The sequence below is a fragment of the Calonectris borealis genome, chromosome 3 (genome assembly GCF_964195595.1).
Source record: "Calonectris borealis chromosome 3, bCalBor7.hap1.2, whole genome shotgun sequence".
NCBI classification, from domain to species: Eukaryota; Metazoa; Chordata; class Aves; order Procellariiformes; family Procellariidae; genus Calonectris; species Calonectris borealis.
In genome coordinates, this window is record NC_134314.1 from 123,863,983 (window position 1) to 124,370,112 (window position 506,130).

General features: G+C 43.3%; 5 protein-coding genes across 7 annotated transcripts; 4 read left to right on the forward strand and 1 right to left on the reverse strand.

The window, feature by feature from the left end:
• Positions 1-224,027: 224,027 nt before the first annotated feature.
• BMP2 (bone morphogenetic protein 2) lies at positions 224,028-428,744 on the reverse strand. Its single transcript, XM_075147733.1, has 6 exons — positions 428,622-428,744; positions 334,834-334,948; positions 258,213-258,326; positions 229,065-229,497; positions 227,738-228,096; positions 224,028-225,191 (listed from the first exon to the last, which is right to left on the reverse strand). Exons 5-6 carry the CDS (start codon positions 228,087-228,089, stop codon positions 224,347-224,349), a joined length of 1,197 nt encoding a protein of 398 aa, XP_075003834.1. The 5' UTR covers positions 228,090-228,096; positions 229,065-229,497; positions 258,213-258,326; positions 334,834-334,948; positions 428,622-428,744; the 3' UTR covers positions 224,028-224,346.
• A 6,336-nt stretch (positions 428,745-435,080) lies between these two features.
• Positions 435,081-454,785, forward strand: FERMT1 (FERM domain containing kindlin 1). Its single transcript, XM_075147735.1, has 14 exons — positions 435,081-435,237; positions 438,542-438,775; positions 440,296-440,442; positions 441,030-441,243; positions 442,249-442,351; positions 443,946-444,053; positions 444,958-445,089; positions 445,237-445,286; positions 447,881-448,005; positions 449,322-449,428; positions 450,169-450,390; positions 451,071-451,195; positions 452,890-453,031; positions 454,319-454,785. Exons 1-14 carry the CDS (start codon positions 435,087-435,089, stop codon positions 454,490-454,492), a joined length of 2,034 nt encoding a protein of 677 aa, XP_075003836.1. The 5' UTR covers positions 435,081-435,086; the 3' UTR covers positions 454,493-454,785.
• A 5,301-nt stretch (positions 454,786-460,086) lies between these two features.
• On the forward strand, positions 460,087-469,423 carry LRRN4 (leucine rich repeat neuronal 4). Of its 2 annotated transcripts, XM_075148199.1 has the most exons (5): positions 460,087-460,163; positions 461,784-462,507; positions 463,712-463,916; positions 465,494-465,631; positions 466,766-469,423. In XM_075148199.1, the coding sequence occupies exons 2-5, from the start codon at positions 461,820-461,822 to the stop codon at positions 468,111-468,113; spliced, it is 2,379 nt and encodes a 792-aa protein (XP_075004300.1). In that variant the 5' UTR covers positions 460,087-460,163; positions 461,784-461,819; the 3' UTR covers positions 468,114-469,423. The 2 variants fall into 2 exon arrangements, with proteins under 2 accessions (XP_075004300.1, XP_075004299.1); XM_075148198.1 differs by lacking the exon at positions 460,087-460,163 and having other exon boundaries at positions 460,701-462,507.
• A 9,669-nt stretch (positions 469,424-479,092) lies between these two features.
• Positions 479,093-487,189, forward strand: CCT4 (chaperonin containing TCP1 subunit 4). Of its 2 annotated transcripts, none has more exons than XM_075147736.1 (14): positions 479,093-479,486; positions 480,158-480,210; positions 480,460-480,549; positions 481,321-481,429; positions 482,706-482,848; positions 483,543-483,664; positions 483,753-483,885; positions 484,272-484,411; positions 484,712-484,808; positions 485,133-485,243; positions 485,506-485,636; positions 485,744-485,978; positions 486,581-486,694; positions 486,977-487,189. In XM_075147736.1, exons 1-14 carry the CDS (start codon positions 479,369-479,371, stop codon positions 486,989-486,991), a joined length of 1,611 nt encoding a protein of 536 aa, XP_075003837.1. In that variant the 5' UTR covers positions 479,093-479,368; the 3' UTR covers positions 486,992-487,189. The 2 variants fall into 2 exon arrangements, 1 of the variants encoding a protein (XP_075003837.1); XR_012673252.1 differs by having other exon boundaries at positions 479,249-479,486; positions 486,411-486,694.
• A 2,062-nt stretch (positions 487,190-489,251) lies between these two features.
• On the forward strand, positions 489,252-502,161 carry FAM161A (FAM161 centrosomal protein A). Its single transcript, XM_075147737.1, has 7 exons — positions 489,252-489,372; positions 492,569-492,816; positions 493,276-494,460; positions 494,874-495,041; positions 498,078-498,177; positions 499,207-499,361; positions 499,981-502,161. Exons 1-7 carry the CDS (start codon positions 489,253-489,255, stop codon positions 500,450-500,452), a joined length of 2,448 nt encoding a protein of 815 aa, XP_075003838.1. The 5' UTR covers position 489,252; the 3' UTR covers positions 500,453-502,161.
• Positions 502,162-506,130: the final 3,969 nt, after the last annotated feature.

Consider the following 506,130-nt stretch of genomic DNA (forward strand, 5'->3'; position numbering starts at 1 on the left):
CCGCGTGCAATTTAGTTACAAACAAGGGGAAAAACACTTCTATAGCTATCCCATGCGGATTTAGGACAGCTGGTCACAAATATACAACTTAGACTCCATGAAGTTTCTGATCAGTGTTTATGAGGATAAATTAAAGAGTCTAGAGAAAATGACCTTTCCTATGAAAGTGAACATCAACATTTTCCTCCATTGCTACTCTTCTCTGATATGTCTGATAACCCTCTCTCTAAAGGCTGCCTCTCCTACCATGCTGTACAGAGCATATGAGTGTGGAAAGTAATTTTTTTCTTCATAAGTGCAAAGTGAAAGCTTCTATTATAGATTGCTTTGTAAAGTAACTTCAAGAAATAACAGCAAGTATTAATAAAACCTGCTTAATTGATATTAGCATAAATGCAAAGCCAGGTAGTATTATCAGTATCAATGCTGGAACAGTTCCATCACATGCTCTTCACATCTCTGTTTATCTCTTTCAGGTGATCTCAAAGAAGAATGCCCAGGGGGAATTCAGGGACCAGAGATTTAGTGGTTGCAGTTTTATAGTCTTTATCAGACCATCGAGGCTGTAATCGAAAGATAGGAGTTATCACCTCCAAGAGTTCTGTCATCTCAATCCCTCAACCTTTGAGGGAAAATCAGCGCAAGAGAGCCTCTGGTAAGTCCATGAATTAATCCAGATTTGGAGAATGTTCTATAATTTGTGTTAGCACCTGCAAGCTCTAGTCATGGATCAGGAATTTTCTGTGATAAATACTCGAAGAAAGCAAAACGATAATGAAGTCCTTTTCCCAAAAACAAACCAACCAACCCAAAAGGGTGGTGTGTTATCTAGGCCATTTCTCATATGTGTTTGTTGCATAGCATGATTACGGTAAGCTCATGTGATGTGTAGAATCAACCTCGTCTTTGCAGGAAGGTAGAAACTCTGGAAAGTGGGATAATCCCAGGCTTTTCCTGTGAAACAGAGGACTTGGAGAATGTACATGTCAGACTGTATCTAGGTAGTTTGATTAAGACAGAAGCGGTCATTTGGACTAGACATGATTGGTCATTAGGAACGTCTGCCTTTAACCTCCTTTCCTGACAACATGTTCTAAGCGCTGTTACGTGATGAATACTCACTGTGGACCCTAGTACAATAATCATTAATTTGTAGATTTAATTCATTTCCATCTATTTATCTAATTCAGTGGGAAGAGGTTGGAAAGATATTAGAAAGAGGAGCACAGCTGGGTGTCTGTGGACTTTGCAACCCTGGCCATTAATGTACTGGAGCACTTTTGGAAAGCCAGTCCTTCCTCAGCTGCAGAGTTCAGAGCTGAGTTGCTGTGACTCTATCCCTGATTGTCTAAAATAGAACATGAGCTAACTGAAGTTGCGGCCAGCAACAGCAGAGAGGGAAAAGGCAGTTCAAAGGCAGTCCTGCTCAAGCGTTATCTGCAATTATATTCTACATCCCCTGTATTAGCCATCCGAAACAGATGTCTGCTCCTATCGGAACTGTCCACGTTGATAGTGAGGTTGCTGTGGGAGCATGCTTACTGTGCGCTCGGCTGGGTATTGCACATCTGGTTAAGGTCTTGAGCTTTATTTCTCTTTCCCCTGATTTGGGACTTCAGAAGCATATACTCAGTATTAAGCCAAAGGCTGTCTTTGTTCCATGAGGCTGCCCCAGCTGGAACCTGTTGCTGGTTGACACAGTCAGATCTTATATTGAGACTATTATATTCTTTGGCATATTACACTGCGTTTACATCTTTTAATTCACCCCAGTAAACAGATGGGTTGTTTTAAGAACCATGTGTAAGAGCTTTCATTAAAACCATTACAGGACACCAGATGGGGATGCAGAATAGAGTGCAACAGGGCTGGTTGCTACCATGTTGGACTTCTTGTGACATGTTCAGAAGTGCGCAGCTCTTCTTGCTGCTCAACTTATCTGCTTTGCTGCATGTGGCGACCCAAACATTTCTGAGTTTGAGTTATATTTCTGTGCACCAGTTGCCAGTTGTTGCCAAGCAAGGTGAAATGCATCTGGATTTCTTCATCTGAGTTTTCCAGATCACGTCATTTCTGAATTACGCTTGTTATGGCAAATATGATTTTGGAAGGGGTGTTTTACGACAAAGAAATGTCAAATGAAATTAAAATGAAAGTTTTTTCCCAAAAGGCTCCCTCTTAAGTTTTTCTTTTAAGTAAACAAACAAGTAAGGAATTGGCTGAGGATTTTCAGTGCCAGAGTAACTTAAGAGACAAGACTCATCAAAGAAACAGTGTCACTGAGGTGTTCTCAAGTGTACTAGCATCTTAAGTTCACTAGCATCTACAGAGTATGCCAGTGGTCTTAAAAAAGAGAGTGGTATATTTCAAAAAGGAAGTAGATTAGTGGATCTAGTAAATCTTGACCTATTTGGTTTAGATGAAACAGATTAAAAAATCTCTGATCTGTAGAGTTTGGGCTGGAAGTCTTGTGTACTAGATTCTCCTGTTAGGTGCTCCTCCTGCCACAGCAGTTCCTGAAAGAGTGCCAAAATCTTTGTGACAGTAGTTGGATTTTTTTTTAAGTAATGAATCTGACATCTGCCAGAGTGAATGCAATAATTAATTAATCATTATAATACTTGTGCTGAATAACAGAATTCCTAAAAAATTGAGGTTCAGGGCCACAGGGGCTATATCTGAGTTCAGGTCACTTTTCATAAATAGATTTAGGGCACATTCAGAAATATCAAAACAGTTCATTTCTGTCAGATGTCAGTCTTTTGTATAGGTTAAAACACAATCTTCTGCTTCAATATTATCAAAAGATGATATGTAATCTTTTGTTTTGAAATTATTTTTACCTGAAAAATGGCATCAACTTTGAGAGGTTTTCAGAAGGGATAAGTAACCTGAAAGGAAACTAAATAAAACAATCGAGGCTCTGAACATCAATTTAATTTAACTTTTTTTCTGAGTGGAAAAAATACTATGTTTTGGTTCAACAGCTGAACCCTCGAAATCTGTTCTAGCCCAAGGATAGCATGGTTATAGTTTCCTATATCTACAAATATTTGCTTCAGATTTTTTTATAACTTCATCATGAAATGCTTCATTGTATCTTATTTTAATTTATGCATCTAATTGATGGATAATACAACCACTTGTTTATGTTGAATTTTGCAGATTCTGTAAATTAAACCTTTTCTATCTGAGAAGAAAAAAATTAAGAATTTCTACTTAACATCCCTATCACAAATAAAATTTGAGTAGTTCAGCATCCAGTGGAACTGTTGGGGTTTTTTTTTAGCTGAAATTCTGTTCTTGGGATAGGGATGAAATACTGAGATTCCTAGAATCAAAATATCCTGGTTTTGTTTGTTGATATGACTGAAAAGTGATTCATTTTCAATCCTGTGAACATTAAACTGTATTTAGCTGTATGTATTTAGGGGCATGTCATGTCTTAAGGCAACTTTAGAGTCTGATCAACTCATTCTTTTGTGTAAGTGTGGTTCCCTGGCTGGTCCTTCCCCCATATACCCGCACCCAACTGATTCGTGTGTCACCTAACATCAGAGTTAGCCATCCCTGTGTAGACTCACGTGAGGCAAAGTGGATTCCAGTGTGGTAGGAAGAGAAATATTTAAATACCTGTTCATTATAGATCTGCAATTTAATAAATCAATGGAATTTTAGGTTTTAGCTTTAAATGAAAATCTGTAACGCATTTCAGAAGCCTACAATACTGAACTACGCGACTTTCTAAAAGTACAACTTCAGCTCTAGCAGTTGCCTATTTTGCCCATCAGGCTGTTTTAACTGTTTTTATAACTCTAGATGCTCTCTCCTTGCTACGTTATCTGAAATTCCTGTCTTCAGACTAGTCCTGGCAGTGTGAACTGAGGGAGTCCCAGCTGCTCTCTCCCCAGGAGTACATCAGTGGAGAGCTGCACCCACAGGAGCAAGCGCGTAAACACAAAGACTAGCGCGCAAACCTTACGTCCCAGTGAACTTTACCCTTTGCTAATTTATCCCTGTTCTAAGTTTTCTCGTGTTTGCCTTTTTATGTGATTTCTTCCTGTAAAGCCTGTGTGGGCTGGCTTCTAGTTCCCGTTCAGTGCGATCTTCTAATACAGCAGTTTCACCTCCAGCTTTGAACATAAATCAGCAGAAAAGTCCCACAGGTTCCTTGTGTTCTGTTAGGGGAAGGAAGGAGGAATAGTGCAGATATTGAGCTAATGCTATCAAGCTGCCTAAAGCGAGAGAAGAGGTTGATAAGAAAAAGCATTGTATTTATGGTTTCTGGCAGATAGCATAACACAAGTCCTATTTGAATTCTTCAGAAATTAGTATCAGATGACTTAGGAACTTCTGGCGTATTTGAATCTTAAGTGGTTACAGATAGTTTTGCTCAGACTTTCCTTCAGTTGTTTTATGTGCTGCTTCTTTCTATTTGTTTGAAGGCAGGTTGGGAGAGTCTACAAATTCTCAGGAGAGTGGAAAAAAATCCTGTTCTCACTGAGGGTGAATGGCAACGGGGAGGCAGATCTACCTGAGATCAGTGGTAGCCTCCCTTCTATGCAGGCATGTGCATCTGTGTAAGCTCGTGCAGAGAGATTTAATTTGCCTGTGTGACTATTCAGTCTGATGTTGCCTTTACTTTCCAAATAGGTGAGCCTGACCTTGCTGCTACCATGATGTGTACGTGGTAGACATCTGGTCAGGTAAAGGGTCAACTTCAAATTAACATAGTTTTTGTCTTCAGAAATGGGTTATTGTATGAAGCACCTGAATTAGTATTTTAGAAAGAGTAGAGAAAATTAAAAAGGTAAAGTAAAAATTACTTTTAGAAAATTTAAGGCATTGTTGTCATCAGAGCACCATGAAAAGCGTGGTGCAAAGGGTGCCCCAAGATGACTGTCAATGGGTGAATCGGTGCCTAGGCACAAAGTAGAGGATAGTGGGTGCCCAGTGCATTTCCCATGAGGATGGGAAAGGTGTTTTTCCTCTTAGACCCGACTACGTACTTCCATGGATGTGACGTGGTGGTTGGGCACACTCACTCCCCCACAACGAGAACAGCTCAGTGAGTGTTTCCTTCCTTCTTTTTTTTTTGTTTCAATTGCCTGCATCTGGGCTGGGAGCTAAGCCTGCGCCCCGATGGGCAGATGCCCACTCAGCCAGATGTTTTGGACATGAAACCTGCTCCCCTTCTGCCCTGCTCCCACCCAGCAGCAGCTGAGGCCAGCTGCAGCAGAGGTCTGCCCGACCTGCCTTCCCAGGGGCTTGCAGAGCAGTTCAATGCACCTTGCCAGCCCCCTGCACTGCCAAAGCAGCTCTTGTGAAACACGAGGGTGCGTAGCAGCCCTGGTCATCCAGACCTGCTGCAGGTAGGCACGCTAACCCAGCAGTGTGCTGGGAGTCCAGCCATTGCCCTGCCTGTGCTATAGCCTCCGTTTTTCTTCTCCAAGCACCTACGTGGTGTGCAGGAGCAGCCTGGCTCAGACTGACATTTCGCTGGGCTTCCTGGCAAACCTCCACTGCGCTCCAGCTGCAGTTGGCGCAGCAGCTCGTGCTGCAGCCTGCCAGGAAGCGGGCAGTCCAAATGGCCGGGAGCGCTCCGGGAGCCTCGGCAGCCGGGGAGAAAGCAGGCTGTGATCATGCACGGCTGTGCAAGCGCTGCAGCAGGGACCACCTGACTCCAGTCTTCCCAGCCACCCACTCCGTGGCCTCTCGGGGCTCCCGGTTTCCACCCCTGGCTTTGGCAAATGATGCTCCTCTGCCTGTTCGTTGCGGTTATGGGTTGGGTCATCTGTAACAGGAGCAGTGCTTTTCAATCTCCCTGAGGTCTCTTGAGTCCTAAGGGAATAATAACTCATTGGGATGGTTGGAGCTTGACAGAGACCTGGAGGTCTATTGCTGTAATTCCCTGGCAGTATCTTTCACCCTTGGGGCAGGACAAGTAGGAGTTTCTCTCACAACAGGAGTCAGAAATCTTCTCCTACAGGAAACACCCAGGCCAAGAGGCCTCTATCCAAACTAGTTCTTTTGGAGCAACACAATTCTTGTTTTTTTTTTTGAGGGAATCTCTAAGCTAAGTAAGAAGGAGATCTGGTAAATGGATTTCTCACTTGCAGACTCTCATAGCTGTATCATTAGCATTGCCACTGATCAAAAGATCAGATGCAAATGCAAACAGAAGTAAACAAGTGAATAGATCTTTGTGTTTAGAAATAATGATCTTTGTGTTTAGAAATAATGATGGTTGGGGAAATCCCCCTCTATTCTTAATCATCAACCCTAAAAGATTTTGAGGCTGATTCTCCTTGACATTGAGTCAGTGGTATCTTGACACAAAGGCAAAGAAAATAGAAAGTTGCTTTGTGAGAGTATTTTATATCCATTCTGGGCTGTTATGACTGATGATGAGTAACTACAGAATCAGGGTGTCTTACTCTGTTTTATGGAAATACTGACCTTGTTCTCTTAAAAATTAATTGTTAACATACATAATTTCCCTATATTACTCAACTCCGTTTACTGTAAGTGCAGTTTTTATGTTATGATAAAAATAGCTGTAAATATATTGCATTATCTCTAAATATTGCATCTTACATGGTTTCAAAGAAAGCTTTAATGTCCTGATGGAAACCAACTCTCCTCAGCGAGGCTTCTGTTAGATGCACAATATCTTTTTCATTATTACCTCACTCAGGGATGTTTTCTCATGCAACTAAGAAAATGTTTTGTGCGAAATAGACTGTAGGGAAAGAAGGAAGCCTTTTCTCAGGCGCTCAAGTGCGGGCTTTACACAGATGCAGGCAAGTACACAGTGTACCGAAGATTGTCAGAACTGTAGGATGAAATTCTGCATATCATAATAAATACTAAAGTTCAGATTACCAGTTCAGACTTAATTTGGGAATATTCTGATACCTGGATGTTTTCTTTTGTGCATTCAGGTATTCTTTTGAAGTTGTCTGTTGATTCAATATATGCTACAGATAACACTAACAAGGGACCTAAGTCATGTAGGGACCTAAGTCATGCAGGGACCTCCATCAGAAGCCACTTTAGGGCTAAATCCTATTGCTGTTCTTAGTGACGTAAACTGTGACAACCCATATCCTTAATGCTCTGGTGCATAATCCCTGTTGGAAGTTGTGGGGCACAGTGCCCAAATCATGCTCAGTTAATACCTTTAAAAGTTCCTGAATACCCTATGGCCATCTGAAGAAATCATCTCTGTTCAACACATTCCTTCAGTTTCTCTTAACAAGAATATTAATATAATCCGTGTTAGAGTTCAGTGAAAGTTATTTGGCTTGCTCATCAGCATGTGTGCATAAATGTGTATATAATTTGCAGCAGAAATATAGATTGTTTACAATATACGTTAAAATACATGTAACTAGTAACTTTTTTGCATTTTCAAACTGTCATGCAAAAAAAATTTTTTTTTAAATATATATATATAGTGTGTGTGTGTGTGCATATGTGTGTTTTTACTAGGAAGTTATCCTTCAATGTTTCTTTGCGTTTAGCGGGTTGAATGAAACACCCATGGAAGCTTGCCAGCTACGGTGACGCAAGCTCCAGGCTCATCCTATAAACATTTACGCTTCTGAGTAACTTCAGTCACGTACAAACACTGGGACAAAAGAGACCTCATGGGTCACTGATTCCAGTCCTGTGATATGACAGGCAAGGCTCATAACTGTTCTCATAAAATGGCCAAACTTTATTGTAAAGCTTTCTGAGTTTTCGCCTGCCATCCTTGCTGCTGGAAAGCTATTCCATTACCTTGTTCAGCTGATGGTTCAAAACTCTTCCCTCGTTTTTAGCCTCACGCTAGTCATGGATGGTTTCTACCAATTTGTTCTTATGTCAATATTGTAAGTACCTCTTCTTCCTTCCTGATGTCTACCCAATGAGACCAATCGTGCAGCTGAAGTTATTTATGTGCATTTGCAACTTTGGGTCCTTGGGGATGGATGTCCACATCTGTCCCAACGTACAGATAAACAAGCAGAATGACTTTACAAGCCAACCCTGTCAGAGTGATTAAAACAAAGCAGGATCCTGAAGTAAATGAGTCTCAGGTTGATAAGGACTGTCTTTGAAACAAGTGTCCTTCAGCATGCAGCTATTTCTGAACAAATGCAGCCGGCTAGCTTTGGTGTTCTATGATTTATATCAGGACAAGTCTCCTGCTCGCATAAAACATAGGGTGCCACAGTCCAGTATAGGTCTGTTCATCATGAAAGAGGATAGTTGAGTCTGTCTCTTATTTTTCTAGCAATAAATTGTATGTAAGCTGGCTGAGCCATTCATTTCCACTTTGGATCTGAACTGAAGGGACAGTTTGCACTTTGGTATTCTTCACTCCAGTGCTGCACCAAACGTGCCACGTTGTATTCATCCTTGGCTAATTAACTTTTCAGAGATGGTTTTTCTTTCTTTTATGACCCTGCAATTTTTGTATCTTCTAGAACTGAGACAGGTAGGATTTGGAAAGTTAATTTAAGGTCAAACACGTTTACTGGGAGCGAGGCAGAATGGGCTATGGGAGAGCTGGACCCCCTTTCTCCTCCTTCCCCTGTCCGGTCACTCACAGGCAGCACCCTGCACAAGGCAGACTTCTGCGGCTTGTGGCATTCTCTGAATGAGAAGGGGAGGAAGGCAGACACTGTATTTCATATGAATTGGCCACCTGACTTCTCTATCCCTTCTCTGAGCGTTACAGTGATATGAGAACATGTGGGACGAACACTGGTGAAGCAGGGAATGACATGGGAGGGAGAAAGGGGTCTGAAGTGTTACAGGTAGGGGAGTAAAAGCTGCCATGGGAGATCATATACATGTGTTGAAATCACATCAGCTAACAGACTTAGCAAGGAAACCAAAGACTGAATGGGACACATCAGTAATTTTCAAGAATGCTCTTCATAAAGCAGGCTTGATTTGCCATCTTCTAGCTTGTGCCTGGATATGCTAGGTCTTTTTCTAAAAAAACTACTGCACTAGCATATTTAGTTGGAATTAAATAACTCAATATTAAAAAAGAAGGAATTCCTAATAAATCAAATAATTTTAAATTACTGGAAACTGAGCTGAAAAATAACATGGACAGAAAGCTGTTTTGCTGTAAGAGGATTGAGGAAAGAAACTTTCTAATAGCTAGCTGTACTTTCTGCTGGTGGCGCAGATTCAGAAGCAGAGAGTTGCCGGTGGTACAGCAGTACTGAAGGTGGCATTTTGGACAGCACTGCAATACACTTGGAATAACCCCATAATAAATGAAATAAGATTTTCGTAAGAATGCTGGCATTGCAAACCTGCTCTCTGTAGCTCTAGTAGAAAGTTGTTGGCAGCCTTATCCTGCAGCACCAGGTGATTTGTGCAGCAACTTGTAACAGCAGTTAAGCAATGAAATCAGGTGCCCTTCCCCGAGGCTACAGATGAATCACCGAATTACAGGGAGGGAAATGAGATTGAGAGTAGAGCAGATACACACTAGTGAAGAAAGGAGATGGGAGAAGCTGGGGTGGACAGTCATCATTGAGCCCAGAGAACGTGTCTCGATGTTTTTGTGTAAGCAAAACGTAACTAATGGTAACTGGAGGATAAAGATCAGGATCCCATGTCAGAAATTGTTTGGGCAGGTGTCAGTTGAGAGTAGCTTAGTGGATGGATATCAGTGGAGTTGCACTGACGTAACGTTTTGTGCAGTCGGAAGGAAGCCCCAGATCTGTTCCCCTCCTGGTTACCTGGTCTCTAAGTGGAGCTTCCTTTGTCAGTCACCCGTAACTTCCCGATACTCATAGTTTAAGTCACCTGAATAAAATTCAGTTGTGTCACCATAAGTGTTGATAGTATTCACAAGGGTTTATCATAACCTATTCTTACACATAGCTAGATAACATAGAAAACATCCACTATATTTTTCCTCCACATGCTTACATAGTCTGGGTTTTCCTGGCAGATCATGCAGAGGTTTTCAAGTGAAATGTGACCTGTTTTGTAGCTTCGCAGCATCAGATTCGCAGGATGGGATATTTTAAACCTATTTTGCAGTGGTACTGCATTGTCAAATGACTGGTTGTGACACACTTCATAAATCCAGCCCTGCTGACACTCTGACAATGATCCTTGATGTGATAAAACAACCAATACAGCCTCAGGCAATGAAGTAGGAGGACAGAGGCTGGAGCTGAACATGGGCCTGAATTTTCTAATTGGATGCCTAAAGTTACGCCTCCATGTGTGTCTTTGCACACCTTCGTTTAGTGAAGGCTTCAGAGAGTGAAGTGTCTGTATTCCCTGTTTGGGAAAAGTGTGTGAGAATTGTTTCACTTTCAATTGAAATGCAGCCACCAATGGCAATAGAAGTACTGAACAAAAGAATAAAATATGGGATGATTGCCTAGACTGGGATTTTTTCAGAAAAACAGCTAACAAATGTATTTTGTCCAACCCTGCACCGATGTGCCTTCCCACCACGAGCAGGTGATTTATTATATGTTTCTACTGATAGAGTACAAATCCAGAGCCTGGTGCTGTAAATGTTTTACCCAGGCCTTTGGTCAGGTTTGATGTACCCAGGAAGGACAGCGTCTGCAGGACCGTCTGCCTCCTCCTGAAGAGCTGCCAGGCAATTACACGGGCATTTCGCTAACCCTCCTGTCCTTGCTTGGTTGGTCAGATCTGGTTACATCAAAGGTGGAGATCCTCTGGCCCATCAGTATTTGTTATGAATAGATATGCAACCTTTCAAGTGTAAATCATCGTAGAAACATACTGATGTGCCTTTTTATGCCTACTGTATTTCTTATCTAGGTGAACTGCATACTTAAGTCCTACTAGTTTCTGGTGGAAAAAATGATGATTGCTTTTTTGCTTTTGGTAGCACTTGCAAATTTGTCCATCATATCTGATACCATTTCTTAGAATAAGTTTAAATTCCTACATACTGAATTGAGAAATCTGTAGAAGGCATGAACGATAAACATTTTTAAAAATAAAATGGCTAACATTTATGCTCTTGAGTCCATGTCAGCACTGCATTTAGGCTCAAATTCTGAATCAGCTTCCCATTGATTTGAATGTTGAATTGGATACAAAAATATGCACCAAAGAACCTTAACATTAAGCACTCAATGCTTCTTGAAAGCTCAACAAAATTGCAGGCTTTCTATAAAAATGAATTCCAGTATCAGTTAGGGAAAAAAAGTATTTGAGAGAAAATGATGAAGTGATCTTAATACCCTTACAACTAGGCCTGCACTGTAGCATGCCTTTTAGCTGAAACATCATCAAACAGATCTTCATTACCAAGGTTTTGCTCTTTGATAGGAGTTAAAAGTTTGTCCAGTGGTTTCAAAAGTGACTGTCTTTATCTTTGTGTTCTTTGTATCAGTTTCACATCCCGGCCCTATGTTCTCCTTTAAATATCATCAGACGTTAGGCCCCGATTCAGGCGACACTCACTCAAGTTAAGAACTAAGAGGCAAGGACTAGAATCCAAACTGCTAATCTGATGGGTAGATGTACGGAAAACTATTAACGGGGGGGTGGTATCTTCAAAAATAATGGGAACAGTATTCTTTTTAATCAAAATTTACAGAATAGGTCTTCAGGTTAAAAGAAAAAATACTATAGCCTACAGATCCTGGCAAAATATTTGTCTCTGCAAAAGATATTTCAATTATAAATAAATAACCTGCTTTGCAATACTGTGACTTCATTCAAATCTTATTCTTTAGCATAACTGAAAATCAAATGCCTTACACAGCAGTTACAGAGTTGCCTCTTTTTTTATTTAACAGTATTTTGATCTGTAGGTATTACGTAGCTATATTATACGTATAAGCTGAAATGTTCATAAAAGCCTCATACAGGCTGTCATTCAAACCAGCTAGCACCAGTTCAGTACTCCTCAGAGCAGAAGAGCTTTTGCAGCTATTGTAACAGCCCTCCCCCTACAGATTTCCTATCCAAAATACGATATGATACGTTCCTTTTTCATTGATATTTTTTAGAAAGGTTTCACATCCAAAATGTCTTTGCAAACCATTCTTGGAAGTTCTAAAATAAATATATTTCTTTATACCTGTAGCTCTAAATTAATCCAGATTTGTATTTTTTTCTAAATACTTACCATGATCTAATCCTGAAACGACTGAGCCATTGGCAAGTGATCCAAATCTGCATATCAGTGGCAATTCTGAATAGGGTCTGCATTATTCATGCTATAATTAAATGAATAAGAAAAACCTCTGCTGATGAGTGTCCCTCACTGAGAACAGGGATTTCATAACTGGGCACTCTGCGGGTTTGAGGTAGGTCAGAGTAACTTCGTGATGGACAAAACTACAAATCATCATAAGAAATGTTATTAGTGGCAAGGCTAGTTCATTTAATCAACTCCGGTTTACCAAGCCCTGTCATAAGAAAATGTAGATCTAGTTTCCTTTGGTAAAATACAGCAGGAAGTAATTTTTGAATATTTTCTAAAATATGTCTAAGAGTTAAGGTGTGATGCTATGTGGATAAAGCTAAGCAAAAGGGATACAGCTGGCTCTCTGTACCTTGCAGTGGACTAAAAACTGAGTCACTACCATGGAGAGGTCACTCTGGTGCTCTGAAAGCGGGTTGGGATTTAACATCAGTTATCCAGATGTATCTGTAATATCCAATATATCATTTATAATTTCATGCAACAAAATGAGCATATTGAACTAGACACGATGTGAAATTAGAGCTATTGGGAGACTTCTCCAAAGAACAATAGGAGTTTTGCTTCTATTTCAACAGGACTGAAATATATCCCATTTTTTATAAGAAAGAGCAGCAAATAATGTTTATTATCCTTTTGATATGGAGCCATTACTGGAAGCCATTATCATCGCATTTCAGGTTACTTAATCAGCTCTGTGAACTGATAACCCACATAAATAATTGCCTCACTGCTGCCAATAGTGCTCTTGGCATACTATGAAAATAACATTATTCCTTACGAATTAAACCACAATAAGACTTTAAATGACAGATTAAAGGCTTTCTTTAGGTACCTTGAATACTTCCAAACTGAGCAAACGAGAAGAGACCTACCATTTTGCAGGTATGTGATATAGGTGAACTACGGTTGAGCTCCCTGATGGCACAGAAACGAGATGTATGTGTCCAAACATGCCAAGCAAATGCAGATGATGAAAAAGAAAGATTAAGTGCTGAAGAGCCACCTGCTCTTCAGAGCATTCCAGCTATCAGGCACACCCCAGCCGATACTGTAATGCTCGGCAGCGTATCCACAGGACTTCAGGCAGGGACTCCATTATCTGTTTGGCTCTTTTCCGTTCCTGCGCAGAGCAGCTTACATCTACAGCGTTGTGCAAAATGTTCGCGTCCCTCACTTTTGTAGTTGTTTCTTCTAGTTTGAGCCTTTTCCCCTCATCTCCTTGTTGTTGGAAATGTCCAAAATAGCCATAGCTCAAGCAAAATGATTGGTCCCATTATTTTTTGATATTGCATTATCTAGTTATCCTTGGCTGGATATGTGCTTGTAGCCTGCCTTTCACTGCTAGAGGTGAGAGAAAACGTCTGTCCTGAAAGACAGGACAGTATTTCTTCTCATCCTAAATTACGACAAGAAATCCGGAGATGCCAGCCTTCCTGGTATTACCAAAACCTGCGCATGGACAGGAGCTATAAGACACTTAACGTATATATACATAAGGTAGCCAAGTGACGGGATCTCCAGACAGGTGGGGACAAGGTCTTGCCAGAGGAGGCAGCTGCTCCATTTTTGAACAGCCTGGTCTGAGTGACACTGAGGGGTGGCCCAGCAATGTCACCTGGAGAAGCTCAGCTTGACACATTTGCTCTCATAGCAGAAGGCTCAGGTTTCCCATGAGTGGGCAGCACGGGCAGGGAAGCTGCCTTGGAACCCTGCCTGCACCGCTCGGGTCCCAAAAGCCACAAGGGTAAGAAGTTCCTGGGAATTTCAAATTGGAGGTGGCATAGTATTTTTGGCCACATTTTTCACTAAAACAAGATCAAAAGATGGAATTTGTGACTAGATTTAAGTCCTTTTTATATTATACTATACTCTCGTAGGAGATCTTACCACCTTTTGCGAGTTGTAGCCCAGGTGTTGCAACCCTCCTTCCTACCCTGTATTTATGTGGCTTTTCTGATGTATTGTGTGGGAAAGAGAAGAAACACTTGATAGTTTGGGAGATGAGATCTGGCCAGGGATCTCAGACCCAAGGAAGGGAATGAGGAAAGGGACACCTGAACTTAAGTCCTCTGCAGGGAAAAGTGATTTCATACTTGACTCAAATGGAAAGATTTCATTTAATCTTTTTCAATTCTCTTTTGCAACACTGGGTGGGAGGTTCTACAGAAAATAATTTCTCCCTGAAAACTTTCTGGCCTGAACTGCTCGTTAAAATCTGTGTTGCTATATTCTGTTCACCTCTTACGGTGTGTACAAGCTCTACCTATGCTGGCAAGTGAGATGTCAGCTCTTAGGGCAGGTACCTGAGCCTCACTAGGCAGTTGCCCCAGTCATCTTAAGGAATTACCTCTAGGTGTCACTCATGAACCCTTCTCTTATTTGAGGGATTTAAATAAGTAGTTAGGATACCTCTGACAAAGAAACCCTTCAATCACTCTGCTTGGTTACTGAAATGTTTGTATTCTGTGCTCCTTTTCTGCACTGCTAGAGTCAGATAAAGGCTGAAGGCAGAGAAGGCACTTCTTCAGCAGTGCAGAGATGCCTTAGCTCATACAGAAAATGAATTTAAAGTATTGATTAAAATAGAGAAAAACTTAACCTTAGTCAAAATAAATAAAGACTTCTCTAATCTTTGATGCTGATTGAACACATTGGGAGAGCTCAGTATGAAGTTGATAGTCTGTTGATTTATTTAGATAACTATGTCTTGTTAGTACTTGCTTAGCAATAGGTACAAAGGCTTGGTATAACATTTTCTAGCCTGCGATTAAAATGACTTAAGTGGCTATTTCCACACTTGGTAAGGCTCAGCAGAGCAGATCCCCTCCAAAAAGTAAATAATTTCTGTTAGATGCTTTCAATGGTTTTCTTTTTTTTCTTAAAACCTGAAAGTTCTTTGCTTGCTTTTTTTAGTAATTAAAAAATCCATTCAGACAGATCTATGCTGTACCTTCAACGGGGGGAAAGTGCTCATATGGAAAAGCCATTTCTATATAAAAGAAAGAAAAACTTCAATGAGAAAATTTTGGGCACCTCTAGCAGTAAGTATGGTTTCTGAGGTTTTGACAACCTTACCCATAGTAAGTAGTATTTTATTCTGCAAATAGTTGAGCTGAAACCAGAGAGTCTCCTAATGGAGTAAAACACTGCTAGTGTGTATAAGAGTATATGAATTCTCGTATGAGCTGCGGCAGATAACTGTTCCAATTTATCTCATGTTTGGAAAAAGTTTGGCCTTGCATTGTTCCAGTTCAAATGTTAATTGAGTGATGTGGTTTCCCACAAAACCTTCATCAAAGCTTTTGGGGGTTCACTCAGTCCTGAACTACTTAAAGGACTTTTTCTTCAATGTTATCATATCGTTAATATCCACCTTCCATTGAAATCAAAATGAATATGTCTGATGTCTACATTGCAGCCAGAACTTCGAGGGGGCTGGCAGTCAGAATGGACCAGATACTAAAAAGATTCCTATCGCATAGTAAACAAAGCTTTTAAAAATAAATAGGGGGTAATGAATGTCTGGCAGCATAATGCAAACACATTTGCAGATCATGTAACAATAGAGACAATTCGAGTTTATCACATAATTAACCTCTTCATGCGTGTAAGTGGGTATGTATACATTTTTTATATATGTATTTTAAAAAAAAAGAGTGTTGTTGCCCCTTTTACTTCCATTTTGCTTTGAAAGACAAGGTCCTATATGAAGAGTTCAACAGCATAACAATTTGGTTAAAATGTACTTTTATTACTAGAAGTGCAAGGGACAGTAAGACACTTGCAGCCGTACTTGAGTTGCTTATGGTCAACAGGTTTTACAAGTGCAATTTAAAAGCAATGGAAGCTGCACTTCAATGTCATCGACATTTCAAAGTTATTTAGGTTTTATCTGTAAGGCAGGAAGAAAGATTACATTGGGTTGAGAGCATTTATAAAAATCTTGAAAATATTTCTGAAGAGTTAATCTTACAATGTTTATATGTACATATAAATATAACCAGACTTTTCTAACAATATTTGTGGAGAACAGCAGCATCTCTCAAGTGTTAAAAAGCGGTAAACGTGTGTCTGTGCCATAGGAGAAAATTGAGACATGTTGACGGATTGAGCCAAGCCTCACCTCTGCCTGTGTCGATGCCCCCCAATCAGTTTGTTGTTGTGCCGATCTGGTAACTATGAGGTTACCCATAATGATTTAAAGACACAACGTTCAATTTGATCTTTGTTTCTGGTTTGATGACTATACACACAGGTAGGCATTTGCTGTTACATTTATATTCCCAAATGTGTTTGTAGGCACCTCTGTGGCAATGGCAGGATGTTGCTTATGGCCGAACAAGGGTTTTTGGAGATACAACAGTTCGGTAGAAGGCTTCTTTGGGGCTTGAAGACACTCACTCACTGGTAAAAGCCCAACAGCAGCTGTCTGCTTTCCTAGGGTCCACAGGGAGATGGTAAGGGGTTTTATTGCTGCTGGGAAGAAGGATAGAGTGATAAGAGCTTCCTATAGCTGCACCTGCAAATGAAGAAGCTCTTGTAGCTGTTTTCTCAAGCACAGAGACAGAGGCAGAAATATCGCTTACAGTAGGCAGATCCATAGGGGTTTTTTGCTGCAACTTCACTCCTTCCATGTCTGGTTTTTTGCTGCTGTTGTATCGCAAGCACTGGTTCTGGTCCCTAAAGATGCTTGGCTGCTTTGCTCCCGATGGTCTGAGTTAGGCACCCCAAACACCTCTGGGTCTTAGTCATCAAGTGATCACAAATCAGCTATGGCAGCATAAAAAACAGGGGAGTCCTTCACCTATATCCCTGAAGACAGGCAATTGTTAGAGAGACGTTAAGCACGGCAATACACAAGTACTGTCTTGTAAATGATACTGATATCTCTCTACTTCAAAAAAACATAGGCGCAAAGAGAAATTAGGCAGGGATTAAAAGTCAGATTTTTAAAAGATCATGCATTAATTAAAATAACCAGAAAACAGAGGAAGTGGAAGATCTTGGAGGTACCGACCTGATCTGAAACTCGGAAAAAACATCAGTTCATATCTACCCTGCAGGATGCCAGGGTGATGTGAGAGAATTTATCTTCTCCATCTGGGCAGGTGCCCCCGCTGCTGAAATGGTTCCTTCTTCCTCCTTCTAGAAATGGGTTGCTCTGTCTGGGTTTGACGCAGGGAGGTGGAGGCTTGAGCGTGCACAGGGCAATTGTGAGGTCTCGGGGATATGACAAGGAAAGTTAGTTCATTTTACTTTTAAAAACCTGGAAGTTTAAATATACAGACAAACCCCACACTGGAAAAATATTTCATTTGCAAAGTTAAGTGCTCCAGACTTAGGACGTTTCTGAACTCCACGGAATTCATCCTTCTCTACTATGACTGATAAATGGCCAAAGGGTGTGTGAAGAATGTGCTAAGGAGGATGAAACTAACCAAATGAAAAAAACAAAAATCCCTGACAACAAAAATTTCTGCTCATTCCTTTACCACAGAAATGATTAGAAACTATTTCCAGGTTCCTGGCATGATTTCTTTTTGCAAGAAAAAGCTGGAAATAAAAAGCTGGTTCATTATCTTATCATAATTATGCAGTTACTCAAATGATGAAAACTGTTTCTGAAATGATTTGTTGACGCAGCAATCTTCAAGGCTTTTGCTGCTGTGCGGGGATGCCGGGTTGTTTTTAGCACAGCAGGCTGAAGATGGCAATCAGACACCCCAGGAAAAACCTAGTTAAAGAAAAAAGGATCGTGTAATTGGAGATTATATCATAATGAATGTGCACAGAGGGGACAAAATTAACCTTTGTGCCATCGCATGGACTTGAGCCACTTAACTGTCTGAAGTGTAGCGGCAGTAGGTCACTGGGGAGATAAGCAGCAGTGAGCAGCAAAGCGCTTGGCAGGCGAGGGGGATCCGCAGGTCTCTGCTGAGCCAAGAACTGTGGGATGCAAGGTCTCAAGCCGCTGGGAACATGCGGCAGGGGACACTTTTGCTTATTCTTTTATGGTCGACACTTCTGTGCCCCTCCCTCGTTTTTAGCCTGTGTCACCCTTGCCTGTCCCATCACTGGTGCCCCTTCCCAGTCTCCTCTGTTCTCAGCCTTCCCTTATTACTCTGACATTTAACAGCGCTTGGCTGTTATCACTAATGCGACGGAGAAATGCTTCGGTGGTAGAAAGCCAGGTCATACAGGGGTGGAAAGGGGGAAGGGGGGTGAGGTTTGTATTCCTGTGCGACCAAGGACTGTGGTTACTTGTATGCAAGCTCTCAGCAGGGACATGGAGGTCCCAGCGGTGGAGGAGATGCTGGACATGCTCTTGCTGGGATGCTGGCAGCAAAGGCGTGAGGAACCCAAGTTGATTGTGCTCCCGTAGAAAGCGTTGACGATAAGCATAGCCAAAAGCAGGAAGCGCCCTGGCCGCACGCCCCAGGCGTGTGCTGGGGATGGCACTTTAACCCATGTTCCTTCAGCCCTCCCGGCCGGCCAACCACACCACATCCCCTCTCTGCCCTGTGATCTTGCGAATGAGGCGGTGGGTGTGCGAGACGGAGGGCACGAGCCTTCTGCTCGGCATGTGGAGCTACACCCGGCGCTCCAGCTTTCGGGAAAACGCACTAGCAGCATGCGCTGTGCAATGCCACTTCAAAGCAGGCTCTGGCAGTGAGGCAGGGAATTGTCTGGCGGGATTAAACCACATTGGAACCATTTTGGAAAGGGTTCGAGTCTTTGATTCTTTTGTATACAAATCTGACATCAAAGTAAAGTCCTGGTGTCTGTCAGATATGTCCTTCATCTCTAGATAGAGATAAAACAGCCTCCTGTCAGTCAGATAACACGATAATTAGACAGTGTGATAATGCATTTATCCCGGTGCTTACAATCCTTGATCATATATTGCAATTATGTATACAGGCCACAGCAGCCAGTGTCTTTAATTATAACCTTGATGGCAAAATGATAGGAAAAAGGAATTTTCCTAAGGGTAGAAAAATGAGTCTTTTAATTCATTTTTATAGATCCTCACTGAATATAATAGAAGGGATTAATATTAGAGTCTTTGCCAGAGTGTTTGTGTGAACTGACAAACGTGTGTTTATAAAGAAGCAGTGGTGTGTGGATATTACATTAATATAGGCCAGATATTAGAGTAATATGAGATAGGTACCAACCTAGATAGTAACAGCAGATAGCACAGCATTTAATTTTTATGTTAATCTGCTGCCCAGAAAATTCATTTGTAAGTGCATATAATAATATTATTATTGAGATTTATTAAGGGTAGGTTTTCAAAGATAAATAGGAGACTTAAGCAAAGATTTCTCATTCATTTAATCAGTAACTCCTAGGTTGCTTTGCAAATCTCAGCTAGAGAAAAACAAGTAGATTCTATTATCCCTGCTGCAATAAACTGCCTCTGTACCTGAGTGGATGAGGTTCCTGGATCAGAAACCTGATGGCTTACACCTAGCTAGTCTAAGAGTATGCTTTTTCTTGCATATCATTTAACTGCAATCATATTTTTTGAGTTATTTGTGCATTTTGAAGCCCTTGATTGAAATAAATAAAGCAAGGGAAGGCAGTGATGTTGGGAAGCAGGAATTGGTTGTAAAAGGTGTCAGTCTTAAGAGTTCGTAGTTCTGGTGCTTGAAGTGTTCTGGTGCTTGAAGTTTATCAAATTTCCACTGCTCAGTGTTTGGAGTCATGAAAAACCCACGGAGTGGTGCATGTCTGGCTGCTGGTCCAGCCCAGATTCTCCTCAAAGTCCATTTCTGCTCTCATACAGAAAAGTGACCATGTAACCACATCCCTTGTGTAGGGTCCTGGAGACCATGCCTGGGAGAGCGCCAGGACTGGAAGCACCACAGCCTGAATATCTGCTTGGCTCCCAGGAATGAAGGACAGAAACATAGAGGAAAGGGAGAAATGTAAAGTGAGGATTTTCCCGGGGGACCGGTGGAAGAGCCACTCCTGGTTCTTTTGGATACTGAGAAGCTGAGAAGTCAGGAAGTGCTGAAAGGTTACGCAGTGAAAATCAGGCCCCTTAAAATAAGGTGCTCCAAACTGAAACACCTGGGAAAAATGGTTACTTTGGGAAAACTTATGTTAAGTGTAGATATAATCAGCTGGTTACAGAAGGCAACTAAACCACATCTAGATGTGTTAAAACATGGACTTACCTATGTCAGGACAGGAACTGCATCTGAAGCTACAGCCCCCATTAGCATCTTCACTCTTGTAACTCTCCCAGGGCAATTAGTGTGTTCAGCCGCAGGTAAACGCAGTGTGAGGACAGTGTTAAGTAAGCAGGACAAGAGTAAACCTTCTTGGCTGTGACTGTGCATTAGCTTAGTAATGATCAACACTGTGACTTCTATTGGCATTGTTTGTTTCTTGTTCTTCAGTACAGAGCTATGTGTTTATCAGACTAAAATGGCCCCTCAAACCCCCCCATCAGGGGTTGGGGGTCCTTCTCTGCATCTCTTACTCTTATAGGGCCTCTCCTCTCTCTCCTTATGCCACTGCAGGGCTTTCCTCTGTAGCTTCCCCTTAGGCCGTTCCCAGCAATAGTGTCCTCTAGCTTATCCTCTGCGCCTGCTTAGTGCCTAAATAATGTAATTCATCGTTGTTAGCAAACCAAGATGCATAGTATATTTGGAAAATCGGGCTTGCTAGGCAGCTGAGCCTCTACTGCCCAGGTCCTGAGTCCACACTCCGAGTAGGTGACTGCTTAAGTAATTTGTTATTGCTCCCTGAATGGTCAGCAGATTGAGGAGCTTGGGTTGCTGAGCATGCACAGTCAGAAAAGACACATGAAAAACACTATGTATTTGCAAAACAACTGTGCCAACATGGTTAGTAAGGCTTGTGCATAGGAAACCCCCTTCCAGATTGAAAGGCCAGAATTTGGACCCTAGGGACATTCAGATGACACCATTGATGGTCTTGAGGTTCTTCTTCAGCAATCCTTTCTGGCTCCCATCTTTTCACCCTAGAGCACCAGCCAATGTGTCTGCAGAACCTCAGAGGAGATAGAGATTCCCATTGCAAATCTCCGTGGAAATTCCCCTTCCAAAATTAGGGGATTAGTCTCTGTACCTGAGAGCCACATACATGCATGGGAAGAAGCTATAAGGCTTTTCTTAGTCTTACTCCTTTGGTGTGTTGTATGAAGCATTTTCTCCTAGAGTTTAATCTTACTGTTATAGTGCATTACCTAAAAGATACAGGTCACATTATTTATTCATGTAAAATTTCCATTTTTAGTAGATGAAAATGACTTATGTGAAAAAGAAAAGAAAAGCTTTTTGACCTCAGTGATTCCTTTCTAGAAGTTGTTTCTATCACAAAACCCAAACCATGTCTTCATGCTACTGGGAACCTAGATTAAAACTTAAAAATCAGCTGAAGTGGACCACTTTTCAGCAGTCAAAAAGCCAAATGAAAAGTCACAAATATCAGAAAATCTTTGGGGCAAGGGATATTTATTTTGGGGGAGAAAACCTGAAGCGGACGTTTCAAATTTCTATTCTATGAAAAATAGTGATGGGAATTGCTTAAATAGCTACATGTTTTGATACATTATTGTTGACTCCTTATTGCAATATTAAAGTCTCAAGTGGATTCAGCCAACTCATGTAACTTTGTATGCTGTATATAAGTGTATATATATGTAAATATATATGTGTAAATGTATATATATGTAAATATACATACATATACATAAAAGCAACTGGTAAATGCAGTATTTCATGTTATAAATCATTCTCGCAACGATCCATTCCAATAACACCCAATGCTGCAGATCTTAGAATATTCTTACTTGGCTGTGGGTGTTGCCTTGTTGTCATGGCCCTGTGGGGATGGATTAGCCTTCAAATACATGGGCTGAGGAGCTGCGGGGAGAAGAACACGACGTCTTCAGTTCTTGCAGTGAGGCAAGGGGATACTTATCAGTAGCTTCCATGAGGTTAGAAATTGCCTAATGAATATTTACATGTGAAAAGAGATAAACTGTGCAAATGTATCCAGGACACCAATTTACCACTCTGGCATCTCTCTTGGTTTGAGATAAACAGGAAGCTCCCAGGTGAGCACTGTTCCTGGTGGAGGACAAAAGAGTGAGAAAACTAGCACGTGAGCATGCTGGAAGGAGGCAGGAGTAGGTGTTACACAGGGGACGCATTTCCATTGCTCCTGGAAGAACGGGAAGAGGAAGAGGTAGAGGCCATTGCGAAGACAACAGCAGATGTAGTCATAGCTTGAAGCAGCAACAGGGGGTACAGGGCATAGCTCCAAAATGCTGCTTTATATATAATATAAAAATAGCGATAATAATGATAATAAGAGTAAAGCTAGGGAAATGTTGAATTATGGGGCTGTAATTCCAACAAGGGCTTCTGGGTGACTTAACAGACCGTAAGAGTCCCCAGACAGTGGAGTGGTGGTTCTGTAGCTCACAGTTGCCGATGTGAGTTTTTGATATGCATCTCTCCTTTTTTGCTTGTCGATCACTTGATAGAGACGACCTGCCATTATACAATTAACGACAAGCTGCACAGCACCACCTAAAAAAAGATTCCTCTATTTTACTTGCACCTAAAACCAGCAAGACATACCTGGCATCTTGTGGGCCTGTGCAGGACTATAAACTTTGTTCCAAAAGTCCTACAGTATGGCTCCATACCTACCCTAATTAGGAATAATTAGCTCAAGCACTGGTGCAGCTCTACAGCTTTTTGTGTCAGAGCTACACCACATACCTCGTTTACCTCTGTTTTTGCACTGATGCCCCACAGTCTCCTGCTTTGCAATGCGGACTCTTCTATGCACAGATGGGTATTTGCTCACCAAAACCTTTTTGCGTTTCTTTGCGTTCCTGGGAAGAGAGTGCACAACGCTCAGGCTTTTCAGTCACAGCATCCCTGTCCTCTGCCTGGGCTTGGAGAGGCTGGAAGGGGGCAATTCCACATCAGAGCTATCTGGTGAATCGTGATAAACCATCAGACTATTTACTTTTATTGTTCCTCCGTACTGGACTGCATCTGTTCTTGGAAGTCATCATATTTATATTTCATTGGAGATGAGAAAGATTAAATAAATAGCGGTGGTGGATTTTTAGCCCTGGTAAGATCTGCAGGGCTTTCCTGCAGATCAGAAGCTTTCCTTCATCTGAGATCACATGGCTTTCTCAGTTAGGCATATATCTTGAGAAATGACCATAAATCATTTGAAAACGGTCCCTCGGTACGCTACTGCTTTCAGATACTTTTTGCAGAGTTCAGCCTATCTTTTACATCAACCAAACAAGACACAGTTGTCCTGAAAAGCTCCAGGTTTTGCTCAGCACCACGTGAGCGTGTTCCACCAGCCCTGGGGGCCCCTGAAAGTGGAAACGCTTTGGTTCCAGCGGCTGTTTTCCCAGAAATACTTTAGGTATTTCCTCTTCTCTGAGCAGTCTTAGACTCCAGATCCTTTCCTTTTTTAACAGCAGTATTTTAGAGCTTCTCTACTGCTCTTGCCTTTCTCCTTTCCACTTGTTGCTACAGGCTCTCCGAAGCCTGCTGTGTTTAAGGAGGCTCTTCCTGTTTAGAGCCCCTCTTCAGCAGCCTTTCTGCCATTGCTTTTTAAAACATGTTTACTGAAGTTGATCCAAGGCTAAAAAGACAGACGTGATGAAGAACAAAGTCTGTCTCCACCAGCAAAAATATCACAGGTTAGGTTTCCAAGTCCCAAGATGCCTGCACTTGGATTTTGCTGTGTGCACAGCTTGGGCAAGTCGTGAATCATCAGGGAAAGCTCTGCTGGTGCCGTGCAGCCCCAGGAACGTGCGGGGGAATATCATGTGGCTTCACCGTTTGACGGCAGATGCCTTCAGAGGAGCATTCAGAGAGGCCAGGAGAAGGAAGTGGGTCAGCTCCTTATTGTGTATTGGGGCCTTAGCGGGAAGTGAGAGCAACTAGCAGGGGGTCGCTGTGTGAAACAAGGGCAGGTAATGTCTGTCAGCTTCCTTGAGGATGTTCAGCACTTTCAGCAGATCCTCAGGAGTAGCATTTCAGAATGGGAAAGAACTCCTATTCAGAACTCTCCAACCCCTCAGACATTTTTTTAATGCTTTAAAAAGCTTAGGTGACTAAAAAATTTCAACCATATTTCAAGAAGCAACACTAATTAAAAAATAGGCCATATTTAGATTTCATTTTTGATCTGATCCTTACAGGTGCAGATGTTTCACATTTCGCAGGGGAGGAACTTTGGTACAGGCTATTTTGTTAGGCATGCTACAGAAATATGAAAGGAAGGTTTGTCTAGGTGAGAAAAGGTGTTTTTTGAAGTCAGCTAGCTTGCATCTCTTGAACATCATTTGGCAGACCTCTAAACAAATAGGATACCATCTGTCTGAACTTCACATTAACTGGTCGTGTTGCTTCGTGATGCTCTTTAATGTAGCACAAGTCAGAGAATCAGGGCTTACAGCAACACCAACATGATAAATTGGGGCCTTCAGCATTTCTACAATTGCCTTTTCCATATTTCTGTTTTTTAAAACAGAATTTATATTTGGAGCCCAAGCAAACAACATGACAGCATCACTTAATCACCCTTCCAATCATTCCCTTTAAAAAATGATTCCTTTCATTTTGTCCTCCAGCCAGGAGAATTGAGTTATAAAACAGCTTAACGCTAATTCTTCTTACTTTGATGAAGGCTAATTAAATTCATACCTCTTTGAGTAAGCTGTTAAAAGCCACAGTTAATCAATGTTTTGGCCGATATGTCCTCATTAAGAAATGTTATTTTTACCAAGAAATAAACCACACTCCTTAAAACCAAGCACATAAAGCGAGCACACACTGATTTGCTTTTGTGATCTTCACCGGGGCCAGGGTACTTACGCAGCACATAGTTCACCTGGAGTTGTGTGAAGTGGTTTATTCTGCTGAAAATGTACTTTGCCTATGACTCTTCTAAAAAGAGGATTATTGCCCATGGGGCATTGTATTAGCGGGGCTGAGACATCCTGATTCCAAACAGTCATTAAGCAAATCGGAGGTAATTTATACTGTGGTGAACAAACTAATGCAAAGCCTGCCAGCTGTCTGGCCCTTCCAGTATGCCTTCAGACAAAACTTTGAAGGTCGGTTCGGGAGCAGTTTCTCTTACATTGCATTGTTGTTGTGACTAGAGGAGGACAGTCAAGTTCGGAGGCAGGCCGCGATCCAGCAGAAGTTTTAACATCTGCATAGTTTTGAGCATGTGAGCAATCCCAAAGGAGTCAACAAGGCTACTTTAAATGCTTAGAATTAGACATGTGCTTAAGAGCTTTGCTGGATGGGAGCCATGGTAAGAACCAGCCCCAACTGTGACCTAAAATTAAAACTGGAACACTTTAAAGATTAATTAAGGCCTTGTCTACATGGGAAAAATTGTTCATCATGGCATGAGAAACTTTCTTCTCATGGCGTTTGTGGCCCAACTGGATTCAGACCCTTTACAGTGGAGTTGGCTCTGACAAGGTTTCCTGACCGCATTCGGGAGGCGTGGAGAGTTTGGGAACGCACCCAATGTTTGGAAGTGAATCTTTCATTCGCCAGCACACATGAAATTTGTATGCCTTCGTAGTCATCTTTATGATAGTATCGTCCTTTCAACTCTTGGGAAAATGGCAGAACCATTCAAGTAGCCAAAAAGCAAACAGACACATTACACACCTCCCTTCTTCACCACAACTATTGAAAACCCTAAATACCGCAAGCCGGAACTGTTCTCCTTTTAAAGCTTAAGGACATGAGGACTTGAAAATCTGTGGATCTCATTCTCTTTCCCAGAAGACATCTGCTTTGGCACTCCAGAGGGGCTGTAGAGTAGACATGAATTACACCTGCATCAATTTGTTGCCCCTTTTGACTGCCAGAAGAGAAGGAAGGGCAACTGGTGTGTATGACCAAAGCATTATGGATTAATAAACACCATGTCCCAGGAGAAAATCACTTCACGCCTGTGCCGTACCTGCAAATCCATTCAGCAAGGGAAAGTGGGGAAACAGAGTCACCCGTACCTGCAAGAAACCATGAAGTATGACGAAAAGGTTGTTCTTTTGGTCTTGGATATGAAGGACCTCAACAACTCTGAATGGGAACAGAGTTTTGTACGTGCTGTTTTCAGCCCTCCTGCTGTTTTTTTTCCATGGGAGGACTAGGCCTGGTTTTGAGTGTCTTTACTGTAAAAACTGAAATTAGCTGCTTCGTTGTGGTACAGACATGGAGCCTTCTTCCTTCCCCAGGTAAAGGAGCCCTATGTCAGTGCTTTTTGGGGAATGATAAGCATATATCACTTTAACGTTCAAAGAAAAGCAGAAAGTTTTTAGTGACTCAGTGTCCCTTCTGATCAGGCTACATTGAAGCTTTGTTTCTTGGAGTCAGGGCTTTTTCATCTGTATCACAGCAGAGCTGGACAAATCTGCCATAGTGGCCGATGGCCACCCTTCACCTTTAGAGACCAAACGTTTGCTTGTAGACAGGGTGAGTCATCCTTCAGCTGAAGAAAATGCTCAACCTGAATTAGCAATTCAGCTCTGCTCTGGCCTGAGACAGCTTATGATAGAAGAGGGGTCTCTGGATAGCTGAAACAATATGCATCTGTATTTCCAATATTTTTATATTCATTTCTTTACAATGGTTTTGGCTATTAGCTGCTATGAAAAACCAGCTAGTGGGTAAATAGAGAGAAATAATGATACTTAGTGCTTATGTGCTGCCTTGCATTTGTAAAGTGCTTTGCAGACCAGAGGAGTAATTCATCTCTGCTGGCTTCCATGTGTGCGTAAATCTCGAATCACTTTGTACAACTCATGTACAATTTTATCCACTAAATAAATGGGTCTCAATTGTGCTATTTAGGCAGGGCTTCCTAGAGGGAGTTGGAGATGGCAAATGGAGCAGTTTGCTGTGAGGTTACAGAAGGACTGGCTTCGTCTTTCTGCTCTGTATCCTAATAGACACAGGTCACACTCTCAGCTTTTACTGCAGACCTCCTGGGACCTTTTTCTGTCCCTACATTTCCTACAGTAAAGGCTGGCTGAGACTTACATGAGCTGTTAAATGCCCTTGTAAGGAGGCAGAAGGCTTCTTAAGGCTTTCTATTCGCTCTGCGCCCACAGGTCTGCTACCTGCTCTGAGTTCGGATCAAGCCATTACACCACCTCCTACACTTTTTGTCTCACCACTAGCAGTTAGAAATGGAGAACACCTGAAATCACTCAAAAAACAGGACTGCAAAATTTTCCTGGCTTTCATCCCTTACCCTTCCTGCAGTTTGCTTGCATAAAAGCTAGGGAGAACCTGAACCCAGGGAGACTGAATTTATGGGAATTAAAAAAAAACAACCAGCCTGGTTTGATTTCTTTTTTCTCTGTCTTAACAAACATGTTCCTTAATGCAATCAGGGACTCTTAGTGCAGTTATGAGGATCACTGGACAATATTCCCAGCATAAGGCAACAGAGATATTCCAATAGACAGCCAGCTAATGATTTTTTCCTCTTGTATTTCTAGCCCATGTTTGATGGACTCTAAAGCTGTATACAAAATACAGCAGGTTGGAAAATGAGGTATTTGTTGTTATTGCCGTTGCTGTTGTGATTTTCCTGTAGAAAATGACAATGTTTCATTAAAAAGTGCAAAGTAAAAAATGGTGAAAAACCCACAAAACTCAAGTACTCTCAGCTTGAAAGCTAGATTGAATTGTCCATTTGGAAACATCGGAGATTTTAGTTTTCTGATGAAATAAAAAATCTGGGGACAGATTGATGAAAGTAGTCATGTTCTGCAGATGCTTCCATCTGGTTAAAAAGAAATGGTTTTAATCTAAACATGGCTCAACTTTTCAGCTGCCTCTAACACTAAAAGCCCTGATTGTCGTGCAGGACTGCCGTTTTCTACATGCTTTGATCGATTAATTAGTTGTCAAATGGGCAGTCAGGTCACTGATGGCTATTTGAGAATAGAGTTACCAGGACATGTAGGAAAGCCTCCCACCACGTATGGGGCTAAAAGTAATGGAAATCAACATCAAAAGGAGAAAAATGAGTTAGGCAGATTTGTTTATATAAATGGTTACACCCAGCATTTTGAAAAATAAATACTCTGCTCAGACCCAAAAATGAATTAAAAGTTAATTGGAAACAAACAAACAAACAAACTAGCATAAATAACTTCACAGGTATTGAGAATTAAAATCTAAGCCTGTCTGAAAAGGAAAGGCGGATAAACTGGCTTGGGTGAAATAAAAACTCATGTGAACCTTTGTAGAAAATTCAAATTCAGTCAAACTCAAATCTTTTAAGGTTCAAAAAGATCTTTTTACTTTAATTATCACATATGTCTCCATTCCCTGGCTTAAGGTATGACTAAAAGCCATGAGAAGGCTAGTCATGAAAATTTTCGGCTCTTTGTTTGGTGTTAATGCAACACTGGTGTCTTTCAGCAACCGCTTATTTTCGCATCCATGCCACTGGCCAGGCGAGTTTCCCTAAAGAGAAACATCTTCTTAGTGGTGCAGACGCCCAACGCTACCTCTGCAGTGGGATTCAACCCACGGCCATCTTGAGAGAGACCAACTCCAGGTACAGAGTGGCTGTGACTGTCAGCCTTTGGCAATGCTGAAACAGGAATTTTTTGTCACGTGGGATACGTAAATGGCACCCAGCTTACATGCCGCAGAGTCTCACTGACTGTTCAGGTTAGCTGCATATTTATTTCAGCAGTTGTTGATTCACTGCAAACCATAGCCCAGATGTAGGCACTGCAGGGTCCACCATAAATGGGTGGGAATATTTTGCAAGCCAGGGAAGACTTTGGCATCTCTGGCACTGACCTACTTAGCAAAAAAAGTCAGCATTAAAATGGAATAAAATGGATGTACCTTGACTGCAATTAAGCGATACATTTAACTACCTCTGTCGAAATCTGGCTTTTTAATGGGAATTACATGTTCTCAGTGAGTGGCACTTGCTAGAGCACGAAAGGGTCTTCATTTGTGACTGGAGACAGGTATCTACTGAATGGAAGAAACAGTTGCAGGAGCGTGTGATATGGTTTTACCTTGTTTTCCCTTTGGTGTTCTTCCATAATGACAAGCAAAACACAATACAGCAGAGAGCATATTGGCTAGAAATACTTCAACATGTCATTTAGCCTTCTTGTTTCAGAACTGCTTCTGACTAGACTTTCATTTTCCCATTTTTTAGCATCACCTTGAAATTACTGGATCATTTTAAATGAGAGGAAAAAAAAGTGTTTTACTCCATGTATCCCTTTTTGTTTCTTTTGACTCTCTGGTGTCGGTGGTATATTTTGGGTGTTGCTTCTATTGCTTGATTGAATCACTGCAACTGTTAAGTGTCAGAATGAAAGAAATCAAAGGGATTTAAAATATCAACACAAACTTCCAGGAAGGATTTGCCTGACTGTTCAAGTGAAAAACATGGCACTCTGGTCATGAAAAATGAGAAATAAATTCACAGGTATGAGTCATCTTGGAAAGAAAAATTGTAAATTGAGCCTTGAATATTGCTGAGGCAAACCTGTGAGTGTGGTGTTCTTCTGGCTGTTGCTCAGTATCCGCTAAGGAGATTCAGTTAGATTTTCAGTAGGTATCAAAACCACTAAGCAAATTTACATCAGCTGAGGATCTGCCCCCATATATGCTATAAGGAGTAGTGTGGATAAACTTAAATGGAAGTGCAGGACATTAGGGACAGGTAGCACGAAGCAGATTATTTGCTTTCTACCAAAAAAAAAAAAAAAAAAAAGGAAAAAAAAAAAAGGACCAGGTAGAAGCGATAACGTTGGCAAGCCTGAAACCATATCACACAAACATTAATTCAAGATTTACCACAGATTTTGTGTGTTACGATAAAGCTATGTTTTCCAACTATGTATTTGTAGTTACAGGTGAGTTTCCAAGACCAACATTTTTAGAGGTGCAAGGACAAATGCACTGAAGCCTGAGTAGCTTTAAAAACATCTCTGCTTATCAAAAGGTTTTGAGCATGGGGGCTCTGACACAAACTTTTCAATATTTCATCATTCTGGAAAAAATTGAACCCTTCACCTTTGCATAAAAGGCTCCATTCAGTTTACATTCCTGTTTGGTTACCTTATTGGTTCAATTTTTTCCTTGACCTATTTGCACATCACTGGAACACTCTCCTATAGCTAATGCTACACATCAGTTTTGCAAAAATGACTGCATTTGAGCACTCAGTAAATCTTCCAAGCAGCTCAAAGGTCAAATTGTAAGAAATATCTGAAATAGCTCTCCAGAAAAATGAGAAGAGAAGAATTCAGAACGTGAGAGCCGTAACATTTATTTCTGGCAACCCACGCTGTTTTGTTACTTTCTGCAAGGTGTGTCAAAATAGAGCGTATGAGTATCTTTGAATGAAGGTGTAAATTACCATCCCTCTGCTTCTCCCCCTGCCCTCCAGTTGTTTTTTGCTTGTTCTTCTTCTTTTTCTTCTTTTCATTTTTAATTTCCACCCCCACTTCTCCTTTAACTCTCCCTGCCAAGGAGAAGGCTGCTAAAATTGCCAATCCATACTGTATATGCAGCTTTTCCTATTGCGCTCTCCTTGCTTTTGCACAGAACCCTGGTCCGAAGCCCATCACAACTCCGGGGGATTCTTTCCATGCGCTTCCATGGGCTTGAGATCAAGTCAAGTAAGGAGAATTTTTTCCAACGTGCATCTTTCAGCTTTCTGCCCCACCTGTTTCCCACCAGACCCCGTCACGGGTATTAAATGTAATTCATGTCTAATTATGGGTATTTACACCTCGACCTCAAAGCCATCCGCTTCCACCTGCACCCTGGCCGCCGTGGGCTCCGGGAGCGGGCGAGTGGCGAGCCGGCTGGCAGCGGGAGTGACACGGGAGCAGCTGTGTTTGTTTGATCTCCTCACTGCCAGGTCTCCGCGCTTCGGGCTGGAAGAGCGGACGGAAGCTACTAATAGAGGCAGACTAAAGAAACACACAGAGCAGCTCCAGTGTTACCGAGTACACATCCACCGTTCAAAAGAAAAGAGTGAGAACAAGAGGGAGAGAGCATGGGGAAAAAGCCCAAGGAGGCTCTGGTGACTACAGCGTAAATACAAACAGACCTCGTGTTGCTATGTGTTCCTTTTGGTTTCCAAAATGTTGGGAGAGCTTGGCTGTAGGCTTTCGCTTCCTCCAGAGGCAGGGGAATGGCACCACAAGAGGACTAAGGTGTTTCTGCAAAGACCGAGGCTTTCTGCATGAGGAAGGGAAACCCATGGGGGCCTCCCACGGTTTTGGTTAAGGTGTTTTGAGACAGCAAACAAGTGCAAAACAAATATAAACAGATTATGTGCGGGATGTTTAGTGGGTCTGGAATCAAGAGATTCTTTTCAGGTGTGAGACACGGTGGCTTTGGGGATTGCTTTGAGCAACCCAAAAGGGCTAGGGGGTGAAATATGGAAATGGTTAGGTTTTTTCACAGGGAAACAGCAGCTGGGCTTCACGTACAATCACAGAAAGGTTTAGGGACTCCATACTAAATACTGGTTGCCACTGCAGAGCGTACCAAGCAAGTGTAGCTGTGACTTTCCGCCTCTTTCAGAATCTGTAGGCACCTGGGCCTGCTCAAACCTGGCTGTCGTGAAAGCCAGAAACAATGGATAAATAAATTCCTGGGGATTTGGGGACCTTATTTTCAAATCTAGCTGCCTTAAACTGGATTCCTAATCTTTGCATTTATAAACTTGATTTTAAAAGTTTTCTATTCTGGGATGAAACTGTTGAAAGTGCTTTGCTGCCTAGGCATTTAGGGTGAGCCCAGAGGGACAAAAGAGCATGGGAATGGTCATACGGGACCACACCAAAGGTCCAACAGGAACTGTTTGTGAATGCCCAGAGAGCCAGCAAAGAAATATTGTTTGGTCAAGACTAGTATAGTTGACTGTATCACTTTTAAGTCACTTTTAAGTCAAGTTGGGGAAAACCTTTGGTTACATACATGTAAACCCAAAGTGTCGTCACTGAAATATTGTCCGTCGATTTACACTACAATCCAAGTGGTGACAAAATGCAGAAGTGAATTCTTCCAATGAAATTTTCTATCTGTCATTCACCAAATGTCACCAAAATGTTGCAGGAGTTGCCCTTAGAGTTGCTGCTGTCATATATGCTTATTTTTCACAAAGTATCTCAGCTACCAGTTGATATTTAAATATTACTAGCAAGCTGAAGAAAAGAGCTGGTAATTTAAAAAGCAAAAGAAAGTTATGAAATACATTGTAGGTTACGCAAAATTTTGGTAAGTGTCTTTCCATTTAAGCGAACATTTTTGATGGTTTAGAAACATGGACTTCTTTCCTTTTGTTCCCAATTTTCAAAACCCTCAGAAATATCAAGAGAAATGCAGTGGGAAAATGAATATTTCCCTACATTTTTGCATGAAGAAATGTATCTAATCAGAGCATCACCGTGGTAGTTGAATATCTCAGAGGGATCTCAGTGGAAGTGTTGTCACCCCCCATATTTTACAGAAAGGGGAGGGAAGTGCAAAGCACTCACAGCCTTGCAAATCAGGAGCTTGTGGGAAAACCCTTCTGTGTCCAACTGCCTGTCCATGCTGGCAGAATGATGCACCTTGGTTCCTGAAATGAGAGGCACTTTTGGGACCTCTCTTTTGGTGAAGCACAAGAGGGAGGTAGATGTCTCCCAGGCTTTGTCCGGCAGGGAGTGATGGACTCATGATCTAGAGGGCACATCCAAGGAATCTTGTCACTCATCCTAGAGCGGGATGGGACGAGGGCTTAGGAAACCTCAGTTTATCCTTTCCACTTATAAATCTCTGATCAGATTATATGACGGTGCTAGCCCTTCCTAGCTTGGTGGGGAAAAGGTATGATGAGCCAGAAGGAGCTGAAATCCAGCTGCAACCATTGCAGCAAATATCTCTCTTCTTCATCACTCTTTTCTGTAGCGCGATTTTTACAGCCATGTGATTCTACAGTGCTTTACTGGTGTCTTTTTCCATCTGTTACTGAGAGGAGGGAAGGGAAGAACAACAAAACTCAACTGAGCAAGGGATACAGGTGCTGTTAGCATGACCCGAGATAGACTCCAGCACGCTCCGAGCCTGAAAACCAGATCAAAGTAAAAATGCTGGGAAATACAAATGTAGGGCCTGTTTTTTGGCAACCTCACACCGCACCAGCCAGCACCTCCGTAGCCGACTCTATCAACACAGAGCTGGAGACACATCCCACACAAATGAGCAAGGTCGGAAATAGCAACCCATTACTGTGAATGGTCTTTAATAGGAGAGAAAAATTCGAGTAGCAAGTTGTCGAGGGATTTCAAGGGATCACAGCTAACTTTCCAGAAGCAAAATTTAACTTGCGTCTCTTTTCTTCTTCTATTTTTTTAATAGTGTTTTCTCATTGACTGATTATGATCTTTCCAAAAGGGAAGAAAAGGGGCCCTGCAGCACACTTGGTCTGAAGGGCTTGAATTAGGAGTTATCAAGAATCTCCCTGTAGCCAACCAGCTAATTTCAGTGGCAGAACAAGAGAGCTTCTGTTAACACACTGCGCTGAACTCCCGCTGCTCTTTCCGTGGCAGGTGTGGGCCCAATACCTGTTTATCAAGAGTCTTACTTATATAAAAGTAAAAAGTTCAGGAAACTAAAAAATCTGAGTCACTGTCTACTAAACTCCCAAATAAAATAGTTTTATTTTCCAACCAACCCAGTTTTCCTTATTTAAGCCCAAGGAAAAGAAAGAAAAAAAACTTGCTGTGAACCCTGACCTTTGGAGGTGTATTCCCCCCCGGGTGATTCATCTGTTTACCTTAGGACAATTAAATGTGAGTCAGTTTAAATAAACTTTAAAACCAAAGGAAAAATATGCTAAAAACAGACCTGACCCCACCCCTTCTCCTACTAGGGACTAACCGAGAAGTATGAAAAAATGCAACACAGATCACATTTTCAGGAAAATCCTAAGGAATCCAGAGCAAGGTGGCAAGTCACAGTGGCTCCTGTCTCCAGCCAGGAGCTGGAAGGTGGAGCTGCTCCAGGATGGACCATGCAAAGACTGTCCTCACACTGCCACCAGCAGCAACTGGCCGCCGCTAATAGGCTAATGCAGGGGCCATCCGAGTCGTTAACCCCAATGCAATATAGTTAAATGCTTCACCTTTAGGCTACCAGTGGCTTCAAGGAATTTCAGTTCAGTAATGTCCTGACAGCTTGAAATATTTGGCACTGATAGCAGCGCTGCTAGCCGGGGAAATACAGCAAGCACCCAGAGGTTCGCAGCAGATAAAAATGGAGATAAAATCACCAGAGAATTATTAACTGAGGCCGATGGGGAAGAGCAAGAACAAACCCCCCTTAAATAAAGCAGTGCTAAATGCTAAATGTCAGGGTTTATGCCTGCAAGAAACGTGGCAGCTGCAGGGTGTAGCTCTTAAGAGGCCATTAATGGAAAGAATCAAGGCTGTTCTCAAATGCTTCGAGCAGGATTGCCAGTGCTGTTAACAGGCATGTGTCGGCTCTGAGACTGCCCTAAAAGTGGTGGGATTAAACAAAAATAACCCTATATTTGGGGAAGTTTTTCACTGACTTTTGGTTTCTGAGTTGTTAAAGTACCTTCAAATCACGCTAAGACTAGAGAAAAAAAAGTGAGTGCGAGAAAAAGCAGCAATATTCTGGAGGACCTCATCCTACGGGTCTTGAAGGAAAACACCAACCACTCTCTGAAATTCATAGTACAACCCTGAGAACTGGGGACATTGCTGAGAAGGAATGTGACCTACCCTTCTCTCAACACAAACAGGCAAAGGCTTGAGCAATTCCTCGCTGTTGCTCTGAGCGTGGCCATCCTGCAGTGCCTCTGCGCAGAGATGACATATCGCTTCTCCTCTCCAAGGCATCCAGGGGAGAGGTGCCACACGAGCAGGATGCAGGCAGGAAAGAGACCGAGACACCATTCTCACCTTGGTCAAAAACAGTCTTTTGTTGGAAGGAGATCAAGCTGTTTTCTGCCAGGAGGATTTAAAACAATCCAATATTTTCCCCATGTTATTGACAAAGTGGTCTCTAATGATACGTCAATTGACTTAGGGATTTTATCTGCTGGGCTGTTCAGTCCTGACATTGCTTCTGACATTGTGATGAGTGTTGTGCTTTCCATTGACCTTGGGGTGTAGGGACTCTTCTGGCTGTGGCTACCAGAAGCTGCTATAGGAAACGTTGCGCCATGTGCATGAAGCGGAGAAGCAATGAGGACCCACCAGCACTGGCCGAGGCTCTTCCAAAATGCTTGTTCCTCACGTCCCCACCATCACTTCATACTAGAGAGGAGCTGTGGGAAAGTAAGACGAGAGGGAGGTGCTGGTAAAGAAACTACATGAAAAATGGGGATGGCTCTTCTTTTCATCAGCAGTCAGGGACATGACTGTCAGTGTTTGTAGCTGCTCCTTCTCCTGCCCGGGTGTGAGCAGCCATTCACCATCTGTTTTGGCACCTGTGTACAAAAAGCATAACAGTAGCCAACAGTTAGAAATCGGTGCCCAACATTAAGGGTCTTCATCCATGAAGACACTCCATGAAATGCTTGGAGAGTTTCATTTCAAGGAGGGCAACCAGACGTTCCTCACAGCGAGCAGGTATGCTCCCAGGGACCCGGGAACAAGGAAATTCTGGAAATATAAATGTCACGGGGAGGAGGCAGTGCAAAGGCAAGTCTTGTTCCCAACCAAGGTGCTGTAGGTCTAGCTGTGTGACCGGGGCTGTGTGGGTGCCAGGGCTCAGCACAAAGCTGCCAGACTGTATTCTGAGCCTTTCCTGGGAGCTGCTGTTGGTTTCCTTTTAAACAGGGCAGAGTGTGTCACACAACACAAGCCATGGGACCTTGGGAGGTAGAAATGCAGCCCTCCTGCCTGGTTCTTCACAGGTAGAGAATTTTTTGGGGGTTATAGAGAAGGCAGGGCTGCCTCATGGGGAGTTGTGGAAACTGGAAAAAACCTTTCAGATTAATTTTGTGCCATTGAAATATAACTGCTTGCATGTTGTTGAAGAGAAAAATCTTTTTTGTGCAGACTCTCCACTGCAAAAGGCTTGCGTGTCACTTAGCTGAGCATCCGGAGCCCTGGTAGGGGGAGCGCTGGGTTGCCTTGCTGCTAATGGGCACGTATGTATGCAGCTGTGCTAGCTGGTCCAGAACTAAATGCTCTGTCGTAATATTGTACCAAAAAAAATGTTCAAAGTGCAAACAAAGTCACTGTCATCGGAACAAACAGAAATGACATGGTAGTCTAAACTGTAGGTAAGATGAAGTCATTCATTATTTAATGCCTCTAAGAACAGGGAGCAAAATCACCTGCATGTCCATAAAAATTACGTACATATAGAGTACTGCTCACGAGCTACACACAAGCCAACCTCAGTCTGCACAGACTGATGGCCTTTGGGAACCAGATCTGTCTTTTTGTTTGCTGTTTGTCCAGTTACTTAGGAAAACGGGACCCTAATTTGCGCCTCGGATTGGTAAATGTTCCAGCGAGCCAACACACAAAGACTGTGGAGGTATTTTCAAATCACAGACAAATCTAAGAAAATGGCAATCTGCTGGTGGAAGATTTATGCATAGAGAAAGGAGTAGGTTTGCAAATAGGATTCTGGTGCGCTCTTGCAGGGATCTTGCCACACTAATGCACGTTGTTCAGGCTCAGGAGTGGGTGTAAATGAACTATAACATTTATGCTCCCGCCCTCTCATCCCAGAATATGAAGATGTGGGCTGTGATGGCATTTCACATGTCAGTCACAATAACCTCATTGACTCTCCAGAAGGCTACATATTCCTACTTGTCAGTAGATGGCACTATTTCTATTGCCTGTCCATAAATACGGCCACGTCTCTTTTCTAGAGCTCCCTGTAAGGCTGAGGATGAGGGGGGAAATGAGGCTCCCCCAGAGAACAGCATTTCAGGGACCTGTGGCCAGGGCTGCTGGAGTCAGGAAGGCAGAGGGACCAAGTGCAAGTGGAAATCCCCCTTCCCGGAGAGCAGCGCTCTCATTTCAGTTCGTTTCTGTAGCTGGCAGCCTGTGGGCTGTGTAGATGAGGTGCCTTTTTTGGGAGAGCACCCGTACTCCTGGGGTCTGTCTCTCCTCCTGGAGTCTGATCTTGCCTCCAGTCAAATGAGAGTGTTATGGTTTCCATCTGGAGCAAAGCAGGACCTCGGGAGCTTAAGCAGAGGAACGAAGGCTCCCTGCAGGCAAGCAGAAGGTGCCAACCCTGCTCTGTGCCCATCCAGGCACACCGTGCTGGGCTGCTGTGATTTCACCCAAAGGAAAGACCACTAGATACCAGGAAGCTTCGAGGTCCCCAAGAGGGTTTCTGTTCAGCATCTGCCTGTGGTAGGATCTCCTTGCACTTGTGCTTAGGACTCCTTCCTGCCCGTGCTGGCCCAAGGATGTGAACTAAGCCAGACTTGTGGGCCCACGCACACCCGTCCTGCAGGTGTCGAAGTGATCACATGGGCTTATGTTTGGATAGTGTCAAAGTGCTAGGTATCATCAGCGAGGCTATAAAATAAGATACTTGGCCTACCCCTGTGTGCAAATGAGCTCAAATTCATCCCTCAGCATTTTCTCCTCTGAGCTCCTTTATGCTATTCTAAAACTATATAATTTGCTGTCAGCAGCTCCTCGATTTGTTTAGGTTCCACACCAGCATTACGTTTGAAAATTATTTCAGGCTATTTGGTCATCGTCACTTACACGACATAGATCCCAGCTCCTCACCTACAGGACTTTCAATTATGCAGGCTGTACAGCTTGCTGCTTCTGAGCACATAGCCCAATTTGCGTAGGGGAAAGGTGTGAGTGTGCGCAAGTGAATAAAATAGAGCCCTGCGTCTTGGATTGCTTCCATGCCCTGTGGATTTATGATGCATGTCTAGCAGAGTGACTCCCAGATGGGTCTATGGACTGCATTGTAACGTGTTCCCTTTAGCATTCAGATTTACTGCTCCGCATTAAAATAGTCAGCCTCTTAATTGGAGATAGCATCCTGGGATTAAAGCCCAAAACAACTATTGGACTGTTATAAAACTCCTTTAAATAGTCCTACCCAGCCATTTCTTTGTTAGGTGATGACTAGCTAGAATGTTCCTGCCTTCGTTTTCAGACCTCATCATTAATGACCTCAAAACAGGTGAGACTGCAGCTTCGTGAGATACGGGAGTGTTAACGTAATCGCTTTGCACTCAGCAGCCATTAGGTCAACAGAGCTTTACTAACACGCTGTGTGTTTACACAGCTTCCAACAGTTCAAAAAGCCAAAGGAGGATCACAAGTCTATCTTCAAGCCAAAGGGGGAAAAGATTGACACAGGGTTGTAATCATCAGTGTCTGAAAAAAGCCTTCTCATCTGTTTTTAAGCATGTTCAAACAAGACGTGACTCTTTGTACAACAGGGGTGCAGGGAAGGTGGGCAAATGCCATTCTTGTGGTTTAATTAAGGACCTCAATGAGGATCTAACAAATGCAATGCGAGTTGTGCTTAGTGGGTCTCGCATGTGTGTCAGGAGGGAGGGAGGGAAGGAGGGGGGATACCGGGGAGGGTGGAAAGGGTGTGGGATGTGAAGGACGGTGTGTGGCAGCTGTTCACAGCAAATACTATTCTAGCTCATGGCTATGTGTTCCAGCCCTGTTGGAAAATTACATCTAAATAACAGATCACGAAAGAGCAACCCTGACAAGGCCTGTAATTTAGTCCCAAGAGGAAATTCTTCATTCATCAACTGTACAAGAGACTAAATTAGTTCTCTGCTGGATGAGGCTTTGCTGCCAGTTTGCTCTGCGGGTCAGCCCTACCTTCAGAGCAGGTCCCACTGGAGAGCCACTCCTGCCAGGGACAAACCTATTCCCAGCCCATCGTACCGAGAGGGATGCCACTCTCCAAGCCTAGGGCAAGAACTTCATTCTCACTTGTGTTTTGGGGGAGCAACTGGCATTGTCTGAGGTTGTTGGACAAGAGAGTTGCAGTGAGGGTGACAGTGTCTAGCCCAAGGTAGAGCGTCACCCAAAGGCAGCTCTCTCTTCCCACCCAAAGCTCCTTGCGGTGGACTGTGTTGCTCAGTTTAGAAGGACAAGGAAGGATGCGCTCCTGCTATAGCAGGTCTGTCACTGGAAAGCTCCTACGCAGCTCACTGCATGTGCTGGTGTAAGATCTCTCTGCTTTCTCATGCTGTCTGGACAGGCAGTGGGCACCCAAAGGGCTTCCTGGCCAGAATAGATGGTGCAACGCAGACCTCCATAATCTGTGGGGCTCCGTTCCTATACGTATGGATAAGCATACAGATATGGGTGCGTTTCTTTTTCTCATTGCAATAGGAAGTTTTTAAAAATGATGACTCAGTAGATATCCCATTACCGCTTCCCTTGCACACGAAAGCAAGGTTTGTTAAGTTTAGTTTCTTCCTTTACAGCAATTGCTATTTTTCAGGTGCAGTTAGCAACTCTCCCATTTCCAGAGGCCTGGTGTGTGGGTGTGGGAGAATAAATCAAAGACATCCAGATCTGTAAGAGGTGTACTGGGCAGTTAAAAGTACATCAAGTGTACTTTCTTCTTCTTTGTGCTTTGAATCTGGTTCTGCCACTTTTCACCCATGTTAAGAAGTATCGTTCTCCAAGAGACATCCTGTTTGTATTGGGGACTCATGAAAGCACCATGAAAAGTCAGGAAGTCTTCAGGATCAGTCCCAAATTGTAACCATATTACAAAAGGACAGAGTACATAAGTGCATAAGGACTAGCTGTATCTGCTCAGATACCTCTGAAATGCTATCCCTGTACCTTAAGTTCCCTGTGTTTAGAGACATTCTGCTATTCTAATGCAAGTCACGGGCTAGTTTGCATGTTCGAAAATTTCTTCTTGATAATACTTTCTTCATCATCATCATTCCGCCTAGTATCTTCTTTAACCTATTGATCAGTTCCAGGTGTTTTCAGGATAGTACAAAAAAACCTTACAGATAATTATGGGTGATTTCTGCCAGCGTATGCTTTGTTTATGTCTGGAAATATGGGGACTTATATCAGCTTAGAAACAAGTTGGTCATCTGCATGAACTTACTCTTATAGCTATTCAATCCTGTTTTGGTGGTCTCTTGGTATTCGGTCACAGTGATTTTCTGTAGCAACACATCTTCCACGTTAGTTATTTATGAAGGCATTGCCTTTTTTTTGTTTTCTTTTTTTCTTTCTTTTTAGTTTCACTGGATGTTTTTTTCACCCTTTTGTTAAGGTATGCAAAATACATATGAGGTGCTCCCCACCCCCTTCCACTCTTTAGAGGAATGCTCCTGTCGCATCCTTGCTTATTTGCTGTACCTACAAATGAAACACCCCTACACTTTTCAGACTCTCTGCAGAAACTTCTCTGCTGCTTGTCCTTTCATTTCTCCTTTCTGAACCCCACCACATTCTTCTGAATCTATTACTTGCTGTTCTTCAGAGATAAGGGTATGTTAGCAAATACAGTGAACAGTTTGGTCTGAGAGGTAGATCAATATTTAAGGCCTTGTAGGATTTTTTCCTTTAGGAGGAGAAACGGATGACACAAGCCAGGTATGCACCTTGACACAACCTGTTTATTTGCAAAGAATGCTCATGACTGCTTGAGCCCCAAACACAACAGGAGCAAACAGTGGAAAGTCCTGTTGCTCACAACATTTGAGTCTGTTCTGCCAATCATTTCTGAGCCGCAGGGAGCTCTGCTGCCTTGCAGCCCATCATCTGTTGGGTTTGCTCCTTTCTCTGCCACACACCCCCTCCTAGATCTTGCCAAGCAGTGCTCGCACCCATTCAGTTGCAGTCAGGGTAACCACCTCTGCCCAAAGATTTGTCTCCAGATCAGACCTTGGCAGGGACGGTGGCTCGTATTGTTTCCAGCTACCACCAGCGTAAATGACTTTCTCCTTTCATACACAAAAAAAGAGACATCTGACACCCGCTGGCTTTCTGCAAAGCTGCTATTTGCTGTAGACCAATGACCCAGTTGAAGGCAGCCATTAACTCCTTTCACATTAAAGAAACCCCATTACTAGAATATATTCAGTCTGGTTTTCTGTCACATCCTTCGTACTTCTTAGTACTTTATTTACTTATTTGGTTCACTGTACCAGGTATGGAGATTTTTCTTTTAGCTGTTGAAGCTTAGTTCTCCCTGGCCACAGGCAATGACAGGTAATGTATATGCCAAATGCAAGTATGAGTAATTTTCCATTGTACTTTGTAGTAGGCATTACCTACACTTGTCATCAGTGAATTTTGTCTTCCCATTCACCTGCTTGTCCCAGGCTGTTCTGAGTTTCCCTGTAGTCTTCACTGCTGTTAATGATACTAAAACACTGGTTCCCATCTGCAAATGTTGTTATCTCAGGGTTGACCCATTTTCTGGAGAAGGTATGACTGTATGAAAATACACTAGCTTTGCCTGGAAGTCCGATTCTGGGCAAAAGTAATTTATAGGACTGTCCTCTCTAGGACTGAGGCTAAGCCCAGGGCTCTTCTGATGTGTAATGAGCTATGTAATGGGACCTTTTCTCTGCTCAGATAGCAGAGGAAAGCTGTTTTGTCAGTGTACGGCAGGGGAACAGAAGTGAAGTCTTGGGAGGCAGGAGGTGTCCAGCTCAACTCCGGAACCCAGTCACTCTGTGGGACTTTGCAAAGCCCTGCCACAGTTTCTCAGCCCGTTCCCACCTCTCTCCTGTCTCGTGGGGTTGTCCTGAGGGTTAACCACTGGAGAGACATCATCTTTCTTTTGTGCTAAAAGAAAAACTCTTCATTATGTCTACATGAAAGAGCCCTAAATGGAACAAAAGTGACCTATATGGAGCTGTATGGTAGCATTGCAGCACTGAGGATAAGTTACAGTGTCTGCTCAATGCCTGACAGATATTGTAATGCTTGCTAAATGCAAAGCATTATTATTAGTACCAACAGAGATGGCAACAAACCCTCTTGTGTCCTTAAAGTTACATTGATTTTGTACTGTCTCATACCTGGCAAATCGAATTGTGGTACCTTATGTTGCTTTCTTTTTTTCCGAAAGTATTGGTTGGACCATGAAAAATGTCGTGGTTTCAGCTGAAGGTCAGGCAGCCCACAAAGCACTGAGAGAGGGTTCTCAAATTCAGTTCTTCACCACTCATTGCACTGAACTCACTTTCACTTTTGCATTGGCTATTCAGGAGAAAATTAATATCCTGTTTCATAAAACAGCAATCAAGTGCACAATTTTCGCCTCCGTCTTAGAGTTACTTGATAGAGTAATAGGGCGCAACAGCATCTTCACGGGGTATTAAAGTAAAATGGTAAAGGCATGTTTTACTTTTTAATCGAGAGGGAGGAACTGAGTCCTGGGATGCTGAGACTCGTGCTGAAGGTCACATACCTTCTGTCATGGGGCTGAGACCAGATCTCCTAAGTACTGACCTCTGCTCCTGCCATAAGAGCACTCTTCCTTTCAAGACAGGAGCTGGTGAAAGCTGATCTCACACGTCCAGGTGAAATTGTTACCTGGCAGCTCCTCGGAAATATGAGTTATTCCTTTTGCTGGGAACAACTGAGGTTAATACTTAGATTTCATGCTGTTCTTTTGGTATTAAAGTAAAAAAAAAACAACTGGGAAACTGTTTAAGCTGCTGACTCATAACTGTACCTATTACATGGCTAGCAGCTTTCAACTCAAACTAGAGGTTGTCCTCAAACTAAGGCCTGAAAAGTAAGCACCACTTGCTAATGGGTAGAACAACAACAGCAACCCCAGCACTTTCAGAGCGTCTCAGCAGTGTGTGCGTTGCCAGTGGCCGTAGGAGCAGCTGGGGGTCTGCCATCCTGTCCTGGTTTCAGCCAGGATTTGGGATTGTGGCCCAAGGATAAGTCTTGACTAAGAAGGCTGGAGATGCACAAGAAGTTGGGAGGGACACAGCTGGGACAGCTGACCCCAACTGACCAAAGGGATATCCCATACCATATGACGTGTAGTTTACTTTATAAAGGCTGAAAAGTGCCCAGCTGGTGTCAGCTCTGGGCCCTGGCCAAGAAGGACTTCATGAACTGGTGAGCTCGTAACTGGCCCCAAAGCCTGTAAAAATGCTGTGCAAAAACACAGTCCGTGAGCTCCTAGCAGTGCAACCACATTTGAGCGTTAGGCGACTAAAATTTCTTTTCCCTTCTTCCTCTTTTTTTCATCCCAGGACACTGCTACACTTTTAATTGATTGCTTAAAAAAGGTGGCAAGTCAAATCCCTGAGGTGACATTTCTGGCTCCAGGCTAAAAGGCCATCGGCTGGGACATGTGCACAGCACTTCATGGACTTGCATAGATCTATTCGTATTTGGTTATTTATGTCTGGAGGACTCGACTGTCTCATAAGGCGTTCTCCAAAGGGATGCAGAAGAAGGGATGCTCCTGAGGAGCTTCTAATCCATGCACACCAGGTGGCCTGCAGCACAGTCATGTTGCTTAAAATGTGGTGGAATAGGCAATAGTGAAAGTCTGGGACAGTGGGAACTTGGAGAAAGATTTTCTGTCCTTGCATCTGATGAGGTGACCACAGCCTTTTCTTCTAAAACTCTCAACATACGCAGTAGTTGCAAAGGATAAAAGGGTATCTGTTGCCTTCCAGCTTAGATTGAAACTTTCTCTGGGCAGTACTTACAGCATCTAAATCCGTGAGAGCTCACTTCAGCTTCTGGGTGGTAAAACAGCACATACGTGATTTCCTGAAGGGGATCTGAATGGCTTATGGGGAATCATGTGGGGAGGGACTAGAGGAACTCCAGTGTTTTGCTCAATTGGGATTCCCATGCTCTTCTCCCTCCCCCTTTTGCCACACCACTGCAAATGTATGTAGTAAAAATAATAGTGATGACCGAGGTCATGTCTAGAATAGAAACGCTTTACAACGTGTGCTATAACGGTAAAACGCTCCTTGCCTGAACGTAGCTATACAAGGAAAGCTGTACTTTGTAGCCGCACACAGCGAAACCACCCTGCTACCCACCCTCAAGCACAGCAGGCTGCAGACCGGCTAACGTGCCACAGCCGGAGCTGTCGTCTGCTCAGGGGACGGGGCAGCCCAGCCCAGCCCGGGTGCTGCCCTCCCTGCCCGCAGCAGGGTGCCGCTGGGATTCGGGAGTACAGCTGTGCCGGAGACAGCCAAGCCAGGTTGCTCACGTCCTGGTCAATTGAATGATCGCTGTGGCAAACAAATCCCCTGAGCAGCTTGAAAAAAATCTCAAGTAACTCATTCATTTTTTCAAGAGTTGCTATGACACAAATGCTGCCTTTAACTGCCGGGAATAAAGGAAGTAACCATATCTGCTTGCATATGAAAGACATAGACACTGTGGACTTATAATTGCATGCACTCATGTTTAGCATCATTATCTTCTCTCATTTTATCTTTTTTTCCATGAGAGCTTGCCTCACAGAGCCTTTCCACTGCCAAATCCATAGCGTTTGCATTAGAGCACTTTAACAAGGCAGAAGTATGTGTCAGTATCTGCAGTCTGGATTGCAGTGACAGCTCTGGATGGACTGTGCTCTCCTATCTCCTTTTGTGATCCCCTATGGAAAAAGGTTATATATATGTAATGCATGGCATGAATCAGCCGCAGCTCTTTCTCAGCCAGGTCTCTCTTTCCTTCGCACTTGAGGACTAGATCCCTGGGCCAGCGTGTTTGTCTCTGCAGTGATTCAGTGACTCAGAGCATCCCGGGGTATTTGGGCACACATCTTGCCTTGATTTCAGGGAAGGAAGAGCCTAGTTGTTTTGGAAGGACTTGCACCGTGTCTCTCTTGTGAGCATGCTTCAGAAAGTTTATGTTCCACATGAGCATGTGGAGAAGCTGATGTTTGTCAGAGTCCAGAGATAAGTCAGCTTTATTGCTGATTATCTCAGATTCACTTTTTAGAGGATGGATTACAGCCATAAGATAGGACAGTATTACTGCCAGTTGTTAAAATAAGAAGGGAGAGGAGGGGACTGTTGCTCTTTTGGGGAACAAGATACGTTTCTTCTAGTGATGGCAATGATTCAAGCAAACCTTCCTATGCGCACTCTACTCGTATGCATTTCCATGACTGTATAGCAAAAAAGCTTTTTACATACAAAAAGGCAAAGGGCAAGGTAAAAGTTTTGCCAGCTGTCATTTTTCACTTGATTCTTCTATTTCCAACATCATTGTGTAAAACCTGGCTAGATAAGCCTGTAATAAACATGCCTGTGTTTGCATATATGTATACATATATGCACAATTCGTATATTGATCCCCAAAGACTTTGCTAAAATATTGAAGGTTTACCACCAGATTGCTTGCTTTTGAAAGAATGAACTAGTGTACAAACTGGAATCTGCTCTCCATCCCAGAGACATCGCTCATTGTGTAAACAGTTAAGAGGATAAGAGGAGATGTGCTTGGATGCCAGTGCTAGATGGCTTCATAATTTGGGAATCAGGAAAGCCACCAAATGTAACTTTTCTCCCTAATCAGGCTAAAAATCAATGTTGAGATAACAGACATTTCCAGTGGGTGGCTAGTATTGTAAGCCTCTCGGAAAACAAATTCAGTTCTCATGTCTGTCCTTGCAACCCACTACATCTAGCAGGGTAAATGAAATGAATCTGAGAACAAAATTTGGTCTCACTTCAAATGAGTCCTTTAACCTAACTTAGTGGCAAAGCCCATGACAATAAAGGTGAAAATTTGGGTATTTTTCAAATTTGGATACTTTTCAATTATTATCCTTTTCCTCATTATCATTAATGAGCTTATTAGTGCAACCTGGGGGAGAAAACCTGACTGTACAGTTTGAGATCGTATTCATTTCTTTGCAGTGCCCACAGAGAATCGGGCTGCATGGCTCAGCCAGGAATGCGGTTGGCCAGGAGCTGCCGCTAACAGCAGCCAAGAGAAACCATTTTTGGGGAGAAAAGTGTGCAATAGGCACACAAAAGTTAACCCATCCCCAAAGCAGTAAAATGTAGATTTTATGCCCTGAAGATTCAAAGGTTTTATGCATGCAAAAGCTTTTGTTTACTTTTTAAATACTTACTGTTTGTAGCTATTATATTTCTATAATATTACCCTTTGTATCTATTGTGTTTATTATTTTCTTATAGATAGAGGGTTTTTTTTATTTTATTTTCACTGCATTCACGATGGCAATGTAATCTTGTGGTGAAGTGTGGCACTATCTAGATTTGTGTTCTGTGGAACACAGGTTGAAAGCTCATTGTTCGTGCTATACAAAAAGGATAAATAGTTGTTCCAGCCTACTTTCCCTGTCCTGCTCCTTATTTTATGAGCTTGTATTATCTCCTCTTATTCATCTTCTTATTCATATTGTCTCTACCTAAGAAGTTACAGGCATTTGACATTGCTGGTATATGAAAAACTATGCAGCCCTCTTAGAGTAGATGCAGGATGCATTCCAGGATCTTTTTTTTCCTCCATCTGGAATTGGTTATGCCAATATAAAGCAATTAAATATTTTTAGGAGTTAAGCTTTAAAGTGTGAATCAGTTTTAAAAGAAATGATACCAAATCTCTTTAGGTTTTCTTGATGTTATCTTCATAAGCTGTACAATTAGGAACCCTCCTTTTAACCAACAGAAACAGGAATATCTATTTCTGCTACCAGAACCACAGGACAATGCTATCATTTAGGCTGCAAAAGAGAGATATACGTGAATCTCAGACCAAGGTTGTGAAAATGTAAATGGTATAAATGAATTTGAGTTAATTTTAGGTTTTAGAAATTCGTTATTTTTAGTAAAACTTTTGTTTGCGCTTGGGCTCACAGGTAGTGGTTCATTAGTTTTAATTGTAATAATAAACAACATATGTACGCTTATGCGTATGCATGGGTTGTACACATACACGTGCCTCAAAAGCGTGCCTGGTTTTGAAAGTTTTTAAAAGACTCTTTCCATATAGAGAAAGCAGCAGAATAAATCTAAGAGATGCATGAAAACAGCAATCATGAATAAGCACTATCGCCAATGAACGTGCTTCTTCATGAGCTCTGCAGTGTCCACAGCTTAGAGGAGCTACTAATGAACCTTATCTTTGCCTGAGATAATGGTTAGGACCAAACAGGGGAGGTGGAGGGGAATTTGACCACCCACAGAACAAATACCATTATCAAAGTGCAACTTATGCCCCAAAGCGAACTTACTTGCCGGAGTGACATTTCTTCTTGGCATTTCATCTGCTTTGCTAGGTGAGGATCGGAGAGGAGGAGGGGAAGGAGAGAGGGAGGGAGGGAGGGGGAGAAAAATAGTCCAGCTGACATTTCAAGCAAGTAAATAACCTCTGCGGGAAGCCAGCTTGCTTGGTGTTTCCACTCGTAACGTGTAATTCACACGCCACTTAACGCAGGTCGCGCGGAGCAGGGTGCGGAGGAAGGCGAGCAGGGCACCGTCCCCGGGGTGGGCTGAGGAGGCTCTCGGCAGAGCCGGAAATCGGGGATCAGCCTTGTCAGGTCGTGTCTCATCAACAGCAAGGAATTGCGAGAACAGAGATTTCATTCCCACTGAAGATGCCATTGGTTCCTGTGCCCCTTGGAACGTGAAATCAGCTCAAATGAGTGAAAAAGGCAACACATTTTGTGCTGCAAAAGGCCAGGATTCAATCACCCATGACTACTTCTTGCACAACCAGAGAAGTCAGCGTTGAGAAGTGCTAGCTGCTTCGGGGGGGGCGGAAATGAAAGCTTCAATCTCTCTTGGAGGTCCTGTAGGATTATGAGAGCATTTGCTTTTCCTGTGCATGTTCAAAAGGAACGTCTGCTTGTTTGTACCAGCCTAGGAATCTGCCTCTATCTTACAGTATCTCTTGAGAGGATATGTGCTCTTATGAAGCAAAATATTTAAGTTGTGATCAGTTACCCGTAACAGTGCAAAAGATGGAGATAAAACAAGGCATGGTTCTTCACGGCACTGAAAAGAGCATCTTGCTTCTGTCTCAGAAATGGATATCTAGACATAACACTGTCATCTTCTCCATGAGACCCAGTGAGCTCCCAGGTCCATTGGGCATGAGATTTTCCTGCCTTGACTCCCATGAAACTGCAAAAAACGGATAGCAAACATATGCCAGTAGAAAACACAGTATCATTTTTTCTGTGCTAACAGAGAAGAAGGAAAATGAGGCTTAAGCTCTCAAAACACCATCAAAACAAATGTGAACTTAGGGTTATGCACAAGATTACTTGGAGGTATGCTTTGTCTTAAACACAGGAGTATTAATTGCTGTACGAGCAGCAGTTAGGCTCAGCACTGGTGAATCTGAGGATATTCTGCAGGAAATGTGCCCGGTGGCAGTACAGTACCGTTGCCACTCACATTATTTCTGCTAAAGTAGTGCCCTGTCAACTGCAGCTTCACAGAAGAGTGGTAGTGATGCAGCACTGAATAAAGGAAAACAATAATATATTGGTCCAATAAAGAAAGTGGACCAGGAATAGCCAGTTTATGTGCTCAGTACCACATCTGGCTTCTGCCTCTGGTTCCTCCGTGCAGCTTGTGGACACATAGGTGTTTGCCCACTCCCTTATTACAGATTTCAATAACGTGAATATCAATTCAAACTGAAATTTCTAGGGCATCTAATTGCCTTTGGACTGTAAAGCTCTGCCATCATTCAGTTGCTTATAATGTTATGTTAATGTTAAAGTAAAGGGCTGCAACAGTATTTTAGTGGGGTGTAATTCTATTCTTTACCTTCATGAGTTTCTCTGGACCACAGTGGTGTGCTGCCATGGCAGTCAGCTCACGGATTTGGACCCCAGTGATTAATATTACTTCAAAACAAAACATAGTCCGTATCCCGGAGGTCTTCCACTGAACCATGCCATGCCCAGTGCTCTGTGAAACGTCGTGACACGTGGTACAGTGTCATAGGAAGTCGCTCACCAGTGGGGCTTCTGAAGTACTTGTCGTGGAAGTTACTGCAAACTGAGTCCCCTTCGTGGGTTCATGCAGTTGTCATGAATCATTCTTTACTCGAGTTAATGTTCGCGATATTCAAAGGTCAGGAATTATCTTCTCAATCTTGTTTGAAGTCCAGTTCTGTGACAGTTTTAGAGGTGCTCAAAACAACTTTTCATAGAAAATAGTTTTAAAAACTGGTAGCTTTCAATGTTTGCTTTCTCTTTCTATAAAGCAAAAATGTGCTTATAAAATACTTTCAAGCTTTGCTAAACATTCTTGTTGTTTTCCATTCATTCTTTCACAAACTAAGTTTGTTGTCCATAGTAATAGTCAAATTGTTTTCCACTGGGAATATGTTGACTCACATGGCTTTGAGAGAACTAAAGAAGATTACTCTTCATCTCAGTGCAAAAATCTTACTTTTATCAAATAAAACATCATCACTAGTGTTTTGTCACAGCTGTTACCCAGAAATAGCCTGTAAATGTGCATACCAATTAACATATAAAATGTTTTTGATGAGGAAATAAGAATAATCATCAAGGAATCTGCTGAAATAGGTAGTACCAACAAAGACTGTATCCTGCTGCTATTTTTTTTGAAAATGTGATTGAACGAGTTGTCGCTTGGGAGAAATAAACTTCATTTTTTACGTCTGTTAGATATTTTACAGCCTCCAGTATCCCAGTAGCTGCAAGTATGTTATAGTTTAAGAAAAAATATACTTTCACTGGACAGCTTTCAAATTAATCTTGACTGCAAGGAAATTGGGCTTGTTGCATTTCTGCAATTCTTCATCCTTGAAAGGCAGCAATGAGAATATAATGAAACTCTCTTCATCTCTCTAATTAAACATCTTGTGACCAAACAAGAGAGGGGTAGGAGTGGAAATACCCAACCCAGTTAGGTAATTGCTGATAATCACAAACCTGCTCTCGGTGCTTGAAGAACTGCAGGCTGAGGGTTTAATACCTGCGCGGCTGCCTGGGGCTGCCCGGGACCAGTTATCTCATCCGCATTCTGCAGCCTTGCACGAGGGTGAAGGGGAACCACCACCCTGCGTGCAGAAACATGGCCCTGCAGGGAGATAACGAGGTATCCGCCAGACAAAGAAAAGCCTTTGTACAAGAGCTGTGGGAGCGCAGGAAGGCTGGGACATGCTTGTGTTGCCCACTCTGCTGTTGACCACCCATGGGGCTGCCGAGGGGCTCTGAGGGCTGCACTGCGTATTAGGGACGGGGGCTCAGCTCTAACAGTCTCTACTTTTTAGGTCCAGAGGTTTGTTTTGCAGACAGGCTGAAAAGCTATGGTTACACATGATCACGTCTACAGGAATTTGAATGGCTGGGGATCTCTGACACACCGTAGTGGTTTCCCAAGAAAGGTGAATGTGTTTGGGTATGTGTTTTTAGCCTGTGATGTTGCAATGTGCCACCTGGCTCTCCAGCATGGCAGAACAGCGTAGGGGATTATAGACCTGTGTGTGCCTTGCAACCAGCAGAGCTGCTGTACCAGGTACCGGATAAAGAGTGAAACAGTAGTGTCCACTATATATCATCAGAGTGAAGAAGCAAATAAGTGGGAATATCTTAAGGAACTCATTAGGAGAGTGCCTCACTGAAGAAATGACTGAGGGCATTTGACCGATCAAAGTAGTTTTACCCAAACTGTTAAGATCTTCAGGCTGGGGACAGTATGCTCGCCTGCTCGCCTAAGGTGAGAGTAACTCAGTAGGAGTTATTTGCAGACATTCTGTAAATAAACACAGAAAATTACTCTACATTTATATCTTCCTTTTCATAAGCATCTTCCCATTTTCCATAACTCCATAGCAGTCACATTAGAAGGAAACTGAACTTCTGCAGTTCCCTTAAATGAATTTGTGAATCCTGAAGCAGAGCTGCTAAACTACACAGAGCTGAATGCCAAAAATATTCTAGTTTTGCACATTTCATCAAGAAACTGGGAGAAGGTGCTGTTGGTGGGTCATTCAGGCCCTGCTGATGCCATTCCCTGGGCGGGAAGGACACTGTTTTCACCAGTCAGTTGAGATGAGCAAGACAGATGTGACTAATTTGGGGAGCTGCTTTCTGCAGGGACTTTTTTCCCAGCGGTTTTGCTCAGAGGGCAGACATCTATAGTTCCCCTTTATTCTCCTCATCCTTCTCATCCCGGTGCAGACTGTAGGCTCACCAGGGCAGGTTGGTGACTTGTCAGCCGTGTTATTTGAAATGAGAAGGCGAATCGTAAGAAAGCAGTAACCCTTTCCCCAACATTTCTGACCATTTCTGGCAAGCCTGTGGCATTGAATGAGAGACCATTGATCCTAGTGAGGGAAGGAAAAACATTGTTCTCTCCGGAGTGGTATTGTAGCAGCGATAGGGAGGCAGGTTTAATCTTCTGAATGAATCAATGTGGTTGTTAAGTAGATCCCTCTCACTATGTTAGTCTGTTAAATATCCTTTAGTTGAGCACAGAAACAATAGTACTTGGTGTTAGAGAAGACCAGAAAGTACCAAAAGTAATAGTAAGGAGTTTTTTTGTTTTCCAGCATAAATCGTTTTCATCACACAATTGGTGCTAAATATTCTGTACGTCTCAGAGACATTTCATTGACTCCTTTATCTGTAGAATTCCTTTAAAGTTTAACAGTGCAGAACTAATTTTGATGACTCAGTAGCACAAAAATTGTTATTTTAAGTGCCGAAAAGGTATTTTCCCTGTGGATTTTCTAGCACTGAGGCAACGTTCTGAATGTTTTGACTGCTACTTTGTCTGACAATGTAAACAGACAGGAATAATTTAATGATTAACTCGTTATCCTTGATGCATGCCTTGATGTCTCATCTTGTTATTAACAGTTTGCCCGTGTTTTCAAATATATATAATACGAAGCAGAGCTAATATTGCTCTGGAATGCTCTTTAACACCATTCCACAAGTTTTTCCACCCACCGGCTGAGCTTGGTCAGCGAAGACGCTCTCCATTAACATCCCAGCAACTCGCTCCGGCACTTTCAGCTGTATAAAATTAAACCCGCTAATAAGAAACTGTTCATCAAAGAACTTGAATATGTGCATAAGTCCGTCCTTATTCAGCCTACTATTTAAGCATATGCTTAACTTTAGTACGCACTTGCAAATTTTGCTTAAAGCAGGCAGACTCTATTTTGCTGGTTGGGTCTTTAAAATACTTCCTGGCACCATATCCTGTTGCTGTCATCTTTAATAGTTACCTGTCTATCATTGCCACTTCCACACGCATTCCTTCTAGAAAAGCCTTTTGCAGAAGACTGCGGCCTGATACAAGATCTTGGAAAAATCACGTTTGTCTTTGAGCATGAGTGCCTTCTTGTTTTCCATACAAATTGGAATGTCAAAAAATAACAGAACGCTTTTGCCATCAGGGAGAATTTTTAATGCATTTTCTCCCCAAACTTTCAGTGTGATGATATCATTATGTGCTGGTATTTTTTTTCACATTCGTTGCATTTATGAGATGATGTGTGCGCTGCCTGTGAAGCACTGAGCCCATTTTAAATAATATGAATTCATCACATTAGCATCCAAACAGCTAACTGGATAGGCAGCATTAACAGAGCCTACACTGTGAGTGACCCCAAAGAGCAGGAAAATCCTAAGAATCTCTCTTCCCGGTCATTGGAAAAACATTTTTAAAATGCATCCTCTGCTAGTATTGTATGAATTGATGCACCTGAAAGCAATCAGTACATGAAAAATGGAAACTCTGGCATTAAAACAAGCAGTAAAATAATCATAAAAACCATAACAGGCAAAGCCCTAACATACATATCCATTTCCAGCAGATGGTGGCGTTAGCAATTTCTGCGTGCGCTGCGTTGTCCTCCAGTGGAGAGTTGCCCTGGTCCTGACGTCAGCTCTCTCGCTTTACGTGAATTCAAACTGGTGAAACAAATAATAGTAGCACGGTTATTAGCGCATTTCCTCCAGAAGCCACTAATAAAAAAATGCTTCCCCTGACATTTCCATTCTGCACCAACCAACTTCACAACTGTTACAGTACGTCAGGCAAGTAGAATGAAAAAGAAATGACCCAGCTTGATTTAATTCCTATCTGGCAACTACCAGGCAATGGCCAAAAAAAATTAAACCGGTAGAAAGATAAACACCACTGAATAGTTGAGCATCTTCTCTCCAAACACATTGTGATATCAGTATCAGCAGCGCCTGCTCTTATTTTGTGATATTTCAGCTAAGTCCTTCTCTTGTACTATTAGGATTTCCCCTTTACTTTGGATTCCTAATAACTCAGGAAAAGTTAACTTGATAAAAATGTGTCTTTTATGCATCTGCTAAATACCTTAACAGAGAAGATGAGGCTCTGTAGTTTCTTCCTGTGTGCAGAGAGTAGCACTGCACCTTGGGGGTGGGATGTGGGTCTGACAGAGGGAAACCAGTCTGCCTAGGGAGGATGCAGAATTCATTATTTTTATTTTCTCTTGTCTACATTACAGAAAACGCAAAAGTAAAAGAGAAAACTACACAGGCAGTAAGCACCAGCCCCTCCATCCACAGGTATCATTATCTGTAATTGAAATAAATGCATGAATATGAATACGCATATATTTATGTTTGCAAATTTTGCCCAAACACCCTTGATCGGAAAGTAGGAGTCTCGTATTCCAAAAGCACTTTTCCGTGGCAGATATCAACATCTGCTGCAGAAACGTGGAATCACTAAAACTATCTTGATTTAAGGTGAAACCTGAAGTCTCGGCTACCTTTTGGCAAGAAACCATCAGAGAGCTGGTATCTTTTAAAGGGCTTTAAAAGCACTTCAGCTTTGTGGGAACTTTAAAGGAATATAAACTGCACAGGAACTTTGGAAAACCACATTCGGTGCATCTTCTTCAGACACGTGCTGTCTTCTCCAGCGTCAGGCTTGCACCCATCGGTACGTTTACTTTCTCTGATGGCTCTCCTCGTCCTTCTTGCCTGCTCCGAGAATTCCCCTGCTCTGCCTGGGAGAGGGAGCTGGGCGACAGCTGGGCACAAAGCCCCTCTCTGGGCCCGAAGGGCTGAGCAGAGGACCAGAGGTACTGAATGTGACCCGGTGCCAGATTAACTCCGACTGAACCGCTCCTCTCTCCGCAGGTGGGAAGACGGTCTGTCACAGACAAAGCCTGATGAAAATGCATCTGGGGTAGCTGAGTGTTTGTATTGCATTAGCTGCTGGCACGGCCTCTACTGTATTTATTCTTCCGCCCACCTACCTTCCACAGAATAGGGATGTATGCAGTCACCGATCTTATCACTGCCACGCTTTGATCCAGCTGGGATGTTAGGGCCTTTGGGAATTCCCCACGTTTGATAATTCCTGATAGTTACTTTTAAGAAAATACCAGCTGAAGGATGGGGAGGGATTCTTCAAATTCCAGAAACTGAGTGAATGGTGGAATTTATCAGGCATCCGAGCCAGATTTCCTTGGAAAGAACACATTTATTTTGAAGTGTCACATTTTCATTGTATTCAGCAAGCGATATCACTGAAGGCCAAAGGAACCCAGTCGAACAGGACATTACTAGCATTTTTAATAAGCACGGGAGCCGGCCCTGATAAAAACATTATGAGACATATCTAAACTGTGAATAGCTAAGGACCTGGTTTATCCCAAGTGGTAATTCATTACCCCTTTATGTTTAGCTTTCGAAATACCACTTTGAGAGAAACTTGACCCCAAGGAAATCTATTTCAGGAATGTGTGTGGCCCCCATCCCGGCAGGCTATGACTGTCTTACCACCTTTATTGTATTTTTCTCACAACCCCCCTGCGAGGTAGGGCCCAGCCATTACCCCTACTTTACGAAGAGCAAATGGAAAAACACTCATGCGTCTCGCTTCCATTAGTATCTAAATTGTGGTAGTAAAGCGACTTTCCCAAAGTCGAGGAGGAAGTTTGTGGCAGAGCAGCTCATGAGCCCAGGTACCCGGTGTGCTCCGCGCCTGCCCGAACCCAGGGATAATTTTCCACTCGCAGGGAGCGGCTTCCCACCCGCCGGTAGTAGCCAGGTTACGGGGCTGTCAGAAGGTGTGTGTGTTTGTTTGTTTTTCCATGGGTAACATCAGGAGAAAATATCCATCATCTCCCGAGACCAGAGGCATTCCTGAGTGAAAGTGTGGGCGGCTGCAGTGTCACGCCGCGGCTCCGGGGAGGTGTTTGCTGTGGGTTGCGCCGAGGCTGTGTCCAGCTGGGCCCACGGCAGGTTTGGGCTTGCAGACGTGGAGTATCTCGCTGTGGCTTTGTCTGACTCTTTGGGGGAAAAAAAGGGAAAAAAAATCAGCTCTACGGCTGCTTGTAGCTGGTCTGTTGATTTTGTTGGATAGACACTTAAGCCCCAGATGAACTAATTCAGAAGATTTAAGACCCAAGAGGATCATTAGGAAATCTGTTCTGACCTCCCAAGAAACACAGGGCTCTCTGCCCTGTGATTCCTGGGTGAAGTCTCTGGTGGCAGGGGTGGCTTTGGGTTTGTGTCCCCCCGCCTGCCTTCGTGCTCCTGGCTGCTTCGTGGACTTTCCTATATCCTGGAATGTGGGAACTGGGCATGAGGGTAGGAAAACTTGATTTATTCTGATAAATGCAATGTGCTATGGGGAAATAAGATAATTGGAAGAGTTGATTAAATGCCACACACAAGAAAAAACACATAAGAAAAGAAAAAAATACTGTGAATTTTCAAGGGCTCTTTTTCATGTCATTCTTACCTTTGTTACATTTCATGTCATTCTTACCTTTGTAGGGCAACACGTTCAGGAGCACTTAGTGCTGGTCTAAGGGCTTCCCTGAGAGTCAGGGCTTTTTTTAGGAGGGAACTACATTCAAGCTATTGGAAATATTTATTCCTTCATACGTGGCAAACAAAATAGGGGTTAGAGACCCACCAGAGGGAAAGAAGAGCAAGTGGTGGTAAAGCGGGGTGGAAGGATAGGTTTGCACGCGTCGTTTGGCGGGCACAGCCATGCCAGACGGCAATGACTGGAATATTTGCCTTTGGTACTTCGGTTATATTCACCATCAGCTCCTGCCTCACCTAGGAAATATGTCTGAGAAACTCCTTCTTCCCACCAGCGAGCAAACACCCATAGTCCTGTTCATTAGCGAAAAGAAAACAGAACCATTTCTCTTTGTGTACATATATTCCCACGCAATTTAAGCATTACCTGTTTATAATTGCTTGAGAAATGTTTTACAAGCATCTACATCAGGTGAAACATCTTTATTGTGGGAGACTTTTGTGAGGAGACTTCATACGCTGCTGATCACAGGCCCTGCTTTAAAGCCCACTGGAGTCCATGGGAGGGATGCGTCTTTCCCGTGACTCCAGCAGCCTTTTGATCATGACCACTACGTGAAAATGTGTACAACACCCTGAAGTCTGCTCCTCCGAGGTGTGTTTTCTGCATACGCTGGGCCAGACACTCCCAGCCCCCCGCCGCGTGTGGTGAATGCTCCGTGAGACACCCAAGAGCGGCCACATTCAGTAAGCAATGTGTGAGGTGGGCACGAGAGGTTAAACCTACGTACTCCACAAACGCTGCAGTCATGGAGTAGCCCCTTCCAAACTTGTGTGAGGCTTTTGAAAGTCCTGGGGCTCTTCAGCTGGGCCACAGATATGGGACACATTGGATTTGCACCTCTGCACTTCTAGGTGGGGCCGCACTGGTGCTGTGGGTGGGTTGTCTCCTCTCCCTTTCTCCTCAGAGCTGCTGCGTCTGAGGCAGGGTAGCCCAGGAGCCCGCAGGTCCACGGCCATGTGAGCGAGTCGGCAGTACCAGCCGCCCTGCCAGGAGCCGGTGGCTCAGGTACCTGAGTTTTCTGGGCTTCGTGTCCTTGCTCAAGCCTCTCGTCTGCTCCCAACTACCGGCAGATACCAGGTCAGCCTCTGGTATAGCAGGCAGGGGATTTTTTCGCTGGCGTATTTCACTGTGGAGCCTTGGTCCTGCTGCAGCTGGAATCAAGGTGGGATGGAGGAATAGCTCATCTCCAGGATTACGGCCGGGGTGCAGGAGAGTGCATGAACCATTGCACGATTTTCCACTGTTTTGGAGACAAGTGAAGCTTTGAGGATATTCTCTAAAAAGCTAAGGCACTGTCCAAAGCTGGGTGTGCCACTCACCTGGTGTAAATCACCGAGGATTTGCTGGTAAGGATAGCATCCATATCAAACACACCAGCGTTTTTTTGCAAATACTGCAAAACTCCTTTCCCCAACTGGAATTACTCATGCTAAGAAAATGTGTGATGTCCCAAGGACTGACTAATTTGGCATCCGGAGCTTCTAGCCCGGTATCTCTCCTGCCAGGACTTTTATATTATCAGTTCCATTCATTCCTACCGAAGGCTGATGGGGTGCGATAAAGCAGATGGCCAAAGTCCCAGACAAAGGCCAGGCAGAACAATTAATGACAAGCCGACAGCCCCACAAAGGGCATGGGCCCGGGATAATGCTGGCTCTGGAGGGCTGCTGACAATAACATAAAGCTGCTCCCCTCACAATGGGGAGATAAGATACAGTACTGTATTAGGAAAGCAGTCATTGCAAAATGCCATCAATTATATAAAAGCTGCAACAGCGGGGGACTGATTAAATATGGCTCTGTTGGTGCCTCAACATACCTTCGCTGCGCTTTTTGCGTGGCTTCTCACGACAAGTCTGGTTGGGCACTGGAGTGGCTGAGGCTCCCTTACCCCGGTTCTTTCATCGGTTTTTGGCTCGTGAAATTACACCGAATAATATGCTTATTCAGGTTTTTATATCTGTGCACCTATTTTATTACCTTTTATAATGCATACAGGGTCAGATCAGCTTGCAGCAGAACAAAGCTAATTACACCTTTCATTACCTAAATATAGCATAATGACAGAGTGTCATTCAAGTGTGGCATTGAGCTGAGAAACCTCATGGCAGGCCAGGACAATGACAGAGGTTATTCAGCTCAACCTGAATTGCTGCTGGTGCAGCGAGAGTGGGGCAGGGTTAATAGACAGGTCACTACATAAATTACAGTATCGTATTGAAATGGTGAACTGCTACCACTGCTCTCATCAGCAACTGTATCTTCCAGAGTTAGTAACCTCCAGAGCTAGCGTTAACCTCTTGCGTTCCTCGTTGTATATATGTAAAGTGTATGTTGTTAATTGGAAGACCTGAGAGCGAAACGACCTGTTTATGTGCTCTGTAAGAAGTGCAGTAGTGCTACGTTGCACACTGAACCGTTCACGTTTTGGATGGTGTATGAACATCATGTCTTGTCAGTGAGGCAGGAGGGTTGGTAGCCATTTCTAGCATGGTTGGTAGCCATTTCTAGCATCAGCTCCCAGTCTATTATGGTATTCTTGAAACTTAATTAAAGGCTCATACCTCTGATGTTTACCATTGCAGGAAATTCTCAGTCATGAGCTAGTCAGCGGACAAAGGTTCGAGGGGCCGAGCACACAAGTGAAAACAGTGGTGTGTCCCCATTCCCGGCCAGGCTTCCTTGCCCCCGCAGCCAACTAGTAGTTGGCAATGAGACTCCAGATCAGCTGCTGTTGAAGTCCCTACTGCCAGCTGAATTTTGACCCCGGTGACATGACAGAGTTTTCCTCCGGCTTTGATTGGAAGCCACCTCCTTTACATCTCCACTGTCCCTTAATGTCTCCTGCAGACAGAGAAGGTGATTTGCTTGTAGCTTATTTCTTTACAGGTCTTTTAATAAGAGGCTTCCCTAATTTTTAATAAAGTGATGGTGAGAGCAAAGGCTGGTAAAACCAGTGTTCATAAAAATTATTATCAGAAACTATTTCGTTTCTGCCAAAGCAAGCAAATCACAGAAAGTTTCTACTTTCCTTGGAGTGTTTCTGTTTTTCATCAAAACCAGAAAATGAGACATTTTAATTTGCAAATTTGTTCAGGAGTTGAAGAATATTCATTCCAGTTTTCTTAGGTTCTTGCTGAGTATTTGTGTTGCGGTTAATATTTTTTTTTTCCTTATCTTTTTGGCTGAAGAAAAAATATTTCTACTACAAGTCATCCTTTCCCTCCCTAGTTTCTCCCTGAAAGGTGCTGGGCTGTAATTCCACTGTAGCAGTACTGCCTACATGAAAAATTGTTAGGTCCACAAACCTACGATGGAAGACAAATGAGATTGTCGTACACCTTGGATGAATTTCCAGCTACCACGAAGAGAGAGATTGATCTCCAGTACTTCGAGAGCTCAGGCTGATACTGGTTTCATTTCTGAGCACAGTAAAAATGTAGTATATTCTCTTTTGATGGACTGATAGTTTTTTGACAGATTCATTAGTTTGTGGTTTTCTTTACACCGGTTGTAACATTAGTGTTGAAGTCACCAGTTCCCTGTTCCTGTATTTCTAATGTATTAACACTTCTCTTCACTTTACTAGGAGTTTTACCGTGGGGGGGGCGATACTTGAGTCAAAGGAGAGTTTGACATGCTGAAATAGACGCTCTGCTTCCACTCCTCCCTTCTCAAAGATGCTGGTGAGGTGCTTGAAGAGTCCCAAATACAGATTGAACTCGCTTGAAATGTCATCATTTCTTTGGTGCTCAAGGGTCCAGAATTTCCTTCAGAAATCTGGAGGATAATGTTTTCAGTGGCCCCAGGACTAAGCAATACATGACAATTACTAATGTTGATGTTATGCCCACTTTTAGTGTCCATCAGAATAGTCCCGTGAGCACTGCTTACATTGAGATTTTGCTTCTCATGCAAGCTACATCTTAGTTCTCCTTGACAGTTGTTTGTTCTTCCTTCTGTCTGGATTCCTCCATATTACTCAAATTGCCCCTTTGCTTAGGGCTGGACACAAAGCAGCACTGAGGTCAGCGCAAAGATCCTTGACTCTGTGGTGGTAGCACCAGGGTCATAGCTGAAGGTAAGTGAAATATATTTTGCAGAAAATCAAAATCCAAAGTTTGGAGGAGCTGAGTGCAGGAACAAGGTGGCAGGGAAAGTGTCTGATGGGATACAAACTGAACTCAGTTTTCCAGAGCTGAGGATTAGCACCCCAACAGTGGCTCACACCTGCAGGAGATGCCAGGGCCGTATCTCTGACCTGATCCAACTCAAAGTGTTGCAAAAATCTCTCTGCTGCCAGCGAAGTCCACATCTGGATACAGCTCCTCCCTGTCCATAGCACTGCAGCCTCCACCCTCCCCGAGCTGTTTGTTAGGCCCTGGGGAGGATCCAGCTTTAGAAAAGTAGGGGTTTACCTCCTCTGTTGTTGACTGCTCTATGAAAACCAGTGTTGTATCTCATTCATTCACCTCTGTGCTTCCTGAGCGCAGCGAAGAAAAGCCTTATACACAGACTTACATGTGAACTTGGAAATAGCTTCAGAGACCTCCCTGAATTTTTAAATATCAGGTTAGACACTTGGGCATTTTTTTTCTGGTGTAACAAACTAAGAGGGTCCTGCTGCTCCTGCTGCACCTCCGTGAAGCTCAGCAGTGTCAAGCCCTGCGTCCCCGTGAGCGGAGCAGGCGCCCTCCGGCCAGGACCCCGGGCTGGGGTGCCGCTCTGTTCAGCTCCCCTGCGGTGCCCAGCAAAGGCAGCACAGGGAGTCCCGCCAGCTCTCGCCTTCGTGTGCTCCAGGAGCCACTTATTCCCCCCGTCTCCATTTCAAACCGTGACCGACTTTGCAGTCACTCTTGTGAAAGCCTGGCTGGATCGGGGGACGCTGGTGGGTTTGGCAGGTTTTCACACTCACTCTCTGAGCTTTAAATCAGCAAGGGAAATCCCAGCGGTTCTGAAAACACACATAGGCTCTTTTTTTTTCCCTTCCTTTCCTCTTTTTTCCTTTCCTTGGTCTGCGAAAGCCTCCCAGCCTCCTTTTTTCATTTCCCTTTCTGCTTTCGCCTTTATCTCTCCCCACTGTTGTAGTTACATCCTCTGATGATAGCAGGAATGACCCCATGGGGTGACCCTGGAAGATTATTACATTAGCTGTAAATTTTGAACCCGGGCCAGCCAATACAGTAGGGATTGCAACTCCCATCCTTTAAGTGCAGGAGGATTAACGCTCGGGAACATAAGTACGTTAAACCACTCTACAGACACCAGCGACCATTCCTTTCTCTGCATATCTTTGTATTTCTGCCTTTAAGACTGGTTGGGGAATAGAGCTTTGCTATTTATGTTGAGGTGGTGAAGGGGAAGAAAAAGACAGCATTCATGACAGTCGGGGCAGAACTGCATTAAATAAAGCCTCCATCTTTCATTCTTAAGCTCAGCTCCAGGTCCTTGATGAAGACAGATTTTTCAATTAGACAGGCAATGTTTGTTCTAATATTTTATATATGAACCGCTCAGCTGACATCTTACCCAGATTTATGAAGGAAATCGAATACAAATGGGAGTTTTAATATAAATTTATTATTCAAATTTATCACATATTTCCGCAAATAAAAATTATGGTTGCCTCAAAGAACACATTTCAAAAAAGAGAAAGAAAGACGTTGATAAAGTTTCTTTCCACCCGGTGAATAACAATATTGTAAGTTAAGAAAGATCTGTCATAATATAAATTATAACACACATGGAATACATTTCCCATTGAAGACAATATTTCTTTCTTATACAAATGTTGCACTCCTTCATTGAACTGAAAGGAAGTTCAGGAAGGTTGGCAAAACAAAGTAGCCCATTTTTAACACTATACAGAACAAAGTGTATTCTGCTGCCAATTACCCTTAACTGAAAATGACTGCAGCTTCTGGGAGACACAGCCAAGGGTCATGGGTGGTATAACTGCTCCCCAAAGAAAAAGAAATGTCAAGCGACATTCACACTTCAGCTATTTAAAGAAAAGGATGAAGAGAATTTAAGGGAATAAAAGGCCCTGCAACACCCGTTTTTAGCCATGGGGAAATTACTGCAATTAATGCTAGGTCATTTATAGCACACGTTTCCATACCTTTGCAGATGGCATACCTAATCTAGGAAGAGATTAATACTGCAGGAGTTTTCATCTCCAGTCAGACTGAGAAGGAAATATAGGAAAACTTCTTTTTTTTTAACAAAATGAAATGTTAGAATGAAAGATTTATATATTTTGGTTTCTATAAACCAAAACATTTTAGCTTCCTTATTCAGTTGTAGCATTGCCATGGTTTAGCTGCATTTCCAGCCTCCTATTTCATTTAAGATTTTCCTGTTTTCCAGGTTTTTTTGACTGGAAAACAGTATGAGATGTGAAAGGTGATCAAAACACATCAGAATACTTCCAATGTCTCTGCATTTTCCAGTGGGGAAAAAAAAGGGGGCGGGGGGAGCATGAATGGTCCTAGTAATAATGTAAAAAACATTTGTGTTCAGTGTTTCAAACACTGAAAGAAAATACAAAATCTCAAAGAATGTTTTTTGACAGTCGGCATGTTTCATTGGATTTCTATTTTTCATTGAATTCTCTTCTAAATCACACACACATATATATGTGTGTTTACAAGTTGTTGTGTCTGACGTACAGGTATTCCCATGAGAAATTTCAACCAGCTCTACCCATCCTGTGATGTTATTTGGTGCCCCAATAAACCAAACACCAAGCAGACACATACAAAGACAAAAGGTCAGATATTAATGGGTGTTTACTTGTGTAAAAATCTCTTGGTAGAGACTCATGGCATATCCGAAGCGTAGGGGTGGCTAACCCAGCTTGATTGCAATATGATACGGCATCCCTGCAGGAGGGAAAGAATTTGTCTCACCTGAATGTATCCACCTACAGAGACTGATCCTCTGAGCCACATGTCACCATGGTGCTCCTGGTGCAGAGACACGCATCATTTCAGCTCATCCTAAAATCAGTCAAATGAATCAGCCCCTAAAAAGCCTTCTCTTGTTGGCCATGAAGGCAGGTTGGAAGGTGAACCTAGGTCCAGAGGTCTGTATTTGGTGAGGTGGCTCCCACCTGGTTTTCTTATCTATAATCCACTATATCAGCAGACACTTAAAGGAATTAACAGGCCCAAAGTTTCTGTCCCAGAGAGTACAGATTTTAGGTCAAGGCGAACGTTTTCTCTTTGCTGTTTTAGATGCGTGCCCTTCAGTACAACTACAGGGGAAAAACCCACGCAAGGTCCCCGAGTCACGTCTTTGGGTATTCCCCACTCAGTGCTGCTAAGCCTGAAGACCACCTTTCCTGGCTGTGCAGAGGGAGATTTTCAGAAGGCACCTAGGTCCAGATCCCTCAAGGGACTGAGTCTTTGAGCTTTTTATGCCCAGGCCCAGTTCCTTTCAGGATTTAAATCTCCTGATTCAATCAGAGGAAACACCCAAAGCTCTTTGACGATCTGGGTGCTAACTCCCACTGAGAGCAACGAAAGCGTTGTCTGAGAAGCTTTTGAAAATCATATTTACCTTCAATTTAAACTTGTAGTTGGTCAAACACCTTTAAAAACACCACCTGAAAATCTGGGCAGCACAGTGCTGAGCTGCGCTTAAATACCTGTAAAACCCTGGCGTATGTGCTTAACTCCGAAGCACAAGACTATTCCTGGTGAGGTTTAGTGGCTCTAAATTAATTTCTACTGACTGTGCTACATTTTATCATGTATTTTTTGCACAGGAACCACTTCTAATGTCAGTTGCAACCGTAAATCAGAGGAGGCTATTGCTAAATCAATACGCTGAGGTGTGACATGCAATGTGCGGCTGCAAAGCCAGACCTTCTGCCCTGAGATAACAACGTAGGAACAGCAGCGAGAGGATTAGAGATCTCCGAACTGTTTGCTTTCACTCTGAGATGTGCTGTAAGGCAAAGCAGGGAAATAGAAAAAGAAAAAAAAAAAAACAACAGGAAAGTTGACATATATGTTGCAGAGTCTTTTAGATGAGTCTTTTAGATGTCCAATTGTTTCTGCTTATGCCGTTGCATGGCCTCGAGGTTAAAGGCTTGGCTAAGAAAGTCGAGGGCCTCTGTTCAGCTCAGATGGGGGATTCAGAGAGCTCCCTATGAACCAAGGAGGAGAACACTCTGGGAAGGAGGAGGGGAAGGGAAGGCAGGGGGTTCTTTCTCCTCTTGCACCCTCTACCCCCCGACGGAGACGGAGCAGCAGCGCGGCACCGCGCACAGCTTCGCAGTGCTAGGGGATGAAGGAAAAGGGTTTTGTAACGCAGCGCCCAGGGCACCCAGCCGGCTGGTAGGATTCCTGGCTTGCTGGCTTCTCATCTCAACTCCCAAGATTATTTTGCTTGGGTTTTGTTTTGTTTTGTTTTATCCCAAGATTGTTTATTGTAAAATACATAAACAGGCCTGGGAGAGCTCCCCACACACAGCTGAGAGCTCTGACCACGGGACGGTTGTGCAAAAGGCAGGGCATTCCCACCCGTGTCTGGTCTGCACTCGGGAAAAAACAGGCCATAAACACTGACCCTCCCGAGAGGGCTCTGGGTCTGAAGTGGATGGAGGCACCTCCCCAGCTGCTCTGACTCAGGCGCCGTCGGCACACCAGTGGGGTGACAGTTCACACACATCTCTGTGCTCAGCACTTTCTGTTGACGAGCGCCACAAGCTTGCTGAGGCTGGAAGGACCTCTGGAGATCATCGTGGCTACCCCCTGCTCTGAGCAGGGACAGTTCGAGCCGGTTTTCCAGGGCCACGGCCAGTCAGGGTTTGAATACCTGCATGGATGGAGGCTGCACAACCTCTCCGAGCAACCTGCTCCAGTGTCCAGTCACCCTCTGTATTCCTCCCAGGTCACCTGTCTCTACTTGCACCTCTTGCACGCTTCCTTTTTATGTCTCAGTTTTGTCAGGAGCTTCGTGTTCATCCATGCAGGCTCCTGCTGCCTTTGCTTGCTTTTCTGATTGTTGGGAAGGACCATTCTTGAGTTTGGAGAAGGCTGTCCCTGAAAATCAACCAGCTTTCCTGGGCCCCTCTTCTTTCCAGGGCCAGACCTGCTGTCCTCCTCCTCCCACTCCCAACAGCAGCCACTTGTGTGCCCTCCAGCAGCAGATCTTGCCTTCAGGGGTTACCTTACCTTCAAGGCTTACCACGAAACCATCGCCGCTGAGAGAATAAGGCAATTACCTCTTTTGGCTAACTTCAATCCCCAAAAAATCAGGATTGATGTAGTGTTTTTTAATCTCAGGAAGGATCTAATTTACTCCAGAAATACGTGAAAATTAGGAACCCATCTGTCTTTGGGCTGAGTAGCTTTGAGCTTGCTTCGCTGGGCTGGTGTCTTTGTGCTTCAGTGGCAACCCTTTGTCATCCAAACAAACTTAATGTTTTCATGTCTTACACTCGCCAGGCAGGACCGGTGGCTGAGTTGTTTTGACTGCCAGCAAAGCCCCAGCTGTCGGAGGGCTATATTTTACTAGTGCTGGATGAGCGGTTGTCAAAACTGTGTGACAGTATGTGTTTTGCCAGGCTGCTCATCTGCATGATTTCTTCAATGTCCATAAAATTCATTATCATTGTAACTCTGGCTAATTAGCCCATAAATGTTCCAGCGTAGTCAATAAATTACCCTGGCCTTAAAGGGCTTATCTGGTTGGTGTAATAAGTAGGTCTATACACTTTTTTTTCTATTATAATAGTCAGAATATTATTTATATGACTGGGACTGAACTATGCCTGAACTGTGAAAGAAGTACTACACTATAAATACAGAGTATTTTACTGTCCAAAGACTTTAAACCTAGTTCAGAGCATGTTAGCATCTGCCTAAACCATCTAATTTTGCTTACTCTCTGTTCCAAACAAGTAGAGGGTGGACAGATAAAGTATATCCAAAATACTAATATATAGTGATCTACTGTACAGATAGACAGTGTTAGAGGTTCTGAGGATGTTTGATATTTTGAGAGGTCAGTGGGTGGACAATGGCATGTTACAAGATTTCTGGAGCTAAGTAGGAGCTCCTGAATTTTGTTGTGGAGCTATACCATGTATGTCTTAACATATACATATTTTGCCATGTCATCTGGGTTAATCTGTAACTAATTTGGGAGGAAAAAGAGTTTTATTTCTAAAAATATGAAGGAAAAAATCATCAATGTTTTTAAAGCAGATTGTTCTAAAGTTGACACTTGTTAAGTGGTTAAAAATATCAACTCTGGTCAAATATGGAACACAATAGCTTTTTTTTCTTTGAAAATAAGCACTTCCAGCCAATTCTGTTATTCTAATGTTTTAGTACTTTAATGGGAGGTCATTTTAAAAGGTTTTCGTTTACTTTATTTGTGTGAAAACAGCATTTCAAAGGGAGTTTCTCCGAGACATCCAAGGTGCGCTCCAAAGCCCAAATCCAGATGCGTGCCCAGGAAAGCCCACAGCAAGGGAGGCAGGTCTCCCACAGTGCCCTGGCTCCTTTGCTGCTCTCATTAGGAACATCTGCACTTGCTATGCAAAGAGCCACCCATGCACCCACCCACACACCACAGGTGCAGGGCACTCATCTCCACGGTGAACAGTGCTTAAGAAAAAGCCATAGCAACCAGCTATATTGCTGTGCCTTTAGGACAAATGTCTGGGGTTTAACCCCAGCAGAACAAATGCACCTAACTAGATTGGGAGTTTATTCAGCAGCTGATCTCAGAGTAGTTGAGAAATCACCAGCAAAGGCATGTGCATAGTTAACTTCTACAGGTGGCACAGTTTAAGGCGATTTATTAGCCCATGACCAGGGGGAACCCTGGGAGTCTGTGCCACTGATAAGACCACCTGCAACAGAAACCATTTTTTTTCTTTGTTTCTGCAAGGGGACTGAACATCCTGTCACCAAAACCAAAGCACGGAGCAGACAGTGATACTCAAGGTATTGTGCTGCAGTGGGGATACCACAAGCGCTTGTGTGAGGTGCAGTATTGATGCTCTGTCTAAGTTCTATGGAGGATAAAGGGGAGGAGACACAACATCGGCATATGCAATCCTGTAATGTCTCTGTCTTAGAATAGGTGGTCCTTTGGTGACAAATGGATAGTATGAAGGGATTTTTGTCTGACTCCGTTAATGTTTCCACCAAAAGCTTTAGCTTAGCAGCTGCAAGGAGCTCAGGGGGGGTCTGGTGCATGTGGAGTCTGCATTGGAGCATGGCCCACGGTGATTGACTGTAGGCTTTTAAGTAGCATTGTGTAACTGAGAGGTTTGCGTAGATAAGCAAAGTGTTCGTCATAGCGTTCCTGGGATGTAACAGAATTGTACACTACAGGTGTATTAAAATACTTGCCCAGTTCTGTGTCTTAAATATAGGAATATTGACCCATGTTGCCTGAGCAATAGGCTCTGCTGTGCATGCACAAATAATGCAGAGAGATGGTTTTTACTTGGACACAGGTCTGAGCTCCGAGTTATTTCCCTACCCAGCAAAAGCTTGTTTTCTGTGGTGAAGACAACGTAACGAGACTTAGGAGGGCTGGGGTTTGCTCTTATTTGCACCAGCAATTCCTTCTTTGACCTCAGACAAGTTGTCCTCTGCTCTGTGTTTTATTTCTCCATTGATAAGATGGCAACAGTGATGCTTCCCCCTGCCCTGCTTGTCTGTTTTAGGTGAGGTCTTAAGGTTACTTGTTACCTAGCGTGTGCAGCATCGTGCTGAGTGCTCACTCGCTCAGGCAAGCCTGGGGGATTTAGGTGTCTGTGCACTAGACACAAATAACAGCAAGTCTATCCGCCACCCGCTGGGAATTACTGCTGTCCTCTTGATTTCATGAAAAAATGTAATTTGTAGGAATATTCATGTGGGGTTTTGTTTTGCTCTTTTAAAAAAAAAAATCAGTTTTGAAAACAGCTCAACCATCGCTTTCTCAAGTGCTTTTTCTCTTTCCCTCGCTCCTCCTGACAAATTTGCCCCAGGCTAAACAAGAGTGGAAAACATAAGATTGAAGGGGAATATGTTTCACAAAGGAAAAGCAGCAGTATCATGGAAAGTTTTGGGGTTGTTTTGGTTTGGTTGTTTTTTTTTTTAAACTGGTACTCCAAAACGTGCATATTTTATTGTGTGCATTTGTAGCTCTGCGGCTACAAGCATCATCTCTGCACCCAGGATGACTCAAGTTGCATAAAGCTTGTGTCGTGATATGTCTAGGCCAAAAGCTATAGGGGCGACTGCATCCAGCCATGCCGCCTGCTCCTGTGTTGTTACCACTTAGCCAGGCGCCTTTATCATTGCGTTAGGTCAGGATGGATGCATGTAGTTTGAGACTGGGGTTGGTTTTTTTGGTGGTTTTTTTGTGGGTTTTCTGTTGTTGTTTTGATGCAAGAAGCTAAGGAAGAGGATTGACAAACACACAAAGCTCTACTAACACACAGCACTGAGAAGAACCCACCTCTGGCTTGCTCAGACTGGGGTAGAGGAAACTGTCATGTGTTTCTTGCCATCACTTTTCCTGGGACTACGAGTGCTAAGCTGTTACCAGTGCAATTCAACAACCTTCCTTTGCTCAAGTATTAACTAATTTTAGTTCTGAAGAGCACAAGATTGTTCCTGAACAGTGAAATTATTTTAGCGCACTGGAACGTGTTTTCTGGTCATATATATTAGCATTCCAGCATCTCCTGCCTTGCAAGATGAACTCTGATTCTGCATGTTCTTGCCTGTGCGTGTGCGTGTTGGACTAAGGCGATTATATATTAAGCTGGTCTTAGGAGTTGTTGATTATAAACATGCAGAACTTCTTTGACTTCAGGCCTCAACACTACAAAAGAAGTCAGGTTTGGAGAAAATCGTTTGAGCAATGTAAATTCACCAAAGCAGATTTTACAGGTGGGGCTTTTAATTATTTGTAAACAAAAACAGGCCGTGTATCTCTGTTCAAGTATGCATCAAGTAGCAAAGATTCATCTGTGGTTGTGCAGTTAGCGATATTTAAATAGCTGTGATTTTTGGTAACTAGAAAGAATTTATTTTCTCGTAGCAAACCAAGTCTGGATTCCTCAATGAGAGACCAGGTCATGGCTCATTCAAGGTTTGCTGTTGTTTTGTCTAAGAAGTTGGTAGGTGTTAATTTATCATATTTAGGAATGAGGAAGGCTTACCGGGGATATGTTTAATATTCTCCATTCCTGTGATGTGAACAATGAGATTTATGGTTTGCAATTTAGATGCTGGATTATGTCTATTCTCTGGCAATACTATTCACGTTAGAGCTGCACTAAATTCTAACCTTTTCACTTCAAATACTCGGACATGATCATCATGACATAAGTATTTTTTCTGCATAGGACTCGGTCAGCTTCTGAACTGGCTTGGCTGGGAGAAAATTACACTTTGCCAACCCCAGAGAAATTACACTCTAGGTTTACTTTTCTCCTGCATCTTGTGAAGAAAAACAAACTCTGGTTATTTTCCATCTGTGCCATTCTCCAGCGGAGCCATTAGCAACTTTTCTCAGAGAACAACTGTCACCTAAAACTGGTCCTGAGTAGATGTTTCCCAATATGTCCTCAGCAGTGAATATGGCTATGACTTACAAAATCTTACTTCATAGGAAGTATTTTAGTTTTCAGAGTAGCAAAAGAATACATTAAAACTATATGCTCTGATTGCCACACCAAAATTGCACTCATTCACTTTAGCAGGAGATGGATAGAGCCCGTGTTTTTTGTCAGAGGATTATGAACTGACTTTAGCACTTTCCCAATCTTTGGATTCGTGCAAAGACAGTACCATGGAATTGTGCTGTAACAGTGTGGATAGATTAATTGCCTTGGTTTCATTTCCTTTTGTTATTCCCTTCAATAACTCTTTGTTCTGAGCATCTCTTCTATCTATTCTTTTCAGATGCCATTGTGTTGTCAAAAGAGACTTTTCACAGGACAATGAGTCACCAAGCCCTTGCAGTGATTAAATATATTTGTTTTCAAAAGCCTTTGGCAGTGCCCCCCTTGCCCCCCACCAAGCAAGAGGAATCCAGTCCCTAATAACACAGGAGTTGCTCTAAATTATCAGATTTCTCTCTTTCCGCTCAGTTTTGGGTGACACGTTTATGGAGAGTCCTTCAGCTTGCTCACCTCCCCTGGGCTTGCCAGCGTGTTGTGAGCCTGCCGGGTAACATATTGCTGCTTTGGAGGGGTCACTGATCCCGACAAGTGGCTCCAAACAGACCTGGGAGGCTGGAACAGGATCTGGTACTGGGTTGCTTGCCCTGACATCCAAAAATGTAATGGGTGAAATCCCAGACCTGCCTAAAGTCAATGGGAATTTTGCCACCGACTTCAGCAGAGCCAGGATTTCACCCAATATATTTCCCAGCCTCCCGCCGCATGAGTGCGCGAGGTCAGACTCTCATCGCGGTCACACCGCGCCGCGGTCTGGAAGCCATTTACTTAGTCTAGTGGAATTGCTCCTTATTCTTGGTAATGAAATTCAGTGGGAAACCTTGCCTGTGTTTTCATGGGTAGGAACCAGCTCTTGGCCGATCAGCGCGGCTCCCACTGCACGCACGGAGGTGGATTTGGAGGCCGTGGAGGTGTTTACTTCTTGCAGAACACTCGCCTCAGTGGGGATTTTTTTGGGGTCTTATTTCTAACAACTTCTTTTGGAACCTGCTATATGCAGAGAATAAGAATTTGGCCTTTACGACAAACCTTAACTCTTGCAGGGTATGTGCATGTGTTACTGCTTTTTTTTTTTTTTTTTCCTGTAGATAGGCTTGATCCAAAAAACTTGGATCCTGGAATTTGGATATAGCTGTAAGTGAAGGATCTGGCTTGGGAGGGGGTGTTGAACAGCCATTAGCTGACTCTTTCCTCGCCTCTTGGAGACGTTCACGATGGCCAACTTGTAGGGTCATTGTCCAGGTCTCCCCGTTGATTTCTTTCATAATGTCGAAAATTCAGTTTAAAAAATTGTTACTTTGACCAAGAAACTAGAATCAAACTAAACCAACAAAAACAGGAAAGTTCACTCTGAATTTCTGGGATGAGAGCCAGTTCTCAGCCACATGTTGTAACTGTATTATTTATGTCCTTATTTATTGACTACATTGGCACCTAGAGTTCCCCATCTCTGCCTGAGGCCCTATTGCAGTACATGTGAGAAGCATAATAAGAGCGAGTCCCTTGCTGTGAAGACCATACAAGACACAACAAACACACAAAAAAACCCTACCATAAATCCCATTTTACGGAGCGGGAACTGAGGCTTCTCTTTTGCAAGGTTGCACACAGAGATGAGAGAGCAGAGGAAACCCAGGGTGTCCTCCTACATCCCACGTAGGGGCACCAGAGACGGTTACAGCTGCAATAGTACTCTCCCTCCTCTCTTCTCTTTTCATGAATAAATCTCTTTTCAGTTTTTCCCCTGTATCCTGCTCTCCATTGTCAGAATCAGTGCCACCTCTGGCACCGCGGCCGAGAGGATTAAGGGAAGGGCAACGTCCCATTCCGCGTTTCCCCTGCTTCAGTGGTTGAGGGAAAATGTTAGTATTATATAAAAATAGTTTCTGGAGTTGAAGCCGATTTATTTCAGTCAGACTTCAAATACATTCAAGAAAAAAAAAAAGAGATGGACACCAGCTATTGTGGATTGCAGTTTGGCATCATATTTCCTATTGCTCAGGTACCTGTCATTTCTTTCCCCCCCCGAGGCTTTCAATCTCTTTCAGCTCAAACTAGTAAGGTACGAACTTGGGTTTCCCCTAATAGCGAAACACAATACTAAATTGGGAAGCTTCTTGAAAGGCTTGTAAGGGAAGTGCACAAACATCTGGTTGACATTTAATCTAGAAATGTCAGGCCTCAGCATTTCCAACCCAGGATGACAGTTCCTTGGGTTGAACACCAAAACATACTTATTGAGAAAATATAGGGAAGAGGTAGATCAGAGACCAAATACTAAATTGGAAAAAGGTTTTAAAAAAAAAAAAGTGAGTGTAAACTCTATCTGTAGAAACCCTTGTGCATTCTTGATTGTAATCAGCATACCATTAAAGGCAGGCAGTTTGCTGTGAAGAAAGCTGGGCTTAGGCTTTTTGCTAAGGTGGGGATGACCTCCAGTAATCCTTTTATCATTTGAGTAAGTCAAACCTTACAGCAGCTGGCCAAACCAGACCCTAGGGCTGAGGAGACCGCAGAAGGTCCCCAAATCCTATCTGCTACACTCGGACGCTAGGTATTGTGGCATGCTCTGGTCCCATGAGGTCCCATGGAATATGCTTGAGTTTTCAGTTTAGCAAGGGATTTATTGAGAGAGATGCGGAGCCTGCATTCCACTCGCTCTCAGGATTGTCTAAACCCAACCTGATGGTACTTTCCATCTCCCTAAATCCCAGGGCCTGGTGCTTTCTATCAGCTGGCTGCGTGCTTCTTGAGGCACATGGCCAGTATGGGACACTTTGCTAGCTTTTTTGGTGGAGCTGAAGACATTTTGTTGCCCAAGTCCTGGAAAACCCCAGTCTTAAATGCATATTTAAATCCCAGTTAAATTGATGAAAATCAAATATATGCCTAGAAAATGCGCTGCTCGCTTGCTTTTGAGACCTGGCACGGATTGAGAATGTCAGGCTTCAGGTCTGATGGAAAAGTTCAGCAAGAGTTTCTCAATCCTAGAAAAGGACAGAAGTTTTTTTTTCTCAAAAATTAAAACAAAAATAAATGTAAGAAATGACCCTCTCCTGGGAAAATACTGTTTTTAGTAGAGGTGAATTTTTTTAAAAAGGATACTTTTTTTACATTATCTACTCTTTTGAGTGCATTCTTCTAGTTTTCACTTGCTTTATACCCCTCAATGTCTTTCATTCCTTCCAATCTACTTCATTTTAAGGAAAAAATGAGCAGATGTTCACGTATTATTCCAGATGAGGTTCCACCGTCTGCCTGTGACATAACCAGATTTGTATTACTTTACTATCTGATCTCACGTTCTCTTGGCTGTCTTCGCCCCTGCTGCCACGGAGCAGAGATGCTTCTCGCGCTGCAGGCAGGGATACCTCACTCCGTGTCCAGAGCTTGATTTTAACTCTCCATTACATATAAGTCAAGTCAGTCCCCCCAATGTGCTGTATCTAGCGACAACCAGCAACAGATCTTCTTTTCCACTCCCTGTTCACCTTCCTTTGGAATGTCTTTCTACTTAATGGTGTGTCCCGGTCCCAAGTGAACTAAATAATTGCATGTGTAGTTTTCTTCTGCCCACATCAATGATGCATGTGGCAAACAACATCCCAGGGCATAATATTGTGTTACTTATATCTAGCTATGGTAAAAATAGCAGCCAGGCTGATGTTTGGAAGTAAAGATACAGGATCTGATCTGTTTTTTATTGGAATCAGTGATCAGGTTCCCACTTCAGCAAAACTCATGACTCGCACATTTCGCTTGCACTGGTGAATACACTGGGTTAAGACAAAGGTCATTAGAAAATGTACCCAAGAGGCCAAGACCTGTTTAAATACACATTAAGGGATGTAATGTTTGAGGGAAGGGTAGTTAAACTGAGCAAATCTGATAGGAGACCCTGTCACCACAGCTTTTAAAGGATGCCTCTGAGCCTTTGTTTATTGTTGAGCTGATCAATAAATGGGCTTGGTTTTGCTCTAGCAGAAATGGTGGGGCGGGGAGAGGGATGGAGGGGGAATAAAAACAGTTTGCTTCAGGAAACAGTTTCATGTAAGCTCAGCTTGTAAGAATCACAAATTGAAAAGTTCACATGACTGGAAGGCAAAATCTTCTGGCCGCACGCCAACTAGGGAAATGAACAGTGTTTGCTGGAGGAGCTTAACCCCATTTGGGGACGGGAGGAGTGGCTGTTGGGGAGATAAGCACGTACTCCCTGCACCCCTCTGAGCGTGTTTCTACCTTTCTGAACCCATGTTGCTGCCTCTCCTCCTCCCGAGGAGGCTGGATCTCTTGTGATGATCCCAAAGGGTGCTGTTTTGTGTTGTTATGTGGGGCCACGTAGAGGCTCCTCATAGAATGGGTTGCTCAAGCACAAGCCATCAACATCTTGTTTGGTTGCTCAAGCGTGTCCCAGTGCTGGGAGCTGTGGGACGGGCCCGGTTGTCAGCTGGTGCCATCGTGGCCCCATAGTGCTCCTGCACAATTGAGCCGGGGCTGAGCAAGACATCGGGGCAATGTTTCGAGGTCTGCAGAAAGATGGACCTTTCCCTAATCACGATCATCCCCTGGTGCATGTGGCATCCTGTTCCTGCTTCAGCGAGGAGAAGAAAAGGCTGAAAGGGCTGGAGAATGGAGAGGCTGTTCCCTCTCCTTGTCCCCTGGAGGGGGTATCATTTAATTAGATACAAAGGCTGTTAAAATCAAAAGATTAAATTGGAAATGTTTAATGGCCTCCAGCAAAGAGGGGGAAAAGAAATTCTGAAAAATGTTCGGTTTTAGTTCGTATCTTTCAATCTTTGGTCGGACAGGAAAGAAAGAAAGAAACGGGAACTCACTTTCCATGTAAAATTCAATTTGTGTTTAAAATTTTCACTTCTGGGTTTTGGTTTCATTAAACTCCCAAATTACTGATTTTAGTCAAACCTCCAAAACTAAAAGGAATTAGAAGCTGATTGCAGAACATGGAAGAAAATGTTTTGTTGTTGGGGGTTTTTCATTGTATCTTCACTAACTCATTAAAAAAGAATTCCCAAAAGAGATATATTTTTTAATATGTGTAAATAAAAGGAGGTAGGTACATCTCCTCTTGACTTCCACACAAAACAATTGTGATTTTTCCAACCAGTGATACTCCAGCTATTGCAGTGGAAGCATTTTTTGCCTTATTGCCCTGAATTCCATGTATATGTTAATACAGGATTCAGTCTGACAAGTCCAACCTGTAAAAGTCATATGGTCCCAGGCTTAAGTTTGTTTTCAGAATTTGGATGTATTTTGATGGGGAGCTGGGTTGAGCCCCAGCTCCAGGCAATATCTGCCATATGGAAGCATTTGCAGATGCATGCTGGGGAATGCAGAGCTGAACCGTGGCTCAGCTGCCTGCTGAGCACGTTTGGAAATCCAGGGGTTTACTTGAGTAAGATATCTATTTTCTAGATCAAAAGGACACATAATTTGGCACCCAGCTCTGGTGGAAAGTCATGGAGAACTGTTTCCTACCTGCCCTTTGTGACACTGAAAATATCTTCCTGAATGACTGAATTCAAGAGTTTAATGTTAGACTTATGGGGTTTTTACGATCTTGGCCCAGATCACTTGTATAAAGAAATCGAAGGGTGGGTGTCCTGGGTCAGTGCCAAGCGGTAGAGCTAGGCAAGAAGATGTCGCAAGAAGTTGGTGTGTCAGCACTTAGTATAGCCACAGCAGGCAGAGCTTCTGGACATGTGCTTGTCCCATGCAAACCTGCTCCTCTCGCCCTGTGTGTCTCTGAACTGTCGGTGACCATTGAATATGGGAACTACAGCTTCTTTAACACCAGGAAACCCCATCCTTGCAGTCCCGCGTATATCCAGCTTTGCCATATGCTAAGTGTAATACGTTATCCGGTACTTTCTTTCTCTTTTTCATGCTATGTACAGGTGATGTACAGGTACAGCCAGAAGGTGCTTTTGGGGGGTGATTGGTGAGGGTTTTCTTGATTTGTGAATCATTTGAGATGCGCAGGCTAGAGGTGGAGATGCTTTTAGAAGTATCACCTACATATATTGCTGGACAGCTTAGATTGACTTGCTTTCTCAATCCCTTTTGTGGACTCCATAGCTGAAGTTTGTGAATATGCCACTTGACTGAAAATCTGCTGCTGTAGAGCAATGATATGTGATGGTAACCTGTGGGGCATGAGGAAGGTGTCCTTCAGGAGTCTGCCTTCTTGAGCATGCAGCGCTTCATAAAATTGTTTGCTTAAATGACTTTAGAGATACGAAGTGAATATTGTTGATGCTACTGCAAGAATGTGCCCAAGCTTTTTTCATCCTGAAATCAGTGTGGAGCTGGAGAAGCACCACCACTTACGTTATGCTTGCTTAGGTTTAAATAATCAGAGGTGGTTTGCAGCAGAGTTAGCAAAAAAGTAGAAGAATGAAGAATTGGACCTGTATGGCTAAGCTGTCTGAGCAAGGCTAGGACTGGATACGGCAGTTAGGTCTCTCCTCAATGCACAGATAGCGTTATTTCGTGGAAGAGCCCCCACATGTTTTCACACTTGCATGTAAAATTTCCACCCCTTTTGCAATGATTAGGCTCATGCTGTTTGACAACGTGCACACGCGCAAAATCACCATGTACTGTGCAAAACCAATCGGGGGACGCTGTTTGTGTCTGGTGGAACGTATTTAATCATTTTCCCAAAGATATCCCCCTGATATGAATGGTAACAGGATGTTTATAACAGAGATAAGGCTGGGATGAAATCCTATCCCTCTCTGGGAGCTAATAAAAGCAAAGATTTGGAATTAAGTATCACTTTCTCTGAGCTGCACACCAATGAGGAAATGGGGTCAGAAGGGCAAGCTGCAACATTGTAGGCACTTTATCTAAAACATAAACATTACTAGAGTGCATTCTGACCAAATTAACTCTCTCAGATCTGCCATGTTAGCATTCCTGTAGTACTTAAGCCTGCCAGCTTTACTGCTCCTCTGACTGAGGGTTGAACTCCAAGTTGGGGTTGACACTTGCGAACGGGGCTGTGAGTGGGGAGGGTCTGTTGAACCCTTCTGCAATTAAATATCTTCCAAAGAAGTGCCAATGTCATTGCAAAAAAAAGAAGGAAGAAGAAAAAAAAAACGGGGGGCGAGGGGGTGGAGTCAGAGAAATATGATCCACTCTGCTCGATGCACAAACCCCTGAAAAGTAGAGTTTTCTTTGCACAAGCAGTAAAAACAGGAGTATTTGCTTTGCTACCGTTCACTGCAAAGTACTTGGATCAGAGAGGCTGGACTTGAAATCCCAGCCCTCCTTCAAGTCCAAAGTGAGCCTTTTGATATCAGACTGGGTGGTTTAGCCCTGTGTGATCAAAAGCTTCCTAAAATCAGGACACAACTTCGGGGTGGGAACAGTTTGTCAAGGCTGTTGGGCGGCTCTGCTAAGTCAAAAGCATCTATGTTTCTTAAGAGATGTCACACGATTCCTGTAATAGCTACTGACAGATGCTCAAACCAAAAGCAAGATCCCATTGAGCCAGGTAGCGTCCAGATGTCTCATCCCAAAACACAAAAGGACGGGAAGCACACGCTATTGCTGGACGTGCCACAAGGGATCGGTGGAGCTGATGCTATCTCCACCATGAAAATAGAGAAGCAAAGGCCTGGGAAGAGGAGGACAAGGAATATAATATTAAAATGAGCAACTCCCAAAGATCAGACAAGTGCTTGGGAGCTAAATTACTTCCTTGCTGTGGGGAGGGAGCAGAGGAGAGCAGAATGTGCTCTGCACCTTTCCGTGGAGCAGATGGCTCCCTGCAATAGTTGTGGACCTCGGCCAGGAGGGATGGGGAGAGGTCAGCTCCAGGGCTCCTTCCAGGCCTGGCTGCAGCTGGTTGAGTTTGGAGTATCTGTTCCACTTGAAATGCTGCCCTGTTTTAATTTTTTAAGTTTTTTTCTGATTCAAGATAAAAAGGAGTATTTTCAAAATGTACTGGGCAAGAAATTTTTTCCACCTTTTACAAAAATCAAACCATGCCAACTGTTTGGAAAGGAGGGACTGCTTAGGTTTGGGGCTTTTTTGAAGGAACAGATCCTCAAGCTGTCCTGAATACCTCCATGGTAGTGACCACTTTGCTACCTTCAATTTTGCAAAACCCCAAGGTGGTCTCAAATCTCAGGTTTTCCTGGGATCCCTGGGAGTGTTACAGCAGGGAGGTTGATAGGGCTGGGATTGCCACCTCCAGGGCAGTGCATGTGTGGTGAGGATGCCCTGGAGATGTGAGATTGAGGAAACCTGCTGTCCTCACAGTTCCCCTTGTAGGCACCTGAAAAGCATGGCACTTTCCCTCAGTCCAGCAGGGTTGTCTACAGTGGATTTTCCCAGAACCTGTCTTGGGTATCAGAAGAAGGATATCAGTTTGAAATTCCTTCTGTAAAATTCCTTGTTTCAATAGAATGAGGCTTTGTGACGATAAAAGTATTTCTTCTATTTCTATTCTTTAACTTCCAGTCACCTCAGTTCTTCTCGCAGAACTAAGAGCTGCAATGATCCAGAGTTAAGTGAGTTGCCCAGAGTCCCACAAGCAACTGGAGGAGAGGCAACCCAGACTCAGTCGCAGGCCCTGCTTTTAAGACACCAAAACTACCTTTTTCCCAGCGCCTTCCTGAGAAACCTCTTGAGTTTGTAAACCACCTAGCTGGGTTTTTTAACACAGTCACTTGAATTCTTATCATAATTCCTTATCTATGGCAAAGAGCAGTGTAAATACTTGGAGTTAAATCTCAGCTCTTCCGGGAACAGTTAGTCCTTTTTAGCTTATGGTGGTTTATGTTGCAGGTAGCATAGCTATCTGAGGAGGCTTTACACAGTAGCAGGTCAAAACGAGACATCACTTTTTATCAACTGAGCTCCATCAAAGTCCTCTGGAGGACTTTGCTGCTGGAGCATCCCCTGGTAGGGCACTGATGTGCCACTGCGAGGTGCATTGGCAGGAGCCGGGACAGCGATCACCTTGAAATCTGAACTCTGCCCTGCTGTGAATTAGAGGGGAGTGTCATCTCCAGTGGGAGCTGCCAAGGGATCATGCTGCCAGCTTACTCCTTTCCGCATTTTGTTTCCCAGTGGACCGGCTTCCAGCTAGATCCCAGCCCTTCGGAAAGGGGAGGAGACCAAAGGCTGTGATTTGCTAGAAATCATAAATATGGTGGGGAAATGGGAGTGGGGTAAAAAGAGCTGGAAGAAGCTCTTCAGGTAGCATGAAGCCACATTGCTGTCTGGAGATGGTGCCGAGCACCCCGCCGGATAGGACCAATGTAAAACTATCCATTCCCTCGTGTTGTTCGTTCTGGTCTAGCATCAGATGCTCTGAAGCCAGGTCAGATAGGTCGGTTCACACTGGCCTTTTATTTTTTCGAGAGCACAAGGAGTTCCTAAAGTTTAAAATCATGCAGTGAAACTACAAAGCTTCTCGGGCTTGTCATGAGCCGCGTAACAAAGCCGTTAGTATTCAGGAGGAATCGCAAACAGTGTGTTAATCCCCAGCACTCGCAGGGATCTCGTTAGGTGAGATCTGCTCCCCTTCCAATGCGTTCCTTTCAGTTTTCTTTTCAAACCACAATCAAAACTCTCCTATATTTTGTTTGAGATTTAAAACAGCCAGTGGTTCATTGATTTCACATAAAGGGCTTCTGTGCAGGGGATCGTACATCCGTTAAACTACTTACGGCCAGTCGCCCCTTCCTGAGGCAAAGCCCTCGGGAGGAGGCCATGGGTTTTCCACTCCAGCCATCCTACAAGGGGAGCGAAGCGGTGCTGGTGCTCCCGACTGTGCCGGGGCTTTGGAGTCTCATTGGGGAGCTGAGCCAGGCTGCCCAAATGGGGAGAGACAGCTAGGCTGGGGCAAAAGCCTCTATCCCTTTAGCCCCATGGCTGGGGCAGGGACCTGGACTCCCAGCCACGTGCCCATGGAAGCGGCCACCTCCTGCCAGTGGTTTCTCAGGCCATGGCACATCTGGTATGTTCTGGGCTGAATATCTGGTGTTCAAGGTGAACCTGGAGAATGCAGTCTTATGTTACATCAGTCGTCTTTGTTAAACTATCTAATATTTTGCAACTCCCCTTGAGGGGGGGATTTTAAAAGTCCAGTATAGCTTCCCAGCTTGCCTGGAAGTTATGTGCAGGGTGAGGTCCCCATGCCCTTGTCTCTGCTCCCTGTCTTCACTCTCCTGTGGGCAGCTCACTGTCCCCATTTGGACCCGTGTGGCTTTGGGGTAGCACGGCATAGTCATGCTGGGCTGGGGTCAGAAACCCCCTCCTCTCTCCACCACCTCAGAGGAGCTGTCAGAAAATAGTTGGGGAGCTTGGCAGTGCTCTGGGTAGGAAGCCAAGCACTGTGTCTGAAATAATCAGTACAGTATCCTGATAAATAGGTCTGTCTGGTGCTTCTATATTTGGGTTTCTGTTCCTCGTGCACAGGAAGGTTTGAAAACATGCACTGTAGAGACCAACAAAACATAAATCTATCTTATTTAAAAATTGCGACCGGTGAGCCAATCTCATCCTTCAGTCGCTAAGCAAGGATTTTTGAATGCATCATTCTGGCAAAAATGAATACCTCATTATAGCTTACCAGTAGATAAGTTTACACCAGCTTACCCCAAGTGGCTGAGTTACCACACAGATCTGCAAAAACTACTTTGATTTAAAAAATAATTAAATAATAATTAAAAACATTGTGCAAACAACATAGTTTTATTTAACTGGGCTGTGTTGTATGACAGGTTTTCTACCCCAACCACCTTTTTGCCATAACAGTGGGGTAGTTCAGTTTGAGTATGAGTTGCAGATATTTTTCTCTCCTCTTGAACCGCATTCATGAAACAGTTAGTTTATGTGGGTGGAAATTGTGCGTGGAACCCTCTCATTCTAAACAGTGTTGGAAATGATTATGTATTTATTAATTTAAACCCGTATAGGTACTGTGCATTTCATGGAAATTGTCAAAACTCAGCTAGTTTGACAGTGTGAAATCAGCTGAGAGATCAGGTGCTAAGGCCATGCTCTACCAAAAGAGTTGAAGGCTCAGGTGGAAGGAGCATAAAGTGAAGATAACCAGGGTTAGTGGCAACCGGGACTCACTTCCTTGTCGCATCTACAAGAATTACCAAGTAACTTGTGCTGAGTGTAGTTCTACTTGACCTGAAGTCTGTTATATCCCAATCCCTTTTGGGCATTTTCTCTGCAATAATTAACTAAGTCCTCATTAGGCAAGAGAGTTGGGTTTGGCTATGCACTAATTTCTGCACAGAAGTTTAGTCAGACAACTCTCCCCTTAGAAATGGTGTGCGCCCATGGTATCGTACTGCTGCTTGACAACACTGGCTGGCAGTAGCAAGAGTGTCCACCCAGCAGTCAGATGACTTTCACCCATATTTATTTAGCTTCTGAAAAGCCTGAGAGCACCTCAGTGGTTGTGGAAAGCCCTCGGGGTATTTCTTGGTTTGGTTATTTGGGCTGAAGATGCACAGCTTTCCTAGACTATAATGGGACTGGATTGATGCAACTCTAAGGAGAATTTGAGCATATGCTCGTTGGAGATCATGATACTATTTTTCATGTTCAGCATCACGTGTATCCTCCTCCTTTGGAGGCGAGGTGGTTGCTGGAGAGTGGTGAGGAGAAGGAGGTCTGGGCTCGATCCCCACTTCTGCCTTTGGCTTCCTATGCAATTTTTCCTCAGTTGTCAGAGGCCATGTTCCCTAGAAGGGTGCAAGGACAGACATCCAAATGCCGAGCCCTCCACTGTTGGCCTCCCTGGCCTTTGGTTACCCCAGTGCAAGAAGGGACCTCCCATCCATAGATGCCTTTTAGTTGTACGTACAGGAGAGTGTTTGAGATTAGGACTCTCTGGTTTTCTGTTTTCATACAGCGCCCAGCACAGAAGAGACCTAACTGTAGCAGAGAAAACTGGGTCCTGCCGTTAGCAGCAGCAGTAATGATAACATGGGAATGGAGACCCACCTTCTCAGTGACAGGTTACCACTCCCTCATAGCTCTTTTCCTGAACTATTTCCAATTATTTTGACTAGGAAAAAGTCATTAATGTGTATATATATGCTGTACAGTTTTGGACCCATCTCTTTTCTTCTTTTTGCCTAAATGCACATTTATTGAAAAGTTCAATGTGGGTACGTTGAGCCAAAACCCTGACGTGTGCTCCTACTGAATGTGCTATAAATGCTTCCCTAATACTCTCCAAGGTGCCCTTTCTATCTGGACTTCAGAGCAGGTAAACTTCCCAGAAAATACTGTAGTCGATGAGGTTTTACATCACAGGGTCCCTCTCGTGCTCCTTTCCTGTGCTCTTTTTTTCTTTTTTCCTTTTGAAGTGGAAACTGTATTCATTTTCAAAGTAGATACGTGCAGTCAGCAATGATGAAAATGAAGATAACTGTCAAAAATCCTGCCAGAAGGGATTTCTCCACTTTAATTTCTGCTTACGTTATTAAGACAAGAAAATTATCTTTTCATGGAATGTTTCCTTTTTTTCTGGAAATACTACTGATAAATGATGTAATATTTGAGGCCCTTCTCCACAGCTGTTGGAAGCCCAAAATTTCTATTCCCTACACCACAAGAGACACAGATGCCAAGTAAAACCTTAACCTGACTTTCATGATTAAATGTGATGGTATCGCAGAGGGAAATAAGGAATCTACAAATATTATTCTGAAAGTAATGGATTGATTGAGCTCTTATATTTTTTTTTTTGTGGGTATTTTTAGGAGCCTGCTGTTGTTGTTACAGGGATTAGGAAAAACCCAAGCAGAGTTCTGAAATGGTAGCTGAGAGGGTCTTTCTGTAGCTGCGACCCGAAATACTATTTTAAAACCACCTTGACAGGAACAAGCTATAGCTGCTGTGTCAAAGCAGAAAGCTGCTATTTTTATCACTGAAATTTTAACCTGTTCTTAGGAAGGGATTTCTTTCTATACTCTTTTCAGATTGCCACTTTCAAAACTGAGGGGATTTTTTTTTTTATATAATTCAGGAAGATGGAGTAGCCCAGGCAGAAAAATCCCATAAACTGACAGGATAGTATAGTGCCTTTTTGTGAGAAGGGATCCATTTTCTTCCTTTTTTTTTTTTCCTCCCTTAAGCTGTCCACTGAAACTTGAATAGCAGAGGCCACTTTTGCTCTGTATCTTAAATAATTTAGGTCAGTTGTTGACATTTTAGCACAAGTAGCTTATCTTAGGGGTAAGAGCTGCTTAACCCATTGCAAGGGGGAATGAATACCTTTCCCCCCACCCCAACGTAAACAGTCCCTGGACTTTCCAAACAGTGTTTGGGAAGTTCTCTTGACATCTGACACCGTGCAATTTATTACTCTTGTCAGGTGACTAGATTTGTCCCCGGTGACCAGCACCGGTCCCTGTTGCACTGGTGAGGGGGGTCTTACTGCCTCTGAGCAGCACCTACTCCTGCTGCTTTCCTCCCTCCGTGGACAGAAGCACCGACTGCCTGGGCTACGGGGGAGTCATCTCTGCCCTGCTCGAGGGCCTTGCCCTTCTGCTTCAAAGATCAGGAGAAAAATGATGCCATTTAATCATTGTAATTGGTTGGAGCCTCCTTGTTTGTCTCTTCTATATCTAGATAAGCAGCCTTTAAGGGGAAAGCTGATTTGTAAACGCGTAGCATTTTAAGCCTAGGAGGCTGTTATGGCCACAGAGCAATTAATAGTTGTGGGATCACCTAATAATTCTCATATTGACTTGAGGAGAGTGTCAACCCATCTCTGGCTGTTGTTTTTCCACGTTGAAAACACGCAGCTAGGCTGACTTCAGCATCCCATCACTGGAGCTCTGCCTGCTAAATAATAGCTATGTATTGTCAAAGGGGATCTGGCGGGGCAGGGAATTTTAGACCAGGATTAAAGTGCATAAATAGTGTGAATTTTAGATAAGGATCCAAGTGACCTGCACCTGGTACTTGGTTAATCTTTACTGTTGCTCTTCTTTGAATTCGTTCCTCTAAGTAATGCTTATTTTAAATGTGGACATGAAACTTGGGGGAGTGGGAAGGATATGCAGAAGGAGTCACTGAATTTTAGGGGTTCAGAGCTAGATAAGTTTTCTCAGGTTAACTGACAAATTACCTCAACTAGGAAGAAAAATAAGTATTATTTTTCTCAGATATATACACAAAAGACCTTCAGGTTCCAATCCAAATACACTGGTAGGACATATGAATGAGAAACTTTCACAACACAAAAATAGTTTTTTTGAACTTCTTACACTTTTGGCTAATATCCACAAACTTCACCCCACTTTTGGCCAGAGGCAGTTACTAAATTGCTAAATGCAAATGCAGCAACATACCCCAAACAACGAAGACCATCTTGAAGCCATTGCAAGTGGAAAAAGGAGAGATCCAGGTTCAGACAATGATGCCATTTGGCGCAGGTAGAAGTAGGAGAGTGTTTGAAAACTGGGAAGCTTTGCATGGGGTCTTCTCAGCCATGTGTCAGAGGTGGGCAGCTGCTCCATCCAGTTTGATTTTTAGTGTTGTTCATGAGAAGCCTGCAAGGAAAACCAGTTAACTAGTCTGTGTGCCATTACACTATGCACAGCAAAGAGGGGGAAATATGGAGGTGACTGACTTCCGGTAGGAGCTGCAGAAGACTTGCAGTAGGGAGAAGTGCTTTGTTAAAACATTACAATGACATGGTACACTGCGTGTGGGTTTTGCTCTGCAGGTTAGTAGAAATGGGAGAGGAACTGCTCAGTTATTCAGAACTTAGCCAAGCATTTCCAAAGTACTTGTTTATCCAAGCACTACTTTTCAATAAGAAAATATCATTTATGTGGGTACAAGGAGAAGGAGGGGACAGGTTATTATTGTGATCAGCCTCTCTGAAAATATCCAAATCCCACTCATAGCGTTCAAGATCCCACTCAAAAAAATGTTGCGTGAGTTCAAAAGCAAATACCCGACTTCCCCAAGGCACCGGAGAACCAACTTCTGACCGTTAACACCCTTCAGTTGCTGTGCCTTGGGAAGTAGTGGCCTCCGAAATATATGGTCCTGCATGAAATGTACTCGGGACGAATTAAATGCCAGCTTCTCCAAAGGCAAACCAAGAGAAGCCAAACATATGTGTGATTCATTGCACTGAGGGAGCCTGACTTAAATTTGGGTTTGGAGGCGGCCGGCGTAACTTCCTGGTGTGACAGTGCTCCCCAAGAAAACTTTACGCATTCTAGGTGGAGGTGCTGATTTCAGCGCATGAAGTCAAGTGATGTTTAGCAACGGGCTTTGATGAGAGCAGGATGGCTTCTGTCGGATCCTGAAGACATTACCTAACCATCTGCTTTCTAAATTCCTGGGAACTGCCCAGCTAAGGACTAATGGAGCCAGCCAGACACATGCACACATCAAAAATGAGTTTTGCTAAACACCTGGGGCCAACACCTCAGCTGATGTAAATGGGCAGCAATGACACTAAGCTAATTTATAGCAGCTGAAGATTTGGCCCAGGAATGCTGCTATTTTTCTATTTAGAGCAGTGCTAGCAATTTGCAGGAGTTTGTTATTAGGAATGGGCCAAATATTTCAGAGGAAATTATGGAGTAATAACAACCACAGAACCTAAATTAGTTGTTTTTAAGTTATAAGAGCATAAAATAATAGCATCTGACACCACTAACCACTATTCTTTTTTGCACTCCTTAAAACTTCAGATGCCCTTTGCCAAACCAATTGTTTCCAAATTCTGTCAAAAATATTGTCCTTGGGCAGAAAGCTTGGATGCTAAATTTCAACCCAGAATGATTTTTATGGCTGAGTGACAGAAACCTTGAAAAGGGGATTTATAATGAATACAACCTTAACTACTGTGGCGTGAACAGTGCTGCAATTCTCATTAGCTGAGCTTTTTTTTTCCCTTTTTTCTCAGAATTTCAGAGGGTGGGGCTGGCCATAGGAAGTAGTCAACTTGTGTGTACGTTTCTGTCACGGCAGCTTCATTTCCCCTTTCATCTCTGGACATCGGTCTGGGTTCAAAGATTGTTGTGGGTCTGAAGCAATAGGATTTCAGTACGGTTTTTCATGTCGTGGCCATGAGCGTGGGCAGGCGGTGTGACTGTGGCATATGAGCCGAGAGGTTTCGGCACCAGGACTTGACTCCTGTCCTCCTCTTTAATGAGGTTTATTCACTGGAGGACGGTGGAAAGGCTTTGAACCTGAAAACAAGCCTTAGCAAATGAGGAGGCTGAAGGACCAGCAAGCGGAGGATGTGCCAGGTTCGTGTCCTGCTCGGCTTTACTGCTGAACTCCAGATTTCAGGTTGTGGGAAAAGGAAAGAGACTCCCTTTGTATATGTTAAACACCAGGTGCGCAGGGTTGGGAAGTGGGAGTGGAGAGCTGGCTGGAGGATTTTTTTCTGTGTATTTGGACTTTTGTTTCCCATGAGCAGTGAGTGCAGTCACGAAGCTCTCGCAAGAGGCGGTGCGGGTGCATCCTCCATTTTAAGGTATTTCCTCAGCATGGCACAACACTCAAGGCAAAAAAAAAAAAAAAAAAAGGCCTTTAAAAACTGTTTGCTATAGAAACAGAAAGCTTTATGGCTGCACGTAGTCCTGAAGTAGGATTGTGACCCTTCCTTGAGAAGTTCCCAGTATAAATATCGCCTTAAGTATCCAGCTTAAAAGCTCTCAGGTTGGGACCTCAGCCGTGGTGGATGAAAACCGCATGGAAACCAAAAGCCCTAAAATAAGAAATGAGTTATATAGTCCACTGGGTCTCCTCAGCACAGTCTCCTGGGGTTGGAAGATGGCACATGTGGTGAGTAATGTCATAATCATCCCAGAGTAGAAAACAAACCCAAGTAAAAGGTCTTAGAAGTCTTTCATCTCTACTTTCCCAAGCCACAAATGGCGAAATCTTCACATGGCTTGCTTAGATTGCTTTTGAAAGATGAGACCTTCCGTCCTCGATGGGAGAGGCAGAATGGGACTGAAATTGCCCTGTTAATGAAGAAACCATTAATAATAACTGACTCTGCTAGAAGCTGTTCTCATGGTACCTTCTCTTGGTGCCTTTTGTAGGTAGGGAGAAGATTTTGATGAACCTATAAGATCTCTCCTGTCTGACTTCAAAACAGTTTAAATTCATTCAAGATGAGGAGAGAGGGTTCCCCCAAAATGAATACCCTGGTTCACAGCTTCATTGTGCGCGTACTTTGCGGCAGGTGGTTTGAAATGCTTTATCTGGCTGCTGGCATGCTGCCTTTCAGGAACCATCTTCTTTTTCTGAATTGCTTTTTTTTTTTTGTAAAAAGAAAATACCTTACCAGTGATTAATTAAAAAAAAAAAAAATCTGATGATCTTAACTAGTTGTTACCTGGATGGGGAGGAGGTGGATTGTGTTTGAAGTGAAGATTCCGAGTTGAGTGCAGTGAGGTGTCATCACCCAACCCTTGCTACCTAAATCCATTAGAAATATCCAAGTAACAGGAGGCTGGGGCTGGGATGCATTTCAGCAGCCCGCTGTAGGTTGTGCATACTCTGCTGCCATCTGGCTAGCGTCGAGCCCTTCCACCCTACCTTGGCAGTACAACGAGGAAGCTTTCCTTGCGTCTGTTTTGCGGGTGGCTGGGATATCACTACGTGCAGTTATATGCAAATGCTTGCAAATACTACCTCTGCCACAGCGAAGCGGCTCCCATAACTCAGTACAACACTGATGTATTCAGTTCAGGAACTGTGGTATTTTTTTTAATTATTTATTCTCTTTTTAGCTGGGAATGACCATTTAACACATGGGCGCACCCCTTAGTCTTCAGCAATTTTCTGTCTTCAGGGCCTGTCTGGCATTTGGGGGTTTATGCACATGATCTCTGTTTGACTGTTAATAAGGACGGCTTAAGAGAAAACACCTGCCAGCATAAAGGTGTCAGGTACATGTGCTTTGTCTGGCCTCTTCTTTTTGGACCTCTTTTTCCATCCGCTCCGTGTTTGTGTAATCCAAAGAAAAGGCTGCACCAAGCCAATGCAGGGCAAGGGGAAGAGAATAAACAGAGTCATGTTTGTTTTCCATCCTCTTACTATCAGATACAAAGAACAACTTCAAAGCAATACATAACTAAGTTAGGTGATACACCAACAATAATTAAAACGCCCCTGCAGGAAGTCATGTCACTGAAAAAACAACTGCTTCAGAAAGCAATAACACTTTTCTGCCAAAGGCATGTGAAACTACTGTATCTGGGCTGTGACTCAAAAAAAAAAAAAAAAAAAAAAAATTTGGCACTTGCTTTAATCCATCCCTATTCAGGACAATTGAACTTAATTCTGAGACTGCGCTGGTTACAGTGGGGCAAAATTAAAGCACAGACTGGCTGGGACAAAGTGGCTTTGAGCCATCTCTGATCAGAGGGGGCTTATGCAAGGGAGGAGAAAAGGCTGTTGGAGGTGATCTCCATGGGAGAGCCGTGCGTGGGCAGAGCACAGCCTTTGCAACTCCATCGCACTCTGCGGTTTTGTCGAGTCTTGTGTCACGCGTCTCCCACATCCGGGTTCTTCCCCGTGCGAAGGAAATCAGGACTCTGCACTGCTGAAATGCATGAAAAACTTGGGGTCAGCGGAAGGGTGGTGTGACCCCCATCTTTGCTCTCTGAGCACAGCGGAGGATAACGGTGAGGTGCCATTATGGTCACCGCTGAGTGTCTGCATCATAAATCAGTGATGTTCAGGTGGAAAATGTATACAATTGCCCACCATGAAGTGCCATACTGGTGACGATTTGCACAGAGGCAAAGGCATCCCCGTCCGTGCCAATGCTCGTCATTTCGGCATGATACCAACTTGCTCATGTCTTTTATCGCCAGCAAGACCCAGAGCCCACTAAAGCCAACAAAAAGACCCTACCCGGGTCTGGATCACACTTTTGTGCATTTCTCCTAGCTAGAAGAAACGGTCCTTTCATAATTATTGTGGGGTTTGTTACTATTAAACATCTGCACCGCCTGCTTTATGGCCTGTGTAGCTGCCGTCCTCTGTAGATGCTGCAAATGTCAGTGCTCTCCTCAGTGCTTTCTTTTGTTCTTTTTTTTTTTTTATATAGTCAGGATTGGAAAGGATAAATGTTGCTGAATGATTATTAAGCTGACTTTGGAAGGCTTTACTTTAAAGTCAAGCTACACTATTTAGAGAGTAGTAATTCTAAAGTGGAAGCAAATTGTTGAAGAGATCTACCTGTAGGAAAAAAGAAAAAGCAGTTGCTGCTGTTTTCTAATTTATAAAAGTATCTTAAAGCATAGATGCTTAAAAAAAAAAGAAAGAAAAAAACCCCACCAAACGAAAAACCCCCAAAAACCTGAATGTGTGTCACTTAGAAGAGAGGAGTTATTCAGAACTTGAGCAATAAGCCCCAACAATGAATTAAGTTACAGACAAAAGCCATGTTTTATCAATCAACTGCTACTTTTAAGTTTGACAGCTTTTGTAAGCAGGAAAATGTCAATTACATAAGATATTTGAACCTGTGGAAATAGCCCATGGAAACACAAAATGTCTGTTCACACATCAAAATGATCCAGACTCGAAGGAAGTTAAAAACCAGAATGCACTAAGGAATTATCTGACGGAAAAATGGAAACTTTGTTATGAATTTTCAAGAAATATTGGCTAATTAATTTCTTTGGTGAGTTTATAAGGTTATTTAGGATTGGAGAAAATGAGGTAACTTCCCTGTTTTTCCTGATGTGTAACAGCTATGGAAACACTTTGAAATGAGTGTCCCATCATTATGAATTCATTTGGTTATCCTTTTAATAACAGTGATTGTACTCAGGCATTTTATATGAATGTTACATCCCATCTCGTTCAGGTGCTGCTTGGTCACTTCACTGAGCACTTGTCAGCTGGGTCTTATTAAATTCCCATTAAGGAAGGAAGAGCTAAATACCTAGTAACAAAATTGAAAGGGGAAAAAATCTAAAAAACATGTAGGCTTGGGCCTGGAAAATTAGTTCTTAGGGAGTAGAAAATGTTCTATTTAAGCGAACAAAAGCACTGAAATTTACTGCTACCATCTATTGCTGCGTGCAAAAAATTGTCAGGAATCTGGTTTTACACAGCGCAACCGAATCAATTTATTCAACGCTCATTTTCTGCAGCAAGACGTGATCTTTGGTAATGTGTTTTATGAGATGCAACTGATGTAGCTGGAAAAAGTAGACACAAACTTCCAGGCTTATGAGTTGTTCTTCAGGTCTGAAAAAGTGTGTAATTTAATGTAACATGTTTTGGAAAGCTGTTAAACCAAATTTCCTAGGGCCAAGAAAGACTGTCCACATGGAGATCTAATAACTAGTAGCAAACTTGCTTGAATTTGAATTTAAATGTCACTTCCTGTTGCCTTTCATTTACGAGTTAAGATGAACAAATTGGGATGATTTTATATCTGCACAAATGCCCATATAGAGTTTTGATGCTGTTTTACTGGTCTGATGAAAATAAGAAATCTGTTAAAACTCTAGGCATGCAAATGCTAAATTAGTGCCCAAGATTATATAGTCAAATGAACACATTTCCAGCAGGGAGGAATACAGCTTGTTGCTTATTAACATATCTGGGAAACATTTCTTTTTTTCCATGGAAAATTTAACATTGTCATTAAAGACTAAACATTTTTAGTCTAGCCTGGAATGTTTTCAACGCGAGGCTGAAATGGGAAAGTTTTCAGCCAAAATCTTCTTTGTGTTGTAGAAATTTTTTTTTTTTTTACAATTCCTGTGAAATGTTTCATTTAGCTAAACAAGACATTTTCTGTCTAAAACCAGAAATATTCAATAGCCTGCTTAGGCTTATTTAGTTTAGGAGGGTAACAAGCTGGATGGGCTGAGCACCCTGGTGTGCATGTGGCCCAAGCGTCAGTGTTCACCAGCAGCTGGCATTCCTGCCTTTTTTGCCTCAGATTTTCCTCCTGCCAGGGGAACAGTATTATATAGCCAAAATCTTTTGCAAACCCCCAGCAGCCCAATGCTGCATGAGTGACTGAACATAAAACAATTAAAATACCATGTTGTTAACACCAAATACTGTTTCTCGGTGAAATTAAGACATTCCTGGAGTAAAATCCTGACTGCCCAAAACATTATTTCTTTCTTGTTGAGCTGGTTGTTGCTTGGGACACGTGCAGTGCCCCCTCCAGCAGCAGGAGCTCAAGGCCGGCATGGTTTTGCATAGGTGCTATAAGTGGTGTAATGTAGAGAGCATCAGAGCTGTGCCCACCTATTTCTTGGGCCGTTGGAGGTAGCAAGGTCACGAAGGGCATGTAGGAGCAGCTCCGTATCTGATAAAACCGCAGCAGGCGCTACCCGGAGGGGCTGTTGCAGCCCCCGGGGCTCAGGGGAGAGGAGCAGCGCCCCAGCCCTGCCCTCTGCGTCGGCCTGCCCGGGAGGGCTGCTCACGGGGCCACGTTCAGCCTCTGGGTTACTGGAGAGGTGACTCAGAAATCATCCCGGGAGCCTTGGGCTAGTTTATGCCAGTGAAGTACCGCCGCACCGGGAGCTCTTTCATTATCTCTTAAAGTAACATATCACTTTGGCTTCTGACCCTCGGTGACTGGGATGAACGAGAACGTTGTGCCCGTTTGCTCTATTCAAATGTGCAGCTCTGCTGAGCACCATCTCCCTCGGTGTAGCCCCAGGTGTGTTTTGGTGGGGAGGGAAGCGCCCAGGGCTACGGGCTCAGTGGGGTGCTCTGTCGCGTGAGCAAAGGGCCCTCCCATGGAGCAAACCCCAAGAGCTCACGGGTGAGCTGCATTAATGGGGTTTGCGGGATTAACCCTGTCAGATTATGAATCCTCGGTACTTGCTCTTGTTCGTGGTGGCATTAACTAGCCCTCACTATCACGGAGACGAACGCGCCGCGAGGCTGTTGCTACCTAGGGGATAGCCTTTTTATATCCTGGAGCACTGGCTTGGATAGTCATCCTAAAGCAAGTTCCCATCAAGCTGCCTGACATCATTGGATACGATTACTGACACCTGTTTAGTAAATAATAAAATTACATTAGATCTTTTCAGCACCAGGTTGTTAAAAGGGAGCTCGAGCGCAGATGTAACCTCCAGTATGAATAGGAGAATTCATTAGGCATCAAGGTCTTTAAACTCATCAAGGTTAAACAGCAATTTACCTCGCACCATAACTGTTAGCAAGTGATTTAGTGACAAGGGATTGACAGGGTACATTTCCCTGGAGGGCACAATAAATAATTTTTTTCATCCTGAAGCATTTTTGCAGAAATGTTTATGTATTTGAGTTTTCAAAGTTAATTAATTTCCAGTAGTTTGACAGAGGGCTGCTTTTTTTTAATGACCGACAAAAATCTTGTGTGAGTTCATCTCTTTTTACAGTATTATTTGGTGAACTTTTCCTGCATGATCTAATCTCACAGTGGAAAACCAAATAAAAATTTATTGGTAAGCAGGAATGAGTTCACTAGCCTGCTCAGCTGGCATTATAGATGAAGACAATGCTTTGACGTTTCAGAAATAGTACTTTTCCTCGGTTTTGGAAGCCATGATGGTCACATTGAGCAAATCACAAGCAGCATTTCTCAAACTCTGCTATAGCTGTTCTTGGGTAGACCATCAGTATGAGCTTAGCTGATTTTCAGATCCACTGTTTCTATTGCAAATTAAAAAAAGAAGCCTTCAGCTAGTCTGGTTGTTACACATTATGTTACACATTATCTTTCCATTACTGTTTAAAGATTTTTCTTTACGATCTCTTAAAGGGGTTTTTTTAGCTGCTTGTTTCAGCAGGGGCTTGTTCAGGTATGAGTGATAATGAGAGGCCACCATGAGGCAAAAGGCATATTCCTCCAGACATCTTCCACATGGCCCGAGGTAGGAGGATTTTGGTGCTGCCTCTTGGGTAGTCCAAGTCAAGAGCTCAGCTCACCAAAAAAAACCTGAGGTAAAACTTAAATTCACATCAGGCAATACATCATCATAGATGAACTTACCTGTGTGGGGTTTTTCCATTAATACTGAACTGATTCAAAATGAAATCTTTTGTCTTCAGGTGTTTTTCTGTGATTTTTAGAGTTAACAAAATGGAAATTTTCATGGAGAAAATTTTTGAGCTTTCGTCACTCCAAAATTTCTCCCAGTGGAGCATTTCCAGCAAGCTCTAGCTATTAATATATGTTAAAGCAAATGGCAGATTGAAGGGTATTTTAAATGCTCATGTTAAATTTGCAGTGCTTAATTAAACAGCACTTTACCCGTGTGCCCGTTAAATTCAAATAATGCCACTCCAACCACTGATCTAAGGCTTTTAAATGACAAAGTGTTTGGCCTGCAGCTTGATTTGTGGCTATTAACGACTTTACTTGCCGCTTTCACTTTCAGAGCTGTTTTGGACTTCAGAATCCAAGCCCTTTGGGCTTGCCTTTTCAGTTTGATTTTTCTACCTACCCGTGCTCCAGACTAATATACTGAGTCCTCTACTGAAAAGGTCATTAATTTCTCCTGCATTTCTGTTACTTTTTGCAGTGATTAGGATTTATTATAATTTCTGCCAGGGTGTAAGCTATGTTGATCTTTGTTAGGATGTTGGCATAGCAGCTCTTCCCATTCACAGCAAAGGATTTCAGCAGTTAATTTCTCTGAATGATAATGGCAAGAAGTTGGACGATGGTAGGGGCTCAGGAATGGGTCTCTTGCACACAGCTGGAGTTTTAACTGTGGCAACAGCGTTTCTGAAAATAGTTGCCTTAAAACCATGTGTGGATTCCATGTTAGAGCAACAGTCTCCCAGGGTAGGTCTAATACAGCACATGCCTGTTGAATGGCTTGAACAAAATGCAAGAAAACTGTGATCTTATTTAACCAATGTGGACTGAAGCCTCTCGTTCTCTCTGGGATGGTTTGCCGAATTGAATCAATAATTTTCCTGTATTATGTGAATGTCCTATTTCTTTAGAATTTCGTGTGCAAGCTCAGTCTTAGGGCTGATGACTTCTGTGTTTCTTTATGGGAGGAGAAGTTGGTGCGTTAATTGTTTCGTACACATGCAGTAAGTTACCTACGTCCTAAAGGGATAGCTCTGTCCCGTTAGCGTGGTCTCTGATGTTGCTGCCAGTTCGGGATCTCCACATTTCCCACCTTAGCAGTTGTAATCAGACTTACGATATTGCTGTTTCAGCTCGCTTTGTCCGGGTGGCCCGAGTGGAGGGGTAGGGGTTATGCTGGAGGAAATGTATTTCGCAGGAGCTTTTGGTCTCCCGCAATAGCTGTTGTAGCAGGAATTTCCCTCTTCAAAATTCATAATCAACGACTCATTTCCACTGAAAGTTGCACTTTCAACAGCCAGCCCCTCAAATGTACTGAGATACCTAAATCACTTTGTGGTGACTAAGCCCCTTTGAAAGCAGGATTTAGACTTTTTAAGCCATGTAAGTGTTTCTGCGAATCACATGTTGGTTCATGAAGTAACGGGCGCTGATGCTTTCTTTGGCAGTCACGCTGATGGTCGTGTTCAGAAAGCTTCAGCCGGTTGTTTTCCAATCCTCGCTAATATTTCGGGTCAACAGTCATGTCTGTCAAGCCTATCCTATAGCACTTGCAAGCCTGAAATATTTTGTACAATGTTAATGAGGATGGGAGAGGACTTTTCCTGTCCTGGGAACAGACTTAGCATAATAGTTTTCTTGTGTCCATGTAAGATCTGTTCTGCCGACGGGGTGGAAAGAAAAAGGCCTCTGCAAAAATAGTAATTTGATTTTGCTGCTTTGTCTATGCACATCCCAGTGGCAAATGACTTCTCTCCAAATGAAAGCTCACGGTGAAAGAAGAAAGCAAGAAAAGCACCAGGGTAATTTAAAGACCGCGAGGGAGGCATTCCTTCTTCCGCGAGGTCTGTCTAAATCCCTGCTGAAATACGGCGTATCATGTTTTAATCCCCAAAGGTTTCCTGCACCGTGTTATTTGTGTAGGCTGTTCTTTTCCCACCCACAAGAAGAAGGAAAGAAAACACAGGCTCCTGCTCTTACACAGTTTGATGACTTTTCCCAAGGGTTTGGAGATTTTGACTGGGACAAACTTCCCACTCAGTTGACACCCCCTTATCTGAAGGCCAAGCACTTGGGTGGAGGGAGAGGGAGCTGGTGTGCGAATGCAAAGCACAATACTGCCCAGAATGGATGCTCCTGCTCAGCTGTCTTCTGTGGATTATTTAATGGCTTGTTTCCCAAGTGGATTAAGCTGAACGTGATAAAGGCGCTATCGGTATCCACCATGCAGATATTGATAAGTACCTGTCTCGTGATAGCTGACCTAATTTATTTTCCAAGTTAGACAAGCCCCAGAGTGAAGACTTTTGAAAGCCCCCGAGAAGTTTAGCAACACATAAGCTGTTTGATTTTCAGCAGGATTCATGGTCCTCTAAAGAGCATCTCTAAAGATAGCCAAAGATGACAAAGTGAGTGTTTGCAAACACTCATTCCAGGTCTGGACAGCTGTTCCAGTTGAGCACTTTGAGCCTCGTTTCTTGCCCAAGAAGATGTTTCTCCTTTATGAATGCCTGTGGAATTCATACCAAAACCCATGCCTTCACACCAGCACTCATGGTATTGTGAGATTGTTTCCTAGTACTGTGGTGGCCAGCCAAGAATCAGTAACTAATAATGAATAGCCAAAGTGAGCAGTTCGTTAACATCCCATAAGGTGTAATAGATAAAATATCTGACAAACACTTATGAATAAAATAGGATTTATTTTCTTACTTTTCTAAGGCTGATTAAAAAAAATTAGGAACTCAAATGAAATGTCCAAAACTCTTGTCTTTATTCCATTTGCATTTTTCTCAAATATTAGAACCGTATAGATATATTTTAGCTGACATTTTGAAAATTAATTCTCTTAACTGAGATGGGAAAAGTCACGTCTTTTTAAAGCAAATTTCCTTGTCTTTAATTGCTTGTTCTTAAAAAGTGCATTTACACAAATTTATATTGAGAAATAATTGATGAAAAAGGGCAGAATTCACCTGGTTTAAAAAAAAAAACTAAGCAGCTTTGTTAAATATAGAATTTGTATTATGTGCCTAGGAAATTATGCGTTTAGGTTTATTTTTGCTCTAAAGATATAAATCTTATTTCTTATTACAGTCCATTCATAAAAATGTAGCTACTATATGTTTGCAGTTACATAGAGTTGCAACCAGTCCATATAATTCGAAATTAAGCTTCTGTGACTGAATTACTTAATGTTATATTTGCTCTTCATAAGCATCATTTTGGAAACCTAGGACGTAACTGCAATGCAGGCAGGCTGTCATTTCACTGTGCAGGAGCTAGTGGCCCTGGCTTAGGCCATATCCACAATTTTTCTATACAGCACCTGATACAATGTGGTTACCGCTTTCTGTCATTGCACCACGATGTGGTGCCTGTGCGATCTTAATATAACTGGGGTCGTTGTCTTACAGTATTTAATGGTAATTGTCACCTCGCATATAATTTTCAGCTCAGTGGCAGGTGGGCGTAGCTAGCAGGATTGGACAAAGGCCAAACAGGATTGCAGGTCACACATGCCAAAGGCAGCTGATTTTGAGATGTATGCGTGGCCATAAATGAGAAAATTTTGAAAAAAGTCTGTAAAGAAACACCAAGCATAGATTGTTTGACATCTCTGGAGCAATATGGCAACGTAGCACCATAAATACCTGAGGCCGGTCGTCTTGTCTGCATACGGCAGGATTGGGCCCGTGGAAAGGCAGAGAAAGAGCTTTGTGTTTTACTCCTGGAGCTCTACATCTGCCGTGCTTTGTCTTCAGTGGTCGGTCTATGACAAAACCTGGTTTAATATAGCGGGGCTTGATTTGCGCTTATTTTTATGAAGCAAAAATTCTGTCATAAACAGGTTTCGATTGTTGCTGGTTACAGCCACAGCCGAGCGTTTGCTCAGCAATTGGCTTTGCTGCTTCTCGGCTCTTTTTATACAGCACTGCTGAGGTTCAGTGCTCGCGTGGGTTATACCAGGTCAGCTTTTCATGTCTTTCTTTTTCTTTCTTTTTCTCTCTCCCTCTCTCAATTTTTTTTTAATCAAAAAGATTTTTATTGGTGCTCTGGAAAAACAAACACAACACACTGCTGTGAGTTTTGTAACTGAACCAATAAAAAATGAAATTCACTGATGGATTCTTTAATAGCAGCGAGTGAGCCCAGCTTCTAAATGGATTTTATATTGTGCCGTTGCGTATAAACAATCTGCAACGCGATAGCCCTGTGCTGAGGGGGGCTGCGCCGAGGGGAGCGCCCCGAGGACGGGGGAGCCCTTCCAGGCCTCTTGTTCCTTGTCCCACGGGGTTCAGGTGTGCTTTTGGGTTAAATATACTGAGGAATGGAAGTTGCTGAGCCCAGGTGCCCTAAGCCTGCTTCAGAGCTGAGCATACACAATGTGTCCCTTTTGGTGTCGCCTTTAGCGGTTGCGTTCCATGCGCCCCGCTTGTGTCTGCTCAAGGTATTGCTTTCGGAGCCTCAGCAATTTTTATAAAAGCAGTTTTGAATGCTTCCATTTGATGAAACAGTCCCAGAGAAAACATTCAGAGCGAGGTTTTCAATGCCATTTAGGAACCTCTAGGCAGACGAAGGTGCCAGCTTGGACTCTTGAAAGCATCGTAACGTTTTATATTCCCCATCATTTCTTTGAGACCAGTCCCAGAGCCTGGTGAGGACAAGAGACGGGCTCAGGCTGACTTCAGGGGGAGAATCTGTCAGGACCGATGCAGAGCGACACCTTCACTTTGTACTGGGCCCTGACCTTGGCCAGAAGGTGCCCGCAGGGAGCCAGCGGGCCGGGGCCCTCCTGCTTTCCCCGCAGCGGAAAAGGCAGTTCTGCCTCCTACCAGGCACCAGGACGTGGAGCACGACAGTAAGTTCCTGGACATGTGTTGTCTGGCTCCAAAACAGAGAGATTTTTGTAGCCTTTAAAAACCAGTGTAAGATCTTGCTCCACAAAGTGCAGTGGAAGCTGTAGAAAGCACTGGCTGGTTGTTGGCAGGGCTGGTTTATAGGAAAATAACCGAGGATAAATGCGACTGTAAGTCCGTCTGTCATTTCTGTGGTCCGAGGCTTGGCAACGTTGCCTCAGAGAGTGCGGCTTCAGGACTTATGTCCGTTCCCTCTCTTGGTTTTTCATCCCTTACGTGTTTCATGCTGAAAGGTGCCAGCAGAGAGCCGAGGAAGGCCCGGAGCAGCGCTGCCCGTCCTCTCCAACTCACCTGGGGCTCAGGTATGAAGTGGAGACTGATGGGCAAAGGGCAACGCACCGAAGATGGCGTCTTGCCCCAGAAGACCTGTGTCAGATGGAGGAAGAGGGCCCTGAGGGGGGAGAGATGCTCATCTGTCACGGAGCACGCCGGCTGCCAGGAAGGGGAGATGTTGGGGCTACGCTGCTGACTTGATTATGCAGCGCTTATCTGCCCGAAGTTTGGGCTATTATCTGCACCGCATTTTGCTCAGGCTTGGTCCAAAAAAAATACATAGAACAGCTGTGGGGCTGTGAAAATTATTTTCATCTGTTTGGCTTTTAAAAATGAATTTACATCAATCTTTCCATGGTTCCCTCCCACCCACACCCTCCCCTCTCGTCTCCGCTATTCTTTCAGAGAGGCGAAGGAGGAGGGCTGGGCCAGGGGAACATCCCCATCCTGCTCTTTTTCTGTGTCCCGTGTCACACCCAGAAAATGCTAAATGCTTTACCAAGGTTGCTGAGGTGGGAGCTGCACGCAGGCTCTAACAGAGCGGTAACTCTCCTCTCTGGCAGAATGTCGTAGCTTTTTGGGTCCTTTTTAGTTTCCCCTGTGCAGAGAGGAAAGCAGTGAATATGTTGAAGACCTGCTGATACTGCAGGCAAGAAGGGACCAGGGAAGGCAGTGCTGTGGGCTTCCACTTCTGTGTCCCTCATCGGCCAGGAGATCCAAAGCAGTGTGTGTAATGCCCAGAGGAGATGCTGCAACCTCTCTAACTCCTTTGACCCACTGTTTGTCAGGTCTGTTCCTCGGGGGATTTTTTGGGGGTCCGTTCTGCCCTGATGGGGTGACGTACGAGCTCTGTTGTGTATTACAGCCCTTCCTTTGAGTCACCGTGCAGCAGCCACTGCTCACCCTGGGGCTGCTGAGTATCTTTTTATAAGAATAGTCCCTGTGGCTTTGGATTATTTCACAGCATTTACTTGTCCTTTTTTTTAACAGCGTATTTTCCTTTATGCCCTTAAACCAGTGAGAGGAGAGCTTTTATACCAGACTCCTGTAAAAGAGGGCTGTGTGTGCATACGTGTTTACACGTGTGTGTTGCACATAAATAATCATAGCCTGGAGAAGTGCTGCTGGCTTCGGGCGAAGCCACGTTTTTGCTCATGGCATTATTGAAATTCATCTCCTGTGGACTGTAATTCCTAGAATCCTAGGGAGGGAAGAGAAAAATAGTATCAGGTGTTTTTTCTTTTTTCCTTGTTAGAAGGCCATTTAATCTTTGTTGTAGGGTGAGAAGGTGAAGCACCAGACCTCAAAGTAGGCTGCAATAGGATTCTGGCAAACTTCCCACGTTATAAACTCCGTCCATAGGCAACACTCATTTTGTGCCAAGTTTGCTTAGCTAAAAATGACTGGGCCCAAGTTTCAAAAGTGGATATTTGGCAACAACTAGCACTATATTATTTTTCTCTTAGGAAAAAAATCACATTGTGAATGACAAGGAAAAAAGTGTTGGGGTAGCTCCTTCTGGGTAAATCGAGGCGACTTCATTTCTGTGATACCGACCTCCCTTGTAAAGTGTTTTTACATCCCAAGATGAAATGTGTAAGATAACAGCCTGGTATTGCTATCACGAGGCAGTAATAGTAGCGTGCTTGTATTCTTTATGCCGCGCTCATCGCCCTGCTCTCTAGGATCAGTTGAAGTCTGTGGAGTTGTGCCAATTTTCCTTGGCTTATCTGTCTTCCTATCTTGTTTCTCAATTAGAGGAAGTAAATGATCCTTTTGTTTTCGTCTCCCCTTTCTTTGGGAAATGTTAAAGAAGGGTTCGAATTGCAGTGGAGCTGCATCACTGGGGAACCAGATGGCTGATGAGGGACCTGGAGGTAATTCAGGGGCTCGGAGCCGGCAGCTGGCTGGATGTGCGCCGGGGTTCCTGGGGGTTCATGAAATCTGGATTTCTTGCCTGCCCGTTTCACTGCAGGGCTCCAGCTTTGCAGGCTTGCCGTGAGCTGGAGCGCTGGAAGTGAAGGAATCAGGTTTGACTTCCTTGGTCTCCCCGCAATAGCACCTGTCTATGATATTTGGCAAGCTCTGAGAATTGTGTTCTAATATTAATTATATGTAATCTCTAGTCTGCCTTCACAAGTATTTTTAATTATTTATTAAAATAATACATGAATAAGAGGAATAAGTAAGTAGTGCTGGCCCTTACCACATATCACCCTCAGGTTATGCCATCTTCTAAAGCATTCAGTATAAGCCACTGTCGGAGAACCTTTCAACAGGCTTCCCCGTGATAGCTGAGTTAAGTGAGGTAATTGAGAAGCAGAATAAATTAGCTCCAAGTTTCCGTGGCCAGATTGCTCCCAGTACCAGAACTAAGCTGTCTGAAAGGAACTGGTGTGCCCCGTCGCTGTGTACGCTCACATTGCTGAACAAGGCGCTTGCAGTTGTGGTTTCTCCTTATTCCTAATAATGAATGATGTTCCCAGTATGCCAACATATTTTGGTGAATGCCAGGAGCTTTCCCACTGCCTTGAGTGGGAGTTTACTCTCGATGTACTAAAAAGGATATGAAGGCCAAGGCTTTTCATGACTGGAGATGTGGGGTACTTTAATTTTAAGGCACCAAAAATCCAGATCTTTAAAGGAGGCACGACCTGGGGGGAGGGAGGGCCATTGTTCAAATCTTGTTAAAACCTCATCCTGCTGTAGGGTCTCAAGTCTGGCATTCAAAATCATTAGCACTCTTTAAATTTGGCCTAAAAATCCCTATGAAAAGTTACAGCACGTGCTGAGTAACTACTTTTCACAATGTAATAACTTGGCCCTTTCAAAGAGTAGGTTTTAGAAGCACATCTTACCGACTAAAGGCTTGCCAAATTTCTTTTTTCCTTTCCAAACTCCAAGTAATGATTCATGGAGACTCATCGATTTTGTTTCTAATAAGGTGCTGTTCTCCTGTTCATGAAACTAAGGGGAAACCGAGCGACATTTTCAAGAAATATGTTTTGTCTAGGAGTTGAGGCATCCAAAGCAATACACAAAAAGCATTTTGAGATTCAAAAAACCCAGATGGTGTTATGTTAAAACTTGTATTTTAACGTGAATTTAGGATTTGCAGAAGTTTCAAGTTGATTGCATTGAGGTCTAATGTGCTCTGTTTGCAAGAAAGTAAATCAACTAGCTCTTTGCTAACACACGTGTACCTCGTGTGTATCCACGTGCGTGTGTGCACACGTGTACACATCACACTCATCTAAACAACGCTAACGGGCTGGGCCCACTGATGCGAGTCAGTGAATTGTCAAGCGGTGAGTTCATTCATGATTTACTCATTAGTAAAGAGTTATTCATTAATAAAATCGCTGCGGCTTCTGATAGACCAAGGACATGCCTACCCTGAATGAGGATGGCAGCATCGTGCCCCTGGTGCCAATTCCTGGCAGCGCCCACCTTACGGGATGTTTCTGGGAGCAATCAAGTGCTGGAGCGTTAACGTCTGTATGGATCAGATCTACCTGTTCACCTGGGCTGGGGCTTGTGCTCCAGAAACAGAAACAGCTCCAGAAACATCAGGAGCACAAAACCCAGGGAGGTTAGGTATGGGCAAGTTCAAAAATCCCTTTAGTTCCTATGTGAACCAGCCATGGCTGCTGCAGAGAGAGACTCTTCTGTCTTCCAGTGCCTTTTCTGATCGCCCTAAGAGCGATTACTTGAGATAAGAGTTCAGCTCATCTCCTTCCCGTTCCTTTCACGGCTCTGTTAACGAAACCTGACCCAGACCCATGCAGCCTCCTCCTCTCTTCTCCAGAGTCTGAAAAAGGCCAAGTTTACCTTGCTAGCAATCTTTTTTTGCGAAGTCTGTGACCAGCCGGGCAGTTTACTTCAGGGCATGATCAGATTCCAAGCCACAGTGTGAAAATGTCAAAGGTCCCTGGAAAATATGTAATTACATTTCAGATTTGGAGGAAACAATTAATGAAATGGAATTTCTTGGCCCTTCGCTCTGTCAGATTATATGTAGTAGCTTGCCTGTGAGCTGAAGCCTGAGTACACTTATGGCACAGAAGAGTTTTTATCATTTTAAAACTTAATTATATAGGCTGTAATTAAGCTATATACAAAATGTCTGGTTCTTTGAAGTATATTAATTTTGGGGAAGTTCTCAAGCACCCAGTAGCTGCAGAACAATCATGAAAGAAGACAAGGCTTGAATAATGATGACAGTTGCAAGCCACAAATAATAGGAACAACCTTTCCAAAACAAAGGGTTTCACATTTTCCAAAAGTACGAGCATTATTATTTGTGTGTATTTGCAATTTGTACATGCCTTGGAGGGACTAACCTCAACTATAGTGCTTGAAATAATTGTGGGATGACATAAATGGGCACTTTTCTATTGAGGCAATCGTTTTTCTCACAGCATGCCAGTTTTTGTTTACTATTCAGCAAACAAAAAAAATGTCTCTGTCTAAGTCTAAAATAACAACTAGGACAGGGTATAGGGCATAAATTAATTTGTTTTTTTTTTTTTTTTTAAAAAAGGGGGGCAGGGGGACTTAAGTGGACATTTCATGCATGTATTTCTATATTCCTTGCAGTGATTGAGTGGTTCAGGGGGGCTGTCTGTTGCTGTTTTTCTGTGCCATACCTAGCAAGAGCGATGTTCTGCAAGTGACAAATGTATCTAATGAATTTAGCATTGGAAACTAAAATACCTTCTCATTTATTTCAGCCTTGACTATGTGGTCTCTATTTTAATAATAGGTCCCCCAAAACACTTACTTTCAGGCTCAGGTCTATATGTGGTTGGAGATGAAGGACTTTATTTCTTTATTTAAAAGGCTACTGTGAACTTTAAAATGAAACAATTCTCCCTGGAAACTTTAACTATTTCTTGTTCCCTTGGCTTATCAATGTTGTGCATCTGGCAGGCCACCATGTCTGGAGTCAGGATTTCAGGATCTTCAATTTTCTCTATCACCTGCTGCCCTCGGGTGCCAGCGCCCATCTGAGCACACCTTCCTTTTTCCAGACTGGTTGACAACAGTGAAATTTAAGCACCTATCACTAAGTTTCTACGTGCCCACCCCTCTGGGGAGCAGAGGGAAAAGCCCTGCCTCTCTGAATAAGGGAGCCGAGCTGCAGGCAGATGTTCATTTTGCAAATAGCTGTGCTGGTTGGGATGCAGCTTCCCACTCCAGCTGCTTATTCCCACTCGCCGCTGGAGGTTTGCAGTCCCACGAATCTGCCAGCAGAAGAAATCGGTTGCGATTTTCCTATGCTGCTTCAGGCAAAATCCCGACCTTAGCTTGTGTGGCAAACGAAGATGGTGTGCGGGTCCTTGGATGTCTCTCCCCACGTGAAGAGGCTTCCCAAGCGTGCCCAGGATCCTTCCAGGGATACAGTTTCCCGTCGCCGATACTCATTGCGAAGCCTTCTCTTTACCTCCTCCTCTCCAGAAAGGTTGACTCAAAATAACTTGTTTTCATTTGACTTCCTCTGAAACTACTGGAAGAGTTTCGTTTAGCTGTGGGCTTTATAAATAGTTCCCACTGTGAAATCAAAAGCGAGTTTTTTAGTCAAATGGGAGTCTCCTTAAAACTGAACCCAGGTATGGAGTGAGAAATCATTCCTCTCCCCTTCTGTCTGTGGGAACCATCACTTTTCTGCTTGCTCACAGCAACGGGGAAGTTAATGGACTATTCCTGGCTTTCTTAGCCACATTTCCTAAAGGCAAGTTATAGCCTGGGAAATTGGCTGTCAAGCCAATAAAATCATGTGGTTGCATTAGGCCTTTTTGCATTTACACAGGCTTAGAAACAGAGATAAGCCTGGTGAAGTGGAACACTCTGTATTTAAGAAACAGCCATTTATGTTTCTTTATTTTTCTTTCTTTCTTTCCTTTCTAAGGGAATTCTAGGGGCCTGCCTTGACATAGAAAAGGCAAAATACTACCCAAAACTTTGACTTTAAACTAGTAAACTAGAAGGGTGAGATCTTGGGGATGCTTATGTGAACTCAGGTCATTGCCTCCATATGCACACCTCCAAAGAGGAAAAATATTCTCAAAACAGAAACTTAAATAATCTTTTCACCAAAAATGCCCATTAGACATACTTCCATGGATTTCAAAGTCCACGTATTTTAACTTTATTAAAACAAGCAAGTCCGCAGTACCACACTGGAGGTTTATTGTACATTGAGTCACATCAGGGCAGCTGTCTGCATGCGATCCATGTAGGAATGCACTTTATGTTTCCAATTACAGACAATGAGCAATTAATGCGCTGAAATGGAATGAAAGGGAGGGACTATTTACAAAACCCCTGCTTCTTTCTCTCCCTATAACCCATAAATCACTTTAAAAAATTGAGGAACAATTCAAAAATTGCTCAGAAGCTAGAGGAAATTAATAATAATGGGTCTGTGCACGTTGCAACAAACCTCTCTTTTTCATGGCAGCAAGCAGGAATTCTCAGACCCGGGTACATGTCCACCAGCGGCATCCCGCGGTGTGTCTCTTGGGTTGTAGCAAATAATCCAGTCTTTTAGATGAGTGTATTAAAATCTAAACCTTTTTAGCTCCCCTCCTAATTGGATTTATGTAATTTTAGTTTCAGTGGGGGAGGTTTTGAAAGGGACAAATAGAAGGCAAGCACCCTTTTTTTTTCTTTTTTTTTTTTTTTTTTTTTAATTGCCTCCAATATCTTGTTACTTGCAGAGGTAAAAACCAAGCTTAAAGTCTCGCTGTGCCAGGAATGTCTAAATACACAGTTAAAGCAGTGGTGCTGCGGTAGCCTGGACTGTCTACGGCCATAAGGCAGACAAAGCTCGCAGGTACAGGTAGTCTTGTTTCTTAGGTCAAGTCATACAGCTGGAACAGCTTTTGGGCACACAGACCCACGTAGAAAAGGCTTGTGTGCCTGAAATGTGATTATTTTTTCCAGCTGTTCTAACTCGTCTAATTAAGGTTTGTGGGGAGAGTTAGCTGCTTTCTCTGGCGAACAGAAAGCAGAAGTAAATAATACATTGTAAGACGTTAGGAAATATCTAGCTGGACAATCTGTATTTCTGGCCTACAGAATTCCATTAGGCGTTGGAGCACAAGGCTTGTAATGGTGTGTTTGACTACAGTGCATTGTCCAGAAAATGTCTCCTTGGTCTTGCTTCAGGAGATGTGAATCCACCAGCCCACGGCAGTGAATCCGGGGCCATTGGCTATTTGCTGTCATTGCTTAATACCCTTGTCTTCATCTGAATGGGTCTCGTCTTGCTTCTACCCACTGCCTCTCACTCATCCCATTGACAAGGATTAGTATAATGACATGTAACAAATTAGGAACTGAGCCTGTGAAAACTTATCATGCAATGTGTGTTGATTTTTCATGAAAGAAATGATGGCTTTTAACCTGCTTTCTTCATTTTCCATTGTGTTTCTTGTCATTTTTATTGAACGGCATTAACTTGTGTGACTTTGCAAATACCTGATCTGAATTTAGAGCTGATCTTCACCAAAAATTTTACCAGTGGTTAGGAAGAAGAGACTAATTTCTAATATTTCTATTTCTAATAGCTTTACAGCAGATGTATTCAGGGATTTTTGTAAAGGCTTGAAGGACAGAGCTAGGTTGCTAACTCCACCAAGTAGAAGGCTGGAAGTGGGTTTTCTGCGAGACGGTAGCTTGTGTGCAGGACAAAGGGATTCTTGGCATGCGGAAACCTAATATTGGATCCATCCCTAGTGATCTCAGAGCTGGAAAGGAACAAGCAAAGAGCAGCACAAGTTCATAGCGACTGTCCAAGTTGGTTGAGTTTTTTTCAAAGTAAATGTGTTGTGGTTGGAAAATGCTGATGTGTCAAATCTGAAACGTCTTACAAGAAAGGGTCAGTTTCAGTCAATTTTTCATCTGAAGAAAAAGCAAGGGAGCAAAGCTCAAAATTGTCAAACCAAAGATTTTTGGCATTTTTCAGATAAAAGTTATGGCTTTCCCATCTAAAACAGTATATTGTACAGAAACATATTCTCATTGTAGTAAAAATATTGGAAAATGGTTGTGTGTCCAAATACTAATGCAACAGTACAGAAATGAAATATTTCAGTTATTCTAAATTTTTTTTTTAAACTTTCACAGCGCACAAAATTGCCAAGGTTTTCATCAGAACTCATGATGGGAAATACTTTCAATGTGTTAAACGTTATGTGTTTGGTAAAAACTGATTCTCAGCATGTTCAAAGTCATCTTGCCTCATTACTTGTTTCAATCCAGCAGCACAATGTTAGCTTGAGGTCAGCAACGTCAGAAGCTTCTGACTTCTGGTCTTTCTGTTTTGAGCATGCTCTGGCAGCAGGGAAAAATCTTTGTCCCATCCTAGTGGGGTAGGTCTTCTCTGTTTTAAGCCTGCTGTCCTTGCAAGTACAGCGCTTGAAGGGCCCGTTTCTGATGCCAGGTAGGAAGAGGTGTAGATCTCTGAAGGGAAAGGAGCTGCAGTTGCAAGCAGGAGCCATCAGGGCCACAACCTGCTTTGCTCTTTGTTCCTCTCCTGCTCTGTAGACACTGAAGCTGTTGACTTGCAGCACATGGTTGTCATCCAAGCTGCCAGTGAACATCCTCAGTGTCCTAACCCAGAAGCAGATTTTTTCCCGGTGGCTAATGTCATTCATGCAAGGAAGAAACATTAGAGAAACACATAGGCTTGAAGCAGTCCACTTGGCTGACATCGGAGAGCTGAAGTCAGCCAGGGAGAGGAAGAGGCACCAGATGGTCTCAGGGATCGCATCCCACTGCAGCGCAGAGCTGGGAGGAGAGGAGAACCACCCTGTCCAGTCATCGGGGTGGGGGGAGACCTGTCACTCACAACAGCAGTTTGCCCAATAGATATTTTAGCAAGTGGGACTGAAGCGGGATACGGCTGCAAAGGCAGGTTCCTCTGTTGTACTTTTGTACCTGGCCAGGTGGGATAGGTGAGCCTCGTCCCCAGCAGGAACTGTCTGGGCTTGGCCTGCTGAGCCAAGCTTTGACCTTGGTAATGCACACAAAATTCAGCTTTGGGGGTTCTTCTTTGCAGTTTCTCTTTCTCCAAGTCTAGGTCACCAGAAAACTGATAACCTGGTAAATCAACAGCTCTTCACTCTGAGCCAAATAAGTAAAGGTTAAGGAAAAGGGTTGGAGGGGGGGAGTGTGTTTGGGTTTTGTTTGCTTGCTTTTACAATGCCAAATTTAGCTAGGACAGACACTTAGTGGTCTTCTTAAGGGAAAATGGTCTGTTAAAGTATCTCAGGAACACTGTTTCACTATAATCAGTTACACAAGTTTAATAGCTAGAAATGGTTTCAATATTACATTTTTTTATTTAAATAATAAAACCATATGTTAGTGGGATAGCATCATAAGGAGATAATTCGGTGCAGGGAACTGTTACTTTGTTTTGGAATTAGATTAAGTCATAAATAAATACTACTTTGTCTTTAAGTTAGAAAATCGTTCCCATCCAAACAGCCTCTTAAGACATTTTCCACCTGTTAAAGGACGTGTAGTATTGGGAGTCTTTCATAACAGTGGAAACTGGCTCAAACTTTCAACGGGTTTGTAAAAAATAAACCAGCATTGATTTATGAGTTGAACTACGACAGGGAACATGTAAGCAAATAAAAACAATGAACTGAGAAAAAAGCAAATATACTGTTGATTTGGCACCGCATGAATCATGCAGGCAAATCTGAGAGGAATAGGAGGAACGAGCTTCAGAGTGATGGATTGGGAAAGGGGATCTGATCCCTGGGTAATGAAATGTGAGGGGGTCTTGCCTTATGCTATTGACCTAGAGGTAGCCTGGAGGAAAGTGATTCCTTGTGACTATACAGTGTTAGTTAAAACAATCCCCTGGGCTCAAATATCGGCTATTAAAATAAATTCAGGAGACAGAGGAAGCGATGTTTATAAGTTAGAAGTTTGAGCTGCTTTTTAAACAATTGTGGATCTACAGATTCTGAACTGGAAACGTGATACGGCGGGAAGAGGGCAAGAGGAAATGACAAGAGGGTAAAGTGGGGGTGAGGTGGTAAAGAGCATGGAATTGGGAGGAAAAGCAGTCTTTTTGGGGGTGGAGGGAAGAGGTGTTCTTGCAGGGCCAAGCAGAGAAACTCCCTACGCATATTCTTGCTTCACCACCTTTCTCTGTTCCAAATGCCATGGCTGTATATGAGGATGCCACAAAAACTCAGGCATCCCAAAGATAACAAGGGCTTACAGTACATCTGGGTGTGTTTGGATTTTCAACCATGATTATAAGAGTTGGTCAGTATTTTCCAACAGAACATTTTTCCTCCAGAAATGATTTTCATTGAAACTGAGGTCTTCCATGGAAAAATGGATGCGGCTTAGTTCTGGGGCGGGGGGAAATTGAATGATTTATTTAATCAGTAATAAAAACAAGAATGTTAACATCATAATAGAAACCTTTCAATTTAATTGCAGCAGCAGCAACACCACCACCAAAGGAAATCTTTAACAACAAAAGAAATCTTTTAGTTGACCACCAACCAATTTTGGTTTTGGAACAAGAGCATTTTTTATAATAGTGGCATTTCCCTTAAGTGATCACTTCAGTTTCTGCACTACTCCAAAGCATTTTTGGAAAATTGAAACTCTAATTTGGGTAGCAGCATGACCCAAGCATTACGGCGATGTACTTGAAATGGCTTCACCTCTCCTCTCTGGCATTACCCTGTGATGTGATGTTCAAACAAGTGGCTTTTCCTGCCGTACCTATTTCTTCTAGCCTGGAAGTTGATTAAGATGGAGGATCTCTCTTCTACTGAGCAAATACGGTTATGCGGTGCTGATTTTGTCTTGGCTTCTAACTACTATATATATATTTATAAGTTTATATTACATAAATTACGAAAATGTAAGTAGGAAGCATTATTAGTGGGTTTGGTCTGCTTACAATTATTATCTTACTTCTCTAGCAGGTGGATTTGATTGTTATTCTAAATAATACAGTGAGCCTCACAGTGTTAGAGCTTTCTTTTTCTTCTCCTCTTGATGCTAGAGGTGTCCCGTGGCTTTTCCAAATGACCTTTCACCATTTAAGATCTTGCTTGTGTCTGATAATGACACACAAGCAAATCCCCATCTGTTCACATGCACATCCCTATTGGATCCTTTCTTGTATTTAATATTTCCACACAGTTGCTCCAGTAGGAGAGTCTCATGCTGAGACTGGCCTCATCTATTCCTCTGCAATTTATGAGCAGGATTTGGTGCCTGGAATTTCCCGAAGCGCTGGGTGAAAGACAGGCTCAGAGACCCTTGTATACAATTCTGAAAAAAATGTGAAAGGCAATGAAATCTGAGCTCAGGCTTTCAGAGACAACTTGACAAGTCAATTGCCCTGTTAGGAGTTGACAACAGTGACCCTGATAGTAGAAATGATCCGTTTCCTCTGGTTTAATTTATCACCGCGGGATTCTGAGTAGCCGCTCAGTAGCACAATCTTCAGATACTGATACAGCGTCAATCCCAAATGGGACATTTGTGAAGGGAAAGTTTACAATCCTCAAAAAAAAAAAAGAAAACCCCACACCAAAAAAAGGCCCAGGAATGCACAACATGTTTATTGTTCAGAGCTGAATCTGATATATGTGAAGCCTCCCGTTTTAAAATTCCTTACACAATAGTGGATGTTTGTCCGTGTTGTTGCTCTCTCTTCTTGGGCATTTCAAACAATGTTCTCAAATAATTTCATTCTAGAAATGTAGAGAGCAATATTCTCAGTCATTCAGAATTAAAGGTGAACAAAAAAAACCCTTACAGAGTATATCTGGAGAAGAATACTCAAATAAAAGAATTTGAATTTGCTTCAGTAGCATACGCAGACTACTTTTTTCATTTCAAAAACACCGATAGGAAAGATGTTTAGTTTTGGGGACCTGTTCATGAAGCTCAGAAATTTTGTGACACTATTTCCACAAATGTCACCAGAAGTATTTTTGCAGTTGTGTGGCGTTCTCAAGGTCCCAGGGAGAACCATCAGGAGGGGGGAAAAAAGCAAATTTATAAAAATCTACTTGAAATGTCTTCCTCTTATAGTTTTGGGGTTTTTTAAATTATGAAGTAGATAAATCACAAATGCCAATGAAAAATTTTAAATCAGAAATTTGGTCTTGCCTGGTGCGTCTCTCACATATCTCCTGAGCCATTGAGCCAGGGGACTGGTGCTCAAGCTCAGTTTGGGTACAGCTTTCTTCATGTCACTAATCCAGAACATATTTCACGGCTGAGAAACTGAGCCCCAAGGATGTCAGAAGGGCAGAGGTGATTTAGAAGTCTGCTTTATGCTCTTAAATTAGGAGCCTGTGCTCCCTATACAGTGGGTGAGTGCACTACTCCTGCAAGTGCTCTGAATCACCCCAGCCTAGCTCACTCCACTGGCTATAATGGAAGCCTGAGCTCTTAATATAGGCATTGAAATTAGATGGTTTGAGTTAGATGGGTGAATACCCCCCCCAGTGCAGTGCGTCCAGATTTATACAGGAAGTCTGTGGCAGAGGCAAGAATTGAACCCAGCTTTCCTGTGACCATCTTTTTATTCCCAAGCTTCCAGTTAAACTATAATCCATCTTGAACCACTTACTGGAAATAGTTCCCTAAAAATAAATTGAAAGTCTAAGTGATCAGGAAGTTTACCTAAACTTCAGAGGCAGGTTAATATGAGAGTGCTTTGTACTGACTCATTGGACTGGCTCTTCTTGCGGAGTGCAGAGCATTAAGGGCACTCGCTGGTCCTCTGCGGGATTACTTCGTTAGTCTGCTCCTAATTGCTCCTGGAGATCAGTCGTTCCTGCGAGATACCTCCTTCGAAATCTCACACATTTGGCCTCATGAAAAACAGGCATCAGTGAGATTTGGGCAAATGATTAAAAAAAGAAAAATAGAGGGTCTCAGATGAGAGAGGGCCGCTTTGCAAAAAGTACCTAAAAGCTTCTTATCTGAAATACATTGCAAACTTAGATTTAGTTCTTCAGCAGCTATAGGAGGAGATTTTCACAGCTCACGCGTGGCAGCTGATGGGAGAAGTCTCCCTACAGCCAGCAGGAGAGTGACATTTCTCACCAAGCCCTCATGACCCGGAAGGGAGGTTTGCTGGCTGTCTTGGTGTTCCTCTGGCAGGAGAAATTAGCCTGTATCAAAGGCTTAATAAATTTGAGAAGTAATTTGGCCTCTCATACTTGAATTGCTTTACTCCTGAGCACAATATGTGTGCTACTAAGAGACAAGACTGTTAAATATGGTGACAGGACAAAAGTTAGCTGACATAATTAAACTGCTGTAATTTTTACAGGTTGTTTGTGTGTTTTTTTTTTTAAAAAAAACATAGCTTGGTACAGATTCAGAGCAAGTGCAGGGAGGTGTGCGTTAGCAGCAGAACAACCTGGTCTGATGTGGAAGGTGCTGGCTTGCAAACATGCTGCCGCTGGTCCCAAGCTCTGGTCAAGTGGTCTCGGGTCTCCCGTGAAGCCATGGCACGAGCCTGCCGTGGCCCCTGGGACTGGTGCTCGTGGTGGGGGTTTCAGTTAGGAGCTTGGGCGCAAGAATTCCTTGTGGTCCAGGAGAAATCCTGATGGCTGTCAGTGGTCTGTTGGTTGCAAAACACGTGGAAATCATGGATCTGCACCGTCGTGTTTGTTGGGTGATGTCAGGACGTGATTCCTGCTGGGGCCGCTGATGGGAGTGCAGAGAGCGAGAGCTCCCGAACCAGCTTCAGGCAAAGAGCGTTACAGGTAATCCACCTTCTCAGAGAGGACCCGTGACTGGCAGTGACTTTCAGTGTTAGCCCCCATTTAGGAGATGATGTTGTTATAATACGTATTTTGTTTTGACATTACACATGCATATAGATATATGCTTTTTTGCACATGTGTGGGTGCAATATGTTAAGATTATAGAATACAAAATATTTGGAAGAGTTTAAATTTCAGTGAGGACATTATTTCCATTGCATTTTATGGTTTCTGTCTATAAGGGAATTGCAGATTTCAGCTATACAAGGGGGAAGATGGTCACTTGTTCTTTGTCCAGAAGCAGAGCTGTCCTTTTAAAGAAGAAAATTCTTAAACCAACTCCATCCAGTCTGAGTACATAAAGTCTCACATTGCCTAAAACTGGTTGGAAAACAAGGAAAGTTTTTTTTTCACCCTAATGTACGTAAAATCTCCATGGGAATGTTTATACTAGACAAGTGCCTGCCAGCTTTACGAGGACAGCTAAATCCCTGTTGGGGACGTTGTATACCACTGAGCATATAGACTGAGATAAGTTCTCACTGAAGTATGATGCAGAGCCTGTTTCTTAGGTATAGGAAGTGAAGTGGCCTTGTTTTCAGGAGTGCTATGTGTTGCTGTCCGAGGGAGATCTAGAAACCGGGGAGTGAAGATGGGGCTTTTGCAGCTTATTCAACACCACACAATGAACCTCGTCCTGACAAAATACAAAGCCCCACTAAGGGTGGCGTGAAACCTACCTGAGTGGGAAACCTCTGAATCTGGACAAAAAAAATGCCATTCCCTGTGTTTCCTCCATGGAGAGATGATGTAGATTTTTTATTTTCTACCCTTTTCCTCAAGGGAGTTCATGGAGAGCCATGGCCGAGGTCCCCAGAAGCAGCCAGAGCCGGCACCCTCCTGCCCACGGGAATGGGACTTTGGTCGGCAGCATCTGGCTATGTTCCCCTCTAAAGCAAGTCTGCTACTACCCACTTGTAGAAAATGGAGAGATGCGCTAATATTGCCTGCTGTTTCCTACCACTCTATTTTGGCAGAATTGCAACATGTAGATGTCCAAAAGGCAATAAACAGGCTTCATTATCGCTGGGCATGTGTAGGTACGTGTATAAAGGAGTATGCAGCATTGTGTGGTGCCGCTCACAGCGTGTCTGTGTTTCTAATCAAGGGCACTGGTCCACTTGGAGAATATCCCCTTTTACCCAGCGAGCAACAGCATGGGTCAGGACTGCAGGAAAAGTCTGCGTGTGTGAGAGAAAGACGGAGATGTGGGGTCAGTGGAAGAACAAAATGGATAAAAAAGGAACGAGGGCAGTGATGTTTAACTTGGGCTATGGGAGTAACTCTCCAGAGACAACATCCTCTTTCTAATCTTAGACTTCCTTGGGAGATATATATGTCTGTGTGTTTGTATGTATAGGTATATGCACAAAAGCACACTCACATAAAAAAGAAAAAGCACCCACAGCACTTACTAACCCCTCTGCTGAGGGCTGCACACAGCTCTCTAAGGTTTAAACCTGCTCGTGATAAATGTGCTGTTATTCTGGCTGCAGATTTTTATTTCTGGGGATATCAATTGAATTCTTATTATGAAAGCAGAAAATTGGAGTTACATCTGGTGACTGACGCATGTGACAGTATCACTGCGAGGAATTCCAGTTTCCTGAAGCTTTTCAATTAACTCGGTGCGCTTTTCCTCAGGTGCTACGCGCTCGGTTTTTCAGCGTGTGCCTGCTTCCAAGTTGTAAATCAACGAGTAGGTTATTGTACTTTCGTAGGAGCACTTGTGCCAGTAAAATGAAACAGCAAATAATAAACCCCAAGGAGATTTATATAGCCTGAGTTGATGAAACGATTACTTTCTCATTCCTAGGCTTGCTCAGAAAGGCAGGTTAAAAATAACTGAAAATTTACAAGAGCCTAAAACCGAATCTGAAAAGTACAACCTCAGCAACTTATTGGGCTCAGCCTAGCGAGCGCCAGATTTACTGTTTGCAATTTCTTCAACTTGTTTGGTCATTTTTTTTTTTTTTTTTTTTTTTTCCCAACTGCCCCCTCCCCAAGTTGATGACAAGCCTTGGCAAAAACATCTGTACAAATAAAGCAGGGGAAAGAGTGAAGGAACCTGGCAAAGAGCCCCCTGTGTCTGCTATGGCAAAACTGTTTGATAAAAGCATCCTTTCCCCTAATAGTCTGAAGTCTCCAAGGGTCGTGACTGACATGGTGGATGAAGAGCCTGCTTGGGTTATGGGCGCCAGGGTCCTTGGCCGGGCTCCCCCATCTCCTCACCATGGGTAAAGTTTCAGCAAGGGGCTGAGAAAACTCCACTGCGCTTTCAGAGGTAAATGAGGAGCCCGAACCCAGGCAAGGTGGTAACGTGTCCCCCGTGGCTCCAGTCCCTGCGCCCAGCACTGTTAATAGCTTATGCGTGGTGACTTTTTTCATGCTAAATGCATGTGCAGTGACGGGAGCAGAGACTAGACCTGGTTTCCACAGAGCTGTCACCACCTGAGCCTGACCAGGAGGAGCTGAGCCTAACCCGTGGAGCCCTACTGCGGACAAGGACCTGGCATGAAGGGTGCGTGTAAGGCTTCACATGGCAGGGGCCTAATGCTCTGATGGCAGGAACGTGCAGCAGTGAGCCCAACGGTTGCCAGGGCATCAGCAAAATGCTTGCGATCAGTGTGTCTAGGACCGGGGCAGGGTGGAGAGGGACGAGCAGTGATTTCGGAGTGATGGGAGTACTAACCGCATTGCTCCGAAGGACGCATGTTGTTTTTATCCCTACCCGATACATCGGGTTGATAAATGCTCTGCTGACAGCATTGGGATTATTAGGCTGACAGAACTTTCCATTCAAGACATGTGGGGAGGTCCCACGTTCAGCTGGAGCACTTGGGGTCAGAAAGCTGGTCAGTGGCTGTATCCCTCTATCCCCTGATGATGGCAAAGTGCTGAAATACTGCTTTTTGCTGTGCTGGTACTAGTGAATAAACCCAGCAGCCTCTTCTCTTGCACAGCTAAGATGCCTTCATGTCCTGGTTGTCCTCTTCCTCTGTTCGAGCTACCTAAGTGCCTGAGAACGAGTCTGTCCTCTTCGTGAGTCATTCCTGACTCACGGCTGTGCTGAGGGCATGCCAGGTCCCCACGCACTTGGGGACAAGCAAAGGTGGTCGCCTCTGCATGACCCCCAGGCTTGACCACAGGGGTGCAGACCCCGTGGAAGCCACCTCGCTCTCTGCTTCCCATGCAGATCTCCTGAGAAAACGGTGATGTGCTGCTCCAAAGCTCCGCTTCAGGGAGCAGCTCGAGGTTTTACAGCCTTTAAACAATGTTTTTTTCCTCTTCTCCTGCAAAGTGGGCAGGTGAATAACGTGTGCCAGATTGATGCAGCAAATCCTGCCCCTTTGGCTCTGCATCACACCGTGTCCCATCTTGTACCTCTCATCCTAGCCAGGACCATGATGGCCAGCCAGGACACTGGCACCTCCCCATCAAAGACTACTGGTGAAAACACCTTTAGTCTACATTTTCCTGTACAACTTTTGTAGAGTTCATTCCAAAGGCAGGGGGTAAATGAAGAGATTTGTTTGTTTTCTAGCTGCAGAGATATTTTCGTCATAAATCAGGAAGAACAAAAGAACATAAAGGTGGGCTGTTAGACGGGGGTAGGAGACTTTGGTCCTTCCAATGGAAAGTTGTTCTTTCCCCCAAAAACCGAAATCTCTACAAACATGTTTGGCTTTTTGAAAAGACTTTTTTTTTTTTTTAAGCGAGAACCATGTCAACACGTTGCTTTCAGCTGGCCCTGTGACTTCCCCAGTGTCGCGCTCCTCTCCCCGAAGAGGTTCGGCCCTCCCCAACTGGAGGGCGTTCCCCAGCTATTGTCAGGCCGCATCTATCAGTGCCACAAATCTTCAAATTAAAAATGGTGGCTAAAATAAATAATGATACGCATTTTAATGGGCCAATTACCCTCTGAAGGTTTGCATGTGATTCTTATTTTCTACGTTATATAAAAGCTAAGGGTGGGATTTTCAAAACCACTCAGTGCTGGCCTAATTCCGCTCCCATTGAAGTCAATGGGGCTTTCTTATCCTCGACTGTAATAGGAGCAGAGTTAAGCCAGCGCTGAGTGCTTACGAAAACCACATCCTAACTATGCTCCCAGACCTCACCCATATTTCTGCTTTCATGGCATGAAATTTGTTTTCATCATATTACATGTGCTGGAATGCTGATGTCTAAGGGAAGCTACTAGGGATTGAGTTCAATATTAATTCTGACCGGGCTTGGCTTTGTGGGTTACAGCTAAAGCGTTCCTGTAAGTGCAGCGTAGAGGCTCATCACACAAATAACGTCAGCAGTGTCAGGACAAGTCAGAGCTGGGCCAGGCCCTGACTTGTCCCAGGTGCTCAGGGTTTAGGGAAGGCGCAGGAAGCACCTTGTATTCCAGGCAGACACCTCCTGTGAGGACCAGACTCCTTCACCAGCCATCTCTGTACCTGTGTCCTTGCTCCTGGAGGAGGCGAGCCTGCTGGGAGCGTTTCTGGGTGGACTATGGCTAAAACAGTGCGTGCTGCCATTCTCATGGAAGTCAGTGTCCTAAATCTGCTTTCTTGAGTGAAGGTCCTCGGCCGTGGGTCCCTGGAGCTCTGTCAGCTCGGGGCAGGACTGGCCTTCCGAGAACAATGCGGGGCTTTTTCAGATAATTGGACTTTCCACACAATACAATTTGGATAGAAGGTATCTGTTTAACTCAGAAATGCCAATTCTTCATAGAGTAGTGCCAGATTGCTACTCTCTGTGAGCTTGGTCAATTTTGGGGGGGGTATTTTGGGGTTTTTTTTTTCCATTTTCTCCTCTTTTTTTTTTTTTGTTTATTTGATGTGTGTGAGGAGGTCATTTGCAGTTGCTATAAAAGTTCTACTTTGATTCTCAGATTATTGATAAAAAGTTGACCTCTATTCTATTCCTTTATGAGAAAAAAAAAAAAAAGCCACAACAAAACAGTTCCCTAATCTTACCTCTTAATGTCACTATAGCACATAGCCCATCAGGCATTCTGGCAGAATCCTGTATTTTGTGCTTGAATTAATTTGGAAGTGACCGTGGAGGGGGAAGGTGGCTGTGCCAGGTGATTTGCTCGTGCTCAGCAGCAGATGGGATGTGATGGATCCCATCCCAGTGACCTCTGCCATCTCGGGATTTTGTCGGGAACCCGGTGGAGTCTAAAATGACTCCACCAGTGAAAACTCAGCACAGGGAAGAGCTCCCACCCCAGTATCCATACCCCAGAGACGAAACCAACTGGAAAGAGCTGCAATCTCTTTCCCTGTGGCCAAGAAAGTCATTTTGCGTTCCCTGCACAAGCTGGACTGAACTTGGCCCACGGATGATTGTTGCTGTCGATCCAAATCTCCCAAAAGGCTGGTGTATTTTCTTGCTAATAAATGTTCCACAAATGTTTTGAATTTCTGCACTCATTAGGGCTTAGGGAGGCTATTTGTCAGGACCAAAGACGTCTTCTACAATAAACCAGCAGCTGTCTGCAAAGGGTGAGGAGACATTTGTTGCCGTGAGCTGAGTCTGCTGTCAGCAACCAGGCCCCTGACCAGCCCTAGTAAATGTTTTATTGATTTAATATTAAATTAACTGCCTGGGCATAAGGAGTGCATTATTTTTAATGGCATTCTGATATTAGGGACTGCAGTTTGCTAGAATGCACCTGTAAAATTAGTATCCCCTAGTATTCTGCAGGAGCCATAAAACGTAATGCTCTTTGTGTGCAGCGCTCTGAAGCTCGACATGGATAAAGTTACACGGCGTTCGCTTGCAGCCTATCTGATGGCTGCACCAACTCCTGCTGCGAGAGGAGGAGGAGTTAAGTGATCTTGGAAGGCTTATTCCAAGTTCATCCCTTCTTTGCTCGGAAAAGGGATAAATGGAGTCTGCGAAGCCTGGGTCCTAATCCCAGAGTATCCCATCTGACCGGGCGCAGTAACTCCCAGAACTTGTACACAGGGCGCACCCTCATAACAGCAAGGTGCCTTCTGCAGGGGTCAGTGTGGGAGCAAATGATTTTCCCCAATTTTTTTTTTTTCAGTAAATGAAACAAAGGGGAAAAAAAATTACAATTAAAAAGTATCACTTGTTCAGCCCCAAAAGCACCACTCTGGAATTTGCCTTTTTCAGTGAAAGAAAAGGCATTTGGAAACAAATATCATCCAAAATTTAAATAAACAAATACATTCCTTAGTGTAAGAATGAAAATATTTGCTAATTTCGGAATTCGTGTCACTTTTTTTTTTTAAATTGGACTATGAAATTAACATGTTAATTAACTATGAAATTAAAAATGTTCAAATAACATCACCCAGCTGTAGTTCATATAATTCTTTACCTCTGGAAATTGGGCCAGATGCATCACTAGGAGCACACGGCTCTCCTCCCTCTGGGTAGGGCACAGCAGCCACCGCTGCCTCTCTCCAGCAGCGACGCTTGGAATAGCTGGGAAGGATCCCTACAGCAGTGTTTTTAGCTCAAGGAAACACACCATGAATGTGTCCGTGCATCGGTTTTACCTAAGTTTGAGTAAACTCGGTGCCTTTCACGAGCGCTCAGATCATGGTTGATGGGGATGCTTTTTGCATAAGCTTTGCTATTTAGTGGAAAAGTTGCTTTTGGTTCCTGCTCAGCACTGCAGCGTGTTTCCATGTGGTGATCTCTTGTTTTTATCAAGTTGTCCCATTCAAATACCAAGAGAGAATTTTTCTTATGCCAATAACAGGCACCTTACTGCTCGACAATTACCGTTGGTTTTGTTTAAAATTACAGTGATTGCTGTTTTGCTATAGCAACCTTTTTCTTTTTGTTAAAATGCGCACCTAGTAAATGTTGCATTTGGTTTTATTAAGGTTGTAAAAATGCCACATTTGAGCTGTTTATATTTTTTAACTCACTCAGAAATGGTTAATTACAAAGTCAAATCTTCTTAAATGGCATTCAGATGGGGATTCTGAGAAATCCCAAGATTTCTGAGAAGTTTGGTTCTCGTTGATTTCACAGCAGTGAATCACAACGCTGAAACAATAATGGATCCAAGACAGACCGACAAACATAAAACCATGATCTTAGTACTTCTAAGTACTCGGTTATAAAAATAAAAATCTTAAATTAGAAGTTCAGAATGTCAGGGGATGAGGTAGGATACCAAATTTTGTATGTTTTGTCATTAAATTAAAGTTGCTTTAAAAACTGGAGAGCTAAGGGGCTCCACATATAATTGAGTGACCAAATTAATTTCAAGCAATGCGTAGGACAGCAATCTCGGTGGGTGGATCGTGACCAAAATGGGCACAACGGCAGGATCTGATACAGAGCGTTTTTCAACTGCTTCATTAAATACAGGATGACTCTCTTTGTAAATCTTGTTTGTAAAGCCACTAATGATCTCTCTTTTCTGATTGCTTTCTTGGACATATCAGTGAATGAAATCCATGTTTTATTACTCCTGAGGCAAATGTTAACAAGAAATGTTTATTTTTTATTGTGATTTGCTGAAGGAATTATAAGTTTCCTTCAAAAAAATTGAAAATTTCACTGAACTTACTTTTTCCTTAGAGTTTTGGGGGACCAAAAATCAAATGCATCTTCTTTAGGGAAAAAGAGGGAAGACAGGACAGAAAATTGAAACATAATTTAAAAGAGCTCAGTCATTGTCTGCAGATATTGTTGATTCAACAAGCATAGTTTCTGTAAGAAGTTTCAAAAGAAAAAGGTCCAGGAGCTCTCCCTGCGAGAGAGCCCTTTTGTTCTGATAGTTGTGACCAAGTTATAATGAATTTATCAGAAGACAAAGTCTACCCAGCATCTCTCCAGGGCTCTGAACCATGTGGGTGCACCAAGGGCATAGAGAAAACCACGTAGAGTAGATCTGTGTAAAGGTTCCTGTTGACTTTGTAGGTACTAGATCAAGACACCCTCTGGATTTTTGTATCATGACGTTAGAGTTGTTCTTCCCACTCTTCTGCCCATTTCCCCTTGTGTTGTTTATGATGCTTATTTGCCACCTTTCATGTAACGTTCAGAGGTACACTTTGTAAGAGGGCCCAAATTTTGCATTTTGGGCCATTTTGCATAGGCTTTGCAAAGATGTGGCAGCTTAGTGCTAGTTTGGGGAGCTCTTTATGCGAGTGACCTGCCCATTTTGTGCTGGCTCTCCGCTCAGCTTTGAGACTGGAGATTAGGAAATTATACAAAAAGGTGGGTGACTGTTGGATGATCGCTTTTTAGTTGACAAATACAGATAATTCATTGCCCAGGCAACTTGAGTTGACAGAGTCAAACCGTACTTTTTTCAAAGGATGTGGTAGATTTACTTATTCCTGTTTCTGTGTTTGATTTACTACCACATGATTTCATTAAATAAGAACTTAACATGGGGATTTCTGCCAAGCAACTTTAGGCAAGGCCCATATTCCACAAATCCCTAAATTTGAGGGTGGTGGGTGGGGGAATCATCATATTTTTCTCACAGATGTCTGCTCTGCCTGTGGACTAGAGTTTGGGGTGGTTTGTTATTACTGTTGTTGCTTTAAAACCCTTGTAAAATGATGTTTATTTTCCTCCCATTAGATAATGAACTTGAATTTTTCCATTCAGTGAAGTTGATGATAACTTAATAACTATTAATTCTCCAATTAATAACAACATTGGAGGGAATAAAGGAGAAACCTTCAAACAGGCAGCATTTCAGGCTTGAACTGGTTTCAAATTCAGACAGGGTTACTTGAAGCTCTCTCTTGCCCTCCTCCAATGCAAGGCCACACAGCTCATGTTTGTTGGTATTTCTAAGTATATAAAAGTGTGTAAGAAGGTTCCTCCCTTTAACTACTGGATAGAAAATCCATATCTTGATAGCTCAACTGTCCAGATCATGTTAAATTTCTGTGGAAGAAAATGAGAAAATGCAAGGAAGAAAATGCCAAAGAAAATGCGATGAGGGAAGAAAAAGTGATGTAAGTTGGCCAAGAAGTAAGCTGCACTTCTTGGCCCAGGCTCTGAGGTGGTATAAATCATTACCGCACAGCTTCGGTGTAGCCATTCTACTGCACCGAAGTTTTCAATTTGACCTGTTGTCAACTTTGAGCAAAGGTGATAACAGTCAAAATTACACCAGCCCCAAAGCACTTTTGCCCACTTTTGTATGCTGATCTTCACCCTCAAATGCTATTTTTGTCCCAGTCCTCAGCATTAGGGTGAGTATAATGCAAACTGAGATCACAGGAGCAATGCCACCACTGAAGGTCTGTCTTGGGAGAAGGGCACACTGGGGCAGATCTTGGTCTTCACTTTTGAGCTAGATAACAACTCCTCTGCTTGAGAAGGACTTCTAGATGACACCTACCAAGGAGAGGTTTGACGCGTTTTAATGATCCTCGTCCACTATAACCATCCTCAGCAGACTCTTGTTGCTTTGAAATGCTCCGGATGAGCCTCTGGAGACGTTTTTTGGGAGCCGCTCTTTGGAGCCCAGGTCAGCTCACCTGAGCTCAGGGGTCCGGGCCAGCGCACGCAGCGCCTGACCAGAGCAGGCTGGGAAGGCAACCTGCTAACGGTTAGCCTCAATACTTCTTTTTTTCTTCTTTATTCTGCTCTCCTTTCTTGGCTATTTCAGGTCTTGGCTTCAGATGACAAATGGCACCATCAACCGTCTGCCATCCAGCACCTCGTGCTGCCGCTCGCCTTTGTGGTCTGGTCATCGCCCCAAGAAATCGTGTTTGCATCATCTCTGAGACACATTCAGAGTTAAGAGGAAAAATGGCCAAAACAGCTTAGTGCTTTTGGCTTATTGTTTGAATATTTAAAGACATTGCATCTGGAAAGTATTCCATTAATTTGTGGCTAGCACCTATATATCAAATCCATGAGCTTCCAAGTAAACAGCTGTCACTGGAGCTGCCACGGAGGGAAATTGGCGCTGCGAGCTTGTGGTGAGCAGAGAGGGAACACGCTGGTACAGACCAATCCAAGGAGGAAACATTAACCCAGATGTGTGGAGGACAATGAATGAATTGTTCCTTAGAGCTCCTCAACTTCTCAGCTGTATTAATATGAGACACAATTAAGGCCTCAGACTATTGTGTTCACTCACACACATACACAGAAGCGTACATATCACCCCAGCCAGAAAGACGGGGTTGCATACTATAACTATATACCATAAAGCAGTCTCCGAGTCATCCCCATGCACGTGGGAAGGGGGACACATGGTTGAGGGAGAGAGGAGACTGTCCGCGTTGGTGGCAACCTGTCTTCAGGCTGGTTGGATCACATAGCCATCTTTTGACGTTCAGACAGCTTGAAACACAAATGTTCATGGCTTCCTCAAGGAAGACCTGGTAGAGCCAGGACCCATCCAGGCACTGGTGTAGCGGGGGGTGCGGGGGATGCTTGCCACAAAACTTAAGATGCTTTGGGGCTGTTGGCACTGCCGGGGGCCTTGTCTGGAGTTGTGATTTCGCACACAAGCAGCTCAGAGCGGTGCAAGAAGTTCTACCTGAAGCCAGGTGACGTGCTGAGGCGAGGACTCGGCTTCGGTTTTCAAACGCTGCCGTTATTGGCAGAGCTGTTTGTTGTGCGGCCTAGGGCAGCGGGGTGGGGGCCTGTTATTTTCAATTGCGTGTTTGATCAGTCTGTTTTCCATGCGGTGCTCAAATAAATGAACTAATTAATTAAGAGGAATTGTATACATGGAAGTGGGACAGAGATGATATCGCTATTTATGTTTTCTTGGGGGAGGGGTGTTACAGAAGCGTCAAAAAACCCCATGGCAAGATCAGGGTCTCTGGTGGTAGGTGCTATGGGGCATCTGGGGAGCTTCCAGCTGAAATGGAGGAAGGGCAGCAAGAAGAAGGGTTTCCCATTCCCTTTCCAGAAGGGAGAATCTGAGGCCAAGGGAGATGAGGGTGAGTCCCCAGAGGAGGTGGCCATGTCAGTCCCAGGGGAAGCACAGATGACGTGGGACGGAAGGGAAAACCCTTTCCCGCTTCTGCCCAACAGCTGCGCTGGCATCTACTCTAGATGCTCTGGCATTCCACTGGACTCGGGATTTACCTTCTGTTTACTAACCAACCCAAAGTGGGTTTGAACTGGTGACCTAAAGGTGAAAGGCTCTGCATCTTATTAGAATTACTGTGAGCTGCTGAATGAGTCCCCCGTGGCAGTTAAGATTTGATTATGGTTCTAGAAAATGTTCAGCTTTTACAATTAGTGTCAAAGCAGTGGTAAGCCCCTCTTTGATTCCTGGGTGTAGGCTCGTGCTTTTCTTAACCTCACACATATGCTGGCATATTTACAGTAAGTGCTCAGGGGTTTGTTTTTTTTATTATTTTTTTTTTTTATTTTTGAATTAAAAATGAAAGTTCCCCAGGGAAATTATGCAATGGGAAATAGCCACTTCAATAAACTTGACTCACACATTTTATTGATTATGGTAAATTTAATTATTCCATTTAAACCTTGCTTACACACACAAAAAAATTTATCCTTTTCTTCCTACATGTTTTTTCCTGTTTTTGTATCCCTCTCTACAGACCAAAAGTGTACTATATATTATTTTAAATTTTTTAGAGGAGAAATACTTAAGGCTAAGCTTGTCCCCCATAATTATAAATTAAGAATTAGAAAACATACCATAAATCTTATTCAAAACATCTTCAAATAGAGCTACTAATTGTTAAACAGCAGTAATTATAGCTTTTAAATGCTCTTTTGCCTCTGCCATATATTATGTGCACTATTTTTTGCTAAGGGAGACGATTATGCAAGTGCAAAGGATGTAAAAAAAAAAAAAAAAAAAAACAAATACACAAAAAACCCCAACAAAGCATAGAGCAAAATAGGTATTTTTCCTACTCAGTACTTCGTTAGGCAATGCTGTTCATTCTCTTTATACTTGGATAATACCCAGAGGTCTCAATCTTCTTTGGAGACCATTGCACTGAGGTCTTTAGAGGCTACAATCCAAAAGGCAGTGAAAGAGCTGCTGGTCCCTGGGTCACCCCTGGGTCTTAACCTTATTTCCCTACAAACCATTGCTAGTGGGTGTCCCTCTTTCTCTTTCAGTAAGCTGCTGCTGCTTCTGACCTACCGAACTCCGTTCAATCAGGTAACCACCTTTTTTTCTTCTTAAACTTATGAATGGTCTCTCCTTCCTGGGGAAATGCATTCATTCATTACCTTGTGACTGTTCCCATGGATGGGGAATGTTCCCATGGATACGGGTCTGTGGGACTGAGGGCAAAGTAATGCACCATGGCTAGAAATTAGGATGTGGGGAGAGGAATTATCACTGGAGATGAAGAATCAAAAGTAATTCACAAAGTTGGTACTCCCTCTTGCACGAGGGGACTATTCAGAGCCAGCCCATCCCAGCAGTGAGGCAAATCATGGTTGGTCTTCCTCCCTGAAGCTGCAAAATTCAATCTGGGGAGGGGCTATTTGGGGTTCTGGAAGCTGAGGCTGGCCAGTTTTGAAAGTTGAGATGGGGCCCGGGGTTTGTTCAAGGCTTTGTTGCTTCCAGATACATCTTTCATCCAAGTTCTTTCATGGGGCTGTCAGACCTGGTCTTGTCTGAATCCATGACCAAATCCTCATCTGGTATAATCTGAAAAGGCCCCGTTTATTTTAAGGGAGCTGCACCTCCTCACTCAATGGGGTCAGCCTGGGAGAAGTCAGTGAGAGCGCAGGGATGCTGAAGGAGGAGCGACAGGGCTGGGATGTGGGAGGTTCTGGAGGCTGCAGGTGAGCAGTGTCTCCTTCCCTCTCCTCTAGTTTCTCTCCTGGTGGCACATTTGACTGCCACCGTTGTTAAGCACAGTGACCAGCCTAGCACCCTTCTGGATGTTCTTTCTTGGTGAAAGATGGACTGGGGAATACTCCATGGGGACTTCGATGCCGTTTACATCCTGCGGTTTCCTGCATTACAGTGTAAGTGATTCAACATAGGGGAGATACTTGTCCCATGGCTTGGAAAAAAAAAAAAAAATTGGATGCTCTGTATCCTGGTAGGTTTCAGATTTATTTGCTTTATTCAAAAAGTATAGCTGGAAATAAGTACTTACATATTTCTAAATGACCTACCCTTAAAAATAACCACAATCTGATGTAAACTGGCAAGGGTCCCTTGAATTAAATGGATTCACTCCAGCTTGCACCAGATGAGGATTAGGCCCCAAGATTCATATGAGCCCAGTTGTGATGACCTTGAAAAGAACTTAGATTAAAGATGAGTTTGGAAGCAATCGAACCAGATCATAAGCCTGGCTGATTTCATTCGTTTTTCTGGCAAGTCCTAGTTTTCTGAGAGTATGACCTTGTTTGCAATATGTATTACACCAAATCCTTCACTTAATGAGCCCATTGCCACAGATGTCACTCTCCATGCCATAACTCCCCAAAACATTTCTATTTCCTTCCCCGTAACTGTCACCACGCTTGCTCTGGCCGCCGCGGAGAGGGAACTTAGCCATGTAGCAGATCCCAGACTCGGCTTTTGGCCTAGATGACACGCAGAAGAATTATTTTGCAGATGGGCCAACCTAGGACACGTGTTCCCGCTGGGATCGGTGCTCTGCTCCCCCCTCGCTGCCTCCTTAACGAGAGCGCGAGAGCTCGAACCGACAGCCAACTTCTCGAATGGCAACAACAAAAGACTCCTTGTCATTACCCAGGCTGACTCAAAACAGAGTAGAAAAGGGGATTTTTTGACAGAGCTGCGGATCACAGGCTCGCAATATACAGCTCGTCACCTAGTGCTGTCAGTGATGCTCTCTATTAAGTTATAAAAATCACCTACTTGCTCCTCAGTTTCCACAACTGTGGGCCATGGGCTCTGTGAGGATTAGTACACCAGGAGATGTGATGTATGGCTCCTACGGTGATGGTGGTAATGTAGAGAGACATATAAGCAATACTCCAAATGGAATGCCCTGACAAGAAGGAATTTTGAAATTTGACTTAAGAGTTTAAGAATCACCCCAGAAGAAATATTTTTCTTCCACCTTCCCTCCCAAAAAGTGAGCCTGAGTCAGTTGTCTCTGTTCCTGCTTTGCACAGTCTTGCATAATGATCTACATGAAAACTTGAAGGTGAAAAAGCCAAATGCTTCATACTCTAAATTTTGAAATGGCACAATTGCAGTGCTCTTGGCATTTTTGTTTTTCCTCTGGACGTTTCCCTTTCAAAGCAAAGTGCAGTCAAAAAGGGATCTGCTTTTGCTAAGTGATTCCCTTTTGGTAGAACAGCATATTTCAAAGAAATATATGTGTATTCCTTATATTTAGCCTATATAACCACAGACATATATGGTTCTTCTGAAGTTTTACCAACCATTTTTATTTACTGCTGCTTCAAAGAAAGCAGAATCGAGTGCCCTGTGGAATCCTTGCTCTCCCAACACACACAGACCTCAAAGTTGAAAGGAAGTTGCAGTATTATTCCTTCCCCTGCCCTTTATTATTATTATTACTAGTGGTAATAGCAAGTGCTGATCCAGTGAGGTGCTGCATACCTTCAGCTCCCATGGGAGTCCCTGACAAGAACAAATATTTCCATAAAGGGTATTTGCCTGTGATGTACAGGCACTATGGTCAATCCTAGCCACCCTTCTCCAAACACAGGAGGAAGAATGGGGTTGCCACAGAGGGAGACCTCTGGGGGGAAAGGTGCTCCTGACGGCCAGGGGATCCCGGGGTGCTTTGGGAACAGGTTTAAGTACAACATTTTCTGCAATGCCTTAATCCTGGTTTGGTGCTGAAGATGCACAGACACAATGCGCTGACCATCCGCTTCGTTTCACAGTGGCACCATTGCCTTTCTCTGAGAATAAATAAGTCCTCTCCCTCTCTTTACAAGAATCCCATAATTTCGTGGGAGTAAAAAAGTCTTGATTTTTCCACATCTCTTCCTCTTCCTTTAGCCTGTTTGATTCACTGATTCCTTTTGTACGCTGGAAGATGCATTCAATTCTTCAGCTTTCTTTGTTTCCCCTTTTCTGTTCATTTTTGTTGTTATTGGTTAGTTCCAGAAAGAGCAGTCTGAATGCCTTATCTGCTAGAAGGCAATCCCTCCCCAAGATTTCATTACGTTTGCCTAGAATTTCATCTGTAACGCGCGCCGCGGAGCTGGTCCCAAGGCAGTGGCTCATCACTTGACATCCTTTCTCTTAAGATCCCGTTTCCTTCTGCGTAGCCCCGGGTTGGCAGGGTGCGTTCCCCCGCTGCGCTAGTTTGACATAATCGCTGTAGTGCCACTGAGCAACGTGCGGCAAACAGCTTTATCGCCAAGGACAGCCCAGCAAGCTGGGATGAGTGAACAGCAGCTTCCAGCAGGAATGCTCCTCCGTATTTTAAGCTAGTCTTTCTTGGAGAATTGGAAAAGAGGAGATTGGGGTGGGGTTTTTTTCCTCCATGTAATTGGCTGATGTTTGTAGTTGCACAGAGGGACACCAGCAATCTGATTTTAAAAGTGGTCCTCCAGGGTTATCCTGATGATTCCTTGATCACTGAAAAGGCCCAAGAAAGTGTCAGAGTCCAACATCTCTCAGCAGCTGATCTGAAGCAAACCTGGAGAGGGCAACCCCGTACCCTCAGAGCCCTCACCCAGCCCCCTTGGCCACTGAGACATCACGGCTGATTTTTCAGTTGGCCAGAAGCCCTGTCTGTCTCACTACAGAGCTCAGGCATGCCTTGAGACAAGAGTAACTAGTCATGCCCCATCTACCTTACATGCTCTTTTTTTTTTGAGCACCTCCCAGACTTTACTACATTTATCCTCTTAGCACCTCTGTAATTATCTCTCTTGTAACAGATGAGAAACAGAAGAACATGGAGGTTTTGCAATTTGAGCTGCGCCATGCAGGAGCTCTTTGGCAGAAGAGGCGGTCTCCCGAGGGGTGAGTAATGTTCTTTTGACAATCCCATTAGACTTCTGTTTGTATCCTTACATACCTAGATACAAGCCCTAAATCAAGCCAAAGCATCTTGCACAGAGCAAAGTCACTCTTTGAACCTGACTCTTCTGGGACCGAGGGCAGGCTTTCACCGCTGTCCTTCCCAGTCCCCATCAGAATTCCCAGAGACCAGATCTGCAAAGCAGTTCCACTCTGTTTCAGTTTGAAGGATCAAGTCTTATTTATGCAAGCAATATAAACATCATTTTAGTTTGACAAATATATAGAAAATTGAGAACAGCTGCAACCATTGTGTGCAGTGTCCTGCAGGATAATTTTGTCCAAAAGCACGGAGCACACTCACAACTGTATTTTAACCAGTGTGACTGTCAAAGTGAATCAGATGGCACTTGCCCTCAAATATATGCTTATGGTCAGCCCTATTAACCAATTAAATCAATGAGAACTTTACCACGAACCTGAATATAGCTTTAAACCCTGAATCAGCGGCAGCAGTTGAGCGTAAGAATTGCTGAGTGGAGAGGCAAACCGACTGGGTAGTGTGCTTCAGGGGAGGCACACGCTTAGCTGAATGGAGGGCTCTGTGTAAAACCAAGTGGAGCAATGGAAATCAGATCAGCAAGACGAAGTCTGGCTGATGAACGTCCTTCCCAGAATGTGAATCAGCGGCAGGTTAATTAGGCATAGCTAGGCAGGGAGCAGTGGTTATGACAGAAGAGGCTTTAATTGATAGGATCATTTTCAGCACAATAATATTAATTAGCAATTGCGATAGGGAACATGAAGGCAGGTGGAGCACTTTCTGTCAAGGTATTTTTATAAGGAATTAGCCTGTATAAACACCCATTGTAAATACATTGTCCTTGTCAGGTGTAATAACTGCCTTGGCACATAGCATCTTTACTCATAATGGAAAGATAGTTAAAGACACAATTGCACACTACGGTGTTTCTCCCAGCTGCTAATTGTGTCACCGGAGAGATCTAAACAATTATATTAGGAAAACATTGGGTGACTGTTAATAGTAATTTCCAAAATGCAGACAATAAATAGATTGAGAAAATGCTGTAAGCGTTGAGCCAGCCTTGGAAAAAGCTTTCTGAAGCGAACATGGAAATTTGAAGTGGGAGTTAGGTGCCTAAACACCTCGGAGGAACTTAGACCCTGAGCTTACTGAAGCCAAATCCTGCCCTAGCCTACAAATAATTTCATATTTCACAGCCTTCGCATTTTCCTCACATGTATGTTGTTCTTAGAAGCTTATACAAGGAGGGCCGAATCCTGAAGACATTACTTAAAGGAAACTTCTGTTCATGTCACTAAATGTTCACTACTGATAATCCTAGTAATAATTCTCATGAAAAACTGTGTTATATTACCTGTTGCATTTTATTATGTATAGCATATATAATATATTGTATAACTCTATATTACAGGTCTACATTACATACCTGTAATGTTATGTTCTAGTAATTAAACCAATTAAAGTGCAGTTATGAGCTCATTAAACCCAAGAAGTATGAGATGTCAATCAATTCAGTTTTTATCTAGATAAAATCTTATCAAAGCTAAGTGATTCAGTCCTTGAAACCAAGTGTTCTTATGTCTGTGTCTCTATTTATGACGCGTAGATACACACGACCCAGAAAATGCCTGTATAGGCATACGGGACCTGCACGCACAGCCTCTGTTGCGGAGCTAACTGCTGCTGGATATTTTTACCTCTTTGGTTCCCTTGATACATCCGAATGGGATATTCTGTTACAATCATAACATTTAAAATATTTAGTAATATCATATGATTCTTTACCGATCTGATATAAGCAATACATAGCCCTCTGTTGGGCGTGTAGGTTTTGCACGTTGTCCCTCAGAGGACAGAGAATGACTTAGACGTGCCAAGTTATCCTGCTGTGGGCAGATGCCTTTTTCCCAGGAGCTGCAGTACCTAAACTGGTCCTTGCGGAGTCGGCAGGTCCAGCTCTCCCTCTCGGCTCTCACAGGCTGAGAGGTGATCCTGAGTTAGCTCTTTTGAAGTCACCCGGGACTAGTGCCTGCCTGCCTGGAGCAGAACATTATACTCTGGAATAAATATACTCGGGGCAGAAATCTTCATCCCACTCAAGTTCTCCCACGGCTCTTACAGTGGAGACGAGATTTTGGGCAAAACCTCGCTGCCATCCCAGTCAGTTGCTGGGAGTGGGTATCCTGGGGCTGAGCGGCGGCAATTCTGGGCTTTGCGCCTCACGTTGAGAAGAGGTGTTTGGTACAGCCATGTTGATGGTCAGCGGAGGCTGCAGAAGGAAGAATTCAAATTATGCAGAGAGGCAGCAGAGGAATGGCAGTGACACAGGATTAATTGAGCTGGGTTCTGGTTCTCACACTGACAGAGTGTCTCACCCAATGTTCTGCACTCTGTTTCGTGTCTGCGTTGGTCAGATATATTTCAGGCTGTTGAGAGCAAAGACTGCCTTCACGCTATGTCTGTACAGCACCTGAACAGTCGTGGAGCCTTGATCTTGGCTATCATCTCTAAGGGGGGCTCTAATATGAGCAATAATAATACTAATATTAATAATACTGATGATGATGCCAATGAAAGACGGATGATAGTTACCTTTTAATATGGTCCAGAAAAGCACTGTGCTTCAGGTTCAGCTCTTCCAGAGCAGAGAAGCTGTTTGTATTTCTATTGTTTTTCTGGTGGGAGGAGAGTGTTCATGCCCAGAGTTGGAGAACGTGGGGAGAAAAGAGAATTATGGAATGATTTTTCTATTGTGCCTAACAAGATTACAATCAGAAAAAGGAGGAGGGAGAGAAGAAAATGTGGATGATGTTGTTATTACTAAAATGAAAGAATTTGGATATAATCATAGCAGTTAGGGAAATGTGTTTTTAAAGACCTTGAGAGAGGTCATAACGCGAGTTTACTTTGTAGATCTAGATCTAATCACAGTTTATCACAGTTTACAAGACCATATGCTAGTTCCCGGTGGTGTCAATAGTGAACAGCAGGACACCAGCAATTTTCCAGATGTGGCTTCCCCGCTAGAAGGAGAACAAAATGAGTGAGAAGAACTGGAGTGACCCAGCACTGGGGCAGCCTCTGAACTCCTCTACATCTTTTGTCTGGGATGCCCTCACGAATAGTTTGGTTGTTGCCGGGTAACATTGGCATAAATTCTTCTACAGTTCGACTGAGCCCGCAAGAGAGAAGGAGAAACTTGGAGAGGGACCAGAGGATCCAATTTTATGGAAATGTCTTCATGAAACAGGGCTGAAGCGTACATATCGTGACATCTACCCCAGATACCTGATGAGTATTTGGGGCCACATCAGTAGTGGGGGAGAGGGGAAGGACGTTGGGTGCCAACAGGGCATTACTACCTTGTGAAACACGCTAGCGCAGGAAAGATCACGGTCTCAACTTCTGCCCTAAGCTTCCTGAAACTTCTGCAAACACTTGCATGTTTGGCCCCATCCTTCCATCATCCACCCTTGGGTCTCGGCATTGCCCCAGTTGCACTGCAGCGCGAGCACTTTCCAGGTCAGAGCACGCCAGCGATGGGAGAGTTCGCAAGGGACTGTGAAATCACTGGATCGTCTCCCATTTTTGTTTAGAGAGAGTCATGGTTGCGGATGCCTTTCTTTTGGAGGAGCGGACTTAAGAGGAAAAGATATATCCTGATAAAGGTGAAAAAACGATGTTAAACAGGAGAGGAATCTATAGAATCATTTGATCTCTCCTGGAGGTTGTTCTTGCAGCCTAACACCCTTGCTCCAGGTTGCTCTTTACCTCTGTCTTGTGTGCTTTGTCCCCAGCTTTGTGATTGACATTAGCTTGGGGAAAGGAATTGTCACGGTCTGTTGACGACGCAGAGGTTCTGATGTCACCTGTAACTGATTCGTGGCTTACTTTGGAAGATGAGGGAACAGACTAAGATCCACCAGAAGCAGCCAAGTGCCTGTACAATAGCTGCAACTATGTAGGCTCTAGCTGAGGTCTAGGCATTGCTTGCCTAGACCTTCGGTCACAGGGAGCACATTGTCATTTCCACAAAAAAAGCATAGCTCATGATAGCCAAATCTTTACATGGGAGGAAGAGGTGGAGTCTCCTAAAGAGCTGGAGATGGAAGGAAGACATTTTAGTCAGCGACACGCCAGAAGCCAGCGAGGCCTCGCTTTGCTTAGCCAAGCACGCGCTGCCTGCCCTCGCTGCTGAGCACGACAGGAGCTGCCGAGTCAAACGAGAGCGGCTCCAGCGAGGGCTGTGCTGAGGAGGAGTGTGCTGCTATACACGTTACTAAGGATTGGTTGAGAGACTTGGAGAAGAAAAGGAAAAAGCCCTCATGGGAGATGGTCTATTTTTAATGAGCCCAAACCTCTTCCACAAATTAAGTGAAATATTTTAAAAGGAAACAATATTACTTTGGTTTTATTTGTTTCAGCTACTTAGTTACAGCTCCACGTGGACACAATTAATGGAGGAAATAGAGTATTTTATAAGCCCAGGACTCTGAGATAGATATTTTGTGACCATGTGAAATTCTTTGCCCTAATCACCACACATTCCTTGGGAGAAGGCTGTATATTACCGAAGATTATTAACCTCGGTTCCAAAAATGTTGTGTCTAGTCATTGAATGGCAAAGGTCAAAAATTGTCATGGCATTGCTCAGTGATGAATTTTGCCCTCCATTTTTCATTAAAGTCCCTGCTGTCCATCTCTGGCTCAGGTCTCTTCTAATTCTGTTCAAAGTATTCCCCTGCAAGAAAGAAAGAAATGACCTTTCAACTGGAGCTAGTTTTATTTCCCAGATCCCTTTCAGACTCCCCCTGTGACTTCATGTAAATCACTTGGACGTTCAGTACCTCATTTCTCCATTTTTTTAATAGAAAGAATATGATTTCCCCTTTATTTGCCTATTTACATGATGAATTTTTCAGGATAATGAATCATCTTCTTTGGTTGGTATCTAACACCAACCCATCTAATCTTTGCTGGTCAAAGAAGAAAAACAGATTGAGGTAAAACCTGGGAACGGATGTTGTTTAGATGAAGAGTTTCATTTGTGCCTTGCCCTGGTTTCTTGATGATAGGAAACAACAAAGAAGTCACCCTTAGAAAAAAAGAATAGTTTTTCATTCTTCTGGGACTGCCTCAAATATCAGAGACATAATCCATAAGATACCAGGTCTGGGCTTTCTGGCAGGAGTGAGTGTGACAGCAAGGTGTGATTTCTGGATTTCTGAATGGGGACAGTTGATCAGTTCCTCAGATGCTACAGGTTTATATACCTCGTTAACCAGCCATCCGCTTCTCACAGGCAGACCTAAATATTCTCCTTTTTAGCTCTCAGACCGGTGCTGCTGAGATTTCCTTGCAACAGGCTCTTACGTGGAGGCAAACAACATCTCGTCGATGCAGTAATCTGTGCTAATATCCTGATAGCTAAGCGCAGCGGTGGAGTAAATAAACAAACAACCCCAAAGCCCCTTCCCCTCCGCCGCGCCAATAAAGATAGTTTACTGTACACATCGCTCTTCGGGGCCGAGCAGGGATGGTGTGAATCCATTAGTAGGGCAAGGGTGAGTGACTTCTGACTTCAGCGACCCTTAAAAGTTAATCCAGCATTGTAGGGGCAGAATTAAATGTGATGAGCTCAGAAAGTGTGATAAAACCAGATTTAAGTGCACAGCTGGGCAGCAACCTATAAAGGCAGAATTTAAAACCGTAATAAAAACTTTGTAATCTAATTACGACGGTAAAGTTAAAGGTGAGGTATTTGCAGCATGATTCACATGCACCACGGCTAACCTCTGACATCTTGAATATATTATGTGGTTTCTTCACTACAGGAGTAATTTTTGAGTTGCTCTCTCACACTACATGGTTCCCTACGTTTTATTCTCACGCCCTGTCTTTGGAGGTTGCAGGACAGGACAAAACTGCGGATCAGCGTTTTGCAAAGCATCTGCTTTCCTGTGCTTCTTGCTCGAGGCCTCTTAGAGCTGCTCCTCCCCGTGCTCTGGGCACCCGGCACCCAGGCAGGCATTGCGGCAGGTGCGCACCACCTCCAAAAAATTGCAGCTCCTAAGAGAGTCTGAGGAGAAACCATAGAAAGAGCAGGCACGTCTCAAGCTAGTTTTAGCCTAGCTAGTCTTAATACCGACAGGAGGGAGGATGCAAAGCAGGTCATAGCTTGGATGCACGATACGATCCCAGGCAGCCAGCTCCCATTGAAGCCCATGTCATCATGTCTTCATTGCAATTGGCACCTAATTAACGCCACCTCAGATGTGCAGTCATCTCTCTGATTTCAGTGCTGGCTTGTCCAAAAACCAAAGTGATGGGAAAAACCAGTCCCATGAACCCTGCCTGGTTCTCCTTCACTCCTGCCAGCACTGCCAGTGGACAGGGCTTGTTGTGCCCAGCTGGTGGGGTTCAGAGTGCTCTCGCCAGGATGGACACTGTCAAGTATGACAACAATCTTAGATACAAGTCTAACGTCTTTCAGCAGAAAGACCACAGAGGGGTTAAATACTCTAAAATAAAGGTCTTTTTCCTGGGTGCCATTAAGTGTTGTCCAGCATTCTAAGAGCACTGCATGTATGGGGGGTGTCGTGGTGGGATTTAAACAAGTTGCTCAAGCTGGTAACAGTTGGGCAGTTGCTCTAGGAAAGGCAGCTGGGGAGATCAGCCAGCCTGTGTCAAGACAGAAATTTCAGGTAATTTAGAAATCTACCCTGTGTGATAGTTCTGACTTTTTTTTCCCTACATTTCAAACAGCAATAAAAAATGGAGCAGAAATGTCAGAAGAAAATCTTTTTATATGAAGTCTGAAAAATTTTATATTGTTATTTTTTTGAACTAAAAGAACTCGGTGGCATTTCTGAAATCAAATTGCATTTCATTCTGTTTGAGTTTAGCCAAAAGGCTTTCTCTTAAGTCTGACTGACGCCAAGCTATATTCCTATAGCATAATTCCTATAGTTGTTCAGGACAGCATTGTTTGTAGAATCAGCATCCCAAAATAAACTACGTCCTCCCCCAACGCAATGTGGACCCAGCTGATCGATCTCCACAAATGTTATTCTTAAACTGATGAAATATTTACCATGTTTGTGAAATCAAACTGAAACAGAGCTGTTGCTTAGGTTTCCCCAATGGGTAATCAAATAATATTTTTCCTGAAGGAAATTAATAATTTTTAAGATAGTGCATTTCAGAACCTATCTCTCTTTTTCCTCTTTTATCAAGCTTGGAGGGGAACAGCAGAGCCATCAAGGACACCCTCTGCAGGGTTCAGAGTGATGTTCTCTTTCGTGGGAAGAGGAAAGAGAGAGAGCCATTGGCTAAAATAGATGATTGGTATCAGCAGTGGGTGGGAAAGAGGTGCGGGATGCTCTTGGAAAGGGACTACTCAAAGTTTCCAAGGGCAGCTTGCATTTGTGATCGCAGGGCTATCTCAGTATTGTTATTTAGAGAGATGGAGAGATGCTTTCTATTTTGGAGAGAGAAAAAGAAGTTATGTGTATATATTGAGGTGCCATATATGCTTCTGCCATTCCTGAAATAACTTCATCCTCAACCATCCTTCTCTTCATACAGCTGTACAACAGATACACCAGGGTAGAACCCTCCACAGGAGACAACAGCTTTTAAAATGCAATCAGGAACTACCAGAAAACACCACAACAAACGTCCCGAAACACAGGAAGGAGCCCGCCAGCCGCAGAAAGCCAGCGTGAGGATCAAAAGAGCAACGTCCCAGGTACAAACAGGGTGAGATTCTATCGAGCCCAGGCCAGCAGCCACCCACTGCGTGCTCCAGTGGGTTTAAAAATCCCATCCTGTACGGCAGCTCCTACATGCTCGAGCTCACTGTACACAGAGAGAGTAAGGGAGCATTCAACACCCTCAGTCTGCAAGGCACAGACAGGAGGTGGTAAATACCTTGATAAGGAAACTGGAGCGAAAATACCAGCTTTAGGCAATCCAGATTTTATCAGGGAAGTATGCAGGGATGAGTAACTACCTGACATGCAGATGTGCCTATGCACAGTGCCAGCAGCCTGCCAGTCCGCACATCTGGCCTCAGGCATCACACTTGCATTTTCAAACCCATGTGATTTTGGGTTATGTTGAGGGGGTATTTTTGCATGGGATTCTCACTTATACAATGGTAGTGCCCAAAATGACTCTGTAACTCTATGTCTGGAAAAATCTATAGATTAAACACCGGAGACCTGTTTTTCTGCTGTGAGAAGCTGCTCGGCTTCTCAACAAAGGCTATTGCTCTGCTTAGCAATGACATGCATTTCATGGCATAGGGTATCCATGTGTGACAGGGAAAAAAAGGACCTTGGAATCCAAGGGCTCAGCGAAGTCACAAAGAAATTAGTATCGTGTATTCTCAGCCAATGGATGGTATCTCGTGGGCCAGTGCTATTGCTGTCAGCGTGGGACCTAGAAAAGACCTGTGCCTGGTCCCATTGTAGTCTCTGCAATGTGAATCACAAATTGAGTGAGAGAGGTTGGAAACTGAAGGGCTGTGAACTGGCACAATCTATATATTCACGCTTGAGGAGATATGGGGATGGTCTTATACAGACAGTTTGGAGAATTATTGCTAGGTGTCTTACTCTAGCTCTGGACCCTAATACAAGACTATGGAGCTGCCTGTTGGCTATTCTCTCTCGTACTCTGGATCGCCAGGGAAGTCATTGCCTGGGTTGTCAGCAACCAAGGTGAGAAATGTCTGTTCAGAGAGCCTGTTCCTGCTCTGACAGTGCTTTTCAGCTGTCTTACACGCTCTTGGACCTTTCTATTTGGTTTTTGCATTGATTCGTGATCAGGTATACAATACAACAGACGGCACAACCAGCCCTATCCTTGATGGGAAGAGAACAGTAGGAAGAGCTTGGTAGCTTGAAGGGATGGCCTGGAAACGAGAACAGGAGGAAGGAGAGAGTGTTACCTCGCTGGAATGATAAGGGGTTGGGGCAGCACTCGTAGCCACGCCACGCCAGGGGCTTGGCTGCTGAAGGGGTGGGGATGGTCTCTTTCCGGGGGTGGTGCTCAGCGTGGCTAATGACAACCATAAGTAGGAAAAATACGGACGCTATTGGAGAGAGAGGCCCAGGAGTGGATAAAGAATAAATTGGCTGCGCTGTGTACAGAGAGGGCCAAACAGATGTTGGGCCTGATCCAGAGCCCATTGAGTTAATGGAAAGGCTCCCTTTGGTTTCATTGGACACTGTCTCAGACCCATTCCAGCTTCACAGGAAGCGGTGGAGACCAAGAGTAATAACTTGTGGTAACTGCAGCGGTGTGTGTTGCATAGGTGTGGGCTGTGAGGTTTTCATGGTGAAAACAGATGGGTCTTACAGATCCGTCCATTTGGCCTGGGTAACCCTCCTGTCCCCCCTCCCCCACCTAATGGTAAGCAGTCTCATGTGGTTTTGGTCCTCTAGCCAACATTTTGGCATGATTCTGTGCAGAAGTGCCCTTCTGCCTTCTGTATGCCCCCTCCTACTCAAGGAGGTTCAGGTGTGATCTCCTGGTGGCCCAGGATTTAGAAACCAGTGAGCATCCACAGAGAAGGAAGGAACGAGGCCTGCTGAAAACTGTTGACCAGGGAGGAATTTTGTTGTGGACCAGCAAGAAAAATAATGTAAAGCAGGTGTTTCTGTATTTGTGAGACATTTGTAAAACTAACGTTGTCCAAGAAGTCTCCCACTCACATTCTCGTCCACACGATAGGGTGAGGTCTCACACGAAGGACCGCAAATAGAAAACATCCCTCTGTACTAGTTGGCATACAACCTGCACTAGGGCCTCCCTCCCCTTCTGCTGTCTGTGCTTTTCTGTTTATTTAGGTGCGTGTCTTTGTTTCTGTTTTTACATTTAGCGCAAGTAGAAAGGAAATGGGATTTCATACAGCTTAGGAGACGGGGGGCTCACCATGCTTTGGAGCATGGGCCTTTATTTGTCCTCACGCCACAGGTGCTAGTGTTCGCAGGCCAGATCTTCCACTAGTATAAACCACCCCAGCCTCCATGAGAGCTTCCTCCTTTTAGCCGGCCCATTTGAGGAGGTTTGCAAGATCCAGAGATGCAGTCACAGGCCAGACTCGGGCCAAGCTGGTCTCGTGTTTAGGAGTGAGAACTCGAAGCCGAGCAGCACCCATTTTCTCCTGGTGACGCTATCAGGAGGAATGGATGGAGCATTGCGCACAAAGATGCATCCACAAACGGTAGAGGCTGTTTCATTCAGGGTCATGAATTTATTGGAAATGTAAGTTGGGGAATACTTTAAGTTAGTCAAATTTAGGCCAACTTGTAGAGAGGCAAGGAAGTAAGTTATAAGGGTAATTTGAGGGCTCTTCTCGGGACCACCCCTACCCAAACATGGATAGCTTTGGTCTCTCTTTTTCTGTTAATGAGGGAAATCCTCACAGTGGAGTGGGATTGACTCTAGTATTGCTGAAAGAAAAAACTTTGTCTTTCTCCTGCGAGCAAGTCTGCTCTGAAAGGGGCTAATAGTTCACAAAGCTAGTGTAAACTAGCAGATTTTGCTCAGCATCAGGACCGTTATACCGATTTATTTCAAGCGAAGACCTACCCTAGTTTCCCTTGACATCACATCAAGCTCCTCAGAAACCACCTCTGGATTTTCAATCATCCATCGGCAAAGGAGCCACTCCCCAATCTTTTGTACAAAGCTATCAGTCTCATGCACCTCCAGCTCCAGCTGTATTCATCCAGACTTCATTCCCTTTTGCAGGTATTCTCTTATCCACGCTGACAGTAACGTGTACGCGCTAGAACAGTGCCAATCATGGCTCAGGCTGAGCTGGATTTTAGGTACTTAACAGGTTTAAGTCGTGACCCTACAACGCCCAATCTCCAAAATATAATCTCTCGCTCTTACTGACAATAATGCACTTCCAGCCCTGTTTAAAAAGAAGCTGATACTGAAAGAAGCCGCTGAACTTTTTGTGTGAGGTAAGGGTCAGTTTACGGCTGGATAAATTGCCTGGCAGGAAGGTTGTGTGGCAACTTGGCAATCGTACCATAACACAGCTGAAGGAGAACGCCTGAGCCCTGTCTTCTAGTCCTCTTTTTAACCATGCTGGCTTGTTTACATTTGGGTGGTAGATGGGTGGAGCCGTTATTCCAATTTTTGGCTCGTATCCGTCCACTTGGATGTCAACGTAAACTGCTGCAATTATATCATAATCGTGTCCCGCTATTGGAAATGATTAGTCTGTTCATTTTCCATAAATACTGGCTGGCTGGCTTCACCTGGCAGTGGCTGGGAATTGTCATGGCAGATATGAAAGCCCAGAGAATATGGGGATTCATAACTTCATGTGAGTTATGGTGTTTTCCAGGTGGCAAAGTCTAACAAGACTATGCTATTGGATTTAGACATAAACAGGATACCGGAGGAGAAACGTCAGCTTTTAGACTGGGATTCAGGTAGAGAAAGCACAGGTATTTCAAAGCAAGGGCAGTCTTACTGTGCTATTTTAGTCAAAAAGTGAATTTCTTATTAAAATAAGCCCCACACTAATGGGGGGACTTGTAAATTTCAGATGAAAGTTCAAAAACATCTAGGCTTTATAATTAAAGAGCACTTCCCATTCCTACCTCTCCACCATGGCAGCCTTTGCTCTTCCATACCCACCAGTTCCAGTGGAACCAAATGTAAAACGTAGCTCAGTGTGTTAACTTCAAGGCTATTTATTCTACAAGTGAGCTCTAATTCCAAATAACGCTGATGCCAACCTTTTTTTTTTTCCCCCAGGACTCAGGCATACAACACACTTTCCTCCATTGGAGCTTGTCATTCCATAACTCCAGAAATTGCAATATAAACCTTGGCTACTATGCACTCTTCAACTTGAAAACACAGCAGTGATCTGGGATTTTAATTCAAGCAAATTTGAAAGCGGATTAGAAATAGGATCCAGCTGCATCTCTAATAGTCAAAAGAAAAATTAGCAGAACATTGGAGCTGAAATGAACTCTGTCTTTCTTTTAGCTTTTTTCCTCCCTTTTGCTTTAGAAGAGGAATTACTTAGACCTAAAATACCATAATTAAATTGTCATTTGTTCCTTACCTTGGTAGAAGCTCTGCCCAGCTGAACACATCTCAGTTTCCATCCTAAGCATTTACCTACAGCACAGGGTTGGGGGAGGGGGGGTTTATTACTTGTTTTAAGAAATTAGAAATCAGAGGCATGCACAGTCTGTCTGTTATAGTCTTCAGCGAGCGTGTTGCCAGGCTCTACAGGTTATACATCATTAGCGCACAGAGTGTCCAGGAGAGCCCAAAGCTTGTGCAGGTGTGTTGGCAAAGCTCGCACCACTTCCCTCCCTCCTCCCTCTCCACTGCACTTCCAGCAAGCCGATACTTGAAACTCGATGTGGCAAAATCACAGAGAGCTCTTCTAAAGTTTGTTAGCTCGAAGCTCACCCAGCAGACGTGACTATGAGATGGCGCGTGGAACCTGGAAGGGACTCACTGGAAAAACAAAACCATTGAGTCAAAAGCTTAGTGTGTTTTTCCATGATTGTATGAAAAAAAGTGCGTGTGTGTTTTTTTAAGCGCTTTCAGATATTAGAAGTTTAGTGAACACAGAGACAGCTTCTTTTTTTTTTTTTTTTCTTTTCCCCTGCCCTTGAACTTTCGGAATGACTATAGGGAATATATTCTAGCCTGTTTTCAATGACCCATTCATATGGTGGTTTTATTTCAGCTTTTCCCAAAAGGGAGCGAGCTTCATTCGATCTCTGCTCCTGGCGTTAGCTGCCATTATTTGCGCATCCCGCTCAGATAATCAATAAAGTGGATGGCATCTGAAAATAATTATACACACAGCTCTTCCCCAGCTTCCAAGACGGAGACAGAAGCTGGGAAAGGAGCCTTTGCATATTCAGCACTTGTTAAAGGAATGAAATATAGCGCTGTGTGTTATTGTTGTATCCTGAAACCTGGGCATTCAGCAGCAGTTTCTTTTGACGTTGTGTAGCGCTCTGTCCGCACCGCACCTGATCACGAAGCTAATCATCTTTCCCATCTTTCCTGGCTTTGCTAGAAGAGTTGTCCAGTCTGCTTGTACGGCGTGCCAAAGGGCAAGAACTGTCAAATGGGTTGCAAATGTAACAGTGGCGTCTGTGGCCTCCCTTAGGGAGGAAGGATCTGGCTGAGTTCGGCATCCTCCTTTGCTTAGGGGACACCACCACAGTTGCATTTTTACACCCAGATGTCCTGGCCCCAAGCTAGAGTGTGGTGACAAGTGGGTGGCCTGTGCAAGGCATGGTGTCTCTCTGTAGCATGGGATGGGTTTTTCCAGACAAAATTGTGTTCAACCCCCCAGCTAAAATGGCGAGGCTCTGTCTTTACACTGCTCATGGCAAAGCCTCCTTTAGATATCCGTAAGGCTGTCATTGCCTACTGAAGAATCTGATTCAGGTTCTCCATCACCTGATGGAGTCCTACCAGCCAGGAAAGTATATGAGTCATCTCATATTAGAAGATATTTAATGACTATGTTAGGAAGTTTGCAGCTTCAGCCTCCCTTCTTGCAATGTCTAAGATGACCCATTGGCATGACCCTGAGCATTTCCACTGCAGCCTACCCAAACAGCAGCTGCAGCAGGTACCAAGACAGGGCCTTGGCACTGAGCAGGGGTTAAAAAAAGGAGAGGCACAGATTTTGCCAGGGCAAGTTGCAACTGCAAAGTAAGGAGAAGCTTTGTGCAGCACCGTCACAGTGGGAACTAGATCCTGGCTATGACCCTACACGGGTTTTAATGGTCTTTCCTAAGAGTCTGCTCATGGCCTCCATTGAAGACAAGAAGAGAAGCGAGGTGGAGCAGTGGTGTGACCCAGTGCGGCCATTCCCACATATTTCATTTATACCTTTCTCTCTTGAACTGCAGAGCCAGGAGGAACACTGTGGCCTTACAGCCGGGAAAACCTGTGACGTCTGCAAGATCTAGCAGCTGGGGACATCCGGGGTTTGGCAGCTGCCTCCCCAGAAATGAGCTAAGGACATCAAGCAACTCCCTGCTGCTCCCAGCTGTTGGGTGCCAGCAGGGCTATTTCATATATCCGGACAGCAACAATTACAGGGGAGCAATTATTTTTGGCCACTGCTACAGGATCTCTGCTATCTCCTGATCTAGGCAGCAAGCAGAAGTGTTTGTTCATGGCCTGCTCCATTGTCCATCCCCAGCTTTTCTCCGTGGCGGTACTTGTTTGCGATGCTCTTTAAATCCTCCTGCCAGCCCCAACAATGCCTCGTGCGACCCCAGTGTGTCGGGAGCTTCCAGGCAGCACAAAAACCAATCCTGCTCAGCCCAGCTCTGTTTGTTGCGAAGTGTTTGCTTAGTGATTAACTCATGCACGGACATACACAGCCACAAATCTCTAGGTTGTCTCACAGCCTTTTCATTCAATTAAGTCTGTTGACTTAGTCTCATTTTGAGCAGTAACTGGATTTAGATAAGGCAGTGGAAACCAAAACATCAATTGTGTGATTTCTGGCCCAGCCGGTATGTGATCTGAAGGGAATGTTTGTGCGGGCGATAACCGAGGTAGTGCAGTAATTAGGACAAAGTCATTTGGTGCAAAGACTTCTATAAAGCAAAAACGCTCTGCATTAAGTACAAGCACTGGCCAGAGGAAGCAAAGGGAGCTGCCTGCCTCTGCAAACTCCCTCTTTGCCTCGCTTGATGTGCCGTGCTGCAAACGGCAGCCAGTGATGGAGAGGTCACGGTCTGTCTGAAGGAGCAGTCATGGTTGGGTTGGGGCTGGGAGCTCCCACCAAGTGAAGGGGCTGTGCTGGAGCCCAGCTGATATAACCAGGAGTGCTCCTCTGAAGCCAGCAAAGCTCTACAGGGATGTAATAATTTATTTAGCCAGTTACTTTTTGTCAGCAATAGACCAAAGTTATTCTGGGATCATTTCTCCCCACAAGCTGTAGGGCATGAATTTACACTTACTTCCTTAGGGCCTTGATTTGCCAACATGAAGCAGCCCTCGTCGCACAGATCCCTGGGAAGAGGAGATGCAGGTGGCACAGGCTCGGCGTCTCCACTCCTTAGAAGACAGGTGGCCCAGGTGGAAAAATCCTCTATACTACAGTAGCTGATGTCTCCCTGTATAAGCAAGATAAAAAAAAAGCTCTTCTGTTTGCAAGCATATATTTTTGTTATGCACTCCTGTGTCTTCTACTGCTTACACACTATAGTCAGAAAACATATTAGGAAACATATATTGTTATGTATTTGTCAAAAGCACATTTCAATGCATTACTTTTTTGGTCACATTCTTTTCCAGGTAACTGTTAAGCTAACGGGGAGCATAGGGCATTCCTGACATCCTGCAAATCTTCAGCAAGGAGTGTGGAAGAAGAATGCAGAAAAAGACAGCAAGAAGACGTTACTTCCTACGCGCATGAGATAAGGTACACCATTGGAAGACAGCAAACATATTACTGACTTTCTTTTTTCTCATAGTAGGGAGGGTTTCTTCCTCAAATTATCCTTTGTTTCCTTCTGACGTAAATCTGTGACATAAGGAGATCATTCTAGCTTGTTGCATTTTGAGAACCGATGATGGACATTGAGAGGGACAAATATGTTGTCGGTGGTTCACAATAGGCTGCGTGCAGCCTTGGCGCATATATTCCTCCAAACAGCACAGCTTTACCACTGGAGGAAGAGGGGAATGTGTTGCTTCAAAGGACTTTTCTTCCCAGTTCCTCCCACCCTGCTTGTTTCCCTTTTGGGCTATGCAGTACTTTTTGTAGAGGTGACATTGGAAACAATGTAAAACCAGTGTTTATTGAGAAAAGTGCTGTGCTCGTGTGCATTGCATGGGGTGGCGATGGGGAGGAGGTGCTAAGCACCTCCAAACATCGAGCCAACACTTCACATCATCGCTCCTGGTTTGGAATGGGAATCACACCGACCAGCCTCAGCGGTCATATGCTGCTATGTGCACTTACAGTCCTGCTCCTTATTTGCGCTTCCTGTATGGAGCACGCCGGCACGGGGGAAGAGCATGGTTTAGTGCACTCAGACTCAGTATTTCCATCAGTGACTTGGATAGTGGAGTGCTTTCTTGTACCAGGACATTGCAAGAGCGGTGGAAGTGCATGACGCACTGTAGGCTCACCCCCTTGCTCCCCATGCGGACACCCTCAGCCTGCGACTGTCTCCGTCACAGCCGCTGCCGCTGGAAGCAGGACAAGCATGTTAAAATCTGCTTCCTTTGGGCTGCAAAGGCGGTAGCTGCTGTGCTCCTGTCACCCAGCGGCGCGGGGCCCCACGACGCAGCTGAGCACACGGCAGCGGAGCTGTGCCCAGCGCAGGGCTCTGCCCTGGCACGGCGGATTAGCGCAACGCAGCGTGCCGCTCCTGGGACCCAAGCAAGTGGCTGCGCGTGTGTGTACGCACACACACACAAACACTAACACTTAGTTGTTGGCAACTTAACATATATTAAACATCTTCTGGTAGCGATGAAAGATGGCATCCTCCCAGAGTTTTGCATACCTGTGAGCTAATCAGCCCTTTGTGTGAAAGCGTAGGTGGGGACTCTTCTAACAATACGAAGTTGATTAGCTCATCATCTTGGCTTTAGGGGCATACTGGTGTGCCCATCCTGCTTTCAGAGCTATGAATAATCCGGCTTCGCTGCTGTCCTCTTATAAAAAAAAGGAGAGAGTGTAGTTTCAGGGCTTGGTACTCAAACCTGTTTCTCGATACAGGTGATGAGCAGGTATTTGCCTATTATTCACTGCTATCACTCTTGGCTTTAGGTCTCCTTTGGAAAGCTGTTGGTATCAGAAATGATATCTATCTGACAGAAATAATTGCTATTTTTCAACCATTGATTGGACTTACATCCTTGAAGATTAGACACGAGTGAGTCACTGTCAAAGTGAGAGGACCGTCAACAGAAGTCTGTGCTGGTCACGGTTCATTTAAATCTCTGTTAACAGTTTGGATGGTGGAGCAGACAGGTCTCTTACAGGTTAAAACAACAGGATAGACTGGGATCCCAACTTTGGGAGGGGAGGGGGATTGATTTTAAATGTTCTGAATAAACTTTAGGAAGAGTCTCACATGAAAAAGAAAGTGTATAATTAAAATACACATAAGGAACCAAGTCACGGTACTGGCAATATGCTAGGGGAGCTGGTAGAGGACAAGCTCAAATATAAGTCTACCGTGTGATGCTGTGGCTAGAAAGATACTTGTTATTAGGAGAGGTATCAAGAGCACCCTTTGTGTGGAGGTCATTCTGGTGCTGGAGGGGCCCAGACCACAGATCTGCACTCCATACTTCAAATAAAGATGTAAACACAGGAGGAAGTCTGGAAGAGAGCAACAGGACTGGTAAGAGGTTTCAACAAACATGACCTGTAAGGAATTTTTTTTTAAATTGGATTTGTTTAGTCTGGAAAAGACTGAGGACAGCTATGAGAGACTTCACGTGTGAAGACAGTATCTAAGGGGTACGATAAAAGGGTACAGTGATCGCTGGGTCTATTTGCAAAGGGAAGGACAAGATCGAATTGGCTTTGTTTGCAGCAAAACAGAGGAGGTGAGAGCTTAGGAAAGCTCTATCCATAAAGAGAGGGAGATGCTGGAACTGGTGGCGCAGAGGGGCTTTGGGATCTCCATCACTGGGAGTTTCCAAGAGTTTAAACTGATGTACAACAGGAGTGGCAGAGGCACGGGCACAGAAAGATGCAGGAGGGTCTCTCCGTATCTACATGCTTTTGCTTAAACCCATTCTTCAGGGTTTGTTGCTTTGGCGGTGGTAGCAGCAGAAGGCATGTTGGACTCAAGTTTGGTCGCTAAAACGGAAAACATGCTGATAGGTGGGTATGTTTGCACAGAAAATGTTGATAAGACAGGAAAAATGATATTGTTGTCAGAAATAACAGCCAAAAGTTTTAGATGTTCTGCTTCAAAAAAGTATGTTTAAGGAAAACGGATCCTTTGGCAAAACAGAGTCTTTCATTAAACAAAAGATTTAAATGGAAAAATTTGCAGTGAGCTCTGTAGATTAGCAGCCCAGCAAAATCCCAAGGCATCCGAAGTGCAATTACTGATAGTGGAAACGGTTGCTTTTCGCCATTCGGGATTAAGCAGAGATTAACACAGCACCTCCGTATGCAATGGAAGGATGGGTGAAGAGATGGTCAGGGGAGCCCGAGAGTAGTTTCACCTGCAAAAAAGGCAATACGTGAATAAGTATCCAGAAAGGCTCTGTGCAGTAACTTGCCAAATTAAGAGGGAAATGGTATCTCTCACAAAGTCAAGGAAGGACTGTGGTTAAGGGATGAGAGTCAGAAACCCAGCGTTCAAAAACTGCTAGTTCTCACAAAGCCTGCACTTATATGTATTCAATCCAGGAAACTGGTTAGTGGGATGTGAAACTACCATATGTTTTTGCAGATGCTACAAGTATGTGCGCTTTCCTTATGTATATATGCTTTATACCCACTTTTGAAAATGGGTCAAAGCCTTCCAGTGCTCCAGAAGGAAAACTCTTGAGAATTTACAGATCTGAGATGCTGTGATTAATGTTTCTGGACAGCTATTTCACTTTCCCCTATTGACGCTTGGAAAAACAGAGGAGAGTGCAACAGGAGATCCACACCAAAGATCAAGGCAGACACATCTGCCTGGCTGTCAGATTTCACGCCAACAAATTGGAAGAAAATTAAAAAACCCAGGCCAGATCTGGTCCTTGCTCTGGGAGTGCAAAGAGGTCTGAAAGGCTCCTACACAGATATTTATGCTTGGCATAAAACCACCACGGAAAGTCCTGTGTTTCTCTCTCTACTTTTGCTATCCCTTTAATAGAAATATGTCAAGTGAATATGAAGGAACGAGATCTTCTTGTTAAAATAGTCTTGCATTTGATCACTTCAGTTAAGAAGAGGTTGCAATGTCCACCTCTGCCCACCACAGCTCACCAGCTGCCTTTCCAAACACTTCAAGTTGCAGCCTCTCAGCTTAAATCAACAGTCCCACAAGTGTGGGAGGCAGGGGACCATAAATGCTCAAAAGTCATTTTTTTCTCCAAAACCCGGAGGAGATTTGCACCCTGAGACACCATCCTTCTTCTCAGGCATGGAGGATGAGCTACCTTCATCATCATGTTGCTCTTAACTTTAATTTCCAGCACAAATAGCCCCAAACCACTCTGGAGTGGGGGCAATATGACACTGCCAGATGATTACGCATTGTCTCTTAATACAAAGCTGATTGTGTTTATACTCCATTACTCAGTTCCAAATTACAAGCCTTATCTCACCGGAAGCTTGGGATGGCTCTATAGTTTCAGAAACCTCATGGTAAAAGGGTCAGTTTTTAAATACAGTGTTTTCCAGAAAGACTATCTTAAAAATATAGTGCTGTTCAAATCCTCTGCTTCCTTTAATGCTATTTTCAGGTTGTTTTTTTTCAAATTAAACATTAGGCTTAGCAACATGTATGAGATGTTAGATTAAAGGGACAAGGCTTGGGTTTTCCGTGTCCGTCCAGAAATAGCTATTCCCTGGGTGGGCCAGGTGAAGTCGAGCAAGGTTATTGTCGCACGACTTCCCCCAGCTTTCTGGGTGGGGGACAGAGAGATGCGTCTGGCTGCTTGCAGAAAAATCTGGCCAAAAGCATCGGGCCACATCCTTTGTGGAGGTAAATCAACATCGTCTGAGTGGCACTTCTGGAACCATGACTATTTTCATCAGGATCAGGCTTTTTACATATGGTGAGGAAGTGGTAAAGATCACAAAGGGAGGGAAAGATATACATGCATGGCAATAATTGCAAAAAGCTATGGGGTTTTCTGTAGGTGGTGTCATTTTCTCTAAAGAATTAAAGCGTGGCTCTCCCAGCACTCTTCCCCTTTAAGGAGACATGCTGAGCAGCGCGTCCCGATAAGACAACAAGCCCAGATGCCCAGAGGAAGAACAGTGTTGTTATGAAGACACAGGCCCAAAAGGCAAAATGTCTGGATTTTATTTGCAGCTCTGCCACAAACTTCCTGGATGATCGTAGCCAACTTAACCAGGTCCGTTTTTTTCAAGCGGCGTCTGTGCCCTTCCTGCATATGCATGAAGCATACGTTCACCGTTCAGGGCTTTGCGCAGAAGTCCAAGAAAGGCAAAGCTGCAAAGAAACACTGCCGCCTACGCGCTGCCCTGGTTTCCCCAGGCGAAGGGTGATGATCTAGCGAAGCTGCTGGATCCCTGCCAGCAGGGATTCGGATCCAGAAACAGGCAAGAGCATCCCAGCAGCTGTGCTGCTCCGGATCAAAGCCCACCTCGCCCGATGGCCCATTGCCGGCAGACGGCGGAAGTAGGCGCCCGGGGAGGAAAGCAAAATCAGGGTGAGCAGAGCTGGACGCATCCGCACTGTGCTCTCCCAGCCTCTAACCATTCAAGGCATGGGGACTTCTAGAGCTAGGAGTGGTTCATATGAATTTAGCAACCCTCAAAGGATTTCTAAACCTGGGAGCATGAGTAGTCCAGGACAGGCTCTCAGGGCACCTTGGGATTTTTAGCTTCCTTGGAGCAGGACTCATTTCTTCAGCTCTACGTCAGACTTACTGGGTCGCGCGGGGCTTTTGTAGCTGCTACAAAGGACAGCCTTCCCATCGCTGTGTCAGCTCCCTGCCTCTCACGAGGAAGTGATGCCGCCTGCCAGGGAGTTGAGGCTAAATGCACTGATGTTTCCTCATGCCTTGGAAGGGAAGAGAAGTCTGGAGAGAATTATTGTTGTGATGTATAGGAGCTTTGCCAGTACAATGCCCTGTAATAACAGCTACTCTTCCTGCAGGTCATTAAGTTACCAACTTTTTGGTACTCTTGCTTGTGACAAGAAGATCCTGAGTTTAAAGAGGTGCTTTCCTTCTCTTTGCTTTTTCTGATTTACTAAATATATTTTGGAGGTTTTCTTTCTTTATGGTAGTGTATCCAAATATCCCTGTTCAAATTGTCATCTTCCAGATCTTTCCTCAAAGGAACCGTAAGGCTGTAAGCAGATAACCAACACGTTTGTGCCCTGTCTCAGTGAGAACTGAAGCATGAGAAAATACTCTGAGGGGCACGAGAGATGATGAAACTGGATTTAGAATAAAGAAAGGTCTATCTACTCTCAGAGACAGTCTTGCATCTGCATGAGCAAGCTACACCCTGGAAGCCGCAGAGCTGAGTTAGAGTGGTGGTGCGTTGAGCTTTCACCCCGACTTGTGGTGGGGTTCATACATCTGGGCTCAGGACAGCGTTAACGTGGCTACACAGCTTCCGCCTGGAGATGGCTTTTGTCCAGTTGGCTGAAAAGGGGGCTGGATTGACAGGCAGCTGTTTGCATCGGCCAGTGTAGACATGCCCAAATTCTCCTGATGTACTACTGGAGGGTACTCAGATATTACAGTGATGAGGGCAGTGTGAGAACCTGTTTAGACCAGAATATGGGTTTCAGTGGCAGTTTTCTGGCTGATTAATTGGGTGACTTTGTGCAAGTCTCAACTTGCTGTTGCCCTATCCAATAAATGGGAATAGCAGCATTTGCCTCCCTTCGTAAAACACTTTGAGGTCTACGGATAATCCTTCTCCTTTTTCCCACCCATGATGATGGGACCAAGTGGAATCTTACGACACAGTGAGTTTCTGTGGTCTAGCGTTTGCCAAGCATTTGAAAATGACTCTTTGGCTTGAGTTTACAATGTCTGTGATTGCCGCATGGTTTCTCATGGAAGCTCCTAGTTGAAATCAGGTCACTATACACCTGAAAATGCACGGGATTAGGAGAGAAACTGAAGTAGTCATCAGGAGTATACAGACCCATGATGACCTAAGTGTCCTGCCTGGGGCACCCTGCAAGCAAGATTACACACATCAATAATCTCGTCAATAACCTACAACATTTTGTGGTTCAAAGGTCTGCAAACATTTAAGAGTGGAAAACTCTAAACAAGAGAAGATCCCTCTTGACCACCACACTGCTCCCTCCATTACCCGATAAGCTGCGCAAGCAGTAGACAGAGCTAGAGAAATACATCTCCATTGGGCATTCGGAGACGTTCTCACAACGTAACGTTCAGCGTTTTGAATTCAAGGACCTTGTGTTGCTGTGGACAACTGATATTTTAGGACCCAGTTTCTTCTCTCCCTGGATTTTCCTTGGCCAGGGATGTTTTCTCCAATGCTGGATGTAAGTCCATTCTTAGATCTCATCCCTAGCGGGTAGCAAAGGGGTCTGTTACTGAGGTTATGCTATTTTTCACAGTGACCTGAAAGAAAACCTGAATCGTTGCAAATAAACCTTACAAATGACTTGGGAATTGAAGAAGAGAGTAAATAGTTAAGAAAACAGGCCACTGATATACAGAGATCTTCCCAAAGAACGTTGCAAGGCTGTACGAGCCTTGAAGAGCCAGGAAACCAGCAGAGATTTGTATCAGGCAACGTGATCTAATGAGCTTACGGAAGAGAGGCTAAGGGATGGCTTGATCACAATCTCTAAGTACTCACAAGAGGAAGAGAAATGTGGAAATGAGGCAGATGTATACAGAAATCGTACGGCTGAAACTTAAAGCTGAACGTTTTTTACTTTTTGGGGGGAGGGGGAACAGGAGCAGTAGCTAACTTCAGAATAATGCTCCAAGGCTTCTGTAATAGCTCCTGTAGTCCCCGAGCAGATGGGGGCAGGTGTTTAAAAAAATAAGCTGTAGTTCTAAGAGGAATGAACTGGAGGGTGTCCGATGGCCTTTGCTACGTGAGATACCAGCTTATGTGGTCTTCCTGAGTCCTATAGTTTGTGAACGAGTGTTTTGGATTTCTTCAGCCACAGTAACATAAAAGACAATTCCATCTTCACATTTTGCCAAAGACTGAGTAGAATTAGTGAGGGTTAAAGCATTTGGGAGGGAATAGCGTTTTAAGACTCCCTCAACTCCAAATAGCATGAGCTTGAGCTACCTCTTTTCTTGTCCTTTGCCTCTACTGTATCATTACAGGATGACACCACCAGAATTACCTGCTAGCATTTCTCCCTTTAAATCAGAAAAAAAACAAGTAACATAAAAAGAGCCCATCAGTGAGCGCAAATAAAAGGCTGCTTTATAGGCTGCTGCAGTTTCCAGGAGCAGCACTCGGGGTCTGCTCCTTGGACCAGGGGTGTGAAGGACTCAGCGCCTGGCTGGACTGGACCCAGTGGCTGTGTATTTCATGAGTCCTATCAGATATGATCTGTCCATACACAAGCCATGTTTTACTTATAAAGTAAATTACATTACATGGGCTATAATGTACATTTTCAAAGGGGACCCACCTTAAAAACATTTTGTTTAATAAAATAACTTAATTAGAAGAGAGCTTCTGGCTGATGTGGTTGAGGCTGTGATAATTTTTCCTTCTCAAATCATTTTCTCTGTTTATTATACTTAATTATAGTGTAATTATGTATCCATCCTCTAGGCAAATTATGCAATCAGAAAATGTGAGTGGTTCGTTTGCCACTGCTGTTGGGACCAGTGTTTACATCCCTAGTATAAAATATGAGCATTATTTCTATTATTTATAGTATATACGTATATACATATATATAAAAGATGTTTCACACAGAATGAAGAACCGGTGTAAATATTTTATTGGCAGTCATTTTTGCATCATCCACCTAATTCATTTGTGGCCTGCTAATAATGAAACCATCCAAAGCTCAGATAGGTAAAATCTTTACACCCTACCATGAATTTTCTCAAACGCAAAACGTACATAGCTGAGGAACGTGGAAGTTCCACAATTTAGCTTTAATTTTGGTGGGAGGATTATTATTACTTTTAAGAGCTGTTTTTGCATTTCACTCTCTAATATTCTGGCCAGAATTTCTTAGCACAACAGGAGAGAAAGGAATCCCACAATATTCGGCTATAGGGTGTACATTTGTGTTCAAGTCACGTGTTCAGACTAATCTTTTTTCTCCCATGTGCTTCATGAACTTTCTAGCCATGGCAGCGCTGACTTTTAAAGGCTAGGCTATTCTCCCTCTTGTTTTTCTTGATGGGAGTTGACAGATCGTGTTTGAACATAGTGAAAGATGAAGCCAAATGTCCAAATCTTGAAAACCCTTTTGAGATTGACGTTTTCTCCTTCTTTGGCCAGCTCTCAGCATGGATACAAACCAGATTCCCACTTGGCAATTTCAGCTTCTCTTCATGGGCTTATTTTGCAGAGATGAGGCCGCTCGCACCAACGGAGCAGGTGGGGAAGAAGACGCATCTGTTGGTGAAACACAGCCCAGCTCTCTTGGCATCAAGCACCCGTGTTTATTACAGCTGGCAAAGAGGTAAGCCATCCATGCAAAATGGCAAGCCTACCTAACTGTCACCTGGCCAGCCCCGCAGCTGATGGAAATCTGGATAACTATTTGATCTACCCCGTTTTCCCCCCGCTGGGGAGCCGGCCCTACCTTTCACAGTGTCGCTCATCTGCATAGTGCTCTCCACGAGTGTCTTGCAAACGCGCCTTTGCAGGAAACAAAAGGCCTCAACATGGTCTAGCTTCCACCTCGTTCCCTGCAGGCGAGCTGGTATTTTTATGAAGAGTCAACGTTTCTCAGCCACGTAGGCAAAATTGAATTTTGCCACACTGCAGCTGAAGGGCCAGGACTCGCCTGGGGAGCGGTGGGGAGGTTGGGGTAGAGCTGGGGTAGCACAGCTGGGTGGGGAGGGCCAGGAATGTGGGACCTGGGGAGGCAGGGAATGGAAGAGCCGGGAGTGGTAGTCCCCCAGACAGAGTTAGCAACCCAGGGAAGGAGAAATAAGATGATTCCTGATCATTCTCACCAGCCCTGCAGCTCCCCTGTGCAGACAGTGGCCTCAAACAGCCTTTCCTTCTCCCCACCCTCAAAACGCAACCACTGCCCCATCCCTCCCTCTCCCTGAGAAGAGAGCTGTCAGTTGTGGTCTCTGAGGGAAAGGCGCTACCCCAGCCAGCCTGGGATAAAGCTACGGAGTGGAGAATCAAAGCCCAGATCCAGGCAGATACTTTGTGGTAACCTAAGATCCAATAAAAATCCGGGGAGATTTTTCAAAGGAGCCAGCAAATACTCCCAAGTAGGTGCTGTTGCTCCATCCTGACCTGCTGACCCACTGGGGAGGCTGTGTGTTCGTTCACACACGCAGGTAGGCCAAAACAGCCAAAACAGGGTGGAAATAGCCAAGCCGCTGGTTCGCAGTGTTGGCTGTAAAGTCCTCGCACGCAGCAGATAGGACGAGGTGTGCCAGCAGCCCCAAGCCTGCAAGCACGCAGTAGCTCCACGGAGTGCTGAAGGACCACAAGACCAGGCACTGACTCAGTCCACGGCAAGTAGGCATCTCCCCAGAGCGGGATGAGATGGGAGCAGTAGGTATGTAAGATGTTTTTGTTTTTTCCTGATGTTATCCCCATTTTCCCAGGTCCCAGCTTCAGACAGCCGTCTGCCATCCGCTTTGGCCAGACACCGAGACGCTAGCAATTGGCTGGCGTTACTGTCATGAGCAAAGGTACAGTGCTATGAATTGTCTGAACCTTGTCAGCCTTTTCCCGCAGTGATTTTGCATGGTGTGAAATAGGTTGGGACTCAGCGAATGGCGCTCTGGCTGATCGGCCCGCTGCCAGACGAGGATTTGTCCATTATAGTCTCACTTGCTTTTTGGGTGTGGCCTGAAAGGGAGGGTTTGAGCCAATATTTGTTGGGGTTTTTCCACTCTTTGTTATGAAAGCCTTGGTTTTCTCATGCCTTGATTTTTTGGGAGTATATGCCTTAAAAGGCAATATGACAAGTGCCTAGATCCAAGGTAACACTTTCTACCTGTTGGTTTGTAAATGCTAAGAAAAACTGCTGTATTTAACTATATTTGAGTGATGGGGAAGCTGTGATGCAATTTACCTGAGGTCAGGCAGTAGTCTGAAGGAAGGGCTTGGAGCAGGAGTCAGACTGCCGAGTCCCCGAGCAGTGTGCCAGGCGCAAGCAGGGCTCCTCCGTCCCTTCTGTCCTTTCCTGGTTTTGTTTCCCCTTGCGTTCCTAGGGAAAAGTGAAAGAGGGGAAAATGAAACATGGATTACAAACTCCAGCATCTGTGCTAGGGGACTCTGCAGCCAAGTGAAAGGTGCTTGAATTTGGTCCAGTATTGGCTGCTGATTCTTAAAGAACTTCTTATCATAGGGTGAACTGCTTCAGAAATCAGCCCAAGAGCCGATAGCCCACAGCTCTGAGTGAGAACAAGGGCCACTGTTCCTAATCTGAGATTTAATCAGTTGAATTTCAGTTACCAAAAAGCCATTAAGGGAAGCCTGACGTATTTTTATATCTTGCACTAGTCCAGTAAAAGCTGCAGCTGAGAGAAGACAGAAATTATACACGGGTATGAGATCTGTGTGATACCCTCTTTAAAGCCTTCGGATGATCACATAATGCACAAACCAAAGCTATGAGTGGCTTGGATATTTTATGTATGGATCGATGCCATTATCAGTGAAATTAAGTCCGTGCATCCTGCCTGTCGGTGGGTTTGCACAACGGGCATGAAGGGGGCCAGTCTAGCAAGGCTTATAAGAGAAATTTTCATTTCTGTACGTACTCTTAATAGGTGTTAATGCTGTGCGGAGGAGCTCTGCTCATGGACTAGGACTGTTGTGCGAAATAATTGTACAGTCGTGAAGTAGAGAAAATACTTTCATCCCCACCCTCAGGATGGGTATGTCTGTGCTGCAAACAAACTCAAGATTGAGAGGGCTTCCAGCCAGCTGGCGTGGGGCAACGGGGGCTCCCTGGGAAGCCCCAGCCCCAGAAATCCGGCCCAGCGCTGCTTCAGCACACGCTGAGCTTCACGCTCCCGGGGGAGCATTGTGCCGGTATCTGAACTGTCCTAAGTTAAAGCCAGCAGAAGTAGCTTTCCATTCACACCTTCAGTTTTCACGTCAACATGCCATAATGACATGAGGCCGCAGATGGTTGCAGACCGGGAAGAATAGTTGGACATATTAGGCAATGGGGACTGGTTGATTTAGCTCACACCCCCCCACCGGTACTCCAGCTGAGAGATCACGAGTCAGTGTCTCCAGCTACAAAGGACCAAACTGAAAGCTTCTCACAAGTGAGAAGCAAAATGGGCTTTGCCCAGGTTTATTGAACATTTTATTTAAACCACCACCTCCTGTCCCAGTCTGCAGAACCTAAACCCTGCCGTTATAAATTACTGCTCCAGTTCTGGTTGGGTTCAGTCTTTCTGCTCCCTCTCAGAGGCAGAGCTGACACCTTTCACCTCTGGGGAAGGGTTGAACGACAGGCTGAAATCCCATGTTACCAACTAGAAGTAAAACATGCCTTTCAATCAACGATGGGACGTGTTTCCCAAATGCTCTGGTATCTCCAGTCCCCTCTACTTTGTCTGTGAAACTATTACTTTGCATAATAGAAGGGAGAGACGCTCCGACCATCTGGTAGGCAACGCCATGTATAATTTAGGTTGCCTCACTCACTCTCCCATCAACAACAGGAACATAGCTTCCTTCTTGTTTCCCTTGATCTCTTAGCCCTTTGCTAGAAATGCAAGGTCAAAAGCAGCTGTGGGGGAGTAAACTGTATCCTGAACTGTGTTGCAGAGTTTTGAGGGATGCTCCTGCTTGCGGGTGAGACTCCTTCACAACCAGGTCGTTTCCCGATTCTGCGTGAGCAAAGGATAAAGAACTCACTAAATCCCAGTCAGGAGAGGACAGTTGGTATCATCACATATGCAAATGCCCCTTTCCCTTCCAGGGGGACCTGGGTCCCCTCCAGCAAAGCCTGGGGACTGCGATCACATCATCTGGGCATCGCACTCTGGGGAATCACCACCAAGGTCAATGTCACTGCAGTCAGCTAAGCAGCCCCCCGCGTGCATCCAACAGGGCGATTGTGAGGGAGGTGGACGAGTCCACTCATGTCCAGCGTGGAGAGAGCTCCCGGGGCCGGCGCAGGAGCTACATCATCCCCAGGGAACCCCTCGTCTCGGGGGTCAAGCCATCTTTTCATCCCCGTTGGTGGTTCTCTTAGAAACCTGCACCAGGGAAACTACCATTTGTTGCTATTCCTCTATGTCAAAAAGAGTATCTCGGGCCTATCCAGACCTGCACTCCTGTTTATCCGCTCTTGGCGAGCACAGTCAGGTGGTTAAGGCCCTGATGCTGAAGTTTATGGCTTAAATCAATGGGATTATTCATGAGTTCAGAGATAACCATGTGCTTTTATACTTGGCTGGAATGGCGTCTAAAGCTGACAGCTGGGAGTCAAAAGCTCTGAGTCACCGGGTCCCTCCTCTCCTTCCTGTGTGACCAGTCTACCTGTGTCTGCTTCCTTGCCTGCCGCATAAGGAGGATGACAATTGCTTTTATCTGATGGTTCCTTTCAAATGGCCCTAAAGGCCTCTTTCGGTCTGATGAAAATTCAGTAGAAGCTGGACTAGCGTGGAAAAAACAGGAGGACATTTAACTAATGAAAGCGCTGGAGCTCAGGAAGGCAATTACATCCTTTCTTCCTCCCCACATTCCCACACAGGTTAATTGGCAATTTCTTCTACGGGCAGAGAGGAGTGGGAGGCCATGAAAAGGCTGAGACAAGTCCCTCTGAGCCGGTGGAAGGCTCATGTGGGGTGGTGGTTTGGGTGCCCGGTACAGCAGATTGTTGTGCTAGCAGGTTCCCAGCAGCAGTTACACCTTAAAAGAGGCCCTGTTCAATTAAAAACCGTGACCTTGATTCTGCAAACCTCTTCTTCACATATGTGGTTTGTAAAACAAAAACATGCACAAAAACTAGCGAGAAAGAAAGAGACGAAACAAGGGCCAGTTGCATATATTTTACGCCCCAATATACAGTAAGTCCCCAGGGAAGTGACGGAGAGGGCTTTCCACAGTTGGCATGTAGACCTCTGAACAAAAGATGATTTAAACATAGACTCCATCGATTCTCTTACTGTTCCTTTCCAGTGTCAGTCAGCGCTGCTCTGGGATTTCTCTCCCCTTGGACCTGGGCAGAGCAGGCAGGGCAGCATTGGCTTGCAGCACAGAGTCAGTGCCGAGTTTTAGGAGAGACGTGCTGCCCGGGATGCAAAAGGCTGAATGGATCAATGGCTGATGAGCGGCACCTTTGCTTGGTCGAGTTGTCCCTTCGGCACCATTCCCGGGAGGAGAAGTTGCTCTTGCAACCCTGCTTCAGTGCACCCACGATTTGGGGGGGAAGCTGGCGTTGACGTGCCTTTGAGATAGGCCAGTCTACGCCTCCCTGGTGGTTAACAAGTCAAATGGGATCATCTGCTTGGATAGTGTGAGAAACCCTGTGCAGCGCAGTGTACAGCTGCTGCAGCCATGTGAATATGCAGGCTGAAACCCTGCAGAGGAACTGTGGGTGTCCTCCCAGCTGCCCCGTGCTTTTGCAGGCATTTGTAAATACAATTGCTCTCACTTTCCATTGATAGAAATCAAAAAGCAATTAAGAATCAAGCTCTTCAAATTGATAGGTCTCCTGAATTTGAAACATTTTTCATTCTTTGGCTGGTATCACTGCCTAGATTAGATTATTTTTTTAAAGGGAAGATTAAAATAAACAGTATTTATGGTTTAATTATTTGAATGACTAAGAAGCTCCAGCTTTATTTTAACTTCACAGAGGACCAAGAGATGTTTTTAATGATATGTTTTACTCACATAGCATCTTTCATCCAAGGATCTCAAGCTGCTTTTCAAATAATTAAATAATCCTTGTACCTCTCCATGAGACAGTTATTATCTCTGATATTACTGATGGGTAAACAAAGGCACAAAGACGTCAAGGCACAAACTGTTTTCCAAATATTAATTAACTAATTCTCGCACCACTCCGTGAGACTGTTACTATCTCTGCTATTACCAATGGGTAAACTAAGGCACAAATATGCAAGCAAACTCGCCTGAGGCCATGCAGGTGAGTCAGTAGAGAGCTGAGAATAGCGTATGACCAGTCTAGGTCTTAGCTAATTGTTTCTAGCAAGTACTACGCTGTATTCCTGACAACGGGCAATGCAAGCCCCTGCGTGAAGCACAGCTGAAACCAGCTGGGCTTCTGAAAATACTTCTCCAGTCTGTCTTCACCCATTGGAGATCACATTTGCCCACATTAGGTCACAGCTTCTTTTGAACTCATCGCGACTAGTGGAAGCCGATGTAACTATGACGAGAAACGGTTGGTTTAAAGTATCTGGGGAGTTTGGAGATACTCCGGTGATGGTGGCTGTCCAGCAGCACGCAGTTTTTCTAGAGTATATCCCTGTGACCATCCATCTCGGGCCAGGAGAGCCCCAGACTCGGCCAGGCACGGGGCGCCACACACAGAGAGCGACGCCGTCACCTCTCTTTCCTCCGTCCAAGCCTGCAGCCCTGGAGCGAGCACGTGCCCCAGGGCAGCAGTGTGAGAGCGGGCCCGGCCCCAAGCGTACCAACATGAGCTGCTGTAAGCATCTGTGTACTCCCCTCATTTATCCACCTTCCTCCTTTGGGACGTGACAGGGTGTTATTTTTAAGGGTCCATGCAAGAGGTCTCTGGAGGAACATGGAGACCCTGCAGACCAGGGCCCTTCACCAGCCAAAACCACCTTGCCTCCTCGCACAGTCCATCAGCTCAGACTTCAGCGTGCGTTTATCCCGCGAAGCGAGGGCTTTCTGTCCTCCCCATGAGGAAGAGAAAAAGCGAGGAAGCTGAAGGCACTCTCTGCCCTCAGGAGAGGTCTCCCCTTTCCATCCAGCTGTAGCGATTCTCCGTGCAGGCACCTGAACCCTCACCACACGCGCATCCCAGCTGAGCTATTTCAAACATGGGCTTGGCCTCATCAAATGCACTCTCATTTCCACATGAAAGGGCTGGAGGAATATGAAGCCAGCTCATCTGTATTGATAAGAATTTGGCATTACTTTCCCCCAGTTATCTAAGCTTTCTGTGTACATTAATCACAATGCAAAAACCGGGAGGGGGGATGTGTCTTCTCAGCTGTCTTCCCCGAGCTCGGGCAATAATCCGGCGGTGGTTTTTTGTAGGTTTTTTTTTTTTTGGTTGGTTGGGTGTTAGGTTTTTTTTTTTCCCCTAAACTTCCTTTTTCCAGTTCTACTCTGCTGGAGTCTGATTGTCCCTTCCCTCTGCAATTTGGATGCCTCACTCTTCTTGCTACAGCTCTGATGCAAGCGCTCTGCTGCCCTGTTTGCCAAACCTGGCATGAGTACCCACTGCTAGTCTAGACACCAGTCTAACTGTAGCGCTAATGCTAGGGTTTAACAGACTGATCTCGGCATTTGTCATAGCTCTGCCCACGGTCATCGCTTTGATCTTTATCCTTGAAAACCACAGTCATTGACAAAGGTAAAATGAATTTCTGTCTTTGAAAGACTTTGATGGCATTCCCTTGTTTTGTTTTGTGTTTTGTTTTTTTTTTTTTTTTCTCCTCTCCTTTGCTCTTCCAGCTGAACTTCATCATAAAGCTTCTGATTACAGCTGCAGCTCCAGGACCAGATAGAGTTCATGCTTTCTTGCTTTCTGCCGTACGGCCATTTAAAAATCTAAGGGGGAGACCCTGGGACACTTCTGAGACAAACTGCCAGCGCGTGTAATGTAAACTTTAATGGGAATCGGAGACAGAGGGCCCTCAGGATTTGGTCTTGTACCTTCTTAAAAAAAAAAAAAAAAACAAAACAAAATCATCTTGAATAGGGCCAAGTGCCAAACGCAGGAGAGAATGAGAACTATTTGGTATTAGATTTCTAGCTTGAAATCTGCAGTCTGCCAAGTAATACTATTTGCCTTCATGTAGTACCTAGAGGTTGAGCTGAGACAAGGGCCTTCTATTAGACATTGTATAGACACGTTGTAAGAGATTGCCTCTGCCTGGAGGTGTTCATAATTTAAATAAACATGATGAGCAAATCAAGTGTTACTAGCTCCATCTTCTAGATGGGGAAGTGAAGGCAAGGAGTGTACGCACCTTGTCCAAGGTCACAGAGGGGACCTGAATTCATTGTAGGGCTCCAGGTTGCCTTCGTGGCGGTGATAATGTCATCTTTGCTGGTGAGCTGTTGGCCCCAAAAGTGACGGCTGGGCCGTCAGCGCGCAGCTAGATAGCGGTGCCTCTTGATTTATGACGCTTTTCCCTGCTTTGAGTTGCAGGGTTTGGCTCACTGAGGGGGAGTGCTACAGATCTCTTAGCAGCTCAGCCTCCGCTAGAGAAAAACTTAGCTTTTAAGGCAGACTTTCGTTTTTTTCATAAGCTTATAAAAGCTAATTGTGAGATGTCTTATCCCTTTGAATTTACTGTAGGAAGCAGTCTACATGAGGGACCTTCAGTGAGGTACTTCTACCAACCTTGATGAATTTCAGTGAAAAGAGAAGAGTGGGGTCCTTCCACTGGGCCGGGAATAAGAGCAGGCATTTAAAGACCTTGAGTTTAATATCATGCACAGTGTAAAAGTAAATAAACTCAATAGGGGAGGCTTTGATTACGGGATACACACAGTGTGTTATTCGGACATCTGTAAAAATCTTCCAAGGACTGGGGGTGAAATCCAGGTTCATTGAAGTCAATGGGATTTTTGCCACGGCTGGCTGTGGGGCCGGGCTCTCTCCCTGAACGCTTGCATGGGGCTCAGCAGCTGCTGGAGTGGAGGGCAGTACACCAGTGGATTACAACAGCTCATGGAGGAGAAGTCCAGAGGACGTATGGATGGTAGCAACTCTGAAAGCACCAACGGTGATGTCCCATCCCAAAGCCCATCCAGAACGGCTTTCGGGGTATCCAGTGCCTAGCTAGGAGAGGCCATTTGTCAAAATGGGTTTTGTTAAACAAACAAACAAACAAACAAATCTGCCTTCAAAGTGGCTGGCTCAAAACTGGAGCTGGGAGCTGGCTGAAAATTTTCCTGTTGTCGTATATAAATATCACATAAACACACAAACATAGTTGGCAACTAGAAAACTTTGTATATAGGTAGTATGTATATTTTAGATAGAAAGATGTGTATATTTTATGTGTATGTACTCACATAGATATATATTCCCAACATCCATAAAATTGTATTTTCCTGGTTTTTCCAACCACTTCAGAGATGCCAAATGTTGACACAATACGTTAAATAGAAACGTTGACAGTTTCCCATGGAGAGGTTTCTGCAGTCTCGGAGCAGCTCTACTCAACGTTTCTTTTGAGATTCGAAGGAATTTGATTAACATTTTGCTGTTGCCCATTCCTGACTACTCCAAGCTGAGCCAGGACTGGAGGAGCACTTGATGAGTAAGGTTCTTTTGTTATTTACAGCCTCGTCAAAATGATGAAGCAGCAGGAGTCTCCTCAGAGAGCAATGTATCACAGCATTTGTCAAGATGATTTCCAAATCAAAGATGACTTCCAAGGAGCAGCAAGGGTGTAATCTTGGAGCCAATCAAGCCAATGGCAAAAATCCCAATTTCTACACAATATTCTTAATGGAGCCTCTGAAATTTTGGAGCTTCATATATTATGGCTAAAAGGTCCTGTCCAAATTCAGCATCTGTGTGCCTTACAGAGACATGACCCTAAAAAGAAGTGATGAAAAATGTCTATTTTAAAAACAAATATCCCTGTTTATAATGAGACCAAAGGGAAAATGAAGAATTCAGTACTTAATACTGACACCTGCCACTTGCAAAATCTCTCCACCACTAGAAACAAATATCTGTAAGAGTTTGGAAAATTTTGGTCACTCATTTTTTCCTCCTTTGCTTCCATTTCACTCACTGGTACGTCTGTCCAATAACAGCACTGACATTGCTAAATGTCATGAAGTGAAGTTGAAGTTTCTTCATGTACTAGTTCCAGGTGAGATGGCAACAGGAACAGCTATAATTCTTACCGAAACAAAACAAAACAAGACAAAAGAAGTATTTGCCAATGTTTTTGGATATAGTTGTCAGGTCCCAGGCACAGAGATTAGTCAGAGTACCCATAAATATCACTGTCGTTGAACTCTGATTTCCAAGTGCTTTGCTCCAAATGCCCACCGGCTGTGAAAGCCCAGCCGAGCTCTGGCTGCTGGGCTGTAAACTCCTCCGGGGCTTTGCTCAGTTCTTGGCGCAACGGCTGGGGGTCCCCGCCAGTGCAGTCGGGAGAGCGTTTCGGGAGGGGAAGCAAGAGGCACAGCCTGTGTGGTGGATCACCCGGTAGGAAAATGCCCTAGTTGGAAATCATACGGCGCAGGTGACCCCCTCAAGGCTGTTGTCACAGCCTCCAGTCACATCAGTAGGAAGGGGTCAGTCCCCAGAGTGACAGAGCAGATGTGGAGGCTGGCAAACTACTCAGGGCAAGTATCATAAATGCTGGGGTTAGTTTTTACTCTTCTCTGCACGCCTCTGGTGGAAACCAAGCTGGACAGATACTTGGTCCCAATAAATATGGCAGTTCTGATAGTCATGTAAGAAAATCCAGTTTCCCAGAGAAAACCTCAGACAAAATACCCAACCCAAGATATTTATCACTTTACGCTATGTTAACGCAAACAAAAACAACGCACGCTACAATAAATCCATTACTGAGTCTTACTAGGACAAACTGATATTCCCAGATGACTAATTTCAAGCTGGAAGGGTTTGGGTTTGGTTTTTTTCTATTAATGCTTTTTTGGGATGGAGAAGGCATTTTTCAATTGAATGAAAAATTTTGCCTCCAAAACCATCCAGTTTCATTGAAAGATTTAGAGGTTTCAATAAGAAAAAACAAAGACCAGCAATTCAATTATTGCCCGAGTGAAAGGTTTCGTCAGTATTTCCCCTCTCCCCATCACCTCAAAAAAATAAAAAAGCAAAATATTAATTGAAAGAACAAAATCCATCCGTGTCATCAACATTTTTAATGGGGGTAGAGCAGTAGTCCCTGGCTACTTCCCTCATTTACTCCTTATGCTTAAATCTGGGTTTGATCCAGCTCTAACCGCCATCGGTGGCTGCTCTCCCCAAAGCCACGCAGGGCTGAGCTCTGAGTTGAGCTCAGACTCCGAGCAGACCGCCGCAGCTCAATGCCATGTATTAATAAAAGTAATAGCAATATGCTTAGAGCCTACTGGCACCTATTTAAATCCAAAATTGGTTCAACTGAGCTGGAAATGCCACCAACAGCGATTCTCCTAGTGATGGATACGAACGTGCACAGTAGGACTCGGTGCAGTCAGACGCAGGCTGGGCCGACACAGGAGAAAGTCCACTGGATTTGCAAAAGTGAACAGAGCTCAGCATATTGGGGTAGAGAAAAAGCACAGCTGAATGGCACCATTGAAGCCTCAAAGGAGAGCCCAAGTGCCAGCCAGCACGAGGAGATAAGGAGCACCCCCGGAGAAGGGTACAAAGGTAGCACTGATGAGCAGCGCTTGGCTTTGCTCCCACAAAGGTCACAGCTGGGTCCTCTGTTAACTTTTGCTCAACACAGCATTATTGAGAATTATACTACTCTATAGTAATGCCTCCCTCCCACAGACCTTTCACAAGAAAATATAAGGATTTGACAGTATAAGTATAAGCAAAGACAGTCAAAGGCTCTGTTAGCGTCTTTTACAGGCTGGAGAATTTGGCTATGAGTAGACAAAGGTCCCCGTCCAGCAAAGCATGTGGGTAGCATCGCTTGTGAGTAAACTGATGCACGAGCCTGCAAGATTTGTCTAAGCGGATCTCTGAAGGTGTGTCCTGGGCTTAGCTACACGGGCCTCCATCTGGAAATATGAGTAATCGGTAAAAATGTGTCTACTCTGAATTTTAAAAAAATGATCTGTATTACTACAAGGGGAAATTCTTCTTTATTAGTGTTTCATTACCGGTATCCTTTTGGACCTGAAGTTCCTGCGCACGCACGCAGCAGCCCGATTTATCAGACAACCAAATCTTAAGCGTGGCAAAGTTGTTCCCATTCATTCCTCTGTTTATTTTCAATTTCCCATCCTATCAGCTCAAATGAATTAAGGTGGGAGGAGGTAAAGCAACTAGAACGGACAGTTTTTAAGGCTGCACTGAGTAGAAGGTAAGAAAATATCATAAATTTTATTTCATGCCTTCTTGCCAATTGTTAGAAATGTGCAGTCCATATGAATTCATATAACAAGGAGGGAAAACCAATAAAGATTTTGTGGTCTTAACTATAATGAATGTAGTTTGATATAGAGTCTGTTTTTCACTGCATGGCAAAATGAATCATAAAATACTGGACCTTGAAACTCCTGCATTTTTTAACAATAGCCTGGGGACAGTTTACAGTGTAATGAATTGTAATTAACCCACCTTCAAAATCTTTTATGAGTATTTTGCCAATTAGCTTCGCATGCTTGCTAATGACTCATGGCCAGCGCATGTCTTTACAGAGCAGGCTTTTACAGCGCACGCTAGCCTGTTAAGTCAGCAGAAGTATGCGGGACGGTGAGGTAGACACAGGTAAGACCCAGCCAGTCCTAGCAACCTACATATTTCAACATTCAAAGAGCCCTTGCTGTTCTCGCAGACCCAAAATAACTGTAATAATGTATAGCAACGTCAAAAGGCTTTGGTTTCCGAAGGATTGCGAGGAATGCAAAGGGCTCAAGTCTTGACATCTGTTGTTACTTAGTACTAACATATATAATGCTGCTAATTGCTGAGGCATCTTTGTTTTCCTTACTTAGCACTAGGGTTAGAATTATTTTATTTTTGTGGTTCATGGCTTCCTGCCACTTGCAACACAAAGTCCACTCTAAAGAAAATAAAACAACTACCAGGCTGCCTACTAACAGCGTGTGGAGGGCTGGGGTTGTTTCTTCCCCCTCTTCTGTTTTTGGTTGTATTTTGGTTTTGTTTTTTTTTTTTTAATTAAAGAAGAGTAAGAAGAGACATGCCCCAAACAGACCCAGGAGAGCTGGGACCTGACCAGTGTCACACCGAAAGGCCACATGGGCCAGTATCCCGTCTCCCAGTATCCCGTCTCCCAGCATAGGCAGGAGGAGATGCAGGAGGAGGAAACTCAAGGAGGAGGTTCAGCACGATCCCTCCCCTGCTGTACCCTCCTCGCTTCAGGCAATCCGTGGTTTATGGACTTCCCAAAGCAGAGGCTGCCTCCAGACCAGTGTGTTTTAACAGCCACCCATGGATCTATCCTCCTCAAATGTTTTTGATCCCTTTCTCAAGCCATTTATAACTTTTGGCCTCCGCAACATCCTGTGGCAATGAGTTCCACAATTTAATTATGCTTTGTATGAAAAAGTACTTCCTTGTGTTGGTTTAAACCTTCTTGTGTGACAGCATCATCGGGTCCCCTCTAATTCTTACAAGAAGCAGTGAACGACCAGTTTCTATTTGCCTTTTTCTATGTCAATCATGATCTGACAGACCTTTACTGTCCCTCCTGCTGCTGTCATCTCTTTTCCACCCTGAAGACCCTTCATCTGCTTATTTTTCCATCTTTATGGAAGCTGTTGCCCATCTCTCCTCACCCCGAATGCCTGCCTTCCTGTGCTTTCTAGTTCAGCTCAACCCTTCTGGAGCTAGATGGCCAGAAAACACACTACCATGGAGATGCAGTTTCATCGAGGAGTGCTATAATGATGTTTTCTGATTTGTTCCTGCCTCTTTGCCAATTCATTCTTGACGTGATAGTTGCCTCTTCTGATGGACTTTAAATGATGTTTGCAGAGGTCCTCTTTGCTAAATGTTACATTTAGGGCTCGTCCACATGGAAGTACAGTTAGGGTGAGTTTTCTGCATGTACTCTGCTTTTGTTGACGCTGCGCTACATCAGTCATTTCATTGCCCGGCCGCTCAGGATCACAAACTCTTTCGGCAGTGCTTTGTGGACAGATTTAGTTTTACAACGGTGAATAATTTGCATCATCTGCAAAATTTGTCATCTCACTATTCATCCTTTTTACCAGACTATTTATGAATATGTCTGAACACTATCAAATTAGTATTTCAACGACCTCAGCTCTAAGTAATGCACAAAAACCTCTCTCTTGCACAAAGATGTGTGGCAGACATCCTAGCCAAAGCCTTGAGGGGACTCACCAGTAACCTCCCACAATAGCGAAACGGAGCTTTATACCCATCTTCCAGAAAGACAGCTTTTAACTTCTTATAACTTCAGGAAAGAACTTTCATTTCTCATCTCTTATCATGAGGCCTTGTTGCAGACAGCTTTTAGGCATTTGTGTTTGTTGGCATGACTCTCCTAACTCCTTTGAGCATGTTATCAATATTGAGTGGGTAAGCTGGAGAAATCAGTGATAAGAAGGCCCATCTGGTGTGTCAAGTATTTCATTCCACGGCCAGGGATATGTCATGTGTCGGCCTATTATTTTTAATAACTATCAGATCATCTGTCCCCAGTGATCATGGTTTCTCCGTAAACCATGCAGACCATCAAACGGTGGGACCTCAAGTTGGTAAGAAAGACTCAACTACAACAACGCCTTTTTTTGCCAAATACAGACTCACTTATGTTTATAGGTGAGCTGCACACCTTTTGCACTGAATTCCTAGAGTTTATCAGCCAAAACCAAAGAATCTGTCCTTAATGCCCTATTGCAAGAGACCACAGCATCCTGAATGCTGGGCTTGGTTTGATGTGCCTGAACCATATCTATTGCTGCTCTCAGCTGCCCTCTTCTTGGGGAATTCTCAGCTACACCGAGAAGCAAGTTCATCTGAAATCGCCCTGCTTGCACACGCCAGCTGAAGAGATTTTTCTCTTTACCGTGCCCTGGTATAGTTCCAGTTCTCCTGGAGCATTAACACTTAAGGCAGTGTGAAACCCCACGGGGCAGTTAGCATTGGCAAGCCATTTCCTTGTTTCACAAAATATTGCCACTTCTCTGTTGTCCCGGATCGTTCTCACTCTCCCGTCAGTCAGCTGTCCGAGTGGTTTAGCAGGAAGGGCCAAACTTGTGATAAACTTAACCCGAGACTTGTGCCTCATCCTAGAAAGCTGTGCATTTGTGAGGCATCCCTGAGGACTGTGACTCAGGTCTCCCCTGGCTCTGTTGTGGTGCAGTTATCATGAGTTTCTGAGCGTTACCCCTCTGGGCGTTGTTCCGTGCACCACTTTGCACCTGGAAAACCTGTTTGCTGGACATACAGGTAATCCACTGCAGAAAATTGTATCGCAAACAGGAGAGCCTGGTGCTTACAGAGCGCGTAACTGGAAGGGGAGCCAACCCTTACTGCATGAATTGTACAATTCTTGCTGTGAATCTTCAGAGTTGAGCAGCATGTTTGGACCACAACTTTTTCCAATGAAAAACTGCAACGTCCATCTATTTCAGAACCGCACTGTTCGTGCTATCCTGACCTTAATTGCAATTGCAAATTTTCAGCCTGTTTTCTTCTCTTCTTAATTCAGTGGGAGCTTTGCCTGTACTGTGCAGCACTGGACCATCTGTATATGTCCAGGTTATGGAAAAATACTATTTCTGTATCAGATGAGCTCAATATGTCCCCAAGGTAGAGGGACTGTATTACAGTCCTGGCTACTTCTACATAGCGTGGACTTTTCTTGAGCGGGGGCCTAATCCTGAATCAGTTTAGTCAGTGGGAATGGTGGCATTAAATTCAGTCAGAGCAGGATAAGGCCATGTGTTATTTTAGCCAATCTAACATGCCACAAAAAATGTGTTGAATCATTTATTTTTTTTAAAAAAGAGAAAAATAAAATGTGGTTAGATAATCAGTGGGAATCACTAGACACCTACACAGGAGAGTTGCAAGCATGGAAATACTCATATACATACTTGAAGTTACACCACAGATTCCTTGGGTGGGTTTTTTTTTGCCACTATGCTACACTACATCTGGACAAATAATTTGGATGTTGATCACTCAGGTAATGTAATCCGAAATCATGTCGCCTGTGTTGCAAACAGAAGTGAAGGAGAGAACATTTCATTCCTGTCTAACACGAAGCAAAGTTCACAGCTGCGGCATTTCATTCCAAGCAACACCATTGCCTGTAACACAGCAAAGCATGGGGGGGGGGGTGCATTGAAATTATTGCTCTTCTGCCAAAGAGCTAAAGCAGGACTATTTTTTTTTTTACGTTTTTTTTTTCCTTCTTCTCATTGACTCTAGAGCATAAAAGCAAGCAGTGTTCCTATACTGCAATAGAAATTGCACAGCCCATTCACTCTACACCAACGTACTGCCGTGCTTGGAGCCATTATTTGTGTGCGCAGTTGCAAAGAAAGGGAGGTCTAACGTGCTGGATGGGAGGTGATGGAGGTGCAAAGGACTTTCAGACTGGCCAGCTAAATTTTCCCAGCAGATCTGTTCTGCTGCTATGTATGTCTTTCATCAGCTGCAGGACAGTGATCTGAGGATTGAAGCCAATCCAGGTGTACTGAGGATGGGCTAATGCTTACATCCTATCGAAACTCTCAAAGACAGATGAAATCCCATCGCTGATTAACATCTCTCTTTATCTTCCTTAGCACTTAGCCTCTAAAACTTGGTGGAAATTCGAAAGCCTAGAAGTGGCCATTGCATCCTTGAGTAAAATGCTGTCCATTTTACAACAGGCCAATTCAGGCATTTGTCTGTAAATTCCAGAGTGGCTCTTGTTTAAATGCTCGCTCCTCGCTCCTTATTTAGGATTATTCTCTAAAGTCTTTTATTCTTGACATCACCCACAGTTTAAAAAAAATACTTTCTCCACGTTGACAAGCTGTATATGAAGCAGCCCTTGAGGAGCTCCCCTTGGGTCGGTAACACTCAAATAAGGACAGTTATTTGGGGGGGGTTGTGCTGTTAGTTAGCTGCTGTCGTCCTTGCATGATACGTCTGCCTGCTCCTTGGTAAGAGAAAGGTACGGGGCGGTTTTGAGGACGAGCAGTTGCGCGGGTGCCTCCCCACACGCAGGGCACATTTCTACCCTTGTCCTCTCAGAGCGCCCTTTGGTTCCCACCCGCGCCCCACAGCACACACGGGCAGGTTGAAGTCGGGCCGGGGAGGAACGCGTTTTGGGGAGTGCACAGCTTGTATTTATGCTCAAGGAAGAGCTTTACAGGCACTTTGATGTCACCCATGCCTTACCCCCTCCAAAGAATACCCTTTCTGAGCAGCCCTCTGCGCCAACCTTGACATTTGAATGTGATATAGACAAATACAGACAGCAACTTCTGCCCTCTGATTTCCCCAAAAGCATTTCATTTCTTTGCTGTTAAGTGCATTATTTTGGTCTAAGCATGCATTTCTTAGGCAGGAACATACTTTACATATAATCCTTATTTTTTTCCCTGATAAACAGTTTTTCTGATGTCCTTTTCCAAACCAAGAGACATCTGCTAAGAGCCCACAGGCACGATTCCTGTTGGACCTTGCAGCTTACGCAAGAAAAGATTCACAGCAGTGGAGTGTTTGTGCTTGCTACCACCAGTAGTTAGGAAACCTTTCTCTAATTCCAGCCTAACTCCATCCATGGCAGTTTATATTATCATTCTCGTACCACTGCACCCCTTTGCCTAAAGAGTTGTTCTTTCATTTTTTAGCTGTGACATATTTATAGGCAGAAATCCCAGCCATTGCTTCTCTCAACTCTTCCCTCCCAGTCTCCTCTCCCAAGACACCGCCTGTCCTTGCCGTCTCATCAACACACTCCTGCTATTGCTCCGGCTTCAGCTCATCTTTCTTGCTTCTTAGTGAGCAAAAAAGTGCGCCGTGTTCAAGCCGAGCTCTCATCTGTCTCGCTGTCACCATCTCATCCGTCCCCTTAGATTGCACTTCCCTTTCCATGGCTGCAACATAGCTGTGTCTCAAAGTCACCCTGTGATTAAAGTACACCAAACTCTTCTTCCTCCCCAAGCAACTCCGAGTGCACGGCTCATTACGAAATGTTTTCTTAGTAACATTACCCAGCTTTGTGGTGATTTGCATTAGCTACGGGTCTGGGCTTTCTTCTCCAGAAGAGCCAGGACTTTGCCAGTTGACACTAACTGAAGAACCAGCTCTCAGTATTCAATACACTGGGGGGGAAGAAAAAAGTAGCAAAATAGAGACTGAGCTACACCATGTTCTGATAAGTTATAGCACTACCAACCAACCCAGGGACTTCTCCTGCCAACTTGGAAACAAGATACGAACGAGAATGTTTCTATTTTTGCATTAAAATGGAAACAGGTGGGAAGGACGCGTGGAATTTATCAAGCCAAAGAAATACTTTTTTTCATGTTAAAATTCAAATGGAATGGAAATTATGATCTTCCAGTGTTACTGTGGAGCTGCAATATTGGGTTTCCCCTTACTCAGCCTTTAGCAGTAAGGAACCAGCTGCAGCGGAGTTGGAGTTTTGGAGTTTGCTTCCTAACCCAATCTAAGTCTCTCCTAGGTCTGCCCTATTTTGAATTATTACACCACCTGGCACAGGGGATGTTATTGACTGGAGAGAAGAGTCGAGTTTTGCAATAATTTTTTTATAGATTGCTAACTGAAAAATAAGAACAAAAAAGAACTGCTGGATAGCAGAAACCAGTGGTTTTCACTGTTCCTACCTAATTTATTGCAGTGAACCTCCACTCCTACGCTAAGTTAGGTGCTTTGGCTCATCTCAGGCATTTACTGTGTGTCAGCACCGAGCCAGTGGGGTGGTGGAGAGACTGGAGCCACACCAAAGCTATGCATTTGGAACCAGATTGCTCCCACCCCCTTCCTACCTCCGTGTCAGAACAAGTGCAACTGGAGCTGCCCAAAACCCGAGAGAAGTGACCCAACTGAGGTGGAGCATGTTCCTGAGATGACTTACTAGAGTAAAACCCAAATCCCAAAACCTTTAAAAAATGATGACGTGGTATAAATGGGACAATCTTTACCATAAACACTTGGTAATTCATTGCCCAGAGGGTAGGACCATCTGCATCACTGGTTGGACAAATAGGTAATAAAATGGATTGACAGATAATGTAAGAGGCTCTTGATTGCCTTCAGTTACCCTTAATTATTTTTTAACTGGTTCCAGTAAAGATCCCTGACTCTGTTCTTATTTTACAGCAGGAAAATATTTATTGATCCAAGTACTGAAAAGGTTGCCATCGACATTGCGATAGACTTTTTCATCCATGTGCAATCCCACTGGAATCAAATGGATTTGACTAACTGCAGTGGTTCAGCTCAGCAGACAGCCTATAACCACGACCAAGGTCTGTACTAGCAAAATGTCCTGTGTGGCCCATGTGTACCTGCCACAGACCCCAGGGCAGTGTGCTACTGGTCTAAATGAGCTCAAAACCAGCTTCAAACAGTTCTCCTGTTTTCAAACTGCTTATAAGCAGCTTCTTTGCATTTTTAATTTGAATGAAGAACACTTTTCTGTTATGTTAAGGTTTGGAGAGTTGGGGGGGGTGTTTTTTTGTTGTTTTTTTCTTTTTTTTTTTTCCGTTTCATGCTTCCTTGTGCTTCTTGGTTTGAGACAGAATCAGAAACCCAAAGAGCAAAGTATTTGCAAAAGCTCTATGGTTGAGAGGTCTTTGAACTCCTTAAAACCAGGAGGAGATGAAAAGCTCACAAGACAAGTTGCTCTCTTGAGGTGCTCAGCCCAATTACCAGGAACCGAGGCAGGTTGAATGCATTCAGGGGGATGGACTGAGGGAGGAAACATTCAGGTACCTTTCAAATATGCAACCAAACAATCTGAGGTTTGCCTGTCACTTGTCTAGACACATGTTTCAAAAGGGAATAAAATAAAAGAAAGAAAAATACCCTGTCTGGGAATTCTTACCCGGTGATTGTTGTGCAGCAGAAAAGCTGGGTAATTCTCTTCAACTAAATAAACATAGGAGGGAGTCTGAGAGCAATTTGGCTCCAGAGCAAATATTGCTACCGAAATCTTTGCACCTGCAACGGTCAGGGAAATGATAATACACCCTCTCCGCCTCTCCCTAGCCCATGCTTTGGAAAGCAGCCACATAGTATCTCACGTCTCCTACAGCATAAATGTTTGCAGGGCAGGGCTTCAGGCAAGACCCTGCCGGTACGGTTACGGTGCACTCCACAGCCCCATCCCACGAAACCCACTCTCGTCTCAACATCGAGTAAATCCGACACCTCTTGATAGCAGCTCTGCTGCTGCCGGGGTCCCTGCAGCGCCGCCGGCTGCTGGGGCAGATACTCAGCTGGTAGGGCACCAACTTTGCACAGCGTAGCCCAGCATTGCGGCGCAATTTCGCCGAATTTGTCACAGCATTTATTGACGAAGCAGGTTAAAAAAAAAAAAAAAACACAAAAGTTAATGGCTTTGGCTGCCATAGCTTCTGGTACCGTTCTTCCAGCATAGGCACAGATATCCAGGAAAAACACGCTTTTCCTAGTATAATATGACTTGCCTATGACTAGGTTTTATTACCGGTACAGCATCAGGACCGAGGAGGGTTTAATCCTCTAGTGAGGAAGCATCCCCGGTCCAGCTGTGCCCTCAGCCTGCGCCTGCAGCAGCCGAGGCACGCCGGGGACGGGAATGTGTGGCAGCTCTGGTCCCACTGAGACCGTGGCAGCAGGAGGAGTCAGGAAACGGGGAAAAAGGCTCAATTCAGCCACCAGACCCTTCAGCTGGACCAGCGAGGCAGGGGCACCTCTGGGGACAGAAAAAGGCAAACTTAACGCTCCTTGCACAACACCGGGAGGCCGGTAGGCATTTGGATTGCTACAGTGGGTGAAAGACGGTTTTTCTTGACCGTTTCTTGGGAAACATAGGTCTGTGCCTAGAGGATTGCAGTGCCTCGTCTATAAAATGGAGAGCATTCCTATCCCCCCCCTCTTGTCTCACTGGTGTGCAGCTTGGTAGAGTCACCCACCAAGAAGCAGCCGAGAAATGGAGCCGGCAAAGCAGAGAAACAACTGCACCACCATCATGGAAGGAAAAGGCCCCCATTTGTGTGATGAACTTCACACAACCGGGCTGAAAGAGAAATGAAAGGGTTGGTGTCAGAGAGGAGCTACCTCCACTCCTGTCACTAATGGCCTCCTTGAACAGGGATTTGAGGACAAAGCAAATGGAAAGGATAAAGAAGAAATGAGATGCGGGTGATGGTCGCTCCTGTTCCCACCTCAGACACTAACACCACGGTGGCTGACACCCCAAGATATCACCTCTCTGTGTGTGCATAAATTTGAGTCCATCAGCACCGTGGCTGCTCAGCTAACGGAGCCTCAAGACAAATATAAAGTAGGGGATAAATTTGTAATATTTTAAAACACTTCTGCTGTAAAAGTATTTTTTCGCTGGAAGAATCTTAGGCAGAAATGTAATTGCCTTATAAAGAGTTCTTGCATCACACTTGGAGATTGAATTCAGTCCTGAGTCATAAGTTACTGGGTTGATGCTACTATTCAAAGATATTTGACTGTATTTCCCCTAATTTTTAGTAACTGCTGTGCTTCTTTCTTGCATAGAGAACTTTTCAAGTTATTTATTTGTATTTATCAAAAGCACAGAAAAATGGGCAAGCTCTGTGTTCCACTGGCATGGTTTGTCCTCAGTACCTCAAACTGTTAGCGTCATCATTTGCCATCCTGCATCGCACTAGCCATAGAATTCAGCCATTTAGTCCTGTCCGAAGCCCAATAATTTGCATTTAAAACAACTACCCCACACCTCTTGGCCGTTCCCCCCGATAAAGCCCTGCATCAACAACTGCTGTGGCTTTATCAGGAGGTGAGGGAGCCCTGGGCAAGCACAGAGTTCAACAGGCTAGTATTGAGTTAGCCTCCCTCGCTCACAGCCCCCAAACTCCCGCGCAGTAAAAATGAGTATTTCAGCTCCATAGGAAGTTTTATAGCGTGAGGAACTCACTGCATAACGCACTCACTGCATTAGAAGATTTTTTTCCTTAAAAAATTATACATATATACTACACACGCACGGGGGTCCTGCAGTCATGCCTGGCCCATGTTTTTGATAAGCTATATCACTCCTTCTCCTCCATCTCTGCATCAGCAGGCAGGTTTAAGAACAGGTGACAACCAAGTTTGGGCTCTCTCTTGGAAATAAATGCTAGGTGAAGAAGAGAAAGTTTCACCACGGTGTGAAGAGAGCGATCAGATTATTAGGAAAGAGAACAAAAGGAGGAGACGACAAACTGAGTTACAGAGCCCAAATTCAAAGGAATTATGCCGATTTCTGTTAGCTAAGTAGCTGTAAAGACTACCAAATATTTCCTTAAGATTACTAAGCATATTAACTGATAATTATTAATATCTGTCCATGAAAATTAACCCCCTACAACAGCACTATTTAATCACTGCAAATTCAGATTGGCAGAAAAAGCGTTCTGGTTTTTGTATCACTTGACTGAGCTTAGTGAATGAAAACACAGGAGATTTGGTTGATCCTGCACAAAGCTGTTGGGACATGACGTGATCAGAAAGGAGCAGGACAGTGATGTGATTAGGTTTCAATTGCAAGATAGTCCCGTGCACTAAACTGGACTTGTGAGCTGTGCTACTTCCAAGCCCAGTTGTGCCACCTCTTTGCTGTGGTGGGTAATGAAACCCCTTGATGCCGAGATGAGCGTAATCCCTCCTTGCCTATTTTGTCCATTCGGACAAGGAGAGGGCCGGCCCCGGCAATGTATGAATGCAGCGGCACACGAATAATTCAGGAATGAACTGAACAAAACCTGACGTTTTTTGCTCAAATAAGGGTGACATGGAAGGCTCTCCCCCAAACCCCAATGCATCAGAAAGTGTTTTGCTCCTCTCGCCACACTAACAGACCCAATCAGCCCCAGTAATCTTATCCACCCTGGTAAACCCAACCATTAATTTCTGCTGAAGACGTATTCCCACAGAGGCACAGAGTAAATAGCTCAAGCGTCCCAAGCCAGCGTTGTACCACTGCCCTAAAGGAGCAGCCCCATTAGCAGAGCCTCTGTTATATTCAACCCAGACTTCCTAACAGTATCACATCATAAAACCATCATGCATCTGGCCCAAATTTAAGGCACAGTTGGCAGCATTTGATACAAGAAAGAAACCAAGGACTGAATTAGTATCCCACGAGGTTGGTTTTTTTTCAAGTCGCAGATGAAGTGCAGAGCCATGTGGAGAAGTCCTCTGTACGCCTACTAACCCTTCTCAAACGAAAGAAGGGCTGTCTAGGTTTTATGTTCTTTGAAAATACCACTTCATTACCTCCCCTTTTTTTGCTGCCAGGAGAGGTTAACAAAATTACCGAGGGATGAAACATTCTTGAAACATTCTTTCTAGATCATCAAACAGGATTAGCATACGAATTACACTGGGTGGTGCAGCACACCTACAGGAGATGGGGCGGGCGGGACTGCACGCTCCCCTTGTCCTTCTCTTACGTTAACAAGGAGGATTCGCGGTACGTGGTGTGCGCCCACGCGCATGCACGCACACGTGGCATGTTGGCCACTGCCTTGAGTTTTTGGAGAGGAGGAAAAGGGAAAAAACAACCAAACCAAAGTGCTTGCTGCTGAGGGCTGCCTGAACGACGGCGTTGCACTTTGCTGCTCCTCAGCGCATACACTGAGTCTCGTTTTTGGCAGAGGCTTGGCCAGTGGGGCTCCAGCCATGCCATGAGTGGCACACACAGTTAGAAATCCTCACCAGCACGTGCCCGAAGGGACGTGCTTAGCTGCAGAAGGGCCAGGTAAGACAGCAGGCCAGAGCTACATGCTTTGGAGAAGCTCAACTCTCTTCAGTCCTTTACCTCCTCTCTGGGAAAGTCCGTCCTCTTCTGCAGCATATTGACGTGGCAACCAAGCGGTTATAACCTTCAGCAGGGAATAGCTTGGTCTGCCTTCCCCTATAAAAACTCCCCACCAGATAAGCACGCTTCCTACTGATTTTTTTTTTAACCCATCAATAAACTGCACAGGTTATCAAGAATCTCGACGTTTTACTTAGCACAGGATCCCATCAACCTTTGCTCTTCCAACGGCCCGGGCTGGCAGGGCTGCCTCACTTACTGAGTGTTCTCAGGGTGGTAGGTTTTTTCCTTCTTTTTGTCTTTACTTTTTGATCTGCTGCCACTAGTGGGTTACAAAAATAAAGCCCTGCACACATCTATGCATAAGAATAATAACCTTTCATGTAAAATGCATTTTACAACAGCACATAGATCACAATCAGAAGCTGCTGTTGCAGAACAAGATGGCACGGTAAGTTTATTCTTCTGGGTTAATATTTCTGATAGGCGCATGAAAACCACACCAGCACAAGCCAGAGTCTCCATTGTGTTCAGTCAGGACTGTTCCCTGGGTACTGAGCCGCATTTGGGTTTGGTGGGGGAAGTCTGTAAATTCAACACAGGAGAAAAATCACCTTCATGAAGATGGCCCCCACACAACTTAGCAACAGCTGGTTCCAACTGCAACAGCATCAGATCAACCATCGGTTTGCAACTTCAGGGTGAACATCACATCTCCCAGCCAGTACTGTGGGGTACGTATGAGAAATGTCCCCATCCTCAGCTTCTTTTTGCCTGAAAACGTTCATTTATGAACTAAGCAGGACTGTTCCAGATGCAGGGACCCTGTGCAGCCTCTGTATTTCATGCCAAATATCCACGTCCTCCCGCGAGTCTCCAGGTATCAATCGGGACATGGGAGACTGAGCCTTGTCAAATAGGAGGCAACAGTAAAATAAATGCAGCTAAACATCACATTGTACTCTTTTGACTCATTTAACTAAATCAACTGATTATTTTAAAACTTTCTTCAGTCCAAGGTTCAGGCTCAATTGTTTGTCCTTTTTTGCAAACTGCAGGGTTTGGTTCTCCATATCTTTGTATTTACAGTACCGTATCTACTCCACAGTCCAAGTGGCTGAGCACTGAACAGCAGGAAAGCGGGGATCGTCGGGGATAGGACAGCTACAAGAGATCAGTGAGAAGGAAGCCAGATTCACAAGTGACGTCAACCAGAGCCTCCCTGTTGCTTCCAATCACAAACTGGAAAACAGGGACCACAAACCACATCATCCTCCTTTCTTCTGTCTGCTTTGTGTATTTTTCCACTAGGAACGCTTCAGGATAGGGATTGTCTTTTATGTACACGTGCACGTCACCCACCGCAAAAGAGCCCAAACCATGCTCAAGGCTTGAGGCTGGACTGCAGTAGTAATTACTTGATTTCAAGGGTTTCATTCAGGTGCACCAGCTCTCCAGTGCTGATAGAGAAGGTATTGCGAATTGCTGCTGCCCACTGAGAGAAGACAAGCGCTGATTAATCTACAGCATTTTTCACTGTTTTGTTATTTTTTTAATATCTCACTTCTCTTTAGTAAATGGTCTAGCGAGTTCCCTTGCTGATTACAATTATTTAGATCGCCCTAGAAGCCCAGTGCCTTTATGGTCATTGTAATTTAAATCTCTTTGTTATAGTTTTCAGAATCTCCTGAAAATAGAAAGTAAAACTAATGGGAAACACAAGTGTTTTATAGATTATATGCATGTCTTTAAGAGGTAGTAGCCAGCTAAGCAGAAGGTAAGGGAAAAAAGCAGAGATCAAAATCTAGGTCAGAACAAATGCTGGACAAGAGCCCACGCTGTCAAGACCCAGGCCTCCCACAAGAGAAAGAACGAAGGAAAAAAAAAAGGAAATAATTTTCTTTTTTTTAAAGGAGGAATAATGGCCTTTTCAAACATCCCATATTATGGAAAAAAGACATTTCGGAAATACTATTGCTCCATTCCGTCTGTTTCTAGGACAACCATTATTAGCCACTAATTTTACAGATGCTTCGTTACTTGTGTCGCCGGCTTGTGCTTGCCTTGCCCTGCCTCCCCTTCAGTCCCAGCCTCGCCTCTGGCTTGCTGCTCCCCAGCGCACGTCTCACCTGCTCCAGACGCAGGAGAGAGACACACAAGACCAAGCCCTACGGTCTGCTCATTCCCCGCAAAACCAAAACAAAAACCCCCTCCCTTTCCTCCAGAGCAGCCAGACTCTCGCCTTCCCATCCACGGGTGGTCACCAGCAGCAGGACCTGTTTGCACTCCATACGCTCTTCTCTCTCTCTTTTTTTAATAAGCCGTAAGCATGATTGCTCTTTTGTCAAATCCCAAGCATTCAGGCGCTGCAGATTTTGTGCCAGTTAACCACAGTGAAAAGGGAAGGTGAGTTTAATGGCTGCAGCACAGGATTGCCCACAGGAAGGCTGCCAGGACCCCGGCAATCGCTAGGGGGAAGGGTGCAGGTTATCAGCATAAGTGAAGGCAAAGCCCAGACACCAGCCCACGCCTCTGCCATGCCTCTGCTGCCTACGGTTGAAAGCGTCATTAAATGCAAGCGCTGGCCTTTCAGGTGAGAAGACACCAGCCACAGCCATTTCAGACTGAGGTTAATGCTTCACTGAAGTCATGTCCTTAGGCTACGTTTTTTCAAAAGCAGCAGCATTATTTTAAAAGCTTCACTTTCAGAACTTAAGCACTTAAATGGTAAGTCTTACTGGCTCACCAAAGTGAGATGTACAGCCTTAACCGCCTTAAGTTACCCTTGAAATAGGCTCTGGGCTCCAGCCGTTTTGCTGCTTGTCTGACTGAGCTACCAGATCTTCAGGACAGGGACTGTTGGCTCTCACTCCGTGAAGTTGGGTTTTTATGTCCACGCCTAAACCACTGGCAACTTTGGGTGCCAATGTGTTTGAAGTAATAGCTGGCCTTTTTATCGTGGGGCTGACACCGCCTTCCTCATGGAGTTAAAGCTCCCTTTACTTTTGAAGGACGCAAAGAAAAGCATCCACCATCTTGTTGCCAAATCATTCTCCATGGGAGATTTGATTTGAAACTCACAAAATACCAGCATTTATGAGAGGAACTGGCCACAATGTTATGTGATCATAAGAACATATCAACGTTGTAGTTCCCCACCCTTTGATCTTGGCGCTTTAATGATTAATTAGTGCTAAAGTACTGGAAAAATACCTCACTTGAGGCAGTTTAAAGCTTCTCTTTGTATAGATAAAAACTATGACTCACATAAAAGGATAACCCGGAAACGCAAGACCGAGAGGGTAAGATTAAAGCAGAAGCCTCTGTTCACATGCAGATGTTTGCCCAACAGGACAAATTGGAGAATCTGTTCGGCTTTAGGGACTGTTTCCATTAAACTGCCTCGATTTTCCAGTCCACGACTTGCGCTGCAAGAAAGGCTAACTGTCAGTGTGGAGGGAAATGCGTCCCTTAGAAAGATACGCCTGTGTTTAAGGAGGCGTGAGCTTTAAAGAAACTTCACATCCTATGGCAATTTGCAGAAAAGTAATCCTTGCCTCGAGCGTTTGAAGAGAAGGTATTCCCCCCTTCTGCTGTCACAGCTGCGTGTTTAAATGCTTCCAAATATGCTTCGGGGTGTAAGTCCCACCACCACCAGTGCTCAGGACAAAGCATAATGTGGGAGGGAAAGCTTTTCCGTGCTTAATCCTGCAGAGTTTACATGTACCGCACCAAAAATCTGGTGCTGACCTTATCAAAGGCAACGTACCCAGTTATAACACTGGCTCTCACCCTTCTTGTTCGGCCAACTGTCTATCCCTGCGCATGCAGACATTCAGGGATGCAGAAGAGGACAAGAACACTCAATCTAATCAGAAATTGCCAAAAACAACTGCGATGTGGAGAGTCCAGAACCAAAGCTGACCGTTAACCTGCCTTCTTTTAATGACCTATGGGCCAAATCCCACCAGCACCGGGCTTGGGACAGGGCAGTGCTTCCAGGTTGGGCTCCCACCACTGCCAGCTAGTGTGAGCAGTCACAGCTTCCTGCACATGGCCTAATAAACAGTGAGACTCTTCCGAAATAAAGTCAGTAATACAGAGCTCTTTCCTTAACCTGTTTCCAGCTAAGTACTGCAAACACCTTCTGATTTATGTCAGATCTGTAACTGTACGCATGGAGACTGCTGCTTGCCATGTGCAAGTGGAGTTGACTTTGTTCAGGGACAAATTTCAGGAAAGGTTTGCTTGGGGTCTCTTTTCTCTATGGGAAAAGTAAAACGAAGTATTTGACTTCGACTCACTATAGCATTAAAGAGCATCTGCCAGAGATGCCATAACACCAATAATAGTTTGCACCTCCATCACCCCCAACTGCAGCCAGGCAATTGGACCTCAGAAGCAGGCACCACCCATCACGGCACAGCGGTGCAGAGGACCAAGAGCACATGGCACCAGAGGTATAATGTCATTTGGCCTGATTTTGAATCTAACTGATACACAACTAAATGCTGTGACGTTTTCCGGGAATATTTTTTTCTTTTATATATTCTGTTCCATAAACACATCCACAATAGCAAAATTTTGGTCTTCTGGATGGGGAAGATGTAAGCAAACATTGATACAGCTGACTTTCTCACAGGGACAGAAAGGGACAGAAATTCCAGTTTTCACATCCAGTTTGCCAGTGATTTTAGGATTCGTTTCTCCATGCATTCAATGTTTCCATCCATAGCATGGGTGTGGGATAACCCTTAATTGATTTGCTTTGAGATCATCACATCAAAGGTGCCCTTGAAGTACAGATCATTAGTGTTGTATTGGCAGTAAGTAGATTTTAATATTAACTAGCAGAGCTACTGGAAGTGTTCTTGGTGGAACCTGAAAGGCAGAAGCATTGGCTGGACTTTGCGTTCATTACAAAAATTGACACTGAGCACAGGTCCAGTAAAAGGGCAGCTAAACCTCTGAGGTGAATCACAGCCCATGGTTAGGTAACCTAGGGGCAAGGCCAAATATATTATTATACACCCGCGTCACATGAAACAGGAAAATTGTTTTATGGTTTTGACATCCAAAACCACTTGGCTTTAGATGAATTCCACACAACCCCCCAATTGAATCAAAATCTGAGGTAGGAAGACAGAATTCATAGCCTGTGTAATGACAGATCTCTGCTCCCAGAGCTTTGATCCTATCCCGGTTAAAGCTGAAGGGAAAGGTTGATATAAATAGCATTAGCCAGAAAATTAGAACTCCAGCCAGGAGGATTTCTGAGCATGCAACATTAGTTGTGCTGTGAATTTTGGAGAGAGCAAGGATTCCCTCTTCCCTCAAAACAGGACATTTGCCTGGGAGAGGTGGAAACCCAAGGCCAAGTCACTGATCTCAGTCATTGCTTGGCTCCTGAATTCCCACATAAATAGGCACGTCAGACCAGGCTGGTGCCTACTCACACACAGAAATATGGGGATAAGAAAGGGTGCATCCATCTGCTTGTGTGTATCATCTGCCTGTCTCTATCCCTTCTTTTCCTCTCCTCCCTCAATTCCATCTTGGACTAAAGACGTTATCCCTCCAAACAACCTGTCAGAAACCAAACTACTTCTAGGTAAAATTTCAGCTTGAATGATGAAAATTTCAGCGTTTGCTAAAGAGAAAGATGCATGCTTAAAAAGTCTAGGAATAAATACTTGAAGATCCTTATTATTATGTACACAACAGCAGCTGCTAGAGCTCCCAAACTTGGATGAAAATTGCAGGATGGAAAATGCAATGCACGGATTAGTAAGAAGCAGTTGTCCTGCACTGCAAACTAAACGAAGCAAACAAGCCAAGGGAGAGAGTACAGGGAGACATGAAGTTATGCACAACATGAGCCAGTGGCTTTTGTATGTCCTTCATCACAGACAAGGAGCTGTCACTCACCAAAGAAACTACAGAAGAAACAGTCACCTCCAAGCCTGACTAACACCTTACAAAAGCAGAAGATGCTGTACAGAGCAGACGCAGCTTTTGGAGGAGGAGAACGACGACGAGGGACAGAAGCAAAGGTGAGTGGCAGCACAAGGACTGTGCAGGGTGTGCTCACCTTGACCTGGCAGGTCATGGCTGCTTGCAATCGTCAGGGGAGGCCACCAGCTTGATCCATTTCCAGCTTTCCTGGCTACAAGGAGCTGACGGGGCAATGCCTCCTGGCCAAGGGTTGGCCTTTGGAGTAGGGCTGCGCATGGAGCCCAGCATCAGCCCCATCACTTGTTGCATGCCCTTCCAAGCCATCCATTCCCATCTCCCCTTGGTAGCTCCTTCATTGAGTGTGATCTGAGCTTTGGGTCTGGAGTGAAACTTCAAGTCTTGGCAAATTCCTCATTCTTCTGGATTTCAAAGAGGACACCTCTGCAGGTCTGGGAGTCAATACTGAAAACTGGCCACTGCTAAAAAAACACGAGTGCTTTGCCCTGAAAATAGTGAGCGGCGCATACAGAACTGGAGTAAACAGAGACAACACTTCTTAATTCAGCTCTGAGCACTGTTTACCCCTTAGGATATCCAATAATGTTTCCTTCCAGGGATAACTACTAGGAGATATCCACACATCTGCCTGGCTTGCAAGGATGTCAGGAGAAAAGCTCTCAACAAAGAGCTGTATCTTACATCACACACTAAATGCAGGAAGCCTCAGGGCTTTGGCATACCTCTGTGAGGAGCAAATTCCTAAGTCGAGGGCTCTCTCTGCGCAGGAACACCCTATCCTCCAGCATCGACACACTTAATCCACAGCCCCATCAGCCAGAACTTCCCACCACCCACAATTCCTGGGTGATGGAGTGAATTCTGTTTATACCCAGATACACCACTGGCAACCAACTAATTACTTCGGTGTAGCCCAGCAGCAAAAGCAATGGAGCGAGATTCAAAGAGATGCATTTGTGGCTGTGTCACACCGGCACATTTTGCAGTGCTATAGTTCCCCATCTCTCTCTCAAAATGGAAAAAAAAAAAGTGATTGCATGCTTAGCACATTTGTGAACTGCTCTGAGACTTATAACTGAAAGCCTGGATCCACTTACTATTTTTCTTTTCAGAACTTAATAAACTGGGATCTGCCGGTATTTCCAGACACAAAATCCAAACACTGAATCTTTAGCTCAGTTTTGCAGTTCTGATGTTTCATATTCTAGGTGTTCTTATGTATTTCCTTGTTACAATTTCAATTGAATAGTCCCCTTTTTTGTCCTGGTTATCTTCAAGAGATTTATCAGAACAACCCAAACTGGTTTTGTAAATTTAAGTGCATATTGATGATGCAAGATAGCTTTCCAGCTGGACACAATTTTTAGAAGGGGGGGATTCCATTTTCGTTTATTTGTTTTTAGGCTCATTCCAAAAAGAAAGTCAACCCCTCCCCTGCCCCCTGTTTTGGGCAGGTGGAGGAGAAAAATCATGGCCATGTGCCAAAACATGTGCTGCAGAACCAGGCTCATTTTGTCTGGCAAGAGGCTCTGGAGTGTCTGAAAAAACACAAGGAAAGACCCACGAACCCACCAAGAACAAGACCAGGAAAACCACGGCTGTTCAGCTCCTGGGTGGTCCCGATGCTGGGAAGACGCTGCAGGCGTTTCCTCACCAGTGTTACCAGAGGTCTCAGCAGCGACCTGCCAGAAGGTTCCATGGGCTACCCAGAAAACCCAGCTGAAAGGCAAGAGGTGAATTCGAAACGCTCCTGCCCTGTCACACCAGCAAGAGCCTACTCTCTTGTTTTGAACACCGCGTGTGCAGATGTCGGCGGGGAGGAGTGCGATCCCTTTGGGCTGCGGCAGGCGGACTGGTTTGGTGACTGTTTCATTTGCTTTTCCCTGGCCCCCGCATGCCAGGTGCTGCCCCTCATAATCCTAATCCGTCCCGGTGGTGCAGTGCCCCGTCCTGCCTTCCTGCACAACAGCGCGAGCAGCTTCTGTGTTTTCATTATGATCAAGAGAAGAAAGATGATCTTACGGCCGCAGGTAAGGATTAGAGGTTGGTGTCTGTGTCCTCTTTTGGGCTATGCTGTTGGGCAAATTATTTAAGCTTTCCGTACTTCCTTGTAAAGAAACTTTACATTTGGAAATGAGGAAATTACCAGACTTCCTTCCCTTTCTGACTTAAATATCTGTCAATTCTTTGTGAGATGCAACGGGGTCGAAATCCCACACAAACCACACCTGCAGATGCTTTCCACTGGATTCTATACCTAGAGGGTCCCATTGAAATGCAAGTATCGGGCCCTTCCCAATTAAACAAGGTACTTGTTCCTATACCTTGGATAACCTAAGCTAAAGGAGGTGGACTAGTCTTTATGGAAATAACCATCCTATTCAAAACTCCGTTAAAATACCTTTCATTGCACCTGCAAAGGAATTGCCGATTGCAAAGCACCTGTGTAACATGAAGCCAGAGGGAAGTGCCTCCCGACAAGCGCGTTTCTGCGCAGTCTCAAGGTCTCGGGAGCGCTCGAGAGGGACCGGCACGGCCATAACCTGCCCCGAGCTGGCAGAGGAGATGGAGGACCCCAAGCACCACGGGTGAAGGGAGCAGTCACAGCTATGGTAGCCCTCTGAGCGGTAAAAGCTAATCCTGTTAAAACTGCTTCACCCCTCCGTGAACGCTGGACGCGGCAGAGGCGCAGGCTGGAGCCTGCCTGCAGAAACCCCGAGATAGGAAGCTCTCAGAAGGATAAAAATCTGCTTTCTGTCTTCTGTCACCGAAGCTGTGTCAGAAAACTGGATTTGCGTGTGTGTTTCAAACAATACCAGTAGAGGGATGCGGCTCTGCTGATCCCATTTTAGCCCATCTAAGAGTCCAGCCAACAAAATCACTTTTGGTTCAACTTATTCCTGGAAGAGTGTGTGGGGCACTGACCACAATATCTCAAAGGAAAGTCACTGCTGTTTTGCAAAACCCGGGCTCATTTTTTCCAACCAGTGTCCCATTTCAGCTGTAGAAAATTGCCGTCTAAAGGTGCAAATACCAGTTTTTTGTCGGTGTAACAACAAACAATGCACAGTTGTAGCTCATTTAATTAAGGGGGCTAATTTCCCTCCATTGTCTGTTAAGGCATCACACAGGTGTTCCATTTCAGCACATATTAGTACATGGTGCTCTAAGCCTAAAAGCTAATTTTTAACTTAACCTAATAATGTCAGTAATAATGACCTGCGATTACTGCCTTGTGAATCAGAACCTATGATACTTAAAATAATTAGCATCAAAGCCTAACTAGTAGCTTGCTAAATTCATTATCAGCCATAAACTACCAGCACTGAATTAAGCTTTAAATTGAATGTTGGCATGGGGTCCCCCCACCTGTTGGAGGCAGCGTTTTAACAAATTTAATTTGGAAATGTAGTTAAAGTTTTGGTCACAATCTTTTCTTGAAGGAAGAAACTGTAGTATTAGCACAAACTACAATTTGATTAAAAACAATGAGCTATTTTATGTGGTTGTGATTGGTGCACACATTCCCCCAGACTGGGGAATTGCTACAGGAATTACTACCACTGACCCAAACCCGTGGCCAATGAAGCCCATTAACCTCTTAGTGATCATCACTGGGGGCTTCAGAGGGTGATAGCAAACAAGCTGGCTTAAGCAAAGCAAGCTTGGGTAGGCCTTGACATGGAAGATTCCTCGGTGCCTCTTCACCCCAAGAGGTTATCCCCATACTTTTTACACCCCTTCCTGACAGTCAGCCTTTCCACCGAGGTCAGATGGAAACTCAGCTGTCTCCGTCTCTGGAAAGGAGATGCCCATTTCTTAGGAGGTGACTTGGTCACTCTTGGTGAGCTGGCAAGTGAAGGAGTAAGAATAGAGGCTCGGAGCCCTGTTTTCACCAGGGACTAGCTCAGATCACTAGCTCCCCTCTAATAGCTAAAGGAGAAACATAAATCTTTCTCAAAACACAGTCAATAGCAATGAAGAAGAGAGAAGGGCTTTGAAGTGTAGCTCTTCCTCTTGGGCGAAGTGGGAAGAGGAGGGATCACAGCAAGTGCCTATGAGCAGCCAGTAATTATGGCCATGAAAGTGCGATGACTGGGAGGAGGTCAGGAGCCCTTGGCTCCCTCACTAGCCTATGGTTCGTAGGCTTTTCCCCAGGGACCCTCCAGCTTGCCCATAACTATCTCATTTTGTGGCTAACACGTCTGCTGCTAATAGCCGCAAGTCTCGTTTGATGCTCAACATCCACCACCACAACGAAGGGGTTTGGAGGCCGCACCCCACCCCTGACAAACAGACGCACGCACGCACGCGACCGAGGCTGGTGGCTGCAGTATCCATGCCGGCAACCTCAGCTGGGAACCAGAGAACAGAGGTGAAGGCTGCCCAAAACTGGCAGGAATCACTTTTCCTATACATGTGCCATGGAGCAGAACAACCAGAACACCAGTCCCTGAGTAATAAACAATATTTCCTGTATTACTAACAGGCAGGATAGCTGCGCTGATGAAAGATTTGTAGTTGTTATTAGTATCTGTTGAGTCCAAGCTGAGACCTGAAGCTCAGTCTGCACTTGAACCTTCTCCAGGTGCTCAGATTTCCTGATGTAGATCTGCCCAACAAAAAACAACAACAACAACAACAACGGCCTGAAAACACGCTGTTGATTTGGAGAAGAATTTCCTCCGCGCATCCAGGAAAGTTCAGAGAAGAAAATCGCTCGACTGGGATGTATAGCTGTTAATACCTTCTCACAAGCTTTCCCACCCACAGAATGAATAGCAAAAAACAGTTGGCTTTGGGGTATGAACCAAATTAGAAACAGAGAAGGGAAACCTACCACGTACCCACAAGGAGTTTGGCTAAAGAACTGTGATGCTTCTGAATATTTGACTTGATATCCTACAGAAAATCAGAGGGAGGCCAAAGCCTAAACATTCAATTGCTTTTAAAAATGCTACTTTAGGCCTTTAAGCCAATTTGGGAGATTTTGAAAATTTTGTCCTGATGCAGTAAAAAAAAAAATCCCCGGTCCCAATCACATTGGAAGTCAGATGTCCTAAGTGTCCTCCTTCTCCTACTTATCCCAGCTGCCACATTATCATCACAGCCCGACGTGAGCAAGTCTCTCCAAGACCAGTTGTGGTCAGTACCTGGGAGGACAATCCTTAAGGAAAAAAATCTCCTGGCTGGAAAAAATTAGAAAATATTTTTGGTGACTTGATAAAGATCCTGTAGGTCATTCCCGGTTTGTTAGGGCATAGCATTGCTACAGGAGGCTCTGCTGTGCTGTAAAAGGCTCTCTGAGCTCACTTGTGTTCATGAAAGATCCCAGAGGAGGTTTTATATGATTATGAGGGTCTTAGCCAATACTCACCCTGGACTATTAGAATTTTATTTTGTTTCTATTATTAATTATATTTTTTACTATCCTTTAACTGTACTGGGAGAAGTTTTTTGCAACCTCTTAAAAAAAAGACCAGTAAAAATAAAGTCCTTTGCTGTTATTCAAATGAGAGTAGAGTGACTCTGGTAAGTTTTCATCTCTTTCCTCTTCTCTTATGGTTTTGGGCTTTTTTCAATACTTTATACTCTTTTGCCAGGAAGAAAAAAGAGCACAAGCGGGGGGAGGGCAGGCGGAGGAGGAGAAGAAAATGATAGTCACTCTTTAGCCTTTTTTTTAACAGAATATGAAAACACTTTTGTGCAGATGGGTCACTAGTACCTCAGAAAACTGTCCAGCTAGTTTTGCTATTTTCCTGTACCTTCACACTTAGCAAAAGAGGTCCTTTAGCAAACCCTGCAGCTTGTCTCCCAAGGCTGAGAAGTAACACGGACACCACGCGGCTGACAGGGCCAGCATAACTCACCGATAGCCTGGTATCGCTAAAAAGCTGCAGTGCTGCTTTACGGGCAGCAGCTGCTAGGCAGGCATTTCTCCTCCGGCCCAATTTTTCCTCGGTGTTACAGGACTGATTTTGGAAGCCAGACTCTATGCCCGCGTCCAGGTTTTGTCCTGGGCTGACGTGAGATGAAAGCTTCTGCTAAGGTTAGCGCCACAATGAACATGAAAATGAGACAAAGGCTGGTGACAACCTTTGTATGGTCCTATCCTTTTTTTTTTTTTTTAATTACTGTAGCCATTTGGTCTGATTTGTTTAGGTACCAAAGCACCAATCACTTTAAACAAGTGGACAAATCCATTGGCAGTGTGCAGGGCTTTCAGCCCGAGCCTCCTGCACAGCCCCGACTGCTCCGAGGTTTCCTTCCCTCCAGACCTGTCTTCTGCAAAGCCTCTCAGCCAAGCAGGTCCTCCACCTTCCTCGCTACTAGGTGGAGTTTAGAGCATTTCACCTGCCCTTACAAGTCAGCAAGCAATAAGTCTGCAGCTCCCTGCAGGGCTCCAAAACCTCCTGCGAGGGTGGAGCAGGAAGAGACTCCTGCAGCTCTCCTGCCAGCTACCAGGGGAGATGTGCAGCACAATGAGTGACAGAGTCGGGCTGCCGTGCATGGGGAGGGAGAATGGATGCTCAGAGGAAGACCGGTGAAAGGAAAGGAAGGAATAGAAAGAGAGAGAGGAAAACTGGGGAAAAAAAATTTAGGTATTATCTAACTACTGGAACGTGCTTCTGCGGGGTTTCATAGGGATGGTACACGCAGAACAGGAGTAAGTATGCTACGAAAACAGCATGAGGGCTACACTAGGAAGGAAAATGAAGACCAGGTCTCCGGTTCACCTGGAAGGAGGAAGGTGCATAGGCACTCAGATAGCCTATGGGAAATTAAAAATCTGGCTCGGAAGCATTTGGCATCAACTCCTCTGTATCTCCACAAGTGGATTTCCAGTCTTCCCGTAGAGATCTTTGCATCCTCTGCATACAAAGCCACACCGTGAGTTACATGCAGGACTCCTTGACAGCCACACGGTTCATAACCCCATTCCTTTTCCTCCCAACAATGCGATGTAACCAAAATGTTGCTCATTGCAACTTTGTAGGACTTTACTCAGTGTGAAATGAAAATCATGGGGGAGAAATGTAACATCACTAAGAGAAACTGCCCATGGAGATGACTTTGCTCAGGGTTTTGCTCTCTGGGCAGCAGGAGAAATGGGCTGGGGTCTGGAGAGAAGAAATCACTCTCCACAAGAGCTAGTGTCCTGTTGGTAATCTTCATCTTCAAACTCATCTTTGGATAGCAGTCTGTGGGAGAAACTGAAACATGGGGCAAAGCCTCATGTCTAAGTAAACAACATCAACAACTGAGGCTTTTACACGATGCCTGGCATTGGCCAGCGATGAAGGATTTTGCTGCAGCCACAAACCTGTTGTTCCACCTCGCTCCATACACACACACACGCACAAATACGCACACAGAGTTCAGTGGCTAATTTTTACAGGTCAGCCCATGCTTTCCGCCGTCACCCGTGTCCCGCGACGTCACTGCCCGGCTTTTGAGTCTGCACCTGACCCCAGTGCATGGTGGCTCTCAGCTGCTGTTTCAAGGAGGAAGAGGACCAAGCTGCAGCTCTCTGGGCTACACCTCCCTCCCAAGACTGCCTTGAGGTGCTTAGGCACCCCTCTTCATTTAACCTGCCAGCCCTAGATCGACCTTCACAATGCCCGGGGCCCAGGCCCTCAGGAGGTGTGAGCTGTTGCCACCTTGCTGAAGAGCTATTTTGATGGCTCCATGCCACGATGCTGGTGCAAACGCTTCTTCAAGAATCCTTTCAGGTGCGTTGTTAATTCGCAAGGAAATCTGTTGATAAGATTCTCATTGCGTAACGCAGCCAACCTTAAGACCAAAAATGGACGGAGGTGTTTAATCAGAGCAGTCCCCTCCAGTTCCCACGTCAAGGAGCTGAGCCAGATCTACATCTGAACTCTGCGGCTTGGGCCCGCTCTTAGCTCTGATGCTCAGCAAGCCGAAGGGACTTGGGAGGTTCTCCATATTGCTTATAAGCATCCATCAAAACAACTGTAAATGAGTTATGTTTCAAGTATGCAAGAACTTGCTTCTCCATGCCAAAAAACGATTAGTGTTCTCAGGCTTCCAGCAATGCAAAGCAGAGTCTGAAATGTCCTGATGAGAGATATATACATTTCCTCTTAGACAATTAATATTAGGGGTGGGTTTTATTGCTATTCTTTTTTATGTTGTTAACATCCTGCCCTCTTTCCTGGTTCCTCCCAAAGAGCTACAATGCAATTTGCAAAACTCCCCTTTGTAACATGTAAACATTTACTAAACATTGTCTTTCCACTTTGTGTTATGACAAAAGAATAGAAGTCAAGATGTTAAATATATTTCTGTATTTGCATCTGAAAGCCCCAGGCCTTCCTGAACATACTTGTAGATAACTTCCATTGTTTCGAGCACGTTACCTTTTCTGTAGATCATCATCTCCATGAAAATCCAAAGGCGAGGTCTTTGCTGAAACACTGGCGTAGGACCCACTTATTACCCAGTGCCTTACAAATGTATTAATGCCATATGATGATCATCCATGTTATTCCACCTCATTATTTAATATTGAGACATACACAGCCTGGCTCACAAACTCACCGCCGGGGATTTGAAAACGAGTGGCTTACTCTCCAATGCAATTACAGCTAAGCCAGAGATTGAAACTACGTCTGCAGAGGTCGTTCCTAGAGCTGTCATGCGCTTTGGCAGCAAAGCCTTGGGTGGTTAGAGCGATCCAACTGTCTTTGCAGGGTGGCCAGGCTATATCAGCTCTCACGGGGTTTGTGCATGCTGCAGAACAAACTCACCCGCTGCCCAAGCAGCCTGGGAGGACAGCAAGTGCTGGCGAACCCCGAGTCTAGCGTACAAACCACCGGCAAGCCGAAAACTCTCCCGAGTTTTCTCTGAAGCCAGAAACACCTGGAAACACTTCAATCACCTCCCTCACGTCTCCACTAGATAGAAGAAATCCAGTGGCTTCATCAACTCTGCCTTTGCCAAAAACCTTCGTAATGAAAACAGGACCTTAAACCTAGTTTTGACGAAGCGTGGAGTACCCAAAGCCTCCTTTTCCAGCCTTCTTGTTAAATACCTCTCTGTGGCCCCAAGCAGACCTCGGCCACCTCAGCAGCACACAGCAGCAGACCCACACTGATCTTGTTTTCTCTCCTTTTGTGTTTGCTTCTCTCTTTGCCTTCTATAAACATGGCCCTATATTTCACAGATGGTAAGAAATGGCATTACATTCATGATGTCGTAACGTTCTCCAAGGGCTTGAAATAAAACTAGTTTTCAGAATTGCATTTCATATCCATAAGCAGATGCTTTTCCTTTCTCTTTCTTCCCCATTATTTTGTGCATGTGTGCGCACATGCTTTTTTTCATGAGTAAAGAGCATAGTTTACCCCAATACACACACACAAGCCGGCACACACACACAAATTCTTTTAGCGTAATTATTTGGAAAATTTCCAGTTAAAATACTAAATAAGTAAGCATCACTTAAAGAAGAACTGCTTAGTGTCACTTGGTATTTTTCTTCAAACAATATGAAAATCCACGGGGGTGTAAGAAGAGATGCCCAGACTGACTCCCTAATACAGATGTGACTTTGGGATATGAATTTGCAAAACTGATTGAGACAATGGAGCAAAGACTAATTTTTTCTAGAGCTATAGGAAGGGTTTCAAAGCAAACCTGTTTAAATCTTTTTAAAATCACACCACAACCACAGGGGCCATCTTCGTGAAATTTTTGGAGGGAGGTGGGGCTGTTTGTTTGTTTTAAATAGCCTGTTAACCTCATCTTCTGCTGCAGACAAAGCCTTCAGGCCAATCCTGCAAACACCTCTGGTATTGTTCAGAGCAGTCACTTTTGCACCTGCCAGGAAATTTGTAAGATCAGAGACGCAGATCCACCTCCTGCAACCTCTTTGCCTTCCTGGAAACTCCCCCAAAATAGCTGACTGGGTAGGATTAGGCTCTTGCTTTGGAAGTTGATTATGTGATCTCTGTTTCTTTCAGTCTTGCCAGCCAGGGCTTACCTCCAGATGAGTATTTCAGCACGTGCTTAACCTTAAGCAACGAGATACTCATGCTTATAGTTAAGTATAGGCTTAAAAATTTGTTGGAAGCAAATCACAAGCACATTCTTACATACTTCTCTGGGCTGGGCCTAACCATAGTTCTCCTGTTAAAACAGTCTTTTTTTTTTTTTCTCCCAACACTTATCCCATCACTGTAATTTCCCTCTTCAACTACCCTCTCCAACTGCTTCATTCCAGTGAAACCAAGGGGGAATGACATTTTCTTCTATGGCAAGTAAATCATAATTGACAATGAACCGTTAGATTAAGCACGAATTTGCAGGAAGAGGTAATACCTTTTATCTAGATCAAGTAACCCAGGCTAACTATACGGACGGGTCTGGCTGTCCCTAAAACATTGCCTCTCATGTATCTTGTATTCTCATAGCGCTGCATTACTCCATACACACACTCGTGCTTTACCGAGGTTTTAGGGGGTTGGGGGAAGCTGCCTACTCTGTTTAGCATCTAGGAAAACAGCAGGAATGCAGCGTATTGCTCCTGCTGCGCAGGGCTGCCTAGCAGAGAGTTAATATCATTGCACAGGAGCCATTTCACCTACAGCAAGAAGTGAAAGCATGCGACTACACCCAACAAGTGATCACAGAGCACCCTGCAGGGAATTTGCTTCCATTTCAAAGAGAGAGATCAAAACCCACAAAGAAGGGGGGGGGGCGGGAAGGAAAGAAAGAAAGATGCTCCCAGCCTGTGCATGAGATCAATGTTGGGCCCAACCTCAGAAGTTTTCTGAGAGGAAGGGAGAGATATGGACAGAAGAATCACAGAGTACCTTCAGTGCCTGATTATTTATGTGCTGGGGGTTTGATCCTACACACCGAAATAAATGGGAGGTTTGCCACCAACTTCAATGGAAGCAGAAACAAGTCCTATCACCTTGAGGTTTATTGGCTGTCTGCAGAAAGTTTTAAAATTTATATAGAAATTAAACAGAGGATAATTTGACAGTTTAATGGTGACGTCGTGGTTTTTACATTAAAAGAGACACAAATTTATCCTTTGGGTTTTATGATTATTTTTTCCTGCCTGTTGTTTTTTTAAAGAAAAATTCTCATGTTTCAAGGGAAGGCTGAGAAAAATCAGGTATTTCTGTGCATAAGAAAAAAAGACTTAAAGCTCAGGCCTGTCCTACATCCCTCACTCAAGGCTCAGTAGTTTAAAGCAGTTGGCATTAGTGGTAGCAGCGAATTAGCCATCCTGTAAGTGCTCCACTCCTGTGCCAAAAACAAAAAAGGCTGTCCTAATTTGAACTATGCCAAGTAGGGCATTTGACCATGAAAAATGACTTTAAAGAGCTGCAAAAAAAAAAGAAAAAGAAAAATTTGCTGTAATCAAATCCTGTGTTTGGCACCCATCAACTGGTCCAAAAAGCGAGGAACCTGCCCTGAGTGGCAGAACCAGGCTCAGGGCTCCCTGTAGCTCCAGCTCCGTGGGCAGTCCAGACCCAAACTCATGTGGAAATGCCTGAGTAAATGACTTCCCAACCCCTTGGTCATCTTGGTCACTTAATCATTAATTATTAAATTAATCCACTCGCTGAAGCCAGTTAATGCCAGTGCAACGAGCTGGTCCGCTCTGGTTGAGTTTGGGCTCAGAAGCCTGGTGGCAAATATTTAAAATTAGGACAATGATCACATTTCCATCAACATAAAGCTTAATAAAATTATCTATCTTCAGCTGCTTTGGTTCATTTCTTTTGAAATCCAAAGTACTACGAGTGGCAGCTGCTTATCTCCAAGCAGACCAGGACAGGACCCAGCCCCTGCTCAGGATCTGACAGTCCAGCAGCTGCAATGCCTGGGGAGGGACGATGGGAAATGACGGAGCTGGTGAGCAACAGGAGAAACGCAAGACCACACCTGCCAACACCACCAGCCACTTTAAGGTGTCCTTCTCCAGCCACCCTTGGAGACCCTTTGTTAAATGAGTCATTCATTGGTCTCCGCTCCAGTCCTTGCAGGAAGGCAGCTGTGCCCGCAGCCCTCTTCCCCCGCATCCCACAGGGACATCTCCCTGCGTCCGCCTTCACACATGGGACGGCTCAGTCCTGGAGACAAGGCTAATGGCTCGTTAGCCTCCGAGGTGTGGGTGCAGCCCCTGGAGGAAAGGCAGATGGGAGGGAAGGACGCAAGAGGGGTGGAAGGAAACACTTGAGGTTCACACAGGAATGAAAAATCTCTGGTTCTTCCTTCTCCCATGAAAAGCTCCCACCACTTAGGACTGTATTATTTCTTAGGAAAATACAGGAGAACCCTCGGTCTGGGCAACAACAACAAAAATCTTTAAAATTAACTGTGAAAAATACAGCTTGACCAAAACTATTTGAATTTGTGCCATCTTCTGTGATGAGTTTTTTTTGATTGCTGGTTCAGGGAATGAGGGAAGAGGAAGAACAGCAAAAACACTTCAAATCAACCTGAAAGGATTTTTTTTTTTTTCCCCTTCTGAGATTTTTCCACTTCGGTCAGCGCGCCGGAGAAATCGCTCACTCCCACAGCCCTGTCGCTTCCAGCCCCCCAGCAGCACCGAGGTTTTTCTAATGCCGAATGGCTGGAGCAGATACCAGCCCCGGGGCAGCGGGGCCACAGCTGCCCTCCATGGGCCACCCGGATGCCGCGTTTGGCCCCCGAATTTCCCAGCCAGAGGCCCGGGCTGCTTGGGCAGCGAGCTACGGCTGGTGGCTGCTCCGGTGAGGAGACAAGCCTCTGCTGCTAGATGCATAATCTCCAATTTATACAAAGCTTTGAAAGGCATCCAACGGTCTAATTGGGAGGCCCTTAAATTAAAGTGGGGATGGGATTTGGAATCCACTTTAGAGCCTGCGGTTTGGAGGGAAGCATGGGGATCCATTTCATCTGTGTTGATATCAGGGGAGCCCAATATAAATGTTTTCTGGCGCTTTTATTCCTCCAGCCCTGGGGTTTACATGAGGGTTGGCTTTTTGTTCAGGTTTTTTTTTTTCTTTCTCTGTTGTTGTTTTTTTGCACTCTGAAGCCTCTTCCAAGTGTAATTTTAGAAGAGGCGCGTTATCGCAGCGTCTGGGGCACCACCGTTTTGCTCTCAGGTCTGGCTGCTGGAACACAGCGCTGCCCCACGCCTGTCACCTCCCTGGTGACAGCCGCCCTGCCTGAATTCAGAGGCTGAGGTGGGACATCGGCAGTACGTATAGGAAGCAAAGTTGTGCTTCTGGCTGGAGCCCGGCCACCAGCTCTGTGCTGCCAAGCTGATGCCATCTGGGGAAGGGGATGTGCTGCCCGGGGGTGGAGGGAGAGGGGAGATGTGCCCATCGCAGCAGCCTCGGGGCTGCTCTCAGTTAGGGCTGGCTCTCCTCAAGCCTAAACAGTGCATTTTCACAGCTCTGGTGTTAAAAGCACGCCGTGCCCTCTGGCCTCGGGCTTGGGAGACGTAGCTCCGGGATGGCTTTATTGGCCCGCCCTCGGCAGGAAAGCTCTGCTGCCCTTAAGCAACAGCTTTGCAGCTGCGGCAACTGCTGGGGGCAGGAGTGAGGGGGTGGGTGGGGGGCGATTCTCCTTTGCACTTCTGCTTTTAATGGGACTCTGCTGGAATACTGCAGCCATTTTGCATCACTCCTCATCTGGCCCACTGACAAGGACCTGTGGCTGACTGCACCTGAATGCTGGTTGCAGACCTTGCGCTCCATCACCCTTCACTCCCAGTGCAAACCAGGATTTTTATTCTATAGCCAAAGAAATATATACATTTCTATTTCATGGGAACCAGAAGCCAAAGGGGACACATATTTTCAACTTGTCCCACTATCGTGAGTGCCATACTCCTAAAGGTGGGAGTCTGCGAGCAAAAAACTCACCATTCCAATACGCTTTTTGCTTGTAGATCTGATAGATAATCTACAATATACTAGGAGAGGAGGGCTCCAAATGGTCTTCTCCACAAGCCTCCTCCTCAGCTGCCATCGCATGGCCAGGCTGCAGCAAAGTCAGGCTGATTTACGGCGCTTAAGAGCTGACCTCTGCATATTGAGAGTGCTGAAACGTGTCAGCAGCTGCTAAATGCGGCCACTTCTCCTTCTAATCTTCTAATAAAATATTCAGCAAGCAACCAGAAGTAAAATGATTTGAGGGAATGGGAGTTTTCCTAACTTTGTATTTTTACTGCCAGAACAGAGTATTATTTCTCCTTGCCACTTGAAGTGGTTTATGTTCACAAAAGCCCTGCAACAACAATACCATGCGTGCGCAGGAAATTCCCTTCACATCACAGTGACACGAGGAGGAGGAATGGGGAGCATACAATGCATGTAAAAATATAAACACGAGAAATGACCTCATTTGTGCCAACGTTCAGACTGATTATATAGGTTCATGGCCAGAATTTCTCCTGTGGCCTTATTTTTGCTCTCCTTTCCAGTCTGCTGTATGCTCTGATCAAAAACAGGATAGCGTCATTAACTAAGACTTAGCCTCATGTCATGTGCTTTCCCTCCAAGTCCTAAACCTCCTCCCCGGCCAAGCACCACCGTCACTCCCGTTCTCCCGGAGCTGAGAAGGAAGGTTAGCTTTGGCCCTGTCCCCATGGGGAGCAACTGTGTGGGTTGAACGCTCCGGAAGAAATTCCCTGGTGGGAAACACACATGTATGAAAATAAGGGATAGGCTTGAGGCTAAAGTCCTGGCAGGAGATGCAGAAAAACTCGCCCTCTCCTCCCAGCTCTCCCTCGGTGACATTTGGCTAATCCTGGGAGCACACAGATTACCTTCGCCCCCCAGCAGCGGCAGAGCAAAATGTTCCTCACCCCTCCAGAAAAGCAGGCTGGGACTCTCCATCCCCCTTTCCTGTGAGTGACCCCAGAGTTGTGCATTATTTGGGATGACCCACTGGTGAATACACCTCAGCCCTAGAGGAGCTCTTTCTAGCCAGCAAGTCACAAATCCATCGACATCCTAACCACAGCGGAGGTGGTTGAGCTGCCACACTTCTGTTTTGCAAGAAGCTGTGACATTTCGTGAGTGTCTGCGTGTGGGATCAGTTTCAGAAAGATAAAGAAAATTTCCCACAGAAAGGAAATTACTCAGGATTTTTTGTTTCGTTTTAAGGGGAAAAAATGTGAAAACTTTCCACAGGATTTGTTTCCTTGTGAAATAAATAAATAGCTGGCTCTTTCGACACGAGTACCTGCTACTTCACCCTGCCCTGGGGTTACAATAAGCAACAAGGACCCCTGATAGCAGACTGAGGAAGTCCCAGGACTTCAGGCCCTGGAGCAGAGCACAGAACAGAAGCATGGGGGGTCCCCCACTTGCATGGGTTTTCGGGTTCCTGCCCAGGGGCAGCAAAAGTGGAAGCTGTAAGATCCCCAACTCCCAAAGCTGTGCAGATAAGCATTGAAGCTACACGTCCCAGAGACCTTTGTGCCTCAATACCTGAAAAAAAACTGCCCAAAAGGTTACCCTGAAACCATAGCCTTGAGGGGACCTGGTTTTTCAACTGAGACACTTGGCTCTGGAGAGCCTCAATTCAACCACTGCTTGTCAGCCAACGAACTCCACATCCCCCCAGCTCCTCAGCCCAGGACCGTCCCTACCTGCTGTGTAGTACACAGTGCCCATCTTCTTCCACCACGCAGCAAGGCAGGATGGCTTAGCTGCCCTGCCCTCCCAGGAAAAGGTGTCTGTCATTTGGTTAGTTGCCTCCTGCTCCTCTGCCAGTCCCCTCCTTCATTAAATTAACACCTCGTTATAAAATGCAAGCTGCTTTGTTCCTACAAATGGTGCTGGAGGGTGTTTACTTTTCTAATGAATATCCTGTGTAGAATGGAAATCTGTCCCTGGCAGTCCTTAACAAGTGCTTCATTAAGCTGTTTGAAAAATGTTCCTTTCTGTTCTCCTTTGAACAGGTTATGCTTTGCTCTTTTAAGCTAGTTTTTGGCTGCTTCCCCATACCTGAGAGGATGGGTGGAGAGGTGGCCATCTGCTCCCAGAGCAAGAAGCTTTTTTAATCCTCAGCAACAGGAAACCTGCTGATAGACAGTGCAGTCTCTCTACCAGGTAAAGCAGCATCCCTCTGCTGACAGTGACGGCGCAGGGACGGTCTGGCATGGCAGTGCCTGGTACAGCGCAACGGAGAGAGCAGCGTTCACCTGCAAGTGGAGCTATGAGGTTCGCGCTCTTACGGTACTATTATGAAATCACGGAGTTCGATAGTAAACTAGAAATGTGAAAGAGTGGTGTGGTGGACGTAGGGGCCAGATGATCGAAGCAATGTAAATTCTGCTTGGAATTAGGCATCGACTTCAAAAAAAGTCTGGCTATGCCAGCAGGGTAAAACTCTTAACAACAGACCCTTGGGTTTAAATGTGCTTGTCTGTGTTAGCAACAACAACTAAAATTGCTTATAATTCTGTTGAATAGAGCTCAGTTTGAAAACTGTTTATTAAAAGCTTTGGGATAGAATGTTTGGTGAAACTTCTTCCCCGATCAGGAAATGGAAATAGGTACCACACATACATTGCCTTTCACCCAAAACCTAAGGAAAGCTCACAGAACGACAGAAAATACAAGGAGCATCCTTACAGGGCAGGAGGCTCATTGTTGTGCCAATGAAACGGGGCTCCGGAGTCCCCCTGCAAATAACGGCATGTTCTGAGCTGATACATTGCTGCTTTCTGTCTCCGGTCAGTCCTGCATACAAACCAGGAGTCTTTAAAATCCCCCCAGCCTCCAAGGGTATTTTCATGGGCTCCTCCTTCACCAGGCAGCCTGAACATCGGCTATCACGGCTGTTGAGATGAATTACCAAAATGCCGGGTTTGGGATTTCCTTCTGGATTTTTGCTAGTATTGAAATCCTCTGCTAGGTTCAAAAGAGATGAACTATATCGCTTTGAGGGTGAGAAAACTGCACTAGTTCAAAGCTAACACAACCTCCTTTGCCCTAGAGCTACTTCAAGAGTCTAATTCATCTGGATAAACAGGTAACATGCCAGAAAACTGTATGCGGCCATGAAGAAGAGCGCTTATTCACCAGTAAACCTCCAACCCCAGGAGTTCTCATTTTGCCCCGCTAATCTAACGATTCCCCTCGGGCAAGAAAGTTTGGGGAGGGCAACAGCATTGGAAAAATAATCTTATTTCCCTCAGAGTAAATGCAGGTCCTGCTTTTAAGAGACCTAATCATCTTTCAGTACAAAGTGATGCCAACACAATGCAGGTATGACTAAAGCACAGAAAAAGCAAGTTTCAGAAAAAGTGTGTGTTGTTAGGGTCACTGGTGGTTTGGCCATTGGTATCTTCATCACACAGCTTGACACTAGCCGCACAGCCTTGATCTTGGGTGGCAGGGCCTGAACCCTCTGCCCTTCAGACGTTTGCTTTTCCCAGCACGCAGCTTACAAACTTGAAAAGAAATGTTTGCTCTGTATTGGACCCTCCAATGGCATATAAATCCAATGTTTTAATGGAATAGCTCTTTTTTGGAGGTTTTTTTTTGTGTATTTTGGAGTGTTTTGGTGGGTTGTTCTGTTTTTTCCTTTCTTTCTTTTTTTTCTTTTTCTTTTACTACTGCATGGTGAAAAGCTGCCATCCAGGTCATCAGGCAATACCTATAAGCACACGAGAACTGCAGTGAAGTCAGTGTGGATGTACACTAAGCTCGAAATCTGGACCAAAACATGCAGTCATCAACATAAAACCGGTAATAGCATTTGCAGAAAGAGGAAAAAAGCTAACTTCCTAACCAGTCATCCCATTAAGACAAGTTTCCTTGTTAAAACTATATTGATAGAGGAGTTGATAATTAACCAAACAATGTCTGTACTGTACTAGCGCATTGTCCAGTGTTATCTGACAGTGGTTTCAGAGATAACACTGGACAATGGCCTGTTTGGAAAGGTAGGTAAACTGGAAAGAAGTACTGGAATGTTTGCATGAAAAAAAAATAATGCTACTATTCAGATACTAAGCTACTAAACTCAACCACTCCACATAAATACTTGTTTGACTTGGATAGCTTTCCTAACAGGTGATACGTAACTTTGACTGAAAGACGAGTAGTCCAGCAGTGGCTTCACTTTCACTTTGCTCAGTCTATTAGTTAGACAGTTCAAAAGAGAGAGAAAGGAATTCATCTGCACTGCCCATTGAAAGGAGGCGGCATTTAGAAACCACAATATTGAAAGCAGAGGAAAAATAGCTGAAATACCCCAAAAGACCAGGGACAGAGCAAGACCGATCCTGTCAAGCATTTCTCTTAGCAAACCCTGAATCCAAATTCTGGCCACTAATCTGAGAGAGGAATTGCTCCAAACTGAGCAAAAAAGAGAGTTCTCGCATAACCTAGAGAAAATAATACCTAGAATAAACATGTGAGTCCAGCCTAACAGTCTGCAGGCCTGTCCTAAAACTGAGAATCTCTGCTTTTCCTGTGGCCAGATGATTCCATAGGCCACCTCAAGCACCTGGACCAAATTAGCATTGCCATCATCTATTAATACATTTGAACTGGGATTAAATACTTGTAAAACAGGATGGGCTTCATTCTGCCCTAAGTGACCCATATCCATTAGGAATAGCTTTACCAAAACCACTGCAGTCGCACCTCTTGTAACCGAGATTAGACTCTAACTTGATACCTCTGAATCCCACTTTTTGTTGCTCTCCACTCTATACGAGGTAATGAGCAGCTTTGCCTCTATCATAAACTCTGACAAATGTATAACCTAAGGAATTATGTTTGCGTTTCTACCTATTCTACATCTATTGGGTCAAAAATGGCGAGTTTGACTTTATGTCTATACACAGTGCAGTTTCTCAGAAGAGGTTGGAAGAATTACACTGAGACTTGCTTAAAAATGCTATTTCTAGGATTTTTTCCTCTGAATCGCAGTGGCTGTTTATCATACATGCTGTGGGAACAATGGTAAAAAATGCAATCTGAATTAAAAAAGTTGTATTTTACATGCACTTTGCTCTTACTCTGTAGTGTAAGGTTACACAGGGAGGAGGATAGGACAGAGGCGGGCCTGTCTTCCTTACCACCAGTCCTGCAAACCCATCCACATCAGAATATGTGGCTGAGCACTACTTAATATACATTAAAAAACTAGCTTCAAAGGCAGGCAGGAAGCAGAACTTATCAACCCTGTTCCTGAAGAGAAAGGGAAGGCATTACATTGTAAAGAACCTCTCGCCCCCTATTCCTACACGCCTTCAAAACAAGATCTTGAATAGGTTTTATTGGACCTCTGAACATCTCTTCAAGGCTGGGCTAATGAATCATAGCTAATGCCGGAGGCATTGGCAGAAAACTTGTTGACCTGCTTCACATTTTGTTCTCTTGCCATAAATTTGGAAAAAAAAAAATTGGATAGTGCATGCAAAGGTCTCTACAAGGTTTTGGAGATTCATATACACTCCTCACCCAGCCAGGCCTGCCGGAGCGTCACAACAATTACATTAAATAAATCCCCAATGACCCCATCAGCAGCAAAGTTTGCTCAGTCAGGTTTACCCCTGGGACCGTGATTGAGAGCTGCCCCTGGCATCACTGAGCACGCAGAGACTTCCAAGGCCAATGGGATCTGCACTCCCATGGCCAACGCTGCTCCTCTGGGCAGTGAGAAGGGCCAGGATCTCCACAAATTAGGAGTCTGACATCTTCGTATTTATTCCACCTGGGCAAATCAAACTGCACAGAGAAATGAGAAGAAGGGATGGAGTAGGTCAGGAGAAACATCGTCCAGCCTAGGACCCAGGCAAGAGCTAGGCAAAGCCTCACCTCCCCTCTTACCTCAGTTCTCATGATGGCTTTTTGTCCCCCGACATCTCCCTGGTTTGCCATCCATGTGCTTTCCACTGTGGGTGGATCCAGAGCTCTTCATAGCTCAGCTTGGCCACCCTCCTCACTCAAAAGTGGCATTTGCTTAAACTATGTTTCTCCCTGACTGGAGCAAAGTGATTAAGTCTGGGGATACCACCTGAATGGAGCTCCTTGGCTTGTCTGGGCGTGACTCGCCATTCACTTGCAGCTTTTGTAGCCAAATGTGCCAGTGGAAAAATCCAGTACAAAAATCCGATCAGAAGAGTAGTGTTTTACCTCTAGCTTGCACTGTCGATGACAAGCTGCAGTGCAGGAGCATCAAAAGCTAAGCTGTCCAAATTTAGGAATTCAGCTGAGAATGAGGTTTAAACACTATACATTTCAAGGGCACTCATAAGCCAATGCTGCAGTAGAAATATTCTTGTGTTCATTTCATCACTTATAGCCCTGTCCTGACCCGCCAAATGCTATACATTGGCACAAATGCTATACACTGGCACGGGCAAGCTGAGCACGGGCAAAACACAGGTATATTTGACCGCAGGAGCCAAGTTGTGCCTGACGGTCTCAAAGTAAACCAGAGAGTGCCCTCTACTTAAAGAAAAGTAGCCATCTCTTGTAAATATAATCCTCTTCCTCTCCACAGCAAGCTAATCGGCGAACAGCTAATTAAGATCACGGAGTTTGCATCTGGAGCAAAACTAAAGTTAAAAAACATGCAGGGCCTGATGCATGCAGCTGGAAAAAAAACAACCCCCAAACCAAACCAAAAAAACTCACTGAGCCAGCCACCTCAAGATCCGCAACTGCATCAAGAGCATTTCAAAAGCCCACCCAGTTACAGAGGATATGAAAATTTGAGGTCAAGACAGCAGAAACCAGAACTGGCTGCCTTTGCATTGACTTCAGGCCTTCCCTCTACATGGTGGCACTGCTGCACGCTAATGGTGCGTTAGGACCATAAAAAATGCTGCAGCAGCAGCAAAGTCTGTTCCTATAAACCTCTGTTTCATCACAGCAATATGCCAGATCATGGGTGTGGCTTGAAATAAACCCACATTCACCAGGCTATTGATAGAGTCAACAACCGTGTTGAGCTTTGTAGCTATATCATATCTGGAAATACTTGGGTGCTGCTCTTGGGGAGAGAGGGAAGAGTTGTTTGTTTTTAAGCTGGGTGAAAAAACAGTATGAAAAGGGAAAGAAATCAAGCAGACAGGCAAGCAATAAGGTCATCAATAAACAGAACTGATAAAAGAAACCAGCTAAAGACTGACCCAGAGTTGTCCTCACCATCAGCAGAGGAATCCAAACATCATCTCAGCATGTTTACATCAGCAGAGAAAAAGAACACAGCAATGGCACTTTGAGCCACCTTTCTCAAACTGAATTCCTACTGGCTTCCTGCACCTGTGTGAAAAAGGCATGTTGAAAAGCACCACTTTTTCAGATAAGGGAAGACCCCAGCATCTCCTACAAAGAACGACAGCAACTTCAGGTGCTCAGGAAATCGGACAAACAGGATGCTGTATGGTAAGGGAGACAAAGCGTAAGCGTAGAGCTACATTATAACTCTCTTTGGCCCTTCCTACACCGTATCTGGTCCCATCCTCATTCCCCCAACACAGTCATCTCATTGTCCCTCTTTCAGCTTCTCAAAAGCATTGATCAGAAATTCCACCTGTTTCAGTCTTAAGAGGAGAGAGAGCCCATAGTCTTCTACATAATTTTGTAGCAAACCAGAAGAACAAAAAATAGCAGCAGTAGGTTTTCCTACATTGCTGCCGGACAGCCCCACTATTGTGAGTCACCTTTCACAAGGCTCATAAGACGGGATGAGCTCGCACCTTCACTCACACTACTTCTGCACCCCCACCGGCCGAGCCTCGTGCCTTGCACGCATCTCCGGCACAGATCCCCATGCTGTGACCACTGCACCTCCTCGAGGCCGTAGCTGCTTCCACCCTTGCTACCCCACAGCTAAACTTCACGTCTCGCCCCATATCCTCCCTAGCTAGGACACTGCTACCAGCTTTGAGGGCTGGCCTTCAGGGCCTCCCTGAGGGCCCTGGGTTTTACCTGGGGACAGAAGCAGCCCGGGGCCGGGCTGTGGAGTAGCGTGTTGCCACCCCCGAGGGCACGAGCTGCTGGCACGGCAGGGATACCTGCCCTAGGGGGACTGTTCTCAATCAAAACTGCACCGATGCCAGAAAGTCCCAATCCTTTCTTTCAGCTTTTTTTTTCCCCTCCCTTCCCCTCACTGTGGTTCTTTTTTGGTCAAATTATTCCAGGGAACTCTTATTTTTGTAAGAACCCTGATATCATTCCTATTAGATGATAAACATTTATAAGCCAAAGCATAATTCCAAATACTTAGCCCTGAGGTAAACACTAGAAAGTAAAGGTCAAACTGTAAACATCAGTATTTTTGTAAAGATTGTGCGCATTCATGTTTTGAATTCTTGTTTTCCTTAAGTAAACCCCAGGCAAGAGATAACAGATGCCTAATTTCAAAGATCCTGAAAGTTATAATTTGGCACGCAATGGCATGCGTTGTAATGAAGTTTACAGAAGCGCTCTCTGAAGCGTTCACACATGAAAAATTAAAGTGGAGATAGTTGTTTTATTTAAATCAAACCTATTTTCAGAAACCTTTTATCCAGCCATAAACTGCTGTGCAGTAAAAGATCAACATTTGTGCCTCCAAGTTTTCTTCCTAATAACAAGCCACTAACGCAGCACGTTCTGCCTTAAAGGACCATTAGGAAAGCATTTCTTTGCTGGGGGGTGCCTAGGGATGTTTGTTACTCACAAAACAGATAAAGAAGACTTAATGTTCTTGCAAAGCCGAGCACTCGAAAGTGAGGAAAAGCCAGAATTACGGTAAATGGAGCAATTTTACCTCCCCTCATGCATGTGCGTGATGACACAGCCCGTAGCGATATGACCACACTCCTATTTTCACCGCAGGGTGCCTGCCCCGGTCTCGGCCAGGGCGAGGAAGGGGCTGGTCTGACCCTGCAAAGCAATTCAACGATGGATGTGAGCCTCGGTGCGCACTGCCCGCTCCCAGGCCCGCTTTGCTGCGTATGACTCAAACCCAGCTGCAGCGGCAGAACTAGCAATGTCCTCATCTGTTTTGCTGTGGCACTCTTGACGTTATTACTTAGGCACGTCACAAACTTGAATTTATCTTCGCTGTTTCCCAACAAAGTGAAGGGATGACCTTTCCCCCATTTCGCGGGCTGGGAAGCGAAGAAGGAAGAGGGAAGCTGAAGGATCCATGGCTATGGGGACAGTGCAACTGGGCATGCCAAAGGCTGTTCATTTTCCAGAGTGCTACAATGATATTTTCTACATTGCAGCTCTCCTGAGCTTCTATTTCAACCGTGGCTGATCAGGATTTCAGGTCAGACCCCTGGGTCTCAAGCCAGATACCCAGAATGTGAGGAACACTTAATTAGTGACCACCCATGAAGAGTTTGGTTTAAGTAACTTGCCTGGAATCACTCTGGCAGAAGCACTGAAAGTGCTAATTCTCTAGTGTATATCTGAACAGCCTTTAATATTTTTTCCTCTTTCCACAAACCCCCGCTTCATTCTCCGTTCATCTTTCCACTCCTGCCAGAAATGGGGTAGAAATCCTTGGACAATGGTGTCTTTTACCACACAACCCTGATTCATTCCCCAAGCAGGTCTGTAATTGTAGTGGTCTAATTAAAGACTGTATCATAACACAGAAGATGGGAGCAGGGCTGGGAAGAGAATTAAAGTTGCAAGATAATTTTGGTATATTCTAAACATTTTAAAATACCGTTTGCACACACACACGTGTGTGTGATGTCCTTGACTTAAAAAAAAAAAATCAAAATGAAGCTACAAAAATCCACTGCATAGCTGGAAGCAAATTCCAGCAGGGCTGGGATGCTTGGAGTTACTAAAGAGATCTCCAGTATTTAAAGCTGACGAAGTACCTGTGTGAAGGAGAGCACATTGCCTTCTGCTGTGCAGGCAAGAGGGAGTTGAGCGCACGCTTTGTCTGGAGATTTTGCAGACGCTTGCTGAGAAGGCCAAAATGTAGGAATCACCAGCTCCATTTCAGGTTTCTGGAAGGAAACATGCTGAACACAAACTTTTCTACCGCCTCCCCAAAATACGGAAATCTCCTGCTGTTTTCTACTCTATTCCCTATGTATCTATGCATCAAGGGGACAGAGGAGCTCTTTGCAAACATCTATCCCCCTCCCGTGAGTACAGAGGGAGATACTCAACCAGACATGCAGGCTCTCCTGAGATTACTCCCACCCTGAAAATACAGCTGCAATTACAGAGCAATTCCTCTCTCGCCCGTGCCCCCCTCCATCTCCCGGAGGGACGGACCCCTCATGGGTGGGGGCTATGGGAGAGCAGCCCCAGCGCAGCAGGGAGAAGCCCGAGCCAGCTCTGCAAGGATGGGATTTTTTCCTCAAACATCAGCTGAGCATGCGCAAGCTGAGAGGTTTGAAATGTTCATTAAGTGGCCGAGCTTGGCAGGAAAACGAAGTGAAAGTCACTCTCCTGTCAAATCTCAACAGCACGGTGGTGCTAGAGCTGCTCAAATTGGTGGGTATCTTCCTGTTTCAAGGCAAGCAGAACTTCTTTTTTCCTTTTTCCACAAAACTGGTGGTGCCAGTCCCACATCAACCACATGCCATACACGCATACGTGCATAAACACACACACGCAGAGCAGCACTGCCACTGAAATTTCTACATTGTTAAGTGATGGGTTTGTCCTGATTTACGGCAAACTTCTGGGAAGTTTTATATTTCAGATCCACCCATCATAGTAACAGAAAACCCCACGATGGTTGAAACTCCTTCCTGTAATATTTTAAGAAGTATTTCCACTATATTTGCCCACGTGCCACCAATAAAGACAACTTTTGTACCAGTCTGGCCATGGGTGTGTGTTTGTTTTGTTTTTTTAATATTAATACTTTCGATCAGCTGTCAGGCAAGAAGTTTTTTTCTCACTTTTCCTTCAGTTGGCTATGGTTGAACAGCTCATCACCTGTCTACCTCAAGCTGAGAACTTTCATTTTAGACTCACAAAGTTGCATATATTTTCTTTGCAGACCTACTATATGTAACAGGCAAATAACAAATGTGCTAAAATAAACTGCAAGTGGATTAATTTGGAATAGACACAGTAAACAAGAGTACACACCTTTGCGTTTAAGCTGTTAGGAACAAATACCCATCTTGTTAAATACGATATACATCCAAAAGCAAATTAAGTGCCCATATTTGGTTCTACAAAAGGAAGCCATCTTGGAGACTGGGCCTACTGGCAAAATCTGGTTTTACTGGTCTCATGTTGGACAGTAAAGTTTGGCAGCAGCTGCCAAAGCTAGGACTTCAAAGAACAGAGGATTTGCTGGAAAAGATTCAACCAAGTCCATCCCAAAAGCTCTTCCCTGACCCTACGCAGTGCCAGATATGCAAGAGGGGAGGAGAAAAAAATACTAATCTTCCTGTCTATTATATACAATTTTTGGGCTTGAGAGTCCCACAAAAGTGCAATTATTTTCCTGAACAATTATAAAATCCATGACATGTAATATATACACTTCTGTTAATTCAGACTAATTGCTTTTCATAGTTATGTTTAAGCTCTGAGAACACTGTCCACAGGTGTCTATCTTCTCTTTGGGATACAACTAAAGGTCAAAGAAATTGAACCAAATATAATTAAACAATGGCTAAGGAGTACACAGTTTCATTAGATATAAACATTGATAAATAAAGGTATTCTCTCTTTTCCTAATTCAAAGGAATTTTTTTAGGACTAGACAGGAACCAGCTATATTTCCAAAAGCTTTAAAAAAAAACTCAGGTCATTTGCACCTCAATCGCCATTAAGATATTCTGAAAGTCATGAAACGTTTAACTTTGGTGACTGGTTAAACAATTCACTAGAGCAGCATAAAATGGAAATGCTTTCAGGAAACGGACAAGAAGCTGACAAACAGAAAAGCAAAAATAGGGGGTTCTACATAAAACACAGTATCAGCTGAAAAAATTCCAGGGGAAAATTTTCATTCAGTTCTCTATTCAGTTCTCCTAGCACCTTCCTCCTTTGTCAAAACAAGTATTTCCACTTCAAGCAAAGGTATAATGGAAAACAAGAGGCAACATAAAGGAGCCTGATTTTCCAGAAGATCCAAATCATGGCAATCCGAAGAAATTCCATTTTGAGCCATGTCCATCTAGACACCCAAACATTGAGACACTCACTATTGCTATTCAGATCTGAAGTGTTGGCCAAGGTTTTCATTTCACTGGACGATTATTATTCTGAGGCAGCAAAATATGCTTGTACAACCATCTGGAAACCCGTGGATCCCTGCTGGCTTGAGAGTCCGGTAGGGAGATGGAAGCAACCAAGCTTTGCGATAACACATTTTCAAGTTTATGAATCTTCCATCAAAACTCCGAGGGGAAATGTTTGGCTGTTTGCTCAAGCATACACTACTTCAAGATGATTTTGTAATAAAAGTTGTTAACACTGCGTATCCGAGAGGTCTTGCAGGCTGCAGTGAAACCTTCCAAAACTCTGCTCAGTTACACGTTAACTACATGAACAACGCCGAGTTGGTTTGCATTTCACCATATTTGGTCTGAATGAACTGAAACCAATACAAAACCTGCCCGGTGTGAGCCAGTACCAGCTAGATTCTCAGCACTTCAGCAACTAACGTTTCCCTTCAGCGTCACTGAAGTTTGGGAGGTTTGCTTTGGTGACCTGTGGCCTTTCTTTCTTCCCACCCGCCTCATTCTTTCTTTCTTTGCTATGTATGTTAATTTGGGGAAAATCATAGCCTAGGGCAACACACCTGACTGCTTCCCACCCCAAAATCATTTACCATTTAATGCACGGTTACATTCATTCTTCTGCCTTTATAGTTCCCTAATGAGCTTGAACTGCAATTAACAAAATGATTGTGTTCACTTTAGTACAATGCACCTGCAAATACCAGGATGGGAAGTCATATTTAAAACATAAAAATACACTCCGTACATATTTCAGCAGAAGCTTGATATTCTAGCATGGGCTTGAATTTTAACAGGTGTCAGTGGCTGCAAAGAGTTTGCTGTCTTTTTTAAATTTTTATTCTAATTGGTCAAAGATGTCCTTGTATCATCTTCTTATCCATGCTGCAATGATTTTTGTGAGCAAACACACAAAACACTTCACTTTATTTTTCTACTGAAATCATTTACTATCCTGCACTGAATAATCTTTGTTGTAGAAGTTCGTATCGAAGCTAGCATTATAGTCTCTCTTGTCTGCATGAAGATCTTTTTAAACCCATCGTTAGGATTTATTCAAAACTAGTACTTACGAGAGAAAAAATGCCTGCCAGAAATAAATGATCAGTTGTTTCTTATCTATTCCATTGATATTGGACACGGTGTTTCAACAGATGTGACGTCCTAATCTGCATACTGCAGCAGACCTCCTGCCTACAAATTTTTGATGATTTTGGGGAAAGTGGAAAAAAAAAAAAGAAGCATGTTTTCTCTTTTTCTCTGCTTGTTAAATGGAGCACAAACTAGAAATAACATGGTATACACAGAAACAGAACTCGCTACATTCATATTGCTCCATCTATTGCTCTTGCTCAATGGTTTTTCTCTATGTCACAAAATCTGAAATATTGAGGTTGGAAGGGACCTCTGGAGGTCCTCTCGTCCAACCTCCTGCTCAGGTTAGATCAAGTTGCTCAGGGCCTTGACTCGTCAAGTTCAGGAAATCTCACAACTGCTCAGGGCTCAAGTGCTAAACCACTATTGCTCTAAAGAATTTTTTCCTTATATTCAGTCAAATTTCCCCTTGCTATAATCTGTGGCAGCTGCCTCCTGTCCTTCCACTGTGCACCACTGAGAAGAGTCTGGCTTCATCCTCTCTATAACCTCCTTTTGGGTCATGGAAGAGTGCAATCATATGCCCCCTAGCTAAATAAATTAAGGTTCCCCCACCTCTCCTCATGTGTCACACAGTCTAGCAGCCTAACCACCACAGCTGCTCTCAGCTCTCTCCAGTTTGCCTCTATTTCTACCAAAGAGTCCCAAACTGGACACAGTACTCCAGTGGCATCCTAACGAGCACAACCAGTCCCCTCCAGGCAACCCAGCACCCAGTTGGCTTTCATTCCTGCAGGAGTCACGTCACTGACGCATGTTGGATGTGGTGTCCGTCAGAACTCCCAGCTCCCCGGCTGCCGAGATGCTACACCCGTACCTGGGCCTGGGGCGTTTCTGTCCCAGGCACAGGACCTTGCATCCATCTCTGTTGAACTTCAGGAGATTCCTGTTGACTTGTTCTTGCAGCTCATCTCTCAGATGGTTCCTCTGGCCAGCAGACTTGCTCTCCAGCATATCAACCACTTCTCCTGGGTTAGTGTCACCTGCAAACTCGCTAAGGATGCACTCTGTCTCGTTGATCAGGTTGCTGATGAAGATGTTAAACAGTATCAGCCCCTCAGCACCCTCTGATGCATCCTGTACAGCCCCATGGGCGATATACGTGCTGCATTTACCTACATGATCTTTAATTCTTTAATGCAGGTACCACCTCCTCCCTCAAACTCTGCCACTATGCATAGAGGCCTGAAAGCAGATCTTGCTAATAAAGACCGAGACAAGACATTGAATACTTCAGCCTTTTCCCATGCCTTTACATCACCTGCCACATTCAGCAGAAGGCCCACATCTTCTTGGTCTCCCTTGTGTTGCTGACGTACTTGTAGAAATGATTTGCTTACACTCCACAAGCCTCATCAGTTCCAACTCCAGCTGAGCTTTGACTTTCCTAACTCTGTTCCTACACGCCCAGGCAACATTTCTGTATTCCTCTTTGGTTGCTTGTCCCTGCTTCCACCTCCATACTCTTCCTTTTTGCATTTGAAATCAGTCAGGAGTTCCGCGTTCAGCCAAGCTGGCCTCCTGCTATACCTGCTCAGCATCCTGAACATCAGGATGGACTGTTCTTGTGCTTTGAGGAGGCTGTCCTTGAAGATCAAGCAACTTTCATGGGTCTCTCTGCCCTCCAGGGCAGACTCCCAGGAGATTCTACCTACTAGTTCCTTTAACAAGCCAAAGTCTGCACGCTTGAAGTTTTGAGTGATTATTCTGCTACTTGCCTTTCCCACTTCCCTCAGGTTCTTAAACAACCATCTCATGATACTGCAGCCAAGTCACCCCAAAACAGTTCTTCCTTATTCGTGAGCAGCAGGTCCAGCACGGTGCTTCCATCAGTCAGTTCATCCAGCACCAGCATCAAAAAGTTGTCCCTCACGCACTCCGTAAGTCTCCTGAATTGCTTATGCCCCATCACACTGCCCTTCCAGCAGATGCGGGGAGGGTTACGGTTCTCCTAAAAGTGTTTAGCCTACTGTCAGGAAAACAAACCCACTTCTTGATAACCAGACCTTTGCATGTGTTAACAGCAGAATATTCCTCTAGTGACTTTATAAGCCGAGGTACTATCATCGTAAGCACACTGTATGATCACAGTTGAAATCCATACCATGTAAATGCAACAATTACAAGCAACTTTGAAAGAAGCCCATTTCAACAAATCCACCCGAGGCCTCACTTGTGGAGGATCCCTGGAGTACTTTACACAGTGCAGAAGTAGAGGCAACGCAACACAAAATTAATGCCCAAAGTGTTCGCTTACAGCCAATTTGGGCCTGCAGGTGAGCAACACTGGCTCGTTTCAGGACCTGGTAAGAAGAGGCATAACATGACCTACCTGAATGACGAAAGTTCCAAAGCCAGACAGTCCAGAGGGCAAGGCCAGGAAATGAGTAAAGGAAGAAATATTTCTGTACCTTGTGGGCCCAATCCCCAGCATCAGACATTCCAATGACTGCCAGGGACTTCAATTCTTATAAAAAAGACAGGATCTGCAGAACTGCAACTGAATAACATTAGGAACCTGACACTCTCTTTCTAATGGACTTGGATACTGGCTGCACGTAGCACCTTTGCTGGTTTATAAATCAGGAGGCAAGTAGTCTTTTAGACCTTCGGCCAAATTCCCACTCATAATCTTTCAAGCACACTGAAAGCAGAGTAAGCAAAAGGCAAACCTGGCCTTCAGTGTGAACCGGAGCTTGCAGTTTGCACAGGCTCTGAAAAAGCCCGGTGATGTAAATGAGTGCCTGATTTGACTGCGAATCATTTACCCTGTCAGACAACCCTAATGACTGGCCTGCCCTGGCTCTCAGCAAGTAGGAACTCAGAGGAACTTCTCTTATCCATACACTGACTATTAATACTTTCATATCTCCTGATCATCGACCTCCTTCCTACATATCAGAAGTCCTTAACCCCACCAACACTACCAGTGCCACCATCCTTATTTGAGCACCTCATAAATTTTACTGAATTTATCTTCACAACAGCCATGCAGGATGGATTTCCCCCACGTTAATGATAGGGCAATGATGGGACAGTAAGGGCCAGATTTTTTAAAATGGAATTTAGTTCAAGTTCATGCGAGTTTCAATAAACCTTTACTTCGCCTCTGAGCTGGTTGAGCTCATAGGCCCTAATTTTGCTCAGTGCTCCTGGAGCTGTCAGGGTTCAGGCCGTGCAGAAGTGCCAAGTTTCACACTGTTTTGCACATGAAACCATAAATCCCTCTCCAGAACCCCAGGGGCACGAGGGGGACCGCTGTTCAAAAGGTTCATGAACTTTGGATAAAGTTGGGCAGATAGCAGAGTTTGTAACAATATACTAAATTAAGATCTGTCCAAAAGTTTTTCATGGGCCTAGAATACAAAATAGCTAATAAGAACATTAAGTTTTTGCAGAATTGGGCTATTGGTAAAAAAAAACAAACAAAAGAAACCACATTACCATATTTTGTTCCTAGCTTTATCTTTTTCAGTTAATTCAATGCATGATTTTCTCCTGAAAAAGCCAAGCCAGTTTTCTTTACCTAAGGTCATTTTAACTTTTGGTAGGTATCTAGACATGATTCTTTCCTGTTTTGTTTGCTTTTATTTTTAAACTGTGCATCTACTAAACAGAGACAAATGACCACATTCTACAAGGTGAGACTACCTGAAAACGTTTACTTAGCCTCATCATAAAATAGTATGATATTTGCTTGTACACAGTATGAAGTGTACTTCATATGATTTGTCAGTATTTCTTACCTGCTCACTTCAGAAAAAAACTAAATAAAGTAATAGGAATATCTTGGATAATAACAACTACCACCCCAAATCCATTTTTTAACTCTGATTGTCGGTTTTCAGTGAAAACTACAACCAGCATTTCCACTATCTTCTTCCACTGAAGTTTTAGAGGAAAAATAACCATTCAATGTTCAGGATGTTCGTAATACTGATTTTAGAATAAAACTGAGAAATATTTGGTCACCTATCCTGCAAGCATACATGTCAGCACATTAAAGAAGCACTTGGTTCGTGGTTGCTTTGAAAAGTACATTTCACGAGAAAAGCATATCTCGACAGCCAGATTTGAGACTTCCTTAGGATAAATAACAAGTTACTCCACTGCCATCCTAGCATAACACTACTAATCATAGCAAGAAGTGAGAGAGTCATATTTTCTTCTCTACAAAGCAGTCATTATAATAAGGCAATGCACGGAGCCATGAAAAGGACTCTGATTTGATTCATACTGAAGTCACAGACGCAACGGATTCAGTGGAAGCTGTTTAGAGTAGCAGCCGTCGTCTCTTTCCTTCATATTTAGATAGTGAAACCTTGTTTCAATGTATATTTACCACTGACATATCAATAACTATTGGTACAAGCAGGATCAGTGTTCTGACAGTATATAACACTATACAGTATGTAACACTATACAGCATGCAATTTGCAAAGCACTTTACTCAAAGGCGCTGGGTGATGGTCACCTCAAAGGCCAGTGAAGAACCCAAGTCCTAGGGCCTTTGAAACATTTTTCTACCCTGATTGACATTCTTTTGGGAAAAGCAGCCCCCTACGGACAGGCATCTCCTAGGCGTCCATCCCTCGGCTCTGGGAGTAGCACCAATGGTTACTGCGGATAGCTTTTCATTTCCTGCCTGCCCAGCACACAGAACTGACATGACTAAAGAGAGTAGTGAAAAAAATGTAAAATCTGAAGGAACCTTTAATCTCTGAAGTTAAAAAGAAAAAAATGCAACCACTTACTAATGGAATGTTAAGATTGTGTATTAAACCCACAAAAGTCAGAAAACGAAGGAATTAAAGACTCCCTTGGCTCCTTTAACCCTTCCCTCTGCCTGTGTGCATTACAGGCTTTTCATTACACAATCACGTAACACCGGGCAAAGGGACATAACCGTAGGTGATGTTAAAGGGGGAGTATGGCTTGTTATGAAGTAAAGCTACAGAAATGGAAATGTTAATAACTAGTCATTTTATCTTGTAAAAGTTTAATATTCACTATTAAAGAATGGCAAGACACTAAAGAAACGGCAAGATGTTGTTATGGAGCTAAATGAAATATTGAATAAATGAGCTGTTCCTCCCAGTAAACATTTTGGTTGCAGTTTACTTGCAGTGGTATTTATCTCCCATGAACCAATATGATGGTAATATATCATGGTAAGCAACTATCCCCCAGTTTATGCCCACATGTAAACAAATCTCACTGAAATAGGCTAAGTTTGATCTGTGTGCAGCACCCATATATGTATTTGAGTCCCATGCCTCCAAAATTCAACATGCTCCCCCCTCACTAAACTCCTTGCAAGCTCCGTATCTGCTGCATTGAGTAGCTGCACACTTCCCAATCGTTAACGCACACATCCTCTTCATGCGCAAGGAAATATTATTATCCTGGTTTTACAAATGAGAATCCTAGGCACTGAGAGATTAAAGCTGAGCATTTCAAAGCATCCCAGTTAATTAAAATGACTGGAAAATGGGTGTCCAAATTGTTTAGATACCTTTGAAGTCTCAGAATAATTATATTGCTCAAGGTCACACAGGGAGTTTATGGCTGACCCACAACTTGAACCCAGATTTCCAGCGTCCCACTCCAGCACCTTAATCACAAAGCCATCTTTGCTTTCCAATTTAATACTGGCCAGACCTGGTCCGCATGCAAACTGGTTACCAACGGATGAAACCTGTTATTATGCCATATAATGTAGCTATCTATCTCTACCCTACAGGATAAACAGCAGCGCATTTGGGCATCTCCAAATTCTTTAAGGCACATATCATTACAAAACACTTATGAGGCAGGGAAGAGCTATTTGAGAATTAGCACACAAGGACAGTGAGGGACTTTTCCAATGGCGCGCTCCAGCTCCACAGCAGAGTAAAGTTTGCTGTCTCTGCTGTCCTTAGTCTGGTGGCCCTGCTGCTACCGTGCCCCTTTTTTCTGATGCAGTATTTGACCAGCAGCATTCGCTTTTAACAGGTTTAGTCACCGAGGCCCGTCTTGTTGCTATCAGCTGAGCTGTGAATTCCACTACCTTTCGTGACTGGGCCCGCTTCACACTACAGCCACCAGTGATGCTACGTTTCTTGCCATCAGGCTGGCGAGACTACAGTACAAAATAAACCCTCAAAGTTACTCAGAGTAGCACCGAGACTTCAGCAATAGAGCATATGGTGGAAGAGTCCTCTCCCAAAGAAAAAGCTCAGAAAGGACCTGTTGGAGAGGCCTCCACACCACAGAGACAGAAAAGCTTCTGCACATAGAACTGCCAGACGTTAGCACTGTATGACACATTGGCCTGTCTCATGCCTCGGCGGTCTTTGCACAGAAGAAGAGGGCTGTACTTAACAAGCCAGTTTTGATATCCATTAATAAACCTGATCTCAGCTTAATTTCTCTTGAGCATACACTCCAATTACACACTCCTCTCATTTAGAGCTGCAAGTCAGAAAGCTACATTTTCCAAATGCCGATTCCTATCGTTGGCGCAAGGTCTTTGGGCCTTGGTATGAACCGATGCAGTTACATAAAGTGAAAATTCCCAGATAGGCTTCAATCTCAGGTTCTCCCCAGACACACCAACACCCTCCAGAATGTGGAACGCAATGAAAGACAGAGATCAACATAAGACACACACACACACACACTTAACATGCTGATTTTTTATCACGGAGGTTGCTGATTTCCCATGCTAAGAACAACCTTTGGAACTAAAATGAATTATGCGTCTCATTCTGAGTGCATCAAAGAGTAGACAGCCTTTTTAAAGGAGTCAGGATCACCTCAGCTGGGCTTTTGTTATCTAGCCCAAGGTTAAGGATTTGGCCTTGGGCTAACAATTGGCTCAGAAAACCAGGATCACGTAATGAGAGTTCCAGGAAGAGAGAAAAAACAAAGCTTGGTAAAGGCACACTCTTCAAAGTGTCCCAGTGTTTGACCCTTTTTTTTTCCCCCCTCAGATTAATGGGGTGAAGAAGAGAGGAATGGAGCCTGAAACCCTGAAGGAAGCACTCACATACAAGAGGAGCTGGAAAGACCTTCCCAGATCCTTCCCCAGACGCTCAGGCTCACAGAGAAAGGCCTGACAACAAATTTTCCTCACCAGTTAGATGGAAAAGTTGGCAGTAACCCACTGCTTGGCTCAGGTCTCAAGAGGAGAAAGCTCTTGGAAAGGGCAGCACCTGGTTTATTTTCTTTGATAAAAAACATAAGTTAAGCTGCTTCTATTTGAAAATTAAATCTAACCCTCAGAAAAAGGCTAAGACCCTCCAGCAGGTGAGAGCTGCAATAGCTACCTGCCAGCAGAATGGCCTGCTGGGTTATACAGAAACTACTGATTCTTTTTGGTTGTGGGTTGTTTTTTTTTTCTTAATGTTTGTTTGTTTGTTTTTTTGTCAGAACCTGCACACAGGAGAGTCACAGACCACTTTCTCAACTTTTGCTGCTGACAAAAACCAGAAGGCTCCACCCACGCTCCCAACACCATTTTCCCAGGGCTTGGTCCTTCTCGCTGAGGAACTCTGCAGTGGGCATGAATCAGTAACTCAGCAGGTGTGCAGGATCTCTCTCTAAATGACTCTGCCCTCTAGGGTACATTTGGGTTATATTTTCAAAGACGAAAATCTTTTCATCTGCAAACCTGGGAGACTTCTCTGCCCAACGTGTCAAGAACTAGTTAACAATTAACTATTTCTTTAAAAAAAAAAAAAAAAAGGAAAAAAAGAAAAAAATTTTAAAAAACACCAGACCAGGAAATATGAATCAATTAGTCTTTGATCCTCCCCTCAGTAATAACATCATCTAGAACATGGGTTACTGCTAATCCTAAGTAACCAAAAATGTTGATGGACTTTAAATACATCAGAGGTGAAGAAAAGGAGAACATCAATTCCATCTCCTTCTGATCTTTGAGTCTCAAGGTGGCATTCTGAGGCCTCTCCCCAGAGACTGTGAGGAAATTTTCGTTTTAAGAATCTCAGGTTCCGTGGTGTCCTCACAAGATTCCAGCAGGGGAAGCTTTAAAGTAATCGTGCAAGATGCCAATAGTCTGTACACTGAAAGCAGCAAAATGACAACATACCTGCCATCCCAATAATCTAGGTCTTGAACAATAAGAATAAAAGAGTATCAATAATGCCAGTATTTTGCAGAACATAACCACTCATTTTTCACTTAAAGCTACCGGGCCCACCTTTTATTTACAGTGCCAGGACTGGGAAAACAGCCTCCATGTGCATTGCGACCTGGTCCAATAGCAACAGTCCGTGACATCAAAACTGCCTTCATGTTAACATTATGATGTCAACTAGAAGATCAGGATTCTTTATGAAAATGGACAAAAAAACTGGGCTTTTAAAGTGAGAGACTGCTTTTAAGTAAAAGATTTTTTCATGCAAAGAGAGAAAATGCAAGCAGAAAAAAATGTGTTAGAACTGTCCTTAAAATAGAATAATTTAAAACAACAACCAGAGTGATGTTTATAAGAAATAATACATACCCTGTCTCTCTTCCTAATTCCTAAGGAGTCAATAACTCTTTTGGTCTATGAAGTCCTATACGAAGTTATCAATAAGTCATGAGAAAAATGCAAAAGTCAAGATTATAATGAAATGAATCATTGTTTCTGGTTGTAAAGCAGAGGCATTCTGCTCAGCCCGCGTGTTTGGTGCAGCCGTAGCCAGATATCCCTTCCCCCCTCCATCACCATTGGCCTTGCAATTAAGCTTCAATATGCCTGTGTGTATATTATTGATGTGGAAACAGCTATTTCCATCACACTGCAGACATTCTATACTTTTGAAGTCTGTGGTTACAGAGTCATTATTCCATACAACACTTTCCCATCACTAGGGTGTGCAGGATGCCATAAAAAATGGTTTTGTGCAAGTTCCAAGCTACTGGAGTTATGTCAATAGTTACCTTAAATACATTATTTTTTATACGTGGTCACCCTGCCTTCTGAGGCTTTGCTTTAATAAAAAGGACCGGATCGTCTGAGAACGAAGTCAGTAGAGCTGTGCTGATTTGCAGATCTGGTTGATATTTCCATCTTTTAATCTGCATGTTGTTTCCAGGATGATGATGATGATAGTAATAATAGTAGTAGTAGTAGTAACAATAATAATACATTTGCTTCTGTTTGTAGTGAAACACTGCTGGAGTTGAATGCTCTGTTTTAATGAGACACACTGAATGAAACAGTATCCTGCAGTGCAAGAAGTACATGTCAGCTCTCCACTGCCTTGGCATTACGATCCAAGCTACAGTACAATATTCATGATTTTCTTGGTGATCTCCCAGAAAAACCTTCTTAATTTAATCTCTAATGGGATTATCAGCCTCATTAAATTGTAAATCTGCCACAGTCCAGCTGTTGTGGGAACCTGAACTTTCAGAATGTTATCAATTTGCTGCTCCGATCTCTCTACCTGAAGTCCCTCCAGAAACTTTTAACACTTTCAGCTTCAAAAGCCTGCAGGGTCCTTCCCCACTTTCCTCACCTACAACTTTTTCCCACAAAAATCCCGGCCTTTTTTCGAACTAAAAAGCCACAGATCTGCTTCTTTCCTGGAGTTAAGCCAATATACCCAACTGTAGACCTCACCCAGTGGCTCCGGTCTAATTTCTGTATGGGCAGCCAAGCACATTTTGCAGAAGCCCCTACAATAATGATCTGTGAAGAGCAAAAATACATCTCATCGCAACCCTGCCTTAGGAGCTGAGAACCAAGCTGACCCACTGCAAGTTTCCTACCTCTGGAGAAGTCCAACAACTCTCAGCCTCTGTTCATCTATCGAGGGCAATACAAGCCCGGACAGGTATTACAGCTGAGTGCCTTCACAGCACTATGTAAATAGAGATGCAAATAAACTTTGGCCCTCAGACTTCTGGCAAGTTACAAACACAGTCCCTGGTGTTATGAGGTGTCTCCTGCTGCATACAACGGGTGCAAGCCTTCAGACCCTTCCCAAACTAAGATTCTTGCTGAAGGCAGGGACAAATTTGACTCTGTAAAGGACACAGAACCAGGACAAAACCAGTGTACCTGCTTTTCTAAGTGACCATTGCACAAGGCTGGCGGACGGAAGGTTGCTAAATCCCGGAAGGCACTGACAGGTGACTAGATTCCAAAAAGAGAGGAAACTCCACCTTAGGAAACCATTACTGCTTGTTGCAGACAACGCTGTTAGGAATACAGGTAATGAAGGATTAGTACTGGAGAGACAGGAAAGAAGTAATCTTAAAATAATTTTTGAATTCTGTTTTGTGCCCAAGCAAGGCACAAATCTAGTGCACATACACGGTTACTTTCTCATACACCTGCAAAATCTCTTAGGAGAAATAAATAAAAAATTTGGAGTACAGCAGAGTAAGGATATATTCTGAAGGAGCTGGGATTTTTTCCTTGTACACAGTAGTCTAACAAAATAAAAGACTGCCGCTTTTATCCAATACCCTACGTGCAGCAATAATATGTAAAATCCAAGTGTCCTTCTGAACCTAGCTTCTTTTTTCTTTCCTATGTAACTAAAAAACAAAGTGATTTGTGCTTGTAACAACCACTTATAATGTCTTTAAAAATACATTTTAATGCCTTTGGCTTTTCATCATTATTTTGAGCAGCTTAAGTCAACTGGGAACAAGATTCGTGGTTCTCTTGTTCTCGTGTTGTAAGAACACAACAAATCAAGTTCTCATAGCAGCAGTCTACCCCACCAAAAGGGGCAGCTTTAATATAAAGGAGAAGAGAAACATTCCATATCCATAATTAGATAAATAATACTTCAGGCAAGATATGGCACCTTTAAAAGTGCCTTTTCAGTCTTGGATTTTTCTCTGCTTGTTACTACAGAAACCATCTAGCAACCAGAAGCTAAGACAGACTCCACCCAAAACAGAGACAAACAATATAGACAGAGTAGGCTTTTCCTCCTCTTTTTTCCCCTCTCCCTCTTGCCCCCCCCCCCCTTTTTTTTTTTGAAAGGGTGGGTGAGTGCTAAGAAAAAGTATCTTACTGTGCAAAGGATAGGAGCATTTTGCATGCAGTTGAAACAGTAAAGCTCTGATTACAGATGGCAGAAATGAAAGCAGGGAATGAGTAATGAGCAATGAGAAATGCGTAATGCGGGATGAGGATATAATTTCCACACATCGGCTAAAGAAAGGTTTACACTCTTAAGCAATAAAAACAAACCATTAAGCCAGACCTGCACTGTCAGGAAGTATAAAACAGTTCTTGAAACTCTGCAGTTACTATACAAAAGCTTTTCATAAACTTTTGTTTCCTGATCTTCATAAAACATTAACATCAAGCTGCCATATGGCAATTAGCTGCCTCCTGAAATCAATAAAAAAACCCCAAAAATCAACAATTTAGGAATAGCTGTACAATAAAATAGTTCAATAATTATCCTCTTCTAATAGTGTGGCAAAGTGGGTCTAATACAAATGCAGTCCAGATGAGCTCCTTCTTCAAAGCTGAGAGTACAATAAATCATGTTCCTCTCCAAGCCTCATCAGTACTGATTGCACAAGTGAGACCTCTAACTGCCTAGCAGGGGGGAAAGCAGGTGATAGTCTGTGGACACCCAAACCCAATTATCGTATGAGCAGGAAAGGTCTCAATGCCTGATTATGATGAGCCCAGGCGAGCACAGCAGAGCAGATCCTGCTCGGTGAAAATGGCCAGTGCTCTCGGGAGAGCTTACCTCAACTGAAGATCTTCCCACGTCATTTTTACATGTTGCTGACCACAGAAGTCCAACTGAATTTTGCGCAAAAATTATCAAGCCACTTGACAAAGCTGTTACTGAGTCTCAAAAGGACAAGGAGAGATGCTGATCACATTTGTGTTTAGAGAGATGCTTATCTGAAATGCACAAAGGGTGACATTATCTATCACAATCTCTGCCTATATAGATTATATAAGTGCCTACAAGCAATATGTTTAGGGGAAACAGGCTATAGGGTAACAAAGGCAGTTTTGCCTTCCAGATCTTCTGCTTTTTCTCCTCTTAAGAGGAAAAAAAAGGCTTATTTCTTCTTGCAGAGCACTATAACACTAATAAGGACTAAAGAAACTAAAGTACTGGAGTACTGTGGTAACAGCATACCTTTAGTATTTAGGATTATGTAGCAGTCATTACCAGACTTAGTAGATGTCAGAAAGCCCAAATCTTTCAGAAGGACTGTCTGATCATCAACCCTATGTAGCAGATTTCAGGAACCCAACTGATCTCTGGGAGAATTTTTCACTACTCATGTATGAAAGTCTGTTTTGTTTCTTTTTTTTTTTTTTTTTTTTTTTTTATCCTGAACAAACTATTCAGTGCAGCACTCTCACATCTCCAATCTGGAGAGAGAGGTTAAGAGTTAAGGGTTTAAAGATACATTACGAAACCAATTCTGCAGAAATTTATTGACATGCTGAGCTTGACACATGCATATTTCCTCCTCAAAATCAGTATGGAACTGATGATTCTGTGACTAACATTAAGCAGGTATAGAAATGCTTACAAGAGTGGGTCTTAATAGGTTTACAATTATATATTGGTCTCTCAGCGTATTTTACTAAGGATGCAATTCTTTGTCAAGCAACAGGAGGTTTGCCTTTACAAGGAATGCGGCATCACGCCATGAGCCAGCTACTGCTCATGCATAGACAAGCGCCATAGCCAATTTTTTGGCAACAAGATTAGCATCAACATGTTCTCGTGCCTTAGAGGAGAAGTAAAGCAGTCACCACTCCGTAAAAAGCCTCCCTCAATCTAGTTACACACGAAGGGCTAGGAGCTGTGAAACTTAAGCCTTGCAACTCTGGAGCTTAGGACCTGCTTAGAAGTGCCATGGGGTCTTTACTGATTTCAGCAGGTTGGGGATCATACCTTTCCTGCTCACAGAAACGGTGCAATCTTCAATTTTTCAGCACTTTATGTCCAGTTTTTGCAAGCTCAGGTTATAGAATACGCTAGCGCTGCTGTGACTTGACTAGCACAACCATGCATCGCAAACAATTAATGAATTCTTGAAGAACCTTTACTGTGGCATATCCTGCGACTGACAACCTTGCCAAAGCAACAGCCATAAACGCATTCATCGCCACTAAAGCTGGCAACAAGCAAAAGGCAAGCTAAACTTCTGTACATATGACGCTCCCCCCTAAAAACATGAGCCAACAAAACAGCACCAGTCTTTTGAAAAAGCAAATAGAGGTTGTCCACCCAGCGAACTCATAGGCTACTGTGTAGAATCAGCACGACCAATAACAGCAGCTACCTCTCAAAAATCAGCACAGCCGAACGGCAGAGTGGTGGACTGTTCTCTACTAGCTATTAAAAATACTGCTGGTACGAAGAAATATGTAAGTTTTTATCTCGCCACAGAAACTCACACCTAGCCTAAGATATTTTTAAGCTCACAAGAGAAAAATGAAGCAGCTTTTTCTCTCCTGTCCTCTGTACCCATTGCTTTTTGTGATGATTAGCAGAAGAGAACTGTTCTGTAAGAAGACCTGCAAGACATCATCAAGTTAGCCTTTCTGATCAACAAACCTATTTAGTACCTTTGCTGTAACCCAGATGATTCTGGTAAAAAAGGAGGAGTTTGGGGAGGGCCACGAGAAAGAGGAGGTTTCTGTTAATAAAGAGTTAGGCTAATAGGAGGCCCAAATCAGAGATTCCCAGAGTTGACTTAGAGAGGTCTCTAGTGGGCCAACTGTACACATGGCTTTAGGAAATGCTGCCTCAGTTCACCAAATCCAGAAATGGATCCACCACGCAGAGCAAGGGGGTTCTGACACCTCTGGAGGTATCAGCACAGTGTCATTATACATCCACTAAAGACACTGGAGAGCTCCTGAAATAGGCAGGAACTTACCACTAGCAGTCTAACACAATTTCATTCCGTTCCCGGCTTCGGTACACTTTGCAGTGGATCACCAAGAAGCCAATTTAAGCTACTTGCCCATTCTACTATTTCAACACAATTTTCACGCAACAAGCAACCCAGCCTCTGCATGCTCATCCCATGTTGTACAGCTAGCAACCTGACCGCCATACCAGTCTTTTAACGCACAACAGGCACAATTAAGTACTAGTTTTAATGCTGTGTTTGCCAATTGCAAATCATGCTTTTGCCCCTTACATGAAGGATTTAAAAAGTAAGATGTAAGCACAAGTTATCCTTGTGATGACTGCATAAGTGAACCATTTTTTCTTACAGACTGGACTTTCCAGAAAGAAATATCAGAGTTCTGTGATTTATTATCTGAAACAGATTTAAACATTTGGGGGGGGGGGGGAGGGGAGAAGCTTTCAGACATAAAACCCTGGAAAGGAAGATAAGCTAATCTGCAAAGCAGCAAAACCATCAGTTGAGGTTAGATGGGAGGCTGCATATGACAACAGCTTGCTGTATGTAGGGCAAAAATTGAAGATTCATTTCACTATAACACTCCACAGAAGTGAGCTCTCATCTGAGGTGAGGAAGTATGCAATGCTTTTCCAACTGTTAAAGACAAGGGCCGGTACAAATAAGATAATTATTCCTCTTTAGCATATATAATCACAAAAAAAAAAGGATGACATTTTCGTTTTTATTATTTTATATTTGGCCAGGACTTTTAAAGGAAGGACTTTTAAAGGAAACATTAAACATTCACTTTTCTGTAGGTCTAGAAAGGATTCAGTCTTCCCCCACCCCCGCCTCCCGTAGGATTTCTATTGGCCCTTCTTATATTCACACTGCAAATTAGTTGGGAATAGCAGTATTTATACTAGATCAGCAACGTCTGGTTCTTATCCAAATGTTCCACCTAAAGAGGATGCCAGTTCTCATGGATTGGACAGCCCACCCTGCAGCATTCCTGAGAATTGTACAATATAATAATCTTGAAAGTCAGCAGAGTGGATTATCCACTTTTTTCTGGACTTGAACTTGTGACCTTAACAGTAGCACAGCAGAAAGCAAATGTGCTATGCACTTTGCCATAGTAACCTTCCATGTATTCTTTTCAACTTAAATACACACAATTGAAACAGCTACAATTTTGGAAAATTATGTACAAACCCTATATTTTTTTCTTTTTGATTACATATAAATACAAATTAGCTATTCTTCTAAAAAGTGGTTATAATAGTAAATAAATACAAAATAAGAATCTGACCATTATACTTCATGTGCTGGGGTTAAACCCATATAAAATGTACAACTAAAATACATTTAAAATCTTTAAAGGAATATTTCTCTGATTAAAATATTTGTTTTCCCAACTTTTTCGTAGACATAAATATATTTTCAAAATAGTTGTGTTTTTTTTCTTTCCATTTCATTACATAAATAAAGTCTTCATTGGGAAATATTAAAGTGTCAGCTTTTTTTTTTTTTTGTATTTGTCTAATATATTTGCTGTGTTAGCGGCACCCACAACCCTCCACAACCATATCTTGATAGTTCTTTAATACAACTTTTTCATTCTCATCAAGGTAGAGCATGGAAATAGCACTCAGTTCTGTCGGCACACAGCAAGCCTTGGGGATTTTGGAATTCACTGAATTGACCAAAGTCTGAACAATGGCATGGTTTGTTGAGTTTAGATGATCTGCCAGTGGAAAAGGACATTCCCCATGGCAGTAAAAGGCACTATACCCCGGTGGGGCAACAATCCAGTCATTCCACCCCACATCATTGAAGTCCACATATAACGGATGCCTTTTGCAACTGTATTTGTGGCGTTTACGCTGTTTGTGTTTCGCTTGACGCTTTTCTCTTTTATGAAGCGGGTGTCCCTTGCCATCATGCCCAAACGTTACTAATAATGGCCTGAGCTGAGACCAGCTATCTTCATCCTGATGTAAAGACCTGCTAATCCTAACGTGCCTCTTGGAGGCACTGTTCTCTTTGTCCAAGTGAACCACCTCTACCACAAACCCATGATTAGGTTGTCCATGTGCAATCCACCTCAAAACAGCTGGCGTTACATCAAAACTTTCCCATTTACTTGCATTATGATGCACCAACCTGGTGTCCAAAAGTCTTGTGACAGGGTCCTTAGAGGTGGCTGTGGCTGGCTTTATAATTTCATAAATATTAATACGGTGATGGTAGCTGCTGTTGTTCTCAAAGCCTCCGTGCACCTGTTTCCGAAAAATCTGGAGTTCAGCTGAGGTGATAGACTCCTCATTAGGGATGGAAGTTAAATTAAAGAAGAAACGCCGTGCTGTTTTCCCACTTGTTTCTGGCAGTTCTTCCAAAACTTCTAATTTGATTAAACAGGGAAAATAAAAAAAAAAAGGAAAGAAAGAAAGAAAGAAAGAAAATAATCAGTAACTGAGACAAGCAACCAAACCCCTCAGATAGTCTGCTGCTGGCAACTTTCAAGACAGTTAACGCATGTGACATACAAGATCTGAAAGACTTTCAGGCAGAAAATGTCATCTCCCTTGTCTCTCTGTTTATTTATGCAAGCATGTATAGCATGAAGTTAAGAATGCTTCATTCATTGTTACGCATTTTGATTGAATACTGTGCCCTTTGCATTCCAGGTGGTTAAAATAAGTGGCAAGAAACACGCAGATTTCTTTGGAATTCCAGGACGTGAGAAAACTCAAGCGCTATAGTTAGTGGGGGTCTGATGAGAATCACTCAAACTGGTTGAGGACTTAGGGTAACTATTGCATTTCTGCTTTTTTGAAGAATATGGCTCTAACATCAATCCCTTAAACTCCATTCTGAAAAATATTACTCCACAATTTAGGTGACTTACAAATCTTAACGTATGGATTTTTGTATCTTGATTAGAGACAGTGACCTCAACATCTGTAAGGGCACTTTACGTAAGGCTCAGCCCTAGTATTCACCCAAAAGGGCCATAAAGAACAGCGGGAAGGTTCAACCGCTAAAAAGGGGTGGATGGTAAAGGGATAACGAAACAAAGTCACTTCTGAACAACAGATTTTCAAAACCACAAAAAAAAAAAAATTAAAAAGTCACTAAACCCCATGCCGTTCTCATCTTTGAGTCAACAAATAATTGAATGGAGCTTCAGAGGGAGTAAAATATATCTAGGGTTGCTAAGAAGTACGAGTTGCTACAGACATTGAAGAATTTAAAAGTATTTGCCAAAACAAATCTTTCTCAAATCATGGTTTTTAACTTTGGTACTAAGCATCCGGGAGAGACAGTCACTTTCTAAGGGGAAGGCATAACTGCTGTTAGCAGTTCTTAGTCATGTAACCATTCCCTGTTGATTCCCATATGGCTTTTTGCATATGGTAAGGCTCAGCTTTAGGGTATTTCAGGACCAGACCAATATTTGTAACAACGCAGATGTTGTTTTGAGTGGTCACAAGACAAACTTCTGCTTTCATGAAGCCACTAATACAGAGTGAGAACTCCGTGAAAAAGTGGAGTCACATTGATTTTCTTCTAAATTTTGTGAAAGTTATAGAATAGCTTTTATGTCAAAAACAGTCTTTGCTGTAACAGTATGACTACTTGAAACTGCAGATTTTTACATTTGCCTAAAATGTAAAGGAGCCCTTTCAGCTCCTCTCTTGCTCAGCTCCTTGCCTACCATGCTCAGGTTTAACGTGAATGACCCATGCACTGGCTTTTCCCCATTCGCTGCTAGGTGTTTACTTTCCACGTAGGGAAACGCAGACAATAAGAGGTTACGTTTCATCATTCATCTCCTTTCTCACAATAAGGCTTTCCACTAAAAAGTACATCCACTTCTCCGAGGCCACCTCCTTTATCCATCAGAAACATTAAATACTCATGAATTTCTTTTCTCAACACAGTTTCACATTAAAAGCATGGGAAAACTGCATTTTCATTACTTTTACAGCGGGGCCACTGCATGCCAGCTCCGGAGACTAGCAGCCAGGAATGATTACAACTTGGGGAAACGCTTCCCAAAGAGCACGCGAGCGACACGTGCACCACCGGCTCCACGGGCCTACCCGTGCCACGGCTAACTCTGCAGCGACTATTTTGGCTACGTAAGCCGGGAAACGCACCCAGTTGCTCAGCAAGGGCCTGTCCCAGAGGGTCCGCTGCCTCGGTGGGCCGCAGGCGAGGAGGGGCGGAGGTGCTGCTGGACGCCCCGCTCTGCATTTGGCCGGGTTACCTGCAGGTGAGAGCCGAAACCTGGCCACAGGGCCACAGGGCTTTTACCAGCCTGGGCACTGGTGGCTGGGGAGGCGTAGCGTGGGTCCGGGCTAAATCGCTCCTCGACGGCGGGGCGAGAGAGCGCTTGAGGAGAGGCCACGATTGATCGTTTCATTGATCTCTCACGGGGATTAGATAAGGATTAGAAACCTCCGCAGCGGCCCCGGCTCAGGCGCGCATTAGAGAGGCTTTCCTGCTCTTCAGCCTCGCAAAAGAAAAGCTATCTGTGGGAACGCTTAACGCGGAGCCGCTCTGTTTTAGCGGAAAAAGTAAATAAACCAGGAGCCTCTCGTCGGACGGAGGGGGGAGGAGGAGAAGAGCGGTTGGCACAGCAAGCGCGCCACAGCAGAAACCCCGGAGCCTGCAGCCGGGGCCCTGGAAGCACTCCCGGCCGGAGGCACACCGCCGCCCCGCTGAATTTCACAAACCCCGTGCTACCGGCAGCCGGGCTTACGCGCTCCCGGGGAGGAATCCGCCCCGACGCTCCTCCTCCGGCCCTCCCCTTTCCCCTCCGCTCCCTCAGCCCGTCCCGCGGCCGCGGGCGGCCCCAGGCCGCCGCGCGCGCGCCGAGCCCGCGCCCGTCCACGGCCCCCCACCCGCCCCCGGCCCCGCGCCCCCGGCCCCCGCCCCTACCTTCGTGGTGGAAGCTGCGGACGGTGTTGGCGCGGCTGGCGGCCCTCTCCAGCGGGTAGCCGAGGGCCGGCGGCTGCCCCAGCTGCTGGCCCGCGTGCAGGCGGTAGAGGTCCAGCATGTAGGGGGGGATGACGACGTCCTTGCCGGGGCTGGGCCGCCGCTTCAGCCCGAACATGTGGAGCAGGCGCAGCTCGAACTCGCTGAGGAGGTCCTCGGGGCGCTGCGCGGCCGAGGCGGCGCGGCCCGGCTCGCTGAAGCGCCGCCGGCCCACCTCCGGCATGAGGCCGGCCGCGCCGCCCAGCAGCACCTGGCAGAGCAGCAGCGCCAGGAGGGAGCGGGTCGCGGCAACCATGATCAACCTGCGCGGAGGAGGAGGAGGAGGCGATGGGAGCCAGTCAGCGCGGACACCGCGCCGGGGGAGCGCGCCGCGGGGGGGGGAGGGCGGACGGGGACGGTCCGCAGGTGTGTCCCACCCCGGCGCCCGGCCTGGCCCCCGCGGCGGGGCGAGGCGCGGGCCATGGCGAGCGGCGCCCGCCGCGGCCCGGCCGGCACCCGGCGGGGCGGGCGCGGAGGAGCCCCCCGCGGGGCCCCGTCGGGCCGCTTCAGGTGCTCGGCGGCGGCGCGCGGCGGAGCGAGGCACGAAAATCCCCGTGGCAGGAGATCGAAGGGAGCGCGGCGGGACGGGACGCGACGGGGCGGGGGAGCGGAGCGGGGCGATCCGCAACAAAGGAGCGCGGAGGTGAAGGGGAGGAGGGGGCGGCCGCTGTCAGCGCGGCCGGGGGCACCGCCGGGGCCGGGCCGCTGCCCTCGGCGGGGGCACAGGTGTGCGCTCGGCCGGCCCGGGCCTCCCGCCGCCGCGGGGAAAGCGCCCGCCGCCGGGGGAGGGAAGGGGCGGCTGCCCCGCCGACGCGCAAAGCGACCTCCCCGCTGCGCTCCCGTCCCGACCCCCGTGCTCCCCCCCACGCCGAGCCAAGCCCAGCCGAGCCGCGGGGGCTCGGGGCCGGCGCCGCGTCCCCCGCGCCGGGGCTCCGCGGCGGGGCAGCGGCTTCCCCCAACGGAGAGAAAGGGAGAGCTATTTTCCCTCGGCGGAGTGGAAGAAGGGGAAGGAGGAAAACACAAATCCTGCTACGTCCTTAGCCAAACCCACAGGATATTCTTCTCCCCCGTGAAACTCTGCGCTGGATTATTATTATTATTATAATAATAATTGTTATGATTAGTGTCCCGTCCCCCCTCTCTCTTCCAGAGCGCTAGCACCTCCGCCGTGGCCCATGGAGTCATCCTGCGGAGAAGGCTTTCAGCGGATCTGCGACCGCCGGAGCTATACCTGTGTGCAGCAGCAGGGGTTGTGTCTGCAGGAGGGTTTTCTGCTCTCGGGGTGTTTTTCCCGCATCACTTGGTGTTACTCCAAACTTCGCTGCTGCTCCTCTACAGCTGCCGAGCAGAAAACAGAAGTTCCCTGAAGTACAGTCCGCCTCAGAAACATACTTTTAGCAGCTGGTTGAGGAGGCAGAAGGCAAGTCCCGGCCAGGGAAGGGCTTCTCCCTTTTAAAAGCAGCGATCGAAAAGTTGTTGCTTCTTCTTCTTCCTCCTCCTCGCGTGTGTGTGCGTGTGCCTGCCCGTGAATGGGTCCCTACGTGTCTATGGAGTTAAAAGGCTCCTTTTAAAAAATGTCCTTTGCATCACCCGCATCAGACAGATGGACATTTACTGAGACTCCCGCAGCAACATTAAGATGAAGCTTGACTTTTCTCCGCTCCCTTAAAAAGAAAGAAGAAAGGAGGGAGGAGAGAGAAAAGGAAAAAAAAAAAAAAAAGGGTGGGGAGCAGCCCGCTGCCGGCCCGCGTGGAGCGGCCGCGCTAGGGGACAGCGCCGGGCGCCCCGCCGGCCTGCCCGCCTCCCGCCCCGCACCGCACCATTGCCGGGGGTGGCCGGCCGCCGCCGGGGCTTTTTGTTGCGCGGCGATGTCACGACCCCGGAGGCTCGCGGGCCCGCGCCAATCACAGCCGCCCTGTGGGAGCGGGCTGCGGCCCCGCACGGCTTTTAAAGGAGACGCCGCCTCCCTCCCTCGCTCCTTCCCTCCCTCCTCCCTCGCCCGCTCCCTCCCTCGCCGCGGCTGCCGCAGCCGCCCGCCCGCCCGCGCCCGGGTCGCGGTGCCACCGGCCTCTGCGCCTGGACGAGGGATGGGGCCAGCGTCCCGTCCCGTTAAGCTGTGGCACCGGCCCCCGGTCCGGTGTGGGAAGCGCCGCCGGCCCGGCCCCGCGTCCTGTCCCGGGCGGCCGTGCCGCGCCGCCGGATCGGGGCACGGCCGCCCGGGGCAGGACGCGGGGCCAGGCCGAACAATGACCCATTGTGCGGCCCCGAGCGCTCCCGGGCTCCGCCGCCGCAAATCGGATTAGCGCCGTGCCCCGGACGGCCGGGGCTGCCGGGGTGGTAAGGTGTGAAGGTCACGTAAGGTATCGGGAGAATCCCGGTGCTTTAAAAGCAGTTAAAAAAAAGAATATATATATATGCTTATTTATGTTTCTACCCCCACCAGCAGCAGTGCGCGGGAGCCCGCTGCCCGAGCCCGGCCTCGCCGGCGGGGCATCCCACAGCCCAGCCGCGGGGCGGGGGCTGGAAACCCGGGGGTTTCCTCGCTCTCCTCCCCGAAAGACGAGCGCCGAGGCTCGGGAGGAGTCTCCTCCCGCAGGGCTGCCGCGGCGCATCCGACTGCGGGCTCAGCCCCGGCCGTGCGGACGGCAGAGGGTTGGGGTTTATTTTTTTTTAAGATGTGGCTGCCCTCCAGTGGTGGAAGTGCGGCGGATCTCCGGCCCCGAAACGGCAGCCCCGACACAAACCACCCTCCACCAGCCCGCGGCCTCTCGCCTCCGCCCGGCACCTGCCCCGGGGCCGGTGGCTGCGGGGCGGGCGCCCGGCCGTGCCCACGCCGGCGCTCCCCGGGTTTGCAGCCTCGACTGCCCGCCGCGGGCCCGGCATTGCGTACGGGCACGAAGGAGGACAGCGGTGGCAGGGGTGAAGAAGCAGGCCCATGCTCAACGGGATTTGGCTCCCAATCCGAGCTAGGTCCCTGGCTCCCTTTGCTGATATTGGCAAATCTCTTAATCTCGATACGATTTAGTAACTTGTGGGTAGGGATGCATCCTTTGGCCCATCTCTTGTTTGTCTGCTTGGGCTCTGCGGTAGGGCCTGGCTCTTCTTGCACAGGTATGCGATACCTAGCAATTTAGGGTCCTCTTCAAAGCTGAAGCCATTGGCACACCGTCATTAGCCGGGGTCCCGGTGCTAGCAGAGGCTCCTTCCCGGCAAGGTGAGTGCCCTGTGCTGCACCTCTTCTTCCCAATACCTCTCAGGGGCTTCATTTGCAAAAGACACAGACAGCCTTTGACACCTTGAATTACTGCGGAGGAGGATTTAAAGCAATAACAACTGAGACAGCTCTATTACCAGCTCCTCCTTTGGGAGCGGCCTTTTCCCTCCATCTTACGACTTTTCAACATAGGAAAACCGCCAATTTGAGGCAGGAATTCAGCACATTTGGACTGGACCTGTGGACCTTCTTCCCTTGGCTTTCCTATCACATCAGAGTGACTTCAGCTATACCGGCAAAACGTCACTGCAGGATGAGGCATTCGCACGGAGTTACATACCAGTGTAACAAACCACCTCAGAACTACACCAGCGTAATTAAAGAGCTGGTAAAGCTCCTTCATACCAACAGCTCCCAACACTTGTTAACCCGATTTTCGCTTGCTGCCGCGCATACGGCAGGAGAGGTGACACGGAGCGAGGTGAAATCCTTCAAAAGTTTAGTTACTTTTCCGTTGCATTCCAGCGCAGATAATGTTTAATTTTATGACTTCCTGCAAGTCTTTAGCATGAACCGAAAGTGTGTGCAGTGTGACTTCAGGGTATGCCAATTATGTAAATCAGCACTAAAATAACAATGGCAACGTAGTTTACACATCACTGACATTAAATGAGCACTTCAACTTCTAATTGCCATTCCAGTTCAATCTGTAGTGGGTCATGCCAGGAAAAAGTCATTTCTTGCCTCAACACTTACTCCCTGTGCCTGGAGCATAGGCTGTACTGTATGCCCAGCTTCGCGTTATCTCCAGGAGCCTTCTATATTAGGATGATGAGCCTTGTAAGGGAGAAACGTGTTTGTGGTTGTTCTGAAGGCCTGCACATACTCTGATCTGATATCAAGAGGGTCTTGTAGGTTTGCCCCTCTCTGATTTTATATCTAAATAGGCTCTCACAGCTTTCTGTTCTCTTGGCCATAAAACACGTTTCCCCTTCTAGTTTGTCATCTCTCAGTCTATTTACATCAGGAGCTGCTGGGGCAGTGACTCTGCCTTCCCATCTGTTTCCATGAGGTCCCAAAAGACAACACCAAAGCACTTATAACACGTGCACTGGCACCCACACCAGAACCTCAGCCGTGCCCCAGCACCTTTCACCTGCCTGCCCCACGTAGAGATTTCTCACCGAGGCAGATCTGGCTCCCTTTCAGCCAGTGCCCTGGTGAATATGGGGAATAAGGCCCTCAAAGTGTCACCCATGAAGGTCTGGTTATGGCTCATGCCTCATCAGCACAACAACTGACTAAATACCCCTCTGCAAAGCCCACTGCGTTTGAACACTGCATTCAGGCCCGCTCCCGCTGCGTTTCTAGCACCAGTGCACCTGAGGTCACAAGCTGAGAAGCATCTTTATCATGATAGAGAGCATTAGAGACAGGTGTATTTAGGTATAACGAATGCCGCACTTGGTCTGTGGAGCGCAAACACACCAGGACGCACCCACCCAGACTTCCAGCTCCTCAAATGAGCCTTTGCAGGAGGCGTAATGCCCTTGTCCCCTTCCCACCCCTACAGCTGTGCAGCAGTGCACCTGAGATAAAGAAACCGAAACTCAACCGGACGCATTTTCTGCTGCAATTCCTCAACGAGCTCTGTGAAATTGAGGAGTCGAGCGGTACACCAGCTAAAGATTCAGCCCCATCGCGGTGGGCTCCCACAATGTCGTTTCATTTTACAGAGTTACTTTTCAGATCAAGCCTGCTCTTCAGCTAAACTCCTGCCAGAGAGAGAAACCACCATTTAACGCTGAAACGATCTGGTACAGACGTGGGGTTTTAGGAAACCTGACCGTGCATATTTGTTAATCTCTTTTGTGAAACTTCATTTCCCTGCTCCTCAACTTTGTATAGCTGACTGGACTGATTATTTCTTTCTTCTTTCCCACGTGCACTCTCTTTTATTTTTTCTTGGGGTTTTTTTGGTTCAGTGTTTTTTTGGAGAGGTGTTGAGCCAGTAAATACTTAGCTAGCGGCACCTGCTGCTAAGGTTTCAGATCCAGGTGTTCCTTTCCAGGACCCAAACACAGCTGATAGATCTCAACTTCAAGTATTGTTGGGTTTTCTTAGTAAAATGATAGAAAAGTATCCAAATAAGGATAGGTTTTATAACATGGTGAGAATCCTTTTTCAAGACTAGAGGAGGAAAGAAGAAAATCTTTTTTCCCCCCAGCATCTTCTTCTTACAAATACTATACCAAATCACATATATATACTGCCACCATGTAGTGTCTTTTTTCCCAACCTGGTTAAATTGCAGCTGTCATTGTTGATGGCTACGGGCAGAAGACTTCAGCTGGAAGACCTAGATGAGAAATGCTCACTAAGGTCTCTGACGCATAACTTGTAATCCTTAACAAAATGACCTAATTTCTGGTCTAGGTCTGCAGAAACACTCGCATCGCTCTATGCACGTTGGTAGTCGACAGTTTTACTACTCACTTCAGCAGACCAGTTAGACCAATGCTGAGCATTTTTGAAAATTCCCACTTTAGACCACTGTCCCCTGGATATGATAAGTATGTGAGATGTGAAATATTAATAGCAGTGAGCTTGTTTTACAGATTTTGCACATTTTAGTGAATAAACCTCTTGATAAAAATCTGTGCTGAAGTATGAAACATATACATGGTACGGCATCAAATGCTAGAGGGGCGACTTTTGAAAATGAGTTAAGATGTGTTAGTGATGTTGAGGTTTTGGCTTCATAACGGGTGGAGATTATCTGAAAGCTTTTCAGTTTCTGTACTGTGCTTCCTGTTAGCATCTGTGTGAATATGATGTGTGTCCATTCTTTAAAATATTATTTAATACTGTCTTCTGAAGACATATTTGTCTTTTGGTGGTTTGTCTTTTAACATCTATCAATTGTCTCTGCTGTGCAGCCTGTCTCCTGTTCCATGAAGGATGGATTCTCACCCGAGAAGATAATTTACAAGATGGTGATTTGTTTTTGAAGAGGGGAAAGGCAGTTTATTCAGAAATGTCTATTTCTTTCTTATTCACCTTTGCTGAAATCTGGCAGCTCTTCAAAGCCGTTGCTCTGTTTCACAGTGAGTCTCAATTTCATTCATCAAATCTCAGCTTTCTTTCCATCATAGTGGCAGGGAAATTGGAATTTATCAGGAAATAAATGCAGACCCAGTATTCTCTACATTTCCAGTATGTCTCCATTGCCAGTGAACGATAGCTCTTGCTCCTAACAATGTTATATCTGCAAATATAGGCTGCAGTAGTCAGTTCACATAGCTGTGCAACTTTCATATTGTAAGACAAATTCCTACAATTTGTAATCCAATTGCTGGGGAAAGAGGAAAAAGGGAGCCTAACGTGATAACCTTTTTTCTACTCTTTTCCCCTTGATGCTACAAACTTCCAAATTTCAAAATCCAGTATTTGGCCTGTGGCTTTTATCATTAAGAGGTGTAAAAATGTCATAACGCCTCTGTACAGCCTGGAGAACAACCGAGCCATCACCGGACAGATTCCTAGGCACCGCCACCATTTATGTACATTTAATTACATGCAATATGAATAGTCACAGACTGTCAGGCTAGGGAGATTCAGTAGACAGTGAACTGACTAAGATTCAGGACACCTCAATCTCTTCCCAGCGCTAGAAGTGACCTTTTTCTTCCCTTTGTGCCTCAGTTTTCTCTCCGTTGAAATGGGGATGATGATGCTGACCCCACTTGTAAGTCCCTGCAAGACCTTCTAGTAAAAGCACTAAGAGTTAGGCATTGCTATTGTTTGGGGCTAAATACTAGGTTAATGCCAATAGTAATCTCAAATATCTGGAATCACAGGGCTCAATCTTGCCTTAAAGACAGTGGCAAAATTCCTGTTGGTTTTGGTGGTACAGACTCACGTGTTTAAGTGATGAAGAGACAGAGATGCCGACTATTCCGGTCAGAAGATTCAGAGCAAAGAGGGATTTTTTAATTATATAAGTCTTGTTAGGAAGACAATGGGGTGAGGGTGTTCCCCCACATAAAAGAGAAATGGCTGCGTCATAGATGGTCCACTTCAGGAGCTTATAATTTCATCACTGCAGAGATACTGACGTCAAGTAAAATGGAGGATAATATAAAGTTACGCATATTGCCTTAAGAAGTGCATATTTTAGCAGTGAAACTGGATAATGTTTTGCAATTAAAATAAAATAAAGGCAAGCGTGACGTTCTGTTTAAGCAGATTGTCTGTATGAAGGCTTTATTGTAGCTGCAGATTTAGGGCATATGAAAAGGTTTTCTGTGCTCAGTTGCAGGATGAAAAACATTGCATCATCAGGCATTCTTGTTCTCTAACACTTCTTTGCCAGTATGCCTTTGATAATGAATGCTTGCAATTTTATTTTCTGGTGTAAAGTCATGTTTTCTCAGGTCATTATCATTCCAATTTTTAAATATCCTCTTAAAACTAGACAGAACTACAGAAAGCAATAGTAAAGCTTTGTGCCTGCTCTGTGGCATGTGCTCGGCACAAGCGATCAGCTGCTGCACCTGCTTCACACTGGGAGTAAAGCTATTTGCAAGTTGCTTTCAATTACGTCCCTTGTTCCCAGCTCTGCCCAGTTTCCAGAGAAGCTCTGATGGGCATAGGTCTCAGTTCAACCACCCTGTAACTTTTATTTGGTAACTTGTTTGCTTGTGTGCTACAAAATTTACTGGCTGGGAGGGGTCTTAGGAGAACAACATCCTTTGACCGTTCCCAGACTCTTGTCTGCTCCAGCGCTGCAGCGCTCCCGCTGCAGCATTCCAGAAAGCATGCTCTAAATTGCGGAAACTAATTATTAGCGGCACACATTGAACGGCTTCAAGGTATTCCCCAGAACAGCTGTAGCCCCAAAGTCATAGTACTCTTCCTGTATTCGGCCTCCCCATTCCTCTCCAAGAGGAGGAAGAACTGCTACCTCCATCTTACAGAAGGGGAAAAGGGACAGAGAGCGGTGAAAGGCTGTTTTTCTAAGAAGTATACAGGGGCCCAAAGATCTATATAGGTCACACCGAGATTTTCGATGATGCATAATCAGGTTAGACACAGTTTTGGGGTTAAACTCACAAAACTTCAGTGAGGCATTAAGTACTCAGTTCATGTAGACATTTTTGAAAAGCCCAATACCAAATCTATTATCCAATAGTTTCCTGACGAATTCCTGCAGTGCCTTGTCCATGGTTCTTCCTGCAACCCATAAATCCTCACAGGAATATAATCATCTCATTCAGCTACGGAGAAAAGCTCTGATCTTGTAAGAGTCAATCTGCGCTGAAGAGAGAGGGGTATTTACAACCTCGGTCAGGACGATAAAGATACTGGTCAGGGTATCGACATACCGATTTGTTCCCAAACTAGATCAGTCACCGTAGCAGAGGTGCGCAGTGAATTCCCTCGCTTGCTGTGCCATCTCCTCCTCCCTTTTGCTTTTCTTCAGGCCCCACTGCAGGCTGGGTGTTGTACAGCCAATCTGCTTAGCGCTTTGGGAAAGCTTGGGCCAACCTTCACATTCCTTAATACTTTTAACTACCTTACCTCGCCACACCTCGGCTTCCTGCTTTTTTCTGAAATTTGCAATGACCTATCTACCCTTAGTTTACGTGCTTGTAAAACTACACATGTCCTTCAGCCCATTCAGGATTAGGCTGAAAAAGCAGTACCATAAAACATTCATGATGTGCAGCATTGTCCAATTACTAATTCCATTATTCCTATCAATTCTGTGTTCTCTAACTGGACTTATGCAGCCTTGGCATTGTATTACTGTAGGAGGTTTGCCCTTTCTTACATTTTCTGTTTTCTATACAGTATGCATGTGTATAGACGAGTAAACATTCACATCCACTTAACGTGGGTATACTAAACATTGAATACATTCCTTTAGTCAGCCATGGAATAAACTCCTTTCAAATAAATCAAAATACTAAACAAATAAACAAGCTGGGGAACCACGGAATAAACTCCATTTATTTTGCACCTTTGACCTTCTCACTTGCTTTCTGCTCCCCTGTGCACACCCCAAGCCTCTGCATACAGCCTGACAGCCACTGGGTTTTGAAAAAGAAAAAGGAACTGCCCCAAAATTTCTCCTGCCCCTCTTTGTTTGCCAGAAAATGCAGCCAGCACATGAATCAGGGAAGAAGCAAGAACACCGCAAGGCCAAAATTGCTACCTCAAATAATTTTAAACAGACTGAATGCATTCTGTAAGTCCTGGTTCAGACACTCACACAGCCTAGGAAGAACCTGGAGGACCTAAAAATGAAGGTTATGAATAAATCCTTGAAAAATCAGGGCCACTCTCTCCACACCAGTGGAAAACTGAAATTCCAAGTTGCGCAATCGAATGTGACATTCATTTCTGCAGCCAGTGGGAAAATAGTTTCCTTACAAAATAAATTTAATAAAAAGTAGACTGTTTTGTATCTATTTTTTCCCTAAGCAACTTCTAACATGTCAGACATTAATATTAAGGAACTCTGATGGATTAAAAAAATACACCACTGTAATAATATGTAAATATTATTTTTTCCTTCCTTCCATTCATTTACAATATTAGACATGTTCTGATAAAACAAGCTGAATTTACCAGGGCCAAAACTGTGAAAAAGCATTTCTACCAACTCTCCAAATGGAATTATACATATATGATAAAATAAAGGTTTATTTCCCTTAAGCCAAAGTGATTTCACAGCTAGCCTGACTGAATGCCATTTGCACCACATTGCCATGTGTGTCCAGGCAGCTATACACATATTTTACATGTTTGCTTTCATTAGAAATAATGAATTCTAATTTCATTAGAAATACAAAATTCCTCTATACTGGATCATGATGATGGCTTCTATTTGAAGTATTTCTCCTGTATTTAACAAGCCTTGTAAGTTCTCAGATGAAAATGCCCACTATATAGAAGAGCTAGGGTAGCTCCCATGCATCATCTAAGTCAGGCCATAAAATTTGGGCAAAGTAGCATACAGGCCCTGTGCTGGTCTGCTGTGTGCGTATGAATTTTAATGACTGCACATCTCAGCCCTATTGCTGCAACGAGCTGTATGTGTGTTTAGGTAGCCTCGCTACGAGAATTGCTTGCTTTTGCTACTAACTCCAAAGCGATAACAAAAGGCAGGAACTGAAGACTTCATTGATGTGTTTGGTCTTACGGCTCATGGGAAGTTGCCCTGGTGCGCTAAGCTGTCTGATTTATCCATTCTGCAGGCAAATGATGTGTACAAGCTACCCAAGTAACTCAAACAGATGCTGCTGATATTATGGTACGTTGTCAGTCCCAACATGTCGGGTATCAGCTATTGCAGCAGTTAGCTTTAGGGTAAAGTCCATCTCTTGGGCTTTTGATCCGCTTTGTGGCTTTCCCAAAAACCCATGTGGAAAGGAGGCTCCTGAGCTGCCACATGGTGATCATTTAAATTAAACATTTTTAAGCAGAGCAGCGGATTAGCATAAGGAATATCCCCATTGTGTTCAGAGAAAGAGTATTTTTCCATGTCCCTCAAGAGGGGTATAACTGCTCCTGGCAATCCCTTCGTTAGTCCTGCTACTGACAAAGGGGATTGTAATACCACTACTTTGATATAAATGATGTAATAAAACCAGGAAAGGCTAAATAACCCACCCAAATGAGGAGGCTTTAGAGCTTTTCTCTTATTGTCATATTTCACGTCCTAAAAGCAGAAGAAACCTCGTCATCGGATCCCATCTTAAGGGGGAAAACGAAACCCCAAGTTAACTGTGGGGAAGTGAATCTCTCTCTCACCCTTCCTAGGCCAGTGGCGTGTAGCATGCGCATTTGGAAGTTGGCACCTGCAGCTTGGAAGTCTTCAGTCCCTGTGCTGGGCTTTCAAACTGGGGTTCAGGGGGCAGAGTGTTTCTAGTTTCCCCCCAGTTTATTGAAACTGCAGCTCTTCCTTCACTTGTGTTAAAGGCACTATTTACATCCACCTTAGGGCAGAAATCCAGGTCCAGCAATACCAAAGCGACCTGTCATATCACTGCCCGAGCTCAAAGACGTGACGAAAAATGTATCGTATTCCCTGCTTCCTTCCCTTCCCTTCCAACAGCACATTGTTCCATGTTCCTCCTGGGCCTACCGCATTTCCAGAGAAGCAAAATCCTCTTCTTCCAAAGCCCAGGGCAAAATTCCATGGGAGCAAGTTAGACCCACAGCCCTGTTTGTATCTCTTCCTCTCAGGCTACATCTCTATTAGTAAATTAAGTGCGCCTGAGAACATTCCTGGGCACGGAGGCCAGCTGGCAAGGAAAAGCCTGCTTCACTGCTAGCTTCCGCATCGGGGTGGCTGCATGCAAACTGCTGCTTGGGGATGGTCCCAGGAATGTTAGAACAAACCACGGCTAGAAACCGTTTGGGAGAGAGCTTCTTGGCCTGGCCCAAAAGCATACCGGAGGTGTCCTGACAATACCTGGCTTTTGGCTGGGCCCAAAAGTGTTCCCAGGCACTGCTTTATTTACCAGCGCAAGTGTAGCCCAAGGCCATGCCTACCTCTGCCTGCCCAGGTACCACGGGGAGGACGCAGGACCTAGATTAACACTGTCATCACTTCAGTCAGCTGATTGTGATTTCATACACTTGTTGAATGCACCTTTTATCTATACAGAGGTTGTTGATAAGAGAGCATTTAAAGCAGCCTAGAGGGGAAACCACTTGAAAGCGGAGTTGCAGTGATCCAGAGAGCAGCTCTGCGGCAGGCCCGGGCCAAAACGGGGTGGTATGCCAGGGTGCTGCTGCGCTGCGGTGAGGCGAGAGGACTCCCGAGGACTCCTGCGGGGCCGTGGCCCGTGCTTAGCCATTCCCACAGAGGGGCTGAGGGATATTTGCTACGAATCATGCACAGGCTTGCCAGGATCTATGGAGCTCTGCATTGGCACACTAACAGCATGTACCACAACGTAGTTTTGCGTTGCGTTTTGTCCGCAAGCTGGTCCAAACTTGGCACCCGACTTGTTACTGGCATCCTCTTTATCAGGGTGTCACGCTACGGCCATAAACCCCGTTCTGGTTGCAGGGAGCAGGGAAAGGGATCGCCTTTTCCTCCCACATCCTCACTGAGGGTTAGTGCCTCCTCCGCTTCACATGCACACCCACTCCCTAACGCAGGTCTCCCCATATGCTCCAAGTTAGGATAAAACTTCTCCATGCATTTAAGCTAACTCCGACTATTTTCTCTGGACCGGGTTAGGGAGCAATTGTACGTGCTGTTCTGCTGGCAGGTGAAAGGGGAGAGGCAGCTCCGGGGAGGGGGAGAGGAGCAGGGATGAGCAGCTTGCTTGGCAGAAAGTGCTGATGCCAGATGAGGATGTGTGACCACCACCTCTTCGGGCAGGTTTTTATCTCAGTTTTTTTTTTTAAAACAGCTCAGTGATGGGAGTGAATATGTTTTTATCCAGTTCACCAGACAAAGACATGGTCCCAAATCCCTCCCCAAAATTAGAGACAATTATTCAGTCAAACCTCATTCAAGTTTTATTCCTCCACTATCAAGCCATAAACGGGGCAAACGGTATCAGTGATCTCCACTTAAGCACTACCTGTGCCCGGGGCTTCTGTGCAACCAAGGTGAAGCCACTTCTGCCATATATGCTGCAGCTCGATAACACCCTGTTTGGGTTTAGGCTTTGCATTTCCAGTGGCCAATCTATCCCAGAGATGAAGGACCCTTCCCTCCTCTCTCCATCTGCCCTCTATTCAGCACAGGAACTTTCTGAAGCAAGCCCAGCTGCCAAAAACGCAGTCCCAAACAACTCAGCTGATCAAAGTGCAGGCTGCCACCGTCCCTCCCTTCGGATATCTCCTTCCCAACCTCAGCCACCCAGCCCCGCTCCATCTCTCTGCCAAAACTAGTGCTCCCCCAGTGAACAGGTTCAAAGAGCTGGTTTGTCTGAAAAGTAATCCCTTCTCTGAGCGGGTGCACAGCACTTCGCTTAGCGGGGTCCTGATCTCGGTTGGAACTTCTACATTACAAATACATTCTTTCCCTTCATATTTAAATGAAATGTAAATTCATTTAATAATTAAAGCTCAGTTAAAATCTTTAACTTGTAAACCAGGATTTAGAAATCTGTAGGAGCCACATTCCCTTCCCTGCCATAGCTGAAGGTACAGTAGCTAACTTTTCAGCTAACGTCGTTTTGTTCAAAATCAAATGAGGTTCATATTAAGCCTACAAAAGGAAATCATGATTGATGATCTGGCCTGCCCAACTACAATTCCTTTAGTAACAAAAATATTTTGTAAGTTCATTTATTACTGAGATCAAGCAATGAGTCTGGAGCTACATAAAATGGTTCCAATTAGATTCAAGTAATTGCCATTTTGAGTGAATATAAGCTTTTCTAGATTAAAAAAAAGGGGCAATAAAAGCTCAAGTAAGCTCACATCTGAGATTTAAGCCTTCAAAGCTTTTTTTGCCTTTTTTTTTTCCCCTCTTTTTTTTTTTTTTTTTAGCGTGAGAGAGACCCACACACATGGGAGGACGGGGGGAGGAGGAACAAGGATGTATGAAAAAAGAGGAGTGATTTTCCCAAGCTGATTTCTCTTCCCAGGTGACCCAGTCTCTCTGGGAATGCTGCCCATGAGATCGGCACCAACTGGATCAGCAACAGCACGAGAATGAAGAGCTTCTGCAGCATCATTAAAATAAGTGGCAAAGGGGGGGAAAGCCAGCAAAGCACAAGTTTAATAATCTCACTGAAACCCTCCTGCAGATGAGAGAAAAGTGTCTTCTGCAGCAGCAGCTTTCAGAGCAAATGTTGGAGCATGTAATAAATGAAAACAATTTCAGCGCAGCACCAGCTGGATCCCTACAGCAGCTGAATTAGTCAACCAGAGAGAAAAATGTTTCGTATGCTGATGAAGGCACTTCCTCGGAGCCACTGAGACCCACTCCAGAGCAGAAAGCGCTCAGGTGCCCCTTAATACTGAGATTTAGGACCCCAAGTCAGAGTTAAATCCCAGGCCTACGCACGCTTTTCATGCTGTGCTGTGTGTTGAAGCGTAGCTTGAAACAATTTTCCAACCAGTGATGGGCGGGGGTGCTGAAGCCACTGCCCACCTTCCACGCTGTGGAGAACATCTTCCGCCCATGGACGTATGGATGCAAAAAGAAAAGGATGGGATAAGATAATATTTCTACACTCCATGAGCATCAGCCACACACATACCTCATACAGGTGTTTCATAGAGCGCAGTGTCATCACCCACTATATTACCTGTCTCTCACTACAAATGTTTACCTTCAGCAAGGTATTTCCCAGGAAGACCATGAGTGATCAAGGAGTTATTAGTGAGGGAAAGAAGATGGATTGTTCCTGATTTTAATATGTTTGTTTCTTCTTTTTATTGCCCAGATGTCATCATTAGATACTCAATTTCCTGTGCCCACCCGAAGGTCTACAAAAGTTCTCTACTGCCTCTATAAATGGTTTAATCTCTAGAGTGCAATTTGCTAATAATTACAATCAGATCATAAATACAGATTCACATTTTTATATAGCTTCATATAGCTTCTTTCGGGTCTGAATATGTATTAATATAACACAGGACACCTTTTGCTTTAGCTCAACTTTGGTTTGCAACTTTTTAGCGTTCCTGTTTCAAGTCTTGGAGAGGAATATGAAGTCTAAGTCTAGTGAACTTGTATAGCTCAGCTGAAACTGCACTGATTCAAAGTAGCTGAAGACCTAGCCCATCCTAAAAACAGTTGTTAGAGTATCTAGGCATTTCTGGGACTAGTCCCTGATTAAACATGACAGAAAATCAGTATCTTTTCCTTAAAGACAGCCTCCCATGATTTGCACAGGCACGCTAGCTTCAGATTTTGTTCTAAGCTTGTACATATTTTTCCTTAACAATGGCTCAAGAACAAAAGTTGTAACAGGCAGGAAATGTCAATATTTGGTTTTGATGAGAAACAAGTGTCTCCTTTCTCTTGCTTTTAAAAGATTTTCTTTCCCCCCAAAGCAGTTCTCCCAAGAAAGTAGAGGAGCACCTGAGTGCCAAGGCAGGTAAGCACAGCCACCAAAGCACTGCTCTGGACACTTCCAACCACAGCCCCGTCTTCCTCAGTCGCTTCCCGAGGCTGTGGGAATGAACTTGGGTGCGGCGTCACACAGGTTTCTATCCTCTGCCAGAAACACAGTGCTGCACATCAACCTAGTCTGGGTCATGGCTTGTTCTATAGAGCCTTCTGGTGAACACGCACAGAAGTAGCTGCAAGGCTTAGGCCCCGATCAGATTAACTCCTGATCTGGCACCGGAAACCAAAAACAGTTCACAGCTCCTGTTGTTTGATTTCCCTCTGCCGTGGGAGATTGGGGCTCCATTTCCTTGCTGTTCTGCTACTTGCAAACACGAGTTGCAGTTCCATAAGACCAGAGCTGCTAACACCCCCGAAATCAAAAATAATTTACTTCTTCCCACCTCCTAAGGACTGAGCTAGTTCCCTCTGGGCATTCGTAAACCCTATAATTCTACACTACAGGCAGCACCAAGGGGCCTGGTGTACAGGACCACTCTCTAAATACCGTCTTTCACTACAGAAACTAACAACTTTGTTCAGTGAATCTTTCCCAAAATGTGGGAGTGCCAAATTCACGCTGTCCTGCACTAAACTCTGGATTACCTACAATAAGGTATAGACTTCTTCTGAGACGGGCTGAACAGGACTGATCCACAAACTTCCAACAGGTCTGATGACCCCCCTTCTTTTTTTGGAGATTAAAAAAAAGAAAAAGAAAACCACACACATTTTCTGTTCAGAAGTCATCAGTACCCTAAATAGAAAGTGTGTGGGGAATGGAAGGCTCTTTGCCCCTGGTTAGCAGGAACTGAGGCACAGGGAGGTTTAAGTCACGCTCTCCCGCCATGGTCCAGGAAGGCTGTTTTCTGCTTGTGGGTTGATGTCCTTTTGTTCTCCCTATTATCCAGGTAAAAAGGAAGCTCTAAATGGAGTTGGCTGTCTGCTTCACCAAAGTTAAAGTCAATTGACTGTGCTGGGGAGTCTCAAATGCTTTCTTTCCTCATAAATTATCTTCATTAGCTATGTAAATAGAACCCTAATGAGATACTAATTGGTTGTTAAGATTTCAATCTCAAATAACAAAAACAGTTTTGCAGTAATGCATGTATTTATTTTTGCTGCTGTGAAAGCATGTGCCATCAATCTGCAAGTAACACACCACTCCTGCACTGGCTTGTTGCTGCTGTGTACTGTACACACGCTTCTCGGGCATCTTAGATCTGTAGTGAAGATGATCAGATTTTGATCAATACCTGCAGCCTTATCCTCAAGGTAGGGTGGCTGCTCCTAAAGTATATGGGAGGCTACATCCTTAGATGAGGTCATTTGCCCTTGCTTCTCAGGCTTCAGGAAGCCTTCCTTACAGTAATTTGTTAGGAGAACTGAATGAGTACTAAGCACAAGGAGTTTGCAGACTGCCTAAAGGAGGATTTCGCCTGTACCAACACAAGCAAAATTAGTCAACTGAGAGATCCCCTGTAGGAGCTACATTGATGTCTATCTAACTAAAATGAAGTATCAATAACCCAGCTCACACTTGATGAAAGAGCCATTCTGAATTATTTACTGTATGTCATACTTCAGGTTTTAATTTCAATATATTGTGAGTTGTACAATAAATTATTTAGAAGCGTGACAAATTAAAATGCAGTTTCAAATCCCCTTGCATTTTCTGCTCTTAGGTTAACAGTCCAGTTTGCAACAATGATTTGCTAATCTATTTTTGCAAATGGTTTTTCAACTAGAGAGGCATACAAATTTTCCATTGCAGCAAATCTTATCCAGCTTGAATCATTTAACAGCCCATCCTCCTTGAGATATACTAATGAAATACAGCTTGGGCAAAAGGGTCAAATGTACCTGCAGCAGGTTAGCCCCGGAGCCTGCGGTTTGTTTTTTCCAGCTTTACCCAGGGGCGTGCAATGGTGTGAGGGCTCTTTTCCTCTCACTTAAATTATTTTTTTGTGTGTCAAATAGCCTCTTAGGAAGAGATATTTTATTTTACTTTCTAACTTTTTCTCTTTCCTTTTTCTCTTTTCTTTTTCCTTTTTCAGTTTTATAGGAAGATCTGGGAAATATAGCTGGTGTTTTAACACGTCCACAGGCACACATTTCTTTGTATTGGGACGGCGGGGAAGAATGTTGTCTTCTACTCCGAGCCGTCATGGGTTCAATAAAGGAGTTGTTGTTTTGTCTTGCAACTTATTTTTAGACCAGTCTTGCAAAGTTCTTCATGTCCACTTGTCAAGATATTTTTCATCCTCTTTTTGGCGAACAGAGTAAGGAAACAGATGTCAAGATTCCTCCTTGGGACCTCCTTGGAGACATGTCTTTAGACATGAGCCCAGATGACAGTGATTCAAGCTTTGTTCTTCAATGGGTAACACCTCTGCAAAATTACAGTCTTCTGAGCAACAAAATATGCAATATTCAGTCTTGCAAGAGTGATAAGTTTAAGATCCAATATTTCCTGACTCATCAGAGCTCACAATGGAAAGCTTTGTACTGTCTGAGGGGAGAAATTCCAAGTTTCTGTCCATGAAAGAGCCTAAGTTCTTTAAAAATCATGACATGTTTATGCAGAGTAAAACAATTTTAGGTCAATTTAGGACATTCCGTCCCTCTAAAATCTGTACTGCTGAACTTGTGTCTAGATGATAGGAAATCTATATGTTTTAACAAGAATGTTTTACAATACCCAGCTATATTTAAAACAAAATCTTCAAAGCCTTTGACACATGCCCAATGCTTTATACAATGGTCTGCAAACAAAACCTTGTTTGCAGTTTTGTTTATAACTGACTCATGGCTTGTCTATTCTGAAATCATGGGACTACCCCAGAGGTATGACGATGAAAACTGCTTCCAGTTGAAAGGCTCTCTATGGAAACAAAGTTCCATCAGACACGATGGTTCAAGAAGCCTCAAAATGTTTCATTTGAAATATCCTGCCTTTGATTCACTTTTGCCCTATCAAAGGCAAAGCAAGGATTTAGAAAGAGCCCTGCCTGTATTGCTGACATACCTGGAAGCAGCAGAGGATGTGACCCTGAAGTGGGCATCCTCTGCCTTGTGCCCCAGCAGGGAAACTGCAGAAGCTGCCTGCAGCTCCACGGTGCGCTGGGATCAGCAGCGAGTTCCCATCACCCAGCCCATAGCACAGCCACTCAAATACCAGCAGCAACACCGGCAAAAGGCCGTCAAGTTGCTGTGCAGGGATGGAGCAAGGAGCCAAAGGGCAGGCGGGGGACCAGGAGTACATTAACTTTTCCCTCAGAAGCAGAAAGGCATCAAAGTACAGCCTCAGCAGAATTGCTGCAGAAGGGAAACTGAGCAGCTGCCAGTTCCAAGAGCTGCTGCTTTACCTGAAGTTAAAAAAGGAAAGAAAATGTAGTTTCTTTTGGTTTCCTGAGAATCAGAAACCCTGGATTTCTGCCAGCCTTAAAAGAACTCTCTACGTATACCCTTATGTATAGATAATGTATCTCTCTGGATACCTTATCTCTGAGAACTCTCCAGCTGAAAAAGCTTGGCTGAAAGGTGCCGTGTTCATTTTGATATTGGTACCCAAGGTGAGACAAACAGAGATCAGTCTGTTTCTTCCTTAGCAAAAGTAAGGCTGCAGCAAAGGGGAGTATGAGATGACTGGACTTTTTCTGGTTCAGGGAAACATCCCATCAGTCTGGGATCCAGTTACGTACTGAGTCTACAACAGGTTGCATTTAGGACCATGGGCGAATCATTCCTCGCAACTTGCCTCAGTTTCTACACCTGAAATACCAAGTTAAATAGCTACCAGGCATTGCATAACCCAATGTATATAATTTAGGATGTGCTGACATGCCATATTGCCTGAGCACTTGGTCAGAAAAAATAACAAACAGTATTGATATTACAATAATGCTAGCAAATTATAGACGTCTACAATTACATTAAATTAAAACCTGGTGCCACTCACAATAGTCAGATGGGGCAGCATGAAACAGGAACCATATTACAATCAAACTGTTTCAGCTTAAATATTTGAGGTTTGGGGCATTTGGATTTAAAAATAAAAAGCTCAAATTTATATAGAGAGCTCAGGTAGTTCAGTTGAAACAAACCTTACTTTTCACAAAAAAATAGTTTCAACAACAGATTTTTCCAGTCAACCGTGTTGTACTGCAACAGAGTTTGTCAGACTTATCTCCCTGCTACTTCTGGTGTTACTTTTGAGCACAGTTCAGATTTTGAATCTGATTCCTTCCTGTCCAGCAATCATTCATTAGAGTACGTACTTTTTTTTTTTAATCAAAGCTGGGATTGCACCATGAACCAATTGTGTTGGCTGAAGCACTTTACATGCAAGAAATAAAGACAGCAGCATATGCCTGAAGGTACTGCTCAGAGCTTAATTAATACCAGGGTTTTTCAGCCTGGTATTAATACCTTCCTCTTGAATTGAATGGGACTTGACCTTGTCACAACAAGATCAGGGCAAGTCTGTGAAAACAATGTTATGACATCAAAGCCAAAACAAAGGAATGTCATCGCATGTGTCAGAGGAGGATATGATGGGGTCCTCTTACAGTAGCAAAATAATGTCAGCGTGACTCCTGAGAAACCTTCTCAGCTACCAAGTTTCTCTATGGAAAGGGAGTGCAATGGGAGAACCTGGCAGATGGCAATTTCTTTAAATACCAGAAGATGTGGATGCGGACCCTAGCTGGAGTAAAGAGGCTCTACTGACTTTAATGGAGCTGGCCAGATTCACATCTGCTGGAGATCTGGTCCACTGCAACCAAACTGAGGAAAGGATGTACCGCCTCACTGAAGGGCATATAAATTCATCATCAGCGTGCTCGGGCATTGCTCCCCATCCCTCATCGTGTAAATAAGGCCACATCATTTTCATTTGCGGGTAAGAGCTCTCAGTTCCCCGTGCCCCTCTCCAGTACGAAAACCCCCACTTACGGCTGGTTACTTTTCCGCCTGACGCTTAGCTGGAAGAGCCGCACTGTGAAATCCCTGTTCCCGGCAGCTACCGCCTCGTACGGGGGGAGTTCCCCTGTGCCCCCTACCCTCCCCTCCAAGACTTAACAGTACAGCCTTAGAAAGGGGATTTTCCAGTATAAACAGAGCTAAGCCAAACTCTTCTCCTGGCCTCTCCGTGCCCCAGCCCATATTTGCCCCACGTATAATTACCTGTGGATTTCACCTAGAAGACAGAGGATTTCACTTATAACCCCAAATAGGCAGGCTCTGACGTAATGGCAGTCTGAGGAATATAGGTCAGGGAGGTGGCCTGGCCACTGGAAATGAATTTCTGAAGCAGAATGAGCAACCTTGTTAGAGGGGAAGATAGTAATCAGCAGTGGTCCTTGGATCTAAACATTTCACCTCCAGCACTCTTGCAGCTACAGCCCTCATCTGTTTCACTTTCCTATTTTAAGTTCCTGACTCACATCCTAAATATTGACTTCTATTTTTCTATTAGCACTGGATTTTCAGCCTCCATATTGACTTTGACTGTACCTATGGTTGATACTAAGCCTCTCAGGTCAACAAACTTTTATAGCTGTTAGCTGCTTAAACCACATTGGGCAGGAACTGGCACTATAGAGCAGTAGCTAGAAGCAATATTATTGGGAATTATAAATTATTCCTCTGCCTGAACTTTTCCTCTTATTCACATAGCTACATTCATTTTTAAACATGTGTCAAATGAATCGCACAGGGAGGACAATTGGCACTCTGTGATTTTGGGAGCACCCGCCACCACTAGCAGGGATGGATTCTCCTCTGGGAACAGTGGAGTAACGCAGAAGAAGTTATAGCAGGGGTACAACAGCGTAATCTGGGCTGGTAATACCTGTGAGGACAGACAACACCCAGCCGGAGGATCAGAAGCCCCAAATCCATCTTCATTGTACACACAGACTCTTAATCGTCTCCTTTGGCTAACATTTTAGCAGTACACGTAACTGAGCTGTTGCAACCAAACATCAGAGAGACCTGGCCATCCATCATTTGTAAAACACTTAATGTAGGTAAGAAACAATAACAACATTAAAGGAACATTACGGCAGTGACAAAGCCAAGCCTAAAAAATGAGGAAACACAGCAATTAAGATTAACTTATGCCTCACGGTATAATATTTTTCTGCAGACCACATACTATTTCTTGGAATGGGACCCATGCTCAGGGGGACATGGAAGGTCCAGCTTGCCACAAGCCATGTCAAGTATTTTGCTGACATAGGACGACTGCAGCATTTAGATGTGAGAGGAATTGTATATAGCTGCATCCCTTAAAAGATGCCCCTTTGGGCGCTGCTGCCCTGGGGACTTACCCAGCACACGTCCCTGCACAAAGAACTCACAGAAATGGCTCGTTTCCTACCATCCCTCCTCTGCCACTCAACCTCACGGACAGCCAAAATGTGACCTGGATTTATCTTAAATTTTAAGTCCATGCCATGTTCAGTTTAATGCTTTCTAAAAAGTGGTTATCACTAATGAAATGATTACTGGGATGATAAGCTATGAATGACTTATTCATGCAGTATTTTCAGTCCTTCATCAGTCTACTAGATCTTGTGCTAATGTTCCAGTCCTTCACATACTGATGAATTTTTCATGTGCTACCAGGCCTTTTTTCAAGCGAAGACTGCCAAACTAATGCAATCTAGCCATTTAGTAGGCTGTTTCTTTCCTTTTTTGTTTTTCTTACCCCATACCTTGAGTACAAGCCTGTGGAAGGAAGGAAGGGTCTGTCAGAGAACTTGTATGATATTTGTGATTTATTATTAATTGCTGGCACAGAAGCCCCTGCAGGTCACAGGACCCTGCCTGGGCTAGGCAACGTATTGATGCTGTGCTAGGCAATGTATTGACTAGGAAGAGGGTGTCCTTTTCCCAGACCTTTTAACTAGGCAGAGGTAGTTTCCCCCCTCCTATGTAATGGGAAGGGCAACAAAGGCGCTGGCTGATCAAGTGCACGGGGGGCCATGCTGCAACAGAAGCCACGCAAGTGCCTGGAGCTGAACTCAGATCTACGCAGCACCGCAATGCCTCTCTTCCCCCCTGACAACATGTTCCCATTCCTCCCAGCTCTCAGTGCAAACCTGAGAAACATGCTTTTTCCTTGCCTAAAGTCTGCAGAATTACAGTTTTCAAGGATTTACCACTTAATGGCAAAGTTCTGGCCCACAATTACGCTGTGTTCTCTCTGCCAAAGCACATACATGAGTTGTAATCAGAGAGCGTTTTTTTCCCATCCTCCCTCCAACTTTGCCATGAGGTGGAAGAAACTGCGATGGGTTGCGCTCGCTTTCCCCTGCTGTGCCAGGAATGATGCGTGCCTCGTCCCAGAAAGCTGTAGCTCAAATCCTGCCGCAGAGAAAGCACCAGGCTTGCAGCACGCAGCCCACGGCCCCACCAAAGCCAATGGGCATTCTTGCGCCCGCACCTTGTGGCAGGATCAGGGCCACAAAGTACAGGCCATGCAAAGCGAGCAACACATCACGTAAGTTTGTGTTTTTCAGATAAAGGCTATTCTTCACCATCTCCTTGATAGAGAGGTGGTTTGGGCTTCTTAGACTGATGACAACTAGATGTAACGAGAAAGTAACATTTATTCTACTCTTAACAGTTCAGTTTCATTTGTAACCCAAAAAATGATGTCTTGAACATGATCATCACATATTTTGTCTCTTGTAGTAGGTATGAACCCTTCTCCCTTCAACATTTTTGTGAGAATATGCTGGTGTCAGTGGCAACAGAGACCATGTGAGCATAAACGCCGTATGGAAACTGGCCAGCATGTTTTTACTCTGAACCAGTGTTCAGAGTAAAAACCTAACTCTGTTTTGACAGAGATTCCCTGTACAACTTTAGCCAAGTCTCTCAGGTATTTGATAGTTCAGTTTCTCATCTGTACAACAAGGAAAAGGTAATCCTGCCTTCCGCAGAGCGCTCTGAGGATGACTGCGCTGGCTTTTGGGAGGGACTCTGATGTACAGCATGCATAACGACCCTCAGATACCTAAAACCAATCCTTCTGATGGAAACATTTATAGCCCTTTAGTTCCTAATTCCAGCTATACATTACCACATCAGCAAGATGGAGCAAGATAAGCCTGTTGTCTTAACCAGATCCCTACTAGCTGATCAGTTAGCATTTTGACTGTGCTAAGCCAGCACACTTGCTTCTGTGCTGCCCCCCTATTCTGCGAGCGATGCAATTATCAGGCATTTTAAAAGAAAAGACACACACACACACACACAAAAAGCAGTGCTTTGTGAACTACCTGCTGCCATCATGGTCCCAAGGGACCCAGCCCAGCTCTGCTGTGCGCCTGCTATCGGCATCACTTGTGTACTCTGAACGGCTTGTCCTTACCCCATCACTCCACACATGGGAGACTATCCCCTTATTACCCTCACCCAGGGCCCTGACCTCAATTATTAACTGCATTTAGCAAGGACATTATTAAACCTGACTCTCTGCTCCCAGATGAGCTATCATGTGTCTCTCTTTAACCCAGCAGGAACCTTTTTCTCACCCCATGCCCTTCTTATTACCCTTTAATGTGCCCTGAAGCCTCTGGAGCAACCCCATCCATCCCAGATAATATCATTTCTAGAAGGAGAGTAAAAAAAACCAAAAGAGTCCATTCCTGAACATTTTTTCCTAACTGGATCCAAAATATCTTTCCATTTCCTTTCTATTTTAATCATCCATCTCTAATAACAAATTCTAAAAACCAACAGGTCTCTCCAGCCACCGAAAACTGCTCAGCTGTGGATTAAAGCACGTTACAGTTTTTAGCTGGACACTAGTTCTTTATGCCTGTGAAAACTGATCACAACTGTCTATTATGATTAAAAAGCAAGTAGATATTAATAACTAACTACTAATTAGCTCACATTTTAATCGCGGCTTTTATGCCAAACAAAACCAGGAGTGCCACTGAAACATAATATATAATGTCAGCAAATGTCTCCACTTCTGTGCTTGGCAAATGCAGCTTACAATGTGCTGATGACATCAGGGCACTGAAGGGCATTGGGCAATGCTCCGTGCTCCTCTCGGGCTTTGGCACAGGAACAGCTCTGCGCCGGGCTGCGGTTGGGGCATAACCCTGGGTGCAAGTTAGAGCAGTCTTAAGGCAGCTTTACTTCATAAGCAGCAGCAAAAGCCCAGTGGAGGCTGTTCCAGCGGCTGAACCGAGGAGACCTCAGCAGCCTCTAATCCTGTTTTCTCCTTCCTCACTCCTCTTCTGGAGGCTTTTATACAGTGGGATCTGTCAGGGCTCATCTCACGTTGGCAAGGGAATGCCTCTGTGTCACCCCCAAAACCCACAAGCGTGTGGGAGACCCTTGGTAACCTCAGTTGGTTAGAGGTATCTGCAGTGTATCTGCATATCTCAAAGGCTGTAGCCTTTGCATGACCGATTCAGCAGCGATGGTGGCTGCCCAGCCAGCAATGCATCCCTCCCATCTCCTTCATCTCCAGTACCAGACACTAGATACTATACCAGTAGTCCTCGTTGCAGTGCTCCATGGCTTCACCCAACCATACCTCACGCTAGCACCGTCTACCTTGCTCCCTCCGCCCAGCTGGGCAATCTCACATCTCTCCCAAGACCACCTTGTGCAAGAAAAACTACTCCGGGGCTGCGCTTCTGAAGATAACCACCATAGTTTGCAATTTCCACTACCGTCCTCTACTACATGTTTGTACGGTGCCCAGCATCCCAAGGCCCTCATCTCCTTCAGAGCCCCTAGGGGCTGCTATATTGCAAAAAATACATACCAATGAACAGTTGGAGAGCACGCAAACATTCATCAAACCTATCCTTTGACTTATGGTAAGCAGCTGAAAAACGCAGCAGCCTTCAAATAAAGCGCTGTGACTGAATATTGCAAGCACGACGAACGGTTTGTGGATGAGAATGCTCCCTCCCCTCAAAATATTTGTTTTCAATACCCACAAAGTAGTATAATGTCATTTAGCGAGGAAAATTCTGGCAGTCGATGCACAATCTGGCAGAGCTACAAGTACTGTAGGTGTTATGATACACACACAACATGTTTTACAAATAGAAAGTGGTTTCCAGAGTTCTTTAATATATTCTAATTTCCCCCACCTCTGCCCAAAAAAGCTGCAGTTATGAAAATACTGTTGCATACTGAAATATTAAACTAGAAATCTGAAGAGAGTTGTTTTTTTAAAAAGCTCTCTTTTCAGCTATTCCTTCTTCTCTTTTTTTTTTAAGTCAGGTATGTTTTTAGCAACTTAAACAGGTTGGGTTACCCACAAGAAGTAGTAATTTTTCCACCTAGCAGATTGAGGTATTCATACCCTCTTTAAACATTTCTAAATTTATTCTCCAGTATTATTCAAATAGAAATATTTGCATGTACACCCTGAATCGGATAAAACCCTTTCAGTACTAACCCATGGGTAGAAACCACACAAATGAAGAAGATTAACAAAATGCACCTTCTTTGAATCCAAAGAGCCTTTGGAAGAAATCCTTCCAAAAATCCATCCTCAATTGGTTATTAATATTATTTCTCCATTTTACAGGAGAATCCTGAATCCTGCTCAAGAGCAAACCTAGTAGCTGTACAACATGCAATGAGATATACCCCTTACCTGAAGAACTTAGTGGCTAATAGCCAGATGGGTAAGGAGTTATTAGCCTAATTTACAGGTGGGAGACCAAAGAAAAAAGAGACCATATGGACCGCTCAAGGCCACCCAAGACACCTGTGTCAGCACCAAGAACCGAATGGTTTTCTTGCACACTAGTCCCATGCCTCAGTCACAACACAAGGCTTCCTTCCCAAGAAATCGCATCAGCTGCTTCTTGTGAATTTTCAAGGTGTAGAAAAGCTGAGTTTGAACTTTTTCAAGACTCTGAGGTCACCAGCTCCATTCTCAGGTGAAGTGACCACACTCACTTTCAGGAACAAAAACCCCTTGCAGAGCATCCAGGCGTGAGCAATGAGTCACGCTGCTGTTTGTCAACGACTGCCCCATCCAACCTACCCATCCAAAGAAAAGCATGTCTACTCTTTGTGTGTGGGTACTTCCAAACCAGACCTTCACACAAAATCACAGAGTGGAGACACCAACCTGAGCCCACAAGGAGCATGCCAAGGACATACCATGCAGCGCTAACAGTAACATTAGCGCTGTACTAGCATCCTACCCCTGAACCAAGAAGCGGAGGTGTGGGGGCCTTACTTTCTCTAGGCAGTGCCTGCGGGCACGTAACAGAGCAGGTCAGCACAGAACTGAGTAAGTCTTGCTGCTTTGGTCAGCACTAACTACCCAGTGCTCATCCGCACAGTGAAGATATGTCAGAAGTTTCTTCTGGGAACCTGAATGGCTGGGCAGATGTCTGCTGGTGACATCCAAACCCAGTGTCCTAACAGTTTGATAGGTATTTTCATAATCCAAATGAAGATGTTTCCAGTTTGTCTCAGACGACAATCTCTAGGAAGTACACTGTTCTTGGTTCACTTCCTCGGGATGGGGGATTAGCAACTAGGCAATGAGTTCCCCCATAGGGAGAACAGCAAGGTGGAGGGAAACTGCAGTCTCCTATCGGGTTTGGCAGGCTGTGCTACTCCAAGTACAGGAAGACCTCAGAGAGCAGGACCTGGAAACTACTGGGGTTTCTCAGGCTTCGTGACCTGTTTATTCCCACAGCCTACAAAAGTACCATGTTCAATCCACTACATCTGTTCCACAAGGAAGGACAGCCTTTCCAATTGCAAACACCCATGCTGCCAGCATGGAACATCTCCCAGACATCTTTTAATTGCTATACATGAGGCATGGGGCTTCGTGTAGATTGTGATGAGGGAGAAGCTCTCATGCTGCACTGCTACTGAAGAGGGGATGACGTGATGCTGAGAACAGGGCTAGCAGTGTGGTACCTGTGCATCAGCTGCAGACCACGACCACAAGGTCTGTCTGTAGCCTGAGGACAAAAACTGAGAGAATATGTTGGTGCAAATTACATGAATTACCTAAATAATGCTTGCTAGAAAATTACATCCCAATTCTGCCATCCGTTAGTCTGCAAATAGCTCCACAGACAACAGAGGAACTAACACCAAAATAAAATATTACTCAGCAAAAGCTGGGGCTGAGTGATCTAAGTGCCTTCAGCATTTCTTACCTGTTTGCAAATAAACTCCCATCTTTACAACTCTATTTATTGGGTCAGATCCTCACCTGGCCAGCTCCTCTGAAGTGAACTCAACAATGCTGATTTAGGCTAGCTCTGAATTCATGATTTACAAGCATTTGCTGATAGTTACTGCAGCCTGTTGCCTGTCTCCAAGTTGTTTGCTAAATTCAGTAGTATTGCTTGTGGTATTTCTACTTTCTGCTGCTGCACATGTGCCCCAAGTCATTGGGTTATGAATGGTGAGCCCAGCTTTGCAGTACCCATCAAGCCATTTCTGAAAGGTTTTTTAACCTGGCTCTTCCCCTTCAAAGTTTGACCTGGGAGATGTAACCCTGACCGTCAGTCCAGTCTCCAGACGAGCTGAGTCCCAACCCAGAAGACCATGCGGTTAAGTCCTGAGGGACTTAAGCATGTGCTTAAGTTCTCTGCTGGATCAGTGCCTTTACAACCAGTCCGACTGCTTTGTTAGCAGTGCTGAGCACCAGGGCTGAGCTCCAACAGGAAATAGCAGCTTCCCTTTGAAGTCCTGCCACTGATGTTCACGTAGGTGGGACTTCAAAGAAGAGCCACCGCTTCCCCTCCCAGTATCGGAGGCCCCAGTGTTGGTGAAGCAGTACTGCTGGTTTTAATTGCATTAAGGGATGCTTTAGGGCGGACGATTCAGCCCTTCTCAGAAAAAGGACAACTTAAAAAGGTTCCCATCTAGTGGCAAGAGACCCAAGGAAAGGTTAACTCGCACCCCAAAATACCCTTTAAAACAAAGGTCTGTGGAAAGAAATCTCTTCCCCTTCTGTTAACTGTTTTCCCTAGTGCCACTGAAAACTACCTTGTGTACCTTGTGAGCATCAAGTTTACTCTGGAGCTGTACTCCTGGCCATCGTAAGGGCCCCTCGCCAACTGGGATGTGGATGAGGAATGGCCAACCTCAGCTCCCATAATAGAGATCACTGGAAAAACTGACCTCAACAACAGCTAAACTGAGCCAACATGAAGAAATACCCCCACAGGCGATCTACATGGCTGATTCTGCTGCTGACTGACTGTGCAATCATACACAGGAGCTCCTTTAACTTCTCTCTATCTCTTCTCCTTGAGGGAAACCAAAGCAGAGAAGTCCGCATCTTAAATGGTGTAAATAAATTCAACTGATCAAAACATGGCTCCACCTTTTCTCTTTCCAGTCTTGCTGATTGTCAATATCCATCTCTTCTCTAAATCTTCAACCAGAAGCAGGACCCAGTCAGATGGGAGAGGAATCAGACCCCTAACACAGAAAACCCTGAGAACCACCTAGTACTGCACTAAAGAAGCAGCCAACGTGCCCAGGGAATAAGAGAAACACTGCAGGGTTTACATGGATTAGTAAAGCTCTTCCATGGTCAGATTGCTGGTTTTTCTTTTCCCTGGAATTCACTTCATATATCCAGATTCCATATATGTCTACATTCAAAAGCTAGCTACATAAGTAGGCACGGATTTTGAAGGAAGATGAGTAATTTTGTATTATTTGAGGACTGAGTACTTTGTAACCTCACCACACAGAGTTCAGCTGAGCTTTGCTGTTCGGGTCACTGACTTGCCATAACCTGGTCATCTCACCTGGTCATTTTGTATTTTGTACCTCCACACACAACACTTGCACATTGTTTGTAGAACAAACCCAAGTCAGCAGTAAAGCAGTGTATGCCAGTGGGGAGTAATAAGAGGAGGAATTTTACCCCAGTAAAACCAGCTAAGCAAAGATGTGCCCCAAAAGTGCAGAAAGAGCTTGATGCCAGACCCTGAGGGCCTGACAGCAGCAGCATCATCAGTACGGTGTGACAAGACTGGACTTGACCACTCAAATGATCCCAGCCCAAACCCTGATGTCTGTCCTGGTGTAAAGAATGACCAAAAAGCTGAACTGAAACAATTTCTCGCTCAGGAAGAAAAAATTAGTACGGCAAGTCACTCATGCGCCTTTCAGTGGCACAGCCATGTCGCTATGACTTTGCTCAACCAACTCAACTGCGGAACAGCTTGCATAGAAATGCTTGAAAAAATATCTTTTTATCAACAGAAAAGTGATTTTTTCAAGACATTTCTCTTAAAGTTTTGAGTTTCTACCAAAAAAATGCCAATGTGCATTTTCAGCCAAAATTATGCAACTATTCCATATTCAGCAATTTCTCATTAAAGATTCTTGGGATTTAGGAGTCTGGGGGTTTAAATTGCTATTTTTTCTGAATATTTGATCAACATTTTCCACTGAGGGAGAAAAAATATTCTGGCCAAGTGTAGGTTTCCTTGCAAGGTTGAGAAGGGCAAGGGGGAGGAGGGGTCGCTGTATTTTTCCTTAAAGACACAAACATTCTCTTATAACTTAAGTCACCGCTGCACTTGTGAGCCTGACAAATTTAGAGGACTTAAAATCAATCAATAAAAAAAGAGCTTGACCACAAAGGAAGTTCTGGTCAACCCTTCAGCTTTACATCATAGACAACATTTATTTTATCACAGCCTTAAAAAATTAAAATAGAAAAATGCATCTTCTTGGAAAACAGCAGTTATTTTCTTCCACTGCTCAGATATTTTTGTAAGCCCAGTTCCACCAGCCTCCCTCATGTTGAGAATCACCTTACCCTGCAGGGCAGACCATTTATTTAGAGGCAAGATATTATGTCCCAAGCAGGACACTAAGATGCCTCCACCCAACAAAAACTCTACTGTGCAGCTGAGCTGGACCAGCCTACATCCCAAGTCCAAGTCTGGTTTGAAGCATTACCCATACTGTCTGGATACTGGCCTCTATAAATAAACAGGCAAGAAGGTTTGGAGAAGAGGTGAAGCCCTTCTCATTAGTTGTGAGCAAGGAAGGAAGTTGTACCTTACCAAAGACTGCGGGAATTCACAACTGCCTCCTTCCCTTAATAGCACTGCTGGAGGCAGAGAGGAGCAGGGCAGAGCGGCCTTACAGGGACGGTCCAGCAAAATAGCCGAGACAACCTGTGAAATGAAATACTGCACATGAGTAAGGGTGGCAGAACTTGCCTGACAGATACCTTTCTTGCTGGCTAATCATAACCACAATTTATAGCTCTTTCCATTAAATCTTAGCAAAAGGACTCAATGGCACAGAGACCGATTTGAATCGCTGGCAAACATATGTCTTAACCCATATTTGTTCAGAGAATTGGTTCTGCTCGTTTGTCATCTCCCCCAACATGTTTTTTTGGTTGTTTATACATAATCAGCTTCAGCAAAATTTCCACTGGGAAAAGGTTTCTCTGGTCCAGGAGGAAACTTCTGGTCGAAACACACATAAACAAACCTGCCCAGAGCAGCCAACGGTTTCAGCATTCAGCTGGAGCGCAGAAGACGTACATTTGAAGGCCTGATACAGATCAGGGAGCTGAACTTGGATCTCCTAAATCCAAGAGGGATATCTTAACCCTCAGGCAAGAGGCCGTTCTTGGATGTTGCTTTCCTGTTAGAGTCATTTCATATTGGATGTAAGTCATAAAATACTTGCTGGTAACAGCGAGACCAATTCTGCAGCCCAGAGGCCAGAACACTGAACCAGAAAGAGCAGGAACATGAGGCTGGGTCTCCCATACGCCAAGCGAGTGACTTGGCTATCTACTGGTTTATTGCAGTAATAAGAAAAAAACAAACCCTTTACGGATCCTGTGTCTTTCGAGCGGAATGGAAAAAACTTGAAATCTCACAACATCTTGTGCAACAGGAGAACCATTTCCTACCCGCTGTTACAGGGGGGTAGATCTGCAGCGTTTATCACCTCTTGTCGCCAAAGTCAGAATCTGGCCTGCTGCCTTCCACCCTAATTCAGAATGCACTTTCATCTCTAGTATAAACACCGAAAAATATCAAAAGCCCTGTTGACAGTACTGCTCTCATTTTCTGCTTTAAGAAGTTGCCAAAATGTACAAAATTAAACTCTCCGAGTCACAGTAGGCTGTTTTGTCAGTTTATCCAATCGGTAACGTAATACCATCGTAACCTCTATCATTCTCGCTCTTTTCTTTTTTTCTTCCCCCACCCCCTTCCTTCCTTTCTTTCTTTCCTTCTTAAGCAAGAATTTCCCCTGGAAGGGAACACAGTTCCTCCAAAAATTAAATCACAGCATCAGATTTCAAACCCGCAAATATAAATCAAATATCATTCTGTTGACACTGAGGAATATTACTTTGCGCGACGCATGCTGCCGAAGCATTGTCCAGGTCACGGTAGGTAGACTATGGATATTACCGTGCTAAAGGAGCTTCTCCGGGTATTTTCTCTGAAATTGCAGGAGTCAGAAAGAGGCATGCTTCACTGTCTCTTACCTACTACCTCAAAGAGCACATTCGAGGACTGGCCCCGTATTTTTTCTTTTCTTCCTTGTTCTTTTCAAAACTAATGGGAAATTCTGGGCCTCAAAAAATATATAATTAGATCCTTTCTTATTTCATTAACGAAAACAAGAGCAAAATAAGGAGCACCATTTAACAAACAGCAATTCTGTGGAAAACTTCTAGGAAAACAGGAGCAATGCCAAATGTTTCTCTAGCACCAGAGTTCCTAAGCAGGGAAATACATCCCCACAGTAAGGCATGCATGACATTTGCAAATGACCTTCGCTTGAAATCAAAGTGTAACATACATTACCTCAGTACATAATTCATTCTTAATCTATTAATGATATGACTCATTAACATATTAGTAGCAGTAGCGGTGTTAATAGGAGTAATACTAATAATAATGTCATTGTGGTGCTAACAGGTTTCAACATGCTAGTTCTTCTACACGCATATAACAAAAGGATTTGTGACCCAGCATCACAGAGGTGGTGAGACAAGAAGTTTGATAGCCCTACCAGTTACTTCATGGGATGTGTGCTATTATCTCTTGTTATCTCCCTGAGGAATCACAGAAGATCTAAATGTGCAATCATAAGGATTGTTCAGGTGTAAGATCCCTGATGGTATCTTTGCTGGACATGGGACGAAACCCTAAAGAATGGGTTTTTTCATATTCCTTAAATGTTTCTGCTAGTACTCAGTCAGGCATGAAATGCCTTGTAGGACCTACTGAGCTCTTGTAGAGATTTCCGCTTCTCCAGGTTGCAAGAATACTCTCACCTCAGGGAAAGGTTTTATGAAGTCATTTTGCAGAACTTGTCAAGAACTACTGGGGAGGAATAATGCACCGCCTAAGAAAAGCTGTTGTACATCTTGTTTTCTACCCTTGATTTCCCTGCTCGGAAATCTCACGTAAAAGGACTTGAGGAATCAATCTGTTAGTTTGGGATTTCCAGAAGCACAGTTCCCCTGATGTTGAGGCAAGGTCCCCACACGGCTAAGCCCACCTGCAAGGCTCAGCCAGCACTGCCACGCAGCCAGCAAACACACAGGGCCCAACAAAAGCACACTGACCTACAGCCCAGCTCTTCCAGAGAAGTGTTAGGCTCACGGTAGTTGTATTCTGCAAAGGGAAGATGCTTGCACAGGACAGTTGAAAGTTATTGCGTGATTTCTGATCGTATAGTACAGATCTGATATTATCATAAGCGCAAACACTGCTCACAAGATTTGGGGTGAAATCCAGGTTCAGGTTTCAAGTATCCTTAAAAATCTGCTGCTTTAAGAATCCAGCTTTGGGGTCAGGTCCTTCCTTGGTTGTAGAAAACTGACGATGAAAAGAAAACTGGACAGTATCCCTGGCTTCACGCACAGACAAAATCCGCAAGCACAGGTCTGCCTCTGCACCTCCACGGTCATGGCGCAGGGGAAAATGAGCCATTCTGTGACATCTTGCCATGTGTCCCTGAATCTGTGGGATCCAAAATCCACACTGTAATGGAAAGTAAGACTGGGCAGGCTGGGAGCCACAGTTGGGGTGGAAAATATCCACAGTAGCATTATATAAGAACAATAAAAAGCAAGACTATAATTACCTTCCTGCTCATCCTCACTGTGCTGCAATGAAGTCTCTGCCATTAACATCTCATCTACATACAAAGGTAGTGCATCTTTGAGTATATTAGAATAGTGAAAGCACTACAGCTCTCGCCAGAAAGAAAAGTTGTATGGTGTAAGTCGCTTTGACACCAAAATAACTGCATTCACATGAGGTCTTGTCCCACTATAACCAGTGGTAAAAAAATTAATAGAATTATTTCCCAACAAAAAAATTGAATCAAGGCAATTTTTCATGTAAGCCAGGCCTAAAAATGGTTCTTAGAGTAGCTGCCAGGCAAATTGCCTAATATTCCAACTCTTCCCCAACGGTACCCAGTATGGCTTTTAAAACCCCTGCCCTTGCAATGGCACCAGCTAGCCTCGGGGTCTGCCCAGAGACGCTCAAAAACAGCAATGCTGAAGTTGTAAAACCTTCAGGGATCGATGCAGGCTCCAAATCCAGAATTTCAAAAGAAGGAAAACATCGTAATCGTAGCCTAGTCACCACTCAAGTGGACACCCGTTGAGGCTGATGATGACGATGTTGCTCTGGTGCTGCCTCAAGGGGGATCTCTGGCCCTGAGAGCAGCTGGAGACGGGGCTCCAGCCCCACAGCCGAGGCTGCCGCAGCCTTGCTGGAGATGGCTGGGGCCATCCGAGGAGTTGTCAATGTTTACCGTCACAACTGGTTTATCTGGCTCCCACCTGCTGGCTTTTCAGAGCCCCCAAACTATTATTATCAAGAAAATTGTATTAACTACTACGTGCCCAAGTGAGTAAGTAGACAGGCTCACCCACTGGGAATGGGAAAACAAATTCTCAAAGGCAGATCTCTTCTCCTCCCTTTCCTCAGGCTTACCTTTATTTTTAAAGACAGAATCAAAACCAGCCCAGGTCACCCCATGTCAGGCGGGAGGGATAAGATCCCAGGATCCTCCTTGCCTGTTTTTAGCCTCTTTCATAGCTTCGTCCAGATCACCCAGGTAATGGGCAGAAACCTGCTAACTCTGCGCTTGCTGGAGTAACCTTGCAACCTTGCCACAGCTGTCTGCCTTCCTCCTCCAAGTTAAACAACTCCCTGCAATCTCCACTGGGGTGAGAGATAGCAAGTGGGTTCCCCCTTCCTCACCATCCCAAAAAGAGGAAAAGCTCCCTGATGCCTCTCTCCCACTGTACTGCTGACTCCTGATAATCTGTCCTGTGCAAAGAATATATGAAAGGCCCACGTCTCAGCATCGGAAACACACTACTTGCATCACGCAGTGGCTCCAACAACTTTTGTGTGAGGTCTGCAGAGGTGTGAACTTTACCTTTGCAGTGCTTTTGTGAAGGCTCCACTGCTGAATCTTACTCCTCTCTAGAGGTGGGGACAGTCTTCCCAATGCTTCTGTGCTGTAAGAACATGGGCTTTTATATTCAGGCTGCTTTTATGGAGGCTTTTGAGAGGAGAGCTCCTAAATTGAAACCACATTGCCCAGCCTGAGCCAGAGCCTGCTGCATGAGCCCTGTCTACTCCCCGAGTCTTTCCAATGCTGATCGCTTCCCAGCAAGAGCATGAAACAGTGGGGCTTACAGCTCCCGGGAATCTGCCAGCATGGAAACAGTACTTGACTAACAGCTTACAAACCTCCACCAGAGCTCTGGGACGCTCTTTCGTCTTTCCAGGGTCGTGGTGGGTGCAGAGTGGTCTGAACAGCTCTTTGTGTCTGTAGCTGCTACAAGAGAAACACCTTTCCTCTTTTTTTTCAAAAGAGAAACTGTTGGGACGTGCTCACCATCTCACTCTCTTCTGATAACCCTTTCGGCATCTTTACGTTTTCTGGTTATTCATTTGTTACCCCTGAAATCTGATTCCTGATCTCAGCTCTCTCTTATCAGCCCCTTTCACTGAGGAGTTCCAAAGCAACGGGTTAGTTTTAGTCTTTGCGGTCTTTCTCTGTCCCCGAGGCCTCGTTTTGCTGGGGGAGGAGGTGAGTGATAGGACTGACATTTGTGGGGGGAAGGGGCTGCCATCCATTAACTTGCTGTTATCTATCTATTCATCTGCCCGGCAAAACAAAGGTCTGATTGTTGCTCCAGCTCACAGACCGGCGCTGGCTTCACTCCAGCTACCGTGGGTCACAGTAGCAGAGGAGATATGGAGGCATGGCCCGAGCAGAGCCCAGCAACCAGAATGTAAGGCCTCCTATACGGGCTCTGTGCTGAGGTCTATACAGCCACGTCCTTCCCAACAGTTGGTACCCAAGCTGTGCTGCTGAAGCAAGCAGGAGGTGAGCCCATTCTGGCCACAGGCTTCCTCCGTTTGGGTGTATAAACCTGCCTGTAAAACACGGGATTGATTCTGCACCACCCCAGCATCTGGCAAACCCGTTTTGGGCTGTGCTCTTACTTCAGCAATTATATAGGATATAGGGTGCTAGAACATGAGTTCCCTTATCTCTGTTTCCCACATTACACCCTTTCCTAAGGCAAATTGATGCAGCCCCATTGAAGCCGAGGCACTGATTGACACTAGCTGAAGATCTGGCCCCGATTCTGCCGTGCTTTGCCTCTGGGTAGTCATTTACACCTGTTCAGAGTGCAAAAGGCAACCAGCAGCAACCGCTGGAGCTGCAAAGAGTGAAGTCCCATCCCATCGCCTTCGGAGCCCGACACGCCACGCACCGATCGGTGGCACAGGGCCCAGTTCCCCTTGCATCTAAGTTGGTTTTGGCGTTGCACATAGGCATCCTCTCTTCAGCTTCTAGTAAACCTTGAGATCGCTGCCAAGTCTCTTGAAAGAAAAAATTGTGACCCAGTTCCTGGAGGGTGACTTAGCGTAAATAACTTTCAGTGGCATGATGACACCTTCATGAAATCTAGCAGTGCACTTGTCAGTCCGTGAAATATGGAGCCAAGAACCAGTCCTGATCCAACGTTATATGGTGAATATCTTTTCCTTTCCTTGCACACGTAAAATCCCTCGCAATTTCCAGAAGAACTGCAGTTGTGCAAGCCAAATAGGGCTTGGCTTATTTTCTGAATCATCAAAATAGTGCCAGTTTGCATGGACAACATCAGCTTTTGAGCAAAGCTTGCCAATACTCAAAAAAACCTTTATGCCTGAATTAGACCCCAGTTCGCTGCAGTTAGCTGGCTTTCCTGGCTTGTCTCTTCAGCCAGCTTTAACCTCATAGCCAAAGAGTCTTCCAGGGACTAGGCAGACCGATCTCCACTCACTGCTTGCAATACACCTGCAGGAATTGAGGCTGAACTTTTCTTTGTCATTTTACTGATCTCGGTGACACCCTATCTAGCTTGGCACTATTTGGTGGTCTCCGAAGAGCCTGTGCAAACAATGGTAAAGCTGGACAGCCACCAACACACATCTTCATGACCTCCATTTTTCTTGGAGACTTCCAGGCATGACAGTTTTTTTCGATTGCCATCCAGAATTGCCAGTGAAATTACTGGAAGGCCTCTGGAACCGATTTCAAACAAAATGGATCCAGCGTTTAGATATAAGGCACCATGTTTAGATCTGTGGGTTGCTTTGGGCTTCTAATTTCCATGGGGATTTGCATAATAAAATACAGTAATAGGCTGGGCAAGTACATTGAGCAGTGGCTGTGAGCCAGGAACTAATGAGCTCCACTGCAGACTCTTCAGCTCTGGACAAGTCACTTGACCTTCTAAAGTCACATCATCCCCATCTGTGAAATGGGGATAGTAATACTTGCCTCACAGGGGTGTTGTGAGGATTAATTAGGTGCTGCTTGTACATCGCTTTGATGATGTTAAGAACTACATGCCTGCTAAGTATTGTTATTGTATCATGGCTGGGAAGATATTGCAGTTAGGGCTAAATCCTGCCCTTGGAAAAAGATGCATCTTTCCCCACGTCTTGTAAAATCAGCTGCTAGGCTTGCGCAAGTAGCGTTTATATAACGTTGGTACCAAACATCAATATGCACCTTGTACCTTCGACGTTGCCAAATCCCCAGAACAATAGCCTGCTGGGAGTCATGTGATGCACCATCCCGGTGCACACAGCTTTGGGCAGGAGCCCAACTGCAAACTCTTCCTCTCTCTTCCCCCACAAATTGAAATTAGTAAATGTTTCCATCAGGCATTTCAGCGGTGACCTCAGGTCTAGAGCTCGGTGTGCCATACAAAGCCCACGGGCACACCAGCCCAGGCAACACATGCTACACGCTGCCGAGAGGACAGCCCACATGGGACGGGGTGCCTGGGACAGCCGAGCACGCTCCTGCACACGGCAAAGCCACGAGGGCTGCAGTGAGACGGGATGGCTGCAGGAAGACATGGATACGTGCACGAGCACAGACGGAAAAGGTAAGCTCCCCTTGCCTAAACTCTAACCCTTAGGTGGGCGCTCCCTCTCCCCTATGCTCCCCTGAAAGCAAAGCCCTTTCGCCTCCTCGGCATTTGGGCCTAGATAATATAAAATACTGCACAAAGAAAAGAATTCCACCGACTGCAATGGGCTACGGCTCAGGACCATTAATAGGCTCAAACCACAGTATCCAGCCTACTCAAGGAGCACATAGGAGTTATGCATCCAAATTTCAGTGACATGTAGTGGAAGTCAGCCAAATGGCTCTCTTTGATTCCTTTGAAATTTGAGCCATAACTGTCATTGTATCTTAGACGTGTGAACTGCTCTGAGAAGTCTCCCATATAGATTAGACTGCGATCAAAGAGTTCCACTAAACTGAATTTTATGAAGTCGGAGGGTTGAGGTGAGGCTGATCAGCAGCAATATTATCTGAAAAAAACCCCAAATCTAGCAAGTTTGAAAGGGTTAAAGAAGAAAGTTGTTTGGGTAGACGGTGTACATTAACTATCATTTTCAGTCAGCATGCAATGACTAGTTAGCGGGGCTTATCATCCCCAGCTATGTGAAGAATTACAATAAATGCCTGAAATGCAAGCAGGTTTCCGGCTTAGGTAGGTAAATAATGGAAGTCACTATTTTTGTCCGAGTTGCAAGAATTCCCCCCGCACACAGGCTCCCCACCCCCTCCCCACTGTAACACAGCTAACTCTACTCCCTGCTGTTTGGCAAAATGAAGTCCTTTCATGCATCCTCGGGACTTTTGCTTTGTCTGCAGAAGTAGCCGACTCATTATTTCCTTTTTGGTGGAAAGCGAGAGGTTACATTTTCTGCATTCATTTGTTTTAAATACTTCCAGAATGTAATGACCTAAGGAAGGAGATACGAGCTGCTCTAAGACAGGGACTGCATGATTTGTAGGGAAAAAGTAACAAAACAAGCAACCAGAGCATAATTCTGGCACTGTCAAAGCCTGGTAGTATCCTCCCATTGCCTTCAGTGACATGAGGCTTCCCCTCCGCAGCACCATCCCGTGCAGAAAAAACTCTCGAACTATTCAGTGATTCAGCTGCTATTCGAACAGCCACTGGAGAAAGTCTCTGGCTGCCTCTGCAGGATAGAAATAGGGTAAACTTTGGATAGCACTTAGTAGTAAATAGGGAATAAAGTCATTACAGTCGGGGAGTTTATTCTCATTTAGCCCAAGGCCCTTTTCCCTGCCCTGGCATCCCCAGGCACGTGCCTGACCTGGCCTCTCTCGGAGGCCCCTTTGAGGTTTGGCGACGCAGCCTTCACACGCCAGCTGAAGAAAACACCAGGCTCCAGCCACGGGAGGGGAACTGGGGTGGGATCCCGAGCCCTGTGAAGTCCCATGTTGATTTAGCCAGGCTCCAGGTAAGCCCATGAGAGCCTCAGCCCCTTCTGCCGGTGAATGCACAAATTGTGCCGGGAAGCCCGGCAGAGGCATGGAGACGATGGTGCCAGGGAAGGGTTAACCAGCGCCACGGCTGGAAGAGCGTCCTCCCTCGCTGCTTCACACATGCCGTATTTCTTAGCAAAGTGAACATATTAACACTGGCATGCTCCCACACACCGCCTTGGCTCTCCTCCAGGAGATCATAACCCAGCTATTTGGCACACAAGGCCGCAATTTTATTTACACAATCAACTTCTTGATAAACATAAAACTTACAAAATATACCACGCCCTTAAAATAAAAAAGGAAAAAGTTAGGGGGGAGAACTGCAGTAACCTGACCTTCTCAGCCAGAAGGGCCAACCTGCTTTGATTTGATACCCCCATCCCCAAAGAAATCACCTGTGGATACATGAGGGTTTGCCCTGGCTTTAAGGCAGGGTCCTGCTCGGGGGAGACACGGAGGGACTCCACGGGGCTGGGAGCTGCCAGAAGGATTTGGTCAGGTTTCCTCCTGGGCACCAGGGAGGGCAGGCACCTATGCACCGCTGCACCTATGGCCCTTGTGCCCCCCATCCTCACCTCCTCTCCTGGTGCCACCACTGCTCCTGGCTAGCGTAGCTGTCCCCTCGGGAGGGGAAGAGGGCCCTGCTCTGCCAGTAACCCCAAAATAGTGGGAGCCGGCCTCCCGTACTGCTCTTACCCACTTCTTGACGTGAATCTTGGCAGAGGAGTCTCTGCATCTCTATGAACGTTATAATTTTCAACTCTACGTCCCTTAGTCAATCTAACCAACTGCAAGTGGAAGTTGTTGGTTTTATTTTGGGAGGAAAACATTGCCGATTTCATATGGCAACCAGATTTTCTGGAGACATACTCCACTTTGCCAGAGGACCAGTCAATTCAGCTGGGAAGCAGGGAAGCCGAGAAGCCTAAACCTTCAGCAGCCCCCCAGGGCACCCGCTGCCTTGGGTGAAGTTCTGCCTAAACATCGGATAAAACTGCATCAGCCTTGCAATGAACTGAGAGGCACACATGTGCATGCTGCTTATATCTGGGGTCACCTGAACTCAGCTCCACCACCTTCTCCTTCACCTTTTGAGCTCACATTTCTCCACTGACCCTTCAAAGCAATTGTCTTGCTTGGCTACTTGACAAAAGACTCACAACCTCACTCCATCGACTCTGTAGGCACTGGAGACCAGGGTGGCATCTGGTGCAAGCTCTCCAAGAGCCGGGGCTAATGGTTGTTCTGCTAAGCTTCAAACTGGATACATGAAGACAAGGAGATGCTTAAACATAGCCTAAATCCCACTCGAGAGAAACTGCATGAGAAAAAATAATGGGCCAAGGGCATTAAATTGATTTATACTGGCTGAGGATCTGGACATATCTGCTTTATTCCTTGCAGATAAAAAGATCTGCCTGAGGCTAATAAGCTTTTGATAGTTTGGGAAACAAAGATTGATTCTTTTTTTTTTTTTTTCTTTTTCCCACAAATAGGAAGAACCACCTTCAAATACCTGAGACACACTGCAATCATTTAGACAGATAAACATCTTGATTGCTAGAGATAACAGGAGCTGAATGGTTGGCCTCAAAACCAAGCATTCGTGACAATTCTTGGAACAAGAACATTATTACTCTCCATTTCCACAACAATTTCCGTACAACTGCAAAGAAAACCCTTCTCCCTTTGCAGCTGAAAAATGTACTGTAAACACGCTACCCGAAGCCTTGCCATAGTTCCTGAACACCCGGAGGTGGGTGGGTGAGCGGGTCCCCTGGGCCATTCTCTTGGGCGCACTCAGGGTCCGCGTTGGAGCCTGAGACACTGGTTCCTTTGGATGAATACCTGGCTGACCTCGCTATAAACATCTGAGATGTGAAAGAAGGCCACCTCCCAGGAAAGGACAGGAACACTGGAGATTAGAGCCAAGGCCAAGGGAAGAAAGTCTGCAGGACTGGGTAGTCTTGTATCATGGCAAAAAGCACTTTCTTGAACAGAGAGCAGGGAGTTTCTGAAATAATCTAGTTGTTGCCTGCCAGACATTTTGTTTCTCTTCACAGGCTGGGAAAGGAGAACATGGGTCCACCTAAGCAGATTGCAACTGTGATGGAAGTTTCTCAGGCTATCCATTACAAAACAACTACCACGCATTCACTCCTCTCTCTTCGTCTCCAAAAAGTAGCAGCTGAAATGAGAGTCACCAAGATCTGTCAAGAGGAGATCTTGCCCTTCGGGGACTGCACCTTGGCTCATGTGGTCAAGTCACAGAGGGATTTTGGGGACGCTGCAGGAGGCTACTCCAGCCAAAGAGCTTGTGGGTGCCCTCTTATTTTTGCAGCATCCATCCCGTAAGGGTCTTGCACCCACCACTGTAACAAAACATTTGCAAAGAGTAATTTAGATCTGTCTGCTACATATTCAGCTGCACATGAACAAAAGGCTCTCCTTGTATTGTGAATCATTTCTTCAAACACCAGGTGTTGCCCGATTTCTCCAGACTGGCCAACTCCTACAATTTTATAGTGAGTAGTACCACATCTAGTGGCTTTCCACTAAAATAATTTGCATGTACCTAAGAACCTCATCTCTTATTTAAAGTCAACTTCTATCCTCTGTGAATGCAGGGATCTGAGTGTCTCTGATGCAAAATCCAGAAGGCAACTTTCGCCCAGCTCTAGGTACTAAAATCTCAGGATTTCTAAAGCCAATCTCAAGATTACACATTTTTGGATGCTAACGTGACTACTGCCGTATAAAAAAGAAACAGCTCTCAGTATGCAGGCAGTTCATATAAGAAGTGCTATAAGCCAGCAAACCAACTGAACAGGTTTGCTGAAAATATGTTCTACAAAGAGCTTCATCTGTTAATCTTACATAGTATACATTACCTCCAAAAACTGTATGTCTTGTCAGGAATGACACTTAGATACCAAGTATTTCCAGTTGCATGTAACCACTTTGCACACCTCTGTCACTGCCCTTTCGACCCAAGCACGTAGAAGGGTGCTCCATCCACAGAGACAACGGCTCATGGTCTGTGCTGTTGGCTCTGTACAGACTCCTGTGTAGCTGCAGCAGCAGCAGCAGCTTTTCTACAGGGCAAAGGTGGGCTGAAGAGAGCCCACAGCTATCAGTCAAACCGCCTCATCTAATGCAACTCATCCCAGAAGGATTATACCACCAGCCAATGGCCTAGAGCGGCTCCTGCACCACAGCTCTTTCTGTTGCTAAATTTAGGGAGAAAACACTGGCAGGATCAAAAGCAGTGAGTACTCAGAGCTCCCTTGAGACTTCCCATATCCTTGCCACCATTTGCAAAGTTAAAGGGCTTTGCAAAACTGAGCAGCCATAGGGAGGACATAATTTGGACCAGCAACCACTGCCCCTGCAGAGTAATGCTGGGATGAGGATAAAATACAAGCAATCTTCTCGCCACCTGACCTTCACACCTCACAACTCACGTTGTGTTTGCGCCCCTCTCCTCCTGCACTTCTGCCCTCTAAGACTGAGAAACAAAGACCAGGGAGAGTCAGGGCCCAAACTAGAAGTATCACAGTTCTGCAAGAAAGGACCTTCAAGTTGAGGGACACTTCCAACAGGAGCACTGATGATTTCTCAGAAACGGGCTCCAAATTAGCCTAGTCAAGCCTATTTCAGAGCCACAGGAGGGCAAGATGTGGAGGAGGACTTCAAGGGTGCTTTCAAATGAACTGAATCAGAGGTTTACCCAACCCCACTCTTTCAGAAGTTTCTGAATAACGCACCAGCTTGAACCACTGGAAAGAAACAAATAAATGAGCTGGCAACTTTCACAGGGAGGAGCCTTGAAGCCCAGTTCCCAAGACCACGCCAACCAGCTCCGTGTGACAGCATACAGGAATGAAAATAGGTAGGTAACATTAACAGAAATACACTGAAACTTAATAACAGCGGCTTGTCAGGACATGCACCGAAGAGAAATGGCTCATAATAGCTACAGCTTGTATTATGAATGTTTCATAGCCATCTGGCTAACAGAGCTGCCTAAACTCAACTGATGTTTTGTGTGTGCTGTGGTAATCCACGGTGCATGCTCTGGAAGGAGACTGTCAAGCTGAAATCCTAACATCTGTATTAAAAAGAGACACCGTTTCTCTTGTCAGATGAAAATGCCTTAGAATAACAATGCAGCAATGAACAGAGCCCCTAATGAGCTAAGGCTGTGTCCTCCTTTGGTGTAAATCAGCAAGGTTTGCTCAGGACAAATGGAATTATCCCAATTTACACTAACTGCAAGATCCAGCCCCATTATATTAACCTCTTCTTGGTTCAGTCATAACTTTCATGTGTCTATCAGTAGTTTAAAGCAAAGGCACAGTTTAAAAGAAAAAGTAATCCCCCCGCCTTTCCTCTCCTGATCTGATTCGCATACAAAATGGGCTTATGAACTCAAAAATTATGGGAGGGATTCAGGGAGGAGGAAAGGGAGACACAAGAGCCCTTTTATTTTGCGTCTTATTCACAATGAAAATTGGCACAGAAGCCAACCACATACATTAACATAGTTTGGGCAAGTTTAACTCTCATGAATACATTTCTGTGGAAAAACTATGTGACTATGGAAAAATCCCCTCTTTTTTGCCATTTGAAAAGATAACAGGCTTCTATGTGGAACATACCCAGAACCTGCCTGATTCAGAGACATGGAAATACAAAGATGAATAAGGCTGAGTTTCCCATGCAAGGGGCCCATGGAAACTGAGAGGGGAGGAAGAAGTAAGGAGGCCCATTGACTCAGGAGAAGGACTTTCATCCTACAGGTGAAGGAAGTATTTGAAGGCACTAGTAACATTGCAGGCCTGTTCCAGAGCCCATTTAAGTCACTGGCAAACATCTCATTGACTTCACTGGGATGTGGGTCAGGGCTAAACAGTTTTAAAATATAATCCAAGCCTATTTCTACATCACTGTGTAGTGAGTGGGATTCAAAACAGTTCAAGTGTGCCCAGCCCTGTGACTTACCTGCTTTCTGTCTGGCTGCTAGCCTGGCTGCTGCTTGGGCTCAAAGTCTCGATATTGCATTGAGGAAGAGCTGAGCTCGGGACCTTTTTGGAGGACTGTCTCAGACTGAAGTGCACACTAGACTGCACCCACGTCTAAGTCAGGCAACCTGGAGGAAGGAAAGCTTTGGCCAAATGTATTGGGGCATCAACTGCACTTCTCTCCTCCCCTCCTGTATCTCCATTGCCCCTCTCCAAACTCAGGCTGAGGAGGGCTCTCAGTGTGAGCTGGAGGGTTTGCAAAGAGCAGTGGGCGTATCTGCTGGACAATGTGGGCATTCCTTTGTCTGATGATATAAGTGCACCTGGCACCCAAAATCTGGAATTTAAAGCTAGCCCAGCCACAGCGACTTGCGCCGGGATCCTCTGACCCAACTGCAGTCCAGATGCAGCCTTAAGAGTTCTGCAGAATTTCACAGTTACACAAAAATAGTGACCCTGCCTCATACATCCCTAATTGCAACCCGCAGGCTATTGCCATTCTCATAAAAACAACCCTTTGCCCACTGATGTCGTACAGTGCTAGCCCTGCTACAGTGCCGTATTTACGGCAGAGGATGGTAACCTCAGAATGACTATTTTCTTTTGAATGAACCAGTTTGCTTTATTATTAGCCTATCTGATACGATAGTTTGCATTACAAGTCCTTCATCAGATCACTTCAGAAGCACGTCATTGCACTAGGCCTTTAATATCTTGCTAATTAGTTTCATAAATTACTAATTGAACCCTTTAAATGACTCATATTGGTATGGCGAGTCTCACCATACAGAAAACTCAGTGATCTCAGAAGAGGATACATCATAGAATCATCCTCTCCTGCTAGGTAAAACAAAATTAAACAGTGGGGTAGGAGCAGGACGGGGAATTTTCCTCCACGATTAGCAGCTCAGAGCCCTTATCGCTGCGATGCATCTAAGTACCGCATATTTTGCACCTGTCTAAACGTGGAGTTTCCACTGATGTCAGTGTGTGGAAGAAGCGAGGTGTAGATCCACACACCGAGGGCAAAGGATCTGCAGAGCAGATCAAAAGGGAACGTTCTCCCTCTGGGACAAGTCCATCCATAGTGCTAGCTCTGTTGCTTTAATGACACTTAATGCACATCGCCACTGATGTCATTGCTAAATTTGGCTTCACTGGAGAGATGGGGCTTGGCAGCGATCAGCGAACAGGATTTTTCACAAATCATCCAATGCTGACCACTTCCAGCCATACCAGGAGGCTTTTTCCAACACAACTGTCTCCAAACACAACCTAGAAACAATGTCACACCTGGCACTAGCTTGGGAGCTGGCAAAAGGTAACTGAGTATTTCAGGACCAGTTCTCTAAATGCACAATTCTGTTACTTACTGGGCTAGGCTGGAGAGAAATCAGCAGGGCTTCAAGTAGATTTGTCTGACTGAGCCTTCACTCATTGACCTGCTGTTTTTCCCTAGGAGCCAGCCTGATCACCACTTGCCTCGCAGCAAAGGATGGGTTTTTTCTCACCTAACTCCCAACAATGTTGATATCTACATCTGCTCAGCCACATTCACCTCCCACCAGAGGTAATGGAGTGAGTAGGCACTTCTGAGGAGTAAATCACCTGGCCTACAGCAGATGCCTGCCTTAGGAGGAGATCAATATCGCTCCCTGACAGCTGCAAAGACCATTTAGCTCTAGATCAGCTGTAGATGTCCACATACAGCCAGAGGAATCCCATCCCAAATGAGCGGTCAGACGCTGAGTTGCTGCTGCTGCAACAAATTAAAAGCACAGTTGTTTTACACACACAACTGGTCTTGTGTGCATCCTTTTCTCCTTGCCCACCTATTTTGTCTTGTTCTAATCTGCCTTTTATGACTGACCCTAGGACAGGGAACCCGCTGCTGCTCCTACACCTCCAGCAGGCCACAAGAACATGAAGAACGCCACGTGTGCACAGGCGGTGCTGCTCTAGCACAAAGGCTTGAAGCAGAACTGGTTAGCCAAGTTCTTACATGTAGACATAAAGCCCCAACAGGGACCTTTGCAAACATCTCTGCTGGTCTCCTGCATTACCGGTCAGTGTTTCACCCAGCAGATTTCTGAACTTAGAAAGCTACATGGTTCTCTGCTATAATTACAGGTATATTCCCATTGGATTTGGCACCACTGGTTAACCAAACATCACGCATTAGCTCCTAAGAGAAAGACATTATTTATTTTACCCACACAACGTTTATCTTGTAGTAGCCATCAACTTTCCATGGAAAGATCACGCTCTACATCAGTCATTAGAGGCAGCTTCTAAACTTTAATATCTCCAAAGGAACAATAATTGCGACCCTTTCAATATTTTATATTTGCAGACAAGCGGAATGAACTCACTGGAATCAGCAGGTGGTGTATGTTCAGCTGCTCAGAGCAATATTCGGCTTGCCTATTCCCAGCGAGGGCAGCTGACATCAGAGAAGCAATGCCCTGTGAATGTACCATTCAGCGGATAGGAGAGCCCAGAGTTCGTATGGTAGACATCAAAGTGTTTTGTAACATACAGATGTTTTCCATGCAGAGGCTGACAAAAGTGATGGACAAGATTTTGTAAATCCTGGGCTGTGTTTTTTTCTTCATTTTCTCCCTCACATACCCCCATTTCCTTGCCTTTTCTTATATGGAAGATTGATACCATTAAAAATGATGGGTTATATCCTTAGCTGATATAATTTGGTCTGACTCCACTGACTTCACAGAGCTATGCCTGTTTATACAAGTTGCAAATTTCTCCCATCAATTTAAATCTATACAGATTTACATCATGGGGAATAGTGCTACACTTTTTTCCATAGTTAATAAGCTTCTCAAAAAAAAAAAAAAAAAGACCCTTGACATCTACTGAACTTGTATTTGGAGATAAAAGATTTCAGAGAATGCCTTCTCCCACCCTTTCTCATGTCCTTCATCCTGCTTCATCCTGCTCCTCTGTTTATTAGAGGGTCCTCCCAGTGCCATGTGAGCCAGAGCTGAGTTGAGTTGCTGAGGATACTGCCCATGGATGGACCCACGGCTGGATCTGCTTGCTGACATGTAGCTCTGTTCCCTCTCCATCTCCCCACGTAACGCTGTGAATGCAACACATCCCAAATGTCGCCGAGTCCTGCTGAGGATAGAGCCCTCTTCACTACCACCCAGGCTCACACACGGGATGTAGGTAAAAATTCCTGCTCTGTTTGATAGAGGGCAGCAAGTTCAATGCACAGCTCCCTCTGCCTAGGTGAATTCTTTAACCAGCAAGCTAATAGCTATTTTTAAAAAATTTTCCTTCCCTTTCATTTTCAGTTCAAGAAACATTTCAAGAGGCCTTGCTTTCATCTTCCTATGGAATAAAAACACATTTCGAAACCTCACCATTTTCTATTAAATTAAATTCTTGTGTTCCCACTTGCCCTAACCAGAAGCACTGTACCACCACGTCTGCAAAACTTACTGTATTGTGCTATGATCTTGTGCCGTTCTGCACAGAAACACAATGAGGTTTCACATGACATTACCAACTGACCTCACTCAAAACTTCCCTCCCATAAATAAGTGCCAATCTATACACACAGCACACGTGAAGACAGATACTTCCCATTAGGAAGCAGTTTGCTGAGCAGACTGGAGAGCTTAAATGCTTCTGAAAACTCAACAGCAACAACTCTTCTGCTGGACAATATGCTGACTGAGCCTGATTTTGGGATACACTGAATTATCCTGAAGAGGCAGGTGACATAAGTGTCAAATTCCTTACCACATTTACTGATTTAATTAGACCACTGAAGTTCTCCAGGCTCTTTTGGAAGCCCCAGTTGCGATTTCAGGAACCAGTATGTCCAAGACAATCCCACAGGTTGAACACCGTCATTAAGAGCATGACCTGTTCCTGCTTGAGGCAAATGATGGAGTCCCTGCAGGAGTGGTAGTGAATTAAGTGGCTGTATCATCCATCTCAGCAGTGGCTCTGTACTATGAAGCAAGACCCAAGACCACTGGAGATCTCTGAGGCCATGGTAAAAGTCTTACATTTCTTCCAATAAAAGCTAAGCTTGATACTGCCTAGTGACCTGCAAGACCTGTTGGAGATATATCTTCTGGATGAATTGAGGAGAGAGCAACCAAGATGATCAGGAGCTGGAGCTCATGATAAACAAGGAGAGGCTGAGAGAATTAGATTCGTTCAGCCTCTGGAAGAGAAGATGAAGAGGAGACCTTATTCTTATCTCAGCTACCTCAGAGACAGTACCAAGAAGACAGAGCCAGGCTCTTCTTGAAGGTGCACAGCTCTGCTGGTCATTGCACTGACTACTCTCATCTCCTAGAAAGTAGCCCAGTAAGGCTCTCCTGTAACCCACCTTCTCCAGCGTTATGTGTACGTGCCACTCTGTATGCTGCTTTCCATATGATCTCCTGCTCTGAGATCAACGATTCCATCCTGTTCCTCTTTCCCCGAGACTGCTAACTTGCTAGAGGTTAAGCTGCCTCTCAAGCAGCCCCTATCCCACTTAGCCTGTATCCCAGGATTTTCTTTCATGAAAAAGGCACTGTAAAGGCCCTGGACCCTGTGCTATGATTTACACTTTTTCATCTCCTGTAGAAAGCCTGCCGTGTATGTGATGATACCATTCAGCTCCGTTTACCTGAGAACTTAAAAAAATACCATCGGAGGTTGTTTTTTCCAGACAGTACCAAGAAGACAGAGCCAGGCTCTTCTTGAAGGTGCACAGCTCTGCTGGTCATTGCACTGACTACTCTCATCTCCTAGAAAGTAGCCCAGTAAGGCTCTCCTGTAACCCACCTTCTCCAGCGTTATGTGTACGTGCCACTCTGTATGCTGCTTTCCATATGATCTCCTGCTCTGAGATCAACGATTCCATCCTGTTCCTCTTTCCCCGAGACTGCTAACTTGCTAGAGGTTAAGCTGCCTCTCAAGCAGCCCCTATCCCACTTAGCCTGTATCCCAGGATTTTCTTTCATGAAAAAGGCACTGTAAAGGCCCTGGACCCTGTGCTATGATTTACACTTTTTCATCTCCTGTAGAAAGCCTGCCGTGTATGTGATGATACCATTCAGCTCCGTTTACCTGAGAACTTAAAAAAATACCATCGGAGGTTGTTTTTTCCATATGGGTAAATAGTAGGGGTGGGAGTATTCCTTATGGGAAACCTGGAACAGTCGCACTCTGTCGGCCTGACATTTCCTGCTGTAATTGAAACTTTTGATGTTAAAAATTCCATTTACACAGTGTCTCTCTAAGCCAGGCGGGGAGAAGGGCAGAGGTGGGCGCAGCGTTAGCACACAGTTTCCCCAACTCCCCCACTGCAGCCAGTTAAACTATAGCAGGTGAGATGCGTAGATGTAAGGGAAGGAATATGAGGAAGGAAATACCAGCTGAGTTAGGTAATTTGGGTCAGAGGAAGCCAGGCGTAGTTACAGAGGCAGGTACAGATTAAATCAACTTGAGGCTCTAGGTCTCCGCATCTGCCCATACCCCTGCCCAGGAGGGCAGGGAGAGGTGCACCCATGTGGTCCTGTGCTCACAGGGGATGTGTATCTTCAACACCTGGGCTCTGCCTTGAGAGGATAGAAAAATAGCTCCCTCAGAAGTTGTGGGGACCAATGGGGAGAAATAACTTTGCCCTCTTGCAAGTTAAAGGATGTTTAGCTGAGTGTCTTTAAAGATCCCACCCAATGCTATACAACCTAATCCTCAATGAAATCAGCCAAACAGCCAAAATCTAACCCAAATCCCAGCCAGCCTCAGGCGGAAATCCAGGCAGAGGAGCCCACCGCTGCCAAATGTAAGCTTATCCCAGCACCAGATCCAGACCCCACCGTAACCTCACGTGTGAGGACCAGCACAAACCTGCTCCCCACTCAAGCAAGCCCAGCAGCCCCAGCCGGTGTCGATTCAGTTTATCCATAGGGCTCCTTCCAGCTGGGGACACAGCTCATGGGTCCATAGGGGTTTCACCCAGCCCGACTCGCCCAGCCTCTGCCTCAGCTCTGCAGCAGCCGCCAGCTCAAATCTTACCTCTACCTCCAGCTCTACCCCACCCCGGGAGCTCCTGTCATTCCCAGCCCTCAAGCGAGCCAGACGCCTATCCTCCTCCTCCACGAAACCTCCGGCAGACTCTTCAGGGGTGAACAGCAGCAGCAAGAAACATCTGAATGCTGGTATCAACACTGGCCCCAGCTCCCGCTAGCAGTAAATACATTAATAAGACAAAGTACAGGACAAAGTGGAATCCCTGTGAGTAATGGACATAATTACATTAGCTAGTCAAAGTAACTTTATGTTAAGAAATATTTTTGGCGTGCCATGAAAAGTTTAAATCCTGTCACACCCCAACAGTTACAAAAGTCAAAGGCAACAGAACATGAGCTTTATTTTAACTGTTACATGCATTTGCATAAAAATGCTTCTTCAGAATGATAATGCAACCGTGCTTCCCTGTTTCATTTTTTGCTGTTTTCCCTTTTGATGCAACTTTCTTGCACCCTCAAAGGCACAAAGCAGAACAGGAAATGGTTCTGCCTGCGACTCTTTTCTCAGGCACCTTAAAAAACTAAGGCTGCTTTGAGCTTTTTTCATTTATCCAAAGACAAGACAGTGAGAAAACCAAGTACCTAGACTCACCAATCATTTCTGAAAATCTGGATTTTCATTGCCAAATATGCATCTGACCCTCCAGCCATGACAGTGACAGTCACAATAACAAGCAAATTACATTAATCATTATTCTTCCTAGGAATTCTTACAAGCAATGGGCAGCATGGGGTGAGAAAACCAAAGCTGGATCTACAGAAACAGACATCTCAGAAAGGAAACAAATGAGTTATTTGAACAGCCATTCAGATTAATTCTCATTTCTAACCCTGTAACTTAAATGACAACTGACTATAAACTCAATCTACTCCTTGGAGTTCCACAAAAAGTTCATTCAGGATCAGAAGCGGGGAAAACTTTCAGGTCTCAAAACTACTAAAACGCATTTTATGCTGCTGACTTTCTCAAACTCTGTCACCAAAGTAGGCAAAACTAAAACCTAAAGTTAACAGCTGTTACATTTTGGTGCTAAACCTAATATGCATTATTATTTAAATTACTCATTATTATTTAAATATTTAATTTACATATTTCTGAAGAAAAGTCTGAATTTCTCCATTCAAAAAGCTGCTTTACTTTTAAATTCATTTTATTTTTTGAAATAAATAAATTTAAAAGTTTCAAAAACTAACAAATGAAATATTTTGTTTCAGATTGCACAATACATTTTATTTGAGACAAAATGATTTTTTTTTTTTTTAGTTTTTGAAAAAATTAATATCTTGGGGAAAAATTCATTTAGAAAGACCTAGAAATCCAGAATTGCCAGTGATCCCAGTGCCTATCAGTTGTTCTTATATCTCCCACCAAGGAATCTTTCATAAGAAAACTCATAATAGGCGTCCCAGTTTTCCCAGGCAAAGTTGGGAATGATGAATTGCACAAAGATAATTTTTTCGACTACAGTGGCATCAAAAAGCCTCCTAAGGCTGTGGCTGTGGTTGCCCCATTATGCAAAAGACTGCCCCTTACTTGAGGGGCTCACAATTAAAAGAGAAACAAAGATGGGAAACCAAAAATAAAGCGACTTGCCTAGTGCCATCGAGCAGACTGATGGCAGTGGTGCAAAAAGAGCCTGGTTCACCTCGACTCTTCCTTCAGTGACCTATCTGATAGGAGTGTATGGTGAGACTCGCTGGATAAAGGCTTTGTTTTGGTTTTTCCTGCCTTATTTCTGCTTCGTGGGCTGGCAGAGGGTTGCAGAACTTCAGCAAGTACAAATGTAATGGTCTTCAGCAGATACCTAGGGGGAACCAAGGAAGATCTTTATCTTGATCTTATATTGATCTTGATTTTTGTCCACCTGGAAGAAAGGAGAACTCCCAGCGTGCCACTAGCAGAAGCCGCATACCTCAAATTATCAACTGTGAGATAAAGAAAAAAACTGAGGAGGAAAAGAGATACCAGGTAAACAGGAAAAAAGAAGTGCTGTCAGGAACCGATGGCAATACTTAGCGTAAGAGTTGTGGGAGTCTCTGGTCTACTGCTATGGGTAAACATTTGTCCGAATGACAGCACATGGTGGAAAATTATGTGAGATGGGCCAGAACTAAGTCATGATTGATGAGCCTTGGAAGAGCAGGACCTGGCTCTCCAATGTTGGTTTTGCAACCTTTGATCTTTATAGCCACGCATTATAAAGCGGTTTCAACTTGTAACTAAATTCCTAACATACTCAGCTGTAAAATCCAGACATATCCTGAGTAATAAAACAAATACATAAACTGGAACTTACTGTCACTTAATGCAGGGAACACCTAGAGCTTGTTATACTAGATTCAATAGGAAAACGTAATTTTAAGAAAAGCATGAAGGGATTTTGGCTGGAAACAAATTAATTGGGCTGTACAGCCTACATCATTAATCCTATCTGGATTACCAATTCACAGTGCCTCTAAAGAGCATCACAGAACAGGCACCTTTCAAATTGTTACACATACTGTAACTATACCGCATGATGTTCATGAAATACGACTTCTATCGCTCCGTGTATCAGAGCCACAGGCCTTCTGCAAAAACGTCATTCTGTGAACTGTGGATATAACCAATAAATCAAGGCAGTTGCACAAGCCACAACTTAGGTGGCATTAATTAGATCAGTGGAAGTTATGATCCAACATAATTATCATTGCTACCCCACCTACGTTTAATTTCAGTGTTTCTTCCTATCTTTGCCCCAGAGGGTCAATAGGAGAGTTAAACTACATGCTTCAACAGTGTCAGTCTCCAGAGGCAGCACGAAAGAGCAATGTTTGGTAATTATATGAGTGCAAGTAAGGGGAAGGGGACTATCATGAGATGTGATCAGATACCATACAACAAGGGGAGAAAGAACGAAATTCACCCTTTGCCCCTTACACACCTCGTAGCTTTGCAACTGTACAAGAGGTCTAGGTTTTGTGCTGCCTGATCTGACCCACCAGTTCCTATTCAGTAAGGTATTCACATACAGAAATCACCGTAAGCATATGGAGAGTCTTATCGAGGTAAACCTGATTTCCCAAAGTCTCACATATTGAAAAAGGCCTGAATGGCACGGCCCAGGGGAGGGGAGGAAGGGTCAATATACTGAGATGAGACTTGCGGTGTCTCTGACCACATCTATAATAGCAAGTAGTCCAGAACAAGAGGAAAGGACACAGAGAGAGAAACAATTGGTGTCAAGGACCTGACATCCACACTGTGCATTTCCATTCTGTACGTGCTTTACTTCAGACTAGCTGCAGTCCAGTGGCAGTAGCAACCAGCACAAGCTGTCCCATGCCAGGTGCAGTCCTGAAGCACATCCACCAGCTTAGTGCCATCCCAGAGGAATCCAGTTCATGTCCTCCATGACTATTCTGCGACATAAATGCGCAGTTAAGTGGGGGTCACTGGGAGACTCATTTCAGAAGCACACTGTCGATCTCAAATAAATTCTAATGCTGGTCCCCTCCTTAGAGGCATCTCCCTGCTGGGCATGGATGAGTGTCCCGGGATACACATGCACTGCCAACCACTTAACGCTTCAGAGATTTCTGAGCAAACATCTCCTGAGATAGCTACAGAGCGAGAGCCACAGCAGTATAACCAAGTCAGCGTGACACTATGCCCGGGCTATTTTGTCCTGCTGAAACAGCCCAGCATAACATGACCCTGATGTAGGTCTGCACTGGACCAACACAAGTGTCCCCAGACAGCACTGCACTGTGTGGCTGTACCAACACACGGGCAGCCAGCTCCCCTGTGCGGTGCCTGTGTGCTCTTCGTCTCCATCACTCCCTCTGTCAATAGGGACAATTTTACAAGCCCGCATCTCTGAGGACTGTGCTTCAGGAAGTGAGAGTCATACAAATACAAATATAAATGGGAAACCAAGTGTTTGCAGGACTGAGCCCTGAATCACAGCCCAGGAAACAGTTGTAATGACAGTACATGGCTGAAGAAGAACTTCTGCCTTTGAACTGGCTGGAAGGACTTTGTACAAAAAGGTAGCATATCTTTCAGGTCATAGCAGTTCTTTCTGATTGAAGGTTGCACCATCACAATGGTTGGAAGACAAAGAGGTTTTCTGCTAAAAATCCCCAAAGATGCTCTGCTTTAGCAGGTCAATTGGCTCTCTTCTTCTTTGACCTTTCTTCTGTGGATCTGGTCTTCCCTACACTTACAATAAAACATTTTCCTTTGACACTGTGCGGGGCTCTGCTAAAAAAGAGCTTGGTGTAATCAGGTGTGTTCCTAGTGAACTGCAGCCTGCAGTACAAAGACACCACTGTTTTTCAGAAGGCCGTTCAGTAATGTTCACTCAACAGAAGAGACCAACAGTATGGCAATATCCATCAACCCCCTGCATTTGCTTGTAATTAAAGAAAGGTCAGTAGCTGTGCCTTTCTGAGAATCACGCTTGCCTTTGCACAGTCAAAAACCAAACATATACAAATTTCACAACGGAAACTTTCGTTGACATCCAGAAACGTGAAACCTGAGACATGGAAAATATTAAACAGCCAACTGTGCTAATCTAATAAGGTTTGTGAAACCGATTTGCCCCCATGGTTGGTTGCAGAACTGTTGAGATAATATTTGGTACCTAACAGCAAAAGCTGTTGTGTTCCAGTTTTTTCATGCCTCGCTGCTACAGAAAGGCCCTGATTCACACCACTTCATTATCTTTCCTCGTTTTTATAGGCAGCCAGAGGGCATACTGGATCCTCTGTTTGTCTGGATCCACTCATTAGTAAATTACATGTAGTGAGCAATGACATGCACCTGGTCCTTTAGTCTGAGTAGATTCTTTAACATTCAAATTGGTTGTGCTACTTTGGCAAAAAAAGCAACAAATCTTTCTGAAATGTGATTTTTTTTCTTTATGCTTTTGTATTTCTAGGAGCCATATCATCAATGGAGCAGAAGTACCAAAAAGCAAGAATGAAAGAGAAGAAAGAAAAGCACAAGACTTCTCCCTATGAGACACTGTTAACAATGTTTGCTACAAACACAAGGATCTGCGGCCAAGACCACAGCCACATTACGGTGGCCATCTGAGTGGCAGCATTTAAATTTTTGCCATATAGCTAGACAAGAAATACTAAAGAGGATCGCAGATATGTAGAGATTCAGCTGGGAAATTTGCAGCACTGTTGAGTGCAAGCCTGACGTGTTGCTCTGGAAATCTGGAAACGGAAACGACCTAGAACTCTAGTTTTAGGGATCAGGCCTTTAGCCCCTCCCTGGTTCTCTTGGTGGTATGACTACATATAATTTGGTATGAAGGGAACTGGGATAGAGAGGGACAGATACAGGATACAGACAAGGCATGAGGTATTCCAGCAAAATCCTTCTGACATACAACCCTTGGAGACCACGGACAACTGGTGCGAGAATCACAGAGACACCATCCAACATAATCCCCTGCTCCACTTTTCCCATCATTAGCTGGGTACCACAGAGAATGCAGTTAAAAATGTCTTCTAAAATAGCTTTAAGGATTGGAAATCTGATAAGGCAAATACAAGTGGCAAAGCTCCACTGACGTCAGTGAGACTTGTATAAGGGAAGATTTTGTAATGGTAAAAGTAATACTGGAACTGAAAAGTCCTGCATACTGAACAAGGAAGTTTTTCAGGTTAACCTCAACACAAGCCACAGATTTGTCCTCAAAACAATTTCCCGCCCGCCCTGCAAATAAAAATTGAACTCGGACTATTTCTGCAAAAATTGTCACTTTGTGTGTACAATCACACAAGCATAATTTACTGCAAAGCTACTCAGTAATAAGCAACTGAGATATTAATATTGAATTATATTTTTAAAGGTAAATTTTGAATTTATATATATGTGAGAATTTTGATGAAAAGATGTGACCATAAAATGCAGTACATTTAGCCAGTCCTGGGACAATATGGTGTGGGAGTCATTCTTCCTTCGTATAATTCTTCTTTTCAGGACCATCTAGTAAGTTGGTGTGAGTTAAGACTGGTCATTTGAAATCAATTGAAAAAAATGGAGCTATGCCAAATTACATCAGTGAAGGATCCAGCCTTTTGACTTCAAGTTATCCTCAGTTAACACTGGCGTAATCAGAAAAAGGCGACATTTACTTCTCTGCCCAATGAAAATAGCCTGGGTATTGGCTACTTTCAGAGAACTGCCTGAAAACATTCCACAAACCATGAATTATTCACAGTATTAAACAAATAATTGTGACTAGTAAATAAATATTTGAAAGTAATGGCTGGTTCATACACCATTCAAACATAGCGTAAGGGGGAGATATTCATCATATGAATTACCCATTAAGAATTATTGGCTCAGCTCTAGTTATAACTGATAAACAGTCATGTGGATAACAAGGCAAGTGTTTGGCAAGTCTCCTGCTTTCATTCTCAGCAATATGGCTTCCTTTTCAACAGACACATAAGCTCAACTATTTATCCCCCTTCTACCAGAGAAACTAACTGCCTTCAGTGCACCTGAAAGGCGAGAGCTGGCGCGCAGTTTCCCCAAGCCCTACTTGTCTGGTTAAATTCCAGCTCAGGCAACAGCCCTCTGACAGAACCACATTCCTGCTGTAGTTTCAATTACCTAAATTATTCTTCACCTCCTGTCCTAAGCATGGGCATATTTTTGATGGCCCGAGCTGGGAAATGTGAATGCAAACTGCTACCAGATGTAGAGAGGAAGAATGATTTCATATCGGAGGCACTAGCCTCCGAGTCAAAATATCTGAGTCTCTGCTGTGCCACAGGCTTTCTGTAAGCCACTTAGGCCCAAATCCCCAAAGGTATTTAGGCTTTTAACTCCTGTTCGTTTCAGTGAGAGTTAAAAGCCTAAATACCTCGATAGATCTAGGTTTTAGCCTCTGTGGTTATGTCTACACAGCACAAGGGTCTCCACAGTACTGAGTGGGCACATCAGAGCTAACTCTTAACAACCTGGCTCCGGTAGAAGAGGAATATCCTGGTGTTGGTCTACTATTCAGCCAAGAGCGGAATCTAATCTGATTGTGGATAGCTCTCACCACAGCATTCCCAGCTACAGCACGCTCAGAGCTAGCCTGGGTATCTCCACACAGCACTGTGTTCTGCTGGGTGGGTACAACCCACATGCCTCAAAATTACACTGCAATTTGGGTAACAGCCTGCCTTGTCGGGATACAGGGAGAATAAGTGCATCCCGTAAGATTTGCATGGTGCCTGGGCGTTCTGCTGGTGGGCAGCACGTAAAGCACAGGGAGCCAGCAGGCTTGGTTCGGCTGAACGATCCTGCAAATTCCATTTTAATTCAGCTTTTCAGAAAGCAGCTTCCACCGGCCACAGAAAGGAAGCAGGGGGCTGTGCAACATGCTCCCATTTAAATATCTGGCATCTTTCATTTATAACACCAGTACAACATCTGACTGTGTCTCCAAAAAGAATCAGAGCAAATGGTTAATGTGCAGTTATGGTAGTTAAAAAAAGAAATGCTTTGCTGCTATTCTATTGTCAGTTTTGGCAAGCAGCACTGGGGAAGCGAGACACTGATAACATTGCTTTATTGTTCATGTAGGTCCCAACCTTAACATGCTACATCTGTATCTTCTGTCTCAAGAAGTTGCTTTCTTTTCATCAAACACATTCCAGAAGTCAACAGTAAAAGCACTGACAAGAGACAGCAGATTGATCCATTAACTCTCACTCACTGCTAACAGTTCCTTGGCTGAAACCGGACCCTGCATTCCACTTGGGAAGATTTGGTAAGTTCAAAATGTAAACATGCTTGCAGGATTTGGTTACTGCTCTCATACACTGCAGCTCCTGCCACAGCGTAACAGGAGGTGCTGGGAATCTCTACAGGTGCTGTGCCTCTTACTTTATACATGCGTAATTAAGTAACAAACAGGACAGGCCAAACAAGTCCTGTGTTCCTCGTGTTAATATTATACTACATTCTCAGTTAGTGCTAATCAATGTGGTTGCAATGAAGGATATTACAGCATATAGCTCTTTCTAATATGTCTAACAATAATAATAATAAATAATAATAATGCACTCTCCCTTTGCCAGAAAAAGATGCAATTAAATGAGCACATATTTTCCCTTTGGAGATAGGCCCTCAAGCATCTTCCTTTTAGGAGCAGATAAAATGAAAGTCTTGTCTGTCATGGCTTTGAATTTGCTTTGCAAAACCAGCCTTTATTTTAAGTTAGATTTATCTAACAATGCTCCTTTGTTGAACTATTATTCTCCATCTGTATTACAGGGTCTCTGCTCACAGACCAACACTCCAGTGCATCAGTCACTGTAAAAACACAGGACAAAATGCCATTTCTTACACATCTGCTAACAAAGCTGTAAAGCCCAGTACGGGCTCATCTCCGAGTGTGGCTCTCTGTCCCCCTCTACTGACTACAACAGTCGGTCCCGGGTCCAATTCCTGCATCCAGGGACGCAGCCTGGGGTGCTGTTACCCTTGGAGAGGTGACAATACACCTTCTGAGAGGCGGCAAGATGCTGGCTTATCCTGGGAAGAAGCTGATTTTTCCTGTGCAGCAGCTGGACAAACAGGGTTTTGTCCAAGCAGCCCTCCGAGTTCGGCTTCTGCATTGCTCACAAAACAGAACGGGGTTTTGTGTGGAAAAATTTGACGTGGAGGTAAAACATCACTGCAGTATTCTAGCCAATCCCTTCATATTGTGATTCGAGATGGTGTCTTTGGTGTCCCATCGGAAATGAAATCATGCTTTCCTTTGACTCTACGGGTCAGGTTCTTGAGATGAATGACATTTTCCAGGATGGTCATCTACTTCAGCTGAAAACTTACTGCTTTTTAAGAGTTTCATTTTTTGATGTGACAATAGCACTTCCCAAAGAAAGTGAGCACGTTTCAAAAGAAACACACCTAATCAAAAAGCCGTGTTTCTCAAAAAAATGTGCTTTCAGTGCACACGTGAATCTACCTATTACTAGCCTTTGCTTTTCATGCAGATTACAGTACCACGTACAGTCCCACAGCTCATGAACAGAACCAGTAGAGATTGCTATGGGTAAATGCCAGGAGCTGCTCCACTGACATCACTGGCATTTTTGCCACTGATTTCAGTAGCGTCATGATTTCATGCAGGACTCTGCTGCCATTGGACTCGAGGTTTACTTACACGACTCTTTACTAACTGGCTCTCTAGTTTTCCACAATGCTGATTTCCCTCCAATCTCGCTCTGAGTTAGTTCTGACTTGTTACAGGGGCCTGTTTGAAAGCTTCACATTCCTTAAGAAGCTTCTCTTCTTCCTTTGGTACTGTACAATCACAGACGCAGTTCCTTATTCCAGGCGTATCTGTGTACACATCATCCATATTTACATCTTTACACTTCAAATGTTTTTTGACCTTCCCCTGCTTTTCTCTTCTGCATGATCAGGTCTTCTGCATTTAATACCCTTTTGTAACAGAGGTCTGTAAACAGATCCTAGCTATCAGTGAATGATCTAGGGAAAATAATTTGTTGTTATGATTATGGGTCTGGATTGGCAATTTGGTCTAAGTTTCCAGATCATTTTGGCCTTCTGGCGTGATCATTAAGAAGTCATTCCACTGTCAGATCCATCTCTGCCTGTACAGAGAGACATCCTGCATATACGGACTGCAGGTCCTTCAGGAACTGGTGCTGATTTTGCTGCCTGTCTACACAGCAACGGGACCTGAGGTTTGTACAGAACTGGGAGCATCTCCATAGTAATTCTGGATGGAGAATACCTTTGCTCAAGTTAACTTACAACACCTTAATTTGCAGCTGTGACTTTGTCCGCCTTGCAGTCAAAGGCACAACAGCAACGCATTGACCAGCTTCAATCTGGCTACTTTGGATACCTTAAGCAGTGGAGACACAGTGTTCAGGCACCAGCTCTTGAATATGCACACTGCATCCTGGGCAGGCTTGTCCAGCCTGCCCTAAACCCTGTGAAGATTAAAGCTAGTTGTTATTTGATTATCTGCACTGCAATCACACCTCCCAGTTGCAATGTAGGTGTACAGTCGGTGACCAGGGGACCGTTCCTCTCTCTATGCTGTGTTGTCAGAAGTACGCACTAGCTGCACGAGAAGCAAGGGGGTGGAAGGCCGTACTGAGGTGGTCCTCCCTGCCTGCAGCCTGCCTGTTTTGTTCCAGAGCAGCCGTAGTTTTGTTAGCAGCTCACAAACACTGTGATATTTCAGTTTCCTCCTTTCCTCCCCACAGTCTGGAAGAGAAGATAGACTTCGGACTGCGATAGCTTGAATTTATTTTAGCTGCTTTCTCAACAAGTGAACTCTTAAAGGGAGAGAAACACACTTTTGTCTGAAGTTGCTATTTGCATTATGTATTTTAAATCCTGGAATGAGCATGAGATGAGCTATTATGGAGATTTACAGAAATTGAACTATCACCTTTCTTATACCAGTTCAGAGTTTACAACTTGTTTCCACATACAGAAGAGATGCGAACATCCTTAGAGCGACTTTATGTCTTCTGCTTTGGTTTCTACTTAGTATAAGTTTGCTTTACCGAGTGTTTTACTTGTCTCAGATCCTGCGGAGGATGCGTGGGGTCCTGGAACCAGATGCTCAAAATCACTGCACGGCACTGCTATCTGACGTGAAGAGAAATGCCACCAGCTGCCGCTAAGTTATGTGTGAGCATAATTAATGTGAAATAAGAATAAAGCCTGTAAGTATCCTAAGTCTGCAACTATGCTCTAGCACAGCTAGAGCATCTGCAAATTCAGATCCATAGATATGGTTATGTACCTTATCTCTACACAGAAGTGCAATAATAAGTAAGAGAAAGGTAAGAGCAATTTGGACTTTTCATTTTTTAGGGGCTACACTGAAAGAGCCTCTGAAAGCTAGACCCTTTGAGGAAGTTTCAAGTCCCAGACAGAGAACTTCAAATTGCAAACTGCTTCTCATAGTCGTTGCCTAAATTTGCAAAAGTCAAGACAGGTCTATAGCTGACAGAAAACCAGCTTCCCTAACGTTTGGACCTGATCATTCAGACACATTTTCAAAATGAGAACTATGAAAAAATTAAGTCCAAGCACTTGTGAATTCCTGCTGACCTGCTACATAACTGCTTAGTGTCACACATTCAAAATGGTCCAACAATATAAGCGTTAGCAGGGCTGCATCAAAAGCTTCAGTGTCTGAGTTTGGCTAAGCAAGCATAAGTTTGGATACTTATTTAAAACTTGTTTGTATCCCTTAGTCCATGAAGCCAGGGTGAAAATTTTGTTGGAATAATCCTTCTCGTGAGGTCTCCAATAATACCTGCATCCAGCAGGGCTAGAAAAACACTCGGAGCAACCTTTCAGAGACTTTCCTCATTCTGCCTTCCAGTTCCAGCTGAGACCCGGAAGAGCAAAGTTTGGTAAGCAGGACCAGCAGCGGGGGAAAGAAAAGTTCGCAAAGTCTTGGTAAACATATCCGTATGAGCCAGTGTCGAGTGCCTGCATCTGCGCATACCCAAAGTTCAGCATCTGGGAGAACCACAAACAAGTGTAACTGGCTATACGAATCATATATTCTCTTGATAGAAAAATACAACTGCGTATGTGCTTGAGCCTCTGCACTTAAGTAATTGAGGAAAATAAGTCACTTTTAATTTTAAAAAGCTCTCAGCTGTGTCCTTAGTAATTAAGATAGCATGGATGCAATAAATCAGTCCATGTGCCAACCCACAGAGGTCAAATATAACCAGGCAGCAAATTATAGTAAACATTTATGAATCCCTTGTATACGGCACATGACCCCACCCACTCTTTTTGGCACAGAAGTTTGCTGTTGATTGCACTGGTCCTTCTGGCATTTCATGTCCTCATGCAAGTCATACCAAGTAGCCTCCCTGAAATATTGTACTTGAACATGATCAGACTCATTTTAATCATTGTGTGTATTTTAAATGATGACTAACACTCTGAGAGGATGAGAGAAACCATAATGGTCAGGGAGCTTTTTTTAAAGAGGAACAAGGAAAATGTAAATTGAGGTTTCTATTTAAGCAACAAGAAACTCAATGCGTCCTTCTGCAGAGGAAGGATGGTCTTGTGGCTGAAGCACAGGGCTAGGGTGTAAGACCTTACTAATCCACAGCACGTCTCCAGGATAGCACAGAAAACCCACGGCATAGTCCCTGTGTGACCAGAGTTCCTCAGCTCCCCATCTGTGAAACGGGGATAATTATGCTTTCTTACTCCCATTCTTTGTCTGCCTTGCCCATCTACACCAAAAAACACTTCATTGAAAGGGACTGTCTTTAATTAGGTGTCTGTGTGTGCTTAGCACAATAAGGTGCCAATTTTAGCTGAGGTCCCTGAGTGCTCCTACCTGGCAAATGAAACAGGCATTTACTGCAGGGTTAATGACCAACTGAGATTACTTGATATTATTATTTCATTTGTACTGCTGTCACACCTAAGAGCACCAGCCACAGACCTGAACCTGTTCTGTGTTTGCATTTAATGCATACAGAACATAATGACAGTGCCTCTCCCAAAGAGCTTAAAATTAAGTTTTACTCTCCCTTCCCCCACCACTGACTTGCACTGAGTTTGTTCCAGGGAATGCTTTTCAAATACATCTGCCAATGTGACAGCTTCAAGTATCTCCTTGTGCCTGTTCAGATTAGATATAGATAACACCTGAGAAGTGCAGATGAGATTCTGATCACAACTAGAAGGAAAGTGAGAAATATTTTCTACCAAAAGGTTTAAAGAAACAAAAACATTTCCTGTGTTTTTAAATGCAGTAATGTCCTGCTGATAATTTTTTTGACAAAAGGAAAAAGAAAACCCGAATAAGAAAGACCGAGGAAACAATCTGATGTTTTGTCTTCAGAAGAGCAATGCATTTTGATGGAATTTCAGAGTTTTCACAGAGGGTTGTCTTGAGAAAAAGCATTCCTACTTTATTTCCCTGTAGAAAGCTTTGACCCCAAATTGTCCACCTGCTGCTCTTTTCAGCCCTGCTAGCAACACAGAGACTTCTACACACAAGTGCAGTGGGTTTGGGGTATGAAATCCACCACCTAACCACTATCTTGACTTCACTCTAAAGCCCTTGAAGCTCCTCTTGCACGTTACAGTATCTCGGGAAGCCTAATACAAGATAGTACACGCTGCATTCGTGGATACTTCAGGCCATGAAGTACAGTAGAGCTTCTGGTAGGGGATGAAAGAGATGGAGATGTGAGATGTCTTGTGTTATGAGCCATTTCCTTTCTCTGTGGTGGCACTGATCCTTGAGAGAGACTTTCTTTCCTCTAGTAAAAAAACTTTTCAAAGGAGGTTCCTTACCAACTTCAGATGAAAGGACAGGAGCTGGCGTGAATCTCACTTCAACATCAGTGCCTGTTTTATACTTTGCACACACCTGGAGAGTCCTGGAATACAAGAGAAACCACCTGTACATCTTTGGTTACCAGAGAAGTTCCCAGAGCAAGTCTGGGACTCTTTAAAAACTGGCATTTTACCAATAAGGCACAGGCAGCAGGAATTAAGTACTTTCTCCCTTGCCTTCTTCAAACTGGAAAGAGAGCTTGCATTTGGTTTATGTAGGCTTCTCATCTTGTGCAGAGGTGCACAACGGGGAGAGCAGGGACTGAAGAAGACCCTCATCCCGACACTATTCAGCTTTTCATAACTATCAGATAATGATACTTTCTGAAAAGGAAATCCCCTTTATTTAAACAGTCAGCAACAAAAAGAGAAAATAATGACGTGGCCTTCCATTCCGTAATATCTCCCTACTATAAAAACTGCCTTTCAGGCAGAACACCTTCCTGAATATCAAAGTGGATAAAAGCTGGGAAAAAGGAAGACCTGTGAGGAAAGCAAAGAACCCCTTTTAGGAGGGACGTCGTAGTGCCTATTATATCACAGGATGTTCTTCTACAGGTGTCACCACTTGCTATTCCTCACCCAATGCTCACCAAAACCCAAACTCAATGAGCTTGGAATATTACATGAGAGCAGGCCTACTCAGACATCCTTTTAGAAATGGTCAGCCCCTTGAACTGAAAGATGTGTGTGATTCATAAAGTATTCACTGCAGGATGCACTCACACACAGATGTGCTCACCCGCAGGAAAACCTCCAAGCCCCTCAAGAGATCCCTTCCACACTCCTTACTCAGGCAAAACTTCCGTTGAATTTGGTCTGACTAAGAAATGATTAACAACTTTTACAGAAACAGGCTCTGAGAGAGAATATTGTAAAACATCCAATATCTTCTTAACACAGATTGCTCAAAGTTCCATATCTAAAATATATTATATATTTGTAGATATGCAGCAAATTATCTAACAAAGATGCTGGATGTGCCCCACAAGGATTCATGTTCTCCTCATTGCCTTCACTGGGAGCACGATGTGCTGGTATGTGACACACATTTTAAGAAAGCATGGCAGGTTTTATTGGCATACTTAACATGGATGATACTCACACTGGAAGAAATAATTTCACAATATTATATAATTTCCTACATTGTAACCTCTATCTCATGCCACGTGAACCAAGTTAGAATGATAAGGAATTGCCAGCCCCATAACCTGGAAATGTCTAAACCAAGTATCTTCCAAATTACCCCAGATGCTTGTCTTTAAAGTTTTCAGGGCAAGTTATGCTCAAGTTCATAGTAGTAAAATTTGAGAGGCCAGAGGCAGAAGCCTCTCTTTTATTTTTGAGACCTGTATGAAGACCCTATGAATGCAGACATGGGTGTGAAAATCTAGGGGGTGATGATCGGAGCTGCTGTTAGAAAAAAAACAAAATAGTAAAACTCTAATTCCCACAGCTGCAGAAAATGAAATACAGAAACATGAACCCGAATAATCACCAGTCAAATAAAACCCCAGAAGGCAGTATTTACAAAATCTCATCATTTTTAACCAGTGGTATGATTTGAGAGACTTGACTCATGACTTCTTAATGCTTTGAGTTAGCAATGCTAGTTGACAGTTCTAGTGGCTGAAGTGAGCTGTACTTACTATTAAGTCAATCATGTGTCTACCTGGCAATTAGCCAGGAATCCTAAAATTAACAGCTCATTAGAAACCTGTCTGTGACATATTATTCACATGGAAAAGGCCTTGCTCAGGAGCAATCCCTCTGAACCCAGCGCAGGGAACAAGGAAGAGGACCGGTGTCCAGCACACGTGCTTCCACAATGGGGTCTGCTGCTTCCAGTAAGGCGGAGAGCAGCATTTCAGTGGGCAAATAGTTTAGAAATGGGTCCTACTCGTGCTACAGTTTTCTCCTCCAAGGGAGAACTAGGCTCAGGATTTGTGAAATGTTTCTCACTTGTCCTGAGATGTTTTTCTGGAAAGCAGCCTCACCTCTGCAGACATGTTACAAACACTGGCTCCGCTCCATCAATGCTATAATGCATCACTGGCCATTTCGACCTCACATTGAGGAAGGTTTGTTCTCAGCAGGGTCATCTGATAGAGCAGCAGCAATGTTGGCCACAGTTACATAAACAGAAGCAAGTCCAAAGCTGATGATGTCTTTTCATTGATTGAAGGGGACTTCTGCAGGATCCAATAGTTTTTCCAGCATTGCTGATTAGAACTGGGCAAGATTTTTCTGTTGAAGGATGTTGGCTTCTTCAAGTAACACAATTCAACTGATGACAAAATTTTGGAGTTTTCATTGAAAACTCAATTTCAATGAAAATCCCAAACTAAACACTTTGATTGTGGATCAGAAAGTATATTTGATTAAAAGACAAAACATTATTTCAGATGTTGAAATTCCCCTTTATATTAGTTCTTGCTTTTGTTTCTTGTTGCAACCCTCTCACATAAAAAATTTGGATAAAACATTCATCAAAAATAGAGGAGGAAGGGATTTTTGAATTATATTTTTCCACATGGAAAAAACATCTCTAAAGCAGTCCTATTGCTAATACATGTGGAGACAAAGCAGCATTAGTAACATTGCTAACATTTAGGAGACACAGGTATCATTCATCTTGGGATCTTGAACAACGTGCTTTTCACAGATATTCAAAGAACTTCAGACGTAGGACAGCAATCTTTGGAATATATCCATGAAAACTAGATGAAAACTAAAGAAGGGAAGTACTAAAAAAGTAATACTGAATTAAAATCCATTGGACTTGACTCTGGGGCTCAGTTTGAATATTCTTACCTGCACGGAATGGCATTTGGATTTCAAGCCACTCCACTAGTGAACTGTGGGTGCTATTTAGGAAGACTAAAGGCATTACAGCCTGGCCCACTGTTATTTAGAAATAGAATTGTAATTGTGTATTGAGTTCTTATCTTAGGATGAGGTAATCTACAGTATGCTGATGAACGTTTATCAACTGGGCTGGTAAAGCCCCAGGGAATGACAAAGGGGAGAAAGAATGGGAAGGAGACACATTGGCTATGAAACACTCCTTGCTAGAACAAGAAACAATGGTGTGCTGCAACTGAAAAAGAAAGAGAGACACTTCCTGGGACAAGATACCTTGCTGAGGTACATTACTAAAAAGAGATAAGCATATTTTCAATGACAGGTTGGGGCATCGAAAATACAGCAATCCTTGCAGCGAGACATAAGGTCTTTCTAAGGTTTATGTTTAAGGTTTCTAAGGTCAAGTGACTCTTGCTTCAGATCAGCGAAGTATTTGTTTCTCAGGTAAAAATGTTTAAAACAACTTGTTATAGAAAGTAAGTACTGAGCAACTCTTGAATACCAGAGACCTGCAAAATCTCTTAAAATAGACACCCGAAATAGCACTCCACTTCAGATTTCTCCACATTTTTTCCATACAGTTGAATCTGTAATTTTCCAGCCAGAAGCTTATCAAAGCATCACACCTCAACATTTTAGTTTTATTTTCTGGCTACTCTTAACTGACTAATGATAATCTCAATATTAGAAAGCAAATTTATTTCAGATCTGCTGCTGGAGTCAAGCTCTCCATGAGAACGGAGTCCAAATTCCAAACTCGGAGAAGGAATAAACGCCATTCCCACTCAAGCATGCCCAAAAGGAGCTTGGGATAGAAAGAGCTGCAAAGCACAGGCAGAACATGCGACAACTACAGGAAGATGTTAAAAGCAAGGCAAGAAAAGTTTCACACTCAAAGCACTTCTTTTTTAAAAACCTTTGGCCAGTGCTGGCCAGGAAGCATCACAGAGCAGAACAAGAACTGACAGCACCTAGAAAGTACACGTGCTGCTTTTACTATTGCCCATCCTCTTTCAGAAGGAATTTTGTACACTACTCCCACCACCAAATTTGAAAATCTTTGTTTTAATCCTTAACATAACTTCTATCCAATTTCTGTAACTTCTATACAGCCTTCCCATTGACTCAAATAAGCACGAGGGTCCTGGTATAAAAATAATTTCCAAAGAGGAATATGGATGTCACATGAATTAATAAAGCACGCAAAATGAAGATGTGGAAGAGAATGCTTTCCGCACCTTTACCTACAGAGCAGCATGCTGTCATATTGGATTAAGGCTCTTCACTGGTCGCATCACACAGGGTGCAAAGCATGCGTAGTCCCATTATGCTATCCATGATAAGAGGAAAACCCTCAGCCAACCTCTTGCTGCAAATCCTGCCCTTAAGCAGGGGTGAGGCTCGCTGAGAACTCACTTGTTGAAGTACCATGAATTTCAATTCTGTGGTGCCTGACATAAGATAGTTTAAAGGGGTCTGAGTTTTCATAATCCAATTATCCTGCATTGGGCATGCAGACCCGAGACCTACTATTTCACCAGTGATAATCTTGTTCAGAAATATGTTCCCTGATTTCTAGCCCTAATTTTTTGTGAGACAGCAGGCTACAAAACCAACATCAGCCTCTGCCAGCTGGTTGAGTAACCCCACAGAAATGTGTACACAAAGTTCTCCCAAATCTCATACATCACAACAAATAATTAATTCCCCTGGTGATGTTTAGAACTCTTTGTCAATCTGACAGCTCTTTCACAGGCCTAACAAGAAGGAAAATAAAGAGTAACTTGTGCTTCTTGTTCATGCAGGTCACCACTGTGACAGTCACCCAGCCACAAACTCCTGCACACATTAACAGCTCTTCCTACTGCTGAGCTGGACTGCCAGCTAGTGACAAAGGGAGCTACACTGGCGCTCAAAGAACTTGCTGAATACCACCATCTACTGGCATAAAATGTGGAGGAAGGAAAGGAAAGGAGTGGGGACAGCAGGAAAGCAAGGAGGGTAAAGTGAAAGTGGCTGAAGAAAACTGAATAGCTCGAGGAAGACAGAATCAAAGCCACCTATCATAAAATAAAAGGCCATTTAAAAGAGTATCAAAGGAGCAACAGGCAAGGGGAAAAAAAAGGCAAAAAAAAAAAAAGATGTGGGAGCTGTTTTCTTGACAAATTGCCACATGCACCATGCAGCTGGCTATGAGTGCTGGGCAGGAGCCTGCAGACACAGCACCAGAGCTCGGCTACTGGGAACCAACACAGCTCTACCACAATAGGGGCAGGCAGGCCAGCCCGTACCAGGCAGGCTTCTCCACAGCCTACAGACCCTTAGATCATGCAGGCTGATGTCCTGTGTATCATAGGCCAATACATCTCAAAATCCTTCTCTATTTTAGCCCCAAATCTTGTGTTTGCTTCAGGTACCTAAAAGGGTGCCTGGCCTTAAATGAAAGCCACCAAGAGAAGTCTGGAGTTTGTTTGAATGGGTGGTCACCTCCTTCTCGCCACAGTTCCTATCCGTGCTGGATCTCAATGGAGTCTAATTGCTCAGGCCTGGCTTCCTGCCTTGGGCTGCTCCTGGACCTGGCAGGGCTGTGGCCAGCATCTCCCGACATATCACAGTCTCTGGATGTCTCTGCGTTACAGAGCTTCTCCACAAGTAATAATGCTCACCCCACTATTGATCTGAGCTAGATAGGAATTCGTCTCCAAGATAGGGAAGGCTCCATATGTCATTACCATACTGCTCAAGTCATCCACCCACTTCGATCTGCAAGGCTGTTATCACACTGATTGCTGTATGTACACCTTCCAGGAGTGACTTTACGGAGTCGTCTACTCACCCAGAGTCATAATTAGAGACAGGAATGTACTATTGCAAAAGAGATTTAATATTCATTTGAATCCTTAACATTAATTTGCTTCAGCTGTGTGCCAGCCCCCTTTCCATATTTGCTTTCAACGAATATTTTAACAAATTAATTTTCTGGCAGGAATATTTGTGGAAACGGTACGTTTTAAATCAGTACTGGGGTATGCTCCTGGGAAAGAAATTTAGTGTTCATAATTGTGCGTATTCTCAACAGAAACCCAATATTAAGTATTCTGCTTATCCAATCCCACGCACTGGGCTGCAGTTCAAGAGGCCTCCACTCAGTCCCTGTCTCTGCCAGACTCCCTGTCTGATCCTGGGCAACTCGAGCAATCTCTCCAGTTCAGGCTGCTCCTGGGCCAGCACAGCTACGCACGAGAGCTCAGGGCTTGCAGCACAGCCAAAGCCTAACCCTCCGACGGTGACTGTACAGAGATGCTTCCCGGAGCCAATAAGAACATGGGTATGGCTGCCTAGCACAGGGCAAGTCTACAAATATGCACTTTTAATTGGGGCTGGCCAATTCAGGTTAAAATAACAGTGAGGGCTCTCAAATTGCTGTGGTTTATCTGATTTAATCTGAATTATCTAGCTCAGGTAAGCAAATCCAAATTAAGAACACACCTGCATTTTTTACTATGGAAATACCCATCAACCCTTATCTTTCCCACCACATTCAGGTCATAGAGGCTATAAGAAAGCCTTTGCCTTTTCTCCTCATCCCTAATTATGCCACAATCTATTCCCTTTCTAGACCACAATCAGCCCTGAAAGTCTACCCCTTCCCCGCCAAAAGACCAAATGCTAAATTAAAAGAATAGGTATCTCAAATCCCTGTCGTACAGCTCCCTTTGCAAGGAAAGGGCTCAGCCACACAAATCAGTGATTTCATCAGTTCTCTCTGCAAGTGCTGGTTTTTTTCCCTCTGTATGAGAAAGGTTGGAGAATTAAGGAAATCACATTCCACTTGAATCTTCTGCTGCTGTGACTCTTTCCTCTCTCTCTCTGTTATTTTAATATCTTTCCTCATTCAGCCTAGCAGCATATCCTTTCCTTTTCTTCTACATTAACCTATTCCTTTTTCTTCCTGTTTCCCTCACTAATTTCTACCTCCTTTTTTAGTCAGCCCTGTGTCATCCTCATAGCAATGCAAGAAGAGATGGTAGTACGTTATCTAATTATTTCTTCGCAGTGATATGTCACCAGAACCTGTGGCCAGCTGCACTCCGGCTTTCCCTTCTCTTCCACCAAGTCCCAGGATGGAATACGACCTTCAGTCTGTGCCATCACACCCTCCATCCGTACATTGCTACTACTCCTCCACCTCCACGGCAGCCAACTTTCTGTCCTTTGCCTCTCTGTCCTCATCACTCTCTCTGGTTTTCCCACTTCAGTGAGACACTTCCTCTCTCCTCCTTATTTCTCTTTCTTCACCCTAGGCTGTAAGCCAAATGCCTCAGGTCTGATAGTAAAAAAAAAAAAAAAAGAGAGAAAAAGAAAAAAAAGAAAAAAATCCAACTCCAAAGGTCTGCATAGGATTAAACCCCATTTGCCCCAGATGGTTTGGAGACCAGAAAAAAAGAATTCAGACACAACAAGGACTAGATAGTCAGACTTTCTGAGTAAGCAAGTAATGCCAGAAAACATACTGGGCTAATTTCATTTACATCGTACCAATGCAAGTTACTGGTGGTAGGGATCAAGGCTGGGATTTTCAAAAGGGCTAAAGCTCATGTTTTTAAAAGCTCTTTACTGACTTAGGAGTCAAAGTCCCATTTTCAAGAGGAAGTTAAGAGCAAAAACCCCCTTCTGAAGCCAGTTCTAATTCTACCAGTCAGACTGGCATTCCCAGATCCTGACTTTGCTACCACCTCGTTTTCATTGGGAAAGTCCCCAAGATCTCTCTCTGTGGGTAGGCACAGGCTGTGTCTTGGCAGCAGCGAGCAGCTCCGTGCCCACCTCCTGCCTAAATCCCAGGCTGAATCAGAAATCGGGTGATCGCCCACTGGATCTGGTTGGTTCACAATGAACACACATAAGCCTCATCATATCCTGTGTTTAGTGTTGCCCCCTGTGACAGGGCTTAGTGTTCCTTGAACACCTCATTCAAACTCCATCATCAGCCGAACCTGGAGCAAGATTTAAATGAGGACTCTCCCACTTTTAGGAGAGAGCGTTTTCCTGGGCTGCAAGGCATACTGAAGGGTCTTGCCATGCTCTTCCTGCTGAAGATCCTTTGCTTGGTGTAAAATACTGAAAGATTCACTGGGGCCGAGAGAAACCCAGAATGATTTCATAGCCTAGAGATCAACATTCCCCCAGAGGTGGGAAGCTGGTTTTCAAAGCCCAGCCTTGAGACTTGAAGAATGTTTTGGGAGAGGAAAATGCATCAGATCTCTTCTGGTTTTCTTGTGGTTTGTTTTGGTTTGGTTGGTTGGTTTTTATATGAGATAGGACTTAAGCCTTAATTCTAAGAGAGGATTAATGGCAAGGTGAGGGAAGAGTCATATCCAGAGATAGACACCTACCTTGCTTCGGCAATGCAAGGCAGGATAGGAAAGTCCTGTCCTTCCCTCTCACCATGTATGTGTTGGTCTGGGCATGCCCGAGATAACTTAAGAACTCTGGCAGCTCTGTCTGCTGTTCTATAACTGCCTACATCTCCCTCACTAAAAGTCAGTGGCACTTGCTGTCTCCCAAGTCATTTAGGGTAAAAATTTCAGAGGTGTCCTAGGGCCAGATGTTTACAGACATTTACATCTCCAAACTGCACTTACATAAAATATTCCTCAGTGAATTAGGAACACAGTCTCTCAATTTTCAATTGAATTTGTGCCCCTGGGTCCCAGAGATGCTTTTTGAAAATCCTAGTCTTGCAAGTACAGTTAGCAATAAGCACTAAAAGACTGGTTTTGAAACAGTTCACCATCCACATTCAAGGACACATTCTCACATGCACCCAGTTCCCTGTCTGAAACATCAATGAAATGCCCAGATTTTCAAATAAGCCAAGCACACCCAACCATTCTTCACCACCCTGTATTCTCTTTGGGAAGGGCAGAATTCATCACTGCTTTTCTGAAGTGAGCTTGGTGTTGAGTTCTTTTGAAAACCAGGCCCTACTATTTACTACTTCTCTGAACAGTTCCGATCTTTTAATATTTGCTGGCAGAAATTGTACCTTTGCCCCCAAGGTAGCCTCATCTTCCTTCCCAGACATCATTTCTGACTTCAGTAGCAGTAAAGGTAGATCAATCAGTTATTTTGAAAATCCCACCCTCTATACCATGTCATAGCAACTCAACACCAATTACATTTTGGATCTTGAATCTTTTCAACAAACTGGCAGTTAATGATCTACAGGCAAAGACTGTTTGACAAGCATGGCTGAAATGTAAAGCCGTATGTGAAAATCACCATCTTTTCACACACAACTTGTGAAGAGAAAGAGGAAAATATGAATCAAATTAGCTATCATTACAAATAGTGGTCTGGAAATGAATCACAGATGTTTTGATGGAGAATGGGCTTTTTCGTAACACAATTCTTCTGAAAAGTGCCCATTCTGCATGAAAAGGATCCTTTTTTCCCCTGAAGAAACTGATTGTTCAAAATATTAAAGTATTCCAACCATGCACAAAGACATTTCTGCATGCCTTTGCAATGTTCCATGGGAGCTGGATTTTGTTCTATGGTGTTCATCTAAGCCAAACTCCTTAAATGAATTACATTTCAAATGTCATATATCTATCATCTTTAAGGGAGGAGACCACAGAGGATCAGTCCAAATAGAAGCCAGGTTTAAAGAAGCTTAAAGAAAGAAGTTTAAAGCCAGGTACTATGGCAGCTTTTCCAAACAGAAATATTCTGGTCTTTCACCTTACATTTTCTTGTTATTCATCTGTGGGTTTTTTTTCTTCACTGTAGTTACAATTCTTTTCCTTACTCAGTGTTTATACACTGAGTCAGTAACAGTCATGTGATAAGCAGAAAAGTAATTTGATAAAAGTCCACTATAATATGTACATTTGGCCAGCAGCACTTGGACCCATGTCTATCTCCGTGGCATAATCCTCTTATCCCCGCACGACTCAAATAAGAGCTAAGAGTAGGTGAAATTTCCAGCATGTATCTATATGTCCACAAATACAAATCTCCAGCCAGACAAGTGCTTTCTTCCTTCTCCTAAAAGATAGAGGTTTTTCACTTTTGTGCTGCATTCCTCCCACACTTGCCTCCTTCACAAAGTCACAGCTACTATCCAAGAAGAATCACACTAAGCTGAGATTCAGGACCAATATGTCCTGCACCTACAACCACGAAAAAGTCTACTAGCTTGTCTCTCATCCAAGCCGGCGAGATGCAGTTTGTAGCTGGAAGGAATTTCCCCTATTAGACCAACTAGTATCATTTGAAAAAGCAGACGACCTTTCAGGACAGCTCACAGGACTTTCTTCCAGATCTAAAACATAAGCAGCAGAATTCAAAACTAAATGCAAATTGAAAAAAAATTGCCTGGAGTTTAATTTAACATGTACCAGTGAGGCCATCTATTTAAGAAACAGTAACTGGTATACGTGGGGGATGTTAGCAGCATAAAATTAAGAGTGGCAAGGTGATAATCTTTGCAGGATTGGGGAGAAGAAATAATTTATAGCCAGTGGAATATGAAGGTGCTGTAGGTGGGGTAGGAAATTCAAGTGTACCTTAAAACCTTTGATGTTGATCACTTACAAATTTTAGTTCCCAGGCATGACAATGGAAAATGTATTTTTTTCAGTTCAAAACCACTTTGATGATTGAGCTGGGAAAGCTCCACAAGATAAATTATCAGATTGGACTAGTAAATTTGCATGTCTCATTTTTGGGGGACACACAGAGGGACTCTGAACATTAGGTGCCAGTAAAGTCGATAGCAAAGTGCAGGCTTGTCCAGATACCCTTGCTGACCTGTGGAAGAAGATGCCTGCTCTCCTCTGACATGCCATGTGGCTATAGCATGAAAAATCCTTGCGGTTCCTGATCCCTCCAAATGAGGAACACTATCTGTACAGCCGCTCCAAACAGAGAACCAGAACAGTGCATAATGTGGCATGATTCCTTCCAAAGATTTTCTAAATCAAGTAAAACGGAAAAGTGGTCAAGTCCAGAATAGAGCTAGGCTTAATATGTTTTAATAAGAAACAAAGAAAGCACTGTTTTGCACTGTATTGTTCAGGCTTGCCTTTAGGCACATGTGGAAAAATGTTTACTAAATAACTCAAATACTTAGCAGTGAGATGCATTTTATTTCAAACTGAATTTTCTGCAAGCGTACACATGCCAAAAGGGAAGCAAAAGGTCATCAAATTATTCCGGGTACCAAGTTGTCAGCACTGTTCTGCAGACGCAAACCCCTCCATTTCACCCAGAATGAGCCACATAAAAACCCAAACCAAACAGATTCCTCTCCCCAAAACAAAAACAGAAACAAAAAAATAAAAGTGTACACGGAATGACAGGGAGGGGACTCATGACTTCAATCGTTTTGTAACCATTCACAAGGGGATTGACTCGTTAATATGTGACTAGGCCCATGATCCGAGTTCAATCCTCACTCTGCAGGTAAGTAAAGACACTTGAAAAGTGCCTGACCAGAAGAACTAGATGAAGAATACCTCCCTCTGCCCTACATTAATTTTCTTGATATACTTCAAGCAACACACTTCAGCACACTCAACCCTTAAGCCAGTCCCCAAAAAAAATGAAAAATAAGACGCAAATGCCCTCCCATCTCCTCTCCAGACCTTGCCAAACCAATTGTGGTGTTTATAGCTGACTTCACTGAGTTTTCTTTAAAAAAAAATAAAGGATTTCATAAAACAATACATCAAAACTGACCGATTACTGCAAAAGATTTTCAATTCAAGTAAATGTCTCATTCTCTGGGAAAAACATCTCTTAAAAAAAGTCTGATCTACTTTGCATAGGACTCTACATCTTGCCAATCAGACTGAAATACCTGCATCTCTAAGTCACTTTAGAAAATAGAAGTAAGGTGCTTTTTTAAACGTTCTTCTTGCATATCAGATCCCCCACCATGATGACATGGTTGGAGTCTGAAATTAATGCCAGGCAAACCTCAGGCAGGGCTGAAAACATCTATAAGGTACAATATGTACCTGCCAACTGCACTATTTCCAACTAAAGTCTACGGCCATTTTAAGTTATCTCTTGCCTTAGTCATCTACTACCTGTACTTTCCCATTTTTCTACCAGCCGCAGCAAAATCTCAAAGACTTTATTAAAAAAAGGTAGTACTTACAGCACGCTCAACCTTTAAACCATACGTTGTGGAGCAACTTGCTACCATTTTAAGTAGAATGATCAAACATACCAATTCCTAAGATCCTATAAAAACAAGCATGCTGAAGTGACATATTTCAAAATCTTCTGTTGTTTGGAACAATCACCTTCTGAGAAGAAAGCAGTGATCCAAATCCCTGCTAGTAATAAGCAGGAATGCTGCCTGAGTATTATCAGTAATCCTGCAGTTACCATCCTAAGATGTCTATAATTAACTACTGCCAAAAACAACACCACTTACCCATTCACAGAGTATTCCCAACAACTGCAAGTTTGTTCCTGACTTCAATACCCCTTTTAGTCTGAAAAGAAATTACCACACTGATTTATTCAAAAGATGTGCTTCCTGTGGGTAATCAAAGTCTTTATATGCATCTGCAGTTTCAATTGCTTAATTTCTCCTGCTGTTAGCACTGGAGAACACACATGTATATAAAGGAGCCAGCTGGATTCTTCTGGTTGTTTGTGCATCCTCATCAAGAATCGTTCCCATCAGTTACAGCTAAACTGATCTATATTGTGGTAGGCCCTAGGGGTACCAGCCAAGACCAGAGCACTGTACAAGCATGCAGCAGAAGACAGTCCCTGCCCTGAAGAGCTTACAGTCTACATGCACAAAGAATGGCAGATGCAGCAAGACACAGTGACTCATGAAACATCTGGCAGTAGCAAGCCGAGAATAGAGATTTTCTCGCGAGGGAGTTCTGTAAGCTTTGTCAACTTCAGATAGCCTCTTCCCCAGGATATGTGGGTGGCAGGTTGGAAGCCACTGCTCTAGATCCTAGGATTTCTCCTTTTGTGGAAATCATTGCAAACCACAATGACACTTGGGGAATATTGCAGGAGAAAACCCAAAGTAAGATTAGTTGCTACTGGCAAAGCAAGGACATCTAGCCAACGAGCAGCTCCTGTGGGACTCCCCTTTCTAGTTGGAACAAGACAACCTGATGTTTCAGCCCTTTAGAAGATGCAAAGCAGAAGGACTGCTTTTGCATATGTGATTTGCAAAGCCAGGACACTCTTGCACAATAAAGCTGCCCTCGTTCATGCGGGCTAGATTCAAAGAGAAATGTCAGTGAGAGCCACTCCATTCCTTTAGTGGATTTGAATTAGAGGAACGATTTAGAAAGATCATTTGCTTTTCTCCAGTCACAAGACTACACAATGTCTTTTAATGCCCCTTCCCTTAATTCTTCTTTAAAGGCTGCTACCTCTTCTGAGTTAACAGGAGCTGTGCACTCAGCTGCTTTTCTGTATGTGAAACTTACCCTTAATCAAATGGGAAGACATTTGCATGTGAGCTCCTGGGAGGCAGTATTTGCCATTCTCATTTTCTGTCTCTTGACATGAAAAAAATTGATTTATCCACAAACTAGAGAAAACAGCATTTTGCATATATTTGTACAGAACAATTCAAGTTCTGAGGAAAAGGGAGGTGGTTTTTTTCACGGTCTAGCGGCAGAACTAATGTCCTTTGGATACAATGGCATCTGAGGGACACTGTCAGCTGCTCAGTGTTTAATACGGGACTCTGTCTGGTAGCTGCTTACGGCTTTTAATGCTTAGGCTTGCAATCAAAGACATCATCTACCTGCCAATCTTGAACAATAAAAATTCCTCTATTTTTCATTTAAGTATCTATGGAGGGTTTTTCCCACCTATTGACTTGCTGAAATCAGATGGATTTATTTCTCAAGCATGAGATAGCTTGGTATTTCCAGGAGCACATACTTAAGCTTCTGGTGAGGATGGGAGCTTAGGACATGTCATCACCACCTCTGGTGAGCAGGACCTGAGTTAGTTAAGCCTAGGCGTGAGCAGCCACACTACAAAGCAAGTGTATCCTAATGATCCTACATACCCCAGCAGTTGCTGAGCCTTCAGGGAGCGCATCCCATGGCTCTCTACGGCACCGCACTGCTCTCACCCAGGGAGTCACAGGGGAACTGGTCTCCCCTTTTAGATGCAGGTTGTGAGCTGTAAAAAGGCACCGAAGGACAAGCTGGCCTGGAATGACTTACCTTCCACCCTAAGTGTGACTACTCCAAATAAACCCAAAGCCCATATTCTAACTCTCGCTCTCAGTAAGGTCTGTCCCTGTTGATAGAAGTGCTAAGCTCACTGCAGGGTTTTGCATGGGACAGAGAGAGGATAAAGTACAACAACCTACTAAAAGCCCAACCTGACTGTGCAGTGAAGGCACAGGCTGTAGATCAAAGATGCCATGATAAAAGAGAGTTTGAACATTTCAGAGCTTGCAAAGTGACACTTGATTTTTTTTAGAAAGTTAAATCTGACAAAAGCATATCAGCTTTCCAACAGCAACAATACTGAGAACGCAGCTGCAAATGGATGTCCTACAAGCAAACAATGAACTGTGGATCTCCACAAAAAGGGAGCTCCCACAACCTTCTCAGATCTCTCTTCAACTTCTAATCAACTATAAAGAACAACAAAATTACAGAAGCAGGAAATCATGCTTCCTACTCTTTCATGAAAATCCTTTGAAACACCTCCACCAAAGCGAAGATTTAAATAGTTTCCTAGTTATAAAATAATCTCTGCTTGTTTTCATCAGCATGCCAGTTTCTGCCTCTTGGAAAACTCTTCTTTCACCTCAAGCAAATACATACCCACATACAGTTACTGAAATTCATTAGCTAGTTACGTAGGTTCATTAGCTTTCTTTGCTACAGGAAGCCCTTCTAGTGCTGCCCAGATGGGTAGAAAAGGAAGGGCATCTCAGGAGGTCTGAGTCAATGAGTGAAACAAGACTCAGGAGATGCAAATGTGGGTTTTGATTCTGTCTCAGGGTACCTGTGTAATCCTGATCAGATCATGGACAGCTTTGCTCTGCCTTAGTTCTCCAGCCACAAAATGGAGTGGTAATTCTCTGCCTCAGGAATCCTACAGTGCTGAAATCATGAAGGCTCGGCTCTTGTGGGGCTGCAGTGGTCATAAATATTTAAAGAGAATGAAATTAGGAGGGAGGAAAAGACAGGGGGTTTTAGTCCACTTCAAATTTACTTTTTTCACTATGAGTTCCAAGTATGGAATTGGTAAAACCAAGTAATCTGATCTTACTGCAATGATGCCGCAACAGGCAATGCTAATCATAACGTAAGGGCAGCTCCATGTAGAAATGTGTTTCTTTTTGGCACTGTCTGTTCTGTTGGTTGTCACACACCCCCAGGAGTTGAATGAGTCAAGACATAGAAAAAAAATCCCATCGACATGACAACAATCAGTTTGCCTGCTACTTTCATGAACTCCTCAGCTAAGCCACAGGTTTTCTAACTCTTCAATGTGTGGACATCACATGTTTGCAGATACTTCCTCTTTGCTCACACTAGAGTTGGAACTTGACACCTGGTGGTGCAAGTAATAGGAGACCAGAAATATCTGAAAGGTAGCTTGATACTCACATGTATCAGTATTGACTACATGACGCACCCTACCCTGAAAAGAGTCACACCTTCCATTTCTAGCATTGAAATTAGCAGCAAAGCCTGCCTCTAACATGATCCAGATGTTTTGGGAAGCCAGTTGCAGGTGTGGACAGTTACTCACCTTATGTCACATCTTCAAGTGATGTGAACTAGTGCTGAACTTCCAGGAGGTTACAGTCCTTAACTATGGAGTGCCCAGGAGGCAATTCCATGCAGAAAAGGATGGGAGTGGGGGACGCTAATTGTCACAGGCAGTTCAAGCCAAGGCTAGTGTTGATCTTACTGACTAGGCATTATTTCCAGTTGCCTTGTGGCAGCAGATTTCTCTTTGGTGATGGCAACCTGATGAAGGATAATAAATCTGCAACTACCTTTCACTGAAGTGCGATCTGAAAGGACACACACAGACACGTATCCAAGACTCTCTTTTTTCCACTGACTTCCTGGGAGATTACACAGCACCATGTCAAAGAGCAAAGACTAATCTTTTCTCTTGCAAAAAAGAAAAAAGTTTAATGCGTATAAGCATACATAGGGTAACAGTGAAAACTAGTGAGCAGTTTGGCCAAAAAAATCAAGTGACCAGTGATAAAGACAACAGGAAGAAAGACTTTTACTTACTTACTGGGACTAGGACTCTTAGTGCCTTGGAAGACAGCAGTGTTCGGTAATTTGATATACAAGACTTCCAACTGAGTTAAATTGAGATCTGGTAGCAACGCTGCACATGTGTTTTTAAGGACACTAAACCATTCCACAACTTAAGGAGTCATCTTCTGAATTTCCTTCTTCACCACAGAAACGCAAATGCAAACCACCTTGATACAAGGTCAAGTTGATGTAACTGCTGGCACTCCAGCTTCTGCATTTCCCCAGACTAACCGGCTCTTCCAAGCAAAATCTCTTTAGGAGAGCTCATACAACTCCAGCAAGAGCAAATTCATTAACCTGATGCACCGTCATATAAAGTGCCTGGCTGCACACACCAAATGCAGCCTTTTTGGCAGTTCAATATGGCAAGATCCATGCCACTTCAGTGGCAGGTGCTCAATGCCAAATACTCAGGTTCTGCTCAGTAGTTATTAAGCACACGTTATCTTGCAGAACGCATAAAGCTAACAAACAAAATGGATATTTTTGGGAGAGACATGCCATGACTGCTTTTTCACCCAATGCCACATGCACAGAGCTTTTTTTTTTGGCAGTACAATACCCAGCATTTCAAGCCCGTAGAGTCACAATGTTTATTGTCTGCCAGATGGACTGTGAAATGTATACTGTTCATAATGGGATTATGCAAGTTGTCTATTGTTTGAAAAATAATCTGAGCATTATCCTTTGTACCCTTTTAATGGGCTTCCCTTTTATACAAATTAGGAAGTCCAATTTTTCTTTTTAAATACTTGTTGTAGATATTTGCTTTCAGCTTTACAAATGACATCGTATTTAGGCACATACTTTAACAGTATTAAGGGAAAACAAGATTTTTTTGGATGAATGGAAGCACAAAGAACACATTATTTTATGGAACTTTACATATTAACTCTGATCACGTACCCTTATTTCTCACTGTCCCAGAAATAATGAGCAATATATGACTATGCAGTTGCTATGAGTTACAACTGTTAGCCCCAGTGCAAGAAACAACTACCTCTCTGGAAAACACCTAACTTTGGGTATATCCTTGCAGTTCCTGAAGCCAATAAAATTGTGCTTAAATGATTATCTGAACTGTAAATTGTGCAGTTCACCTAATCTTCACCTTGTGATTTTTTAAAATTATTGACACTCCCAAGGATTTGATGGGTTTTAAATACAGCCAGCCTTCCAAATTAGGTGATTCCTCATCGCCTGATGGGCAATGCTGTATCAGGTTTTCATATTCCTCCAATCAGCCATTCCGCCGGTCACCAAGAAACTGTGACTGTACAAATAAACCTACATACCTTAAAAAGCAAGACTCAGCATGACTAGTGCTGTTTCTCGAGTTATATCCACTGATGTCACCCATCTACCAAAGGTCTGCCCATTTCATACTCATCTCTTGCTCACCCTCCTCACTGAATCCTGACAGGAAGAGCCTTTGAAATCCACCCACGCTTCATTCGGCAGTGAACACGGACCATGCACTGGGATGTCTTCAGTGCCATGAGTGCCAAGCAGGGCAGATCTATGTCTTACACTGCACTCCCAGATTTCTTGTGGGATCAAATGGTTTATGTGATTAAGCTTTGGGGCTGGTTTTAACTTATGAAATTTAGTGGTGTTTGGGAATCAGTGCTTTGGAGGACTTCCAACGCTCTCCGAAGAAAAGATTAAAAGTCCTGTTGATTCCCATGGGTTTGGATCAAGTCTTCAAGAACCATTTATCTTCTTACACTGCCACAGTTGCAGAAATTAGCTAGTGCTCTTGCTACAAGTTCCCAGATTCAAGCTCTATCGTCTGCAAAATGCTACTGAGAACACCTGTAACATACCCTTTCAATATGAAAAGGCCCTCAAGCTCTGACCTTCAAAGCATCCCAGAAATCACGGATACTGGTTGCAACTTTCACCTGTAGAGTCTGCTATACTACTTTTTTATTACCTGTAGCTTGAACTAAGCTTATTAACACTAATGCAGCATCAACCTGGAGGTCAAAGGGTTAGAAAGCCACTGTCACACATGTAACTAATGTGACATTCCTAAATAAGCATGAATGAGATTTGAAACGGTACAAAACAGACATTTTTACCACTAACTCAGAATCAAACCAGCAATATAAACTCTTCCCCTTCCCCTCACCCTGCCATGAAGAATCACAACTCAGATTCACCCACAGGTGGCAGTACTTCAGTGGCAAACACAATCACGCTATAACCATGTTGGGATCCTGCAGAGCAAAATTAGTTGCAAAAGAACATATGTACTTATGTTGGTGTTAAGTTGGTTCTTAGTCAAAGCAGCTGTAAAATGAGTGAAAAAAGAGAGTGAGTTTCTTTGGGCTAAAGATATTACAAGGGAGAACAAGAATGAATAGTGGCCTATAGCCACTTTTAGTGAGGTAAAATGCAGAATATTACCTGATTTAAAATCATGAAATTGAAGAGAATTAACTGATAGACATTTTTCAGTTCCTCTCCAACTAAGAGGAACGAAAGGATTTGATAAGCTATGGAAACTCACTTACAAAAACCACAGCATTAATTCTTGTGATAAGCAAGCAGTTATTTTTCTTGAAAGAGTTCATTGTTCATAAGTAATTTAAGGACAAATTCCAATTTAGGAAAATATATTTCATATCAAAATCTAATACAACATCCAAGAGCGACAGGAAATTCAGGGTAGCAGGATTATTCTTTTTTAGGTCCAATTCTTGAGGTCTATTTTTAATGTTGATTCATAAAAATGTTGCTTTAGTCAAACATTTTTGAAGCTGTGATTTGCTAGTGGTTTGGCTCTTTTGGGGAGGGGGAGAACTTGAAAACATTCTTGGCTTGGCCAGAAGGTATGAACTTCTTCTTGCATTTGACCTCCTCAGTACAGCACGGACTCAAATATTGGTGCAGCAGAAGTTCCCTGAAAACACACTTGAGCAAGGCTTTGCTGTGTTTCATGTTGCATAACAGTGTTCAGCACTTTGTGTTGGCGATAATCGGAACATCTCCATCTTTCTTCCTCTCCCACGTTCCCCAAATAGTGCTCGGGACTTTTTAAGATGTTGATTCTGTGTCTTTTTATTTCCTTCTGAGTGAGCTTTAAAAAGTCTTGTGTTTTCCAGGTTTCCTCTATAATCATTTAAAATTGGAAAGTTAAATTCTCCTGTAACTCCTGGAGTTCATGTGTTAAGAAAGACCACGACAACTGGTAAAACATGAAATAAGAAATGTATGGCAGATGCATCCCTGTTTTATTCTATTATAATCTGCACACTAAAGAATTGCTTGGGTCCTAGTCAGTTGGAAGTAGCCGACTGAGGGAACCTGCAACATAGCAGAATCACAGTCCCTGGTTGCAGAGCAGGACTGGCAAAGCCAGGAGAAGAAAACTCACCGTGCTCAGCCCAGGGCAGAAAGTACCTCCCTTACACAGGATGTCAACACCCTAAGAAATGACTGCCACCAGCTCAGGTTCTTCCCGTTGCACTGCAATTTGGCAGGGCCCTCTTGGAGCTACATAATCAAGCCCTTATTTTCCTGCTAGCTTCATGATGACTGTGTTTCTCCCAGACCACTCCTTCACTTTCTCATTTTGCCTCTCCATTTTCTACCGTTCCTTTCGTAAAGGTTAAGCCAATTTAGAGCTTTCAATAGGCAGCATTCAGCCATCCAGGAGCCTGAACGTGTCTGCTTGTCCTCAGAATGGGCACAGAAAAGGCAACAGCAATGGAAGCTTTTTCATGCACTGTCCCACCCAGGATGCCGAGTACCTTGACCTGCAGGTCTTCTCCCATAAGGACATGAGGATACTTCATTATCTTGTAGCATCATTAGGTTGCTCCGTGAGAGCTACAGTGTCAAACAAGGGTGGGTCTGTCAAATGCTGCCAATTGGGATGAGGTCATCTGGCCAGTGAGACAGCCCAGAGACCATTTGCTTTTACCCAGACTTCAAAGGCCTCATTGCTTCCAGCCAATAACCAAAGTCTACTTGATTCACGCAAATGACCTACAGATGAGGTACTTCACATTTCATTATTGAACCTCTGACCCACCCATTGTCCAGTCCCTATTTTTCCCCCTCAACTGTCCAACTGCATACCCCAAATAAGTTAAAGCACAGTGCCCGAGAGTCATATAGTGCTGACTTTCCACTGCTCTAAAAGACAAATCCTGCACTCGTATAAATATTTCTAAGCTCCAACTCAATAAACAGGCCCTTCATGAGAGTATAAAAATAACTGAGCCACGCTCCAAGACCTTTCACATTGCTGGAGAGGTGCAAAGGGCGTGCAGCGTAAATAAAAATCAGATTCACAATTTCTATGCACAGGCTTGTTTTCAGTTACACTTAGATTTGTTTCAGCTTTAAAATGAAGCTTGAACTGATGCCAGATTTTTTTTTTCTTAAATCCCAATATATTCCAGATTAGCTGTGAACAACAGTTACTCTTTTCCATTCTCAGCCTACCACTTTTAGAAGGACACAGAAGAGGAGCTCAGGTTTAGGATCTGGTCTAGTGGAGAGGACCTGATCTCTTGCAATGAGCACAGGTGCTTCTGTGTTGAAGTATTAATCAACCAAAGTCCCATATGACCATTTTATTATGTCGGTATGGCAAGCAGTCAGCTGTGGGGTTTCTTCAGAAGCTCATGAGGTCACTCCATCTCCTTAAAGCAAAAATAATGACTCTCCAGCAAATAGTAAGAGTTGGCAGCTGTGATGTTGAGATGATGTAATTGTACACAGTAGTGATGTGAGATTTTTCTTGGTTTCTAGAAGCCAATACTGCAGAGGTAATCATAACAACAACAGTATTTGCTTAAAATTTTTGGACAAGAAAGGAGACCAAGTTTCTTGCAAAAATGAACAGTGATCATAGAGAGTGAAAGGTCAGAAATTGGCTGTCAGAATTGGAAGGAGTTAGGGCCAGGCTCTGGCGCTGAAAATGCAAGGTAGCAAGCAGTGCAAAGAGCTGACTATTTCCCCTGCACTAACACACATATCTTTATATTCTGAGCACCATGGGCTACTTCCCTCTCCACACCTCCTCTGTTAACAGCTGGTTATCTTCTCAGTTTTGCCATGGGAAAAATGATGGTATGGAATTATTTACTATTAGTAGGCTCCCCTGGAGTAAATATATGGCACTGTATACCTTGGCAAAATGGGATGGACACTTAACACTGAATCAGTGGCTCAAAGAACCAGCTTTCTTGTTTTTATTGGTGTTAGTGAATTTACTGAAAAATAACTACCAAAAAACCAGCCATGTTTCTTTTTTCTACAGCTAAAGAGAATGGACTGGAAGAACTAGGCAGGTTGAACAACTGGATTATGGAAATAGCTGGTCACCTTAGCTCTGGGAGGCTTCAGGAGTTCTGCATCTCGTAGTACCCCCATCCTTCTTTATTTCTTAGGTTTGAAACACAAGAAGAATGCCATTTAACTGAAACAGGTAATGCCTGTCAGAAAATGGTAGGCCATGCTGGTCTGGCCAAACTACTTTCACAGCGTGGCCCATTCCATGACAGCTCCCACTTTACTGCTGCACAGATGCTGCTATTTATAAGCAGGAGTAGCAGGCACTGTGCAGCTCCGCTGTAGGTTTCCTAGTCTGCTCTGCTGATGGAGTTTGATTTTGGAATAGTTGGAGACGGACTCAAAAAAAAAAAAGTAAACAGAGGTTACTTTACTAACCCTTAATAAAGTAACCAGGAAATTAGTGTATTTTCTGCAATGATGGCCACTCTGAGTGGCAAACAACACTTCTTACACTGTGTCACTGTCTCTCACTGGCTTTTGTGCTTTAACGGTTTGTGAGGGCAAAGCATCATGTAGGTATATATAATTTTGGTCACTCTAAACTCCTCCTAGATTCACAGGCACTGAAAATTGTGCCTTATGTTATCTAAGAAGTAAAAACCCTGAATCTGAAACAAGCAGGGGTGTAACCTACCAGTAAGATTTAACATCACAGGGAATAAACAACCACTTTAGAAGGGGGAAAAAAAAGTAGGCAAACTTTTTTTGCTGCAGATTAGGAAGAAGTAGATTCATTAGAAAGTTTTTATTTTGTTTAAAGTCTGCGAAATCATCTGCAAATGATGGTGAGAATGCTCTTACTTGTTTCAAATTTGCTTCGAGTTGTTTTTAGATTTTGTGTGATTTTTTTTTCCCAACATTAAAGTTGCCTTTATGACTGCTGAAGTTAGCTCTAATAACTGTAGAAGCATTGAAATGCAGATAATGTAACTACTAAGAGGAAAAGTTAACTTAAAATCTTTTGGGTTTGGTTTACTTTTATTGACATGCATGGTTAGCATTTCTGATAAATGACGTCTGTTAGAGATTCGAGTTTTTTTCCTCTCAGTTCCTTTATCAAGAGCTCTTGACATAGATGTGTAAATATATATTTATAAATATATATATATAAATAAAAAGTATAACTGTTGCCTGTGTTTCAAAACTGCAGAATATAAGGATTAAGTATTTGTAATGTAAAAAAAGCAAAAATCACACTTGAAAGTAATCCTTCCAGCTATCTCTAAACATCACTCAGAAGCAAAGATGACACAACTCATTTTTTGCAGGAGGGACTTTTAAAAAAACAGTTGGCTGTTGAACTGGCTTTCAGTTTTGATGGGACTATTCTGGCCAAAATTTCAACTCTTTCTGTTTGAAAACATTGGCTGAAGAGAAGTTCTGCTTTGGTTGCCTCGTGTCCCTGTTCTCCACTCTGGGCCAGGCTCTGTTGTGTTTCCCAGGCTGCGGCAGGACCCTGGTGCCCATAGCTGTCCCCACCCTCTCTCCAAGGGCCTAACACAGCAGGAGATTCTGGTTCACATAGGAGAAGACATCCAAACTATTCAGGGGGCAAAGCAATATCTTTGCATAATCCTAATTATTTTAGTCTAATTATTCTAACCAATTTTACCATTGACACAGGTACTTCCTCCAAAAATTGGGCAAAGCCAATGGATGTGACAGGTGAATCAACTACTAGAATACAATAAAATTTAAGAGTGAAAGATCAACTTTTCTGGGTTGAGAACCTCCAATTGCCGTTCCCACTCCAATCTGTCATGTAGATGGGGCATGGCAGCACCTCTCCCTTCAGAAGGGGAAAATCCAAAGTTCACATTAGCCGTGCTCTTAAGATTACTAAACAAAGAGTGCTTGGAAAACCCAATAAATGTAGATATTTCATACTAGAGCTCAGGACACTGACACTACATTGCTGCACCGCATAAATAGAAGTAAGAGTTATGTGGGTTATTGACCACTGTATATTTTCCCACTGAATCATAATTATAGATTCTCTTTTACTGTCGCTGCTAAGTAATTCTGTGATGAATCTGATTCACTGAGCAAACACAGCATTCACCAGACCTCAAAGTGTCTCGTGTGTTAATAGTGCCAGCCTGGGGCACATGCCAGCTCACAGTAAACAGGGGCACGGTTCTGAGACTCACAAAATTCCCTGCAAGGTCCACCTCTGGGGAGAAGGCTGCATCAGATGTGGCTTCACATCACAGACACCTACAGGCATCTGCAGAAATCTCTTATATACTGGTTCCCACATAGGTGTGGACGAGAAGATACTGTCCTGATACCACAAGAATTGCAAAATAGTGAGTACCAACCACTAAAGCACCGTCTAAAAAGGAAGCACCATTTCACATCCATTTCTTTTCTCAAAAGGCCACTAAATGTCTACTTCCAGGAGAAGGCTCCTGCCTCTGAATGCCCATGGAGGGAGGCATTTTGCAGAGGGCCAGGCTTGCACACTTCCTACTGCCCAGCTCAAAGCGCACAGCATGCTGGCATGTGCCTCTCCTGGGGCACGCACAGGGAGCCCACGCTTCTAACCTGAGGCTGCGGACGCTCGAGTCTTTTTCTGGACTCAAGTTGCTCAAGAAAATTTTCCCATTACTTCACAAGCTAAATCAAGTGAATGAATATGCCTCACAGCTGCTTTTCTCCAGTTTCCCTCCCCACCACAGAGACTCCTGAGCTGGCACGGGCCAGTGTCATTCCACTGAGGTCAATGGAATGATGCCCATTTATATCAGCTGATGATTTAAACCTCTAGACTTTCTCTCTGGCACACATTTCTTTTCCACCAAGCCTGGATATAGAGCAGTCTAGAACAGATGGAGGTGAAGACACCCACAGCTGGTTTAAACTCACACCTCCACCCTTGCAGCTGCATCACAACAGTAGGAGTTTTGCAGAAACTCCTTCAATGTAGACGCGTCTCCAAAAGGAAGGATAAAAACCCAGCACGTACGTCAATGGTAAATAGATACCAGCAAGCAGCGACAGCACAACTGGCATCAATGTGAGGTTCCGCCTACCCCCCAACTTTTCCAACTTTACTTTTTCGCACAAGTAAGCACTAGAACAGCTACAAGAAAGATTCAGCACGCAGAAGTGGGGAAGAGACTGTCTGAGGGGACCTTCCTTGTAAAGAGAAGCTACACTATGGAAAACTCATGAGAACTGTTGGCTGAGGTAACTGTGTAATGCTGTAGCATGTTTGGGGAGGAATTCCAGCTTGACTTCTGCAATGATTGTCTTATGCCCTCAAGCATGAGATTTTATTACCCTTATCTTGGCAAGCATGACATTTACTTATTGGCCACAGCATTACTGCAGAGAGGGAGGACTGGCTTGCTACCATTCCCGACTGGGTGGCTGCTAAGCCAGCTGTCCCAAAAGTCGGAGGGAAAAGAGAGAATGTTGATGAGATCATGCCTCAGCCCATCAACTTCCAGCTGAAGTTACAAAGGAGCACAATCTAAAAGGAAATAATTACCCAGGGAACCCAAGTGACCAGGCATCTCCTGCATTTGGAAACTAGAGTCACCTGGGTGGTACACAGCCAACAAGGACATTCCCACCAAAAGGAGCCATCCAAGGCCAATTCTGAAATCCCGTTTCTGGAAGGGTGAATTTCTGAAGTCTATAACAAACTGGAAAGTGCATCCTGCCCTGCTGCTCAATAAATGCTGCTTCAGCCACATTTGAACGTGGAGCAATAGTGACATAAAGTGGCCTGGTGGGTTAATCACAGGTGGAAGGTGGAAGCATATCCCAGGAGACCAGGCAGTACCTTATAACGTTATTCTAGTGTGGCACGCTGTAAGAAAAACAAGCCCAAAGTACTACCTTATTCTTTACAGAAGGGACACCAGAGCACTCTACATCTGGTAATGGTAAATAGCACAGGATCGCCTGGGAGGAGATATGTGAAACACTGCCTGCTCCTTTTCATAGGCAAGGCTTGCAAAACAAGAGAGGCAAGTAGAAAAGCACAGGTATAAATACATATGAAAGGTTGTGACAATATTATATTCCACCCAGATGTCTGGTTCTCTGAAAATAAACAATATGAACAATAATAACAAAAACTCAGTATCCTTTCAGTCCGTATGCCCACAACCTGATAGCCAACTGCCACCTTAGAGGTTGGCACATGGAACGTGTATCTTCAGAGCAATGTGAACGAAAGGAAGGAAAACATAAAAAGATCATTCAACTGTCTGACCTTCCTGTCAGGACCATCTGATCAGTTTAAATCGTCCGCAAATATTGATCAATATCTCAATATTAGATGACATTAATAATCGTCAGCAGAGATATGCCAATTTTTCACCAGAGTCCTTTGCTGACTATTGTATCTCCATATGCTTATTATTTGTGTGGGTTTTATTCTGATTCTTAGAGGAATAGATTTGTCCCCAGGCGCCATACAGTGCACAAGACAGAATGATCCCCATGTCAATTAGGGTTTCCTCAGGATAATTTGACACACATTTTCTTAGTTAACAACATCATAAGTATTAGATCTAATTACAGGGAAAGCCATGTACATTATAAAATATAACTTAAGGTTTGTTTTATAGATTAAAAGCAAATCAATATTTAGCAATAACATTCTCAAAAATATTTTCTGTAATTACAGTATGACACTGATTAGTAATTCAGACTGAAATTATGGGTCTTGGATTTATTATCCAGTAAACTGATAGGGAAACGTCTACCCTATTAAACCACAGTTCTCTGGGTGTTTCCTCTCTGCCCATAAAAGATCACAGCTGGGCCCTCGACAGCTTCAGGACAGTTCAATGCAAGTAGTATCACTTCTGTGTTAACAGCATCATTGGTGATGCTGTAATGGCTAGAACTATATAATAGCTGGCAATTTCAAAGATTTGGAGAAGATTATTTCACAAAAAATAAAATATTTTAACATGTTTTGCTTGTCAAAGCTAAACTTTGTTTACTTCTTTACAAGTTTGTACTGTATTATATATTGTTTAGGTAGCACACAGTACAATTGTAAGCATACATACAAGGAAGCATATCTTACTGATATCAAGTAAGCATAAATTATTTTTAGCTAATCACAAGTACAGATGCTATCAGAGATGCACATTAAAATGCTTGTTGTTTGCCTCTGGATATCTCTAGATTTAGAAAACAAAGAAAAATGTCAGAAATAGAAATCAAGAATTAATATTCGCGACTTGTAACTGAAAAGCAAAATTATAATTACAACAACCAGAAGTGGAACGTAAAGACATAACCACTGAGAGAAGCTGTTTCACAAAAAGTTTTGTGTGGTTTTTTTTTCTTCTGAAATTTCCAAACTGGGTTAAAACAGAACACACAAAAATAAACCAGTTTTTTAGAAGTTTCTTTTATTTTCTTTCTTTCTTTTTTTTTTTTCTTCCCCTGGAGAAGAAAGACTCTGTTTCTTTGCTACACAAAGACTCTTTCATTTGCTTGGATCCTAAAGTGTTAAGCTAGTTACTCTGCTGTGCTATCTGTTCACACTGTCAAGAATTCCCTAAAATAAATCCGGTGTAAACAGGGTCCATAGGTCCTGATGGTTGGAAATGGTATGTGTGTAGGAGAGCGACAGGAGCGACCCAGAGCTTTGAGGCAGATCTGCCTCGACCTTCTAAGAAGCTCCCCAAGTACAACTCAAAAAGTCAAGTTTGACTTCAGCAGCAACTTATTTTTTTCATAGTGAAAACTCAAGGCAAGTCGAAGACAGCAGGAAAGGACGTATAAGCTCCGATGCGAGAATTGTAACTGTAACTCCCTGACTCTGTCTCTTCTTCCTTGACTTCAACAGCCTTCTGAGCTGCAGCAAATTGTGTCCCACTGACTCCAGGGACTCTCTGCAGTCCCCTCTGTTCCCTCGGGGCCTGACTGACAGCTCCCAGCTTCCCAGAGTATCCTCTCCTTCCCCCACCTACTCCTCTACCGATGTTTCTCTCTCTGAGTATGCATCTGAGGACACCACGAGCAAATGTAGCACATACCATATGTCACAACATGCAAACAACTCAGGGCATATCAGTGCCCCAACGGGACTCGCTGGAGCTGTTCCAAAAAAAAGACACGAGGAGCAGGGCATAGAATCCTGGCAGTGTAAAAGCACCAAGGCCATGAAAAGTCATCTACATCAACTACAGAACATGGACATAAAGATCTAAGCACGGGAAGATGTCTCATGCCCCTGCCCCTTGGCAGAGATCTGCCCAACAGAAAAGGACTTAATTTCAGAGAATATTCATCCACTGAGGTTAGGAAAGCAAGCTGATCCCTCAAATACACAAATATGCAGAGAAGCTATTAAACAAGATTGGATGACAATACAGATCACCGCTATGATCCATAGCTTTAAAGGCACGAACTGGTTGCAGTTCGAGGCTTGATGCAGTTTTGACTGGAGAAATGATTACGTCACAGCAAAGGGGGAAAAATCCACAAGGCACAACAACTTGCTAACCAAAACCCCATCCATTTTTTCCTGTTTCCTCCGCAGAACATCTAAAATACCTTGTTCTACGTTGCAACAAGCCTAACTCCAAAGAGTTTGGACAGCAGAAATAATGACACAGGTTTAAGGAGGTAAAAAATCCTTCCTGCTCTTTGATTAACTGGGCTTCTTGATGGAGTTAAGTGCAAACAGCTGCCTGGACTTCAACTGAAAAGCCTAAATCTAAACACTCAGTGTTTACATAACCCAAACTTCTAATCAGGCAGCTGGATAATCCACCCATTTAAAGTATCCCTAAGAGTTTCAGGGAAATGTGATTTTCTTACAGCTAAGCCAATCAACAACCACTTTAAAAAACTCTAGCTACCGAGTTACTACTTTGGAACAGCAGTCTCAGCGGGATGGGGTCACGACCCCACAGTGAATCACAAAGCAATTTTGGTGGGATCCTTCCCCCTTTCTTTTTCTTTTTTCTTTCTTTTTTCTTTCTCTCTTTTTTTTTTCCTTTGAGAAGTACAAATCTGAATCTCTAATTTCCTCTGTATTCAGATGCTGCAAGGTAATAAATTAGAGAAAGAGAAAAGTATACAGCAGTGCTTACATGCATGCTGGCATTTGCTCACAGGACCTTAATCTAAAATCTCGTGAAATCCTGACCACATCCATCTGGAACCAAGGAACTTGGGAAAGGTAAAGTACAATCACCACCAGCAGAGTCCATAATCTCTTAGGGGAAAAAAGGGAAAGAGAAGCAGGACCTAGGAACAAGAAGATTTCACAGAAGACAACAGTATAGATATTTACAGGACCGCTTATAGGATTTAATATTCCTTACATTGACAGACACATTTGCAGTGACTTTAGCTGGCCATAGCACTCCATGTTTAGGGCCCTACCTCATCTCACAGTAGTGTTTTACCACCATAACTCATTATAAGGTCAGGCTCTCGGTTTTGTTTTTATGTTTGGCTGAAATATTTTCACCTTACTGCAGTTTATGATTACTTACCAGATATCCCAATGTTTGTCTTTCTTTTCCTAACTTAGTAAAGCCCCTGTGCTAAATCACATCCGGTCACACCTGTTAGATAATGAGAGTCTGAACACAAATATTTTCCCTGGGCAATACCACAGTTAATAATCTGTTCATCCACACAATCACTAACAATATATCTTGTCATTCAACTAAATTTTAAGCGTGCCCAGAAAAAGTGATGCTTCTTGGACTAAGCAGAGAAACATGGCTTTTACTTCTGAGCCACGGGGTGATCCTGGACAACTTACTTGATACTTCTGTGCCTCTATATCCCTACCTGTAAAAGGTGGCTAGTGATGTTTAGCTTTCAATTTGCGACATGGTAAAGCAAATTACTTAGTTTTAGTAATGAACCATAATGCTCAAGACTGTAAGTAAAGTTGTATTTTACAACTAGTGAAATAAATTGAAAACAAGAAAAAGATTTAACTTTTTCCAAGCAGGAAGTGGTCCTTTTAGAACATGGTAATAAAATAAAAATAAAAGGACATGCTTTTAGACAGAGCTGATACAATCTGGCCATAGAGGAAATAAACTTCATTCAGTGTTTCTTCATTTTGCCAAGATCCCATCAGAGCAGCAGAGATACAGCGCTGGAGATCCAACACTGGAGAAACAGCACTTCATAATCCCTTTCAGATTATGTGCTAAATATTTTAATTCCTAGCCAAAGAGGTTGAAAGGTTTGGGGCCAAATCTGAGAAAGAGCTTTTTTATTTTTAACTTTTAAGAATTGTGTATAAATATTGCAATGTTGGAAGGAATGTGGCAAATTTTAATCCAGATCTGAATACACAGACGAAAATTTCTTATGCTTTTCAGTGATAGCAGAGGTCTCTTTCAGATAACTTGAATACACTGGTAGAAAAATGAAGAGCAGTAAAAGCTTGGCTTAACTGTTTATTATTCAAGGTTTCCAAGAATTTCTCCAGCTTATGGATAGGTGTCCTTTCCACAAAGAAGCCCAGAAGGGAGCTCTTGCATTAATATCCACTAACTCCTGCTGTACTAGATAATCAGCGTAACAGACACACACTGCTCAGGAATTCCTCAGCCAGTCTCTCTTGTCTTTACCGAACGATCTAACAGCTAACTGTCAGTGGACAGCAGTAAGAACAAAAGTATTTGATTTGATAGAAAAACGTCACGTCCTTCACCTTCATACTAAGAAGCCAGCTGTCATATCTGTTCTATTCTTAGCTCTGCCTGGTTCCTATTGGGACTACATGGCAAATTAGCTGCCCTCAACTGAATTGCACAGTCCACTCGTACCTGCACCCCTAGCAAATTCCTGTGCCTTTTTTTAGGAGTCTATAGCTCCTTTCATCTTTCCAGCTTCTTTTCCACTCCTGTGGCTGATCAGCAGAGAAAGCAGAAAGTCTGGCAAAAAGAGTAGCAGAGTCCAGCACTAACCCCACGAGAGATGAAGTGGCAAGTGATAGGAAATTGGAAGATTATTTATAAAACACCAAAATAACTTCAGTTCCCCCAGTTCTAATCCTGTTTTTCATCTTTAGGACGAGACCACCTCTATTTGGTTTTTTGGAGATGTGTTTGAGTTTAAGGTTCCCATTTAATTATTTTTAAAAGGCTGAGGGGAATGCTGGAGAGCTCTGAGCTGCAGAAACAAAAGCAGTCTATATTCTCCTCTCTGTGTGAGGCTTTAATGCTATGCACACTACAAGGTGAGCAAGCGGCATGTAACTAAGTCTGGCTGTTGTGTTGAGAAGGCACGGTAGAAGGTGACATCTAGCTCACAGACTAGTCAGTAAAACACAGCATCAGACACCACTTGCAGCCTTTCCTGGGAACACGTCCTGCACTGAAAGCCCATGACACACGGGAAGAGCACACAGCACAACACAGTGGAGGATACCTGGAAATCATAGTCCCAGTCCAGTTCCTCAGACTCTAGTCCATCGCCACTGTGCGCTACCCTTCAGTCACAGGCCTTCTGGCAATGCCATCGGGGAGCTCCGTGTTTATTACCGTCACAGACTGCAGCGCTTTCTTCCTTGCTGAACAGCACAAAATATTTTCATGAAGAACAACTACAGTATTTGTGTCCAGTTTCCCTCTTGAACATCTTTTTTAATGAGGTGGCTTTTAAGATAAAATGTCTCAATTAGGCAACTACTTATTTCCATTAAGAGCTCAGTTTGGCTTGCTTCCCAACAACTTTCCTGGCAGCAAAATTAAAAGAAGTATTGCAATTCAAATAACTGTTTCCTAAAAAATAAATACATCTGCAGTACTTGCTGTTGAACAAGCAGCCAAGTCCAAATATTATCTAGTAATTTTGAGAAATAAAATAAAATATAACAAGTTTCAAGTGAAATACCCCTTCTGCACTCACATCTTTCTACAGTCTCCATTTTCTGTATCTTGAAAATGCAAACGAAGTTTTATAACAAGATGCAAATATAACTTTTTCAGCAACAAATATATCAAATCAGACTCATGTAGCCATATACTTAGCTTCCTCTTGGAAGGAAGAATCATTTTTCAGTGTCTTAGCATGGCAGGATTTATCCACAACCTGAACCTACCAGTTGGTAAGAACTTGTGTGTGAGAATCTGAGTCATAAAGCCCATTCAAAATGAGCCCACTTAAATCTTTTCTAAACCTTATTTAAACCTGTAAAAGACAACGTAGAACAGTAATGTTGGTCTGTATGTGAGAACACTAGCCACAATACTATTACAACTGTTTATGTATTCACCAATATCCATTGAATGGTGTCATGGCAGGCAGTGTAGTTCGAGTTTTACTCCTTTTACTGTTATTTCTTAGCTGTGTTAACCTTGGACAACACATTTCACTTTTCCCTTGTCTGATGAGCAATAACTTGTTACAAAAAAAGGCTATCTTGCTTATGCTTCTGTACAATATCTAACCCACAAACAGCTCTAGTTAAGACTGGAAATTTAGATGCCAATGCGAGAAATAATAGCAGTAGCTCTGCAGAAAATGAGATGCAGAATATCTGGGTGTTTTAAGACAGAAGCTTTCCAGCTCTCAAACTGGCAGGCTCAGCCCTATGAGCTAACATACAGCCCTGCTGTCTGCTTACAGCTGCTTCAGCCCCAATTAAATCAAGTTGTTCATTCACAGCTCCAAACCTTATTTAACTTCACTGTATATCTCTGTATTCACACCAGCATGTAAAGAGCCCCCAGCCAGGGGTATGGTGCAGAACCAGATCCTATCTGCTGACTCTGCGCGGCACCATCCCCAGCTGCAATGCAGATAGTGCTCTCATTCTGTAGGGTTTCTAAGAAAATTTATTTGAAGTCTGAAAGTGATAAAGGGTAGTTATTCTGTATAGTAAACAATTTTCTATAGCAAACAATTACATATTCAGCATCTGCTCATCTTATTCAAAAAAGAGGTTTTTTAAAATAAAAACAGTAAGAACCATATTTAAAGATTCGAAACTCAGAATTTTTTTAACAAGATCTGCTTATAGAAATTGGAAGGCCATTTGTTTCTAAGTTTTATAGAATTGCAAGCATCTCTACTAAATGTTTGCTTGTGTTTCTGTGTAACTGAAAAGAAAATAGTTACAAAAGAACCACCTCACAAACGCAGATTCATGCTGCCAAGATTAGGTACAGCTTGCTCATGGTTTCAGTGCATGCCTCATAGTACTTCTGGGGGCCACAAAACGTACTCTGACCCAGACACTCTAAAAATAAGAAAGTGTGTCAAGCCACAGCCACTGAAAAAAAGCCCGAAAACCTACAGGCAGAATTTTCAGAACAATCAAAAATACCATCAAACTATTTCACACAGGCAACATGTCCATGATGGAGTATTCCAAGCAACTAGTAACAATAGGAAAATGAAAAGAAAAACATAAACTATTTGATGTGGGTTTTCACAAAATAGGGAAAAAACAGGTTTCTCACAGGAATTCAAAGTTAAGCTATCTAGTATCCCGAAGGAGAACTAGCTACTGTCTGTCATCGGTGTGCTACTAACAGTTTATTAGTCTGCTGACATCTCCATCTAGAAAAAACTGGTAAATTGTCTCAGGATGAGAGGCAACAGTGAGTGAAAATGACTTGCTGTGATGTGGTGGTGGCAAGCAGGATTTTTTAGACATCTACACTTACTTTGTGATAAAATGCTTCTAAGATGGTGTCACTTCCCTCCCAGACAGCCCAGCTTTTCTTAGCACCTGATACTGAATCAGTGACCTTCTGTGAATCGGAGCTAATCTCAGGATATGTCACATCTGTAGCAGGAGGAACAGCTGAGCAACACTTGTCCAGGCGTAATTGAGCCTCAAGATTGCAGAGCAGTGTGTGATTAATTGGCTGAAGGATTCCTGATAAAGAGGAAGAGGATAATGACCTGCCTGGGTCAATGGGTGGTGCTCTGCTTATCTGGAAGCACAACAGGCATTAAAAGAAATGCTCCTGATCAAGGTCACAGGGAACAGTGACAGATTCTGTGTGAGTGTGAATTTGAGGCATTTCAAAATCACATTCCATAGATGTGCATGCGGGTAAGTGTACTTAGGAAGAGTATTTTAATGCCTTTTATGGTTCTGGTTCCACCATCATTATTCACAAAAGTATTGCCAGGAGCCTAATCTTGAAAAGATCTACCGATCAGTTTTGCAAGTACTTCCACACAGACTTGGAAAATGTAAGCCTAAACCAAGGCAATTCTCTCTTGATTTCCATGTGGATATTCTAGTTTGTTCCAAGGTCATCTTAGAAGCAAACAGGCAATGCCCCCTCATTGGAAAAGGGGAAAGAGCCACCTGGAACAACTTCTGTGGGCAACAGCAGCGGTGACACACACGTGTGACCGTGGGCTTAAGAACTCCTTTGGCTCTCTAGGACTGCCCAGCTAAGCTGAAAAGAGCGGGTGTCATTTCTACTTCACACATCTGGCTTCGCAGCAACCACGACAACCTCCTTGCTGCACTCTCAGCGAAGGGAAGCCTTGAACATTTCTAAGGATGGACTTTAGAGCAAGTGCTGATTGTAGGTCCATCGCAGCCTTGTGCTTCAGTCCACCAGGAGGCCTTAGGCAGATCAACTACACCTTGTGCAATCAGTTTGCAGCAGCAAAGTTGCTGTAAACATCAGCTGGGTAAGTTCAGGTAAATTTAGCAAAAAGATGCTAAACATTGATTTAAAATAATAAAGACAGCAACAAACAAAAGATACCTCTTTCTAACATAGCAGCAGTCTGTTCTGCTATCCAGAGGACTCCCTGTGTCTTATGGACAGTGCATCTTCTGGTACCTCTCCCTCAACAGCCCAAACAAATTTGACTGTCCAGATGGAAATACCGCAGGGGGTTCACAGTTGGCTGATCTCGCCAGACCTCTTCACAGGGGAGGCTAACTCTTCCCTTCCTTACTCTTTGGATGAACAACAATTTGTTTAGTCAAACAGCTCTCACTCCCTCTTTCCTGGTTTGATAAGAATTCCACCTCCATCGAACAGCTGAGCAGTTTTTTCTCTTAAATTCTAAATATTCATAGAAGAGATTCTATGGGAGCTGAGCTCTTTACACTTCATGACTGCACTCCAGCTGCCTCTAGTCTAATGATACTTTTTCTCATCTGCCACACAGATTTTCATACACTGAGGTTACTGCTCAATTATACTGTTGCTCGTGGAAAATTGAGAGGATGGCAGTTTATTGGAAATAAGTGTGAGGCAGAATCCTACAGGGAAGAAAGTCACTCTTTGAAGCTTCAGTCGGCATCGGTTTATATAGGCCACACAAGAGAAGGTGTGGTGGGTCACCAGCTGACTTATGCTCAGAAGAAATCAAAAGTCATACTCTTTTTGGCACAAATACAAATGGGCAAAGCATCAACTAGAACAGATTTTTAGTCCTTAACGGAAAGTTTTCCACTTCAAATAACCACAACAAGTAGGAAAAATGAGCTTAAAAGTCATTCAGGACTGAAATAGTCAGAACATGAAAAGTAACAACGAACAGTTTGCAACCTACAGCATTTTCACACTTTTTATATTCCCTCTCCAGGCAAATGTGACCATTCCAATAAATGAACTGCATGCTGCTAATTGTATAAGCCAGGCAAATGGGAGTTCATGGTTTCACACAGTTGTCCCATCCCTTGACAGGCCCATCTGGCAGCACATATCTTCTGAGCAGACTGGAAATGGCCAAATTGCCATGAGCAATCCATAGCCTCACCCTGAGAAAAAAAAACAGAATTCAAACTGGGCTGCCCTTGAACAATGGCATGAGTATTGCCCATCTCCAGAGAGAAAGGATTTGGCTACTTCCTGTTTCGCTCAAAGAAGATTTATAGCTGATCATCATACAATAAGTGCTGGGTGAGGGTTATTAATCCTTCCAAACCCACTTCACAGTAGTGACTAATCCAAACTTATTTGGTGCATAAATCACAGGGTACTAAAGCATTATGTTTTCCCTCCTCTTTGGCTGTAATTCTGAATCCTTGAGGGTGTTCTTTTTCAAACCCCTAATCTATTTATGTGGCTCCAAACGTGCTGAGCTGAATTCTAATTTATAATCTCACTTCTTGCTCATGCAGCACTTTCCCTCTCCCCAGCACCTAGCTTTCAAGTGTCCCACTTTGTAGTGCACTGCCCTCCGATGAGTTCTCAATAATAGAGCTCAAATCCATCTCTAAAAGCAGCTCCCCTGCCGAAGCTCACTTAGTGCTACAGAGCACTACAGAGCCCTCATATACTACTGAAGCACAGAGCCGAGAAGATTAACTAAGGGAATTTGCAAGGTGGGACACATACAGAAAAGCTCAGCAATATTTCTCTCTGAGCTTCATTCTCATACAAATAGCTCAGATACATTAAAAATACAAAACAGGTTATAGAGGGCATTCTTCTTTGTGCTCTGAGGACTATGGTGTTCTCCAAAATAAAAAGTGATGAAATGCACAGAAGTGGTCCTCTCCTCCTCCCTTAGACACGGCTGTTCCCTTTCATACTGAAAAAACTTACATGACCAGAGCCATACACAAGAGTAAAACGCTTCTCCCAACGTGTGTTTTAAATGTTTGCACAGCAGGGGATGTCTGTTACTACTCATTTGCACAGCAGTATGCACAGTGGCCCCTGATTTTGTTTGGTGAATCTAGACGTTGCTTTAATGTAGTTTCTTAAAACCTTGTTATGTTTTTATCTCTTTTCTTACATTTTCTGTATTTCTGTTGGGAAACCTAGTCTGGCCAAAACAGCATGTGTAAAACATAGGAGTTTCATGTTCTCAGAGTTAATCAAGCTTTTACATGAAGACGTGCAGATTGCTAATATTCTGATGCTGCTATTTTAATTCATGTCGACCTATACATAAACTGTACTGCCGTAAGTGAGGTCCTTCTTCCTGCAGCAACTAGCTGCCACACTTAGAAACTTGTAAAAATGCACGTGATTTGGCCTCCTATTATGACGTTGGCATTTATCATAAATACACTTCATCATAAGAACAACAGGCTCTTCAGTTTCCTGTAGAGGAGTGCTTGGTTTTTCACGTCCGACAGTACTGTTACAATTCACCAATCTAATCTATACATAGAATACAGTCATCAATTAATCCAGCCTACAACTCTGATTCAAAGATTTTATATCACAGAAAATTATTCCACAGATTCTCTCTACTATTAAAAAATTGGTACATTTTATTTTCTTTTATGGTCTGTATTTGTCATGTTTTGCTTCTCTTTGAGCTTCTCCATTAGACCAAGTAGGGCACTAATATAAAGAATTTTCTCCCTCCCTTACTATCTTTCCATTTTCTCTTAGACAAATCAAAGTGAGTTGAAGTATAGCTGCAAAAGCTATGGTGGTGAAAGTTTTTCTAACCAGTAGAAAGCCAACTGCTGCTGCTCACTGCCAGACAGGGCAGCTGTTTTCTGAAACAGCAGTGTGAAACACAAACTAGGAGCTTTTGTTAAGACTCCATGGCAAAATCCAGGTAGTCACAGTAAATTCCCTTTGTGAGCACTGGAGAGAACAGGCACTTCAAGACAAAAGTAATCTCATCCTAAAGCAGACATCTAAAATGGGTCACTTGAATCATCCTCTAAATTCCTCCTTGCTCATTATAACAGGAGCCCAGGATAAGCAACACAGATGGAGATATCAGAATTGTAGCTATTTCCAGCAGTTTCCATCCAGGCACTGTATGTATATATCATCTACAGTCTTCATTTGTCTAGAATAAAGAGACAAAGCCACAGCCTACCTAGGGTTTGAGAACTGGGAAGCCACCTGCACTGGGAGAAGGGACATGTTGGTCTTCCTAACAGAATGAGAAGCATCCAAGAAAAGTCTGGCTTTAGATTAACACCTCTCTCTTCTCTGGTATTTTTCATCTGTGGATCTCAAAATATGTCACAAAGCAAATCAATGTTATTATTCCTGCTTTACTTGTCCAAGGTCATCCAGCATAGGCACAAGCTGAATTCTAGTGCTCTGAAATGCTGCTCAGTACCACAAGAGCCACACACTCTCCCCTAAATAACCATGAGAGTAATATTATCTCCAGAAATATGGAGATGGAAATTTGGGATTCACGGTATGAATCTAAAACTAAGTTTCTAAGATAAATGAAAAGAAAATAAGAGCAATAATAGACGTAAATTAAATAAGAAGCAACTTATCTGGACTGGTTTTTTAGGCATCTGTCTTGAGATTTGCAGTGCAGAAATAACATCTCTCTGACATCACAAGTATGTACTTCTGTGCATTGAGAAAATCTTGCTGTTTATTTGGATCTTTTGAAGTCTAGTATCAACATAGCTTCTTAGTCCCCAGAGTGTCCTCAAGGTTTGAGATGTGTATTTTTAACTTCTGTACTTACTGACATTCCATTCACGCTATTTGGCTGTTCTCCCCATCAGGGCTTCATCAGCTATCGCTCTGATTTTGGCACCACCAGGCTTATTTGCTTTACCATTTCCTAAATGTCTGTGTGAAGAGGTGTGGCCTGCTCTGCCAATTAGTTCACCCACACAAAAACTGTGTTAACTGAAGAGCTAAATCTCTTCGAGTGCATTTTCCTATCCATGCAATCAGCATAAACCAAGGAAATCATCAGTTGAGGCAGCACTGATGCTCAGGCCAGTTTTACACACCATGTTCTACATGCCTTGCTGGCCACGCGCTGTAATACCTACAGGCTCTTGCTGACCCCACTTCCACACAACAAGCTCACCTTCACCTCCAGGATTCAGCCACCCACATTGCATCTACTTGGTCCCTGAAGCGCACACACCCACCACGGTAGGAAGTGGAAGTAGGAGGTAGGAGGGAGAAAGCCCGTGGGGGCAGCATGAAGCGGCAGCTCAGTGTCAGCGGGCATGGGGAGGAGCAGCACCCTGCCATTCGCTTGCAGTGCATTGCATCCTCCTCAGAGACGTACTCCTGCGGAGCTCAGAGTACACAAAGACTACTGTTTGATTCCACTTTAAAAAATTTTAGCTGTACTCAAACAACAGGCTCACTTAAAGCTTAAACAATTCCTTAAAAAATTCCTTTGCATCTGTCAAATTTTTTTTTGCTGGGTTTTTCAAATCATGTTGCCAAAAAAGGAAAAAAAAATTGAATCAAGGAATTTGATGGTTGGAAAAGCCAACATTTTTTAGTCTGAATCCAGAGTATTTTAGAAAGCTTGTTATAAAAACAGGGTGATGCAGGAAGAGGATAGAAAGTGCTTCATTCGTAATTTATACTGATGTTGGATTTCAAGGGTGCCATCAGGGAAGCATGGGTAGTGCCTGTCAAATAAAATGTCACCATTCGGTTTTAATAAGGCAAAGAAGATTCAGGGCTTTCAGGGCCTGGTATTTTACGCTACCATCAGAAATCAAATGCAGCCAGGAGACAGCAGTCCTCAAGATAGCACTGCTCGAGTCTCTATGTTTCACACCTTGATGGTGCATTGGACAGGAAGATTATGACCACATGGAATTTGAATTCAATCTCATTGGCAACAGTTTTGATGACAAATAACTATTTTCCCAGCAAAATCCTTCCCTCTGTATGACAGTACTTACAATATATCCATCCTGAAACTGTATGGTAAAGTACCAGACAGAAGCAGGGCCTGGTCCTGGTAACTACCTAAGAATAAACACAGTTTGGAAGTCAGCACTGTCCAGGTCATTGCGTGTTGTCCTTACAGAGCTAAATGCAAAGAAGAAAAGCAAGCTGGACACACCAACCAAGTTGGCAGGAGCACAGGAATTTTTTTTAGCTGCCATAAAGACCTACTGAAACAAGAGCTTCCCAAATCTCTGCAGGTATGTCTGTGACTTTTCCATCATCAGTAGCCTGCTGCTTAGGGAAGCAGAGCATTAGGCTTTCTTTAAAGGAGTTTTAAAAGCCCCTCTGTTCACTTTCAACTATTCATCACAGTCATTTGAAGTTCTCTTTTGCACCCCTCCTTCTTCTTACTCACATCTGGTGCTGCGTATTACTACGTTGCAACCATAAATAATGAAGGAATGATATGGAGATACTGGATGCTCTGTTCCAGTGTCTTCACAGCCAAGCATTCAATAAAGTTCTTACGTTTCCACTACGATAAATATATAGAAGAAGGGGGTGGAGGTACAAAGTTCCCCATTCTAGAATACAGCTTTTAGATAGCCCTTTATTAGCAGGGTCAGCAAGCACATAGGCTAAAAAATAAATAGCATAGTTTAAAAAGAGGATTTTCTCCCTCAGTGAGTACATTTGCATTGAAAACTCCAGAACAGATGAGATTTAGCAAAAGCACTTCAGGAAGGGATGATCTCTGTCAATAGTTGGTCTCTTGGCAAAATCTGGCATTTGCATCTCCTATATACAAGAGGCTGAAGTGGGAGAAGGCTGTTTTCAATTATCTTTGCTCCAGACACATGATAGGACAGTGTGTTGTCCCAACACATGAACTTGTTACAAGGTTACACTAATCATATCAGATAGTGCTCTGCACTTGGTGAGCACTTCTGCAGCCATGTGATATTCCACCGTTCTCGATCTCTGCTGTGCAAGCACATCCTTTCCCATGACTGATTTGTCTGATTATGGAAATGGAGGGGAAACTGCAACCAGTTCTGCCATTTTTCCAAATGACAATTGAAATTACACTGATAGCATTAGGCCTGTTACCTTCCATTTCCATCTTCACCAGACGCTCTTTACTGCTGGTGTACGGATTCTCTGGAAAAGAAGCCTCTTTAAGTGGAGACTTGAAGAAATGGGGTTTGGCCAGTGGTCATTAAATGGTTCTTTAAATGCACGATTATGGAAGATGGCATTTCCAGTGGTGTAGGTAAACTGTCCAAGTACAAGCACTTCAAAGTCTAGAAGGGAGCTGTGAAAACGACGTTAATCTTCTTTCAAAACTCGCCTTTCTGTACACTCATGGTGAAAAAAATCTCCTGAGAATAAATACATTAGGGCCTATCTTCTCTGTAAAAATTATTTTTGGTTAATCATTAAGGGTAAATATATTTATTCTGGGTATTTTCTGATGATGTTTTTGAGTTCCAGTGTCTTCAGGACAAGTACACCACTGTAGAATCTACATACTGGTGAGAACTAACCACAGAAAAATGTTACGGTTCTACCATTCACAACCCCATACAAACCAGCTCTCGCACACAGCTGAAAAGAAATGAATCTCAAGAGCTTGTCATCACCTCTACAGTTCCCAGGGAAATCATGAGAAATCTTTTCAACGGTCTCCGTGGATGTTAGGCCCTTACCTTTCTTGACTGCCCATCTTAATTTCTAAACCTTGTTTTACTGAATACCGACTTTAAAAAATTACTTGTGTCCACATATAGGAAGTTGCCTGCGCACTCGGAGAGCAAATGGAATACATGAAACTCAAGAAAAAGGCAAAAGCTGTAGAAAAGTAAGACAGTAAAGCATTTGGAGTACATCCTAGCAGGGAGGCACTCAGGGGTTAAACTGGACTACAGTGAAAGAAATCACTGGTGAAGGATTCATTTATTTACATTCCCATTAGAGGAGTCTACAAAGTCATACATCAACAGAAACAAACCATTTTAGTACATTCATTGACTGAACATCCATCAGTGAACATGATCTATGCCAGCATGTCTTAGGAGTGACAAGATATTATTATAGTAGTGCCAACGGAGGAGGCGGGCAGGGGAACGAACAAAAGGGAGCGCTGATCCTTGCCTTAACAATGAGCCCCTATTCTCTTTCACTGCACCTGAGCTCCAAGGCTTCAAAACCAATGAATGTTTTTCATTGGCCACTAACAGATATGCTGTGGTTCGCTTCACGCCTGGTGGTATACTAGTCCCCGGTGGTGTACTACCCCATTTCCTTAAAAGGAGCCCTTCCTCTCATAGCATCTCTTGACTACGGTATCACCTCTGCTAAATAAATGACATCATCTCGCTCATCAACCACACGCAGCTTTACTCCTTCCTCCTTCCTTTCTGTTTGCACTCACTGTTTATTTTTTTAAGCACCTAACCCCCTATTAATCCACCAGGCAGTACAAAAGATCCATTTGTGAGAGACAGAGATTAGAGCTGTAAGCACTCAATCTTTCTGTGAAACACCTGTTTCATTCAAATAACCAGAGGAAAAAAGCAGAAAGCAGGACAAGCTGCTGGTGGAAATGGAGCTGGGAGAAAATTCCTAGTGCGATGAGAGATACCAAATTTCGGACAGTGGTCTTCTTGCCTTCTTCAATCAGTAGTGCAGAAAACACAGGCAGCATCTACAATATCAAACTCTCCTGCGTGTGACACTGGTAGGCTCACTATTGACCATGTCCCTGCTCTTCAACGCTTAACAGAATGCAGAAATGACTTAACTGAAATATTTTCTGCAGTTATTTTCTTTATTATTTGTTCCCTTTGCCCAAAATTTAAACTAAAAGGGCTTAATCGGAAATATTTCAACCAGCTCCATTTCTGAAACATCCTCAGCACCAAAACTGGACCCTTCCATTGTCCTAGGTTTTGTGTTCTTTCTTCCAACAGCACCAAACATCTGTCTCAATTTTGAAAAATGAGTACTTCAAGAGAGCATGAACATGGCTTTGAACTTTCGTAATCATTTTGGTCAGTCATATAAATGTAACAGCAGCCTTTGCATACATAAACACATACAGAAAGGGTCAGTAACTAGATGGCTGTTGGATTCATCTTCTTTGAATACAAAGGTAAGTGACAATATACAAACAAAAATACCAAGTGGCATAGCATGGCTCTGAGTCATTCTCTCTCTTTCATGAAATGAGAGAAAACTATATACCAAACAGATTGTATAAGCACCACAGGCAATAACTAAAGCTGGAGGAAGGCCAAGCTACATTAATAGCTGCTATTTGATCTAGTTCAAGATCCCTAAACACCCAATACCTGATGAAGTCAGTGGAAAGGCTCCTATCAATTTCAAGAGGTGCTGTACTGGGCCCAACAGGATTGGCAAACAATAGCGCATGGAACAAGGAACAGAGCTGACGCTATAGCAATTAAGTTCATCACCACACTGGAAAGCAGGCTGTGGTAATACTCCCAGTAACCATATTTCAAGACTGATCAGCTTTTCCTCTTTCCAGAGGAATCTGTCCTCTTGAGTACTTTTAAGCCTCTGAAATCAATGGGATTACTCAAGGAATAATGTACCGCAGAACCTGAATATTTATGGTAAATCTACCGCAGAGATTTCTAATGTACTGTGATCCAAGAATTCTAAATAAAACATCAACAATGCAAAGACAGATCTTCAGCTGATATAAATCAGCTGTTTCCCTTTCAAAGCAACGGAGCTGCAACAATCTGCCACTAACAAAACCACAGCTTACCATTTTCAAAATTAAAATAATTTTTGCTGTATTTACAGCTAAGCGCAGACCCTTGCTTTTATTTTCTTACTGTATAATAATAGCTCATTTCTTGTAAAATAATAGATCACTTCTGTTGCTTCAAAGTGCAATTTTTTTTGCTTATTGTAAAACTGTAGGCATTGTAAGAAACTATTTAGATTCCAGTTGGTTTCTTTTAAGTTGCACTGCTTATACATTAGTAACTTCTTTAAGAAGTCCCCAGGGGAAATGAAGCATGTATTACATAAGCAAGTGTATAGACAGGAATAATATAAAACACACCTTTTCCCCTCTTTTCTAAACTCTTTTTGGAACTGATTCTGTTAAAAACACATAGAAACAAATACATATATGTGTGTGCGTGTAATGAGTAGATGTGTATGTAAGATACACAGCTATATCTATCTACATATATCGTTATAGTAATAGTCATCCTTTCATACGGCTCATCAATAGCAGGTTTTACTCACCTGATGGGCAATTTGCCATCGGGGCCGTCCTGTCTGTCAGCACACCTTATCTGCCATCATGCCTTTCTTCAGATCCGTAGTTACAAGTAAGAAAAGGTTGGATATCTGTCTCCTCCTAAACACAATAAAATTAAAGCTGTAATTAGCAGCCTGCCCTGGACAACCAGGTTACATTCCACTCCAGATGTAGAGCCTGTGCAGAAGTGACAGGCCCCTGGGGACCATACGCGAGCCAAAAGGAGAAAGCTGGCCCTGATGCGTTCAAACTCAGAACCAGACTAAAAATAAATGAGAGCGAAGCTCGTCTTTCCCTCAGGAGGCAGAATTATAGAAAGGAGTTCACGCTTGGATGACACCAGGATTCCCACAAAGTACGCCGGTATGGAGAAATCTGGTGTCAGAAAAACGAACTCACATAAAGTATTTTCCTACTGATATGGACTAGTTCTGCTGAGGTAAAAAAGATGAACAGAAACAAAACCAACAAAATATTATTACCTTTCTGAAATAGGAGATTTCAATAGTTTCCCCCAAATTGAAGGAATTAATTAAAAGTACTTCAAATGTTATTAATTCTGTTAATTCTGTGTATACACTGTATACGCCTGTGCCCTGGGATGGGGCTGCTGGAACCAGCCAGAACCGGCCAGAACCGGCCGGAACCGGCTGCGCCCCGCTCTGTGCTCTCCTCACAGCGCGGCCGACGCCCGGGCACCCACAGCCGGCCAGGGAGGAGCAGCAGCGCTGCCATTCAAAAATAATGAGAAATTAGCCACAAACGGGTCCTGAAGATTTTTGGGGAAACGGGGCTCCCAGCGGTGACTGAAAACCGCCCCGTTCCGTGTTGTCACTGACAATCTGCTGCACCTCACCCGCCTCCGCCATACAGCCCCCAGCCTGGCGCGCTGAGGGTACTCCTGACACCGGCAGCCCAGGAAACCCTGCAATCTTAAACTTCTAGCAGAAATTTGGGTTCGGTGATGCTACTTCTTAGCCAACAGAGATCATCCATCTTAATTAACCAAACTCAAGTAAGCAGCTATGTCAAATGAATTAGCAACATGCACACAACCCCATCACACATATTCTCGTTAGAGTATCTGCGCTTCAGCTGACGGATCTATCATTAATGCACACATACTTTAGCTCTGCTTATAATTGAAACCTTACTTCTGGCCAGCCATTTGGCTGGGAGAGCCAGGAGAACTACTTTTTCCATGTTCACAAACATCTCCGCTAGTCCTTGGTGTCACCACCTGATTAGATCTCTGGCACTGCTGGCTCCTCTTTGGCAACAGGGAGAGCATCGTCTCACCAAGCCTGTGAGCCTGCGTTAAAACTTGGACTTGGGGTTAAAGGCAGAACAGAAAGAATGGCAGATGTCCCACGTAACAAACTCGCTTTTCTGCAGATCAGCTGGTTTTTCCTTAGTAAAAAGGAGTAATTAACTAATGAGATCAATCGAGAACACAGGGTACCTGAAGCTACTGTTCCTTCCAAACCTTGCCTACATATTTGAACAGTAAAAGTGATATAAGAAACCAGATATGAGTCCCTGGTTCCACCAAACCCTCCTTGAGCCGACAGAGTTTAGCTGCTGAGCTCTAACACAGAGAACGTGTGAGCACCGCACAAGTTCACACCTTGGCCAAACCGGGGCAGACGCATGGGATGCAAAAAGTCCATTCCAGTGTCCTGATTTCCAGTGATTTTTAAGGCTCTTCTCTGAAGCAGCTGTAACATTTTAATGTAAGCAAAATAATGTATTCTTCCCTGTGCTCAGTCTCAGAAACTGCTGAAGCATTTCTGCCGATCATTTCCAAAGAAATTCAGCCTGAAGCAGACCTCAGCATGTACGATTTCAGCACGCATGGTAAAAGTTTAACAACATTAGAGGCTGCCACAATGGAAATTGTTGGGCATCACTGGTTTCACTTATAATAATGAAACTCGGTTGAAAGCTAGGAGCAGTTTGTTGCTGTAGTTTTACATAATAAATACCATTTTTTTGAAACCAAATTGTTTTACAGAAACTGACTTCAGCTAAATGTTTTAACTTTCTGAGTTGATCTTGACTCATACGTTTTATTCTCACCATATCACTGTATTTCATTGTTTCAATTTATACATACAGTACATGAAAACAAATGTTAATATATACCACGTGTGCATACTGTTATACCCTATTCAGTATTACACTGTTATGCTATACTATATGATAATATGTAAAATCAGTATTATCAAATGTCGTATTTTCAAATTTCAGAATCAAAATGTTTTGACACCTCTGAAGTGAAACTTCCTAGAATATCCCCTGCACAGCGAGTGCCCTACTCATTCCAAACTCAGTGAGTGCCTGACAACCCGATAGGGTATGCAAACTCCTTTTGAAATTTCAAATTTTACTTCAATAGAGAAAATTCTAGTTTCCAACCAATTCTACCAACAACGCATAACACCTAAATGACCACTTTGAGACTCCAAAGTGCTTGAGTAAATAGGTCAGCATCTGTGAAAATGAAACATCTGGTTAATGAGAAAAAAAATGGGTTTTCTTCCTCTAACATTCAAAATTGTGAGGTTTTTGTTTGTTTTTCTTTAATACTGAACAACTTGGGCCAGAAAAAAAGGATTTAATTAGCAATGCTACCATTGGGCAGTTTGTACCTGTGTTCCTGTCATTCATCTGGATGTTTTGCAGAGCTTAAGTTATTGAAGCTTTGCAATTTGTGTAACCTGTTCACATACAAAAGCAGAGCAATTGTAACAGTAAGCTGGAAATATTTTCATGTTTTGTTCTTAAACACTAGCAGATGCCTCCCCACATATCCATGGCCTTCTCCAAGGTTCTCATCACTGACTCTATCCCCCAATCTCCATCATCTAAGAAATAAGATTCATAAAACCATGACCACAAAACTAAGACCCAAAGCTTGCTACGAGACATGCAGGGTTCGGCTGAAAATCAAACATTCTCAGAGGAGTAGCCAGAAACCTCGTCTTGTGCAGCACGTCTAGAGGTCATATTGGCACAGAAGGAGGCCGAGGCCATCACTGGAGTGGATGAGAGGGCCTCCATCTATGGCGCAGCAGAAATTGCCCTGGCTTTATCTTGTCCTGTGTTCCAACAAGTTTTTCGTTCTTTTCTCACATCTGTCACCCATGCTGCATGGACAAATCTGCTCCTCCCTGCTCATTCCTTACACCATGGCATCAATGGCAACAGTGCAAGGCAGGAACCATCTCTAACTGATTTTTTGAACACAGTGAGTATCTTGGGGCACTTCACTAATATAAGCCACAGTTAATGGAAAGCACCCTGCTATCTTCAGCATGCTGTTGATCAGGCCTTAATACCACATTTAATTCAACCCCGTAAAGATAAGTTTTGATTCAAACTCATAATGAAATACAGAGCCCACATTTAAGTATTAGTGTAAGGTAATAATGCACATATAAATGTACATAAATACATTTATTACTTTAATATTTTACAGACATCTCCCTTATGTAAATATACATTGGATGTTCTGTGCAGTTTATTCACGGCAGGTTATTCCATACGCAGCTCCCTGCAGTGCCTGCTGGTAACATTCACTGCTTCTACTAACAATTCATGAACTGAACAACTATCTGCATATTCTCCTTCGGGCTGCTAACAAGGCTGCTCCAGTGCTCATTCTTCTATTATTACCACACAGCCAGTTCCCTTTAGACTTTAAAAAAAAAAAAAAAAAAAATCTGGGAGAAAATAAAAGCCATATGGGACAGCTCTGCTGCTGGCACGGATCATCCTAACTCCACTGCAGTCAGTGGGCCAGATCTTGACATCGTGTAAATGGTCACAGTGCCAATGAAACCAAAGCTCTTCTACCAACATCCTACTTCTCCACTCAAACTCCCTTTTTTTCATCTAATATCAAGAACTAGAGTCCATCCAGTCCTCTGGGCTGGCAATTATGATTATTAGCATGAGACTGTGGTCATCTTGGGACAAACTTCTATCTGCAACTGCTTTTGTAAACACTTCCTTGGAGGTGCAGCTCCTCTCCTGCTTTTTAGCTAGACGAGAATTGTCTATTCTAAGCTGCATCTGCTCCAACAGCAACAAATAGAGACAGAGATCTACAGCTCTCTTGGACACCTGTGTCAGATGGCTTCTCCCTTCCAGGTAAATAACTCAGTACTCAAATCTCCTTTTCATCACTTCCTCCATGATTGCTACATGTCTCCTTGTTTGACTTTAAGGCTTTCCACAGGCAGACCTGTTGTCCACTTCTGCTGGAGAATGGTTTATATTAGCGTCTCCATATGTATTGGGGTGGTAGACGGTGTCTTAACTTGTCATAGGCTGCTGTTTCAGAAAGCTTAATAAACTTGACTGAACAACAGTCTAAAAAAGGAAATAAAAGATTTAACAGGCTGGTATTTCTACCCCCTTCTGCTTTCTAAGAAAGACAAAATAAAAAACAAACAAGTAGTGGCCCAAACTGGAGCGCATGCATAGCTCTCCCCAAGAATGCTTCCCCATTAACTCAGTGCTTGTCTGTATTACCTATGAACCAACATGGTTTCAATTTAGCTTCTTATTAATCTTGCGCATTTCTTTCAACTGCTATTTTAAAAATAGAAACTTCATGTTGAACATTTTAATAGCATTAAGTTTCAAAGGCAACAAGCTGCTGTACTGATTTTTTTTCCAAAAACTTTATTGCCAGATGTAAGTACGTGTGATTATTGATATTCTTTGTTTTCCCACAGGTTTCTCTTTTCCTTATTAAACAACATATCTGTAGTTAAGCAGCTCCATGAAAGTTTAGTGAGGTCCATGAGAAATCACTAGTCACTAGCCCACAAATCCATCTCACCTAACTTCAGGCACTTCACTAAACTGCTTAAATTAGGAGTTTACCTACACTGAACTCCTCCTACAGTCAGTAGAAACGACTACAGGACCATGAAGACTGTAGGTACTTGCATCCCATCTAAATTTCTGAATTGCTTTTTGGAAGTAACTATTTTTTCTTCACTGACTACAGAGGGCTCCCAGGGCCTCAGAGAAATTAGGTCTCCAACTTAATTACCTAAGAATCCAGTGCAAACTGGGGTGACTCCAGACTCTGGGGTCCTCAGCAGTATCAGCAAACAGAGGACCTGCCAGGAGCACGTTTTAGTTTCTAGCCCATGTATATATAATTTTAAATAAAGATAATGGCTATACTGCAGTTGCAGTAGACTACCTCATGTTAATGACAGTTTCAATGGTCTTTGGGTAAGATCAAAAGCCAAATACAGTAAACAGAAATACAACTGAAGTTTTGGTAGGTTTTGGTGCACATCAGCTTTGTGTCTAGCTCTGCTCAGCCTTCTCCCTCCCTCACAGAGAAAACCTAACAAAACCAAGCCACAGAAGCCACTGGTAACTTAGCCATTGATTTCATAAAGAACAGGATCGAATTATTCTGAGCAGAGACAAGTCTGCTAAGAAAAATAGGTATTAGCTCACATGGGGAAATATGGGAATGTAAAAAAAGCAGTGAATTCCCACCCATCATTTTTGCCGTCTGGCAAAAGGTGGCAGTGGATAGTACTGACCCTGGGGAACTAAAGGAAATCTTCCCATACAGCTGTTAAATACTAACTGGGTGATCAGTGATCACACTAATAATAACATTTTATTAGCAGTTTAAGGGATTCCTTCCCACCCACATCTGATAGTTCCCATCTCTTCAAAGAGGCTGCAGCCACACAAACAGTGGATTCAGCATCCAGCACAGCTTCTTCCACTGGCAGTAGCTCTGCTCCAAGGCTCTGGCCCTTCCCCCATCACCTCCAATAACTCATTCCCACCACCCTGCCAGGCGTTTCCGTTCCTTTCCTTGTGCTAAATGCCAAATCAGCTGTTTATGTAGCTGTGCTCTGAGGGAGCAGAAATTTCCAGTGAGGAGATGGGAGCAATAACCTTGGTTTCTATCAGTGTTTTCCAAGAGTTGCCAGGGGTCCTTACAAGGTAAAATAAACAATCCTAATCTCAAACTGTACAGCTTCCCTAATACACAATACGGACAGGTAAAGGGAGCATTAAAAGACTGAACTATTCTTTCTAGTATGTAGGAAAAAAGCACCTAATGGGACTGATCCAAAGCCTGCTGGAAATCAGTAAGTGGACTCCCACTGACTTCAGTGAGCTTTGGATCTGCTCTACAAAGCCAGCCAGCTGCAAAAGCTGCTAGAGTCAAAGGAAAATACGCTACGAAGGAACAGTGGCCTTGTGGTTGAGGTACTGGCGTGGTTTCAAGAGACTTGGATTCAGTCTTCAGCTCTACCATTCCTGACCCTGTGCAAATAATTTCATTTCTCTGCACATCAGCTTCCCTTTCGTAAATCTAGGTACGTAACCTAACGAGCTCAAGTGTGGAGAAATTCAGGGACGTCTGAGACAGGAGACAAATGCATGGAGACACTTACCAGCACCATCTCCGCGGGTGTAACTCTTCCTCTACCCCTCTATGGGCCCAATAAGGTCTGTTACCCCCACAACCCACTCACAAAAGCGAGTGTCAAACCAGTATCATCATTTACTCAAAGCTCGCTGAGCGCACCTGGAATCCATGACTACAGGTTTTATCGACATGTCCTTACCTAGCTGGCTGGACGCTGAGATGCATGGCTAACGCAGCACGGACCTCAGTGCAGATTAGCCAGGTCTTGGTACCACATGCTGAGCTCCAAGTTCCCACGTCTGTATTAATAGCAATACCCAACAGACTTCATGTAAAGATAGTTTGAGCATGTTTACATGAGCTGCAACCCACAGCAAGACAGACATAGCTGTGTGACTCCAATCCAGCCAAGCAGATGAGCATTTATCTCTCTCTTGAATATGTGAACAGACCTATAAAAGTCAAGGTAATACAAACATAATTGCTCTCCTGGATTGGAGGCCTGGGAGAGGTAAGCTATGTTTTTGTGGAGAGTCAAGGAGGCCTGTCAGTCTTAACATTATTTACACACTTGCTCAGAATATCCTCCTACCAACAGCTGGGGCTTCTGGCAGCCAAATGCAAACCATCTATTGTAATATTATTCTTCTGTTGCAGGAAACAAACTCTTCCAAGCAGAAGAAATTCTTTAAAAAATAATCCAAGCAAAGGCACAAATTAAGCCCCAGAAATTAAATACTGAAATAATTTTTACAGCAAAGAAAGATCAAACTGCAAACAAGCTGCAAAAGCCATTACTAATTTAACATTCCATTATTTCTTTTTTCCAAAGTGTGATTCTTTTCTTCAAGCCAAGCATACTTTGCTGGGACCAAACCTTCACATTAGATTTCCTGTGCTGTGGACTTGATGAGATAAAGCAGTTACTTAGGACCAACAAATCACTTCATTAAAGAAGCCCATTCATAAATATTCTCAACAGCAATTAACGTCCTGGCGTAAGGAACTAATTTTGTGCTGCATTCCTCACTCAGGCAAGACCTCCCCTCTAATGCCATGACTGCAGGAGAGGGTCTTAATTCTGAAAGAAAGAAAGAAGCTATCCTGGCACTCGCCATTGCCTCAATGTTAGCCTTTTTGGTTCTTCTAGGCAAGAAAAAGCAGCCGAAGGTTGGACAGAGCTGCTCCCCCTCAGTTCTCAAGCCACGTGAAAAATGGACCATCCAGTGGTTTTCCAGCTATCCCTCAAGACTCTGGGGAACCAGGATAACTTACAGCATTTCTTCTCAGCAGAGTGAACAGAATTGCTGGTGTCACCCAGGATCTGGGTTGCTCCGAATGCATTTACTCATCTTTGCAGTATCAGCAATTTATGATAAAGGTATTCCCACTCCTGGTAGGTGGAAGAGGTAGAAAGTCTAGTTAAAAAAATTGAAATGGAAAAGGTTTTTTTCACATCCCTTTGCCTCATGTAAGGGCCTGTCTAGGGAGTGTAACAGTACACTGACTGGTAGTATATTAGTCAGCCCCAATACATCTCTCAGGGCTGTACAAAATCCCAGAGTCAGTGTGGTCCCTGGTGAACAAAGATCTAAAGCAGAAACTCAAGATGTATTACAGAAGGTTACTTTGTGTTTTTGTCTGCAGATATTAAACAAATATATGCCATTAAGATGCAGTATAATTCTCTCTGTTTTGACAGGAATACACAGGCACCATTTTGAAATTGTTACGTTAAAAGACAATATGTAATATTCTTCAGAAAAGCTCAGCTTTACTCCTGCTCTTGTTGAAATGAGCATTCTCATCTTGTTTGAGTAACCCAGTGTTACAATGCACTAAAAAATATGCTAGAACAGAAAATGAACAAAGCATCGGGATTCAGCAGTTTATTTCAAGCCAGTGTTAGCTTACCAGTTAAATTACTTCTGAATACTTTATGGGGCTCTAACGTTATAAACAAATCTATGAATATCATAAAAGTGCAATTCTTTAAGATATTTCCATCTTTGAAAAGACCCTCCATTTCTGTAGGGAAAATCATCTCCTCGCCATTCAGAAGAAGGAGCTAAATAAATGTGAGTATATGAACTGATTATAAAAAGCCTACTGAACTGGAGTAACAATAATGCCTCAGTCTTGAAAACACAGAAAGTAAATGCAATTTTACATTAAAGATCTGAAAACAAACTCAAGGCTAATATTTTCAGGGGAAAAAAAAACTTTGATCTCTTTTTCTTTCCGGGGGGGAGCCAATATCAACATGAGTGATTTTATACTATATTCAGGAGTCTTTATGTGGGTTAATAATGTTAAAGTTATTCCACTGCTTTTTCAAACTTTTCTGGAATCAGCTCCTTGGTGAAACAGGGCCCTATTGAAGACTCTTGAATTTGCATAGCATGTGCAAGACATTTAGATTTATATTCCATGTTAGGCTTGTGTGTTTAGAGTTTACCCAGGCATATGCAATTCATTGGCTGTATTGTTATCTTCACAATGAACAAGCACACTCACTTCATCTGCAAGAAATACAGCTTTAAATGTAGAAAATTAAATTTCCATGAGAAAATGTGTTCCATGAAAATTTCCATCAATAAAGGCTTAGCTCAAACGTACTGAGGTCGAAAGACTTTGATTTGAGCCTACCTGGGTACAGTGTGACTTAGCTAGCAAAACCATAAAATCATTTGAAAATTACTACTTTGAAAGTGTTCCTGTAATGACAATTACTCACATTACAGTTCTCTCTCTGAAAGCCTTCGGTTGTCATGGTCCTGTTGTGTTCAGTGATGAATTTGCCCACAGAAACGGGCAGATTCTGCCTTGAAGACTTTACAAACTCAATAGGTAAAGGAGTCATAATTACCTTGAAAACACAGAACGGTGACCTTAGTGATGGAAAACGGAACCCACTGAAATACAGAAACCAGTAACCACAGAAATGAGCCATCCACGCAGTTTCCACTCAAATCGGATCCTGAGCCCTGTGTCAGTGGTGCGGTCCACAATCAGCCTTCTTGCTAGCTGCGGGAACAACACGGTGTGCTATGCAAACCATCGTGTGCAGCAGCAACGTACCTCACAATGTCTGCGTGGCAGGGTTTCCCCAGAAACTTTAGTGCTGAACACAAAAAGTCATCTAAAGAAATATGTAGTCAACGGGTTTGGTCTGGTATTTGTGAGACACTATAGTTCATTTCACACTTGCTGTCACCACCATAGTTTGTTGGGGGGGTTTCTAAAGCGACACTAACGTTGGTGTTACGTTATGTGGTTTTCCAGTCTTCATACTAAGCAGGAATTCTGGGACAGGGACAGGGCAGAGTTGCTAGCGTAATCAAAACACCGTCCCATGGCAGATGACTAGAAGTGTTCGGCTGTTAGGGCTGACAATGAAAGGCAGAGGGAGCGTAGCTGCTGTCGCTATATATGTCAGAGGGATGCATAGCAGAAAGGAGATCCATGCAAGCTAAAGAACAACTTTGGCTCAAGAACAAAGCGGCATCTACAGCCGTGAATTAATTTGGGAAAAAAATGAGAAGAAGGTGAGTCACTAGAAAAGCATGCCAAGGGGAGCTGTGAGGACAAAGAAACCTGACAATCAGTGATGGAGGTTTGAAAAGCTTATGGAAGTCATTTTATGGTGCAGAGCCCATGATAGCAGAAGGCTGGATTTAGGTCTCAGCAGGTCTCATCTACTTCTTCTGTTCCCAGTTTCCTTCCCAAATCCCTGATCCTGCACCATTACATTGAACGAAAGGTTTGCCGACAGGATCAGCCCAACTACTGCAGAACACATGTTCTTTCTCTGCAGGGCAAGAGAAAGGAATTCATGGATCATAAAGTACTGACTACTGTGTGCTTTTCATTTTCATTTCTTTCATTAAGAACTTAATATTTGTTTTCTTACTGTTTCATTAAACCATAAAATTTTCCTTCAGGCCATTGGCCTTTTCTTCTCAAAGAGGTGGCTAATTTGGCTGTGGAGCTGGTGGTCCAGAGGAGAATAAAATGCATCTCTTAAGAAGATATGGGAGAAGTGCATTGAGCATGCTTTGTAACTGCTTCTGTCTTTTCTGAGGAGTTGTATCCACCAAATCAGATTAGAAGACTGGATCAAAATGGGTATATATGGATATATATTATGGTGGGATATTAACATATGAATTTAAAACAAGGGTAATGCATCTGTTCTGAACTACTGCCATTTTGGATCCAAGTGAAACTGTGCTTGCTCAGATGGAGCAGTCAGAGATTTTAATACCATAAGCATTTCAGATGTTCAACTCCCAGTGAGAAATCAGGAAGCAGCTTTACCTTCAAAACCACAGCCTCTCATCAATATAAATAATAGTATTAAAGACTCAGGGGGGCTACTTGCTCCTTTATTTACTGCAAAATCACTCCAGATCCGTTATTTGTGTGTCAGTCATCTGCATCATGCTGAGCAGTTCTTCTGTGAATAAAAGACTTTGTGATTATTTTCCAACTATGCAAAATAAATCAAAAGGGAGGATGTGGGAATAGATATGCCTGTTCTGACAGTTTTGGACTACAGGAGGAGAAGGTGGTAGCTCTGCATCCAACGGGGCTGCCACCATGCCATGTATCTGTTTATTTTTTAATATAAAATAGTTCACTGACTTCAGCTCTTCGATGCATCTCAGACAGAGGTCTATAAAAAGTCTGGGTTCTTTTATTCTTAAAGGATAAAGCTAATAACCTTTAGTGTAAGTATTCCCCAGCCCAACTCACTCCCTTCTCATTTGTGGAAAGTGGCTACCCTAACATTATCTGCAGGTGACATCATTATGCAGGTTACAAAAATAAACAATGAAATCCTACAATTATACTGTAATGAACCAAAATGCCTGGTTTGCCTTGGCTTAGAGACAGAAGTCACCAGCAAAGCGTAATTACGGACACCTAATAAAGAATATACAAAATATCACCATTGCTCCCACATCACAAAATCCGGTGACTATCTCAGCTACGACTAACAGCTTACTATAAATTTGATGTCATATCATTAAAGCATGTACTAACCTCTTTGGTCTTTGAATAGAAAGCGTATGCCAATCCTAAAATATATTCTGTTTTCATCCAGATCATCAATGAAGAAGAAATCATACACATCTAGGCACCCTGACATATGGCTCACTGCTATCAATCCAAAAGGAGACACTGTCATGCAAAAATTATATTTTTCCAGTGGACCTGTTATTTTTTGTGATCTATGCTGCCCTAAACTTTTGTAAACATGGTTTCAGTAACTATATCACGAATACGCTAAAGACTTTTTACATAATGAAATGGATTGGAGATGCAGAGAGGAAAAGAACTGTAAACAGCAAAGAGGGAAGAGAAATTATACAATGGGACTCAGAAGGCTGAGAAATATTGGAAGAAAATAACTAGAAAAATACAAGAAATGCATCTAAAATAAAATAACCAGTAATACAGAGAGTTGATGGATATAGGAAATTGCAGCAAAATCCTATCCCTATAGAATCAGTGAGAATTTTCCATTCAATTCACTTGGGTTGGGGATTCCTCCTTTAGAAAGCAACAATTCCAAAGTAAACTTAATGTTAATGAGAAGTAAATAAGAAAATGCAGCACAGCAATCTAAACTGCTGATGAACTGAAAGGAATTACCATAAAGGGGGGGGGTTCATTGCTGCAGTCCCAAAAACAGCATTGCTTGGAAACCTTACAGAAGGAACACATCCGGGACGAAGCTGCTGTCGGTGTCAGGGTTCTCAGTTCACCTTGACCTGATTTCAAACGCACACAACACGAGCTTTAACGCCCCGTGTAGCAGAACGCACTGCTGAAGAAAGCTTGCGTACAAGCAGCACCATACTAGTTTAGCCCAGTGATGTGAGATTCGGGGACAGATGATAACTGTTAACATTAGGTTATATCTATACAAGTAAATTAAGTGTGCCTGGGAACATTCCTGGGCATGGAAGCCAGCTGGCACGGAACGGCCTGAGTCTCCGCCAGTAAACACCCTTAACCTTCAAAACAGGGAGACTGCCTGCAAACAGCCGACTGGGGACGGTCCCAGGAACATGCTTGCTGCCAAACCATACTCGAAAACTACCTGGGGCAGCACTGGTTGGCGCATGCCAAAACCTCGCCAGGGACTGTTCTAACAGTTTACCAGGGCGGGCAGTCATGCTCCCAGCCCAGGAACATTCCTGCGCATTGTTTAATTTATTAGCAGAGATATAGCTAGCTCCCTTTTTCCCCCTCCTTGCCTAGGTGAAGCATTTCTCTTGCGTAGAACACGTTTTAGGAGCCTTTCTCACTGATCCACCCCTTCTCCCATCCCAAACCATCTCCCCTCCTGTTCCCACATGCAAAACGTACATGGGAAGGGCTGGTTAAAGCAATGGGAATGGTCCGACTTGAAATGCTGGTGGCTTGCCTGCTCTCTGGTTCACAAAGAGTGCTGAAGGGTATACCCACATCATGAGTAAGGAACAGTTATGCAGAAGGTCATGGCATGTTTCCAAACTTGCCCCACTTCCTGTCCATGCAGGGACCTCAGGCACAAAGGTGTCCAGGGTTACTTCATGATTTTTTAAGTCATTTAAGTACTATTGATATCAGAAGCACTCCAAAAGACAGCCTACCTCATGCTTTTGTAGCTACGGATGGGCTGGTCCTGCAGCCTCACGACCTGGACAGTTCTTCAAAAGAAATGGTCCATGAAGCACATCTTGAGACTGCTGGTGGCAGACAGAATGCCTGTTTTTCTAACGGCCATTACCTTGACACTCAAAACCAGTGATGCTCAAATCATTTTGCTCAAAAATGTATTTTGATTAATAAAAAGAAAAATAATCCATTCATTTCTCTGATTCACTAGAAAAGATAGTAATATTGGCTTATACAGAAGAGGGCAAGAACTTGAATGAGAATCTTACACAAACGTGTGTGTGCACATGTGTGTTTATACAAAACTCTCATCAGTTTAAATTGTATTTTCTGTTAAGAAGATCATTTACCTTCTAATAAATCCTAATTAGATCGTAAGTTCCAAGCCTAGTGAGAATAAATGTGTATTGACAAGTATATTGAGTGCTGGGAATTCACAAGACTCCTACTTACAGTTTGGGATATGTTGATACATGTTGCATGTGTAGGTTAACAATACAAGTAGTGCCTAACCTTTCACTGGTTTGCTGCAACGTACGGCGGGTTGCTAGAATTCATTACCAGGAATTTTTGGAAATGGGAGAGGAACACAAGCGGACATGTGCCAGTGACTCACGGATGAAAACTACCCATTTCAGAGTTGTTCTTGGTGCCTTGAATTTAAAGGAGTCCTCTCCCTTGCTGGAAGTCTTTGGCCATCTTTGTGTTAGGGATTCCTGTCCACCCACAGTCACACAGATGGCCAGCTCGTTTTGCACAGTTTGCTGCACTGAAGTTTGGTAAAATCCCGAAGGTAAAGACAGAATAATCCGAGCTACCTAGACTCCAGAGATGTCTCTGACATAGATCTGAGACATGTGTTTGCTGTACATTCACCTATTTGTGAAAGACTTGCTAAAATTACCCTAGTTCTCTGCAAGGGTTGCAGGCTCACAGTACAGGTGCCCTCCCTAAAAGTCTTGCTGCCCTCTTGAGGAGAGATGAACCTACCAGCCCAAAATGGTGCTGGGATCAAGGCAAGGGTTTGATGTGCTGTTCTGTGTGAGACAGTGCCCTGTGTCCCCCCAAGGAAAAATTTCCCCAGGCCACCTCCCTGATACCAGCTGAGATTCACCTTACCCTGCAGGAACGTACCTGTTTATATCACCGCAAGCCCAGGGGCAGGTGCTACCACTGCGGTAATCTGAGAACCACCATGCATGTGCTGGTGTGAAATACCATGCATGGTGCAAGAGGGGAGGGGTGAATCCAGTGTTTCTGAGTCATTCAGGTCTGTATCCTAATTTAACAAGCAGAATTTGGAAGGTCTTGTTGTTTTTTTCCTTCTTGCTTTCTAATTTTGTAAAGATTTCTTACAGTTTATGACAGGTGATGTTGGTTTGGAATACATTTGAAAACAGATCATATTTTAAAAAGAACTCTAGGCATTAGGAAACACTGCAGCCTGAGAGCCATCCTTAAGACCAGCCTAAGGCTACATTTACATCAGCAGATACTGTGGAGCGATAGAAGAGGATCTAGGAAAAAAAACAGTGTGGAGATCTACCCTATCCCTAAATCTAACCTGCGAACTGAATGTCTGTCATATAGAGTATGTTATGTGCATATGTTCTGGCTTAGCCTCATCCAAAAGCAGTCCAGGACCACGCTGTGATGCTAACTGAAGTGTGGTAGTAGAAAGATTCCCTTCAAAAGCTCAAGCACAATCCAAACTGAAGCACGGAGGCAGATTCCCTCTTGGCACCTGTACAGAAGGCCCCTGGCAGAGCTTGTGGACAAGCTCCATTTGTCCAGCCAGGCACGCTGAACAGATTACCTGCACAGCACCTGCATGGCCAAAAGGCAGAGGGGAGTTTCTAGACTCAAGATCCTGGGTCTAGAACCGTAGCTCGGACGTAGCCCTGGAGATGCAGCGATCCACTCCCTCGCTCCCTGGTGATTGCACAGAAGGAAGAGGGTGCACAGGCCCGGGTGGGAGCTAAACGGGCTGCCATTTCCCATCAGTCTGGATGATCAGCGTGCCTGCAACTGCAGTGGAGACACAGCTTATGTGACAATCACCTACGTCGCACAGACAAGGAAGGGGATGTGTGTGGGGCTCAGACAGAAGCCGGCAGAGCAGCAAAGGTAGCACAACCATTAACATCAGGCTGGCACATAGATATAAGCCAGGAAAGCAGGCTGCAGGTAAACTTGAACATGCCAGGCTGTAAATAGTGGCAAATCCGAAGCAGGTCAGACATCGCTGTCTCAGGGCAACAGTGTCCATCAGAGGAGCAGGACAGACACTTGTGGGCAGTAATAACTTCAGCTGCCTAATTTTAATTGACTATCTGACTAACTGACTACGTCAGTCAGAACCTATAGACTCCCAAATCATGCAGATGCTTTTAAAACACTTTACCTCCAGTGCCTGTGCCAGCACAACGTGCAAAGGACTCCTGCCCTCTAGGACAACAGAGCTTGCCACAGCAGAACACCCCTTGGGCTTTGATAATGTTGTACCTTGTTTCCACGTCTGTCCAAAATTGGACACTTCGGGGTTAAAATATTACCAGGACACAACTTGGGGTCAAACTGTGAGCCTTGCATTTCCTCTGCTATGCAGTTACTTTCACAGTGGTCCCACTGACTTCTTCTGTACTACCCAGGAGAATAACTCAGTCATTATCGACAAAGGTTGATGGTTGATACCCCTGAGGGAGACCAGTCTCAGACGTAGGTCTGTGTAACAGTCTCTTTGAACTTTTAAGTCATTCACACAAGAAAGCAAGTCTGACAAAAGCTGCGGAGTCTTCTGAACACCTCTTCAGACAGCAAAACTGAAAGACAGACTTCCTTTCCTGTGTCATTACACATACACACACACCCTGCCCCAGAATCTGAGTTTAAATCGAGTTCTTTGACACACATCAGAAACCTTCAGTGTAGAATTTCTGAGAGACACCAAAATCCTAACACAGACAACCATCTTCAAATTGTTTAATTGCTTTCATCAATTGAAAGTATCTTTTGATTCAAGAACAAATGCTTAGCAAGAACTTGGTGAAAATAGACATAACCTTAGGGCTGAAAAGCAGAGCAACATCTATGATTTTTTTCCTTTACAGATAAACAGAACTGCTTTTTAAGTAGCTCCTGAGAAGGACATCTAAGCATTGCTCCTGTGAATAAAGCAGACAGTTCACATGACGACCAGTTCCTGCCTGCATGCAAAAGCCGCATGCCAGCAAATCTAATTGAAAATAATCTGTGATCTACACTTAGCATTCTTCAGGAAAGTGCTTTTATCCCATCTTTTCCCATCTCTCCACCTCCCCTCCAATCTTAAATGAATCACATATTGAATCACCGCAGCATGGCTGTATTTGATCATGATTTATAGGGCACTGTCTGCCTTACTCAGTATGCAGTCTTCGCAGGGAGGAGGTATTTTGGACAGAGAAGAACAGGCTGTCAGCACTCAATAAATTATTAGTAACAGCCACTTCCTGAAGTAAAGACCGATATAAGATCAACCTTCTAAGTGGACAGGTGCACAGAGGTGTCTTACATCAACAGCTTGCCCAGCACATAATCCAAATTCTCAATAACTACATTAAAATGTGGCACTGAGAAGAGAAAGGTTTTACTGACAGTTGTTAATAAATAAACGGAGAAGCTATAGGCCGTGCAGAACCCGTTCAGGGACCAGACCTCACCGCGCTGTGTTGTGCTGCACTACTGTAGGTAGCATAGATTAGCGTCTGTAGTTTCCTGGAGGCAATTACACAAGGCAGGCCTTTTAAGATAAATCTTCTGCCCTTGTTTGACAGAGGTGTGCAATATTATGAGGACTGAAACTTCCAAATTTACAAACTCAACATAAAGCTGCATGCAAGAAACATGAATGTAATTTTTTATCATCTCTTCTCAGTCATCAGCATTCCCCTGCCTATTGTTTCCCTGCTTTCAACCTTCAGTTATCTCCATCACAAACAAGTCTATGAGCAGCAGCATGCACAGACTTCATTGTATGCTAACATATTGATACTTGTACATACCGATCTGTAACAGTCATGCTTAAATCGGTCGTGCACCATAGGAAAGAAATAGTTCAAATAGTGTAGGAAACTGTCCCCAGATCGGGCCAAATAAGGATTATTTAGCTGTATCTTACCAAGAAGAAGGGTAGTTAATCTGTTTTGTTTATTCACACTCTGATACAGAGTGAAGCAATGACAGCAGATCGAATACTCAGGGCTAAGAGGCAACATCAGACCAACTACATGACAGCTGTGTGACAACTGTAAAGCTCTTCAAAGTTTTTAGTTTTTTTTTTTTTTAATATACTGAACAAGGAACATTATTAGGAGAAGGGAAACAATGGGTCTGTTTCTTCTCCCTCGCCACAGCTTTCCTATGCCCCAGCTATTGTTTGAGTTACAGAAGTAGCACACCCAGGTGCTTCCAGGCACAAGAAAAGGCTAGTTTTTTACCTCTCTCCAAAAGGGACAATTCATTCCTGATGCATCCTGAATAGCCTCAAGGCCATTACACCAGAGATTAATTTGGCTGACTCTTACGACGACTCTGCACTGTGGTTTTTGTTTGCTGAACACCACCAGAGGGCTCAGCACTGTACACTATACAAAAATAAAGGTCCTGACCTGAAAAACCCTACACCTAGAAACCCTCTGATTGTATCGTTACAAATGAGAGTTCTTTTTAAAATATGCTCAATTTTCCAGAGAAGTCACTGGTTTCATGGCAGAATCACCTGGGAAACATTATTCCCTATTGTTATTTAGAAGGTCAAAGCAGACTACCAAACGGTCTTAAACTATTTATAAAGTAATAGTAAAAAGACATGTAACGTGCTTTTAAGAAATACACCTTCCATCAGAACACAATGACTGAGAGCTGGTAACTCTTGCAAATTAGTGATAAAACTACAGTCTGTCTACTTCTACTATATATGGTCAATGTATATGGACTAAGATCATCCTCCCCGGAGCTATACATCTGGCCACTACTTACCTGTACTAAATGTCTCCAGTTCCATCTATTCCATTGCATCTATGATTTCTGATAAATCTTTCTCATAAGTGAATTTTTCATCCTGACTTCTGAGTACTGTGTGATGTATCTGACACTAACAAGACAAAAGTTGGCCCCCTGGGGTCTTGTCAAAAAACTAATGTAAGACAAAATGCTTGTAAGCTTTGATTGAAATACTTCCTCTCTCCCAGCACCAGCTAATGATTCAGAACGATTTTGTTAAGCGTATATTTCACTACCTTGAAACAGATATTGTGTCAAGTAGGATTTATAGGTGATTTAACTCAATCATGCCTTCAAAGCAGCTTCAGCAAGCAACGAACACTGTTATAAAGAGCAGGGAATATTCAGAGGCTGAGCCAGGGTTAAAGAGAGCATCTCTGATCACCAAAGTGATGAAAAGTGGTCAAGAATGGAAATGACTGCAACTACTTGTCCTAAGCTATTGTCTTTCATATTGGAACTGCCAGAACACGTAGGATTTAGGGATGGAAATGACAGCTTACTATTCTGATTCATCACCTGGTGCTTGGAGAGAGGAAGTACTTGAATCAAAGCTTTTAAATGTTTTTGTTTTACAACAGCACTTTCATGAAAGGACGGTGGGGGAGCGGAGGAATTGCCCACTGCACAGGACAGCAGGCTAAGGCTAAAAAAAAAACTGAATTCTATGCTTGGCTGTGCCAAGAACTGCTTTGTGACAGCGGGTAAATCCCTTCACACCTGTTTTCATTTGTTTTCCTTTCCCACTGTACATGTGCCTTGTCTATTGGGAAAGAGAGATTTATGAGTGTCTTAGGGATTTAGTGGTGCAAGCACTTCTCCTCTCAAATCTTCAAATGAAGATGAAAACCCCACCCTTTGGCTCAAAGCCTGTTGTTGCAGAGACTTGTACAGCACCTGGTACAGACCTCAGTGAGGACTGCAAGGGGAGATCATAAAAGTAACAAGAATGACCGTAACACTATCATCACCATCTATATATAAGCATTTATGGGAAAACAGAGTAGTATGAGCATCCACTCAAAGTCATTGTGGAGATTGAAGCAGATTTCGGCATAAGAACAGTGTAACAAGTCCCAGCAAAAGTTCATCTAACCCGTGATTCTGTCTCTGACCACTATCAGGTACCTAGAGAGCAATAAAATAGCCAGGGTACATATGCAGTGATATTTATCCAGAATACTCTCCCAGCATCTGTGGATTTGTGATTTGTGGATTTCCTGAGCCACAGATGGTGTCTTTGCATTAAACAGTCTTGGTGGATTTTTATTCTTGAGTGTTCCAGTCTCTTGAGGCAAGTTAACATGACTTCTTCTAAAGAAAGTATTGAAATATAATCTAGTGAGGTACTATAATGCAGTACAAACCAGGGGCCAGAACAATAGATGACATTTTCTGATCATCAAGTATTCCAGGTGATGTTTAAACATCCTTGCATGAAACACGAGTAAAAGAATCAGCTTCTGAAAGCTGAAGGCACTTAACCCCTTTGGAAAGCACTCGGAACTTCATAGGTATCACAGCCCACCATATCACCCATTCACATTCACTGGAACAATTCTGTTCCCAGTGTGATTTCTCTGAAGCCAGTATGGAGTTTGGCTCAGTTAAATAAAAAGGAAAACAAAAGTCCTCTCCTTTCCTGACACAATGCACTTACCCTCCTGGATTTTTAGGCAGATGCTCTCCTTAGACAACAGCAGTGACAAGTATTAAGAGCTGTAAGAGGTATGCACATCACCTCAGAGTCCCTCTTTTTATACTCTCCATTCTTTCATGTATTGCAGAGACACACTGTGAGAGATCACCTCCTCTCTCCAAACCAGCTAACAGTATTCATAGGTGTGGCAGACAATTTCTCCTGAATTTTAACAGGATTTGGGCAGGATTAACATCTCTCATGTCACACGGGAAGTTGATGACAGAAAGAGAATTTGAACTTTAAACACCACTAGAAAAACCTTAAATCATCAAATCTATGCCTGCATAAACTCATACCATGCTGGAGCCAACAGCCGCATTAGGTTCAAAGGGTGCAGACCATGCAGTACCGTGCCTGGTTAGACCTTGTAACAACCCTGTGTTAGTGCCCCTTTGCCATGCTTCTGTCCCCTATTTAACAAGTGTGCTTCCAGTAGTAGATTTCTTTCTCTAAAAAATAGACATATACATAGTAAGACCAACAACTCGTGTGGTCTAAACCATGCTCAGTAAGACAGTATTTACCTCTTCGGCATTCCTGGAGAATGAAGACAACATTCTATCAGCATTCATCCTCCTAATCATAAGCCAAGATGAAATGTTAAGCCCTGAAGTAATAAATTTCATCCAAACTGAGAGGCAGCCAATTTAATGTATTCTGCATTTAACATAACAGTCATCTAGGAGATAAAGGACAGAGTTATCATCACCAAAAAGAGATGAGGAAACATTAACTTTGGTGTGGAGACTCTGAAAGGCACAAGCAGGAGTACCATGACCACTGACTTCTCTACGTGGGGACAACTTGAAGAAATTAATTCAAAGTATAATTTGAACATAGGAAGGGTTTTATAAACTGTGTTAAATCCTTGTGAGAATAGACTGGTTCTGAGTTTGTGACTTCAGATGGATTTTTCTTCTTTCACTTCCAAGCTGAATTGAAGTGTCTTTTATTTCTGAAATAGATTGTTCACTAATGATTTAAAACAGGCTACCTACCTCATTTTGAATTCATACCTACAACTAATACGAAGAAATTTTTCTGCCTTCTTATGTATGGAGACAAACTTTCACCTTCCAAATTTATTACAGTGTATTTCTGTTATTAATAATTATTATACCACAAAGTCACATCTGAGTTCAAGAAGGCATTGTGCCAGAACTTATATAAACACATAGTAAGATTCATAAGCCAGATTAAGGGCCAGAAGAGATGATTTAGATCATTCAGTCCTGACCTTTTGTTTAACACAGGCCAGTTTTTCTACATGGATCCTACTAGCTTATGTCTGGCTTGAGTATATTTAAAAAAAAAAAAAATTCATTCATTCTTGAAGAAGAAACGATTTCACATGGAGAATTCACTCTTCCTCTTGACAGTTTGCTATACCTTCCTCTAGTTAACATTATATTTTAACAATATTCTACTTCTCCTTTGAATTTGCTGAGGTCAGTTCTAAATCCCAGTGGTTCCCTGTTACACTTTCTTCTCAGAAATTAAAGCATTTCCAACACTGGTATTTTCTGCTTAAGAAGTCTCTATGCTGAGCAGCTTTAACTATTCCCCCCCCCCCCCCGTAATTTATTTTAGGTTCTTACCAAAACATAAAATACAGCAGGGCTTGTGCTGTAAATAGAAACAGTCCACCCTCAGCTAATATTCATCACTGAATTTAATGGCTATCACTGATTTACATCATGGGGAACTCTGGCCTATATAAACATCCGTATCTAGAGACGGACGGGGTCTGATACACTGCGTTTCTTTCTATAAACTAAAGCTACTGCTACCAGGCAAAAGAGGGTTACAGGCCTACATAAGTGTGTGTGTGTGTATAAAAATATATATGTGTGTGCATGTCACTTAAATGAAAATCTAGTAAACTGGGACATTGTCACATATGTTAATTCATAACTGCTTACTGCCACAGCATGATCCAGTCTGGTTCCCATTGTAATTAATAAGAGATCTATCATTCGTTGTAGATTTTCCAACAGAAATCTTTTCTCCGTATTCCTTCTCTTGGGGTCATTAGGATAGCCAGTGTGGAAGCTCTCTGACCTCAGACATATTGTGAACATTAGCCATTGGTAACTGAGCTCAAACTAACTGGGAAGTGGGTCTCAGACACACCACGAGACCTTGGTGAGGCACGCTGCCTCACGCGGGACACCTACAAGATGAATTTGGTACTAAACCTTTCTCCCGCCTGGGTCAGAAGTGAGGAGAATCACAGCAGATCATCGAGCTGTTTCTCCTCTTGCATACACCCACAAATGCAAATGAAATAAATCCCATGCAGATCAACTAAAATGCAATTTTTACTGAATTGTGAAAAACACATAGTTGCCAAAATTATCAGGGCTGATGATACTGACCCTAGGACCCAGCAGGCACTCAGCTTCAGCTCGCGGCATTCTCCTGTGCATGCCCCAGCATTCTCACAGCTCAAGAATGAGCATCCAGACAGCGAAACCTATTCAACTGCAAGATACTCAACTTGAAATGTCTCCTGAACTTAGGATTCACAGAAGGTCGTTAATTAAAATGGTGGCATAGTACACCCCCAGATTAGGCTGAGATGTTTAAAAAGCTACTCACACAGTGAGCGGGGAATTTTGGTTGGCAGAACTCCCAGAACAAGCTGAGGGCAGGCACAGAAAGGCTGCACGAGGCCAAAGCAGCAGTGAGCTCGACCTGAAGGTCTCCTTTTTGTGCTCAGCATCATCACAGATTCCTGCCCTCGCTGCCGTAATCAGAGGGCGTTTGGCTCTTGACCTGAGCTTGTGGGCCCTGGAATTGGACTCCATCCTTCTGAGGCAGGTGAGGGCAACCACACGTTATATTCCACTTCTCTCTCTTGCATGTGGACGCAAATATTTTCAGACCTTGATACAGTATTCCAGGTATGCACAATCTCCAGTGGAGAAGTAGAGAGGTTTAAAATGCCACCAGATGTTAAATTGCAAAGCTTGCTACCAGGCTTCTCGCTCCTGAAATGAGTTCCGCTGCAAGGGGCTGGAAAAGGTTGTGTAGTGAACAAAATGTGGGTTTTTCAGAAAATCACTATGCTTGCTGTGGGACCTGTCCTGGAGCAACCCTCACCGTCTGGCTCTATCCCCTAACCATCAGGATCAATGAGCTTTGCTTGGAAAGCTGGGTACAGTGGGCACTTTCACCCAAATTTTCTCTTTTATGAAGTACTCCTTGCCATGTTGTGGTTTTAGTTGCTATGGTGATTGATTTGTGTTTAATGAGCTCATGTTATTGGTTGAGATTTTTCTAGGGTGAGTCATGCAGGTTTCATCTGGTAAAATTCACATGGAGATATTGCCATCTAGATCAGCACCAGATTAGCTGAGAACTCCAGCTTCAACTCACCTATTTTAACATTCCCAGGTGAAGTCAACTTTGTGATGAGGAAGATAATTGTCTGCAAAGTAAACACTCAGTTAACAATGTACCTATTGTACTGTTGATTGTGATGACACGGCAGCAGCAGCCAGTTTTAATTTAACATGACTTAACTGTCAAGCGATTCCAATGATATTACAGGAGCTTGTTAAATGAAAATAACGCCATTCACATTTGCATGTACATGTGCAAGGAGAAAAAAAAAAAAAAACAAAACCAACAGCTGCTCCTGGGCTGACAGCAACTGGAATGATGTCTTGTTTGAATCGGTGACATTTAATTGCACCAGCTGAGCTACTACACCGTGAAAATGCAAAGGCTCCACTAAGCGCAACCTAATGGTTCTGGTCCAAAGGTCGGAACATTTGACTGGGAAATCAAGATACCTATTTCTGAGTCCAAACTTTATCACTCCTCTGGCAAATTACTTCACTACTTTGTGCTTCTGTCTGTCCATCTGTTGGAAGGGGATAACACCTGGGAATGAACTGCTTTGCATAGTGCTTCGAAAACTGGTCATGAAGGGAAATACATGAGCTAGATTTTGTTATATTTTTGTTTAGAGCTTTTCATTACTTCAGATTTACTTTCAGTGTCTGGGCCAGATTAGCTGTTTGTCCTATTTCTATGGGTTAGGTATTGTTTTAAGTAAACAAATAGCTCAAGCTGCAGGGGAGGCAGAACATGGTTCCACGTTAAAATGTCATTAAGTTAAGCAGATGCTTGATTGACCAAGGTTGCCGATTTCTGTAGGGAACAAACCAGACAAATCACATACTTAAAGGACACCTGTCACTAAAGGCAGTTAGTTCTCTTCTGGTAAGGCTCGCCTGTCCATTTGGTGACCCCATCTTATTATCTTACACTACAGCCGGCAACAGGCCTTCTTAAAATCCATTTTCTATCTGAGTTTTGGATGTTACAATTCCTATCCTGAAGAGTTGACAGTCTGAACAAAGAGGAGGAAGAGTAAAGGTGACATTTATCACAGCTAGATGCTGAAAAGTATGCCCAGGGAGTTTGAAGCATCCCTGCAGAGTGCCCTGTTATCTGCTGTGGTTAGATTTCTACTAGATCCCACCAGAGATGCAACAAACTTAAAAAAAAAAAAAAAATTAAAAGCAGCATTTCATTAGTTACCTAAATAAGAAAACATCCCAGCTGGCTTGACCTAGGCCCTATAGGAAGCTCGTGGCAGAGGAAGGACTTAAACTCAGATCCCCCGGGTATCTCTTTCTCTGGCCAGCCTTCCTCATGGAGTTGTGAACTACGACTCTTAAGGGCATAGCAGATACTCTTGTAATTGCTGAAGCAGCTTGTTTCTAGTTACATTTTTCAGTACTTTTTTTTTTTTAATCGCATTGTGAGCCGAATCACAGATTAGTGCCAAAGAGCTTCTAATTACATAGTAACAGTAGCAGTTGCATAACCCTCTTCCAGCTCCCTGCAACAGCTCAGCTCCACATTCGCCAATGGAATGTCACATTTTTCCATGCTTTAAGTATCTCTTTTCACTAATGCTGCAGCCAATTGCTTCTACTATTGCAGAAAAGAATGAAAAATGCTGGGATTAAACCTCTACAAACCCTAATAGTGTGTTTACAATAGTCTTCAGGTTCATTCTTAACCACTAGGTCTATGACCTTCTAGTAAATTATACTATACTGGAAGGTTTTAGCTGCTGTTCCAGCTCCACTGTAAACATGTAAACTTGAGCCATCTGTGCTTTTTTAATATTTCCTGTAAAGCCTATCACTACACCAATCTGCTGTTTCAATTGGCGGCACAAGAAGTCATTGTGTGCTAATTTTTCCCAAGGGCACTTGATGCACTTTATTAAATAGGGTTTTTTTCTTCCTCATTAAGGCCTTTCCACAACAATAAAACTATATTTTGGATACCCAGGCCAGCAGGCATTGTGCTGTTTTGTACGAAAAAACGATCCCAGCCACGCTATGCTTTTACCAAAGAACAATATGGAGGGAAAGAAAGTTTTTAAAGACGTTGCAACCTTTTCTTTCAGGGCGCCTGCAGGCAAAGCGTCTTGAAGGCAATACAACAAATGATGGGAAGAATTTGGCCGAACATCCCAGAAACAGACAAAGGATCAGATTCTTTCAGAGGCATCGAAATTTTGCTGGGTCGTACACTTCTCACACACCTCAAATTGCTGTTGACTGCTGCAGTTTGGAGTGTGCAAGGGGGAACTAAAATGCCAAACTGGATCAGACCCATGGTTCATCTAGTCCAGTATCCTGTTTCTGGGAGTCACAGACCAGATGTTTCAGAGGAAAGTGCGAGAAACCTTACTGCGGAAGCACGAAGGTTGCAGGCCTTTATAAAGATCTTATTTTATTATATCCCCTACAAGATTGTCCTGACCTTTAATAAGCCTAATTTCTCCTCTTCCTCTCCTCCTGTCCGTTGTCATAAAACCTGTTAAAATATTGCTCTCATCGTAGAAGCTGTTTCAAAAGACCAAGGCAGGCATTGAGTATGGAGGAAAAAAGTGTGATTTTTTTGGTAGTTTTAAACTACATTTAAAGAACAGTGTCAGAATAAGTGACTCTCAGAAACCACCACAGGATAAATGAGAAGTATATATAGGATAGACTTTGTCAAAGATTTCATATTAATTCATTTTAAAATCTTTGCGTGTGTTTAAAATATGCAGAGTGTATCTTTTTATTTACTTCTCAGTGATTTAACCTATAATCACGGTAAAACAGTCCAGTAATAAATGTGGGGGATTTTTGGCTGGGTTAGTTTAAGCAGATTCCTAGAGTTTAAGGTCAGAAAGGACAATTGTGATCCTGGGGTTTGACCAGCTGCCTCACACAAAAGAACTGTTTATCATTTTTTCCCCAAGAGCCATCTTTATTTTCCTTAAAAAATATTACTGACCCACACTACACACTCGCTATCGGTGACTTTAACATACCTCTGCTCAAAAAGCTACGCCAGAAGAGGAGGTTGAAGCAGGTGTTCAAATACTAAGCACTAGTCGACTGCCCATAAATTTAATCTGACATGCTGATCGGCAAATGCTGGGAAAAACAATTGAACCAAGTCCGCACACTTTGAAGCTGCTGCTACAAAAATCACAGCTGAAAGGGGAGGGAGGGAGCGAGCTTCCTAGCAACAAAAATGCGCCCGAGCCTTGCAGCTGAAGCGTGTGTGTTGCAGAACACCTCGTGGATGCACAGGGTGGGTTTGGGGGGGGGGGGGGGGGGGCAGTGTGGAGGCTTAAAGCTTTGAATTTGTCATTTCTTTCTCAACTGGCTTTTAGTTCTGATCCTGAGCGAGAAGAAAGGGGTCCTTGTTTGATAAGAAGGGATGATAACCTGCACCCAAGCCAATAAAAGGGATTAACCCGAGACTGAAGGCTCAATACTGGGTTCTTGCCGATGCATGGTTCAATTAGACTAAAAGCTGTCCTACAGCATTAAGGCAAGTTACCTTCATTTTCAGCTTCAGTGAAACAGACCCCAGATGACAGGATAGGCAAACAAGGACTTTTTCACTTTTCACAATTGCTTTCATCCTGCATTGCCAATATTATTAGACTTTAAAGAAACTGGAAAATCAGAGGAGTGTTCAAAGTAGGTGGTCTCTGCGTATTCATTACATCCGGGCACATAAGGCTGGATAACGCATTTTGTAAGCGCAGCAATGTGGCTTGCAGTTCATTTCTTCAGTTCATTTTCATTTTCACCTAATAAAATCAATTTTCAACCCAAAGTGATGGCCTACAGATATTACTTTAGAAGTCCAGGATGTAAACACTTCAGACAGTCACGTACCTCCAGCAACACCGAGCTCCCCAAAGAAGGGAGCCTGTTCCTCCAAGGCAGCCTGCTTTTATCCCATGCACCTGGGTAAATCATGAAGAGGAGTGTCTGGCTCTTTTCAGCAGCAGGGGTCAAAATAGTTTCAAAAAAAAAAAAAAAAAATCAGGATCATGACTAACTTTTCACACAGACGGAAACGGAGGCACGGAGAAACATGGCTCAGCTAAGGTCATGCCTGGCTGGACGGCAGAGCTGGGAATAGTCAGGCACAGGTCCAAAGCACCGCTCTGTGCTCTCTCATCCTGTTACCCAGGTCTGAACATAGCAAACAAGACTAATCAGCTGATTTACATCCTAGACTTTCATTTTTGTTTTAACCACGGTGTAAACAGAATGAACAAACATCAGTCTGAAGCACCGGAAGCCCGTTTATGGGCAACATGAACAACTCTTTTGCTATTTCCCTGATAAATAAAGCTTGGACGTGATTCCTGGAACTATAATCCCTCCATAGATGCTACCAAAGAGTGCCTCTTGATGTAGTGCAAAACTCAAAAAAAAGGGTAACATTTCTCCTACATTTCCTCTGGAAGCTAGCCACTGGGTTTTTTTCTTTTTTAATCATTTCTTCCCTCTTCAGCCCATGGCAACACCCCATCTTCAACATACAGAGGGTCACAGACAGGAATTTTGATCAGCTCCATACAAGAAATTAAAACTGAAACCTTGAACTGCCCCAGGAGCCATGGAAGAGGGCACAGGGCTGGGGTGGGAAGGGCAGAGAGGGAGGACTTGCTCAGGGCGACCTATATAACTTGCCTTATCCCGAACAAGATGGAAATAGGCCTTTAATTTTAACATAGCAGGAACAACAAAAAGAAAGCCTGAAAAGCTGTGAAAATACTCCCACAGCACAAGCACAACATGAAAGACAACCAAGAGACTTTTTCCCAAGCATGTCCTTGAGATACTGACATTGAAGCCATAGCAGGAGTGGGGACAGGATGGGTGAGATATACAGGCACAGGACACAACCTCGCCTATAAATAAGTAAAGTCTCCAAGACATGGACCACTTGTACACACAACCAGCACTATTGGGTCCTACAGTATGGACAGAAATTGGCTTTCTTTTTCTTTTCATCAGTCTGGGGCTGTGACTAATGGTAAAAGAGAAAGCAAGCTGCAGATTTTAGCTTTCATCGTCTGTGTTACAGTGGATGGAAGATCTCTTCAGAGTGCTCTGCTCTTCCCCCACTTCTATTTCAGCTTCATCTGATTCAGTCAAAGCTAATTTTCCTCAATCCCCGTCGTCCTCCTGGATGCAATGTGTCTTACAGGGAAGAAAACACTGTAGTATTCTCAATGACCATTCACAACCCTGGGGATGTTATTCTTCAAGAAATTTGCTCCAGAATTCATAAATCCAGAATGAGTCAGCAAACCACTAGGCATTAGCTGGATTGGGCACACAGTGACACTGAGATGCTGGAGGAATTGCATCTCTGCTGAACAACACTGAGGGCAATGAAAACTGCCGGTACCATTGCAGTATACAGCCTTGTCATTGCTATATAATTATACAGATGAAAGGTGGCAAGGATTAAATGAATATAACAGCATTGTAAGCACTGAAAACAGTTCAGAAGGGGCAGTTGTTTGTAAAGAATTAGATCAAGAAAGGACAAACTCAGAGGTATTTCATTTGATGGGGGGCTGCACTGACCATTCCTGGAAAAGCAGTAGTTGGAGAACTTAGAAAACAGACTGACCACAACTGGAGGGCTTTCCACTCACGGTTCTGTAAAATGATTGTGTGGCAAAGATCCAAACTTTTGATATGCAGGAAAAATATGTTGGAAACTTAAGCCACCCTGATAGCCCAGGGCAGCCTGTTTGCTTGAATTTTCTTGGTGTAAATAGAACCACCACACAACAGCTCAAGGACTGTCCAAGCAAGACTGCCAAAAGAAACAATTATTTTTTTACTCAGATCACTCCAGAAATTCTTTTTCCTTGGCCTGCAAGTGGAACAAACATCCTATTTGCCGGAGCATCTCTACCGCTACAGGCAGGACTCGGGTCTTCCATATTAATCAACGGTCATCCTGCCCTGGGCAAAGGTTGCTGACTGCAATGTGTGGGAAACAGGAAAAGCAGCTTAAGAGAAAGTTGTGGGACTGCTTGTTTAATTCAGGCAGACCTGTCTGTGAGAAAAAGAATTTATGAAATGTTGATTTTTTTTTTCTAACTCTTAAAACAAATTGAAGTGTGAAAATTTGCTGGAGCAACATTGTTTTTATAGCCTATCATGTAAACACCTCTGAGATTATATCAATACAGTTGAACTTTGAGCTGGGTACTGGTCAGAGGAGAAAGGTCAGCATACCCAGAGCTGACCCTGCCTGGCAATCTGATTGAAAACTATTTTGGTAACTTTGACTTTCTCCTTCCAAAGCACTACAGCAAACCACAGCTTAACCCCTCGAAGGTGGTTTGATGTCACATATCCATCACCACCAGCAACAGGACTCCTGCCAGCAGATCGCTAACCGAGAGCAGCATTTTGACTACAGGAGCACAGTGACACAGGACTAAGCGAGACCCTCCCATTTTCATCTCCATCCCACTGTGGCAGACAGTGACGGGGCAGATGTCACCAGGCAGCTCTGCTCCTGGCTGCCAGCAAACCTGGTTCCCAGCAGTGCGCAAATTGTAAAGAGGTCCTGGGCTGTTGTGTAAAGCTCATTAGTAGGATGAGATACACATGCCTAGCAAGTGAGCTTGATGTAGAAAACATGACCATACTCTGCCTGGAAAGTTGATCTGCAAAGTCATGAAGATATGCTGCTGTTCAGCCTTGGAGGCACTGTGCCCAACACCAGCACCAAGATGCAAAAGTAGCAGAATACAGAGTATAATTAAAAGACAGTCATTAGTCACATTTCCAAAGAGCAGACCTTAATCACAATCTACAAAGTTGCAATTCTGTTTTTTTTTTATAACAACCCCTTTCAGTCCTGGTTAGAGATAACATGGCACTGTTAACAGTTTGGGCAGCCCTCGTGGTACTGCACCATTCACCAGCACCTCTCTATTCCTTCAGGTTGAACTATTTTTTTTTTTAATAAATATGTAAAGTATCTCATACTATGTAGCCTTTGATCGTGAATTTGGGTCTCGAATCATTATTATTTTTAACAATGTATTTAATTACATTTTGCTAGCTAAACCTCAATATAACACTAACATTTGCATGGTGCCTTTAGAGATACCACTCTAAATCGGAAATAAATTGATGCTTTTCACATGACATACCTAAGGATTAATCTTTCAGAAAGGTAAAGTAGGTAGACGAGCCAGTGGAGGGTGCTACAATAACAATGTACACTACAGAAATACTGTAAAGTGCTTCAGAGCTACTTACTATACAGAAACACAGGTATTAAACACAAATGAATCAACCTGATTGCTGCAACCACCAAATCAAACTGGGAACAAGAGAAGCTGTTGTTAAGCTGTACTTAAATGACCATCTAACAGCCAAAAGTCCCATGCAACTGGTAGTGAGCAGGGAAAGTCTAATCTTCCTTTTTAATTTGACAATCTATGACCTGTGGCCATGGCAATATGTTCCAACAGTATTTTAGTGGCAGGGACGCAAAAAATAGTATGACCCTTCTTCACGTTCACAGCTTTCTGGCTGATCACATAACAAGAAAGAAAGGTACAAAGAGGTTAAGTGCAACCATGCTACAAACGTATGACCTTGGGTCTCAGTGGGCACTCACAGAAATACTGTAGTCTTTTGCTTGCTCTCTCTCTCATGAATTTTTCCCCCTAGTAGTTTAGAGCTTCCCCAGTAGCTTTAAATTCCTCTCATTAACAAAAATGACAACTTTTTCCTCCAACAAGAAACTGCTGACTTAATCTGGGCTCTTCAGAAAGTCTCCCCATTTTAAGAATCTGGCCTTGGGACTTGTTTTTGAAAAGAGTCTGTTCAGTGCTAGATTTGTATTGCGTTACATCTACATAGGGATAAGCGTGCCTGATTTCAAGACTGCAAATTTGTTCTTTCATTTTGATTTTAAATCGACACTAGTTAGTGTTTTAGTATTGTTACTGCCTGGCCTTCTGTCATGCAGCCTAATTCTTCAATCCCCTGAAGGGCTGATGCATGAAATCACCCATGTTATAAATACTGTACTTAAGTGCAAACACTCGGATGACCTTTAATACGAGAGTCAGAGCTGACCTCTACATTTCTTCACATTGTCAAACATCCAGTAGATACAGGACTAATAGGCATGCTAATGCCCAAGGAAGAAAGTGAGAACTTCAAACTCTTCTTAATGGAGTTAAAACACATTCTTTAAAAAAAAAAAAAGTCGTCTCTGAGAATGTGGCCTTTCACTAACATAAACAGTTTCAAAGAATGGTTGTGGCACAGAAGCAGTGACTGGAAAATTGGAAAATCTGTATAAGAACTGTTGTCACAGTGGATTTCCCATAGGGATTATTTTAATCTAGGGAAGCCATTAAAGACATTGGTTTCACTGGAGGATCTCAACTTTTTTTTTTTTTTTCTTCCCCCTCTCCAGACACATACATCAAACTCTATTGGGCTGTCATGTTATCTCCACTGCTCGCTGAAAAATCTGTGACAGTATTAAAAAGAAAACATTTGATGGTCTTGTGAACTGCTAAGAGTTATCAGTACTAGGGCGTTAATAATGCCATAATCTGAGGCTGATAATTATTCCCCCAACTAGTAACGCAATTTAGCTGCTTAGCACATGGCAGCTATGATGCATACCAGATTCATTGCAAAGGTCTTGGAGGAAATTGTCCTAAGAAAAATAAAAACCCCCAGGATTTCAAAGCCCCAACACGCATGACGTACAGGGTCCTAGAAATGCAAGGAAAGGATGGTGTTATGTACTAAAAATTTAAAGGAACAGATCTGCTGAGAAGGAAGCCATATAGGCATTGGTAAAAAAAAAAAATCAGTCAAAAAAAATCAGTCAAAAAAAATCAGTCAAAAAAAATCAGTCAAAAAAAATCAGTCAAAAAAAATCAGACAAAAAAAATCAGACAAAAAAAATCAGACAAAAAAAATCAGACAAAAAAAATCAGACAAAAAAAATCAGACAAAAAAAATCAGACAAAAAAAATCAGACAAAAAAAATCAGACAAAAAAAATCAGACAAAAAAAATCAGACAAAAAAAATCAGACAAAAAAAATCAGACAAAAAAAATCAGACAAAAAAAATCAGTGTTTTGAGTCTCAGTGGCTGACACTTGCGCATTCTTTATTTATAAGTTGTTGTTTTTTTTAAAAATCATTTAATTGTTATTGTCACAAAATTTCAGATAAGATATATTTTTCCTTATACCGTACACACGGAGTTAGTCAATTAACGTGGGAGTCTCTTCCCAAAGCTGATCTTTCTGATCATTTTTCTAACTGCTCCTAAACTGATCCGAAGGAAGGGTTTGAACAAATCCCACGAAAGCTGGCAGAAAACTGTCCATCACCCAGTCGGTGGACACCAGACCAATTGAACAGACGTGTATTAACGTTCATTCTGGACTAGGGGAGCCAGGATCAATAAAGCCATCACGTTTAACTGGCTTCCAGTGAGTAAAATGAAGTTAACCCTCGCCACCCAGCAAATAAGGGAGAAAACAAAAGAATTTAATACAGTCAAAGGCTCATTCAGCTAATTCAGTTGGGAGCAGCAGTTGTGGGGGGTTCCAGAGGAGAATGACTTCCTGCTGGTCCCAGGGCGAGCACTCCAGCACGCATTCAAGCCATTCAATTCTTCTGCATACGGTAGAGGTGAAAATGTAAAAGCTGTCACTAAATCCAGGTCAAAAAAAAAAAGGCCAGAAGTGCAAAAAAATTCCAAAAATGAACATTCCAGCCACAGTATTAACTAGGCCACATTATACACCCTGTATATTGTAAAGCATAAATTAAATAATAAGCGGTAACACATTACCTTTAACAAGGAAAACTGAACTGGAAAATGCCTTCTAGTCTCACTCCGTGTATGTGTACCATGGCTGAGTTAGTGATACAAACCACGTATTTCGGACTCTGAACTTTGGACTCCTCAGCTTTCATATTATTCTAGCACTGATTTTTGCAATTATTTAAAGCATAGGGGGATTTCTAAGAACTACAAAATCTCAATGATTTCTTTCATTCACTGTAAAGGTACAATGTTTTCGGAATCAACACCTAATGCAGCCCTTGCATTTGGTAGCCAAGGTCCTTGGTGGAAATTCAGCTCCTCTAGGAAGGTTTACCAGTAGACCTCTACTGGAAAAGCAGAAATGAGAACAGGATAGAGAAAGACAGTAGAAGACGCAGGCAGTAGATCTACTTAGTCACAGATTTGTTTCCGCAACATGGAAAAGACTCTTTTCAGATCTCACTGACAGCCATGGAAAGTCCACAGGAGCCACTGAAGCAGCACTTTTTGTGCTTCTGGTATTGATGGCATCTAAGGGCTTTAACAGACAAGCTCAAGTGGAGTTCAGCTGAAGCCCTGTAAGATGTCATTGAAATGAAAAACAAACTGTGTTTAATGGTATACATAGACTAAAGTCAGATATAGATTGTAACACTTTCCCATGTAAAGATTTGCTTAAAGATGTTTTTGTTTTACTTACTCATCACGTTTAAGATTAATGTTTCAAACCTCTGACACAGAGGTGTAGATTGGACCAAAGCGGCTCAATTTTTTGTCAGGAATACAGAATATTTCAAACTGAGTCTACTCAACCCTACACCCGCTAAAGCACACAGATCCTCACAGGAATTGTAGCTGAGGACTCCCATCCTTGCACAGAGGGGAAATCCCTCACTACACATTTCCAGCATTACACCAGGGTCTTCTATACGACTTAGCTGCGTGGCCCATCACGGGAGCTGCCTAGCTGTAGCAGGTATTAGTAGGTTTCTCATCCAATTTGGGGATCAAAATAACCCCACGCTTCATGAAAAGAGAAACGCTCCTTGCCCAGCTCTATTAAAACAGCTTTTTCCTTTCAAGAGCGGCAGGCATGCAGGTGCCTCGATCCTACGAGATTCTATGACATTTAATCTCCTAAATGTCAGTGTTGCTTTTGAAATGGGCCTAAATCATTAGATACTTTTGAGAATGTCATCCTTCATCTTTAAAGTTGCTGTGACCACACACAGTCACCACAAGTCTTGCAGTTCCGTGAACCAGGATATTCTGCAGACATCAATTATGCTGCTTTCTTTCCTTACTCAGGGCTACAAAACAAATCTGAAGTTTCTAGCTTCAGAGACTTTTCAGAATGCAAAAGTTTCATTAAAGCACGAGGAGGAAAAATGTATTTTATTCATGCTCTCATAATTCAAAATCCTCTCAGCCTTTCCAAAAAATTCACCTTAGGGCTAACACCAAGCACGGAAAATTTCAGAGTAAAAAGAATTTGAGAAAGTTATTAGCAAAAAGTTATTAGCCAAGAGTGGGGATTAGAACTCAGCCTTAACAACTGCGTTTGCTATTGCAACTACTATAATAATTTTTACACAGGGGCTGCACAGCAAATTAATTTTCCTAAGGCATTGCAGTCAAACTTAGCAACACAATGTTTGTGTGCGCTGACTTACATATTGCCACCTCATCCCCTTCTAACACAACGCTGTTTTGGCACACAATACAAATAAATGACTCTTATATGGGCTGCTATGCATTGGGCTTAGCTCTTTGTTCTCCTTCCCAGACATGTGTGAAATAAATAATTTAGCTCTAAGGCAGTTTACAGAAGCTTTGCTGTTTCTAATAGGCATTATCTGTTTTGCAGCACAACCACAATAGAACAACACTGATGTATACCAACGACACGGCAAACTGTGGCAATGCTGCTTGAAAGAAGACCTTGGTTAAAGGAACACAGCACCCACCGACACACAGACTATGGACATCCCTGAAGAGGATCCTCACTGACTTCAGCCACTTTGTGTAAGAACTTCAGCCTGCATCTAGGAGCAGCCTATAACCGCTGTTTCAGAGGAAGGTGTGATGGGTGGTCCAGAAGTCTGGGTGCTACCTGGGGACTCAGAAAAGCTCTGTTCAGTTCTCCACTTTATCACATTCCTATGTGACCTTAGGCAAGTCGCTTCTGCCCGAAAGCTCTGAAGTACCCACAAATGTATGGGGTTCTGTGCCTTAGTTCTCTACCTGTAAAGTTAAGAAATTATACTTGCCCTACATCTGAAAGGCTTGGGGGAAATAAATACATTGACAATCATGAGCTCCCACGAATCCTCACATGAATAAAACCCACCACTGGTGACTGTGGAATTACAGTTGCCAACACAGACAATTTCTGCCCAGTCCCTGTTACTCAATACTGATTTTGTGCCCTGAAGCATGAAGACTTCTGTATCTTTCAAAACTTGAGAGGGGCTTTTTCCCCCCTCTTAACACCATTACTGATGATTCAAAAAGTATCGGACATAACAACCTATCATAGATAATGAAAATTTCTGCAGCAGTATATCAAGTTTGGGGTTAATTTGGTCTCGAGACCTCACTAGCCTGAATGTATGCAGTAGAAATTTAAGGATGAAGTTCACGAGTCCCTGTGAATTCATTGTACCTCACCTACAACATCAGCATCTCCAAAGTTACATGCTTTGGCGAAAAAAACATGCCTCTCTCCATGGGCATTACTTAATTGTAATGTCTATTTATTTTGTATTTCTGTCTGTTTTCCTGCACTGTTATAAAAGTGTAAATCCTACTTGAAAAATCTCCTTTTACAAGTTAAAAATCTCCAAAGACTTATAAGCTGATGTGAAAGATTGACTTAATTGAGCAGTATATTTTTGATTTACTAAAGAAGCCTTAATCCTTTGATTAAACTGATGTATAGATTTTAGAGAGATTAGCAAATCTAAAATGTATTAAATTCCAGGGCAATAAAACCATTCGGACTGTATTAACATACATAAATGTAAAACTATGCAAAATGCAGCTAGTGTTGCCAGTTACCGTGAGCTCTGATTATCTTTGGGTTCTCAATTAAATTCACAATTTTGCATAAAACAGATACAGCGTTTAGTTTACTGTAATTGCTAAAATCATATGTTACAGTAGAAGTACTTACAGAAGTTATCATAAACGTATTGACATCAGTACCGGCAACCCGTTGTGCTAGCCATTTACCGACACAAAGAGAGTTCCCTTTCCTGCAAAATTTCCATCAGAAGTTATAAGTGAGCTAGAGGTACAAGAAGCAACTCTTTAAAAAAAAATCACAGGATACATTACCAGCACCAAGTTTTGTTTGTGCCACACAGAATAGCAGTTTTAATTAAAACTTATGATGACAAGGGGGATGGAAGTGGAAGCAAGGCCCATGAAAACTGGAGGGGCTGCCAGCTTTCCAGAGGTCAAAAATGTCTGGGGAACCTGTGTTTTAGTTTACAGCTAATACCACGAGAGGTTTTCTTAAGCCTTGGTATCAAACACAGCCATGAGGACCAGCAGCCCCTGTGAACAGCCCCGGGCTGTGCTGGCTACCTCGCCAGAGGATGCTTCTGTGTGCTCGACCGCAAGCCAGCGTTGGGCTGTCAGGCTCTGCGACAGACCTCCCGCGGGACTTTGGACAAACAGGGCAGCGGCTCACTCCGACTGACACCGCCAGCAGCACTCTGGCCCCTCGGGATACGCATACTGATGATTACAAGGTTGCTCAGATCCCGTGGTAATGGAAGCCACGCAAATACCTCAGATAGATGCTGTCCAAGAGTCAGATAACATTTCCATCTACGATCCCTCCCCAAAACACCAAATAACCGACCCTGGGGTTATTTTTAAAAAGATACGGTTTTGCATCTGGAGCTATCTGCTGACTGATTTAGTTAGCATTCTGTGCTGTGACAGTGGCTAGGAAGACAAGGTGACTCAAGGATCAAAAACTCATTCCCCAAAGTTGGCAGCTCAAAACTGGGTCACTCGCTGATGCAAGGTAGTTGCCTCATCGCAAGTTTGTGATCTTCGTATCATCCCTAAGGTAAAATGCACCACCTCCAGTCACACCACAACAATTACATGTTAGCTTGCAGAAAAAAAAAAAAAAAGATTAAAGAAAACCCCCCACACAGAGACTTTTGTATTCAAGCTCTCTTTCCATCACACTAAGTCTTCAATTATCTTTCCTTCACCATGACAGCATGGGGAGAAGCAAATCAGCACTGCTTCTTTGGGTATAAATATACACATAAAATACAATATTCATGGTAGATCCACCATGCTACCTTTGGCAAAAAAAAAATCAATTCTGAAGAGGCTTTTCAGAAGCAAGCACTGGCAGGTAGAGTCGCATTCCCGACACTTGCGTGGCTGATGATTCAAAAAGTATCAGACATAACAACCTATCATAGATAATGAAAATTTCTGCAACAGTATATCAAGTTTGGGGTTAATTTGGACACCTCATGTCAGAAAGCAGTGCTGTTTGAAGGGTAAAGCCCTGGCCCAACACTCCTACACCTTCTGCGTGACCTTGGGACTTCCAAGTCTTTTTCCTCCTCTCCTGTCTCATGGTCACTTGGTTTCTTCAAAGTAGAAACAGTCTCTCACTACGTAGACGCACAGGCCCTAGCCCTATGAATTCCTAATACCAGTGAGGGCCCCTCTATTCCACTGGAATGTAAATAAAACCCAGCACTTCTCCTGGCCCTCTGCAAGTTAAATAAAGTAATTGCACAGCCCTACCACCAAAGCACGTGAAAAGGCAGTAAGAGATTGATTCCGGTTTGTCTTTGAACTTCCTGTACCCTCATCATAACCTTCCAATCTCTTATTTATTTATTTTTTTAATCTCTTCACCAAAACCCATGTTGGAATACAGAGGACCAGAAAAGGGGTACTAAAGAAAAGCAAATGAATAGACTAAAAATATTCTTGCCAAACATGCAGAAAAATAAATAGGTGGAAAATAAGCTCAGCTCTCTTGAGGCCAGAGCAAGGCAGCATATACTGACGGGTCACAGGGATAGCTGCAGTAATTACATTTTACATTGCTTTAGGTTTCATTTATGCTGTCAAAACTGTTTTGTCACACTGGATTTTTTTTTAATGCATTTCAGATTTTGCTAATCTCTAAAAAATCTATATATCAGTCTAATCAGAGGATTGGGGGGCTCCTTGCTGTATCAAAAATATACTGCTCCATTAAGTCAATCTTTCATGCTGGCTTATAAGTCTTTGGAGATTTCCAATTTGTCAAAGGAAGGGGTTTTTTTCCTGTTCATGTAGTTAAGTTTTTCTAATGATAAGTCTTAAAAAAAAAAAAAAAAGGAAAGAAAGAAAGAAAGAAAGAGTGAGTAGACTAAAAGTCACAGTCGTTAAAAAAGCTTGCATTGACCAAAACTTCGCACACAAGTGCCTGAAATCCCAAATATTTGCACTAAGAACAGAAAATAATAAGGAAATGGTCATCATGGACAAACTCTTGGATCCTCTTCTTACACTGCACCAGACTATCTGTCTTCATTTTCAGGTTCCTCTTGGCCTATTCTTACCTGCATTACCATATATCACAGACTTACAGACAGGTTCCAACTCCCATTGGCCAGTGGGAACAGCCTCATGCCCACTTATGGCTGCTCCAAATGAGCACCTTCATGCTTTCTTGCAAAGTGCTTCTCAAGCATGGAAGGGATTCATTGTAAACAAGACAAATCCATTCTACTATCAGCTTTCAAATTCCCCCCCTTTAAGCTCTCTTCTGTTCCAGTGACTACAGAAACACTTGACTTTGACTAGGCAGCTTGCGGCCCCGAGCTGCAGAAGGGAGCACTCAGCAGACCTTTGGAGTGAAAAGAGACGTGGGTTTGGTAAACAGCAGAAGATGGCGATCATCTCTTCCTCTTCAGTGTCCACCACCATCTCTCCTAAAGGTCGCAACCTCCACAGTGGTGTTGCTCACATGAACACTTCTTAAGCCACTACATTCAAAATGAATCAGATTAGTGAAGACAAACTAAACTGGCTCATGTGGATTGAGCCAGATTAGGGATTGCTCACACGAGCAGCTGTCTTCCTCTGCTGTGGGATCAGTAGCTCCAGCAGAGAGGCAGCGTTCAGAAGTTGGGACAGGCTGTGAGCAGTGACTTCTGCTGCAGCACAACTGAATAAAGAAGAGAGCATCTACTCACAGCTGTGGGCAGCCTGTAGGCCAAACGATAAAGTACCAACTCTAGGAGAAATGAAGACGCAGAGCGAGTGTCACTGTTTAAGAAAGCCTCCAAGATAAGAGGAGGTACACCAATGTTCAAACAGAGGAATTCACACTGATTTTTCTTGCCATGTTTTGAGACTTACTCTCTTCTGGGGAACAGCCAAAAACAACTCAGGATTTTCCTGCTTTAGGCATTATCGGAAGGAGCTAGCGTCATTCCTTTTCTAGGGGCAGTTGCAAGGACTGGAGGGCAATAGGTAAAAGACAGGCAACTGGGAGAGGAAAAGGGGAAAGCTGTAAAGGAATGATTTTCCATAACAGTTATATTAATATCCAAGACACATGAATGTTTACACTGCAGAATTTTTTTAAAGATATTTCCAACTTTTCACTATCGTTTGCTGTACTCATTTTTAAGCATAGCACAGCAACCTGAAACTTCACCTTACCTTTTTTTAATGCTAGTTCTTTTCTGCTTCTAGAATAACATCTGTCATATGTACTCCTTGTTAACATAAATAGGCTAGAATCTCTTTGGACTCTCCTGGTATGTGTTTGTAAAGCACCAAGAAAAACGGAAGCCTGGTCTAGGATTGTCTAATTGAATCTGAATGGCAATACAATACTTTATCATCATACTCAGGCACAAACTGCCTGCTAGTCTGCCTCAAGTTTACCTCTCATGCCTAACATCCCAGAGAGTTATTGATATACAAGTGTAAATTCGTTAGTGCCAGTCCTTAAGTGCATTGTCACTGCAAGGTCAATACATTAGCACAGATACAGGATCTCAGCTACACTCTATGGTAAATCCCAGCCCTACGCTTGAAAACTTTACCCCGAAACTCTTCCAAACAGGATTTCAACTACAAAGTGCTTCAAAAATCAGTGTTGGTCAAGAATGACTAAAGTCCGGTGAAAATCAACAGAAAATTCCCCCAGCTTTGTTATCAGCTCAGGTCCTCAAAGGACAAACAACAGAAAACCAAACCACGCTGTACAGCTAAAAGGACAGTCGGCATCACCGAGCAGTAATGAAACACTCACAGCCACAGTGGATGAAATATTAGCCTCTCAGTCACTTCTCGCTAACCAAAATCCATTGAAAGCAAAATGATTAAAGTCCACCTGGTGGATTTACAGGGCTTTGTGCTGATATGAGACTATTTAGTCATGAGAGGCAGCCTTTTGACATGATTCAGTTGACTGCCCATGGCATTTGACACACACCTAAGGAGTCTAAGTGGTTACTGCTATTAGCAAAGACTTGAAAAAAGACACTTGTCACATTAGGTCAGTTATCTCTTAACTTCATCCTGTGAAATGTCACCAGTACCCCCGGGCTTCTCATTTCTTATCAGTATTTCAGATATATGTCGTTATTGTTTTAAAGCAGTATGAAACAGAGAGAGAGAAACAAAGAAGGAAAACTGCAAGTTGTTTATTGTCTCTTCCATAAATGACAAATCAGTTCATGAACTTTTAAGAACAGACCATATTGGATTTGTGTACTATACTTTTATAGGGAACTTTTAACTGCGACAGTTTCTCTCCTGCGGCAAAGCGCCTGTTCAGTCCCTTCGCAAACAGGCAGCTGAAGATTCCCTGCTGCGGTGGGGCTGAGCACTGAGACCAAGGGGTCAAGGTCCACAGACCTAAACTGATGCCTTCGTGCTTAAACAAGTGTCATCGCTGACATAATTTAGAGCAGTCTTGAGGGTGCTCTGGTGTAGAGCAATGTCCAGACTGCCCAACAGCACTTACAGGAACAGGGGGCACCTTTGCCGTTCTTCCCCTTGGTGGCACAAGGGGCATTTGTCAGGCCCAAGGAGTGAGCCAGGCGTAGGAAGCGTTAGTGGACCGGTGAAGTGCTTCGCACAGATGTAAGCTAGTACACTGGGACACAGCGACAGAGTTGTCCTGACCGTGTTCCTGCCAGTTGTTCTGGCCAAATTAAATTTCTTTGAGCCTGTGAAGAGTTACCTTTATCTACACAGGTTATACACATTGTATGCCTCATTTTAAACATGCATTAACTTGCTTTGCTAATTCACAGCCAAGCTGTTCAGCCCCTTGCAGAACCAAACTCTAACAGAGAATTACATCCCATACATTACATCCCACATGCTGAACCCTCACCCATTACCGTTACTCACTAGAACAGTAACTACAGCAGAGGGTTATCCAACAGTTCATTGTTAAGACACTGATACCCTGCTCCCAGACGTGGCTACACTCACAGGACATTTTGGGAATCACCTATTATTTTAAGACGTTGCAGAATCCAGCTTTTCTGCTTCATTTAAGGCCTAGAAAATCTAAAGCCTTGAATTCCTTGCCACAGGCTGAACCTCTAAACTGCAATGGGAGAAGGATGGAAGTGTGCAAAAAAGGAAAGAAATACAGAGAGGGGAGACATAGATGAAAGTCTTTTATAATATCTTGGTTGGACAAGTTAGTGTTTGACAGCTTGAATTTATGTGAACATTAACAGGATTGATAAGTCAGGGTCTTGCTGACCTTGGTACTATTCCAGAAGTAATATTTTCACTAAGGTGAACTATTTCTGGACATTTCTCCAATGTACTGAACACAAACATTTTTTTTCTGACATTGGAGTGAGCACAGCTCCTTGTTTCTGTTCTCTGTTGAATGGGAACAATATATTCTTATTGCAGCCAAGGTCACCTAAATTCTTGCCCCTTGGCAGAGATTCACCATGTTTTTCCTGCTAAATAGTTTAATAAATGGATCTTGCTTTTCTTCCCTTAAGCAGGTTACATCTACCCCACAGACCTCAACCAGTAAAGCCAGGCTTCTCAAAGGTGTGGTCCTGCCAGCGGGAGCCTTGACTTTCCGACAAAACTTCACTTTCTCTGTTTTACTTTGTTGTGTCCATATGTTGTTTTCCTCAAGCAGCAAACACCGCAGCTTTGCTGTGACTATTTATCAGCACTCCTGACCAGTTAAAGCACTCCAAATACAAATCACTTTTTCTTGGGCTGTGAATGAGTTCCTGAAGCAGAGCAATACAAGGGATGGAGCTGAAACCAAGATTTCCTGAGACGCAGACCATCTATTTTGCTTTTGAATGTTTTAATGAGTAAATGAATGTTATTCTTCATCAGTATGATTGACACCTGGAAAGCACGTAGTACTGACAGCCCAAGGAAAATAAGTGCCTTTTCCTTTCCATTCTCAAGTGCCGAGGGGCACAGTCTCTTGGCCTGACCACACTCCACTGACTGACAATAAAAGATCACAACATCCAGAAAACCCCACTGAATGCAGCCTTCCCTGGTGTGAATCAGCACAGTTCCCTGGCCTGGAGTGACACTGATTTATAGCAATTGAGAATGTAAGCAGTTAAATTCATTTAATAAGCAACCACAAAAAACACTGTATGCAATCATCTCAAATAATCTATAACAACAAAACCTGTATGCTCAAGAAAACTGCTTGATGATACCGCAGATATATACATTTATACAAGCTAATTAAAAGAGAGCTACTGAAGCGGTAGAGAACATATCTTTAATTACTGGCAATATTCTGAATGGCCCATGGCCCACAAATGTATCTCTATCATAATCATACTCAACCCTTCTCCTCTTCAAAGCATATCATAATTGTTTACTAATTAATCTTTAAGCTCTTGTACCACGCAGCATGTTTAGTCTTCTATAAACACTGACTACACGGTTCTGGAGAAGAAAAGGAGGAGGGGATGATGTGTTAAAGAAATTACTACATTTGCTGAAAGACTCGCTACTTAGCATTTATTTTTATTAACATCTGTAGATTCCTGCGAGTCAACAGGGATCTATCTTAGTTCTATTCATACAGCTAAAAATACTGATTTACTGTCAAGTTCTAGATAGCACTTTAACATAATACCTAGTCACAGTCATTGTCTACCTTACTAGATTGCACCCGGGCAAAACACTTCAGGCTCATGCATCACTGAATCCTGCCTCTTCTCAAAATAACACGCACTTAAGTTTTTTTTTCCTCGAGCAGAGTCTTAAAACTTTACTTGCTCTCATTACCAGCAGTGATATCTTTACTGCTGACATCAATAGGAAATGGAGTAAGCCTTTAATTTTAAAGGTAACAGTAGGCAAACCTGTTCTAACGTTACCTGGCACGTCCTTGTTTAGAACAGGGTATGACTGAAACGGCTGCAACTGTTAAGGCTGATCATTTCCAAGCTTTATATTGATCTCGGGCTGAATTTTTCAGAGACATCATTAAGTCATTTCTGTATATAAGGATAGAGAGTGAAGTAATTTTGCTGCCAGGTCAAATAACGCTATCATAGTCATGGTCAGAAATAACTTAAAATTGCGCAAAGGAAGTAATGTTCTTTCTGGGGAAATTTCAATGTGGTTGACTTACAAACCGAGACAATTATTACAGTTTGAAATCAAATTTTAGGGTATCTATGTCACACTCAACATATACCCCATCTTAAGTCAACATTTGAGATGGCAACATCGAACGATTGGAGTTAGGAAATGCTGGAATTTGGGTTGTTCGGGCAAGTTCTGTTTAGTTGCATTGTCAGATTTCACTAGGATGCATTTCATGAGAAGATCACACACTTCCCCCCCCACCCCATGCTGCCGCACCAGGTATAGGCAAAAGGAAGTTTCATGTCTTTCTCCCTCGTTCTGAGATTAAACACAACTAAATTATTTCTTTTACATGAAACTCAAAGCAAATGTTAGGAGAAAGAAGTCACAGCCCTCGCTGTCCTTCTCTTCAGCGGAGACAGAAGCAAGGCAAAAGAACTGAACCACATACAGCCTGAATGAGCTCTGTACATTGCAGCAGTTACCCTACACAAATAAAGTCACACTATAATGCAGTGACTAATGGAGCGGGGCTTTACGAGACAAAAAAACCAACCAGTTCTGAAGGGAGGGAGAATTTTACTCCTATGAATAGGACTTTTCAAGGGCATACAGCTGCTTGGGCAGGTACGTGTCTTCACGCATGCATGTATGCAAGAAAAGAGAAGAGAAAGATTTCAGTAACCCAACTGCAGCTTTTGGACTATATTGTATCCATGTGTTGCTAAAGTTGATGATGTGCCAGTATGAACCAGCTCATCAGATGGGCACAAGCTCTCTCTGTTCTTTCCTATGAAGGTGGCAGATAAAAGACAAGGCATTCAAGTAGCTGACAGGGTAACCTGTAAGTGCCTGTCCTGAGCAATCTACTTGTCAGCTTTCCTGGCTAAGAGAGGAGACGTGTGCCACAGCTGTCAGCTTTGTGTCATCTTTCCTCTCTGCCTTTCATCGTCCTTCATCCCATGAATGGAGGTTTTATTTGACTTTCTTTTTTTGCCCAGCTCAGAGGAGGAGCTCCTTTGTCCCGCCGCCCTAATGTACCTTGCGAGTGCGCAAATCTGGCCAGTTCCAGGAACGGCTAAATGAAAAACAGGACAGAAGACAGAAGGAAGCCATCATCATTCAACGGGCACAACGAGGCCCGGAGGTGTAAATTCACATGCTACTCCGTAGGTGAGCTAACGCAGAGCCTGCCCTTTGGGGCACTACAATACACTGACCCCCATACACGGAGCAATGTAAAAAAGACAGGGCTCTCCTTTTTTCCTTTGGGTGATTCCAGCAAGCACTTCTTCGTCACAGCAAGTATAAACGCCTGTGAAAACAGGGAATCTCCAAGCTGCTTTTATTTAACAGTGGCATCAATAACATCATAGATGAAAGTAGCTTCCAAGTCTGACATGCAAAATCTCTGCACCCGGTCTGCTTCCATACTTCTCCCTGGCAGAAGCTGTCCAACACAGGCACTCCCTGTTGTTGGAGATTCACTTAAACAGCCATCTTCTCATGAAAGACAAAGGGCTAACTCCTTGACAATCTTTCCATCCACCACAATTATCTAACAGAAGATGGAGGAACAGCTGATCAAAGTCTCAGGCTTTGAGCAGAGAAGTCCATCTAAAACAATAATCATGTCTTTAAGCAAAGGGCAACTCCTTGATTGTCTAGAAATGCCAATACACACATACGCACGCAGGAAGGAGACTATGGAGCTCCTGTGCCATTTTAGAAGACCCATGAAAGATCAAAGATGAAAGTAGCACTAAAGATTGGCAAGAGCAGGTATTTAATTTTGGAAAAATAGTGTAGCTATGGTTGGAAGACATGAGGAGAAGAAGAAGGAACATCATCAGAAGTATAATTCAGGACGTATGGCACGCTGGAAAAACGAAGCATCAGCAGCTGGAACTACGACTCTGATAAGAGGCCATGGTATCACAAACAGATGCATTTTATTGTCAGACAGATTCTAATGAAGTGTCTCAATTTAGAAATGTCAACAATATTCTACTTTGATCAAGAATATTTCATCATTCCCGGATCAAAGGGTTTTTTCTGAACTTTTTATTCCCTTCCTTTTATAGATCTAAACCATCACATTTTAGAGGTATATAAACTTTGACTCTTTACTCTGACCCAGAACAAAAAAGATCTAACTGTGAAAGTGGCCCTCCTCTGAGCACAGGAGTGGACCTGATGACATGCAGCGGCCGCTTCCACCTGCATTAGTCTTCAATTCTGTGAAGGTAAATGTCAGAGTAAATACTGAAATGTAGCCCTGAATGGAAATTCCAATTTCCGCTCATCTCTCCTGCTGGTTTCTGGGAGGCAGCAGGTAAAAGCATATTAAGCTCTCCTCTCCTTTTCAGATATCCACTAGCTAGCTGACATTTGCTTCAGTGTTCCAGTATTAAGCAAGGAAGTCTGAGCCTGTTCTGCTTTCAAGTGTGGACAAACTACAAAAACAGAAAAAGGAGAACTGAATGAGAGAAAGCATTTGCAAGTGTTCAGGTGGCAAGCAGCTCTCAGTTTTCAAGAGTTAGTTGTCAAAGATGCAAGTTCCTGCATGCTGGGCTCTGGGCTGTTTTAAACTATCCATTAGAGAGATGAATTTTTAGATAACTAAGATGACATTTGCTAGGTTCATACTGGTCATTCTGCTTGGGTGTTCCACCCCTCCTCTCACCCCACGTCGGCCCAGCTGCTCTGCCTGTACGTGCTGCCGTTCTCTCCAGGTGAACTCTGCTGGTGTTTTTCATAGTGACTTGCACAACAGAGCATCACTCCTGGTACCTTCTAAACACCTCTACAGCCATCATTGCCATCGCAAAGTTTAGAAACAACAAGAAAGTGAAGTAAAAAGCACATTTCACCTATCTTAGATATAATTATGATTCCCACCTGCAAAACTTATACCACCTAACCACCTCATGAGCTTACCCAGTCAGGGAAGTTAGGCACAGAGAATCTGACCAGCAGATCTGCAAGGTATTTATAGTCCCTGGAATGCCCTTTGGAACCATCCAGTGTCCTAGAGGAAGTCTGTTACAGGGTAGGTAGAGAAGCTCCTGAGTACTAGCAGTTTCTAAACTTCCTAAATTTCTAGAGGAAAAATGTTTGTGGGGGAAAAAAAAAAAAAAATCTGGTTTTGAAAACAACTCTACAGCACTCCTGCAGCAAGGCTCTGGCTGGAGAGAAAGATTTCTAACTGAGTGAAAAGCGTATTACGGTTGGGGGCTTTTTTACATATAAAATATTGCCTTACATAAAGTATAAATTATTGCTTTTATTTAGCAGAGTAAGATAATTCAAAACCAAGAGGAAATAAAACTGGAATATCATAACTTAACTGATTTTCACAGATACCTGCTCACTGTTTTAAACAATAAAGGCCATAGTTGGACCATAGCTGATAAATGCAAAACATTCTCAAAAGATAATATAATCCTACTTAATACATCATTATTACTTGGCAAAAAAACAAACAAATGCAGCGGTTTTATCACAGCACTTGCATTTGATCAAGAGCACAATAATCTGATTCAAATCAACACCATAATTAGAAAGTAATTGCTGTATAATCAGACATCAAACAGCCAAAATCACCCTGGGTGTTTCTAACAAAATCACTTGGTGTCAGTTTAATTCTAGTCCCTTTGGAGGCTTTACTCAAAAGGTGACAGCACTGAGACTTCCTGAACCCCCTTCCTAATTCTTTCCTTACAGCAAGGGGGGAGATGCAGAATTCCAGTGCCAGACAGCTTCTGACCCACGAACTGGCATCGGTGCATGGCACTACGGACCACAGCATATGGCTGCTCTCTGCTACAGTGCCAGAAATGCACAGGCGCCCAGCTTAGCACCCTTCCCCGTCTTCATCTACACCCGAGATTTAGAGATTGGCAGACTGCAGCACCGTACTGAGAAGCAGAAAAGAGTGGCTAACGCGGGAAAAGTATCTAAGCCTCTTCCCAACTGGATGAGGGATATTCCCCTGCAGACATGGTATGGAAGCTCAGGCTTCCTAGCATCTTATCTGACACTGCGTGCTCTCAGTGCAGGACCCAGCACAAGTAAGTTTTTCATGACACATGGTATGCAAAAGCTTTACCAGCACTCCAACTGGTCCTTCCCTCTCTCTTTAAATAAAGTGCTAGTAAGCAGCAAAATGCTTGTGTAGAGCCAGCTTTTAACCGTGGTCTCTTATTCTTGAGATCAACACAATCTCAGCCTGGAAGCCCTTTCCTCGGTTTCTGTCAGGCTGATTAGAAGAGTGGAAATCACAGTAGGTGCCAATATGAACTCCAGTCAATTGTTATACACAAAGGGACAGTTCTATGTGAATATTCCTCTGTACTATGCATCAAATAGCCTTGTAATAATTGTATCTTTTTCTCTGAAGAGCCTCAAAGCAAACTATTTCAAAGGCAGGAAGAAGCAAATACCTGAAGCTCTCTAATTAGAGAGTCTGAGATATGCATGGCAAAGTATTAAAATAAATGTTATAGATGAATTATCAGAGAAGAGAGCGGGGCTGATAAACCATATTTAGTATACTAATCCTGAATGTTTGTTTTGCATTCTTTGAGCCTTTTAAGATGACAGGTTCTGATCAACTGCTTCCCTTAGAGGTTGGCAGCTTTCCTGCTCTAGCATTTAATTTCTGTTTGATGTTCTCAACTTTGTGTCAATGTACAAACTACTGTTAAGATATATAGCAGCGATTAAAATAATTCATCCATCTGGTTATAATTAAAGACCTAGTTAAACGTAATGACAACTTGATCTAGCAAAGCCAGCTCTCATCTTTTAAAAGGGCTGTGTACGTTCAAAAAATAATGCTGTAAATGGGTGACAGACTATTGCAATGTGGCCATTAAATTCAAGTGAATTAATTAAACTTGTTTCATAAAAAACTCTTAATGACATTTACTGGCAAGACAAGTACGGCAGAAATGGCAAGTATCTGCAATGGCTCCCTATGGTATCTCACTGTCTCCAGAAGGCCTCAGCAGACCCCTCCAAGAACCATGGCAGATACTTGAATTGAGGCAAAAGGGTTTTGTGAATTTGCTATCCCATAAGCGTGGTAACTGCTTAAGTAACAACCAAACAGTATTCTCTGCAAGACAGCAGGATGGCTAAAGGTATATGCAAACCAATCCTTACTCTGCTGACCAAAATGGCAAACTGCAAATTTAAGTCAATACTGGCTGGTACCCAACTAAGGGAGAGTACAAATATATATACATGACTGCTTTGGGCATCACGAACACTGATCTTCTTGAATGAGAAATACTTGCGAGTATCAGAAAACAGATGAGAACCACAGAGCTAGGTAAAGATTTATTAATCTAATGAAATAAAGTAAGGAAATTCCCAATAAGCTGGAAGAGCTAGCATTCCACTTTATGGCTCTGCCTGCTGGCAGTCGCCTGCTGGCAACGGGAAAGACGTCCCGCTTATGCAAAATATAGTCTGTTGTGGGAGAAAAAGCACAGAGGACTTATATCAGATAAAGGATTTCTGTTGTCTTGAATAAGACCAGGATCATATTCAGAAGCTGAACTATGTAAATAACCTTGCAGCAGTCTCTGAAAACTGGAGAGCTTTGTTTTGGATCTATCCAATCCAAATGTCTTTCAAAAATTCCAGCAAAGTAGAAAATTGTAATTACTTAGTTTGGGTCCAAACTAAACATTAACTTGATCTGAAGGGATTACTTTATTTCAATTTTGAAGTGTTTTTAAGAGGCGATTTTGAAACACAAATCCCCTTGAACTGTTAGATTTCAAGATCTACCTGATTTGGGTGATTTTTTTTGTTTTCAGTAGAAGAACAGTTTGGCAAAAGTGACGTATATTTGTGAAACTATTACCATAGCTAAATCTGCATTTTTTGCTGAAAAACTTTGTTTCCACTGAAAACTTTCACCCAAGCCAGAAGTTGGGAATATTTTTCAGGTTTCAGCAGTCACAAAGAGATTCTTGCCTGAATCCATTATACCCTTTTCAATGAAATCTGCAACTATAAAAATGTATGATCTTCACAGAAAATCAAGGCAGCAAAAGAACCTAATCAAAATCTTACACGCTTGTCTTTGTGCTGCTATTTTAACAGGTGTCGGCAGTGAAACCCCCTCTAATCCCCACCTTCAATTCTCATTCCAGGTGTAAAACAAGATATTGCTGAAAATTTCACTGGTGTTTAAAGCTTTTTCCTCTTTTGTCCTGCTTGCAATTAAAAAAAAAAAAATTCCATACATAAAGGTCTACTTTCAGCCTGTATGTTGACTTTCTGCTCTTCAAATCAATGTATTACTGATTGATTAGTCCACAGTACCTAATTGATAAAGCCACCAATGCATAGTAGAAATAGTGATCTTTTACGTCGTCACAATAAGCTGCTGATTCTACTCTTAATTTGCTTTAAAATCTCTCGCAAACTGATTTTATTTTAGGACAAGACTCTCGAGCAGGTCTGGGTTTGGGGTTTTTCTTTGCTTTATGCACGTATTTTAATTGTCTTTAACTAGAGGACTGTGAACAACTTCCCACTTTTTCTTCCTTAATAGATGCTGAAGTTTTCTCACTTCCATGCATCTTTTGCAGTTGCAACTCCTAGTAAAGTGCCTAATATTATGAGACAAAATTGGCAAACTGCAATCCTTTTCTCACTCAAATTCACTCTATGGATCACACACTACAATTACAGTCTTCTGCAGCGCACACGCCTCTGTTTCTGTGTCTGGTCTAGGTCCAGAAGTAGTGAAACAAAGGCAGCTGTTAACATTTCCAAATGGCCAAGTGAAAACCTGAAGAATAAGAAATCTCCTGAGAAGACCTAGAGTCATGAGATTTCCCGTTAGATAGCCAGACCAACTTTCAATGACCTTTCTGAGAGAACTGGAAACGTCTGGCCGCTTGTCAAAACTGAACATCCAACCCTATTGCTGAAGAAAACCCATAATAAGAGATAGCCAAAGCAATATCAAAGGCACGAAATCCGTGAGATATAAGTAATATCGTTGTTTTGGGAATAGCCTTTTCTGCACTGCACACTCCATACTGCTTTATAATTATATGCAGACACACTAGTTCCTCTTCTGCCCTAATCATGTTATCACAATACTTACTGCCTTGAACATACAACCTCAGCGTTCCCTCTCAGACATCTCTTAATGGGCTAAAACTGATCCAAAATGTCAAACTATTACAGGAAAGACCAAAGGGAAAATTGCCAATATTAAGACAGAGCAGTTCTTCCATCAATCCCACTTTTGCCTCTTTCTATATTATAGCCACAACCTCCACCCCGCAAAATTATTTCATACTATTGAACGTGAGCAAGGATATCAAAATCTAGCCCCTAACCTTTCCAGACCGGTGGATCATAGACTATACTAAGTATAACCATTCCTAGCAGCATAAGCCCATTTTCTAAGCTGTGAGCCAACATATCCAGCCCCTGGCAATCACAGGGCACCTGGATTTGGGATCGATAGTATAGACAGCTCTGGAGGAACATCCAGAGATGGGAGAGAACTAAGGAAGGTAGACAAGGTGGTAGGTTCATTAGAACAGCAGCACTAAGGAAAAGAAGAAGGGTTTGTGGGCATACCGGTCTGAATTTCTACACTTCGGTGACATGGTGCCAGTAGCATTGATGCTTTAAGTAAAGAGACAAAATATCTGTTGTGGGAAATAGATTCAGGGCCCGCTGCCGTCAGCTCTCCAAAAACAGACACCCTCATTGCCTGTGTTGCTCTCCAAGTCCAGAGCAGCCACTGGGCTTCAAATTGTCTCTCGCTGGTAAATTTTCCATTCTGCAAAGATCCAAAGTCCAGGGCACCATGCTCCTCACGCAGGGTAAATCTCTCCCCAAAGACTGATGCCGACGCAAATCAGGTATCATTAGAAAATGACATCAGGTGAGCAGAGTTGTATTTAATTCTGGGGGTTAGCATACTTCAAAAGGTGAATTCGTGTTTAGCCTGGAGTTTTGCAGGAAACAGGTTTTCCTGCAATCACACTATCTGACTCGAAACTCCCAGGGTAAGGTTCATGTCTCCCTGGGTTGACATGCCAGCTATGGTACTCCGATCCAATCTGCTCTCTGATGCCTTGTGATTCTTACTATTTATGACAAAGCAACCAATAGAGGCAAACAGACAGATAGTCAGAGGTAAGTGATACAACTAAGCGACAGCAATGTCTCAGCAGGGAACAGGCAACTGCTACAAAACACTGGCTGTTACTCCGAACACCCTACCTTCTGCGATGCAACAGACCTGCATTCAGAGGACTCTCCAAAAACCTACTTTCAGCCATGAATACAAATGCTTTAGGAACCTGACTCATTTCAGCCATTCCAGGACCAGCTGTTTTTAATTTATCTCGCTATTCAAAAATGAACCACTTGAATTTGTAATTTTTAGTCCAAACAAAAGGCTCTATATTTTGGGGCTGGGTGGAGGGAGGAGGGGAAATCTGGCTCACCCTCAGCTACTGCAGAATTGACCAGCGCAGACGTCAGGGTTAATGTACAGCAGGAAACAGGGAACCTCAGCTGCAAAGCAAGGCCTGAGTCCCCTGTAGTAACTGCTGTACACCCTCCTCCTTGGATGAGAAGGTCCACCACAGGCTTCCATTGCAAACCTTTCTTCACAGTTATTTCTCCTATCTCTCCAAGTTCAGCACTATTCTGCTTCAGATGAGGTGCCATCTAAATTATCTTACTCAGACTACTGTCTGGGACAACGAAAAATATTCCATCTGCTAATTTTTATTACAGCAAATTGAAACCAGTCATTAGGATTTATCAAATCTAAAGGGAACAGATATTTTCAGGAAGCTTCTTTATTGGCAGTCTTGATGTAATTAAAAATGAATTCTGCTCAGGAAGTAGGTCATACAGTGTGAGGACAACATGGAAATGTATGCTATGCTCCTAGAAGTCTACCGAAGATGGAGACAGTGTGACCCAACCATGCCTGCAGAAAGGCTGACTCTTCAGCAAAGCTTGACAGATCTGTGGCACCTCTCAGTGCTCCCCTACACACAGCTCTCGCACCACCGAGCTGCCCCAGGACACAGACTGGCACCCTGGGGAGACAGGGCTATAGCATCCAGTAGATTCGTCTGCCATCCTTCCTCGGTGTGACACCGGGGCACTGCCAGCTGAAGTAATTCACCAACACCTCCGCCAGACCCCGTTGCTGAGGGATATTCAGCTGGACTTTTACCCTAACACCGCTTCCTTTATGCAATTCCTATCTCTTTCTTCACAGGACCTCCTCATCAAAATCTCCTTGGCACAACCCAAGTTGGTGTTCTATCACTGCAGGAAGAAAAAGCTCAGCGTTGAGGCAATTTGTACTGCGGAGCATACATCATTTCTCTAGTCAACGCATGCATCTGGCCAGGGTTTCTTGGACTGCTTTACAGAGCAGTGGACGCTGTCCAGAGCTCTCTGCTCAGTGTCCCTGACAAGATGGCCATCAAAGACTAGGTTAGGGGTCAGTCACCCAAAGCCATTAGCACTCCAAAGTGATTGATTATCATCATGTGTGGTCTCAATCAAGAGCCGGTAATGAGCTGCATTCATTAATCCCATTTATATGTTTGCATAGTCCAGTCTTGAATTTCAGAGAATAAAAAGGCTTCATACTGAGATCGGCACATTGCACTACCTGGCAAGGATAAGAAAGTCACACTATGGATCAAGGATTTGCATATAATTCCATATTTTGAGAATTTCAGCCCAGGTATTTCTAAATATCAAGCGGACCGGCTCCAGAGCATGATCTGCACACCTCCAAGCAGCACCGAGTTGCAAGCCCTCTGCCACAGCTCTGTACTGCAGTTTCATCTGTACTTACTTATTTTTACATTTTCCTTGCACTTTTAAAATCACTTTTTATGAACAGAGCTATATCCAGTGTTACATCCACTCCAAGTTTCTGTTCCTTTTTAGACCATTATGGGTTTTCTGCTACTTTGTGTTCGATGACCTGTTATTTTCTACCTATAATCTACATCAAAAACCTTACGTTCTGAATATGCCACCACCACCTCCTTGATTGTCCTGTCTTCCTTCAGCCATTCCCCTCTGATAACCTTCTGCACAGGGCCCCATCAGCAAGTAACTTGACTCCATGCCCTACCCTCAGACACCATTTTGAATGGGCCAGACTTCCATCATCTGCTGAGCCCTACGCATGAATCCAGGCTCCTTTCACTAGCATTAAAGCCATACTTTCCTGCCTCCCCTCCCCAAAGATCCCCTTAAGGAATTATAAAAATAAAGGGTGAAATTCTGGCTCCGCTGAAGTCAATGGGAACGTTGCCACTGACTTTAATAAGGCCAGGACTGACCTCAGCACTCGGAGCTCCAGCGCAAGGCTCTGCGTTTCACACAGAAGGACGAGGGGGTTTTTAGCTTCACCACTTCTGAAAATAATCCACAGATTCTCAGTGAGGATACCTTCAATTTATTTTACTCTGTCCGAAGACATTCATATTGATAAACTCATTGACCAGAACAGAAGAAACATGCCAGGTCTCAAATCCCTGGCAAAATACAGTAAATTTGAAGCAGTTAACTCTCAAGTAGAAATCATATTATCTGAGAAGATGACTATGTTAGAAACTGCACCCGCTTTAGATAGCTCAAGGAATTAGCTAATTGCATGGTTGGCTGTCCAGAAGCTGTCACACAACTTTTCCAAGAATAAATTTAATACTCGATGTAAAAAATAAAGTCCTTTCAAGATGGACAGTTTGAGAAGTTAAGAGGAGGTTTGTTTTTTTTTTTTTTAGAGGGTATTAGTTGGTTAAAAATAGGTCTGAATAATAAATGCCTTTAAGTGTTCCCAGACCCCCTTTTGTAGCAACGTTTTTAGCATTTCATGCGGGGAAAAAAGTATGTACCAGTGAAAGGTAATGATATTTAGCCCCTCAACTGCAAAAGAACAGTAAGTATGTTAAAGGTGACCAGCAAATAATTGTTTAAGCAATTTTAAAACTTTACAATTATGCACTGAAACCTAAAATAAACAAGGTAAAGGTGATAGTGACTGCACAGTAAATTTAAACACACCTTTATTTTTCTTTTGCAAATCCCTTAAAGACCAGTCTCACAGGCTCTCCTTCCATGTGGTGCCACTACATATGTTGCACTGATGCTCTATGCCACAATGCCCTGCTGGAAGCAATCTGTTGGGGTAGGCAAATGCCATGCTCAACACTTAATATCCTTATTTCACATCCATAACCCAGAGCAAGTAATTCTTTATTTCTTCAAAGGAAAGGCCACCTCTGCTGAACACTCTTTGACTAATAGCAGAAAGGTAGGAGATGCCTGATTAATGCCCAATGGATGCCAAGACGAAAGAGCACTCTCCAGCGAGGGCCCCACGAAGTGCTGTTCTGTTAGTGGAAGGAGCAAGAGGAACTAAGCTCCTGGTTATGCCACCTCTAATGATCTCTGGAAAGGCAGGATCAGGCAGAGACCCCCAGAGTTTCTCATAGGGCAGGAAAGGAATTGGAAAGATGCAAAGTTTTAGAATAAAAATATTGATCAGAAAAAAATGAGACAGAAGGGAAGAGTTTGTGATTGCTCCATAGAGACAATGACAATGGAGACAGAACTCGTCTTCTGAGGAGTTTTCTTCCAGTGGGATTCAGTGATTTAGGAAATCACCTGGTGCAGGTTTTATAGACTGAGCTACCTGTTTCTCTGGACACACAGGGATAATTAGTCGTTTTTCAGAAAAAGCCAGGTGACCAGTTATCAATGCTGACAACCAGCTGTTGTTTCAAACCTACTTTCTCAATGAAAAAAGCTAAAAAACTTAGAGCTGAACTTAGCCTTGGCGTGCAAGAAAGGTCAAACACAGCAGTCGCAGGTGTACACCAGGCAGCAGCCTGGCTGTATGACTTCAGGCAAACTGTTTTGTCTTCCTTCTTGCTTCTTCTAGTTTAAACTGTTTAAACTAGCAGCAGGACTAGCTTTTTCTCTCTGACCGCAGCCCTCTAAACTCAGTTTCAGAGGCAGTTACTGGGACAGCAGTGCTGGAGTTGTGTTGGTATTGCTGAAAGAGGGTTCCAGAGATGGAACAGACCATCTCTGTTCCATGAATGAGTTTAATAGGTACATATGAGTATACAAATAAACAAGTATTTCTAAACATACATCCTTATTTCATTAACTCAGAGAGACTAAAGGAACTGTAGCCTCCACCTCTCCCTAAGCCCAGACAGCAGTAGCTGATTAAAACAGAAATATGTGGCAGATCCCACGACTCGAGAGCTATACACCCTCCACCTGGCTGGTCTGTCTACCAGCGATCTCCCTTCACTTGGGAACTGACTTGCAAGGCCCCAGGTTACAGCTATCCCGTACCAGATTAGTATAAAATTTACTCCAACATTTAATATTTAAGAGCTGTGATGAATTAGCGCTCCATTTATTGGCAAGTGAGCAAACAAGGAGATGGACAAAAATTCATACACAATCCTTCTTCAAAAATAGGAAAAAGAGAGTGCTACTAAAAACCATACAGACAAAAGGTCTTAGCTGCAACACGATAGCAGTTTAATGAATGAATCCATGTAAGAATTCCCCACTCGCTGGCTCATGTCTGGAAAAATATCTATCACGCTCCCCTAAGTACAATCCAGTTGACTCTTAAAAAAAAAAAAAAAACCAACCTCAAATGGCAAGGCCATACTACAGTCATTTTGGAGAAGAGCGCTTGTATTCACTCACATCACTGAGTTTGGAGTTCATACAGCTGTTCTAACTTAAAGAATCACAAACGGCATTTACAAAGCATGAGATTTTAGTATCTGCATGAAGTTTTTTGTGTTTTCTCAAACTGCAGCATCAACTCAGGTCACTACACCCCCAGGGAGATAGCTGCCTGCAGGCTTTACCTTCAGCAGCACCCAAACACCCTGGCACGTCTCACTAACACCACAATTACTCCCTATCGGCAGAAGAAAAAGCTCCTAAGAAGTGGGCTCTGGCTGTTGCATTCATATAGAAAAGACATTTTTGCCATTTCAAAAGTATGTGGGAACCAGAGAAATTGCTCAGAATCACCCCTGCACATCAGCCAAAGAGCTAAGAAGAAAAATTAAAGGCCCAGTAGAGAGTATGTAAAAAAAAAAAAAAAAAAAAAAAATTGACACCTTTGATGGCAATAGAGAACCTCGGTCATGCAGCAGCTCAGATACTACAGGTAGGTTTTAGCAAAGGAAAAAATTCAGCACAGGAAGGTTCAGATCTCACGTCTGGTTGTTTCCCATTTCTTTCAGCTCTCTTTCTCAGCCCCCCGCAGCTTGCTCCCCCAGCAATCAGCCAACAGCTCTGGCAGCGGAAAGACAGACCATCAGCTTCCAAATTCAAAAAAGCTCAGCAGAGAATTTCAGAGAAAAATCAATGCTCAACCTATGTAGTTTCCAGTCTACCCTAAAACCACCAGTCTGCAGTTGAAAGGAACCTAGTTAATTATAGAGATGACTGAAAGGAAGTTTCTTTGAGGGTGCGTCTATGCTAGCATTTTAATGCTAATCAGCAGGTATCTTCCTGAAACAAATCTTTCAGTCATCTTCATTTGCTGTGCTTTGGTTCCCATCACACAGCAGACTCAGGGCACAAGAACTGAATTCTTTCTCATGAAACTAAACCAGAAGATGTGCTCCAACTATTAAAGGACATTACGTCCATGGGTCCACACTACATCTGCAGTAAAACCCTCGAGCCGCATACACTGTGGACATCTGTTCTTCAGCATCTATCTATCTACAGATGCACTCCTACTGTAGCGCACCCCTTAACGCAGGCATAGCTGTTAAGGCTGAGAGACAAGCGTGCTATAATTTAATAATCAAATAATAAAGAGGGCAAGACCTTCTCCCTCATGTAAATTTACATGGTGATTTTTATAAGCCAAAGTTCTGAGATTCTATTTGATTTGGGTCTTGTAACTGGCTCTACTGGTGTCCAGCTAAGACAGTCTGCAGAAACTTAAACTCTGTAAAGCTGAAAAGATGGAAGTTTGTAAACATGATTATTTTGATACACATTCATCTACCTCATCTTCTAAAAAAGTCAGGAATCTTCTGTTTCTCCAAGCTCAGAGATACATGAAAATGAAACATAATGCAGAAGGTTCCTGAGTTGTGGATCTTATAAGGCGGTTCCTACAACTTATATCATTCATCAGGGCTCAAAGAATTCCAGCAGGACATGGGGTGGGAATGAGTTTTGTTTGGTTCCAAGAATTCACAGAACCTACAAAATTTATAATGCTACAGCTAAAAATGGAAAAGAAAAAAATTTTGTAAACAAATAAAAAGACATAAAAGGGTAAGATGCTTTCCCTAGTTAAACACTGATCTTTCGAGTCCTGACTAAAAGATGTTGGAAATCTATGGTATACAGAAATTCTAGACAAAGGCAGGGGATTTTGAAGAAATTTTTATTCCATAATAGAATGGATTCACGTTTGAAAGATTTACAAAACAACATTTCTTATAAAAATTAAATGTTAATATACAATGTTTACATTTTTTGAAAATCTTATTTTTAAAAATGTGGAAGGCTATTACTTTTTTGTCCTTTCTTATTGTTTCAAATTATGTCTAACATCACTATTGCTGCCTACAGGAACTTTTCTGATTTACTTTTCTTTTTAGCTTTTTCTTAGTTTGTTTTGTTTTGGTTTTTTTTAAAGTTTTCTAGACTTTCTTTTGTCTTCTGAAACTTTTTAATGCCCTTGTTCAATTGCATCCAGTATCAATAAAGGAGAAAAAGAGGTAGAACTAAAATATCAAAATTCCACAAGATTAACATTTCTATTTTTAACGAAAAAGCAAAAAAAGCGTTGCTTCTAATCTAGTAAGAAGGTTATCTTTCATCACAAATGTTTAGAACGGGAAATGTGAACAAGATATATTGTCAACATTTAATTTTATCTAGCTTTAGTTAATATAATGCTTAACGTATTAGAAGAAAACAGTTTGTACAAGAATTATTACTGTCAGGGGAATTGCCATTTCAGAATTAAAAAAAAATAACAAAAATAATAATAATGATTAAAAAAAGATGCCTGTTTATATAAGGTGTTTCTACAGACTTATTTACCAATTCAGTATTTCACAGGCCTAAAAAGCATATTACTAAATTCAGCTCTTTCTACTCTTTGATGACACGTATCGTTGAAGAAACATCTAAACTGAACTACTAAGAATTTGGAGAAGAAAGCTATAGCAGGGCATTGACCTCTTATGAAAATGCAGAAGTAAAACATAAGGATCATGTTTACTCTGTATGAGTTTCCTGTCGACACTGTTTATTATTGAGCAATAAACACACTTGGATTGTAGAGATATATCTTTAGAAGAGGTATTAAGAATCAAACAGTTTCTGTAAATCTTCTGAGTGGCATTAACATTCAGATTTAAACAAGGTTCCACACATAACACGCATTTGATCATTTAACAGGTCCATGTCCAAAATATTTCTGGCTGCAGATGTACAGTTAGTATCTGATTCTTCCACTTAGCTTAGCCAAAATGCTGAGATTTAGTCTTATTTTAACTAAACATATCCTAAGTTATTTTTATAAGTGTCTCTTGGGTCTCATTTTCACTGAGGCAAATTTCTGCTGTGGTGATGGGCTGTAAATGTTTCTTTCTTCCATTTCCCCTCATTTATCCCGCTTCATGGCATTATCTGATAAAAATGCTGTGGACACCCTCACTCCCTCATGCAAAATATAAACAAATGGGACATCAAGAAAATGCACCACCACATCACTGTCCCAGCACTGCCATTACCACTGGTTGGAGTCCTGAGAGTGATTTACAGCACTAAGCTGGTGACATTGAGATAGTTAGGACTAGATAAAATTGCTTCCTCAGCACAAAGTAAGCCCCCCAAAACCTCATCCATTAGCATCAGCACATGCGCATGATCTACCAGAGCCTAGACCAGGGAATGATCTAGGGAATATTTCTCCAGGTTTATTCATTCGGATTGTTTAGGGTCACTCTAAAACCAAAATGTCTCTGTTTTCTTGTCAAAAGGTAAACTTGGGAGAAAATGCATTTCAGACTGAAAGAAATGTTTCATTACGTTCACAACTGGCAAGTGTTTTTTGAAATTTGAGGGCGCTTCCTTACTTTTAATTTTTTTTTTTTTAAATTATGTTCAATTGAACCTGATCTTGGAACCCCATTTCAAAACAAAGCCTAAGCATTTCATGTAAAAAATGTTGTAGTGACAGCTTTCACTTCACTCATTTTTTCCAGGGTGGGAAAGTCTGGCTGAAATTGTTTGCCAAACAATTGACTGCAAAGAGGTTTAGTTGAACTGAGTCTGATTTTTCAGCAAATAAACCAGAGGAGTGACTATTTGTTTTGCCTATCTGTAAAAATAATATTGGCAATTTCACCATAAACTTTTTGTCAATAGCTGATAAAACTTAACATATGTGAAGCTATGATGGACACAGCCTTGCTTTGACAAGGGCCTTGGCCATATGGGAGTGCGTGTGGACTGGTGCTAATGAGAGGTCTAAATGCTTATTAACCCCTCCATGGTGTTGTACTTGTGCTTGTCCCCTACAGCGCGTGCCAGAGCCCGGGGTGCCAGTCAGCCTACCTCCACCCAACTCTGCGCTGATTTACATCAGTAGGGACCCTGGCTCCAGGTCCTCACTATCTGTTACGACTATCGGTTACAGTGCCCAGATACCGCAGAAGTGGACTCTTCAAACCAGTTACATATGTAAGAATAGTATCTAGCAAGTGTGTGTATACAGCCAACCTTCTCCCGCTCCTCAGAAAGTCAATGTTCAGAGCAAACCCCTCCTCTGACTTGTCAACACACGCTGCCTCACCGCTTGCCCTTTTGAGATTCCGGGCCTGACGGAAGGTGATGGGAATTGAACTTCGGCTCTCAAGAGCACCTGGCTTTGTTATCTCTAAGGGCTCAGGAAGATTTCAGGCACTATCACTCCATGCCATGTCCTGACACTTGACTCACAAAGTGGCACTGGTGTTGGCTTACCTCCAGGCTGTAGATAGCGACTGTCAGCAGCGAGGTGAAAATGAATGGGAGTGGAACAGAAGCAGAGACCCTACTGCTTCTTTTACAAAAAACACTGCATCTGAGATTGCTGAGGAGTCCTCCCTCTTCTGACTCTCTCTGAACATCATGATCTTTGCTACAGAGAGTCCAGGACATTGTGCTCACACATGCTTTTTTAGTTCATTATATCTATCTGTGTCAGTGGCCACAGGAAAAAAAAAAAAATTGGTCAATACTAAATAAAAACTGATGGATTTCATAACAAGACTCCAGGTGGATCCCAGAAACACAGCCGAGGTTGGAGCTATGATACATGTTCCAAGTACCGGTGAAAGCAGGGAAGTTCCCCATTTTCCCCACGCAGTTTGTCTCTTCTTCCAGAAGATAAGTATACTTATTATGTACAGATATATTCTGTATTTACTATTCAGAATGAAGAGACTGAAAGTCCATAACCCTAGACAATATAACAAATCACAACTGATAATTTGATTTGTTTTGAATACACTTGAGCCAGAAGCTATAGCCTAATGATAATAGCATGACATCTCTCTGGAAACAGATACCAGACTACTAAACTGATCTTCTCCCCATTGTTGATACTTGCCTGTGTTACGTGCATAAGACAGATGTAGGAATGCCCTAGGAAGGAGGGAGATACTGCTTTCAATGAGAAACCAGATAACAGTGAAGAAAGCAGCTGCTTTAGAGAAACTTCATTGCTTCTAAAGCATTCAGAACTGTAGAGGCATTTAGTGTTTGCTCTTTTATCAGTGCAGCTGCAAGTGATAATTCAACCTCCAAGTGGTCTGCGCTTTTGTTCCATTTGAATTGAAAAATGCCCTAACAAAAATCCTTGCTTTGTATCGGGATTATATGCTTGAAAAGAACTGAACAAATTGCATTTAGAATGATCAAAATGATCCATTTTCCTTACCATGTTGCTAGTAGACAAAGGTTGATATTTGAAAATCAGATTTTACCACTATCAATATTACTGCCTGATGCGAGTGTAGTGATACAGCTTTATCAGTCAAATCCCAAGACAGATTTACCCAAAAGACAGTTATCTTTATTATCCTCATCTCACAAACAGCAGTTGCCAGTGTCACATACTGACAACACTTCACTAGACGTCCTGAGCATCTTTATCATCTCAATATCCCAAAATAGAATGCCTTCTGTATACTGATGTCTCCACAAAACTTGCAAATGCTGTTTCTCCTGTACCAAAAAAACAAACAAACAAACCAAACCACCCTTTTGAACTACTGCACCATGAACATTACTTCTCACACAGCCTCACTCCTTGTAACATCCCAGTGTCCTACAGAGCAGCCAGCAAGGCAGTAAGGAGCTCCATGTTGGAGACAGAGACTAAGGCCCAGCTTCTTGTATATTTAGGAACCTTGTTCCCACTAGAAATCAAGCCTTTATCCTCTAGTTTGAATTAAATCTCACCTTTCGTGAAAGTGCTACCACTGCGTATATAGACAAGAGCTCTCCCGCTGAAGAAATCTACAGCACAACATAAGGTTGGTACTGTATCTCGTGATGTAGTGATCTGAACTCACTGCCCACCCCAACGAAACAGCATAGCTAGTGTTAGGGAGCTGTATTTAGACAGGTATTTGAGTCCATGGAGAGACTCAGCAGGAAAAACATACCGACAGACACGCCTACTGGATGCTCCCCATTTCCCAAACAACAACTTCCCCCAACAGAAATGTTGATTTAAACTATTCATGCTAACGTGAGTGCAGGATAAGGTTATGTGATTCTTGGAGCCGCCACATCAGGTCATGAATGATGTAGTAATGAAAAGAAAATTCCTTGCTCATTGCACAGCAAATAAAGACAGGATTGTGAAACCACTCGCTGCCGTGCTGAGCTCTGCTTCTGTGTATGCACAGAGTCAGATTTTCAGAAGAGCTGAGCACAGAGGATGAAGGAGACTTTTGAACATCATGTCACAGTCATTTCTCTAAAAACTGAGCGCTAAGCACTATGAAAATCTAATTATGCATGTGAGTTCCGATATTTATACCCCTGCTTCAAAATCCAGGCACTTTACCTGTTCAGAGAAACAGATGTCCCCTTAAATTCTGCTGTGCCAGGCACCTGTGTACTGGGTCAGAAACTACAAAACCCTCTTGGGAATCACCCTGGGGCATGATGAAATACCTTCCCCGTAGGCTGGCAAGCTTTAACTCTCCTAACCCCTAAACTGAGATGAATCCAAAGAGGTTACAAGATAGCCTCATCATAACCCCAGGTTTTCCCTGCTTAGCTACTGTACTAAAATCTCTCCTGTGGAAGAAACACGGGAACAAACAAGACTTTCTGAGCCCAAGTTTCAGAAGTACTGCATATCCACAGTTTCCACTGACTTCGCTTAGAACTAAAGGTGCTCAATGGCTCTAAAAACCATAATAAAGTGTCACCTCCTACGCAGAGTTAAGATTATTTAGATTCTGCAATTTCTCATGTTACCATGTTAAGAGGTTTATTTTCAGAACGTTGTTATCTCCAATTTCCTAGGCTTTCAATGTCTTTTTCTAGGGATCATCCCCTACAATGTGGGGTTTTTTTTGATATACACACTGAACAAACCCTTGACTAGGTAGTTTTTATACATGGAATATAGATTGCTTTTTACATAAACTTTCTAAAAAACCCAAAAGTCTTCAGTTTCAGCTTGGCCTTTAGAGATGTGCAAAAGCTTTGGTGGAAGGAGGGTGTATTTTTAAAAGGGGAGCATTAGAAAGGATTGATTTTTTTTTTCTTGGCTTAACTGACCCCAGACTGTAACCTCAGCCAAGCTGATAATTGAGAAAGTAAACTAATTACCACGTATGTCCAGAGCCTGCCCTGCCACAACTTCACTGACCCAGCACTATCACACTGCACCTTCTTTTCCACACTCTCTCAAAATTCAGTTCAATGAATCAAAGATGCTCCCAGGGCTGTATCATCTGCTACCTTTAGGCATAGCAACCATCAGCCCAATACATCTCTGTGCCGTGGTTTTAGAGCATCCATTGTCTTTACTAAACAAGCATTTTCATGACAAAAGTCAAGAAATAAATAACAATTTCAAGAAGTTCCCAAAACCTCTATTTAAAGTCCCTTAAGTTGTAAGTTCAAGGAAGGCACGCCTTTGTGACAGCACAGCTGTAGCTTAAAAAGATTCCCAGGGCCTCCTAGCTATTCTGACTCTTGGTCTTTAGAATTATATGAATATAGGCTTAAGACCACCCAAATTCTTTTTTTTTTTTTTGTTTTTCCTTTTTTCTTTTTGAGTGGGGGAGAGAAAGAGAGTGTGCAGACAAGCGCGTGAAAAAGAAAAAGACCGTTACCCTCATGTTGGACAACCATAGTTTTACAGTAACAAAGATCTGACGGGCAGTATTGACCTGTGACAGCAGCTGTATTTACATTATGGCCTAAAAGGGAAAGCACACTAGAGGGGTTGGTATATACACTGCATGATACAGTGGCCTTTAGCGAGATACTTTAACCCACATGTGCAAAATCCAGTTGCAGGAATTTAAGTTTCCTTCCAAAACACACCCAGGGGGTAACTGACTTTTGTCTCTTGCTTAGTAAGTACGTGGCTGATTTTGCACCTAAATCTCAACTCTCTACCAGGAAGCATTCAAATAGTAGTAGGACATGTTCTTCTGGAGAGTCAGCATTTGTCCGTGACCAAACAATCCTAGTTACCTCCTATTTTATTAGGATCATCAGCACGACTTATGCGCTGGAAGGAAACAGGATGAGAGCACACAAGCTAAGCAGCCTCTAGTCTGCATGGCAAGTTTAGAAAACAGAAAAATAAGAGCTTAAAACCCCCAATTCATCCCAAAAAGCTAAACAAACTAGTCTCTTTTCTTAGCAGAAAGGAAGGAGGTAGGAGTATTTCAAATACTGCCGTTTAGCACCTTATTGAAGCTAACCTCCCTAGGCTCCCTGGCAGTCCATGGAGAGAGGAGGGAAGGTTCCTCTGAAGATGATCCAGAGCTGGAGCCCCAGCTCTCCACTGACGATATGGTGAGTGTAGGGACCTGAGAGGCAGATCCTTGCTGAAAGCAATCCTCCTTGCAGATCCAGGCTGAAAGCAATCAATTTCTACTGTGTCTACTCCAAACTGAAATTCATTATACAATCTTTTGACAACATTTCTTTGTTTTCTAATTGATTCAGGCTTTCTTAGACTGATCTCTCAATAGAGAGTCTAAACAAAGAGAAACATAATCAAATGCTTGCTTTTTCAGCAGGAAAAAAAAAAAAAACATGAGGATTGCTCCGTCTCGCGCTGTAGCTTTCCTGTGCTGCTCCCATCTTTATTTATTGTTCTTCCTTCACACCATGGGTTCTTGGATAGCAAAGAAAAACAGTCCCTGTCTTCAAGAACAAAAGTTGGCAGGGAAATCAAATTAAAAACGGCAATCACATTTGCAGCAGTGTAGTCAGCTAAAATAATCAACATTGTTATTTATACTGTGGCTTCACTTCAGGTATCAAGTAGCTCAGAGCCCTGTTATGCCAGCACCTATGAATGGAAACAGCTATCACAAGCATATGGAAAGCATACCTGGCCAGTATCTTCAGGTGCTGAAGCTTTAAGCATATGCACATGTCCACAAATTCCTTTATTACCAGCTGCTTTTAATCACCTGCCAAAAGCAGGTGCTTATATGCTTCCCTGAATAACAGATGTAATGTGGGTTTTGAGAATCAAGGTGCAAGAGTCAAGATATGATAGGCGGATGGGACCGGTTGGTGGAGAAGGGAGAGAGGAAGAGAGGACAAAGTTCAAAGTCATAGGAAGATTTAGTATAAACTTGTCATGTGGGAGACTCCAGCAGACAGTTCTCAGCAGCGGCAAATCCAAACCACGACATGTTTGGACATAAATTTTCAGCAAGGGAAGTATTCCAGGCTGCAGGACTTGAGCAAAGGCATTGGTGTAGACAGAGCAAGAATGGGCACCAACCTTGGTTCAAGTTTGTTCTCTGCCACAAGCTTTCGTATAACTTGGGTCCAGTCACTCAGCCTCTGACTGCTTCAGCCCCACAAGAGTGAGACCGCGCTAAAACTGACCTCTTGCTCACAGGCTTGTGTCAGTAAAGGCAGCATGAATGACCAGGAGGTACTCGGGACACCTGGCACTTGAGGTTGTATAGCTTCCTTAGATGGAACCAGCTACTCTCACAAGTCTCTAGGAAAGAGGATAATTACTCCAAAACACCATTAAAGCGTCTTCATTGATATGTGAGCTTTTCATTGTTTCTAGCTGAAGCACTTCAGGCCCGTCCCACAGAGCCAGGAAGGCACCAAGCTCTCATATGTAGTTTAAAGAATGATATCCTGTTTCCTATCATCCACATCATTCACCTTCAAGAACCCGTGGAAGTTTTTCCACTCATTCAACAATATACAGCTCCATCACACTGGTCCTGGCTTAGGTACCTGTTTATAATCAAATCTTGCACTTCTAGTAAAAGAAAATAGAAATGCAGGTGAAGAGGGCAGTAATGGTGTGTGAGTTCAAGGGCCCAATTTTGGTTTCACATACAGTATTAGCAAAAGCCAGCGGATATCGATTCACAACAGCCCTTCCTCCCAGCTGTGCTCTCCTCATATACAAGGGGTTGGCTGTGCAGGAGGGAGCAAGACAACTTCAGCTGATGCAGGGACCCTCCAGACAACAAGAGCAGTCTTCCAGCAAGGCTCTACCCATCCTCTTCACCTGGACAAACAGCGCCCACAGTCTGTAACCCCAGAAAGGGCTTAGAGAGGGGAGCAGGGAAACTGCTGCAGCTCAGTCACTGACGTAGGTAAACCCACCACCCCTGCTGCCAGAAAGAACCATTTCAGGGACTCCTTTCCACGATATTGGGAATTCCTGCAAAACTCCCATTTCTGACGTGCTGCTCTTATGTGAAATATCCGCAGTGTTTGCAAAGAAGTAATTATGAATGACTAACCAGCCGTGCATATATTTCAAGAAAACTTGGAAACAACCTTGTTATTTTTGGAAACACGTACACTTGTTCAGGGCAAGCTGGCTAGGAAGAATTTCTGTGGAAAGTTACCTAAAGAACAGAGAGTCTGTAGTGCCACCTACTGCTTTACTCTGGATTTGAACTTCTGATTTAAAGAAAAACCCAGAGACAAAAAGTGCCACTCTGGGATAGACCCAAGCTCAGACAGTCACCCAGACCTGACAACCACCCACACCAGATTCCTCACCAGAAGGTGCAAGAACGCTGCCACAGACAATGTGTTAGACAATGGCTAATCCCGCCTGTGAGCTTTGCAGCACAAAGCATGACAGCCCTTCAAAAAGCAGTGTTAATTTTTGTTATAATCATGCTGACTGTTCTTGTTATGCACACAATTACTAAAGCTGATTTGGACTCTTAATACCTCCTCAACTTCACCACAGATCAGCAGTGGCAAGTTCCAAAGCTACTCCAAAAGATATTTTAAAGGTACATTGTATGAAGGTGTGGTTCATTTATTTTTTACATATTTGATTTTTTTTTCCATAATTTAACCTTTTAATGTAATTATAAGCCTTCCTGCTACACAAGACAGAGAACAATTTCCTGGCCTCCAGTCTGCTGGTCAGTCATTACTGTATAAACTTTCACTAGGTTCACAGCTTCTCGGCCATTTGCAGAGAATTAAAAAAAAAAAAAAAAAAAGAAATCCAAAAGTAAAGCCCCTTTGTGTTTATTTTGAACTGCCCAGTCAAATATATGACTGTTCCTTGAATACATTTCAATTTTCCTAACCACAAATTCACAAAACATAGATGATTCCACAAAGAAAACAGATACTCCTTTCGGATTATGAATTACAAACCAGAAAACAAAACATGCAAAAATGCAAGGGGAAGGTTGCTTTTCTCCCCCAGCTAACAGAGTATCAAAGAACCGTAATTAGAATTTGCTACTCAGTACAACATATTATCAAAATCACCAAAGAGAACATATCCATTTATTCATAAATGTGGTCTGGATTATACAGGCATTGTAGATGCTTGGTTGTATGTGTGTCTGGTCTGTTTTGTGTTTGGTTTGGAATCCATTCATTTAGTCCTTAATTTGCCATTAAGGAACTGATACTGCAAGTGTGCACATTAAACATTTAAATACGGGTGCCCAGAGGCATATATAGTTAAACAACTGCAAGTGGTTATCGCTGAAAGTTTAAACAAGTGATTTTCCTTCCTCTACAAAGATGAGGTTAAAGGTTGGACTAGACGACCTCCAGAGATCCCTTCCAACCTAAATTGTTCTATGATTCAAGCACATGCAAGTGCAGGAATAGACAATCAACAAGCAGGCGCAATGTAGAGTATAATGCTCTGGAACATCACCTCTCATTTATACCAGGACTGGACAGAGTTCGTACTAAGACTGGTTCATACATACGGATCTTAGGAGACTTCAGTCCACATCTTCAAAAGTGTTTAGATGAGAAACTGCCACTGATGTCAATAGGACTTGAGCTCCTATGTACCTGGGGGAAGGCAGGACCCAGGGTCTTCTACAAGCTTCCGAACTACAGACCTATTGACCAAGCTCAGAGACACCCAGTTAACTCTAGTCTCAGTGTCATGAATTTAAGAGTTCCCAGTCACCTGGAGCATAAAACAACATATAGTCCTGAGAAATCTGGAAAGCCTGCAACTGCCATAGTACGCTGTTCACTGAAGAAGGGTTAAATCCACAGGAGGGGATTTTAATAGCAGGTTTACAGAAACTCACTAGTTATGTTTGATTATATTGTATCTGTACCCTGTAAAAACTGACCTGAATCCCTCTTGTGCCAAATGCTAAAGTCCTTCTACACAGATTAAAGGGACTTCATTCCATGGCCAATAAGAAGTTTTCTCCATTTGTTTTAGCTAAAAGAAATCCTACACGGATCTTAATAAACATTGAATACTGTCACACTACTTAGAGCGACATTTTGGTGAAATACAGCAACAGGAAAATATATCACATTTCATAGTCTGTCCTTCCAAAAACTCCTACAATTTGGCCTGTCTTAAAAAAAAAAAAAGAAAAGAAAAAAAGAAAGAAGAAAAGACTGCTTCAGCAGTGCCAAGCTTTTAATAGTGTCCCAAAGCAATGCAGCTTATAACAGAAAGCGAAGAATATCAGATTCGTACAAGAGAAGACTTGGGACAAAAGACCTTAACTGTAATGGAAGGAAGACAGCATAAAAGAATCATCAGGAACATTTCCCCTCTACTCAGCACTTGCGAGACCAGTTCTGGGCTCCCCAGTATACAAAAAACATGGGTTTACTACTGCAAGTCCAATGAAATGTCACAAAGATGATTAAGGGACTGGAGCATCTTTAACATGAGAAGAGACAGAGAACTGGGACTTGTTCAGTCTACAAAAGAGAGGGTTCAGGGAGAACTTGTCACCTGGTATAAATACCTGATGCGAGAGAATGAAGAAGAGGGAGCCAGACTCGTCTCACTGGTGCCCAGTAAGAAGACAAGAGGCAACAGACACAAACTGAAATACAGGAAACTTCATCTGACCATAGGAAAAATACTTTTTTTGCTATGAGAGTGGTCAAACACTGGACTAGGTTGTCCACAGAGGTTGTGGAGTCTCCATTCTCGAAACTTCTCAGTTTTCCTTGGTTCTTTTAAAAAGTGCTGATAGAGATCAAATTCTACTCAATTAGGTCATGTCAGAATCATTAAACTGCAATAAAGATCAACAAAAATGCAAAACTGCAGACCAGATGTAATATATGCTGAAGTACCATGACTGCCTACTTAAGTCTGTTCTCTACCCGATCCCTTAGGACATATAGGAGAAACTTTAAGAGGGGGATTCAGACTGACTAATCCCCAACTAAAATGCATAAACTGGACTTATTCACCTACTTCAATGGCAGGTACACATACAGATGGATTTCATGGACTAAAAAGACTTGCTTTTACCTCTGTGTTTGAATCAGAAGGAATGAGACAACTGGTTTTTGGTTCTGAGTAGGACTGAATTTAAGGGTTAGAAATGTGTCTGATCAAATACAGATTCAAAGAATCTAGAGTTAAAAGAATCATCAAATACTGATATGAACTCCTCAGTTTAATTCCATTTGTATCATTCTTTTGTGCAAAATGCCTGAATTTAAGAGCAAAGCTTTCAGAATAGAACATATAATATACGTAAAAGTGTCTTGCTCCTACACAGGAACTAGATCTGATCCTGCATCTATTTAAGAAATTGGCAGGATATATTAATTATGTCCCAAAGAACAAGGTTTGGCCAACTATCTTTAGTGCCTCTGTATAACTAAGCTTTAAATAAGTCTGCAGTATGTAGGCAACAGTGTGCAGAAGTCAGCAAGTGGCACTTAAAAAGCACAGCATCAATTCGCAGTACTTAGCAAACAGCCATGGTTTCCGTGGTGGTTATAAGGAATTTGCCTTTGAATCTGCATTAAATAGCCAAATTTTCTACATCCTGTTTGATGCATTTACAAAACATCTGTTTTGATTAACTTGAAATCAGTGCAGTACGTTAACATCTCAGAGGAAATTAGGTTCATTTAATATGGATTTTAAGGCTGTATTCCCCTTGCTCTAGTGATAGCAGAAAGGGCTTTATATTTAGAAGTTGTGCCTAGCGATGGTGGAAACAGAGTACTCTGAGCATAGAGTAAGATACGCTGAGCCAAGATATGCCTTGATTTACTTCCCTGGGTGGTGGGTAATAATTCAAGGGAGAAATTGGCCAGATGAGAGTTAAATCCTGTGGGATCCAGATTCTAAATGGGATCCTAAGTGGTGTAGTTTCCCCTTTCCTGGTTTCCCTTACAAACAGAAAAAACAGCAGGAACCTTCACAAGCCGATCTTCTTGGTTTCAGGCACTCAAGGAAAGGGGTGACACCACACAATTCTGAGGAGAAAAGGAAACAAACTGAAGCAAGCTGCCATCACCTGGTGGGTAAGAATCACTCCCAGAGTAAAATAGCTTTCCAAATGTGTCTGTCGGGGTGCAGCAAGCTGAAAGATGGGCTTTCTCCACAGAAAAGATAATTTTCTTCTGGAGAAGAAAAAAGAAAAAGCCAGCAGTAAACCCGTTTGAAAATGCCACTCCAGTATTACAGGTAGTGTAATTCAGTTGCCTCACATTCCAATACTCGTCTCTAGGCAGCTATCTCTGGTTTGATGAAAGCTCTCAATATGTACCGCTGTCTCTTCCCAAGGAAAAGAATGGCACAGGCATCTCGGGGATCCTCAAATGTGGTTCACTATGGACATCTGGTTAGGCAAGCCTGCTCAATGGGACCACATGGGCACTGAAACAGGCTTTTGAGGTACTTAAGCAGGTTAGTAAAATCAAAATAATATAGAAGTACCAGTGTTAGCATCTATGGAAAACCTTCAGAAGGCTGTGACTAAAATACAAAGAAAATACAGCATTAAGAGCTGTGCAGGCACAGCTTGGAAGGCAGGGTCTAAAGCAAATGCCCGAGGATGTCTATTTGTAGCTAAAGTACATTTTGATCCTCCATTTTCTCAGACCACTCTCTCTTATTTTTATCTACTGGATGTTATCAGACTCCCACAGCTAAGATTTTCAAAGCAGCTTAAGATTATGAATGCGTTTCAGTAAAGTTTGGATAACAAAGCTCCCTCAAGCTGACTTGAAAAGCTCTCCTGTGCCTGTTCAGCCTTCTGAGGTGAGGACTAATTTATCATGTATTTCTTCACATAGGGTCCAGCTCAGCAGAGAGGGCTTCGACTGGGAGGTTGTACGTGTTGCTGCAGTAGTGATGGCTAGTCTGAGTTCTCTGATGAAGCTCAGAAGTCGGTGAAGTTTCCAGGGTTTAAACTTCTTACTATGGCAATCATAGTAAGGCAAATTTGCAGACCTTAGTTTCATATTTCCCCTCTCATTTCAAAAAACCATCTAGTTTTCAACACAGCTCTAATGATAACTTCACAAAACTCTGTGGTTTTGCTTTGTAGATCATTTAAGTATTTTGTCTCAAGTTGCTCCACAGCTCTACTGTGTCAGCTCCAAATGAATCAAAGAAATCTCAGAGCAAAAGCTGTTTGAAACTGGTAATATTCTTTTGGATTCTCAGTGGAACCACCAATTTTGCCTGATGAGGTTCACTCGAAAGACTTCATTGACTTAAGCAAATCTTTCAACATGCATGGCAGGAGTTTAAAGTTTCTAATGAACCATGAAACCAGGCAAGTTTCACAGGAGCTTTTTGAGAATGCTTTTCTTAATTCTAGCTCCACATCACCTAACAATTTTGCCACCAATCTCATGATGCACAAGACCCATGGGAGAGTTGTACAAGCTGTTGAGGAAAGTTATGACAACCGTATTAGAATATACAGCAGGCCCAGGGAGACCAGAAGCTATTCACCATCTTGTAAGCCACAGCAAGATAAGTACTGTTCAGAGCAATATTGATCTCCTGTTAACAAATAAGAACTAGACTTTTTTCTTTTTAAACAGAGTTTTGTTGTAAAATGCTGATTCATCAATACTAACAATGATGCACTTAGATCCAGGATATGATTTCTATACGGAAAGAGGGACTCCGAATTGCCATGCGTTCCCTGGCATTCTCCTGAAGTGGCTTTTAAGCTCACTTTTTTAAGAAAGATTAAAAGCTACAGAAAACAATTCAGCAGCTGAAATCCAGGATGAGCGTTTTGCTCTGTCACAGTGTTCCTACACAAGTTAGTTTGTCTGTGTTCTATCTCCTCATTTCCTAGGCAACTGAGGCTTCCTACCTCATGGAAGTCATGTAAAGGTAGAAGCTTTAAAGACTTTGCAGTGTTTAGCTGTAACAAGGACTGGGAGCATGAATACTTCATGTACCTTACCAAGAAGGTATAAAATTCACAATGAGTCTCACCAATGTTATCAAAACATACTACTGGCCTGGTCAACGGGTCAACACAGGCATTTTTAGTGAAGTTGGAGGCTTGACCAATTTGAAGCCAGGTTTTAGTTTATGCCGGTGCTCCACCCTAGAAGGATGCTAAGCATAAGCAGAGTGATAATAGTTTTACGTTCGTTTTGAAATCCAGAACATGCATCAGCATATGGCAGTTACCTCCGAGCAATGAAAAAACAATCATTTTCATTTCTAATTGAACTGAAGAATTCACATGCAGATTCTTCCACAACAGAGCTTGGAGAGGTCTGCTCAGCAGCAGACCTGCTAAAGATCTGCTACTCAGTCACAACTGCCCGGTGCGCAAATAGAAGTTTGCTGCAGCTCCTAACAGCAACGTATCTTTTTGGTTACAGAAGCAGGAGCTCCACCAAATACCAGTTCCCCTTCACCAGCCAACTCTGGACTGATCTTACGCTCCCTTTTACTTCAGCTTAAACATTGTAATCTGTATTTTCTTCACTCGTTTCTCAAAATTCTTCTGTATCTATATAAGAAAATATATGTGAAAAAGAGAAGCCTTATGTTCTTTTTAACATACTAACTTAGAGGACAAAGATTAGAAACCTCTTGGTGACACAGACTGGAGTCAATTAAGACAAAATATTCCGTGTGCATACTCTCCTCAAGGCAATATCTGCAGCTAGTATGTAATGCAAACCATGTTAAGCAGCTACGTCTAGCCTGATTTCTGTCCAGCTACCAAGGATTCTGACTGAATTTCACCAGACAGAAATGTGCAATTTTTTTGTCATTAGAGAGCACCCAGGGAAGTAGCACAACCAAATGCTTCCTGCTGCTGTTAAATGCAGGAGGCTGTGATTTCAGCTCAGTCATCTGCTCTCACATTGAGTAATCCACAAATATTTGAGCTTTCTGGCAGCATAAACCCCCCCACAGTAGCGGAGTCTTTTTCTCTAAATGGTCCGAGACGTTTCCATGTTTGCCTTCTCAGGCTATTGATAGTAAACTGCTTAATAGGAGAGGGCATCTGTGATGCTTTTCCTGATTATCGATAACATCTAGAAGGCTTAAACATGGCCTTTCCTGCTTCAGTTTTTAAAGGAGGTTAATTGAGATCAGATACTTAAAGCTGAACTTAATAGCAACAGAGTAAGTACACAGTCCAGGCTATGGAAAAAAAACATGTTAAAAAATATTTGGAATAGTTAAATAAATCCAGATCAGCCACACAACTTCAGAGTACTTAGGAAGCTAAACGAAGGACTCTGAGCCATTCCTGGTTATCTGTAAAGTGCTCACTGAAGACATGTATGGAACTGCAGGAGACCAGAAAGCATAATTTTACTAGTTTTTAAGAGATAGGGAACTGTTTGGGAACATTTAGCCCAGTCTATATACCTGATTATAACCCCTCCCATACAAATAAGACAGTAAGAAATACCTTGTATACATGCAGCAGAACAAATGAAAATTTCACCCTTTACAAGAGAACTGGCCTACAGTATATAAAGAGATTATACAGAGGCAAGCAAGGCTTTAAGTATAACACCCACAACACAGCTCCTCCAAGAAAACAAAAACATGGTCTTTGTGAAATGGTTATAAAGTAGCAAAGCAAGTGGTTGAAAAGTTGTGTTCAATAAGTCATTGTTAACCCTTCATTGGGAGGCTGAGAGAATGTATTCACTAGGGTCTTCATCCTACACACATCTATCACAGGGCATAGTATTCAGAAGTCTTTGAAGTGCTTTTGAGAAAGACTTTTTTTAATTAAAAAAACAAAACCAAAAAACCAACCAAACCAAAAAACCAACCAAAACAAAAAAAAACCACCAAAAACAAACAAACACACACCAAACAAAAACTAACTAGATGATACCAAGCCAGGAGAGAGTGCAAGTACTTTGGAGGACAACATCAGAATTTAAAGTTACATTGGTCAGCTGGAGAAGCCAGCAGAATAAAAGTTCAGAGACCTGCAAGACACCTTTAGAAAACAGTAAATCAACAGGAATAACAGCAAATTTTAGCAAATCAGAAAATTGAGAGAGTAGGGAGAAGGAAAAGAAGGGGACATCTTGCAGGATACCAAATTTGGTGGAGGGAGTCAATTATTGTTCTCGTCCTCCCCCATGCACAGGACAAGAGTAAAGGGCTAAGTTTTAAAAACAAGAGAAATTCAGTTGAGAGCCCAAAAGATTTTTAAAAGTTATGTAATAGTTACTTGAAGAAATTGTGAAATCAGCTGTCACAGATTTCTAGACCATGTCAAGGTGGTTTTGGCAATTATTTACTTGATTACAGTTATACCTTCCAGCCCCCAGCACCTCCTCTTGCTCCTCCTTGACATCCCATTTCATTTCTCCTTGCCTCACAATCTCTTCTTGCACCACTTCTTCCTCTCTTCCCCCAGGGACGGGGAGGGGAAAAATCAGACTTCAAAGAATTCTGCCTCAAATGATTAATGAATTAAGTTAGAATTAGTGTCACTAATGAGAACATTTTTCAGAACATTAGACCAGTGGCTACAGTGATCTCTTATGCTAGGGTTATACAGTTGCTTCCATTCCACCATCCCTAATTTCAAAAGTCATGAATAACTTAAAAATGCATACGTTTTGGCTGAAATTTTCTAGGCATGAGGTAGAATTCGTAGGGACATCAATGGCTCCTGCATTGTGCAGCTTCCAAGCTTTTTCCAGTTTGGAAAAAATATTCTGTCACTGGAGAAATAACCTGTGATCCTATAGCTGAAGCCTATATGATAGTAATGCATGTGCACAAGGCAGCAGAATTACAACTATATGCCCGACTGTGGCATTTCTTACCCCTGAGAGCTTAACTGTATAACTTTAATGTTGTATTACCATCAGCTCTTTCTGTGGGATCTATTTTACAATGAACTTACAAATGGCATGTGTAACAAATGATATCTATTGCATTTTATTATTCATCTTTTTCCACATATTGACATTTGAGATGTAACCAGGGACTTTGCACAGAATATGTCTGGCAGAAGTGGTGTGTACTGATTAATGTCCTTTCGGTGCTGATATGAAACACATGGGTTATATTAGCAAAGCGATGTATGAAATGATACATTGGAAATTACTTACCTATTCCATGAACATGACTTACCAAAGTCAGGAATGTTCTAGCGATTAACTCTTACGAATGCATGTGAAATGAACTACTTCTTTCTGGGAAAAGGGTAGCATTATCAACTACCAATAGGCTGCAAAGGGTCAACCCTAAAATCTTCTTAAGTAAATGGCTTTGACGGTACAGTAGCAAAATCATATATGCAGACAACAAGTAAATTAAAACAAAGGGCTATTATTATTCCTGTTCTCTCTGACAATTTGAAGTTATTTCTTCTTCAACTTTAGGCCACAACTGAAAAAAGAATCCCTATAGAAGTCCTTAGGCATATGCGTAACTCCTATTAAAATCAACATCCCACTGAAATTGTTAAAGTTAAGCATGTGCTTAAATATTTTGCTGAATCTGGCCAGTGGTACTTACTTGCCAAAGTTTTATTTTCTTTATTGATACAATATTAACTCCAAAAATGCTATGGACATATAAATATTAGCCAAAATTATTAACTTTTCTGGATTTCTTGGCCTTTAAAAAAAATCTGGTCTGGCTAGAAGTCTGCCTTATCATTAAACCAACATATTAAATTTCTCTGACAGTAAAATCTATCTATAGACATACAGTAACAACAAATTAACCTCAATCTGACATGAATGAAAACAGTTTCTAAGTGGTTATAGTTCCTAAAACAGAATCTATATGCAATAAATATAATTATTTCACTGAAATTGTTAGCACATGTTTTTCTTTTGCAACAGACATGTTTGCCGTACCATCTTTGTTGTATTGATATGTTCTTTAGTAGCCCATTCTGTGCCTTCATCCTTGATGTAAATTTATCGTGACACATTTTTAAACAATAGCAGGAAACCTCACTTATGACTTTAATTATAAAATGGTGTTATAAAATTATATCCACATTTTACTTTTGGCAGTTGGCAATCCTCATTTAACATAAATAACCCTTCTTGGCCTCAGCAGTTCTCTTTGGTTGATTTCAATGCTTACTGTATGTAATTGATATAAAAACACAAGGTTTAGGAAGCAGTTATTGGAACTTGTTAAAAGAAGTAGTCAAGTTCATAAACGCAGTCATTTTGCTATGTTACATGCCAAGAGAATTAATAATGTACGTTTGGGAATAAGGGAGAAATTCTGGCTTTTTAAAGAAAGACTGATGTAACTACAGTATTCCACTCCTATGTTAATTGTTTGGCTCGCAAACCCATGGCTTTGTTTCTCTTCCACTCACAGCTGCTTCCAATAATCTTCTAAAAACTGACACATACATACACACACATCCACATTATATACAGACATCCATTTTTAACTACGCATATGCACTAATACCAAAATAATTCTGTTGTTCTATATTAAAGAAGAAGAGCAAATATGTTAACCTTGCTGTATAAATAAAAGGAAAAGACAATCACATCAGAAAAGGCTGTTCTCAGAAAACTGAAGTTTAGCAATACTAGAGATGAAGCTACTTCAAGTCACTTCCCAAAGCGAATTCCCAAGCAGCTCACGCGAAGAGGCTGATTTTCAACTGAAGATCCCCCGAATTTGCACAAGCTCATCTTTATCTGTCTTACTTTTGCACACTGACAGCACTGGTACAGGAACATGCAAGAGAATTACTTGTCTGCATGAGCGATTAAGTAACTTCAAAATTGAATCCTCTGATGCACAATGGTCACACAAGTGTATGAAAAGTCACCTGCACATAATGCAGAGATAGACCGTCATTTGAAAAACTGAAGCTTTAATATTAAAATGCAACACCTTCTTAACTTGTATTCGACCATCACATAGCATTGCTCACAGGATTAAAGATAAGCGTGTGCTTAAAAGACTTTGATGAACTGGAGACAAAAACCAACCCAATTCTTGACAGTGCTGGGTCCTCCAAAACCTTCACTGAGCTGATGGGAGCTACTAATCATCCTTCACTTTTGAAAACAAATCACTCGGGTTAGGCCCCACTTAAAGTTTTTCCATCGGCCATTTTAAGGACCCAGCTTCAAAAATTCTAACTTAGTAAAGCTAATTTATGAGAAAGAGTTCAAAAACATTGAGAATGTTATTTTTAAGCTTCCATTTGGCTGGTTTATCTCATACCTCAAAAATCAGTTTAAGACACAAGAAGGGGACTGTGTGCTTTTTGCATCAGGATCCACCACCTCAGATCATGAGAGGGATGTGTCCTACCAGCCAAGTCACACAACAGGACACAGCCATAGCACAGGACTGCGTTTGTGGACAGCCGGAGATCTGCGATGCCATAGATTGTCACTAACAAATGCCAGATGTGGATGGCTGGAAGCAGAGGCAGCTGGGGAATTCAGAGGAAAGCTGAGATGCTTAAAATGTACACGCTGTCAGTAGTATGATGGGAGAGCAGGACAGAGGGGCCAGATGTGTAAGTCTCACACAGAAAGAAAGAGACTAGACAGACCTGCAAGACAAAGCTAAATAAAATTATTAAGCAAATGAACGTTTCAATTATGGGCCATTACCTTGGGGGAAACATTCAGCTTTAAGAATGTGGAAGGGACAAATATTTTTCCTGCCTCCTCTGACATACTCGTCCCAGCTGTTTTTATACATCCAAAACCCTCGATCAGGTACCAACGTGCCTCCTATCCCTTCCCAGTGAACAGAAAGAACACACCAATACCATCAAAAAGAAATGTCTCTCGTCTGTAACTTGCCACTTCCAACTGGTGCTGGAAGCAAGAGCCAGCCCGTGCCTTTGGCTGCTCATTAAACCACTCAGCCATGAAAGCTCGAGGACAGTGCGATTTCAAAAACTTCTTGCATTCGTCCTTCTTAACCATGCAAGGATGGACACGACCCAGTCTCTGTGACATAATAAAGTTCATTAAGTAAATCAATCTTAGGCGTTTTAATCCTTCTCTACCACTGAACTCTAACATCCGTTTCAACCTCTCAAAACTGGTCCCTAATCAGCTGAGACCTACTGACTTTAACTGGGGCTCTGCCCAAGAGAATGTGCCAGATCAGCCCTGCTACCTGTAGAACACAAGAGGTCCCAAAGCCAGTGGCTCCCACCCTAAAACCAGCCCAACAGCAGCTGCTGACTCTTTAAGTAGTTTAAGTAGTCCAGACTGCCCTCTTTCTTCCTTGGGCATCGCCAGGTTTGTGCAAGTGTTAAAAGCAAACCTGAAAAAACAGTGCTAGGGAACACGTCGCTTTTTCCCCCGACTGCCAGGCCCTGAGGTTCAGCTGAGGAGGCCACACATACTAGCATGTCTTTCTCTCTCCCACAGATGTTACAGTGTTTCTGAATAAATAGGAAGCTGACTGTACCTAGCAGTGGAAGAAATTACTTCAGAGGACGCTGAGACTCATGGGACTTTCACATTTCCTAATATAAACTTTGATTTTGCTATTTTTATTGAAAAGGGGGTGTTCAGTACCTTCCTCCTCACACTTCCTATTGCTATATGCAATATTAATACTTTAACCTTATAATTAGGGATGGTCATATTTTGTGGAACCTGAGGTTTTGCAGACCTCTTGAACTTCTGTGGGAGGGGGACTAGGAGAGGGAAGCTACAAAGAATGAAGCTCACCACATCTTTCCTTATAAGCCTGTGATTTTCTTTTCCCCTGTGAAAGGAGATTCAGGTTTTTTCTTTTCCGCCATCATATTTTTCTGCTTAAAGACCCATCTCCAACACTTGGTCTAGATATACTTTCGAGGCCAAGCCCTAAATTGCTGCAAACTGTCAGTGCCCCTGGTAGCAGTCTATACCGACAATCAGCCCTGGTGCGCCTGCCTCCATGCTTGGCAGGGGAAGGGGAAGATCAGTCTGCACGGAGGAATTCACCCATCATTCTGCAGAGATCAACTGTTACTTCTTCTTCATAAAAAAAAAGGGGGGGGGGACAATTGGCTTTGGCAGCATTCAGGAGGCATCTGGCCACAAAATCCCAAAAGAGAACTAATCCATCAGAAGAGCAACATTCAGTCAGTTATACTCCTTATTTAAAAGCAGATTCCATGCAAATAAAAAAAATGGCATCACAGCTGAGAAACTTAGGTTTCCTGACTTAACCAACAACTGAAATCAAAACCCAAAGCCACATCCTCAGCTAATATAAATATGGTGCAACTGAAGCTGATAGAGCAAGGCCTGTCAAACACATCCCAGTCCCGCTGTAAGCCTTTTTAACAGTGTTGGGGCAGAATAGCTTTCCTAACACACAAGAGAAGGCAACAATATTGCTCTGTTTGCATGCTTGGGACAGGAGGCCACAGTTTGGGGTTTGCAGTGGCATCAGGGCTTTTTCATGCAAGTACTCATTGGAAACGAAGCAATGGACGATGGTAGGCATTAGAAGTGCAGAAGGAGAAGCAGGACAAAGAATATGTTCGTTGGCTCAGTATCAAAGAGTTGAGACTGTTGGGCCAAATGGGGAGGATTCAGAAGTCAAAAATCTTTTCAAGAGAAGTTAACCTAAAATATTCCCTCCCATCTTAACTTTAAAACTTAATAGTGAATTAATTAAAGGATTGTTCTACTATAGTGAACAACAGAAATATTTTTAAAGCATCAAGTATTTAGCTTTCACGTTACTTTTATTTAGCAAATAATTTAGCAAAATTGAGGTGAATTCTCAAAAAATAAGAAATTTTCTAAATCTCTATTTTTACCCACAGAGGGGGATGGGATTTTTTGGTTTGGCTTGTTTGGTTTTGGCAAACAAGATATTTATGCCCTTCAAAAGTCCTCTGAATTATGGGGCCCACCTCCTACAGAAGACACTTGACTGGACGTATGCTCTCAGTTCAGAGTACAGTTAATTACACATAAACAAGGACTGTTTCCCAGGTTCATCAACACCTCAGAGCACCTACCCTGTTGTGTACATGACTCAAGGCTGCTCCGTGTCTGCAGGGACTCCCATTTCTCTTGTTGGCCCAAGAAAGATTCCTTTATATAAATAGGCTGATTTTTTTTAATTGTTCCTCAGCTCCCACCTCCACATCAGGCATCAGGGAATGGCTGAACAAACACAATTTTCCCCTCCCTGAACTTTCTGTGGCAGCATTAGCCACTGCTGCCATCGAGAGGTACCCTCGTACAAGGCATATACAAATTCACTTTTCTCAAAGCCATCAGTTTTAAACCCCTCCTTAATTTCAGCTTCTGCCATGATGCCTGCTTATCCCTCATGTGCAGGTGAAAGTTTTGCTAGTGATAGATGCATAGTGTTTCCCTAGATTTCAATTCCTCCTGCTGACTGCTTATCCGACACACAGTCTTTGCAGTACTGGTGCCAATCAACAGCACTTCTATAAGCAGTGCTTTACAGGCTGAAAACTGGCATGACAAAAAGCACTCTACTTCCAGGACCTGGAAGATAGTTCAGTTGCAATTCATCTTCTAAAGTCTCAGAAGTTTTCACTCTTCCACAAAAATAGGCTCTTTTGTAAGTGTAACAAATTGTCCAAAACACTATAAACCATCAGGCTAAAGATCCACAGCAAATGCCAAAAGACAGACTCTTGGAGAAATTTATTGAACAACAATGTCCTCTGCTGGCAGGAACTAGACTTAACTTGTAACGCTGAATTGCAGTACCTTCCCCGTGATTCTGGAGACATCATCATGAATACGTCATTAAACGGCCTGAACAGTAGGCCAAGAATAGAACAAAATCAACACTACAATAAAGTGCTATTTGGGTAGTCTTGTCTGGTTTATCTCAGATGAGGACACAGGTCAGGGTATATTCGATGCATAAACCTCTGATGACAGGAAATAAATTTGAGTTTGATTCAAGATTAGCCTATGTGACTTCATGCCCCAGTGAACAGGGCAGCAACATGGAAATGGAATCCAGATTCTCCTCTCAACCTTACCACTTGTCCTCCATGTGTCTTCAGGCAAATCAGGTCTCTTCCATCTATTTAGATTTTGAAAGCATCAGAAGAGTGAAGACATTATTTGTCCAATGAGACTTACCACAAAAAGGAGCTGAGCTACTTTCAAGAGCACACAAATGACACGGGAGTCTGGGATTTATTTACAAGTGTTACACGCGTACTAAAGACTAGATTTTCAGAGTACTCAGGTTCCAAAAGAGGCATACAGGCCCTTACCTGACCTGGGTCCTCCCAGGAACTCTGGTAACAACCTAACTCCTGTTAATCCTCTTTAAACACAGTGGAATTGACAGGTGCTTTGCTGGGTTCCTCCGTGTCCCTAAGTGCTGATTCTGAAGAGCCTATGTTTTGGTAACACTTCCCTAAATACCTGCTCCAATTCTCAAAATAAAAACCAGTGTAGCTGAAACCCAAGTTTAGGTCTACCACACCAGATTGCTTCTGGAAACAGATTAAAAAAGCAGCCAAAGGGAAATTCTCCCTTTTCACTCTTGGCAGGCAGCCGTCCGGTGTTCCTCATACTCCTTCTATGCCTCAAAGGCGCAGTCACACAATCATACATGAAAAAAAGCTCATGAATCCCAATTGTCATCAAAAACAATCATTGTTATAGTTCTAGTTAGTTCTAGGATCTAACCATAATCCTAAAAGCACATTGTGACACGCTTTTCCCATCCACAGAGCTTGACAATTCTGTTGAAATTCAGGAAGGTAAACAAGAATTATCCAACATATTTAGAAAGACCAAACAAACTTTTCGGCTCAGATTCACTTTGTCAGATCCCTTGAGGTTCTGAGTCTGTTTGTTCTTTCCAGCTACACAAGCTCGTCTAAGAAAAGCCGTTACCTCTCCCAATAAACTTTGCTTCTTTGATATCTTTAGAGTACTGCAGCTACACCACCATTACGACAGGAGTTTTTCTGACTTTCTTCAGCAGCCAATAGAAGAAGTCAGTGGAAGAAACCTCTGACACCTGCAAAATGACTACATTGTTGCTTAAGAAAGCAGAAGCCAGGCTCAGGATAAGAGGATTGTGAATCAGTGCAACAGCTCAGAATTGGCAGATTTTAAGTGTCACAATGACGGCATTTTGGCGAGGAACAGTGAAAACTGCACTGTAAGGCTGTATGAGACAAGGTGATCAAAACAAAGTGAGCAAATTTAATCGCGGAAAACAAGCGGAACTATTTCTAATGTTCCTTTAGCTTAGTCACCAATTCTATTTATATGTTTTAAGGGACCATAAATATTTTTATCTGCACTCAGGACACAGAGTTTTTCAGTTTCTATATAAAGAAGTCATTTTGGACAGATCAAAACAATAAAGGCACAGGACTCCTGGATGACAGATGCCAGGATGTTAGTAACCATAAATGGTTTTCAAATATGGCCCCATCACCATCCCCCACAGTAGCCCTTTCAAGTGGGAATTACAAATTGCTTACTTGGAGAGGAAATTTCAAACAGGCCACTTATCAAAAAGTGCCAAATAAACCTGTCATTGGGATAGAAGTTACAAACCATTCCTAAACTCTGCAGACATTTCCTGAGCCTGTGAACTCTGATCTTGGCTTCTAATAAACATGACATCAGCTCCCCAGTACTGCAGACACAAGACACATGACCCACCACTATGTTATCGCTTCCTCTGCAGTTTCTTCTAGGATCTGTTCTAAAGCACAACATCAATGGAAGACTTTCCGCTTATTTCAAAATTGGTTTTGCATCAGGTCCTTAAAGGGAGGTCAGAACAAGCACAGCATGGTATCAGTGTGTGAGCTACAAATATTATTGCAAGTATCCACTTAAAAGCAATACTGAATCCGAGACCTTTGAGGAGTTTTCCAGGTATTGAGTTAGTAAGTGGGTTAAGACAAGACTCCTGTTGCTGTCGAAGACTTATTAACTGCTAACCTCTCAACCTAGAAATGTAACTGAGCCTTTAAAAACTCTGATTAAACATGTATATACTGGATGGCTACCGAATAACATCTCAAAACATGTTAAGAATGATTACAATATGCTAGAAGACTTCAAACACTGGAATGACAGTCACCTTAATTTCCAGAGAAATTCTAGGGAAGGATTAAGATAGCTAATGCTCTACGGTTTACTTTTTCCATGTAGGCACTTCCTTTGCAGCTACGTTTTTGGTTTTGAAACTAAAGTTGGAAAAGTAGATTTAAAAGAAAAGTTCCCATTTATCTTTGGGCTGCAAACTTGACCAAGAACCCTACCTGGTACACCAGACAAAATGGGCCATCAACTCAACAAGCTAAGATGTCAATAAGCACAGAACTAGGGCTCTTGGGAAAGTAACTTAAAAAAAAATAAGATATTTGTAAAGACTATGGAATATTCGTCTAGAAATAGAGCCTCTACTTCTGCCTAAAGGACAGACAGTTCCTTCATACTTGGCTATTCCTAAAACAATTCCAGATCAAACACGGGTCAGAGCTGGCAGGTTATAATATGCAATGAGTAAGAAATTTTGTTTAAAAGTTTCATGATTTACACATGAATCTCACTGAAAAGGACATCTCCAAAAGCTACCATAAATCCTCACAGATGGTAAGTTATAGCAGATGCAGATCTAGAAAGCTGGACAGAGTCCTGGGAGCGTGACTGCCCCCATTTTTCATTTCTGTGTTTTCCTCTTCCATCCTCATCAGTTCAAAACCTGCAATTTCTAAAACTAGGAAAGTCCTGTTGGACTGTATAGGTCAGAAAGCAGAGCTGGCTGCTCCATAATGTAAACTGACCACCAACATCTCTAGTCAAATTTAAAGCAGTTGCACATAAATAGCATTCTACCACAAAGCTGCTAAAACATCCTCAAGTCACGGCAGCCTTGGCACGTGGCTAGCCTGCCAGCTATAATGCAAAAGTTTCACGCTTCTCATGGCAGGATATCACCTGCAGTTTGCTGGGACACAAAGAGAAGGTCACTCTGCGAAACAGATACACAAGGAGACAAACATATCTACAGCTATCACAAGATTGAGCTGGTTCTTGGGAATCTGCAAAGCTCAAAGCCCCTCCACACCCTGCTGCGGGGAAGGGGAAACTCCTCCTTGCTCCCGAAACGGGCAAGAAATGCTTGAGTTTTGGGTTGGTGGATTTCACTCCAAGGACTCTCCTCCTCAGGAAGGGAAAAGAAACTCACAGAAGGCACAAGATCCCTGGCCTCTGTACGCTGACGATCAAAAGAAATTATCCAGTTTGCATTATCTGATTATTTAGCCTTCTAGTTTCACAGCTGTAAAAATATATGGATCTCCCCAGTACTAAAAAGGACCAGCTATTCTATACCAACATCATGAATCTGCAGCACTTTAGCAGGAAGGCAAAGAGCAAATGATGAAACCAGACTGCCGGGAGGGGACTGCATGGGAAGGGAGCTTACTGGAGTCAGGGGTTAGTCAGAATAGCCAGGCAAAGCCGCGCTCTTACTAAGGGAGCCAAGTCATCATTAATGACCAGGAAAAATTCAGTGCTTTGGATTTAATGACTCATGGAGCAGTGCAGTACCTCCTACCAACGCGCTGTGGCATTCATACCCAGAAGGAAGTGTGTCAGCTACTGAGTCATGCAGCTCCGAAGGATTGGCTGTCGCCAATCTAAATACAAACTATGCCCAGCCCTGTTCAGTCCTGACATTACCGTAGCCCAAGGTTAAGCTCATCTCCCAAGAGCTTTCTAAAATAAAAACCTTTCTGGTTATAAAGAAAATACGATTTCCAAACCCAGGCTACTGGGACCATGCTTGAAAGCTCAACAATTTCCCTGCATGCACATTTAGCCTTCTAACGTCGTTGCCCCTGCAATATAACCTGTTGAAGGGACTGGAAGCAAAACTGATTGGCCACTTAGGAGCAAACTTTAATATAGGAGTGGGACTTGTGTTTTTACACTACTGACCTACATTTGCAAATCCCTGGAGGTAATTTTGTCCAGCCTATAAAAAGGAAGAGCTATAAAGCCAGCTATATTAAGTTGTTATGCAATAGAAAGCACAGCTGCGCTGAACAAAAACAGCCTACGACAAGAGGAGCAAACAAAAGCCATGGAGTTCCGTGTCAGAAAACCTAATACATTTCAGCTAACAAAAGAAGAGACTTTTAATTAACTTCTTCTTATTGAGTGCAGAGATAATTAAATTACAGAAACAACCACATTGGTGTAATCAGTTTAGAAGAACCCACATACAGAGACAAAGGATTTTTCAAGATCCATCTATAAAAAAAACAAGATCCATTTAAACTGCTTTCACTCCTCCTCTGTTAAATGCATTCACGTGCTTTCTTCTAGAGGAAGAAGATCCAAACTCCAGTTCAGTTTAATCAAATCCTTAAAAGACCACCACAACTTCTGATCCAATTCTTCAGATATTTTGTATTTTTAAGATTATTTCTTTCTTCTTCTGTAATTCCTGCAATTACTCAGGAATCTCACCTTTCACTTCATCAAGGTATATCTCCCTTCCTTTCAGCTGCACAGTAAAGACTGACAACATGACTTGCATGCCCCACAAGGGCTCAAAATGACAAATAAAAACCAAAGTGACAAATAAAATAAAGGAACTGGGCAGAGCTAGTTTGATAAAGCCAAAATATTGGGGTGGGATTTAATTTTTGGAAAGGTGCAATTCCCAATTAAATATTTGAGACCTTCAAGGCTTGATAATGGGGGCTTGCTTAATTTCTTCAAAAGTGAATATATTTGTTAGGATGAGTGGATCTGTATTAAATAATGAGGGACCTGTGCTGCTTGAACTGCAGTATTTGTTAGCTGAAACAACAGCCCACCTTTCCAGTGTCAGCCACAGTAAAAGTCACTCATGGTTTGATCCATAAGGTCCAGCAAAGAGTTCATACCAGGCCAAGGCACAAAGGAACACATGTTCTTCAACAGGACTATTCATATCCTTAAGTTAAGCATCTGTTGAAGTGCTTTGCAGAACTGATCCAGAATACGTAATCTTACCCTTAGGAAAAAGAACTCATGTTAAGAGCAACTCGGGCTAGGAAAAGAGAATCCACTGATGGTGTGCTCCTGGAGGTCTACCCAAACATGTTACAGGTGCTCAGAGCAGAGCTCCTCCAAAAGCAGCCACAAAATCCCTGCACCTGCCTGGTGGAGATGGTAAGATGCAACAGGAAGGAGGTGTTTTCCATCTGAAGCAAATTGGCTGGAATAGCATCTGCAAGCTTGTAATATCCCAAATAGAGATTGGTACAACAGCCAACTCCTTTTGCCCTTAATAAATTCCACACGAAAGCATGAATGACGTAGACCCGACACCACCACATCCTCAAGTTCTCCTGCCATCTGTACAGTACAGCTGCACTGGTTCTAATGCCAGATACCCTCACCGCAGAGTCTTCTCCTTGCAATTTAAGGAATATGTTTTGTATGAGCAACAAGTTCTACACTTTGGCTTAAGAGGTACTTTTTAAATAGATAACGCTCCAGACAGACTTTATAGTCAGGTGAGTTAAAAATAGATATTTATAGGCACATAAAAATTAGAACTACAGAAGAAGCTGTATGGCTTCCACTATTTGCTTTTCTTTAAAAAAAAATAAATAAAAGCAAACACATAAAAACATCATAACCTTTTTTTTATTAAATAACATTTTAGTGGAAGATCTTTTCTCCCAAATATCATCTTTATCTTAAAAAAAAAGCCAAATACAGGTAGCTCATACTATTTCATGAACATGCAATAGTCAGTGTTTATCAAATCCTGAACGTGATGCCAAGCACAGCTATCACGGCAGAAGCCTTCAGTGCTTGCTGGGCTCAAAGCAATAGTAACTTAGAAAGAAATATGAATTGCACCCCTTGGTGCAGGGGCAGAGATACCATCATGGATCTCACTTCTATCATAAGGCAAGGGCAAGCAGAAATCTCAGACAGGAAAAGCAAGCTTTCCAGAGTCCTAAATGGGAAGCGTGTCATCTGCCCTAAGAATTAATCATGCAGATGTGTATGTAAGGTGGTTTAACCCCATGTCTATCCTGTACATCCCCAGCATCAGGTGGCGTGGCACACGCTGTCATCAGCCAGCACGACTGAGAAGGCCACCAGATGTCCCCTTCCTATGCTGCAGTTATAGTCGGTTATATGCGTGCTGCAGTGGCCCCTGTTGATAAGGCTGCAGTGGCATCTACTGGTCACAGCCCAGTGAGGCAGGCAGTGTTTTTGTCAGCTTCAAGAGTTTCTCACATGACAGAAGAGCTTTTCAGGCTTCTTGCACAATTTTTTTTCTCCACTATTCCTTATTGTTGTCATTTATTATTGTTGCTGTTAAGTTGCTTTGGAGATGTTACGGCAACGGATATTACAGCTAACTGTCATCAATGAAGAGAGAAGTAAAACCTCAGGATATGAATTTATCACTCCAACCAACCCACAGTTAGCCTGTATCCTACCAGTAGTACAACAAAAGTCAGTGCCGTTTTATGCCTAGATTAGCTGGCCTTCTGAGCAGGCCTACAAGGCCAACTATTTCCAGAGACTGAGCTGGGACATTTGGACCTCCCTTGGTATTTCTGTTTACCACATCATGCAATATTTATATTTCTTCAGGTACTCAGAAGGATCTGCATGGGTGAGGGACAAGATGCGATTCAGCTACAGGTAGAGAGTACAGCTGAACTCAGGTTGGCACAAACAATTAAATGAGACTTGTGTCATGTGTGTGTGTCAGTGCAAGAGAGTAATTTGCCATTAGGGAGTTTCTCTTTTATCAGAGCTTAGCTTTAACTGCAAAGCAAAACTAAACAAGGGCCAAGTTTTAAGAATGCAGTTAAGCATCATAGTATAGCTCTCAGTGTGTGGAAATTCAAGTGTCCAACACTCACTTGATTTTACAAAGAAATCAGAATTTTCTTCCGTCACAGGGCATAAAAGAATCAGTGGTCCAACCACAAGTGCAAGCACAGGCAGGAAGCCCAACATTGGGTCAGGGCCAGAAAACAAACGAGATGCAAGTAACCTCACTATTATGACAACTGCTGTTTTAGTCATCTTCAAAGATGACTCCTTTTTAAAGAAATATTTAAAGCACTACTTCAAGGCTTGAAAACTTTGCCAGTTTTTAAAGAGCCGTGCCCTCATGAGATTTTTTTTTTCTTAAATTAGTTTTTAAATAAGCAATACAATATTTGCTGTTTGGTTTGGAACACACTTGAATCATATTTTCAAATTTTCTTCACTGTTCTCAAAGTCTAGCCTTGCTCTTAGAGGTGAAGCTCTGAGAAACATGAATTAACATGAGTGTAACAATAAAATCATAAGAATTGGTAATCCAGCCAGAGACTGTGGGAAAACAAACAAACAAAAATAAAGAAAAAGCCTACCCTTAGGCACATGAATCTGCAACATGATTTTTCAGAGTGTTAACTATGCTACAGTTTTCACTGGTCAGTCACAACCCTTGTGGGGAACTCCTCACAAGTGGGTGCTGCTCACTTTGGAAAATGCTGACACCGATTTAGGGCCAGAACAGAGACAGAGAAGTCTTACTTAAAGCTTCTATTTTTAAAAGGGTGGGTCTAGCATTAAAAGAAAAAAAAAAAAAAAAAAAAAAAAAAGAGTTGCATGTTTGGATGGCAGAACCAAGTTTAGCAACACAGCATTTGCATTGCTTTCATCAGAAATTATTCATTCAGGAGAGTTGCACAACTCACTTTTGGAGAAGCATCATTTTAAAAAAGTCTGCTAACTAATTGCTTCATAGACAGACGCAGCCTTCTATTCCACACCAAGTTGTACGGACCAGGGAAGATCTCTTCACTTGGTATCTTCTAACGTAGGCTCACGAGCCTAATCCAGCCAACAGCGCACACTTACGTGGCCCACTCAGGGGCAGAGTTGTTGCAACTCTGCTCTCCCTAGGGCTGTGGTCCAAAGGCCAGGAAATGGCCAGAAGCAGCTCACAGGGCAGGAGCTCCTTGGAAGCCAGCACAGATCCCACCACCACAAGTCCTCTGTGAGCCTCAGGACTGTATGCCCACACCCTGGCCTGAAGCAGCAGCACTTGGTTGCCACCAGCCTCGCCCAGAGCTGGGGGTTCTGCAAGACCTCCCAAACTGGAGCCGGGGAACACCTGTACAGCTCTGCCTCTACCCCCTGTGGCTCAGAAACACCTGATTTACAACTGAACCACTTTGCAACTTCCAGTCATTCTTCTTTTTGTGTGAGCAGAATAAGGACACTTTTACCCTCAGAGGTTCCCCTATTGCAGCTCCAGTCTCCTGGGGCGAAAGACTGTCTTTAGCCAATCTGCACAGACATATAACATTCAGTTTCATTTAGATCTTGTAAGTACAGCTGTAATATTTAAAGTGTCTAAAAAGGATGAAGAATGACTTAGGGTAGTATTAATACGAACAATTTTAAACTGAAAAGGTCAAACAAAGGTGAGTCTATTTATCTTAAAAGCTTCCATCCAAATAGCCCCAATCCAGCTTCAGATAATATCTCAGAATGTCACTCCGACTGAGAAATAGTATCCTAAGGAAAACAGTTATAATAAAAGCATGTAATCAAACAATTATTTTGAACCCAGTCTTTCACATTCCAGTTTTGGAAGGAATAGTACCAAATCCTATGCTTGCCTTTGGGACTTTTTCTTCACCTGTTCCTACAGCTAAGAGTACAACTGCAAGACATACCCATCAGACACGATCCAGCACCTTAATAATAGACACAGTCCAGCACACCACAGGATAATACTGTATAGTTTTGCTCACCCCGAAATCTCAGAATAAATTTTTAAACATAAAGGAACACTATTATCAAAATTTGCAGGATGGAAAACAGAGGCTTAGTTATTTGTTTGGCAAGCAGCAGACTCCAGATCAGCATGTGTAAACCAAACCCACACACAGTTCTGCAGGATACAGCCACTTTTTATTGCAAATAACTTGTCCTATTACCAAAAGGCTGTTCCAAACAAAAGATGTTCAAGTATTGGTTTTATGTACAAGAAGTACGATGTGCATGGCCTGCCAGCTAAAGCTGCAGACTGGACATCCAGATTTTAGCCTTAGTTCCATCCTCTGAAAGGCGTGTAACTTTGCACAGACCCGTAGCCACTCCAGTCCTTGTATTTCCTACTCGCAGAATGAGAACTGCTACTTCTTTTCTCACATTTGCAACAAAGCTGTCATAAGCATGTTAAAATTTGACTTGGGATCTACAAGAAACACAACACAATACGAGCGCAGACTAAACCCACTGGCCAACATTTTATATAATGCTATATCTTGTAGCCGGTAACTTATGTACACAGGCAGGCATAATAACTTTTAACTCATAACTTTTACAACTCCACAGCAGGTGTTCAGACTCTAAGGGTGGAGAAGAAAAAGGTATTTCTTTTAATTAACCATGCAGATACGTATTTAAGGGCAGAATTTTCAAAACTGGCCAACGTTCACTTTGGTACCACCTCCTTGTAGCCCTGACTTGACAGGAGCACAGAAAAGGTAACACCAAGAATTTCTGAAAGTCTTACACCACGAAGCACGTTTGACAACCAAGACACTAATTTTTTAATTTTTTTTTTTTTTTTTTAAAAAAAAAAGCCTGGAAGACAGTCCAAACCACCATTTTTGGTCTATGTTGCAATCACTGGACTGAAGGAAGGCAAAAGGCTGAAGGGTAGGATGAGTTTATCCTCGGTCATGAAAAAGCGGTTCTGCTTGCAACTAAAGTTTGCAGAGCTTCATTGCTTCAGCTGAAAGCAGTATGACAGGGGTCTGAGTCATTAAATCAGCTGTCTGGGGAACATATGCATTGTTATGGTCCGTTTCAGGCATTATTGTCCTTGGTCTGTTCTGTGTAGCAAGACCCCTCCCACTCACCCTTCTGTGTTCCTCATATCAAAGGGGTTTCTGATAACACTGTTAAATGACTCGGACTTCGTGCTAGACATGTCAGTGTTTCATCATGAGTTGCTTTTCAAGCATGAGACAGTCAGAGACAGAGGGTCAACTTTAAAAATTTTTCAGCAGCACCTGCGCCCAGAGGGTAGATACACTCGTTGCAAGCTTGACTCATTATGGATCATTGCTGTCTGCTCTGCACCGAGGGAAATCCAGTCACATCAACCTCAGATCGCAGTTCAGATCTGCAATAGAAGCTTGAACTCTCCTAAACCAAGAGTAAGATTGGGGAATTTATTTATTGTTCCTCTTAATCCGAGTACTGCTTACAGGACTTAGATTCAGTACTGAGTTTTTCCAAAGTTTCAGATATTTAGACCATGGCTACTGGCTTCATCAACTGGCAGTAAAGCCAAGGGATACCAAAAGATATCACCACCTCTCATCTTGGCTGTTCATTCCAGAGTAGATTTTAAACATGGAGGCCTACAGATCCACTGTGGTAAAGATCAGCTTTTCTCAACAGCGTCATCAGTATTGCCTGGTACTCATTCCAGGGTTTGCACTGAATATTTTTTTTAGTCAGTAGTGGGGGGGGGATACAAGCGATACATGCATTACTTCTTCACCTACAGCAAGTGAAAAATATTTTTCTTTTTAGCACAACAAAAATCATCTGCCTGCCTAGTGTGCCTCAAAGGCAGACTTCAGAAATCACATTACAAAAAGCCACAAATTCTCCACAGGGAGAGGGCACCACTCTCTTATATCTCCGCTCTTTGGTTTTGATGCCGATATGTGAAGAACAGGTCTCCGATGACCAGCTATAGGACACGGGGACATGACACTGACATTCTTTTCTCAGCTTTATCAGAGTCTTCACTTGGAATCTAAGCCAAGATACTCAGCACAGCGACAATAGCTTCTTACCTTCAAGGCTTTAGTGAATTCAGAGGTGCCAGATACTTGCAGGGGCATCTGCAAGTATTTTACAAGTGTCTTTATGTAACTTTCTCCTCAAAGGCTACACTCAGAGCTTACCTACTGCCCCCTAAACTCAGGGCACTCTCATGAGTAGCTACTTGGAAAAGCTGAAGTAAGTAAGCACCTAAAGAGACTTGGGGGGAAATACAGCACTTGCAACAAGTTGATACTGTCCCCCACCCCTCCCGCGGTTCTGTTCTGGATCCGCTTTTGACACAACCTGACACACACAAGCAGGAAAGTCTGCTTATGGAGAAGAAGAAATATTACATCTCTTACGTGGAGGATGTGAAGAGAATCTAAGTACGGCAGCTTGGATAGGAATGGGAATTTGGAAAACAGATGCATCTGTGAACTGAAGTGACCCCAACAGTACTTGAAGTTTAATACTGAGCAAATTTTTTTCCCATAGTTAAGGTAAGATCATAACAGATATACAGAGGCCTCCCAAGAAAGGAGGAGACACTTTCCCCACACCTCGTGTTTGTTAATAGGAGCATAAACATGAGAAACAATAGAGCCAGTCTTACATGCCCACTTGGTGATAATTTAAAACACTGGCCTAGTAAAAGTACAGAGGAGCTATAAAAAGTGTATTGGAAGAAGAAATACATCTTTTACAAAAAATTGAGTATTTATTATTCTGTCTTTGTCATGTTACATTCCCATGCTCTCAAAATATATATTTGTCTACTAAGCGACTCTTAGCTATAGGCATTTAGTAGACCCTATAGGAAAAGGAATCAAACTCTAAACAGATCATGTTGAGTCTTAGCTGACTAACTCCAAGAACAGTCATATGTTACCTATATCCAGTAAGCCTCATTCTTGACTAGAAGAGGGTTTTAGCATATAAACTGATTAAGAAGGTGCAAATGGAGGTTTCCTGTCCTTTTCCATGGGAACTCTGACAGAGAAAAGTTGTTGCCCAATTACAGTTTTCCCCACTTAGCATCTCAAAGGATGAGAGAATTACAGGTTTCCAAATCTGATTTCCTCAGCCTCCCACAAGATGGCTGAAAATGAGTGTGCTGCCTCCAAAACATACCTTAACTTTGCAAATCTTCAGAAGTAAACCATCAGTGCCTTCAATGCTGTAGGTATGGTCAATGCTGACTGAAAATCCACCCATTTCCTGACACCTACACCTTGTAACAGTTCATGCTAGATTCAGAGAGAACTTACCCACACTTCTTTGTCTTCTGGCTTTTTTCCAGATCTTTTCCTCTTCATCCAGCTCCTCCACCATACAGCGAGTGCATTTCCCTCTCGGAGGGATCTGGCAGATGGGTAACAGAGAGTTTTCTCCAGCAGTCCCAGCGTAGTTCAGAAGGAACATGCATTATAGCTCTCCCGGCACAGCAGAGCCAGGCTGACATCAAACTCCGCAGTCTCTTCCCTCAAGTTAGTTATTCACACGCAACTGGGGGGAAAAAAAGAAGTGCTTGCACTTACAAGAGATCAAGACTTGGACCAACCTGGAGATCAGAGTCAATGTTTATTAATACTTCTGGCCTGGCAACCACCTTTGCTTGTGTCTATTATCTCCTGAGCATCTTTTTTCCCCGATTTAATCAAGGGCCTGAAGTTTTGCCCACAGGAGGGATGCTTTATCTGTTCAAACAACAAAACACAGGGATTTGTTTCTGAGCTGAGCAGCAGCAGAGTCGGCTGCTTACAAGCTTCGCTGGACCTCTGCATCACATCTCTGCTTAGGCTGAATGCAGCACCAGGAAAAGCTTCTTAGTTTTGTGTCCTAGTCACACAGTAAGGCAAAACAAGCTCACGTAGCCAGGAAGAGCACACATCAGAATATTCTGGCCCAAGAACAACCTTTTAAATCAGACCTGAATTTCATATTACCCCATGGCCTTTTCCATGAAAAGTTATTTGCTTATCTGCATATGGACCTATATTTTAAAAGGAATAATAATAAATAGGTAGCTTACCAAACTGTCCTATGAAGATCTAAAAGCCATTGAGACAAGACACTGCTAAGAAGCAGCAAAAGCAGAGCTGTTCCACATGGAGGGATGAGCCAGGACTGACGGGTGACCCCTTCAGTACTCCCACCAACCAGGGCACCCACAACATCATTCAAGCAACGGCTGAACACCTAGCCTGAGCTTAACTAGAGCTCCTGGAATTGGTCCCAGGTGAGGCTGGTTGGGGCAATTAAAGGCCTTTCTGTGCCCTCAGGTGACTGAGAGCCCCGACAGGCATGAGCTCTCAAGTTCCTGCCTCAAAGGATTCTGATATTTACACAATCTTGGTGCGTGCACAGACAATCTGAAGAGATGAGTGTGGCCAGAGCAGCTCAGTGACTGAGTCTAGGACAGTGATAAGGGGAGCAAATATCCTGTGATTTTATCTGTGGTTTGGCAACTTCACATCTGTTTTGTTCTAATGAAGGTAACTGTTTGTTGCCCATGGAGTGTCAAAAATGCACCCTTTATACCTCTACAGCCTCTGGCGGCTCTTTTTCCAGGATATGAGTTTAATCTGAAAGAAATTTTTCCTTTATTTTCTCTATTTCTCTTTCCTGTTGTTGGTTTTGTTTGGGTTTTTTTCCCACTGTGTTTTATCTAGTCACTATACCACCAAGCAAGTCAAAAGTTTAAGGCAAGAAAGGCTTTCTGTGGGAATCTGCCTCTTGGAGAAGCACTTGCCCAGTTCCAGTCAATTCAACACACTTTTATTCTCCACATTGTAACACATTCCTATATCACAAATACACCTTTCTATTCTTTCGCAATGCACCCTCAGAACTGAACTTATTTTCTCCGACTAGTCTCAAATCTCTCAACAACTGCAGCCTAAAAGCAACAACCCTTCGTACACCCAATGTGGCTCGATGGCCTCGGAGTTATGGTGTTGTAGTTAAATATAAACGAGGTGGAGTCCCCCAACAAGCCCTCCTTGCTACAGCATGCCTGAGCGTGGCTCCAGCGGGCGTTTCGCTGTCACTTCTACCATTTCACATCCAACGTCAGACAGGAAGGCTTTCAGGACAGAAGGAGGAAAGCGTTTAGCCATGGTCACTACAGAGTGGCTTATATCTACCTAGCTACATTTTCAAACACTAATGGGTCTTAATGAAACATCATAGATGTTTCAAACTTACCGTAAAGTTAATATTTAACTTTTAAATCATATTTCTGGTATCTTTGCACCCGTTCTCACTTCCTGAAAGGGAGATATGAAAGCATTTCAGATACAGGTTTGCCACTTTGTTCTTGAGGGCAGCTATCAACTTTCCCCCAGCAGCCTTCACTCGCGGCCCCGCCACCTCCACCAGACAGAGCTTTTTCACGCCGGTGCTTTTCACCGGCTGCTCCAGCCGCAGGAGCAGCCCCAGGGCGGCGGTGCCCGCTGTCGTGAGCAAACACTTCTGGCGAGTTAGCAAAGCTTTGCCACACCTGCTGCACAGAAACCGTGGGGAACGGCGCGGCCGGGGCCTGGCACCCCGCAGCCGCGGGCTGAGGGCCCTCAACGGCCGCCTCCAACGGCCGCCCCTAACGGCCGCCCCTCAACGGCCGCTGACAAGGAGGGCAGGGGCGGACAGCGCTCCCCGCCGGCTTCTCCCCACCTGCCGGCACGGCGGTGCCCGCCGAGCGGCGCGGGGCGGAGGGAAGGGAAGGGAAGGGCCGCCTACCCCCGGGCTGCCGGCGGTAGGGCCGGGCCGGGCCGGGCCGGGCGCCGCTCCTCCCCTCGCCGTCTCTCAGACGCCAGGTGGAGGCGAGGGGAGCGGGAGCCGGGCAGGGAGGCGAGGGACGGCGCTGCCATCGGAGACCGCAAGTGAGTGAAGCAGCGAGCGCGGGGCAGGGCTGTTCGCCGCCGGGGGGAAGCGCGGGGCGGTGCGGGCACCTCTGTCCCCGCGGCCCGGCGCTGGCACGCCAACGGCCCTGCTCCCCGCCCCGCGGTGCCCTGCCTGTGGGGACCCGCGGAGGGGCCGGAGGAGGAATGCGGGGCAACCGGATTATTTTATTTTTTTTCTAACTATTTTCGAGCGCTTGTAACGGCTGCGGTTTGATCTGGCCGCGGCCCCTCCGCGGGGTCGCTCCAGCAGCGGCAGCCTGGCACTTCCTCAAAGGCCGGCTCTGCCCTCGGAGCCGTGCAGCAGGGAGCACAAACTGGTGCCGTATTTACCCCTTACCTCCCGGCAGTTACCTTCCGAAAGATGCCAGGGCACTACCTGTCTTAGAAATACTCAGGGAAACATCATACTCTGGTTTTCCCCCCTTTACCTTAAAGTGGATCTTTTCCTGCTTTAGCACGACTAACATCCTCCTGTATTTCCACACCAGGTTTGAAGTTCGGGGCTGTAAGGGCTAAAATTTGCGGAGAGCTCAATCTGTAGAGTAATTGCTGCTTTTTTATAGCTGTGTTGGCTAAAATGCGCTGTAGAAATACTGACTAGAGTCAGCAGTAGCCTGAAGACATGTTTCTGGCCTTTTTGATCTCCCTGTGCCAGGCCATACAGCTGCAGCCCACGTGGAGCCCAGGAATTGGGGCGCGTTCCCGGAGCAGATCCAGTCTTGACCTGAAGGTTTTAAGACATGGGGCGTGCACAGCCTGCCCTGGCAGTTTGGGTTTGTTTGGTTTTTAATGCACAATAGTTAGTTGTCCTTGTTGCTTAGCTTGCCACTTTTTTGAGACTGGGCTTTGCTTGTGCTGCGTTCTGTGATAGATTTACTAGTGTTGGTGTTTTCTTATCATCAGACTAAAACCTCCTGGTTTGAAGAGGAAGTGGGGAAGAGAGCAGCTTTAGGGAATGATGGAGTGCCAGGATTAGCTGCACTGAGGCCATGGTTTTCCAAGCCAGCGTGAATGAAAGAACGAGTTGCACCCACCCCTTGGGCTGCTCATTTTCACCCATGTCAGCACAAGCATTTGTATACCGAATTAGACTGGGAAGCTAAACCAAATTTAAAAAGAAAAAAAAAATGCAGATCAGCTCCCAAATTTTTTTGCTGGCACAAGAGGACAGATGAGACGGCTTCTCTTCAGTAACAATACTGGCTTATAATGAACTGTAGTGTAGGCAAAAGTATAGTGCCCCTGCCAGATTTCATACCCATGCTTCTGAAATGAAAGCACGTCATTCTCACGCTTAGACCAGTTGTAGATTTTTTTTTTTTTTTAATGCTGTTGTTGATGCTTAGGAGAGTGAGTAGTGGCGTTGCGACTTTTCTAAAGCCAGGATTTTTATTTTGCAATGAATACCGTGCAATGATAACTGTTCTGTAGACCTTGTACTGCCCTTGTGCTGAAAGCCTCATCTGCCCGGGAGACCATCTCCGGAGCTGTCTCTCGGACACTGTGCCTTCAGGAGAGGCACAGCCCTTCCCCACCACCAGGTACCCCTGGTCCAATGCATACCTAAGCTAGTACATCCACGTGGCACACAGCAGCACAAATTCAAAATCCCAGCTCCATCCCTGAGGCGGGAGAGCTGTAGTGTTTTCCAGCGTCCAACACCATGTCTTTATTTACCAGGGCAAAACAAACAAACTTTTTGGATAAGTATCAACCTTCGTTGGTTTAGTAATTGTTTGGTGAAAAGGTGTAGGCTGGCACATCCAAGAACATAATTAACAATAGCATTTCTTCCTCAGTGTAAATTAGCCTCTTGGAGTCCTATGATTATGAAGTTGCAGTTTTCTGAGTTACGGCTGTCTATAAGTCATCATGATTTTAGAATTTCAGGGCAGACTTCCAGCACTGTTCTAATGAAACTCCTTGGTAAGGTGATTTTCCCCTATAAGGATGGTTCTAAGCTGGACAGATTGTTTCGTTTATATTGTCATTCATTTGGGGGGGGTCAATCTCATCTTTAACAGATACACTTTCATTGCCTTTACCTTTGGAATCACTTTTCCTTATTAGTAGAATTTGTCATTACCACCACATTTCCATTATCCCTTTGATATCAAATTTTATATCAGTCGGGTTGACACCAGGCATGCCCTAGGCCCAAAGGAGTTCAAGGAACCAAGTCTGTGATGTTACTATTCTGAGAACAGATTTTAAAAGAACTTCACTGAAACGGTTAGTTGACTTTGATTTATGTTGTACTCCATAATGCAAATACTGCGTGACACGTAATTTGACAAAATATCAAAAGTCTTCCTGTTGAAATTCTTAAACCATAAAATGTTAAGAAACATCAATAACACCTGAAAATCTGGGGAAGGTGAAGCTGTAACAGACTGGCTGTTGAGTTGCAAGAGCCTCCTTGCACCTCTGGAAGGGAACCTCAGAATGAACATTGAACTGGGCTTTGCCCTGAAGTAGTATCTTTTGGCACTAAAAACCTCTTCTATTATCTAATTGGTAACATAAAGCTTCGTTATTATAAATTCAGTAGATAGGTGAACTTGAATTTTCACCCTGTTTCCAGGCATGCTTTATTTAAGCTTTAGCTTAATTTTATGTTAGTGTAACCTAAGCCCGTCTGGTCTTGTCCTGCAATCAGTCCTAGAAAAGGTCATTCCTTCTCTCACTCCTCACCTGTGACAACGGTTCTTGATTTTTCTGGCTTTGAGCTAACTTTTAGGCTAAGGGTTTTAACTTACTAAATACTTCTTTTTAAAAAGATCTGTTAATATTGTTACAACCCCTCTAGCCTTCTTTGTAAATAAATCCTAGTTATTTTTTATGTTATAAGCAGTCCGTGTATGGCACCTTTAATAAAGTCTCTGTTTGTGACTTGGGTTCTCAGGTATTGCTGAAAGTCCGCAATAAATGGAAGTCATCCACTTTACTGCCTAAGCTTCAACTGCAAAGGCTTGTTTCTTAGGGTTCAGTTTAACAGAGTACTCAGTGCTAATCTGGTATCTTCTCTCACTGGTTAAATAACCCAAATCCTTCCTGCAGCATCACCTTATACCTACAAGCTCTTTCTTCAGTAATTAGCAGAAGTCTACTGATGACAACCACAGCTTCTACTTTGAGCATCTTCTCTAGTTTGGCTTGGCATGATTACTGTTTACCTGTCCTGGCAGGAGCCTGGTGGGATCTCAGACCTGAGAGAGACAGGACACATGCCTACATCTCTGTGCAAGCAATCAGCAGAAACTGCAGTTATGTGCCTGGATATTGCTGGCCGAGAGCCATTAAAGTTATTTGTCTCCCCTCGCATCTACCCAAATAGGTAAAACTGCCCTCTGGTTTTGGTCCCATGGGACCAAGCTGGCAGAACTGGAACTGTAAACTTTCATTTGCAGTGAAAATTACAGCTATAAGTGTACAAGTCAACGAAATTCACTGGACAGATTGCCAAAACAGATCCCACCCACAACTGCAGGCTCTATGGTGTCCAGACTGGCAGATTAGCATTGCATAGTGGGGAAACCCAGGAAACACTGGGCTATCTCTACCCAGCTGGAGACACCTGAGTTGGGGGCGGGGGGGCAAAATCAGAATAAAAACAAAAAATCCCACATGCCTATCTTGCAAGAGCAATCACAAGAGCAGAGTCTAGTTCAGAGGTAACAAGATAACACGTCTGAAGTTCCAGCCAAGGCCACTGCGAAGTTTTGGCAGCAGGGAGGCATTTTGAGATTGTGGAGAGATGCATTTGTTTCAGAGAGTGGAGGAAAAATATCCTTTTTGCTTGTTTGTTTTGTTTTTGCAGAGCTTACCAAAATGATTTCCTCAAGTGAATATGGGTCTCATTCCTGGGAGCTTTTGGTGACAGTTGATCATCAGCATGAAGAGGTACAAAAGGAATTTTTACTACGGGTCACAGGGGACCTTCATATTGGAGGAGTGATGCTGAAATTAGTAGAACAAATCAGTGAGTAAAGACCTGTTTAATTTACACAGTGTTATTAAAATAATACATAGAATCATAGAATCATTAAGGTTGGAAAAGACCTCTAAGATCATCGAGTCCAACCGTCAACCCAACACCACCATACCCACTACACCATGTCCCTAAGCGCCTCATCTACACGTCTTTTAAATACCTCCAGGGATGGTGACTCAACCACTTCCCTGGGCAGCCTGTTCCAAGGTCTGACCACTCTTTCAGGAAAGAAATTTCTCCTAATGTCCAGTCTAAACCTCCCTTGGCGCAACTTGAGGCCATTTCCTCTCGTCCTATCGCTAGTTACTTGGGAGAAGAGACCAACACCCACCTCGCTACAACCTCCTTTCAGGTAGTTGTAGAGCGTGATGAGGTCTCCCCTCAGCCTCCTCTTCTCCAGGCTAAACACCCCCAGTTCCGTCAGCCGCTCCTCATCAGACTTGTGCTCCAGACCCTTCACCAGCTTCGTTGCCCTTCTCTGGACACGCTCCAGCACCTCAATGTCCTTGTAGTGAGGGGCCCAAAACTGAACACAATATTTAAGCAGCTTTCCTTCTACAAAAAGAGGCTTCTGTGCATTTTGAAATGGCACTGCCTCACTTACTTCTTTGTAACGCTACACTGAGCACGTAGGTGCTGCAGACTCAGGGTTTTTATGTGGCCAGAACTCCTCCCTGTCTGTGACTAAAGCCCCTATACTATCACAGTGCAAACAAAACTTTAATATAGTTGGACTAGACTAACTATTCAGCTCCCTTTCCAGATAGACTTTGTAGGTGGCTAGTTTGAGGGGCAATAAAGGTAGCTGATACCCTATTTATCCATCTGTAGCAGTCAAAGAGACAGGATTAGTTTTTACAAAGGCATTTCAGAAGTTACTGTTTCCTGGGCTAAAGTAGCATTCTAGTCAAAATCTGAGCCACGTTATCCATTGCATATATCCAGTAGGGAACAGCTGTGAAGAGCAGAGACTGGCCGAGTCAAAGCTACGAGACGAAAGGTAAAATACCCTGTGTACAGTCACAGCGAGTCAGCGCTACAGGCTGTAAGAGAATCTAGGTTTCTTTAACTCAAAGCCATCAAATGGAGCTGCCTCCCAAAATAATCATCTGCACTCTGAGGCTGCAGAATGATAGATACAGACAAGGTAGTATGGTATTTGATTATTACATCAATGCCACAGGGTTTTCATATGCAACTCATTCTTCCAAGTATTGTTATTTTTCCTGGAATTCTTAAATCTAGAAGTCTTCAGTCACCAACTTCACAGAGAAAGGAACCTGTCTGCTAGATTAGAATGGCAAGTGAGAACACCATGAGCTTTGCATTTCTATGCATTGCTCTAGAAATACAAGATTTGTGGCAACAAAAAAAAAGTCAAAAAAACCTCCTTGAAACTTTAGTCTTTTTTACATAGCTTGACTTCAGACAAACAAGAAGAGAAAAACTGAACTGTAACAGCAAAAGTAGTGTCAAGAAATTTAAAATCGGGAACTTAATTTCAGAGTTCTTACTGCCGAATGAAAGGTTTTGTTTTCAAACACGGGTTTTGAAGGAAACAAAGGGGAGATGCACAAGATATCCTTTCCAAAAGGCTCCCATTCAATGGAAGGACATTTTTACATGAAAAGCCATTGCGATGGAAAAACTCTACTTGGAAATAGTGATTTTATCAGGGAATCCCTCTTCCAGCATTAAAGCAGGTAACATATCTGTGATACATTTCTACCAACTTCTGTGCATACTTAAACACACAATTCAACCAGCAAACCAATGGTAGCTGGAGTTCTCACTGGGTCGGAAGACTAATTTTTCACAGTATTTTTATAACTAGCACTCAATTAGTGTGAAAAGCTTTCTGTGTTAAATAATATTTAAAGCCAATCTGTAACTAAGTGATTTGTGTCAGCAGCTCTCTTGAGACACAATTTTTTACCAAGAAACTCCAAAATAGGACAGGGCTCTACTGTGCTATAGACATGCTGAGGAATAGCCTCTACCTGATGGAGCTGGTGAGGAGGAACGAGAAATGACACAGACGACTGAAACAACTTGACCAAGATCACACAGAAACGCTACCTGCCACGACACATCATTGGCATCTGGGAAGTCATCTAATCTCGGAATTCCCCATGGAACTGAGAGCAGCAATACTTTATGTCTTTCCCTATGCATGTGCTTCTCAGGCTGATCTAGTCAGGGTTTTGACACCTTTCGGGTCAGGATAGCTTGCTGCTCGAGAGTAATCAGACAAAAACCACTGTTCTCCCCCTCCAAAACTCAACGTAAGTCATGAACAAAATCTTCTCTCTGTTCTTGATTCAGGAAGCCATACTTTATCTGTGTGTTTTCAAAGTACAAAATACACAAACATTTTTTATTTAAGCAAAACACAGGCAAGTCCATATTAGTGAAACAAGACAGTCATCTCTTGGCAGGCCTGTCTTCTCTGAGAAGTTTTTGTAGGCAACCCTTGTCAGTCCCTGGTCAGTCACACCAGCCTGCCCTCCTGCACAGACTAATAAAAGATTTAACTGTACCATATCCCATCATGCCCATTCTACCTCCCTTACAAGTTTCTGCATCCTGTGTGGTAGAGAAGGTCATCTTATTTGTTAGAGAGGTTGTTAACTCCTTCCTGATTGTCACAGGGCTTACTCCCAAAATAATCATTCTTTTCCTTGATTATTTAAAGAATGTTGCCACTGTAAAGTTGTCGTAAGTGGGCTGCGCTCAGGTGAGCATCCTTGTCAGTCTACCTGCGCAGCCACAGAGGAGAGCTGAGAACAGCCCTTAGCTGTGTGTCACCAAGACTTCAAGGGACTCACTGCTGGTTCTTAACACTATGGAGATGAGCTGCTCAGTGGTGCTTCCCAGGAGATTGTGGAAGAACTTGTGCCCATCTGGGTGCACGCAAGGTTTTGTGGGAGGATTTTCAGCTTGCACTATCAAGTTGTGAAGTGGGTACCCTTGTTACTAGTCTGTATCCCCGCAGATATCCAAGCAGCATTGGACCACATATAGCACCAAATTCAGGAGATGCACTTTCCCTGTGGATATCTGCAAGATTAAGGCAGTGCCACAGTCAGCACCTAGGTTAACTCTTCAGGGAAAACAAAGTTAGTTCCAAGTGACTGCCACAAGAATTCAGCAAATGGGGTCTAGGTCTCAGGAACTGTAGTTGCTACTTTCATGTAAATAAATTCTCCTGTTCGCAGAGCACTGTTTCCAAACGAAGTTTTTTAGTATATTTGCTGCATAGTTTATTAATAACCATTTTGTATTTTCCTAGAAATATCACAAGATTGGTCAGACTATGCTCTTTGGTGGGAGCAAAAAAAATGTTGGCTTCTGAAAACCCACTGGACACTCGATAAATGCGGGGTGCAGGCAGATGCTAAGCTGTTCTTTACTACTCAGCACAAAATGCTGCGGCTTCGCTTGCCAAACATGAAGACTGTGAGACTGAAAGTCAGCTTCTCTTCTGTGGTATTCAAAGCTGTCAGTGACATCTGCAAAATTCTCAGTAAGTAAAGCTAAATCCCCTCTGGCAGCTAAGTTGGAGCATTTTATTAGGCGACTTTGTTTTAATGTGTAGTCCTTACTCACAAAATTGTTTAGCTCAAGGAGAAATTTGATTGAGTTGACCCAAGATCAAAAGACAGATTTTTTTGGTTTTCAGTATCCAGTGCATGTCAGTGGTTCTCAGTCTTTGTGACAACTGATGCAAACAGTGTGAGAAATGTGTCCCATGAGCTGCAGGAGTACTGGATAGTCAAAGTCCTCTTGATGGTTTTGTAGGGATCCTTGTCCTCCTTGAGCGGGACTCAGTCCTGCTTATTCTATGCCATTGACTAAGAGCTCGAGCTTATCAATCTCCTACACCAGCTTTCACCACAGGCAATTTTACTGGTGTCAGCTGATTTATCACCTACTTTCACTAGCATTAATGATATTCAACGTGGCCTATTGGTTATATGTATTTACTTCAGAAGGAGCATGTTTTAAACATTCAGAACTTTTATATGCCCAAACCTCTTCAGGTCAGGGCATACCCAACTACCTCACACAAGCCCATGAATGTGTTGCAGCACTGAGTCCCCATGTCTCTGCTCTTTCCAGTAATGGAGCACCTCCAAGCAGAGATGAGGTTTTGGAGCATGTGCCTGTGATCCACAGGGATAAGTTGAGTCTGCAAACAGTCTTCAGAATCCCTTAGTTTCAGGGATTCTTTAATTTAGATCTTCAAAGCTTAGGCCAACGACACATTCATCGTCAGAAGGAATTTACCACCTCGTATTGACCACAATATAGCTTTCAATTTTATCTTCTAATACTGGCTTGTGAAAGGGATAGTATGTCTTTATTACATTTAACAGCTCTGATAAAATGATGCCATAACTGACATTTGGCCCAATTAAATATTTCTACCCACATTTTTCTTCCAGACTGAGTCAGTACAGGAACCCTGTAATTTTTCTCATGGGTGAATACTGTCAAAAATGTCTTTGCTTACCCCAGGATAAAAGTTTTTTTCAGAAACAAAGTGTCAGCTTTGCAACTGACAATACCTGTCTGAATCAGTAGTGCATTAGGGAATAGTGTATAGCCAGGACAGAATCTTGTATGTGAAATATAAAATTCTTAAGTGAATAATAGAAGGCATGAACTTTCAAATACAGTGGTTCCATTTCTGTTCCTGCTTATTCATAAGTCGGACATTTCATTGAGGTTATTATGCTCAAAGGTGACTGTAGAGCCATTAGGGAGAAAGAGCTTTTCCCTGGCGTTCGAAAATGCAGTTATGCTTGCTACAAAAGCAGGCTTAAATCCTGTCAAAACTCACTCTCACAGCCCAAAGACTTTGGCCTTGTTACTGAATTACTGGATTTTCCACGGCTACTGCTTTCAACCTGCTAAAAATAAAATTCAGATTGCAACATGGAGCTTCCCCAAATGCTATTACCAGCCATGGGCTTTTTTTGGATGTAAGCTGCTAAGTTTCAAATGTTTCATCTTGCTTCACTTCCCAAATTGCCATTGTAGATATCAGACGGTCAGAAGAACTCTCTTTGTTGAAGCAATCAGAAGATGCACTCAAAAAGAAAAAGAAAAAAGACAAGAACAGCAAAGAACCAGTTACAGAAGATATTTTAAACCTGTGCAACTCTCCAGTGAGTTCTGGATTGTCAGGTAATGAAAAACCAATATGATTTTGTTCTTCTGACTGAAAGTCAAAAAGAGGAAGAAATCCTTTGCTACACAACTAAAACCAGGGAGACCAGTTTAATGTAGGATGGTGTCAGAGAGACAGTTGGCTTGAAATTAGTGGCTTCAAGAACTTACTGAAATCTCCAGTATATCAATATTTTTCTGTTGTTTTTAAATGTTTTCCTTTCCATTGGTATGAGAAAGGCTATACCAGAAAACAGGTGATCAGCTGTGGCCCTGCACACAGGATGTGCTGCTGCTCTTTGAAACTGTGAGACCACTCTTAAAATATTCAACAATTTTGGCAACCTCCAAGGAAAAGGAGAAATGAAGGCTTGAAAGTATGTGTTTCCCATCTCCAACACAACTGAGATATCTCACAGAACAAGGAAGAGCACTTCTGTCCCTGAGGTCACTTCACCTGTGAAAGGACAAGGCCTGCTGTAAACAGCAGAGATAGGAGACTGTCTTGAAAGAAAAGGGTTAGTCTTTTATGACGGGAAGTGGTAGACTACCTAAGTCTGAAGGCAGTTTTCCCTGGAATAATACATTGCTCTCTTAACTTGCAGGAAGTCCAGGTTTATATAGTAAAACCATGACACCCATTTATGATCCCCTCAGTGGGACACCAGCTTCTTCTACAATTACTTGGTTCAGCGACAGTCCCTTGACTGAGCAGAACTGCAGCATCCTCGCCTTCAGTCATCCCAACTGTTCTCCAGAAGCACTGGCAGAGATGTACCAGCCTCGGACTTTAGCTGACAAAGCCAAGCTCAATGCAGGGTAAGATGCCTCTCTTTGCGATCTTTGTTAGCTGGCTTAACAAGGGTAACATTAATCCAGCTTTTTAAGTGTAAAGCAGAATTTGGAAACAAACCCCTGATATGTGGCTATATTGATACTTAAAAACATGCTTTGATCTAGGTTTTGTTTCAGAAATACTTACTCTTTCTAATCTTTTTTCCTTATTCAACATTCTTGGTTAGGCAATTCTGTTTTAAAGTGATGAATGATATAATTGTGCAGGCTCTGGACTAAATTCTGTTGTTAGATGAAGGCAAATCCAGTTTAGCCCTGTGGGCACAGCTAAAGGAGAGTTTGGATAGCAAACTCTAAAGGCTTTAAATGGACAGTGGAAATACACGTGGATAAATTCAGTAAAGCTCTAATGCATTACAAATAGGTGACCTCCTGAGTTATGCACAAGCAAACATTGCTTATTGTACACCACAGAAGAATACAGAGCCCTAGGGGGTTTAGTGGTGCAAGTGTTTAAGGGGATTGTCTCTCTAGCATTAAAATATGGATTGTCATTTTTAGATCTGTGGAGCATTTAACAGTGACTTCGATACTTTCATTGGATTTCACTGGAGAACAGAAGTAGCTAGAATTCTAAACCAGCAAATACTGAAATGAAAAGTGAGAGTTCTAAATATTACAGGCAGACTTTTGCCCTGGCTTAAATGAACATCCCACTTCTGGAGATCAAGAAGAAGGAATCTTACTGGCATAGGTCACCCCACAGCTAGTTACTGCTCAGTTTCTGGCATGTACTCCTGACGTTTTGAATAATGCTGGAGAAAAAAATAGGAAGATTTTAGATATTGTGTTTATACAATGAAAGTTGGAAATCCATGTGATCCACCTTACTGAGTTATGTGAATTTTCCCCAGACTTGCAGGAATTAGAGCTGTTTGTTCCCACTTTTGTTTCACAAGTACATTAGAGCTCTGCAGGTGTGACAGTTTTTCCTGTACAGATGAATCTGTGGGTTGTTTTCTTCCGCAGCTGGCTAGATTCATCTCGATCGCTTATGGAACAAGGCGTTCTGGAGGACGATCAACTTCTTTTACGCTTTAAATATTACACTTTCTTTGATTTGAATCCAAAAGTAAGAGCTTTGTTTTTATTGCTATTCATTGTTTGTCTGCTTTTATGTCAAGGAGCTATAGCACAAGGATACCGAATTTTAGCTAGGATTTGTTACAGGCCCTTCCGAGATCAAATTCAACTTCTTCCCCTCAGCTAAGGCTGCACTTTTCCCCTCTGGACACTGAATCACCGTTCCTCACCTGAAATAAGATCTTAAGTATAAGATGAGATCTGAAGAGCACCAGAAACAGTATCCAGATTTCCAGAGGGGCTGGTTTACTTTCTGTCTCTCTTTTAACAAGAAAAATTAAGGGGAAAACTAAACCAACAGTATCCTAAATGATGTAGAGGTATAAGCCCTATTTTTGAAAATGGACTTAAAAATGACATTTATGTTCCACTGCCCTTCATTGAATATTCAGCTTTTCTGGGGTGAAGCTCTCAGAAGCACTCAGGCACTTAAATTTGTTTCAATTTAACAGGGTGATTAAATACCTTTGGAAAGTTCAGCAAAAGTGTTTAAGTCCCATTTGAAAACAAGACTTAGTCTTCAAAAATCACTTAAATGTTTTTCTCAAGTTGCCTCTCATTTGCCTTTATTTCCACTAAAAGTCAGTCACGTTGGTTGTGTTAAGCCAGTGTTTTTAAGGCTTGGGTGATAAATTTAGTGAAATTAAAGCATGATCATTGACCAGTGTAAATCAACAAGAGTTCAAATGTGAATTTTAGAGGATTTGGTCTTCACATTGTTATTTTCTGTAAATCTTGTAAAACTCTTTCATTTCAGGCATCTCAGATAAACAGAAGGGCACTTTCTAGTTCAGGTGGCATGTTTTTGTGTGAAATGCCATCCCCACTAAAATTCGAGTACGTGTTTCAACGTCAGCAGCCCAAACATTTCCCTTCTTTGCCCCAGCCAGCCATGGAGCCATAGGATGAAATAACCCACAACAGCTTCAGGCAACTTAATAGCTCACCACTATTGAGACAGGTCACGCTCCAAGGTTTACCCTCCCATCACCTACCTTTCACCAGCTCTAGGGCTTGAATATTTCTGTGAGTCACTTCAGCTTATTAACCAAGTAGATAATAAGAAACAATCACTATCCAAAAAAATGGAGAGTGAATTAAAGCAGTTCACAGCAAGATCTGATAAATGTTAAGCCAGTGCAAAGATAGAGCCAGAACCGAAAAAGCCAAGAGCAGAAGAGGGGAAGTGAGGAATAAGAGTTTCTGGCTTCTGGCAGTAGCAAGCTGTTGAATGTCACATTCATATCAGCCATGTCACATTATTTTCACTCTCATAGTGTGGTTTCACATGTCGGTTAAGCCAATCCAAGGCCTACTACCACAAAACAGGATGTCTTAATCTCCCCTTCCGCTTCAGCCGAGGACTCCTGATTAATTTTCTGTTGGATCAGCAAGCCGCTGTGACCCTACACACAATCACACGAGCCAGTGAAGAGAAGGATGGGAACATACAGCAGGGCAGAGGTGGGGGGAGGAAAGAAATAACCTTTATGGCTTCAGCCCGATGTTAGATCAGCTGCAGCTGACTGTGAATCTGTATCTTGATGGTCACTAATGACCAATGTTGTTCTTTTTTGCTACAGTATGATGCAGTGCGAATAAACCAAATATATGAACAAGCCCGTTGGGCCATCCTGTTAGAAGAAATTGACTGCACAGAGGAAGAAATGCTGATCTTTGCTGCACTACAGGCACGTACTTGATCCAAGTTGCAAAACCTGTTTCCTCAGGAGGCAGGCACAAGCTAGGACAAGACCAGGAGAGAGCCCAGGCCAATAGCTCTGTTTGGATTAGGGGTCTGCTATTTGAGTGAGAAACGATAAGCAGCATCCGACAGCTAAACCAACTAAATTCACTAGCAGCACACCATTATTCAAACTGACACATACAATTATGGAACCATTTACTAAAATTATCTAAAGCAAACCATACCCAGGATGTAAGTTTGATACCGGTCTATTCTGAAAGGGATTACTATGAAGTGTTGCTTCCCATACCAGCTACCACCCTTTCACATATTCTTCCTGAAAATTTCTCTAATACATCAATATATACGTTCACAACAAACCGAAAAAAAGCTATAGCATATGTGAAGGTAGGGCCGCTATGGAGTACATAGAAATTTAACATGATTTAGCGTGACTTAGTCCCTGACTGTAGGTAATAAGGCACAAATGTTTATTAATAATAAATTCCTTCCTTTTAAATGTAAATGGAGCTGCCAAAAAATTCACAGCCTGCCACTGTGGAACACCACGGAACCTTGCTGCCAAGTTTCCACCTGGTGTGGATGGCACTTACCGCTGACAGCACTAGGGATGGAAATGTTAGCATTAAGTCAGCCTCACAGAACAGGATGATTATACAGTGAAGGAATACAAACATTGGCAATTAAATAGGAAACTGTTATCAGTAATTGCACTGGAGATCACAGTGGACATACCTGTTTCCTTGTGAAACACCTCATAGTTGCAGGCGGCAGAACTGTACGTAGTTGTCTAAGACCCAGAAGACCAAATGGCCTATTTTCGTATGCTGTGATTGTGTGTTGCTAATTGATATATTGCCTATTTGATATTTGATGTTTTATTTTAGTATCATGTAAGCAAGTTATCATTATCATCAGAGGCACAAGACTTCACCTGTGAATCAGAAGTAGATGAAGTAGAAGCTGCACTTTCTAATCTGGAAGTGACACTGGAAGGTGGAAACGCGAGTAACATTTTGGTATGTCCTTTCGGATCCCAGAATTGCTTTCACTGTCCCAAATGCATTGACTCTGATGAGCCCACCCGGTTCCTGATTTTTTTAACAGAGTTAACAGACAATTACAAAGTGCATTGTACTAAAATTATTCCTAATTATTCCTGATAGGAGGACATCACAGACATCCCGAAACTTGCTGATAATCTCAGGCTAGTTAGGTGAGTTATTAAAACTAATAATAAAACATACAAAACAAAAAGCTTTACCATACAAGAGATCTCTTGAGTTCTTTGTTCTCATCTAACGGTAGATCCTAAGGTTATAAATCAACAAATACACCAGCTAGGTCTAACTAGCCTAATATCATCCTCTTCAAATCTTTCTCTTACTGCTTCTGAGCAAGATTCTCAGCAAATCTCTCTAGCTTTTGGGGTGCTGGGGTAGCTATACTTACACTTATTAAAAGACCAGGCTCTTTATATTTCCTGGTGCTCATCAATCGTCATCTCTAAACAAGAGAGCCTACAATTTTGTTTTCAATCACATTTTACTGGTTTTTGCCAATGAAAAACTAGAAAAAACTTTCAGCTCTCCCTGAGAAAAATTTCTGAAAGCAACCCTGGGGGTTTAGTTTTTTTTGAACAAAAGAAAGAAGAAAATTACTCCTTTCTAACCAAGCATGGAGTCTGTTTCTAATATCAAAATGAGTTTCAAGTTGGAGTAGCAGTATGGTAAACCAGATCAGTAACACCTCACCTAAATAAGTAAACTGAGGAAAGTACAACTCTGTGATCCCACTATAATATCTTGATTTATAGGTTATTTAAATGACTGCAGTGACCTCAAGTCTGTGATGTCTTTTATCACAAAACAGTCTTCATGGTATAGAAAGATAAAGATTTCTGCTGCACAAATATTTATCATTCATTCTGACAAATCATATTTGTAGTCAGCGAACTGAAAATTGCACTTGAAAACCGTTAACTGTTGTTAACTGTTAAGAATTGTTAATTATTAATTCCCAATTAAGAAATTTTATTTGACATTCAGATTATTAAGGTGGCTTAAGATGAAAGGGAATTTAAGCCTTTTAAGTTCTGTCAGTTACTCGCCTCTAACAACGCGTTGTTTATTTTTCCCCAGCAGTAGAGCCGTTTGCTTTTAAAAGCATTCAGCGTTTTTTTTTCCATCATGAAAAGTTTCCTATATACATGATAAATCGCTTACTAAGACACTGTAGAAACTAGGTAAGGTGTAACACATTTCTTTAAAGGAACAACAGCATTTTGTTACTACAATTATTTGCTTAACAGTAAAAGTAAATGCAAAGCTCTGCACGTCATACTGCTGGGTCTATTCATATAGTGAACTTTTATTCACATTTATTCACAGGATGCACCATACTAGCACACTAGTAAATACTACTTTCAGGTGGGTGACAATATGGTGAGAGAATTACAATGTTTTTTTCCAAACCACCACCAACAAAAAGCTTTCAAAAAAGTTTTCAGCAACTTTTTTTAGATAGAAAAATAATTTTGTTAGTCTAAAAAAATTATAGTCTCTTATTTTTGAAGAATGTCACTTTATTGGAAAAGCCAAAATATTTCGCAGTTTTGAAAATCCACGTTATTTTTTTAATTTAAAGATAAAAATCACCATTTTCTAGAAAAGATTCTAAACTAGGATTTCTAGAAGGGCTCTGGAGAAGGCAAGAGTGGATATAACAAATCACTGTTTTCCAGCTAGCTGTATACTCCTTGTACCATTATCTTAGATTTAAAGAGAAGTACTAAATAGACAGTGGAAATTTTTTTTTTTCTTTTTTCTTCTTTTTAACTTCATTGTTGACCTTTGTAGCTAGTTGTGAAGTATTTCTCTACTAAAATAGTACTAATATCTCTGGTTTTCTCTCCTGAAATATATTGAACCTGGGATTTTATTCCCCCCTCCCCACCCCATGGCTTTGTTAGTGTATTCTTAGTAGAATTAATTACGATTTTTATCTCTTACTAAAGAGAAGTGGGGCGGGCACAATGATTATGTTTGACCATTAGTATCTATCAGTTAATTCTCAATGCCAAAGTAGATATTTTTAAAGAAATCAGTTTGCATTAGCAAAGTATTGAAATGAAGTAAAATAATTCAAATTAAGATTATATCCATCTATATACATGTGTGAGGAGCTGGAGTAACACTGCCCTAGTGGAAGAAGATGGTTTAAACTATTACGTTTTCTTGGAGTGCTACAGAACCTCTGTAAACTTAGTGAAGGAATAGAATGTTGTTGTGTTAGATACCATACAGATAAAGCCAAAAAGATGGTCTCTACTCCCATACAATTTAATGAATACAAGTTAGTTTTATGGGTGCAAATCTTCTAGATAAGGAAGTATGAAAAACTGAAGCGAATTCTAGTGTATGTGAACGAACTAGTGGGTTATATTATCGTTACTGTGTTCATGTAAAAACAGAATTAGTCTTGGTTAGAAGGGAATGGCTTTGATTAGGAACGGAAGAAAAAAGAAAGTAAGAAAAACCACATAGAAGAGAAAGAAAAAAACCCAAGAGAAATCATAGATGGGATTCAGCTAGAATCTGGGGTAAAAACCACACCCATACCCGGGATGACTTGGGTGCGGTGTTGGTTCCAGGCTTTTGCCACCCCCCTCACTGACACAAGTATGTGTAGCCCTGCTGAAGCCGAGTGTATGACCTCAAAGCGATTTGAGATCCACAGTAATATTTGTGAGTGACGTAGCAATTTGTACCTTTCAATATAAACAAATGTGATTTCTTTTTTTTCTTTTAGGCCCAGGAAGCTGTCACTCAAAGCTATCAAGCCATATTGGTTTGTCTTTAAAGACACTTCTGTATCTTATTTTAAAAACAAGGAATCTGCACAGGGAGAACCTATTGAGAAACTAAACCTAAAAGGTAGGAATTTTCTTTTCCTTTCTTTCCTTTTTCTGTTGCATTCATGAACTGAATACATCAAGGAATCCCCGCGAGACTCAGGAAGGCAAGCACAGTAGCATTTAGTCTTGCAACTTTTTCAGTTACTGACACTCCTAAGCAGGCAGACCGCATCTGCAGAAGAGGCCTAAACAAAAAGGATTCAATAGCTTAGCGCAAACCGAGATGATCTAGACCTGGCTTGTAAAATGTCATGTACTGCTGAATTCACTGAAAGATGAGTCAGATAGAGAATGTGATCTGTGTGACACTTCTATTTCCAAATATTTTTACTCTGTGTTAAATGGTAGCACTCACCTCTGTCCTTGGCAAATGCACACTGAGGATTATGGATGATGCAGTGGACAAGAATGCCACAGGTTGCACCTATATACTGCTCTGCAGGGACAGCTCCAAGACCTTCTCTGGGCCTTGTTTGTTTCATGCATGGGGATTTCCATAGCTACAACCAGCTTTAGGTACTTCTGGAGGAGAACTCCAGGTGTGCACACGGCAAACACCAGCACCATATATAGCCTCCATCTACTCCTGCAGGGACATCATTTGTTCAGCATCAGGGAACCAGTGATGCCCAGGATTCATCCTAGAATAAACCTTTGAAATAGAAAGAAGATTGACCCTTATGAACAAATGCCTCTGCACACCAATCTGCGTATCCTCAGTAGGTCAGATAAATGTATGGTAAAACTAGCCGGGGTGACTGGAACTTCACGAAGTAGCCTACAGCCTTGGTGTCCCTTGACACAAAGGGGAACTGTAGGCATCCTCGACTCCAGCTGAATCCAGAAGGCCTGTAATAGCACCATCAACATGAAATACCAGGTCCCCAGAGTTCTCTGGGATCCCCAAACTGGACAGCCCTGTTGTAGATGTCACCTACATCCCACTGTCAGTACTAAGTTGCTTCTGAAAATATAGTCCAGGCTTTCGAGACAATTAGGCTAAAATTTCCAAAAGTGCTCATCTCATCAGCTCCTCTCTTTTTTAAGTGTTGAGCATTTCCTAAGATCAGGCTGAGGTTTTGAGAGCACTTGCATCTTTTCTCTTCCACATCGACTAACATGCTCTTTGAGCTCAGAGCATTCATCACCCTGGCAAGACAGACTAGGCAGTGGACTAGAACAGAGAGCTAGAACAGGCCTAATCTTTGAAAATCTTGGCCCTTAATCTCCAAGAAAAACAACCATTAAGTATTGTTCTTCAGTATTAATCAGTACTTAAAGTTAGTGATGTAGTAATTAAATAAATTCATTTCTTTCTGATTCTCTGTGATCTAGGATGTGAAGTTGTACCAGATGTAAATGTTGCAGCAAAGAAGTTTGGAATCAAATTACTAATTCCTGTTGCTGATGGCATGAATGAAGTATATTTAAGATGCGAAAACGTGAGTAATAAGACAAGGGAAAGTTTGTATTCCAGATTTATTGGCAGATTCTCTAGAAGACCCATTGTCCTGTTCTAGAATTTGTATAGAAAAAATAAGGATCCTGCAGAGAGTTTATTATCTACATGTTTAGTAAAATTTAAGAATGATCTGGTGGTCTAACGAATACTTTATGGTTGAGGGGACAAAAGGACAGTAATTCTATGTTTATCATCAGTTTCCAGGTAAAGCTGCTGGAAAGAAAAAAAGAACATCCTATCAAAAAAGTAAAAAGAAATTACAATATTTTTCTTCCGTGTTTTCAGAGGACTGGGGGTTGGGTTTTGTTCTCTTCTTTTTTCTTAATTAGAACTCTCCCCATTCAGACAAGGGTAGTGTGATAAGGATCCTACATTTGTTTTCAATTCCAGTTTATTTCATTTGTATTGAAATGTATCAATCCAAATTGTGTAAAAATGTCCATTAGGTGGAAAATAGTCATGCAATAAAATTTCCAAGAGAATCTATTCCAAACTACTGGATTTCTTTGAAAATTTAGAACCTACTATCCTGCAAAGGCAGTCCTGTAGGTAGAACTAGCCCAATGAGGGAAGAAAAACAGTACTATGGTAACTACACATCCACGCAAATTAAGCTGAATAACTCCAGAGTGGTTTTATCACACAGTGAAAGATACGTGAGCAGTAGCCATCTTCATAAATGGTTTGTCCAAAAATATCAAACAATTGTCTTTGTTGCAGGAGAATCAATATGCTCGGTGGATGGCTGCTTGCATTTTAGCCTCAAAAGGCAAAACAATGGCTGATAGCTCTTATCATCCTGAGGTCCACAAGATCCTTTCATTTCTAAAGATGAAGAACTGGACCATGTCTCCCCAGGCTGTCTCTGATCCAGAAAGCATAGATATGAAACCGGAATGCTTCGTCTCACTACGTTATACTAAAAAATACAAGTCTAAGCAGGTATCCTGAGCACGGCTTGATGGTTGGGGATGGGTGGTTCCAATGATTGCTTAGGGGTGAGGCTGGATCAAAGCAGCATTTGGAAACTATACAGTAGAATCATCTTGCAATACTCATTTGTCCCTTTGATATTTAGCAGGAGGCCTCTTCTTTAAAATGAACACATGGACAGGTCTCTTGGCACTTCTTCCACGTACTCCTCCTACATCCACACAGCCTCCTAAGTCACTCGTCATGTTCTCCGCCTGATAACAGTCCCTGAAAGTCTCTTCAGAGTAAGAAAGGAAGGTTTTTAAGGACAGGAAGTTACTGTCTACATCTTAAATAACAGCGTCTTCATGTCCTCGCCTGGGTGCCTCTCCTTCCTCTCCACCTAATTCCTTGTCCAGTGCTTTTGCTGCAAAAGAGTTCAGCCTACCCATTCTGAGGACACAGTCTCCAGAGCAGCGTGCTGGAGCTGACCCGTGCAGCACAAATCCAGACACTGAGGCCTTCCTGCACTGTTCTGCCCTTGTAGCTCAGGATCTGTCCCCAACTGCTCTCTGCAGTACCTCTGCATGAACGGTGCCAACTAAGTGTCTGAACACGGCATCAGAGCTAATGATGTTTGATTTAGTGAAAGCAAGGGTATTTTTGTTCTCCAGTCAACTGAAACCTTTCTCTCTTTCTGTGTTTCCCAGTTGGCTGCTCGTATTCTGGAAGCCCACCAAAATGTATCCCAGATGTCCCTAGTGGAGGCCAAGCTGCGTTTTATTCAAGCATGGCAGTCCCTCCCCGAGTTTGGCTTATCCTACTACATTGTAAGGTAATCACACACTTACAGCCATGTCAAGCTGCCATCACGGTCAGTGATTTGCAGGAAGTTCTTGACTCCCTGTTCTGGAAACATTCTCTGTTTTTTCCCCCCACAGACCTTTTTTAATTCTAGTAACTTCCATACTGCTGTTTTTTTCTATAGCAGTAGCACTCAGTAGCTCCATTCCTGGAGTGAGACTCTCCATTATGTCTGCCTTCATACAGACCTGCCAGGTTTTGCCTGAAGTCACATATCACTAGGATTAAACCCTTATTGACATAAACTCACTAAAAATGCATGTCTTGTTGGTGTTCTCAGGTTTGCAATATATTTGTTCGCTCCACCTGTTGCTCATTGGAATATGATAAAATGTTAATTTCTTTGGCATTTCATTAAGAAAACGGCAAAAGATCCCTTTTTTACGTTAATCTGGAAGAGCAGTCAGCACAAGCAAGGTCCTGTTGTGTTCACAGCAGTTTCCCTGGACACTTACCTTAAATATGCCAGAGTTCTGACCTGCATTCTTTTCTCTTGACAAAGCACCAAAAAACGGAAAAGTACTGACACAACCATACTTGGAGGCACCTTCCTTAATTTGTGCTTAACACCTCTTCCAGGGCTACTTAGGAATCATCTGCGGTATAAATTGAACCAGCTGGGAACCATTCTCTGGCACAGAGGCCAGCTGGCATAGAACAGCCCACATCTGTACTATTAAACTTTCTGACTTCCCAAAACCCAGTAGCCTCATGTGAACTACCAGATCATGTTGGTCCCTGGATGTTCCAGCTTTACCGTTGTTCCAGCCATACCGTTGTTCCAGCCGTTCCATGAGTCGTTTGAGAGAGCGCTGCTTGCTTGCTGCCAGAATTCTGCCTGGGACTCTTCTAGCAACTGAACAGAACACAAGTTCAGTGCCTGGGAATGTTCCCTGTCACTACAGAATTTACTAACATAGGTATAGACGTTTTGCCCCATCTGTCAGCACTCATTCTGTTAAACAAACAAACAAACCCAACACCTAAACTGCATTTTGTAGCATGAGCAAAACACCCTGTGGTGAATTTCTACAAACTGATGGGCAGTATCTCAGTGGGGGCGTTAAGTAAGGCACAAATTGTGGTCCAGGTCACGTTCTTTCCCTAAGAGCCAGCTTCATCTCAGGAGAGAAGTTCAGAAACAGGATCAAAAATATTGAAAATATTAACAGCAGACAGATGAGATTTCTTCCAGCTTTCAGCATGAAAGTAGAGGAAGGTAGTTTCTTTACTAGAGTAACCTTTTCCTAGCTATTCCTATTATATGCTTATATAATTTAGGTGAATATAACTAGAAGAACATGTTTCAACATTAGTGAAATGAAGCAAGGAAAATTATTATTGACACTTTTCCAGAAAAAGTGCAATCAAATTCATGCATTTTGGCAGAACAGTATTTTTTAGCAGAAGCAATGAATTGGAAAGATTTCAGCTAGATCTACCTGCCTGATTATTTTCCATCTTATACCATGGTTCACTAGCCTGCATTTTTGCTCTTTACAAATACTGTTCTAAAGAAGGGTCCAAGCTCTCCTCAATCCCAGCTGTTGTCACTTTTCCCACATTTTTTTGCATTTTCAGAGAGGGCAGGTGAAATGTTTCTCTAGACAGAAATCGCAGCAAACCAGATCTTCTTAAAGGCTTTGTTGGGTTTTTTTTTTTCAGGTTTAAAGGAAGCAAAAAGGATGATGTGCTTGGGGTGTCCTATAACAGGCTGATACGAATAGATATAGCCACAGGAGATCCTATCACAACATGGAGGTTTTCCAACATGAAGCAATGGAATGTGAACTGGGAAATACGCCAGGTAAAGCTGGAACAGCTCTCCGCATTCAGTCATTACACTTCAGACACTGGAGGATGCTTTCAGAAAATCTTTTTAAACCTCAGAGTGAAAAGATTTTGAATGTGTTGTGACACGTTATTAAATAATCTGTCTAATATTTTTCTTAATGGAGTCTGCAGTAAAAATTCAGAAAGTAAAAGATCTCCAGTTTAAAAGTTTCTTACCAAGTTTATTCTTTATAAGTTGCCCTTGATTTTGATGGGGTGAAATATTGAGACTCAAAGGTAAATTCCAACCCATTATGTTTACTGCTCTGTCAGTAAAAATCTCATTTTCACTCTCTGTATAGTCTAGCTCATGCATCATCCTCTAAACTGTGGTGATTCAGTGATCCTATCCACAGGCTGAGGATACAGGAACCCAGCTTGTCTTTCAAATCCCAAACGGAGATTGCAAGGCCAGGGTGCAAGCTCCTCTGTGGCAGTAGGCAGTCCTGAGAAAGAAGCTCCACTGTGTGATTTATACTGGGGTGCTCCTGACCCTGAGGAAGGCTGCTCAGTGGGGCCATCTGCTGCCCAGCAGTCCACTGGAGAGTTTGGGTTTGAAAGCTAGAAGCCAGCTTTGTAAATTGTAGATTTCTGGGGTAGAATTTGTGTGACCTGATGTAAATTCAAGCAGCCTGGAAACTCTTCCTGCTTATACGGTTTTCCGCATCCATCTGTAAGAGCCAGGAGAGGTCAGATACAATCCCTAGTACTCTCCTGCAGTACTCCCTGTGCCAGAGTCTGTGACGCTGGGTAAAACCATTGGGTTTGCTTCAGATCTCTCTCAAAAAAGGCAGAATCCACAGTTAGTAACTAACCTCAGTTTGCCGGATTTTAGAACTGACAGTAGTTGGAAATCAAAATCTGGTCCCCAAAAGCAGATTTAAGGTCAGCACAAAACAATGGACAGTATTAAACATTATTGGTTAAGTGTACGAAGAGTCAGGAGTACCATTCCTGCTCTTCTCAGTGTTCACTTTATACACCATTAGAAAAACTAATTAAAAGCATGGTTTTGTTGCCTGCCTAAACAAGCAACAAAATTTTGACCACAAGAGGGCCCCGCCATAGCAGAAAATTAAGAAACAAGCATCCAAACACTCTGACATCCTGCAGATCCAGAAATGTTTACAGCTCTTGGTTAGCAGAGACAGGTACTGCTTTATCACAGTATTTGTGGTCCAGCTATGCTCTCACACTTGCTTTTTTTTCCCCAGATGCAGCTTATCTCTGTGCCTGATTTTGCTGTATGTATTTTCCTTAGGTTGCAATCGAGTTTGATCAGAATGTATCTATTGCTTTCACGTGTCTAAGCGCAGACTGCAAAATCATCCATGAGTATATTGGGGGCTACATCTTCTTGTCAACCCGCTCCAAAGACCAGAATGAAACACTGGACGAAGATCTGTTCCATAAATTAACTGGAGGTCAGGAATGAGGTGAAGTAAACTCTCTTCCCTCTGCCTGCTTCTCCCCACAGCTAAGACGACCAGAGATGAAACAAAAATATCTCTGATTGTTAATTGCTGGCTAATAAATAATGTACATGTCAATCCATCTTGTAATATGACTGGACTATTTACAGTTTTTGTTAAATATTGAAGCCAAAGTCACTGGATGCAGTATGGCAACTCCATCATCAACACTAGGACAATTAAATCATCTTTGTTTTCCTTTTGTACAGCTAGAAATTTTTAAATAAACAGTGTCTAGCCACTGGGCATTTTTGAATCTAGTATTTTTAATTGCAACGATCTGTTTAAGCATCCAGAACAAGTAACTTGAGGATACTGTACAGCAAATTTTCTTCTCTGCTACAGCCATGCAACTCCCGCTGTTAAACTGGCCATTGTTAAAAAGGCCAGCATTTAACAGAACTAAAGCTGAATAAATATGTATTTTAAAGCTACATTACTTGTCTAACACTTGCACTGGGAACAGAAAACATTCCATCAGTGTTCCAAAGTCCTGCAGACTGAGCTATCATAACCCAAGCAGTGATTACACAATTGTTCAAAAATGTAGCACCTGTGTCTACCTTCATCCACTTAAGTAGTTCCCTTAAAGCCAGAGAAGCTACCAGACACCTAAAACAAAGCATTAATCTTGGCAAAACTGGATTCAAAACGTTGATCTTTTGAGGAACTTTGTTAATTTCCAGGTTGAAAAAAATGCTTTAGGTACTATTTTAAATTATATTTGCTTGTTAAAAAGGCCTCTGAGTGTAGGCCTTTCTATTTTCTGTCCCTCTTACTCCACTGTGACATCTAACTCTAAACTAAAGTTGTTCATAAGTTGAGTAAGGAGCTGAAATGCCTGTAGAAATGATCTTACTCATGTATGTAATGCAGAATACAAAGAGATTACTCAGTGATACTGTGCCTGAGGAACCAGATCTGTCGCAGCCAGCTCTGCCTCAGATGCACACATCCACCGTTGAAAGAAATTTGGTTCTGCCTTGCATTGAACAGTGATCAGTAAAGCAAGGAGAAAATGAAGCTAGGAGGATTCCTGAAACTGCTGGACAAACCAAAACTGGTTTCATGTATCCAAAGAAATACAATGGACAGGTGTTGTCATATCACCAAGAGATATTGCAGAAATCACTGCATAATTCCTAGCCGTCGCTGGGACTAGATAGCCCTGATTTTTCTGTCATGTCCTCTGCTTTTCTTCTGTGCCTGTCAGTAGGCTGCAGTGGGATCACTCCCAATTTGTGCCAGTTTAAACAAACTATAGCTTTTCATTTTGCAAAAGAAAGAGCCGATACAGCCTGCTTCCCAGCCCTCTGTACTTCCCTCTCTCAGCACCTTTTACACAGGCTGAGGGACCATCCCGTTTTCCTTCAGTAGAGGACTTACCCACTTCTCGCTTGCTTGACACAGGCCAAGTATTTTCCTCGTAGTGGGAGAACCACCTATAATGGATAGTCCAAGTCCGAACACTGGCAATATTTAAAACCTGCCCAAGGGTGCTGTGGGAGAGATGAATGCACATCCTAGTGCCAGCGCTTCTTCCACAGGCAGCCCTCTTCCAGACTCAGCCTCCGCTTTGGCTGTTGCAGTCAGGATTGTGACTGTGCCTGTGTTAAAGACCCTCATTTGGCAATGACAGACTCCCGTAAATTGTTCATCGAGGAGCACAGCCCCGTGCTTGCCACTCTCAGAGCAAAGCTTGTCACACAACTGTAGCAGGGAAGCCCTGTAGTTGCCACCTGTCGTCTAAATGATCGGAACACATGAATGTAGAGATATGGGAACTCTGAATGTAGTTCTCGTTAGCAGAGTGTGCGGCTCATTTTACTGCTAAGCAAACACACCTACGTGCAATCCAAGTTGTCTGGACTGGGATTTCAAAGAAACTATCAAATATTTCCATTTTCTTTCCTGCGCCTCCCTCACTCCATGTGTCACTGCCTTTCGAGTAAAGACTTCGTGCTGCTCTGCAAGGAGGAGCTCTGCCAGCTCATCCCAGCTGGCTGTAAGCCCCACCCTTGTCATTTCAGCTTTAAGGGAATGATCCCTTGCTGCTGTCCTGTCTCCATGTTTCTTTAGATCATCTATCTTTCTCGTTGCTCCACTCACTTTGCAAGGCTTTTCCAGGACAGGTAAGGAACACTTAGGAAAGGAATCTGTCCAGCTTTTTTTATCCAGCTGCTTTCAGTGCTGAATGTGACTCAAGCTCTGCTTCCTACACCAGCCCCTGGAGAGGTCGGAGCGGGAAGGCACGACCCAAGGCACTCCTGCACCTCCGTAATTCCAGGCTGGATATGGTCGGCAGCTCCTGAGAGGAGGCCTGCACCAGCCTGCTCTGCCTGGCACCTGCACCAGCCCAGCTTGGGGCCAGCCACAGCACCGAGTCATCTTTCATCCCTCCCCACGCCACAGAGCGTGTCCCAGCCAGACTCCAGACATTCCCCTTAATGCGCAGGGGTACCACACCCTCCCTTACTCATGCAATAACCCGATTAGACTTGGCTTTCTCTTGTTCGTATCACCTGATTTACACACGGGGTTAACGACCATAGCCTCAGTGGTCTGTAGTAACCAAGTTATTAATTGCACGGTGCCAGATGTGTGAGGCGTTTTACAGAGAGAGTGGAAGCAGGACAAGGGCGTCTGCCCTGAGATTTCGCAATGCAGAGACAAAATCCTGGACAGGAATGTTGTTTAGATGAAAACAAAAACCTTTAGGAAACTAATACCTTGGCTCAACTGCAACCCTATTCTGTACATCATGCTTAATTAAACCAAAGTCAGGTCAGGGTAAAACACTACCGATGTCAGATGGCTGCTGTCTGTTTTTACTCACAACAAATTCCATAGGGGAATTCACCACTGCCTTCAGCATGTGTTACTGCAGCGGACAACACACACACGCCAGAGTTTTCTGAAACCTCAGGCTAAATAATTCTGTTCTTGCATTCTGTCCCTGTTCTCTGTAGGAAGATGTCTTGCTTGTGCTTGCTCTGTGAACTGACCTGCAAAATTCTTCTTTTCTTTTGTTGGCCTTAAAAGCCATTCTCCAGATTTTTTCAGGGTAGTTTCATTCTTAACCATCACTTGGATCACGGCCAGGGAGAAACATTCATCTCTTAAACTTTACAGCCTGGTACCATCCTCGCCTTCTCCTGCTCTCCCCGTGCTAATGCTTATCTCTGTGTCATGAAGGAATGCAGGGCTCATCCCTAGCATTCCTGCAAGCAGAGGGGTTTTGTGCAGCACTGAATCAGCCCCGGGGAGGGGGCCTCTGGTTCAGCTCTTTGTGCATCATCCATGTGAAAAGGCTGACAAAAATGCCTGCCTTTACTAAACGTTCCCCTAGGTTGCCACTGAAACTCTTATTAAAGTAGAAAAAAAGGAGAACAACCTGAAGAAACACAGCGACATGAGAACAGGCCAAAGTGACTCACAAAGGGGAAATCTCTGCCTGCTGCTACCAGATGATTTCAAGGAAACTGGTGAGAGAGGGCTGCTGTCTGCCCTGGGAAACCTTCACCAGTACCTGGGCAGCTGTTTGAGACGTAGTACCATAGCAGTAACATTCCAGATGGTTGGAGTTTGCAGCTAGGCAAAGAGCTGGGAAAACACAATGCCTGCTTCAAAACCTGCCATCCAAAAAGCAGAACCAAAGATGGAAAATAAAAATAACAAAAGCTTATTTTCCAAGGGTGCTCTGCTTCTTGCAAGAGGTTCTCCCCTCTCAGAAATCAAGCGCCTCTGGGCAAAGACTCCATCTCCCTTCCACCCTCTTGCTAACTAACGGCTGGGCTGCTTTTCCAGTCTTTACAAGGCTGCTTGTCTCAGTCTCCAAAATGAAGTCAGTAAGGTTGAACACGTTAAAAATGAGGCAGCATTTGGCTCTCCAGGTTTCATGGAGTAGATTTTTAAGAAATTAAAAACAACACAATAACCAAGGAAAATTCACTGTCTCTAAATACTGAACTAACGGCAGCAAACACAACATGGGTACTTGCCCAAGGCAAAGCGAGGCCACTTCCCCGCTCCCCGGCTTCTCTCAAAGAGGAGCTTTGCAGCCAGCAAAGCCAAAGGGAAGGCAGGTTTTCCACCCGCCTGGCAGGGGCTGGACTTTCCTCCTATTATACCAAATTCTTCAGATTTTTTTAACCTGCTCCAATTTGCCCTTTGAACCTAAGAGAGTGCAGATCTCTGAAGGTACCTGTAGCGCGCACGTGCAGGGCCTGCACGCTGCCCTAAGAGCAGCTCCACCAGGCTTAATCTGTGGGATTAGCCCCTCATTTAGGAAACTATTTGTCTTGCCTTAGAGCCATTCCACACGGGAACAGTATGTACATTTCACCCAGCCTCCAGGGGAACCGCAATGGCTCCAGAGAGTCCTACTGAAAGACGGTATCTTGTTCTGTGGATGTTCTGGTGTTTTTCAAGGCTCTCTCCCCACCCAGATAATGAGTCTGCGTACATGCAGACTCAAGGTTTTTGGGAAAGCAAGACCTTTAACTGCACTTTACCACCAAAGCATACAGGTCTGTGCTGCCTTCATGTCATGGATCTGCTTTGTTGTCCTGACAAACGAAAAGCACTGACTACTGTTCTCCCTGGAAATTTTAATCATTAATTGTCTTATAGTAGCAACTGAACAACCACCCTTTTGCTTTTTCTTTGGAACAATCTCTATCAATTTATCCCTTTCCAGTTCCTGGCTTTACTCTCAGCTCTTGACCAGCCTAATCATTATTTGAATTGTGGGAATGCTGAGAAACCCAGCTCAGGGCAGGTCCCTTGGTGGGAGATGTTTTACATTGTCAGTCTTACTTATCCAGCAAAGGATGAGAGAAGGAGCTGAATGGGAGTTCTCCCAAGCCACGCAGTACGGCAGATGCAGAACAGAGAACACAACCCACGCAGAGCAGGACCGGGAAGGGCCTCCCAAGTTCATCATGCGCGACATGAGATGCCGCAGGCCCTCTTCATCGGCCGAGAGAATTCCTCTCTGCAGGAGCGGCAGGTGAGAGCTTCGCTTTTGACATTTCCCAAGGGCCTCATTAGAAAAGTCATTCGTCCTGTATGAACATTTCCAGGACTTATTCCCAAGTGCAGGAGTCTTAGAGAGAAATAAAAACACTTGAAGCCTTTTATTGGCACCTAGAGAGCGACCAAAGCCCATGTCAGCAGACAGAGCCTTAGCTTTACATCATCGTGACCGGTCAGCAAAGAAACACAGTAACTCCTCTCCCTTCCCCCCTGTCAGTGGGGGGGAAGACGTGAGAGTTGGGACTACAGACACCGATCTTTTCCCTTTACCCCCCTCTGCTTATACAAAGACAGACAGAGCAGCCCTGCCTGAGTGTTGGGAAATAAGAGCCCTCCCACCCACCTCCTGCTAGGGCCAAGGGAGCGGGAAAGCTGCCTGGAGCCACCCCCTCTCCAGGCAGGGGAAAGCTGGATGCGGGGGAGAGAGCCTGGAACAAACCTCGCTTGCGCTTGTGGGCAGAGCCACAAGCAGGGAAAGCTGGGAACAGAAAAGAGGCATTTCACGCTCTCGGCTGAGTCACCGAAGTGTATAAAATCAAGGCCAGGCAATCGGAGCCACGCAGAGCGGAGGCACGAGGCATCAGGACTTCTGGACAGGTACGTACAAGCGGATGCGGTTTAGAGCCAGGGACTAAGATTAAATGTAAGATCGGAATCCAGCAGTCCAATTTCTCCCATCCTCTCCCTGCCATGTGCTGGGAATCCAGCAGCTCCGGTGACCAGGAAGCCCTGAGGCTGCTCAGCTCTTGCCCAGGTCCAGATGACAAAATGGACACAGGCAACCAAATGATACTATTTTGCTGGTCCCTACTTCAAACCTGGGATGGCAGCAACAGATGACGATCTGGGTAAGACCTGGCACCATTCAGGGAACAGCAAGTAGCTATTAAGGTTTGAAATAAGTCTGAGATATTTCATACTACATGGGGCTTCAGTCACCCCCCTACACTGTAATATATTTTTGGATGAGGAATGATCATTATGATGCCTGGCAGCACAAAAGACAGCTGAGTAAGAAAAGCGCTAGTTTTGGGCTGTGGTTAATTCCTTCCTCTGACACAGATTACCTGCGCAGCCTCGGACAAGTCATTTAGGAATTTTTTTCTTTTCTTTTTTTTTTTTTTTTTTAAATGACAAAGGCAAAGCTGGGGTGGGACGAGGAGGGAGCACAGAATAACACTGTAACACTGAATAACATGCTTCTTGGTACCCAGGCCTTTGGGGCCCTGATCCAGGAGCACACTCTCCGTTTCTGACCACTTTGCCTGAAATGTGGTTCAGGAGCTGCATTTTCAGCACATCCTTTCCCCAGCAGCTAGAGTGCGCACCACGCCTGAGGCCTTTGGGGTCCCCACCGTGGCTGTCACTCAGAACGGGGCAGAACTGCCCTGGCAGAGCCCACGCGAGCCCTGGGCTTTTTCTGTTTCAACTTCTGCTAAAGGAAGGTAAGCCCTTCCTAACATAGGAAAGGCACTTTTACCTGCCCACTCCTTTGCAGCTCAGCCCAGTTTGGGCTCCTATGTCCTTTAATGTTTGACAACCCTCCACTGCCTTTGGATCCATACATTTGCTTTGTACAAACAACCTCACAGAAAAAAATCCCACACCACGGTCACACCTGACCCTAGTCCTGTTGCTTGGGTATCATCCCATTAGATAACTCTTCCCAATGGACTGGCCAAACTGGACACTATGCAGCAGGACGGCCCTGTAGAGCGCAATACACAATCAGGTGTAAAAGTCAAGTCCCATAACATGGCAATATCCCTCTCCTGCAGCTTGTCCAGTATGGTACCAACTGATATTTTTATACTGGAGTAGCGCTGGCACTCCCTCATACCCCTGTACTGCACAGAGGCAGCCGAGCAGGGAGCCCGGGGAGCCCACCTCCTGCGCTGCTGCTGTTCTGGGTGCCAGGCTGGTACTGAGGGTACTGGCCCGGGAACCAGACAGGTGATACAACCCGGTTGCTTTCTGCATGAAAAACTGTAGGTGTGCTTAGGCTAAGATCGCATGATACTTCTGTCCCCAAGGGTTCATGTTTACTTAGGCTTAATTACAGAAGAGACATTAATTATCACTTCCGCTGTCTGGATGCGATAGGAAAGGACTTACAAATGTTTCACTTATAAATAGCTTGTAGCTGCCTGGAGGGATTTAATTTAGCTCTTAATGCTGATGTTTTGTTTTCCCCTCCCTGAAACAAAAACTAAACAGATCTTGCAAGTTAATTGCAAGCCACTAAGGAGAAGGATGTTTTCATGCTTGCTCATCCTCTCTCTGCTGGTGGGGAACACAGCATCGGGCCCAGTGAGCAGAGCAGAGCTTGCAGCATCCAGGGACGTCACCACCTTTTTCCAGCTGGCTCAGGAAGACTCTTGGGAGAACGTTAATCTCACCAGCATGTCCTGTGCGGATCGGAAGAACAGGACCTGGATCACCCTGCAGCTGACCAACAGCAGCCTGACAGCTTTCCCCGTCTGCCTTCCGGAGGCCCTGGAGACCTTGGATCTCAGCAACAACCTCTTAGAAGAGGTGAACAGCACGGAGATAGCAAACCTCCCGCGGCTACGCATCCTCTCACTGAGGCAGAACTATCTCCAGGCAGTTAGATGGGGATCTGAAGCCCTCAGCAGTCTCCTCTCCCTGGACTTAAGCTTTAATAAGCTGTCATCTGTGCCATCATGCCACAGCTCTGCCCTGCCTAACTTGAGGTGGTTGTCCCTGGCTGGAAATCCACTGATTGAAATCCAGGCGCTGGCTTTTTCCTGTTACCCTCAGCTACAGTTCCTGAACCTCTCTGCAACGCTGCTCGGGCAGGGTGACAACAGAGGAATTGGGGAGTCTGCTTTTGCCATCAGCACATCTCCCAGTGAGGCCACACACAGGCCTGGAAACACCATCAACATGCTCGATCTGAGCGGGACCTTTCTTGAGAAAAGTAAGTTTCTGGATTTCCCACTGTAAACATGGGGCTTGGTCAGGCTGGGGGGAGCAGAAGCCTGATGGGACGATGGCTCCCATCCTGGCTGAGCCCAGGGTGGAGGGGGAACACCCCACGCTGAAAGCTGCAAACAGCTGGTCCAAGTGTACAATGCACTCTCCAGCTGTGATGCAACTGCTGGGGGGAAACCCTCATGCAGACCAGCCTCCCGAAAGAAGGGCAGAGAACAAGCACCACCAAACAGGACTATTTGTCCCACCGTAGTCCCCCACCTCTATCCTAATTCCACTGTCAGCCCTGAGATTAGCTTTGGGACACGCAGGAGGAAATTCATTTCTCTTTCCAGACACACTGCTGAAATCTTTCTTTGTCTATCCTCACAATTACACTCTGCTTTATACCACTGTATTGAAGTAGCACAGGGAGAGGCTTTTTGTGTCAACCACAACCGGCCAAATACTTCCGCAGAGGGAGACAATCCCTTCCCTGAGCAATTTACAGGGCATTTTTTCTTTTGTCTGCCTTCCCTGCCAGCCTCACTTTATAACTGAGGAGCTGAGAGGGACAGATGTTAGATGCCTTGCCCGGCTGCTCTCGGCCTGGGGCAGAGCCAGGACGTTAGGGACTCCTCAAGCCAAAGGTTTCACCTCAATTCACATTTAAGATACACCACCAAACTTCCTCCATGAATTTGCCTCATCTCTCTTGTAGCAGTGAGTTACACAATTAAGTCCTGGGATGGAACCGCACTTTTGTATAAGACCTATTCTTTCAGTTTCATGCCTTTCGGCTCTTTTTCCTGTGCCAGGAGAAATAAGATGTTATTTGCCTTTCTCACACCAGTCAGGACTTTGTAGACCTCTCTAATCTCCCCCCACCCACCACTTCTCTGAGCAGAGAAGTCCTTGTTCATTTAATCTCACCTAATAGGAAAGTTATTCCATATTTATCATCAGCTTTATTGCCCTTCTATCTTCCCTTCTTTTCCTCTGCCCTACAACAGCAGGTAATATTACAAAAATGTGATTGGGTGTTCATACACTGGTGTATTGATTTTTGTTCTACTCCTTTCTCAAAGAGAAGAGCTGCAGAAGACCACAAAGATATTTTATATCTCTATGAATTCAAAACTTTTTTCTAGACAGAAATCCATAGGAATGCTCTATTTAGGCAACACATATAAATCTTTTTTCTGCTTCAGTTCAACCAGAGTGGACCAGAGACTTGCCCAACCTCAGATCACTTCACCTGACAAAGATGCCACGATTAAGAAGCCTCGATACTGACTTCCTCAAGTCCATGCCTGGTCTCCGAGAGCTGAACTGTCAAGACTCCCACTCACTGGGTTTCGTGAGGACAGAGATGTTTGATGGTGCTCCTCATTTGAGCCATCTCTCGTTTGAGAAGTGAGTTGTTTTGGTTTTTTTCTTCCTCACGTAACATTGCCTTTGCCTCACAGCACCATAGTGCCTGGGAGCTGATTTTTATGCAGGGTTTGCTTGTTATCAAATATTTAGGAAGGAGGTATGGGCTTGCGTGCCATAGAGAAACGCGCTGTCTTATACTCAGATGTGCCGCGTAAAGCCTGCAATGTAGACCTGATACAGCAGAAGAGCTCATACAGCCCAAAGAGGTGGCATGAGTCTCATAGCACAGTTACTGGTTGCTTGAGATCGCATCTATCGTGCTCCCACTCTTCTGCCTTATCTCCCAGTCCAATGGATGAATTCATCTAGCGCTGTTAAGATTAGCGTAGACCCACTGAAGCCCACTTGCGATACAGACCATGCTTCCAACATCTACAATGGCAATGTCTCACCAGAGGACAAGCGGGTCACTGAGGATTCCTTGCTCTACAAAGGATGAATGACAGTTTCCTAAAATCTGCACCTTGGAAGCAGTCAAAAATCCTGTCCCTCCCACTTTTAGTGTGAGAGATTAATATAGTTCCTTGTTCAGCATTAGTGAAAGCAATGGTTTAGCCCTTATTCTAGAGGTAACACCTCAGTGTGATTTACTTGGTACGTCACACACCTGTAGAAATACTAAAGGAAACAGAAGTCTGAAAGTGATTTATCACAATAAGAGTAGGTAAACTGCACACAGAACAGTCAGCATAAAGGAAAAGATTTGGAAATCACCTTAAAAGATTTCTATAATATAAGCCCAGATTATAAGCATATCAGAAAACAAACACTAGAGCACTGGCTGTGCTCCATGAACCAGTTTTAGGAAAATAAACCCATTTAAGCAGAAAAAGCCTAACAGATTCCATCCCCCACTAGATTGCCACACTGAATTTACACAGCACTTTGCAGTACCTGCAGAAATACCAGTTCAAAGTGCTAAAAATCACGACCCAAACTTAAAAACCAAAAGAGTAGCAGTTAAAGTCATAGACAAAAGAGAGCATCTTCTGAGCACTCAGACTGCAGGGAGGTCACATTATCACACTCTTTCTGCAGCTAGGACAGCTTAACAGTAAAGGCAAGCAAGGTCTTCCTGTATTAGTCATTTGACTTTAGTAGGTGAGTCTATATTATGAAAGAGGTAATTAACATGAAGAGGATGATTGGCATAGAGAAAGTCAAGCCATTACAAGCAGACTGAGAAAGAAGCTAGAGAAATGGTAGAGTATAGAAGTGTAGCTGAATGCATGACGGCAGAGAGGAGATCATCTTTCACAGAAGACTCTTGCCAAATACTAGGTCCTTTCCCTTCCAGCTGCCATCTCTAAAGGTGTTAAACCCTTACGATGCTTTTGTTGTGCTTTAAACACACAGCAGCTACTCTGTGCAAATTAGAGAGATGGGCAGGTATTAGCCCGGACTTTAAAGTGCAGGATGGTGGTGTTGGTATCTGGCTACTTCCAAGGGAATTGGGAATATTGCTTTGTGTCTTACACACTCTGGAATACTAAGCACACTCCAGTCCTTGGAAGGTAGCTCAGCATTTGCTAATTATTGCGTTTGTCATCTTGTAGCTGTAACCTGAGTTCCTTTAATCCTTGGAATACCGATTCATCGGATAGCATCATCATCAACTTGTATGGAAATCCTCTGTTATGCGACTGCCAGCTCTCCTGGCTGCTCTCCACGCCCAAGAAAGTTGTGCTGCAAAAGTAAGTGAGTTCAAGGAGATAAAGTAATGCTCTTCAAACACAACTTAAATGTGTAAGTTATTTGGGGACCAAACATTCACTGCCATCTAAGTTATCCAAATTCCTTGTGTGCTCTTGCCTTCCACAAGAGGTAGAAATGCAAAATAAAGTCCCCTTCAGGGGCAAAGCATGGCTGAATTATACTTGAATGTGGACAAATGCAATGGGCACATGCAGAACAGTAGAAAGTGTTATTAGCTGTGGATTCTATTTCAGAAGAGCTTATTTTCTTTATTTCGCTTCATATTTCTCTATTAGCTGGAGATAAAAAATGAGGTGGCTTGGTGGCCTTTGATGGGCCATCACTGAGAGCAAGAACTGGAAGACTTTGCAAGATATTTAGCAAATTATTTCCTCTTTGTCCTTGCATTCCCAAAGCCTACATCAGCACAGGCAGCCAACAAAACCCCTTGCAAATAGCCCCGTTTGTCACCTATTGTTTCCATGGTCTCCTACAGTTTTACAGACTAATGACAATAAGCTGTAGTTAAAAGAAGTAATTTGCATATGTATCATCTGTCTTCCTTTTGAAAGGCCACCAAGAAGATTTGTCTTCCGAGGTGGAGAGAGCAGGGAAGTAGATTGTTAAAATTAGATTGTTTCTCACCAGGATGGGCTTAGCAGTTGCATTCTTTACAAAAATATGCAATGTCTGAGTAAAGAAAGAACTCGAGCTCCGTCATTTAAAAGCACATCCCGTGTCAGCACAGCTCCAGCTGCCTAAACCAGCTTAAGGATCCTATTACATCTCTCTGCATGTGTTCCCCTCCTAGTGTGGCATTAAAGTCTGACCCTTTATGACAAGTTGCCTTGAACCCTGACACTCTTGCTAAGGTTCACAGTCCTTGTAGCAAAGGATGCTTCTTCTCGGGCAAAAGATATTCCTGCACCTTACAAAACAAAAAAGCCAGTCAGCTGCCATCTGCCAAGCACAGGACTATCATTAAGACAACCTAGCTTTGGTTTAGGTGTCATGTCTTCTGTAATATAAAGACTGTTTTGGGACAATAAGTTGCCAATTCCAATCCAAGCAGCCTTACAGGAACCTGTAATGTTCTTATGGAGCTTGTCTATTCTAACTTGTCCCCTCTGCAGGGCTTGGGAGACTTTTTGCAACACATCCCAGGAAGATTGGGACAGACCTTCAACATCTTTTTCACTGCTAGAGCTCTACGATAAATGCCAGTCTGAGAGAAACCAGTCTGAGAGAAACGTTACACTGCCCGATTCAAACGCACCCTCTCCCGAAAACAACGCTTTCAACCTTACCAGTTATGATGCAACTAGTGTAGTAACAACAACAGACTCTGCTCCTCTAACCAAAGACACTTATACCAGCTCCCAAATTCAGAGGAGTGTAACGAGCACAACTGCAGCCGACCCAACTGAGCTGATGCTGACAAAGGCCAACAGTTCCTCCCACGAGGAGGAGACAGTTTCCGAATCCACGAGCCATCCCCTTTCCTTCGCGTCCGTAACCACCTCCCCAGGTTTTCTCAAAGAGCTCTATAGTCACTCCTGGGATTATGGCTCCACGAGTCAAACTGAAACAGATCAGCTAAAGAGAGAGCTCAGAACAACTGATGCGACGTTTCCCCAGGAAGGCCCATTCAACCAGCCCACTAGTGATTATTCCACTAGAGCAACAGGAAACCCCGATGCCACTGACCATTATATCCACTCCTTTGCCACTCACGCTGGGGAAGGTAGGGCACAAACGAGCCTACCACAGCTGAACTCCACAAGGACCAATGCTCGGTCGGAGCCTGCATCCACCAGATCACTGATACACTATGTAGATGACTACGATTATGATGAACAGTCAACGAAAACCCCAGTGCAACTGGCATACATTTCCTGTGACTACAACCCTTGCAGACACCTTCAGAAGCCGTGCAGTGAACTTCAGAGTGCATCCCAATGTTTATGCCCTGGCATGTCGAGGGAAGATGAGGTTCCAGATCCACCGAGGCTCAGAGAGGTGTCTGAAGTTACAGACAGCTCTGCCCAGATACGCTGGTGCGCCCCAAATTCAGTTGTTCACACCTATGAGCTGAAGCTTCATGCCCAAGGCAACGAGGACAGACAGTTTGTCCTGGACAATATTTATTCCACAGCAAGGCAGTACACTCTGTATAATCTATTACCATACACCACTTACCACATTTGCGTGACTGCTTTGAACAAAGCAGGGTCAAGCCAGACAGCAAGTCAGGGAATTCCAGGTAATTCGTGCACCAGCTTTAAAACAAAACCCAGCTACAAGTCTGTCTTTGCTGCTCTGTCTGCAGCAAGCGGACTCTTTCTTATTTCCACAATTATTTTGTCTGTATGTCTGTGTAAGGCATGTAAAAAGCCTCAGAGTGAGCAATATGGTACACATCTAGTCTCTTATAAGAACCCAGCATTTGATTATCCGTTAAAACTACAAACCACTAATTAGCTCTAGGTGATTGTTCTACACATTCAGAGCTCAACTGTCTCTATCACCTTGGTATGTTTTCGTGAGACACTCAAAATGTCCTTCAGCAAAACTATGAAACATCAGACTTCATAGCCCTTATGTTTCTAAGGGAGAGAAAAACACAAAAAAAGAAAAACTAATAATGAAGGTAATCAAACAGAAAAAAGCCTTTGGACTCTTTTTCATGTGCTAAGCTGCAGCAAACCTGGACACTAACCTTGAAAAGTTGTTTTTATAATCACCTACAAATCTACTAACACACATTTCACACAGTGAGAAGCTGCCTTACCAGCTGTCTGCCTCTAGTATCTCTCATGGATACAGTCCGCTGAGAGCCGTGATCCATGATGCATCTAGCCAAGCAATATAGACTCTGCTTTTATTCACATTAGTGAAGTTGGGGTTTCAATTTCTTCTAATGTCCATATAAAGGTATTATCCAAAAAGAGAGTATTACTGGCAGGAGTGAGAGAAAGGTCTCCTCAGGCTCAGTGGCAAGGTGCTGTGCAGATCTAACTCCATTAAATAACTCCGGTGACTGCAACTGCTCAACACACCTTCAGTTCAGGAAAAAGAAACAAGATTAATTGTAAAAAAGGACAGAGCAGGATCCTTAGGGCAGGGATAATTGTTTTGTTCTGATTTTGTGTGATGTTTTCCACAACTGAGGCTCCTGAGTGCTACCACAATACCAATTTACAGGCAGTGAGGAGCTTGCAGTACACCAGGAACCCACAGAAGGGGGGAGCACATTAGCATTTGCTTCACAATTGATTTTAAGCAGAGATGATTGCTCAGTCCCATCTACAGATTTAGCAGGCTGATGATTTACCTCATATAGAGGCGAAGAGCCAAGTAATGAAACAATTCCATGCATATGTTGCTGAGACTTGAAAAACTGAAATCCCACCCACGAGCAGCAGACAGTTATGCAGACATTTTTCAAGTGTACTCTTGGGTGCTAATTTCTGCTACAAAAACAATAAGAGATGCGAGGAATCCCAGTTCTTCAGCAGCTTTGAGCTTGCCATTAAAATTCAAAGAGATATTTGTGTGAGGGGAGGCGTTTTTCCCAATCAAATACTTCCTATTCAGAGACCCATAGGTTTATGTTCCAGTCGCTGCGTGTTTCTGCTGCTGTATACTGCTGTATAGATACAATATGTAAAATGCCCCCAGATCTCGGAGAATGAAAGGTACTATATGATGTAAAAGAGTCTCTGTTCTGTTGTTTGTTTGGTTTTTTTTAATGTTTCCAGTATTAATGGAAATAAAAGCTACAGAGTTGAGTTCTGGTTCTTCGTTAAAGACCTAGATCTTTGTGTTGTCTTTACCATCTACAACATTTAGCCTGAGAAATTAACTCAAACATTTTGTTGTTTTGGAACAACCTTTCAGCATATAGTAAAGTAATGTTTTTATTACAGTAAATTTGTGTTATCTGATGCCATAAGAGCCTTCATTTTGTATGTCCGTAAGGTGGCCTGCGCCGTCCTCACCACTACGGGCTTGCAGCCTTTTGTGCAAGTTTGTCCTTTTCCCTACACCAGTGCTGGGAATGACACCGTCACTGGACAGATGCTGGTTGCAAATTCCTGCCGTGCCCGTCCTGAGCTGCTGAGCTTGGCTGAGCCCCACGACTCAAACTCACGACAGAAGTGAAATGCAAATGGAGAAGCCAGGATGGCATCACCTTTCACTTTGAAAATCTCTTTTATTTTCGCATTCTGGTAGTTCAGGCCTTTCTTTCTTTGGACTTACGTTTTTCATATTTATTTCCGGCCTGTTTTTTCTTGCATTTTCTGGAACGTCTAGCAAACAGGCGCAGATGATACTTTAACTTCATTTGAAGTGAGCAGGAACCTTCAGTCTTTGACTCATTATTCCAAACTGGGGCAGAGATCGTATACTCCCTTGTTTTTGTACATAGCTCTAAGAGACCTTGACTGGGGTCTTTGGTATTACCAGAAACAGAAACAAAGTGGAGCAAAATAAGAGATTTGTGAATAGCAATTTATATAGTCTTGAAGATTAGCTCTAGAGGAGCAGGACAAAAAAGATACTGCAACTGAAAATAAAGATTGTTCCAGCTTAACTGTGAGTTAGTCCAAAGCAACAGGACATCATTTAAAATGAGATTTTGAGAGGATACGTCTAACTACCCTTTATAACATCGCAACTCATAATCACTGCAACGCCTAACTAGAAAGTCACAAAGCTCAGCAGAAGAAGACCTGCCAGTGACAGGATTTGACTTCCCTGAGGGTCAGTGACCGGGGACACTCCAACCTGACACAACCCAGCAGCACAACTTCCTATCAACCTCAGTCCCTTGAATCTTTCCCCACTGTGAGATGCAGGTTTATCACAACTGATTTCTCCAACCAATTCTCACTCCAGCCTCTCCCGACTTTTCACAGGTCTTCACTGACTTCAACCCAAGGCAACAGGTCAGAGCCTCCCATTCTTTAAAAGTGCCCGTCCTGGGAGACAAACATAAGTCCCACTCCCATGCCCCCCACTTGCTCCAACTTCAAGTAACCCTCAACAGCCCAGTTTCATCTGGGCCGACGAACCCTCCTGAAGCACAGATACCCCGGCCAGGGGTAGTGCCACTCTCTTGCCCCATCAGACTCTATCCTTTCACAAGTGGGATGTAAGACATTTAGCAGCAGGATTCAAAACACGGGATTTTTATTTATCGACACCTATGGTCAGTATCAGTGCTTCAGGTGCAGAAGTTCTTTTTTTTTTCCCCATTACCACTTTATAGTTTCACCAGAGTTTATTTTAGTGATGACCAACTTCACTCTGTTGTCTTTTTTCCTCTATTTGAATCAGTGCTTCTCATACTTCACTTTTTCCTGATATTTGTGCTAAGCTACAACCACTCTTCCTTGGATATATTATATATATATACACTCCAAAATAATTTTCAAGTTACGAAAGCTAATGGCTTTATTCTGCCATACTTCAAAAATTCCAGCTTGGATTAAAAAGTCCTCCCCTGTATTCCCACCCAGAACGCGTGTGTCTTGTAAATAGCTGCTGCAGCCCAAGAACAAGTAAAATGACAATTATTCAAAAGGGCAACTTTCATTGGAGTAAGTCACAATATTTTCAAAGTAAGTATTCAAGTATAAAACCTTTCTTTGAAAGCACTGCCTATTGCTAGTTCTTAAAGCCAATGTATACTTCTCGAAAAACTGAATCACCACATTATCCCTTCTAGATTTTTTATTGTAGCTGCACCTACCAATTTAGAAAGTAAACCCCCAAAAGCAAGCAATATTTGAATCAATAGGGTAAAGTTACCTTGAAGCCCATTTTCTGGCTTCTACATAATCCAAGTATAACTGCAGAAAAAAATGAATGTCATCCCCATTCCCCAACCTCAAAACCCAGAGCTGTCATTCTTGTAAACACAACTAATAACCAGTTTGGATGTTTCCTGTATTTTCATTACTGTGGATCGACACAAGCAGCGGAGCCGGCTCTCATAGTGCTGCTTGGGACTGGGGCAGTGAGGAGAGCAACCAGGGAGCTAAACGGAAACGTTCCCACCCATGCGTAAAGCCATGTTAGAAACTTGCCCAGTTCTGCTCCGCCTGGTTGTTCCTCCCCCTCTTCCTGTTTGCACCCAACAGCAATTCCTGTTTGTACCTCCAACTCCAAAGACATAAACCTTTGGCAGCGTGACTGGGATACCCAAACATCTCTGAAAGAATTTTAAAAGTTAACAAAAGCCAACCCATTAAAAAAAAATATAACTAATAATCCACTTACTGTTTCACAGTTCAACTTGTCCCGTTTCTCTGTGAGAGGAAGGAAGATCACCTGGGGGAAGCGCAGAGAGCATTTAAATATGTTTTTTGAAGAGCTTGTGTAATTTTTTTTCTGGCTTTTCTTCCTAAGAAGAAATCTGCATTCCTAAGAACCCTCTCCATTCACTTGTCAATGTTTTTCTTCTTTCTATAGAACCAAGTTCAAGCAAAGGAAGTCCAAAATAGCCAACAGTGCACGTGGGTGCATCCCCTGGGTGTCATGGCAGAGGTGCATGCTGCTCTGTCTCCTAGCTCAGCATTCAAAAATCAGTCACTGAGTCTCATGGAGTCTCCCAGGAAGCAGAAACACTCTGGGAAAAGGAGCTGATCCCTGAAAAGGCCTCCATACAGAAAAAAAAGCAGCTCTCCAAGGGCCAGAACCCACGCAGGCAAATGCCTTGCTGGCTGCAAGGGAACAGAGAGGGACCGCCTTGTATTTGGTGCAACAAATGCCATTTAGAGAAGCAGTCACCAAGAGCCCTGTCCTCGGCAGCAGAAGCGGGTGGGTGGGAAAGCGCAGAGCAGCAGGACGAGGTGCTTCAGCCTGATCCACCTTGGTGACAGAAGGGAGCCTGCTTTTCAGAGTTGTCCCTGGCCACAGGCTTGAGAGGCATTTAACGGGCCAGCTGGGAGACGATGCAGCCAAAGGCAGGGAGCTCACATCATACCACTGGCTTTATCAGCCTCTTCGTGGAAGGATGCAAAAATCAAACCACCATGCTCATTCATCAAGCACTGTACTGGCACAAGATGTACTCCTCCGCAGTGGTCTCCAGAAAAATGCATTCATGTGGTGTTAGAAACGAGGATGCCTCTGAGGGTTCAGGATCTTGCTTGTCAAGAAGCATCAGATTCGCACTTTACCTGTGAAATACAGAGATATTTATCACAGGTGCGAACATGTTTCCCGTTTGCGGAAACAGATATTCATAAAAGAACATGTTTAAACTCCTGGTGCTTTTTCTTTTTATCAGCTTTCCAAAATATGCAGAGTTTGTTCTGAAGCAGGGCAATATATTACAACAGTAATTCCAACCTCTTTAAAAAGTTATCAAGCAGGACAACAAATAACAATATTCTTTTGAAATACATTCAGGAAACAATCCCTTACAGCAAGGCTGATGTTCTGCTGTCATCTAGAGGGAGAGGATGGAATCATCTCCCCAGGTATTAACCCGCATGGAAATACTCATTCTTTCACCAAAGAACTTCAGCCTGCACCCTACAGACCAACCTCACTAACTTACACCACCCATGTGCCTGCCTGTGGGCATCTGGGTATCCTGACCTATTAACATTTGAAGGGAAAGAAAGCAGAAGTGCTAAGAATTAACAGTAGCAACAGTCCCAGTCCCATAGACTGTTACTCAGCAGCTTATCTGTCCCTGGCTCTAATACTTTTTGTAGCCTTACGACCAGGAGGTTCTCTGCCAACTTGACACTGGGAAGAATAAATGTAAATGAAACTGTCAATCTCTTAAGAGCAAGGAGGGGGAATTACTGTCTGAGAAAACCAGAACTGGTAAATTAGTCTACAAGTGCAATAAGATTTTCTAAATATTGAGGGTTTTGGAAACAGAGATCAGATCATATTCATTGCACTTACAGAAAAAAAAGGCAAGAATCGGTTGTTTTTTTGATTCAGCACAGATAAAGATCAGTAACAGTTAAGTATGTTTACGTTATTTGATATCTTGAATTTCATTTTGCATATAATATTACTGTGGAATATTACAATAATTGGATGGGGATCTTCTAAGCAACTCAATCTGCTTCAAAAGACACTGATGATTCAACCGACGCTTATGGATTTTGTAGGTCCAGGGCACAGTGGCAACTCGTATAGCCCTGGGCAGGCAGCCGGGCCACGCGCAGAGCCATTCCGTAGTACCTGTGCGGTATGTCCAGCCAGACACAGTGTCTCTGCAGCATCTGGTTACTCGGTACACGAGCAGATCGGTGCGCTGGGCCCACTGACACATAAAATTGAACTGCCTGTATGCAAAATGTAGGGTTTTGTATGCCCCAGCTATAGCACCTCTGAAGAGTCAGGGGCTGCCAAGAAAGCATGAAATAAATCATCTCCATTTTCACTGCTGGAGTTGACCAACCTGTAACTTCAAGCTGACATTTCCCAAGCCACAACATGTTTTTAAGAGCACTTTGACAATGTAGCTACCTTTAAAGTACAGTCTTCAAAAAAAAGATCTGAATCTGTAGGAATACCTGATAGCAAATTCTTCACAGGATTAGCAATGTTTACCCTAGTGTCTTAGCAGAACAAAATCACCATAAATAGGGTATTTTTCTTCTCTTCCAAACCACAACGCGGCATTGTATTTTGTGCTCCTACCTAATCCTCACACTTCAGTGCTGGATGACATTACCTACTAGTACATGTAAGAAGATAATAGTTGTATGGCACTTTGTGTATTTCCCGACATACTATCACAGTATATATCCTCATTTTTGCTACCTCCTTTAATGGGTGAGCAGCCTTTTCAACTGCTTATCATGACTCTCAGATTATGTATTTTTTTAAAGGAACGTAAGGGAGAAAAAAAATCAGGAAATATTAACAAGAAATGGAGGGAACGTGAGAAAAGGAACAAAAAGTCTTCACAATACACAGTCCATTGGATACACCCAGAGCAGGAGAGAACCAAAGCAAATAAAAAGAAAACAAGTAAAAGAATCCCAAGAAAAATCCATAAAAACCAGGATCCCTCATTCACTGTCTCCTCCAGAAGGTGGAAGCAGCGATGCAGCTATCCCAGCCGTGCAGGCGGGCACAGGGCTGGCAGCTCCTGCAGGGCTCTAACCAGGGCACAGCGCTCAGACACCAGGAGTGACAACTTCTGGGATGAAACTCCAGATAGAAGTGAAAAAAATCACACGCTCAGCACTAAGTAGAGACTTTCTTCTTCTTTGAGAAATGAAAATCTACTTGCTGCGCAAAATATTTTGTGCTGGGAAGGCATGAGTATTGCAGTTATTAAATGTTTAGAAGCTACTCGCTCTTATCAGAGCATGATTAAGTAATGGTACTTTGGAACTTATCTCAGGCCATTAGGTGAAATGATGTCACCCTCTCTTTGGCAATCATTCGTTATGCTGTCATCACTACTGCCTTGAGAATACTCGGCAAGTTATCTCCAGGAAAAAAGAAAAAAAGACACTACATGAGACTAACGTTCATATCCAATCTGACATAAGCGCAGGAAGTAATAAAGATACACATCCCAGGCATTTTTCACCTTGTAAATATTCCCAGAAGCCCCATTTTGTCCTAATCACACGATTAGGTGTTCTCTGACGATATTTATGCTGTGAAGGTTGTTCATGTTGTTCATATTGCAGAAGAACTAACAAGGTCCACTTGATATTAGGACTCCATTTGACAAGATGCTGCACAAAGAGCTAGTAAAAAAGTTTATCGTCTAACTGCACCAGACTAGAAATAGTTGGGGAAGCAAAAAATCGAGACACAGAGAGGTGACGTGATCTGTCCAGAATCACAAGCACCTTATACAACAGCGACTATCAAAAAAGTTTCACGGTGATAGCGGTTCATTGCCTCTGCCTGAGTAAAATAAAACTTTGAAAGCTACAGAAACATCGTGCCACTGATGAACATCCCAGAAGGACTGAGCTCTGTCTCAGTGTGCCTTTAACTAAAAATCTCTCTTCTCTGTGCAGCTGCCTATTAACACAACGCCAAAAATCGCAGAGTTTCTACCACAGTTAGTCAAAATTGGCTATAGGTCCAAGTCCTGTTTGAAGGACAGAGTACTAAGCACACAAATCTCATTTTTTCAAGAAACTAAGCTAAAAAAAAATATTACAACTCCAGGATTGTGTGTGTGGGTGTTTTCTGTATGATTTGTTATCGTCTCACTGCTCCTTGGAAATGCTGGAAAAGGTCAGGACAGCCAGAAATGATAATAAGAGGGTAAGAAAAACAATATAATGTGCAGGCAACTCCGAGTCTAAACTCGGCTCTAAAACAAGTCTGGAAGGCTTCTGTGAGTGCTGGCTCTAAACATGACCTAACAACAAATTTGGTCCTTTGGGTCTGCTGTCTGAAACCTCAACCTTCACCCTGACATGAAGTTGAACTTCAACAGCAAGTCTGACTGATGTTAAGCCATCTCAGATAACTCTCCCACAAGCAACACCAAATTAAGAATACCTAAGAAATGTCTCTCCACAACTCTCTGCCTGGATCAACGTTAACAACCGACACGCAGGTCAATGGGACGTTGCAGGAGGAAGCCTAACCATCAGGCTGCCCCTAAATACGCACTAGTAAAAAGAAAAAAATAATCTCTATCTAGTAGCCAAAGCCCTAAACAAAACTCAACAGCTTGATAGCCCTACCTATCTGCTCATCTAAATTACAGATAGCAGACACAAAACAAGTAATAAAACACAATGCAGGCTCTGGGTCAGTCTCCACCCAGTGACACCTTAAAACCTGCAATAACGTAAGATCAAACCTTTAAATTAGCCAGACAACTCCTTTTACATCCAGTGCAAACCTGATCGCACAGACTAACGCTTACAAAACCTTTAATCCTAACTCTGCCCTGAAGCCCAGCTCTAGCAAAGCAACCCCGCCAGACCAAAATTACTAGTAAGAAAGTAGTCGCTAACCACAGCAGCCCTAAACTTAGCTCAGCAGCTTGTTACGTAGCAAGTAAAAATCCAGGCTCTCCACCCAGCAATGGAACAAACTCCAACCCCAAATGATTCTTAACACTAGAGGGGCTGTTTTTGCCAGACACAGAGCTATGTGTAATAAGGTGGCTGTGACAGCATCAGTTCTAACCTTCATTTCCTTCAAAATCCTGAAAAAACCTTGCTCCTAACCCTAGTGCAGCATTGAGCAGCTCGTGCTCACTGATGGCAATAGCACCCGATCTGTGTTTTCCTGCCAGAAAACCAGGCCCTTTGTGCCACTCTCTGGCATAACCAAACCCAAAGCCCAGTTCAACACCAGAGAAGCGACATCTACCACTGCCCAAATTTACATAATACCCTTAAATGTAGCTATACCACTTATTATATACATCCAGGAGAAACCAGGAACCTTCTATGATACCACAACAAACTCCAACCTGAGGCAATAAGAAGGTGGCCAGCTACAACAACCTAAACATACCTCAACAGCTCTTTTAAAAGTTTGGCTCTATACTGATTCTAGCTTTAACATTGCATTAGTGTTAAATGTTCAGGATTTAGTACTGTTGCTATCGCTGCTTGATGTACTTCAAAATCAGCGTCCCCATGATCTCCGTCATTTAGGATGTGTTTCTGATGATTTTGAAGGTGATATAAATCCAGGTCAATTCCCCTGTCTATGACTGGACGTATCTCTACCTTTATACTTAACACTGTTTTCTTCTCTGCCCATTAAAAATTGAATATAAAAAGGCAAAGACCTTTCAATTCCAAAACCTTCTCTCTATAAACAGTCTCCAACAGACAAAGAGCAGTTATCTATGCTTCAATGGTGCATAAATCCAGCGAAACAAATCCAAAAGCAACTGTTAAAAATGGTTGAGAGATGATGAAATCATGTGACTATGGAGTCTTTTTTCCTAGTTTTTTTCTGACAACAGAACTGTCCAAATGCTTGATTTTTATGTATCGCCATACAAAGCTGTTGCTGGCACTAGAAAATTGCTCACCATGAGGACATGTTTCACTTGCAATGAGCTCCTGATATAGATGCAGGTACTTGGAATGGGAAAACAAGCTCAAGAGCTCACATCCTTTGCCCGTTTCTTGCAACGTGCTGTCTTACATCAGCAGCACCTCACTAGTGCAGGGACACATCTCCTGTACAACTGTCTCTACACGGGAGCACTTTACTGGCACGGCCATGTTATAAATACTGACTTCTCACATCCAGTCAGAAAGAAATATGCCGTAAAAATTGTATGGTTTAGATATTACTTGGGCATTTTTCTTTCCGTCAGAGCTCTTTTGAGCTGCTGTGTCTTACTTTGAACACAGTACAAAATTAATTCACTATGTGAATTCAACTATGTGCTTTGCATCTAAACTGTATGATGTTTGTGTTCTGTTCAAGGTGAAGGAAATAATTTAACTAGCTATTCAGAAATCCCCAAAAAGACAAGCGCACAGGATCTTGTTATATCAATACAGTAGTTAAGGCAAGATCATCCTAAGAGGTATAAGCCATCTTTCAACTCTAGCATTATTTTTATTGATAATAAAGTCTACCTTTTTACCGTGGTGATACAAGCAGATACGAGTCCCTCAGACACATGGGAAGATCAGGGTGTTACAAGATAATATACATTGTTTCTGTTCTTTTCCTCTAATCCAAGTCTGTCTAACTTCACTTGCGATAAAGCTGCTGCTTAAAATCCATTTTGGCAAGAGGTTCTGCAAAACATAAGCGAATTGGTGCTCAAAACCTACCTAAAATACCTGGGATGGCATAGCAGGTCTTGGTTTTAGCAGGAAAAAAACTGCAAGGTGCCACACCAGGACAAATAAAGGCAAAAGATTAGGCCTGCCTAGCCCTGGGTCAGACCAGAAGGAAAAACGGCCATACTCCCATCCACCACTAGTGGCTTACGTGGCACTAGTATTAATTACTTTGAAACAGTCGCCTGTCAAACGCGTCAAAGGTAGCTGCGCAGCTGGGTTTCACACAGGCTGTGCAGTGACAGGTAAGACCAACCGAGCGATCTCACGGCCACAGTGCAGGGAACGTTATTCCTCCTCATAACCCCAGACGTCCTCAGGAAACGCCTTCCCTCAGAGAGGCCGCTTTGCCAGCCGGACCCCTTCACCCGCTGCTTCATAGGTGAAGAAACCCGCATACCCCTCCAGCCCTCTGCTCCCCAGAGCCGGCGCCTCCGTACCCCGGCTCCCCCCGAGGGGCAGGCGGAGGAGAGGCCGCCCGGGCCGAGGGCCCCCCGGCCCGGCCCGGCCCGCCCCTGGGCTCTCACCCACAGCGCAGGACGAGCCGCCCCCGCCCGCTCCTCGCCTCAACGCCTCACCCCGGCCGCGCCCCTACGCCCCCCAGCGGCGGCGCGGGGCGGGACCAGCCGCCCCATTGGCGCAGCACCGCCCCGGGAGCCCCGCCCCGCCCCGCTGGGCGGGAAACCTCCCGAGGACCCCGCGCCGCTCATTCTAGAAGCGGCAGCGGGTTCGTTTAGTTGTCCGTGCCGTTCGCCGGCAGGCAGGGAATTTCCTTCTCAGTTACCAGGGCGCAGGCGCGGAGCGGACAGCCCTTGCGTAACGTCACGCCTGGCGCCGGCCGGAAGGACCCGGGCGCGTCCTGCGGGTGGCGGCGGTGCCTTCTGGAAGATTCCCGGCGGGGCGGCCGTTACCGCGGGGCCCATCCGTGTCCATCGGCGGCGGGCGACGATGCCGGAGAACACCGGGGCCAAAGCCCACGGCGGGGCCGGGAACCGGGCCAAGGGCACCTACCAGGACCGGGACAAGCCTTCCCAGATCCGTTTCAGCAACATCTCCGCCGGCAAAGGTGAGGTGAGGCGCGGGGGAGGCGGGAGCGCTCCGCGACCGCTTTGTGCTGAGGGGAGGCGGCCGCCGGCCTCCCCCCTACCAGCCTCCGCGGGCCGCTCGGGGCCGGGCCCACCGGCAGCCCTGGAGGAGCGGCGGCCCTTCCCGCCCCGGGCCGGGAGGGAAGGAGGGCGGCGCGGGTTCGCTCTCTCCCCGTTGTGAGGCCTCATTGCCCTGCTGTGGTATCGGGGTTCGGGTGCGGACGTTCCCGTTGTCCCCCCCCCCCCCCGGCGATACGAGGTCGGTTTTGTATTAGCGGGAGGTGTTCTTGTGATTTTTAATGGCAGGAAGCTCCCGGGGATGGGGGGTGCGTGCTGGGGGATGCTGCAGTTGGGGTTTGAGACGAGCCTTGCTCGGATTACTTGGCGTATTTCTGTGTTACTAGTCAATTTTAAAATGGCTGCAATCAAGTGATCGGATGTTAACTGTTTAAAAAAGGAGCGATGGAGATCAGTCCTGATGTTGCAACGTTTTATATCGTTTTGCTATTGAGGATGATTTGATGCTCGCAAAATAACTGGGACTGCTCAATACCGGGAGACGCTTTCTTTTCAGAAGAAGTGCTTGGAATGATGGAGTGAGGGCTTGTAGTTCTTCAGATCAACTTGCAAACGTGTGTTTTTCTCTTTCTAGCTGTTGCCGATGCAATTAGAACAAGCCTTGGACCAAAGGGAATGGATAAAATGGTAAACCTTAAGTTTTTAAAACATTGAGCTTACTGGAGATACTGTAAAGTCAACGTGTTTTATATAGGATGCCATCTTTTGCCTTGGAATTCTTTTCCAAGTTTCATTTACGTAAGGGAAAGTGTGAACTCAGTGCACATCTCAGTTGAGAAGTAACCTTGCCAGGAAAAATATTTTACATTGAGTATGAAATTAAATTAAAGATTTGTAGTTGCTGACCAGAACTATGTTTCTTCTCCCCCTTCTCAGATTCAGGATGCTAAAGGAGATGTGACAATCACTAACGATGGTGCTACTATTCTGAAACAAATGCAGGTTCTGCACCCTGCAGCCAAAATGGTAAGTATTTTTTTTTCCGTTGCTCGAACAATGATATGTGTTAGAGCTTAATTTCTGGGACAAAAAGACATAGTAACATTTCGTGTGGATTTGAGGAGCATTACCCATTAGTGATAGAGCAAGAAACTTTGTGCAGTGTGCTCCAGGAATATTTATTTTGATTGTAAGATGTGCTGAAGGGTTCCGAGTCCTTATTTCTTATCCGGTATTCCTTACGCATAATCGCTCTGGACGTGTTTTAAGACATAAAAGAATCTAGCCGAAACCTTCTCTCAGAAAGTTTCTTAGACACTTTCTCTAAGAAAGAAGTGTCAGTGATGTCCTAAACTGCTAGGACAGAAAGAATGAAAGAAGAGAATTAATTACGTTACGGTCAGGTGGTCTGAGGGTGCAGTAGCCTGGTCTTTTGAGAAGTTAAATGTAGATTTGACTGTGGTTAGAGATGGAAATGAGCCTCCTGTGACCCTCCTACAGGAGAGGAAAAGGTAGACCTGTCAGATGGGTGTGATCAGTTTTAAGCTTGGGAGAAAAGCTTCCTGACTTCTGTAGGTGATTTCTTTCACAGTAATTGTACTTTGCCAAATAGGTGTACAAGTATGGAAAGCAAGGTGCAAAAGGTACCAACTTCAAATGAGAAAAGGCGTGATTGGTCCTAAGACTAAGGTTGATTTCAGTAGTGCGGCATTCTTGAATCTCTCTTTTTTTTGTAATTGTCAGTGTTTGCAATTAAGTAGCATTATGTATAAACTTTTGCCATAATTTGTCGTTTAGTTGGTAGAGCTGTCAAAAGCACAAGATATTGAAGCTGGTGATGGCACTACATCTGTTGTTGTCATTGCTGGAGCTCTTTTGGATGCCTGTTCCAGACTTCTTCAGAAAGGTAAAAAAAAATATATATATATATTTAATATAAAAACATGACTGGACATAGTTAAGTCCTCTATCCGCTTGCCTGTGTATAATGAAGCTTAAAGTAGCTGTTTCCAGTTTAAACGTGAAAGGTGACTCGAGTCTTCACATTCAGGTTTCCCTTGTGTCCCATTCTTGATTAAAAACCTGTTTAGCTTTTTACTTTGAGTTGAATGCATTACTGCTGATACAGGAAATAGTGCCTAGATGACGTGATGAATGTTGCCGTGTAAAAACTCACCTGGATTATACTTGTATTTCTCTGGTGGACAGAGAGAAGAGTGTAACAAGGTATAAATGAAATTTGTAACCCATGATTCTACAGGTGTTTTTATACTCGGCAGATTTATCACCTCCCATTACTTACAGTACAGGGACCTTGAGAAAAGTCTGGTCAGGAAAAGATGTGAATTATAGAACGCAATAGTTGATGTAGGTTCTGTTCCATTAGCTCAAGACGTTCTCTCGTAGTCTGCTTCCGTGCAGTTCAGGAGCTTTTTTAGCTGTCCACCCAGGTAACACTTAGGCTTCTGCGTGCACTGGAAATAGAGCAAAGATGATTGGACCTGCAGGCTTCTTTTCTGTCTCGGATCTGGACTTTATAGCGATTTACTTAGAGTTGCCTCATCTCGATATGCACCATTTTGCTTGTTGTCCTCTTTCTGGCCCCTACCAACGGTTCGCTTACGTTTACTTCCTCTCCCGGTACTGCTGGACCAGCAGCCTGGCGTCCTCTGCCGTAAGAGGTAGTTAGAAGATGCCTGTCTAACGTTTGCCCATAAGCTGCCTGCTTTGAAAAGATAAAGGATATATCGCACACTCCAGAGAAATCGGGGAACTTCGTACACAGCTGTGGGAAACCAGTCTTTGAAAATCTGAAATAAAATCACTGTCAGGCTCCTCACAGGTATTACCTGAACAGCGGCAGCTTTAAGAATGGCAAAGGTAAACAAAACTTTGAGAAAGTATGTTTCTGGGGTGTCAGAGGTTGCAGGGAAATGTGCTGTACTTGTCTGTGAGGGCAAATTATTAGGAACTTTGTAGCTTTTTTCCTTAGCTTTAACAATGGAAAGTAGTAAGGGAAGTCATCTACTCCTGAAGAACACATTTTGCTAAAATGTCTTCCATTTATTCTGACATGAGTCTCTCTCTAATCTTAAAATGGAAAGAGAGGTGAGGAAAAAAACAACAAAAACCCATTGGTTTGAAAGCATGACTGTCTAACAGCCTTTTTATACTATCCACAGGAATTCACCCTACCATCATTTCAGAGTCATTCCAGAAAGCTTTGGATAAAGGAATTGAAGTACTGACCAACATGGCGCAGCCAGTTGAACTGAGTGACAGAGAAACCTTGCTAAATAGTGCAACGACTTCGCTGAATTCAAAGGTATGACTGATATTTGAACTTGATACCTCCAGACCAGCTGAGCCTTCAGCTCTTCCCAGACCGCGCTACCGTTCGCTTGTTAAGACTAGCCTGCAGATCATGAATCTAGTTGGTTTTCAGACATTGGCTACCTTCTCTTAGACTGACTTCTCAGAAAGCCATGGTTGATTGAGATTAAATTGAAGCACTCAAACTGAATTTCAGTCTGAAATATTTAGCGAGCTTCGATGTTGTTAACTGTAAGTGTAAAATAAACAAGCTTCGACTGAAAACAGCAACAGAATCAGGTGGGATACTGAGACCTTTTGCCAACTTCTTGTGTAGGCAGTTCTTGTTCACGTGGCAGAAACTCCTAAAACAGCATCGAAATCTGGACAGGTATGCTAGTTTCCCTTCCAGGAGAATAATCTGGGAAGCTCTCGTTTTAAGAGTCTAAGGAAGAGAAATTCAAGTTCCTTCCGTAAGTCCCTAAGCATAGGTTTTCCCACCAACGTAGCTGCTCTTTCATTTAAATGGAGTAGCCGTTAAGAAGATACCGTGTTAAGACATCTGGTTGATCGACAGGGAGGGAAAATGAGCTTTGTTTCAAAATGCGGACATCAAATGCTGAAATAAAATGACAATATTATTTTCAAATTACTATTTATCATAAATATCTTACCTTTTTTTTTTCCTTTACCATTAAATCCTTTAGGTTGTGTGTCAGTATTCGAGTTTACTTTCTCCAATGAGTGTGGACGCAGTGATGAAGGTGATTGACCCCACTACAGCTAGTAGCGTGGACCTCAGAGACATTAAAATCGTTAAGAAGTTGGGGTAAGAAACGATTTGTAACTAGATGAATTTTGTCTCTGTGAAATCAGCTTCCCAAAGTGCTGGAGTCATGGATTGTTTTTGTTTCCAGAGGCACAATTGATGATTGTGAACTGGTTGAAGGACTAGTCCTGACTCAGAAGGTGGCCAATACTGGTGTAACCAGAGTGGAAAAAGCCAAAATTGGCCTCATTCAGTTCTGCTTGTCTGCTCCAAAGACAGATGTAAGTTGAACTATGACTAGAGCGAAACCTTTTGCTGTAGTACTTGGGAGATGCAAAGGTAATGAAAACACATTTTTTTAAGATGCGATGTCAGCTCTGTTCCACAGCTATAATGAAGGCTTGCTGGGTAATGCATGGATACTCATAACTCTTAAAGAACTTATAGTTGGTATAAGAAGGAAAATAGTTCAAAAGTCCAGTATTTCTCATCATTTAAACAATCTCTAAGACGACATATTTTAACGTCTTGCTTATTTGCTTTAAATCACAGGCTCCTAAGTTAAAGAATGTGGAGCATCTTGGCACTTGCTTTTAAAGTCAGCAGTTGTTCCTAATACTTGCTTTTCTCTTTCTTCTTTTTTTTTTTTTTTTTTTTTTTTAAATAGATGGACAACCAAATAGTTGTTTCTGATTATGCTCAAATGGACAGAGTACTGCGTGAAGAGAGAGCCTATATTCTAAATTTAGTTAAGCAAATTAAGAAGGCTGGATGCAACGTGCTGCTGATTCAGAAGTCTATTCTGCGGTACGTTAATACCGATGTATTGGCTTACGGTGTGTGTTTGGGGGAACAATTGGAATTGTTTGGAATACCTGAAAAACTGAAGCCAGATACTAACAGTCACACTCGTCAGCGTGTCAGCCTGGCTGTAGCAATGACCGTACCTTTAGAAAGCACTAGTGTTGTCTATATTTTGAGCGTAATGACATCCCTGCCTTGTAGTCTGAAGAATTTCGGCACTGCTGGTAAGAAGCATGCAACTGGCTACTATGACCCGGTTACTAAAATAGCACTGTGGACTGACTGCTTCCCTCTTGTTTTTAGGGATGCTCTTAGTGACCTAGCTCTCCATTTTCTGAACAAAATGAAGATCATGGTGGTTAAAGACATTGAAAGAGATGACATTGAGTTTATATGTAAGGTAAAGTGAGTTATATAAATGGCTGCTAAAGTGGCAGCGGTGTTTAAAGTCTACCCCAAAACTACGTACCCAGCCAGTGCCAGTTTATGATGACACTTTCACAAGTCTCATGTTCTGACTATAATGTAAGTTCAGGCGTTTCCCTAAAAAATGTTCCTGTTCTGTTGAGCAGTCACATTTCTAGAAAGATTCGGGACAGATGTAAAAGCCATAGTCCTGACTGCATTTTACTGTAATGTGCAGAAGAACATCATGCAGTATACTTGCTGACTCTGCACTTCAGGTTCTGGCTGATTTTTTTTTTCCCCCCCATTATTTTTTCAGACAATTGGAACTAAGCCTGTTGCTCATATCGACCAGTTTACTCCTGATATGCTGGGGTCTGCTGAGCTGGCAGAGGAGGTCAACTTGAACGGTTCTGGGAAACTAATAAAGGTGAGTGAGTGACAGAATGTTAATACCTACTTAGCATCTGCCAGTTATTTCAATAACAATTGCTAACTTTAATGTTTTTTACTACGGAAGTTACTACATTGAAGTACCTACTTCAAATCCCGGAGTAGCCACTGACTTGGGAAGCGTAGTGGTTTTGCTTAGCCAGACGTCAGTACTGTTCTAGAACTTGCAAATACCAGCTGAAGTCTCTTTTTGTCCAGACCCTTTTTTTTCAGTCTTAGCGTTTGGTTTTATGTTTTAGATTACGGGCTGCACAAACCCTGGAAAAACTGTAACCATCGTGGTACGTGGATCCAACAAACTCGTCCTAGAAGAAGCTGAGCGTTCAATTCATGATGCCCTATGTGTCATAAGATGCTTAGTTAAGAAAAGGTAACGTCTGAGATTGGTTAGAGTAATTTATTATACTAATAATACAGAAAGCTAATCATTTATGCGCTTATGTAAAATGAGGTTTGATTTTTAATTTCTGTCCTCAGAGCTTTAATTGCAGGAGGCGGAGCACCGGAGATAGAGTTGGCGCTGCGCTTGAACGAGTATGCTCGCACGTTGAGGGGTATGGACTCGTACTGCGTCCGTGCGTACGGAGACGCACTGGAAGTCATACCATCGACGCTGGCTGAAAACGCAGGTCTCAATCCTATTTCAACGGTAACAGAGCTGAGAAACAGACATGCTCAAGGAGAGAAAACAGCTGGCATTAATGTCAGAAAGGTAACGAGGAATTGTATATGCACAGCATAACTTAAAAAAATACTTGGGCATTAGAAGGAAAGTGCTTAGCACTAGGGCTAAACTAAGGAGAGGGCAAGTTTGTCTCATAGTGGTATTTTCCCTAAAATTAGCGCTGAGGTAGATTATAGCTTGTTCTCTGAGGCTTGAACAGCTTAATCTGAGTATTGATAATAGCCGATATTTAAATGCCATACCCACAGGACAAGAAACTTCCTGTATCTCTTCAAAAACGTTATTTCAGCTACAAAAATAGATCCATTTAGAATGATCCGTCAGTATTACCTGCAGTGGAAGGTGCTCGTATGTTACAAGTAGCACAGTGGGCTAGGTTCTCTTAAATTGTCACCAGGTTTAAGCTGGCATAACCATGTTTATCTTTTCTCTTGGCTAATTTTGACTGGATATGTCAAGTGCTTGGGGGGAGAAGATGCGACCATGATATTCCTGTTGAGCATGGAAGAGTACAAGCCCTGCGATAGTCCAGTTTAGAGTTGACTGCCCTTCTCGGGATTCCGAAGGAAAACTTGCTAAATCTAACTGTAGTCTGACTTGCACAAAGTGAAACCTACTTGTTCTCATAGGGTGGCATTTCCAACATCTTGGAGGAGTTGGTTGTCCAGCCGCTGCTAGTGTCTCTGAGTGCTTTGACTCTTGCAACAGAAACTGTGCGCAGTATTCTTAAGATTGATGATGTGGTGAGTAGTGTTTGCATCGTGTTAATCTTTTTTTCACAAGCACCAGGATAGTTACTGTCATCTAATTGGCTGTGCTTCAAAATACAGTTACTGTGTAGTGTTCTCAGTTTACATGCTACTTAAGACCATTTGGCCTTCTAATAACTGCAGTTGGAACAAAACAACATGCGTTATAAAATAAGGAGTTAAAGTGACTAAAAAACCAGGATCTTTAAGCAGAGAAATAATTGTTACGTATCCTGTGGATTTCTTCTGCCTGATTGTGTGAACTCTTCTTTGCAGGTGAACACCCGGTAAGCTGAACAAAGAAAGTGGGGACTCTGCGCTCGAGTTCCATTCCTGTAGTCTGGAGTATGGTTTCCTCGCCGAAAGCGCCTGTGTGAATTGTCTTAAGAGTCCACAAAGGCTTGTGTACTTCTATCACGTTAATTTAAAACAAAAAACCTCTGTTTTCAGAAAGGAAATGCTGTTTATCAATAAACATGCAGTAGTCTACCTGAGTCTGTGCTGTGTAATCTTGCTAGAAATAAGGTAACCTTTTTGTTACAGTTGCTTTTCTGTGCTACATGCTCCTGCTTAGCCCTGAAAAGTTTAACAACAAGTAATTAGCTCTTGTAATATATTCTAAAAACACCCAGGAATTTGCACTCTAGTAACATGCTGGCTTAGAGCCGCTTCTCTAAAAGTTTTCCATAACGGAGTGGTATTATTTCCCCTAACTACGACTAAGTGAAGGAGTATCTATCTTTGCAGTGATTTAAGAATGCGATCATATTCCTTGCTCTGTTTTGTCTCCTGAAGCCTGCAGTGATTTCTGATGCCATCACGTGGCCCAGGCTCTTACAAAGGGCAGTCTTTACGTGCAGGTTTTTGTACTTCAACAGCGAAGTGCAAGTGTCAAAACTAAACCTAGTTCTAAAAAGGCAAGAATACGCCTATAACTAGGCTTATCTATATTAATAGGGTTGTAACTGTTCTTTTGGTCGCTTCCATCCTGGGGTGTTGAACTCCCAGTTCTGTTCAGGAAAGTCCCAGGAGTGAAATGTTTGGACAGCTTAGGTAATCCACGCACACCCCTCCCACCCCCCCAAATTAGTTGGTTTTCCCAAAACTCTCTGAGAAGTCAAGAAATGTACTATTTTATAATAATGCAAATTACACTTTTCTAAAACAAGTCATGGGATATACATTAAAATCTATCACCTGAAGGAAATGCGTGCCCCTTGTTCGTGTTGCTGTATCTTGGGGTGTTAGCTAGAGTCACTTTATCAGGGTGAGCTGTCCTGCAGGGCTTCTCAGCTACCAGGAAAATCCTGGCTGCCCCAAGATTCGTTCGGTTTAGAGTTAATTTGTTCTTAATGTTACATTTCACAGTTTAGAAAAAACTTTTCTCAACTTCTAATTCTGAGCCTGAAATTTTCAGTTAACCCTTTCATCTTTGTTACTGCTATACTGAGGTGGCCAGATTCCTCTTCATGTTTAAATGAGAGTATTTCATGACTCTAACTCGTGTTCCTATTTCTGATGGGTTGGATCTGTAGCTTTTAAGTAAACTTCCACCACTTTGTTGACCAGCTATTGTTGAAATACTTTCCTATCACTTACAGCTAAAAGTAGAACATTCAGAATAATTCAAATACTAAAAATAAATAAATTAGACCATCAATTTAGGCATCAGTGCTCTGCATGAATTCTTTATTGGCTGTTTAAAGTTACAAATGATGCCTCACCCCACAGGATTACATCCAGCAATGATCTCTTAGTTTAGGTATTTGATTAAAGCTTTCCTTTCCCATCATCACAAACTTCCAATTCTTGACAAGACTTACAACTACTGTGTGCGATTTAATCTTTTCATCTATTTCTTTACATAAAAGTATTTGTAATTTCACTACAATAGGTCCATCAATCATTAATGCCTCTGCAGAGGTGGAAGAATATCCCTGCTGATGCTGGTTTACCCTTATTCTGTAATTGCTTATCTGAAGTACAAACTTAACGGCGGGAGAAGATGCTTTAATAACTTGAGGGGGGTAAAAAACTGTGGGCTTATCAAGGAGAGAGGAGTTCCAACTAAAAACCTGCAAAAAGTTACCTAAAAGTCGGCCCGGACGGCATACGGACGAACACCGCAGCCAGCCAGCGTCGCAGCTGCAGCCAGGCGATGGAGCCGAGCCCCAGCCCGCACCCCAGGCCTCCACCCCCCGGCACTCTCGCACAGGGAGCGGAGGGCGGCTGGCAGAAGGGTGGCTGGAGGCAGGGAGGAGCTGCCGCCGCCGCTCCAAGGGGCTCTGGCCGGCCGAAGGCAGTCCCGTGGCGGGCAGGAGCCCGTTCCCAGCCGCCGGTCGTCCCCGGCTGAGCAGAAACGGCCGGGCCCCTGCGCTCCGGCGGCGGCGAAGGCCCTCCTCTTCCGCCCAACGGGCCGCCTCCAGCCGCGCCGCGGAGGTGGGGCGGGAGCCTCCCCCGGCCCCCGCCGCGGGGCTCGCTGCCTGGGCGGCCGGCCCGTCCCGCCTCCCCCTCGGTTTGCTGGCCCGCCGGCGGCGGGGGAAGCGGGCGCCATGGAGGCGGCGCACCGGGCGGCGCGGCTGGCCGCCTCCTGCCTCCGCACCCCGCTCGACCCGCGCACCCGGGCGCCCGCCGCGCTCTACGAGCGGGGGCCGCCGCCCGCCGCCGCGCAGGTACCGCCGGGGGCGGGGAGGGGGCGTGGAGGGGGTGTCTGTGTGTCCCCCGGGGCCCAGAGCACCCGGGCCGGCGGCGGGTAGAGGCGGGAACCGCCGTTAGGGGTTGTTGGGCAAGCGAGGGACGCGGGAGGCCCGAGGCTGGGTGATGGGCTCACCTTAACCTGGCCCTACCTGCCGCGCACCGGTGCGGCCCCTCGCACCGCAAACCTGCCCCGCTGCCCTGGAGACCAAAAAAACCTGCCCCTCTCGGCAGTGACATGTGGCACAAGTACACACAGACACACACACGGACAGATGGTCCTGCGGCAGCGCCTGGGCAACACCAAGCTCTTAATGAGCTTGTTACGCCCCCGCGCTTGAAGAGCAGATTTAAGACTTGGCGATGCCCAAGCCCCGGGAAGAGGCTTGGATCGTTCTGCAGATGGAGAACTGGAAAGGGGGGGTTTATAGACAATGTCAGAAGCAGCGGATTCAGAAAGGTGGATGGTGCCTTTTGCTGGGCGTTCTGTAACGGCTTTTTAAATTTGCTTCTCTGATGGAAAAAATGAGTTAGGGATTTTTGCAGTGAAAACCTGACAAAACATAAACACGACTTTTTGCTGGAATGTCAAAGCTTATTAAAATCTCTCTGGGTGTAAAAGTATTACTCTAGTTTTTGAATAAAGAAACTAGTCCTGTAATTTTTTAAAACATGGTGCTTAAAAATAATACAAAGGAAGCCTTTGTAACGCTGGTTTTGATAGCCTCTCTAACTTATGTAAATTGAAAAATATTTAAAGAATGTGCTTACCTGCACACAGCTGCAAGCTGCCAAACAGTATTGGATCTATAAGCTGTGCAGAATCCTTGTCATTTCACAGTAAGTTATGGAAATGGGAAAAACATTTATACAAAGACACCTAATGACTTATTTTTAGAATCATAGAATGGTTTGGGTTGGGAGGGACCTTAGAGATTATCTAGTTCCAACCCCCCCGCCATGGGCAGGGACACCTTCCACTAGACCAGGTTGCTCAGAGCCCCAGCCAACCTGGCCTTGAACACTTCCAGGGATGGGGCATCCACAACTTCTCTGGGCAAGCTGTTCCAGTGCCTCACCACCTCCTAGTGAAGAATTTCTTCCTTATATCTAATCTAAATCTACCCTCTTTCAGTTTAAAGCCATTACTCCTTGCCCTATCACTACATGCCCTTGGAAAAAGTCCCTCTCCAGCTTTCTTGTAGGCCCCCTTCAGGTACTGGAAGGCTACTAAAAGGTCTCACCGGAGCCTTCTCTTCTCCAGGCTGAACCACCCCAACTCTCTCAGCCTGTCTTCATAGGAGAGGTGCTCCAGCCCTCTGATCATTTTTGTGGCCCTCCTCTGGACCCGCTCCAACAGGTCCATGTCTGTCTTGTGCTGAGGGTTCTAGAGCTGGATGCAGCACTGCAGGTGGGGTCTCACAAGAGCGGGGTAGAGAGGCAGAATCACCTCCCTCGACCTGCTGGCCACGCTTCTTTCGATGCAGCCCAGGATACAGTTGGCTTTCTGGGCTGCAAGCGCACATTGTCGGCTCATGTTGAGCTTCTCATCAACCAATACCCCCAAGTCCTTCTTCTCAGGGCTGCTCTCAGTCCATTCTCTGCCCAGCCTGTATTTGTGCTTGGGATTGCCCTGACCCATATGCAGGACCTTGCACTTGGCCTTGTTGAACTTCATGAGGTTCACAGGGGCCCACCTCTCAAGCCTGTCAAGGTCCCTCTGGATGGCATCCCTTCCCGCCAGCATGTCGACCGCACCACACAGCTTGGTGTTGTCGGCAAACTTGCTGAGGGTGCACTCAATCCCACTGTCCGTGTCACCGACGAAGATGTTTAACAGTGCCGGTCCCAATACCGACCCCCGAGGAACGCCACTCGTCGTTACTGGTCTCCACTTGGACATCGAGCCGTTGACTGCAACTCTTTGAGTGTGACCATCCAGCCAATTCCTTATCTATCAAGTGGTCCATTCGTCAAATCCATGTCTCTCCAATTTAGAGACAAGGATGTCGTGAAGGACAGTGTCAAATGCTTTGCACAAGCCCAGGTAGATGACATCAGTTGCTCTTCCACCAATGCTGTAACCCCGTCGTAGAAGGCCACCAAATTTGTCAGGCATGATTTGCCCTTAGTGAAGCCATGTTGGCTGTTACCAATCAGCTCCTTATTTTCCATGTACCTTAGCATAGTTTCCAGGAGGATCTGCTCCATGATCTTGCCAGGCACAGAGGTGAGACCAACTGGCCTGTAGTTCCCTGGGTCTTCCTTTTTTCCCCTTTTTAAAAATGGAGGTTATTCTTCCCCTTTTCCAATCAGCGGGAATTCCACTAGACTGCCACGACTTCTAAAATATGATGGATAGTGGCTTAGCAACTTCATCCGCCAGTTCCTTCAGGACCCACGGATGGATCTCGTCAGATCCCATGGACTTGTGCACCTTCAGGTTCCTTAGATAGTCTCGAACCTGATCTTCTCCTACACTGGGCGGCTCTTCATTCTCCCGGTCCCTGCCTTTGCCTCCTGCGGCTTGGGCGGTGAGGCTTGAGCAAGCGTGCGCACGTATCTAACTCCTCCTGTTTATTTCCCGTGCGTTTGCATAGAGGCATTAAGTTGGGCGCCCAATGAAGCTGACTTACTGGCTGGAGTGGCTGGAATTCCTTTGTGCTGCTCTTCAGGTGCTCTCCTGCTGACCCGAGATCCTTCTCCAGGCTCTGGGCATCTATTCCCGGCACTGGCATCAAACTGGAAGGAGTGGGATGGACTGAGGTTCCCCCCCCCCCCAGCAGCTTTAGTTTAAAGAATGCTTATGGAAATGGGAGGCAGAGAAGGTTCTGTTGTGGTTTGGTTTGTTTTTGAATAAAGGCTTTTTTAGAGCTGCATGCTAATCAAGGAAAAATTACACTTTACAAACCAGTTAATGATCATATTTCCTGGTATGAATATATTGATTACAGGGACAGACTTAGGAATTTTACATGCTTTAAAATAGGACCCTTAGGATATAAGTTATTATGCAACAAGATTATTCCACGTAACTCTGCATTAACATTTGTATACAGATATCTCTATTTGCTGTTATGATATCATTCATTGGACTTAATTAGGATAAAGCAGTATTAAAAACGTCATTCCCCTTTCTTCTAACAGTCAGAAAATTTTAAACATCTCTTCTAGGATGTTTTTGATTTGGATTCAAGTACCGACAGAGAGCAGACCCTCTCTCTAAATGGAGACTCTGACAAGTGGATAGACTTTTCCAAAATGTGCAATTCAAATCAAGAATATTACTTGAAGCTAGAAGAGCTGAAGAATGCCCACTTGGAGACCATGGCAAAATTAGAAAGTATGTATCGGAATAAACTAGATTTAAATGGAGTACAACCTTTGGACAAGAAAAATGCTGCTTCTAACACGTGTTGTAGGTAAGTTTGGTGGTACCTTTTATCTGAAGATTCTCAAATGCTTTGCAGACATCTGTAAAACAGCAGGGCTTTTTCTGAGGCTGGGAAGTGTTACTCTCCTCATTTGCTATAAGCAGATAATCACAGAAAAGCTAGTTTTAAAAATAAAAATGCTTATTCACCTTGCTAGCGGACTGTGAGATTTACAAGTGTGTGTGCAGCAGAGGCTGGGCAACATGTTTAGTAAAGCACGGTGACTTTCCTTAAGAAGTGCTGACTTGTTCATGATCAGCACTTAAAACTATGATCTGGTGTGAGTGCCCAAGGTGCTTCTCTTTTCCCTTCTCTTTCTCCTTTCTTCTTTCCCACCAGTGCTGTTAATTTTTTTTCTAATGATGATACCTTAAAGTGGAAGTTACTGGCTTTGCAGCAATGTTGGACTGGACTCAAAACAACTTTTTTTTTTTTCCTTTTTTAAAGGCCAACTTGGGAGAAGAGCTCATATCAGCCTCTAAATTTGCACAAATCCTTTTCAGACTCTGACTTAAGTGATCACTTAGGCTCAAGTATATCTGATGGGTCTGACGGAGAATTAGCGTTGGAAGAAAATGGTAGTGAAACTGGATCATCTGCATTTGCTAAGGAACGGATTGAAAAAATGTGGGACGGGTTCTCTGTGGAAGACTACATCTCCCGCACCAAACACACCTTACCAAGCTCACCAGTCTTCAGAATGATACGGAAGAAACAGAAGGCATGGTCACCGAAAGTTACTGTGCCCAAGCCTTTTCAGATGACTATTAGAGAAGCTAGAAAAAAAGAACAGAATGTCAAATCAAAGTCACAGATTGAAATGGAAAATAACTTAATGAAGAAGCAACTAGAGGAAGAAGCAGAGTGTCAGAAAAAATTCCGAGCCAATCCAGTGCCTGCTGCCGTCTTCCTTCCGCTCTACCATGAAATTGTGCAACAAAATGAAGAACGCAGGAGGTCTGTGAAAGAGAGAAGCAAACTCAAGCTTTTGGCTTCTCAGAAGCCATTTAAATTCATTGAACGAGAGAAGCAAAGGAATGAAATTAGGAAAATGCAATTAAGAGACCTTTCCGCACCTGGAAAGAAAACAAAACTGTTCAAAGCAAAACCAGTTCCTCAATGTGTTTATAGTCCAGCTGTTAATGACAAGCTAAAGGAGGAAGAGCTCTACAGAGAAATCAGGATCAGAATGAGAGCTGAAGAGTTGCTACGTAATTCATCTCTACCCAACAGCAGACTGGCTTTAAGAGATACCAATAAAAAGAAAAAACACAAGTGCATTGAACCAAAGGAAACAGAACATAAACCCAAGATCAAATCAAATGTTCCAGATTTTGAACTACTACACCAGAAATTTCAGAAACGGCTCCTGCAACAGAAACAAGTGAAACACCTTACAGTCTGTGAACCTTTCAGTCTTCGTACTCCATATATTCCCTCAAACAAGGGGAAGATTTTGAAGGACATTCAAGAGGATGAAGAAAAGTTGAAAGAAACACGCTGGCCATATGCCTCTCCAAGACGTAAACCTCAAATGAGACATTCAAGTGCAAATTCACATCTCTCAGGATTTGGAGAATCTAAATTGCCAAAAATCACAGAATCCACAAGACGACGGCTACAAGCCATAAGGTGACCACTACAGTGATGCTCTACATTTTACATACACTTTAAGAGTAGATTTCTTTTGTATTTTTACATATGCAGTCAGTTCTTCCATGCAGTGAATACAGGACTTAATACATTAATATAAGAACTTAATTATAATAGAAAACTTAAAATATTTAAATATAGGACTTAATTGGACTTATGATTGTTAAAGAAACACAGTGCATTTTTCTCAGAATGTCCATAAGAAAGGGACAAATGACTGCTGTTTCCCAGGATATGCCTGAATCCCTTAAAATGGTACATACCTTGTATCCTCTTATGCCAACCCTGTTTTCACCCTGTTTTTCTCTTTTGAATCTCCTTTGCCAAAGCTTCCTTTGAAGTCTTGCGCTTGATTTAAAATGAATTCAGCCTTAGTTTATTTTTCCACCCAGGAATTCACTTGAGGAAAAGAGAAAGTTGGAAGAACAACAAAAAAGGAACAGAACAAAGCAGAAACAAAGAACGAAAAAACTCCAGAAAATTGTAACAACTCGGGCTGAGGCCAATGACCCGCATCAGAGCCTAGCTCAGATATCTAAATCCAAATTAAAAACATTCAGGTATTTTGTTGCATTCCCCTGAATCCTGAGCCTCCCATTCTACATTGTATGTTAAACATACAATGTAAAAAATAGCATAGTCTAAGTTTACATAATTACACATTTGATAAATTATATATTGTACAAGCAGCTAGTAGAAAAAGTGGACAAATTTAGTATTTCAACTGGGAAATTGTTGCCTGTTCTAATGATTTTGTTCTATTTGTTCCACCTTATAGTATTATAGATTAGCTAACAGGAGACTCCTGTGTTTTCTCAATTGACATGTCACTTAAAGAAGAAAAGTTTAAAAAAATCAAAAGGAAAAGGAACAGCGTGGTTACAGAATATCCTTGCACTGCTGGACTGATAGGTGTTGGTACAACTTTGGTGCCATCTCCTACAGTAGCGAACATTGCACAATTCACTTCTTTGTCCCAGCAGGTCCCAACTTAAGAGAGAAAATCAGAGCAGGAATATTACTTTAACTTAGCACATGTATAGGCAGCTAATTAGGAAGCTGCTGGTACTTAAGAGGAATGGGATCCAAAGTTACCTTCAGTAGAGATACAAATTCAAAGACTGATTCTATACGACTGAGAAAAGTAGTACACAGGGAGAAACATCAGGGCCTTCTCAGTGTGCTGTAAGCTAGCAGTCCAGATGGCTCCAGCTCTCTGATGCTCTCCAGAATTGATGCTTAACCTTGTGTTTGTGGTTAATTTAACCACTTCTGCTTCTTGTTCTTTTTAATCCTAGAAAAAAGATTAGTCCTGTTTGAATGAGTCTTTAGTGAGGTTTATAATCTGTCTTGGCATGATGGCACTGCAGCAGTATCGTCCATTTAAGGCGCTGTTACGTGGAGACAGTGAGAGGTACTGACTGCTCTGCCCCTGTTGCTTCCTGCATAAGCGGGATTCTTGGGCAGCAACTATGAATCCTCATTTCCAGTAACCAGGCAAATTACCAGTAACTGACAGTAGTAGGGCAAAACAATACAAGGGTGAATGGTCATGAGATACACCTGATTACAAGATTCATACCTTGGACCAGCAACTTTTAAGTTACCCTACTAAACTTTAAGGTGTTTAGAATATGGTCCAGGATAGAGATCTTTTTGAAACGCAGGTGGAGGCTGTCTTTATGGCCGAGTTGAAAGGTAACAAATAAGGTTTCTTCAGTCTGTTTTTGCTTTACTTGGGTCTCTTTTTTTCTTTATAGCCAAAATAGAAAACTCTGGATTTATTCTTAATAGTCTTTAAACTCTGGGCTGCTATAAGCAAACTTGCTAAAATAGTGCAGCACCACCTGCAAGACAATACTGCACGTTCTTCCACCAGCAAACTTGGTAATGGTTATTCACCACCAATGTTGCTTCACTGTGACCAGAAAGAGAAAACGTAGCAGAAACTGAAGCACGTGCGTTCTCACACGGTGAAAGCATGAAGTGCAGTGGCTCAGCTGGGATATGCTAGAAGCATCATTGCAACAAACGTTTTGCTTGGCCACGTGGGCAGTCGGTGACTATCCAGCACACATCTGTACCCACCTACCGCCTCCCCCAAAGACAGCTGAAGCCAAAGCACACATAGGAAGGAGCAGAGGTCTAGGAGAAGCAAGGCTTACACAGGGTCCTGGAGTGCAGAGATGCAGTGGTAGAGAGGCAAGTCAAAGAGAGCAGTCCCTTCTAACTATTTTGTGAGAGTCAGAGCTCAAGCGCAATTGCTTTTGCAACATGACCAGCAGATACTGTTAATAACAGGAGCTTTATAATGCAAGTATCCTTGGGCAGATGATCTGCTGACTCTAGGACAGACGCAGAAAACAATTTGAGCTACAGTAGCAAGGTGGAGAATTGAGACAGTGGGTGTGCTTACAGATTTGATTTGAGTTCATTCAACAGGGAACTTCACATTACAGTATTTAGCTTAATCAGATTTCAGGAGTATTGTAAAACACTCATGCTTAATTCTTGTCTGCACATAAAATTATGCTATTACAACGCAAGATTACTTCCCTAGTGCTGATGCATTAAGGCTGGTACAAGTGCTTAACTTGATAATGCTTATTTCAGCATAGGCTGGGTAATAAGGTATATTAATGTAAGTGCTCTTCTAACAGATAATTAGGTTTGTAGAAAGCCGCCTGAGAGAGCGAGCAAGTAGCAACAATGAAGTTCACTCCCTCAGAATGGTGAATAACTTACCTTCATGCACAGCCATATTGCAGAAATTCTGAGGATGGTAAGGGAAAGAGGCAGGAGGAGACAGAAGTGTAGAAATGCCCCCTAGCTCTCATACTTGCCCTTAAGTGTCTGACTTAGTAATGCTAGAGCTGGAGCAACATCACAAAGAGGTGTCTGTGTCACACACCGAGGATTACAACCCACGCTACCTGGATTATCTAGTGCTTGCTATGATCTGAGATATCATTTCGGTTGATGAATCAACAGTTTCATCATCCTGCTATATTGACTGGGCCCTTAACAAACCAACTAGGGAAAAAAGTGTACTATGATCCAGAATATAGCCACCCCTCTTGTGAGATAGACTGGTAAAGTAGCAAGATTCTTATCATCACACTTTACCTTGAAGTACTGATTCTTATTTAATGATATTGATTTCCTATGATGTATTCTAATTTTATCAGTCATTTCCAACTGTTTAATTTTGCTTAGAACAACTAGAATATCTGTATGAAATCAGCATTTAAAAAACCCTAGGTATCCCAACTTAAAAAAAAACCCTTAAGTATCCAAAAAAACCTAAGAATCCAGACTCAGCCTCTATTTAACCTCACTAGCCAGGACCTCTCTGCTTATCCAAAGTGACTATTTCAGAGACAGTTTTGTTCAGTGCTTACAGGCAAACAACTGCTGTGAAAATGGGACAGTATACCCCAGATCCTGTAACCACCATAAAATAATTTACCTTTTGTGTATTTTTAAGTAGGACAATATTTAGTTTGTTATGAGCAATTTAACTTTCAGCTGCTGTAGAAAATCACTTCTTGTATTATAAATTAATAATAATTTACCTTGTACTGTGTTTCCCTTAGGAATTATGAGAAGCAGAGAATGCAAGAATATTTGCAAGAGTTGCAAGAAATGGAAGAAAGAGTAAATCAAAGGCCATTCCTTTTTGAAAGAGTCACTCAGGTTGTCTTGCTTCTGTATTACTATTCATCTTATCTTCAAGTATTGCATAAGGCATTTGTAGTCAAACATTTCAAGCATAGAAGATACTTGAAAAATACTTTAGAGACCAGTATTTGTCCATTTAAATCTCTATTGCCCCATCTCCATATAAATATTACTAATTTTTGTGACTAAGCATTCATGCCTTGCGTGCACAGGGAACCGAAACAGCTGTTCTAAACGTGTTGTCCAATTCAGTTACGACATGAGTAACTCTAAATACAACAAAAATTTACAGCAAAAATGTGAGAGGTTTAAGTTGGGGAAGAAGTGATAAGAAAATTTAAGTATTCTTAGTATCTACTTTAAAGCTCAGATGCAGTATTTTTATCTCTCCATTTCAGTACAACCATGTGCTGGTAGCGTGGTCCCTGACCTGTTTCCAAACCCAGAGAGGCAGCAAGTCCTAGATCACTGGTTCCTTTGTCCCTTCTGTCTGTGTGGGTTTCCTGGTCTGCCATCGCTGAGGGGCAGGAGCATCTGTGTGGATCGGAGGACAAGTCCTCCTCACTCAGATATTACCTGGAGGAACAGAATTTACACCCTCAGTTTCAGAGGCAGAGATACACATCTATGTAATTTGTTAAATAGCACCGTAAGGTGAATCCATACTACTTTTTTTTAGGGCAGCTCCCAGAGAGGGAAGATAGAGGAGGAGCAGAGGGGATAAGGGAGAAGCCCTAGGAAGACTAGATCTGGTTTTCTACACGTCCACGTCTTCCCCCTCCTCCCTCAATAGCTATATACAGAATATATAGTTCTTCATTAGCCACTGGACGCAGGGAGCAAACCAGATTTAAACTAGTACAGAAAAGGAAAATCTGGTGTAAAGTTTGAGTATTGTTTTGCCATTCTTACCTGCAATGAATAATCATTCAACTTGTCAGATGCAATTAATGAAACACAGTATTAATATAAATAACCAAAAGTATCAAAAGACAGGCATTTAATGCATTTAGATAACACATAACCATTGTGGTTTTCCTACAGAAAAATGCCAGAATAGCTGCAGAAAAGCATTATTCCAACAGACTGAGAGCGCTGGGGATATGCCCAGAGTTTGTTTCAAAGAAAGGACAAACAACTAAATTGCTACAATGTTCCAGTGCGGAAGATTTTAATAACTCCACTGAAGCCAGAGAAAGGTAGAGATTACTGAAGGCTTTTTTTTTTTTGCCACTACATACCTAGTAGTTAGAAAGTAATTTCTGATGTGTAGATTTGGGGTTTTCTTTAATTATTTGTAGTATTTCCCAGGTAAGTATTTGACTATGTAGTTAGCTTTACTAATGTTAGCATTAGTATGTATTTTTTATTGTTTTTCCTGAATTAAGTATTATTTCATAAAACAGAGGAGAGCACTGGATATGTTATGCAAAGCACTTCAAAGAAAAACAAAGACAGACATTTTTTTATTTGTTCCTTTCAGCAAAAATTCTGGCAGGTTGCTAGTAAGTCACTTCACTCTGCATTACCTTTACTGAATTTTTAAAATAAGCCTTATAAAAAATACTTTTCAATATCCATTAGGTGTTATGATTTAAAAGGAAGCAGAAATTTAAAAATTGACATATATAAGCAATACTGTTGAGTTACTTTCTAGCATAAAAGAAGACTCTAGTGTCCCCCCTTTCCTTTTCCTTCTCCAGTTCCACCCCAGCCAAGTCTACCAGGATTTGTCCTAGATTACCTGAAGGTAGTTTAAAACCTACTGGGAAGCATCTTACCTGAAAATAAAATCACACATGCAAATTGTCTTTTCAGAGTCATCAAGGATAAAGTGAAAGAAAAGGAATCCTTTGAGGAAGCAGCTGACAGCAGTCCTCGGTCTGAGCAGTCCTGTGAGGAGGAGGAGGGGGGAAAGAAGAGAAAAGATGTCAAAACCTCCACCTGGAACGGCCAGTCCAGTGAGCTGGAGGATGAGGAAGAGGCAAGAGCCAGCCCTTATGCTCATCAGCCTTGCCATGCAGGGGAGGCTGGGTCCAGCCCCACCTCTGACCAGCACCATGAAGAGGAGGAAGAGGAGGAGGAGGAAGCAAAGGCAGGCCTGTCACTTGGCCATTCCCAGGAGGAGGATGACGACCAGTCAAGACCCAGCTCTCGGTCTGAGCAGTCCCATGAGCGTGAAGAGGAAGGTCAGTCTGACCCTGAATCTGAGGGTGCCTTCAGATATGAGGATGAGGAATATGAAAATGATGATTCAGAAGAGAAACCCAGCGATGATGAAGCTGACTGACAGGAAGACAGACAGGATGGCCTGGGGCTCAGGAACCTATTTCATTACTGGCAGTGAAAGAGACACCAAAGAAAAACTTGACGCTTTGCTACTGATACAAAATTCGTGAATTTAAACCTTAGTTTAACAGTCTCTCCAGTGCAGAAATTTTGTCTGTTTTCCAGTAAGAAAGATCAAGTTACTAGTTTCCACCAAGAATTTACTTTAATATTAGTCTTCTTTAGTCTAGTCTTCTGTGACATTAGTGCACCTCTGTTCATAAAATGAACTGCAACCACTCTTTAATAATAACGTCTTGCACGCTGTGTTGGTAAGTACTGAGGTCTTATGTCCAGCTCTTTCTACGTGCTGGCAAAGCCAGATGAGATTTTTGGAGTAGTAATTTGCCATTATCAGTGCCTCCCGGTCTCAAACATTTCAGTACTTCTGGAGTCTGTTCCTGCAACATCTTCTAGGATGGCAATGAATAGACAAGGCTTTGTTGTGCAAGACTTCAGAGTGTTTTTAGCAGAGCACCTGCTAGGAAGACAACTTGTTGTGCAGTTAGACAATATGGCCCAATTAATCTGTTCAGTTCCTCCCTCCTCTTCCCACGGGGTTCGTCTTCTGCCCACTTAAGTGAGCTGAATTGGCTCAGTGGTGGATCAGATGAGTGCCAGGGCCAGAAAAGATCACTGCTTTTGGAGGAAACAAGCTGTTATATCAATTCAGCTACTCTGTCCAACTAAAATATTAACAGTATTTGCAGTTGCTCTCCCTATAGTGGAGAAAATGCCTAGAATACACTGAGAGGAGCCACTTAAACTTTCACTTAGAGATTTCTAACGCTTACAGACAAGTAAGGTAGAAGAGTCAGAGTAATATGTTACGCTGCAGATCTTGTATTACTGTCTAACCAAGCTCCAAAACTGTTCTTTCAACTCCATTTTGTTTTGAAGAGCTCTTCCCATGAGTATGTAAAATCATTCTTCATAACATAATAACAAATGCTGACATAAATCTTCAAATTTCTTTATTGAGACCGTAAAATACACTGTAAAGAGAGAATCCTATTACGTCAGATAAAAATGTAGCCCGGCAACTCCAGCTGCATGAAAGTATGGAAAAAAGTGCTTTAGTACCTTTTCTTACATACTTGCTACTCAGGACTTCAGTTACTACACAACAAAGAATACAAATGGAAGGTTTGCGGTTTTTGGTTGTTTTTTGTTTTCGGTTTTGGTTTGGTTTTGGTTTTTTGTTTTTCTTTTTCTTTGTATCAGTAGCACCTTCTCCTCCTATTTACTAGCTTTCTTGCTAACCTGTCACATGCAACGTTAGGAAAGAATGCATCCACATCGTAACAGACCACAAACAAGGATTGCAAACAAGCTTTGTCAGGACAGAGTATAATGCAACATTGCTCAAAATACGTTCATTGAACAGTAAATGCATTTGTTAAAACTACCAGGTTGCAAAAGCACCCGCAATGACTAACAATAAGGATTTTCATTTTTTTATCAACTTCTTCCACTCTGCATGCAAAAGCACTACCTAAATCTGGTGTTATTTCTTTCTCCTGACTTTGAGAAACTGCGTAACAATGTTTGGAAGATTTTTATTATTATTGCTTTTATTTATTTTTGAAGTGTGAGCATAACTAATATGAATTTGAAACGTATTTTTTTACTTAAATAAACTATCCATTGTATATATGTCATACATGAAAATATTAATCATTACTTCACAAGGAAAAATCACCGTTTACAATCTCTAGTTATACCTGACAACCCCACAATACAAACTCGAGGTTGCTTTGCTTGTGCTTGTCAGTATTCTATAATTCTGAAGAGTTGTACAATATGTTATTGAATTGTAGTCACATATTACTCAACATTTAGTATTAGTCTCTTTAGTAAATCAGTTTTTTTGGAAGAAGGCAGAGGAGCTCTCAATTGTGGTTTTCTCAAAGATTATTTTGAAGAGATTTCAAATAAAAAAAATCTGGTTTTAAGATTTGATAGGACTCAACTAAGTGTTCTAAAAGAACATAAATATTTAATTGTTGATCTATTAAGATAGAGACTAAAAATATTATTAAAACGCCTTTGAACTGGAAAGAGGTAGCAAAAACAATGCAGTTTTTTTTAGGTTTTAGAAGAAGGAGTTGGGGACCCGTGTGTAACTTAGATCGGGGTTTTCACTGAATTTTTACTATATTAACCTTAATAAGAGCAGAATTAACGAACACATGGATAAATGTGATATAACAAGGAAGAGTTTTGGAGATTATGCCTCAACTTTTTTAGCATTTCTGAAAAAGTCAAGCAAAATCATGTGGACTAAGGGGATCCAATTGATATGGTTTACCTAGATTTTCAGGAAGCATTTGACAATTTGCTATCAAAGGATCTTAAAGAAACCAACCTTATTGTAGGAGAATAAAGGTCAATGAATTAGTAACCAATTGAAAGTTCAGGGAAGAAAAGGTCAATTTTCACAGCACAAATGCAGTTATCAGCAGACTTTCAATGAGATTCAAACTGTTCAGCATACTCAGAAGGGATCTGTAGTTTCCATTCCAAAGAGTTTGCTGAGGCCACAGAGTTATTCAGTGCTGTGAAAAAATGAAACATTGCGAAGAACGTGCTGAAGGATCTTATGACACTGAATGATAGAAGAACAGATATAGTTCAGTTTTAATAAGTGGAAATAAATGCGTGTGAGGGTAAAAAATATTCCTAAACTATACACTGGAAGAAAAGCAATTCCATCCTGAATACTGCATGCAGTCCTGGTCCTCCCATCTTAAAAGGGGTTTATTATGTAACTGGAAGAAGGCAACAAGAATGATCAAAGAGAAAGACTGGTTTTCATATGACAAGGTAGTTTGGTTTTCATATAACAATAGGTACTAGGATTCTTTAATTTCGAAAAGATACAAGAGATCGAACTTGAAGATATTAAAGGAACCATTTATGGAAATCACTTAGAGCAGCACAGATTTTCAAAGTGGAAGAATAATGAAATTTAAGTCCAAAAAAACTGTTCAGAAATTGCATTACAAACAAGAAAGGGTTTGGAACAAGCATTCTAATAAGGAATTAAAAAGGAAAGAAACAGCAAAGAAAAATCACAGATGACAGAACGAAAATGCGGAGAGACAGGTCAGGATGAATTAAACCTCATGAAGCAAAGTACTGCAGTGAAAAGTTCTTCAAACAAAGAATGAGGCACGTACACTACACTGTCATGAGATGAACAATAGGCTGGCCTAAAAACCAAGTTATTTGACTTTTTTTATTTTTGGCAAGGAGGATGATTTAAAACATAGACAAAACAGGAAGAAACTAATAGGATGACGGCACCGAAATGAAAATGACTATATTTGAAGAAAAAACCCAGTAACTTCAACATGAAAATCCAAATCCAGGTGAAAGATTTTGGTAAATTACCAAGATGCAGAGTAGTACCATAGAAGGGAGAATAGAATATGTAGTACTTTCTGTCAGAACTCAAAACATTTTGATGCAATTAACATGGAGGAAAAAAAAGTCATTTGATTCACAAAAGATGATATAATAAATCATTTTAAGGTAAGAAGTTCATTAAAGGAGAAATGATGATGAGTTATGCTTTCAGGGAAGCTACCTAGCAGGAGGGAGATGAATAGAAAAGTTTCTCACAGATTTTGAATATTCTGTCTTTAATATTTTAATTAATGACCACAGCACAAAAGTAGAAACATGTTCAAAAATTTGCAAAGAAAATGAGAAAGGTGTATCCAAAAAAAGGATTAAAAATACCACATGGGAAGAAGAGGATAACTTTGCATGTAGACTGTAGTATTAAATAATAATTTTGAAGTGCAAGAATAACATTTCTTTAATGGGAATTCATGACCTGAAGCTGTAAGGGCAAAGACCCAGATGATTTGTTGAGCAACAGATATTGTACCACAAAATGTGATCATAAAAAAGGTGATGGAATCGAAGGATGTGGCAGGCACACTATTTCCAGCAGGATTGGAAGAACAGTACTTTTAAGTCCACAAACACTACAGATCCCTTTCTGGGTCTACAAGTGATTCTCATGGTACTGAATGTGAGCAATAGCCTTAGTTGGAAATTCTGTACTAAAATTCCCCCTCTGTGTATCTGCTCACATCGGCCACAGGTTCCCAGATAAGCTGTAGCCCTATCCACCATGCTGGAGAAGGTTGATGTTACAGGCAGTCTGAAGGGTCAGCATTACTGCTTGGCTTCAATGCACTAGGTTGCAAGTATATATCATTTGTAGGGGATACACATCCCAGGAAAGGGATACAGATTCTGGAAGTTTAGTGCTTGCAGGCAGTGCAGTTGCTATGGAAAGGCTCTAATATCTGGTGAGCCCAGGCTGAAAACTGTCGTAAGGTCATAGGACCTACACTGTAATAAGCCAGCTGCGTTTGCTGAAGGTTAGAGACATCAGAAATGGTATGTTTTTAGCAGTAGCAAATTCCACAGGAAAAGGAATATCACTGCCAAGTAAACCAAACAGAAGTACAAGGCCCACAGAGAAATAAAAATTACTTTTAAGTTACAGCCAGACGCAGTGCCCCGTGTGACTGTTCAGCACCCACGGCCATCTAACTTGCACTGAATACGGTCCATAAAATGTTAATATGGACAGATTGTACATAAAGCCTATTTATATATGTTTCTAACTCTCTCTATCTACTTATCTATATAATTATTTTTTTTTCTGGGTTTTAAAGTAAGAAGCCAGAAGTTTTGGATATCGTGCTTTTTCTGGGTGCAATGCCACATTGTGGTATTGTTCTCAGGGAAGTCAATAACAATTCTGAAAGCTAACACAGAAGTGCCACCTGAACACTTCTTCTAAAAACAAAGCATCCAACTTTGAAAAACAGGCTTCAAAAGCACGATACCTAGCTGGACTCCAGTGAGGCTACAGGAGTAAGAAGAGTTGCTACTATGGACTGTTACACAACATCTTGAGCTTTGGATAGACAACCACCCCTCTTCAGTGGGTTTTTCTATCTTTTGCCTTCCTTTGGTTTGCCTTCCAAGTTTACCTGCATTTCTCAAGCGTTCTTTGTATATACAATACCGCTTCCTCTAGAAACCATCTTCTCATGTACATAATTACCATAACATCAAGCAGGAGGTTACGTCCTCTTTTCCTTTAAGGAAAAAAATTATTACATCATTACCTTTTACAGCTGCTCCAAATGAAGAGAATAACAAAAGAATTTGACTTTTCGAAGAAATGTTTGAAGTCATCACTATTTTGAAATTATTTAATTATACCCTCATTTAGAATCCTCAGGCTTCTGGAATGACAGAAAGCAAAATATTTGCCTGAGCTGAGCAGATAATAGACACTCTAAAGATCAAAATATACATTAAAAATTATTTCTAAAAGTATGTCTATACAGTTGCCCACAAATTTAAGTCAAACATCAGTTTTGTATGCAGAATACGTTTGTCCAGGAATACTAACTAGTCCATTATTACAAGATATAGGAGCTGCATGCTTACAAACGTTAACATGCAGATAAAATTAGAAACGGTTTGATATCTGTCCTCCTCACCCCTGTGGAATTTCAGTCTTACATATCCGGTTGTATAATATTTGATAATACTTGGCTTTAGGGAAAAAAAAAAGCCCTTGCATACTCCCAAATCAAACAG

Excerpts from the sequence above, each read along its gene's own strand:
- BMP2 (XM_075147733.1), bottom strand. The coding sequence starts at position 228,089 with ATGGTTGCCGCGACCCGCTCCCTCCTGGCGCTGCTGCTCTGCCAGGTG. Across the intron at positions 225,192-227,737 it reads CCGCAGCTTCCACCACGAAG|AAGTTTTGGAAGAACTGCCA; the intron begins GTAGGGGCGGGG and ends TAATCAAATTAG.
- FAM161A (XM_075147737.1), top strand. The coding sequence starts at position 489,253 with ATGGAGGCGGCGCACCGGGCGGCGCGGCTGGCCGCCTCCTGCCTCCGC. Across the intron at positions 494,461-494,873 it reads CGACGGCTACAAGCCATAAG|GAATTCACTTGAGGAAAAGA; the intron begins GTGACCACTACA and ends TTTTCCACCCAG. Across the intron at positions 495,042-498,077 it reads TCCAAATTAAAAACATTCAG|GAATTATGAGAAGCAGAGAA; the intron begins GTATTTTGTTGC and ends TGTTTCCCTTAG.
- LRRN4 (XM_075148198.1), top strand. The coding sequence starts at position 461,739 with ATGCTGATGTTTTGTTTTCCCCTCCCTGAAACAAAAACTAAACAGATC. Across the intron at positions 463,917-465,493 it reads AGCCATCTCTCGTTTGAGAA|CTGTAACCTGAGTTCCTTTA; the intron begins GTGAGTTGTTTT and ends GTCATCTTGTAG. Across the intron at positions 465,632-466,765 it reads AAGAAAGTTGTGCTGCAAAA|GGCTTGGGAGACTTTTTGCA; the intron begins GTAAGTGAGTTC and ends TCCCCTCTGCAG.
- FERMT1 (XM_075147735.1), top strand. The coding sequence starts at position 435,087 with ATGATTTCCTCAAGTGAATATGGGTCTCATTCCTGGGAGCTTTTGGTG. Across the intron at positions 435,238-438,541 it reads GAAATTAGTAGAACAAATCA|AAATATCACAAGATTGGTCA; the intron begins GTGAGTAAAGAC and ends GTATTTTCCTAG. Across the intron at positions 442,352-443,945 it reads TCTTTGATTTGAATCCAAAA|TATGATGCAGTGCGAATAAA; the intron begins GTAAGAGCTTTG and ends TTTTTGCTACAG.
- CCT4 (XM_075147736.1), top strand. The coding sequence starts at position 479,369 with ATGCCGGAGAACACCGGGGCCAAAGCCCACGGCGGGGCCGGGAACCGG. Across the intron at positions 480,550-481,320 it reads TGCACCCTGCAGCCAAAATG|TTGGTAGAGCTGTCAAAAGC; the intron begins GTAAGTATTTTT and ends TTTGTCGTTTAG. Across the intron at positions 482,849-483,542 it reads CGACTTCGCTGAATTCAAAG|GTTGTGTGTCAGTATTCGAG; the intron begins GTATGACTGATA and ends TAAATCCTTTAG.